Source organism: Arvicanthis niloticus, chromosome 9 (genome assembly GCF_011762505.2).
Source record: "Arvicanthis niloticus isolate mArvNil1 chromosome 9, mArvNil1.pat.X, whole genome shotgun sequence".
In the NCBI taxonomy this organism is placed as follows: domain Eukaryota; kingdom Metazoa; phylum Chordata; class Mammalia; order Rodentia; family Muridae; genus Arvicanthis; species Arvicanthis niloticus.
Genome location: NC_047666.1, coordinates 41375968 through 41952683, shown reverse-complemented (window position 1 = coordinate 41952683; position 576716 = coordinate 41375968). Strand labels below are relative to the sequence as shown.

The 576716-nt window shown below is 37.0% G+C and overlaps 1 protein-coding gene across 1 annotated transcript; it reads left to right on the top strand.

Annotated features, from left to right (window-relative positions):
• The first annotated feature begins 105326 nt into the window (after window positions 1–105326).
• Cntn3 (contactin 3) lies at window positions 105327–460029 on the top strand. The gene is made up of 23 exons (XM_034512693.2): window positions 105327–105366; window positions 194485–194619; window positions 219241–219367; window positions 235336–235511; window positions 289633–289728; window positions 348456–348659; window positions 349609–349711; window positions 357696–357880; window positions 361452–361588; window positions 363465–363594; window positions 367175–367325; window positions 389735–389862; window positions 392617–392792; window positions 421627–421744; window positions 422538–422696; window positions 422802–422951; window positions 424388–424458; window positions 425930–426164; window positions 430509–430624; window positions 442458–442644; window positions 453966–454078; window positions 455476–455644; window positions 457911–460029. The coding sequence occupies exons 2-23, from the start codon at window positions 194565–194567 to the stop codon at window positions 458009–458011; spliced, it is 3087 nt and encodes a 1028-aa protein (XP_034368584.1). The 5' UTR covers window positions 105327–105366; window positions 194485–194564; the 3' UTR covers window positions 458012–460029.
• Window positions 460030–576716: the final 116687 nt, after the last annotated feature.

The following is a 576716-nucleotide window of genomic DNA, read 5'->3' as shown; positions in this document are numbered from 1 at the left end:
TGTGACATGAAACTTAGCACACTCTGCCTCATCTAGCTACTTCCATTTCTTCCATGCACTTTCCCCAAACCTTCTACCTACATTCTCCACAAAAGTTATTGAAGAGCACATTTGTGACTGTCAAAAAGATTCAAATGATTATAATGACAGAAAAATTAAGAGACAATGTTAGGTTGATTTTCCTATATTTTTAGAGCTGTTGAGAATTTTTGAGATTCTGCCTAGCATGATAGAATGTCTTTCTTATGAGTCATACTGAAATTCTCAGCAGTCTGTTCTGGTCTGCTGGAGGACTCAGGCTGGGACCCTTCACTCGTGTGTGTGTGTGTGTGTGTGTGTGTGTGTGTGTGTGTGAGAGAGAGAGAGAGAGAGAGAGAGAGAGAGAGAGAGAGAGAGAGAGAGAGAGACAGATGTTCTATACCTGACAAGTTCCTTGTGTCAAATGGAGTTATATGTTGGACACACACACAGATAAAGACACACATCCCCCCCCCCCACACACACACACAGAGTGGGGCAGAGGAATGGCAAAGCCAATTGGTAGAACCAATGCTGCATGAGTTTCCAATTTCAGTCTGGAAGCTGTCTTTTACACTCTCTTGCAGGTTTTCTAGGAGGTCTGAGCCTTTGTGTAATCTGCTTATTGGTTTCCTCCCCACTTCTGTCACTCCATCATGATACCACCTAATAGCAAAAAGACATAGTAGTCTGTCAAATATTGACATTCTGTTAGGCGCTATACAACATCTGATCAAACACAAGAGGGGTTTATAAATTTTAATGTGTGTTATTTCTCTGTATTTGGGGGAAAGGTGACAGGCAAAGACAATGGAAAAGATGCTGTTAAAGACGTTAAAACATTTCATTCATATTTTAACTTTTAACACCTCTACTATTTTTGTATTGCCTTTCTTTAAGTCTGAGTATACATTTGAATAGTATACACACACAAATCATTAAACACACATAACTAAAAACTTAAAATACTTGAAAACTGACATTCTTAATGATTATTACCATCTCTATTTTACCAGAGATACTTGGTCATCTGAGGGGCAATGGACCATGCCACCAGACAGAAAACCTGTTAAGGTTGAGCGAACTCAGGAGTTCCAGCAATTCTCATAATTGAGAACTCTAGGTGTTTAAATCTACTGCAGACCAGATTTCTTTCCTGGAACACATGACCAGCACAAAGTGTACCCCATTGAGAGGACTATAGCAATCAGTCAAGTAGGGACACCTGAAGTCCTTCTACATGCAGATAAGGCATCCCTAATATCTCAGATGAAGCCAATAGAAAGCATCTGCCTCTAGATCCCAATCCACTCCCAAATGTTCGTAAAGTCCTATCTACAAAGAATAAAGTGCACAAGTTATTTCATCAAAGATTGTCGGAGGGTGACAATTCTTTCTGAACTGTAATACTGGAGAGAAGAGCTTTCTTTCTTGAAGATTTTCTTGCTGGACTTCGACTCAGCCCAGAGAGCTGATGCACTGGAGCTACTTCTTGGCCCCAACTTTGGCCCCTAAGCTGCTTGCTGTGTCTCACCACCTACCACCTACTCTGGGGCAACAGCAGCTGAGGAAGAAGCCCAGCAGATTGCCTTACTCCAGCTTCCCCTTCGAAAAGCTGCAACTCTTTTGCTGCTTCACCAGGGCCAGATAGAGCCTTGCAGATCCCCATAAACAGCACCCTGTACACAAACTGGTAGTCATCATGATCACTGCTGCTCTTTTCACAATAGCTAGGAAATGGGTACAACACTGATGTTCATCAATTGATGAATGAAGCGTTAAAATGCAGCAGAGTTACATGATGGAATATTATTTAGCTATCAAAAAAAATCACCACAAAACAAAAATTATAAAATTCTCAGGTAAGTAAGGGATCATGATGGGGAACTTTCAAGGAAGAAGATATAGAATTCAATGCTATAAATGATTAGTGAGAAATAATAAAGGAAAATTACAGTTATGAAGTAGCAAAAAATAGTTTTATGATGGGGGGGGTCATCCAAACATAAAGAACTTTATTAAAGGATTGCAGCATCAGCAAGGTTGAGAACCACTCACTTAGAGGAACAGCATCAGTGATGTGGTTACTAAGCAAGCTTTGTTAGAATAGCAACAAATAGCGAAATCACATGTGAGAGGCTGAGATCTCAGTAGTTGCTCTCTTTGAGGTTGTGACTCTCAGCAACAGAAGCACTTGCGCAGTAATTCTCTATCACTTGGGTAACCCAACAACTGGGTAACTATTTATGTCACATGACTATATGCCTCCACAATCTGAATCTGGTGCCAAAAACCTGCAGGTTTTTTGGAGAAGTGTTCATTCTTAGTCCACAATGGAAGACTGATAGCTTTGGTTCTGATCTCAGTGAAGGAATCACCAGCAACAGTAGGGCAAGTAAAGTCACAGGCAAGAGGGAAGACCAAGAGAGCAGCCAGTAATCTTTCTCTGCCAGGCCATTTTTGTTCTGACTTCTACCAAAAGATGCCACCCACAATCAGGGTATGCCTTCCTACAATAATAAAAGCAATCAGGACACATCTTTAGAGAAGTTGTGGCAACTAATATGTGGCAAGTTGACGTTACAATCAACCACCATAAATAGGAAAGTTGGACTATATGGTAACTATATTTCTAGCTTGTTGAGGAGTCTCCACACTGATTTCTGTGGGTGAAAGTTCAGATGCCTATAGTCCATTGCATCTCTGCACAAAACCATAAATATCATTTAGTGTAACATGTGACAGGTATGGTATTTCAAAATGTAGAAAGTATATTCAAGGACAGTTGAGGCAGATAAATGCCTTAGCTCACTAAAGAAACAAATTCTGTACGTCTAGGTCCTAAGAGGAAAAATGCTTTTTAAATTTTTATTACTGAAGGTATTTTTTAGTGTTTCAAATTATGTAATATATTCAATTTTTATAGTGCTACTCTGAGTACAACTGCAGTGGTTTGTACAAAAGAATCTTACATACATAATTTAAAACCATTTTTGTTCCTTATAGGTAAGTGTGTAAAAAAAGTATTATATGTATATTATGTTTGTGAGAAGTATGTTTTAAATGAAAACACTCGCTAAAGGAATAATTTAGCAATTGAGAAATAAATATTTTCAACATGTTTTCTTCCATCAGAAACAAGTGATTATATGATAGTACAGAATTGAAATGTACATTGCTTTGTAGTGATAAATATAATCTGTCACTAAAAGAATGCTGCTTTAGGGCAATAGTGGCTGCTTTCTCTTTTTGTTTTCTTGTGTCAAAATGCTTTTCAGAATGATGTTAAATGTATAAGCTAAAATACAGAAGACTATAAAAGAGACAAATTCTCAGAAATACAATTACACAGCTATGTAAAGAATGTATTTGAACTACAGTATACTGTATACATTTTTAATAAAGTGGTTTTTTTTTTTTTTAAGATGCAATGGCGGCTTTCACAAACAGCATAATTTAAAATAAAGCTAAGAACTACTTTATGATATTTGCAATGTATATAATATGAAAAATGTCTAAGATAACTAAAATAGTCATGGGAATGGGACTATTACTTTAACTTTTTACAGTTGTTTATTTGGAAGGGGCATACATGCCACATTTTATGTGTGGAGGTCAGAGGACAACTTGAAAGACTTGGCTTTCTCCTTCTATTATTTAGATACTGTATTTAGAACTCAACATAGACGTTGTATTAATCAGGGTTTCAAACTGAGTGGCAAGTGCCTTGACTTACTAAGCAGCCTCAAACACGCACCCCTTAAAATATTTTTTAATTTTTACTTAGACTGTTGTATGAAAGTACAGTCTATTTACATCACTTTCTCTCTCTCTCTCTCTCTCTCTCTCTCTCTCTCTCTCTCTCTCTCTCTCTCTCTCTCTTCCTCCCTCCCTCCCTCCCTCAACTCCTCCTGTATACTCCTGGAACTCCTGTCCTCCTAACTTGCTTTTTAAATGCACTATGAAAGTATATTTTATTCACCCGTTGTTGTAATTGCTATCTCAATGGCTTATTGCTGAATAAGTTCCCACATTCTGTCTTTCTGAACTCTGGCTGGCTACTTTAACTTAACAATTCTGGTTTAAACTTCCCTCCAAGCTGACTGATTCAATCTGGCCTCTCTCAGTTTCTCTCTAAATTGCTTTGATGGACTCAAATTAAATCTGGCAATTTGTTCTAATCTTCTTGTTTCTTCTTGTTCCTTGTTCTCTGACTTCAGCTGCCTCTTCTGACCTTCACTTAACTGCATGAACATATGAACTCAGCTCCAGTGCATGAACTAACTACATTGACTGACTCTCAACTGATGACTCAACTTCAATGCACTGAAGTCAACTGACTGAACAGAACTGACTTTCTCCCCGCACTGCTCTTAAAGTCATTCTCTTTTCTGTCTGTTCTTGTGGGAGTTGGGTGTATTCTATCTCTGACTCATTCTGTCAAATCTTTCTTATTCACCACTTTGCCCTTCGCTTGCAGACATGGCTGCGTTTTTTTTTTTTTTTTTTTTTCAACCTAACCTTACCTATATAGTTTGGGATTAAAGATGTATACAAAGGGTGTGTCTGTATTCCAGCCAAAGGGTTTAACTTACCTCTACAATGTACATAAACACACACACACACACACACACACACACACACACACGATCTGATCTGTTTCTTTCTTTCTCTCTCTCTCTCTCTCTCTCTCTCTCTCTCTCTCTCTCTCTCTCTCCCTATACAGAGTCTATCTAGTACGTATACTCAGGGTTGAATATTTGGAAATAGGTAACCCATTAAGGAGCTCATGCCTGGAGAAAACTGATTCTCTTTCCCTCATCATTCAATCATCAATAAGTATAGATATTGACCCTATATGGCTCTTCATCTAGGAATGTGGTCTTGTGGATATTCCTCCATCACTGTGGCACACTGGCAGAATGGTCACCAAAAACAACTTGAGAAGGAAAAAGTTAATTTTATCTTAGAACTCTCTGGTACAGTACATTACAGATGGACTCAAGGCAAAGAAAGATTTCTAGACAAGACTATTTCCACAGAAACAGAATCAGAGGTCATGGAGAAGCCCTGTTTAAAGGTTTTTCTTTCATGTTTTTTTCTCTACCTGCCTTAATTTTGTTTAGGGGTAGCCCTGCTCACACTAGATTGGAATCTTCCATATCACTCACTAAAGTATCTCCCACACTCTTGTCTATAGGACGCTCATATAGAGTCATTTTCTCACTTGACTTTACCTCTTCCCAGATAACTAATGTGTATCAACTTGACACAAACTCACCAGTACAATATACTCCCATAAATATTAATTCTTGGAATTTAACATCAGTTTTATTTGTATGAGAAAATTTAGAATTGAACCTGAAATTAACACATAAGCAATCAACCTATTATTTATGCATTTGTAACTTTTCACAACATATATTATTTATGTAAGAAAATAACACATATTTTAAATTTGTTAGAAATTCTCACATTGTCTCATCCTCTCTATAAAAAGAGGATAGTTTATTTCTAAGTTAAAAGAGATAAATTCACAATGTGGTAGTTAATATTAATTATCAACATCCTTGGATTTACAATCACCTTGGAAACAAATCTCATGTGGAGATGAGGGTGTTTACAAAAGAATTTAACATAAAGGGGGAAGATCACCTGTTGTGAGTAGCTTTACTACCCTGCCTAAGCTCCAGAGACAGGTCAGGCTACCACCCCCCACCCAACCTGCCTTGAATCAACAGATCACACACACACACACACACACACACACACACACACACACACACACACAGAGTTGTTCCTTTTCAAATTGCTTTTGGACATAATTGCTGGGTGCTACTATCTCCTGCCTGGAAAAGCATGCCCTTAAAAATATTCTTATCTCTGTTCCTCCCTCCTACCCTAAACTTTAGTGCCCATGATCCATCTAGTCCCTGACCACCCTCCTTTAGGAGTGGCCCACAGATCACTGCTACTCCCAAGGCCTCACATAGTTGCTTGGCTTTTCTCTCTCCAAAGTAGGGCAAACTTTTCCTGGAATTCCCATCTATTGCCCAGCAACTGGCCCATGGCTTTCTTTACTGTCAGAACAAGAATCAATTTGGGAACAGGACTTTAGCAACAGAACCGCCCCTATTACCCACCCTGACTGAGTCAGCATGACTCCAAATGTTTTGGCAGAGGGAGAGGGAGAGGGAAGAGGGAAGAGGGAAGAGGGAAGAGGGAAGAGGGAAGAGGGAAGAGGGAAGAGGGAAGAGGGAAGAGGGAAGAGGGAAGAGGGAAGAGGGAAGAGGGAAGAGGGAAGAGGGAAGAAGAGGGAAGAGGGAAGAGGGAAGAGGGAAGAGGGAAGAGGGAAGAAGAGGGAAGAGGGAAGAGGGAAGAGGGAAGAGGGAAGAGGGAAGAGGGAAGAGGGAAGAGGGAAGAGGGAAGAGGGAAGAGGGAAGAGGGAAGAGGGAAGAGGGAAGAGGGAAGAGGGAAGAGGGAAGAGGGAAGAGGGAAGAGGGAAGAGGGAAGAGGGAAGAGGGAAGAGGGAAGAGGGAAGAGGGAAGAGGGAAGAGGGAAGAGGGAAGAGGGAGAGGGGAGACACTAGCTAGCATTCATTTCTTGTTGCTTCCCGATTGTGGTCAGGATGTTCCCAGTTCCTCATACTCCTGTTCCCATGCTGTCTAAACCAAGATGGACTGTATCCCACAAATTGTGAGCCAGAACAAAGCAAACCTTAAGTTACTTCCTGTCAGACATCTGAACACAGAAAATCAGAAAAAGAAACTAACATAAAATAATAGAAAACTACAACTAATATTTTATAACAATCTAGTGAAAATAGTACTCAATAACATAGTTGGATCTGAGAAGACACTGAGAAAGCACAACAGGCATATCAAATCTCTGTTTGGAATGCCTTCCAGGACAAGAAACATGAGTGTCATTTAGGAAGCAGCTTTCAGGTTAGTCTCAAGAACACCTATTTTAAATCAGATGTTCTGCTCTGTTGGCAACAGAATACATGATTCCCACCCCTCTCCCAGGGAACTGAAACTGAACCAGGGAAGTGTGAGAAATAAAAGAAAACTATCCAATTCAAGGTAATTTTTCAAATTAAAAAAGTCTACTTTATATTTTAAGCTTCTTTCTAAATGAAATATTTAGAAAATATTTAAATGTATATTTATCTAAAATATCTAACTGTATATTTTAAAATGCAGAATTTGTGTTATCAAATAATACTAAAGTTTACAGCATCTATTGTCCTACAGTTAAATGCTGTTTGCATTTATGTCTTCCCAGATGAGAGAGTCATTATTTTCTTCATTATTATATTTTTAAACTAATTTATATTTCTTCCTATGGTGATTTTAAAAGGTTCTTATAACTAGAAAAATTACTTTGGGAAAGAAAAAAAAAACTTTCTTCAACAGACTTTAAAACATCAGAACTGTGATGATAAAAGAGACTTAGAATTTATAAAATTCTCTTTTAGTCTGCCATATTGTTATGTCTAAAATGGTTAAAGTAGTCTTTGAATAAATACACTGGCATTTTTAGATAGTGTCACAACATACCAGTTAAATTGTAGCCTCTTCATGCCTTTGCCAATAGTTTCAATCAAGAGCCAAAATTTCTTCGGCTCTAATTGAACAGCAGTCTATTACTGACACATCTGTTACATGGAAAGTAGGGACTATCAAAATGTGGGCTACCATGGTGAGTGCAATTATGTAATACAAAATGAGCAGCATAGTGATCCAATACTAAAATAGATAGGCCTGTCTGCTAAACAAACAGAAACATTTACTTGGGAGAAAGAAGGCAGTGGCTACGAGATTGGTAAATAGTTGTATTTAACAAACTAATGAAATTAAATAATTGGAGGTACAAGCCATAGGAAAAGTTGAGCTTTTGTTAAGTATAATGTATAAATTTTATTCTCAGTTGTGCATAACAAAGAAGTGAAGAGTGAGTGGACAATAACTTATGGAAACTGCAAAAAAAATGTCTCTCTACTGATACTTGAAATCTTTATTCACCTAACAAATAATTAAATAATGTAAATTTGAGAGCAAATACTTGACATTGTAAACACTGAGCACCCTTTGCCTTTAGGAGTTTTTATAACCCAGTGAGAACATAAATAGGTAAATGAATCATTATAAAATGCACACCTGTAGCCCAGGTTTGAGGAGGCACTCCATGTAGAGGTGGAGGCAAAGACATGTTGAGACTTGGTATGGCAAGTCAACGGAGTGTCCTAGGCTCAGAGGCAGAGTACATACCTGAGCAGGTTCCAGCAACAAGAAAGCACAAAGATGTGAAACTCAGTGTTTCCAGCAAATAAAGGCCATAACAATCTAATCTGAATGTTCCATGCCACCTACCCAAACAACCCTCATATAGAAGGGACTAGAATAGAAAGGATAGAACTCTTTCATGTCACCCTATTCAGGAGAAAATCCAGGTCAACATCTTCATATTACAAGTTTCCTCTATTGAAGATAGGGTTATATAGGAAATCATGTGGTCAGACTGTCTGTAAACAGTCTGGTTATGAAGGGTTTTATTCATCATTTTTTATGGCTTAAGGTGTTAAATTTCACCATTTTCTTTAAAGTATGAGAAGTTTCTCACCATAATTGGTTGTTTTTTCATATTATTGACAGTCTTATATGTTAATTGTTATGACATGGTGCTTTAACTTTTATCTCAAAAAGATTAGAGATTTCTGCCTGCCCTTCATCTGTCTATATGCCCATAATGATCTGTCTTTATCAGTCCAATACTAATCATCAATTCCAATGTATTATCTTATTTTTTTATTTCCTTTATTTAATTTAAACACACAGTGGCTAATCTATTATGCCACCCATCATCAGAACCCTTGAAGTCCCCAAAATTATTGATAGTTAGGGAATAATTACTTTATAGAGTATTCCTTAGATTTCAGAGTGTGTTGGCCTTTAGATAGGATAGGACTGTTACTGCTGGCAGAAACTGACTCACAGGGAAGGGTGTGTAGGGAATTTTAATCCAGCAACATGGCTACTCTAGCAAGGGATCATATCCAAAGAACATCTCTAGGTCTGTGTGATCTGCCTGAAATGACATACCTTTAATTGCTTTGGGTGGAATATAGATAAGCCCTTAGTATACATATTTAATACCAAATCATGAAGGTAAAATTAGTTGGTAATAGAAAGCAGCCATGTTTAAAAGTGACATCTAATTGAAGGGCAGGCAAAGGAACAAATCAGAGAAAAATGTCAGAGATAGGATATGTCTAACTCTCAGGAGAACAGCACAGGAAGGAGAAGTGGCTTAAGATAGCACTGCAGGGGAGGGAAAGGAGTAGAGGAGAGGCACTTTTACCAGGGTAATTTTAAGAAAGAAATTGCAAATGAAGACTGACTGAGACAGAGAATGAATCAGAAAAGCTGAGTTGAACCCGCCAGCCAGAGTTCAGAAAGAGCTAGAAAGGGTGAGTTCATTCATCAGTAAGCCTCCAAGATGACAATTATATTTGGCAAATAAAAGTTATTTTTACAAGGATGGGAGGGGGCACTAGGATAGAGTAGCCTAGGTTTCTAACTTAGTTACTCTGCTCTTGCTATGGAGACACTATGACCAAGGCAATTTGTAAATGAAAGCATTTAATTGGGAATTTGCTTAAAGCCAGAGGATAAGTACATGGCTGTCATGATGGGAAGGATGGTAGGAGGCAGGCAGCATAGCACTGGAACAGTAGGTGAGAACTTAGATCTCATTTACAAGCAGAAGGCAAGAACAAGAGATTGGGTTTGGATTAGGTTTTTGAAATCTCAAATCTCATCTCCAGGAACTGTAGAGAGCCGATTGCACAGGAGCGGGGGCGCTAGGAGCCAGACGCAGCAGCCAAGGCCCCTCGCTGCCTCCTAGCCCAGGAAGCTACTTTGTTATGAGGGCTCATAGAGACCACACAAGAATAGTCAATTACCTGAGTACCTTGTACTCAGCTCCATCTCTTAAAAATTCATCCAACTTCCCACTATTAACATATTGGGGAATAATGCAGTTATTCATAATTTTCCTTTGAAGTTCTCAGATACATATCAAATATTGGAAGGTAACAACATTTTTTCTCAATGTGTTGTTACCCTAGTTGTTTTTGTTTTTAATTACATGCTTGTAGAACATACCTCCAAAGTCATTTTCTAAGGTAACTATTGTGTTAATAATTCAGTATGTGAACATTGGGGAAATATAATTCATTATATTATACAGTTCACATAATTTTAGTATACAATCCTATAATATTAATCATCACCATCCTCAGAACTCTATTCACTTTTAATTCTTTTTTTATTCAGTTATTTATTTACTTCCTCAATCACAGCTATTCCTCCCTCCTCTCCTCCCAGTTCCTCCCTCTTACCTTCCCATCTACCCCTTCTCCCCTTCTCCACAGAAAGAGGAGCCATCCTATGGATATCAACCAGCCTTGGCATATCAAATTACAGCAAGATTAGGGGCATTTTTTCTATTGAGGCTAGACAAGGCAACTCAGTTAGGGGAAACAGATCCAAAGGTCACTACTGTCTTTCTGCTGGTGACACTCTTACTGATATTTTGCTATCTCCTAGGCTATAACTTCAGCTTTAACTTCATCTCACTCCTCAGCCACAACCATTGACTCCATGACAGATTATTTGAGTGACAGACACAGCTCCTGAAATGGAGAATTTAGTCACCATGATTTGGAGGGAATGGGGCAAGGCCCTTGTCTGAAAAGAAGTTTGGAATTTTGAGGGAGAAATTAGTTTTAAAGAAATGGACATATACTTACAGATAGATACATCTTACCCTACATCAAGAAATGTCTTCTTGCAACAGACAGAAACCATTTCAGCAAATCAGAATCAATAAAAACTCAGAGGACAAATGACCACGTGATGTCCATTCCCAACTGATACATCTACAACACAACTTCTGTGCCTAATGTTCAGGGATCATAGCAGAAAAATGCCTGGAAAGACTGTAAGAACCATAGGTACAGGAAATTCACTATGAGATTTCATCTCCTAGAAATATCAGACAAGCTATACCTATGAGGTCTCATCTACGTGGCTGCCTAAAGAAGACCTAAACAAGGGAAATACCAATAGCCATGATAACATGGAGTTGGTGAACTCTCATGGAGACTCAAGCCCACATAAGAAACTATAGACAAATAAGGAATGCTGAGAACAGTAGAAGTAGTCTCCTGCAGAATAAAAGAAAAGGTTTTCCAATTGGTTAGCCAATATCAAGTGCTCGGTCATGAAAACATTTACATTGTTACTTATATGTAACAATATACAGACTGAGAAGGTTTTATCAGTCAAAGAAGAAGTGATGTTGACTCAAGAGAGAAACCAAGATGAGTACGTTAGGAAGATTGGAGAGAGGAAAAAGAAAAAAATTGTTATATTATATTTTACTTTCAAGAAATAAAAAGCCATTTTAAAAAGTAGTAGAATTTTGTTGTGCTGTCTAAATTTGAAAATAGAATTTATAAAAAAATAAAATAAATAAATAAAACACAATGATTTGTGAAGGTACAGACTGCAAGTAGACAAGTAGACATCTAGAGAAAAAATAACAAAATGGCAGTTCAGAGACTGTCAAAGTCCAGTTTTAAATTAATACAAAGCAAAGGTCTACCAGATGTCATGGATGGGATTGCAAAACCAAACTTCAGTGGACCCACTGTGCTCATGCCCTGGAATGGCCAGCTTGTCCATGAGGGTTGAATGTGGTTGGAGTAGATTAAATTGGACATGGGAACACATTTTCTTATTTGCTACCTACCATTGCCCACATGAATCCTCAGCCACTCAGAGAGAGGGTGACAGGACTGTTTTCTTGGTGTGAACAAGTTGGAAACATTCAGCAAGTGCAGCGAGTGAGTCACTGATGTACCTGTAGATCTTATTTCTCATGTCTACTTACATCTCTGGTGGTGCTCCCAAGGGACAGAAACTTTGTCATGAGTAGAGAGGTGTGAAAAAAACACATTGTGACTCTTAGAAAACTGACCAATTCTTTAGAATATGGGAAAACACATCTGAAAACAACTTATGTCGTTCTTAATGAGGCATGTAGAATGCTCGACATGGGTTTTGAAGCCCAAATAATAAAAATTGTGGATCAAATAAAGACTTGATAGGCAAACTGTCACACAGAGTATGCCTTGGCCAAAAGAGGTGAAATCACTTAATAAAAATTCCCTGAAAGACTATATTTATGGAGACATTGCCATACTAGAATTAAGAGCGCAAACCATAACACTCTTCAGATTGTGAATGTGTTATGACATACATAGAAAAGGATTTAAAAAAGGTGTTTGTGTAATGGAAGAGATCATTGTTTTGCTGAAATTAAAGTATGTGTTGAGCTCACCAAAAAGTGAGACTAGATGGATGGTCAGCCATGGACATCCATGGTGACAAGAATCAATAAGAAAGTGGGTTAGATTTGGGAGCAGAACTCAGAATGGGGTTGAAAGTGCTGAGAATTACAAGAGGAACTTAGGACTCAATTTTGTGTCTTCTGGGGGCACAGACCACTTTTAGGACTAGTAATCCAGTAAGAACTTACAGGATTGTTATGATAGCACTCAAAAATATGTAAGGAGTGTTGTGGCATGCACAGTGGCATAAACTACCAGTCATGTGCATACCCTACTATCATAGCTACTGTACCTATAATTGCTTTCCAATGCCAACAGGATATTTGCAATTAGATTTCAGAAGAAGATATAAATTTTGTCAATATATGTCATCAGATAAGGCAGTTATTTAAGAGACATGGGAAATGAAGAAGAGCTAAATTGCAGCATGGATTATCATGTTATGGTCTACGTTTTTCCTATTTAAGTTGGAGATTTTTCTACATTTTTGAAATAATTTTTGGTACTCTTATATTTTACAGGCAATTTTCCTCCAAAACATGACTGTACAGTGATTGGAAATACTATAAATGCAATGTACAATGTGTCTTTCAAAAAAGAAGACATTTGAAGATAGATAAAACTATTATATGGTACCATACATCATCTATCATCCATTAATGGCCATGTGAGTTGGATGAACTTTTGGCTCTTTTGAGTATATTTAGGGAGTCTTCATACAGCTTCTCCAAATGTGCTCTATTAGTATATTTTAAAGTAAATTTCTTAAGGGTGTACAATTATTTACTCACAGTTTTAAATACATAAAACTACACAATCAAGGAACTATCAATAGCAAAGTTCTTGTTTTATCATCATGACAGAAAATGTGGAAGTTCAAAGGAGACAAACGGAAGTCAAGCCAATCCTTCAGTAAGACCTTAATTCTTCCTGTGCCCAATTTTCTGACTTCCCAACATTGCCAGTGGCCACTGACTTTTAGCATGGTCATTGGCAGTGACAAACATTGAAGCCATTATTATATCTGTTGCCTACAATGTTGACAGGATAAACGTTTTGTAGTTTGTCTAATTCTGGACCAGAATCCACTACATCACATTTCAATATACAAGCTGGACAGTCACAACAACACAAAAGAAACTGCCTTGTGGGAATTTGGAAGAGTCACACAATTGCATTTCTATTTTTACTAATACCACAAGGCTCCTTATGTTGGATGTTCTTCTCTGCTCAACACTCTGTTTGAAATTAAGCAAACAATCTTGGGAAAGGTAATACAAGACTTTTAATATAGTGTTAGTGAGTGGTATCTTAATATGAGTTCTGTTATGGGTTCTCTTTTATACACAATTAGTTGAAAAGTGGAACATTGAACAACTTATGAATAAATAACAACTGGATATGCAAAACATAATGTCCCTATCCCCTCTACTTAATGTCTGCCATTATGTTCAAAAGGCATTCATTAACTGTCTATTCTATTTCAGATAATTATATTTGACAATAAAACACCTTTATGAAAAACACATTTCTGTGAGCTGAACTACCTCAATTCCAATCACCATCCCAAGGAACTCAGAGCAATTTTCAGATTCTATTTAGGCCTTATTTAAATTAGACATAAACACATCTTCAGTCTGAGATTTTCATAGACATTAGCTGATCATTATGAAATGAAGACTGTTTACAGCACAGGAGAACTGACCAGCTCTTCAAATACAGTCTCATTGTTGCAAATAGTTGATCCAATTACCTTAGACCCAAGGAATTTAAATTAAGCCTTTCCTAATTTGAGGAAGATTTCAATTGCTAATAGCATAATTGCATCTGATTTCAAAGTACAGCCTGTACAGCTTCCCTTAAAGAATTCATTTTTGGAAATAGAGCAATTCCCTTAGTGGAAGGTTGAGTAAAAAAAAAACTCAGGAAAGTTTCTTCCATCCTCTGATTTGCCAGCTTCTTTGCAGAATTCATAACAACTCCTGCTGTGTACTTGCATGTGTTCACAAATTGCCTGACTATATTATGATGATATTAGCAATTAGTAAAGGAGGAGTTAGCAGAGAGTGATGTAACCACCAGCCTCTTAACTTACATGTAGAATTCCCTCTCCACTGCGCCATTCTCTGCTCTTCTGTGTTGAGCCATCAGAGGCTTCCAAGTGATCTTACATTGTCAAATTAATTCTGAAAGAAGGACGCTTTGTCTTACCCAGTTTTTCAAATGAGACCCACGAACAGATGTTCCTTTATGTTGTACACATACCTCTGTTATCCACTTTGGGACAGTTAATGACTTATCTGCTTTGCACAATACAGGGGAAGGGTGGATTTGGAAAAAAATATGTAGATAGTATCATGGATTTCCTTATATTTATTTTTTCAACATATTGATTTATCGACTCTTTAGGAATTTCACATCACCCAGTCCTCACTCATTCCCCATTCTATGCTCACCCCATTCCCTTATAATCTCCTCCCAAAAGAAAATAAAAAATAAAAATCAGCAATAAACAAATAAATATAGCATCATGTCAAGCCCCCTGCCAATGAGCTGCTTCCTTATCAACTGCAGCCTTCTCACATGTCATAACTCTCAATTCTCCAGTTCTACTCCTCTCTCCATCTTTCTCACTTCTTAATCACATATTCAACTGCCACAGTATCAACAGAAGCTGCAGTATGCCATATAGTATACCCTTTTACCCAAAAAGCTTTATTTGCAAAAGTTCATTGCGATGGGTTATTGGTTCAAAACCTCTGGCTTTTGGTGAACCACCAATATAGGACCCTCAGAGATTCCTCTAGAAAATCTGTTATCCAGAGACATGAGATCCTATAGCCATGGTTCTATAGGACTGGTCCCTTCGCTTGCTCCTGCAGTTCATAGAGGGGGTAGATGTTTATGTGTACAAACTCAAAGCCCTGTATCTGGACCTGGGTGGTAGCTGAGTTGGTCAGCTCTGCACAGCCCCTGTACACTGTTACAGATGAGTGGGGGCCAGCTCTCCTAGCCATGGGGTAGGGTTAGCTCTCTCATACCCATACCACCAAGGCCAGCTCACCATGTCCAGGACCCTGAGGAGCAGACCTACCAGAGCAGGGCCAGTTCTGCAGAGCTCTTGGACATCAGCATGGCTTCTGATATTACCTCAGACTACAGATATCTGCTTGACCTTGGGTGGTACTCTGGGACACAGAGAGCAACACAGCCTCTGGCCATACCTGGACTACCAACCCACTCATGGCCCTCAGGAGATGCACTGACCCGGGGCCTCATTATGACCTCAAGTGATTACCCATCAGCATTGTCCCAGGGGTCAGCAAAGCCTGAGGCTATCACCATGCCATCAGTCAGTGGCACAGACTGCTCATATCCACATGGATTTCAGGCTTCATCATGGCTTGGGGCAACAACATGGACCACAGACACCAACATGGCCTCTGGTGGCATCACATAACACATTAGTCCTTCCAGGAGGTCCAATACAGAAAGTAAATTTTTCTTCATCTCAGGCCCCCATCATTGTCTAGATCCAGGGTAATCCTACCCCTAGAGCAGCAGGTTTTGAGGCTGAGTCTACATCTGTATCAGCTCCAGGCTGCTGCATCTTCTCTACAGACAGGCAACATTTTTCTACCTTCACCTCTCCATCACATATTTGATCATTGTAGTAGCATCTGCCATCACAAACTGCATGGCAGAGGCAGGCCAGGGTGGGTATCTCTTGATACTATCTTTCTGTACTCATTTTCTTAACCTCTGGAAACTTAATAAGGTAACATTTTCTTTTATTTTATGTTTAATTAAGTTCCATCAATTTTCAAAGAAAAAATTTTAATCTTTCATAGTCTGAATTTACAGTTTCATTGAACATTCAATGTCAGTCAGAATTAAAATTACTCAGCATTCTTTGCTTAGTCAGAAGGTTTATTTGCCTGGAAATTTTGAGTTTACTGAATGAATATTTTTTAATTGTATATTATAGTGAAATAACTATGTCTCAGAGTATGTACTTCTAGTTTCTTTGTTTTCAAGGTGAAAATTTATATATATATGTATATATATAAATATGAGTGTGTTCATGCATATATATATATATATATATATATATATATATATATATACATTTTTAAACACTTTATGGTCATTCTTAATAACATCAATGAAGTGAACAAAATATCTAATATAAAACATAAAATTATTTTCCATTCTGTTTGCAACAGTTTTTCTAGAGTCTGAGAAATCACAAAATCACAAAATATAATCCAATTTGGATATGCGTAACTATAAGACATTCGTGGCATATCTTCTTCGGTTCTGAAATTTTTTCATGAATAAAAAATTTACTGGTAGTAAAAGATGAACATACATTTTACTTTAGTAGATACAATTTGTAATATAGTATTTTCCTAATGGGGGAAAAACAAGTGTTATGTGTCTTATAGTTCTGTGTCTCATGATGCCAAAGTGAGTCACCCACATCCTGATTGGTAAAGCCTTAATCTGGGTCCCCCAGTAAATGGTGTGCCGCCTTTGCCTAAATTGATACTTTGAAACCTTTTAAGAATAGTTAATATTTTGTTGCCTTTTAATGAATACAAGCCCCAGAGATCAAACAGGTTGCTCATTCAAGAGGTTCACAAAAAACAAAAACCATATTGGATTGATATTTCTTTTTTGTCACAGCTTGAAGACTAATTTAATGATCAAATGTTTATGACTGCAGTGTTGAACTAATGAATCTGACATTGCAAAACATCATGAGACTTGCATGTAATTAAGACTTTGAAGAATCAGAACCCTACTGTGTTTGACACTGTCCTTGTTACTAAACTCTACCAGCAAATTCTAAAGACACAGAGTCCTGTTCTGATAGAGGTCACACTTTAGTACAGGAGTTCTAGAAATAGGTGGAAAATACGAATTATCCAGCATATGAGATGATAAGTACAGAGAGAGAAAGAAAAGTCAACCCGGGTGAGAAGACCAAGAGTACGTGTTTGAAATGAGAGCACGCCTCAGTTCTAAATCAGCATCAGTGCAGGTGGTGGGGAACAGGCGAGAAGAAGGTAAGAGTTTTAGCTCTGTTGATTCTCTAGAAAAGCATTCTGAGCAGATGGAACAGTTGACATGAATCCCAAAGGAGGTTAAAGAAGGACAAAGAAGTCACTAAGTTAAAGAGAAAAGGCAAGAGGCCAAACATCAGGTCCTCAGGGAGAAGGCAGTGCTGAAGATGGACCGTGACTATTGTTCATGGATCATAAATCTCCTCACTGTATTATGCTCGGACATATATGGCCTTCCAAACCTCAGTTCCAGCAACAACAATAATAGTGCTCATCCATTTGTTATAAATAAATGTTATGTCCGGATCTTTGGTTACCCTGAATTATTTCCAACTTATTTAACTGAATGAAATTGAATAGAGTCTAATAATTAAAAAAAAAAAAAAAACAATGAAATACATAGTCTTTGTTCCTGTTTGTTGGGGGGAGGAAGAGAAGCAGCAGCCACGATCTGCAATTATTCTATTTCTACTTTATACCTTATTGTGATAGCTCAATGCCCTGGCTCAGAAGACTCAGAGTAAATAAACATCTTAAGTTTTAACATTGCAGAAATAGCTACCAATGATTAGAGATCTGAAAGCCAGCTCCAAGGGCTACCATGACAGGCTATCATAGAATGAAAGCACACAACAATCGCTTTACCTCAGATTGAAATTGCAAAGAAAGGAAGACAGGAGAGAGGCTCAGATGGGAAGAAGGTACAATAGTGGAAGCAGAAAGGCTACCCGAGGAATGAGCATGCCAGATGCAGAGCAAAATGTGGCCCGATACTGTGACAAGGCAGTGTAGCGCTTAGATGTAGAAATTGCCTCTGTTTGGAAAATGAAAGGAAATAAGCAACATTTGCTTTTCCTAAATGGCCACAGTTTAGTTGAAACTATGCGGACATTAAGATGAAATGCCTCTGGCAGTTTTCAAGCACCGTAGAGCATTTTAATTGGTGATGCATTTAAAAAACACAGCACATTGTACCTACATGGTTCAAACTAAAGCCTTTCCTTTTCCAATGTGGAAATGACTGCCAACGATTGTCTCCTAACGGAAATGGCAGTGCACCCTCTGAGCAGCTAAGCTTCCTCGCCTCTGTGTCACTTGCCAGTTTACTGACTGCTGTTTCTCTTTTATCTGGTGTAAGAAGTCTACTGTCTATGGCCAAATTGTTCGGGGTATTTGTTGTTTACAAGGCACAACAGAGTTGTATGTGATTGAAACCTTGAAGAATCTGAAATTAGAAGTCACAGAGTTGAAACCTTAATGCTAATCAAATTTCTTCATTACTAATTTAGAAATGTGCATCAAATTAAATAAACTTTAAATAAAATATAAAATAAGCAGAGCCAATAAAATTATCTATTGCAGCTCGCTCTTATGCGAGCAACTGCATTACATTTTATTTCATTTCATTTTAAGCATATGTACGTGAACCTGTGTGTGTTAATGTTATTTGCATGTTTATGTATATAGAGATGTTGACATCAATTGCTCTCCTCATTTGCTCTCCATCTGGTTTTTTTGAGCACTGTCTCTCACTGAACAAAGAACTTGCCAGTTCAATTGGACTGACTGGAGAGTCAGTTCCAGTGATTGATCAGTTTCCACTCCCGAATGTTGAGGTTAAAAGTATTCACTGCTATGTCAGGTTTACATGTAGGTTAAAGAGATGGGTCCTCAAGTTTGCATAAGAAGTATGTTACTGACTGCGTCATCTCCCATTCCTCTGGTTTAGCATATCTATGTAGTTTAATTTTAATGTTTCAAAGGGAAAAATGTTTGTGTTTCAACTAAGCTTGAACTTTGCTTTGAACCCTCCATGAAGTTTAGTTCTCATACAGTTAACTTCAAACTATGACAAGTTCAAAGCCATCTACCACGCTGGGCACATAGTATTGCATGGCTTTTTTTTTTTTAACTTGCAGTAAATACTACCCTTCAAGGACACTGGTAATTATGGGGTTCAACAAGCTCATTTCTAAGGAGATAATTCTCATTTCTAATTACAGCACTGAGAACTGTGGCCATAAATTAATAGAGTTGTTCAGCAGACTAGTCTCTGCTTGATGACTGGAATGATTCTCCGCCATTTAGAAGAATTTAGCTTCTACATGGAAAACAGTGACCTTATTTTATAGTAAAGCCCATGGCACACAACTTGCATCAAAATAAAGGGTCAAATCTGGAAAAGGCACAAGCAACATGTGGTCTCTGAGAACCGTCAATTGTCAACAGTGAGAATTTGGGTCTTTTCACTGGACTTCCTCTCAACCAATTCAAATCAGTGTGTTTGTGCCTCAGAAATCCAAGCTAAGTCTTTAGTAGATGCTTGCTGGGATGATGGACACCTTTTATCCCAAATGTTGGGAAACTAAGGCGGGGCAGAGAGTCTAAAAGAATCCTGGGGTACACAGTAAAACCCTCCCTCAAAACATCAAACAATGACATCAAAACTTAAGCGGTATCTCTTAATAAGGAAGAGCATGTCACATAACTGAAGACTGATGGCTTTCCAGAATGTAAATGAAGAAAATATTTCTTTTTCAAATTAGAAAATGCACCTTAATTTTTGTAATGGTTAATATTGATTGTCAACTTGACAGGATCTAGAAGCCTCAGAGACAAGCCTCTGAGTACACTTGTGACTAGTTTCCTAGATTACATTAGTCTGTGGGCCTGCTTTTGAGGCATGCTCTTGATTGTGTGAACAGAAGTGGGAAGACCAACGGATGTAGGTAGCATCTTCAGCCAATATCCTAGCTATTCAGAGACTCTAGGGGAATGTTTTTGTCTTTTGTCTACTCCCTTGCTGTCTTGCTAGAAAGTTCATCTGCTTTGTACAGGTTACTCTATCCTGCTGCTGTTTCTGCTGCTGCTGCTGCTTCAATACCAGAACCTAGTTTTTTAGTCTCCCAGTGTGGTCTGAGAACTATTGTTTCTCTAGAAGTCTGGCTTTTAGCACAAGGTTGAAATTTGTAAGACATCCAGCCTATGAACTGAGCAGCTCCTGTTCTGTGATCTCTATAATGTGAAAGCAGTTAAGTGTTGGGCTACTCAGACTGTGTTGTGTAGGCCAACCTAATAAATCATTTTTTTGATGTACATTCTATCAATGTGGTTGATCTATAGAACCCTGGCAAATACAACTTGTTTATAACAGAAACATGGCATTTAGATTCCACTCCATTCTGTGATACCAATTTACCTCTGCACATTTCAACATAAATCAAATGTGTCAAATAGAAACATTGGAGACACAAGAGTGGAACATTAGGCTTGATATACCCATATTGAAAACAAGGCTTTGCTAGAAGTTCATCTTACTCTTAACATTGCCTTTTATACAATGAATAATTGTGTATAGAAAAATATATCTCTAAATTTGTGCTAAGACATAATATGTTTTGTGGAATACGGATGTAAGAGTTCATGAGTATCAAAAGAGCATTAGAGGAAATTAACAATATCATGGGGATTAGTGTTAAACCTGCACAACAATGAAGAAGCGCCAACTTTTGGGAGCAAAGTTGTAATATCTTGTATATTACAAAACTAGATAGTTAATAAATAGTTAATAAACATTAACATATGCAACCATTTTCTTCTCTTCAATAATATCCTGTACTCAGTTTATGGACTATATTTTACTCTGGCACACTCAGCTCCCTTTATTATGCTTGAGAGTTCTTCCATTCATTGGTTCCCATTCAAATTTTTCTTAGGTACCACTTTCTGATGAATACCTTTTATTCCAAATGTTGGGAAACTGAGGTAGGGTGGAGAGTCTAAAAGAATGGTGTATTTTGAACATTTAACAAGCCTAGGTAGTGTAATCTTTTCTTGTTTCCCTCTTGATATCTTCTATTTGAAAAAGTATGGACTAATACAACACTTTGCCTAAACCATAGCCCACAACTATTACTACTGTAGACTTTTGACAGTGATACATCAGCATATAAACTTTTCAACTGTTATGCTTCTATGACAAGTGATGTGCAAATCCTTAAATCAACCACATTTGATAGACTAATTATTTGTAAGTTTCATCTATGGCACTTATACATGTAATAGTACTTTGTAGAGCCCGTGGATTTCCTCATTAAATCCCCAAGTTATCCACAAACTTTATGATAAGAATCTGCATGTCAGAAATCTCTAGCCATTCTGCTTCTATCATCTCCCATCAGTCACCATACAAAGCAGAACTGGGCAGCCCTATAAGCATTACTTCTTACTTACTTACTTATCTACAAGCAGATGGATTTTTCACTCCAGCCTCTCTAACAAAGTGTGAGATACAATTGAGTAATTCAGTGAATGTTTTCTCAGTGATTTCTGTACACAAAAACACATACCAGCACTTTTAGAAGAAGCTGAATAAAACTCAAGAGATATTTGTTTTTCCCTGACTGGGCTCCAAACACAACTGAGGACGAGAAACCCCTTAAGTTCATTCAGGTGAGTGGAATCTTTATAGACTGGGATATTATCAGAGATTCTTATTTCACTAGGACAATGGTAGACACACTAAGGTAGAATGGGGGAGGCACACAGGCCTCAAGCAACTAAGGAAAGCTGAGAGTGAAGGATAATCTTCCCTTCAAAGCATAGCAATTGGTTATCTAATACAAAATGGTCAGTCCTGACAATACACATAAAAATAACATTATATAGACTGAGCAGATTGTATTTAGGAAATGTATATATACATACTATACATATTGATGAAAAAGAGAAGATGGAGAATACCAAGAAAACGAGGCTTTTTAAAATCAATCAGAGCAACACAAATTGATTCAAAGAGATTGAGCAGCAAGCAAATGGCCTGCACCAGATGGAGTCCTAGAGCTGAAAGGAGAAGTGGACACATTCCCTGATCCCTAACCCAAAGTAATCTCTAATTGACAACCACTTCCAAATGAAAATCTAGTTTTCTCCAAGGAAGTCTCACTGGAGAAACACACTACTCTAAGAGGCAGGCTGCATGCCCAGGAATAAATGTTCCATAGACAAGTAACTCAACAGCATTGTTGAGGTTTCATGTCATAATATCTAGCCAGGGTTTTTCTTTCTTTTTAATTAAATTTTATCTTATTTTTAAATTTTATTTTATGTTATTCTATATATTTTTTTCTCTCTTCTTATCTGTCATTTGTAGTCATATTATGGCTTCCAGGTTAGTGTTTTTCATAGGACTCCTGAGTGTGTGGATAAGTGAGTCTGTATCTCTTTCTTCTGGTTTTTGTTGGACTCTTTTCCTTTTGTTTGTTTTGTATTATTATGCTATGCTAGTTCTTGCTTTACATTATTATTTTACATTTTATTTTAGTATTATCCTTTGGAAGCCTTTTCATTTTCTAATGAGAAGCAGAAAGAAGAAGATGGCTCTGGATAGGAGGGGTGGTGGAGAGGAACTGGGAGGAGTAAAGGGAGAGGATATATATATATATATATATATATATATATATATATATCAGGATATATTTATTCTGTCATAAAAAACTATTTTTATAAAAATGGGAAAATCAAAAATATTACTGTCTCAAAATTAAAATAAATAAGACTTTTAATGTGACTATAATCTTTAAAACATTATTTTCCTAAGAATAGAGTGCTAGGTTTAGAATTAAAAGAAAGAACCATGTAGACATATTATTTATGATATCTAAGCTTTTCCTTAATTATCAGTGGAGTATATTAGTTTGCTAAAAATGATTCATATGTGTATATAGCATAAACATTATATTTAGTTTGGAGTCAGTCTGCAAGTGTAACAAAACACAAACTTAGGATAAAATCAATGATTTTCAACAGGTAAATAATTAATGCAATGAGACATTCTTTTGTTCCTAAGTTAAATACTGCCCACTGAACAATGACTTTAACCAAACAATCCTGAATGCCCTCAGCAGCCTGATGTGGTAGAAGGAACTGTCGATGTAAGGTACAAGATGAAGGTAGTTTCATGACCAACTCCAGGTGTCTGCTGGTTTGACTTTGGACAACTGAGGCTATTTATCATTTGAAAGCATATTATAATTTTAATCTGCCTTATATACCATAGAGTGGTATTTTAAAGTTCAAAATAAATGAAAGGCTGCATCTCCTGCCCCAGATATGAAGAGAGAAAGAAAGGGAAAGAGAGAGAGAGAAAGAGAGAGAGAGAGAGAGAGAGAGAGAGAGAGAGAGAGAAACAGAACAGACTGAAAGTGATGTGACAATGGATAAAGTAAACCAGAAGAATTTCCAAATGCTTCCTTTAATGTTGGCAGAAAGTACCATAAAGGAAAATGAAAAATGAAGGGCAAAGGACATTAAGGAAGTCACTGAGGAGTCATTGTGACAAAAGTCACAAAGCCATCATTTGAAAATTAGTTTAGCTTCATGTTTGCATCTTCCTATCTGGTTGGTAACAGGAAAAACTATTACTATTCTTAAAAGAACTAGTTATGAAACCTAGTTCAGCTTCATTACAACATGTAATATTTTTATTATTTATGTGAGAAAGGATTTCAGCTGATTATATATGAAATTAATTCATATTCATCTCAGATTCTTCTCTGCTATGACATTTGAAGCTCACATTAATATTTTCAGGCAATGGCCATAAAAGCAATACTGAGTTATTAGGGTTAGGGTTCTGTTCTGAGTTTTTTTATAGGCTCTGTTATATACCTACAATGACTTAACTCAATATTACATTATTATAAATTTAAGTATGGAAAATGGGGCTTGCTCTTCATATCAGAACCTAGATTTAAGGCTTTGTTATGACTCACATGTTTCTGACCACAGGGTCCACATTCATTTTGAAGTATCATTTAGAAGGGCACAGTGAGTCTTTATTATCATATGAATTAACAGATTTAACAAATCAACAGATTACGTATGGTGTAATCTTTGCCCTTGAAAAATATGAATCAGACTAGAAAGGTAGGTGAACATGTAAAGCAGAACTCAGAAACACTGAACAAGCATAGAACAAGTTTCTGCTAGGCAATTTTTATGTGATGTCAATTTGATGCTAGACACCTAACACCTGAAGAACACCATAAGATAACTATGACTCTGGCATCCATTTTACAAGTAGGAAGAAAAGGTTTGGAATGCAGAAGTGATTAATCCAGAAAATTAGATGCCGAGGGCATTTGTATGGCCACCTTAATAGAAGCACAGAAGCCTTTTGGCCAGATTTTGAGATTATAAGCCCCGTGTTAGCAGGCAGTAAGGTAACAGGGTAGACAAACTAGCTTAGCTAGTAAAAGACTTGTCAAATAAAATGGGAGATCTGAGTTTAAATTTGAGAACCTGTGTAAAAAGCTGCATTAGACAGATGTCTGAGTACTTATCATCCAACCCTGGTGTCCAAGCTATGGTTACTACTACAATGATGAAGCACCACGACCAAAAGCAAGTTGGGGAGGAAAGGGTTTATTTTGTTTATACTTTTATCATTGTAGCCCATCTTTGAAAGAAATTAGGAGAGAAACTCAAACAGGGTAGGAACCTGGAGGGAGAAACTCATACAGAGTGCATGGAGGGGTGCTGCTACTTGCTTGCTCTCCATACCTCACACAGCTTGCTTTCTTTGACATCCCACAATGGGTTTGTCCCTCCTCCATCAATTAATAATTAAGAAAATATGATACAGGCTTGCCTACAGCCCAATCTTATGGTGGTATTTTCTTAATTGAGGCCCCCTATTCTCAAATGACTTTAACTTGTGCCCAGTTGACATAATACTAACCAGCACAACTATAGCATCAGAAAGAAGCTGATCCATGGTGCTCTCTGGCTTCCCAGTGAGATGAGCATAGTCTGAGACATGCTTCTCCAGATTAAGGGGAGATACCATGTCAAAAATGAAGATGGACAGTATGGGAGGAACAACACCCGAGACTGACCACTGATTTCATGAGGTCTACGCACACACATGTATGCCTTATTCCCCCAACACACACATAACGACATTTCACAGCAAATAACTGTTACATCATACATAGAAAACTCCATAATAAAACAACTAACTCACATCTGTGTAAATAACTTAAGACTTTTAACATTTTTGTATAAAGATCATATTCACAGACTTTCTGTCTAGGAAATAGTTGACTTTTGCCTGCCAGAATCAGGGTCCAGAGGGATGCTGTAGCTACTTGAAAGTGAGTGATCACAACACACAACAAACCAGAGTTCAAACCTTCAGGCACTGCTGGTCTAAGAAAACAAGCTGGTTTACCTTTCTTCAAGTTGCCCTCTGACTGTAGTCATGGATCATCAGCAAATTTTTAGAATTAGTGGCAAATGGCAAACAGCACAGGAGGAGTGAGCTAGATCCAATCTGTCAGAATTCAGGATGCAAATGGGTTCATTCACAGTAGATGTATTGGAACACACCTAATGAAGCAGTTTTGAAAATGATCAGCTTCAAAGGAAAGTCTGAGAACAAGGATGGTGGATGTGGATAAGTGTGTTTGCTGAATCTGCACACAACAGATTACTGTCTTTTAGTTAATAATTTTTAGCAGCAGTAGAAATAAATTCTTGTACAAGGAGGTCCTAGAATACACATACTCAACGTTTGAAAATGGAACCTTAATAAGTTAACACAAAGAGGCAGTAACTCTTTGCTTCCTACTTACCCTTCACTCATCGCCACCCTATCCTCACCACATCCTTCTCTATTCCTTACCATTTCCAAACTTACCCCATCGCTTCATACCTACTCCACATCATATCCTCCCCTCCACTTCAGCGCTCCCTACTTTAACCCCAAGCTAATCCTTATCCTTCAGTACCCAAAGCATGAATTTCTTGAAACAAAACAAGCTAAAGCATGCCTCAAGAGTCCTGACCTAGGTCATTATAAGCGATTCAGCACCAACTCTCTAACCCAATCCCCAAACAAACTATAACTCCACTAAGTATTTTCTTATTTTCCATGACTATAAATTTCTATATTAATATATAGCTACCATATATAATTAAATACATTTACCTTAGAGTATTCTATCTGGATATAAGGTCAAATACCTCCATTAGTTACATAATTTCTATTTAGCTGAGTGTATCTAAGCAACAGTATGGAGGATGGATGAAAATAACTTACAGTACCTTCAGAGCCTAGTTTTCTGAGATGCTAACAGGGAGTATATTTATACAGCAGCATGCACGTAACAGAGAGGTTATTTGACTCTGTTTAGTTGTTCATAGTGTAACTAATAGAAATGGAATTTTACTGAGACAAATTGCATGTTTAGGGCATTTTTATTTTTACAGACTCCATTTGCATATAGTTTCCTATGATTCTTACTCTATGAAGGTAATAGTACAGATATTACAATAGTCTTTGCATATATGGAAGCTCTTTGTAATTCATTGAGCTGTTTAACGGTAGAAATATGAAGAACTCTTGTATTTTCTAAATCCAAGGATCATGTTTTCATGGATTTTCATACTATTCTTAACTATACTGGTATCATCAACATTACTGCTTAATCATCTCTGCGACACATTAATCAATGACAGAGAAAGAAGCTGCTGAAGTAGAAGACCCGTGTGATAGAAAGCTAGATAGATCAGAATAAGAATATAAATATGGGATTGATTCAGTCACTTTGTCCATAAGGTTGAGTGAAATGGTTACACACTGGTCTTCCTGCAATGGACAATTGTGAACAGTCAAACCCATCACAGACTGAGAAAGGGCCAAGGATATTGGGAAGTGTGAGGTTCCATCCTGTCTTCAAAATTTCTGGACTCAGTGTCCCACAAAATGTTGCTCCTCCTTCACCTTTAATCACCCTAGAAATTGAACAAGGATAAGTAATAACCACTATAATTTTTATATTGGAAATCCTATATTTTATTTTCATCACAGCATGCTAAGCCTAAACTACATGAACAGGAAAATCTACTGGTCATATCTCTTGTACATCTTTCATAGTAGTCAATGAAAAATTATGTCTAGAAAAGTGTTTTTACAAAGGACAGAGAAGTATGTTGTCTGCTTTCAGGCTCAGGAGGTTGGTTGATTGCTTATGCTCTTACCATTTGAATGATCTTTTCCAAGGCATTGCTCAACCAGGCATTGCAGATCTTGGTACACCAAACAAAAGGCAGGCCACAGGGCTGGATAGAGGGTGTACTTAGTAAAGTGCTTGCTATACAAGCCTGAAGACCTGAGTCTGGATTCTCAAAATCCTTGTTAAGAAGCTGAGCATGCAGCAGACATGTTTAATCTCAACATTGGGGACACTGAGACAGAAGGATACTGGGGTCTGCTGGCCATCTAGCCTAACCAAAACAATGAAACAGTGAGGTTGGGGTTCAGGGAAAGACCTTGTCTCAAAAATTAAGGTAGTGTGACAGAAAAAGATTGCAACATTGACCCTTAGCATCTACAAGCACACATACACAGTGATAAGTATATAAACATGTAATATATACATGTGTGCATACACACACACCTGTACATGCATACATGCTCAAGCTAATTATCCCTTAATAAGTCATCTATGTTAACAAACTCATCTTTAATAATCCCTGGGGTTAACCTTGAATTATGGATTTGAGCACTAGTAATACTCAGGCACTGCTACAGAATTCCATCGTTGTGAGGTAAGAAGATGTAAAGAACCAATTTTATTAAATTTAAGGAATTAAACTATTTTCCTCTCATACATTTTACCTTGCTTTTGAGAAACAACTTAAGCTTTGAGTTCATTTTTTTTTGTTTGTGTGTTTGTTTTAAAGCTATATTTTATTTTTGATGTAGGTGTTTGTATCTGTGCCTGTGTATGAGAGTTAACACAAGCACTTGGTTGTCCGTAGAGGCAAGAAGAATGCATCAGATCTCCCAGAGGTGAGTAACATGTGACTGTGTGCTGCCAGATATGATTGCTGAGAACCAAACTCAGATGCTCTGTAAGAGCTGCAAAGGTTTTGGCGACTGAGCCATCTATTGCCTTAATCTCTGTTTTGATTTATGCTTGAAATTACAGCTAGATGTTAATCAAAGAAACTTTAAAAATAGTTTCAATAGGTACATAAAGATTTTCAGTAACCGTTAATAAAAACCACTTAAATTTAGAAACAGGGTTGATTAATGAGATTCATGAGAAAAAGTACATAATGTTTCAAATAACATTTTGTTGCCCTGGGTTATGACTTAGCTGGTAGAATATAAACTTGTTTCATAAGTGTTGAAGCTCTGGTTAAAGCTACAGACGGTAGTTCCCCCAAAAGGAGAAGACAGAAGGTACAGGAATCCAAGCACATTTTCACCCATGTAGCTGGTTTAACGCTAGCCTTGGATACATGAAGCAGAATTGCAGAAAACCCAAAAAGCTAACACAAAAAATAAAATTAAAGCTTAATCAAAAAAAGAAGAGGGATCTGAGAGATGACTCATTGCTTGAGAAGACTTGATGAACTATGTGTTTGGGTTTATGTAGGTGTGAGAGGAGTGCAAGGAGACAGCTGGGAAGACTGTTGAAGACAAGGCACACTCTTTGGATTAAGAAAGAACCACATTTCTTGTATACAGGATAGGGTTGGGTTGAACATTTTGTGGGTGGGTTAGTGTCTCTATTGCTCTACTGGGGTTCCTTCTTGGCTATAGGAGGTGGCCTCTTGAGCTTCCATATTTCCAATAGTCACAGCTAAGGTCACCTCTATTGATTCTTCAGTGCCTCCCTTACCTCAGGTCTCTGTCTCATTCTGGAGATGCCCTCCACCTCCCAACCCCATCTCAGTTACAGATTTCCATTCATTCTCATGGCCATTTGACTATCTCTTCTGTCCCTCCCCAGGCCTGATTCTGAAGTCCCCCATTCACCACTCCATTCCCTCTCCCCCGTTCCATCCCTCCTTCTGCCTCGTATTACTACTTTATTTCCACTTCTAAGTGAGATTCTAGCATCTTTGCTTATGTATTCCTTCTTGTTTAGCTTCTTTGGGTCTGTGGAGTATAGCATGGGTGTCTTATATTTTATGGCTAATATCCACTATAAGTCAGTAAATGACATGCATGACATTTTGGGATTGGATTGCCTCACTCGGAATTATATACTCAAGTTCCATCCATTTACTTGCAAAATTCATGATGTCTTTGTTTTTAATAGCTGAATAGTATTCCATTGTGTAGATGTACCAGGAAATACAGGCATGGGAGATGGAGCAGAGACTGGGGGAATGACCAACCATTTATTGACTCAATTTGAGACCCATCCAATGGGTAACTGCCAATCCCTAATACCATTAATGATACTTTGTTATGCTTTCAGAAAGGAACTCTACCCAGCAGCTGACTCAGACAGATGCAGACACACACAGTCAAACATTGACTTGAGGGGACTCTTATGGAAGAATAGGAGGAAGGTTTGTGGTTCCGAATGGGACAGGAAGTCTACAGGAAGACCAACAGAGTCAACTAACCTTGACCTTTGGGGATCTCAGAATCTGAACCATCAACCAAAGAACTTAGATGGGCTGAACTTAGGCCTCCTCACACATATATAGCAGATGTGAAGCTTGATATTCATGTGGGTTCCAATCAACTGGAACAGGAGATTTTCCAAAACCTGTTGCCTGTCCATGGGATATGTTCTTCTAGCTGGGCTTCCTTGTCTGGCCTCAGTGGGAGAGGAAGCACCTAGCTTCGAAGAAACTTGATGTGCCAGTGTGAGGGGATATCCAGGGGGCCTCCACCCTCTCACAGGAGACAGGGAGGGGGAATGAGTGAAGGATTGTGGGAGGAGGTGACTAGGAGGGAGCAGTGAGCAGGATGTAAAGCAAATAAGTAAAACATTAAATTAAAAGAAAGAATCAAAGAACCAGAAAGCTTGCAATGGACCTGGGTTCACTTCTTCATACTCACATGGTGGTTCAGTAACTACAGTTCAGAGGATCTCATGTCCCTCTTCTAAGCTTCCATGTACATGGTATATCAACTCAAATGCAAGCAAAACATTAGCACACAAAAATGAAAAAAAATCTTTAAAAAGCAAAACAATGAACCTATTTTCATGATCATAGCTCTGTAAGTTATCACTACTACACAGGAGTTAAAAAAAAAAACATTATATTCTTTTATGACACAGAAAGAACTCTCTTTTTATCAATGCCCTGATATCACTTATCTTTGTGATATCACACTCTTGAGAATGTCTGCAAGAAAATAAAAGTGTATTTACCTTTCTTGGTGGCATTAGTGGTATTTAAATTTAATTACAACACATATAACAAAATGGTCCTGTCCATAAATTAGGTATTATTACCAGATTTTGATGTTACCTAGAAATTAACTTGAGAGGTCAGTCTTTTTGTTTTCTTTCCTTTTCTTTTCCTTGTCCCCACATCTTTCTCTTCTTCCCTTCTATACAAGCTGCTTCCCTCTTCCTTATCTCATAAGTCATATGTCACCATCTCCAATGGTTGGGCATGTGATGGTTTCCACAAGGTTGGCAATGCAAGACTGGCAGATTAGATCTGAGAGTCATAAAGGAAGAAGGCATAGACTAAGGCTACTTGTGATAGGTCACAATATCTTCCCCAGATCCCTTTACTTGACCCTATACCCAAAATTAGAATATTGCAATGCAGTGTCTGAACCATCTGGGAAACAAGAGATGTGGCCTGCAGCTCATTGACTGCTTGTTTAATTGTTCCCCAACTGTTACACCTGCTTGCCTATATGTTATCTGCCAATCTTTTCTCATTAACTTCAAGCCAATCATTTATAAACGTTGGGCTTCATAATAGTCATTTCTGTTAAAAACAATGGAGAGTCTGGGGCTGTACTTCTAATGAAAGACTTGGGAAAACACAGAAAACAAACAAACTCTACAGGAAAGTCAAGCAGGAACTGCACTGGGATTTTGCTAATGAGAAGGGGTAATTTACAAATTTCTAACTGCTTCTCTTTGGCATGTAGCTAGAAATGGTCATGCATAATTGAAGGACATTGGCTTCTTGACTCAGTGTAAAGACTTGTAAGGTTGGTCTATGATATTGTTATTATTCCTCAAATTTTCATTTTCCTTTCATGTGTTTCTTTAAAATGGCACATGCTTAAATTCACTGGTTTCCCAATCTGTGTGGAGGATCTTTAGATTTTTAGTGGAATGTTAGATAATAACCATTAAAAAAAAAAAAAAAAAACCAAGATTTCTGGAATAATGTTGTGATTGTTGCATTAAAATTTCCCAGGATCTCAGGCTGGAAAAATGGTTTGAAGGTTAAGAACATTTGCTGTATTGGCAGAGGATACAGCATCATGACTCACAACTATTTGTAAATCTAGTTAGATGATATCATGGTTTGAATATGCTTGGCCCAGGGAGTGGCACTATTTGGAGTTGTGCCCTTGTTGTAGTTTGTGTGTCACTATGGGCATGGGCTTTAAGACCCTATTCCTAGCTGCCTGAAAGTCAGTATTTTCCTAGCAGCCTTCAGATGAAGATATAGAACTCTCAGCTCATACTGCACCATGCCTGTCTGAATGTTGCCTTGTTCCCAACTTGATGGTAATGGACTGAACCTCTGAACCTAGCCCCAATTAAAGAGTTATGGAAAGGACTGAAGAGCTGAAGGGTTTTGCAATCTATAGGAAAAACAATATCAACCAACCAGACAGCTCAGAGCTCCCAGGGACTAAACCACCAACCAAAGAGTACACATGGCTCAAGCTGCATAGGTAGCAGTGGATGGCCATTCTGGCATCAGTGGGAGGCTTGATGTACCATTGTAGGGGGATGCTAGGGAGAAGATTCAGGAGTGGGTAGGTGGCGAGGAAAGCACCATCATAGGGGAGGGGGGAAGGGAGAGGAGATTTGGGGGGGTAAGCTGGTAAAAGGGAATATTATTTGAAATATAAGTAAATTAAATATCCAATTAAAAAAAAAAAAAGAGTTACCTTGGTCATAGTGTCTGTTCATGGCAGTAAAACCCTAACTAAAAAAGATGGGCTCCCCCCAGACCTATGAGGAAACCAGACATGCATGCAGATTGTCCACATACATACATGCAGTCAAAATGTAAAATAAAATAAGTAAATATGGAAAAATGTTAATCTACCAGGATAACATAACATCCTGTTACCTCTACAAACTCTAATTTTTTTTTCACTGTACTGAAAATCAACAAATGATTCGAGACAATTACTGGTCACAAGGATGAGACTAAATGTACATGAAATTGTTATCACCCAGAGTTCCAGAGTTTCTAGTTTATAATATAAGCACATTGCCCTTGGAAATATATTATTAATAGGCGATATTTTTAATTTTTTAATTACATCTTAACCTTGTGTGTCTGCACTATGTGTGTTTATATGTGTGTGTGAAACACACCAGAATATCTGTGTAAAGGTGAGAGAGGACCATTTGTGAGAATCAGTTCTTTCCTCCTTTCACCATGTGGGTTATAAAAATTGAACTCAGGTCTACAAATGTGTTAGTGTTTGAAGCCCCTGAGTCATCTCTGTGGTTTGGATAGCAAGTATTTTGAAAGAGACTAATGGGAAAGAACTTATATATGTGCAAATTTTGTAAGACAAAGAAATAGACGAAGTTGTTTCACTAAGCTTCATGGGTTTTCTTTTAAAAAGTCTCTTGACTATATGACTTTAAGTATTTGTAAAACAAGGAGCAAAGATCCAAAGAAAAAGAAAAATAGGTTATTGCCAGAGGAATAGAGGTTTTTGTATATGTATATAAGGAAAAGTTAATGAGTGGGGTATTACAATAGAAATGACTTTTGTGAAATTATGATAATAGACTCTATTTTCTAAGAGTAGTTATTAACTATCCACCAGAAGGAGTGATTAATTATACATATAGGATTATGTTTAAACCCCTTGTCTAATATATTAAATCTTTAGTTCAGAAATGGAAATATTCCATTTTCTTTAGCAATGTCTAATTTACTAAGTATCAGCCTAGGCTTTTATTACTCAATATGTGCAGTAATATTTGTGAACTGTTTAACTAAATCCTCAATATCTCTGGTTGTTATAAACAAAGGAAGCATTTGAAGAGGATTAGAAATATGTGAGTGAATTTCCATTTAAATAAAGTTGATTCAGCCCAGAAGAGACAATAGAAAAGTGTTCAGTCTCTCTAAATCCACTTTAATGTCAGTAAACAAATGGCCCAAAGTAGTTTCCACTGGTTCTGGCTGTGATGGTTGAAATGCAAGAAACAAGTTGGAAAATCGTACTTTCTCTCTTGTGTCTAAGGAGAGGAAATCTCAGATCCCCTGACTTCAGTTCTCTAGTTTAAATGTCATCATGTTAAGTGCTATCTCAAAACTCAGTTTGTCCGTCTATGTCATTCTTACATGTAGCCCTACTTTGTCTCTACTGGTAAAAGTCTATAGGTAATATGATACACTAAGTCCTTATAAATGATATAATTCAAAGATTCGAAACATACTATTCTTTGTGGCAATTTAAATTCTATTAGGTGGTGTTGCTGCTCTTAACTGACTTGTTTATCACCAGAACTATGTAACATTATTTCTTCACATGTTCCCAGGTATCTACCTCTATAAAAAGGACACATGGAAATGCATTTGCTTTAAATAGAGAGGGCATAAAGTTGATGATTATATATATATATATATATATATATATATATATATATATATGTGTGTGTGTGTGTGTGTGTGTGTGTGTGTGTGTGTGTGTGTGTGTGTGTGTTAAGATTTAGTTAGTAATAGTAATTCAATAACAGTTTGTAGAATGTGCCGGTAAAATTAACTGGAACATTATTATAAGAATATAAAATCCTAAAGTATAGTTCACGGCTCTGTACTTCTAGGGAAGTAAAAACCTTTTATTTTACTCTATGAAGTGTTCATTATTTGAATCTCTGGAACAAATTTACAGCATACTGATTAACAAAAGAAAAATATATAGATTTGCTATATCTGTGTGCACAGGAGCCACCTCAAATATAAGATGGAAAGAAGAGAGATCATAAAAGTTTATATAATGTTCTTAACTGTAGAAAGCAATAGGGGCAGAAAGTTTCTGGGATGAAATAGAAACAGATTATGAGAAAGTGAAGAGAAAAAAGAAAGCTTGAATAAAAGCTGTCTCCTTATGAAGACAGAGTATTAGGTAACAATCTTGAAAGAATAAACAAGAAGATGTGCCTCTGGGCTGGGCAAGCTGGGCAAGAATCTGTAGTCTTCTTTCCAAGGATCAGTTTGATCTCTGTTTGATGAGATCCCAGGAGGGGAGTTCATGACACTTGTACACAATCTGGAACTACCTCAAACCATGCAATGTAAGCTCAGAACTTTTTCTCTGGGTAAGAGCAACAAGTCATGTTCTGTGATTCTTTCTTAATACAGAGAGTATGCCTTGTCTCCAACAGTCTTTATAACTGTCCCCTAAAGTGAGAAAACACTCTCAGCCTTCTCCTTTCACACTTAAATAAAGCCAAACACATAATTCAAAAAGTAGTCAAAATATTCTAAATAAATTGAGGATTTTGGCTCCAATATATAGTATTTAGAAAACATACATAATGTAGGCCAGTGTTTCCTTCTGATATCTCACACTAAGTGAAATCTGTCTTTGTTAATTAAATGATTTTATAAGACTTAAAAGAACAATTTTATGATGTATTATTTCTCATTTGAGGCATCTAGATTAAAAGTAAATTATATTTAGGGTTAAGCTATCATGTTGCTCTTCAGCTTCAGGACTCCTTAACAGTGAGATACCAAAGCCCCTGTATTGAGAACATTTTTCTTTCTAACTCTATACTTATGGAATATTTCAATTTGGGAATACTTGCAGAGTTTTGGAAAAGCTCCAAAGATAACAAAAAGATCTCTCATTAAATGTTGATGCACTTCTTCTAAAGTCATCTTCAGAAGTGTAGCACATTTATGAAAATAAAGATTTTAACACTGGTATCACAATGATAACGCTTGTTTTGTTTTAAGGTCAAGGCTTCTTCCCTTGATGTTTTCTTGGTATCTCTGTGGACAAACATAGGATGCAAGAGACAGATCTGCCTTCAGTCTTCTGGCCTGTGACAGCTTGTCAATCTTCCTTGTTTTCAGTTGCATTGACAGTATAAAATACTACTGATCAATTAGTTTAGAGAATGCCCTTAGTTCTGTTTGACGTTTTCTAGGAATGAAACTAGGGTTGTTGATTTGGAGATGGGCATGAGGAACGTGAAATGCCTTAGCTATGTTATCAGAGCAGGGGATGTATGATGTTTTTGTGGATTTTCAGTGATTGCTGCATATTTTAATGTCAATCAATGCTTAGGGTAATGGTTCGAGATTTCTCCAAGTCAAATTACTGATTTTCCTTACCTTACACTACTCATCAGAAGTGATGTTCTAATCCTAGTCTATCCTCAAATAGAAGGGAACTGATTTACATTCCCTAGAAGAAAAAGTATACTCATATTTAATTCAGAAATTTTCTGCAAAGAAGAGAAGGAACAGAGAAGAAAACTATTACTATTCACCAACTAAATGGCTCTACTCAGTTAGCTGATCAGTTTCAAAATTCAGTCTTGCTATTGAAGTAGACTTTTAATATAGACAACCATTGATCATGATTCTCACTCAGCTCAATGTTCTTTATCATTGAGGATCTTGAAAAAAAAAAAACTATGATTTAACTTTAGACACATATTTGTTGTATCCTCTATCCTAAAGGGAAAACCTTAACTTCTTGCCTCTCTGATAAAGATAAGTTGTCTACAAAAGTACAGGCATCAGTAATAGGGTAAGGAAAAAAAAGAACATGAATTTGGTGCAGATGAGGTCTTGATGGTGTTTACATGATACATGGCTGACTTAGGACATAGCCCTTTTCCACCTAGGCCAAGTCTTTTGAGGAAACTCTTAGCTACCCTCATCAAAGTAGCCAGTGAGTATACTCAGTGGGCTAGAAAAGGGAGATTCTGTGAAACTGAAAGCATCTCTAATGCCATAGGCTTCGTCAAACAATGCAAATTAACAGTTATTCAGGGAGACTAAATCATGATTCACATAGGTAGCATAGGTAACCTTATCACATCATAATTCATATCAATACTTAATTTTGTATAATGTATATATGGTCCAAAATTTGTACTGAGATATTTATGATATAGCAAGTATGAAAGTCACTATCCTATGTATGAATATCTGTTTTATGTATGCATGTGTAATTTTTTAGCATAGATTTTTTTTGGATTCATTGGTTGTTATTTACACAAAGTAGGCTGAAATCTATTTTTAATGGACCTGAATCAAAATAATACGAGTAAGCCTGAATGTTTTAGGAGAACCTCCTCTGAGACACTGGGGTACGTTTTTATAATCTATACAGCCTTAAGAACAAAAGAAAACACTTTTTATGAAAAGCAAATGCCACCTACTTCCTTTGTAAACTGCATGAAATTGCCCTGAGAGATAAGGTATCTGCTAGCAAAGGGGAGTGAGTTGTCTTAAACCAAGCATGCAAGAAAAATGGCGCAGCATTAGAAAACATCATAGACCTTGGTTTCCAAGCACTAAGTTTATGGGCATCCATCAGTGCACATCTTGTGACTGAGGAAATATGTAAAGATGTGCTGTGCAGCAATATTTCAATAAACGAGAACAATGGAGGTGCCAGACATGGTCAGTTGGTCACATACAGAATGTAAATTCTATCACCAGGGTGACTGGTGTAAATGAAGAAAACCCTGGAGCACCGTGATGAGACAGGGACTCAGAAGTCACTCAGGCTAACAAACCCAGAGGTACAAAGCCCACACACAAGAAAGTGAGAGTGCTTTTTGGAATATAGAGGATAGAAAAGCGCTTTCAGGAATACAAAGGTGTTAACAATAACTAGTCTATATAATTATGTCTTAAAGGATTAGAAAATAGGAAAAAATCCTCAGAGTTTTAAATAAGTTATGCCACAGTTAATAATGTAGAGAGCATGTTTGATTAGAGTATTGTCTTTGTGACACAGCCAAAGGAATGGGATTATAGACTATGCTCTAGTATCTCCTGAACAAATCAGTGCAGGTCTAAATGAGTGAAAATCTGCCAGGAAGCTATAGGGCCATCATCTTTTCTTAAGTTCCATTAAGTGTAACCTGCCATGGTGCTTGGCAGGCCTGCGTCCCTGTGGTGCACCTGTTAACAGCTGCCTCGATGACCTTAATCAGCAGGCTTCACCTCACAGAGCGCTCTTGTTTCATTCGTAAGACAGGTTATTCAAAAAAAAAGATTAAAGGTCTTTGGCAAATTTGAGTTTCTAAAATTTGCTCCTTAACTACCGCTACTTTCTTCATGCCAAGAAGTTGAGAACAGAGCAGATCCGGGACTGAGGAATCATAAGCACACGAACTTGAAAATCTGGAGATGCAAGGATTTACTTAGACCCTTTAGCTACCGGATATTAAGTTGACTATTTAATGGTTTTTATGTAAAATTAAAAGATATTTGAAGTGAAATAACCACGTGATATTTATAACATAAACCCTAGCTCTTAATGAGTTTGTTCAACTACGGTTATTAAGCCTCCCCCTAGACAACCTTCTATATGGCCATTCTTTATGCTGTCTGAAAACCAGGCCCAGTATCATTTTTTTTTCAAATTAATATTGCCCTAGTGAATCAATGTTATAAGAGCAGACATGCAGAATTTTGATGTTTTTTTTTCAAGCACAAATATACAAAACCAAACCCTTCTGTGCTTTTATCATCTACTTTATGGGGCATGGAGTCAAGCAGCTTCTTTGATGGCACAATTATTTCATGTAAAATATGAAGAGATTTAAATTAACCCTGATTTCCCCCTATCCGATTTAGGTGATATACTGTGAACTACAATCTCTAGGCATAGCATAGCTACTGTGTCGTGAACTCATAGCAGCAGGAATTGTATGCTCTGGACATGCACAAATCTGCACTTATTAACTGTCATGAATGCAGAGGTGTTCATGCTGCCCTACCCCTGCCTTAAGAAACTCTTGACTATGGGTAGATATTGGAGGCAGAGGAGTTACTTTCTTCAGTAGTGTAATGAGTCCACTAGGCTCCATTAGATAATTCTGTACCCCCTCATCATGCTAAAGGCCCCAGTTAAACCCAGTGGATCATAAAATAAAACAAAACATAGACAATGTGGAAAAGGTACTTGTACTGGCAAGGGGCATGAGGGTGGGAAGGAGGTGAGAGACAATGCAAGATGAGAGTCATCAGAACATTTACTACACAGATGTATGAAATTGCCAAAGAATAAATTTGGTAATATTACTTGTATGAACACTCACAAAATAAATACATTTTTAAAGGAAAGGAAGATTTTTTTCCTAAATATTATTTTCATAAAGTAAAGTCAAAATAGACATTCTTAAGCAAACAAACAAACACACAAAAAACCACAAAAGCATTCCATGATTGTTAGTTTTATTCTTGATCTAATGCATGCTGGTGCTTGCTACTAGCTCATTAATAATTCTTTGTTTCTTTTTGTTGCTGTTGATGGTGTTTGGTTTTTTAGAGAGAGGTTTTAGGTCTCAGATAGCCTGGACTGACCTCAAATTTGGTATGTATTCAAGGCTGGATTTGAATTCCTAGTTTCCCCCACTTAGCTTTTCAAGTGCCAGGAATACAAACATGTCCTATTATGCCAGAGTTAAGTTCCTGCTTTTACCCACATAGTAGGTAAGTTTCTATGGTTTCAGACAATAGTGTGTTTTTATATATATATATATATATATATATATATATATATATATATATATATATATTTTTTTTTTTTTTCTTTGTGTTTCACTTTATGCTATAGAGCCCTCAAGAGTTTATTCTCAGAAAACATGTAGAGGGTAAGAGTACTTACAAAGATGATTACTCCAAGAGTGGGTAGCTCATCTATCCTGAGCTAATTAGATTCCTAAAAAATTTAAAGGCAGAGAAATGCAGGTTATCAGTGGCCAGTTTATTATGGTGAAATTATTAAATTTATTTTCATTCCTGTCCTTCCGAGTTAGTCAGTGACTTCTTTCTATCTTTCAAATGTATTCTTCTTTTCCACAGCAGAATAATAATTAATATCATAGAAAATGTGCTTATAAGTATGCAGTGAGTGAAAATACTTGGAAACGTGCTTGGAAAATGTATCTGCCAAACTTCTTAGAAGTTGAGAAAGGAAGAGTAGAATCTTCTCAGAGGTATTACATTTTATTGCCCTCTCTGAGAAATGTATTCGACAAATATATATTTAGTACCTATTATATTCTGAGCTCTGTGTTTGATTCTGGGAATTCTGAGGACAACAAAACAGATTCAGTGTTAGTCTCCATGGCACATAGTAGAATACAAATAGGTCTAGGCACTCCACAAAGTCAACTGTGTTTAATTTTCAACTCAGAACCAACAGCCAAATGATGGTTAGTAGCTACATTCTCATAACTCAGATGGCTGAGATTCAAACTCCGTCTGCCTTGCCTAACATGCCAAACTATGCCCAACAAAAAGAACAGCCACACAGGGCTAAAAATGGAATTGAGAATTTGAGTATAAAAGTGAAAAATAGCCTTTAAGATTTCATATTTACTAGCTGTCTACAGGAAGGTAGAATTAACAAATGCTATCTAGTAGGAAGTAAAAATAGTATCACTTATCTATTTATTAAAACATCTGACCCTGGGAGAGACCCCCAGAAGCATAATACCATTAGTTGCCTGTCTTTATCCAGGGAGTTTGGTCAGGGTTAGTGTGTATTTGTGATTTGATTCATACAATTCTCTTGCCTGGGTATTTTCTTCTGCCACTAAAAGTCAGTTTTTGTTGTTGTTTTTGTTTTATTTTTTCTTTTCTTTTTAACAGTTAAAAACCCATGTAGGATCTTGTAACAGAATATGGGGGTTCCATAACTCTCACTTAACAACACTTCAACTTTTCTGACTGTCCACCAACCAAAACTCAATTCAAAGGCAAAATGAATCCATTCTATTTAGAGCACTGTGCACCATGTTTCAAAGAGGGAGGGACTTCATGGCAGGCTGAGTTCTGATTCTACATGGTACATTCCATCATGCCTTACCATCTTAACAAATAATACCTGAAACACCCCATCACAGACTGGAGATTCTTCTGTCATGGACTTCAGTATTTTTACATAATACATATGTTTCTGCTCTTTAAGAAATATGTTGACTTTTCTTTTAGAAAAATGAGGACTGAGTCAAGAAAACAAAAACCTCTAACATTTCCCTACTATCGTTCTTCTAAAAGTAAGCCTTGCATATATGTGTTTAGATTGAATTGTGTTTGAGTGTTTGATTTAAAAAGTAGCTTTTTGGCTTCTTGACTTGAGTTTCATTATAAACAACCCTTAAATCTATTTTAGTTTGAAATCCAGAAAAAATTTTCAGCAATGTCTGAAATGTTCCTACAGACACTTCTAACACTTTGTAACTTGTATTTATGAAAAGCAATGCTCTTAGAATTGATAATTTTAAAATCAAACCATTAATAACCCTGAAAATTGCTGAAAACATGCTTTTTCCTACAGTGTCAAAATCTTAGCCAAGACTTAAGTCTTTATGTAAACAAAATCCAGCAAATTCATCTTATATACAAATTTCTGTTTTATCTTTAATAAATGGCAAAACATATGTATACCAAACATTTGCTTTAAAATTATTGTAATGATTTATTAACAGTAAATGTGCACCTATCACACATTGCCATGTTCCTGGATCATGTAAAGATTTCTTTGAAAAAAGGGAAGTTGTGTATGGAAAAAGTTAAAGAGGCCCATTATAATTCAAGAAACTGATCAAAGGCTAGCAGCCCAGATGGAGGATGGGCCCAAACTTTATATCTGACTTCAAAGCCTTTTATTGAAATCACCAGAAAGGAAGGGAATGAAGACAGAAAAAAAAAGCACAATAATCAAAGAGTTTGGACCCCCCACAGAGACCTTGAACTTACACTCTGTGGGAAGTTTTAAATTTTGTGTTATGAAAATTTTCCATTCTCCAATGCTGAGTTTGTGATGTACTTCAATATATTGGTGAGTTTAAAAGAGTAAACATAAAACTCTTAATATAATCATCTTTTCTCTTTCTTGATATTTGCACTAGATCTTGGGATTGATCTAGAATCAATATTTGAAAGTCAAGTTTCTTTATAGGCTATGCTCACAGTGAGAATTTAGAAGAGTGGTAAATAAGCATAATTTCTAAAGTGAATGCTTTCAAAATTTATTATTACAGTGTGTATGTGTGACTATGTGTGAATATGAGACTGTGAGTGTGTATACATTTGAGTGTGTGTATGTGTGTGTATGTGTGTGTAACTTATATATGTTTCAGTGTGTACACTCCCATGTATGTGTCCACACAAATGTGTGTGCTGAGTGTCAATGGAACACCTGTGGAGGTCAGGAGAAATTTTGCGGTATCAAATCTTTCCTTCAAATTTTATGAACATTCTGTGGATCAAACCCAGGTTCCAAGACTGACATAGCAAGCACTTTTGCCTGATAGCCTTGTGCTAGTCCATGTACACACTCAGTTTTAAAATGATTTAGTAGGAACCAGTTCAACAGTTCTTATGATATGGATGTGAAGTGTTCCCCTCAATTGCTCATGTTTTGAAGGTTTGCTTTGTTCCCAACACTAGGTTCAGAGTTGGGACTTTTGGGAAGTGATTGAGTCATGAGGGCACTGATCTAAACAATAAGTTAACCAATTGGTGAATGGACATTTGGATGGACTGTGTGGAAATGGCAGAATCTGTGGAAGGTGGAGTCTGATTCAAAGAATCAGGTGATTTATCTTTCAAAGTGGTATTTTATCTCTGCTTCTGCCTCTCAGTACTTGCCTGCTTCTTTCTTATAAAATGAGCACACTCTGTCCTATCCTCGAGATGTTTTAATCTCATGACAGATCTTTGGCAAGGAAGCTAACTGACAAAGAACTGAAACCTCTTTTACTGTCCCTTGCCCTCCTTTATGTATTATTAGTAAATTTAAATTGCATGTTGTTAAATATGAGAGGAACCTTTGTGAAGAAATTTTTTTCAGTGGTTTGAAGAGATCTGTAGTTAATAACACATAATATTGCATTGCATATATGTACATGCCCCCACACACAAATTAAAAAATAAAATGCAATGCAATACTAATAAATATTTCTTTAGAATGTAATAAGCTGATATTGTAATATTGGGAGACTCTAAAATTGAAAAATTAATTTGTGTACATCAATATATATATATTATATTGCATGTATAGATGCAATATATAAATATATAAATTGCAATGAGTCTTCAAGCTACCAATTTTATCTATTGCCATTTTTTCAGAGGTATAATAATTGACACATTAGCTTAATGAATATTGAACTCTCAATAAGTGAATAAAAGATATCAGTATCTTTCTCTAAATACATCTATAATCCAGTTTAGTTTTAACAGTATATCAAGAAACACTGTTATAATTTGTGATAGTTTGTATATGCTTGGCCCAGGGAGTGGCAATATTTGGAGGTGTGGCCTTGTTGGAGGTGTGTCACTGTGAGCATGGGCTTTAAGACCTTCATCTTATCTGCTTGGAAGTTAGTTTTCCACTAGCAGCCCTCAGGTGAAGACATAGAACCCTCCGCTCCTCCTGTACCAAGCCTGCCTGGAATCCTGTCATGTTGTTGTCTTGATGATAATGGACTGCACCTCTGAACTTATATGCCAGTCCCCAATTAAATGTTGTCCTTATAAGAGTTGCCTTGGCCATGGTGTCTGTTTACAGCCATAAAACCTTAACTAAGACAGAAGTTGGTACCACGGACTGAGGTATTGCTGTGATAGGCCTGACCATGTTTTTGTTTGGAGGAATGTGGATTTGGGGACTTTAGATTTGGAACGTCATGGAATGTTTTAAGTGGGGCTTAATGAGCTATCCTAGTAGGAATATGGGAGATTTTACTGCTGTGAGTGATTTGAACTGTGCAGACCTGGCCCAAGAGGTTTCAGTAGAGAAGAACTTCAGTATGTGGCCTAGACACTGTTCTATGGTATTTTGATGGAGAATGTGCCTACTTTTTGCCTTTGTTTAAAGAGTCTGCCTGAAGCTAAGATGAAGAGACTCAGATTAATTGCATTGACAAAGGAAGTCTTAGAAATACCCATCATAGACTTCCTTCTCTGGCTAAGTCTCATGAAGAACATTTTAAATAAGCATAGCAAGCTGAGAACAGGAAAATATAAAATACATGGTTCGAGGATTAAAGGGGCACCAAGAAGTGAAATGGAGCTGAATCCTGTTTTCAAGGAGATAACAAATGAAGGGAGTGGGACTTTGGGGCAAAATCCTACCCAGCTAAATTTTGATCAAGACATGGTGTTACACACCTTTAATCCCAAGTGATAACATCAAGCAGATCTCTGAGTTCAAGGCTAGTCTAAAACAAATTAAGTTCTAGGTGAAGAAAAGCATAAATCTAGGCATGGTAGTACATACCTTTAATCCCAGGAAACAGGCATGCAGATCACTGAGTTCAAGGTCGGTCTACAGAGCAAGATCCAGTACAACCATCTTAAGCAGCGAAGGAGTTGGAACAGAGGAAGCTAATGATAATGTAATAAAACGAGGTAGCCATGTTCCAGTTCCTGCAAGCAGCAGAACATGGCAGCTTCAGCCATGTGGCTTTGGCTTTAGAGTCCAGAATAAAAGGGACTACTGGGACAATTGATTCTGGTTAGCTGAAGCTATGAAAGTAGCAATGAATAAGAAGAAAGCAGAATCACTGAGGTAAATCTCCTGGGAAGTGTTTTCTGAAAGCACAAAGAAGCTGTGTTCCAGAGATAACCAAGGCTATACTTCCTGCTGCAGCTGTACTTGGTAATGTGCAAGAGTCACCCAGGTAGTACTGGTTTTGAAGACATTAAGGGATAATAAAGAGAAGCTGAGGCTTGGCACTGTGTGAGGCCAGGGAGGACCATTGTTGATGGCCCAGGACCGAAGAGGTCATGCAAAGAATTTGAGACTTTGCACCATGAAGAGAACCTATGAGAAGATATTGGTGAAGCTTAGTTACAGCAGAAAACCCCAGTGTATTGGAGATGCCAGTGCCATGGGATGATCACCATGAACTGCAGCAGCAGTTGATTGGATCAACCTGAGCTTAGAGTGCTACAGAGTGCAGAGCTGGAAAAGTGATGCCAGCCCTCTGGGGAAGCCCTGAAGACTATGTGTGTTTTCCAGATATTGAAACAATAAGCTGTAATACTGAAGTTGCCTTGGAGATCCCAACATTTTCAAGATGCCAGAGACATAGGATATCTCCTGAGGAATGTTGCTAACAAGGAATGGAACAAGCCCAGGAAGAGAAGTTGTTGCAGTCAACAAAGATGGAAAGGAATTGGAGATCTGAAAACTGCTTTGATGTCAGACATGGAGATGCAGAGTGTGGAGTTTGCCTAGATGGTTTCCTGTCTTGATTGTGGGATTACAGTTAAGTGATTGGATTGATCTCAGAAGAGACTTTGAGTTTTCAACTTTTAACATTGTTGATACTGTTGTAGACAATGTGAACTTTGGAAGTTAGACTAAATGTACTTTTTTATTAAGTTATAACTAGATATGGCCTCCATAGACTCCTATGTTTTAACAAGAATATGGAGGCTAGAGAGTGAAATGTCATGGTTTGAATATGCTTGTCCCAGCCTTGTTGGAGTTGTGTCACTGTGAGCATGGGCTTTAAGTCACTCATCTTGTCTACCTGGAAGTTAATCTTCCACTAGCAGCCTTCAGGTGAAGACATAGAACTCTCAGCTCCTCCTGCACCTTGCCTGCCTGGATGCTGTCCTGTTCCCACCTTGATGATAATGGACTGAACTTCTGAATTTGTAAGCTAGCCCCAATTAAATGTTATTATTATAAGAGTTGCTTTGGTCATAGTATTTGTTCACAGCAGTAAAATTATAACTAAGACTGAACTCAATATCAATAGTCTGAAAAGATGAAAGAAATTAGTTTAAGATTATAAAAGTTATTGTTATGATTTTGAGTCTTATAACCATGTGGTATGTCTCAGTTTTGACCCATGCTCTATGCTCCAGATATAACCATTCTTTCAAATCCAATGTCTAACTTAACAGTAAATTTTTTTGTTTCCAGTTAATTAAATGCTTCACCCTGCTATTTTCAAATTTCAATGATGAGATTCTATTTGCTTTAATAAAACTCAGCTTGACCTTAAACTCATTGCTTAGTCTCATTTAAATACACTGTGTCTTACTACAAAAGTGTCACTGTGACAATATAACAACCCTATGGAAGTATCAAAAACCCCTCAGTGGCCTGGAGCCCATTTACAATGTGATCAGCCTCATTATGTAGCACTAGAGATAATGATCATTCTTTCTATAGGACACATTGGATAAAACAAGCTTCACTGTACATCACATATTCCATATTGCATAGTGATACAGTTCAAGAAGATGAAGGGTTTTTGAGTAAGCATGTCCCAGAATGCTAAAGAATGCTTTCTGCTCTAAGCCACTCCAGCCTTTGACATTCCATTGAATCCAATCCAAAGTATTCAAAATAGACCCAGCCCTGAAAGTAAAGAAAGAGTGTATGAAAGTGTATTTAAAGAAAATAAAACTCCATCTAGTATATTACATTGACAAGTACAGTGTGTTATGAGGAAGGAAGGCTATATACTTTTCTTTGTGGTCATTCTTGAAATCCTATTATAAAACATTGCTTACCTGTGAAAGTAAAAATGATTGCTCCGGACATACCCACCCCATGTGCTTGGTTTACCAGCTTCACAGTGAGGGGCTGGCCTTTGCTATAGAAGGCAGATGAAACGTGACAAACCACTCATGCCAGAGAAAGGGGGCTTTTCACTCTGTTTATGGTGTTGGTCTGCACAGCTTAACTCCCACTGTGCTTTGGTCTTTTTCTTTATTTTTGTTGGTATCTACTTTTTCTTTTCCTGAATTTTACAATCTAATTTTTAAAAAGCACAAACAATCTGAGCACAGGGAGTGAAGAAATACAGACTATTGCAGAGGGAAAACAATCCATCATTCCAAAAATGTCACCAGTTTTTGGTTCAAATATAATGAACTTCTCTTTCTGATGTTTCACCAATGAGTGGAGGGAGAAGAGAGTTGAACATGGAGGGACTTGGGAATGAAGATGTGGAAGAAAGGGGTTCTAACCTGCAAAACAAGTACATTTCCAGCCTATTTATTGAAATGTTTTCTTTCCTTTATTTTTCAGCTCCACCATATTTTCCTGAAGACTTGAAAATTTTATTTTCTAATTTTAAGAATCACAGACAGACACCGTCCCTAAATGTACCTAAGCCCTTGGTGACAGGGCAGAAAACATATTTCATGATCTGGGAGGTGGGAGGATATTTCTTTTATTATATCGTTTACAACTATTTCCTTCCACTGAAATTGATTTGTCATGTACCTGCTAAAATTCTAGATGAATTTTCATTGATTCCAACATATTTTTCACAAAAATTCATTTTTATTATGGGGTATATTGTTTAATCCTGGTGGGCTGGGAAATACTTCTCAGTTTTTTGTGTTTGTCCATCACTCCTTTGGGGAATCTATCAATACATTGCCTATTTTGTAACAACTCTTCTATGATAATATTAGGGTGGACCACCCAGGCTTCTCTTCTTATACTAACAGCAAATGGTAGCAGTCTAACCTAGGCTCCAGAATCAGACAGCTTGATTATATTCCAGGTTCTACCATTATTTAACTATTAGACTTTAGGTAAATTAATTTATCTGTATCTTAGTCTTCCCATGAAGATGATACTACCAAGACTTGGGTTGGGGTTTGAAAAGTCAACATAGAATATTAATACATAGTAGATATTTAATAAATTCATCCCAATACTTTTAACTTGATAATTGTTCATCTATATTTTACTTCCTTTTTTCTGGTTATGAATGGCTCCAATAAATGAACATCTTTGGGTCTAGAGTGCTGAGTTCTACAGTGTTTTTCTTTTAACAAGACCAATTGCAGTCTCAGTTGTCAATTACCATCTTCTTAGCAAATAGAGAGTCAAACTCAGTATTTAACACATGGAGTCAAAATAGTTTTAGAAATAGAATATTGTGACCATAGTGTTTAAAGCCAACAAGTTAGACTTTGATGATATGAACTATTAAATTTTTCTCCATTTCTCTTAGTTACCTTCTGAGCATGTGTGTTGCAGCCTGAGTTGCTGCACGTTTGGGGGCCAAAATGTCTCAGACCATTCTATCAATGTTGGAACCCGAACTGCCAAAAGTTTTGGGGGCTAAGTTGTTAGAGCCCGCACTGCCCCAAGCTGCTCCAATCTGCGGGTTGGGGTTGAGCAAGAGAAAGAGTGAGGACAGACTGGAAGAATGGAGACCAGACAGAGTGTGATTCAATCCAGTTTATTCTTCAGTCTCTCTTCCTAGTCCAAGTCCCAAGTCTTGAGTTCCTAGTCCCTAGTTCCTAGTGCCTCCAAGTTCCAAGTTACTTCTTCCAAGTGCTAATAAGTGCCTAGTGCCTAATACCTAATAATAATCCTAATAATAATTCTTCTTCCAAGTTCTCTAGTCCAAGTGTCTTCTACCTCATGGCTAATTCCTACAAGTTGTACCCAACTCTTCTGTCTGCCTCTTGCCTTTTATATGTCTCACTTCTAAGCCACGCCCTTAAGTCACGCCCTTAAGTCACACCCTTAGGTCTTATGTCTAAATCTGATCTCTAAGTCACGCCCTTAAGTCTCAGCTCTAAATCACAGCTTTAAGTCTCACACACCCAAGGGAAGATCCTGGGTATCTAAAACAAGATGTTATCAGAGTGTGCTCAGCTGTTGCAGGCTATTGTAATCAAATCTCTTGTCAGGGTATATGGCTCAAGATGGCTGCAAGGATGATAGCCACCTTCTGTCGGCTCCCCACACATGTGTGTCAGAAGGGGATGAGGAATCACATGCATGAGTGTATGCATTAAAAGGGACATAGAAAATAACATCAAATGATCCTCAGGCTTTATTTCTTTGTAACAGACTCTCTCACTACCCCAGAATTCAATAAGAAAGATACAGTTGTTGGCCAGAGTGCCCTAGAGACCTACTTTTCTTTGCCTCCCCAGTACTCAGCTTACAAGCTCATCCCTGAGCACCTGATTTATATATTGTGATCTGGAATCTGAACTCAAATAACTTCTCTCCCTCTCCCGCTACTTTCTCTGCCTTTATTTTTATCTTTTAAGGCAATTTACAATAATTTAAAAAGTCTTAATAATCATGCAAATACAAGTACTCATATTGAATAAGTTTTTTTGAAGTATGTGTTTGTATTCTAACCACTTTCTTTTAATTCATGACAAATAGAATTCTCTACAAAAAGTTACAGACAGTAGAAAATATTTCAAACTTTCCTTTAAAACTACACAGGAGAGAAAAACCTTCACTCTTGATTCTAAATGTGATTGGCTTGAAATTATTATTCTTCAGTTGGGTATAGAAGGCACTGAGATGTATCATGTCTATTGCTTACAGTTAGTGTAGCCTGCCTTGCCTTTTCCTGCTTAACTGGTAAGTTACAGTTACTGCACTCACCTGGTGCTCTGTCATGGAAAGTCCCACAATGACATCAGTTAGTCCTAGATGTTTGTTCATTCATCAGTTCTTGTTTTCCCCACACGTGCTTGTTTTGTCTTCTCTTATTGTTGTTGGTTATTTATTTGCTTCATGCATGCCTTGGTTCCTACATGCTTGCAAAGATTTTTTATGGTGTAACTGAACTTAAGGTATATAATCTAACTAGGACATCACAGTATTTTGTAATCATTCATAATTACAGCCTTCATTAATAATGAACTTAGAAGTTATGAAATGGAGCCTGCCCCTTTTGTGACTTCTAGTAATAAATATTTTTATTTTTCTTTTCTTGTAATTCATTATTTTACTTATATACAACCCAAATGTTGCTTTCCCTCCCAGAGTTCTTCTTCCCACCACTCTTCCCCTTTGCCTCTGAGAGAGGATCACTCCCTCAGCAATTTTCCTTCTTCGAGGCATCAGGGTTTGGTGCCTGCCTATGTGATGGATCCCAATTTGTGACTGTCTCTGCTCCAGTTTTGTCCCTGTCTTTCTGTTTGACAGGAAAAAATGGGGGTCAGAAATTTTGAAAGTGTGTTGCTGTCTCCATGCCTCCACAGGGGGTGCTATCTAACTATTGGAGGTGGTCTTCAGGTGCCACTGTTGGGCATTTCAGCTAAGATCACCCACATTGAGCCCTGGGGCCATTCATCATCCAGAATCTCTGGGACATTCTAGAGGTTCCCCCCAAACCCTGCCCCCCACAGCTGCATATTTCCATTCATCCTCCCAGTCCTCTGGGTTTCACTCCCGTCTCCCCCTCATAGCTGATCCTGCCCCCTTTGCCCTTCCTCCTCCCTCTCTCTCCCAACTCCCTCCCTCCATTTACCTCACTTGATTATTTTGTTTCACCTTCTAAGTGGGATTGAAGCATCCTCACTTGAGTTTTCCTTCTAGTTAAACTACATAAGGTCTATGGGTTGTATTGTGGGTAATCTGAACTTTATGGTTAATATCCACTTATCAGTGAGTACATACCATGCATGTCTTTAGAGTATGGGTTGCCCCATTCAGCATGGTATTTTCTATTTTCATCCATTTGCCTGCAAAATTCATGATGTCTTCATTTGTAATGGCTGACTAGTAGTACTTCACTGTGTAAATAAACCACATTTTCTGTATCCATTCTTCATTTGAGGGACATCTGGGTTGCTTCCAGTTTCCAGCTACTAGGAATAAAGCTGCTACAAACGTAGTGGAGCACATGTCTTTGTGGTGTTGTAGAACATCATTTGGGTATATACCCAGGTGCAATATAGTTGGGTTTTCAGGTAGAACTAGTTCCAATTTTCTGAGGAACTGCCAGATCGATTTCAAAAGTGGTTGTACAAGTTTCCTCCAGAAATGGAGGAGTGTTTCCCTTTCTCCACATCTTTGATAACAGGTGCTGTCACTGGAGTTTTTTATCTTAACCATACTGTGTAGTATAAGGTGAAATCTCAAGGTCTTTTAGATTTACATTTCCCTGATGACTAAGGATGTTGGATATTTTTTAAGTGCTTCTTGGCTATTTTAGATTATTCTATTGTGAATTCGAATTCTCTGTGTCTCATTAGTTTGGGTATGTTGTGCCTTCATTTTCATTGAATTCGATAAAGTATTTTTCTGTATTTTTTCCCTAACCAAGTTATCACCAAGTACAGAGTTGTTCAGTTTCCATGAGTATGTGGATTTTCTGTTGACTTTGTTATTAAAGTCCAGCCTTAGTCCTTGGTGATTTGATAGAATGCAAGGGACTATTTCAATCTTCTTGCATCTGTTAAGGCTTATTTTGTGTCTTATTATATGGTAAATTTTGGAGAAGGTTCCTTGAGATGCTGGGGAAAAGGTTTACTCTTTTGTTTTGGGGTGAAATGTTTTTTAGATATCTGTTAAATCCATTTGGTTCATAACTTTTTTGTTTCTGTTTAAATGACCCATTCATTGGTAACAGTGGGATGTTGAATTCTCCTACTATTACTTTGTGAAGGTCAATGTGTGTTTTGAGCTTTAGTAAAATCTCTTTTACAAATGTGGTTTCCTTTGCATTTGGGGCATAATGTTCTGAATTGAGATTTATCATGGTGGATTTTTCCTTTGAGTATAAAATGTCCTTCCCCACATCTCTTAATTTCTTTTGGTTGAAAGCCTTTTTATTTATTGAATATTTTCTTCATTTACATTTCAAATGTTAGCCCCTTTTCTGGTTCCTCCCCTCCCCTCCCCAGAAAGCCCTTATCCCATCCCCCCTCCCCGCTTCTATGAGGGTGTTCCCTAACCCACCCACCCACCCCTGCCTCCCTGTCCTGGCACTCTCCTACACTGGAGTATCGAGCAGGACCTCTCTTCCCATTGGTGCATGACAAGGCCATCCTCTGCTACATATGCAGCTGAAGCTATGCGTCCCTTCATGTACACTCCTTAGTGGTGGTTTAGTCCCTGAGAGCTCTTTGGGATCTAGTTGGTTGATATTATTGTTCTGCCTATGAGGTTGAAAACACCTTCAACTCCTTCAGTTCTTTCTCTACTCCTTCACTGGGAACCCATTTGGGGACCTTGTGCTCAGTCCAATAGTTGGCTGTGAGCATCCACCTCTGTATTTGTCAGGCTCTGCCAGAGCCTTTCAGAAGACAGCTATATCAGGCTCCTGTCAACATGCACTTTTTGGCATCCACAAGTATGAATGACTGTACATGGGATGGATCCCCAGGTGGGGCAGTCTTTGGATGGCCTTTCCTTCAATCTCTGCTCCACACTTTGTCTCTGTATTTGCTCCCATGAGTATTGTGTTCCCCTTTCTAAGAAGGACCAAAGCACCCACACTTTGGTCTTCATTCTTCATGAGCTTCATGTGGTCTGTGAATTGTATCTTGGGCATTCTGAGTATCTGGGCCAATATTCACTTATCAGTGAGTGTGTACCATGTGTGTTCTTTTGTGATTGGGTTACCTCACTCAGGATGATATTTTCTATTTTCATCTATTTGCCTAAGAATTTAGAGATTCATTGTTTTTAATAGCTGAGTAGTACTCCATTGTGTAAATGTCCCACATTTTTTCTATCTATTCCTCTATTGAAGGACTGAGTTCTTTCCAGCTTCTGGTTATTATATATAAGTCTGCTATGAACATGGTCGAGCATGTGTCCCTGTTATATGTTGGGGCAGCTTTTGGGTATATGCCCAGGAGTGTATCATTGGGTCCTCAGATAGTACTGTGTCTAATTTTCTGAGGAACCACCAGACTGATTTCCAGAGTGGTTGTACCGGCTTGCAATCCCACCAACAATGAAGGAGTGTTCCTCTTTCTTTACATACTTGCCTGTATCTGCTGTTACCTGAATTTCTGATTTTAACTATTCTGACTGGTATGAGGTGGCATCTCTGGATTGTTTTGATTTGCATTTTCTTGATGACTTAAGGATGTTGAACATTTCTTTAGGTGCTTCTTGGCCATTTGGTATTCCTCAGTTGTAAATTTTTTGTTTAGCTCTCCACCCCATTTCAATAGATTTTATTTGATTCTCTGGAGTCTATTGGGTATTAGAATGACTACTCCAGCTTGTTTCTTGAGACCATTTGCTTCTAAAACTTTTTGTCTGGACCTTACTGTGAGATACTGTCTGTTTTTGTTGCTGAGGTGTGTTTCTTGTATGTACCAGAATGATGGATTCTGTTTTCCTATGCAGTCTTTTAGCTTATATATTTTTATTGGTGAATTGACTCCATTGATGTTGAGAGATATTAATTACCAATGACTGTTACTTCCTGTTATTTTGTTGTTGGAAGTGGTACTATGTATGTTTGACTCTTTACTTTTGCCTTTACTGTGATTCTTATGTTTTCTTAGTTTTATTTACCCTCCTTCTATTGGAAATTTTTTCTAGTATTCTCTGTAGGGCTGAATTTGTAGAAAAAAATATTATTTAAATTTTGTTTTATCATAGACTCTCTTGGTTTCTCCATCTATGGCGATTAAGAGTTTTGCTGGTTATGGTAGTCTGAGCTGCCAGCTGTGACCTCTTATGGTCTGCAAGACATCTGTCTAGATTTTTCTGGCTTTTAGAGTCTCTGTTGAGAAGTCAGGTGTAATTCTGATAGGTCTATATATTTATATATATAGGTTGCTTGGCCTTCTATCCCTTACAGCTTTTAATATTCTTTCTTTGATATCTATACTTAGTGTTTTGATTATTTTGTGGTGGGAAGATTTTCATTTTGGGTCCCATCAATTTACTTTTTTATAGGCCTCTGTTACATTTATGGCCATGCTTTCTTTAGGTTAGAGAAGTTTTCTTCTATGATTTTGTTGAAGATGCTTTCTGGCCCTTTGGACTGGGAATCTTTGCCCTCTTCTATTCTTATTATTCTTAGGTTTGATCTTCTCATTGTGTCCCAAAGTTCCTGTATGCTTTGGGGTAGAAACCTTTTACACTTTGTATTTTCTTTGACCAATACATCAATGTCTTCCTTCTATGGTATCTTCTACTCCTGAGCTTCTCTCTCCAATCTCTTGTATTCTGTTGGTGATGCTTGCATCTGTAGTTCCTGTTCTCTTTCCTAGATTTTCTATCTCCAGGGATTCTTCCATTTGTGATTTTGTTATTGTTTCTATTTCCAGTTTTAGGTCTTGGACAACTTTGTTCAATTTCTTCACCTATTTGGTTGTATTCTACTGTATTTCTTTAATGGATTTGTTTTCTCATTAAGGGCTTCTACCTGTTTGCCTGTGTTTTCCTAAATATCTTTAATGAAATTATTTACATCCTCCTTAAGGGCCTCTATCATCTTCATGCAATGAAATTTTAGGTGAGAATCTTGGTTTTCAGGTGTGTTAGAGTAGCCATAGCTCACTGTGGTAGGTTGATCATGTTCTTCCACTTGCCTTTTGCCATCTGGTTATTTTCAGTGTTAACTAGCCTCAGGTTCTCAGATTGAAGCAGGCCTCCTAGGAGGCATGTTTAGCTGTTTATCCTCAGACCAACCTTTCTGATAGATAGACAGTACTGTCTCTCATTAGGGCATGCCTATTGTGTCTCTGGTTAGAGCAGGTCTCCTGTGTCCTAGGTTAGAGCAGTCTCACTGTGTCCCTGGATAAAGCAGTTCTTCTGTATCTCTGGTTAGGGCATACATTCTGGGATACAGGCATTGGTTGTAGGTTCAAGGAGCAGGCATGCTGATCTTCACCATGGGTGAAGGTGGAGGTCCAGACCTGAAGGGCAGTAAGGCTCCAGTAAAGCAGGACAGATCCAATGTCTGCTGGGCTCTTTGAGGGTCTCAGCTGGTGTGCATATTTGGGTGGGAGTACCACCTGTGTCCCTTGTTATGGCAGGGCTGTAGAGTCAGGGAACAGGTATGCCCTAGTGATGAACATTATGTATCTTGAAGGAAACTTCAAAAAATAAAATCACTGCATAGTTGATACTATTTACTGAGTCCCATATCACATCAATAACATCTCAATATTTACAGCACCTAGAATTGCTCCTATATGATTTAGAACAAATGGAGCCACGTACCTGATTTTCAAATGCCCTCTCATATAATTATGATGACTTGCATTGTGAACTAAGGGATGGAAATTTCAATTTATAAGATCCAGGGAGTAAAAAAAAAATCTAAATATGTAAAATTAGTCTTAGACATAACTAGAATTAGAAAGAGTTCCTTCTCTATGATACAATACTGCCTTCATCTCTGTGGAGGTCACCCATAGCCAACTCTTCAACATGTATATTCCCTCTATGAAAGGAGAAAGGATGGGAAGGCAAGAAGAACAAGGGAGAAAGATAAAAGAGAAAGTGGTAGGAAAAGGAAGAGGAAAATAGGAAGGAAGAGAGGAGAGAGAAAGGAGAAATAGACAGCCAAGGGGGGGGGGGGTGTCACTTCCACTGCTGGCTTTCCTGACAATAGATTCTGAGTTCTATTTTTCTAAAGATAATTTGAATTGAATTTTCATCACTAAAGAAAGTGACATAAACATTTCATTATCATCCCTAACACTGATTAGGAGACATCCAGTATGTAAATCTGAGAAACCCCATGTGTATGGGCTTTGCATAGAAAGAGTTTGGCATGACACTTAGTCCAAAGATGCAACAGACTGATTGGTACTCATCCACATCCTGCAGGTAGGACATCCAAGTATCAGGGTTCACATGGTGAGCCGATATGAAAGCAATGTGCCAGATCGGTCTGTGTTTCCTGAGCACAGAGTGAATCACTTTTCTCAGTGTTTGAGCTCTCCTTTTAGATGTAAGCATCTCAGTATCAGATACAGTCATCACAGTCCACAGGTAACCAGAGGCCTGCAAGAATGCTTGAACATAGAACAAAGCCAGAGAAATGAGGCAATGTAAGTAGGCAGTTTGCTTGGAAAACCGGGATTAGTTTTCCACGTTAGAATAATCCAGCTTTCCCAGCATTGTATCTTTGGCACAGAAAGATGGTAGAATTTGTTCTTTTAAGTAAATGTTAGTTTTACCTTCTGGGAGAAAACTTTCAATGTCTAAGCACATCCCCAAGGGGCACATTTATGCTTGAACAGGGACTCCCTTGGGTTCTCGAAGGAAGTTTTGAGATAGAAAAAATTCTACTCAAGAAAAATATATTTGACATGAGCAAAAGGAGTGAGAAGCAGCAGAGAAAAAATGAGACTGCTGAATAAGAAAGAAGTGAACTGAGGGCTGAGATCCACATCTCCAATCTCTGACCTTAACTACATTGAGGGCAATGGGAAATATATGAAATGGTAGCTGAGTGGCTCTTAAAAATGAAGCTGGCTCATATGCAATTCCCATTGCTAGAGTGAATTAATTATTTATAAATGTCATTCACTGTGAAGAATTGATGTGTGAACTCTCCTCTCCTCAGCATCCTTATCAAGCATGGTGTGAGTGGTACTAAGTGAGTGGTCTAAGGTACATCAGCCTTGCAGAACTAAGAGGAAAACTCTGCAGGTACATAGAGAGTGAAGGAAACAGTTCAAATGCGCCAATAACAGACAAGGTGAGCTGAGCATGGAGGTGCATGTTCTTAGAAACTTGGACATCTTAGAGTGAATAACATACTTCCTCAAGAAGGAGACAGAGGTTGGAATTAATTTGATTTGAATCTCAAAGGATAGAGGACATTATACCTACAATATGATTGGAATTCAGTAATTTCTTCCCTATAATCTACTTCTAAGCACATATGCAAGGTTGCAAACATACTTGCTTTTTAAAGTAAAGATTTGCCCTGAGTGCTATGTATCTGTCAAGTATTTCCAAGAGCACCAGTTGGTTTCATGTTCGAGGCATGAGGATATCATGATGAACCCATGCTATTGCCATCCTTTAAATGGTGAAAATGTATTATTACTTATTCATCGACTATTGTCTGAGGGGAAAGAATATAGTCTATATACAAGGTGGTCATGGTAAAATTTTTCTGAATAGTAGTTATGAAAGATGTAACAAAAGGTTTGAAATTATAAACTTTATCAAAACAAAAATAAAAGCAAGAACCAATCCCATTAAGTGTTTAGTCTAAGAAAAGTCCAAGACACTTGGTATAAAAATATCTATCATAGTGAATTGCTTGACAAAGTGTTATCACACTCATACAAAAAATAATGTAAAGAGATACTTAATCAGCTTTCATAAGAGTGTTGAATGGGTGAGAACTTGTTATATAGAGTGTGAATCATAATCTATAATGTATATTAATATTTTCATTTTATAATATGTATGTATTAACTTCTATACTGTTTGCTGTAATGATTATATGAATTCCAACATCCAGTGCCTGAAGGAGAGCTTCTGTGTATCCTGTGGGTGGAGGTTGGGTTGACATTAGTATCTGTGATCTTGGAGCTCCCAAATATAGATGGGTATGGCCCTGAGGCTTGCAAGGCAAGTTCTAGTTGGCACAAAGATTGTGTCATTGGCAGCCTTGTTTGGAGAGCTGCAGGGCATAGATGAGAATTCTACTCCCTAGAAATAAGCTAGAGTGATTCTTCAGAATTTTTTTTATAAATATTTATAAGTCTGCCTGCCCTGAGCTGGGAAGATGTCCTTTATTAGTTCTAGTATATCTAGTCCAGGTGGCTTTGAGGATTGGAGGCAGTGATGCCCATGTTTCTTGTGCCCCTAGCCACAGGCAGGGCCTTTTCCAGGTCCCAAACAGAGAGCCCAATGTAAAGTTAGAGCTTTGCTGCAGAAGTTATATTTCCAAAGAGGTAGGCTTGGAAGGAGACCTTCCCCAGTTCTCATAGGACACCTGAGAGTAGAATATAGGTTTATATCTATAGTGGCCACTGATACAGAATCTGCAGTGGGCTGCTTTTGAACCCCTAAGGCATAGTCCAGTGCTTAGCTTCTCATAATATCAATAGGCTTTCTAGGCAGGAGACACCTAGCAGAGGGGTTGCTGTACCATCTTAGAGTCTAGGAGCTGGAGAGGCTCACTCAGTGTCAAGTATTTCTATGGCCCAACCAGATCCCAAACTGGATTGAAAGCTGGTGAGAACTACAGAACAGCCCTGTATGTGTTCTGTCTATAGCTGGCATTTTTGTTTTATTTTTTCCTAATAGTACAGGGGTATCCCTGCAGGGGAGCTGGATGGAAGCTGTGCCTTCTTTTTTTTTCTTTCTTCCTGGATGTCTTTTTTATTCATCATACAGTTCTAGGTACCTGTCACTTCTTGCCGATTTCCAAAGCTCTCCCTCAATCACACCCCTAGAAAGAGATTTTTCTTTTGTTGCCTTAGCTGTTCTCTGTGACAAGTCACTTCATAGGGCACCTCTATTCTGCTCTTGGCTTTCATCCACCTGAGGTAATTGCTATTAAAATGCATAGATTTATACATATTTATAGACAAATTTAAATATATGAATATAGTGAATTTAAAGTATAAATTGGAAATGCTGTTTCTCTGTGACTTTTTGTCTCAATATTATTTTTCCCTGTCTGTTCATAGGAGTATGTCTTCTGAAAGGCATGCAAATTGTTTTATTTTGTTGATGAGATAGAATTTGCTCAGTCATCTACCACTGTATATTAGTTGGTTTGGGTGAGATTTTTTCTATACTGTCATTAATATGTGTCCTTTGAACAAATGACAGTACTTAATTTACTTGGCCCTGTGCATGATTTAGGAACACTTCTATGGAAGAATTTTCCATTTATCCTTCACTTGCTCAGGTAGGCAGGATGGATGCTTCTTGAGTCAATTAAGAGTATTTATTTATTTTGATGAGGCCTTTCCATCTCATAATTAAGAGAACTTCATGTTCACTTAAAAATTCATGGAACAAAACAGAACAGAACTCACTGTTACACTCTCTTGACAAACATCAGTACTCCTTTACAAATTTATGAGGTGGATTCCAACTTCTAAATGAGTTCAGTATTTTCTCTATTTTAAAAGCACCCGATTTTCCTCCCTTGGTGGATATTATCAAGGTTTGCCTTCTAAAAGCCCTTTAAAATATGATTATTTTATGAGTGTAAGATCATGCCTCTAGTGTACTGAGATGATACCTCAGCTGTTTACAAGAATGAGGACCCGCATCCTAATACCGAGAACCCACATAAGAAGCAGGGAACAAAGGTATGTATCTGCAGTCTCAAACACTGGACAGATAAACACAAGTCAACCACTAGATCTCAGCGTCAATCTAGCCTTTATTGATGAGGTCCAGATTGCACAAAGAACTCTGTCTCAATAATAATAGTCATGATGATGATGATGATGGTGATGATGATGATGGCGATGATGATGATAAAATTGGAGAGCAATAGAGTAAGACAACTGATAAAAATCTTAGACCTCTTCAGGCACAAGTGTACAGGCCCCAAAATTATGACCATAGTGCACACACATACATGAATGTGAACACAGACACACACACACACACACACACACACACGCATGCACACATTCTCCCTGAAATATTGGTTTAATATTGATGTAAAAACCTAACTGCATCAATTGGTTGCCCTTAATTATGGTCATTCATGAAAAATAAAATGTGGTTGGTTAAAAACTCCTTGATTATATTTCACTTTTCCTGCATAAAAATCTTAAAGATACATTATTTGTATATCAAATTTTTGTACAATTTTTCTACAAACTATTTGAAAAGTCATATATTTGACAAGATATTAGCCTCATATTTTCTTAAATTTTTATTACTATTTTAAATTTATGAATATGGGTATTTTATTTGAAGGTATGTCTTTACATCATGTGCCCTCCTGGTATTTTCAGAAGTCAGAAGAGGATGTTGAATATCTTGCCATAATGGTCATTGTTGTGGATCATGGGTGTCACAGATAGGTAGAAGTATTGATTGCTTCCATCCTTTGACAGTTTGCATAGTCCCTTCTGATATTATGGCAACTAGGCCATACTGGTAGGAGGTTTAGATACAGGTCAAACCTTCTGAGTCCCATGTCCTTAAGTGTTTTGTGTCTTAAGCAATAGGAACTTCCTTCAACCTCTGAGAGGCAAACCAAGGGCAACAGAAATACTCTATATTGTTTTGGGAGTTACTTGAATTCTCCTGACCTACAACACCACAAGAAATTTTCATGCCTACTACTGGGTTTTCTGTTACAGTCTACCTACCAGATTACTGTGGGGATTACTGTAAATACAAATAGCATAGCTCCAGCCATTCATACACATACTATTCTGTGTATTGTACGTAATTTGTATAAATACATAATAAAATGTTCTATTGAGGCTTTTATCAACCAACCATAGTAACATTTGTCTGTCTTCTATTCTCCTTTTGCACTGTCCTCCCTTATCCCCAATTAGAGTGCCCCCTTATTTTTCCCATTTCTCCTAAATATATCTCAGTTTCCTATCCTTATTTCCATACCTCCTTTCTATGGACCATTTATTTGTTATTTTTTAATGATCTCTGTGTAATGTATGCTGAACTCTACTTCACCAGCCTCCTGCCATAGCCTTCTAAGTAGGATGCTTATGCATGACCATACTTAGTTTTAGTTTTTATTGTTCATTTATTATTCATATATTTATGGGTTTATACTAGTGATTTTTTTTTTACCGGCTTGTATCCTTCAGTAATTTGTTTTCAGACAATGTCATAAAATTTTCTCTGTTTTCCCACGCATTTGACCTTATGCCATCCAAGGGAATAATCTGGAACTAAGATATTTTTCTTCTGATGTCTTCCTTATATTAGATGTTTTTAGAAACCACCCTCACAGCATTCATCATATGTATTTTTACTTCTGTGGACATAAAATTTTCTGTCTTCACTGCTCCCCTTTCCCCTTAACGATTTCTAAATTTGGAATTCTGAATTATAACTAAAATCATGGGTATGGGGTGCATTTCTGCATTACACTTCAGCTACAAGCCTATGGAGCCAGGGAGTGCAATTTAGAGGTTTGAAAGAAAATGGCCCCAAAGGCCGATAGGGTGTGGCACTGTTAGCAGGTGGAGCCTTGTTGGAGTGGGTGTCTTGAGTTGTTAGAGGAGATTGTCTTGGCTCACTTTCTTCTGCCTGCTGAACTGGATGAAAAGGTCACAGCCTCCATTCCAGTACCACTTCTCCCTGCACTCCGCCATGCTTCCTTACATGATAACAATGGACTAAACCTTTGGAAGTGAAAGCTAAGCCAGAATACTGTTTTCCTTTATAATAGTTTCTATGGTCATGGTGTCTCTTCATAGCAATGGAAATCCTAATTAAGACAGTGAGAGAGTGGATTCTTTTGTTTCATTTGCAGCTAGAAGTCTGTTCAGAAACTGTTCCCATTTAAGCTTGTCCTCTCATTTATAAATTTATTTTTTTAGTTATTTGAAAGTTTTATACAGTTCATATTCATTCTTTCTTCCCAACTCTTCTAAGATCTACCTGCTTTTTCTTGACCCATTCATTTTTATGTCCATTAAAAAAATTCTTCAAGACTAATTTGCGACGTTCAGATATTATTGGATGTATGGTCTTCAGCTGGAGAGGGATAGACTTACCAGGAACTATATTCTTAAAATAAACTGTCCTTGTCTGATCAACTAATAATTGCAACTACCTTCATAGTTTAGGGTGAGATTGTGTGCCCTTATTCTCATTACTTCCCAGGATTTGATTTGGCCTGGGTTTGTACAGTTTTTGTAGATGCTGTCACAAGTACTATGAGTTCATATGTACAGCTGCCATGTTATATGTCCTTCTACTGCCCCAGGTTCTACACTCTTTCACTCTTTTCATTTCTAACTTCCATAATGGTCTCTGAGTATTGGGGTATGAAATTATATATATATATATATATATATATATATATATATATATATATATATATAATGTGTGTATGAAAGCTTATAATTTCATTCTTATTTTAACTGTAGCCAGTTGTGGTCACTATGTCAATCACCATCTATCACAAAGAGAAGCTTCATGGTTAAAGGATGAGAGATGCATTGCATTGATATATGGACATAAGAATTAGAAACAATATTAATAATAATGCTTTTAAAGGCTTTTTTCCATTCCTTTGAGTCCTTTCTGTGTCTATCTCAATTTTTTAAAACAAGACTTGGTTTTAAAGAATAATGTTTAAATCTTAAATAGATTGCTTTTCCAGTTTGTTTTTCACAGAGAGCACTTAATTTAAAAGACCTTCTGATTCTTCTCTTTGATTCTTGTCTTCAGAAGATGAATAGCAGTATAAATTAAATTTGATGAGGGAGAGTGACTTCATCTTTATCAGACTTCATTTCTCAAACATGAATTATGAGGGTAACATTGCATTATAGATGCATCTTAAAAGCACATATGTAGGAAAGTAAGGATTAATTCAATATTTTACACTAATTCTGTACTTAAGTAGAGGAATTTTGGTTGAAGCTAAATATTCACAATTTCTCTGATGAAGCCATAATCTCCTGGACCTGTGTCCAAAATTTTTCCATATTATTAAAATTTCTTTGTTGCATACTGTCATTGCAGTTTAAGGAACTGATTATAGGTAAGAGAGCATGATCTTGCCCATTTGGGGAAGGTCACCAAAGAGTTCAAGACTGGGAAGTGCAGCTTTGTCTTGCTGCAGGTAGACTAACCATTCCCAGGCCCATGGATACAGATTCTTCAGGATATACTCTGTCTATGGTTTTACTTTTGAATTGAGTTTCTCTAAAATACTTAACTTGTATCTTAAAATTATACCAATGGTCCAGTTGTACAGCCATCACCAAGTATTTATAGAATGAGATACAACTGAAATCAATATGTAACTTTGTGCCACAGATCCTTAGCTTTGCTACAAAGTTGTTTAGAAACTTAAAACTGTGCACAGGAACTCTATATACTGCAAACTTGGGTTCTATATGAATATTACAAATAAAGCAATGGGATTTATTTTTGAGTTCTAATAATAATGAATAATATTTTAATTCTGTATTTTTTATATTGGGGCAACCATATCTTCAACTGACAAACTGATGAGTAAATTTGCTGAATGAATGACTTTATTGATTTCAAAGCATGAAAATAATACCCAATCCAAAATGTTCTCTAAAATTAAATGCATGCCTTATTTATTCTAGAACTATGATACATGAACATTGCTATAGGCTGAATTGTATCCCCCAGACATTTTATAGTGTATGACAAACCCTCCATGTTCAGGACTTTAGATTATAAACAAATGTAAAAACAAAGTCTTTAAAACCACAATTAATATGGATTATTTTTGTTGTTTAAATTGATTACTTATTTGTGGGAGATAGACTATATTCTGTGCTCATTTAGACCATTCTATATTGCATAGAGCATCCTTAAACTTGTGACAATTCTCCTGCCTCAGTATTTTGGATGCTATAGAGAGAAATGTAAGCCACTATGCCCTGTTAATATGGGATATTTAATGTTGCTTTTAATTCTGTCCAGCTGGTGGCCATATAAAAAAGAATAAAAAGCATATTTTTCTGCATGCAGAAAGCAGACAAGTCAGAATAGGAATCAGACTGCTAAATGTCAATGAAAGAAATGTCAGAGAAATCAGATCTGCTGATATGTGGATCACCCAGCTGCCAGAACAGTGAGGAAATAGACATATAGGTCAGAGAACAACTTTCCAGAGTTGTTTCTCTCCTTTCTTCATGTGGACTATGAGAATTGAACTCAGGACATCATGCTTAGTAGCTCACACCTCCACCTACTGAACCATCTTGCAACCACCACATAAAATACAGAGCTAAAGTATTCCAAAAGCATATTAAAAATATACAAAATTTAAAATAAAAACTAAAATATCTAATTAAAATTGGGGAAATATAGTTAAATGAATGTACAAGCACAGAATATTCACAGTAAGAAAAAATTGAAGATTCCAAAATAATGCCACTGTTTTACTAAGAATTTAGTATGTATTAGTTTAAATTACTCAAATTGGAGTAAATTGTACAGTAACAGCACAAAAGGAGTGTTCTATGACTTACGGCATTGTTTCTTTACCTTCTTTAAACTGTACTCTAAGCCTGTGTCTACCATCTCTATTTTACCATCCTCAGCAGATGTATCAGAAAATTGATTTTTTGAATGTTAATCTCTTATTCAAGATTTTCATTTTTAAGTAAAAAGAGGAGGCTCTCTTATTTTTCTAAATTTATATATCCAAGAAGTCAGCAATTGTAGTCCTAGTCACCAAAGAAGGTGGCCCACAAGCTGAAAACTGTAAGCACTGCACTTTGTAGCAGTCAACAGCTAAGAGAGAAGACTAAACTTTGAACTAAACCAAATAGATAAATTAGGAGAAGGGTCAATTTTTTCTTCAAATTGATAATTACCCAATTGAAGTTTCAAAGGCAGCGACTTAGTAGATATCTGTATATTGTGACTTAGTTATTGACACTTTGGATTATCAAAAGGGTGGAGAGGCAATGATGGGTTCATTAATACATTAATAGGCCAAAATTATAATAAATGTATTTTAAATGATTCCTTCAGTAAATTCTGGAAGTCTTTTTTCACAACTTTTCAAACTACTGTCTACATCTAGTGAAAAATGTTTTAAAAAATAAAAGAAATACAGGCTTGCTTCTAAAGAAAAACTAACATTTCAAAATGAACTGAATGATTAGGGGAGAGTTATTTTATGCTGATGAACTCGTGGCCCTAAAGGCCGTAATCTTTCTGACCATGCTCAGATTAACTCTGCAAAGAGAAGGAAGAAAGATTTAAAATAGAGCGTTTATATTCCCACGGAAGAAAAAGGAGGTGGGAAGTATAAGACAGAGCAAGAAATGCAGGCAGATGGGAAGTCAATTAATGTTCAGATTCATTGTAGCATGATAAAAGGAGTTAGGATGGAAAGTTTTATTCAGTGTCTGATTCCAGATTGTGAGGAAATCTTCTAGCTGTAACTGCTCTTCAGGTGATTTGTTGCCAGTAATGAGATGATTATATTTAGGCTAGAAGTTCAAGGTAGAATAAATCATCGCTCCACAGTTAATCAGCGAGATAATCATTCATGGAAGATTTCACAAGGGGAGGTTGAAAACATATCTCACAGAATATTAAGGAACTATATAGATCAAGAAGTTTGATTTACTTTTAAAATAAGTCTGCTGACAATATGGCTCTCACATCTGTAACAGTAAAAGGATACATTTAAGAAAAATTATGTAGCTCCTTCAGCCAACCTTCAAAAACATACTTCCCTGAAGTGAATATTTTGGGAAGAAATAAGTCTTTTATAATGGGTCTATACAAATAGACATACCTTTTCATTCTGAAGTCTGTATTGCAGGAGAAAGTTCCCCAAACATGATGTGACAGGTCAATGTGGGCAAAATTGAATGGTCACAGTTTCTTCCTGTTTTGAACCATTTAAAGTACTTACTTTTTCCATGTTTACCAAATTTTCAAAAAGCATTCCAGTGATTTTTGTTCTTTTCTCCTATGTTCCAAGGAGTTTTGCATTCTGACTGCTTACCTTTGGATCTCCCAAAGGCTAAGTACCTCAGGTTTGGCTCCAGCTTGATGCTTTAGTGGGTAGGATTGGAAGCTTCAAGAAGTAAAGGGTCTGTGAGCATGGGTTCATAATTTCCACCAAGAAACATCACCAGTACTCACAGAGGTAAAGAGTTTCACTCTGTCACACTTTGTTGTCTTGATCTGCACTGAAAGATTCAAAGATATTGGACAACCAGTCATAGGCTGAAACTTTTAACGTGTGGAGCCAAAATACACTTCTTCTGTTTATAAGTTGAGTATCAGAGGTTTTAATTATAATACAATCTATCAGGTATATTACTAATATACCTGAAATATATACAATCTCAGGTACTAGTTAAATTGACAAGAAGCTGATGAACAAAAACCCAAATGAGGATCTTGTTTCCTCAGAGTTTGCATTTTGAACAAAAAAAATGGATTTAAACACGTTATTAAAATAACAGTTTTCCATTTTATTTTTGCAGTACATATTGTGTGTGTGTGTGTGTGTGTGTGTGTGTGTGTGTGTGTGTGTGTGCTAGGTGCATGAAGGTACCCACAGAGAAGAGAACAGGATGTCAGACCTCCTGCCTGAGCTGGAGAAACAGGAAGTTCTGAACTGTTCACCCTTAATGCTAGGAACCCAAGTAAGATTCTCTAAAAGAGTAGCAAGCAAGCTCTCTCTTAACTGCTGAGCCACCTTTTCAACTCCCAAAGTGACATTTTAAAAGAAATATGATATTATAACCTAGAGTGTCTTATCTTAGTGAAGTGGAATCTTTCAATATTTTTATGTATTTCAATATCTCATTACAAGGAAAATTAAACACAAGCTGTGCAAACGAGAATGTCGGAGAAAAGTGCATTCATGGTATAGATCCTTAGGCAAGGAGGAGTCTTCAGGTATGTATCAGAATTTAAAGGTTGGATGCCAGGGAAGGTGGCATATGCCTTTAATTCCAGCCCTTGCAAGGCAGGAGCAGGTAGATTTCTGTGAATTTGAGGTCAACCTGGTCTATGTAGAAAGTCTTTGTGTGAAAAAAGAAGGTTGTATATAAATTCAAGATAAAAATCTAATCTACTTGTAGAATAGATTTTTCTAAAAATAACATATTATCCCTATGGAAGTAATCACACTATACATTTATGCCTACTTACAGGTAAAAGGCAAATACAAACAATATTCTCTTATGTTCTCCCTCATTCAAAAACAAAAGCAAAAACAAAAAAACAGAATTAACACAACTACATTCTTAACACAACTATATTCTTAACACAACTACATTCTTAGCACAACTACATTCAGTCTCAAAGACCAGATTAAACTCTGAAAATTCATGGCTAGTCTTAAAACATGGGTTTTGTTTCTCCCGCTTTGTTGTGTTGGCTTTGATTTTCAACTGTAACCTCTGGAAATAAAATTCTACTGCTGAACTCAAACAGGTTATATCCCTATGTCTACCTACCAGCTCAGGTAGATCTGATTTCTATACTGGATTATATGGTGGTACTACCCATGATATTCATAGATACTTGATATGGCCCAAATCTCATGTGCGAGGAATAAATGATGTTATTATTTGTAGGATAAGATTTTTTTTAAATCTACTTTTAAAACTGGTTCTCAAATGTTTCCATCCCCCTCTTCTAGCCCACCATCCAAAGGTAGGGGGAAAAGGATGGTAAATAGGACAAGCGGATGCAGAGCTGTTTAGGAGTAAGTTCCTTGGGGGCAATTTCAATCTCTGTTGTAAGGATACCAGCAGTTCAGTACAGTAGTGTCAGGATAGCAAACCCAATCAGCAGCAATGGTACCACCAGAAGCCACTAATCCTCTGCTTCCAAATCCACATAAATAAGTGACAGTGACCAGGACCAGTGGAAACACTAGTAGAAATTCTCTGCCATGCCTTTCTCAATGAAGTGAAGATCAGTAAAGATGAGACCAATGAAGCATTGCAAAGCTAGCTATGCAAGCACACCACCAATGTCCATTGAGCCTAATTTATACATTCTCTAAACATAATATGTCTTCTCATGGGTCTTTCCTCAGCAAAACATCACATGAGTCTGAATCACCTGACATATCCAGAAAGTTGGACTTTTATTACTTACAATGCAGCAAGTAAGACTAGCATAGGTACATTGTGTGTGTGTGTGTGTGTGTGTGTGTGTGTGTGTGTGTGTGTGTGTGTGTGTGTGTTTGTATTATTTCTGTTCTCAATGGCATGTATGCTACAAATATAGAGGCATTAATTGGAACTGAGAATATGGAGCTAGGGGAATCTGTATCTTTTATGGCAATCAATACCAATGTTTTAGACCTGCTGTAATATTTTGCCATTTGTTTATGACAGTCCTGAGTATTGAGCCAGCAGAACTGTAAATCAAGTCAGAGTACAGTATCTGATTGAGTACTGAATTCATACAGTGACTTTCTTATTGTCCTAGGATGGCTGAAAAAGAGATGACCTATTCCAGGTCTCTTTTATAAGGATAACAATTTCTTTCATAAAAAATCCACCATCATTATCTAGTCAATTCCACCATCATCTGGTGATTAGTAACTCAAGATAAGAACTTATTTATGGCTTATGAGGAAGCAAGACTTCTGTTGTCTTGGCAAAAGATAACATTGTCTCTTAGGGGTGCCAGCTGGGTTTTTGTAAAATCAACAGTAGCTCTGATAAATAATTGAAATAAGATCTTCAAATCATTTGGATGAAGCCATCTTGATCTTGTTATCTTTTTTTGTTATCTTTTTTTTTTCTTTGAATTCAGTTTATAAGTATTTTATTGTAAACTTTTCAATCATATGTTAACAGGTAATATTGACATATAATTTTCTTTTGCAGGGTTTTTGTGTAATTTTGGTACTAGGATAAGAATTTATAAAAAATTAGGCAATGTTTCTTTAGTTTCTATTTTATAGAATAATTTGAGGAATGTTGTTATTGGTTCTTCTGTGAAGGTCTGGGAGAATTCTGCATTAAATCCATCTGACCCTGGGCCTTTGTGGGTTGGGAAGTATTTTTGCTACTCCTTCTATGTCACTCTCGGCTATGTGCTTGTTTTAGTTAATTATTTCATCTTGATTTAAATTTGGTAATTTGTTATATAAAAATATTCATACATTCATTTTGAGTTTTCATGTTTGGTAGAGTATTGACTTTTACAGCATGTTCTCATGATTCTCTGGATTCCCTCCGTGTCTGTTATAATGTCTCTCCTGCCATCTTTTTTTTTCTTCCTTTTTCATTTATTAGATATTTTATTTACACTTCAGATGCCATCCCATTTCCCCATTCCCCCCTTAGAAAACCCCTATCCCATGCCCCCTTTTCCTTTTTGCATTTATACATTATTTTTTAAAAATGGTAATAATAGGCTTTGTAAGTTTGGTATTGTTCAATCAGAGGTATAACCCACTACCCAATCTAGATATAACAACTATCTTTGACTGGTGGAGATACATGAACATCTGCCTCCCTATCTCCCCCCTCTTTCTCTCTTTCATCACCTAGCTTCTCCTCCCCCTCTTCTTCTCCTCTTCTTACTCCTTTTCTTCCTCTCAGTACTCCTCCCACCTTAGCTCCTCCTACACATCACCCTTCCTGTTAAAATGAAACTTTTCTCTCAAAATACAATTAGAGCATAATTATGCCAATTTGTACCAGTGAGGTACAAGATAGTCCTACTACCCAGTCCATCCTTTTGTTGACTAACCAGCACCTCTGTCATCTATCCTGACTAAAACATTTAGTTCTGACCCTGGCTTTAGGATGAATGTCAGCTGCCAACCATCCACTCAAATCTTTTCTCTCAAGGTAAATAGCTATAAGTTTTCAACACCGTCAGAAATCCAGAATGACTTAGTTAACTATAATTATGGGAAGCACAAAGCCTAGCCTCTAAAACTTAGCCAATTTATAGAGACCTCTGAACACCTGGACACTCGCTCTACTTCAAAATGTTGGAGCATCTGTTCTTCTGCCTTCTGGTCCAGGATCATCTGACAGACCTTAGTGCTGCAGAATTATTAAGGGCTGATTATTAGGCAGATATAATCAGTCGACAATTCTGCAAGTGTGTCCTTTTCTGGACAGTAATTTGTCTGTAGAAGGAAAGAGGCAATTCTTGCCTAGTGGCTGTCTCACCACAACTGGAGTAACTCCAAGGGTGCTCAATATCTTCTTAGAATTCAATATAGGAAGCTGTCCGGAGCAGACAGGTCTCTAATGAAAATGAACATTAATACAGAAATGTTTGTCATGTCAATTCTAAGGATTTCTGATGTTTTGAAAACCAAATATCCATGTACGGTAATCTGGACTGTTGCCTGTTAACTCCACTCAGCTATTTCTAAATAAAACATAGAGTACACCCTTATAATAAACTCTAAGCCATGAATTTGCTATAGTCCCTTAACTCACAGGCTGACCTCAAATCAGTTAAAAAAAAAAGTTAAAGAAGGACTGGGTCTAAGCTTTGTATTCCTAAATGTGTTATACTGGTAGAATGCCTATGAGAGTAACAATATTCATCTCACTCTTATATCACTAAGAAGCTCATGCCAACGAAAACCTTAAAATTTGTAATCAAAGTAAATTGGTGCCATTTAAGAATTTATATCTTCATCTTGATACTAATTATACAGATTTCTACTAATAGGTATGGATATGCAATTAACCCCTAGCTAATCCTCTCTATTCCCACAAAACCACTACTTTTCCCTAGAAAGACAGTCCAACATTTACCACCTTAGTCCCCAAGCCCAGGGAATAGGGGTGCTGACTCTTCATTAGCTTCTTCAAGCTGACTATGGGCATTGAGATATTAGAAGAGGAGTGGGGGGAAGAGCAAATTGACAAGCCTCTGATGCTGTGTCTTCACTGCCTCCAGATGGAATTCCAGGACCTCAGAGGTTTGAGCAGGTCTGCCCAGCTTGCTTGTTGAGTAGATACACCAAGGCTGATCATTCTGCAATATACAATTCTCAAAACAAATTTTAGTATCCAGATAGTTTTTTTTAAGAGGGCTGACATTTTATTAAGAATGTTGGTTCTAACTGCTTTTCTTTTTTTTACCTCTTTTATTGGATATAATATTTACATTTCAAATTTTATCCCCTTACCGCATTCCCCCTACCACCCAGGAACCCCTTATCCCATCTCCCCTCCTCCTGCTTCTATAAGGGTGTTTACCTACTTACCCCCAGCCCCCCTCCCCACCCTCAGATTCCCCCCCTCAGTGCTCAGCCTTCAAGGTACCAATGACCTTGTCTCCCACCTATGCCCAACAAGGCCATCCTCCCCTACATATACAGCTGGAGTCATGTGTCTCTCCATATGTGCTCCTAGGCTGGTGGTTTAGACCCTGGGGGGCTCTGGTTGGTTGGTATTGTTGCTCTCCTCATGGGGCCACCAACCCTTTTGGCTCCTTCAGTCTTCTCTTTAACTTCTCCATTGGGAACCCTTGATCTGATTAATGGTTAGCTGTGAGTATCTGCCTCTGGGTATGTCAGACTCTGGGGGACCTCTAAGGAGACAGCTTTATCAGGCTGCTGTCAGCATGCACATTCTGCCATCCATATCAGAGTCTATTTTTGGTGACTGCACCTGGGATGAATACCCAGGTGGAATGGTCTCCATACAACCTCTCCTTCGGTTTCTGTCCCACACTTTGTCTCCATATTTGCTCCTTTGGGTATTTTATTACTCCTTCTAAGTAATATCTAGGCATCCACACTTGTTCTTTCTTCTTCATGAGCTTCATGTGGTCTGTTAGTTGAATCTTTGTTGTTTCAAACTTTTGGCTAATCTCCGCTTATCAGTGAGTAAATACCATGTGTGTTCTTTTGTGATTGGGTTACCTCACGCAGGATGATATTTTCTAGTTCCATGCATTTACCTAAGAATTTCTCGAATTCATTATTTTTAATAGCTGAGTAATATTCCATTGTGTAAATGTACCACATTTTTTGTATCTATTCCTCTGTTGAAGGGCATCTGGGTTCTTTCCAGCTTCTGGCTATTATAAATAAGGCTGCTATGAACATAGTGGAGCATATGTCTTTGTTATTTGTTGGGGCATTTTCTGGGTATATGCCCAGGAGTTGTATAGCTGGGTCCTCAGGTAGTGCTATGTCCAATTTTCTGAGGAACCGCCAGACTGACTTCCAAAGTGGTTGTACCAGCTTGCAACCCCACCAACAATGCAGGAGTGTTCCTCTTTCTTCACATCCTTGCCAGCATCTACTATCACCTGAATTTTTGATCTTAGCCATTCTGACTGGTGTGAGGTGGTATCTCAGTGTTGTTTTGATTTGCATTTCCCTGATGACTAAGGATGTTGAGCATTTCTTAAGGTGCTTCTCGGCCATTCGAGTTTCCTCAGTTGAGAATTCTTTGTTTAGCTCTGTACCTTATTTTTTAATGGGGTTATTTTGTTGTTTGGCATCTAATTTCTTGAGTTCTTTGTATATATTTGATATTAGCCCTCTATCAGATGTAGGATTGGTAATGATCTTTTCCCAATCTGTTGGTTGCTGTTTTGTCTTGTTGACAGTGTCCTTTGCCTTACAGAAGCTTTGCAATTTGATGAGGTCCCATTTGTTGATTCTTGATCTTAGAGCATAAGCCATTGGTGTTCTGTTCAGGAACTTTTCCCTTGTGTCTAGGCATTCGAGGGTCTTCCCCAACTTCTCTTCTATTAGTTTCAGTGTATCTGGCTTTATGTGAAGGTCCTTTATCCACTTGGAGTTGAGCTTTGTACAAGGGGATAAGAATGGATTAATTTTACATGTTGACCTCCAGTTGAGCCAGCACCACTTGTTGAAAATGCTGTCCTTTATCCACTGGATGGATTTAGCTCCCTTGTCAAAGATCAAGTGGTCGTAGGTGTGTGGGTTCATTTCTGGGTCTTCAATTCTATTCCATTGATCATCCTGTCTTTCTCTGTACCAATACCATACAGTTTTTATCACTACTGCTCTGTAGTACAGTTTGAGGTCCGGAATGGTGATTCCCCCAGAAGTTCTTTTATTGTTGAGAATAGTTCTCACTATCCTAGGTTTTTTGTTATTCCAAATAAATTTCTAAATTGCTCTTTCTATCTCTATGAAGAATTGATTTGGAATTTTGATGGGTATTGCATTGAATCTGTAGATTGCTTTTGGCAGGATAGCCATTGTTACTAAGTTAATCCTGCCACTCCAGGAGCATGGGAGATCTTTCCATCTTCAGAGATCTTCTTCAATTTCTTTCTTCAGAGACTTGAAGTTCTTGTCATACAGATCTTTCACTTGCTTGGTTAGATTCACTCCAGGATATTTTATTTTATTTGTGGCTATTGTGAAGGGTGTCATTTCCCTAATTTCTTTCTCAGCCTGTTTATCCTTTGAATAGAGGAAGGCTACTGATTTGTTTGAGTTGATTTTATATCCAGCCACATTGCTAAAGTTGTTTATCAGGTTTAGGAGTTCTCTGGTGGAAGTTTTAGGGTCACTTAAGTATACTATCATATCATCTACAAATAGTGAAAATTTGACTTCTTCCTTTTCTATCTCTGTCCCTTTGACTTCCTTTTGTTGTCTAATTGCTCTAGCTAAGACTTCCAGTACTATATTGAATAGGTAAGGTGAGAGTGGGCAGCCTTGCCTAGTCCCTGATCTTAGTGGGATTGTTTCAAGTTTCTCTCCATTTAGTTTGATGTTGGCTACTGGCTTGCTGTATATTGCTTTTACTATGTTTAGGTATGGGCCTTGAATTCCTGATCTTTCCAAGACTTTTAACATGAAGGGATGTTGAATTTTGTCAAATGCTTTCTCAGCATCTAGTGAGATGACCATGTGTTTTTTTTTGTTTTTGTTTTTGTTTTTTTTTTTTTTTGAGCTTATTTATGTAGTGGATTCATGTAGTGGATTTCATTGATGGATTTCCAAATATTGAACCATCCCTGCATTCCTGTGATAAAGTCTACTTGGTCTTGATGGATAATTGTTTTGATGTGTTGTTGGATTCGGTTTGCGAGAATTTTATTGAGTATTTTTGCATCAATATTCATAAGAGAGATTGGTCTGTAGTTCTCTTTCTTTGTTGGGTCTTTCTGTGGTTTAGGTATGAGCATAATGGTAGCTTCATAGAATGAATTGGGTAGTGTTCTTTCTGTTTCTATTTGATGGAATAGCTTGAAAAGGATTGGTATTAGGTCTTCCTTGAAGGTCTGAAAGAATTCTGCACTGAACCCATCCGGCCCCGGACATTTTTTGGTGGGAAGATTTTTAATGACTGTGTCTATTTCTTTAGGAGTTATGCGACTGTTTAGATGGTTATCTGCTCCTCGTTTAACTTTGGTACCTGGTATCTGTCTAGAAAATTGTCCATTTCATCCAGATTTTCCAATTTTGTTGAGTATAGGCCTTTGTAGTAGGATCTGATGATTTTTTTTAATTTCCTCTGTTTCTGTTGTTATGTCTCCCTTTTCATTTCTGATTTTATTAATTTGAATGCTGTCTCTGCGCCCTTTGGTTAGTCTGGCTAAGGGTTTGTCTATCTTGTTGATTTTCTCAAAGAACCAGCTCCTGGTTTTGTTGATATTTTGTATAGTTCTTTTTGTTTCGACTTGGTTGATTTCAGCCCTGAGTTTGATTATTTCCTGCCGTCTACTCCTCTTGGGTATACTAGCTTCTTTTTGTTCTAATGCTTTCAGGTTTGCTGTCAAGTTGTTAATGTATGCTCTTTCCAATTTCTTTTTGCAGGCACTTAGAGCTATGATTTCTCCTCGTAGTACTGCTTTCAGTGAGTCCCACAAGTTTTGATATGATGTGTCCTCATTTTCATTTAAATCTAAAAAGTCTTTAATTTATTTCTTTATTTCTTCCTTGACCAAGTTATCATTGAGTAGAGCATTGTTCAGTTTCCAAGTGTATGTGGGCTTTCTGTTGTTTTTGTCCATGTCAAAGACAAGTCTTAGTCCATGGTGGTCTGATAAGGTACTAGGGATTATTTCAATCTTTTTGTATCTGTTGAGGCCTGTTTTGTGACCAATTATATGGTCTACTTTGGAGAAGGTACCATGAGGTGCTGAGAAGAAGGTATATTCTTTTGTTTTAGGATGAAATGTTCTATAGATGTCAGTTAAGTCCAATTGGTTCCTAACTTCTGTTAGTTTCATTGTGTCTTGGTTTAGTTTCTGTTTTCATGATCTGTCCATAGCTGAGAGTGGGGTGTTGAAATCTCCCACTATTAATGTGTAGGGTACAATGTATGCTTTAAGCTTTAGTAAAGTGTCTTTTATGTATGTGGGTGCCCTTGCATTTGGGGCATAGATGTTCAGAATTGCAAGTTCCTCTTGGTACATTTTTCCTTTGATGAATATGAAGTGTCCTTCTTTATCTTTTTTGATTACTTCTGGTTGAAAACTGATTTTATTTGATATTAGAATCGCTACTCCCGCTTGTTTCTTGGGACAATTTGCTTGGAAGATTGTTTTCCAACCTTTTACTCTGAGGTAGTGTCTGTCTCTTCCACAGAGGTGCATTTCCTGAATGCAGCAAAATGTTGGGTCCTGATTACGTATTCAGTCTGATAGTCTATGTCTTTTTATTGGAGAATTGAGTCCATTGATATTAAGAGATATTAAGGAGAAATAAATGTTGTTTCCTGTTATTTTTGTTATTGGCAGTGGAGATATGTTTGTGTAGCTACCTTCTTTTACGGTTTTTGGAAGATTACTTTCCTGCTTTTTCTAGGTTGTAGTTTCCCTCCTTGTGATGGAGTTTTCCACCAATTATCCTTTGAAGTGTTGGATTTGTGTTGAGATACTGTGTAAATTTGGATTTGTCATGGAATATTTTGGTTTCTCCATCAATAATGATTGACAGTTTTGCTGGGTATAGTAGTCTGGGCTGGCATTTGTGTTCTCTTAGGGTCTGTATGATATCGGTCCAGGATCTTCTGGCTTTTATGGTCTCTGGTGAGAAGTCTGGTGTAATTCTTATAGGTCTGCCTTTATATGTTACTTTGCCTTTTTCCCTTACTGCTTTTAGTATTTTTTCTTTGTTTTGTACATTTGATGTTTTGACTATTATGTGGCGGGAAGTATTTCTTTTCTGGTCTAAACTATTTGGAGTTCTGTAGGCTTCTTGTATATTTATGGACATCTCTTTCTTTAGGTTAGGGAAGTTTTCGTCTATAATTTTGTTGAGGATATTTACTGGTCCTTTAAGTTGGGAGTCTTCCCCCTCATCTATTCCTATTATCCTTAGGTTTGGCCTTCTCATTGTGTCTTGGATTTCTTGTATATTTTGGGTTAGTAGCTTTTTGTATTTTGCATTTTCTTTGACAGTTGTGTCAATGTTTTCCATGGTATCTTCTGCACATGAGATTCTCTCTTCCATCTCTTGTATTCTGTTGGTGATACTTGTGTCTATGACTACTGATTGTTTTTTTTAAGTTTTCTATCTCCAGGGTATTCTCCCTTTGTTATTTCTTTATTGTTTCTACTTCCATTTTTAGATCCTGCATGGTTTTGTTCAATTCCTTCTCCCATTTGGTTGCATTTTCTTGCGATTCCTTAAGGGATTTTTGTGTTTCCTCTTTAAGGGTTTCTATCTGTTCTTTGAAAGTGTTATTTATGTCTTTCTTAAAGTCCTCTATCATCATCATGAGAAGTGCTTTTAATTCTGAATCCTGCTTTTCTGGTGTGATGGGGTGTTCAGGTCTTGTTATGATGGGGGAACTGGGTTCTGATAATGCCATGTAACTTTGGTTTCTGTTCCTTACGTTCATGCGCCTGCCTTTTGCCATCTGGTTAATTCTAGTGCTACCTCTACTTCTGTCTCTGATTGAAGCCTGCCTTTCCAGTTATCTAGCTTGTGTCTGGACTTCTAGGGGTCCAGATGTCTCTGTTATTTTTCTAGCTGCACTGATTACAGTGGTATCTCTAGGATGCCTCAGGATATGGTGCCTCCAAGGTGGCAGTCCAGCTAGGTGTCTACTGTTCTGGGTGCAGTGTCTCCTCTTGGATATCTCAGGATATGTTGTCTGACGCTCTGAGTTCAGTTGTTCCTCTGTGGCTCTGGGTTGAGTGGACCTTCCAGTATGTCTCAGGCAGAATCCAGGGTCCACACCACAGCAGACCTGGCAGAGGTCTGGTCCAGGCCTCAGATCCGGGAGATGGGCCGAAGGGTGTGGTAGATAATGCTGGCTGTGGGATCCCGTGGAGCTTCCAGAATGTCTCTGGTGGGATCCGGGATGCACACACCAGCAGGCCGGCCAGGAGGGGTCTGGTCCAGGCCTCAGATCCAGAAGAGGGGCGAGGGGAGGAAGGGGAGTGCTAGCCGGCAGGTGCTGGGAGGCGGGGTATCTGCTGGAATCTGAGCACTCACAGCACCCAGCTATGGGCTCAGGGCAGTATGTGGGATTTCCTACCTAATGCTGGCTGTGGGATCCTTGGAGCTTCCAGAATGTCTCCAGCAGGATCCGGGGTGCACACACCAGCAGTCTGGCCGGGGAGAGGTCTGTCTCCTGCCATCTTAATTTTATTAATTCAGATGGTCTCAATGTAGCATTAGGTTAATTTAGCAAAACATTTGTCAATAGTCTTGATTTTCTCAAAAAAAACAAATCTTCATTTCATTGACTGTTTTTGTTATTTTTTTTCTATTTCATTCATGACTTTCATTGTTTCTTCCCATACATTCTTTTTGGGTATTATTTATTTTTATTGTTTTACACTGTTTGTAGGTATATTTACCACACTCTAGGGCAGGCTACATACCTAGAAATAATCGTGGTTTTCATGTTTGTGTGCATATGTGTGCATTTTGTTTGTTTTCTTTTGTTTTTTGTCTTACTGATTTTACTTTTCATTTGCTTGCCTGTTTTGATTTTATTTTCTTTTTATGGGTTTTTTATTTTTTCTCTTTTGAGAGAGAGAGAGAGGTAGAGAGAGGGAGAGAGAGTACATAAAGTTGGGTAGGTAGAAAAGTACAGAGCATCTGGAAGGAGTTTGGAGTACAGCATATATGGACAACTACATTTCATATAACAAGTCTTAATGGAAACTATTTTAAAAGCAGCTTCAATTCTCACAATGAAAAAGACACAAAAGAGAGAAAGAGGCTGAATGTGGGCTATCTTTACTACCTGTCTCTTCAAACAAAACACAACAATAAAGAACAACAATAAGAGAGAGGGAAGTCTTGGTAAACAACAAATGAAAACAATTGAAGCCCTGCTCTTGTCACTCTAGCCTTGTTGGTCTGATTTCAGTTTTTTCTCATGTTTTTAACTCAATGTCTTTCTTATTTCTACTCACTACTGAGTTATATGTCTTCCTGAAGTATCTAGTCAGTCTTTAACTTCCATGGAAGCCTTTGGGTCTCAGTCCATATGAAATCTGCTTATAAAGCACTTTATTAACTTTCTGCACAACATTGCTACTCTATAGTCTCCCAGGCTCCCATTGTCAACCTTAGTCATCACTTAATTTTTCCTAAGAAAACTTCCCATAATATAGGATACATGTATTTATAGTTGGTATTTGCCTGACCTTTTACTGGCCTCTTAGCTACAGGCTGAAAGGAATGTCTTGTTTGCTTTTGTGTCTCTAGCACTTGTGTTGAACAATACAACCTCAGTCCTTAGTGACGAAGGAGAATAAACATGGCGTAGTAATCCTTCTGTGAGTCTAGAAACGGATGAACAAACTTAAAAATTAATCATAGTAAAAAAAAAAAAAAAAAAAAAACCACCCTTTTTGGGTGGAACTGAGAGATAATGAGAAGTTGGAAGCACTCCCTAAAATAAATCTTTTGGAATGTGGCCTAGGCATTTCAATGACAACACTGTTTCAGCATTAAGTTTGACTTGGTGTACTGCATTTAGTTCAGTGTGATCCATTCAAAGCATTACTAATTTTAAAATAGGAGAAATTCCAAAATAAATTGGAACTGAAGTGGGCTCTTGATGAGGCCTGAATTTTCTTCTTTCCTAACTAACATAATAGACATGAGCTTACTGCTGCTGGTGCCACTGCCTCTCCTTCTCTGCCCCTTCCTCTCTTTCTTCTTCCTCCCTTCATTTTTTTTTTGGGGGGGGGGGGCGACACTCTGATAAATATACCAGGCTGACCTGAAATTAATTTGCTAAGTACCTCAGCCAGGTCTTGAACTCAAGAGTAATTCTTGTACCTCAATCAATAGAGTCCCAAGATCACAAACATACACCAGGGTGCATGACTCAAAGGTCCGACTGACTTATTTTAGCTTTCATGGTTTCTGTCTGTAAAATAAAGAAGAAATTACTAGGGCCTTACTAGACTTTTGATATTTTTCTGCATATATACCAGTTTACTTCTGGTGTATTGTTCAGCACTTAATTCACCAAGGGCATTAAACAATCAAAGGAGAGATATGTAATTCACATAATTTTCTATACATTTAGTTATTTTATTCATCAATAGAATTAGATATAGTTACATACAAGCACTTAAATACATTTTGTTCTCATCATTTCTTATGTATGATCTACCTATCTTATTCCAGATCCTGTGATAGATGCTGGGGAGAAATAATGAACAGAACTGACATAATTTCAGATGTCTTTGGAGCTGGTGTGATATGCCTCCAACACCTGTGCTGTAGTGAAAAGTTATCCAGTGTTTATTTGTAGTTACATTTGAATTCACGGTCCCTATGAAGGTCAGTCTTTCTTTTTTTCCAGGAATAATATGCCTGAGATATTCAACTTATAAGGGGGAAAAGGTAATTGGTAAGCATATTTTATTCAAGGTTATTTGGACTCAACTATGTGTGAAAGCAAAATATACCAGGAAGGAACATACTATAGAGGAGATCAGTTTATCTCATGTCTGGATGAGGCAAAAAGACAAAAGGGCCTAAGTCCCAATATTTTTATTTCATGCTTCCTTGTTTGAATAAAATTAGCATCACAAACTTGGATGACACAAATACCCAAAACATTACTTGTTTGAGTTGGTCACCATAAGTAATTTGAGATTGTTAGACACAAAGTGGTACAACTTTGGACAGCTTTATTTGTCTGAAAGTCCCATTCCTTACCTTTACTTTTGCTTGTCATACTCTTGTTTTATATGGCTCAGAGTCTACACATAAAAACGCAAACTTTCCTTAAGACTACTACCAAGTATTAAAGCAGTCAAAATGATGGCAGACACAGACAAGATCACACCCAAAAGGAAGTGTCTTGTTGTGAAAATAACCATTAATTCACTAAAGCCAAGTGGGTGGAACAGTCAAATAGCAACTTGTAGAAAGTTAAATACAATGATTTGGTTGTAAAATGGTCCTATAGAGTTATATGTTTAAATACTTAGGCCTAGATGGGGGTAGTATTTTGAGAGACCTTTGAAAGAGCAGACTTAGCTAGATAGAAGTGGATGACTGTAGGGTGGTTCACTGAGGTTTACAATCTGGCTCCAGGTTCATCCCCATCTCTAAGCTCCCTAACTGTTGCTGTTCTGATATAAACAGCTTTCTCATTGCCCTGTTGCTACTGAGCAAATTCTGCCACCACGAGTCACTCCTGACACCAAAGTGAGTTTCTCCTTTTCTTAAGGAAATGCTTCTCAATGGGTATTTTTCAAAATGATCAACCTATAAGTAACTAATTCAGAGCAATGGGACCAGAAAGTAGGGCCATTGTTATGACTACCTGATCATCTTCTTCCTAGAGAAGTTGCAAGCTGTTATAAAAAAGAGAGAGATTAGAAGACCATGCTGGGAAGCATGTGTGTTGTGTTTAATAAAATGAAGGCAGTGGTACAGCAACAGGAAGTGCCTCAGTGGGCCCTGCCAAGGTGTCTTTCTGAACAATAAAGCCATGCCACAGGCCTAGTATAAAAGGAAGTTTATTTGGGACCTGGAGGAGGGGCTAGAGTCTTAGAATGGGGGACAGAGAATGACAGAAAGAGAGAAGAAATAGGAAGAGAAGAAGAGATGAAGAGGTTGGTTGGAAATGCATGGAGAGGGGAGAGCATATGGGGAGAGAGAAAGAGAGAAGGAGAGAGAGAGAGAGAGAGAGAGAGAGAGAGAGAGAGAGAGAGAGAGAGAGAGAGAGAAGCATCAGGCTACTACCTGGCTGTTGGATGGAGCCTAGAGAAAATGCTAACATTGTGGAAGACCAGAACACTAACTGAAATGCATATAGCGAAGTTCTGGGTTACAAATTTTGTGAAAAGAATGTGGACTGTATTGGGCATAGTACTAGAGGCCATCCTATATTCTCAACAAAAATCTAACTGCATTCTGCCTATGTCCTGAGTACAAGTAAATTTGAAAGTAAAGGACTAACTTGTTTGGTGGAGGAAATTTTGAGGTACTCAGTTTATGGTGTGGAACTTGTTCACTATCCTTAGCTATGCAACATCAAGGGAAAGTCACATGAAGAGCAGGGAGAAAGAGAAAGAAAATGGTACAAGTTGTTGAGATATAAGTAGATGGAAAAGCTTAAAGTTGTGAAAAAGGAGGCTTCAGACAAAGCCATCTATAGTTGTTAAAGAAATTAGCACAATTACAGAGAAACCTATGCACTTTGCACTGGCATAAATCACACAGATATCTTCAGGACAAGACCTCACTCAATGATAGCTCCTGCACACAAAAATAAAAATTTATTTGAAGAGGGAACTGAACTTTGAATGAACCTAAGGGAGTTCCCTGCTTGAATACAACTACAGAGAAAGTTCTTTCCAAGATTTAGCTGCCAAGAAACACAGAAGTCATTTATAAGTGTTGTAGAAACGGTTCAGATTGTATTTTGAGCTGGCAGCAGACTCTGGAGCATCCTCTTCCTACTGCTGAATTTGCAATGCAAATTCAAAGAGGAGGCTGGTCAGGGAGACTCTCAGGATAGTTCCAGAGAGGAAGTGTGGTAGAGTTTGATTTCCTGCAATGAAATTCTGAGATCTCAAGGCAGAAACTGCAAAGGTGTGAAGGACCTGAGTTGTGTAAGTCTGAGTTGGAATAAAGAATCCCAGGACATTGAACGTGTCAGGAATGAGACATCAGCCAAAGAAACTTATATAGGTAAGCATGGAATGGAGCTAACCTAAAGAACCAGACAGGCCCCAGGCAGCAGAATCAGAAGGGCTGGGCTAACCAAGCCCATTAGAGCCCAAAAGATGCCTCCGTAAGCCTATCTATGTCTGGTACTTGCATGTAGCTTCAGAGATTAATGTTTATTTTGCCGTGTTTTTGCTTTGGCCTGATCTTTTCTTGCAATGTTTACTCTGTTCGGTTATACACTGGAAGCATGTGATTTGTGCTTTGTTTACATCTCACACTTAAGAAATCGCTTTGAGTCTAAGAAGAGACTGGACTATTGAATCATGTTAGAGCTACAAGAACATGGGGATGTTTAAAGTAAGCGTGAAGCATCTGACATTAAGAAATACTCAGGAGCCTGTGGTTTCAGGGAAAAGAAGATGAAGTTTGGGTATGAAGTGTCACCCTGAGGTTAATGTGTACAAACACTTGGTCTGAAGTCAGTGGTGTAGTTTTGGAAGTTGTAGGAACTTTGAAAACTGAAGTCTACTTGGAGAAGGTAAGAAACTGAGGGTAGAGGTTTATAAATCATCCCAGTTTCACCTGTTTTTCTGCTTCCTAATTGAGGAGTGACATAACCAGCTTGCTCCCTTTTCTTCTGCCACAGGCATGAGCTTGCGTTGATGTTATACCTTTCGTGCCATAATGCAGCTGTGAGCCACAATGAGCTTGTCCTTTGTTAAAATGTTTTTTTTAATCAGGTATGTATTCACAGTGATTAGAAAGGATACAAACACATACAGTAACTCTGAATAGCATCCTATAATTAGTTTTAATATAATCTCTTTGTGAGGATACCCCAATGACATGAAATTTTCCCAGGAACCCATCTCCTATAAGGTTCACCACCTCCAGAGTTACTCCCTTGAGTACTCCCTTGAGTAACTAATCCTTTCCTAAACCGGTCTTCAAGAATATTCAGATTCACACTTTAGCGTTATCATTTTAGCCTTATCTTTTCTAGATAATATACAATTTTTAGGAGATATAGATCAAGGTTGACATTTAATTTATCACCAGATAAATCAAAATTATAAAATATCTATTTCTTATGACTTAATAATTCTAAGAAACCTAATCAACAACAAACCTTATCACTTAAAGAAGTTGAAAATGACGTTGGCAGTTTCGTCTGATTCAAGAATTAAATTATTTCTTTAAGTAAAATACTGTTGTATTCATTTGTGCTTCTTGTTGAACTTATAAAACCTAGAGAAATATCAGTATCCTCCACTTCAGGTTGTTTAAAAGACTTGTGAAATATCTCTCCATATTATATGATGATTAAACAAGCATTCTTCTGCTGGGATGGTATAAGGGCTCTGTACAAAGAGAATTAGGGAACATTTGAGATTGAGGATGTCAATCACTTAGGAATTGGATATGAGATGGATTAGATGACACAGGTTTATGGTGTGAACCATAATTATTAAGAGCAAAGTACACTTACCTGTATCTATATATTCACTTAACTTTCTAATTGAGATTAATAATGGTTTTAATTTACTTAAAGATGAAATCAGTGGCTTGCAGAAATAATCTCAGGATAGACAAGATAACATTTATTATCACTCAGGGGCATCTTCTTAGTAAGTTCACATGTAATAAAGACTTTATTTTCAAACCCAAACTATGAAAAAATATGTTTACGAGAACTACAGTATGCACTTTTCAACTTTCTGTCAGTTTTCCTTTCTCGAGGTCATGGCAAAAGTTTAACAGCAAAAAGACTGCAAAAAATGATATCATAGTAAATGTCTATTTTAATCCATGGGTGTCCCAAAGTACACACTTGACCCTCACCCAGTGGATTCATATGGCACTACCTGAATCTACACACATGTGACCCAAAAATACAGGAAGTACATATGGTTCCGACAAGTAATTCTCATTTCTCAGGCAATTACTTCTGTCTACCAGGTGAGTATGTGAATCAAAGTGGGGCCCCTCCTCTCAGAGGACAGTAACAGGTGGGTTCATGTTCAGGTAGTTCTGACTTTGTAAATGGAAAGAGCATGGTTCTGATAGTCACAGACCAAACCATGGAGATGCAGAGAAGGGATGCAGAGACAGACAGCATCCCAGAGGATTCAGTATCTTAAGCATAAGTCACTTCTATTCATTCTGAAAGCTGTTTTATATCAAGTAATTCTGATACCAGGAGTCATCATCTGAGCTGGATTCCTACTTTTAAAAATTTTTTTATTGGATGTTTTATTTACATTTCAGATGTTATCCCCTTACCCTGTTTCCCACCCTAGTCCTTCCCAGGAACCCCCTATCCCGTCCCCCCTCCTCCTGCTTCTATGAGGATGTGCCACCCACCGACCCACTCCCACCTCCTCACCTTCGAATTACCCTACACTCTGCATTTAGCCTTCATGGGACCAAGGATCTCCTCTTCCACCTATGGCCGACAAGGCCATCCTCCCCTACATATACAGCTAGATCCATGAGTCACTACCTATGTACTCCCAGGCTGGTGGTTTAGATTCTGGGAGCTCTGGTTTGTTGGTATTGTGGCTCTCTTCATGGGGCAGCAAACCCTTTCAGTTCATTCAGCTCCTCCTCTCTAACTCCTCCATTGGGAACCCCTTGATCAGTTCAATGGTTAGCTGTGAGCATCCTCCTCTGAATAAGTCAGACTCTGCCAGACCTTTAAGGAGACAGCTATATCAGGTTCCTGTCAACATGCACTTCCTGACATCCACATCAGCACATGGTGACTGCTCATGGGATGGATACCCAGGTGGAATGGTCTCCAGACAGCCTCTCCTTCAGTTTCTGTCCCACACTTTGTCTCCATATTTGATCCCTTGAGTATTTTTTTTTTTTTTTTTTTTTTTTTTTTTTACTACTTCTAAGAAGGACTGAAGCATCCACACTTGGTCTTCCTTCTTCATGAGCTTCATGTGGTCTGTAAGTTGAATCTTGGGTATTGTGAGCTTCTGGGCTATTATCCAATTATAAGTGAGTGAATACCATGTGTGTTCTTTTGTGATTGTTTTACCTCACTCAGCAAGTTCAAGTGGATAAAGGACCTTCACGTAAAACCAGATACACTGAAACTAATAGAAAAGAAGGTGGGGAAGAACCTTGAATACTTGGGCACAGGGGAAAAGTTCATGAACAGAACACCAATGGCTTATGCTCTAAGATCAAGAATTGACAAATGGGACCTCATAAAATTGCAAAGTTTCTGTAAGGCAAAGGACACTGTCAATAGGAAAAAATGGCAACCAACAGATTGAGGAAAAGATCTTTACCAATACCACATCTGATAGAGGGCTAATATCCAATATATAAAAAAAACTCAAGAAATTAGACTCCAAACAACCAATTAACCCTATTAAAACATGGGGTATAAAGTTAAATGAAGAATTCTCAACTGAGGAAACTCGAATGGATGAAAATCACCTAAAGAAATGTTCAGCATCCTTAGTCATCAGGGAAATGCAAATCAAAATAACCCTGAGACTCTACCTCATACAAAAAAATGTTTTTTACACAATAGAGTATTACTCAGCTATTAAAAACAGTGAATTAGAGAAATTCTTAGATACATGGATGGAACTAGAAAATATCATCCTGAGTGGATTCCCATTTTTATATTGTATTTTAACTGAAAGAATCTTAACCAAAGAAGGATGAAAATTCATGAAAAATATAATGGCAAGATTAAAGATGAGAAAAAAAATAATTTAAGAACTTTATGGAACAAGTAAATAAATAGATATACTCCACACAGATACCATTGGAAAAAAGGGCTTATTACTTCTCCCTAAAGACAAAATATATTAGAGGGATCAAGAAGTGTAATGTTAAATTCACAAAAAAACCTTATGTTAAAAGAACAATTATGTAATATAATTGACTGACTAATTAAAATGAATAGTTGGTTAGGTTTGTCCTAACCACACAGAAAAATATCTTCTACTAATATTTTATAAACATTTTGTGCTAAGTGGATATGAAAAAATAGACAAGTAAAGGCTTTCAGCCTGATTTTCTCACACTTGGACCAGGATGGTGTTCTAGAGAGATTTTAAAGACATTGGATTGGTTTAGAGCTAGAGCAGTGGCTGAGCAGTTAAGAGCTCTTAAGACTGCCCTTTTACAGTTTTGAGGTCTGAGTCTTAGCATCTACAAGGTGGCTCAAGACTGTCTGTAAACTACAGTTCCAGCAGATCTGATGCCCTCTTCTGGTTTTCTCAGGCATCAGTTATGCAGATGGTATGCTTACATAGATGTTCGGAAAACAGCCATACGTAAAATAAAATAAAATAAATAGGTCTATTGAAACAGTATAAATTGTGAAAGATAGAAGAGAAATCTGAGAAAGACAGGACAGATAATATGAAGTCATTGCACTGCATTAAGTTATTGAAAGGCATCCAATAGGCCTCTTGAACTTTGTTTCCTCTTTCACCTTGTTTCAAAGGTCTGCATTTGCTATGGCCAAATAATTTTATTTACTTTCTCTCCTACACTATTTAAATGAATAAAAAAACCAAGGTGTTAAAAAGTAATTCTGTTTATACTCATACTTCATACTATTGTTACATTATTTTTATTATGTGGGGAGAATGAAGAAAAAAGAAATGATAAGAATTGATCTTTTATCTTATAGGTCTTTTCCATGGAGGAGAATTCTTATGGATTTGATTCACCATTTAAAGATTTGTACTATACATATCAAAGGGTGTCAAACTAGCTTTTTAGGCATGAGTGGAATGGATGCAATTCTCAGAGCAACAAACGTGGTCAGGGGAAGCCGGAATCTGAACAACTTACAAATTGAAAGGAAAACTGAAGGTGTAAGGATAATGATCAATAGAGGTGCCACTGTTTTCAGTGAGAAAACAAGGATCTGTCAGACATTTGGAAGTAGAACTTCTGGACTGAAAACATTGTCCTGGATTAGAAAATAACAGGCTTGTATTGTGCTAAGGGCTCCTCGGACAGCTGTATCGTCAGAAATATTCTTCCCAGGGTAGTTTCTAAAGAGCAGTGTGGGAAATGGATAATTTGATCACTGTCAACAATGTACACACTGTCAACAAATTTGGCGCTGTCAATGCTGTTCTGTATTCTACCTACAATAGTCACACATGTTTATGTGCAAAGATTTGGAAGTAATCTCTGTTAGGACCTGACAAACTTCTGTGTACTATTTTATTCTAAGTGATAATTTTATTTAGGGCACAATTGTTTGCTTATTATTAAGTGGGAAAGAAAAAATTAGAGACTGCTGTATCTTTCTATTAAATGGAAAGTATCATGGAACTTAGATTTATGGTATGTTTTGAAGCTACGTGAAGCAATTTCAGACTGGCTTTGGCATCATGTGGAAACCTTTAAGTGAAAGTGTATACCAGTATGTACTGCTGTTACCATTCTTTATTATGCATTGTGAGGGGATATAGAATTTAAGTTTATATTTTTACTTGTTCAATCTCTCTCTCTCTCTCTCTCTCTCTCTCTCTCTCTCTCTCTGTGTGTGTGTGTGTGTTATGCACACATATTTTTTACCTTTTCACTGCATGTGTGTGGAGTTCAGAGGACACCTTGCAGGAATCAGCGTCCCTGTAATGTGTACTTTGCAAATTGAAGTCAGGTAGTCAGGATTGGCTACAGGTAACTTTTCCCACAAGTGCCGACAACTTAAGTTTATTTATGTATTCATTATTTAATTTTTCATATAATTTACTTTGATCATATTGTTTCACCTTCTTCTCCAGCTCCACCTAGATTCCCTCCACCTCCTTAACTTCCCAACCCCATGCTGTTGCTCTCTCTTTTTCCCTTGCTGAAGAAAAAGTCATAAGCAAAAATGAAAGCATAAACAGATTGGTACTGCAGAACATAAAAACATCTTTTTGGAAGACAAAACAAAACGTTACAAGTTTCTGGCTTTCTTGATTCAGATACTTATTTCTTGTTTTCTTGATGGCTTGAGTTCTCAGCAATAGGTTTTGCATTAAATATATTCTAAAATTCACTCGTGAAACAGTTTTGAATCCAATTTTTCATAACTCTTTGATTCATAAATGATGAATTTCTGTACTTTTAATGCTTCTCCATTTAAATGTCTTAATATATTGTTTATTAAGGAGAGTTACAGAAACATACTGTGCAAATAACTGCAAACTAAATGACTTTTATGAGCCCAGCATTCTTCCAGTCTAGAGCTTTTTCTCTGTTTCCCAAATCACTTCCTTCTCCACAGTTGATGGAATTTTCTTTGTATTTCCCCCAGCAGAGGGTGCAAAACATTAAACCTTGGAAGCACCACAGAAATGGGTAAACTTGAAAACCCTGAGAAATAGAGGCAAAGACATCCTCAAGCATTAGATTTGATCATGAAGAGGGGAAATGACATGGCACTGTAGCTCTGAGAGATGGGCGTGGTTGTCAAAAATCATGAGAAGCTTGCATAGGAAAATGTGCAAAATCTGGGCAAAGTACTCATGAAATCACTATTACTTAAAGATAATTAATTAATAATAATAAATCAAATAGAATTATTTATTAACTAGAAATAAGTAAATAATAAATAATTAATGTAAGCAAATACCTTGCACGAAGTGTTCACAGTAACATTTCAGTATGCACAAATAAAAAATTGTATTTAAATGCAAGAAAGAGACAACTCAACTGGCATTAATTCAGTAAATCTTCAAATATGATTCAGTATAAAATCCTCTATAGCTATTTTGGTTACAACACACAGGCATCCTAGATATATAATAGTTACAATTCATTCCTGCCTATAGCTATGCTTTCTGCCTGGAGACGTTTCTGTTTTCTTCACAGAACCAATGTATATTCTTACCAATACCCTTGAGTTTGGTCTTCAGCACTTTGCTTTTCTCCTTCTGTCTTTTGTTTTTTCCTCCCTACCCACAGCTAGATGCTAATATCATGACAGAAGCACAAGCTTCAGATGTGTTTATGTAGGAAGATTTACTCCTTGGGACCTCTGCCATCACAGTGAGAAAAAACTATCCTGAGTAATTGCTGTATCATCAGCCAGATTCTCAGAGTCAACACAAGTAGTGTAGACCGAGCCAAATTCAACAAGGAGCAATGCCCAGTCAGAACCACACTTGAAGCTTTGCTCTCTAACTAAATACAGCTAGATCAACTTATATGTGAGTATGAATAAATGACTTTTTTAAAGCCACAGATTCAAGGAATATTTTTATAAATTAATATTACATTTATAGTTTAAAAATACAATGGAACACCCCATCCCTCTGTACTATTCATTCATTCATCAGATCAATCTGCAATTGAATATAATTAGTTAATAATAATAATAATAATAATAATCATCATCTTTCATTGATTTAACACAAAAATAAATATTGACCCTCGAATCTATGATCAAAGCAGTTAGGATACAAAGTGAATACACAATAGTTCTTGCATTTGGAAGGACATCTGAAATAAGATATATAAACTAGTAAATGCTACTGCTGTGGACAGCTCCATCTGACTGAGAGTTTTTGAGTGTTGGTTAGAACTATTTCTCAGACATTCACTTCTGTGCAAGTTCATTGGAGTCAAAGTGAAATGTGAATTTCATCACCCACCTTAGTTTAAGATATCAAGTTACACAATTCGGATGGCTGAATTCTTTTTAAATTTAATTTAAATTAAAAATTTGGCACAGTTTTCAACACAACCTAAGAAAAAAATTCATGTCAGTTCAACAAAAATGAATTATCTACCTCCTCATGACTCAGATGCCTGACCTGAGTTTTTACTAAATGCAATGATCAGTGACTCCTGGTATGCCTTCTCAGTGACTCTTACAGTATCAGAGGGTTTAAACAAGTACAAGTACATTCTACCCACGTGATTGCACAAACCATACATGAATTCTAGGATTTATCAAGGATGACAGAGCATGAACAGCATCTTGGATTGAAAGCCAAATGGAGTAAGTTCTTCTTAGAAGGACTTATTTACCCGTTAGAGACATAGAAGGAGGCATTCTGACAGGTTTAAAAATGAAAAAGATGGGCTGGAGAGGCAGCTTAACAGTTAATAGTACCTGCTATTCTTTCCCAGGGTAGAGTTTTGTTCCAAGCACTGGCCTATGGTCCCTCACGATCACCTGAAACCCCAGCTTCTCAGAAGCTCAAACCCACTATGGCCTTTGCAGATGCTCAGCTACAGATGTGGCCATGGACACCTATAAGCACACAGATAAGTAAATATAAAACTAGCCTTGCAAAAAGAGAGAAGGGTGAAGTTAAAGGTGTTTAGAGGAAGAACAAGCTAAGAGTAGAGGGTGTTTAGAAGTTCAACTTTAGCTATGGCACATTGTTAGCATTATTTGTTACCAAATTAATGGCAATGACATAATTTAGAAAAGCAGTGGCTCTTTGAAAAAGTTTAAAATTAGGCAATTGTATGAAAATACTAATTTATAATGTTTCACGGATGCTTGACATAGTCCTCTAATTCTTCCTGCCTCGGGTGTCCTTCTGGATGATAGTTGAGAATATGACAGGAAAAACAAAAACAACAAAGAAGAGGGGATGGTGTGGGACTGGGCCTCATTTTCATCGGAAATGAAACAGGAAATAATTTTTAGAAACCTTAAACCTAAAGTCCCCCTCAACAACAGCAGTGCTGAATGCAGTGCTGACAACTTCTGTTCATGAAGATAATAGCACTAAAGAAAACCCCAGCTTCGGTAGAATCAACTATTGTTCATCTGGTACTCTGTCGGTTGTATATGGCAGGCTGCAACATCAATCCTTATCCCCAACTATAGGAACAGAGAAGAGGACCAAGGTCTCCTGGATTCATGGGAGGTAGCAGGAAAATGTATTGAAGCACTACAGAAAGATATTTCCTGCTGTTTGTCCTAAACAAAGTAACAAAAATGGATTCCCAAAGTGTCTGTGATATGTTCATTTCCCAAGGTTCTTGTACATCTTTGTGTGTACTTACCATTTGACAGCAGCAGGTTCCTACCCCCTACTTAAAACATACAGTCAAGGGCAATGACTATAGCATCCTGTGCTTGGCATTATGATTTCCATTTGACAACTCAGGTCTTTCGGAAGCATCATTGCTCATGTATGTGGGATACTTCTGTGTAAATGTATATTTAAATCATCCTAAGCAGTAGGGTTTCATAAAACTCCTTAATCTACCCTTACTTTTTGGTAACCCATCCCCTAACACCTTTTTGTTCTCACTCTGTCTTCATCCCCCTTCTCATTGTTGTGGTCTATTATGAGCTAATGCCATTGATACATGACATGAGGTGATAAAGACTCTCCCAGGGTGGGTTTTTCTGACATTCTGTACTTTCCTGGTGATGCTTATCCTATCTATCCTCAGGCCAACATTTGAGAAGCACAGATTTTAAAGAAATGGAGGAATGACAAATCTTATTTATCCCGTTCTCCTCTATAGCATACTCATAGGAAAGAGACATGGGATTGAATCCAAGGATTCTTCTGAGGTGAGTATTTGTTATTGTGTTCTTATTTTTTTAGAAGATTTACAAATTAACAGAACTCTCTGCCTTTAAAAAATGGTCTTTGTATAACTCTGTGATGGAGGGCAAACATACATCACACAGAGACTCTTATTTGACCATTGTACCCTTGTGAAGGTCTGAAGAGCTTAATTAAAACAGGAGGCCACAGGGGTTAGAAGCACTAGGCTATGTACTTTGGGATGTTCAATATGTCATTCAATTTATATTGAATATATGATGAAGCATTTCAGAGAGCCTAAAACCAATGAAACACTGGGGCAAATTTAAGCCTTACTATAAGAGAAGTCATGTCTCTACTGAGTCCTGCCATCTCAGCAAGGGACTGTCTTAGTTAGGATAAGTATTGCTGTGTTGAAGTACCATGACCAAAAGCGACTTTCACTCACAGTTCTATATAATACTTCATCATCAAAAGCACTGAGGACAGGGGCTCATGCAAGGCAGGAACATGGAGGCACAAGACATTACAGAGGTCATGGAGGGATGCTTCTTACTGGCTTGATGCCCATAGCTTGCTCAGCCTCCTTTCTTATGGAACCCAGCACCACCAGACCAGGGATGAAACAGCCTACACTGGGCTGCCCTTTCTCTTGTAGATCACTACTTAAGAGAATGCCTTAATGCTGAATATCATAAAGGCATTTTCTCAATTGAAGATCCCTCCTCGCTGATAACTATAGTTTGTGAGAAGTTGACATGATAGTAGCCAGCACAGGGACTAAGCATTCTCATATCAGAATCAAAAGTCATGGTTTCCACTCATGCCCAGAATCTTCCCCACCACACCCTGTGCTACCTCCAATCAAGCATGATTTGTAAACAAATTTTCTTGGTTTTTTTGTTTTTCTGTCTATTAATTTTCTCCTTTGGTATATAGAGAAAGAAAAGAAAAAGAAAAAAGTGTATGCTGTAGTTTCTGATGGAAGCAGATTCAGGGGTCTTAGGGCTTTTCCTGTGGATATCACAATCCACATAATTTTCATGTGCGGTTGACTCCATGACTTATTTAAGTCAGGGATACTGACACAAGACTATTGTTAGTCACAGCATCATCTCTCTTTACCAGCAGAGAATGGTTCAAGTAAAGGAATAATCTAAGATAGACTGATGGTAGTCTTTGGGCATCTTTTATTTAAATCTCTATTGGAACTGTTGAGGGGCAGTCTTTGTCAGAAAGAATAAAGGCTTAGAGAATGTAAGTCTGGAAGAGCTAGGAGTTACCAGTAGAAAGCAGGTAACAGATACCAAATTAGGATAAAGGAAGAAGAGGGGTTTCATGTATCGCTGTGAGAATTTGAGGCTCTGAATCTGGAGCATTGAAATTAATGTCAACTCTGGGTTTTACATTTCTATGACAAATAGGTTTTTCTTTGTGTTTGGGTATCTATTATTTGATATCAAAGGCTCGGTAACCTTGAGTACTAATGAGAGGAACCAGAGTGTAGAGTTGAATTTGTACTTAATTTAGAATGTAGCTGCAAGTTTTTTGAACTGAAGATGTGGAGTGGAGTATAAGAGAGGTGACAGGCTGTGAAATGAATTTGCTGTAAGTCAATTGCAGTTTACTTTAAAAAAAAGAAAAGAAAAGAGGAAGACAGGGTGGCATATGAGTGGATAATAAGAAAGTTAAATGGGCAAATAAAAGAATTTTCTCTGGACATAAATTGGATATTGATTAAAATGCATAGATGTCTTCTGATTCATTTTTTATAGCTTGGTTATGCCGATAGGTGAAGAATGTGCAGGAGGAAAACATGCCACTTAATAGAGGTGTACAGTTTGTAGTACATATCTATGAAATCATTTCTAATCGTGTAGAGGACCAATCCCATTTAACTCTGATTTGGAAAGACAGCAGTGCTTTCCAAATATCTAATCTACCAAACATTGCAACAGATGCAGGGGGTTGGAGGCTTGCACGATTCTGTTTAGAAAGCAGTGAAGAGAGAAATAAGGAAAATGAGACAGTTTTCCTCCGCTCCTGGTTTTAATGTCTAGAATACTTCTGACTTATTGAAGTTCATATGTCTCCACACTCTTAATGATTCAAGTTCAAATATTTTATTCTCAAATCGAAGGTAGTCTGACCAAGTGGTTTTCAAGTTTCTCACAAGCTACTAACCATTTGCAAATATCAGTCAGTCCTTCCGCAAAGGTCTCATCAGTAAACAGATATGCTTTCAAGAAATGTTTGTGTCTTCCAGCTGACATTTCAGTACACAGTTTTCCAGTATAAAGAAAAAAAAAAGTCATAATCTAGGAAAATCAGGTCTTTGAAAGATATTTACATTTAAATCTACATTTAATTGGGGGCAAGGGATAAATGATGCATGCAATATAATAGAAACATCTCTAGGTCGAAAAACACACTCTCTTTCTACCCCTTAGCCTTTGCTTTATAGACCATTAATTTGCTTTCAGAAGTGGGTTTTGTTTTTTGCCTTGATGGGTCTCAGTCACTGATGAGAGTTCCTATGACTATTCATTACTTGCTACAGCTAAACCTCTGGTGAGGTGTGAATATTTATGAAGACTGTTCCTGGCTTTGATTGGCTCTGATCCTGGTAGCTTTATTAAGAATGAGTTTTAGTGGAGATTTGCGCACTTGGGAAGAAGGGCAGCATACCAAATATGGGATGGACTTGAAGTGTTTTCAACAAAAGCAGCACCTGGGAGTATTAAAAATTGGAAAAGCTTGTATAACCCCTAGGCTGCATTCTTGTAACGTATGCCAGTTTTGAGATTCTGCCATTCCTTGCTCAAAGTTAATGATCTAAATTTTAATGCAAGAACCCCAGTTTTTAAAATTAAGAGTCTAGAGGAAAGTAGATCAACATTGAGAAAGCGATAGATTTATATTCTCAAAGGGTCCATTCCAAGTATCAAAGTAAGTCTAAGACTCTGATCACTTATAAAATGTGTGGTATTAAAAAATATTCTTCAAGAAATATACAACAAATAAATAATGATACTAATTAAAAGATAAGTAATTCAGATACATGTTGAATATCTGTGTAGTTATACTTTTATCAATTATATAACAATTGTCTGCACTGCTGTCTTTCCAAATCAGAGTTAAATGAGATTGGTCCTCTATACGATTAAAAATTATTTTATAGATATGTACTACAAACTGTACACCTCTAGTTAAGTACATATGGATGAATTTTTTGACAGTGTCTGGTACATATTCTATGTTAACTACCAACAGAAAATTTACAGGACTAGTCAAAGAAAGAACTCAGGGAAATGAAAATGCAACTATACACTTAGCTGGCATATATGTGCCTACCTCTTATAAGAAAAAGATTGATCTTTATTAAATACAAATTTAGATAGAATACCTAACAGGTAAATCAAAACAATTTTAAAACAAATTCAAAGCCCCTATTAGCTTGAATGTCTTCAGCCTTTAGTCACTCCACCATTTTCATTCATTATCATTAGAACCGACTTTAAATATAACTTCTGAATGTAAGGGGAAAGACAGCATTATATTTGAAACTGTGATTATATGACGGCATTGTCCAAGGGCTTCACGGCAGTAGAGCCTGGCCAGTTTCACAGAGATGTGAGTTCATAAAAGCCCGAGGCTTGTTTGAAAGCTATGCTGCCAATGTCATAAGATGATTTTTACGTGTGTCTTTGAACTTATGTCTTATCAATGAAATCCAACTGGTCCATGAGTGTGTGCTTCGATGGTGATTACATGCACACACAATCATTGTGTCTGGCGTTCCTTGCAAGTAATTTTCTCAAAGGCCTCTGGTCAGAGATTTTGGTGCATTGGTGCTATATATGAGATTGTGCCAAATGCTGACTGGGTAAACCTGACAAATATCCCAGAGAGGAAAGAGAAGAATGGTATTCCAAGAAATGCTAAATGACTGGGAAGCATTATTTTTTATCCCTTTTTATCCTTTCTTTCTTTACTGTTTTGAAAATTATGACATAGAAGAACTTCATCATATCCAGGAGCACATAGCTATTCTCCATTGTTTCCTCTTCAGTAAGACAAAGAGAAGAGGGAGGAGGGAGGAGGGAGGCAGGGAGGGAGGGAGAGAGAGAGAGAGAGAGAGAGAGAGAGAGAGAGAGAGAGAGAGAGAGAGACAGAGACAGAGAGACAGAGACAGAGAGACAGAGAGACAGAGACAGACAGAGACAGAGACAGACAGACAGACAGAGAGACAGACAGGAATGTGTGTATAAAGATTACATATCTGAGTTAGCTCAGTCTACCCTTTCCATTCCTTATCAACAAAACAAAATTTACATACACATAGAAAGTTTTAAAAACATTGCTCAATTTACACTGACTTTGTATGTAAAAAAGATGCACAAGAAAATCTATGGAAGTAATAATTATTTTTAACTGTTCTTAGAAAAACCAAAGTGAAATAAAAAAAAATAGCACAATTCAAGTGACCATTAAAAAGATTATTGAAGAAAGGGAAAAGGCCTGTATATTCATGCTCTTGTCTAGCAGACTAAACTGTTTTGATTGACAGTTTCATGTATTTATATAATGAACTTTAGTCATGTTTATCAACCCCATTTCCATCCTCCACCCCCTCCCTCTTTTATAACCTTGTTTTCTCAACAAGTTTCCCACCCATATTTATGTGTTCTGTCTTTTTGTGTGTCCCACACTGAGTTTAGTAAGAGTCACTTGTTTTAGCGTGGGTGGGAGGTTAATGAACCAGAGCAACTTCTCTGTGGCTACACCACTCAAGAAAATGGCACAACCTTTTCTGTACCAGCATGAAATGCCACTGGTCTCTATGGAAGGAATGAGGAGTCATGGACTCCTTTTCATGTTGCAATGCTACTACTCACATTCTTGTGCAGGCCTTTTGCAGACAACCACAGCTGCAGTAAGCTTATGAGTGCACCACTAGGTTATGACCTGGGATAGGGTCTCACAAAGAAATGCCTTTTCTGATTTAGCATTCCTCATTTTCACTTTTCACCAGACACCTTAAACTCTGTAGTCAGTTGTTAGCTATGTCTGCAGTACATTGGCTTTTGATGGGAAGGCTAACTTTCATATCACTTATTTAATGAGTATTATTCCCCTCCTTACTTTTCTTGTGTGTATTTTCCTGCTTCAGGATCCTGAGAATTTTAAGGCTAGAAACAGACCCCAAATAAATTTGTCTAGAGGTCATAGTAGGAAGATTCTAATAGTGACTAGTGTTTATTTTGGGGAGGTAGCAGTCTGTCAGAAAGCTTACATGTTTACATACATATAGATCTGCTTTTAAGTTTTGCTCAAATCCATCACATACTTCACTCACTGGAGTCATTTCCATGGTTCCTCCTGTAAGCATCAGTTCTGTTGACCGGAAGCAGCGCTATTATATCAGCACTTTACTACTAGGTTGTTTGTTCATAAGCAAGCCACACTTCCACATAGTACCCTGGTGATGGAGATGGTTTGTATAATAGTTTGAGGGTTCCTGAGTGAATAGAGTCTCTTATTCTCATATTAAAAAATGGCTTGCAGTTTAGGGCTATTTAAAAGTTACTAAAAAAGTTAAAGAAGGAGACTTTTTATGTCAAACTATATCCAGGACCCATCATTTTGGACGAAGAATTAAATACAAAAAAGCAACTTCTGGACTAGAGAGGTGTCACAGTGACTAACAACACTGCTTTTCAAGGATGAGTGCCTGAGTTAAAATTCTCAGTTCTCATAAATAAAACACATGCCTATTACTTTCATGGTGGTGGTGGTGTATGTATATGTGTATCTGTCTGTCTGTCTGTCTGTTGGTCATATTCCTTTGTGTGTGTCTGTAGTGTATGTGAGTGTATGTGTGTGTCCAGAAGAGAAAGATAGCTGGGGCTTGCTGTCTGCTTGTGTAACTTCAGGTTCAGTGAGACCCTATTTCAAAGAAATAAGTTGGCAAGTGATAACAAAGGATATCTGATTACCTCCTCTGGTTTGTTCATGACAGCATACCCACACACATGTGTGTACATACATTTCACAGTGGGATGACCAGGGAGGGAGGGAGGGAGGGATGGAGGGAAAGAGGGAGACAGTCCAATTTTTAGTTCTATGCTTTAAAAAATTATTCAATTGTATGTATTGTATCCTGAAATACTTGAGTGAAGTGACCCACACTCTGTTTTGTAGGCATGATTGGAACTGTAAATAAACAAAGGCTTGATGCAGCACACAATGAAATCTAACTCCTGAAACAATGATTGGGGAAAATGTGGCATCAAAGTAGGTATTATTAATTTCACATCTTAATGAGAGTGTTGAGGCATGAAAACAGGGTAACGGGGCTAAATAATTTATTTTGGCATAGTCAGTGAAAATAGCTATTAATTTAGAACCACTCACCAGTTCAACTAGATGGAGAAATGAGTATGAAGCAGGGGTTGGGGGAGCAGAGTTTTACTTACTACAGTTGAGTCTCATTGTTTGATTAACTAGGAAGTGCGGAGTTTATGATACTTACCATAAACTCAGCTGCTTGAAACAACAATGATTTATCCTGTCAGTTAAGAAGCTCAAGGTTCCAGAATCAAGGTATCAGCAAGGTTAACTGCTCAGGGTGAGAAGCCATCCAGTGCTTCTCTCCTAAATTCTGGTAGACTCCAGGAACCCTTTCAGGATCTTAGCCTGTAGGTGCCCAGTGCCAAAAGCCTTCATCCAACCTCCATGGTCACACATCTTCGGTGTCTCGGTGTCTCTGCACATTCTTTCTCTCTTTAAATCTCTGTTCAATGATTCTCATTTTATGAGACTGCCAGTAATTAGACTTGGGTCTACTATAATCTAATATGATCAATTACAGCTTAACTTAGTAAGGTATGGGTGGAAAGATCTTGTTTCCAATTAAAGTCACATTCAAAGGCATGTGGGGCTAAGATTTTAACACATATTTTGTAGTAGAAATAATTTAGCCATACCACAAAAGCCCCCTGCCCCCTTTTTTGTGCAAGTACACGCATGGGCTCTCTATCTGGAATCAAAAAGGGTTTTCATGCCTCAGGATGGCCATGAGATACTAAAGTTAGCAATGTGAGTTGAAGCCAGTAGATATATGGAAGGGTTTCCTTGTACCCCTAGTGATTTGAATGTGTAGTAAAGTCTAAATGCAGGTAAAGATTCTAGTTAACTGTTTCTCAAAAAGATAATTTAGCATACAAAATGTCTGTTCCATTGAAAACAATTTCTCTTCTTTCATTATTTTGACCAAAATGAAAAGAAAAAATTTCAAAAGCCAGTGATCTAAATGTATTGCATATATTCAAAAAAATTTTGAAATCCAGCTAAGCCTTGTAAATGCTTTAAATAAGGCTGTGAGAACCATTATTGTCACAGCACTGACCTACTTCAGGAGGAAGCAAATGCTCATTTTACCTCAGTAAATACAAGTTAGGTACATATAGTATCTGCACTCAAAAGTTATTTGCAAATAATGGACATGGATCTTATTTGTTTCTAACAGGTGTCCAAAATGAGAACTGTGTACCGCTGTGTGGAGCAGAGCAAACCTTGAGTTATTTATTGTCAACATGAGCACCAATGCCTCGGATCCAGGAGAGTGGCAAACCCTTACCCGGGTGAGAGTCAGAGGAATAACAGAACCTCCCTCTGGTCTTAATGGCAATACTGACAGTACATGAAGAAACTATCAGTCACAGCTTTCTCCCCTAGGGGACTTTAACCTGAGATTTCTTCCATTCAGAGATCTCCTACCCAGAATTGCTAAACCTGTCTCTGGTTCAGGTGTATATCATGAACTCTTTGCAACAATTCAGATGGATAAAATAAACACTGAGATTTTCAAATGCCATTGGTGCCCTCCATCAGACTAAGAACTAACCATCAGATCCCAGCTTTTCTGTTTGTTTCTTGTGTATTCTTTTTTCATTCTCTTGTAGCCCCAGTTAGGTAAATCCATGAAGCCTTGCAGAAGGCTTCACACAGCAATGACAGAAATGATTCCTTCAAATGCTCTATAATCCTGGCTACTCATCTTAAGACTATCTTAAGTTATTACAGAAAAGTCATTTCAATCGTAGGAAACTGGCAAATTAGAAGGCATCTTATTGTCTCCTTTTAAGAATTAAAAAAAAAAAAAAAAACTCATTTGCTACAAATCCCTACTAATGTTAAAGACATTCTACTTCAGGATACTGGGAACATGAAGTGATAAATTAACTCTGCAGAACTCAGTCTCTTTATTCTTTGGTTTTCTTTGTTTTCCTGCTGCAGGGTATTTTACTTTGAGTTTGATTGAGTCACTACTGAGGACTGAATGTCTATGTCCTAAACATATATGTTGAATGCCTGCCGATTGATATGATGATGTTAGGTACTGTGACTTGCTAGGGGGCTTCCTATAATACCCACCAAATAAACTGAAAGCGTAGTCACCAACCAAATGTCATTGAGAAGTACTGGCGCTTTTAAGATCTGATGCCTACTGGAAGTTTTAGATCATTATGGACATGACCTTGAAAGAGATTATGGAACCCTGCACTTTCTTTAACTTTCTTCTGTGTCTTACCCACAAATTGAGTTACTTGCTTCACCAAAATGTGTTGAGATTAGTTGAAATGCTTCAACTAAATGTGCTGAGACATGCTTCACCAGGCTGGAAAGCAGTGGAACCACACAGTCATTCCTAGACCCAAACCCCACACACTGTGAAACAAGATTAAACCTTTTCTGTATAAGTTGACTATCACAACAGTCCTGGGATGCTGACTCATGCAGGAAGTATCCTCACTAATTAGTGTCTTTTGAATAAGGAACCACAGAGGTTGCTCTTTTAGTTTCTGTTTCCTGATCCACAAGGATACAACCAGAAACCAATGATTATAGAGTCAAAGTGAAGCATTGACAAGGCTCTATCTTCCTTCCTCCTCCCATGTGCTCTATTCATCATCCAGCTACACCCTCAGCCACATGATTTGGATTCTATATATTTTTCAAAGATAGTTTAAAGATTAAAGCTAATATTAGCTGTCCTTTTATAAAGATCTAGTGTCTTATTTTTTTTTCTTTCTCAAAATACCCAGAGAACTTTCTTTTACCTTTAATTTTAGATAAAAAGTCCTTTGTCTCAACATGTTAAATAAGATATATTTAGCTGCATAAAAATTTTAAAGTTATACATAGAAGAGAAGCCTAATCTAAAAAAGCCAGACATTTGGTATCATCAAAGAATTATCATCACAATAACAATGTGAGCAAATTAAGATAAAACATATGGAAGGAATGTTTTCTTCGAAATACTAAAATTAGAAAAGAAACTTTATATTTAATGGGAGAATGTCAGTTTTGGTATGAACAGCCTAGGTAGATGGATAAATGAGTACTTATTGAATACCACAACCACATCCTTTTAATTATATTTTATTCTTTGACAAGTTCATACCCTCTACAGTGTATTGTGATTGTATATATCCCTCTCATAGTCTCTCTTATCCCACTCACTCTGAACCTCCTTTTCTTTCCAAGTTTATTTCCTATTTTTTCTCACCTGCGAGTAGAAATTCCCATGGCTTTAATTAGGGTTCCTTACATAAGCATGGGTGAGGGTTATCTAGTGGAGTAAATATTGGAGAAAATAACTACACTATTGGAGAAAATAACTTTCTCTCCTTAGGCAGTTATTAACCACCAATACTTTCTGAGGAATGGATGGGTCTTCCTGAGTGCCTCTCTTGAGCCCCTCTCCTATCCACGATAGAGAGTTGAAGGGCTCATTCTCATGCAAGCAGGCAAACATAGCTGGTGTGAGTAGTGGCCATGCTGTGTCTAGCATACACAGTTTACAGTGCTCTTCCCCAGCCTCTGGCCCTTGCAGGGTTTCTTACCCCTCGCATGTGATACGTCCTGAGCTTTTCAGGTAGAAGTAGACATAGCAGTACAGCTGAGACTATTGAGTGTTTCCAGGCTGAAGCAGGGCTAATCAGTGGATAGCAACATAAATATTTAAAAGGCAGTTTGAAAACATATGGATGACAAAATCCCCTTAATCTTGGGGTGATAGCCACACTAATGAGAGACCCTAGCATCAAGGCAAGGATGACAGCTTGTATGTACCATCTCGGAAGTGTGAGTTCCTAGATAAATGAGCTCACTTTTTGTATCTTAGCATATTCATCTTCAGAAGGCTTACCAGAGTAGTTACAGCCTGAAATGGCAATGAGGATGCTCGGCTGCCCTCATAAGCAGTTTGTACAGCACCAGGCACATTGGAAGCTTGCTCATCACTGAACATTTACTGAAAACCCATTATGTGTACGCACAGTGTGCTTGGAACTCTGCATTGAGCAGTAAACAGAGCCTTTGGGAAGCTTACATTCCAGCAAAGGAAATGTATGAATAACACTGAAACAGTGATCTGCAGGATAGCATCAGGAGAACCACAAAGAGGCAAAACTTCAACAGATACCTTCAGAATAAAGTAAAGGAGTCAATGTCTGAGTTTTCATTATCACATTAGTGTCCAAAATAAGTTCCAAAGTAGGGCCTGGTAGATTATGTTATCTACACACACACACACACACACACACACACACACACACACACACACATCAGAATCCCCTCTCCCTCTCTTTTTACCAGAAGTACAGAGGGCTTGCTCCAATAAAGATAACCAGTGGCCATTAAGGCATTCAATGCAAAACTTGATGGTGAAGTTGTGATTACTGTTCTTGTAACAACTGGACTTCCTTACTCCAACTTGGATGCACTGTAGTTCATCGTCTGGCTTGAACAGACAGACAAACAAACAAAAACAAACTCCCTCAGAGACACTCAAGCCAGCACTGTAGACAGTATGAACAATCCTCAGTGAAGCATCCAGAAGAATCTAGAACATTGGGAGCAAGATAGGGAGGCTCCTGGGTCTTGTCTTTGCAACCCAGGAAAAACTCCATGCCACTTTCAAAGGAGCAGATGTGTTAGTCAGTAGCTGGCTGTGTTCCAGTTTGTCCTCTTGCCTAAGAATTCCAGTGTCTGGCTTCTGTAGATATTTTTCTTCATTTGCTTTTGTTAAACAGCAAACATGGAAACAAACAAGTGGTGTGTGCTATCCGTGTCATGAAGTAGTTTCTATCTTTCCACACAGATGGCACATCTTAACAATGGAAAGATGATCTCAGAGCTAAAGAGCTTTGATATAAAAGGTACCGTAGGAAAAAAAGGAAGTTATTATTCTTAGTTATAATGCCCTAAAAAAAAAAAAAAAAGAGGATTTGCCATCTAAATGGCTGCTGAAACTTAACTGCAGAATTGCTTATAATGCTACAATCAGTCGAGGCCAAATTCAATAAAAACTCCATCCGGCATTCACACTGAGACGATCCACATGTGCCTTTAATTTTTTTTTTTTTTTTTTTAATTTCCTGGGCTTCCGTCCCAGAAATTGAATGGAAATTTTATTTAAACCTGCTCTTGTGTATCAACTTTTGGTAAATATCAGGTTTTCAGTTGACTCATATTATGCTTTATATTCTGAGCAAAGAGGAAATTTGAAACGAGGAGCATGTCTCTATATGCACAGATTTATATACCTTTTACCCATGCTGATGGGGAACTGGGGTTCATGCTTAATGTTTGCCATGGGTCATGCAAAATTTAGGATGTCCCTGCCCCCCTTCTGCTGCAACCATAACATTCAAAAGTCCATCAACCCCCCCGCCCCCTTGCCAGTATACATTGGCTTTCAGCCGCACAGGCAACATGAATTGAGATGGGAAGAAACTAATGATGTGTCGAGGGTTAGGCAGGGTTAGTGTGTAGATTTCTCTTGGTCTAATTTAAATGATCTTCTCTGCTGTCTGTCTCGCTGCTGTTTTAGTGCCTTGGGCCAGCCCCCTCCCCACTGCCACGTGTCCTTTTAGTCCCATTAGACAGGACATATAGGTGTGTTAGAAGCAGAATGCATTGTAGAGCTGCATTAAGAGAGGAGGCACGTCTGTGATGGATGTGAGCATGACAGTAATTGTACCTGCTACTTGCAAGGCATGAGCATAATTTGCATGTAAAGTTTTTCTCTGATCCTCCCAGAACACACCAGTTCTGCCCAATAAAACACTTTGTCACACTCAGGGGGTTTGCCAACATGTTCTCAGATTGCAAGCAAAGAGATTATTTACAGTAACCTGTAACAACTGCTCCGACCGTAAACCTTCCTTCCTCACTTGATTTAATATTTTTCGTTTGCTAAGTAGAGAGACCCTAAGGAGACCAAATTCACTGCAATTTAATTCTGATGGGAGAAAGCACATTAGTTTTATTTATAGCATCGTCTCTATCTATCTTTGCTTCCCCTACTCCTTTCAAACATAAATAACTCCACATTATTATTATTATTATTATTATTATTATTATTACTATTATTTTAAATTTAGCCATTACTTTTAGGGAGATGAGCAGTTTCCTAAAAGTAGCCACCACTTGGGGGAGTTTGGGAGTGTATGCCTGAGGCTGCTGTCTGTTGCTAGGGTGAAGAACTACTGAAGGACTTCAGGGACAGGGCTGACACATCTGCACCTACAGTGAAGCCCTTTGTTTTTGCTTAGGTAAAGGTGGGGACCAGTAAGCCAGTGGGAAGCACTGTGTTGCACCACTAGTGACAAAATGGGTTAGAGCCTCTTTTAAAGCCCCTCAAACCTTCCTAGAAGTTCAAATTTATTTTTGAATTTCCGGCAACTGATGACGGTCTCTTGGGAGAAAGTGGAGAAGACTGAAAATCTACTTGTGGAATCATGGAATTCCCCTTTCACATTTGGCTTGCCAAGAGAGCTGTCCTGAATGTACCTTGTTTTCTTCTGTCTGCAGTAGCAGCCACAGAAGAGAGAGAAAGGAAAAGCTGGAGATATGAGTCAGAGCTGTAAACGCTCCAGTCTAATTTAACTACAATGACTATATCCTTTTTAATATAAAGGGAAGACAACCTGATAATAAAATAAAAAAAATGAACAAGGTTTATAAAATAGTCTCATTCATAGAGATAATCACTAAGAAGTATACTAGGTCCTGGACATCTCAGCATTTTGATTATATGCAATGAGTGTGTGTGTAGCCAAAAAGTATCTGCCTAGTACAATTTAGTGTTGAACTCACTAATCCTGATCTTCAAGCCCCTATCTCACGCTCCCTTCCCCTCCCCCCCCCCCCCCCCCCCCCCGTGTAGAACACAATTTTATCTCTTGGAACTTACTGGTGCCAGTGATACTAAATGACTCTGCCCTGTAGCTGCTATAACACACACACACACACACACACATATATGTATATATATAATTTATAAATGATATACATATATATATAATTATAATTATACACATTATATACAATTATAAATATATATAATTATATTTATATATAAATATATATAATATGTAATATATAATTATATTTATTTATATATATGATATGTAATATATAATTATATTTATATATAATTATATATATAAAATATATATATAATTTCCACTCTTTTCATTGGTCATTCCTCGAATGAATGACAGCCATATGATCCAATTGTTTTTTACTGACAAAAAAGCAAAGTTGTACTTTTTGAGCAGGTTTTTGATTGAGCTAGGAGTTAACCGCAAAGGCGTGGTATTTTAGCAAGTTTATGTTCACATCCAGATCATCTAATCCAATTCTATCTCTGTGTGCTTATAGAAATAAAAGTGTCCAGACCGATTTAATGGGTTCCTTGTAAAAACTAAATTGGGATTAGTTTCATAACATACTCATTGAAATCTTAGCAAATTAATTTCTTTCTATCACGAAACAAGAATAAAGTTAGGGTTAATCTGAGGACTACATGTGTTGAGTTCTTGTAAACACCACAGTCCACTACCTGGAGTGTTGTCTGTCTGTGACTTCCTTCCTTCCTTCCTTCCTTCCTTCCTTCCTTCCTTCCTTCCTTCCTTCCTTCCTTCCTTCCTTCCTTCCTTCCTTCCATCCATCAATTTAGCCATCCGTTATCTATCTATAGCTTACCCTTAATAATTACGTTTTAACGATAAAAGTGACGACTTTGTTCACTTGTGTGAGCTCAGCTGCAAGAGACCTGAAATCCCTGTCCTTAAGGTGCTACCTAGACGCCAGCTGCGAGGCAGGAGGCCACCCAGTGGTGACTTGCTGACCGTCAACCATCCAGCTCCGCCTGGTCCCTTCTGTGGCTGGACAGACGCAAGCCGGCACCGGCAGCTCCGGCTCAGGCAGGGACCGGTGGCAGCGGGGTGCGGAGGCGCAGGGGTGGGTGGTGGTGAGAGCAGCGTGAGGCGCAGGACCCTGTTGGCTGCGCCGCCGCGCTCCCCGCCCCTTTCTCCCACCCTCTGTCCCCCTCCTTCCCTCCCTCCCTTCAGTGCTCGCGCGGGAGCAGGAGCTCCAGCCTGAGCGGCAGAGGAGCAGGCAGCGCACCTTCGGCGCCTGCAGCAGCCACAGCAGCCTGGCGCGCGGTGGCGCCGGCGGCGGGCGGGCGGGCGCCGCGGGTCCGGCGGGGAACTGCGTGGAATCTTGCAGAACAGCGCGGACGGGGGCGCTGCGGCGAAGGCGGCGGCTCGCACGAGCGCGCACGGCAGCCCCCCGGGCTAGCCAGCGGCGGCGGCGGGCCGGGCCGGCGGGGCGGGCGCCTTGCAAGCTGGTGCAGCTAGGTAGGTCGAGGTTGTCCTCTTGCTCACGACTACAGTCTTGGCTCTGGGACGAATCACCTGCCTGGGAAACTTTACCCACTGGCTTTAAGGCTCCTCGGCCCCGAAAGTTTGTTTGCTTGGGAGATAGATGCACCTGATGGGTTTAGAGTAAAAGATGCTTCTGGGGCAGGTTTGCCAGGGGACATGATTTCCCCACTCTGGGGTTAGGATCGATTTGGGGATGAGACACCTTCTCTGGCCGAGAAGCTGGGGGGAAAAAAATGAAACCAATTCTCATTTTAAAAGAAGCCAGTTTGGCTAGTGAAAGTTGAAAGGTGAAAAAAAAAAAAGTTGGGAGCCCTGGGGAGGCTGAGAGAGAATCCCAGGGCATGGTTTCAGGTTCAGAACAAGATGTTTTCAGTCTGATGTTGTGGTCCTGACTTACAGATCTGAGCGAGCCAGGGTGTAGAATATGCCCATTAGCACCTAAGTTTTCTCAGCTGCGTTTTCTTTCCGCTCAGAAATGGGAAGCCTTAAGTGGAATCTCTTGTAGGTTTGTTCTGATAGACTGTAGTTCTTCTGCCTTGACTTAAGAGCTGGCAGGGATCTGGCTAACCTTATGTTCTCAGGAGCCCTGTAATGCTCACACAGAATATCTGAAAGCAGAAAACCGGGAAGTGCCAACCCAGGCACCCGGGTTAGAGTATCGGCACTTTCTAGATGGATTGTGCCTTACTTCCGATTGCATGAAATGCAAGGCTTCTGGGCTCTGCTTGTGCAGAGCTCCGCTGCTCCACAAGGGCTCACCAATCCTAAGGTCCTACCCAGGACTGCGCTCCCTTATTGATTTACAAGAAGGTGCGCTCAAAGGAATGACTTTAAAAACCAACTGTGCCTGCTCTGGTGAGGACAGCAAACCTCCGTTCAGAAGGGGATGGAAGCAGATAGCCCTCGGAAAGGAAAGGGGTAGACAGTTTCCTAAACCCAACCGAATATGTCCAGCAGCAGAGCAACAGAAAGAATTGGCGTGCGATGTGTGTGGTGTGCGAAGGTGGCCAGAAACCCCAGCTCATATGGGGAGTAGGTCAACCCCCAAATAATTTTAGAATGATTAAGCAAGAATAACTAAACACACATGCACAGCACAGGAGGATGTGTGTCGTGATTTCTGACTACCCCCACAAAGATGAATATCACACTAGGTGAGAAAAAAACATTCTGATCTGTAAATAGATTAAAACTGGGAATTAATAAGAACACCGAGTCAGAGTCCCTCAAAGATTGAAAGGGGGAATAATTGCCTTTCAAAGAGCTATTATAGTCTCAATAGCAAGTCAGACTTGTTACTTAGTTTTTGCACCAGTGGCTGCTGTTTGCAGTTTGCTAGCTCTAACCCGACTTTGCCTGCATCCTGGTAGGTGGTGTTAACCCTTTGTGTGGTGATTCCTGTCACGAGGGAAGAAGCCTGCAGGTTAAAGTCCACATGACTGAGTGTAACATTTGTGGAGTGCCTAATATTTGCATGTCTCCGTGAATGTTCTTGTGTATGTTCATAAAAGATATTTGATGAGACTGAGCCCATGGGAAATGTAGAGATGTTTGTATGCACATGCTCGGTAGAGTTAGGATCTCTGAATGCTTGCTTGACCGAGGTCAAGACTCAATAACACGTGTTTTTTTTTTTTTTTTTTTTTTTTTTTTTTTTTTTTTTTTTTTTTTTTTGAGGGTCACTACTCGCTAGCAAATTGCTGAACACTTTTACCAGCTAATGGTGAAGTTGCATGCAAGCCAGTGTTTCAGTGTAAAGGTGGATAGCAGGGAAATAGAAGAGATAATTGATTTGCAGGCTAATAGATTCAGGCAGTGGCGGTCTCTGACAATAGCACTCCAGTTTCTCCTGACTGTCTGGGGGTCACAACTGTCTATGTGAAGATGTGAAGGCATTCGGTCCAGTTCTCCAGAAGGATTCTAACTTTTAAATATCCTTCAGAACACAAGTGGTCAGCCCAAGTGTTTCTTAAAATAGCAACAAAATATTTAATAGGAGCCAAGTGCCAAGCAATTTGAAGCAGAGCAAAGATTAGCTGTAGACAATAAGCTGTAGCCTTTGAGTTGCTGGTTTATCTTCAGTTTTTTTTTCTGTCACATTTCATGTATGCCTAGTTATTACAAACTAATAGCCTCTTCACTCTGCTAGCCAAATATGTATCTTTCCCATGTGCAAGTGTCCAGTCCCCTCTCACTCATTCAGTACACACCTGCTAGTTCTGTGTTTGCTACATAATTTAAGTGTCCAACTTGAAGTTCTCATTAACTTCTAATACATTTGCCACTGAAACAGTATATAGTTATAATTGGCCCACTCAGACAGCCAGATCTGTATATCACTGTATTGTGGCAGAACCAGAGAACAGAGATGCTTTGACTGGCTCCAAATTTTCTAGTTTCTCAGTCACCATTCAGGGTTCACAGCAGCAAAAGTAGGTTATGTGTATGCAGTAGGAGACAGGGAGAGGACATAAGGACTCTCTGTTGCTATGCCTATTTCTTTAAGGTTTCTGTTTTGGTCAACCTCAGAAGTTTATAGGTAAGCTATTTGATCTTTGCCATTTTTTTTTTTTTATTGAAAGTGAACATACCTAAGGAACTTTAATATACACTATGTGTATAAACATGATGTGTGTGTGTATGTGTGTGTGTGTGTGTGTGTGTGTGTAATTGAGTGGTTAGCCTTGATGGATGATTTCTCCACTTATGCTTGGTAATCGTGCCTTAGATAGCATCAATTTTGGAAAGGTGTAGGAATACGGACTACCAGAGAGTTTAAGAATTTCTTTGAAAATGTGTTGGTGAGTTCTAGTTTGAAATCTAAAAGGAGCACTGGTCCTAAGGGGCTTCTGTTTACAATGTCTCTCCACCCCAGCTCCTGTGTTTCTATACTCATTGGGAACATATCTTGGAAAATTTGTTTCTGAAGAAATGCACTCCCAGGCTGAAGCTTAGTATGCCAAGTTTCAATCCATAGTACATTTTTATTTTTCTCCTTTTATGTACATGGTATAAACAAGAAATAAGGGTTGGTAATAGAAGTACTGGCAGAACTTTATAGCATTTCAAACAGCTCTGCTACTCGGAATGTAAATGTTTGTAGAATCTTTACTGTGCAAGAAGCTCTCTTGCAAAGAGTGAGGGGGGAAAGCTCAACTGATTTATTAAATAGGATAAGATAATTCAGAAGGTATGCATATTCCTCATTGCAGACATATTGGCATTTGGAAAAATAGATTATATCTGTTACAGCAATTCCACTGCATTCTCTCAGGTGCTGTTAAGGCAGGTTGTAAATTTTGTAAAACAGGAGAACAAGTTTCTCTCATTTATTTTCTAAGTCACTTCACTTTGATTATCTTTCATCTGTTAAGACATGAGATCCTTGCAACCAACCTACTTTACATTACTGATAAATGAGCCTGGCGATGTATTATTTTAATAGGGTAGAGATTTCCAAGGACTGTTACTTTACATCAGATATTTCTGCTTGGAGAAACTGGAGCATCAGTGTGCTTCAAGTCTTTTGATTTAGACTCTGAACTATTCCTCTCATTTGCCTCCCTTCATCTGTCTCCACCTAAACCGTCCTGCTCCAGATCACCAAATTCTTCCCTGGGGCCACTACTTCATGTTCTCTGTCTCTTTTCAACTTGGTCTTCCATATCATTCTACTCAACTGGGACATCATACATACATACCTACATACATACATACATATGTTAAATTAGTATTCTTCTATATATATAATGTTTAAATGCTTTCTGATTGTACTCCAAATAAAATAAAATTTATTAAGGATCATCTATGGAGCTAAGTAGGATTTAAGTACTTACATCATGCTTTAGGAGCAAGAGCATCCTGAGTGACTTGGAGATGCTCACTTCTCTTCACCGCTTTGGAATGGTCATGGAGTGCTCATTCATAACAAGTGCATACTTTAACGTAGACCAGCCCTTAGCTCACAGTTTTGACTCTACAGACTCACCGAGGGCTCTTATGTTATGTGTCTAATGCATTCTAGGAATCCTCTCTAGACACTGTATGTTCATTTTCCCCATAGCCTTTCTCATCAAATGGAACTGTCCATTTCACTGCCTGATTCCCAGTGAGCATTTTGTAAGTCGGCCTCATTTCTGTTCTATGTACTTCCTTTTACAGTATGTGATTCACATTGGTGCTAGTCAAACCCATGAACACTGAGATTTTTGGGAGGGTGAGTTTACATCGTATGCTTGTAGCATCCCTGTGACCAAAGATCTTTACCAGGTGGTTCACATTCAGTAGAAGTCTTCTGTTGATCTTTGTAGTGTTCTTCCCGTCTCACTGGTACCATATCTTAGGTCTCTGAGATATCTGCTCTTTCAAACGCATCATGTGTAAGTAGAGTTTATTTTCAGTTTGGCTTTGATGAGTCCTTCTCTTCTTGTATCTTGTCAGAATCATCTACCCAGGTATCCTCAATATTCTGTCGAATTGTCTGCTTCCTTTGTTCTTGTAGCTGTCAATACAATGGAAACACTCTGTATACGTGTGTTACTTTGTGTTAGGCCAAGATCTAAACACTTCTTCTACCTTTGTACCTGACACCAAAAATAAACCTGGTTAAGAAGTAATCTCCACATTTTGTCTTGCTTCTGGTCTGTGTGATCCTAGAAGCTGTATTAAGCCACGAATTCAAGTATTTGGGTCACTGGATACCTCCCTGCTGAGATAAAAAGAAAAATGCTATTGACACAGCCTATCATCGTATGACTTCTGTATGCTAATTTTACCCTGCACATAGCCTTCTGGCTGCGAGGGGACTTCTTAAACTTTTCTTAGAACTGAAGTCCTTTCCTGTTCCTTTTGTGTGTCTAAACACATAGGACTCTGAAACCATGTAGGATTTCCAGTCTGCTGCACTTATCTTCCATTTGAATTCAGGTTAGCCTGACCTTTGCAGGGAAGCCTTTACTTCTAGCCCTACCATTTGGCAGGTGATGCTGACCCATTTGGTCCCTAGTTGACTCGCTTGCCTATAAAACCACTGAGACTTCTGTATTCAGCCATTCTTAAAAAGCACTTAGTTTTAAGGAGGATGGACTATAAGTTAGTATTGTAAAATTGTTTAATATCTGCCTTTTCTAATATTCTGGAGCAATACATCCATATTAAGAATTAGTTAAATATCAGTGTAATTAAAAATCTACCCTCTATTATTGAGTTCGGCTATAGTTATATGGGGGCTCCTTAAAGTCATTTAGGTGTAAACTTGAAGACTTTTTTACTTAATGAGGTTTGTGAGTGAGAGGAGGTCACAAGTTGATAGCAAATGATATGATTAGAATTTAGAAAGAAAGAAGAAAGAAAGAAAGAAAAGAAAAGAAAAGAAAAGAAAAGAAAATCCTATGATAAATAGAATTTTCTATAAAGTAAGAATAAGCTAAAGGGTCTATGTCCTGGATGTTGGTCTTCTTACAATAATGATCTGATTTTAGTGGATTAAACCAATTCAGCAGTCTCAAAATTCATTTTATTTTCATAAAATATGAACATCTGCAATGAACAAGTAAATGACTGAATCACAACAAATCATAAGTACGTCTTGCTAAACAGTAAACAGATATTTAGGAATGAGGGGAGGCTTTGTGGTTACACTGCCTCAGCAGTCATATGTTCATCGGGAACCCCACATCCTGTAGAAATGTTACCATTCTCTTGTTGCCTACTCCTGCATGTTTTTGTGTGCTGGAACATGTGTGTATGTGTACGTGAGAGGTCAGAAATCAGTGTCAGATGTCTTTCTCAATTGCTTCCCTTACAGGCAACTTCAACATCAAAGACATTTTTGACAGGTGTTGTCTCACTGAACCTGGATCTCACAGATTAGAATAGTCCTGCTGGTCAGCAGGCTCCCAGGATTCTCCTGTCTTTGCCTAAGGCAGTGCTGGGTTTATGCATACATGCCTTTCTGGCTGGCTTTCATGTCACTGCTGAGTATCTTAACACTTTGCCCACTGCGCTGTTTCTACAGCTCTTGTTGTCTCCCTGCAGAAGCATATTCTTGCCCTGCTGAGCTGACAGAGATTTTTCAGTCCCTAGAAGACCTTCTGAAGCATCTCAGAGATGAAGCTTCTTAATCTGTGTTTTGGCCAAAAAAATTAAATAATTATAAGAGAAAAGTAGCATATATCACAACATGAGTTGTATCTGTTTCTTATTCAGCTTCCTCAGCTAGTTGCTGTTAACCAGAATATAGGCAAAAAAACCAAACAAACAAACAAAAAAAAAAAAAAACAAAAAAAAAAAACCAAACAAAAAACTATTTAGTTTTCACCATTTTAGAAACCTGGACTCATGAGAGTATGAGGAGCGTTCTGTGGCCTGTATGGATTCTCATACCTAAGATTTTGATTTAAAGAACAAATATCTCAAGAGATAGCATTTTCATGTTAGCAGTCACTGTTATATATTTTTGCAAATGTCTTCTCAGTTTGGAGTAATCCATTTCCATATATCTTTTCTGTAGAAATATTTCTGGTTCTTAAATTTCATGAATTCTCTCACCTTGAAGCTGCTGGATGTAAGAGTAACCGTGGAAATGAAAACTGTAAGAATTTTATCAAACTAGACATGACATTTGGGCGGTTCTCTGGGGTCATCAGAGAGAGAATCAGGGTTGATTTCCCAAAATGCATTTGCAAAATTCTGCAGGTAATAAACATTTGTTTATACGATCGGATCTGGGTAAGTTTTTCATGCGGCCAAAGCTAAAGTCAAACCGAATCTTCCTCTGCATGTTCTTACAGGAACGGTCCAATTTTCTTTCTTACATGGAAATAGGCACGCTCTAAAATAACTTAGCACATTGCAGAAGATGGTAATGACATTTTTCTGGCAATTAAAATCAACCCGAACAATATAGCTAGTGATCTGATCTGATGTATGTTACTCACTTGGCCTGGCCCCATCCCTGCATGTAAAGCAGCAGAGAGTGGCTGATTATGAGGCATCAGCCCTAATTCTGGTGAATATTCGAGAGCTGTAGAATACAGATAAGGCATATTTGTTTCAGAATGGGGTGTGCCTGGCAACACTTCCTCCCCTTTTCCCTACTTATTCCCTCCGTCTATAGAAACACTTACATTTGTATGTATTAGACAGTTTAAGTCATTTTTTCTCTGCTCCTCTCCATGAATACTTGCTAGGGTTCCTTTTTTCTTGTAAGTGCAGCTAAGTGAAAGCTTTGTGTATAGCTGCAGGTTTTTTGAAATTTGAACACCAAAGATTCTCTTTCTCATTCCATGAAATAAAAACATTCTCTTGTGCCATGTAAAGGTAATCATATTTGTATTTAGTGTCAACTTATTAGACTATTGCACTGATGTTTAGCAGTACTTTCTTCTCAGTCATTTTGAGAGTGTTTAGTGGCATTATTGGTTTTGAAAATAACAGAACCCTCAATGTATGAGGTTTCTTTTGGGGGGGGGCATGAAACCCATCACATATGGTGTGAAGATACTCACAAGTAGAGAGCATATTTCCATCTGATGAAAGTTTTTGGAATACAAGACTTGGCTTCTTTTAATTGAACAGCATCAAGATTGTTGCTCTGAGATCCTTGAATAATATCTTTTGTTATTTTTGTAGAAATTACACTTGAGGTCTGTCTCCTGAGTCTTGACTTTTTATTCTTCAAATGTTATAACACGATAGTTTTCTTGTTATTCTTCTTTCTACCCGGTGTTGCTCTTCAGATGCCTGCCACGCCACTTCACACACATATTTATGCATATACATGGGTATGCAAAAAAATGCACAAGCTAGAGATAAGAATGAACCGGTGTTAACTACAAATCATAACATTTCTAAGGCAAGATATACCGATGTGTTAAACTGTCCAGACAGAAGAGATTCAAGTCGAATGATGAGGTGACATATTGGATCATTTCAGGATTCAAACAACCCCATGATGTTTAAAGAGAGCCAATTTCTACATCTAGTTATTTTTCCTCCCCTCCAGCTAACTCTGCCCATCCTTTCCATTTTTAGCTTTTCTTTCTTTAGGGTCAAATTTTAAATCATGCCTTTTGTACTGACCCCTAAAGGATTAGTTCTTTGAATTGTCTCCTATTGAACATATTGCCTATGTTTGTTTGTACAGCAATTTATGGTGCAGAAGAATGGAAGGACAATTTTTAATTTCCATCTTCAGGGAAGCATGTGTTCAGTAAACAATGAAACACAGCAGCTTGGTGGCAGACTGCCTATAAGGATAGGACAGGCATAACATCCTCTGCTCTTTGCATGATACTGTGCTCCTTCCTCCTTAGGTCCTAAGAGACTAGGTTGTTGGTGTTGACAGTAGTGGCCTACGCTGAGTCACCTTGTAAGTAGCCTTGATAGTCCTTTTGTAGTCTGCCAACTGATAGTGAATAGTCAGAACCTGGTAGAGTGTGGCCTCCTACCCGAGCTGCGCTGTCAGGAGACTGTGCAGCCTCAGTTAGAGCACAGCCAGCAATCAGAGTGCTTCACTGAGCACAGTTTGCATCGAGAATCATCAGAAAATTTGAGTTTATTTAAACTGCTAAGTTTTGAGGCGTATTTTAGGCAATGGTAACATATATAACACACATAATTTAACATAAATGCACCTTTCTTTAAAGGTTTTTTTTTTTTTTTTTTTTTTTTTTTTGGTTTTTCGAGACAGGGTTTCTCTGTGTAGCCCTGGCTGTCCTGGAACTCACTCTGTAGACCAGGCTGGCCTCGAACTCAGAAATCAGCCTGCCTCTGCCTCCCAAGTGCTGGGATTAAAGGCGTGCGCCACCACTGCCCGGCTCCTTAAAAGTTTTATTTTATAACTTTGAATGTTTTTTAAAAAATGTATATTTATCAGCAGCATGTTGAGCTGAAATTGCACACATAGTAATTAATAAATTAAAGTAATTAACATACATAGTAGGTTACACATTTTTGTGGTAAGAATACTTAAAATCTGGTAATTTTTAAGTACATTTTTTTAAATGTTGGTGTATTGTACAATAGATTTCTTAAAATCATTCATCCTGTCTAGTTAAAGTTCTGTCTTTGGACCAATGTCTTCCACACCTCTACACTTTGTCTGGTAACTGCTCTATACTTCTGTGAGTTTAACAGTTTTTACTACAAGTGAGATGATGTCATAGTTTACTTCCTGTGCCAGGCTATTCTCACTTAACATGTATATTCTTCAATTTCACAAGTACTCTTGCAATGACACAGTTTTCATTTTAATGCTGAGCACTATTTGTGTGTGTTTGTGTGTATGTGTGTTTGTGTGTATGTGTGTTTGTGTGTATGTGTGTGTGTGTGTGTGTGTGTGCGTGTGTGCATGTATATATGTGACATTCATCAAGGAATGGACATCAAAGTTGATCCCTTGTGCCTTGTGACTTGCAGCCTTGACTATTGTGAATAACACTACAGAGTATCTAAAGGTACAGTTATCTCTTCTATATATTGATTTCCTTTCACATACTGGCATGTTTCAATATATGTATACGTATATTTCCATATACGTACAACATATCGACAGCAGTGGTGATAACTGTATATTTGAGGAACATCCATACTGATTTCCACACTGATGGAATTAATTTATGTCCCAATCAGTGGTGAGCAAGGCATCCCCTCTGTTTTTGTCCTCATTCACTCTACTTTTGTTTAAATATCTCACACAGCTTCTATGGAAAATAACAGGATATGCTTAACTTGCAGGTCTCTGTCTAGTTTATGCTGAGCATGGTTGTCTTGCTCATTGTCTTGTGGTTTTCAATAAAAAGTTTTTTCAGATCACTTGTTAATTTTAGGTCATAAAATTGGTTGCCTAGTCATTTAGTTCTTAATTTGCCCATGTTTTATGCATTAACCCTTAAAAGTCTTAGCATTTGCAGATCTTATTTCCATTTTGTGCATTGTCACTTAACTCTCTTGAAGTTTTATTGGCTATACAGATTTTCTTAAACTTACATGTGCTTTACTCTTTTTTGGAGTTATATAACCCACTGTGACTGAGATTTTCTCTCAGGAGTTCTGCCATAGTTTTGGGTTTTTGGACCTTATGGTTGAATCCTTGATTCATTTCGAGTTGATCGTTGGCTGAGGACATTGGGCCCTCACTTTATTATTATCTGTGTAGATATCAATGTACTCAAATCATAATGGGTGAGACTGAGATTATCATTTTGTGCCTATGTATTTTTAGATTTTTATGTCGGAAATTGAATTTTCATAAGTCTTGAATCAGGTCTGTGCATTCTTATCTATGAAGTGTTTCTCTGTGTAGGTTTGTATATTAGCACCATGCTGGTTTCAGTGCTGTAGCATTGTAGTGTGTCTTTAAAGTCAAGTAATTCGATACTTTCAGCTCTGTTCTTTGTGGTTACAATTGATTTGGCTATCGTGGGGGGGGGGGGTCCCTTGTGGTTTTCCATAAATTTTATTATCTAAATACATAGTTTACTTTTTAGTATTGTTGTTCTTAATATTTAGTAATATTTCTCCAATCTATGTAATTCAATATCTTTCTATTTCTTTCTCCCATTTCAAATGTATTATTATATAAATGATGCTTTTGGTGGATTAAATAAATATTATCTTTCTTGATGCTGGATATCTTCTTGTTATAAATAGTCAGCTTTGGTTTGGATAGCATGCATCTCGGAGTCTCAGTGCATTTTAACTGCAACCATGACCCACAGTCTTGTGTGGGATCTATGGGTCTTTTGAGGATGGACACAACTTTCTTCCATGAGGTGGATGAATTGTACACCTGTTCTATATGGCTTCACATTCAGGAATCCAGGATGAAGTTACGTTTCAGGTTTCAGTAGTGGGTGCTATCACCCTCAATCTAGAATTACTAATGTTAGACCAATGGTACTATGCCTTGCTTGGAATACATTCTGCTGGTTGCTCATAACCTTGACTTTCTCTGAAAATTTCCCTTTGTCTTAGGGAAAGAAACTTTCTTAATAGGCATATGAGGTGGTGGGGTGGGGAACAATGTGGGGTGAAAAGAGGGGTTATATGTTGATGGTGACCTTTGACCAATGGATGCTTGGACACAATTACCAGTATTGCTTCAATTTGGGCACTCTGAATGGTTCTTTCAGCCCTTGGGTGCTCTGATAAAATTGCTTTAAGTTTTAGCAGCTGCCTGTTCCTTTTCATACTTTCAGCTCCACATGCTTCTTGTGGTTGTTTCTGAAAACTACATGCATCCCAATCTCAACTTTTCCTCTCCTCATCTTTCTTCATCTCAGTGTCGCTCTCTGTGGAATCCATGTTAGAACAGACTCTCATCTAGGTTGTACTAGTCTCATTGCAAACTGTATAACCCTAAGAGGCTTAGATAAATCATGCAAACGTTTTAGAAGCATGGATTAGAAATAGTTGCATAACAGGCATATAGGCAATCAGAGCAGGGAAGGGCAAGTAGCTATTTCTTGACATTAATAAATTCTCATAAAGTCTACCTCTGAGTATAATACACATGAAGTATACTCTTAGTCGCATGTACAAACAATTTACTTGCCTACTCTACCCCAGTCTGTTTCATTTTGCTACAAGGCAGATTATGTGATTCTGAGTGATTAGTAACACAAAGGATTTCCTAGGCTCAAGGTTGCAGAAGATCAGTAGTTAAAGTATCTACAATTTATAAAAGGTTCATATGGCTTCAAAATATTGCAAGAAGTATTATGATTTTATGATAGATTCTTCATCTAATGGCAGGTTTTTTTTTCTAGAAAAAGCTAATGTGCTAATTACTGGCATTTGAGTTTCACAATTTAATTAAAAAGAGTGGAGTGGGGCATGAGAGTGGAAAAAGGGAGAGTAGCTGGGAGGGGCTGGAAAGAGGAAAAGAAAGGGGAGAACGTGGTGCAATTCTCTTTCAATGAAAGCATACCTCAAAAAAAAAAAAAAATCAAACCTCACTGTGTTGCTTGGGCTAACCTTAGATTCAGGAAACTCTAGCCTATACCCCCCGCCCCCCCATATAGCTGGCAATATAGATGTGTGCCGTTTTACCTGGATCTTCTAGGAATTAAAGCCTTTGCTACATTCTTGACTATGTCTTACACTCTGCAAAACTGCAAGGATCACAGAATGGATAGATCACAATCTACCTATATGAACTCATTATTGCTACTATAATTCTACACAGAAAACAAATCCACAAAATGTTAGTAGCTTGACATGAGGAATGTATGCAGCTCTCTGTTGACCTAGGCTCTGCTACACTCAGGCTTAATCATGAGTCAACTGAGGTTTGGACTGGACCAATTTACTTTGCTGGAGATGGGTCTGGCTAGGTTGTTTTCACCTGTTTCTGGCCTATGGATAAAATTCTCTGATGAAAATTGTTTTTATACCATTTACAAAGACAAAAGTGCACATGGTATAGATCCTGTTATCTTGTTTGCCAGTGGAATTTCATCACCTCTGACTCATTCTGTTGACCATGAAAATAAATATGATCAAACTCTAATGCAGGAATGAAGAGTGATCCTTTTTTAGTTGGAAGAACTATAAAGACATGTGGCTAAAGTTGTAAATATAGGAAGGGATGAAGAATTTAGGCCAATTATGCAATCCGCCATGCCGCTAAACCTCATGTCCATTTAACATTATAAATGACCCCTGGATATTAGTTGCCTTTCAAATTAGAGACAGGAAATGTAAGATGTCACTTTGTTGTCCATGAATGAATTGTTACTTTTTAATTGCTTCCTAAATAAAAGAGACATATGCAAGAAGGGAAATACATGTTGAACACTCTCAGAGAGTACTTGAGCCTTTAAGAACTGACATTTTCTTTTTGGTATTATTGTTTATTACTTAATGTAGGCAAACTGTGTCTACTACTTAATATTCTATATACTTAATACTCTAGCTCTTTGTGAAGGTGTTAGAAATCTCAACTTAGGTTCACATACTTACAGACCAAGTACTTTACCCACTAAGCCAAATTCTCAACCCCTCTGTTGCTTTTCTTTTTTCCCACCTATATTTATATTTAGAGTCTTTTAAAATAGTTTTCTTTATGGCACTCAAATTTCAACTCTCAGTTTTCTCTCTTGTATCTCTTTAGCCATTACTTTACTTTATCCGGTAGTCTAGAACTGCATATTCACTTGGCATGACTACCGTTCTGGAAGGTTGGGAGAATCTGGCTCTCAGCTGTCCTATTCATGGAGAAGATTGGCTTGATTTGCTTTGGCTAATGTATTGTGAGTCTCTTCCTGTGGTGGGTGCTTGGTTCTTTTTCTCATATAATGCATAGCTGATGAAGACAAGCATTACAAAGAGTGCCTGTGAGCCTGGGTCCTGAGTGGCTGCCAGGAGCAGAATACTCCATCAACTTCCTGTGTGCATAAAAACAAGCAAGACATGAATGCCATTTTCTCTAGTCAAAGAGAACTTTTAGGTCACTAGTTCCCTCAACACCAAGCTGTGCACTGACATACATAGCCACCCTGTGACCCCAGGTCACATACACCTCAAAGTAGCAATGCATGCAGTACAGCAATTGTAGATGACATCATCACTTTTTGTTTATTTAGTGTCTCTTCACAGAAAAAGACCTTTTCTTAAATTTAATTTTATTTTTACTTATTTACTTTACACTGCTCCCTTCTTGGCCACCCTCTCCCACAGTCCTTTCCCCATCCCCCTCCATGTTTTCACCGAGTGGGTGGAGGCCCCCCTGGATATGTCCCCCAACATGATACATCAAGTTTCTGTGAGACTTGGTGCTTCCTCTCCTACTGAGGACAGATAAGGCAGCCCAGCTAGAAGAACGTATCCCATGTACAGGCAACAGCTTTTGGCATAGCCCCTGTTCCGGTTGTTTGGAACCCAAGTGAAGACCAAGTTGCACATTTGCTACATATAAGTGAGGAGGCCTAGGTCCAGCCCATGTATGTGCGTATTTTTTTGGTTGGTGGGTTTTCAGACTCTGAGAACCCCAAGGATCCAGGTTAGTTGACTCTGTTGGTGTCCTTTAGAGTTCTTATCCCCTTCGAGGCCTGCAGTCCTTCCTCCTATTCTACCATAATGGTCCCCAAGCTCCATCCACTGATTGGCTGTGGGTGTCTGTATCTGTCTGAGTCAGCTGCTGGGTGGAGCCTCTCAGAGGACAACATGCTCCTGTCTGTAAGCATAATAGAATATTTTAATAGTGGTAGGGATTGGTGCTTGCCCATGGGATGAGTCTCAAGTTAGTCAGGTTATTGGCTAGGCATTTCCTAAGTCTCAGCTCCACCCCCAATGCCTGCATTTCTCGTAGGCAGGATACATTTTGAGTTGAAAGTTTTGTGGGTGCGTTTGTGTCTCTATCACTCTACTGAGGTTCCTGCCTGGCTACAGGAGGTGGCCTCGTCCAGTTCCATGTCCCCAATGTATCACATAAAATTTTGAAGGAGTAGGGAGGGACTCCTGCTAAATTATGTACAATATACATGTATGTGTGTATAAACGTATGAGGCCCATCAACAGCATTACCAAAATTACCTTATCTTTTAAATTCTTATATCCCCCTACTCTACCTAAAAGACAGCACTGGCATGAAACCAAATCATCGCAGGAATTGTGATAAAAACAAACAAACAATCAAACAAAGAAACAAACCCCTTTATTTGGAAGTGATGTGGAATTAACATGCAGCCCTTTTCCCCTACAGAAGAAATAACCCCTGAAACAGCCCGGTTTCCTCCAGCTTTCGTTCAAACATCTTCATCACAGGTCTCAGCTATCACAGAAGCTTCCGTTCTGGTTTCTCCTGCTCTGTTCTACATTCTGTTTTGTTTGTTTGTTTGTTTGTTTGTTATTTCCCAGCAGTCCTAGGGATTGAACTATGTGTACCATGTAGTGGAAGCAAGTGCACCAGCGTTGAGCCAGAGCTCAAGCCCTCGTTCTATATTACCTTGACTGTATTTCTATAACACAGAGGGTGTGGGGCTTTTAAATATTAAATCATTATAAAACATCCTTGGGTAAAGTCTAGATTAGTTGATGTGGATGGTAAGGCTTCTATGATTTAAGTCCCACCGTCTCCTTTGGCCTTATTCTAGGGACCTGTTACGTTGTCAGAAATTCACTAGCTTTTCCTGCCCAGGTTTCTGTGTTCACACTTACCAGCAGCCACTGCCAGGCTCTTCCCAATGATCTTCCCAATTCAGATTAGATGGTGCATCATTAAGAAAAGAGTCTTTCTGTCTTTGTCCCACATCGCTCTTAATACATGTCTGCTTCTCATGTTGAGCAGTATGGGAAAAAGATACTTGGCTTTCCCTAGAGGAGGAGCTCGGGGAAGGCTCGGAGAAATACTGAGCCAAGTCTAGCAATATGGTTCAGCAGTTAAAGGTACTCGTCACACACACATAATGGTACTTGAGTTTGATCCCTGATTCCATGGTGAAAGAAGAAAATTAAATAACTGAGAGTTGTCCTTTGATTTCCACATGTCTGCACTCAGAAGTACATGTGTTTCTTCTCACACATATAATGATAATGATAAAGAAAACAAACAATAAATAAGCATAATGAACAAAGGAAGAAAACTAATGAACAATCCACCCACTATTCACAGTGTGTTCTGGCTTGGGGTCCTTGAGATCAGCGAGTAATTAGCACCATTTATGTACTAAATCCTGAGCTAGCCACTCCAAATGAGTGACATGCGCAGCTTTCTTGTGATGCCGTGATTGATTACTTCAATATATTTACTTCTAGGTTTTTAGAAATAGTTTCCTGATTTTAAAAAATTGGTTATTAAGGCAGTTATATTATCTTTGCCATTTACTTGCCCGGGTGACAATTCTACATCATAAAATTTCCCTGAGTATTGGTTACCTGTGCTTGGCACACTATGGTCTTAGTAGGCACTTCATACCTCATTCATGCATAAATAATCATGTATTGAGTGGTTGATATCATTATATCACTTTATCATTATTTTATCTTATTGGTCAATGCATGATACTTCCATTAAGAAGTGCTTTTTCTTTTATAGATGAATATGCATTGCTGTAATGTATCTTATATTGGTAAATTGTCACATGCTTCTCATTGTACATTGACCCTTAGAGGAAGATAAGCCCCTTATATCTTAGATTCAAGTATGTCTATCTCCCATAATCATTTCTCAAGCATGCTGGCTGCCCCCACCACTTGCCTCTGTGATAGGAAGAAAAAAGAGAACACAGTTAATCATATTAAAAGCATGTGTCCTTGGGAAAGACTAAAATAGCTAGGAGGTAAGCAATTTCTCACTGGTTACTATAATTTAGCCCCACTGTGTATAGAAATGCTTGTGGTGGGAGAAAGAAGCTGGAAGCTTGTCTCTCTTTCAGGAGCATTGGCATAACTCAGCAGGGCTTCCCCAGTCAGTATCTGCTGAATGTTCTAAGTGTGCAATTTGATGATGTTACTTGTGCTATTTATCTGTTTCTCGCTATTTGTTCTTACATTTTTTTTCTTGCTACATTCTTAATAAAGCCATGCATTCAAAGTCAGAAGCATGGCTCTCATGGATCATTCTCCAGGTGGGGCAGTTGCTGACTACATTAAGGGATGCAACATATTGTGCAGATCACACAACACTGAGTTCATGTATACATGTATCCAGTATCTATTGCACATAGAGATACACAGAATCTCTGTAGCAAACTGTGCCCAGATTCTATGGTTTGCAGCACTTATTTATAATTAGGTTTTGTGTGTGGATTGGGGATTTGAGCAGGCTCTTCAGTATCTGTTCTTGTGCAATGCCTAGAATGGACAGGCAGTGAGAAAACAGGCATTACAAGGAGAGCCGCAATGCACAGAGCCAGACTCTAAAGAAGGGATAACTTACTTGTCAGTTTGGGGAAGATTATGGCTGAGACCTTTCCACATTGCTCCTTCTCACTTCCATTAAGCAATTCCCTTTTGCTCTTCTTTCTCTTGAATTCCCAATAGTGAAGGCTCTAAGGCCTTGTAAGACAGAAGCCTAGGTTTTCCATTGTTTCTCCTTTAACATGTTTTGCTAGCTTACACCTGTCACCAGGGCAGTCCAGAATCTAGAGAAGGAGTCATAGATTATGCATCCTGCTGGAGGCTAGCAAGGCTAAAGTAATCATAGAAATAGTTTGGCTTTTAATACTACAGTCTTTCTACTCTCGGGAAACTGCTAGAACTTCCATATGTTTCTGGAGGTCTCCAAGAAACCTGTAATGACTCCTGCTAATGCCTCTGCCTTGTGATTTACTGCAAGTGAACATGGCTTGTAAACCTGAAGTGGTTTCTAATTTTCTAAATGCTTACCCATCCAATTTTCCTCAGCACCAGTGCATTTATTTTTAGTATTGCAGAAGTTATTTAATTTTTATGATCAAGAACAATAAACAGAAATTAATCTTGATGAGGGAATTAGAATAAAAAGTGTCACCTGCAAAGATGGCTTTTAATACTGCAAGCTCATTTCCCAAGTGTCCTGATGATGTTTGATTGGCTTAGAAATTACCATATGCTAAGTCTGAATCCCTGGGAAAGAAGCTCCCTGGACTGCAGTGGCAAGCCAGCCGGAAGTCTTCTTCTGTGTGAGCCTGTTCTAGCTTCATCTGTTTTTAAAAATAAATGCCCTGATCGATGTCATGAATAATTAAGTGAAAAGAGTTGTGGGATTTGGGGCTGTTTTCTCTTTAGTAATTGTAAATTCCATTTCACAAAGCCACAGCTCAGTAGCCAGGGGAGCAAATTCTCCGTTACTCCTTATTTTATATATATATATATATATATATATATATATATATATATATATATATATATATATATATATGCCTGATAAATGAAACTCCAGAATGATTACTGCTTAGGGAAGATTTTTGCTTAGAGTGTGTTTTTTTTTTTTTTTTTCATCTGTATTAAATCATGTGAAGAGGTCTACATGTCTAATCCGCTCATTATTGTAAGGATAGTGATAAATATCTTGAAATAGTCCTAAATTATGGTTTTCTGGTTCAGGGCCTAAGCTAGTATTAATTCTGATTAGAATAAATTTATATACATATGATCAATACAAATTTTGATGACCAAGTTTTTCATATTGGACTTGTGAATAAAGCTATTATATAACCTTGGTTGGTCTCAGATGAAGTAAGCAATCAAAGATATCCTTGCACTTCAGATTCTCTTAACCCAACCTCTCAAGAGCTGGGATATCAGGTGTGTATCATATGCTCAGCATATATGAAGTGTGGAGGATGGAACCCAGCTCTTTGTGTATGCTCAACAAATGTTCTCACTGAGCTACTGAGCTGCATTCCCAGTTGCCACCACTTCCTGCCTTCACTAAGCTGTACATTTAGAATCCTTTATCAATGAAACAGATAGGCTGCTTCTTCTTTGTGCCAGGGTAATTAGGAGTATGGGCAAAATGTGATCACATTTCAGAGTACTGCTGTTTTTACTTCCTCAGTGAACTGGGATTCCTGCAGATCTTTGTCTGTACATAGATGGTGAAGGAGCTGACATCTGCCACTCAGAAGGTGACACCAACAGCAGAAGTATACTGGCTCCAGTCGGAGGGAAAGTCAGTGTGCAGGTTCATTGCACTCTCGGATTTTACATTCATTACCATACTTGAGGGCTTGGTTATTAGTTTTATTAATTGAATTTTGTCATTTATTGTGGACATTTTTTGGTTTGCATTGGTTAATCCTATTTTCTGAAATACAAAGTATAGTTTTGAAAATAAAACAGAGTGCTATATATTTAATAGTGCAAGAGATGGGTAGAATTGTAGCAAATAATCCTATCATCTGGCCATCCCATATGGCCTCCACTGGGACACGGATAGCAGATCTCTGAGTGTGTGCCTGTGCATTTCTTTTCTCCCTGGGCATGAGCTAGGGGACCAAAATGCTCTCTGTGCAGTGTTGTCTCTCCTCTTCTATGGGTTCTGTTTTTCACATTGTCAACATATTTCATTCCATATATCTCTCTCTTGCCACCTCCAAATCAAATTTAATTCACTATGTTCTCAGTTACTCCATATTGTGTGACTGGTGTGTGTGTGTTTTATTATAATATTGAAATTAGTGAGATATTCTCTCATTGTTGAGGTGGGCTTATTCTAAGCAACATCTATAGTAGTTGAAGCCATAAGCTGGTATAACTCTGGAAAGGATTAACAAAAAAGAAGTCTGGGGTGAGTTGGTTTTTGTTTTGTTTTTCTCCTAGTTTTACACCCTTTACTCTAGATTTTTAGAAAGTTAAGCTTACTGAGATCTGTTTACTCATTTGTAGAATTAATGTGCAGAATCAAAATGTCACGTCATCAATTTCTTATGAAATTAAAGCTCAACACCGTTTCTGGCACAGGAATGGTTGCTCATTGGCAATTATAATTAGTCTATGCAACTAAAAATGGTACATGTTCCAGATTAATAAAAACAGAGTCCATTTCTGGGCAAACTTTGATTTTCTATTGTTATTTAGAATTGAAGAATAGTTTGATTTTGGAAAGGTAAAGTTATATGTGATAGGTCTCATCACTGTTTTCTCTGTTTCCAAACAAGTCATCGTTGTACCAGACCCATTTCTGGAGAGAACACAAAGTTTCTTTTCTTTCAGCCACTGACATGACTTGAAATTCTGGAGAGATGATTCAGCAGAATCTGAGATGGAGCCATCACAAGCTCATGTATTATGTATGTCACACCACACAAAAAGTCATTAATTAGCCATGGTGCAATATAGACTCCTGTTCATAAATTGTTCTAAAGTCAAAACAAATTTGCTAAGCTACAAAACTCTCAGTTAATTTTCTAGTCAGAGTTTGTGTAACATCTTCCAGAAACAAAACAAAAACTTGACATCCAATAATGCATACATTAGAATATTGACTCGATTTGCATATTCATCTACACATTACCAAGTTACTTTATGGATATATTTATGTTTGGAGCATACTAGGAATTCGTTAACTACTGGTTTCAGGAAGTAATGCAAGGTAGCAGTTGTTGACTTAGTAAATTCCATACATCTGTAATGTGTAAACTTACCCCAAATGAACTTACTAGGGAGAATTTACTATCAAGGAGACACATAAACTCTATATTTGTTTAACATTTGAGAGAAATAAACCACCTCTGTCACCTGAAAGACTAGAAAGAATGCTTGTGTTGTTTCATTTGTTTTTTTAAGAGAATGATTGACTACATGGTGCATTTGATTTCCTTCTTGCAACATAATATTTAAAAGACATATATTTTTCCAGAGACTCATTTGAACTCCTTGTCTCAACGAATTAGTATTTCTTATCACACTCTGAGATGAGGAACCAGTGATCTCTGATCTCTTACTGGCCTCACTCCAGGTGGCCTGTCTCTGCCCTCCTACTCCATTCTTGATGCATCTGTGTTCCCTGCCTTCTCTTCTGCCTGATAGATAAGTGTTATTCCTGAAGGGCATGCTCGCTCAGCTCTTTGATGTCAAGCTCTGTGTCTGTTCTTCTCCCTGTCTCTTTTCTGAGCTCCACTGCCACTTTTGCTGCTGCTCTCTGTCTCTAGCTTCTCCTCTATGACTTTCTTCCTGTTAGACTCTGGATTTCTTTTCTGTGTCTGTGACTGTGCTTCCTTCTGGTTGTCTTTTATCTTTCTCCTTTTGTTCATTTTATTAAGGGCTTTTTTCAGCCTCAGTCTGGGCTGCTTCTTTTCTCCCTCTTTTCCCTTGGGGAGCACATCCTCTGTAGTTCTGGTACTCCTGCCTCCCGTCACCTACTGCCATCATCCTTGGGTGGAGGCCCACATTGATTGCCAACTACTCTCTACCATTGGAGAGGTATGTGTTTCCGTGGAGCTACACTTGACTCTGTCTGTATCTGAACTCACTTTTCTTTCCAAACATGGTTTATCTCACATTCTTTCATTTCTTTCTCAAGGCCCTATGTCTTCTCTGTCAGAGAGACCAGAATCCTTAGACTCCTCTAGACATCCACAGGTTTTATTCATTATCCTCCAATTCCAGTTGCTTATCAAAATGAAATCTTTAGATTGATCCTGAGATGTGACCTGTCACTCCCTGCTCGCCCCTACACACACACATACATTACAATGACCATAGCAGGTGCCTTTCCTCGTCTTTTTTCATAGCACCCTAGGTGGGCCCTTATGAATTGTCATAGAACACAGCTGCTTCACACTATTTTCTCATTGCAGAACTGTAATAGCTTCATGCTGTTTACAGAGAAATGCGAGGAATGGGGAAAGAGCTGTCTACCTGGCATTCAAGGCTTTCCACATCTCAACTAAGGTATTATACTTTCCCTTACTTTTAGCTTGGACTCTTCAAACTCCACATACTCATTTCATTTTGGAACACACGCATACCTGTGTGCACGCATACACACACATACACATAAGCACATATGGACAGATGGCTACTTGAAGTACATAAGAGGATTAATATTTCATGGTTTCAAAATAGTCAAAACAAAGTATTAGACATTGTATAGGTAGAAATATAAGGAAATTATTTTGCAGTATAGTCTATTGTTTTGATCTTTGAGTGTTTGGCTACAGCTTTCACAGAAGCAGTTTATTTACTTTATTGGATTACTAGGGCTTTGGATATCATTGTAATTAAGCTTGGATTTGACAGTGTAAGACAACAGTCAACAGAAATGTGCCTTTCCCCTCACGTTTGACACTTAAAGCAATAACTAAATATGTATATCTGCACATATGTGTAGTACTACTGCGTATGTGATAGCTGAAGATACCACCTAACAATATGGTAACAGTCAAGCTGTCAGATTCTTATGTAGGTAAATTTGCCGAGAGTTACATGGTTTTCCAAAATACTGGACAACTCTTGAAGACATGAACATTCCCAATTCAATCTTCCTTTGATTGACATGAGAATTAAATACTCATACATTAGTTCCGTGTAAATATCTGTGAGCTCTAGAAATGATAGATTTATTCACTTGAAAGTCACAGAAAACTGTGTTACAAGACATGCAGCCTTCACAACCTGCATTCTGTAAAGACAGTGATATATGCTAATGAATTATTCAGGAAAAAATGCCTCTGTAGTGTATGGCAATATCACTCTGAATAGATTTGCCCTTATCTGGAATGTTCTTGCATGTTTCAAAAGGCAGGGAGCTCCAAGAAGGCATGCCTCTGACCACCACACTGGTATCTCTTCCATGTCCTGTACATTTGCCTTTTCCTCTTCTCAGATATCCCCTGGGTTGGTTCCTCAATCACCTGTCTTCTTCTCAATTGCTAGTTTCTACATAAAGCTTGCTCTCTGAGCTCTTATCTGCTTAAGTGCCCAGCAGTGCTTTAGCATCTGTATTGTAGTTGTGTATGTTGATACTTCCATACATGTACCATCCATCCCTGTTTTAGAATGTATGTTTCTAATAGCAAACGTCACCTATCTGATCGAGCTCTGCTCCATGTGCCCTCTTGAAGAATCCAGGGTGAATGTCACTGGAAACAGTGAGACTGTGGAGCTTCACAGTGGTCATTGGATAGCTTTGTGTCTTCATCATTTCTGCTTACTTTGCTCAACTGTCAGTCAGGCAAGGCTAATTCTTCAATATTGCTCTGACTCAATACGATTAAAGCTGACATGCTACATACCCAATATGGCAGGTGAAAATTGCCCACCCTAATTACTCAAAGACTCATGTTGATAGGCACGTCTCCATCCTTGGGATGGTGTGAAAAGGGAACACAACAAAGGACATAGTTGGCTTTGGACTTCTCCCCCCACCCCCCAGGAGACACACGTCATCTCTGTTCCCAATTTATTAACAAAATACATTGAAATGAACGTGATTATGATCAAAGTCTCAATAAGAAAGAAAACCAGGAAGCCATCTACAAAACAGATCAGCTCTGATAGGATACAAAGTTAATTTTCGTTGTGTCATCCTTATCCTCATGGAGACCTGTCCTTGGATCTTTAGGAAAATGACTGGAAAAGGGAAATTCTCTATTTAAGTCCCATAGCTTGAAAGGGATCATGCTAGCAGGGGTCAGCTCATCTACATAGTAATAAGGCAGGCAGAACAATAGACCAGTAAATACCAACCACAGGCACTTCCTAATTAGATTTAAAATTACTTAAGAAAAGAAATATATGTCTCCCACCTCGTTTTTTAGTTTGCCTAGGATAATATTCAGTGCTGTGCTTTGCATTATACATTCATTGATAGGATTATGTTTGGAGAGATATATGTAATATATACTGAAATGTGTAATGGGCACTTTTTCAAATAAATTCACTGAATCCCAGGACCACCCTAGGAGATGAGAGAGTCCCTACTCACATGGACAGGATGGCAAGCCAGGCTTAGAGAGATGAAGAATGAACTAGTCTCAAAACTAGATAGTCCTGTAGCAGAGATGTAGCCTAGTGAGTCTAATAACTTGCGGTCGTCTTTATTACCTTGTTACTCGATACATATTCTTAAGTTTTGCTTCATACTGTGCAGTAAGTTGCCCATGTCTAATGCAAGTTTAAACACAGAAGGCAAACCTAAGAAGCCATTTTTGGGCAGTCTATTCAGCTAAAACATTAGCTGATATGCATATGTGTCCATACATTTAGGGGAATATTAATTCTGTATATGTATTATGTATATAAGTTAACATTCCTCACTTACTCTCATTTTATTAGTCCGTTTTGTTTTTGCTTGTTCTTCACAAAATTATCCTTCCATGTTTAGTTGGAAACTTGCCTTGTCCCTCCAGAAGGAAAAAAAAAAAAAGTTTGATAAATGCTTGTCTCAGATCTGGCTTCTGTAGAGAAAAAAACATTGCCCAAGGCTACACAAACCCCACTTTACTTGTCTCCTTCTGGTCTGGCAAGATAAGGATATTTTGTTTCTTCTTCTAGTTAGAAGACATCTAGCAGCTTGTCATAACTTGGGAAATCTTTGAGGAAATGAAGTTCTGAATGCCAAGACAGTCATCTCCACCTTATCCCACTGGCTTGTAGTCTGCTTGATACATCGTAATTTTAACAAGGAAGTTACAAGAAAAGAATTTCATACTGCGCCTCTGTGGAAAGGTGAAATAAAATAGAATACAGTTCTCATTTGTTCTGCCATAGCTCATTTTGACAGCTAAGAAAGCTATCTTAGATAGGCAGGGGGGAAAAAAACCTCATTTATCTGTATTTACCTGACATTTAAATATATATTTACATTATTAGAAATGGCAAAATTTTAAGTCAAATCAGACACTGGTTGGCTATTCCAGCAAGTTCTGTGCCAACATTGCCCTACCATATTTTGCAGGCAAAACATATTCTGGGTCAAAGGTTTTATATCTAGGTTGGTGTCCACCTTTCTTTTTCAATACCATGCAGAGTACCTTCCCTCACTAAAAATATTAAAACATAGGGGTAAAGGCTATGTAAGTACCAGCTCAACTTCTCTGTGGTCAAGGAATTGTGTGGGTGTTGTCCTCAGTAATAGGGCCCCAAAGTCAGTTTAGAGAAAGCAAACTTTTTTTTTTTTTTTTTTTTTTTGAGTCAGCATCAGCTTGGGTTGTTTGGAGATTTCTATAGAACCCTTGAGCCAACAACTCAATTGAATGCAACCCAGAGAGTCTTGCCTGGCTAAAGGATCACCTTCATTAATTCCAAGAAATTTCCATTGTACTGTTTCCAGACCGTCCTCCAAATGCCCCTGAATTCCAATTATATCTTTCCATACTCTCTCCTTCCAGGCCATCTCTCCTTAAATCTGATCATCCAGGCCCATGTTCCTGTTTGTACTTACCCCTAGTTTGCCTGAAAATCTCTCCAAATAGATCCATGTGTTCCCCCTAGAACTATCTTCTTCTCTTTACCTAACCTCTTTGCTTCTACAGCTTGAAACTTTGCCAGCTATGCACAGAGATGAGCAAGTGTCCTTGGGGCAGAGTGTAGCGTCCTTTGGTTATAAACCCAAAAGTGGTATCACTGGATCTTGAGGTAAATATATTTCCTGTTTTTTGATGATCTGCCATATTGATATCCATATTGGCGATACAAGTTTGCACTACCACCAGCAGTTCCGCCAGAGTTCCCATTGCTCCACATTCTTGCTATCATGAACTGTCACTTGTGTTATTGATCTTAGCCATTCTGACAGGCATTAGATGAAATCTCAAGGCAGTTTTGATTTGCATTTTGCTGATGGCTAAGGATGTTGGACATTTCTTTGTTTCTTAATTACATAGGTTTCCTCCATTGAGAATTCTCTTTTTAAGATATGTTCCCAATTTCAAATTGTATTATTATTATTATTTGATATCTATTTTATGAGTTCTTTATATATTTTGGATATTGGGGATAGAGTTGGTAATACTCTTTTCCCATTCTGTAAGCTGCCACTTTGTCCAATTGATGGAGTTGTTTGTCTTACAAAAGTGTTTAAGTTTCATCCATTCCCATTTATAATTTTTGATCTAAATGCTTGTGCTACTGGTATTCTGTTCAGAATGACTCCTCACATGCCAATACATTCATGGTTACTACCTACTTTCTCTTTTATTGGGGTCAGTGTATGTAGTTTAATGTTGAGGTCTTTGGCGTACTTGGACTTGAGGTCTGGGTAGCGTGATGAGTATGTATCTATTTGTATTTTTATACATGTAAACATCCAATTTAACTAGTTCCATTTATTGAAGATATTGGTATTTTTCAGGGTATATTTCTGAATTCTTTATCAAAACTAGGTATCCATTTGTGTGTAGTTTTATGTCTCTGTCATCAATTCTGTTTCATTGTTCAGCATGTTTGTTTCTTTGCCATTATCATACTGTTTTTGTTAATATAGCTACATAGTACAACTTGAAATCAGGACTGGTCAGACCTCCAGAAGACTTTATTATTGAGGATTGTTTTAGTATCCCATGATCCACCCACCACCTCCGTGCAGTTGAGAATTGCCCTTTCAAGGTCTGTTCGAATTTCCATAGGGATTTTATTGAATTTGTATATTGTTTCCTTAGGTGGCCACTGTTACTTTTAATCCTACTGATCCATGAGCAAGGTACTATTTTCTATATCCTCCTGTTTTCTTTCATTACTTTCTTCAAAGAATTGGTTTTTTTTGTTTGTTTGTTTGTTTGTTTGTTTTAATCATACAAGTCTTTCTCTTGCTTGGTTAGAGGTACTCCACGATATTTGTAGTTATTGTGAAGGGTGTTATTCCTGTATTTATTTAGTCACTTGTATAGAGGAGGGCTCCTGACTGTTTTTTGAGTTAATCTTGTATCCAGATACTTTGCTGAAAGCGTTTATCATCTGTAGGAGTTCACTGGTGGAATTATTAGGGTCACTTATGTATATTGTAATATCATCTTCAAATAAAAATATTTTGACTTACACCTTTCCAATATGTATCCTGCTTATATTATTCAACTGTCTTGTTGTTCTAGCAATAATTTAAGTAATATATTGAAGAAATATAGAGAGAATGAGCAACCTGGTCCTTTTTCTGATTTTAATGAAATTGTTTTGAGTTTCTTTCCATTTAATTAGATGTTAGCTATAGGCTTGCTGTAAATTGCCTTTGTTATGTTTGGGTATGTTTCTTGTATCTTGAACCTCTTCAGGACCTTTATCATTCATGAGAGGGTGTTGAATTTTGTCAAATGTTTTTTCTGAATCTAATGAGGTCATCATGTGGTTTTTCTTTCAGTTTGCTTATTTGGTGGATTATATTGACTACTATTTAGATGTTAAACCATCTCTACATCTCTGGGATGAAGCATATTTGATCATGGTACATGATCTTTTTATATATTCTTGGATTGGCTTTGCAAGTATTTTTTTTTCTCAGTATTTTTGCATCTATGTTTATAAGGAAAATTGGTCTGTAATTCATTTTTTGTTGTTAAATTTTTATGTGGTTTGGGTACATAGGTAACTTTGGCCTCATAAAATGAATAGGGCAGTTTTCCTTCTGTTTCTATTTCATCGAATAATTTGTGGAGTATTGTTGTTAAATCTAATTTGAAAGTCTGGTAGAATTTTTGCCCTGGGCTTTTTTTTTTTTTTTTTTTTTTTTTTCTTTCTTTCTTTCTTTCGGAGAGTAGGGGGGAGATTTTTAATGACTACTTTTATTTCACTAGGGATTATAGGTCTATTTCAATTGTTTGTCTGGCCTAGATTTAATTTTGGTAAGTGGTACTTATGGAGAAAATTATCCATTTATTTTAGACGTTCAAATTTTTGTAGAGGACAGATTTTTTTAAAGTATGTTGTTATGATTTCTTCAGTGTCTGTCATTATGTTTCCCTTTTTCTTTTTCATTTTGTTAACTTGGGTACTCTTTCTCCAACTTTAAGTTAGTGTTGATAATGTTTTACCAATCTTGTTGATTTTTTCAAAGAACCAACTCTTTGTCTTGTGGATTCCTTGTATTGTTTTTGTTTTACTATATTTAATCCCCAATTTGATTATTTTTACTGTCTTCTTCTCTCAGGTGTGTTTACTTCTTTTTGTTCTAGAGTTTTCTTTTTATATATACATTTATTTACGTTTCAGATGCCATCTCCTTTCCCCATTTCCCCTCCCTAGAATACCCCTATCCTATGCCCCCTTTTCCTTTTTGCTTTTATACAGTTTTTTAAAAATATTAATCAAAGGCTTTATAAGTTTGGTAATGCTCAATCAGAAGTGTAACCCAACACCCAACCTAGATATATAAACTATCTTTGACTGGTGGAGACACGTGAACATCTGTCTCCATGCCTCCCCCCCACCCTTTTCTCTCTCTTTCTCTCTCTCTCATCACCTAGCTTCTCCTCTCCTTACTCCATCTCTTCCTCTCGGTACTCCTTTCCCTTTAGCTCCTCTTACATATCACCCTTCCTGTTAAAATAAAACTTTTCTCTCAAAATACAATTAGAGCATAATTACTCCTAATTGTACCAGTGAGGTACAAGATAGTCCTAATACCCAGTCCATCATGTTGTTGATTAACCAGAACCTCTGTCATCTCTCCTAACTAAAACACTTAGCTTTGAGCCTGGCTTTTTTCTTGGCTTTAGAATGAAGGTCAGCTGAAGACCATCCACTCAGATCTTTTCTCTCAAAGTAAATAGCCAGGACTGGCTATGAGACTATAGGTCTTCAACCCCATCAGAAATCCAGAATGACTGAGTTAACTGAAATTATGGGAAGCACTAAGCATAACTTCTAAAACTTAGACAATTTATAGAGACCGCTGAACAACTGAAAAGCCCCTATACTACTGAACTTTGGAGCATCAAATCTTCAGCCTTCTGGCCCAGAATCATCTGACAGACTTTGGTGATGCTTAGTGATAAGGGCTGATTACTCTGTCTAGGCAGATATAATCAGTAGACTATTTTACAAGTGTGTCCTTTTCTGGACAGTAATTTCTCTGTAGATGGAAAGAGGCAATTCTTGCCTAGTGGCTGTCACCGCACAACTGGAATAACTCCAAGGATGCTCAATTTCTTCTTAGAATCCACGACAGGAAGCTGTCAGGAGCAGACACGTCTCTAATCAAAATGAACATTAATATAGAAATATTTGTAATGTCAATTCTATGGACTTCTGACGTTTTGAAAACCAACTATCCATGTAAGTTAACCTGGACTGTTGTCTGTTAACTCCTCTCAGCTATTTCTAAATAAAGTATGGAAAACACCCTAACAATAAACTCCAACCGATGAATTTGCTGTAGTCCCTTAACTCATAGGCTAACCGTCCCAAATCAGTTAAAAAAGTTAAAGAAGTTCCATCTAGATGCAGTGAAGACACAGCTTCAGAGGCTTATCAATTTACTCTTCCCCCCACCTTTCTTCTAATATCTCAATGGCCTGTAATCAGCTTGAAGTAGTTATAAAAGAGTCAGCGCCCCTATTCCCTGGGCTTGGGGACTAAGGTGGTTAATATTGGTCTGTCTTTCTAGGTAAAAGTAGTGGTTTTGTTTGAACAGGGAGGATTAGTTAGGACTTATTGCATAGCCATAACCTATTGGTAGAAATCTGTATAATTAATATCAAGATGAAGTTATAATTTCTTAAATGGTACAAAATTTACTTTGATTTCAAATTTAAGGTTTTCATTGGTACGAGCTTCTTATTGATATAAAAGTGAGATGAATGTTGATATTCTCATGGGCATTGTGCCTGTATAACAAATTTAAAAATACAAGGCTTAGACCCAGTTCTAGAGCTTTCAAGTGTGCCGTTAAGTTAGTAAGTTGGTAGTATAAGACCTCTACATTTATCTATCTATTTATTTATTTTTATTTTTTTAAATGTAGGCAGTTAGTGCTATGAACTTTCCTCTTAGCACCACTTTCATTGTGTCCTATAAGTTTGTTCATGATGTATATTCCTTTTTTTTGAATTCTACAAGTCTTTTTGTTTGTTTGTTTTTCTTTATTTCTGTCTAGACTCATTTATAAGTCCATTGGAGAATTGTTCAGTTGCTATGAGTTTGAAAGTTTTCTGTTGTTGTTGATATCTAAGGTAGTCTGATAGGTAGCATAGGATTGTTTCAGTTATTTCAGTTTTCTGTATCTGTTGGTATATGCTTTGTGACTGTGTATATGTTCAGTTTTGGAGAAAATTCCATGAGGTGCTATTAAGTAGAAATATTCTTTTATGTTTGAGTAAAATGCCCTATAAATATTTGTTAGATCCATTTTGCTTATTATGTCTGTTAGCTCCAGTAGTTCTCTGTTTATATTTTGTGTGGATGATCTGTCCATTCGTGACAGTGGAGTATTGAAGTCCCCCATTATCAGTGTGTGGGTGTCAATATGTGGTTTAAGCTGTAGTAGTGTTTTTTTTTTTTTTTTTTTTTTTTTTTTTCAAATATGGGTGCTCTTCTGTTTGAGGCATAACTGTTAAGAATTGAAATATCATTTTGGTGGATTTTCCCTTTGATGTGTATGCAGTGTCTTTCCCTATCTCTTTTGATTAGTTTTGGTTTGAAGTCAATTTTGTTAGATATTAAAATGGCTTATCACATCTTGTTTCTTAGGTTTTTTACTTGGAGTATCTTTTTCCCAACACTTTACCCTGAGGTAATGTCTATCTTTGATGTTGAGCTGTTTCTTGGATGGAGTAGAAGGATGTATCCTCTTGCTGCATCCATGTTTTTCACTTGTGTCTTTGTATTGAGGAACTGAAAATATTATTCCACAAGAAGGAACCATGATATTGTTTTGTATCTAAGAACCAGACACCAGATAACCCAGAGGCTTAAAGTAAAACCAAGCACTACTAGTCATATGTAGGTAAGAAACACTACTACAGCTTAAATCATTTATTGTAGAGAGATTTTTTTAAAAATAAAAAGATTGTAAGAGTCAGAGGGAAAGGAGGACATGAGGGGAACAGTGCCCTCTGAATCCACTAAGCAAGGCACATATGAACTCACAGAGATTTTAAACAGCAATCCCAGTGCCTACATGCATCTATACCAGGTGTTCTATGTATAAATTATAACTACCTAGTATTTTTATGAAATTTCTGGCTTTGAGAAGAATGGGTCTCTGCCTCTTTTGTTGCTCTTTTGCTCCTGTTACACTGACATGTCCCGATTTGATATGAAATTTTTTGTTTATTATATCTCATCATATTTTATTTTATCATGTTTGTCTACTATGTCTTTTTTTTTAATGGGAGAAAGAAAAGGAATTGGTTCAATTGGAAGAAGAGGTGGAGAGGATCTGAGAGTAGTAAAGGATAAGGCAAAGTGTAATTAGGATATATTGTATTAGAAAAGAATCTATTTTCAATAAAAGGAAAAAATAAAAGAAAAATCTTAAATTTTTAAAAAATACAGACATTGTTATTTTAAAATAATAAAGGATTTTTTGTGTGTAACTCACATTTTAATTCTATGGTATACCTTAAAAGATAACATATTTTTATTACTTAATGATCAACTTAGCATGTAATACTTTGTAATATGTAATATTACATGTAATATTTTGTCTGACTCTCCCATGCTCCATTTTCTGAAAAATGTTACATAATATTTTGAATCAAATTGGAAATATAATATTTGACCCACTCCATTGTATTCCAAAGGATGATCAGTTATATTAGGTAGCATTTCTTGTCTAAAGCTTGATTTCAAACTGAGAACTTAGTTGTCAAGAATGATTACTTCTTTAGTTTTTCAAACACCTTAGTCCCATAGCCCTGACATAAAACTCTATTGTTTGAACTTAGCCTTGATTATCCTTCACTACTTAAAGTAATATAAATTAATTACCTTAAGTTTGGTCCAGTTGTCCAAAAAACTGACTTGTAACTTATAACTTAATTTTTGATTCTCTCATGAACTCTAACTTGGCTTCATTTGTACGTGCTCAATGTAATATTTGGGGAGTGTCCCTTCAGAATACTTAAATATAATTATAGTCCATATATATATATATGGATCTTAGCTACAATGTTGTAATAAAGCCAGATGAACTTCTCACTTCTTTTAACAACAAAATCAAACAAACAGCAACACCAGAAGTAGAAGAAACAGAAGAAAAAGAGGAGGAGGAAGAGGAGGAGGAGGAGGAGGAGGAGGAGGAGGAGGAGGAGGAGGAGGAGGAGGAAGAGGGACACTCATTACAAGAGTTATCTGCTTGGTTAGATTAAAAAGGATTACTCTGGTCTTTGGCCACTCTGAAGATGAGATGCTGGATCTAGTACAAACATTTTGAAATTCATTGGGTTTTTAACAACTCATCAAACAATATGCAAAGGAGACAAGTCTTATATTGAATATTGCAATCCTGGCTTTACCAGTTGTTTACCTTGGTGTCTTGGAGCTTGGCACTTCTTTTGCAGGTATCAGTTCTGTTCCTCCTAAATGGGAGTCATAACATCCATAGGAAAGGCAGACTGTAGGAATGACATATTATCTTAGCTATGTTTTTACTGCTGTGCACAGATACCATGAGCAAAGCAAGTCTTATTGGGGCTGGCTTACAGGTTCAGAGGTTAAATCCATTATTATCAATGCGGGTGCATCACAGCATCCAGGTGGGCATGATGCAAGAGGAGCTAAGAGTTTTACATCTTTATTTGTAGGTCACTAGGAGAAGACTGGCTTCCAGACAGCTATGATGAGGGTCTCAATGTCTCTGCTTATAGTGACACACCTACTTCAACAAGGACACACCTATTCCAACAATGCCACACCTCCAAATAGTTCTAATCCCTGGGCTAGGCATACTCAAACCATATAACCAGCCTGTGGTTCAGTCAGCGGGGTCTACAAGAGAGAGACTAGGGATGGAGGGGAATGAGCTGTGAAGAATGGAGCCAAGACAGAGTGTCTAATCAAGTCTCTTGTTAGGGTGGATGGCCTGAGATGGCTGCAAAGATGATAGCTGCTTTCTGCTAGGAGTTGGTGTCCAACAAGTTCCCCTTTTATTTTATTTTTTTTCAAAAAGGAAGGCTGGGAAAACTTATGGAAGCCATGCCTGTCTTAGGTTGGAACAGAAGACCCTATCCTCATTTTTCCATCTTTGAATGCTCAACAGCCATTTGGTTGAGCTCCTGTCTTAGGCTGGTGAGGCCACCCCAGTTAGGAGCAGGGGTCTTGAGGTGTTTTCTTAACCATCATTGACTATCTGGCTTAGCTTGTAAGTTAGGGGTTAATCCTCATCAGTCTCAATGACAGAGGTTTTAGAGTCCCTTACTTCCAGCCTGTAATAATGGACCTGTATGGCTTTCATTTGAATAGCCTCTATCTGTTGTCATACAAAAGCCATCAGTTTGTTTAACAGTATGGACCCAAGAGACAAGAGAATTAACAATATCTGAATGGTCGGTATAAAAGCAGCACTCTTCTTTAAGGGCAGCACACAACCCCCTCTGTTGGAAGAGTAAAAAGTATAAGCCTCTTTTCTTCTGTAGCACTACTTCAGCTAAGGAGGATAATGAAATTTACAAATTTGACATAGTGGATTTCATTCTTTCTAAATTTAAATCTATAGAAGTATAGAGTTGATCATAGTTTTGATCTTACAAAACAAGCAAGGAAATCACCATCTCTGTCCCAGTCAATCCCAAACCCAAAAGGACAGCTACAGTAATTGTGGTAATGAGTTCTTTCCTGGATCTAAACTATGTTCTCCACTAAACCATAAATTGGGGGATTAAGAGTCCAATGGAGCTACCCTGGAGATTCTGGGGATGATATCTCCTTCAGCATCGAGGACTTTCTAAGTCAGGTTGTATGGCATTTCTAAGCAACCCCTTGAGTGTCTATGGTCTCTGATATAGGGAAAGCCTCAGTCTCTCCCTCCTCTGGGTGATCTGTGGCTGAACTAAAGCCAGAGGGCAGGGAATGTCTTTGGACTCTGCATTGGGGGATTTTTGTGGGTTGCCTTGCCCTCGTGAGACATCTTCCCTATCTTTAAGTTTTGTAGCTGATTAATTAAGTCTTGATACTCTTCTTCAATCTTTATTTGTTGTTTAAGAAAAAAATTGTCATGTAACTCCTTTCTGGGATCTACAACTGCCACCCCCATAGCAGAAGCATCTGGAGGCAGAGGTGCATAGGGAGGGGGCCTTTGGGAAGAGGGCCATTCAGGGTTGTAATATTTGGTTGCCTCTTACCCTAGGTCATCCCAGTCTGACTCTGACAAATCATCAGTTTCCTTTGGTCGTATTTTGGATTTTAAATTTGGATATCTACATTTTATCATTCTCTTTTGAACATGAAACACAGAACAACAATCATTTAAACAATGAAACAAAAACAGACATTTGACACACGTGGACAGATTGCCACCCCAAAGAAAGAACTCTTTAATAAAATAAAAAAATGACAACAATTGCTGAATTTTTACCTTTATTCCTCACATCTTTAAAGGCTTTCTCATCTGTTCCACGTATAATTTATACTGACCTATTTCTTGTCCCATTTTCATCACTATGACTTACCTAGTCTCAGTATGGAAAGTTCCCACAGTGATCACCTTTGTTTTCCTTTTGAAGTTTCAGTTGACTTTTCTTCCAGTAATGTCCCTCACTGGATCTCTTGTTCTCGCTGCCCCACATTTGGCACCAGGTGACTTGGCCTGAAGGTCAGTCAATGGGGTCTGCAAGAGAGAGAGTGGGGATGGAGGGGCAAGAGACTTAAAGAATGGAGCCAAGGCAAAGTGTCTGATCAAGTCTCTTGTCAGGGTGGATGGCCCAAGATGGCTGCAAAGATGATAGACACTTTCTGCTAGGAGCTGGCTCTCAAAATACTCACCACACATATTATGATGGATATGTAAACATTCAAGTGCTGGGCAACAGTCCACAGCTTTTGTGAGGCAAGATGAAACTCCTATGTTATATAGAATATGTATTAAGCACTAATTCCACAGATTGTAGCATCCAGTGATATCATAGCTATGGTGCTATTCAGAGTGATGAAATTTCCTATAATGTATACTTATTGGTAAGCAAAAAACAACTTTATTAAAGGCCATGACATTTTCTTACATGCTATCTAATTTGGGTAACAGCATCTGTGCCAGGTGTCAAAGATAAAGCTATGTAAAGTGTGACTTCATTAAAAAAATGAAATGTAAATTCATTGTGTTGTGAAAGCATAGCCAATTTACTTAATATGTAATTGTTCTGTGTAATATAGATTTTTACAACATTCTTACTAATAGTGGCTTTGTTAATGAATTTTACATATGGCTCCCCAGTACAGTGCATATCTTGGGGAGTTTTAGGGTCTGGTATCATAATATTTTTCATGTGAGAAAACTAAGACTTTGAAAGGATCCAATTCTGGATAAAATACCATGAAGATTTTAGGACTAGAAACACAATGGCTACAACCACTATTATAAGCACAGAGTTTGTGCTTGAATAGACTTCAGATAAGAGATTTCACTCACTGTGTGCTACTATAAGCATTAAAATGAAAGAAGTTATAAAATTAGTCAAAACTGTTTTGTAGTTTAAGTTATTTTTTTTCTGTTTCACCTTTTAGTTATCAGTTGTAATTAGAATACAACATAATGACATATATGCTTTGATACATTTTGATAACTGATTATACCCAAATAGTAGCAGACAGATACTGACAAGTGCTGCAGAAGAGTTCTAGCCACTCAGAAATTTCCCTCCCCATCCATCCTAGTTGACTCTGTCTTCTATCCCAGCCACAAATTCGTCTTGTTACAGGATTTTATATATTTTCAGCCTTCAGATGGATAGAAACACAGTGATATATCATTTAGAGATGGACTGGTTTTGCTTAATATGCTTAATGCATAAGAGTAATAACCTTCCTCCAAGCATCATGAGCATTGCTAAGATGTGACTACGCACATGGAGAGAACTGATATGCATAATGGAAACATTCGATATGTTAAAGATGCCAGTTTAGATTTATCAAGGTGTTACAAAATGCCACAGTTGGATTTTTTTCCCCTCTCTTTTTTCTTCTGAGGTTTCTGGAGGGTAAGTTCTCTTCTACTTTCAGGAAAGCATAAAGCTGATTGATTTTTACCTTCTCTTCTGATACCCATTTGATTTGTTTCATTCTTGGGTTTCATTGCTCTATACTTTCTTGGATACTGCAGATGTCTTCTGGGCAACCATTAAAGAGTAGGCTTTAGCTGTGTATAGTAACCTGCAATCTAAACACAGTACTCGTAACCACTGCCTTTATTCAACTCTCAAATACAAAGCCAGGCGTTCAGTGCAGTAGCTCCTAAAAGGGCAACACCACTCAATGAGTGACAGACAGCTTCTGAGCCCTAGAGCCCAAGCTCCCAAGAGCTGGTCCAGACATGTAGAGGAATCCAGGCTTCAGCTGCTTCCCAGTGTCTGCCTTGCCTTTTCCCAGGGAAACTCCCACAAAGACAATGTTCTCTGCCTTCTAACCAGCTCTGACACTTCCTGTATTGCCTTGAGTGTCATCTGGAGTTAGTTCTCTTTTGAGACCTAGCAAAACTCTTAGTACACTACCTTCAGTCTTTAGTTACCTTTCTAATATTAGAAAACAAACGAGAACTGAACATTCTGTAAATATCTATGCAGCAAATATTTGGTTGACTTATTTGTCTTTCTCTTGGCCAAATACCAAGAGATTTGGCCATTCTGGATCTCTTCTTGCCCTCTCTGACTTCTTCATGTACACACATGCATACATGCCCACATCTACACAAACCATTGGTTGCATAGTTTTCTGTTCCTGTTAACATCAGCAATGTTTGAGGATTCAGACTGTATTTTTCAGCAACATTTTCATTCTTTTCTATTTTAGCCATTACACATGAGAAAGTGCATTTTTCTTTTTTAATTTGCATGACTAATGGTGTTAAGCATCTTTTCCTGTGCTAATCTATCGTTTATCTACCTTCTTTGGGGAAGAGTTTGTTCAAGTCTGTTGCCCATTTTTCTTGTTATCTTTTTATCATTTAATTTTATATCCAGCATTAAAAAGACAGTGAGAATATTTTTCCAGTACTCTGACTTGTCTGTCAGTTTTTCCACTATATTGCCACGAACAGAGCATTTTTTAATTTGGAGAAATTTTAATTTATAATCAGTTTATGTTTCGAAGTAACAGTTTGCTTTGTGTTTTATGATCTTGAAAATATTTTTAGTGCAATCTTTAGAAGGTTTTATGGCTTAATATTTTATATTTAAGTTTGTGATCTATGGCAGAGAAATGTTTGTGTATGGAGTACCACAGGGGTTGAGGATAATTGTTTTAGTATATTCTTATTTCTCAGCAGCAGTTATGAAGAAGATTTTTCATCTTTCACACTACTCTGTGCCTTTATTAAAAAATAAAAAACCCATATAAATGGGGTAGAGTAGATTCCTGAACTCTTTATTTCATTTTCTTTCACTGATACCTTTTATTATCTCTATACATTTCCATACTATCTTAGATGTTGCAGTTTAAAATCGGTTTTTAAAGATTTCTAAATTTCTGCTATAAAGTTGGGTTTGTCGGTTTTAAATTCTTTATAATTGTTTGTAAAGTGGAGAAGCAACTCATGAAGCAACTCATGTTTTCTCCAAAGGGCCTGCTGGAATTTTAGGAAGAAGAAAACTGTAAGGAAGTTGATATGAAGGAATATCTTTACAAAATTACATCTTTCATTCTTCCAATTGGTGCTTCTGCCACATTTTAGGTTGTGCTCTTAGCAATGCCATTGATGTCTGGGGCAGGAGACTGCTGCTGAGTATGTTATAACCGAGAGACACGCGGGAAGGAGGAACCTTAAATTAGGAATTGCCTAGATTAGATTGGTCTGCCTTGCATGTATTTTTTCTTACCTCTGCATATTTGATGTTTTTACATTCTATTATGTGGTTTAAAACTCTTATTTTCTAGTTTTCATTAATATATCTAAAATTTCAAGTGACTTTTTAATGTTAGTGTTCCCTTTATATCTTTCCGCATTGCTATTATAATATTCACTAATCATTTAAATAGCAGGGTTTTTTTTTTTTTTTTTTTTTTTTTTTTGAGGATTTTATGGAATTTTCAAATCCCCAAACTTTTTGTTTGTGAAAAATTGGTTTTCTTGTTTTTTTAAAATTTTAATTTTTTTCTTCACTTTACTGTATTTTACCATCTAAGCTTCAGTTACAGCAGTACAGAGGAGATAATGGTCTTGCCTTCAAGATGGTGGTCCAAATCGTTTGATTTTCAACTTTAAAGGTGATATTACTGTGCTGGGTGGTTTAATTTTCTAGATACTTGCATGCATATTAAAAAAGTGATTAGTTTATTCTGAGAATTTTTCTTGGTATTATTCCTTTACAAAATCTTGGGAGTTGAGGCCTCAGTGTTTAAGAGCACTTGCTGCTCTTACAGAGGACCTGAATTTGTTTCACAGCACCTACACCAGGCAGGTAACAAGTTCCTGGAACTCTGTTTCTAGAAGACCTAATTACTTATTTTTAACGTGCAGATATTATACCCTTTCCAAATGACACATACATCATTATGCTCCCGCTACAAACATATAGACATGTAATTAAAAATTAAAATACAGAATTCATGAATATGTCTTTTAAAAATGGACTTTTTCACATTTGATTTCAATTCATTAAATTTTGCTTCTTTTTTAAATTATTTTTTATTGGATATTTTATTTACATTTCTGATGTTTTCTCCTTTTTCTATTTCCCCCCACCTAGAAACCCTCTATCCCATCACCGTCCTACTGTTTCTATGAGAATGTGCTCCCACCCATCCACTCACTCCTACCTGCATGCCCTCGAATTCCCCACACTGGAGCACCCAGCCTTCATGGGACCAAGGGCTTCCTCTCCCACCTATACCCAACAAGGCCATCCTCCCCTACATATGCAGCTAGAGCCATGGGTCCTTCCCCGTGTGCTCCTAGGCTGGTGGTTTAGACCCTGGGAGCTCTGGTTGGCCAGTATTGTTGCTCTCCCCACAGGGACTCAAACCCCTTCAGCTCCTCACACTTCTCTCTAGCTTCTTCATTGGGAACCCCATGATCAGTTCAATGGTTAGCTGTGAGCATCTGCCTCTGTATATGTCGGGCTCTGGCAGATCTCTAAGGAGACAGCTATATCAGGCTCCTGGTTTTAAACATTTCTTTGTAATACAGGGTTAAAACTAAGAACTTTAAAAATTGCTTTATGGAGCACGGAGACAGAGCTCAGTAGTAAGAGCACTTGGCATTCTTACAAAGGATCCAGACTCAGTGGATGATGTTCACTCCCTATCATCCACAACTCCAACTCTAGGGACCCTATGCATTCTTCTGGTCTCCATGGGTATGTAGTACATAGGCATACATTCTGGCAAGACACTCATACACATAAAATTTAAAAATGCATTTAAATCAAATCTAAAAATGTTTTTTTTTTGTCCAACGTGCAACTTACATGTCAAACTTTTATGTTCACATTTCAGTGGTGCAATTAATATTGAACAACCTGTGCATAGGCGTCTGTCAGTAACACACATCATTAGATTCAGGATAGGATGTTTGGCTAAAATTAAAGTCAGCCACATTATGGCTGTTTCCCATATTATGACGATTAGTTTTTAAGGCACTTAATATTCTTTTCTTTGAAAGAGAATAGAGAAGCCATAAGTGCTCCCAATCAAGAATGGAAATGGCCTCTCCCTTTTCTTTTGGGTGAGGGAGAACATGTGAGAATTGCTGGGAAGGAGTGACCATGAATAATTTAGAATAACTTGAAATCTTGTGTGGTAAGAAAGATGAAATATACATTGGTTAAATGAGAGAGAGCTATGCTATTTGGGTTTAAGGTCATTTCAGTAACGGACATGCACTATAATTCTTTTCTCCCCTTACTATTCTTGCAAGTGTATAATAGAATAAGTAATGCTGTGTAGCCAACTGAGGAGTGAAGCCAGACACATTTTAATGTAATCACTTGAGAAGTTTGAGCAGTCAGAATTCACAAGGCACTGCTGATTTCATTTGGGCTAACGACCTGTTTTAGGGTACTATCTTTTCATTTTTTGTAGTGCATGGAAGCATTTGATACAGTGTGATAATAGTTATTCATTCATCTAAAGTAGCAGTTATCAACCTGTGGGTCATGGATTATCTAAGATCACCAGAAGGCACAGATATTTACATTACAATTCATAACAGTAGCAGAGTTATAGTTATGAAGTAGCAATAGAAATAATTTTATGGTTGGAGGTCACCACAACATGAGAAACTGTATTAAAAGGTTACAACATTAGAGAGGTTGAGAACCACTGCTTTAAATCATATTTGCAATCATTCTCTGGATTTCATGTCTCCTAAATTCTTTATGACTTTACTCTGTGATCTAAGTGTCATAGTTACATTGCCCCCCTAAGAAGGGAGTAATGCCCCTTTTTCTTCCTGAAGGAAGCCCAGGCAGGGTAAACTCTGGAAATGTTTTCTTGACATAGCGTTTAGTTTTCTCTTAAAGTGTATCCTCCATAAGTTGACATGTTCCAATGGAAGGCCACATATCTGGGAATATTTATTTGGGCAGCACAATGTTGGGGAGAGAAATAAAAGGACACAAAGTTGGGTGGGTGGGAAGAGAAGTGGGGATAAATCTGGGGATATTTGGGTGAAGAAGGGTTAATATGATCAAAATGCATATGAAACTCCCAAGAAGTAATTCAAATAAAAAGGAAGACTGCTTTGGGAATTCCTGACACTCCCTATTTGGAAGGCTAGTGTTGATCTCTCAACTGCTATAGGCATTGGTGCCTAATTGCAGAAGTGAGATTTTAAGTGAGACTTTAAACCAAACCCAGAAAATAAACAGTTTGTCTGCAGTAGAGAAGTAGAGCTTCTGTCTGAGATTTTTTTCTGTATATGCAGGTACAATTATGGAAAAAAAGTATATAGGAATACTTTAAACATATCCTGTATAGTAAAAGAGCCCACAGTTATACCCCAGAGAAATTTCCTAGTCTCTTTTTAATTTAGTATAAGCTCATAATTAAAATTTGAGAAACACAGAAACCTTTCTGAAGAATAGATATATTTAAGGGAATTCTTCAGAGAATAGTGTTTACTCTTTCTGATGTTTATCTGAGCTATAAGAAAGGGATTCTTCTGTTTCAGTTTGCATGTAAATGATTAATGTAATTTCACTTCTTAGTGATTTATGAAATTGTTTCTTCCTTGCTTGTAGCCCTAGTAAGAGTCCTTTTTTTAACTTCTCAAGGAAATGTGTATACTAGAGTTTGGGTGGGGAACATATTTTTGTTGCTCAGTTTTAACTGAATATTCTGGTTATAGTTCCAAAAAAGATGCATAGGAAGGGCTGTTGAGATTAGAAAAAGAGAAAAGTGGTGTGGGAGAAGCCCATAGAACAGGACAGAGTGTGAGGACATAGCTGGGTGGAGACGCTATGTGGTAGATGTAGGTAAGCTGCATACTGGGGATCTGGGTGACCAACCTCTCAAGATTCTAGCAGCTTAAGCCTACAGCTGGAAAAAGAAAAGGTACTGACTTCCAAGAAGCATTTACACTGTGATTTTGTTTAATCTTATAATAGTGGTGGGCAGAAAGGTCACCTAGAAAGTATTGATATAAGTAAGACAGGGAAAAATGGAGGAGGTTAAAGTGGTGACTGGGAGAGTGTTGGGGAATGAGTTTCCTAAATGAAAAGGTGACACTATGTAATTTGAATGTGTGTGTGTGTGTGTGTGTGTGTGTGTGTGTGTGTGTGTGTGTGCGTGAACATATATGTTAGGGATAGATTAGGGAATAATGAATCACAATTAGATATATCAAAAATAGTAATTGCTTTATCTTGAGTCAACAGAGAATTCTTTGGAGGAAAGCATGTATTTTTAGTCTTTTACAACAAACTATTTCTTCTCTACAGTAGGCTCAAGTTCACTTTCTTACAAGAATGTCTAGATGACCAAGGCCATTGGAGGTAACGCAGATAATCAGAACAGGTTTCTTAGAAACTCTATGCCGAGATATTTTCCAAATTAGAGCTTGAGGGCTTGAGGTTAACCCAACTTGGTTATATCTGGTTTGGATGATGTTTTTTTTGCCAATCATTATATGACTTTCTACATGTGCATATGCATCTGCATGTGTGCACTTGTGTGAGTGTGTGTGTGTGTGTGTGTGTGTGTGTGTGTTAACATATATTAGGGGGAAAAGCATAAACTCAACCTCTGAATGTTTGAGGAGGTATTTAGGTACTTTCGACTTACTCACAGTACTATGTGAAACAGGAGATTTAAAAGTTACATTTCAGTAGTTTAAAATGTGATAAGTAGGTTTTCTTTTGAGCTACAATTCATTTACCATACTGTTCACCATGTTAATGGTGTACCACAGTGGAATGTATACATTCTCACGGTTGTGTAACCCTGTTCACTCTTTAATGCCAGAACATTTTTATCATGCTAAAAGTACTGTATTTGCAGTCACTTCCCATTCTCCTCTCAGGCTTACTAATGCCCAATGTACATTTTATGTACATTGTAAGTGAACTTCATACAAACAGATACATTTAATATAAGTGCTAAAATGTATGCCGTTCTTAACTTATTGCACTCAAGGTTTAGCCTAGTCATAGCATGTGTCAACATTTACCAGTTTTTGTGACTGAGTATATTCCACTGAAGTGATATAGTACCTTTTGTTTAATATGTATGATGCAAACTGGTCCCTGCTTCCTTGTCTTTTATAAGCACCATTGTATCAACTTCCAACATTTTGTATGGCTGTCAACCGTTACGTTTCTGTTTTCTTGAGTGGGAATAAGAATTTCTGGGTCACATGTATTATCTAATTTAAATTTTGGAGTATCAGATTCCCCCTACGCAAAGTCAGTTCTCTTCTTAGCTCTATCAAAAATATAGGAGGCTTACAATTTGTTTGTGGTTCTTTACTAATATCATAAGAATGAAATGATCTCTCACGTGGATCCTGTCTGAATTTCCCTAATGCTCAGTGTTCTGGTTTGGATTTTGAATGTACTTGGGAGGTTTTCTATCTTAAAGCTAAACTCCAGTGAGTGATTATTGGGATATAGAAGATTCTTTAGGAGGTAGAGACTAGAGAAAGCTCCTTGAGTGGCTATAAGTACATCATTAAATGTTTTTGACAGCAAAATAAGGAGGTAATTTATGATGAACTATAACACTTAATATTCAAAGACTATAGCAACCTTTTAAAAATATGATGATATTCTCAGGTATTTTATTATAGTTATGGAAAGCTCAATAAAAGAATTCATGGTATTGAGCATCTCATGAGCTTTGTGGCTAATTTTGTATATTCTTTGAAGAATTATATGTTTATTTGTTCAATTTTAAGTTGAATATCTCGAAAAACCAAAAAAAAAGTTGAATATTTGTCTTTAATGCATCAAATAATTTACATAGCTTATATATTAAAACCTTAACACATACATGATTTGTAAATATTTTAGCCAGTTTTATGGTTGTTTTTCTTCTTTTTATTGGTTAATATGCCCAAAAGCTATTAATATTGATTAAGTGCAATATTTTATTTTCTTTGTTGCCCCTACCCTAAGGAGGTGTATCTGAGATATAGTCTAATGAAGGCTATAGTTATTTATGTAAATGCTTCCTACCAATGAGTTTATAGGTTTAGCTCTTACTTTCGGCTTTTGTTCCATTTTAATTAATTTTTGTAAATTACTTGAGGTAGAGACTTAAGGGTGTTCATTTGAATGTGGGTAGTTAACACTCTTTGTTGAATAGGGGAGTTACCTTGGCACCTGGTATAGTATCATGACTAAACTAGTTAATATTGATTGAGAGCTTGAATGAATCTGGAATTATAAAACCCATGGGCATGTCTGTATGTTTCTAGACCACATTCATTAAAGTGAGCAGACCCAGATTAAGTATAGATTGAATCACTCCATGGACTTGGTTCCCAGATTGGAGACAAATAGGAGAAAGCACACTGGGCCTACACTGGGCACACTGAAACCTACAGAAGCAATCAATAGAACAGTGGCCATGTTCTAGATGACAGAACTCTGGTCCTAAAAGCAACAACCCCAGTGCTGCATAAGGAGCAAGTGGTAGAATCAGAATTCAACTCCCAATTCTTTATCAATAATATTTCCTCTTTCTTAAAACTCTATATCTAGACCACACCTCTGGCCAATCATGTGAGAATCTTCTATCTGAGGAAGGCATCATCCGGGGTGATTTAAGTCCCTGGCTGATTCAATGTCCAGCCTCAGCACTTTGTGTATGTAGTAGCATTAGCAGGTTTACTTGCTATGCAAAGTGCTTGGGGCAAAAGATTGAGGACTCAATTTCAGGTCCCCAGGACATGTGTAATAATAGGGTGAAGAATGACACACACCAGGTAACCTATCACTGTTGTACAGAGATAGGAATATCTCTGGGCCTGACCAATATAGCTGAGTTCTCTGGAACTAAGTTCAGCCAGAGAATCTGTCTTACAAACAAAAGAAGCAAAACAAACAAACAAAAAAAAAATAAAGTAAATATCAAAGTGGGGAGTGATCAAGGAAGATACCAAGTTTCATCTGTGTCTGTCACAAGTACCTGCAGACACTTGTGTATTCATCCGCACAAACCTGGCGTGTGCACACACACACACACACACACACACACACACACACACACACACACACACAGAGTTAAGCACATTATGAGTATTGAACGACTTTCCAGCTATTCTTTGTGCCACCTGAAGCAAGAACTTGACATTATGTTGTCATTGCCAGATACGTGTGCATAGATCACTGTAATTTAGAAATCATGGTGCATATGACAGGATTTTGATTACAGTGTTTTGTATTTTCATTATCTCAAAAATGCTTCTAATTCAAATGAGTTTTCTTTTCCTTATTATTGTGTTCATAAGGAAAAGGTAAACTATACAGGCGCAATCACCATTAAGTTATACAAGAAATGTATTCAAATTCAAAGGCAATATTTTCTGTGCTCATATGTATTGTCTTCAGTTACAAATTTGAAGTGTCTAAGTAAAACAAGGAAAGTAAAGTGATGTTGCCCAATGTATTCTAAGCAATGCTTTATAGAATTCACGACTCTTCAGCAGTCCAAGAGAACAAGACCTCGGAAATTGAGGCTAAGATTTGATGTCCTTTGCGCTCACGGGCCAGAGGCAATACACTACATAGGTTACTACAGAGGATCAGCCCCAAGACAGCATGAGCCGAGTGGAAAAATTTAGCCAGAATTTTGTCTCTAGAGCTGTCACCTGGCACTCGTATTTTATTAGAGTCTAGCATTTAATACCAGAGTTCTCTAAACCTGAGAGGGGCTGATAGGGGGTCTGCTGATTTCAGTTTTCACAGCAGAATTTTCTGTGAATGAAACTTTCTGACACTGAGAGACTAACTTTATTTACTACCTAAGGCTGATATTAAAAACAAACCCCTGCATATTGAACTTCCCAGATCAGGAATGAACATCTAGGTGATATTGGTACTGTGCAGGATGCTCAGCTGTTCTTGAGATTTTTGGTATACATATCAGCACGGTAGGCACTCCATTCTGTGATGCTGTCACTTAATATAGCAAAAGGAAGACTTTCAGTGGGTCTTAGCTGGACTCAGTTTGCCCTGTAAAAGAGCATTCAGAGGGACAAGCTAGGAAAAATGGACTTTTTTTTTTTTTTTTTGACCCAGAAATAAAAGCAGATATCCATTGTGTAACCTGCCACTAGGGCTTCCAAAAGAAGGTTTGTGTGCATCACTCTGAAGCTATGAGTGGTCTTGTACTGACAGCTAATAAGCTAAGGCTGAGCCCTTTCCTTCTACTGTGGGATGTGATATGTGAGATGTGAATGTTTCTGTCCACCCATGTCAACGTATTTGACGACTGCTGAACCTCAGGTAAGCCACCTCTGATACCTTGATGCTATCCTTGTTAGACCTGAGCAAAGGTCAGCTAAAACCTGCATAGAACCCTGACCCATGGCAATGTCAACTGGTCAGTGTGTGTTGTTTTTAAACCACCAAGCCTATGGTCATATGCTATGCAGCAATCAAAATGTACACAGAAGTGAAATCTAAAAAAAAAAAAAAAAAAAAAAAATCTGAATTCTTAGGTCTCATTGAAGATAGCTTGCCTTCCTTTTTCATTAATGAAATCTTTGTTTTCACATTCTCCATGGCAATAGTCCTCCTTTCATTGAACAGTTCTACTTCATGCCTCAGGGATGTTATACACAACTCTTTTATACATGACTCCCTTACGATGGGCTGAACAAGGACAACATACAGACATAACGAGAGTGGATGGGGCAAAGACCAGGAGGTTTCAACCTTACACAAAGAACTACAGGCAACTAAGGAATTCTAAGAGTGGGAGAGATAGTCTTCCTCAGGGAAGAATGTCAAGTGGTCATCCCTGAAAACATACGTAAAAGGAATATTACACAGACTGAGTAGATTACATATATTTTTGTGAAGAGGCCATAAATCTAACAGTGCAAGGAAGGGTATATGGGAAGGTTTGGGAGAAGGAAGGGGGAGGGTCTTTGAGTGGATCCCCAATAAACAAACATATGGTGCCTATTCATCCTCTAACAATGAGAAAAGCAAAGAGGGAGCTATGGGAGCCCTCGCCCTTCTGCCTGGTAGAAGAGATTCTTTATACTATTGGGCTTACAATGGGTGAATGAAGGCCTTAGTTTGAGCTCATTCTCATTCTACTAAAATATCACATAAAGTTTTGAAGAAGTTAGAGATGGAATAAGAGTTTCTATGTTGGACCACACCAGTGTACTCTTTTTGAAAATCGAGAATTGGAGGTAGGAGGTAGCTCATTCTGCCCAATACATACCCAGCGTTCATGAAATCCTGGATCTGATTCTCAGAATCACTCAAAACTTGGTGTGGTGATATGTGGCCAGAAGCTGAGCACAAGGCAGAAATACTGAGTTTATGGCAATCCTCAGAAACATAGTACATTTGCGGCTGGCATAAAGGATATGTGACTGTTTGTAATTGATGATGACTTGTAAAATTCTTAGATATTTAGATATTCCTTCATGCTTTGGGTTAGAAAGTCTGGAAACTATACTTAAATTTTGGGAGCATAGTTAGTAAATCCCAATCTGCAGAGAATTACTGAGGGATGTCAGAATGATTAGATACGGACCAAATCTTGCTAACATAGAGTTCTCTGTAATTAGTGTCTGTAGATCACTACATTTTCTTTACAGACAGGGAATGCTGTAAATTATGACCATCAGAATATTAAGCTCAGCTATTGTTCCCTCTTTTGTAGTCTAAAGCTCTTTCAGCCACTTAAAATTCCAATGGTGCTGTTTTTGCTAAACTGTCTATACTTCTCTGAACATACTGAAAATCTGTACCCAGAAAATATCATTAGGCCATCATCGGAAAAGTGACCATATAAAAAAGACTCTCCACTTTTTCATCTCAAGATGTGAAATAGACCCCTTTTCATGTAGATGCTCTTTGCAGCCTAAGAGCTAAGCCATTGTAGGTATCCTCTTTAAGATTTAGTCATTACTGTTAAGGTGCTATGGATCACACAGTAGGTCCACAAAATTGCTGAATTGATTGCAACTATTTGCCAAACATCCATCAGAGACTGAGAAGTAGCCTTAAGTGTCTCATTCACAAGGATCCCATATCTTTGTGTGGTAAGGTTTCCAGGCATTTGTGACTGATTTCATGTCCTTGTCCCAGCCCAGTTCATATTCTTCACCACAGCTGTAAAGTAGCCCAGGAAGATAGTTTTCTCACAATTGGAGGATGTCACCTCACACTATGGGAGACATTCTTCTCTGTAAAAAATAAAAAAAATTTAAAAAAATGAGGATGCTTGCTGTCTAAATAGAATGGCAAAAGTCCACCCTATCTGAAATAGCGTTAGGGAAAGCTGCAAATTGGATTCCATTATTACTCCATAATAACATGGTGAAAATTGGCACTTGTGGATGTCACCTTTCCAGTAAGTATGGGTCTGTTTTAGCTCTCAGAAGCTGAAGACTGAATATGAAATTCTTCTTTTTTCCCCTCCCCATTGGGTTTCAAATGAAAAGGCAGTCTGAAGAGGAGAAATGAGAAAGCAGAAACATCTGTGGTTTGGCAAGCAAAAGAAGCACTGAGAGTATTTGGGGTGACTTGCGGATTGTACAGAAACACATAGAGTGAGCACAGCAGCTGCAGTGGGTATGCTGTTTAAAGCCATTCCCCTAGAACAGGAACAGTGGGACAATCCTTTACTGACTTGCATGATACATTGGAATGTTGAGCTAATCAGGCAATCTAATTGACTGAACATCTGCAGCTGCTTTATCATTATTCTCAAATGGGCATTATCTCTTTGCATGCCAGGGATGGCTAAGTATCTCTTAGCCTTTCTAATACAAGCTGACTCTGGGGTTTATATTTCAATTGCCCTGAAACTCAGGTGACCCAATTTAAGGTCAAATACAGTATGGTTTTTCTTTTTTTTTCAGAACTCTTTTGAAGGAAAGGATTGGAAAAGTTGATGTCTAGGTGGAAGGGTGAAGTATGGGGTGATTCCAGTGACTTGGGGAAGCTTACATGCTGAGCCATGGTAACAGATAGATTGTAGAAGAAGACTTGGAAGCCCAGTTTCCAAGAGTATAAAGAGCCCCACATAAGTACAGGGAACTGCAGCAGAATCACTTGCTTTCCTCATTAACCCCCCTTCTCTTGCTGGCGTGTTTTACCTGGATATAATCTGTGCCTATACCTAAACCCTTTAATTATTTTCACCCATCATTTTCTGGATGCTGTTGCCATAGCATCCAGTTCTTCAGCAGATAGAGAAGAAACAACAGTAATGTTTGTGCGGTTTTAACTCTAATTAAAACTCAGTGGGCCATACACAAAGAATAGATGTAAAAACAGGCAGGGGATCTCTTTGATAAGAAGGGATCCTAGGAGGGACAGAGGGGCATGCAAAAAGGAGACAGAGGTGAAAAATGACCAAAGTTCATTATATAAATCCATGCAATGGTCACTAAAGAATTTAAAAGGGAATGCAGGAACTCTAGGAGAAAAATGTGAGAATAAAGTGGTTTTGAATAATAATGCAAACAACATCACTGCCACAAACACAGAATCCTAGTCGAGTGCATCAGATTTTACACACATTTATTTTTGCAGCTAATGCTGGAATTTATTCTTGCAAATATGATCATGTTTTGTCTGTTTTCAATTCCTTTTATGAGGGATATGAAGGAAAAATGATGGAGCTGCTAGAACTATAGGGTGAGTACCAAGCAGGAGCAAGGAACTTGCTCCCAGGGGCTTAGATGAATTACTACAGTCTTGATTGTGCCAGGTTGGGAGAAAAGTACATACTCCCTCTCATAGCCTCTGTAAAAGATTTTATTTTCTGAAGATTGTGTGGGTCTGGATTGTGAGTGGTCACTCCGGATCATGCTTTTCACTCTGTATCCGTGATCATCAAAAACACACCTAAATTCTTACCAAAATGTAACTGTAGGTTGTTTTTTACAGTGTTAGAAGATATTTTATCATGAAAGAGAGCTGCAGCAGTCTATTCATTTGCCCAAGCCTGCTCAACTCTTTACATTCTATAGAAAGTAATGAGGGTGAAATAGTTGTACCCTCTTTCTTGAGGTTTCCATTTGATGTGGAAGGAGAAAAACATCTAAATCCAAAGTAAGTTATTGTTGAACTCTAAGGGTGATAATTAGCCAGAGAGCAATATAGCAAAATTTTATCAACAAGATGATAAGGAGGACACTTGTAGAAGGGAAGGATTTATGAGGCAGTGACCAGGGGTTTGAGTGGAAAATTTATCTACTTGAGAGTGTGGCAGGAGGAGGTTTGGGGAACAGCTTTAGCAAGTTCAGATGTGCTGAGGAGGGGATGAAATTGACTCATTATAGCGCATATAGGAGGAAGCTGTGGATAGAACAGACTAAAGACACCTGGAGGAGCAGGATGGCCCTAGGGACAGGCAGACTAGCTCTTGTAACACATAGTTAGTTATGAGTCTTTTAGTTTCTGAACAATAGGAGGCCACTGGAGAAATTTTAAAAGGGGGAAGAACGTCTGATCCAGGCTTTAAACACTGGTACTAGATCAAGAGAGGTGGGAGCAAATAGCTGGATTACATGGCGATTTCTGCCACCCACTTAAGAGATGAGCATGGCATAGACTGGGATGGTAGCTTGGAGATGGAAGGCTGTCAATAGTAAAGTATTTCTAAATGTTTTATAAACTTGTGAGTGCTAATTATAAGTTTTACTTAAAATTAAAAATTGGAAAGTATGTAGAAATAATTAAGCATCTAAGACACATAAATACTTTCTGCTCTCTGTGAGGTTACCATCCATTCTAATAACTACCATGTAGAGTGACCTAATGGGCTGTCAACTTGTGCCTGACCCAGTTTTAAGAGTAATGCAGGTATCAGCTCTGTTGAGCCTTCAGAGATGAGGCTGTTTTTCAGAGTAAAGCATTTATGTATGCATGTATATGAAGTTATATAACAAGAGAGAACATGCTATCTCTTCTTTCTTATAACCATACACAGAGAAGAGCACAGTATATAGCTAGACAGCCCATTGCTGGATTTGTCACCCAGGGCTCTCTAGTCTCATTACTAGAGCAACACTGCCATTTTACATTGCCCTCACTAGTGGGCAGTCGTTCCATTTGGACAGCTGGGTCCCTTATGTAGAGTCTTGAATTGCTACCTTGAGTATGCAATAGAAGATCTCAGCTTCTTTGGATAAGAACAATCTAAAATAAAAGAAGTATTTTGAGTTTAAAGATGCTACCTGTGTCCTGTTTTTCACGTTAATGATTTTGGTGGTTGCATCTTATTAGATTATCTATGGGTTACTAATATGTGCTTTGACAAACCAAAAATCTGTACTTTACTATGTTAAGTAGTTGCATAGTATAATAAGGAAGCCATATGAAGGTATAGCAGGAAAACAATAAAATAAAATAAAATAAAATAAAATAAAACAAAACAAAACTCAGAAGCTTCTCAGAGGCTGCCTTGTACCCTTCCTTTCTCTTGGAGCAATCCGCAACCTGTGAACTCAGCTGTACAATTTGGGTGGATGGGCTGTGGGGAGTGGTTTGGTTTTATGTGTGTTCTCTTTCTTTCTATTTTTTTTTTTAACTCTTCAGTTCTGTCAAGACTGACTTTCAGGCCCAAAGCTCCCTGCTGGTTGAGGTAGGCTGAGCATGCACAAGGTTATACAATGACTGCCACATGCCAAAACCCCATTGAAAGGATGAATCTTTTGAGCTGCCTGCAAGCAGGCCTCTAATGAGGCCCCAAAGGAGCTGGGGTGGCCATTGCTTCCCCTTCACGGCAGAGGAATTATCAACCTCTCAGGGGTTGTTAGTACCCCCCAAAATGCTTCAACACAGATCATTCAAGTCCCTGCATCTAAAGAGTCACAGCTTTTTGGAGCAGAAAGATAAAAACTTTCCTTGGGTTTTGTTCATTTTGCTGTAAGGGAAAATCAGAAAACTTTGCAAATCTGAACCAGTCTTAGACATAGGGCTTACACCCTGTTGTGTCTGCCTCTTCATAATGATAATATTAACCATGATAATAATTATAGGTAACTTTATTAAAATTGATACTGATGTTTAATGTTTCCTGTGCACTATTTTATTTAATTCTGAAATGGCTTTCAAGTATACACACCATTGTTCATGCTTTATAGTTGAAAATTAGGATCTAGGATGTTAATTTACCTAAAATAAAAGAGGTGTGCTTACTGCAAATCTCGTGCTGAAAGAGGAATTCTTATGCCAATACTATGTGAGTTAAATCTATGTTGTTCTTTTACCCATTTCATTCTTAAAACAATACTGTATGTGGTTAAAAATTATTAAAAGGAAGTGCTTTGTATAACTCAGACAATTTTAAATGTATTTATATAAGTTAGGGAGATATGTATCTGTCACGTAACATTGTGAAGAATGTTGCCAATATTTACTCCTAGAAACTTAACCTTCTCTAACATGCATTCATTTTTCACAGTATCCTGTAAGAGGAGATGAGAAATGGAATTCGGAAACTATACCAGTAGATACAATTATTATGTCAATGATTTAGGTCCTTCTGTGAGATACAGAGACCAATCTCAGTTCTCTAACTTTGGGACAGTGAAATGGGCCTTTATCTGCCATGACAATTTTAGAAGTTGTATGCAGTTTATATCTAAAGATGAAGGAATAATGAGTGATTTTTTTTGGCTGAAGACATTTCCTGGAGAGAAACTCAACTGAGAGCCATCAGCCACCTGTATTTGTAGCAGTTACAACAATGAATATTTCATTCCGAAATAGATTTGTTGTAGGCCATCTTCTGTGTAACACACATCCACTTGGATAACACAGTAGGCCTTGCAAGCTCCTCCCCTGGTAATCCTGTTATTCTCGCATACTGGAGAAATTTATGGAAAAAATAGAAAAAATGAGACAGTGTATTCTATTGTAAACCACTAGACGGGTCTGGATGGAAATGCATAATTATTGTCTCTCCCTTGGTATCAGTTATGGTAGTTTGTCAACTTGACACATCTAGAATTACCTGGGAAGGGAGTCTCAATGAGAAATTATTTGCATTAGGTTGGCCTGTGGATATGCCTGTAGGGGATTTTCTTAATTAGGTTAACTGAAATAGGAAGAGCCAACATAATATGGATGGCACCATTTCTTGAGCTGGGCCCTAGACTGAGACAAGGAGAAAGTGAGAGGAGCACTAGCATTTATGCATAAATTTATGGCTATCTGCTCTTGGTTGTGGGTATGATAGGACCAGTTAGGTCAACTTCCTGAGGCCTTTACTTTCCTGGAACGGTGGACTGTAACCTGAATTGTGAGGCAAATCAATCTCTTCTCTCTTGAGTTGATTCTTTCAGGGTGATTTTTGCATCTATGGCAATGTGACTAGGAACTGAATTAGTATCCATTCTTGAGTCTCTCTTTTTATTTGTGTGTTGGACTTCTGGTGGAAAAAGCTTACAACATCAGCATGGAAACTATAGTATAAAACTCAATGTGGCAATGAGGATATATATATATATATATATATATATATATATATATATATATATATATATAACATTTAGCTTTTTTAAACTTTTTTTTGAGAATTTCATACATGAGCAGTTTATTTCTGTCATCTCTACTCTTTCTTCCTCCTCCTTTTCTTGTATTTCTATCTACCCTCAAATTCATTAACTTCAATTTTTATTCTTATGTGTATGTATATATATGTGTGTGTATATATACATATATAGTTATTTGAAAATATCTAAACATAATATACTTAATCCATTTAGTGTTGCTCACATTTATATATGTTTGGAGCTGACTCCTAAGATTGAATAACCAATCATGAAGCTCTTCCTGAAGAAAACTAATTCCCTGTTTCTCAGCAGTCATTTACTGCTTCTAGCTCTTCCCCTAGGAATGTGCCTTTTGAAATTTTCCCCATCCCTGTTGTCATGTATAAAAAGACCTGTTTAGACAATGTAATTGTTGAGATTCCATGGATAAAACTTCCTTATTATGTCTAGAAGACACTGTTTGGCAGAGAACATCCTGGTTCTCTGGCTTTTTACCATTTTCCCACTATCTCTTCTATGATTCCCCCTAATCCTTATGTGTAGGGGTTGTGTTTTAGATGTATCAAGTGGAGGTGATTATGCCAGTTTTTCTCTGTGCACTTCAGCCACTTTTGAATCTCTTTAGTTGTTTCTAGCTCTTGAAAAAAAAGGAAGGCGTCTTTGAAGAGACTTGAGAGCTACACATATCTGTGCATGTAAGGTTATGTATTTAGTATGATTAAAATTTACATTAGATTAGAAAAATGGCACAAGTAGAGTCTCTTCTAGGGTCTGTACCATCATGTGCCATGGATGATTGGCTAGGTTTATAGTACGGAGCATGAATTCTCTCCTGTTGAACAGGATGAATTCTAATTAGACAGCTGTTAACTCCACGGCAAACTTGCTATGACTGTGTCATTGGAGAGCAAAGTCTTACCAAGCCAGATACAGCTGGGTAGGGCTGCTGATTGTTCTCCTTTGGCAACTTATATAGCACTGTCCATTACTACAAGAGTTACTAGTCTTCAGTGAGGAGGCTTAAAGGTCGTATCTCTCTCTGTTTCTCTGAGTCCTGTGTCTGAAATATGCAGTGTCTTTAACAACAGGGTTTGCTTTCTGGGAGGCAACCAAGAATGCTGATAGCCTATAGTATTTTGAGAGTCTCCAAATCAATAGGAGATTCACATTATTGGCACTGAGATTTTTGTTACACTGGGTCTAGAGGGAGGATTGTCACCCCCTGTTCCATAATTCCATTTTCAGTGCACCCTCCCCCACACACTGTGTAAGTAAACATGAACTAATGTTTCTCTATGAATTTTTCAAACATTCTTCGTGATGTCTTTTTTGTGATTACTTCTTTTTCTCCCTCTCTTCTGCATCACCCCCCCTTTCCACTCCTTAGTTAACATTTATCATTTTCTCATTTCTTTTCTATAGTCTCCTCATATGCCCTTCTCTAGAATACCTCCTCCACAGCTTTCACATTGTCTCCTTACTTAATAAGTGTGTCGGTCAGTTTTTTGTTGTTGTTGTTGTTGTTGTTGGCCAAAGTTATCAGTTGAAAAAATTTTTCCATCACATTGACCTGTTGACAAGCCTGTATGGCATTTTCTTGATTACTGACTAATGTGAGAGGACCTATCGCACTGTAGGCAGTGCAACCCTTAGGTAGGTGGCCCTGAGTGATATAAGAAGCAAACTGAGCAAGCCATAGGCCACAGACCAGAAAGCAATATTCTACCATGGCTTCAGCTTCAGACTCTTGTCTCCAGGTTCCTGTCCTGACTTCCCTTCTGGTTGGACTACAAACTTGTATGGTTAAATAATCCCTTCCCCAACAAGTTTCCTTTGGTCTAGAAACAAACCCAACTCATACTCCTGGTTTCTGTGGATATTTCAGGTTATATACTCAAATATTAGATTCAGAGATAACATTTATAAATAAGAGAATTTGTAGCATTTGTCTTTCTGAGTCTGGTTTACATAACTCAGTATAATATTTTCTCATCTCATCCACTTACCTGCAAAGTTCATGGTTTTATTTTTCTTTATAGCTGAATAGAATTCTGTTGTGACTGCAGTGGTTTACAATTCTCCCAACAGTGAATGAGGGTTCGTTTTTCTCTCAACCTGCAACAGCAACTTTTAGCTGTTTTTCCGATATTAACATTCAAAGTGGAGTATTTTGTCATTTCAAAATAGGTGTAAGTTGCATTCTTCTATTGCCAAGGATATTAAAAGATTTTTATGGTATTTCTTAGCCATTTGTAACTTATTTGTTTTTGAGAACTCTTCTCTGATTAGATATATAGCCCATTTGTGGTGTGTGTGTGTGTGTGTGTGTGTGTGTGTGTGTGTGAGAGAGAGAGAGAGAGAGAGAGAGAGAGAGAGAGAGAGAGAGAGAGAGAGAGAGTTATTGTGTGTATTACTTTCTTGATTGTTTGTGACTTCTTGAATTCTTTGTTTATTCTAGATGTTCATTTTTCTATTGTGTGAGTATCTGTCAAAGATTCTTTCCGAGATTTTATACTTCCTGCTCTCCACTTATTTGATGCTTTTGTTGCTGTAAAAGAGCAATTTAGTTTTATGAGGTCCCACTTGTCAGTTGTTGGCCCTAATTCCTGAGTGCAGAGAATCCTATTCAGAGAGTCCTTTTCTCTGGCTTATATGATACTGCCTGTACTTCTATCAATTTAAGCAATCTTTGTTCATATTGAAACTTCTGATCAATTTGGAGTTTAGATTTTTGTATAGGGTGGTAGATATCAGTCACTTTCATTTTTCTACATGTAGACATTTAACTTTCCTTGAACCATTTGTTTAATATGGTGTCTTTTTTCCAGTTTATATTTTTGGCATCTTTGTCAAATCAGATAACTGTAGTTTTTGTGTATGCATACTGGGTCTTCTGCTTTATTTCATTAGTTTGCATTTCTGACTTTTGCTGGTTCCATTTTGTTTTTTAATCACTATAGCTCTATAATATATCTATATAGAAATTTCTATATAGAAATATAGTATGTTAATAACTCTAGAATCGTAACTCTGATATATGCTTGTTGTTTGTTTGTTTTCAGTAAAGGTCTTTTACCTCTTCAGTAAAGTTTATTACTAGATTTTTTTGTGATTATTGTGAACACGATTGTTTCCGTGATTTCTTAATTATGGTGCTTATGAATAGTATTAGAATACTTTACCATCAGAATTAATAATTAAGTTCCAAAAGTTTTATAATAATATTTACCGGCAAAATATCTGATAAAGTTCACTTGTCATTCTTTGTTTAGTATGTTAATAAAGAAACAATAGAAAGCATTTAGAGTGCTAGAGAGATGACTGAGTGGTTAAAAGCACTTTCTGCCTTTGCAGAGGATCTAAGTTCAGTTCCCAGCACCCACATGGCAGCTCAAAACCATTGGTGACCCCACTTTCAAGGCATCTAATGTTCTCTTCTGGCCTTGTCAGTTTCAGACATGCATGCAATATACATGCATGTATACAGGCAAAACAGTCGTGTACATAACATCAGAGTAGGCTCAGATATTTTGCTCATCCTCATAAGCCCTTAGAAATAGTGATCACAGGAGTGATCACAGGACTCTGTTTATTGTCCTGCATGTTCTTTGACTATTTGGGTTTATCGTCTTGCTTGTTCTTTGACTATTAGAATCTATTGTATTGCTAGTTCCTTAATCTAGAACTGACCTTAATACTTGCATGTAATTTAAACGGTATCAAAGCAAAGGAGGATGAAGAGGGATGAGATAGGGGATTAATGGGGGGTGGAAATGGGGAAAGGGGATAACATCTGAAATGTAAATAAATAAAATATCAAATAAAAAAGAAAATGCAAAGAAAGAATCAATAATTTCTTTAAAAAAGTAAATAGTATTTAGATAACCAAAATCTATATGAAAAATTAGCAGCCTCACATGACTTTTTATGAATGGTTAGCCTTTAAGGTTATAATGAAGAAAGAGTAATGTCAAGGGACATTTGAGTCTCATTATTTCCCAAAGTGTCTTAGGAACATTTATGTTTGACCAAAGAATAGACAATTATAGTGATAGACTGTGTTGTCAAGTTCAGAGGTAAACCTTGAGGTATGTAAATAATTTCAATGATGATATTTCAGTTCAGTGGCAGATATGTTCATTAAACAATTGTTATTGGTAGAAATTATATAAATAGTTATCCATTTGGAATACATACACAAACAAGAACTCTGTGCTATTAGAATTTAAATGAGCAAAACAAAACCTTAGGAGAGCAACTGGCAGATATTTAATTAAGTACTAAATAAAGCATTGCTTTTCAAAGAAATTTATTCACTTTTCTGTGTATGTGGGTTACTCTTGGTGGGTATGCCACTTGCATGCAGGTACCAGTACAGTGCAGAAAAGGCAAGCAGATCCCTTGTGGCTATTGTTATAGGAGATTTTAAATTAGTCATGGTGGGTGCTGGGAATTGAACTTGGGTCCTCTAGAAGATCAATAAATGTTCTTACCTACTGAACCATATTCCCACTTCTGAAACAGCACACTTACAATAGCCATTGAGAAAATATAAAAATATTTTCTAAATAAATCTTATGCCTTGTAATAGAGAAACTTTCACCATATATATTATCAATGAAAATATATTAAATAAAATTTGCAGAGTAGATGTGAAAGAGTCAGTGTCTATACTGAATAAATGAAAGTCAGGTGTATATAAGATACAAAATAATATCAACTCAGCAGATCAAAGAAAAATGTACAAGTAATAAAACAAAAATAATTAGCATTGTTTACAAAGTGTTCATAATTGGTGTTAGCAAAACAAAGGCAACACTAATCTGTAAACTTGTTCAATGTTGCTTTTATTCATGACAGCTATATTACAAGTAATTTTGTCATGCAATTTTCTTTCTGGATTGAAATGTGAAGTCTTACTATTTTCAAGCAAGTTGGGGTTATATAAAATTGGATATTACATATAATTTCAGTTAGAAGCCAATCCCATATCAATGAAGACAATGTGTGCTATATATGCATGTGCTCACATGTGTATATTTCAGTGACATCTGTCAAGTTGTTAGAGTACTACTAGTACATTCTGATACACCTGTCTATGATGCCTTCCATTGCACTGAAAAACAAAAGTAGACCCATCCCCCTGAATAGGAAAGCCTTTCCATGCTAAGAATAGCTGATAGAAGAAATTTGCATATTTTATAAATCATTTGCAAGCCTTTTGTTCGTATACATAGTAATATGCTCAGGTACATGCCTATTCTCAAGTAAATTACTGAGATAAGAAAATTTATGGGAGTCTACTAGTTCAACTTGCTTTGTTTTGTTCATAGGTAAAAATGTCAGGGTGATTTGTAGCAATGGAGAGTTCAGTTGAGTTGAGAATAAAGGCAAATAAACAAGCAAAAACCATTTGAAGAACTAACAAAATAAGCAATTTCAGCAAATACAATTAAGCATTGTTGATTTTGAAATTATGCTGGATGTTGTAAATTTGTACTGATTGTTTAAGTGTCCAAAAGAAAAACTGGATGTAACTATTTGAAAGGTTAGTAAGACATGATTAAAATTGAGTGAATGAAGAAGAAATTGGACCTATACTTTTAAAAGATGGAGCAGGAAGTGAAATTTTCTGAATGTTTGTTGCCTTTCCCAATTGGCTTTTAATTTTATCAGTATGTGTAGGTATGTGCTTATGTGTTTGTAGTAAATCATACAACAATAATAACAATAATGACAGCAAAAGGCAATTTCCCTTTTATCACTGAGTATCTTGTTATCTTTAAGAAGCTATGTTTTACATTTAAAGATGAAGACTTCTGTAAATTTTTCAGAATAGAGATCAGAATTTGCTCTTGAAGTGCAATGTAAAAAAGTGACCTTGCCCTTGACATTGGTGAGTTTACAGTTAAAGTCAATCAGTCTACTTGAGCCGTGAATGTGGTCGATGACTAGTGCCTGCGAGTATATAGGTAAGATTTTACAAATTCCACACATGGTAATGGAATTTGAATCTTGTGAAAATCGCACTGACTGAACTTAGAGTTATTAAAATATTAATCAGAATGGGAACATTGCAAAAGAATAGATTTTAGAGTCTTACTAGTCTGATAGGTGAGCAAGATGGTTTAGTGAGTTAAGAAAATGTACCTGCCATTACATTCCTGACACCTGAGCAGATCAGTGCCTAGAACCCAGAGTGGAGAGAGAGAACTGACTCTGAAAAATTGCCTTAGATTGTCATTGACACATGCAGACACATGCAGTATGTTTTCTTTTCTGTCTCTTCTTCCCTCCTTCTTTCCATCCCCACCATCTCTTTCACACTGACTAACACACACACATATGCACACTCACATACATGTGCGCACACACACACACACACACACACACACAAACCCATATACACACACAAAGGCATGCATACACATGTACACACACATGCATACACACACACGCACACACATATATATATACACACATACACTCACACAAACAGACACACAAGCACAACATGAAAAATAGAATGAGTTTTTAAATAACCATGCAGAATAAAATTGCAGAAAATTGTTTTGATAATGCTCCAGAATCTCAATTGTCTCATCGGAATTCAGACATATTAAGATAGTTTATTCGTTGTATTCTTGTATAGACATTTATTTTTAAATATAATGATTGTATTTCTCGAGAGTATTATATACACTTTCAATATATTTTGATAATGTTTCTTTAACAACTCTTCACATATTTGTCCTTGGCTCTCCTGCCTCCTCCCAACTTCACATTCTATATTTTATTTTGTCACCCACCAAATCCAGTTTGTGTTGCCCATATTCTTGTGGGTGTGTGGCAATCCACTGCTGCACAGTTGATCCACCAAGGGTCACATTAAAAAAAAAAAAAAAAAAGGAAAAAGAAAAAGGAAAAAAAACTCCTCCCAAACAAACAAACCTGACCTTTGACCTTTGGCTGTGGGTCTCCAGATTGTTTTCATCTACTGCTGGATGAGCCTCTCAGGAGATAGTTATGATAGGCTCCTAACTGCAAGCATAGCAGAGTGTCATTAATAGTGTCAGAGGTTGGCTCTCTCCAATGGGATGGGTCTCAAGTTAGGCCTGTCATTGGTTGGCTGTTTCCTTAGTCCATCTTTACCTCTGTGAATCTTATAGGTAGAACAAATTTTGGGTCTAAGGTTTTGTGGGTGGGTTGATGTTCCCTTCCCTCCAATGGAAGTCTCATCTGGCTACAGGAGGTGGCCACTTCAGTCTCCATATCTTCAACTCCTAGGAGTCTCAACTAGGGTTACTGGCATAGACTCCTAGGCATCTCACCTGTATCAGGTCTCCAGCTAGTCCCTAAGGTGGACCCTACCGATTTCCATTCTTCCTCCCAGCCCTTCCCTGTACCACTTGATTGCAATCCCCATCCCACCTCACCCTCTCTCCCACAAAGTTTCCTCCCTCCATCCACCTCTGATGTCTATTCTATTTCCCCTTCTGAGAGTCACACATCCTTTGGGTCCTGTTTCTTTGGGTTTGTGGATTATAACATGGTTAACCTGTACTTTTTTAGCTAATACCAAATTAAAAGTGAGTATTACATACTGTGCACGTCTTTCTGGGTCTGGGTTACTTCACTCAGCAAAATTTCTAATTCTATCCATTTGCTTGCAATTGTTTTTTAATAGCTGAATAGTATCCTTTTGTGTAGATTCATCAACTGACGGAAACAGATGCAGAGACCCACAGCCAAACATCAGGATGAGCTCAGGGAGCCTTGTGGAAGAGCAGAGGATAGGATTGAGCAAGCTGGAGAGGTCAAGGACACTACAGGAAGACCTAGAGAGCAACTAACCTGGGCCCATAGGAACTGGCAGAAACTAAACCACCAACTAAAGAGCATGCAAGGTCTGGACTTAGATCCACTATACATTTGGAGCAGTGGTGCAGCTTGGTCTTCAAGTGGGTCCCTAACAATTGGAGCAAGGAGAGTCTCTGACTCTGTTTGAGTCTCTGGCAGATTTTAGTCTTCTTGTGACTTGATGTTCCAAGGCAGGGTGGTAACTCAGGGGATTTCCACTCTCTGAGGAAAAAAGGAGGAAGGATTAATGAGGGTGGTATTGGGAGGAGAGAAGGTACTGGGGTTGCAGTCCAGGATGGAAAGTGAATAAATAAATAAATAAATAAATAAATAAATAAATAAATTAGTGAGAAAACAAAACAATAACAACAACAAAAACAAGGCTGACTCTCTCTCCCCAGTAGCTATCACTTGTCAACAGTGTTCTTAAGTGGTGTGTTCTCATCAGCCTCTCCTTCCTCCAAGTTGGAATATTGGCTGCTTTGACATTTTTCCATGTGGGTTTGGTTTTATCTAGGAATATATAGCAATGGTGATTGGTGATCTTGTCATGTCCAAAAGATGCTGCTTTATTCTAGTCTTCCTGGACCTCTGGTTTTATAATCATTCAGCCTTTTCCTTACTTCGTGACAGTCTCTGAGCCTTAGCCAGGGAGGGGATGATAACATTTTCCTATTTATGTTTGACATTATCTATACTTTGTCCAGTTGTGAGTTTCCCTATTAACTGTTATCCACAAAAACTTATTGAGAGCTTCAAAAATATATGGGTATAGAATTTAGAAAGTAGTAGTTTCCTACTGTGACTTCTTAGCAAAGCAATAATTGTAAATTCATTCCTTGAGTACAATGATTTCTACAGCCACTGGCTCTTGGGCTCATTTATCATACCAGGAATTATTTTCATCCTATGGAGCCAGACTTAAATAAAACCAAAAACTGTTGGTTACTCCGATAATATTCATGTCACTGCCCCTACTGTATAGCTGGACAAATTTTACCATTCTGGTCATTATTGTAGCTCACAGGGTTTACCACTGGATTCTATTCTAGAAGACTACATAGCATACTCGGGTGGCATGAAAGATAACCATCAGAGAGGAAGCTTCCTAGTTAATACCAACAAGATTTCTACATGTTATATGATGGACCTATTTGTATCTTCAGCTATAGGGTCTTATCAGCTTCTGGTGCACAATAATGAACAATGGCAATAGCTCGTATTAGATGTGTTCTCTGGGATACCCCTGATGAACAGCTGAAGGGAAGCTCTTCCATACCTACCCTGAGCTTTTTATTAAGCATCCTATGACTTCTGGGAGGAAGATTCTCCTCTGGAAAAATAGCTCTAATTCATGTTTTCTTAAGCATACATTTAAGAAGCGTATACAATAGAAGATTTACATATATCCCTTTCAGACATTCTTAAAGTAAGATATTCTTTCCCTCCCCATCTTTGTCCTATCCTCCAATCTCTCTCCTCACTTAAACTTCTATAATTGATGTTACTTCCTTTTCCTTCATATCTGTTCTATTCTATTTAAAACGTTTAAAGAAATAATAGATACTCTAATTTTAGTTTAGAATTATAGTCACTTAATTACTATTAGTTAACTACAGAGGCTATGAAGTATTATTCCCACCTGGAGAAAATCCCAGTAGCCATCAACTGGAACATTTTGAGATACAGATAGATAGATAGATAGATAGATAGATAGATAGATAGATAGATAGATAGCAGGGAAGAGGGAGGGGAGGGAAGGAGAGAAAGAATCTGTCTCTGTCTCTGTCTCTCTCTCTCTCTCTCTCTCTCTCTCTCCTCTCTCTCTCTGTCTCTCTCTCTCTCTCTGTCTGTCTGTCTCTCTCTCTCTCTCTCTCTCTCTCTCTGTGTGTGTGTGTGTGTGTATGTGTGTGTGTGTATGTGTGTGTGTGTGTGCTGTATATATGTACCCATGTGTGTATGTTTCATTCAAGCGTGTGCATGAGGAGGCTAGAGATTGACATCAAGGCAATTTCTTCATCTGTTTCTCTGCCTTCTTATTTTGAGACAGAGTTGCTTTTGAACATGAAATTCAGTATTTTATCTAGCAAGTTACTGCGATTTATTTGTCTTTACTGTTTCATACTCAGTGCTAAGGTTATAGGCTTGTATTATGAAACAGCATTTTTGTGAGTGCTAAGAATGCAAACACCACTTGTTATCCCCATCCTGATCTGCCTCCCAGACAGTCCTCATTCTATTCCTCCCTGCCTGTCTCCAAGATGATGTCCCCACCCCCATCCTCAGCAATAGGAAGCAAACCAAGACATATTGAATTGGAGAGAAATAGTGGGATGTGTTTATTTCATTCCACCTGGAATTTGAACCCTCAATAAATGTTTGAAGACAAAACAACAACAACAAAAAACAAAACAAAACAAAAAAAAAAGGACTAAAAACGTAAGTGTTCCCCGCCCCAAGGTTGAGGAGCTAGCAACACAATAGATTCAAATAGTGAAGGAACAAGCAAGACAATAAATACAAATAGTCAAAGAACAAGCAGAGCCATAAACAAAGTTCTGTGAACATTCCTGTGATCACTATTTCTAGGGGATTATCAGGATGACCAAAATATCTGAGCCTACTTCCCTGTCCTAGCCCAAAGTCATTTTCATGTCTGAAGCCTACTTCCTTATTCTAGCCTAAAATTTAGATTCTTACCTGAAATTACTTCTGTTTTCTAGGCTACTGTCAGAATCCTGCCTGAAGCCCACTTCCTTATCCTTGGCCAATGTCATATTCCTGCCAAGCAGCCTATTTCCTTGTTCTTGGTCCATGTCAGATTCTTGCCAAACAGCCCCCCAAACTCTTCATCTCTCCCTGTTTTTTATTTCATAAACAAGACTGAGCCTGTCTTAGGTCATTCTGCCAAAAATGCCTTTTTTACCCATCATAAAATATGCTTTATCAAAAGCAATGCACTTCTGTCTTAGGTTGATAAAGCTCAAACTTACATAGTAAGCCCTCAAATTTGTGGTTTTTAAAATATTCTTGCTCTATGTCTCATAATTGTTTGTGAATATGTGTCTGGTAGTTCCCAGCTTTACTGCTCCAGGACTTACCTGAAATATCTACAAAACTCATAGATGTCTGATAGAATAGAGTATCCTTCAAGGGGAGAGTATGGCTATCTCTGTAGTTGCTTTTTGAAGTAAACACTCCACAGAACTCTTCTGATGGTTTGAACTATATCTTCTTAGATATAACCATTCTGTTTAGGAATTAGATTAGAGATTATATTCAATATTTTTGGACCTAGAAACTTGGTTAAATACTTGCAAATAAAAGTTATTGATTAAAATGACCCAATTATGTATAGATGTATATGTCTCATTAAAGTTTCTAGCATTCATGAGACTATAATCTAAATCTAAACTTTAGAACAAACCATGTTGTGGTCAGATAAAGAATTAACAAAATGACCTGAAAAAATACAGCTTTATTGTAACTTCCATTCTCAAACCCAAGCAACTTCCATCTTAATTGTTTGACTATACAATATTACATCATTTGGTTGCAAGTTTCATATCATAATTTATTGAGAGACATTCTAATAATATCCTTTCCTTTTCAATGCCAGCCTGACCTCCTGTGTCAGTTCCCCCAATTTATTGTCTACCTTGTGGTCTCTGATCAATATTGAAAATCAGTTTGTGTTTTTTCCTGAGTCTCATGTGCTAGTTTCTGATTAATATAGTTCCAATAACTCCATTGTCTTCCCTGTGACAAATTGAAAGTTTAGCTCAAACCTGTCTTTAAATATGATTAACAACCATTTGAGGAAAAAAGCAATTTCTTTATACTCTTTGATGTCTTTGAACCTTTTTTTTTTTGCTCATAGAGCGGGGTAAACTCTCAAAGGGTTTGTTAAATGATCATCTTTTGCTTCCTTAAGAAGGTTGCTTCTGCACTGTGTTCAGATTTTCATAGGACTTTGACATTTCTATGGTCTGATAACAATGAAAAAAATGTTGAGTTACTTGTTTTTTTTTCACTACTTTTATTATTTTACAATCCAGTCATTGCTCCTTTCTGGGTCTGCCCTCCTACAGTTCTTTAACCCATTCCTCATTTCCCCTGTCTCCAAGAGGGTGACTCCTCCCCCCTGACAAACTTTCCCACTACCTGGGGCCTCTTGAGAGTTAGCCTTGTCTTCAACCATCAAGACCAGACTAAATAGTTCTCTGCTATACATGTGTCTGGGGCTTCAGAACAGCACTTATATACTGCTTGGCTGGTATCTCAGTGTCTGAGAGATCTCAAGGGTCTGGAATAGTTGAGACTTCTGGCCTTTCTACAGGGTCACCCTCCTGCCAGCTTTTCCCTAATTTAACCACAGGGGTCCCTGACTTCAGTCCAATGTTTGGATGTATCTGCTTCTGTTTCAGTCAGCTGCTTGTTGGGCCTCTCAGAGAGCAGCCATACTAGGCTCTGTTTGTATGCACATCATAGCATCAATAATAGTATCAGGCCAAAGAGCCTCCCCCTTGAGATGGATTCCAAGTTGGGCCAGTCACTGAATCTCACTTCCCAATTCTTTAGTACTTTCTAGAGGGCCCCCTCACTCTTACTCCCTGAGGTTGCATATTTCCATTCATTCTGCTGGTCCTCAGGGCTTCTCTTCTGTCCCCCCACCTCCCACCAATCATTTTTTCTCTTTCGTTTCCCCATCCCATCTCTCACTTAGGTCCCTCCCTCCCAAGATTGTTTTCTTCTCTCTTCCAAGTGGGATTGAACCATCCTTACTTGGGTCCTTCTGCTTGTTAACATTTGTGAGTTCTGTTGATTTTATCCTAGGTATTCTGTACATTTTGGGTAATATCAACTTATTAGTGAGTACATACTATAAATGACTTTTTGGGTCCCAGTTACCTCACTCAGGTTATTTCCTAGTTCTGTTCATTTACCTACAAAACTTACGATGTCCTTCATCTTAATAGCTGAATAGTATTGCACTGTGTAAATGAACTACATTTTCTGAATCCATTCATCCATTGTTAGACGTCCAGGTTGTTTCCAGCTTCTGGCTATCACAAATAAGGCCACTTGAACATAGTGATGCATGTGATTCTGTGGTATGGTGGGGCATCTTTTGAATATATGCTGAAGAGTGGTATAGCTGGCTCTTTAGGTAGATCTATTTCCAATTTTCTGAGAAAACTCCAGATTGATTTCCAGAGTGGTTGCACAACTTTGCAATACCATCAACAATGGAGGAGTGTTCCTATTTCTCCACATTCTTGCCAGCATCTGCTGTCATCTGAGTTTTTGATCTTAGCCATTCTGGTTGGTATAAGGTGGAATCTTACAGTCATTTAGATTTGCATCTCTGATGACTAGGTGTGTAGAACATTTCTTTAGGTGCTTTTTGGACATTCAAGATTTCTCAGCTGAGAATTCTTTGTTTAGCTCGGTAACCCCCCTATTTAATTGGGTTATTGGGTTTTCTGGAGTCTAATTTCAAGAGTTCTTTGAATATTTGGGATATTGGCCCTCTATTGGATGTTGGGTTAATAAAGATCCTTTCCCGATCTGTAGGTTGCTTTTTTTATACTATTGACAGTTTCCTTTGCCTTACAGAAGCTTTTCAGTTTCATGATGTCCCATTTATGAAAGGGTTAAGTAAATCCTAGTCTAGTTGCATGTTTGACTATGCATTTGTTTTTATTTTTATAGTTTTGAGATGGAAGCTCTTAGATGACCTTATGAGGAACATTGCTGAAGAAGTACAAGTCATTTTCTACTCATAAAATATGAATATGTGTAGGTAAATATTACAAAACAATATGGAATATCTTTTGTATAACAATGTGGGGTTTTACCCATGTAATTTAAACTGTTTTTTACCTGGAATGTATTTTTGCTTATTTATATCAATTCATTTTCCCTGAGTGTGTATTTTCCTCTTCCTCTAGTTTAGATCTTACTGTGGTATCTAATACCATTTTAATATATCCTTTGTAAGAAAACAGAGGCAGAGTTTAAAATCAGAACTTTGTCTGGAGTATTAAAATCCAAGTCTCTATTGAAATAATCTCCGAGTACCTATATCTACCATTGGGTTATACATTTCCAGCATAAACTATTTGCTTGGGTTTAACTATTTCCCTATCAAATTGTCCTTTTAAAGGCATATAAGTTCTCATGTGCACCAACAGATACCCATTCTGTGTATGTTTTGTGCTTGAATCACTTGACTCTTATGCTGTTTTTTTGTTTGTTTGTTTTTTTGTTTTTCCTGTTAGGTAAATTTGAGTAGCAGGCATTCTAATTCTTTAAGTTAGAAAGTCTGAAAATCCACTTCATTAATCGATACCCCTTATGTTAGACAGAAAATGTAAACTAAAAAGTGACTTTTAAAATTGTAATTGTGGAATGGAATAAATACGGGGGAAAGTTGGGACATATTTTGAGTGCTATGTAGATAATAGGTATCATTAACTAATTTCTGTTGACAGCTATAGTGTGCCTAATGTGAGATTAAAAGCTTCATTGTTCTTTATTCCCCAGGTTATATAATATTCCCCTATCTGTCTTAGCTGAGTAGTTAATGGCAGCTTACATCATTATTCTTAAATTGCTATGCATGTCAGAATTGCATTAAGAAGGTTTTTTGTTTAATGTAGATCCATTTTAAAACTTCAAGTATTACAAAAATCATCCTGAGCAGTGTTATAGGTAGGAGGAAAATATACCTTCTGTATTCCCACCTATTGGTCTTATCAATATCCAACCCAATGAGCAGTCATGGTAACCTTGGCATATGGTGTGCTTACAGACAGGAAGCTAGCATGGTGGTCCTCTGAGAGGCTCAACACACAGCTGACTGAAACAGAAGCAGATACTTATACCCAACCATTAGACTGAAGTTGTGGATCCCTGTGGTTGAATTAGGGAAAGGCTGAGGAAGCTGAGGAGGAGAGTGACCCCATAGGAAGACCAGCAGTCTCAACTAACCAGGAACCCTGAGATCTCTCAGACACTGAGTCACTAACAAGGCAGCATACATAAACTGGTCTGAGGACCCTGACAACTATATAGCAGAGGACTGCCTGGTCTGCCCTCAGTGGGAGAAGATGCACCTAACCCTTGAGAGACTTGAGTCCCTAGAGAGTGGGGAGGCCTGGTGGTAGGCATCATCTTGGAGACAGGCTGGAGGAAGAACAGTGGGAGAGGGGGACCTGGAGGGAGGTAATGGATAAACTGTAAAAAAGTAAAAGTAATAATAATAAAAAGTGTAATCCATCATTTCAATCTTCTGATTTATCTTTGTATAAGTTGCAGATTGCTACTTTGCAATTTTTCTAAATTATTTGTTTAAATACTTAAAAAATACTTGTCAACCACTTGTCACTCTTCATCTCTATAGTAGGATATTAGCAGGGATTTTTTTGTTTCATAAAGTTCTTCATCTTCAACAGACTATATAAAAGGACATTCAATAGTCATTTATTATTGACTATGAAGATGAAACTAATTCATATCCTGTATGGACATGAACTCTGCTCTAGTTTATAACTTTATGGAGTTTATTAAAAAATAAAATGTTCATCTAAAAACAATACATGCATGCAGAAGCATGTATATGTAATATATATATATATATATATTTAAAATACTTTTCAAAATGGAATACTGTTGATGATGTTTTTTTGTTGTTGATGATGACGTTGAACCAGTCGTATATTTTTGTTGCTCATGTCCCTTTGGCTCAGGTGTTACAAGTGTTTCAATATTACTCAAACTTTTCATTTTACTTCAATTTTTTTATACATTCATGTAATTCTGCACACTTAAGTTTCATGTTTAAAAATTTCTGAAAATCATACTATACTTTTATTTTCTAAAATGTGCTTTTCAATGTAACATATCTTACATATTAGTTTGTATGGACTTTGTTCACTTTCTGCTCAATGGTCTTCTGTCAACCAAGATGCCCCTTGGATCACTTATCACTCTTTTGTTAAAGAACATGACTTGTCCTGTGGCTTTCTTCTTTCTAGAAATGCTGTGGAGGTATTTTCTGTGCACAAAAAGAGTATCTCTAGTGTGTGTATCCAGGAGACATGCTACTGCTATTTTTTGAGGTCTGAAAATAATGGGCATATTGTTGTGTAAGATAGACCTTACACATAGGGTATAAAACTCTCCTCTTTAATTGAATTATCATTAATTACTATTCATAAATATTTTACTTTCTGCCAATAACTTTCCTTACATTGTTAAATTATTAATATTGCTCAGAAACTTGATATTCTCCACTTTTTTCCACATTTTACATGATATATTTCTGATTTAATTTTATATGTAGAATTAGAAATAAAACTTTAAGGTACTTTGGTAGAAAAAACAGACTGTGTTATTAATACATGCATTAATAGAAGACAGAATGAGTAGTTCTTTCAGTTGCAATGCTAGATTAAATAGGATCATGATATTCTCTCATATTCCCTGAATAGTTAAATGTAGGGATGGTTTCTGGACTCTGGATTCTGTGATGTAGGGAAGTAGAGAAGTAGACATCTGTGAATTTTCAGTTTGTGTGTTATGTAATGAACCCCTATTTAATTCCTTTAATTTCCCAAATTATAATTTCTCTGACCATTTGTATATGAGCTCTGCCTACTAGTGTGAAAACTAGTTAATATAATCCATACATGGCTGCATAGGATAAATGCCTAGCAAATGTTAATGACTAATGACTTTCTTTATAGTTTTATTCTTTTGGAGAAGAATATTTTTTATTAATTATTTTATTTATTTCCATTTCATGTTTTTCCACTTTCAGGTTCCCCCTCTGCAAGTCCCCCAGCCATTCCCCCTCCACTTTGCCTCTAAGCGAGTCTTCCCTACCCACTAACCCACTCCTACCTCACACATCTCTGGTTTCTGGGACTTCCTATTGGTTGCCCCTTGTCCCCCACCCCACACTGCTTCATATTTCATATTCATTCTCCTGATCCTCTAGACTGCAATTTTGTCTTCCCCTATACCTGATCCTGCCTCCCTTTTCCCTTCCCATTCCCTCTCTCGCCCTTGACCCTACCTCCATCTGCCACCCGTGATTATTTTATTCCCTCGTCTAAGTGGGGTTGAAGCATCTACACTTATGTCTTCCTTCCTGTTAAGCTTCTTGTGGTCTGTGAGTTGTATCATGAGTATTTTGAACATTTGGCTAATATCAACTTGTCAGTGAGTACATACCATGTATGTCCTTTTGGCTATGGGTTACCTCACTCAGGATGATATTTTCTAGTTACATCAATTTGCTTGCAAAACTCAAGATGTTCTCTTTCTTAATAGATGAATAATATCCCATTATGAAAACAAACCACATTTTCTGTATCCATTCTTTGATTCTGGGACATCTAGTTTGTTTCCAGCTTCTGATTATCATAAATGAAACTGCTATGAACATTGTGATATGGTAGAACATTTGGGGGTATATTCCCAGAAGTAGTATAGCTTGATCTTCAGGTAGAACTATTTTCAACTTTCTGAGGAAACTCCAGATTGAATTCCAGAGTGGTTATACCAGTTTACAATTGTACTAGCAAAGGAGGAGTGTTCCTCTTTCTCTATATCCTTCCAGCATCTGTTGTCACCTGAGTTTTTGAACTTAGCCATTCTGATTGGTATAAGGTGGAATTTCAGGGTTGTTTTGATTTTTATTTCCCTGATGTCTAAGAATGTTGAACATTTCTCTAGGTTCTTCTCGGTGCTTCGAGATTCCTCAGTTGAGAATTTTCTGTTTGCCTCTGTAGCCCATTTCAAAATTTGGGTTATTTGGTTTTCTTTGGAGTCTAACTTCTTGAGTTCTTTGTATACATTAGATAGCCCACTATCAGATGTAGGGTTAATAAATATCTCTTTCTAGTCTATATATTTCCATTTTGCCCTATTGACAGTGTCTTTTGTGTTACAGAAGCTTTCCAGTTTCATGAGTTCCCATTTGTCAATTGTTGACCTTAGAGCCTTAGCCATTGGTGTTCTGTTCAGGAAATTTTCAACTGTGCCAATGTGTTCAAGGCTATTTTCCACTTGCTCTTCCATTATATTCACTGTATCTGGTTTTACATAGAGGTACTTGATCCACTTTGACTTGAGCTTTGTGATTTTTATAGCTTCTTGGAAAACTACAACATATACAATAAAAGTAGAAATGCATGTGTTAAGTTCCATAGTTAAACAAATACACAATTTATATTCAGGTCAGTATTCATATTAAATGCTAAAGACTACATATATTAACTTGTACATGTGGTGCAAAAAATATTCTTCAAATTGAAAATCTGAAACTGTTCATTATCCTCTTTAACACTTTTATTGAAAGATAGGTGAAAGATAATTTTAGAAAAATGTGCACATACAGATAGAAATGAATATGGGAACTGTGGGCTCACAGAATTCTTTGTCTCTGTCAGGTACATACTTCCTCACACAAGGACAGCTGCCAGCCCTGAAAGGACTGTTTTTGCTAAGTATGCACTTTCCTAGTTTTTACAGGCATTGTTCCCTGGAGTGGTAACCTCACAGAAGCCAAGCTTCTATAATAGAATGTGCTGCATGACAGGTCATGCAGGTCCGGATTTTATGTATGTGGTTCTGGAAGGCTCTCTGCCAGATCAGTCTGTTAGCTCCTCCTAGGAAATGGAGCTCACTTTCTGAGCAAATACCATGTGGAAATGAGATGCAATTCCTTTGTGTTCAGTCTGTGTCAAGGGGTCTTTCACAGCACCTACACATTTCTTTTAGCCTATTCACCTCCAATCCCGAACCAACTTTGCTGTATATCCTTTCTAGAATGTTAAAGGGACAAATAACTTGTCAATTATCTCCAATGTAAAGATGTGAGGAAATTAGGTTTTGCTCAAAATAGAGCTATGCTAGATATCCTGGGAACAACTCTGAGAGCAAGTCCCTGGACACTGAGATACATGGGTCCAACAAAGTAGATTGATTTTTAATTAAATGTTACGTGTGCATACTTGAATAGTGGTTTGCACATGCATACAGAGACAAGAAAGGGGTGTCAGATTGTATAGGTCTACCTGATTTTGTTAGTGGCAATGGAATCTTTTGCAAGAGCAGTATGTTTTCTTACTCTCTGGAACAACACTCAGCCCCTGAGAACTCACTGTTCTAAACTGATAAAGAAGCACATGTGTACTCCGAGAAGTGTACATAAGCAGTTGAACTCTTAGTTTGGAAAGCCCAAGAGACCTCTCGTGGTTACCTGCGTGATAGTCAACAGATAAGACCATTGCCTTAAACTTTCATTTCCTTCTTCATAAATGAGATTTTTATAGCTGAGTCATAATACCACCTTCATGTGTCTGTTGGAAAGATTAAGTCAGCTTAGCGCAGGGCATGTAGCCGTCAATACAGGACAAAGGTGACTGTGATATCCTGACTTTGAATGCTTTAAAAGAGACCTTTCTTAGCAACAATATTCAATTCTGAACACTTGAAATAAATCAAATCTTGACATTTTAAGCTAATACTTTTCCCCCAAGTAGCATAAGACATATTTTGTTGTCATTGTCAATATCCAAAAGGGCCTCTATATGCCATGAATTATGTTCAAGACCATAGATGGTGAGAGAAAAGAAAAGTCTTTGTACATATGGAAATGAATATGGAACTTTAAAAGGAATATTAGCAATAGCATCTTTATGTGAAGAAAATAAACGAAGGAGAGGGAATGGCAGAGCATAGGCTGTGGGCAGTTGGCCCACTATGTTCTGTATACACCTGGACTACAGACTAGCCTAGAATGTCATAAGGATCAACTAGAAGTTTACTGAAAACCCCCAGCAATTTTCTGGATTTTAGTTTTCATTCTCAATAGGAACACCAGTTTGTTTTTCATTTCTTTCCTCTACTCCAGAGCAAAGGAAGAAAAATAATACAAGGGACCCAAATGTCAAAGCATCCATTCTATCCTTTAGGTAATAAAATGTATCTGCTTCTTAAATGCGCCTCTAATCATATATGTTATTAATTCAAATATGCACACTCCAGTAAAGTAAAGCCTGTCTAAAATGCATATTAAAAAAAAGGTAGGGTAAGTAAGAAGCTATCTTTTTTATTGTTCCTTGAAAATAAGTCTCAAAGCCATCCATTGCTAAATAAAATAATAGTTCTCCAATCCTGCAAATAATTGGACTCAGGAGAAATACACCAGGAGAGAATATTAGCACAAGTTCAGCACTCCTGGCTTTCTTAGCTTATGATAAAACCTTAATCACTCTCCTTTCAAATTACAAAATGAGAAAATGGTCCCCTTATGTAACCAAAGGAAGAAGATTTCTTACTGGGCTGGTCTGTCTAAGTGTCTCCCAAAAGTTATTAAATAATCTACACAAAGGCACTTCAACTAACCCAGTTTATATGAGAAGCTCTGCCGTAGTTGGGCATTAGGGGTTCTCAATTATGACATGTTTCCTTCAGGATCACAAGATATCATGTTTTCTAAATCTCTACTCACTCAGCTTAGTGATTTCCATTTTGTAACAAACTTGGATTCTGTTGGGCAGGCTGTCCTGCTTATTTCAGAGAATTCTTGCAGAGTTTGTGAACTGTGGATGGAGTGAAGTTAGATAATGAATGAGTCACAGGTCATTCATCTGTCCAGGTTACCTCTATTTTCCTGTCCTTGTCTTTAAATTGTCCTTTAGGGATCTTAGAATTTCTTCAGCATCTTTCTCATTTTGGAGGTCCTGATATTTTTTTCCCACTTTTTACTCCCCCCCCCCCCCCCCCCCCGTGAACCTTTATCCCTAAGGAAAACCTTTCCTTTTACATTTCTAAAGAGATTTGTTTCTCTTTAGGCTTTGTTGGCTTTTCTCAGCTGGTGCATGCAGAAATCATGCATACATTTTGAATCAACTCATTTGGGTAGCAACTTGAACTTGATTTTCTCCAGCTTCAGCTGTCCTCAGAGCAAAAATTCACAAAACAAAAGGGAAAAGAAACTCAGGTTAAACATGAGATGTCACCCTTGAGTCTTGTCACTGACAGCTAGGACTAGAGTTTCCAGACTCATTATGTCATAGCCCACAGTCCTTGGGTGTGTGGATGATTCTGCAGTGTAATTACTTGAGGATTTTTTTTTTAATAATACAAATTCTGGGCTTGGTGCCTAGAAGTTATGATTCAGTGGACTGAGGGGGTCTGTGTTTCTGCACAGCTCCCCAGATGGTCTAATGTGGAGCCAAGTATGGTAACTCCTGGCTGAAACCTAATGTTGATTAATTCAACACATACTGTTTTGAGTGTCTGCTGTGGGCTGGGGTCATCAGAGGCTTTGAGCATACAGGGTATGCAAGAGAAAGCGATCAGGCAATGTGTGGAAAGAGCAGAGTTTATCTTTGAAAATAATTTATATTTTGTATCTTCAGTTTGTTTATGTATCCTACTCTGTGTTTGGTGAGGGGTATACACACACACACACACACACACACACACACACACACGGCTGGGATGCACATACATGTATAAGGGTGGTCAGGAGATACATTTCTAGATTTAGGTCGTTTCTTCCACCTTTATGTGGGCTCCAAGGAAAAGACTTTGAATATTTTCAGGCTTTTATATCAAGTGCTTTTTATCAACTGAGCTGGCTTGCTGGGCCCAGAAAGAGATTCTTACTAGGTCAAGTTTCAGCATTCCATTTCTTTTCCCTTGAGAGAAGGTCATACAGAAGCCTCAAAATCCCAGCCTTTTGGGTAAGACCTTGTCTTTCAGCTGGTTTTCTTAAGCTAATCCTTTGGTTTGTAAAAATTTAAACAGTTTCAAATTTAGAGAAAAGATGTGGCAAGTTAACAGTTGTCTAAAAACAGGAAGTAGCCTGTTTCTCTCTCTCTCTCTCTCTCTCTCTCTCTCTCTCTCTCTCTCTCTCTCTGTCTCTGTCTTTCTTTCTTTCTTTCTTTCTTTCTTTCTTTCTTTCTTTCTTTCTTTCTTTCTTTCTTTCTTTCTTTCTTTCTTTCTTTCTTTCTTTCTTTCTTTCCAGGTAGGCAGCCTGTCTGCCCCATCACTAGCTCACCTCAGATATTGGGAAGATTGGAACATGCATTTATGAAAAGTTGCATTTCCTTCTGTATTATGAAATGTGAAGGCTCATTGAAAGGAATGTGTTTGTTTCCGTCAAACTAAAACATGGTTAAGAGTGTGGTAAGAATGGCATGGTATAGGAGACTCCAGAGAAGCGGAAAGTATCAGCGACCCTGGTTCTGAACAAACTGAAAGCCACTAAGTGCACTCCCATAAGGAAAGCTGCCATCAATGTATGTTGAAGCAAATAGCACAGTATTCTGTCTCTCCATCCCCCCTCAACGTGCTGCTGTGTGTGCCTCCTTTATATGTTCATCTCTATCTGGTAAGTCAGGCTTAGGCCGTGCGGTAATGGGCCAACATGAAACACATATGTTAACTATTAGTTCTTACTTTCAATTTCCCTGCCAATAGTTACAAGTCTCCTGAGTGATTTGCAAGCAGTAAATTTTTGTCAAGATGACATCCCGAGAAAAGGTTCCTCGTGGTCTGAGGCATCTACTAGCACAGAGCTGGGGAAGTCACTGAGAGGGTTACAGTCTCTGTTCTTTTGCTTTTGGTTTGCTTCTTAAATGTGCACGATTCTGGGTGACTTAGAACTATCTCTTTCAATAGACCTTGAGTGCCTTTTGTTGCATTTGGTGTACCAGACATACTGTCATTTGAAAAGTGGGGAAGCTTTATTCTCCCCTCTGCATCTCTCAATGGACATTTTAAGAAATGTTGCATTATTACCGTGCTGTGCGATACTGCATTTTTCTGCAGCAGCAATCCTGATCACTTACAACCTTATTGTCTTAGATGGAATGCGCTTTATGGCTAGAGGTTTCAAGATGGCCTTTCTGGAAGTGGTAGATATCCCTTGGTTGACTGAAAAGTTTTAAGTTGGAGTTTTAAATAGTTACTAACTAGCAGTTAAACACTGATAACTCTCCTAGAACACTCATGTAGGGTCTTCTAACTGGACTAGACTGTCCAATAGGCCTGAGCTTGTGTGTGTGTGTGTGTGTGTGTGTGTGTGTGTGTGTGTGTGTGTGTGCATGTGTGTGTGTGTGCCATCCTCAGATTTCATGCTCATTCTGGCCAGGTGTACTCAACTGAATAATTTCGTATTTATGTGAAAGCAGGTGGAAGCTGTGACTCTGCCTCTCTCCCTCTTCTGCTGGAATTGAGGCTGTGATATCAATTCAAGCTGAGATCACAGTTTGCCCCAATTTAGATTTACACTTTTATGTTGATAGAGTGAATGTTTTACACACCTAGATACAGCCCCTAATAGGTGTGAATGCTAAGCAGAGAACTATTCATAGTCATGATTAGCATTTCCCAAAGGTGTCAAAATCACTCCAAAAAAAAAAAAAAAAAAAAGAAAGAAAGAAAAAGGGAAGAAGACCCAACCAGCTGCAGAAGTGTTGTAGTGTTGTTGTTCTTGTTGTTGATGTTGTTTTCTAACTCCTTTTTATGATGCCAGTAGTACAGAGCCCTTAGTTATTTCCTTTAATGTGAGTTAGAGACCCCTGCTTGAGTAATTCATCATTTAAGGCTTTATTTCGATCCAAGGTACTAATTGCATTGAGGTTCATTTTTCTCTTTTCTTCTTTCTTTCTTTCTTTCTTTCTTTCTCTCTCTCTCTCTGGAAATTGGAGCAGTAAGAATTTGTATTAAATATCAGCGAGTTAGCATCACATATAATCACAATCTTAATTTTTACATTATACTAGTTTCATAATACTTACCATTAGTATTTTACAGATGTTATATTTCAGGATGGGACATTAAATCTCTGTAAACCCGATTTGTGCTTCCCACAATTATAGTTAACTCAGTCATTCTGGATTTCTGATGGGGTTGAAAACAAATAGCTATTGACCTTAAGAGAAAAGATTTGAGTGGATGGTCGTCAGCTGACATTCACCCTAAAGCCAGGTTCAGAACTAAATGTTCTAGTTAGATTAGATGACAGAGGTGCTGGTTAGTCAACAAAAGGACGGACTGGGTATTAGGACTATCCTGTTCCTCACTGGTACAAATTGGCATAATTATGCTCTAATTGTATTTTGAGAGAAAAGTTTCATTTTAACAGGAAGGGTGATGTGTAGGAGGAGATAAGGTAGGAGGAGTACTGAGAGGAAGAAAAGGAGTAAGAAGAGGAGAAGAAGAAGGAGAGGAGAAGCTAGGTGATGAAAGAGAGAAAGAGGGGGAAGACAGGGAGGCAGATATTCATGTATCTCCACCAGTCAAAGATAGTTGTTATACCTAAGTCGGTCAGTGGGTTACACCTCTGATTGAACAATTCCAAACTTATAAAGCCTATGATTAACATTCTTTTTAAAAAAAATGTATAAATGCAAAAAGGAAAAGGGGGCATGGGATATGGGTTTCCTAAGGGGGGTGGGGAGGATGGGGATAGGCGATGCCATCTGAAGTGTAAATAAAATATCTAATAAAAAATAAATAAAATAAAAACAAAAAAAACAAAAAACAAAAAAAAAGTCTCTGTAAACCTTGTATATACATATATCATGGTATATATGTATGTGTATATGTATATGCACAACAAAATTAACCATATGTCATTTTGTCTCTTTAGACATTTGGAAAATTATGTGTGATGAATACTTATAGTAAGTAATACTAAATATTTTAGGACTCAATACTTACACATGTAGACAAGCATCACTAACCGTGGTTAAATTCACTATCTCTTTATCTCTCTGATATCCTACTTTAATTTTTCATCCAAAAATTAACCCAAAGGATAATCCAAAGCTACTGAAATTTTTAGTTTAAAAAACACTAACTTGCAACCTCCTTGTAAGAGAAGTCATTCTCTGCAGCAAATATGAGATCAGAGCAGAAGTTACCTATTAAAATGATCCCCTGAGAAAGGGGGTTCCCTCATAATAATTCATTTAGCCACACATTTGTTTATATTCTTATTTTATTTTACAAAAAAGGAAAAAGTCTTCAATTTATAAAACAATTATTGATTTTATTATAAAATTCATTATCTACTAACCAATGAGCAGCTAAGATTAGTCCATTTTTATGGATATAAATTAATACCTAAAATGAAAACATATTGCATAAAGGCTGACTGTACTGTATTCAAGGTATGCTGTGTTAATGTTTACAGAGCATCTAGAGTCCCTGCCATTAACTGATTTAATACTTTGCATTTATTACTGTCATCTATTCTGAACCAACTGTCTCTGCTCTGTCCTTTGGATAACTGAGGGTTGAGAGCTTCTCTTAAGTGCTGTATCCCAGCCCTATTGAATTACTAGTGTTACTAATGTGTGTGAGTGCTTAGAGAGCATTTAGTCTGAGCTGGCCACCTGAGCAGCAGAGGCTGTAGAGGGAGATAATGGCAAGTGGAGCCACTGGTGTTTAGAACTGTTCCAAGTGGAGTGACTCCATGAAATAACACCACAGCTTCTAAATTTAACCATGAGCATAAAATACAGCCACAGGATACAGTGCATACTGACTGCGTATCCTGACCAGGTAGTTACATTTCTGTGACCCCCCCCCACACACACATACCTTTTGGAGATACATAAGTAGCCAGAGACTAGCCTGGCAGTCTTCTAGAGAGACAGAAACCAGGACATGTGGAAATGTCTCTATTTCACAGTCTGTTTCTTCTCTTAACCACTGAACAGTAGTAAATTGTTTTTCTTTACATTTTCGGACCAGAGTGTGTATGTATAAGTGTGTGTGTGTGTGTGTGTGTGTGTGTGTGTGTGTTTTGTTCTAGGATGGAACACATGGCATTCTGCATGCTAGGCAAGTACTCTACCCATGAGGAAACTTCCTGTCCATTAACCAGCTCTCCCTGGTTCCAACTTGAGCCTGGTGATTCTAATTCTTTAGATGGTCTTCATCACTTTTGTACAGACCTCTGTCACCTTTGTTCCAGTGACATAATCTTCAAGTGGTAAGCACTGGGCCACTCACAGTGTTCCTCATATGTCTTATTCATCTGCCCATGTCTTATACTCTAGACTTCACCATGCTTCATAGTCACCGTCTGTGTTCTGGCCCTTCCACCAGCTGCTTTGTTTTGAATTTTTGTTGTTGGGTTTTTTTTTTTTTCTTCCATGAATTGCCTTCTGTATCAGTTTTGCCACCATCTTAAGTCTGTGTTATTTTCTTTCTTGTCTCTTACACCCCTCCTTTAAGAATGATCTCGGAAGCCACTGATCCCAGTAAATCTGTGCTCTTTCTCTATTTCCAAAACATTTTGTAGTATATTCCATCATGTCTTCCCACCTGTGGATCAGTTCCCTATAATAAGAATTCAAAGACTTCCTCAATATCAATAAATGCTTTGGCCAATAGCTATGGGTCTGTTTGTCAACTATCTCATATCTTAATTACCCATTTATTTTATTCTAAGTCATGCAACTTGGCTGCTTACTTGATCCTCAGTTTCATATGACCCATCTTCTTCTGTGTCTGGAGCGATTTCTTTTTGCCCATGAGTCTATTCCCAGAACTCTGCTCTCTGTACTGAAATTGCCACTTCCCTATTTTCTGCCTAAGCCAATAGACCAACAGCATTTTATTGACAGATGATACTTCCTTCAGAAGAGGAGATTCTCTCTACAACATTTCTTCTCTGTAATGGTACACTAGAGAAATACAAGCCAAGAAACATAAACTGAGGGATGTTTGGTTTGCTATACCCTATTCAGTTCTTTCTATGATATCTCCTTTGTGATTTCTCTCTTGGTCCCAAATGAATCAATTGCAACCCCAATCAATATACTTCTGATAATGTATATCATATAGACATACTTTCAATAAAAATATCAACATGATCATTTTCCTAAGTACACTGTTTTACCTATGAAAATTTCCTTCACTATGTTTTATATATCCTTCCAGGAGTATCTTGTGTATATTTAAATGTATACATTGTATTTTCATACATAATGATAATATATTTAACACCTACAGGAGTATCTTGTGTATATTTAAATGTATATATTGTATTTTCATATATAATGATAATATATTTAACACCTACAGTATTCCCACACATGTTTGTGACTTGGCAATTCATTGAGAAGTCTTGATTGAATCTAAAATATGGTTTTAAGATCATGGCTAGCATAGAGTTGATAGATTATTGTTCAATGCTTAAAATTAAGTTGCCAAGTTATTTACATAAAGAGTCTAACTCTATGGAACAGAACTGAAAACTAATGAAATGATACTAATAAGACTAACTCCAATGACCCAGATGTACCAATTCACATAGTAAACAAGTATTCAAAAGAATCAGATTATACTTCAGTATCGTGTAATAATCTTGCTGTTAGAGTTCTCCACTTGACACCTATTAACAGAAAAAAATGTTATAATTTCAGAGCATCTTTGATTTCTGTCTCTCATAGACAAGTTTATTAACTCAACCATTTCCCTGTTTCTTGTTCTGAAAAATGAAGATAACAAGTGAATAAGCCCTACAGGCTGTCATGAGGATGCAGTGGATTAGTCCAATGAAAGCAATTAGAACCATGCCTGGCTATAGAAAAACCTCCTCAGAAGCTAATGGTTATTACATTACTTCCCAATTTCTTCCTGGCACTGTGAAAACTGCCTTTGTAGAAAACCATTTCTATATTACTTTATCAAGATATTTTTTATATTCTAAGTAAGGACTAGGCATCAGAAAGTACTGTGCAAATGTAGTAAAGGTATATTATTCTTCATCACCATCGAATGAAGTCTGGAGTACATCCTCATTGAATAAGGGAGAAGTAAGCAAAAAGTCATGACTTGAACTGCGCTGAGATTAACTTGACTTGGGAAACTGGGAATCAGACACAAGCACAGAATAACGGTGATGGGGTGAACTGTGCAGTCTACTGGAGATTTATATACAGGTGAAGGAGGAAGCACATTAGCTTATCTAGGTAGGGGGTCTCTGTAGAGGATATAGGATATAGTTATCTGGGAAGAGAAAGCTATGGTTGGTACTTTCTGCACACACTGTCAGCATCTGTACTTGACTAGGGGAAGGCCTTGCCATTCCTATGGGTCTGAACCTTTGGAATCTTTGATGTGGCCATGTTCACATCAACAAAACACATTCACTCAGGACTTCATCAAGTCTTCACAGGCAACATTTATAATTATGGAAATTTGCAGGTACATCACACTGCTCTTTGTTTGGAAAATGAATGTAAGGACCATATTGTGAAATTTATCATTTTATTTTTTTCCATCATTTATTTTTTAAATTTAATAGTCCTCAAATGTCTATTTGTACCAGTGCTCTTTGCAAGAAAAATGGGTTCTTTTCTAAAATTTATCAAGAGTCTCTAAAGTTTGGCTCTCTTGGAGACAGATGAATGTTCTTGGTTTTGGAGGATGAAGGTTCACTTTGGAACTTTTAACTATGTATTGAAATTTAAATTTGCTGAAAAACAAAACCTTTTTCTGAAAAACGTAGTTAGGGTCACAGTAACATTTCAAATATAAGTTGTGCCTATGGTTCGGTCAGCATGCCCTGGAAATGGCCAAGTGAGTTGAAGCAAAGCAGGTCTTTCCTGGTCATAGTTTGAAACAGATCTTGGGCATGATTCAATAGCTGTGTCTTCTCCTTCAACCAGCACTTGAATGAAACTAGTGGAACCCATTGAAAAAAATAGTCTGTAATTTTCTTCCTGACGTTGTATCATTGACATTGATTTTGTCAGGGCAGAAGATGCTAAATTGAAAACAAGTTGAAAAGGCTCTGAAATAAATGCAAGACAATTCAGAGTTTCCAGACAATATATTTTATGTTTATAATTTATAAAATCACCAGAGTGTATATACAGATTGACATATAATTTATATATATTATATATATAAAATATATATATATATATATATATATATATATATATATATATATAATTTGATGAAAAGGAAAATTATCGGGATATAGTCACTGACATGTCTCACCAGTTGTTTAAACCAGTTAATAACTTTCATTGGGGCTAAGCTTCTCAAGAATATTCCTATGTTTTAAATAAAAATTTCTTTGAATAAATGGCTTAGTTCAAATTTACTACAATTTTGTAAAATTTACATTAATGTTTACTTGATTTTTCCTTCTTAGTTCATATTAATTTTAAAATGAAAAAGGAAATAAAATTTTGAATATGCAGAAATGTACCATGAATACATAAATACATACATACATGTCTATATAATGAACTATTTCAGTTTAGAGGATTTTGGAGCCTTAAGTCTGTGGAGGGTTAGAGCAGGGAGGCCTGGCAGGGTGGGGACGTGGGGACATCCTCTTGGACATGGGAGAGAGGATAAAAAATTGTCAGAAGGCAGATTGGGAGGGTAATAATGACTAGACTGTAAAACACTTTTAAAGATAATTATTAAAAAATGAATTCAAAAAGGAAAAATTAAATACTGATACTAGTAACAAAAAACAAAAATTCGAAACAGCCAAAGTTCATTTTGTCTAGTACAATAGTTCTCAACCTGTGGGTTGCAACCCTTTTGTGCAGGTCAAGTGACCCTTTCACAGGGCTCACATGTCAGATATCCTGCATATCAGATATTTACTTTATGATTCGTAATAGTAACAAATTTTTAGTTATGAAGTGTCAAGGGAAGTAATTTTATGGTCGGGGGTCATGGCAACATGAGGGTATGTATATTTGGCTGATGCTGAAATGGAAATACTTTCAAAATAACCACCATCCATGTTAAGACTGACACGGCGTCAATAAAGGGAAGCTGACTTGCCATGGATGTCCTCCAGAGCACGAGGTGACTTCCGTTGGCATTTGCCTTAGTTATCATCTGTGTTTCTGTAGATACAGAACAGCTGGTGTCAAATGTCACATCAAAATGGGCACATTCTGGGTTTCAAATTGCAGGATCATAGGGGAAGCTGTGAGGGAGCTTGGACTTGTAGTTCATGGCTTTTGTACGCGTCACCTCACCAACCAGCTTGGTTTCAGGAGGGAGTCAGAGTTAGTATATAGAGGGGCTAAACTGTATTTCTGAATGATGAGTATATTATAAATGAAGGAATGAAAGGGTGATGATGATGAAGAAGAAGAAAAGCAAAGTAGAATCAGGATGCTTTGTTTCTAATCCGGCTGGACTTTTATTGTTGCTATTATTACTTATTTCATCAAAACCATGAAGCCGTTATTACTTGATCCCATGACTCTGTGGTAAAGTTACAGGAGAGGGATCTGATATACACTCCAAGGCATTGACAGAGCAACTAATCCTCATAGGAATCAGTCATTTAAAAATCAATGGCTATATATTTCACTGTACTAAATGTCTTGAACTTTCTTAAAGGAGTGTGTGTGTGTTTGTGTATATGTGTGTGTGTGTGTGCAACTGTGTGTACATGTGGATATTGTACAGTGTGTGTTCTGTGTATGCTAGAAAATGAGAGGGGTCAGAGGGAAGGAGAGAGAGATGTTTAGAGATGCATATTGATAGTGTTTGAGTCTGGAAAGTTGAAGGTGGCTATCTGTGAGTGTGAGGGAGTAATAGGTGACATTTGTTGGTGATACTGTGTAATTCCTCCACACAGACTTGCTGTTGATTATTCCTACTTGAAGATGTGAAGTATTTGTTGTTCTCCCAGAAACGACATCTAGCTGTTCTTGTCCCCAAAGAGGCTGAACTCTGAGCATTTCCCAAGACATCATTAAAAATTGTCTGTATACATTTGAAATAATATGTATCAATATTTCATGATTCACAGTCTTAGTAGCAATTTTGTAAAGTGGATGACAAAAGCCACAAATGTTTCTTTCTCCTTTTAGCTCAACCAGGAAAAACTATTTAGAGCATTTTTGTTTTGAGTCCAAGGTCTAGCTTTTTTTTTTTTTTTTTTTTTTTTTTTAGTTCAGCTGACATTAACAATTACGTTTGTCAATATGTATTAAATCTGGAGGCTATTTAAAGACTGCTATGGAGCATGAATTGTAAATATATTAAGCTTTATCCCCCCAGTGCAAATATCTGTTACAAAAATTCTAAAGGATATCTGGTTTTGGTTTGTTTTGTCTTTTTGTTTAAAAAGATTCCTGTGAAAGGTAGACTATTCTTATTGTAGTGGATGACATTTTTTTTTTTTTTTTGTACTTGTCTTGCCTCAGTAACTTTTTTGTATTTATTTTAGCTTTGTGATTTCAAATCTGGAATGAGCTATAAAGTGTCTCTTTTTTCCATGACAATACGTGGCAATTCACACAGTCAAATTGTGATGATTCTTATTAATTGCCTTGGTTATTTATAAAGTCAGTGGCAAACTTTAACAGTGATGATTAGAGATAAGCAACTAAATTAAAAAAGAGTCTTCCAGAATTAGATGAAGATAGAATATAGTTATCAACCCATCTTTTCTCATAAGTCTTATAGTTTGAAAAACGTATAGTTGTAATTTCTATAAATTTTTGAATAACACTAAAATTGTCATATTGAAGAAAATGTGTTTTAACCTTCAAAGGTAAATACAATTCATAATATTTATGATTTGAATGTTTGTTGAACATTTAATTATACCACACTTTGCTTGGATTTCACTGGCTTTTCAAAGGACTTCATCCTTTCATTAGTAATTGTTTTGAGAACATCATACATGAGCACTGCATGTGCATCATTATTGCTTTTCTTCTTTGTTTAATTAATTGATTATTTAATTTATTTACATTTCAAATGTCATTCTCCTTTCTGGTCTCCCTTCTGCAAACCCCCATTCCATTCCCTGTCTCCTTTGCTTCTAAGAGGGTATCCTCCACCCAGTCACTCACTCCTGCCTCAACCCTATAACATCCCCCTATACAGGGGCCTCCCATCCCAGTGATGTCATATAAGGCCATCCTTTGCTACATATGTAGTAGGAGCCAGGGTCCTCCCATGTGTACACTTTGGTTGGTAGTTTAGTCTCTGTAAACTCTGGGAGAGTCTGGTTGGTCAATATGTTTTTTTTTTTTTTAATGGGGTTGCAATCCCCTTCAGCTCCTTTAGTTCTTCCCCTAACTCTTTTCCTGAAGTCCCCATGATCAGCCCAATGGTTGGCTGTCAGTATCTGCATTTGTCTTAGTCAGTTGCTGGTGGAGCCTCTCAGACAATAGCCATACCAGGTTCCCATCTGCAAGCACTTCTTGACATCAGCAATAGGTTCAGGGTTTGGTGTCTGCTGGATGGAATGAATCCCAAGTTGAGGAGATCTCTGGATGGCCTTCAGTCTCTACTCCATTTTTGTCCTTTAGACAGAAACAATTCTAGGTTAAAAATTTTAAGATGTGTGGGTTGTCTCTTTCCTCAACTGGGCGGGGCATGCCTATCTACTGGAGGTTTTCTCTTCAGGTTCTATCCCTGCTTTTTTGGGTATCTCAGCTAATGTTATCTGGTGTCTGGGTTGCTAGTGGTTCCCCTGATACCCATCCCTCACTGCTACAAATTTCTACTCATTCTCCTGGACCTCTGGACTTCCCTCTGTCTCTTTCCATATCTGATCTTGCCCATTTTCCCCTTCCCCTCCCCTCTCCCTTCCAGGTCTCTCCCACCCTCTACCTCCACAGATTATTTTGTTTTCCCTTCTAGGTAGGATTAAAGCACTCATACTTTGGTTTTTCTCATTATTAAGCTTCATATGGTCTTCATATGGGTATTCAGATGTCTTGGGGTCTCTCCAACTCCTTCTATTAACCTGCCAAGTTTCGAATCTCTTTTCTCATCATCATTACTGCATATATGTATCTATAAACCACACATGTATATATAAAGTACTAAAGCCATTTGCTTTGCTTATATGCACACATGTCCAGGGATAAGCTCTTTGGATTGAACTACTTGTGTGTGATTTTGTTCTAGGAGGAGACCAATTATCCCTTTCTCAGTAACCATTGATCATTTGTACTTTCTCATCTAAGGATGTGACCATGGAATATCTAATATCTACAGATGATGCTATATATATGAAATTTAAAAGTGACAGACTTTTCTAACCTGGCTACCTCCCCAATAATTGAGATGGAGACCTATTGATTTAATCAACAATGTTTAAGCACAATAACTGAGCAGATATTCTTAACCTTCTATGCTGTTTTAGCTATCCCCACCCCCCCCCGAGATATTTACATTTCGTCTCTCCTTGGCTTGCTCTGCTGAAGCTGTCTGTTCTCAGAGAACTCCTTTGGCAACTTCTCATGCCTAATCTCATGGCAACCATGTTTTTCTCCATCTCATGGCCCCTTTTCTACTGGACCTCACCTTACTCATGGAGAATCCCCCTCTCCCGGATAGAACCAGAAGTCCATCTACACTTTCATCCCTCTCTGCCTACTCATTGGCTAGTCAGTCATTTTATTAACCAATCAGAGATATTTAGGGAACATTTATTATACCTCACTGATAAAAGAAATTCTTTAATATTCATGACAATGCCTGTGTCTGAACTGTAACCAGATTTTGGGACACAGTAATCACTGTCTGAATATACAGTACACAAGACAAACCTCTCATAGTTGTCATTCTGATCATATCCAGGCAATCTTATTTTAGAGATTTCACGGGTGTGGCTTCCTTTTCATATATAGAAGACACTAGCTAGGAGTACATGCTCTGATTTTCTAAGTCTTCTAATCTTGTTGTACCCCATAATTCCTTTACTCTAAGCCTGTGGTATGGGGATTGCACTGAAGGTCTATTAGTAGGTGTTAGGGACCCCACATTAACTTCTCTGAATTCTCAACAGTTTTTGGATCTCTGTAATAATCTTTATCTTTTGCAAAGCAGCTTCTTTGTTGAGGAATAAGAGCTACACTTATCTGTGGGTATAACGACAAGTTAGAAATTATATTTGTTTAGGAAAATGGCTTTGGAAGATTCTTTTTTTTTTCTTTTTTCTTTTCTTTTCTTTTTTTTTGTTAAGATTTATTGTATGTGAGTACACTGTTGCTATCTTCAGACACACCAGAAGAGGGCATGGGATCCCATTACAGATGGTTGTGAGTCACCATGTGGTTGCTGAGAATTGAACTCATGACCTCCAGAAGAGCAGTCAGTGCTCTTAGCCACTGAGCCATCTCTTCAGCCCCTTTGGAAGGTTCTTATGCTGGGTCTGTAACCTCTCTGGCTATGGGTTGTTGACTAGATTTGCAGTGCCAGGAGTGCATTCTCTCCTACTGAATGAAGTTAAAGAACAAACAGACAGCAGTTGTTACATCCAGGATATAAGTGTTACTATTGCACCATTATTGCTATCTTACCAGGCCAGTCATTGTTGTGATCCACAGGTTTACTACTGCCTAGGTGTCTTAGCCACTTTTCTATTGCTGTGATCATACACCAGGGCCAAGGCAACTTCTGGAAGAAAATATTTAATTTGGCTATAGTTTCAGAGGGTTAGAGTCTATGATTGCAGACAACTGGGAAACAGATGGGAGCATCAGCTGAGAGCTCACATCCAAAAATCAGGAGGCAGAAAGAGCACAAAGTCTGTACCACATGTAATGCTTTTTACCAACAAAAACTTCCTAATCCTTCCCAAGCTTGTACGCCAACTGAGGACAAAGTGGTCAAATATATAAGTCTACAGGGTACATTTTTATAAAAATGAACACAGAAGGACTACAAGTTGCTAGTCTCCCTTGGCAAGTTGGATACATTCTTTTTTATATGTGAGGCAGTCCTTGGGGACAGTATGTCCCAGTAGTTCCAAGTCGTTTTCCTGAAGTCCTGTTTCCTAAGCATGTGGTGTCTGCAGCAATGAGATCCAACAATGTGTGTAGATATATACACTTTTATCTATTATGTGTTTTTAAATAAACATACACTATTTCCCTATAGCTGTTTTGTATTTTTTTTGTCATTCTTTAGACCTCTTCCTTCCTTCTTCCTTAACGTTTCCTTTTCTTCCCTCTTGGAAGATAAAGTCTCACTGTAGTTTCTCCCATTTTTCACCTAGTAGCACTTATGTCTTACTATTTCTTTCTCTACAGCTCCACTCTCTACACCAAAGTCCCCACTGACTTTCCTAGTTTCTGTGGTGTATTGAGGTTATATACTTACACCAATACACTTGAACCTAGAACCCCCAAATAGGAAAGTGTATGTAGTATTTGTGTTTCTTGGTCTGGGATAGCTCATTCAGTATAATATATTCTAGTTCCATCTATTTACCCATACATTTCTTAATGTTATTTTTCATTACAGTTGAATAGAATTCCACTGTGTAGCTCTACTACATTTTCATTGCCCATTATTGGTTGAAGGATATTTAGATTATTTCCATTTCCTAGTATTGTGAACAGAGAGGCAACAAACATAGCTGAGAAAACTATCGGTGGAATAGGGCATTTAGTGCTTATAGTTTATGACAATGCTATAGCTGTGTCATATGGTAGGTTTTGTTTTAGACTTCTGAGCATTCTCTACAGAGATATGAATAGACTGAACCTTTAAGAGGTCAACAGTGTCAAATTTCTAACAGTCTTAGGAGCTATTGTCATGTGACCACAGTCAGAGTACATATACAAGAACCTTCATTCCTTTGTTCTTTAGTAAGTGAAATTTTTAGATGTTTTTCAGGCATATATGTTCATCTATACTAACCTCGTGATTTCCTCAGAGGCAGAAACTTCAGTTGCTCATCATGCAGTAGGAAGCAGCCTTCTATGCCCTTTCCTCCTGATTCTTTTCATTATCTCTGAATGGATTCATCTTTTATATACAAGATTAGTGTCCATAATTCTTGGAATCTGTGTATAATTACATCTCTTACTTTTCACCCCAAAACACTTATATAGAAGGACATATCAGTGGACGTATAGAAAGGACTGGTTTAATGCACGAAGTACACACTGCAAATCTAGACACCTGTAGTTTGGAACATAATCTCTAATTAGGTGTATCATACCTGAGGAACCAATTGTTGAGAGCCACTATACAAAAGAACATTTTACAAAGGAACATATATACATATACATAATGGGTACCTTTCTAATTTGTTTCAGACAACAAGAACATGCTTTAAAATAGATGTTGACAATACTTTGTATTTATTTATATGCATGGCCATGGATTCAGATATTTGGGTAATTTTTGCTTCAAGATATCCACTTTTTAAAACTCCTTTAGTTTTACTAAAATGTTACCAGTAGATAAAATGAGAGAAATTTGAATTCAGGTTAATATTTTAGTTGTTACAATTATCTAGCAAAAGTTTTAAAATTTAATGTGTTAATAGTTAATATTTTAGCACTGCTGAATATTTTAAATTATATAAGCTGCTTGCATCTTCCCATCAGTTGCATACAGTGTTTAAGTGCCTGCATTTCAAATATTTTCTGTTTTCAGTAACAAAAAAGATTTGTTTTTATCTGTGGATGTGAATTTCTGTGAATGATACAAAGTTTAAAGGAAAGAAGAAAATCTCTCTTGAAAAGAAATAGTTTTTGAAAATCTAAGTTCTTTTTACATATATTTTGCAGATTAAAGGATTTATCTGAAGACAAAACATTCTATTCATCAGAGACTAGACAAGAGTTACTCTTGCTTTTGCCAATTAAAGATGATGTTGTCATGGAAACAGTTGATCCTGCTTTCATTCATTGGCTGCCTGGCAGGTAACAATAAGCTATATTTTGTATGTACTTTTCTTGAGTCATGTGCTTAAATACTTTGCTTTTGTTTTTAAGACAGGGTTTTTATGTAGCCATCTAGGACAGCAATCTCACTATTCTGATTCTGATCATCCTGCCTTCCTCTCCCAAATACTTGGATTACAGGCAGGCAAGTCTATGCCTGATTATTTTCAAATCCTTTTTAAAGGTTAAGATAAAATTACAACAGGGTCAAAGACAAACAGTTCGTTTTTACAAGAAAGAATATTCCCACTCTTAATTCTCATAATTGGATCCTTGTGCTTCTTCTATCTAATTTTTATAAGTCAATATATTCCCATAGAAACTGTAAGAACACCTGATAATAAAATTATATTACCAAATTTAATAAGTCTTCCTAGTATGACAACTTAATTTAAGAAATTCACATTTTATTTTTATTTTATGTTGTATTTATATATTTATTCAAATATATTAATATGTTTATTAGTCCAAGAGAAGGGTTACAAGGGAGTGAGGGAAAGGGATAAATTTGCATAATTATATATATTTTATGATGAAATTTAATTATAATTACATATATAATAAAATTATAATTATAATTGAAATATAATTATATCATTCCTCTTATTCTTTCTACGTCCTCAAAGTTACCTAGCACATTTCCTCTCGAATCTATAACCTCTATTTCTTCAAATAATTTATATATATATTCATGTATATATATTATATAATACATAACCAAAAATACTACCTTCTAAGTTTATTTAGTGCTGTGTATATATATGATTTGAGGGCTGACAACTTAATATTGGATAGCCAATTAGGGGCTTATTCCTGGGGAGAGCTACCTTGCCTTCTCTCAGCATACCATGGTTACCTCTAGTTAGATGTCTAGAGATGGAGTCATCTGAGAAGAAATACACTGTTTAAAATATGATGATATTTTCTTTGAAAGTTTTCTTAGAATGTGCACTGGGCACATTTTGCTATATTTTTGGCTTTTTTAATAAAAAAATATATTTACACCCTAAAAATATTCTAATTCTTTAGATACACCGTTACATTAATTTTACTGGCACATTTTTCGAGAGTGGGTAAGAAAATAATATTTAAATGAAATATAGTATATAATACACCATGTAGAAGTATGGTTTTCTACTTTTCTTTTTGATTAGAAGGATAATCCATATATTAATATGGTGAATAGGAGCATATCATCCATAGATTTGACTATTGTACCATTTGGCCATGTTTGCATTGTCTATGTGCCTGTGTGTAGTATTTTTTTCCCTTTACTCCTTTGATCATTTACATTCTCTGACCCATTTGAAAGTAGACTATTATAAAAATAACTTCTCATCACAAAAAGAAATCAGCACTCATATTCTAGGGCTTAGAAGATCCTTTTCTTTATGGAACCTAGGATCCATAGAAGTACAGCATATTTGCATTTCTAATGAATGAGGCATATTAGAATGTTCAGTCAAATACACAGGATTTACATAGTCTATATAAGAGGTGTGTGGGCTCTTGTGTTAAAATACATTTTTCATATATTTAAATAATAAAACATAAAAATTCATGATCAATATTAGATTAGAGGTTTAAACTTTATAAATGAATATACCCCCATTGCAGTTTTTATTAGTTTTTAATTAAGCTACTTAAATATATTCCTAAAATAGATTCTAATACTGAAGTACAAGGTGGTAATTATATTCAAATTTCAGATTTGTTAAATGGGCTTTGGAGAAAGATCAATACAGTCATACAAAGTAAAAATTTTTTTTGTCTTTACTCACTTTACATAGTTTTTTATTTTGATGTTTTTGTAGACAGATTCAAATGACAGCCTATGTCAGCAGGCATATCTTTCAGGGTGGTAACTTTTGTAGAACCCAACTTGAATCTCCAAAGTGGTTAAAAAAAAAAAAAGATATCCTGAGAAAATAACAGTGGTGTATAGTTAAGGAAAATGAGACTGTTTTTCGAAAGTTTAAAATATTCTAGTGCAGAGTAAAACTGCATTCTGCATGTGTCTGCACTTTTGTTTCTCCATTTTTTACACATTTATAGCAGTTTACAGAAAAAGCAATGTACATCATACTAAAATGTGAAAGTATCTGTAAGAAAGTTAAATCTCAACTTGAATTTATAGAAATGCTATTTAACAGCCGTAAAATTTTCAATAAGAACTGAATTATATTTTGTCTAACATATTCTGTGTAGTATATTAGTTAGAGAATTTGTAGTTTTCATAATTATACCACAGAGAGTGATTTGTCAGATTCTTAGGTATTCCAAAAAATATTGAATGTGGGTTATTGTTTATGCATTGTCTATCAGTGTTCTTTTTGTATTATTAAAATTAGAAGGTTGGTTTTTGAGTATGATAATCTATTGATAAATATTTGGCTGCTTTGCATCCTTTGAAATGGATTTATGATTGAGGGACAGTGATGGTTTGAATAGAAATGGGCCCCATAGACTCAACTATTTGCATGCTAGGCCCATGGCGAGTGGCACTATTAGAAGGTGTGACTTTCTTGGAGTACGTGCGGCATTGTAGAATGAAGTGTGTCCCTGTGGAGGCAGGCTTTTCTCAAGCTAGTTTTAGTGTGGAAGCGTTTGTGCTGCCTCCTGATCTGGATGTTGACCTTCAGTTCCTTCTTCTGCACCTTATCTGCCAGCTCCAATTAAATGTTTTTGTTTATAAAGTTGTTATGATCATGGTGTCTCTTCATAGCAATATAAACCCAAATTAAGACAAGGAGTATGCCATACATTTTTATATTAATAAAAGCAACTTATATTTATTAAAAGATACAGTCAGTATGTACAACCGGTATTGTATAGTTTGTGTTTTTTTTTTTTTATCTTTTTCCAGTAAGCTTTTTCTTATGTTTTCTTTTTTTGTGTCTTTCCTTGTTTCATTTTGTTTTGTTTGTTTAAGACAGGTTGACATTTAGTACTAGACACTGTAAAAGTTGAAGACAGATTTAGGAAGACTAGAGGAAGAAAACAGAATAATTTTATTCTGGGAATTCTGTAAAACCAGAAAAGGAAGTCAAAGAAAACCAATGCCACAAAAATTAATACAACTAATATTAAGGAGTGGAAGCATGTTAACTGAGCCCAGGATATGATGGAAATGGTACTAATTTTTTACTAGCTGAAGGAACTGAGATAGTTTCCAGGCTTTAGTTTAAATGACTTTTCTGGTCACTGTGGTTAACATATAGATGTTTATTTGTTTCTGAAATCAAAGGATGGCTTTACTTCCTGAATCATTTCTTTGTGGAATAAAGGTCATTGACTAAGAATCAATAAGATCTCAGATAAACCACTGTTCTACTTCTTAAATACCTAAACATTACTCTTTTAACTTTAATGGCTAGAAAGGTAGCCCAGTTGTTAAGAGCATTTGTTACTATAACAGAGAAACTGTGCTAAGATCCCATCACCAATGTGGTGACTCATAACCATCCTTAACTAAAGCTCCAGGGGATCTAATTCCCTCTTATGGCCTCTGCAGTCACTAGGTATAGACATGGTGCACATACATATATGCAGACAAACACTCTCACACATAAAATAAGATGTAGAAAATATATGTGTGAGACTCTGATATTTGCTATCTGGTCTGGGAGCTAGTAGTCACTGTAAATAAGAACACATGAGATGTGAATAGCCTGAGATCTTTTGTTCTAGCAAATAAAACTCACCTAGGATTTCAGAAAGTTCATCATTTTAAAGCTCAGTTTTCTTACTTATGAGAGATTGAAATAATATTTGTCTATTGAAGTTAAAATATTGTTAACATTAATTGTACCTCTTTATTTTTTAATTTTCTTTTTTATTGAATATTTTCTTACTTACATTTCAAATGTTTTCCCCTTTCTAGTGAAAACCTCTATCCAATACCCCCAACCTTGGTTCTGTGAGGGTGCTATTTTACCCACCCACCCACTCCCATCTTCCCACCCTGGCATTCCCCTAAACTGGGTCGTTGAACATCTCAGCCCCAAGAACTTCTCCTCCCACTGATGTCCAACAAGGCCATCCTCTGCCACATATGCGGCCAGAGCCATAGGTCCCTCCATGAGTACTCTTTAGTTGTTGGTCCAGTCCCAGGGAGCTCGGGGGGGGGGGTGGGGATCTGGCCAGTTGACACTGTTGCTCCCTCCATGGGGCTACAAACCCCCTCAGCTCCTTCAGTCCCTTCTCCTACTCCTCCATCTGGAACCCGTGCTCAGTCCATTGATTGACTGCTAGCATCCCCCTCTGTATTTTTCAGGTTCTGGCAGGGCCACTGGAGAGACAGCCATATCAGACTGCTGTCAGCAAGCACTTCCTTGAATCCACAATAGCTTCCGGGTTTGGTGACTATATATGGGATGGATCCCCTTTATTTTAATGCTCATATCTTCAAACATACTATACTTGAACTCAGGCTTCCTTCAATATTGTGTATTTAGCCACAGGGACCATGTACAGAATAAATTCACAACTGCAGTTTGCATTGTAAATGCACAATCTCTGTTTTTCTTATGCTGGTGATTGTGTTTCTTCAAATACTATTCACACCTACTGTTACACAACTTTAAGTACCTTCAGTATAACATCGCTTCTGTTCAATGTTATTATAATGCAATTAAGTTGCTTTCTTAGTTTTCTGTGATCACTGTTAAGTTCATAATGATCTAAGGGTAAAATAAACTTTTCAATTTCTTCCTCAGATACCTTTTTCAACTGGTTTTACTGACACCATGCTTGTCATCACCTAGAAAATGATTCAAGATATTTATTGGGCTATAGATAACCTCAACACTATTTACAACTATCTGTTTTTTTATTTTTTTTTCATCTTTTTTTATGTTGATGAATTATTATCCACCGGTGAAATGAGCCAATTCAAGCCTAATTAAAGTATATAAAGGCAAGTTTATTGAGAAGTCACGACTCCTGCGTGGGTTCACTGGTCCCAAGAAAGAGGCCAGGGAAGCCACTGTATGGAGGGAGACAAAAAAGAGGAGAAAGAGGGAAAAAAAGCATGTACATGTACAAGTGTGGAGAGAAAAAATTCACAGAGGGGGAGAAAGAGACCAAAATATTTGGATTATATAGGAAAGGGCTTCTGGGGTGGGGAAACTCCCACCCTTGAGCTGGAAAATCAAGGGTTGAGAGCTGAGGTATGCCAGGTAGAGACTGAAGGATGCTGGGAGAATCTGAAAGTCAAGTCTCCTTTTGTCTGTTAAATGTGCACTTCAGTCCTTTGTCCCCTATCAGAAACCCAACAGGTGTTAGTTTCTGTACTTCAAGGAACTTGTTTCTTAAAAAAGTGATGGTTTTCTTCTCTTCTGTTCTGTCCTGTGAATAAGATAATAAAGCTTGATAGTACTGAAACTGGTAAAATGGAGATGTCACTGACGCCTGCTTATGTATCCTGACATACTACATATTTTTTCAGATAAACTTATTTCAAATCAATCTCAGGATTGTAGTAGCTGACCTCTAGAATTCCTTTTTTCATTTAATTCATTAAAATCTTGTCAGGCCAACCAAGTATGCATGTGAACACCAGTAAAAAATGCAGAAGCATTGCTGACACTATTTCTTCCTTAAACATTGGCCATTAACTGCACATGTTGTAGTTGTCTGTGTTTGATGCTGAGTAAGAAAAGACTAAGTCAACTTTCAAAATGCTTTGGAAGTGTAATTAGAGTTCAACAAACATAACTTAAATAAGATCCACATTTTTTTTGTTTAGCTCTTAAAAGAGCTAGTTTCTCAAAAGTATCCTATAATTAGTCCACTAACTCTTGGAAATAAAGGGCTCATTTAACTGATTTAATTTCTATTACCTAAGTGTTAAGCTGTCTTAAAGCACTCATCTCATGAAAGTGTTCTAAAATGTCCCCACGCTTATTATGCTTTTCCATGAATTGGATCATATTAGAAGAGCTAAATGGATGGGGGCTCCCATTAAGAGTGCAGTAATTAAGTGTTAGTGCCTGAATAATGGAGTCCAGGTGTACACATGCACACACACAGTCACATAGTAACCCATGTGTGCTTGCATTCATATGAGCCACTGTTGATCTTTGGCAATCACTTGTATATTGCAAGTGTGTCCACAGATAAAGAGAAGGTAGAATTGATGCTAGTTACTGTGTGTTCTTGTTTTTCTGGTCTTTTATCACTTGCCTCTGTCCTTTCTGTAGTGAGCTTAGATCTTGTCTTCTCTCATTTTGTACTGTTGCCCTGGTCTTGCTCCTGCTTTTCTGTTCCTTTCTTCCATCTATGCATCCCACATGCTGCAACCCAACCATTTCTGAAGAGCCATTAGGTGAGTTGAATACTAAGCACCAGGTTTGTGGAGGGTATTATGAAAACTGACATGGAGAAGTCCAAAGGAATCAGGGTGCAGTGAGCATAGAAAAAGACTCATGTAAACAATGGTAGGAATGCTGTCATGATATAAGATTCCAACTTAATAAAAATACATAGGGAGTGGTAGAAGTTGTCTGAGTACTTAGAGAAATGAAGATTTAGAAAAAAAAAATAATAGAGAAGGCACCATTTGAGTTGGGGCCCTAAACAATTATCATTTATTAAGCCCTTACTTTTTCTGAAATATTATGTTAAGGAGCTTCTCTGAATCATATCATTAATAGTTTAATTGATTTTCTGGCCCTTTCATTGTTATTGACACTATTTTACAGATGAGTTGTATCATTAAATTTTTGGTTGATTCTCTGGCCCGTTCTTTGTTTTGAACCATATTTTACAAATGAGTAACTGGGGGATCTTGAAAAATTAAAAACTTCATAAAACTCACATACTTAAAAAAAGTCATGCTTAAATTTAGAGCCTAATAATTAGGCTTAAGATTATGCTAAGGACATGGCTTAGCTTGTATGAATGAGATTCTGTATTTGAATTTTAGTATAAAAACACAAAAACATTTCCAGGTAAAACAACTCATATCATAAGGCCATAATCATTATACTGAAGCTGGACACCATTTAAGATAATATTCAGATGAGGTAATTTTAGAGAAAGTATAACATAAGCTTGCCTTTTTCTAACTTACACAATGCTAGCATAGAATAGCATTTACAGTAAAGACAATAGCTCTTCTATATTATGCGGCAACCCTGGCTCAAGCAATTGATTTTGATTGCCTCATTACTTACTTTTAATATAGAAATAATTTCTCTAATAACAAACAAAATTGCACATATTCATGGTATGTGATGATTTTTGTGTGTGCATGGTGTTAACACTTGAAACCAGGGTCCCACATATGAAAAAGTCAAATCTCCTACTATTAAGCTACATGCTCCACCTTACTGTGATGTTGATCAAACATGCACACATAATATGTGTGAAAAGCATTATATACATACATATATATATATGTATATATATGAATTCATAGCTTATGAATGTCTCTATAACTATATTTGTCAAGATCTACTCTTGTCAAATTTTAGTATAGTTTACATTCAGTATGTTGGGCAAAGAGCTGCAGAAGTATCTTCCTGACTATTTGAAGCTCTGCCACGCAGCTATATCTACCTCTGCCTGCATTGCATTGTTCCTAGTAAATGCTGTTCTAGTCTGTGCTTCTACATACTGGGCTGCTTGTGCAATAGACAGGTTAGATCATGTGCTATTTTGTTCTTGCATCTGGCTTATTGCAATTAACATTGATGTCCTACAGGTCTATCCATGAATACATTAATGTAAATTTAATAAAAACAACCCTACCAAATTGATACTTTTCTTATACTTTCATGCTCAGCACCTGAGGTACAGATACATTATTGTGGGGTAGTGGGCTGTGAGAGGCAGCTGGTTACTTGGTAGAGTAGGCCTTGAACCCCAGAGACCCTCCAGGGATGGTAGGAGTTTGGCCTTGCTCCTGGGCCCCTGGATTCTTTCACATAGCTACAGCCCCTTTCACAGAGAAGTTTTTGGCCATTGGTCATGTAGCACAGATAAAGGGAGTGACACAGGCCACAGAACCTCAAGACATCTCCATATTCATGAGATACCTAAAAGTCAGAGGGCATAGCCAGTTAAGCATTCCTTCCCAGACCGTCCTCCTTGCAAAAAGTATTTAACCTCAGGCCCATCTCTGAGAATACGGGGTATAACTTCATCCATTTTCTGCCATGACAATAAATATATTAAGACCATATCTTATGACCATGGACTATGTCTAATCTTTGGGGCCCACCTTGGGAAACTGTGGGCCTCTCTAAGTTCCAGCCATGTAGACTCAGCAAAGCAAGTTGCTGTGACCAAGAGTCTCATCTCCATGGGACGCTAGAGCTTCTCCCCATGCCCCTTTGTCTGCAGGTTGATCCAGCCAGTACAATCCCATTTCAGTCCTTCAATGGCCTCTCAGTGGCACCTGAGAGCTCAAGGGCTTGAGACCAGTCAGTTCCCAGCCACCTTGGTCCAGGGACCCCAACTCAAGAGCTCAGCCCCCGCCCCCCAGGGTCTCAGACTGTCTTACCTCCATCCATAGAATGGACTTGCTGTGTGGCTTTCCACAGCTGGACGTCCACCTGGCGCTGGCCTGGTGTGAACACAAATTCCTGTGCACTTGCCTCCCTGAGCCATGGTCCCAGCTTCTTGGGAGGGCACACATGAGACTCATAATTCAACCCAACAGGACCCATACCCATGCTCACACCACAGCCCAACACATTACTGCTTGTTTAAGGTTATTACATTATTACTTTGTTTAAGGTTATTACCATTATTCAAGTAGAGTTTAGGTTTCAAATCCAGGCAGTATCTTTGAAGGTCTTCTGTACTACTGTTGTAGTTACTGGCAACACGTGGCTACTGAGACCCTGGAATATAATCATATCAAATTGAGATTTGCCATAAATGTAAAATACATTCTGAGTGTCAAAGATAAATTATTTTTAAAAGTACAAAACATATATGATATGTTTGAGTATATGCAGTGATGGAAAGATCACCCTGGTGAGTTGTACTCAGGAGAGCTGGCAAGCTGACCAACTTATCTACCACCCAGGCACACATTTAGGGCTTTGAATTGACATATCATACCATCTACTTCATCTCTGATCTGCTGGAGTGAATGAAGGAGCTTTGTCCTGCAGATCCAAAAATGCAGGGACTCCATGACACAGAGTAACAACAGGTTATTTGAGTGGTGTTCCACTGAGGGTTCAGTATTCATAATGTAGCACAAATCAGAGGGCTTGAAACAGACTAATGACTCATTGCAATGAACATTTGCAAGTAAACATGTGTGAACAAAGGAGTAGACTGTGTGATACACTGTGACACCCTACAAAGAGATTCCAGAAAGAGATGTTTTTATATTGTTTTTGTTTTTGAGTTGGAGGATGTTAGAGTATTGTTTTGTTTTGTTTTCTAGTTGAGGGATGTTGCAAGGGCAAAGGATAGATAGGGAGAGACAAGGAGATGGGTGAGATTGAGGTGCATGGTATAAAACTCACAAAGAATCAATGAAAAATTTTTACACAGATCAGATGTTGAAATGATAATGTTACAAATTTGAAGTTACATAAATATACAACTAAATTAACTTCTTTGATCTTTTTCTTTCTTTTAGTTAGAAAAATTAACATTGTCTTATATCATGAATAAAACTATATTTGGTGGTATAGTTTGAAACAGTTGTCAGGCCTAAAGATTGGTGTGTGCTACCATTCTAGCTTTGCTCTAAAATGTTTGCTCCAATAGAATCTTCATGGGCTAGACTGGAAGGATAAATGATGAGAGGTGCTTGGAGGGTAGTGTAATTCATGCATTGGTTGCATTATTTTACCTGTGGGGATATAAGGACATCCGAATGATGCACCCTAGTGCAGTGATGACATATTAAAAAAAAAATATCAATTCCACCCAAGTTTATCTTGCTGAACTTCTTATATTTAAGGGTTACTTTCTACAGCATGGATGACTTGAAAGCAGCTGGATCACTAGACGCCTACCCCAGTATGGGCAATAACTGATGAAATGGGCATTCATACTTACACCTTCTCCCTTTAGTAAGCGTTTTCTGCACATTTAACTTTGGGGTGGAGCCACCTGAGTCATGTGAGTTTCTAAGCTCAAGAGCCTTGCACATTTTGATATTTTTTCTGAGGCTCAGGAGCTTCCCTCCTTTTCCAGAAAGGATTGTATCAATTCTCAGGAAAAAAATCTGTACAACAATGCCTAACCCATGGCAGTTGATGTACAAAGGTAACACTAACTAGGAGAAAGATGATAAAGTCAAAACTGATGAGCAATTCCATGGTTACTCTAAGTCAGGGATATAGTTGTTGAAGGTTTGAAACAGAAGGAGACAGAGATTTGGAATTGTTTACAATATTCATAGTGTTGAAGTGGTTGAAGAATGTCAGAATGGCAGGAGCTGGAATCTGTCTACAGGAGATTAGATCTCTGTACCTCTATCAGTATCTACTAGTGTCAGAGCAAGGGATCTAGGTGGAGGAGACTTTATACAGTGAGTACACTCTGTGAAAGTATTTAAAATAAGATTTGGAATAACTAATCAAAGGAGAAAGACCAGATCCCATGCTCTGATATAGAAATGAAGAAAGATTGAACAAACACGTGGAAGGCTCTTCACGCTCCTCAGGCTTGAGGATGACAGAAGTTGAGATATTTTAGAATTGGAAGTAGAGAGATAGAGTGAGAGAATGTGCTGGAGCTTGTGATTTGGAAGCCCTATATTATTGGAATTTATAACTTTAACGAATATATTTTTGCATGTATATGCATGTTGTATGTATGTAGGTATGTTCATGTGTATGGTGCACACACAATGTTAATATCAGGTGTCTTTCTTCATTGCTCCTTTACTTTATTTACTGAGGCAAGGCCTCTCAGTTAAACCCTAAGCTCAGAGATTTGTTTAGTCTTACCTAGCTAGCTTGTCTTGGAGATCTCCTGACTCTGCCTTTTTAATGCCTATGTTATGGCTGGCTACTATAACTATAGTTTGGCTACCCAACTTTGACACAATTCTTGGCCAAACTTACTCCTTAAGCACAAAGGAGATATGATATGTGTTAATGTGCAAATTGTTTTAATAACATTGAATTACATTTATCTGGATATGTATGCATATGTGTATACACATTCGTGTGTGTTTCTGGAGCTGCCTCCAGAAACATGTTTACCTGTTTAGGTGGTTGATCTCAGTCATACAGCTACTTATTCGAACAGACAAGCCTTTCTCTAGAAAGTTTTAAATTTCAGAAAGGTTTTAATGGGCTTGATACGGAATAGAGAAATAAGAAACACATACATTGTTTTGTGTTTCAAGTACATGTATGTGGCATGGGATAGCAGTGCAAATAAAAATTGCATACTCACAGACAATATTACAAGGTTTTTAAAATAATGATATTGCTTGGCTCTTGAGTGTGAACTTGGAGAGTAAAAATATCACGTTATCATTTCAAAAGTTTGAACAGAGCTGAAGGATAGATACAGCTTGATACTCTAATGAAGTTCATCTTGAAAATCTCTCCTAATGTCTACTGTGTTTGCTGCCTTGCCTTGCCTTCTTGATGAATAGACTTCTTGGAAAGAAGAGTAGGCATATTGTATATTGCTAAAGTAATTCTTGATCATACATTCTACCCATCTCTCAAAGTTTGGAAATCTAAGTACTTGAAAAAATGATTTACGCTAACCCGGATGATTTGGAATACTTTGTTTTCACTTTTATTCAACATTACAAACTTTCTTATTTTTTTTTCTCCTTGATTGGTTAGTGACTCATTCATCATTCAATACTCTGTTATTTAATCTCTATGAGGCTTTGTATTTTCTGGGGTGTCTTTTGCTATGGAATCCAGGTACTATACCAATGTTAAAGAGAATACAGGTTTATTTCTGTTTTTCTAAGTTAGTTGAGATTTACTTTGTGTTTTAGTATGTGGGCTATTTTTGAGAAACTCCCATGGGCTTCTGAGAAGTATGTGTGTTCTGTAGTGTTTAGGAGGAATATTCAGTAGAAATATTTTAGGTCCATTTGTTCAGCTTCACTCACTCTCTCTCTACTTCATTTATGTTAGATAAACTTGGTTAATACATTGATAAATCTATGTTTAATATTCGGTAAGCACTGAAAAAAACATGAATGCAAGCACTGTTATATTACCAAAAATTGTTTAAAAAAATTGTCTCCTTATAGCTGGCCATTAAACTTACTATATTTTTCAAACTTTTGCCTGACCACTGAGGAATTAAACTCTTATCTCATCTCTGCATTTGTATTTATTTTCTCTTCACACCTCTGGGATTAATTTTATTATTTAACAGTATTCTGTCGACAAAACTAACATTGCCAGCTGTCAGTTAAAAACAAAACAATTTGTATATTTTAACTATAGTAACAATGTTAGAATTTTTAATTATTTTTATAAAAGTGACATCAATTCCTATTTATTTAGGCTGATTTGTGTTCCAAGTAGTCCCGATTGTACTTTTATGTGTTTTATTGGTGGGGCATTGATTTGGCTTTTATACTTGAACTTTCTGCATGAACATGGAAGCCCCAAAATTTGGTTATGGGAAAAGGTCAATAGAAAGAAGCAAAGGGTTGCTTCTGGGTGAAGTTTTCACACTGTGCTGATTCAGAATGTACATTCTCTGAATCTGAATCCAGACAACTTCACTGTGTGTTGATCTAGGGCTTGGATGTTTAATCTGCCATTATAAATAGTTGCTGATATCTGCACATCATGTTTTGAAGTGATATAAACTCTATTTGCTTCCCCAGTTTCACATACAAGGAGGAATTATGAAGGTTGCTAATGTTTAAGAATTAGGCTTTCAGGAAGTTTTTGGATCACCTGCTGCCATTGTAACATTGATTAGTGTCACCCATGGGCATAAAAGCACTAATAAAATATCAACCACTAATAAATTATCACTCAAATAGCACCTATATTCTAAGTGTGTCACTTGCTTATTTTATACTGGCAACACCAAGGGCTCAGTCTGTTCTGTGAATACTCTCAACATGCACAGTCATTTCACATGTCACCTGGGGAGGTTCAAAGTCTTGCAGCAGCATTTATATGTGATTTATGTTAGTTCTAAGTTTTCAAAGTAAAGCTCCCAGTTTTTTAATCTCCAAATAAACTTGTACAGTTGATTGTCCCTTTACAGGTTCATACAGTACTGCACTTACTTCCAGATATATGGGAAGGAAGAATCTTCCATTCTAATAACAAATGAACTTATGCAAGTAATACCCAAGTTCAAATGTCTGTAAAAATATAGAGAAATGACAATAGATAGGATATAATTGTGTGAGTAGTGTGAATCATTGTCTATGGAATATTGTACTGCATGAGTTCCTGAGTAAAAATCAAATTTTAAGTGAACGATATCATTTACTGTGGCATACATGTGGCCATACCTGACTTTATAAATATTTTTTGTTGTTTTTGTGCCATGTAGAGAGTTCAGGATATTCAATATTGTGGCCATATTTCCTATTTTAGGACAATAGAGACAATTAAGATCAGCTCACAACAATATATATGAAACTACTTATTTTCCCAATTCTTGAGGTCTCTGACAGTTCTTTACTGTTTATTTTGTTGAGCTTCCATAGTACTGTGGGTACAAGGTAAAGACTAAACCCTTGTTGAATTTTCTAATTCAAAACTGATTCATGGAGCAATATTAATATTCCCACCCATGCTTTTGTGATTAAGTGTCTACCCTCCACAAATTCATAGTCACCTTTGGTTTTAGGTATAATACTGAAACATATTCACTAAACTAGGTAACTGAACCCAGGTACCAGTGTTCCTAACCACATAAAGGAAAGCACTATTCCATCAGATTTTTCTTGCCATGGAGATACAGAGCTGTGATGAATAAAGTCATTTATTACACTACCTTCTTGTAAATTACTTTCCTCAGATATAATTCAAAATTTGATGCAACACTAAGCAAAAAATATGCACTAATGTCAAATTCCATTTATTTCATTGCTAAAGAACTGCTAGTCTTTGCATCAAACATTTCATCTTAGTTGCATCATTTCTATACCATAGAACTGAGTGTCGAGATGCTGGTTAACAAACCTGCAAGTAAGGAAATACTGAAGGAAGTTCGTATCTATTTTATCTAAATACAGCTTGATACTCTAATGAAGTCCATCTTGAAAAGCTTTCCCAATGGCTACTGTGCATACTGCCTTGCCTTGCCTTCTTGATGAATGGACTAATAGACACATACCATCATATCATCTAAGAAGAATGATTAATAGACATTTCCCAAACATTTTAGATAATAAGTATTTTCACACTTTTTAGGCTATCTGGCCCTCAACATAACTATTCAAACCCAGAAGTTTCACATGAAACAATTAACACATGAGTGTTACTGAACTCAAGTGATTCTTGTTTTATAGACATGAAAATTAGAAGGCCATGTAATAGTCAGATATCATGAAATATTATACTTTTAATTCACCTGTTGTCCAAATCCAGATGGCATGCTCATGTGACATACTTTCAACACTCATCATAAAGCATGATTTCTTTATCTTTTAAATGAGTGTTAATCATGTTTTCAATGTTAAGGTAGGTTTTTATTATTCTGAGGTAGGGCACAAAAGGCATAGATTAAGGAATAAAAGGCATAGCCTACACCCAAATTATAAACTATGATGCTTTGGGAAAATGTGCAATCCAATTTACTGAACTGAATTTCTGATAAAATTGTATTATTTGGAATTTACCTCTCAAAATAGATTTTGCGCTTAAAAAAAAAAAAATCAAAGCATTTAAGGCAGAAAACAGAATGACTCAGTCCTAGGTAACTTAGTTGATTATCAGAGTCACTTTATTACTCTTTGATATTCCTGCAATCTTCATCCTCTGTGGCCGAGGTCTGTGGAAGTAGGGAACGCCTGCCACACTGCTGGATTTAGGATTGCTTATTTCTTCTTCAAAAGCATAAATTTGTATTTATCTTCAACATCTCCAAATGTTTAAATGGACATTCTGTAATCTAAATCTGAATCTTAGGATAAATGTGATCCAGTGCCTGAATGTTGCAGCTGTGAAAGTCACAGTTTCTAAACACTAGTGATAGGTTATCTTCTTTTCATATAATTGTAAAATTTCAGATTAGAAGCACCTTGGAAGGACAGTCTTGCTCAACTGAGTATGATAGAAAAATCAAATATGGGGGCGGGAAACATGCCTCAGAGCATTAAAGTACTAGATACTTTTCCAGAAAATCTGGATTCAATTCTAAGCACCCACGTGACAGCTTACAACCATCTATAACTCTAGTCTCAGAGGATCTGATGCTCTTGTCTGGATTTGCCTGGTGTCCATGGCACTACCTGCAAGTAGTAGAGATATAGTCAAGTGGGAAAAACACCCATGCATATAAAAATAAAAATGTATAAGGAAACAATGGGGAAATCAGGTCAGTCATTTGATTGGCTTGAATGCTCCTGTTGTAACCTAATGTTAGAACATTTATCCTAATTGTAAGAATGGCATGACACTTATGAACACCATATAGGGAATAGGTTGTTCACAATCCACTTATGTCCCCACACTCATGCACATCAAAGGGGTAATACATAATGAAAAAGACATGATGTTGAGAATGGGACCTGTTGGGAGAAATGCAGTTTGAGGGGAACAATAAGTAGTGGGCAATCCTATATTTCATCGAGTGTAGCCATGAAGTAACCAGCGTAGTGAATAGGTTAATAAAGGAGAACTTGGTGTTTGTTTCTTCTGAATAAATCCGTAGTTCATGTAACTGATTTTTTGAGGGTTTCAGTGTATTTTTCAAGACACTTGCATTCACTTTACTTCTGGAAAGTAAATTGCCACAGCAAGCATCCTGTAAGGCCTGGTGACTGAAGCATCCTCGCAGAGAAGCTCAACCTTTGCCCATTCTGGTTTGTTTTAATGGCAAAGGCAGCTGCTACTTTCAAACAAGTCATTAAAACCCAGAAATGGGCTCTGCTTCAGCACTCAGTTCTGCAGTAGATTACTAGTGGAGTGCTGTTGCCATTGAGAGTGCTATTATGTGTGAGTTCCAGCAAAGCTACTCCTGTGTAGTACCACATTTACAGTACTCAGAAGGGAGTGGATTGGGTGTACGTGACCAGAGCCCAAAATCTGCCAAACAGAAGCAAGCAACTAATAACAGTAGATGCCTCTCTGAGGATATTGCATTTTCTTTCCCTGTATTTTTTTAAATACCATAATTATGGAATTGAACTATCTTTTCTATGTAAAAAGATAATTTTTATCATGATTATTTTATAGTATAAGACATATATTAATTAGAGGAGTAATACTTTGGTAAGAGTTGTCATCTGGAAATTGCTAGTTAGCCTTTGGTTAGCTGAAAAAATTTCTAATGCTACTGCAGACAGGCACAGAGGCTGACTTGCAGTCTGATGCTGATTAACCAATAATTCTAATATACACAACTTGTACATGTGTAGGTATATCTGGTAATATAGTTACTACTTTCTGAAGGCATAAGGCTCAGGGATGGGCCAGGGGATTAAAAAATGTAATAGCAGTATACCCTGATAAATATGTTGTGATGTTTAAGATGTACAGACAGTTTTGTAAGAATCTGCAGTGCAAACAGATGACTGCCGAATGTTAACTCCAATGAAGGATATTTGTAAGCATACCAGGGTCCTTTCACAATCCTCTTGTTGCTTGTATATTACTGCCCAATGGTTTTCCAGAAGTAGAAAGCATGGGAAGTTCCTAGTTGAACTTTATTTGTAGTTCCAAAGATAAATTATTTATAATCTCTGCCAATATTAAAGAAATCAATAAATGGTTTTTTTTTTTTTTTTTTTTTTTTTTTTTTTTTTTTTTTTTTTTTTTTTTTTTTTGGTATGGCCAGTTTTATTCTGGTGGCTTTGTGTTGACTTGAAGTTAGTTATGTTGATAAATGCAGTATATCTCACGTGGAACTTAGTAGTCAGTGGGCAATATTGACACTTGGGAACATGTACTTTATCAACATGTATTTTATTAACATTGAATAGAGGCAGTTACATACTATGCAGCACTGAGTATCCTGTGTGTCTCTTTATGTGACAGATTTGTGAGAACCCACAGTTTTTCTTTTCTACCCCAGAATCCCCAGGAGACTTCAGATCAGTGGGTTTAGTAAAGACTCATATTTTGGGACCTTTGAGAAAGTTTTAAAGTGCTGGTTGTTTAATATTTTTATTCATTGCTATGATTTGTTTTATTTATGTATAAATCAGTGTAGAAAATACCTTGCAATGGCACCCACTCTTTTTAAAGCATTAATAATTGGCAATACTGTAGGAAAAAGATGTATGTGTCTGAACTAGAGGTTGTCAAATGGTGAATGAGAATGCATCAGTGATGGTTGAGGGAGATGGCTCAGTGGGTACAACTGCCTGCTTGAGCTCTTGAATTCAGATCTCAGCTCCAAGTGTATCCCAAATGCATCATAACCCCAAAATTCTGTGCTTTCTAAAGTGTCACTCTGAGTTCATTGGAAGATCCTGCCTTAAAAGGATAAGGCGGAGAGTGAAAGAGAAGGGTGACCAATGTCCTTTGTCATCTCCATATGCCACCAATGCAGACACTTATATGTGTGCAAACATCCCCCTTACATACATACTCTGTATGGGCATACATAATAAAGACTATACTAATGAGTGATGATATTAATTTATATCTAGGATTAAGAAATAGAGAATGATAAAGCTGGTTGGGTGGAAGAAAATATACTGCGATTGAATAAAAAGAAAAAGCAAAACAACAAGCACTGCTTACAGCAATTTAAGGATTTGTATTATTTCACGAAAACTATTTTATTAGTTGTATATTATGCTGCATATAAATGAATATTGTATATACAGCAATTTGTACTTAAGTCAACTTTTAATCCTGGGCCACTTATAAAACCTCAAAGCAGTGGAGTCTGTGTAGTTTGAGAATCTCCCTTCCTACTAGTTTCCGACCCAGTATGGGAAAGTCTCCCTTTCCTGTCATTGTTCCCATAATTTCATTCTATCCCAAAATAGAGAGCACAGTTTAATCACTGTCAGCGTTAAAAACAAACAATATGAAAGCAGGTATTTGTTTGTGAAAGACATGAGATGAGGGAAAGTGCCTGTACTTTGGGTCTAAGAAAGAGGCTCAGCAGATAAGAGTACTCCTTGTGTATGTATGAGGATTTGAGGTCAGATCTCAGCGTGCTCATACAAAACTAAGTTACAAGCCAGATGGAGTTGTAGCCTCACTGATGCGGGTGGGGCACAGGCACAAGAGCAGTGAGGTTCACTGAGAGACACTGTCTCAGAGGAGAAAGGCAGAGAGTGACAGTGCAGGACAGCAGACATACTCCTCTGTTCTCCGTGTGCACATGTATGCACACTTCCAACACACACAGGTAGAGTTAGCATTTTAAACAGATAGGCCATTACAAACAGAAAACTGGCTTCTGTTGACTTGAGGTGAGGTTCTTTTCTAGAATAGCTTATAGCTACAGAAATACAGCAAAATATAACCATTAGGTAAATCATTTCTCTGTAAGCAGCAATTTATAATAGGAATTACTTTCTGTAGAATTATATTGTCATAGGAACAATGAACTTGAACAAGAGTTTGATAGAACACATCACCAAAATATATGAAGGGAAAATAATATGTAAACCCCCAAAGCTTTGACCCAAAACTGGTGAAAAAAATTAAAAACCATAAATATAATAATGACTATACCATAAAAATAAAAACCATAAATGTAGAATCTTTGACAGTAAGAGACTAAAGACATGTCTCAAGAGAAACTGATTAATAAAATTTTCCCACATATTGCGAGAAACTTGTGAACATTTCAAAGATCCACAATGAAAGCTGCTGTAATAGTGAGAATGTATGTGGTTTTTTCTTTCCAATAAATAAGGCCATGTTGTATTTTCCTTGTATACCATGCACATTGTGTACCTCACAATAGCATACTCCTTATTCTTGTTCTTCTACTTGTACCAATATGCCACTTTCTCTTCCCCCCTTCTTCTTTCTCCTCCTCTTCTTCTTCCTCTTCTTCTAAGTTGAATTTGCTCTTAAACCATACAATAAAAAGGGATAATTTGGGGATCAGAATTACTATATCATATTTATAGACAATGGTACACATTTAAATAAACCAGAGAGAACTATGAAAACACTGAAGTTTTCAAAACCTCAACCTATATCTTTTTGATCTGTAATTTCTTCAAATGCTTTATGTATATCTTACAATATGGCATTTGCATTGATTGGCATCCTTTTCTCTCAATCGAAAAGAATGTCCCCACAAGTAGAAATATCAATTAAATGAAAATAATTCTATGACAGCCTGTTTGCGGAAATCATCCACATTCTTTAACTCTACATCACTGTTGTTCAGATTGAATATCAGTCTACAAGAATAAATGAGACATTTTGTCATTTTACTAGGGCCGACTTCTGGCATGGAAGTATCCTCAGTGTAAACTATTATGGATATAAGGTTTTAGTATGTTGGCATTGCTTTGTTTACTTCAGCAAACTGAGGTTAAAAGATGAAAGTAATTATTGGTTAATGAAAATAGATCATGTGTCAAGAAAGCTTACTTTACTTGAACATTTATTTCTAGTATCAGTGAAGCCTAACCATCCCTTTTAATTCTAAATCTTTGACTGTTGAGTATTATTTCACATGTGTTTTTTGTTCTCCTGTTGATGGACAGAGCAGGACATAAAGACTGAAGTACTAGACACTTAATTTAGCAGTTTAAAGACTTGCTACTTTATATTGGCGCCAGGTTTTCAAACTGTCCTACAGAGTGTATGCCAGACTGCAGCACTTTTCCATTAATCTAATTGCTTCCTAACATTTCCTCATGCGGGAAGTAGAAAAATAAGTTAAATCTGAAAATCATTTCCTTTTCCTTTCTCATTTCTTATCTTAAACATGCTGCATTGCCATCTTCTGTTATTCTGGTATATTCATTATAGTATATATCTTAAATATGTGTTCATATAGGCACACACACATATATGTATATATATGTATGTATGTATATGTAAGTATATATGCACCTAAATAAACACATATGTGTGTACACTTCCTTCCTAGTGTATAAATGATGGTGGTAGCGCTCATCATTTCCTTCTGGGTCTTTATAAAAATAATGAATGGTCAGGGAGAATTTTGTCAACTTATGAACAACAGCAACAAGACAACAGCAACAAGACACCTTTTTTTTTATTTCACCTTCCCTTGTTTTGTTTTTGTGTTTGTTTTTGTGTTTGTTCGTTTGATTTTGTCATGCCCTGGATCTTGCTGTCCCGCTTCCACAATATATCAAAAAAAGTTCACCATAAATACCTACTCTAATGGGAGCTTCTTGACAAAAGACCTTATTCTACTTATCAATAATTTTCGCCAAGTTGTGAGGTTGTAGGCCAATCATTATAAATGATGTCCTTGCAAAAGAGGGGAGTCTGAGCCTAGAGAGAGAGACACACACACACAGAGAAGATCAAAAGCGACTTGAAGAAAAGATGAGCATGCATAATGCCAAGTAGAAATACAGAATAGATCCTCCCCTTAAGGCCTCCAGAAGAAGTCAGTCCTGAAAATGTCTTGCTTTTTGGCTTACAGCATCAGAATTTGGATACAGCAGATGCTGTAGGCCAATTTACCTTGTCTATTATGTGTAGTTTTTCACATGCTATATGCATCTTACATTCAAAAATGTATCACAGACATGTATTATACTAAGATTAGCTCGCTTATACTTTTATAACTTCAAAATTATATAATAAAAATTACTTTGGTCATTCTTTCTTAACAAAATAGATGTATACTACTAGTATGCAAACAGTGTCTTATAGCTGAAAACTGTCTTCATATTTATTTGTTTTATTCTGTAGAATAATGTGGCCCAGAATAGCTCTCATCTAATTGGCAACATACTCTTTTACACTCCTTAACCAAAGCTAGTGTTCTTTCTGTGGAGGACAGTGATCTAGAAAGGAAATGGAAGAATCCAATTCTGATGCATGTCTCTTGAATTCTGCCTTTAATGGTATTACATTCATGACTACTTTGGGGAGCATTTGTCTTCATTGAAACGGACTCCACTATCTTTTTCTTCATGTATATATGGCAAAACCCAGCAGGGCAGAAGTTGGCTATTCTCTGCTTTCCCTGGGAATTTAAAAGGTAACTTTGACTCTTCGAGAATTTCATTTCTTTTGGGGAAGGAAATGCAAACAGCGTGAAATCCCTTCTCTGTTTTTCTTTGTCAGTCTACATAAAAATTGTATGACATGTGACCATTAGAATTGATCGAGTACACTTTGATCTTTTATGTGACATTACCTTAGGAGCCCATGGAGCTTGTATCTACATTCAGAGGCACTTATTTCTAGTTGCCTGTGGCTGTTAGGGGCAAGAGGCGAGGAGGGTGAACACCTTAGGATAAAACTTTTGGACTTCTTAGTCTTATTCAGCAGTGTTACACATTCTTCATTTTAAGCTGTAAAGCTAAAAATGGGGCTTTGCAAACAGGGTAGCATATCAAAAAAATGTTCCTGTCACAAAATGTAAAGTTCAACATCAATCTAAATGTTACATCAAATACATTTAATCAGGCAAGAGGCTACCTTCTGTTATATATCAGTTTCCTGTAGACTGTTATGAACATCCACATGGGTAAAGGACATATCCTTTTGAGGATCAAAACTAATTGAAGAAAATGCTACAGATTCCCTTATGGGTAGCCACGGCCATAGTCTGATTCTTCTAAGGTTATTTTGCTGACAAGAGTTTAGAGCAGCTTATCTCAGCATCCCCTTAACACCAATTTCATTCAAATGCAAGACAATCAAGCTTTTGTCTGTTGTCTAGGCATACAGCGTGGATTAACCTGTCCCATTTTATTAGTAATTTCTATTTAGTTTTAAAGATTTTATTATTAAAATGTGATCTTTCCCAATAAAGAGATATTGTGGGAAATACTTCATATATATTTCAAATAACCTCAACTGTTTATACAATCCAGATTAATGTTGAGGCTGTGGCATGTTCCAGAAGCCATAGTACAGGAATGGCTTAGATGCCGATTATTAGCGATCACACAGGTATTCATTGACCCATGCTGAGTAGAATCACTCAGTGCAAGTTGAAAGGTGCCAACACACCATTCTACTGACCATCTACCTTGTTCAATCTTGAGATCGCACTTCAGCCTCAAAGCTGAGACTCAATGCTGAAGCTCAGCTTCATTAAAGATCCGAATCTAGAAGTCCAATTGTGATCTCTACTGAATACACGCTGCTTCTGTACCACAGTAAACTTGAAAATCTGGCAGAACCACTGAAAGTAGGCACTGTCTACAGTATAACGGTAGTATGTACATATCTTATGGTTAGAAAGGGTTTTTTGTTGTTGTTGTTGTTAACATACCTGTTTATTGGACTTTGTCTTTGCCAGCAGTGAAACATATTACCCTCTCAAAAGAACAATAAATGTTTAGCATTAGAACTTTCTAGACACTACCTTGTATCTCTTTAGTGGACTCTGGAATCTATCATTTTCTTGAACTAAATCATAATTGTAAGTAAAACACCTTTAATGATTGTGGTGTTATAGATCAGAAAAACATAGAGGTACTGTTACAAGTGGCTTCAAGGCCTTGTTATACTGGTCTGACTAATGGTTATATAAGTGGCTCGATTCACTCTCCAGTTCTGTTTGATGACATGAGACTCAAATCTTTCACACATTTTCACACGTTTGGTCATTCTGGTATGACTGTTCTCCATCAAAGATATTGTCTAGCCTGACAAAGACAGTATAGCTATCTACTCCTTGTAGAGGTTTGGGTAAGAATGTTCTGATATTTGAACACTTTGTTCCCAATAGATAGCACTGTTGGGGTGGTTTAAAAGGCATGGCCTTGCAACAGAAGTACATTACTGGTGGTGGGATTTGCTATAACCAGTCCACTCTCTCTGATTTGTGTTTATGGTTGAGAGTGTGACCTCTCTCAACATCCTGCCCTAGCAACCACACATGCTGCTTGCTGCCATGCTTCTCCACCATGATGTATTTTTATCGCTCAAGAATCATGAGCCAAAGGAGACATTTTCTTTTTCAGTTGTTCTGGTCATAGTATCTTATCACAAAACCAGAAAAATGACTAATATACCACATTAAACAAAAACACACTGATAAGCTATGCTATGCATTATCTTACAGAAGTCTAGGGCAGTTCCTAGAATCAGGGCACCAAATGCTTTACAGAAAAGGCAAAGCTATGTCTTTCCATGAGCCCTGCAGTAACTTTTTCTAAACTGTATACAATGGCATTCTGAAATGTTGGGTGAAAGAATTTGTGTAACCTAACCATTCTTTGCTTAGATTTCTTCTTCTGTGTCCAGGACAGAATGCGGTACTCAGGCTAAGAGCAGTTTGATAATTAAATATTGCATCAGGGAGGTGAGGACTCATCCCAATACATAGTTACTTGTATACCTTTCATTGTAATGATTATTGTGGTTTTCATGTTGTAAGTTTGTGATCCACATTGTTCTGGCAGATGTTTCTTTTGTGTTAATTGCTGTTTGAAGCATATAAAATGTAAGTTCTTCCTCTCAGAGGCTTTTGAAACTATTCAATCTCGTCTTGTTTTTGGCTTATATTTGATGGACTCTCTTAGTCTTTGTCTTTATTTTGCCATCTCAACGTCAGGAGAAACGCCAGAGCATTCCAGGAGAGGAGAGAAGAGGAGAGGAGAGAGGTCTTAAAAAATTTTTGTGAATTTGTTTTTAAAACTGTTCTAGAAATGGTTACACAATTTCAGTTGCATAACTGTTTTGTGATAACATTCTCTTTCTCCTTTCCCAACACCTAGGACAATTAGAGTTTTGTTTTCATATGTGTGAATGTGACAGTTACCTTTAAAAAATATTTCAGTTCTCCTAAAGTAGGAACACTTTTTGAAAGGCACTTAGTCATGTCTGCATCCTTTTATGTCATTTGCTATGAAGAATATGAATATCCCAGCGAATCCTGGGTATTTCTTCATTGAACAAGGCAAAATAAACATGGGCAAACAGCCATGAGTTATACATATTCCTCAAATGTTATGAGAAACGTGATGGGTTTTCATTTCAGCTTAATTTTGCAAAGGGATTTTATATAATAGAAAAGATTTCTGGTAATGAAATGATTCTTCAAAGAAAATGTGCATGTAGTATATGGGCATTGTTGTGGCAAGTAAATGCTATAGCTTTGTTTGTGGACTGAAATGAATTAATAAATATGGTGGCATTTCTTGTGGACTGCTGCTTCTCACGGACTTCACTCACTGTTGAGGATGGATTGACAGATGCTATTTAACCAAGCAGTGTTCACAACGCATGGTACTTGCTGGGAAGTAGGGACAGTTAAGAGTAAACGATAGTTGCTATTCGTTATTTTACATTCTGAACTGCACCCTATATAAGACCTTTCATTTATTCTTGTTATTTTATTCCTTTAACTATACAGGTGAGCTTCTCTTACAAGGCCCCGTGTTTATCAAAGAGCCCAGCAACAGTATTTTCCCTGTTGGTTCAGAGGATAAAAAAATAACATTAAATTGTGAAGCAAGAGGCAACCCTTCACCTCATTACAGGTACTGTGGGAAATTTGAACATGTAAATAAAATGTGGCAATTGTAATTAGTTTGCTTCAGAATATTTTGCCATGTAAGAAGTAGTTGATACATGATGCTATAGCTCTACAGTATATTCAACTGAACCAATTCCACGAACATTTGAATCTTTTAAGGCATCATGTCTGAATTAAAGGAAAAATATCAGAAAGTTTATTAAGTATGTTTCATTGTTTCACTGGTTTATGGTGTAATTTAATTTTTAAAGTTTACAGGTTAAAAGTTAAGTTACAAAGATATCATGAACACATTCATTAGTGGTGTGAAAAAGTGGTATTTGATCCATGTTATTTGTTGTTGTTCTGTTTTCTTTGTTGTTGTTGCTGTTGTTTTGGTTTCTTTTTAAGATACATTGGGTTTTTTCTTTACTTATACTGGATATGTGTTTGGAGGTTTATTAAATGTGGGAGACTGAAATGCATTTTTAAAGTATTTTAAAGAGAGAATAATTTTTAAAATCAGACGGTTAAAAATCACCTTAAAATCCTTACTTCTAAAATTATGCAAAATCCTGTTCACTGAAACTCCCAGCTGTCATACACACACACATACACACACACTTCAAAAAGGTATAAAAGTGAAGACGAAAAATTGAAGTTTCATCTTAAGATTAAAATGTCAACATTTGGAAAGTGATCAGGATTATGTGAGGGGATGAGTAGTTTGATTAAATGTCAAAATAGTAACAATTTTTGCTCATGAATACTTAGGGCAGCCAATTTAATGAAGAGATGAATTATTTATAATTAGCATACATTGCTTCCATCGAAGTGGCTGGATGAGGTCCTTCAGAGCAACGTGTACCTCAAAGTGCTTGTTAATATTTGCATCAATACTATTTACTCAATTCCTGTACTTTGCAGAAGAAGCATCTTCCTCCTACATTAATAGAAGCCTACAACTCCAAAGTCACCATTTAGACCTTATTGAACCTCTGTTGCTCTCTGAAGCCATATAAATAATAGACTCCAAAAATTCTTGTTAATGTGGGTCAGGCTTGCCTTAGAAAAAGACTTTTAGATTTATGCACCTGGAAGTAATTAAGGTTAGTCACTTGAATGTGTTGAATGTGTACTTAAGGAGCATCTACTGTGTACTTTCAAGAAAAATATGCATTAAACATACATGTTCACTGGTTTGAATAAACAGAGTCAAGGATACAATGAAGTCTTCACTTGGCTTCTACTTCTTACTATAGAAATATGAAAAGCATAAAGAAAACAAGAAGTTGACTTTATGAGCTAGCTAGAAAAATTGTTTTTAGTGTATGCAATGTCTGCAAATATTTCTTCTTTGTGGAGAAAAATAAAGAGATCATTTGCTGAAGATTCCATCCTGGAAGTATTGTTTCTCACACATTTCTAAAGATGTCTGACAGCTTATAACGACTAGTTCTGCCCATAGAAGAAGAAAACTTTTATATAGAGAGCTCTAAATGGGGAGGGGGGAGGGAGGAATCCATGTGAGTGATAAGCATGTAGGTTATTTTTCTGTTGTGATGGAGTTGTATTGTCATATTTATCTTATGAATTATTTCATGAGAAATGTATTTAGTGAAGAAATTCTCAATACACAAACTGTTGTCACAGAGGAATGTATTTCTAAATGAGAAGATTAATTATGTTTGTAGAATGTTATCAGATAGCCAGATGGCTTGAGCTTAGAGAAACCTATAAATCTTTTGTAGAAATTATGCCTTGTATCCTAGGTGTTCAGTGTGATGTTGTGAAATCTGAGTGTAAATATATTAATTGCATATACCAAATTTTTATAGAACTTTTGTCAGTTGATAGTGACCTTCTATTTTACTGTATACCCTAGAATGCCAATTTAGAATTTGGTATGTTTCACTTCAAGGAAAATCTATACCTGAGAAGAGGAAATACACGGCTTTCATTGATTTGTTGATATAGTGTTGGATAAATGAAGAAATTTAACATGCTCCATATTGTGTCAAAATCCTTAGTTGATAGCCAAATAGAACAGACACTTTTATCACAGCTTTAAAGATTTTCTGAACTGAAGATTTATAAACAATATGAAATCTCACCTTTGCTAAAGGTTCATAATTTCTGAGAATTGAAAGCTAGAAACACAAGGGAGTTTCTTATTCTGAGCTGCATTAGACATTCCTATAGTAACTCCCCACAAAACCCCAAAGTTTCTGTTTCTGTTTGCTGTCTACAGAAGAAATAGGTTCCATTGAGTCAAAGGAATATAGAATAGTGCAGGCCATACTGATGACTTTATCTATTCCCTGGCTAATTTTGCCTTTAATGTTACTGTAAGTAATATACCTTATTATCATAGAATGATTCAGATGAAAGCAAACTTGTTTTTAATATTTTTTAGAAATTACAGTTTAGATTTAATATAATAACAAAATTAATATTTTAATAAGGCAATAAAATAGTATTGTCTATCATATAATTATAGACTGATAAGTAGACAAATAGGATGCTAGATACTGAGATAAGGAGGGAATGAACGACTCCTAGGAACTCGCTGGTTGGAGGTGACCCAGTCATATTTCTGAAGATTCAGAACAAAGTATTAGAATCTTAGGAGAGTTTGCCCTTTAAAAGCACAAAGACTCCTGGAGACTGGCACAAACTCACCCCTTGAGAGATCCTGTTCTTGTTATTTCCCCTTTGGGTAAAGATAACTCTTAATTGGTCATATTAGGAATCCAAAAGTTCAGAGAATCTCATGAGAAATTACTCCTATAAAGGTCTAATTGAGAATTTTACTCTTTTTCTTACATTTCCCTGTCTACACCCTAAAGCCCCTGTTTAAAGGTTAATTAGTATTCAGTCTGACTGTAATTGCTGATGGTGCTGAAGAAGGTTACCTTAAGGAAGTAGGAATACTTAGTTTTGTAATGTAAAGAATTTTCCTCTTATTTCTTCTTTGAGCATCAAATGCCTATCATTGGATGAAGATGTCCACATGGAAGATTCACTGTCATACTCATTGATACCATTCTGTACTTAAAGAATCATAGATATAGGATATACTGGAGTATGCACACACATACAAACACACACACACATACACATCATATGCACACATATATCAGGTAAGTAGCAATGTCAAATGAAGTGGGACTGCTTAAAGAATTTGTAGACTTATTAGGTAGCTACTGGGAATTCATAATTAAACTAGAAACCTACCAGATAGATTGGGAAATCACTATTGTTTACAATCTATCCAGTGTAAACATCAACTCACCTTTTATTTTTATACATACTATAGATGGAGGAAAAAACTGAAGACTGAATGTGGTCTTAGGAATCCTATGTGCTTTTATTTTTAGATCCATGGAAACACTCAATTTTAAATTAAAAAATTATATTGAAACATTCACTCTCATAAAATCTCATAAAACTAATTTCAAGTGTTTTGTGGGCATACATGGCTAGTTGTTACAATTCTGGAAAGCATGGATGTCATATCTCTATTTCAAAAATATCCTATTTTATACCATAGTTAGTCCATAGCTACCATGGGCTTTATACTTTATTCTTACAGATGTTTTCCATTTTGGTCCCTAGAGAGCAAATGGAATATCCTTATTATTGAGCTCTTTCAAAAAGGTGAGATATTTTAATGTAGTGAGGTATGAGAAATTGTTATAGTATAAACTCTTAACATAAATTTTGCTTCCACGTGGAAAATCTTTTGGTTTCTTTAAACAGTATTTCAAAGGATGAATGTACATTCTATGTGTGTTTAAATTACTGACAGTCAACTAATTGTACTTTTATAAGAAGAAACAGAAACTAACATAATACACTAATTTTTGTTCATCATTTACTCAATGAACAGTGTAATGAAAGGAGGTTTAAGTTTATTTATGCTCTGTGTATACACACACACACACACACACACACACACACACACACGTAATCCTAAACATTATCCTTTGTGTGGTACTATATTGGTGTGTAGCATTATCTGCGTGATACATGATTGATATATAAGTTATATTTCATTAAAGAGTATAAGTACCCATGTGGTATATATGATATATCACATACATAGTTTACATGCTATCATTTATTACCTACCCAATCAAATGATGAATGACATATTTTAAGTATAATTTTAGTCTATGTATTATGCCCTTGTGTTGTAGTTTGTATTAGTATCTAGTAGCTGGTGTCATTATTACCTATTTTTATACCAAGGCCAAAAAAAAAAAAAGAAAGAAAGAAAGAAAGAAGGAAAGAAAGAAAGAAAAAAAGAAAGAAAGAAAAATAGAATCTAGCGTTCTGTTATCATTGCTGCTGATTTTCTAAACCTAGATCCTGAAACTCAGCTCTGTTTGATATCCTTAATTTTCTAGCTACAAAGCTCTTGTTCCTATGCTCACAATTAGTCACTAGTAGTATTAAAAATATTCACAGAAGTGGTTGCAAAATATTAAAAATATAGTTATCTCCATAGTTTCTGAGTCTATTAGTAGATAACTCATGTAAGGTGTATTTGAAAAAAATGAAAGGTTGTATCACCATCCTTGCCACAAAGCCTTTTTGATAAGCTTATCTCTTGACTCCTCCTTACAGAACTGCAGGTGGCTTTGGTCCAATGACATTCCTGTATTATACAGAGAATTGTGAGTGTGACTGGCTATGGCATTTTGACATTCCTGTTCTACACGGAGAATTGTAATTATCCTGATAGGATGTCACTCTCTCAGGGCAATGATGTTTACTGTAGCTGTCAAACCACCAGTAAGGGCTCACTTAGTGGCTGGAGAAAGATCTATCATGAAACTGACAAGAAAAAAAAAAGAATAGGAGATCATATTTCAGAGTCAAAAATGCCATAGGAAAACTTTAGCTTTAATGTGATAGGCAGTTGATTCTTTTCTAGACACTATGGTTTGGATTAATTCTTATTTATTGACTCCATTTTAAGATAGTTTGCCTGGAGGTAACCAAGATAGTGTCTATGAACCCAAGCCCCCTGACACCTTTCTCACAATATCACCTCTCAAAAAAGAGTTTATCTTTCCTGTAGTGTCATCAGTTGCTCCAGGTCATATCAGAAATTTTTGAAATAAAAACACAGCCAGTATTGTGAGCAGTTAGTATTCAAAACGAAAAGAAAGATTAGCTTTTATACATTAAAGGTATCATGTAACACAGTAAGTCACCTGTTTTTATTTTATGTTTTTTTAAGTAGGTCAAGGAAAAAAGATATGAATTACATTGATTAAAATTAAATCAAATGGGATGCTTTTGCATGCTTAATCACTCACTTCAGATCTGGGCATGTGGTGTCTTTATTTCTTGTTTCAGAATCATATTACAAGTAGCATGTTTAGAGGAGAATAAGGAAACTTGCCTGAAAATTTAAACTTTATGCAGAGAAGGAAAATCTATAGGAACATTGCTTAACTCCTTAGAATAGTGTGGACACTGATGGATTTGAACTGGGTTATATAGTTTATAACCACTTACATGGAACATCTGTTTTTCATTTGTTATACTACCAATGTAGTATTGTGTATATGTGTGCATGTTTGTATGTGTTAATATTTAATATGTATTAAAGAAATAAGAGTCTGCATAATAAAACATGTGTTTATACACAATGTGGTTTTTTTTTTGACCAAAATTCATAGCATCTCAACTTAACTCATTTCAATTATTGCTGAAGCCTAAATAGTTATTTCTGGATAAAGTATTGAATATGTAAATTCATACATTCATTCTTTCATGGGCTGCAATTATTCTCATCACTTCAGTAAACATAGTACCAAGCATTCCAATGAACACAAATGCATTTGCTTATTAACTCAAAAGCTTCTTCTAAAACCACAAATTGCTTCTTTGATTACACTACTAAATTTTCTGTCAAAGCCCAAATAAAGGATCGCCTGTTGATTTAAAAAGTGTTTTGCATGGGCTTATTTCCCAAACATAACTCCAAATTTCCAAAGATTCTGATGTTGATTCTTTTTGTTTTGTTTTATCCTGTGGGCCAAACTGTAGAGTTTATTTTTCTCCAACTTGTTATTTATATTTGTGTTTTGCTGACCAGATTTGGTGTGATAAAGTAGACAACTCAGAGGACAATTATTTCATGCTATCCATTGTGAGGTTAATTATATCTTGCAATTATTTTTATTGGATATTTTACTTATTTACATTTCAGATGCCTTCCCCTTTTCTATTTCCCCTCCCTAGGAACCCACTATATCATCCCTCCTCATCCTTTTTCTATTATACCATTTTAATAACATGTAAATATTAAGGTCAGTTCTAGCTTGAGGAAGTAGCAATACAATAGATACAAATAGTCAAGGAACAAGCACACAAATAATCAAAGAACAAGCAAGGCAATAAACAAAATTCCATGAACATTCCTGTGATCACTGTTTCTAGGGACTTATCAGCATGACCAAAATATCTGAGCCAACTTCCCTGTCCTAACCCAAAGTCATTTTCTAGTCTGAAACGTAATTATTTGTTCTAGCCTAATATTTAGATTACTGCCTGAAATTACTTCTTTGTTCTAGCTTAAGATTTAGATTCCTGCCTGAAATTACCTTTTTGTTCTAGCCTAAAGTCAGATTCCCTCCTGAAGCCCATTTCCTTATCCTTGGCCCATGTCAGATTCTTGCCAAGCAGCACCTAAAGCTCTCCGATTCTCTCCCTTTTTTAAAATTTCATAAACAAGATTTAGCCTGTCTTAGGTCATTCTGCCAAGAATTCCTTCCTTACCCATCATGGAATATGCATTATCAAAAACAATGCATTTCTGTCTTAGGTTGGTAAGGTTCTGTGCAGAATCTTACCTGTCCTTGGCTTGCCAGCCTGTTAATTAAATAACTCTGTCTGTCTGGGATTTGATTTTAAGGTTCAAGCCATGTGCTTTGGCTGCCAACATATTGATGTTGTTAAAGACAAGCTACAACACGATGGGCAAGAATAAAATTGTTCCTGGGGCAAAAATGGCTAGCATGATCAAGTGAAAATATCCCAATACCATTTACTTTATTATTAAGTCTGTTAGTTTAAGTTTCAAGAGATGAGACTCCCTAACTTTGTAACCAAGTTGAATTGGCAGACTTCATTGTCTTAAATCACAGTGACAATAAAATATGTTTGTATTCACTGATGTTAGATCATACCAGTGTGGTTCTATGTAAGAGGTAGTCATATCTTATCATAACATGGATGAAAATGAATCATAAGTAGACAGTATATGAGACCAGTAGGTCATTTTGTTTTGTCTTTTCTGGTTGGCATTGACCATACACAGTAAAGAATACATGGAACCTGAATATTCATAAGATGATGAGTTGAGTTTGATTGCTCTATTTAGGAAATGTCCATAAATAATTTATCAATTTATGAATTTATCAATTGATGTGATACAAGATGTTAGAATTTTTCTAACAGATATGATCAAAGTAAATTAAGCTTTTATTGCTTAAATTGTACCATGAGGTATCAAAAAGGTAGGTTTTTGTGCTTAACGTACTATTGTATAAACTTCACACACACATACAGGTTATTCTATCTTTTCTCTCTTCCCACCAGCTTGTTTATTACTTGTGGAAGGCAATTGTGCACAAAATTTTGCCTCTTGTAGTTTTAGGTTCTTGAATGTAACATTGGAAGTGTTTGTCTTTTAGCAATCGGGACTATGCATTTTGAAATGCTTACTTATGATACATAACAAAATTACAGAGACCACTGGTCCCCACATGCTCATCTGCCCTAAAGAATTGTTTTCATAAGGCAATCTTCATTCAACTGCACCCCTCTATTGCATCAAGGTCAACCCTGGTTTCTCACTTCCTGTATTTCCTTTGAAGATTTCTTGTTGTATAGAGGAGGTAAAGGATTTACAAAAAGTATGTGAGTCAAATGTACACATCCTCTAGAAATCTAGAACCCCTAAATTTATGCCCCTAAATAAACATTTCTAATATTTGCTCAGGTACAAGTTTCCACAGGTGTCTGCTTCAGGAGTGTTCTTCCACTGTGAAGACTTCCAATTGGCTCCTGATGTGAGGGGTGGTAAACTATGTCATACTTATGAATCATACAAAGTAAATCCCAATCCATGCTCAGAATGAGCATTTGAACACTGAGGACTGACAATAAATGTGTAAGATCATTCTAAAGTGCTATGACATGATTATACAGAGTTGCTTAATCCTATGACATTTACAGTAAGCTAAAGAAACAAGGATAGTCAGCTTCTGAAGCACAAGGTAAATGTTATATGATTGAAATTCTGCTGTGTGCAGTACCAAGAGTTGTGGCTCTGGCTGCCTTTGCTCCAGATCCTTAGACTGAAGCTTCCAAAATGGAGTCTGTGTATGCAAATGCACTCTTGGGATGCCCACATGGTAGAAATATTGCATTCTTATACTTGAATGGGCTTTTTTTTGGGGGGGGGATGGATTTTAAAATTTCATGATCAAAGAGGAAATTGGAAAGGTTTTACAAAGAACTATACATTTTCAATACTGAACAACTATATCACATTTTACAAACTTCTGAAATTTGTGACCTTAATGTGTGATGTAATTGCCATAGTTAACTCTCAGATGTAGCCATCCATTAGACATTTAAATTCATTGAGATTTGAAGTTCACATTTAAGAACCACACAAGTGAATTTAAAATCTTGCAAAAAATTAATATTTAAAATCAAAATATTTTGCAAGCCTTCTTTGTAGAAGTAGCACATGGCAAGATTGGACATGCAGACCAGTTTTCCGTATTGCTCTGAAGTCTCAAAATTAAGATTGGATTTTTCAGTAAATAAAATTCATCTGGCCATATACTTTATTGAAAAGTAATTTGTATATCTTCAGTTTTCTAGTTTATTTGTCTTCAGTGATGTCTATGTGTGTACATAATGTGAATTTATGTGAACTGTCTGTATTCAGAGCTGACAGAAACCAGACTAGAGTTTCAACTCCCCTTGAACTGGAGTTACAGTCAATTGAGAACTGCCTGACATAGGTACTGGGAACAAAACCTGAGTTCTCTGCCCGAACAGCCAGTACTAGTATCCACTGAGCCATCTTTCCAGCCTCAATTTTTCTTATCAAGATAAATATGAGACATATGTAGAAATCAGTTCCTAATATAAATATTTTGCCTTAAGATCCTGGGACACATTTTTGTTTCTCAGAATAAAGTAGTTTTTGGAATTCTAGTCCCAGACCTAACTTACATATTTCAGAGTTGAAATAAAAAATAACTCTTTTGAATACATTTAACTTTCAGCAAGTGAAAAGAAACATCAATATTTAATAAGATACTGTGATACTTTTCTATCACCAGGGGATGAGTTCCATTGAGTGATGGATTTAGTGTTTAGAAGGAGAAAAATAATTATGTTTTGTGAAGATTAACATTCTTCAATATAACTCAAGAATACCTTACCTCTGAAGAGTTTTGTTTGGAAGTACCCAGGCACGTCTGCTGTAGCAGAGGCATATTTAAAAGCAATGCATTCTTACTTTTGTGCATAGTAAAGGAATCTAGCGATTGTGTCTATATGATAAAAACCAAGTTAAAGGAAGTATGAAACGTTAATACATAATAGAACAATCTTTCCTTTTTTGCTTCTTTACTTGAAACTTAGCAATGGTAGCTTTTAGACCATAGACACTTACGGAAATAAAGTTTTGCGGCAAACCTTTTATGATCTTTTAAATCTTTTAACCTATTAAGTAGACAAGAGGAAATGATTCTCTATATTTTTATTTATTCTTTACAATTTTCCACACAGCCATTGAACCTTTATTATTCATTAGCTAAACATAAAAACATAGTTTTTAAATGAAGCCATTAGGTATACTTAGGTTCCAAACATTCTAAGTCCTCAGCTATAATGTTGCCTTCTTTTCCCCTTTACAAACTGTATTTCATAGCTAATAAAAGCATATATAGTGCTGGGAAAGATAGCTCAGACAGTAAAGTGCTTGCCTTTCAGGGAAGAGACTCAGAGTTAGGCTCCCCAAACCCATCTAAAAACCACAGCCTGGTAGAGTTCTTTTAGTCCTTGTGTGGGGGAGGCAGAGCCAATTGGTTCCCTGTGGCTCCCTGGTGGGGTATTTTATCTTACTTGGCAAGAACAAATGAGTTAGAGATGAGAGACTGTTTTCTGTTTCTTATTTTTCATTTTTAGTTGGCAACCAGGGTTCTCCTCTAGTCTCTATATACATTGCATATATGAGTCTCTATCTGCATATATCTTACATTCCATACTCCTGTGTGCCTCTGTGTGCATACACATACACAGAAGGGAGAGAGAACAAACACCATTTGACATTGTCTTTGATTCAGAAGTATATAAAATCAAGTATATCTCTCTAGTTTCAGTTTAGAAACATTTGCTCTGTTCAGTCACATTGAGCTGATTCATAGCTGACAAACCGTGTTTACCACAAGAATTAAACCCACTTATTTGGTTTCCTATTGGATCTTCTACTCACAAGCCAAGTCTAGCATGTGTTTCATCCTTCTTTTGATAACTTCTCAGGGATGGCACAAATGTTGGTACCGTATGTGCAAGTCAATCTGTTCCACATGAGAGAAGATGACCAGAAGGATGGAATGGAGCAGGCAATGCAGAACCAGCAGGTGCTTGCTGGAAGTAGAGCAGAAAGAGAATACAGGGGCAGAGGGTCATGAGGCCTTGACAGGAGCCATTTCCTGTGTTGGCAGTGGTATCTGCCTTCAGAAGGAATGCCTTTGCCTGCCACCATTGCATACTATTGCTTAAGGAAATCCAGTTGGGAACTTGAAATTGTATTTTTCTTTATTACAAGTGGAAGATTTACATTTAGAAAAGTTGGATATTTTTTTCATGTTCACTAAACTGGAGGATTATCAGTCTTGTTAGGAATGTATCTTGGATTGCAGAAAGTAACCACATCATGATTGAAAGTATTTGGACAACAACTTTTGCTCCTGTAGAATGATGCATAGCTTTTCAAAAGCAAGCAAGAAAGCAAGCAAGCACATGCAACTGGATGGCCATTGGGTTTTTAACCTTAATTCTAGGCATCCTGCGCTCAATCCTGAGGGGTCAGAGCTCTGCTTCATATATGTGCTGCAGTTGGCTAAGTCAAAAACACATTGTTAAAAGGAAAACATCCATTTATAAATATATTTTTATTTCAGAAAATCACTGACTTGGAAGAGATTTTTTTTTTTTTCAAATGATGTCTTTATATATTTTTTTAAAGATGGCATTTTCTTTGTCTTATTTCACTCTTTGACAGGAAATACATTTTCTTACATTTCCCCCAGTTTCCCCCTCTTTTATTATACATATTTTATCTTATAGACATTCTGTCTTTCTTCAAATTTAGTTAACAGTGCCTGACATTCCAGTATCTGAGCTACTCACATGAACGTTCTAGTATAGGGTAGGGGCTTTTCTTGTGATAGCAGTTTGCACTAACTCTCCTATTCATGGGATCACATGGCATTCTATTGTAGTCAGGAATTCAAACTATAACAAGGGAGATGAGGACTGAGGTTATCACCCATTTCTATTTTCAAACCAGATTCCTAAGTTTTCAGCTATGTTTCCAGCTAAGTCACTTGATAAAGGAATTAGTCCCTGAAGAGAATTTATGATAGTGGCACCAGGAGCCATGCTATTAGAAATCCAGTTTCAACACTGACTGTCTGTCACCACAGAGATTCCTCCATTAACTGCTTGCATTATGTCTAGGCTAGTGAAGTTTTTTTTTTTTTTTCATGCAAATCTGCAAGTGGTATCTAATTGATTTGCTATACACTTGGTAACATCCCTGATGTAATCTACAAACCTTTGCTGGTTGTAATATAGGTTTTATACATACATACATACATACATACATACATGCACAAACACAGAGAGAAACTTGTATATTTATAATGTGTGTGTGTGTGTGTGTGTGTGTGTGTGTGTATAATTTACACAATGTGCATCTTCAGTTACAGTAGACTATTAGGGTAGGTAACACTGACTCAAATCCTACATGATTCCTACTTTTAATTCATTAGAGATTTCTCATGATCCTCCTGTTGAATCTATACAAATATGTGGATCTTCCTGGATACATGAGCTCCCTTTTTTCAGGAGATAACTGAGGAGATAGTTGGGGAAATGGAGGAGTGAAAAAGATAGCCAATTGGACCAAAGTGCATATCCCACTCTAACTGGCTGATAAAATCTTAGTAAATGTCCACCACAGTATTACCACAATGTCCTGGCAGTGCTAAGATTATTCAGTGTTGCAACTCCTCTAAGCCACAGAGACCCTTCCTTGTATTGCAGACCTATTGTCCAAGAATAACCATTGGTTCCTGCTTCTTTAAAATCAAGAGATGTAATTGTTTCTTCCCAAAGGATGTAGAATAGTTGGGGGTTGCCTCAGTTCCATTTTGCCTGGGAATAGAAAAGGTAAAGACTTATAGGAAGGATGTTCCTAGGCTGTCCTGTCCTGGAAGAGAAAGATCCAGCATTCATTCAATCATAGCATTCTGATATACACCAGAACAGCAAGGAAACACTTGAGATGCTGACCTCCCTACCACACAAACCTATCAGTAACTCTTGATTAAGGCAATGGCAGAATACTTGACCTACTCCAGCCATGCAGTTGAGTATTTTATCAGCAAGTCTGTTTCTCTGGGCTCCAAAGTTATGCCTTCTTTGGTGCCTAGGAAAGCATATCATTATAATTCATTCATGTAGTTGTAAGTTTCAAATTTCTGATCATTTAATTATTTGTATCATTTGTTGTCTTTTATTATTAATTTGCCTGCATTCTGACCAGAGTGTTCCAAAGGCAGGAGCTTTTTTAGGCATGCCAGGAATACACACATAAATTCCCCACCTTTACATTTAAATTTGCAAGGACCTGGTTTAAGGCAAACAAATCATATTTGTACTATATCAGTTATTTGTCAGTTGTTCAAATTCAATAATTTTTTATTGAATCCCATCAATCATAGAGTACCCATGATGTCTTTCTCCTTGATTTTCTAGGGAGACTCTGTCTGTAAATAGTTGGGTCTCAGAGGAAACAGAGTTTCTCCCAGGTGGAAGACTTTGGTTTGCTATAGAAGGCACAGAAGGAATGCCTCTATTTAGGAACTCAACAAGGTTTTAAAAGTCATCAGTGGCTAGAAGTAAATATCTTTCTCTGAGAGAATTAGCTTCATATTTTAGGAGTCTACTATCTGTTAACCAGCTTCTAGCCTTCTGCTGGAGGAGTGTTGTTACTTGCTGAGGAATACTTACATTTAGACAGGCACCAAAGGTTAACTATTGGATCTTCTAAGTGAAGAACATAGTGGAAGTTCCTGATCCAATGTATTTCAGCCTTCCCCTTGAAATGGGATCTAATAGTTTAAACAAATATGCTATTATCTGCCTTCCCCCCTATGTTCCCAACTGAGTGTCTTCAGAATTGGTGTCTTTGTTCACACTTGAAAAAAATGAATGGACATGTCTAAAGAGAACAAGACCAACAGTTATTAAGTCTTGGTTTAAGATTTTAACAGCTTGAATTTCTTTTACCTCCCACAGAAGATCTGGCTCCTCATCTGGGAATTTCTCATTATGGCCTTTAGTTTGGATAGCATAAGAGTCAAACCAAAGTTTATAAGGCCCCATTGAACTCAAGAATTTTCTAACTTCCCTTGGTTTTGGGGAGTGTAGTATTAATTGCTCTACTCCTAAAGGGCATAATTTTCAACTCCTTTCATTAACCAGCTGACCTATGTAATTTATTTCTTTTCCTGCAAAGTGTGAGTTCTTTTTAGTAACTCAGAGTCCCTATCCCCAAAGTAAATGTAATAAGGTTATTGTCGATTTAATAATTTTATTCTTTTGATTCTAGGACTAATAAATCATCCATGTGTTGAAGAAGTCTAATATCTGAGGGATCAGGGAAATTTTCTAATTTTTTCTGAAATTTGGCTAAACAAATTAGGGGATTCAGTGAACCTCTGAAGAAGAACAGTTCGTCTGTACTCTTCTGGTTTTTTTTTTTCTTTCATTTTTTTCTTTTCTTCCTTTCTTCCCTTCTTCCCTCCCTCCCTTCCTTCCTTCCTTCCTTCCTTCCTTCCTTCCTTCCTTCCTTCCTTTCTTTCTTTCTTTCTTTCTTTCTTTCTTTCTTTCTTTCTTTCTTTCTTTCTTTCTTTGCTTTTTGTCTCTGGATCTTCCACCTTGTGAGGCAAATACCTTTCTGCTGTCTTCTGCCAAAGGAAAATTTTAGAGGGTATCACTTAGATTAGTCATACTGAATCACTTGTGGTCATAAGAGATTTTTAGAAATGAAATAAAGTCTTAAAACCTCTGGATGCCTGATAAAGACAATCTAATATACTGTCCACTTGGACTACCCTAAGTCTCATTTTTTTTTCTTAAAATGAGCATTGTATAGAGGGACTTTCAAGGTCTAAAGTGTACCTTCTCAAGAAGACCACTTAGAATTGGCATAAACCCTGTTCTCCCTGACTTAGGAATGGGGTACTGTTTCCTCTTAACTGCATCCCCAAGGCTTTAAGACTGATCAGAGTCATAGTCTGGAGTACACTCACTGTTCCTTGTCCTACCCAAATTGAGGATTTCTCTGATCTGCTCTGAAGTTAGGAGCTGTAAAGATATTGATATTTATTCAGACTTGTTACAGAGTTGATACCTAAGGAATTGATCCAACTATTTAATCACTGATATGGATTTTCTATCAGAGGCTTCAATTCCTCTTTTAAGCTTCAGACCTCTAAATTGTTAAGGTTTGTACTGGAAGGTTCCTGGTCACCTGTATGCTTGCTTAGGGCTCTAACCACTGCATTTACAATCTACTTTCAATTTGGGGACTACAGTTCTTAGTAAAGGAGATTAAATATTTTATAAATTAGAATATTTTTTTGTGTGTGTGTTCCATAGTATATACAATGGTTGCTATCCTTTAAAAGGCAGGCATCATTTAGCTATTTTCTCAAAATCTCTATGCTAAACAATTGATCCCAGTATTGCAATATGCTAAAATGTGTGGGTAATGTAGTTTCATTGTTCAATTTTAGTTATCTAGGAGGTGAGTGATTTAATTAACAACATTCATATATCCTTGTTATCATGGCACATGGGTGGGTTTTTGTCAGTGTACCAACATACTTGTTGTTTAAACACTTTGACTTTTCAGTTAATAGTTATTTAAAGATAAAATTTTTTAGTTTTTTTTTTTTTTTAATTTCCATGCATTAATGAGTATGTCCCTGGGGTTTATGCTGCTACTTTTTTGGTCCCCAGGTGGCGTTTGGGTCTTTTATTGCAGTGCATTGTTGTATAAAAAGCTCTATGTAGGCTTCAGAAAAAATGGGGGAATGACTGCCTCAGGATAGGTCTTTACTCAGACAAATTGAAATAGAGAGTTGAACAGTAACCAATTAATTTATTAAATGTGCTCAGTCAGGCCAGATAAATCAAAGAAATGTGTTACCCACTGCTAGGTTGTCAACATTCGATTGGCCTGGAGTTTCTGAGATAATTATCTCTAGTTTCTGCTCCATCTTTACTTATATAGACCCAGCCTAAATTTTTCCCATGTGAGCTAGTGAACAAGCTAAATTATCCTCAGCTCTTCCGAAAACCCTCAAGCATCTTGAGATGCTGCTTTGCCATAATTTCTACTAAATTTTTCTCTTTGCTTCTCAAATCCAAATCTGTTTTTTTTTTTTTTTTTTTTTTTCAATGCTTTTTGAGATAGGATCTTACTAAGTCACTGAGACTGGCCTAAAGCTATGGAAGTCCTCCTGCCTCAACCTCTTGAGTGTTGAGATTCCAGGCTTGGAGGGCTTACAGTGGAGTGAGTAACATTGAGCCATCTATTTAAGCCTAAATTTGCTAAGGAGAGAAATAATCTTGATATTTACATTTCAGGTGGCAGCTGAATGGCAGTGATATTGATACAAGACTAGACCATCGTTACAAACTGAACGGAGGAAATCTCATCGTTATTAACCCTAACAGAAATTGGGATACAGGAAGTTACCAGTGTTTTGCAACGAATTCTCTTGGAACAATAGTGAGCAGAGAAGCCAAACTCCAATTTGCCTGTAAGTTTACATTTGTAAATATATATAAACCAATATTTTAAAATGCATATATGAATCCGTGTGATCATTTTGAAACAAGGTGTGATTTTTTTAACTCAAAAATTGATTGAATAATTCTGCGTCAGTCTTTTGAGTTTTGAACCCTCCTTAGGTTTCTCTAGAAGGACATAATTGATAGAATAAATTATATATGTGTATTTATTAAAATGGCTTATAGGCTATTATTTGACTAGTGCTACAACAGCTGTCTACCCACTCAAAGGCCAAGAATCTGGTAGTTGTTTAGTGCACACTGCTTGTATCAGCTAGTTTTTGAATGCTGAAGTAGATTTTAATCCCATTGAAAGGGAGGTTAACTTGCTAGTGAGAATGAGGGCTAGCAGGTAAAAACCCAAAAGATTCCAGGGTGGGAAGATACCGCTGCGGAGCCTCACCTGCTCAGAAGAGAAGGGGAGGGCGCAGTGAGTGGGATATAAAGTGAATAAGTAAACAATTAATAATGCTAAATAAATTTACAGAAAATAGATTCCTACTTTTGTGTCTTGTTACATTGCTTGAAACTAGATGGTTGACCCAGATTTAAGGTTGGTCTTCTGATGTCAATAAGCCCAAACTAAGACAAACACTAACCTTAGCTTTCTATATAGCTGTCTGAAAGTATGTACCTGAGATATGGATATGGGCCTGGGAAAGGGCCCTTGACCCTCCCATTCTTGGGACTCATAAAAATTATTAAAATGTGAAAAATTCAAATCACAAAACAAATTGCTGTCCAGTTCACAATACCTCACCTCTTTATTTTTCAACCTTCACATCTCTTCTTCCCTTATTGTCTTGTCTTACTGTTTGTTGGATGTGTCTTTGCTTTTCTGAGTGGGCATGTACCACATCAGGGTAAAGCCTTTCATTTTCAGAACTGAAACTCAAACTCAGAAAGACCCTGGATCTTCCTTTTAGCAATCTAATCAGTCTCAAAGTTTTAATTTGCCCATTCTTGGTATCTGGCTGCATATCTGTCTATGTATACAGTAAGATTATTTTACCTTGTGGTATTCTGTATTCTTTTTTGTGTTTCCCTGGGTGATTCATTTTGAAAAATTAGAATGCGATCTTGCACGTAAGCCTCATAATACATTACATTAATAAAGTACAAAGTGTGTTTCTTTTAATTAATGAGATAGAGATACAGATTCTGATAAAGAGGTTAATGAAGGAGATTATTATTAATCATTAATTGTACAGACGTGGGAGATATTTAATAATTATTAGATTAATTTGGATATGTGGGCAGAATATAATACTAATATGTGAATTAAAGTAGGTGTAAAGGTGGGATGTTTGTGTGGAAATGATGCTGGTAATTGTGGTTCAGAGAAGTCCTGGCTGTCTTTCTTGAAGGTAAGGGCATGACAAGCATTGTCACTGAAGAGTACTCTCCATCCCACTGAGGCTGCGTTGTATATTGAGTTATTTCACTGCTCTTTGTTTCCCTCGATGAGGTGGAGTTCTGCTGTGCTCAGCACAGATGAGTGAATGGGGGAAATGGAGCTGTTGCCACACTTTAGTATGGGTGAAATACGGAAACTTCATGTTTGATTTTTAAGGTGCTTTTAAATTAGTGTTGGTAATAAAATTAGGACATACTTATTCAATTTATAGTCCACAAAACCAGTTTTCTTTGGCAATTGTCAGACCCCTTCAGTAAATTGTGGAATACTCAGACAAATTATTGACAGAAGAAATATGTGAAAGAATGCATGAAATTTACATACACACATACTCACACATGCATATGTATTAGTCATTTGTGTCTGTTTCAAATGTTTGTAGTTTTTTGTCTGTTTCTTCTCTCTACTCTGAGGGTTTGAGGAATTATGTTCAAACTCTTTCATATGGTTACTCTAATCAATTAGTTTTGTCTTACTGTAAACTATTCTTGATCATGTTATTTTCTTTTAACTATGTTTGAGATGGAATGTGTTTATAAAGCTATGATTTATACTGGATGTGTTAATGGCATGAAGAAAACATAAGGAATATCTGTTACCAGCCAATTCTTGTTTTGAATTTGAAAGATTTCAGATGCCATTTATTCCCCTGAGCAACAACTCTACTGACAATCGTATCTTCCTCCCTGCTTATATAGATGGTTACTGTTTTAAATATATTTTATGTCTGGGCATTTTCCCATACTTTGACTACATGTGCATGGACTTCTAAAAGTGTGTTACCATTTTAAATTTCTTAGTGGCAGTTAACACAGAGCATACATGGACTACTTTTTATTCTTGCAGGCCAATGCTTACCTGTGGAATCTTTTGATGATTTCATACACACACACACACACACACACACACACACACACACACACACACACACACACACACAATCTTGATCATATCCACTTCCTTCTCCCCAATCTAACATCTCCTGCATCCAGTTAACACAACCCCTCCTACTTTTGTGTTTTCTTTTGTCTTTTTCTTTTTAATAACCATTGAGTCAATTAATGCTGTCTCCATGTACATGATGTGGTGATAATTCACCTGAGCACGGGCAATTTTGCAGCCCTACAACTCCAAGGAAACATGACTGTACCCCACCAGCAGCTATTAGGTACCCAGTTCCTAGCTGCTCACCCAGCTGTGGGTGTCTCAGTATTACTTTTTTCATCACTTACATATATTATTCGCTTGCCAACAGTTAATTCTTTTGTTAACACAGTCAAATGTGCAGCTGTTCTTAGCTTTGTGTTTTAAACGATGTCTTTTACCCTGTAGTTATCTTCCCTGACTTCTCTCAATTGTTTTTCATCTTTGTCTTTATTGTGAAATGAAAAGTTATTCTCTTGAAGCACTAATAAAAGCTTTAACATTCGGCTTCCCAGATTTAAACCTTCAATCCTTTGGATTTGATTTTGTGTGTCTTGTGAGAGGGTGACATTTATTTGTTTATTCCGAAATTTCCAGTTAACTGGATTTTAGTGACACAACAAAGTAGTTGTTATTTACTCTTTAGTCTTTCCTGCTTTGCAAAAGGCATTTTCTGGAAGAATTTTGGATGGGTTTCTAGTTATTCCTTGCTCCTACCACATGCTCTTCATATATTTTGCTGAATTCACTATGGTATACATAAAATGTTGAATGGATATTTCCAGGTGAGGATTGAAGAGTTGCTCTTGATTTAGGAACATGTAAATAGCATTACAGTTTCACTATGAGATATGCTGTTTACCCTAGATTTAAAAATATTTTCTTTAATATTTATTTTTAAAATCATGTGTGTGTGTGTGTGTGTGTGTGTGTGTGTGTCTGAGTCTTCATGCATGTGGGGCATATGTGAATGAAGTGTCTGTCCACAGAGGCCAGAAGAATGTGTAGGATCCCCTAAAGCTGGAGGTATAGTGAACGTGGGTACCAAAACCAAAACTTGGATGCTCTGCAATAGCTGAGCCATTGTTTCAAACCACATCCTAAGTATTATAGATGCTCTTGAAGAAGTTTTATCTTATATCCCATTTACTTCATGGATTTCAAGCAATGTGTCTTTTGATTGGAAAATTTTAAGCTTCCCCCACCCTTGGTTTTCTATTTATGAATACTGTGATATATGTCTTGAGCAACTGAGATGGGTGTTCCTTCCAACTATTTCAAATCTTCCAAATCTATTTTTCTTTGGCATTTACATCTACTTCTTGGTATATTGCCAACTCCTTATTTGAACACTTCCATTGAGTTTTAATATCTGTTATGACATTTTCTCCCCAGTTCATATATTTATGTCTCATTTGTCAGTCAAAGAACCAAAGACCTTCAGTTTTAAAATTCCACGATTTTATTTTAGGATACATTTTGTTGAATGTAAGTTAATTGCTTTATGCCTTTCCAGTTACATTGAGAACAGAAATCTTTGCATATGTTGTTAATTGGTTAATTTTGTTCTCTGACAACTTTATACTTATCTAGAAGTTTTCTTTTTTTCTTTTTACTTTCACCTATTACTTTCTTATATTTTCCTCTTTTCTCTTATATCCTTCAATCTTCACTATGGGTCATTTTTCTACAATTATGGCATTTTGTTTGTTATATGCCACACTGATTTTAACTAGGATTGTCTATGTGGCCATGTATATGCAACTATTTATCGGAACCTGGTGGAATCACTATTTGGTACCTAACTGATGGTTACCCCTTCCATAGAATCTATTAGTTGTCAAAAGTTCATTATTATTATAATTAAGGATAGTATTTGTAATTTCTATTTCTGGGATCATATCTGTATCTTATGAAGAAAGTCCCAATGAGGTGTAATATAGATCAGGGTAGCCTGAGAGCATGCCTGTTTAGAGAGTCTTGATTAAGATAATTGATGAAGGAGTATCCAGTACACTTTGGGTAGCAATATCCATTTACTTTGAATACTGTCCTGGCTAGGAATGTAGAAGTGTAAGCTAAGTTCAAGCATGTATGCATCTCTCCTCTCGCTTCTCTTCATTGTGGATATGATATGATAAGCTGATTTATGTTTCCATTATTTTGACATTCTCACAATGCTAAATTGTAACCTTAAATTATGAGCTAAAATAACTACTTTCTCCCTTAAGTTGTTTTTGTGAGGTTGTTCTATCACAGCAGTATAAAATAACTAGAAGAGATATCTACTTTTGGAAATGATTTCTGTGAGTTTATTTTATATAGAGTTAATACTGCCTCTTTGATTATTGCTTTTTTTTCTATTGATCTAAGCACATATTTCTGCAACACTCATTCTTTAAAAGATTATTTTGTGTGAAGTTTAGGATTCAAGTCCCATACAGTAAAGCCAATCTATTTAGGCTTTAGCCCACTCTCTCAATTACCAACCAAGTTTTTGGGAAGAATGTTTTCCCTTGTGCTTTAGGCTCCTGCTATATAAAGCCAAAATAGCAGAATCTTTCTCAACAAGTGTCAATAATAGATGAATTATGCTTATGAAGCACTTAGAGGGTGCCTAGAGATCCTGTAGTACAAAGATAACACACTTTCATTTCTCTATGATTTAGAGGGTTTCTTCTAGGAAGCATGTCACATGAAGCTTTCAGCATATGTTTTCTATTTTTCTTTTCTCTAGATTCAATCTTTGCTTCTTTGGGCTCCCCATTAAACACATTTAAGCTAGCCTCATGGTATCTTCTATCTTTTTATTCTCTTCTTTCTTATTTTCTTCTTCATACCTCAATGGCCTGCAGTTACTTCCCTAGCTATAACTTATACTTCTTTCTTTCATTATTTCCCCTCTAAGTTCTGCTTAATTTGTTATCAGACCAAATGTCAAATGCTAGTCAGTTTATATAACTAACTAGGGAGTCCATGCATGTTAGTATATTGGCACTGTGTAGCCAATCATTTATTCAGTTTTCATGCAACTTGTAGTGTATAGTTGCTAACGAGGCAAACAGGAAGCCGTTGATCCAAGGAGCCTCTTATAAGCTTCATGTCATGTTTCTCACGTCTAGCCATCTGCCTTGTCATTTTCATATGTTCATGTTTTCTATTCAACCTAGCAGATTTTTTCTGATGATATGACTTTTTCCTTTGTTTTTTTAAAGTATAAAGAATTCAGATACCCTTCCTTTATCCTTATAGTAATGCTTTCCTAATTCAGCATACTGCACTATTCTGTGACTTGTTGATCGTCTCTTATTGGTGTTGAATATTTTTGCCTTTTTTTTTGTTGCAAATTTGTTTTTCAGCAGAGTTTCTAGCTGCCTTTGCAAATGTGTGATTCTTGTTAGTTTTGGTTGAAAGAATATCCATATCCAGCAGCTTTTATCGCCACAGCCAGGAACCTCAGGGATATTACTAACTAGGGAGCCACTGCAAACTTATTATATTGGCACCATGTAGCCAACCTTTTAGTCTGTGTTCATGCAACTTGTAGTGTACAGTTACAGAAGTTACAAATACAGAACCATTGATCCCCTGAGCACCCTGGAATCCTGATGTCATTATCAAATACCACATAACTTTACATTTAGAGATACTTGAGCACTTTTGATTCATTAACATTGAATGCATGAGCAATGACATTGAAGTCCATGCATGAGCAAAGCTTATGTTTCACTTGCATTTTCTCCCTGGAAAAACTACCTCTCCGTAGCCATGTTTTCACACACAGGAACACTAGAGAGTACTTCCAAGCTACACCAGGAGGCTGTAGTAAATAGTGAATTTAGCAGTAGAGGAGCACAAATATATGAACAATGTGACAGCCCATGTATTGAGATAGATCAATTATTCCCATCGTGAAGGCAGAAACAAGACTAAGAATACTGCTGTCTTTCTATTTATTTAGGAATACATGAAAAGTGGACTTAAGATCTCACCCCTCTTTATATTAAAAAACGTCTGAAAATCTACATTTTAGGCCAGGCATCTTATAAAGTAAGTCACATTTTATGTCTGAAGTTGATGGCTAAGGAACATTGATTACAGGTTAGGGACTCTTGGAAATCTAAGCCCTTTTAGGTTTGGGTTGAGCAGAGCAACACTCCAGGTAGAATGCAAAAACCTCCTTTATTCAATGCCACGTTACATTCTTTTTTAGAGATTTATGGTCAATCATAGTAAAACAACATATAATGGATCATTCTAGAAAACAAGAAAGTCTTTAGTTTTAAATTGCATATCATTTCCTATAGCATGATGAATTCTCATGCTATTGTATTTGGCCTGATCTGGGCATGAATTATCATTTTGTCCAGAATATTTATATTGTATGTACTAGACAGCCATTGTTAACTGTCTTGATAGTCATATTAACATGTGTTGTATCAAGCTCCTTATGTGCAAGAAACTCTTGTGTATACTAATAGCCCCAGAGAGAAAGGATGCTGGTGGTAGAAACTCTGATTGGCCATGGAAAAGCTGTAAGTATTTTTATAAATAAGAAGATGAAAGTTTATCATAGCTTTATATATAAGAACAATGTAGTATGTACAGAGTTTATTATTATTTAAAAATTCATGGATACAACATGACATATATTTCCATCACAATCTCATTTCAAGGATATGGACAAATATTCTAATCATCTTGTTAGGTGTTATAAACCAAGGAGTACAACCCTTCAAGTATTCAGGATGTATATAGAAATTCTTGAGAACCAAGATTGCACATACTGTTTCCACATGAAAGCCACCATATTGTCAAGATGTCCTTGTCATCCTCTTTACCCTCACAACACTGCCTAGCAACCACTGTAAGAACCCTAACATTTGTTTATGATTCAACTATGCAACTTCAGTTTTTTTATTAATTTCATTTATTAATTTTCATCTAATTGGCACTCATGCAAATACCATGCAACTACAATTCTGTCATTTCTTGAGAATCTTTATATTTTGTTCAGTAAACGACATTAATGACCAAGAGACTGACCTTGTTTGAAAACTAATAAGGTCTAGGGTATGATAGAGAAAAAGTACACTTTATTAAAAGTTTACCCTGCTTTCTAGTTTTGTCATCATTTAGCCTACATAGCTCTCCCTCTTTCTATTCCCAAATAAGCCTTCATCAGCTGGGCATCAGTCTGTATCAATGGTTCTGTCTAGCTTATCTATTCTCAACTGCCTGGTTGAATCTGAATGGGTTTAAAGTCATTAAATTTGGTAAACAATTTGGGGCTGTTTAGTTCTGAACTTCAGTCATTACTAAACAGTCAGTTTCTAATAATGGATGTTTTTCACCATTAAACGTTCCTACTTTGTCTTCAATCTGCAGCCAGACCCCTTTTTCACTATATTTTATGACTTATCCATGGTCTCACACAGGTCTCTCACTTGCCCTACTTTAGTTTCTCTCTAATGTGTTCTAGTCATCTCTCCTCAGAGCCTCTATTCTTCTCTATTCTCCTCTGGCTTCTATCCAAGAAGTAGACTGACTTTCAATTCCACCCTTTCCTGAAAAAAAAGCAAGCAAACAAAATAAAACTCTTCTAGTTGTTTGATAAGAGAATCAGAATTTTATTAATATCCTTGATGTTGAAGGTTCTATCTTGCTCTTCATTTGGACCTTCTAACTCATTCTTGCTTTACTGTGCAGCCAGCTCAGTAGCTGGCTGTTCTTCCAAGAACTGGGATGTTCTCAGAGCCTTTGCTACACACCCCTTTCCGTGTGGTTCACTCTGTTCATTTTAGCCACTATCAGTGTCAATTCCTAGAAGCCACTTACTGCCCTTGGTGTTTTCATTCAAGGCCTTGACCGTTGCTGCAAATTTTACATATTTGTATTTATTTCTCTCTAATTTACATGATTGAAAGATTATGCTGATCACTGCTATAGTCCTAGAACCCGGCAGATGGCCTGAAATTTAACAAGTGTTCGTTCAATATCCATTCAATGTATGAAATAATGAATGAGAAATTGAGGACCCATGAAATTAGAGCTTATCATTTGCCTTGCTCACAATGCCTTGGCTTTGCAGACTATGTGATTTAAAAGCCAACTCTGTCTGCATTAAACCAAACAAGAATCAAACAAAACATAGCCTCCTAGGGCTTATCACTCATGGACTTGTGACCTAGATATTGAGAAGAGACACCTATGAAATTTAAAAGGGTTATATTAAATTATGACTTTGCTCTCTTAACAAGGTACATAAGACAGTATACGCTGAACAAAGAGATGATTTTTCTTGTTTTCCTGCTCCATGCATTTGTAATTTTTTTTTATGTAAAGTAGAAATTGACCATGTTGCCCTGGCAGTTTTCTCGTTCCCTTTCAGGAGAGGGGTAGCACATTTTTCAATTTTATTATACTACAATATTTAAAAGCTTGGTGAGACTTAAAAAGTGAAAGTTGGACAGAAGCATAAACAAATGCAAAAAGTTTAAAAGTTGACCCCCACTGTGGCTGGCTGTTATCTGAAAAGAAGAGATATGGAAGACTAATTAATGAACCTTGAGTTATAATTAGTCGGAGCCCTGTTCTCTGAGAGTTGTAGGCAGCCCCATTTCTCAGAGATAAACAATGCAGCTAAAAACACCCATTTCGGCTTCGAACATAAGTGACTTTGATGAAATTTGATGCTGTTGTGCCCTGCTGGTCTAAAAACAACTTAAATTAAAACAAAGGACTACAACTGACTATGCAAATTATATATCACTACATTTAAAACTTTAAATGTTTTCTATAAACAGATATTTTTAATCTTATTACATAGAAAACATGTGATTTTTGTTTTCTTTGTTTGCTTGTTTATGGTTTGTTGAGACAGAATTTCACACTGTAGCTTAGGATGTCCTGGAACTTACTCTGTAGCTTATGCTGACCTAAAAAGCTCAGAAGTCCACTTGCTTTCTCCTTTCAAGTGTTGGGGCTACAGATGTGAGCCACCACCTTCTCAAATCTTGTGCTTTTTAAGAATGATTTCTATAGAACACAACATATTTTAATATATATATTTATATATTTATATAATATATATATTAAAATTATATATTATATAAATTATATATTTAATTATATAAAATGAATATATATTCATTTTATAGTTTCCCATACATGGAACACTTTTGTGCTTTTGATAATTTTAATCATTTAAATATTTGTAAATATTTAATCTATGCAAATAGAGTATTCATGAAATAAACATAATATATCAGCATAGCATATATTGAGACTTTTTTTTTCTTGTCTATATCTGAGTTCTATCCATGTGCTCCTCTGTTTGTTATGTAACATCTTTTTTATCCATCATTCATCAGCCAGTGGTGTTTACAAATGGTCCTACTTTTTTAGTATGGTACACAATGCTATTTTTTTTTTTAGAAAAAAATAAATTGTTGTGTGCATATACTTTAATTTTTGTTGTATATATACTTCTCTATGCTCAACTTTTAAAAATATCAGATTTTTTTCAAGAATCAATACCATAAAACACATTTCTGTAAAACATGCTTGAGAGTTCCACTTTCCTCAGACTTGATGAGCATTTATGGAGACCTGTTCTCCTAACCAACCAATTGTCTCTTTCTGCTCTGGAGAAAGATAATAATAGAGCATTGCATTTTTTTTCCTTTGCATTAGTGAGCTGTGCTCTTTCCTCTCATTTTCTTTATACTCACTTTAAATATGCAAATTCTATAGGTAGAAGTCATTAATTAATCAACTTGTGACTGTGGGTTTCAAATTGAGAGTGTTATGTATAAAATGAAAGACTGGAATAATCATACCCATGGTTAACAATGGACAAAATTTCTTCTAACCTTACTTTGCTCTTGAATAGGAGTGGCTTGACTTCTTTGGCTTCAGTTTCTTCATTTTTAGGGAAGGACCAAATGTATTCTTTTAAACATTCTATGATTCTCCCATTCCATTCTGTTTTAGGAGTTATGCCAACATTTGGGAATAAAGCCCATTTAAATGGCGTCTAGATCTGAAATAGCTGAGAGCTTTCAATAACATGTTATTTTGTCTGTGTGTTGTGAGAATTTTCCCAATATCACACTGTAACAATGGCCTTTAGAATCCTCTAGCCTTTTCTTCTTTATTTTTTTCCCCTTTTTCCCCCTTACAGGCAGTGCTTGTTGAGACTAACAACTAAATGACAGGCTTGGAAACTCTATTTTTGTAAGGCGATGTAATTTAAGGATTGGAAAGTAATGTTTAAACTCCTTCAAAATCTGTTATCTGAAGGGGACTCGTCTGTCACGTGTCTATAGATGTTGATCTTCAGAAGTGGCACTTGTTTGCTGTAACCACAGAGCTGTTACTTTAGAATCTAAAACCCTCCCTAATCCTGTGTTGCACTCCACTGGCATTCAGTAACACTAACACTCATTGTTTAATCATTTTGTTTTGTCTTGTTTTTATTTTCTCTGTTCCTAGTTATAGCTTTGCCAAGTAACTAAATGATTTTACCCCAGCCATTTCAACCAACAAGAATCTAAGCAGTTCATTCTGAGGAGTGAGATAAGGCATGTAGCTAAGAACACTGGCTTTGAAATGGGGCCCTGTCCATCTAGATGAGCAATCAGGTTGCTGTATAAAATGTGAAATTTTTTACAGTCAGTCTCCTTGAGACCTAAGAAGGTATATTCCAATTGCCTGAGCAGATAATTGGTTTCATACCACATAGTAAGATGCACATTTTAAATTTTTATTCTGTGTCATTAACATAATATAGATGTATGAGGTATATAGCCCAGGCTGCTTCTTTTTAGTTGACTTCATTTTCTGACAGTTGCCAGTTATAAGAAACCTCTAGATTGAGATTTTTTATTTGTGATATCAACTTAAGTTTACTTTACCTTCTGATGACTTTTATAGATGTGTTTTGGATGGACCGTGGCAGAATGGAAGAAAAAAAATGCTGCCTCCCTTTCAGTCTTTATAAAACTGTGCCCTTTCCTTCCAAGTTGAGTATGATTATAAAAAAAAAAAATGAGTTTCTGAAATTCCATCTTCTTGCAGAATCTAGTGCCTTAGACACTTGAAATTTTCCTGAGGCCATCACCATGAACCCATCTAGCCCTTTCATTAGCTGATATTTTTCTATGTGCCTTTTTTTTCTTGTGCCAATACAATGCCATTTCGGTGGAAGTAGATTGAATGTTCCTCATTTTCCTGAACCTCAGATAGTATCTTCTTTTTATGGCACCCACTTATTTTTTTCTCTCTCCTCTCTTTACTCACTTTAGGAATGTTTCTGTATAGTTATTCTATTGGGACTTCAAAGAATCAGTCCATCTAACTCTAAAAGCAATTTCTGGACTATATTTAGACAGTTGCGGCATGTGTGTAGAAGACAGGTCTGGTTGGTGAAGGAGTAGCTAGCTGCTTGGATGGCATAGAGACAGCTAAAACCAAATGGCTCGTGAAAAGCCTAGAATTGGACTCTACCTTTTAATGTGAGCAAAAGTACTGTTGAATGTGTTTGGTGTTTGATAGCATACCTGAAATACCTGAAACATCATTTCTAGGCTGTTGTGTTCTCGTGATATAGAGAACTGAGAATATTCTGTAATTCTTCTGTGTGAGCATTTATTTAATCGAGTCCTGGTGTGATATTCATCCACTCCACCCCTGGGATTCTATTTTGCAAATGTTGGAAACATCCTTAAAATCGTCTCTGAAATCTGTAACTACTCAGAGGAATGATTTCTTTGGAAAGTTTTATGCTCAATCTCTTCTCTCTTTCATCTCCATTTACTAGTACTAGAATTATAGTTGTAAACTGCAAAGTGGCTTTGTTTGATAAAGGTGCTATTTGCCCTAAATCCTTATCCTGCATCTGGTAAGGAATTTCTTGCATGGTAATTCATTTCAGAATAACTTTTTCTTGCAAAAGACATTTGATATTATTTGTGATGTTTTGGTTTTATGTATTGTTTGCTCTAATTCATTCTGTCAAATAAAAATAGAACATACTACTTAAAGGTACATTTTTTTTTTTTGTAAAAATGTGTTTTCTACAAATTACCCTTGGAACTTTTAATTTCAAAATCCCCCAAACTATAAAATGGACTATTTCAACACTTTAGTTAATTAATTATTGAAATTATTAATAAAGAGAAAACTCCTGGAATGAGCACTAATCAGTTTCTCCCAGTTATGTGTGGAGACTGTGACTAACAATATTATCTGTCACTTTCTCACTGAATATTCTCTCCCACAAAGAATACTTATATATGGCGATTTAACATCAACAGATATATTTAGCTCCTTTGGCTGTCTTTTATTCTAAATATCTTGTTAATGAATTCCAATCAACAAGTTCACTAGAAATTTTGTTTTAATGAGTACACTGAGAAGTGCCCTAAAATTACACATTTAGCTACAGGTTGACATGCAGACAGCTTGCTAACAAAGAGCATCCTTCAGCTGAGAATCATTGGACAAAATTTCCTCAATGACAATTCACCTAAGATTTGCACTCCCATTCAAATACATGTTAATATTAAGATGTGCAATTATACATGGTCCATTTTCCCACTGTCAAAACAGTTACATATCCAAATCCATCCTAATAGCTTCAGCATAAAATCTCAGGAATCGATTACATTTTTTATCATATTTTATTTGTCTTTCTTGAATATGACCATTATTGTCATTTGGACTTTATTCATGGATTTCTAACACTCTGCTTTTATGATATCAGAGATACAAGCTTTGTGTTTTGAGAAGATGCCCAGACCTTTTGCAGATCATCTGTTGCACATTAGATTAACACACCATTCAGCAAGCGTATCTTTTCTGTCTACAACCCCCTCTTCATTTTCACTTTCACTGAAGAACACTTTCTCATCAAACTCCTTTCTCCACATTTCTCTTCTTCTGATACATTGCTGTGACTCTGCTCCAGCTCTGTTTGTTTAGCTTGAATTCTTTTACTGGTGGATCCAATCAGAACTAGCTTAAAGCCTTACATAATTCTAATTCTTAATTCTGAAAAGTCCTAGGTAAGTGAGCTGCAGCTTTCACTGGGTGCAATAGTTCAACTGATGCCCTTGGTTCTTAGTGTCTATCTATCCCTGATTTCCTCTTTGAGATCTTTTCAAGTACCAGTTGTAGTATATGGTAGCTAGCACTCAAAGTTTAGCCCTCTTTGGAGACTAGAACTTTGTTTTGCTTGAAAATTGAAATATAAATTCCAAACATTACCCTGCCTTACAGGAATCAGTGTCTTCTCTAGCTCTGAACCAATGGGAAGAATATAATGATTGGTTGATTCCTGTCAGGTTCTTATGCATTAATGAGGCTTGGGCAAGGGTGTTCTAAAAGTAAATATGCTATTGTTAGGAAGGGAAGCTATTACACAGGCAAGGTAAATACTATAACTTTTTAAAAAAAAAACAGAGAAATGCATTGCCACATGGATATGAGTCTTGGAAGTATGAAAGAAGAGATGCAATACATTGAGTTAATCAAAAGTACATCTCCTAGTACTTCCTACATTCTTCCTTCTATCATAAAATCAGGGAAAATCCTCCTTTTTTGCAGTCTGGTTAGTTGATATTGGAATCCAATATTTTACTTTTCATTTTTATCATTTCCTGTCTTTATATTTTGTTTTTGTTTTTTTTTTTTTTTTCCTTCCAGTTATATAGTCATCCCACACACTAACCAGTAACTGGGACAGCAATGGGACAGGCCTTGGTTTATCTTATTTCCTGCCTGCATTCACAATAAGTAGTGCTCCATGTGCAAGTATATAATGTTTCTACTACCTACCCAGTGCAGCTCCATGACTAAGAGAAAGTAATTTTGGGAACCAGTTACAAATTCCCAAAGAACAACCAGGCACTGGCTGCTTTCTTCAGTATGGTGGAAAACACTTAAGATCCCGTGTGTTTTATTAGGCAACTGCCACGTTTTAAGGATAGTTTGGAAAAGGTCTATTTTTAACGTCCCTTCTAGTGTGTTTTCTGTTGCTGTGGGAAGCACCATGACTAAACCAGATTATGAGAATCAGTTTATTTGATGTACAAATTATGGTTTATCACTGAGGAATGCCAACATAGGAACTCAAGGCAGGTACTTGAAGGCACCAGGAACTGAAACAGAGGTTGCATATTGGTGTGTTTCCTGGCCCATGTTTAGCTACCAGTGTAATTCTTCCCAGGTTCAACCACCCAGAGATATCACAGTTCACAGTGAGCTGAGTCTTCCTACATCAATTGACAATTAAGAAAATGCCTTATTGTCATTTTACAGCCCAAACAGATGAAAGTAATTTCTCCATTGAGGTTTCCACTTAGGTGGTCACTCTAGGTTTGTGTCAGTCAGGTTGACAGCTGAAGCTAACTGTGGCAGAGTCCAACATACTCAGAAGTAGCGATGCAACAACCACATGCATAAATACCCAGCTGGCATCCTGGAGACTTGCTTTTGAGGTTCAATAGTTGTAACATATAGATTCTTGACAGAATTTTTTTTCCTAAGCAGTCACTTTTCATAAACTTTCCTTGGCATCCAGTATCCACTGAAGAAGTGTTTTTGATTGCGCTTTGGCTGAGTTGAAAGGCATGTGGTCTTCAGCATCTGGATTTAAATTCCAGAGTTGTCCTTCCTGTCATTCAGTCACATCAATCCTCTGCCTCATCTCCTGGTTCAGCCTATGTTAGTCACATTCATCTTCTCCGGTGTGGCCTCTATAATTTGAGCAGTACAGACATCAGAATGTGCTCTCTTAGGTTCCACAGCCTTTTTTATTTAGTTACAAGTAGACAATACAGTACATTTAAAATGTTAACTGAGTTCTACAATCACAAAGTAAGGTTTTTGTGTGTGACTTTTGAAATTAGGTACATAATACCACTGAGAAATTATTATGGAGTAGAACAGGTGCCTGCATTTTTAAATAGTTTACTCATATAACCCACCACCCCAGTATCTTAATGAGTCAGACAAAATAAAAGGTGGGCATCAGACTGACTTCCTGTATTTTTTTTCATATCTCTACATGTTAATTATTTCCTTTATTTAAAATCTGTTGATAAAAAATATTGGAAACATTTAAGGCCCAGTGAAATTTAGTAACCATGTGCTATTGTCCAAAAGCTCTTAGGAAATGTCTATTTTCAGATTTCACCCACATCAACTTTATAATAGAAATGGTAAACATATTCTTTGCTAGAAACCACATTCTTTTTCCCCATGGGTTTTTTGTTTTAAAATGCAACAGCCCTGTAACGCGGATTGGTGGACAAGTCAGAGCTTTAGACAACAGCATCAGTTCATTAAAGAGACTCTGAAGGGTTTGAGTGAGACATGCTGGCTCTCCAGGAGACATTGGCCTGGGAACAAGACAACAACAACAAAATCCTTGTTTTTCAAGTTCTCTCAGCTGACTGACCAGCACAACAGCCACAAAGGTGTTAAACAAACAAACAAAAAAAGTAACACATCTAAAATAGTTGTTCCTGCTGTGAGACAGGTCTGCATGAGGTGCAAACTCATTTGCCCTGTTGTGTCCTGAATCAGGGATCCAGCAAGTCCATTAGTCCATCATAGTGGCTATAGGAGAAGGTGAACGATAATGAGAGAAAGATGCATAGACTTTAACAGATGGATGTCAGGGTTCTCACTCCATCACCTAGCCTCACAAATTCTTTTATTACCTGCATACAGAGATTTTAATCTTCCACCTTCATTTACTAACAGGAACTCATTGTTGTCTCATATTGAGGTTCTCTATTGATTATTTTCAGACATTCAAAGACATTAAGTTCTACTGGAGAGACAAAAGGAATATATCGCAGACTCAAGAGGCTTGCACAAGTTTCAGAAAATAGACTCACAGACTAGAAATGATAAAAGTCTATGAATTGTAAAAATCAAATGTATCAGAGTTATTACTACTTTCCATTGATCCTCTAATTATTGATCTCCTTTGATGCTTCATTATTTTAATTAATAATCTATTACTGTGGAAAAAGTAGATGGTAGTCACCATGATGAATGTAAGAGGCACAGAGAAATGCTCAGTGTCCTTAACTGACCCATAGTTTAATGGGAAAAACATGAAACAGTTCAAATTATTGATAAAAGCATAAAGTAGACAGAGATTGACAAACCTGGGAAGGATATGAAAGACTTTGAATCAGAAAGATAGGTCCTGAATTCCCACTTCTCTGTCCATGGCAGATTTTAATAACTGCAGTAATACTTCTCAAATTTCTGCCTCCAGCACAGGCTTTAAGATTTTTTTGCAGCTTCAGTCAGCACTGCTTCCTTGTCTTAATCACCCGTCCCTCATCTTCCTTTGCTGTGCTGGTCTCAGTGGCCTTTAGTTTTGTCCAAGTTGCCTTTGTTTCAGATCTCTTCTGATTTACTTGCAAAACTTACTAGATTTCAAACCATGCAGATCTCCCTTAAGTAAGGAAAGTAAGTAAGGATTGGCTTTATCCTAAGGATAATAAGATCAGAGATGAATTAAATGCTTTAACCTTTGGAAGTGTGCAGAGTCGAATGAGGAATGCACTATGCTGTAACTATTGAAAAAGGAAGTACAGAGTCATTACTTTAATGACTATACAGAAATATGGGGTTCAGTACCTGGCATCTGATAAAATTATTATAAAGAGAGTGACCTAGGAATTACTTTGCTAATGCACAATGAGTCTCCTGAGAATTGTTCCTAAAATAGTTTCCCAAAGTAGAATTTTCTGCTCTCAATGATCCACTGGCAATGGGGAAATTGCATATTGATGCTGCTGTTGATTTGGTACATGATCATAATAAAAGTAATAGTTTTTGTAAAACAAAGCCAGAAACCTCAAAATGTCAGCAAACTTTTTGAGTAAATTGTACATAATGGAAAGTGGTACGGAGTAACTTTGTGTGGCATGAGGTGGCATGTGCCATCAGAAGGGACGTGTGGCACATGTGCCATCAGAAGTCAGATGTGTCATATATTTTAGCCAATGAGTAGCTGTTAAATGAAAAGATGACCAAATGTGATGGGGACTGTCACCTGCCAAGATCACATAATGACTTGGAGTTGAAGAAATGAGGCGATGGATATTACTAGAAGGTGTGTAAAGAGGCGGCAGAGAAACCATTGATTTATATATGTTAGAAACATGTGCAGGATGGACTCTACCAAACTTATGTAAAAAAATAAAAAGCAAAAGATGCAGGTGATGATGAGGACCCTCCAGTAGCATTATGGTTTCTAAAATTACTGAAGACAAATGAATGAAATAGTTTTGTTCCCTTAAGCAAGGTTTGCTATTGTATATATATTAGCAGCCAATACATTTAGTGCCATATCAAATTAGCAGAGTAAGACAAACAATTACTCATGTAATATGCGGCTGTTTGTCCCTCTCAGCAGATTCTCATTTAGACAGAGAAATCACAGTAGAGAGTATGAGAGACTAGTTACTGAAATCTGAAAAGCGTAATTGGTTGTAACAAGAAAATAGTAACGAATTGATCAACTGTAAAATGTCCCTCCTAACCCCGATTATGATTTTTCCTTCTGGTTTAACTGTTTTAGTGACAATCTGACATCATATCCATCTAACAATATTATGTAAATTATATGACATAAGACTAACAGTTGCAATTGTGGGCTGTACAGATGGCTCACTGGATACACGCACTTACTGCTTTTGAAGAGGACTTAGGTTCAGTTGCTAGAATCCACATGGTGCCTCACAACTACTTATAGCTCTGCTTCCAAGAGATCTGATGCCCTCTGCTGTTGATGGGCTCTTGCATGTATTTAATGTACACAAACTGATACAGTTGTGTGTATATAATAAATTTTAAAAATAAAATTGTTGACTTTGACAAAGATTCCTTATTTCAAGATTCCAAATAATAGATCTAAATCTGCTGGGTAATATTGAAACCACTTAAAATGTGGTAGACAAACTTGGATGAATAATTATTTGTTATCACAGCATGTACCACCCATGAATGATTTTTAACTTGAATAATAATTTGCACCTCATCAAGCCTCCAGGTCTGAGCTCCATTTTATATGGGAGAACTTCAAGTTAAAAAGTACCACAAGAAGAAAAAAAAAGTACCGCAAGATCCAATTAACTTAAACTGTAGTACATTATTCAAGGATATCAATGTCATGAAGGAAGGAAGGAAGGAAGGAAGGAAGGAAGGAAGGAAGGAAGGAGGGAGGGAGGGAGGGAGGGAGGGAGGGAGGGAGGAAGTAAAAAAGGAAGGAAGACAGAACAGTTACTGATTTTTATATTTGAGACTTATTTTAGTTTGGATATAATGTGTTCATCTTTTTCAAAGTATAACTGGCTGCCTGGGGATAATGTAAGGAACAATGGCAACAAAAAATTGGATGGCATGTGGATCTCTGTCCATGAAAGCAGCAGAAGGGCTCTTCTGACTGCTCCAAACTGAAGATGACCTACACCATGCAATGTTACACACCCAACTGTGTCATTCACATCTTGGATTCAATGACAAATCCCATTACAGTAGAAGAACTAAATAAGTAAAACAAAGAGAGAATTATAGGGAACTTCACCCAAAATACTCAGCCAAGGCTGCAAATTTACCTTCTCCACACATCCTGAGGCTTTCTCTCTTTCAAAGAGATCAGAAGGCTTTTGTATGGATCTAGAAGTATAAACTAGTCATAGCATCTAGATTGACCCAGGAATTCCCTGTGACTAGGTGACATGATTTTTATTTTCTTTAGAACTTACTGGAATTCTAACAGGAATAAGAACTAATAATAACCTCACACAGCAGGTGCTTTAATGATGCCATGTCCTGACTATGTGAGAGCATCAGCATAGATAGCACCCACTTTGGAAAGCTGTAAATTTGATAGGTCCTTCCCCACTAGTGAGGCAACCTCCTGATGCCTGTATATAAAATCCTTGCTGTTCCCTCAACAGAACCATTGGGAAGAGTAACAGACACAGTGCTACCACATAAACCCATCACCTCAGGAAAAGGTTTGACCTCTGAAAATAAAACTGAACTTGTCTGTAACATAGTTGGATGCAAAGAATATTCAGTGATAAATTCCTAGAAATCACCCCAAAGATTTGTGATTCTGAGTGAGTGACAAAATGAGGAACCCCCAACTGCACCCACCCCAATCTATGCACTTATTGAGCTTCTGTCTTATAAAGAAAAATAGCCCAAAAGCCAGAAGAAAGAAATCACACATAAATATATAAGTATACAAGGTTGAAAAATCAATGAGGTTGAAAATAGAAAAGCAATGGGGGAAATGCCTGTGAAAGAATAGTTTATTTTTGAAAAGGAAATCAAGAAAATTGATGAACCAGTAGGCTAGCAGATTAACAATAAAAATAAAGAAGACAGAAATCAGAAGTCCCTTGAGTAATGTAAGTGTTATTACTGGAGATCCTGCCACTGTTAAAAGCCAGTAGGGGAATATATTCGTATCATAAATTAAACAACTGGATATTTTAGGTTCTTAAATTCAATACTGGCAGAAATGGACCCATTCCTTGAAATTTTCTTTTTTTTTTTTTAACCTAACAAGCAGCACTCTGTCACCAAAAAAATTAAACTCACAATTAGAGAGCTGTCTCACAAAAGAGTCTCGAAAATATTTATTAAGATACTTTACCAAGAATTTAAGAAAGAATATACAAAGCTGTTACTTCTTTTTTTGGGCAAAAGAAGAATAATATCATCACAGCTTATATCTCAAAGTCAGTCTAGTTTTAAAGCCGGCCACAGTGATTAGAAAAACAACAAAACAGTACAAAATTGTTGACTGTTGTCTCTAGAACATACAGGTCCAAATACTAAATAAGATATTGACAGAGAATCTTGTGAAGTCCAATCAGATTTATGTAGTATACAAAACTTAGTCCAAGCCAAATACATTCTTGGAATGTGAGTTTCATCAAACTTTTGAAAAATTCATCAATTACAAAACATAATTTAAATAAAAAGGAAAATCGTATCATTATGTCACTTAACATACAAGAAGTATTTTAGGGCTCAAAAGAGGGCTGTGTGGTTAAGGACACTTAAATGCTCTACTAAAGGATCAAGTTTTGATTTCCAGTATCTACTTGGCAGCTTAGAACCGTCCCAAACTCCCACCCCAGGATATGGGATATCATCTTCTGGTTTTTGAGTATATCAGGCGCACACATGTTAAATATATCTACATGAAAGCAAAACACACACACACACACACACACTTTTAAAAGCCATTTCAGAGAAACCTAGTGCCTATAGATTGTAAAATATCTTAAGAATGTAAGATAATTATCTCAAGTTGAGAGCAGCATTACTTCCAATATAACGAAGATTAGTATTATGTTTAATAGCAAATAAATAAATAAATACTTCCACATGAGGGTAAGTAAGAGATTCATGGAACAATTTCCATTTGAGGTAAGAAAACTGTAGGCATGCCTATTCCCATTTTACTTTTTATGCATCGATGGAAATTCTAAACACTGCCATAGAAATGAAAGGTTAACAGAAAACCAACTTGAAGTAGTCGCTTTTTGTAGCTGATAACTTTATAAAATCACAGAAGCTACAAAATTGTTCTAAGTCTCAAATCACCCATTTCTTAAGGAACAAGTTGCACACAGACAAAGCATGTTTCATGTCACATCAGTGAACAGCTGGAAACCAACAGTACAAATATTTACCAGTTACTTTGAGACTTAGTTGGACACGAAACCAAATATTGATGGTGATTTTACACACACACACACACATATATACACATACATATATACATATATATATACATAAGTATGCATATGTATTTATACATACATGTATATGTGTATATGTGTATATATGTACATATGCATATATATATTTATTTCATTCATGTAATATGCATGCACAATATCTATACATGATGTTTGTACATAATTACATAATATATGCTATATATTTCCAATATATATTTTATATAATATATACTATATATTTTTATAAAATATATACAAAATATAAGAACATATGTATAGACTATATATATATATTTCCTATTTATAAATTATAGATATTTCAATATATATTATATATTATATATATATATGTATATATATATATATATATATGTGTGTGTGTGTGTGTGTGTGTGTGTGTGTGTGTGTGGTGTGTGTGTGTGTGTATGCCAGAGAAAAGAAATCTTAGAAAATGCACACGCACACACACACAGATATATATATATATTTATATATATATATACATACATATGTATATGTCTATATACATACACACATTATGTTTGCTTTGTTTTTTTTCTTTGACATTGCAAAGTACATAATATTTGTATATGATAATATATATGTATATGTATGTGGTGCGAGGGGTTGTGAGAAGCAGCTGGGCGCTTGGTCCAGCATAAGTCTGGAACCACGACCCTTATTGCTAGGCAGGAGTTCGGCTCTGCTCCTGGGCTCTGGTTCTTTTCATTTAGCTTCAGCTGCCCACAACCTTTCCCACAGAGAGGTATGGCCAACAGTCAGGAGGAACAGGCCTCAGGCCCTAGAGAGATTTACATACTAATGAGGTACCTGAAGGCCAGAGGGTGGAGCCAATTAAGCATTCTTCCGCAGCCCCTTCCCCATCTCCCTCCCTATTTAACTCAGGTCTGCCTTGAGTTTGGGGGAGGTGCACATCTAGATTCATCTACAACTGCCATGACATTAAAGCCTGTAAAAACCCATGGACAAGGAGGCCTTTAATGAGCCACAGACATGGTGACTAACTTCCCTGTGGAGAAACCCTGCATTTCCAGCCAACTACCTACACACACACACACACACACACACACACAAATTTATCACTCTGACTCAAAATAATAATAGATATTGCCAAATTGAAATATAGGATTAATAAAATACCTAATAAAATGCTGGTCAGTTTGGTTTGTTTTCACCTGGGAGATTTTACTTGTGGCAGGATTACTGGGTTACTGGAAGGTGGGATTGTGGATCTCAGGGGGGTTATTGCTGACTCCAGAGACAAGTGAACCAGAGCTGGGAATACTGTTACTGGTCACATCTGGAGTTAGAGACAGAGGCAACAGGACCACACCAGGGCTGAAAGTTGCTGGCAGTAGCTTGGGAAGCCTGAGGAAGTTTATTTTAACACTTCTCTCAACATTTACTTTTAAGTTTCTACAGGAAGTCAGAAGCCCCAGGCTGCTGAGCTGACTCAGTGCATAAAGCAGTTACATTACAAGCTTGATAATCTGAGTTCTATCACTGGAATCCACAAACAAGCTGAATGTGGTCACTAGTGTTTAATTCTAGCATCAAGCAAGTTGATACCACAGACAGGAAATCACACATTTAGCCAGACTGTAGAACATAGAAGGCAGCAACAAGGAGAGACCCTCTCTCAAAAGACAGACAGAAAGAAAATATTCCAGTGTGCTGTTATTGAACCTCCATATGTGTGCAATGCCATGTGTGCACCATCACTCCCCACTTTCTCTTTCTCTCTCTCACACACACACATGGACACATGCATGATCACATAAGCATCCACATGCATGCACACACATGCTTATGTGTAACTATGAACAAAGTATAAGAAATAAAATAAAAGTAAACAGGAAGAAATGAAAGACTTTGAAACAATAGAGCAATCTTGGAAAAAGTGAGCAAAGTATGATTTATCACTTTATTATTATTGTCTAGCTCTGGGAATCAACAAAAGCATCAATGGAGAAGTTGTTAATAGAGGAAAAGATAGAATGAATCCAGACATGGAGCCATATGAAAAAGTTAAACAAATACAACTCACTGAAGATAGATTTGTCAACAAATAATTCTGGAGCCATTGAACATCCATTAATAAACACTGATCCTCGATCCTATATATTCTGTTTTGTGTAAATTGTAGCTCAATAGACATTGAGTATAGAAATTAAAAGAAGATAAAAACTAAAACTAAGATATATCAGATTGTGCCACTATTAGCGGTATTCATATCAGTATTTGAAGTGCTTTGACCAGTATTTCTAGAGATTTCCTACATCATGCAGGTTAGATGGTACATTGATAGAGGTGTTAACTGTCAAACTTGATACATGAGTCTCACAAGGTGAAAAGAGCCAGATCTCAAGTGTTGTTACTGTTTGTCATTGCCTGCCTCCCCCCGCCCCATAAATGTAAAAAAAAAAAAAAATTTCAAGTTCTTTACAATAGTTCTACTACTTAAATGGTTAAGAAAGAAAAACAAAGGGTAACCACTGTCTAAAACTAGAGTTGCCATAGCTTTCTTTTTGAAAAAAAAAAGAGAGAGAGAGATTTACTTGTTTTATTTTATGCAGATAAAGTGTCTTGCTTATGTATATGTCTGTGTCCTCCATGCATTCAATGGCCCTGGGGCCAACAAAAGGCATGGAATCCCCTAGGGTATAGACTTACAGGTGTTTGTGAGTCACCATGTGGTACTGGCATTCAAAACCTGTCCCCTTGAAAAAGCAACAAATGCTCATATACAGTGATTCATAGCCCCAGGTCCAAGTTACTATAATTTTCTAAAATAGATATTTGTTTTCAACAGAGTGAGTGAATAGTCAGAGTTTGATTTTTTTTTATTTAAAAAAAAATCCTTCAAAAGTCATATTATTTACAATTGTAATACTCAGTTTCCAGTTCTTCTTATCCCTTATTTAATGCTTTGCCATGAGTTTGTCACTTGACACTAAAATTCCCATGATATTCATAAAATCTGCATAAAACTGTCTATGTAAAGTTGGACAGGAAATAAAAAGCTCTGAAATTTGGGACTATGCAGAATTCTTATATTTGATACAAACCCACAATATATTAAAGGAATACACACACAAAAAAAAAATTCCCACAAAGTTTTAAGCGGTCTATATATTGAAAAGCATTTGCATAAGAGAAAAGTATATCTAAGTGTTACGAGAAAGTACTTCAAAAGCACTATGATAAAGATAAAGCTGGTCTGTTAACTGGGAAAAATACAGCTGTTGGGGGGAAATTGTTTATGGTAAAATAATGAGGAGTTTGAATTTTCTTTAAAGCACTCCATTAAACATCTAAAAGCCAGAATTTATGAAACCTAATTAGAGGTGTGTTTGTAGGCACTAAAAGGAGGTTATGACCCAGATTGTGGTGGTTAGGCAATCTAGCTTAATGACTAAAAGCAGTTACCACTGAAAACAGAAGGATGAATAGAAACAGAAAATGAGAGCAAAAATCAAGAATTTAAGCAGAAAAACAGCGTGTATTAAGGCTCATGGGTAGGGATGACAACCAGCATGGGGCATCTGAAGAGTTTGTAGAAATGAGTAAAGAGTGAGATGATAAGCCTGGCTGGATATAGCTCTGGTGAGTGGTAGGAAGCAGTTGCTCAGAAGCACTGAGGGTATTTAAAGCAGGCAGCTGGGGGTTAGGATCACACCTGGGAGAACGCTAGGGATACTACATAGCATATAGATATTGATGAAAGTGGCCTGTATGAAGAAGTCTGGAGCTAATGGAGGTGGAATTGGAGAACTAGAGAGATGGCCAGTAGATCAAAAGCAACAGTGCTCTTACAGAGGACCAGAGTGTGATTCAGCATGCAATCAGGAGGATCACTAACACATATAACTTCAACACCAATGTGTATGCCTTCCTCGTCTGGTCTCCCTGGGCACCTGTACATATATACCCATAAAGTGTGTGTATGTGTGTATGCATGTGCATGCATGTGCATGCATGCATGTGTATTCACACATAACACAAATAAGTAAAAAAGCATTGCTATTTTATAATTATATGTATGTGGGTATGTGAGATGGGATATGTGCACACAAATGTAGGTTCCCATGGAAACCAGAGGCATTGGATTCTCATGGAGTGGATGTTAGAGGTGGTTATGGACTTACCACAAGAGTTCTGGGAACTGACCTTGGATCTAATATGAGGATTGTGCATAATTTTAACATCTTAGCCATTTCTCCAGTCACTGAAAATTATTTTTTAATGATACACTAAAGAAAAAGGAATAAATAGCTTGGTGCAAGATTTACTTATACTATGAAGAAGGGGAATGAACAATGACAATGAAGATCCTGGCTTGTGGGATGAAGACAGCAGATCCCATGGAGCAAACTGCCTGGATACCTTGAAACAAGGAACCTTGCAGAAGTCCCAGTCTTGCAGTCTACCCAGTGTATTAGGATTACAGACAATTGAAAAGTAGGAAAAGACTTGGCCCGACCTTCCCACGAAGCAGATTGAAACTAGTGAGCTACATACAGCTCTTGTTTAAGGGCACTTAAATTGAGAGTCTGGATTTGCCCTCTGTCTGAGGCTCCTCACTGAAAGAAGACTGAACTGGAAAGAATGCTGTTAAAAAGTATTGGCTAATGAGTTTGGGCACAAAACAGAGCATATTTTGTAGGTTTTCCTCTTAATGATAGGTGGGGAAATTCATACTAAATTGTCATACAGACCTAAATACAGGCAATTGCATCCCTGTTGTGAGCAAAGTTCTGAACATTTCCATCACTCCAAAAGAATTATCTTCTATCTTCCAATGCAGTCTATCTCACCGTCCCTTGCTGGTGGCAGGCCTTGACCTTTGTCATTGTGTGTTTTTCAGTGGTCATAAAATAGGTAGTCTATGGTACAAAACTTTAATTTTTAAAAAGAATGTTTCATTTTAATCTTTATAAAAGTACATTATCAAATGCATCATCTCCTTGTTTCCTGGTCTAGCCCTGTCTTTCCCCACCACTACTCCTTCTCAACATTAGCATAGGAATAGCCACAGGCAGTGTGAAGCTAAGTGGATGTTGTTCTGTTCACATAAACTTTATGAATCCTGAAAGTTTTAAGGTTTCACCTGTCACGAAATATTCTCCTCTGACTTCTCAGCACCTTAAAATATGTAAAATTGCATTTTAGCTTCTCAAACGGGGCAAAGTCATTTGGCAGGCTAAGAAAAGCATCTCAGCTTGTGCTCTGCTGAACACAACAGTTAGTTCCAGGCACACTGGAAATCCTGAAAACAAAAACAAAAACAAACAAGCAAGCAAACAAAACAAAAGAGAGAGAGAGAGAGAGAGAGAGAGAGAGAGAGAGAGAGAGAAAGGAAAAGGAAGCTAATTTGCAATGGATGGTTTTGAAAGTTGTAGGATCTCAGTTGCTCATTATCTGACGAGCATTCTCCTCAGCAGACAATATGTTACATAGACCACATTGTATCATCAGCTCTTTCGTTCCTACCTCTATGTGCAATTGATGAGTTCATCACTGGTCACTACTTGGCCTTGTTGGCCTGGGGCATTTTTACTTCATACTCTGTGTCCTGTGTATGACTGTATTCATAGTCTAATTTCTTATTAGATGATAAATTTTAATGTAAAATCATGGTGAGCTTATCAACCACTGAAGAACATGCCACACCTCGTGTGTACTGAGGATGTGTTTCCATGATTAGAAAGTAACTCTTATGCAGACATCTAGCGTTCTATGGTTTTTTTGTTTTTTTTTTTTGTTTTGTTTTGTTTTTTTCATTTTTGTATCATGACTGATTGCGTTTCCTTAAATAACTTAAACAAAACCAGAGTATCTCTGGGCCTATTTTCTGTGAGCATCCTGTAGCAACATTCTGGTTTTTTTTTTTTTTTTTTTTTTTTTTTTTTCCTGAACACCATTCAGGAAACTGTCTAGCTGTGTTAAAATACTTTCATAGATTTCAGCTCTGCTTCAGAAAACATTTCTGGGCAGTGCATATTATGTAACTAATCAAATATACCTTTTTCTGGATAATTTCAAAAATACTCAGAAACTGAGGAATTTGAGAGGTAAATGTAAATTCTGGAGGCTACAGAACATCCACTTTAGACTCCTGTGTTGATACTTTGAAGTTATCTGATTGTACTAATTTGTCTGTTGTCATAGATTAACTTAGCAGTTTTTGAAGCTTACACAAAAAAACTTTCTTAAACGAAGCAAGGTTTAAAAAAATTCCTGAGCTTTGTAGACCATATAAATTTTTTTATGCTGGATAACTGAAAAGGATTCATTGCTTTTATTGTGCTTGTGCATATAGCTCTCACTTCATCAGCCAGGAGTCATTTTCCCAGTGACTTATTTTAAAATAGTAATGAGGGTGATTCTGTAACATTTCTGTATTTGTTTCCTATGCTATAAGTACATGTAATTTAATTTCTTCTGTTAACAGTTCATTCACTAGGCTCATTGTGGCATCTTCAAACATACATGTCATCATGCTTTGGTTATGTTTACTCTGTGATACACTCGTCTCCCCTTTCCTCTCACTCCATCTTGCTCATATCTCACATCACTCAAACAGCCATGTTCTGTGTCCATGATGCATATGTTCAGTGGTCCTCTCGTCTTCCCTTTCCTCCACTCCTCCTTTGTCCTTGTCCCCTTTCTTGGTTTCACCCCAGAGGAGCATTTCAAGATGGGTCTCATCAACTGTTCTGTCTGTATGTATATGTACGGTTATTCTTAGTTTACTCTTGAGAAGACTGAGTTCCTGAGAGATAATATGAACTTTGCCTTTTGCTTAAAGCTGTTGATAAATTGTAAATGCAAACACTGGCCACTTACCCAAAAATCAAAGCCCATTAATCATTTGCCCAATACAACTAACCTCTATATTTTTTTCTTCCATTTATAATAATTTTCTCAAACCTGTATTCTTTACAGGAATACATTAGAAAATATCCAAAACACTTTTTTATTCTTCCTCTTATACTAAGTAGTTCTTTCATTGTTTTATCTCACTAGACTCAGCCATACTATTAATAGTATTAAAATACTATTAATACTATTAATAATAATAATAGTATTTAATAATAATAGTATTAATAATATTAATAGTATTTAAATACTATTTATTTAAAAAACTACCAAGTATCAGGCATTATTATTCAAATAAAACAGGCCATTATTGAAAATGCTAACTCGATCATAGAACTTAAAAAAATATTACAGTTGTGTAATATTGAAAGGATGATATTGAAAAATATTACAGTTGGGTGATATTGCCATTAAAAGATTATAACAAGTTTGTAGAAGATATTTTATAGGTTTTGTGTTTCCTGGCTTTGAGGATTACTTGCTTTATTTTTATAGTGTGTAGATCACACATGGAACACTTCTTGGTAAATATATTTTACATTACCTTTGAGTGTACTCTTAGTCGATTGCTATTTCAACATACGAGAAACATTTCCAGCTCACAGCTAGATGAAACGAACACCACATTTTCATCTGCCAAAAAAAAAAAGTTTTAAGGTAAGTCATAACAAAAAAATTCACAGAGTTAGGTTTTTTTTTTTTAAATTGCAAATGTGAATTAGCTGCAGCAAGCTTCTTCCCAGGCAGCAGCTTCCTATTTAAAGAACTGTTCACCAACCCCACTGTTTTAGACAATTTGCTTTCCACCCCTGGAGCCACCGTGAATATCAGGTGCTTTCTCCAGCCCTTGCCACCTAATGTGAAACCGGCAAGTTATCTTTTGTATGTTTTCATCTGTTCCTACACCGTGACATTATGTTACTATTTTAGCATTGCACTTTGAGAAATACCTTATTTCTCATATCCCTCCCCCTCATTCTGAGTCCCTGAGAAAGAGTGTAGTCATGGGACTGACTTTTGGGTCTCTGACTTTCGAAGTTCATGCTGGTGCAGCTACTTTGATGTCAGGTTCTCTGCACTAGGAAAATGATGGAAGTTTAGGGAATGACTTGGAAAGCCATCTCAGTGAATGTTCTTAGCTTTTCTTCCCATTTTTTCAGAAGTTAGGCCATTATTCAAATAATATATGCCTGTTTAAAATATTGAGGAAACACAGTAAAGATAATTTCTCTTCCACTTCTGGTTCCCTGAAGCCACCAGGCAACAGTTCCTACATAGATATTGTCTTCCAAAATGGAAGCTGAGATACCTATCCAGCTCTTCATAAAATGCTTCCCAGAACCCCCAATACATCTCCTTCCCAACTTTAAGTTGTCCTCTCCCCACTTCCAAGCTTGAATTTTTAGTAGGTTTGATCTTGTACACTTTCTGCTCAGGTAAACCACAGCTATTGGGAGTTTTGAAGTCCATGGCCTTCAGAAGACAACATATGGCAGTACTCCCCCTACTTATCTCCCAGGTCTTGCATTCTTTCTGCCTCTTCTGTCATGTTCCCTGGGCAATGGGGATGATGGGATAGTGGTCTAGACATCTCATGTGTGGCCCATCTCTCATGTTCATTTCTTCTCAGCACTGTGCCCATTATAAGTCTCTACACTGACTACTGCCCACAGCAAACAGCAAACTAAGGTTGAGGGCAGCAATAATTTATACATAGGTAGAAAAAACTTTTACAAGGCAGTTTGACAATATTTTACAGTCCTTTCACGTATCAGCAATATGCAGAGTCTAGATATAAAAAGCATGTGCTGCGCACATGGAAGTGTGAGCAATTATATGTGCACTCTTGTTCGTGATACATAAAATAAGAATGGAGGGTAGAAGGAATGGAAAGAGAGAGACTGGATCAGGCCAGGGTAATGGGGCAGATTATGGGCTGAGTGCAGTAATACACCATATACAAGCACTGTAGTGATACTGGTGATTTTTGTATGCCGACTTTTAAAAAGGAGTTCAGATCAGGCAGAATAGAAACTTTCTTGAAAGAAAGAGACTGTGTAGTTTAAAGAGAAACTAATACTTGTTATAGTGAAAACAGTATCTCTATGCAGACAAACTGTCATCCAATGTGGTTTTGGCCTGGTGTAGTTTTCTAGATGCTAGGAAAGTTTTGTTCACAGTTTGGAGTTCTTTGGAGGAAGACATGGCTGAAATCCAGGTTTTTACATCATGTCAGCCTGAAAGTTTAAGTATATAAATTTACATAACTGTTTGATATTAACTTTTTCCACATTACTTAAATCAGTGGTTCTCAATCTTTCTAATGCTGAGACCCTTTAATACAGTTCCTCATGTTGAGATGACCCCCCCAACCATAAAATTATTTCATTGCTACTTAATAATTGTAATTTTGCCACTGTTGTTAATCATTATGTAAACATCTAATGTGTGGGATATCTGATATGTGACCCCAGAGGGGTGTGATCCACAGAACAGCTGACTTACAAAATCATAATTGTGACTTCATGAAGTAATAGTTGAAAGTAGTCTGTACAACTAGACCAGGGTTTACTCCATGTCAACACATTTTTTCTGTTCCACCTGTGTGGGGTAGTTCATGTCTCAGATCAGTAAGGTTCAAAGCAGAACTGACATACCAGACTCACTTGGGAACTTTTTCTAGATTTTCACAACAGTGAAACTATGACATCAGCCCACATCAGCCCACTTGCTTCTGACTCTCTAGGGTGGGATGAGACACTAAGTTTCAACAAGACCCTGGGTGACTTAATATGCCCTCCAGCATGACAAACAGGGTTTCAGACTTCACACTTAGTATTGGATTCTACCAAGAAAGACTTGGGTGGACCCGAGTTGATCTGAGCCTTTTTTTTTGGGGGGGGGGGGTAAATAATTTTATAATAATATTTTTGGTGTTCTCTTTCTTTCCACCCCTCTTTCCCTTCATCCTCTTCCTTTCTTCTGTGCATGTAAATGCGTTTATATTTTAAAATGATTTTAAAAATGTATACAAAAATATATTTCCACTACTAATGCGTGAAACTCTACTTAGTATGACTGATGTCATTTCCCATGAGAATTGCTTGCATGTTTTGGTAATTGTTATTTTCAAAGCCCCTTTTTAAATTTATTTATTTTATGTGCATTAGTGTTTTTCCTACATGCATGTCTGTGTGAGAGTGTCAGATGTCCCTGGAACTGGAGTTGCAGACAGTTGTGAGCTGCCATGTGGGTGCTGGGAATTGAACCCAGGTCCTCTGGGAGTGTGGCCAGTGCTTTGAACTGCTGAGCCTGCTCGCCAACCCCTTTCAAAGCCCTTTTGCTAAAAGCTAAAATCAGCTTTTATGTTTTGATTTTTGGTAAAACTTTCTTTACAAGAGGGAAAGAACATGACACAAAAAGCCTACAGAGTCTCATAAATTTCAGCGCAGTAATCTTCCACAGCCTGAAGCATAATTCACTCTGTTTATGTTGAGATGTCAGGACAGAAATCTCAGTCTGATCCATTATTGCAGTGATGATTTACACACTATCGTAGCAAATTATTACAACAATAAGAAATGTACTTAAACATGCTCTTTTCTGAAAAATATAATTAAATTGTATTATATGTCTACTCCAGGAATTTTTGTTTAATGATAATGTTTCAAGAATATTACTCTGAATGCTAACGTGGAGGATATATATTTCTGACTTAACATATAATGAACTATTCACCTATTCATTTTGAATTGTTCATAGGAAGCCAATTAAAGCAAATGGATTTTGGTAAAGAACTGCGGTGGCTTCAGTGAACCTAGGCTTATATTTTAATGAGCTCTACCTTTAGTCATGTGCATTTAATGAATATTCTGTAGGCTGCATATATCTGAAAATTTAAAACATGTAACCTTCAAAACACTGACCTGACTTCTGTCTTATTCCAATCATATATGCCATTTCTAAAGTATTTATTTATTTATTTATTTATTTATTTATTTGAGTGTGTGTGTGTGTGTGTGTGTGTGTGTGTGTGTGTGTGTACATATATGTGGGGTGAAGTCAGAGAACAACTTGTGAGAAATGAATTTTTCCCTCTACTATGTGAGTTCGTTGCACTGATGGTGGGAGACTTGGAAGCAAGCTTTTTAACCCGGTATCATATTGCTTGTCCCATACTTAAAAAAAAAAAAAAAATAAGACCCAAAGTTTTCTCCCCATTGTCAGATGCAACTCTTTTTAAAGAGTAGAGCCATGGAATCTACACTTAAAATATTTTTCCTACACTTTTGCTAATTCAAAAAATTACAGTACCTCTCATTTTTATTGAAATTGATTACAAGAGTTTAGATGATAAACTGTGTACTACAAATGAGTGATTACCTGAATTCAGATCTCCATAACCTGCATGACACACAGACAGGCATGATAGCCACATATAACCCAGCACTCAGGAGCAAAACACAGGAGATTTCCTAGGCAAGATATCTAGGTAGACTACCAGAAGAGTTAACATGTGGTACAGTGGAAGACCTTGCCTATTCAAGAATGCTGGAGGGCTGTAAGGAATATACATTCAGAAACTTTTGGTTCCCACTCACAAGCATGCACTTTTGCATATGAAACCTCCATCCGGGCACAGGCAATGTCCCTGCACACATGCAAACAGATCTATGCACACTTCACAGACATATACTCAAAAATGGTTGTGGTTTTTAACTCATCTGAGATGAAGAAAGTACTTAGTGTCTGTGATGGTTAATTTTGACAATTTAACAGGTCTTAGAAGCTTGCTTCCTGTGTGAGAGATTATGTGTATTAGGTTAGTCTCAAAGAATAATCTATATTATCTTAACTCAGAGGGAAATATCTGCTCTGTAAGTAGCAGAACCATTTGATGTGTGGTGTCCTGCACTGCTGAAGAACAGATTGGGAGCTCAGCATCCCTATTCACCACTCTCTAGCCTTCTCCTTCCTGCCTGCCTGCCTGGGGACTCAGGCTGGCTTAAGGTCATGCTGCCATAAATTTGTCCTATTATGGATTGCCTCCTTGGACTATAAACTGAAACTAACTCTTATTAAAAATGCTTTGGTCAGCTACTTTGTTGCAACAATGAAGCAAGGAATGACTAAAGTAGCCAATAAGTTACCTTAGCTGGTGTAGAAATGATTCCTTTAAATTATTTGTTACAGAGGTGTGACTTACTTAAAATCCCAAACATTAGGGAAAGGTTTTAATTTTCAATCTATTCTGTTATTTCATCTTTCTTATGAGAGGATGCAAGTTGACAAAGATGACCCCAGTACAGGCACAAAACATAGCCACAAAAAACATGCATTAATTTGTGTTATATCAACATTTTTTCCTAATTTATACTGAATGGTTTCTGAAAAACCTCCAGTTGACTTAGAAAAGAAGATTTATATAAAATGAGACAAGATAAAATTAGGAGACTGTTTAAAAAGATTAGAGGCACCTGGGAGATGTTATTTCTAACAACTGGGAGATGTCATGATAGCTAAAACCAAAATGGTTTATACAGTTTTCCTCTTCAATGTAAAAGCTCACACAGTTATCAGCAGAGGCAAACGCTTCCTGAGAATCAACCAGTCAAGAGATACGTGTGTTTTATAGTGATAGGTTGTGTGTAACTAGAAAACTAGGTCCTTTTGCCAAAAGATTGAGAAAAATTGCTGTGAAATTGACCATTCCCATAAACTCTTATGGCTTTTTTACGAACTCTAGCCATGAAAAACATTTCTATTTGGATCTCTACCTTAAAATTGTAGCACACATTGGTTGGGCTTTACCACATAATATGATGTTTCATCTTCTATAAACAACTCAGTAAACATGCAAGATCATTCTTCTGATATGCATTTGAAAAATATTAGCTGTGTGCATAGAGGATGCATAATCTGTAACTGCCACAGACTAGAACGTAGCAATTTGACTTTAGATGATACTGTGGTCTCTATATTTCAGGCTTGTCAGTTCTTCTGAGTGTTTTGCTTTCTGATGATATGAACTAAACAGAAAATTGCAGGTCCTAAAGCACAGGGTGTTAGAATATCTGGCATTGCCATTTCTCTGATTTTGCAGGCACAACTGATGGCTTAATTACTTTTTTACTATGAACAGAGATCCCTAGTAGTGGCTCATTCTGTTTATAGGGTACAAACATATTCATGTCTTGTTTCTACCCCACAAAACATGTGTTCAGCATGGAATTAAACAACCAAAGGAAAACATGAGGTTGTTTTCCTATTTTTTTTCTCTACATAAGGATCTCATGCCCTTCAAAGTACTTATAATTCATAGAATTACGTGGAGAGAGAATGAGTGGATTCTATATGTACATATGATGAATGAAACTCATTGAGTAAATGTATGAGTAATTGGTAATCGGTTAAAAACATGAGAGTTATCCATGACGCATAGAAGACAAAGCTGTAACACCAACAATAAAACAAACAAACAGAAACTATATATGAAAACAGATGTTCCCAGCCAAGTGCCTCATCCATAAAATGACATTGGGTGGTGATGTACATAGATTGTCTGGTTTAAGTTGGGCTAAATTCTGCTGGGTTTGCCAGGAGGACTGATTTGCCCCAGTAGCTTAAAATACTGACCTGTTCTGATTGTTTTCATGTCTATTAATAGCTGGCTCCTGTTTTTAAATAGAGCTGTTTAATGCTGGGCCTGAAATATTCCCACTTCTATTTTAGTATCAACACTTATAAACACTTCAAGGGAATATAGAGTCTGCATTTTAGAACATTCATTATATCAGAGGGTCAATGGCACATTGAATTAGAAAATGGGACAGTTATTAAGACAGTTACTGAGACATTGATGAAAACAGAAAGTCAGCCTCAAAATCTTTAAATTAAATTTGATGTGTTTTGTTGAATATTTTACTGAGTCTTATTTTTCCATAAAACCATTGGTTCTATCTAAACTCATAGTTAACAATAGTCTTCTTTCATAAAGATCAGAAATATGTGTTGTGCAACATGTCTTCCATCTGTTCCTTCCAGAGTCACCTTCCATCCTGCCTTATGGCCCAGCAGTCCCATCTGGATACATCGTAGTGTCCCCTTGCATTCTGACTTTGGGTTGCTAGGGATAATGGAGATATTAGCAGGGAACCTGAGAGTGGGAAGAGGAAAGTTCAGGGTGTTTATTGGCCTGGCTTCCCTCTTAGTGGGTTGTCATATGTTGTCTGGAAGACTTCTGTACACAGTTTCCCACTGAGGGAATTCTTACCTTGGAAGCCTATGTATAGGAGGGCATTCAGCACATCATTTGAGGTGGCTGCTTTAGTCCTCGCTTTTTGTCAGAATCTTTTCTGTTCCCCCTTTGAGTATGCCATGCTAAGAGCCTTATGGGCACCATTTAACAAAACCATTTTAATAAAAGTAGACAAAGAAAAATGATTCAAGAATTTTCATAGTTTTGCTCTGGTTACAGGTTGTAAATCACATATGGACAATTCTCAAATAGGTTACTAGATAGAAATTTACCCTAGGCTATAAGACTCACAACAATTCAAGGTCATACTCCATCTGATCTTAATATCTGAGGACGTGTGTGTTTGTGTGTATGTATGCGTGTGTGTGCAAAGCTTCATATAAATATAAATGCTGTATCAACTCAGGATTACTTCACATTTAATCTGAGTTGCATTATTGTTAAGATATGTTGTTCTTTTGCCCTCTGAACTCTTTAAAATCTATTGTGTATTTCATGGCCATACATTACATCACATTATAGACTGTTCATATGTCAAGCATTCAGTTGCTGCATGTAGCTAACAGCTACTGCAACTGATATGTTAGCTCAGAGTTTATAGAAAATACATGCACACACACACATATACACATGATCATATTTTGTAGAATTACATTATAAAATATGTCTCCAACAACTAACTACCCTTAAGTGTGTGTTTGGGTCAGACTTTTCATCATTATAACAAATATTTAACCAATCAACTTAAAAAAGGTAGGAGAGACTACTCAGAAGGTAAAGACACTTGCTGCCATGTCTGGCAATCTGAGTTTAATTAGAGGAACCCAGATGGTAGAAGGAGAGAACCAAACTTTTCAGTTTTCCACTCAACTCTGTATAAGTGCATGTTCATGCATACACTAAATAAACATAAGTATTAAAATGGAGAGAGATGTGTTTTGGCTCACAATTTCAAAGGTTTTGGTCAATGGTCTTATGTTGATCAGGCCATTCTGGAAAGATCTCCCAGAGGTAGAGCAACATTGATCACCCAAAGGGGACAAAAAGCTCAGTAATTTGAAATGAGGTATGTTTTTTCAGGGTACGACCCTAGTGGCATACTTATCCAAATTAGGTCCTGATGTCTACAACCACTCATTAGTGTCAGCTTGTCAGCAAGCTGGGCAGATCAGAGCCTCAGAATTCTTGTGATCTAATAACTATGCAATGATATCTCTCTTTTTCTTTCCTTCTTTTTTCTTCCTTCCTTCCTTTCTTTCCTTTTTTCTAATTCTTTCTTTCTCTCCCTTTCCTTCTCTCTCCCTTTCCTTCTCTCTCCCTTTCCTTCTCTCTCCCTTTCCTTCTCTCTCCCTTTCTCTCTCTCTCTCTCTCTCTCTCTCTCTCTCTCTCTCTCTCTCTCTCTCTCCCTCTCTTCCTCTCTCTTTCTTTCTCTTTCTCTCTCTCTCTCTCTCTCTCTTTCGCTCTCTCTTTCTCTCTCTCTCTGTCTTTCTTTCTTGGTGTTTTGATACAGGGTTTCTCCGTGTAGCCCTGGCTATCCAGGAACTCACTCTGTAGGCCACACTGGCCTCAAACTCAGAGATATTCCTGCCTCTGCATCCTGAGCGCTTGGATTAAAGGCATATGTCCCCACCTCCACCCCCCACTGCCCAACTATACAGAAGCCTTATGAGTACTTCATGCCCAAACCACAACTCTACTTGTAAATCAAAATCAAAATAGTATTTGTTTTTTCTGCCAAGATTAGTGCAGAGCACTGTCCGCAGTACTTGGGTGAAGTAGTTTCTTGTGGCTGTTACTTTTGTTGTCAGTTGTTCTGTAATGCCCTGGGGGTAGTGCCTGGCAGCCATTAACTCCCGTCTTACAGGCAAGGGAATGTGAGCAATAGAAAAATGAATACCAGCCCAGAGTTTTACTGCTAGTCAGCAACAGACATAACCTAATCCTAGTTCTGGTTTAAAAGCAAATGAATGTACTACAAATCAGGCATATGACTCTTAAAGATTTGAGTCCTGGTGGGCAGGTTTGCTTTGTAGGAGACTGACAATGGTAGTGACCTTCAGATCTGATACTTGCTTGTCTGTGCCATGGCCAACAACATGGTGAGTTAATGGGGTATGATGTAAAAATCAGACCTGTCAAGAGAGCTTCCATGTATTGTTTTGATAACTGGAGTCTATATTTGTCCTTAGAAGGCCATTTAAATCAACTGAATCACATTCAGGGAAAACGTTCCCCCTTGAGTTGTACAGTACATGACCTATGCAACCACATTTGGCAGCTATGACTCCCTGTTAATTTGTTCATAACCTTGCTTTTAAACATGACCATATTGTTTCTCTATCACCTCAGATACAATTAAAGAATATTTGCTGCTACCATTAGTTCTGTATTATCCTGTGATTTTCTTTGTATTTAAATTTTATTCGTTATTGATTTTGTTGTTTCATTTTTTATTCATTAAATTGTTCTTTGACAATTTAAACAAGTATCTAGTATGTTGTTATATCAGCTACTTTCATCCCTTACCCTGTCTTATTTATCATTAATCTATCAATTCCCTCTTCTTTACAAATATTTTTTCTGTTTCATTTATTACTGCCATCATCATCATCATTATTGTGTCTAAAGTGTGTGTGAATGTGGTAGGTTTGAGCAACAAGCACTTTTACCTGCTAAACCATCTCACCAGCCTATTGTCCTGTGATTTTTTGTTGTTGTTTTAATTATTTTATTCCTCAGAATTTCAGACAGTTGGACAATGAAGTATTATATATATATATATATATATATATATATATATATATATATATATATGTGTGTGTGTGTATGATATATATGTATTATATATGCATTTAAGGTATATGTATATGCATATGCATATTTATATGTATATATCCCCATTTCCCTCTGCTGACTTTTCTCATATTCACCCTAAATTTATCTCCCTCCAGACTGAATATCTTTTTCTTTTTTAAATTCTTTATCTTAGCAAAAATTTGATAAGTATCACACATAAACACACACACACCCCTCCTATGACTTCATCCAGTTTACAGTTAGTGGTAAGTGTAGGCCATCACTGAAACACAGAAATATTATTGGCTCCATCCCAAAAACTAATAATCCTTTCTTCTCCAGAAACTGTTAACTGTCAACTGCCAACAGTTCCTCAATAAGAAAGAGTCCTAAACCATGTATCCAATAAGTGCTAGCAACCACAGCTGCTGTGAGATTATGACTGTCAGAGACATGCCCTGGTTAGAAGACAATATTTTACAGCATTCTTCTCCTTTCTTGGACTCAATATTTTTCCACTTCCTTTGCCATGGTGTTTCCAGAACTTTGTTTTGGAGTAGGACATTGGAGTGTTAAGCCTGTCTGACATTTTAAAGGATGAAGTATATTATATGTAAAATAAAAGTAGTGAAGTAAAATTCTAGGGACAAAAAGAATTAAGCATTGAGGACTGTGGGGGTTCTGAGAGAAACCAGGATATGAAGAAGAAGTCAAAGGAAAGATGTATGAAAAAAATAGGAAGGAAGGCTACTATGTCCCAGCCCAATTAGAATCAATAATTGTTGAAATAGTAGATTATATGTGAAATGAAATATAGGGGAGACTTATGGAAATGAAATGATTACAGGAGGATGGGGAGAGGTGGCAAATGAGAGGAGGGTCTTGTAGTTAAGTAAAACAAATTTATGGATTATTTTAAAAAGCCTTATGGAAGCCCACTAGTTAGTAAACTAACTTCAGTATATTGTTTAAAAAAATAAGAAGATTTTGAACAAAATTGCCCATATGGGTAGACGCTATCTCAAGAGTTATGAAATTAAACCACACTGCAATGCATGGGATCCCTTCTTAACAATTAATTACCAGGGAAGCCCTAGAGATCTCTAATACCACAGGCTTCTGGCATTGTCAATTGCCATCCTCAGTATATGCTAAGACTTTTTTTTGTTAAAGAAGCCATGTGATTCCATTTAGGGCACAGATAAATCAACTTCAAACTAATCGGGAAACCTCTTCTCTGAGAACTAGACTTCCTAGTTCCAGAAGATTTTATGCAGGCTACTATGGAACAAAAATCACCAACAGTCTTACAAAATTCTGGACTCTTCATGCTTTGATAATAAGCCGCCAGAGGAGATGTGTCTACTGTCCCTATAGTGTCATGACTGTGACAGGGATATCTAACTGCTCCCTAATTGGATTTGAAGACTACTCTACAGGACAGAATTTCACATTTGATATTGCAATCTTGGTCAAAATGCAATGATTGGAGAAGTCATAGTTCCTAGGGTAGAACTTGATATTTTTCTTTTGTTAAAATGGTCATTCATGTAAGTAAATTGTCTTTTAAATATTTACATTTATATCCATAGACCTGGGCTACTTTCAGCCCTTTTCAGAGAAGCTGCTTTTTGCATTGGGTAGCAGTGAATGGAGATGCATAATTCATATTCATCAAAGTCTTTCCCTCTCCCTATTTCCCTCTTCCTCTCTCCCTCTCCTTTCTCTCTCTCTCTTTCTCTCTCTCTCTCTCTCTCTCTCTCTCTCTCTCTTTGTTCCTCTCTCTGTTCCTCTCCCTCTCTCTCCCCCTCTCCCCCACCTCCTCCATCTCTCCTCTATTTCTTGTGTGTTTGGCTGTGCACTCATGAATGCACATGTCACACATGTCACAGTGCCCTACTGGAGCCCAGAAGACAACTGACAGGCTTTGGCCTTCTTTCTTCACTTTCTGGGCCCTGGAGATTGAACTCAGATAATCAGACTTAGCCACAAGTGCCTTTCCCCACTGAGTGATTTTGCAGGCCTCATGCTCTGATTTTTAATGACAGAACACACTTTTCCATAACATTCTTTATTTTTGTTTCTCTTGCTTTAGCAGTACACAGAAAGAAGCACCATAACATGTATTGCCTCTGAGCTCCTTGCCTTAGTAGCATTCTTTTGACTTGCTGTCAGGGCTAAGTATCAACATTACTCCCATACATTCAGACTTAATTCCACTAATCGTGGTAGAGAGCAGTCATAAAACAAGAATCAATCAAATGCCTCTGTGTGTTATTGCTTGAACACTTTGTCACATGACAAACTGCTACATAGCAATATAATGTCTTAACTAAAATACATCATGAGTGCATTAAATATTATGGATGCCTTTAGTAACATCAAGCTTCCAGAATGTCACTATTCATCGTGGAGCTGTAATACAGAAGCTATCTAGACACTATATACTTTATTGCACCCATTCTGTTTGCCAACCTCAAGAGAGATAGCTGTACTTAACTTTCCAGTTCAAATTTTTATAAAATCATCTTTCCAGATTAGGTGTCCTGGCATCATGGGTAACTACACTTTGGTACCAATATAAAAACGTTCATCTTCATTTATATTTAGTACTTGCTAATGTTATTCATTTGTGGATTTTAATTAAGAATTTTAAGATGGTTGATGATGTCCTTTAATTGAGATATAAAAGAATTGAACATATTCAGCAAATACCCAACAGGTTTATAATTGAGAATATTGAAGTTCTTGCTGAAAGTGCCTCATTTAAAGTAGTTTTCTGAGAGTATATCAAAAATTAAATTGATAAATGGAAATGAAGCTATGCCAAATGATATACTGAAATATTCTAGTTACGGTAAGGGCAAGAAGCACTGAGGGAAGTAGTATTTGCTAAAAGCTAGAATATTGATATTTTTGGATAAAATAAAGATCCAAAGAAGTCCTGATCATAAAGCTTGTGATAACTCTCATGGTCTGTTTTCAGACAGGTAAGAGTAATGGAAGGGTTTCAAAAGTTTGTGTGGTATGGTGTGCTGTTGGTGGTGGTGATGGTGGTAGTAGTGAGTGGTGTGTATGTGTGTGCATGTGTTCTATATGTGTGCACATACTTGTTCATGCATTTTTAACATCACTCTATTATATGAGGGGTAGATATTCATATCTATCAGGATAGATTTTAGATGTCAGCAGGACATCTACTACTCAGGCTTCTGAAATCTGCTGTGAGAAATATTTAAGTCTGTCATCTACTCCCTTTTCTTCCCAAGACATAACATTTTCACTTGTATATATTTTTGTACTTTAAAAATTTAAACTAAGAACCCTTCTCAAGAGTGCAGTAAGTGCCAAAGTAGGAGATTCTGTATGACTAATGGGTCCCTGTGTCTGTTAGTATCCTGTGTAGTGCGCTGCTGATGTACAAAGATGAACACTTGTCTTCGTTATTCCTGGATCTTAGCTAAACCCGTAAAGACAGCAAGAAATATAAGTTGTGCTTATTTGCTAACTAACCCAGAGAAACATAAACAACAGCATATTCACAGCTATACTAACTGAATTGTTTCCATGGCAACAAGCAGGGCATCAAAATATTTATGCCCATCTATTATGTTTTAAGGAATTGTGTAAAAATGACAAAATATGTGGCTTTGTTTTTTAAAATAAATTCATATTAGTTTGTCATTCTTATTCCTCATGTTCAATGATTTTGAAGGTTTACTTTATGCAATGCAACAAGATGTCATATAAAATGTCATTTTAATTACTCCTTATAAATTGTGGCTTGCATAGCTTTCACTGTTTGCTATGCTTTTAAACTGAGATACATGACATAGTGACTCTGACCCAGCATTAGAAATCCTCTCAGAGATGAGTATTCTCATCAACCAAAAAATCCAAGATACCAATCTAAGCTATTGATAATCTCTCACAGTACACATCAATTATTTTTCCTATAAAATACTGCAATTTATACTTTTGGAGGGATAAATTGTTCGCTCAGCAGGTATGAAAATCAAGGTTTGATTCTCACAGGACAATAAAACTTTCTGGTTATGAAGAAATGGCTTTTTATTCTCAGCACTGGGAGGGTACAGAAAAATTTGAGGTTCCCTGGAAAGCCATCCTCACCCAATTGGCAAGGTTCAGGTCTCAGTCACAGAAATCTAAGTAGGGACTTGAGAGACAGCTCAGCTGGTACAATGCTTACTGTGCACTCCTGAGATCTCAGTTTGAATCCCAGAACCTTTGTAAAAGCCAAGGGCAGTATTGTGCATCCTTATAGTCCCAGCATTCTACAGTAAAAAGAACAGCCATGGAACCTAATCACCCACTGGCCTGTTTTGTAAGCCTGCTGTTTAGAGAGAGAGAGAGAGAGAGAGAGAGAGAGAGAGAGAGAGAGAGAGAGAGAGAGAGAGAGAGAGAGAGCTTGTCTCAAAGTAGAAGGTGAGATCTGACACATAAAATAATTAGAAATTCTTTTAAAAAAAACTTCTACAGTACTTTTATATTGGCAGTAACCAACAGCTATCTAACTAGACTTACGGTCTGCTCAGTGGGAAGAAATTTATACTTAGTATTGTAAAACTACATAATTGCTTATGTCTGGAAAGGCACAGATGCTGGAGGAGGAACATGTATTGTCCTTGTCTTTGACATGTATAATTTTTAACCATAGTCTAAATATTTTCCCTTTATTTTGAGATAAGTGTAGCTCTCATACCTCATCAAATAAGTTCCTCTTTGCAGCATATAGAGACTGTTATAGAGATCCACCACTATTCAAAATGCAGAGAATAAAATGTTCTTGGGGTACTTAACCTCAAGTGATACATCTGCAACTCAACTTCTCTAGCCAAGGCTCAAGGAACATCACGGGAGTGAGGGTAGGAAGACTGTAAGCCAGAAGACCAGGATACCTGCTGCTACAGTGTGTCCACTACAAATTGTAGGTGAAATGGACCTACAAGACAATATGTTTACCCGAATAGGACCATATAATAACAACATCAGTTAATAGGCCAATGTGTATGGAAGAAGTCCCCCAGATAAAAGGCTACAATTGATAAATGGCAGGTGGGAGAGAAAGAATCAGTTTTTTCCTGGGAGGCCTGCACAGATAGTTTGTCTAATGAGCTCCTGCAAAGACTGTCTAATCCCAGTCAGTCCTGAATGCTATACATATAAGCAATGCTAAACACACTCAGTAGGTTGTATATTCATTTACACATAGACACATGTACACACAAGTACACAAATGCACACATATATATGATATACACAACATGGAAGAAGTATCGTCATGAATTTGGGAGGAGGAACCAGTAGAAGTTGCATTTTGGAAGATGGGTTGGGAATGGTGTAGATGCAGAGCTCATGTAAAAAGTTTATATAAATTAAACAATAACAATTTAAAATACACCATTTCTCTTGAATTGGAGGGGTATTTCTTTTCAGATTGTTCATACAAAAAAAAAAAACTTTAATGTCCCTCTTCTATTACAATGGAGATTGTCGGTATAAATAGATCATTTAATTAAAGAGAAAGTAAATTCCCATTAATTTTGTATGCTAACTAATGAACCGTTAGGGCAGAAAAAAGTAAACTCAATTAGGTCCTCACCAGGGTGCTTGTCCAGTGCCAGCCCATAGGAGCTCTTGCCACATGCCAGCTATGTTCTTATTCCAGGGTGTTGCCGAATGAACATTAAAGACGAACTGCCTCTTAGTAAGGTCAGGGTGAGGTTTCTTTGTCTTATCTTTCTGCCTGGGTTGTAGGGTGTAAACCTGGGAGCATTGCTGCAATATGCTAATTAATTTTGGCTTCTATTATTTCTGAATGGACAGAAGTGAGTTTTTACTATAACATTTCATATCTACTATTACAATTGTATTAACAAACAGCATCTATGAAAAGCTTTAAGGTTCAATGGATTAAGTGTTGAATTCAACAAATACCATCTACCAAGTATTCAACTAAGTACAAGGCAGAAGAGAAGAAACTATTTTTGTTGTTTTAGAGAAAGGGGCATGTAATAAAAAAATAGAGGCAATTAGTTGGATCCTTTAAAAGACATAAAACTTAGCTTGGTGTGAATCACAAATAAATCTGGCTAGACTGTGGTTAGGGGTGAGACACAGGCCTCTCTTTGCCAGGAGAGGGGAAGCTGCTTGCTAACATTTATCGATCCCCTAAAGTGTTCCAAGAATTTTGTGTTTATTTTCTCACACAGTGATGTCAGCAGGCCTCTAACATAGGCGAAAGTATCTGCGTATTTCAGACAAGCTTGATATCAGGGTCTGAGAAGTCTATGTGAAGGGCTAAGGCTAACTTTCATGGCGGATGGTCCTAGTGAGGCAGGACATTTGCTATTTTGCAAAGAAGCCATTGAGCCATTTTAACCTTGTCTATTCAGAAGCCTTTTCAAATGTTTGAGAATATAATTAAGAAAAATGTGTTAGTGTTCCCATTTTCAGCATAATATTGTTTTATAGGATCTCTTTATTTTCAGATTACTGAGTAGCTGCTACTCAGTGTAAGGGACAGGTACACCTTTCTTTAAATGACTGTGGGAACTTGTCTGGGCAGTAGATTTCAAATGGGGCACTCTAAAGTAGTCTTTAAAATACAACGTCCCATGCTTAGTCCTTATATTCTCTTTAAGCAGCAACATCTGGGTTAAAATTTTTGAGATGAGTGGGTGGCCCCATCCCTCAACCAGAGTCTGTGCCTATCCACAGGATATGGTCTCTACAATTTCTCTCTCCCTTTTGTTGGATAGTTTGGCTAATGTTATTCCTGTTGGGTCCTGGGAACTTCTTGCTTCCCTGGCATCTGGGATTTTGTAGTGGCTACCCTCAGTTCCCCATCCCCCACTGCAACACACCTTCATTCAATTTCCTGACCCTCTGAATTTCTCTTCCCCCTTAACTTCCCAGATCCCTCCCTCCCTCTATTTTCACAATTATTTTATCTTATCTGGCATCAGTGGGAGGGGAGGCTCTTGGTTCTTTGGAGGCTTGATGTCCCAGCATAGGGGGATGCTAGGACAGTGAGTTTGGAGTTGGTCGGTGGGTGGGTGCAGGGAGCATCTTCATAGAGGCAGGTGGAAGGGGCAATGGGATAGGGAACTTGCAGAAGGGAAACTGGGAAGGGGATGTGAACATAATGTAAACAAAAATAATTTTAAAAATCTTAAAAAAATAAAATACAACTTCCAGTGTTAATGTGGTCTATAAAAGTAACACTCTTTTTATTTATTAATCTATAAACATCAAATTGATAGAACACTATTTCCCTTTTGAGACAGTGTCTTGCTATGTAGCCCAGGCTGTCCTCATACTCCTGCTTCTTTCTGCCCAAGCCTCCAGAGTACTGATACTGCAAGCCTAGAACATCACACTCAGCAGACTTTTACAATGTTGTCACCATGTTCTTTTCGAACTATTTTCAACCTTATCTATACCGTGAGATGTTTGCTGTTTAATTCAAAGTAAAGGAAAATAATTCTTTAAACAAAACATAATTATATTTTTGTTAAGAAAGGTAGAATTTTATATGTATAATATTATATATATGCAAAATAAAAGAAGCTCTTAAAACACAAAAATTCACTTTTTCATTAGCTACATTTAAAAATTTAGTGTTATAAATGTAGTTGATATATTAACCAAGTTGTGTGTGTACTTGTACAGTTGTGTTTCTTTGATTTGAGGCATAAGAGACCCACCAAAACAAGATTATGAAGTATTTATAATTTACTGTCCTCTACCAACAAAAAGGGGTTCATTATTTGAAAGTGTCAGAACTGTCAGATTGTTATTAGAACATATTCCTTTTTTAAAAAAAAAGGCATTTTTAAAAATTTTTCTGGGCTTGTTTGGTATTTTCTAGTAACTGAGTGAGTGTTACCCACTCAATGAACATCATTAAGTAACTGCTTGAACTGAAGGCAGCAGGAGAGAGAGAGAGAGAGAGAGAGAGAGAGAGAGAGAGAGAGAGAGAGAGAGAGAGAGAGAAAGGGGCTAATTGATGGGAGCATTGGGATTGCTGAGGATTACAATGCTATTCAGAATGACCAAGGGCCTGTGTTAATGCATGCCATCTTTCCTGAACAAGCACAATACTAGCTATGTGAGAACTGTAGAAAGAAAGGGAGGAGATTCCCGCCCAGACCTTTAGTCTTTTTGAGCAGAGCAACCTAGCATACTAACATACAATTACAGTAAACATCTCTAGTGCTCTGCAAATATCTCCTTCATATAGTGTGTTGGTTTTATTGTTGTTGTTGTTTTTAATGATCCTTGAAAACAAGTATGCTTAATGTAAGCTTAGAGGAAGAGGTTAGGGCATAAGCAAAATTTTACACTTTGAATTATTCAGAGTTGGAGAACATATTCTCTTGTGTTAGTACCAAGAACACAGACATATGTTTATGCATGGGTATGCCAAGACATCTGTTGAAGCAATGAATAAGGACAGAGAATGTGATTGTTAACATCAAGGCATTAAGGATTCAATTTTAATATTTTAGGACTTATTTAAAATAGAGGCCTCTTTGTATGAAGAACCATAAAAGCAATGCTATGGGTAGAGGATGGATTGATTAAGAAGTGAGAGGTCACAGGGAGGGAGACAAGATAAAGCCTAGATGTAATCATTGTGCATGTGATATAAAGATAAAAACAGGACTTCTTATCAGTGGAAGAGCATAGAAGCCTTGGTTCCATCACTTTTTGGTACATTGGTACATTTGTAACAGGACTTTTATGGAATTCAAAGGAGATGAATTTCAGAAAATGTCTGTCATAATGCTCCACAAATCCACCCATGTAGCAATTCTATCATATGCCCATTTTTATCAGTGTTGAAGAACTATATACTTGTGATGCTGGTGACACTAAAGGTAACAAAGAATGCTGCATGCACACACACACACAGAAACACACACAGACACACACCCAAGAAACACTCATAGGTGTATAATGCTTGCAACATGAACTTATACAAAAAAAAAAAAAAAGATTTAACAAATAACTTATATGGTTAGTAAACGCTTGGAGTGAAAGGGAACGGCTGAGCTGTATAGGACAGTGAACATGAACTATGGTGATATTGTGAGAAAACAGGCAAAAGAAAAAAAATGGGCCTAGGTGAGCATCTGAACAGCAGAAGACGAAGGCACTGTGGAAGAGGAAGATACCGTGTCAAGTAAAATAGGGCAAGTAGTTTTCTCCAAAATATCTGCAGGACATACAGAAAATTTAAGTTGATTTAAAATTTTAATGGACACATCACCAGTGCAGACATAGAAGAAGAAACTTGATGATTGGCAAAGTTTCAGGCCGAATGTGAAGAAAAGAATAGTGGCATTCAGTCACTGAACATTTACGTACCAGGAACTATTTTAAATAATTTGCATAAGAGATAGTTTTCTTTATGGAAGATACTTGCTGATATTATATTCATTTTATAGATGAGTTTCTATGTATCTAAAAGTTACAAGTGAGAAAGCTCGTGGACATTAGAAAAATAGTTGTATTTAGGTTTGTGTAACATCAGAGTATACACAGTTGTATTCAAACTCAGTTACATAGTAAAAGAAGACAAAAATGGCCATTTATCTGAGGTTGGAGAGTGTTTAAGAATTTAGGCTTGAGAGTCACTAGAGAGGTTATTCTACTCAGTTTTATGTTATTTATATTTATTTTTATTTATTCTTTACTTTTTCTTTATAGTCCAGACTTTATTCCCCTCCTGGTCCACCCTCTGATTGTTCCACATCCCATGCCTACTTCCCCTCCCTGTCTCCAAGAGTATGTCCCCATCCCCTCCCCACTGGATCTCCTCACTTTCTGGGGTCTCACATCTCTTGAGGGTTAAGTTCATCTTATCTGACTGTATGCAGACCTGGAAGTCCTCTGATGTATATGTGTTAGACGCCTCATATCAGCTGGTGTATGCTGCCTGGTTAGTGGCTCAGTGTCTGAGAGATCTTGGGGGTCCAAGTTAGTTGATACTGCTAGTCTTCCTATAAGATCGCCCTTCTCCTCAGCTACTTCGAGCTTTTCCCTAATTCAACCACAGGGGTCAGCAGCTTCTGTCCATTGGTTGGGTGCAAATATCTTCATCTGACTCTTTCAGCTGTTTGTTGGGTCTTTCAGAGGGCAAGCATGATAATAGGTACCATTTTGTGAGTGCTCCATAGCCTCAGTAATAGTGCCAGGCCTTGGGGCCTCCCTTCTAAATAGATCCCAAATGGAGCCTGTCACTAGACTTCCTTTTCCTTAGGCTCTTCTCCTGTTTTGTCCCTGCAGTTCTTTCAGACCACAACAGTTCTGAGTCAAGAGTATTTGACTCTGAGATGACAATTCCATCCCTCCACTTGATGACCTGTCTTCTACTGGAGGTGGGCCCTAAAAGTTCCCTCTCCCCACTGTAGGGCATTTCATCTAAGGTCTCTTCCTTTGAATCCCGAGAGTCTCTCACCTCCCAGGTCTCTGGAACATTCTAGAGGGTCCCACCTCCTTCCTCCCCAGTTGTCTATTTCCATTCTTTCTGATAGCCCTCAAGGTTTCAGTCCTGTGCCCCCTACCCAATATCTGATCATGGTCCCCTCTTCTCCTTCCTGCCCCCTTTCCCACTTAGGTTCCTTCCTCCATCCCCCCTCCTGTGATTGCTTTCTTCTCTCTCTCAAGTGGGATTGAGGATTCAATCTTCATGAATTCCGTGGACTGTATCCTGGGTATTCTGTACTTTTTTGGCTAATATCCATAAATTAGTATATGCATACCATGCATGTTCTTTTGGGTATGAGTTACATTTTTAGTTTTTTTTTAAATTTAACATTTTCTTATTAAAATATGTTATCTTTTGACAATATATTTATGTAATAACTTTGGTCATATTCATTCCATGTCTTACTCTGTTCTTCTCCTACCATCAACCTCAAAGTCCTACCAAGTCCCCATTCCACGTTCATGTCTTTCTAATGCCACAACCCTGCCTACACAGACAGCTCTGGTTTAAACCATTAGATCCCAAAGCAGAAACAAAGTTTGCTTCATTTTTAAAATGTGAAACTTTTACATGAATAAAAACTGTGAAAGAGGAGTAGGCATGGGGCATATGTGTTGAATTTCAGCTACTTAGGATTGTGAGACTCAAGGTTCTCCTGAGTCCTATGTGTTCAAGACAAGACTGATCAACAAAGCTCAACCCTTATTACAAGGAACAAACGAATTACCACGCAAACATGTGGTAGAAAGAAGAAATGAAAGAGGCGTAATTTTGAAACTAGGAACTCAAAGGAAATTCTGGAGCCTCTTACGAGAGGCCCATGTTCAATCACACAGTTGCATAACAGTGCATGTCTTGCATAAAGTTTCCATATCTGAGATACCAAGTATCCTCTCTCAAAACTTATGAAAAGTTCAGAGATTAAGGGTTTTCCCACTGCAGGATGCAAAACATATGTGGTAAGTTGATGTGGGTCTAGTCAGAAAGATCTGAACATAATGCTATATTGCCCTCAGACCTTCTTCAGTTTGGGCTGCCAGAAGGTACTGCTCACCCATGGACATACCCAAAATTTCATTTATTAATTGGTCCCACACACTCAAGGCTACAACCAAGATCAACTATTACAGGGGTTTATTTTTCTCCCATGTCTCCTAGTATCTCAACAAATCGAAGAAAAACTTTCTTCTCCTTGTCTCATGTTATGTCTCAAGGTTAGGATCAATGGATAACTGAGATGCCTATTAACATAGCAAAACTGTCCATGAATTAGGTGCAGTGGACAGAAGCTGCTGAACCCTGTAGTTGAATTAGGGAGAAGCTGGAAGGAGCTGAGGAGGAAGGTGACCCTATAAGAAGACCAACAGTCTTAACTAAGCTGGACCCCCAAGATCTCTCAGACACTGAGCCACGAACCAGGCAGAATACACGAGCTGATATGAGGCCCCCAACACATACACAGCAGAGGACTGCTGGGTCTAGACTCATTCAAAAAAGATGCACTTAACCTGCAAGAGACTGGAGACCTCAGGAAGTGGGGAGGTCTGGTGCAGTGGGGGTTGGGTGGGGGCGTCCTCATGGAGACAGAGGAAGGAGGTATGGGATTTGGAACAGTCAGCAGGTGTACTGGGAGGGGAATAAAATCTGGACTGAAAAGAATCATTAAATAAAATTTAAAAAATGAAAAAAAAATCATATCAAAGCTGACACTGGTAGCAAGTTCTACCAGTATCCCTCAAACCCTACCTGTTACAGGGTCTTCCTGACTTCAATACCTCACTGCCTATAGTGAATTTTCCAGCCCAGGGATGGGCTAGGCTGCCTTTCACTGAATACTATTCCTTTTATAACCTGAGCCATTTTGGCTACTTCCCCTTTTGGCCTTTTGGCCTCCTGGCCTCTTGGCTGCCACTCCAGGTTTCTCTCTCTTCCTTTCCCTTCTCCAACCCACCCCCCCTCCTTCTCCTCACATGGCCCAGCTCAGTTGGCCAGTCATTTTCAATCTGGAGACTTCCTGGTGCTGTTGCGGATGTTCTCAATCCTATCTACAATAAATCTCCTCTAACATACCTAAGATCAGTCATGTCTGATTTTTTTCCTTCCTTCCTTCTTTCCTTCCTTCCTTCCTTCCTTCCTTCCTTCCTTCCTTCCTTTCTTCCTTCCTTCCTTCTTCCTTTCTTTCTTCCTTTCTCTCTTTCTTCTCCCTCTTTCTTTTTTTCTTTCTTTTATTCTCTTTTCTTTTATTTTTATTAATTCATGACACTCATGTTTCCATGCATTCACCCTTTTGGTCAATCTTAAGAAATATGTACAAACCATGTCTTTAAGAAAGAAAACATGTCTAGAATAAAAAATACCTCTCAGAATGGAATAGGAAAAAACCATATACAATCAGAAAATAGATATCAACTGATACTTCAGTAGAGATAATCTATGGGTGAAATATAAGCACATGAAGATAATATAATCATTAGCCTTTAAGGTGATGCAAATTAAAACCAGTATATTACTACATACCTGTCAGCATTAACCCCCTGCACTCACCCAGCCGTGTTCTGCTCTCTGATGCATCTGACACACATTGATTTAACTGTCCATTCATAAATGGACAGTTAAATAAATATCTGTGGTGCACAGTGAATTCTTGACACATTTAAATAATAGTTATTTTATTGTTTATGAGTGTGGGTGCTCTCTCTGTGTATATATATCTGTATTTATGAGCATCATGTAAATGCATTGTTGGCAGAGGTGAGAATAGGGTTCTAGAACTAGAGTTAAAGAGGAATATAATTTGCTGTCTGGGTGCTGGGTTCTGAACCTAATATCCTTTTAACCTCTGAACTATCTATCTCCCATGCCCTCTTGTCACATGCTTTATTTTATAGGCACTTTCATAAAGTCTTTAGTAAGACTCTAGAAGAATCTTGAGATATTTAACTTGGATTGAATATTATACATGTTCATAGGAAACCATAAAATTATATTTAATATATTTAAGGTTCAGATAGTGAAATTATTAGGTATCTTAATTTTGTGTTTAAGTGATTGTTAAATACCTACGTATTGAAATACAAATCCCTAGTAGTAATGATAGTGGGAAATTTAAGACATGCTAAAGAGATTCTGACTTATGGGAAACATCTACTACAGTCACAAAAGTTTTCTGTCACTGTTGCTCTGGTACATTCGAGTTGATGGATTTACTTTTCTATGCTAGGACTGATTCTAATGCCCCATGAATTAGCCATATCAACAATCAAGGCAATGCTCCCTTAATCCTCAGTATAGTAGAGTCTATTGATATATTCTAGGACAATCTAGACCAAACAGTATTTGAATGTAAGCAAAAGATATTTTTACCTGTGAAGATAAAGTGCTTTATTTCTTTCCTTCATGTTTTCTTGTTTATTCATACTTCTAGGCTTGCTTGATGACTAAAATCAGTGACTAAACAGCTCCTCAGCTGAGCTGGTTTGAAGGTTCAATTGATAAAGTCACTTGCCTTGCAAGCCTGAGCATCTGCATTGGGTCTCTTAGGTGAAAGGATATTTAGTCTGAGTTCAATCCGAAGGTGGATAGAGAAAACCAAACAGAAAAGTAGTTCCCTGACATCCACATGTCTACCTAGACATGATTACAGCTCCATATTCATACTACTAATAAATAAATTGAAATGTTAAAAATGTTCAAGGTATAAAATTATGTAGAAAATTATAAAGAAAACAAGGACTGTGTAGTAAAGGAACAATAGTAACTACTTATCTCTTTAAAGAAACATCTTTAAAAATTACTTCTTTATAAGTAGATTTTATTTTTATTTAACATATAATATTTGAATGGTTCAGCATTCCAGTTACTGCTCAATTACACTACAGGAGTTTTAATGTTTTGAGAATAATTTGTATTTGCTGCAACTTTAAGTACTACACCATGGTGTAGTACTATATATTACATACTGCATTTGTAGTAGACATAAATGTAATATCATATATTTCTGTAAAGTAGCTTGTAGCTAAAATGAGTCCTCACAGTCCCTTCTTTTCTGGTTGCACCTGTTCACTTTGGCAAAATCTTCCACTCTAAGATAAATACTACTTCTCAATAACAAATAAAGTCTTGAATATAAGAATCCAATTACCTGCTGTACTGATTTATGGTGCTTTGAATATTTCTAAATGTCTTTAGATCAAGGTGTTTATCGATTTGAAAATAAGTTCTTTTCTCTTTATGTGTTTCAAAGGAAAGTTTCTAATTTTTATTTTGAAGATATGCTCTATTCCAAGTTATATTGTAACACAAACATTCTGTAACAATGTTCAAGTACTAAAAAGTGTGTGTGCCTGTGAGTGTGTGTGCCCGTGAGTGTGTGTTTATGTGTGTGTGTGTGTGTGTGTGTGTGAGAGAGAGAGAGAGAGAGAGGGAGAGAGAGAGAGAGAGAGAGAGAGAGAGAGAGAGAGAGAGTTTGAGACTGTGTGTGTATGAGTATGTGTAGTATAATATTTTATATGTTGATGGTAAACTTAATTTCAAAACATTTTTTGTTTCAATTTAAAGTACCAAATCTTTATTCTATTTCATACATAGACTTAATATTTGTATTTTAAGTGGACCAATGAGTGTATTGGAATATTTGCTTGGATCATGGGTAAAGAGTTACAATATATATAGACTTCACACTTTCCCTCTGTAGTCAGTCAAGCTAGGAAGTCCAAATCTATATGTGTTATCTTGAGTGTTATTGAAAGAAATTATGCTTTTCCTAAAAATCACTAAAAATAAAAATAGCATTTGCCCTTAATTGAGTTTTTAAAATTATCAAATGTTTGTAAATCATCCTTTCAGTGATTATATAACTAGTATTTTCTGTGGCTATACGTAAAATTAAATATATTCATTTAATTTATTGTTGTCCTGTGAATTTTACTAACTATATTTCCAGTGACGAGTACCTTCCATAAACATGAATCAGAGTGGTACCTACAAATTCTGTATTTTCAAATAGTTCTTTAAAAAATAATTATAGGTAGAGAATAACGTTTGCACTGGCTGCTTATAATCAGGTAGTTTAGAATAGGAGTTTGGGAGTGGATGGTCAAGCAGTGGGATTCACTTTCTTTAGGATGTGGTGAATTACTTGGGCTGAGGTGAACATCATATTTATTTGTGTTTTTCAATTTTTTCACTGAATCCTATGACGTGGTTATTTTATTCTTACATATGCTTTGCCACTTTAGATGTCCCATACAATTGCAATCCTGTTACAGCAACATAGGATGCATGTGTATATATTTATTTGTATTAATATAGCTGATTTCCTAGAAGGCCTAATAAAGAAATCAAATCCTGCTTTCTTCCTGAATGCAAACATTCCCTGGAAGTTCCTTGGAAGAGATTTGTACATTGGCCTCCAAATAAAGAGAAAATATCGCTTTCCTTCTGAAATGTCCTTCTTCCTTTCTTTTTTAATTAGATCTTGAAAATTTTAAGACCAGAATGAGAAGCACAGTGTCAGTCCGTGAAGGCCAGGGAGTGGTACTTCTCTGTGGACCCCCACCACACTCCGGTGGTGAGTACTACAGACTATTCTGCTTATCATATGTGTGCGGTTCCAATGCAAGACCTGCACTTCACACTCCGTGTTTATTTCTGAATTTCGTACTGAGAAGCTGGACGACCAGCTTTAGGTTCTCTTGGCTGAACTGGAACACAAGAGACAACAACTGTGGGCTAAGGGCTGAGATTCTACCTCAGATCGTCTTGATTTACTTCAGCCATGGGAGGTGTCATACAGTCCTGTCTGGTAATAACGCACATGGATGAAATAATTGTGAAAGTCTGGTGAGATTGTAGGTGAAGAAGAAAAGAAATCCCTTCAAATAAGACACATTACCTCTTAAGATCCGTGGAGTATTAGTAAGTGAGTAAAACAAACAGAATCGTGCCTTTCTCAGGGCTTTATCATACATGGAGATGGCCAGAGCCAGTCAGATTTACATGGAAAGGATGTGCTTCTCGGTGATCTAGATCTCCTTAGTGCTGAGACATAATTCATATTCACTATCCTGACGCATGGGTTTGGTTTATATTTTACTGGAGTATAGGCTTAAGACAGAATTTATGTTGTATAGTAGGGTAGAACCAGCTGCTTTAGGGAGCTTATATTAGGGAACAAAGTATCTACTGAACACATGAACATATTCCAGAATTGAAACACTTAAAATGCTTTAAAAAAAATCCACTGCTTTATTTCCCAAGGTATAGTACTTAACAAATGTCCTAAGCACCAATCAGGCAGGTAGAGGTACTTAGAGATTTTCTTGAAGGAGCTCTATACATCAACTGGACTCAAACCTGTTTCATCTGCATTGAGGTGACTGAGGGACATTGGTTATGTATAGGGTGTGGGCCAGATTTCAGAGAAGCTGAAGGTCTTAGTAGTGCAAGCAATGGAAGAATTTCAGAGTGCTCATGGTCCTCGCTGGAACCAGTGAAGTTTTCATCTCTGAAATCCCCACAATCCTCTCAGGACATAGAATTGTTCTCTTCTTGACTCCTTTTCAATATATTTTCTCACTTCAGATTACTTCATTTCTTCTTGGTTCTTTCTCTGTGGTTAAAAAAAAATACTTACAAGCATTAGTTTTGGTGAATGAAGATCCTATCATATTTGATTCAACTCTTCTATTTCCTTTAATAGGACCTAATGAAGTAAGCATGAAAAACAAGTAATTATCATGAAAATATTAGTTCTAATGCCCATTATTGAGTTTCCCTTAGATATTAAGGAGTATTCTAGTGAAATGGTTTACAGGCATTATCTGCAAATGGGTTTCCTTAGTTATATAGAAGATAAGGATGAGTCTAAGTCTAAGATGAAGTCTAGCACATTTGCAGTGATGGTGGCAATGAAATCTTAGCCAGAAATGATTCATGTGGCTTCATGATGTTATCAGAAAACCTTCCCACCAGCTTATATTTGAATTCATTGTAGGAATTTTCAAAGACTAAATAAGAGTTGGACCATGGAGACTTTCAGGCTATAAAGAAGTAAAACTGAAGCCCCTTTTAGCCATTTTTTTCAAAGAAAAGACACAGAGTGGTCTGTAAAACCATCCCAATCCAAGGGCTTCTGATATTTCAAATCTAGGGCAATACACTAATCTATGGTTGTAGCAAATAAATTAGAAGTTATTTTATCACTATGTTTATTTACCAGAATAATAGGTTTTCCCATGGGGAAATGACCAATTTAAGTTTTATGTTCTTGGTGTCATTAACAATGTAAAATATAGGTTCAATCTTACAGAATAGGCTCTAACTCCAATTTAAAAATGTAGTTAGTTACTCCCTTAATATTGGCCTCACTATTGTATTAGTGGGCATAGCTTGCAGACAGGTAGTTATAGTTCACAAAGTTCAGAGATGGGTGAATTTCTTTATTGTTTTTCTCCTCTAGTGCATGCTAGAACCTTCTAGCACTATCAGTGCTGGCCAGTACAGGTGACACTTCCAGATGAGTACCATCTATATTTCTGGGGCTGTGGAGATGGCTTAGAGGTTAAGAGCATTGACTACTCTTCCAGAGTTTTAAGTTCAATTCACAGCAAGGACATGGTAGATCACATCTTTCCATCATCTGATCTGATGCCCTCTTCTGGTGTCTCTGAAGACAGCGACAGTGTACTCACATACATAAAATAAATAAGTGTTAAAAACAAAAGCAGCTATATATCCTTTTATTCAGTGTCATAGTATGCGATCTCTTCAACAATATGGTCTTATTGGCAGGTTGTAGAGGGTAACCATTAGCATTGATGGTAGCCTGTCATTTGTCAGAATTATATAGATCCTCGTATGGCAATGACTCAAAAAGGTACAACTGACTACTGGTACTGGGGTTTTAATTTGGTAGCACTGATGTCTAGTTGAGCTGTTTTCTTTCCTATTATATGTCAACTCTATTTAAATCACACACACACACACACACACACACACACACACACACACACACACACACTGATGCTTCTACAGCAGTAAGTTTCACTTGAATTACAAAACTTCCTTAGTGTTGGTTACCATTTCCCAAGCCCTCCTCTCTACTTTTGATTCCCACATCAACCCCTTTCATTCTCCTCTTCTGATCTTCAACCTTTAAGCTTTAACCTTTCAAAATAGGAGATAAAAGAGTTAATGGTTTTGTTTTAATTTGTATGCCCATCCTTTGCAGAGTCACAGAGACCAGCACTAAGTAATGTTGCAAAGGCTGTGTTCAGATGTGCTCTAGCACATAGCATCTGAGATTGACGCTTTAATTGCAAATTAATTAAGCTGAATCTTGAAATAATGCAGATTCTGATCCAGTGAGTCTGAATGTTGTGTTTGAAGAAGTTTTTCTGATAAGATGACACTACCATTGACCATCCAGCAGCAGGATCTTAACTGTTGCATTTAGCAAAATTCTTGTGCTTTATCTGTTTATCTCATTCTGCCCTTCAGGCTGCTTCCTTGCCTGGCTCCTTGGCTTTGCCTTCACTACAATGCATTTAGCTCATCCAGGCAAAATATTATGTGTCCATTGAGAGATCACCCTACCATCCACCTCACATTTGAGCCTGAAGCAATGTCTTCGAGGTACTATTCATCCTGATTTATTTCATTGTTTTGTGGCCTTCCAGGTCTCTAACCTATTTGTATATTTTTATTGTCCCATAAAACTTGTGTCTAAGTCCTAAGGCTGAACTGATATAGCTGGTCTTTTAATAATGATCGCAAAGTCCAAGAAATAAAAGGGACTGTGATTTTAATACATGACACCTAATCCCCGAGGTGTGATCTGAAAGCAAACATGGTGTCTAACATAGGTTTGCTTTATGTCTAATAATCAATAAAAATGAATGAAGAGTTAAATTTTTAGATACCAATGGGCATGGATGCAAATCATTAGCTTAGTGGTTTACTCTACAAAATTTATGAATGTCTCCAGTTTCCATGAACATATTCTCTTTTGTTTATCACAATGAGGTAGAAATTAATAGGATAAAGAAACACTGGATTGTATGCATCATGCATCCTTTCCTTACAGATAGATATCATGTACCCAAAAGAACACTCACGGAGCTGTCTCCAATCTTTTACAGAGAATCTTTGAGGAGGCAGAAAGTTTATTATTTTATAGTCATTGCTCATTTTGTAATTTTGGGGTTATACCATCAGACCTAATGCTAAAGGGCTTTGTTTGTCTGTTTGTTTACTATTGCTTTTGGCTTACATATTTCTAACATCAGCATTATGATCAATAAGAGAGCTGCTATTTAGTGATAGTTAACAATTACTCTTCATGTTTGTTTGTTTGTTTTTATCATAGTTCTTTCCTTGGTTCTATTTCTCTTTATATTATTGGCTACATAGAAATTCTATTGAAACCTGTTGTTTGGGTTAGAGATGCAGGGGTAGACTGCTTTCTAGAATGAATTCTAAGAGCAGCAGATCAATACAGATGAAGATACAGCTAACTATCAGACTGAGTCCAGGGAACCTAATGGAAGAGCTGAAGGAGCTGAAGGGGATTCCAACCCCATAACAAGAACAATGCCAACTAACTGAACTACCCACAGCTCCCAGGGACTAAACCACCAACCAAAGAGTATACATGGAGGGATCCATGATTCCAGATACATAGTTAGCAGAGGATGGCATTATTTGACATCAGTGGGAGGGGAGGGAGGCTTGATGCCCTGTGGAGGGGTAACCAGGAAGGGGGATATCATTTGAAATGTAAAAGAATAAAATAATTTAAAACTAATAGCCTAACAGTACCAGAACATTTTTCTCATTTACATGAAATAAATTCCTACCTTTTTTGCTTATTTGAGTATACCAAAAGTGTTATATCAAAATAGAGTTGAGGAGATGAACTAACATAGTTGAAGCAATTAGTGACTTTTCCATACTTCACCCTAAGTGGCTTTGATTGAGAACAGCCACCCCTTTAACTAATGGTATTAAAGTAATTTTAATGGTTGGAGAGAAATTTCAAATTCATCATGGATTTCCATATATCTGTTGACCACAGAAATTGTTATCGTATGAGAAATTTCTTATTCTTTCCTTTATTCTGTCATGCCTTCTGTCATTTTTAGTCCATTGACATTTTGCAGAATAATTCAGGATCTTTCTGAAGAAGGGGAAGTAATATCCTAAGTTACAAGAACAGCAAGATGATAAACCAGAAATAAGATATTCAACATAGATTTCTTGTGGAATACTCATTAATCTAGTTTTCAATAATGTGAAATACTGAGATGAGTGCAATTTCAATGCAGATGCTGGCTATCGTAAAATCATTAGGAACACAAATTCATAAGAAATATCACCCTGCTATAAATAAGGCCACAGGACTAGTGTCTGGGCTTCTGATGACAAAATATTAACTAAGCATAGATGCACAGGCTAATCAAATTATTGCATGCACATATTTTAATAAAGAGTTGGTTTTGTTTAGCTGTGAGCATCCACCTTTGTATATGTCAGATTCTGGCAAAGCTTCTCAGGAAACAGGAATATCAGGCTCTTGTCAGCATGCACTTCCTGGCATCCACAATAGTGTTGTGTTTGAACTGATCCTGGGGTCCCCAATGGAGGAGATAGAGAGAAGACTGAAGGAGTTAAGGGGCTTGCGGCCCCATGGGAAGAGCGACAATACCAACCAACCAGAGCTCCTAGTGTCTGGGGACAAGCATGGAGGGACCCATGGCTCCACCTGTATATGCAGTGGATGGCCTCTCAAACATTGGTGGGAGGTCCTTGGTTCCATGAAGGTGGGATGCCCCAGTGTGGGTAGGAATTCAAGGGTGAAGAAGGGAGTGGGTGGGCGGATGAGTGGGGGCACACCCTCATAGAAGCAGTGGAGGAGGGACAGGATAGGGAGTTCCTGGTGGGGGTGTGTGAAGGAAATGGGGAAAGGAGATAACATCTGAAATGCAAATAAGTAGTATATCCAATTAAAAAAAAAAGAGTTGGTTTTGCCCAATGATTGCTGCCAAAACTTACTGTGCATGGATAAGACTCAGAGTCTGCCCTAGTGTTTTCTTAGCAAACTAGTCTCTTTTGCACCTTGCCATGTCTGTGCTACATGCAGGCATTTGAACATTCAGTTCTGTACAGTGTCATCCACTTCCAACAACATAGCCTTTGGGATGTGACAGGGAGGTGTGAGTGTCAAGCAGCAGGTAATAGAGGTTGAAGCAACTTCATGCTAAAAATTGCTGTGTAAAGTGTTGGTGTGACCAAGGTGAGAACTGAAGCTGCACAGCCAGATGGTGTGGGATTCACACCCCGTGGAGCTACATCTTTTTCCTTTTTTTTTTTTTTTTTTTTTTTTTTTTGTTCTCCCAAGATGAATGGGCCAAAATGTAAAAGTCATCTCAGGTAGTTTAGATGGCACCAAAGAGAAATTTTCATTTCCTTATCAACTTGTCAAGTCAGTGGAGATGTTAGCAAGACAGAAAGACCCAGTGGCTAGTGTGGAGTGATGCATGATTCTAAACCATTTCCCAAAATATTTTTATTTCAAATCATAGGAACTCAGTTCCTTGTTTCAGGAACTCAGTTTTCCTAAACTTCAATTCAATGTTTATAACCCCACCATACCTGAAATTACAGCCCTTTTCAATTTTTAGATTAAAAAGAAACTTTTTGAAAATCAACATAGTTTCCTTCCCCCCTAAGCAGGATTCAGGGGCTGTATTTACTTCAAATCTTGTATCTTCTATTTGCATCACAGCAGAAACGAAGGAAGAATACCCAATAACTGCATCATAGTGTAACTGGCCTCATCAAAACTGAAATGATGGGTTATTAAGAATCTGTCATTTAAGCTATAGGATATTATCTCTAAGCTGTTGCTTCTTGCCAAGTGGTAGATAAACGTATCAAGGCAAAGATGTAGAGACTCGACTTATAAAATGAATGGATAACATATCAGATTAATATACACATTTTTCTTAATTTATGTCAATACTGAATGACTGTTAACTGAATGTCAAAAATTCTAACTGGTCCATAATGGCATCTATACACGTACGGTACATTGACATATAAACCTAATGTAGAATCATATGAATGACTGCAAAGCTTTTTTATCTCTAAAGAGAAATGGTTGGTAGGCCCATTATTGCACATTATTGTATAGTTGGATATCAAATCTTGTGTGTTTATAACTTGCTTAACTGTAAAGCTATGAATTAAAAGTATCCATTGAGTAAGCCAGCCTTCCTCTTGTCTTTCTTTCTATCCTTTCATCTATTTATCTATTGCTCTGTCCATTCTTCCATTTTACTTTCATCGATTTACAGATATATCCCACAAATAACTGGGTATGTGAACCTTGTTATATATCAAAAACATTTTACTTTTGAACCTGAAAATGCTTGATAATACACAGAGAGAAACCTAAAAGCATCCTGACCAAAAAACTTGTGATATGTTCAACTTACTTGATATTGAGATCAAAATATTCAGAACCAATCCCCAGTTGTAAACTAGTGGGTTCATTTTGCAGGAAATTGAAAGACCACCAGGGCTTCCCATATGCTCAGGATGCTGGGTCCATTTGGAGTGACAATGTGCTTCAGTTTGTAACTAAGTAGCCCGGAAATGACAGTAAGAGTGCTAATATTCAATGTGATATTAAGTTGATATTTTAAAAAATTAGTAGTGCTATCTTTTAACATTAGCAAGCTGAGGCTCAAGGTGGTTATGGAATTTACACAAAGCCATGCAGCATGATTTCAGCTTCAGTTGTAAAATAATACTTTTTCAAATATAAATATAGAAATTTTTCTTATGCATATATAAATTACAAGGTTTGAATTTGTTTTTGATATTGTTTATTCCAAATTTCACTTTTTTGACATTCTACAAATAGTTTTGATGGATTTGTGAGCCTAACTAAAATATGCTTAAGTACCATCTTACACACACACACACACACACACACACACACACGATATATTGAAGCCATAATCTAGGCTAGAGCTAGACTAATAAATTGGGCTAAGTCTCAAGTTTGTATTAGGTTCTAACTCTGGAATTTGGAGCAGTTGCCTAACTTCTATATTTTTTGTTTCCTTATAAACAGGTCATAATCTATCCTTAGTAAATCATTGTGAGGATTTAAGATGGAGCCAAATACAAAAAAATTTATCTCTGCCTCATTTTCAAATATGCAAACATAACACAATCCCAATATATTTATCATATGGCAAAAGCATGAAATTAAAAGTGTTTCATGTGACTCCATGAACAGGATTGATTATATTGTCTTCTACTCCTCCTCCATGAAGTTTTCTTGCTTGAAAATTTTGTGCCCTATTTTTAATGACATTATTCTATACAGCCATATTTCCTCTCCTCTTTGAGTTCTTGCTTTTTGTTTGTTTGTTTGTTCATTTATTTTAAGACAGAATCTTACTATGTATCCATTCCCCAGTGCATCCTTTTTATTTCTTAGCCTACCAAACCCTAGGATTGCATACAAGCATCATCACATTCCATGAAGACTTGCTTTTTAGAATAAGAACTATGTTAGAGATATGGAATGAGAATTCTTTGAAATGTGCTCCCTGTGCCAACATCAGTGCTGAGCCATGCTTTCCCTATGGGCTCTCTTTTCTCCTTGAGCAGAGCCCACAACAGGCACTTTCTACCCAGCTTTAAGTAAAGCAGTAAGCTGAGTTGTTCTTACTCTCCTTTTTCCCACAGAAAAGAGTCAGACTAAGTCTAAAGTGTATAAAAAAAATTACACAGGGAAACTTGGGAGTTTGAACGCATTGCTAGAGAAATAGCATATTAACAAGAATTTATTTTAATGCTTGGATTTCTGACTGCTGGTTACTCCTTTTTTTTAAAACAAAACAAAAAATAGGTTGTAAAGTTAGTATGTCTCAAGTATGATGAAGCTTTGAATCTTAACACCGTATCCTAGAATTGAGGAGAAACAGTATGCTGTCACTATGCCAGAGCTAACAATTAGATTTTTATACTAGCAAAGAGAAACGATAAAATAATGGTTACTTTGTAATTATATACATTTGTATTTTGTTTATCTTAATTAGTTTGTATTTCTTTCTCTCTCTTTCTCTCTCTCTCTCTCTCTCTCTCTCTCTGTGTGTGTGTGTGTGTGTGTGTGTGTGTGTGTAAAAGACAGAGAGAGAAAACGAGAAAGAGAGAAAGAGAGAGATTCATGCCATAGCACATGTGTAGAGATGAGACAACTTTGGGGATTCTTTCTGTGTGTTTTAGAGATTGGACTCCTCTTAATAATTTAGTTCAGATTGTCAATCAAATTCTACATGGCAGACTTGGAGTCTGGCACGTTTACCCACTGAGTCTTTTTGCTAGTTTGATCATCCTGTTCTAATCAAGTCTAGAGAGCCAGGGTGAATTAGGAAACCTGAAAATGCATTAGCTTAAATTGAATTGTACATCTGGCTCAGAGCCATTCAAATCCAGTGTCTCTGACCTTGGCTTCCCTTCTTTCGTTTACATCCTTTTCACCTGGGACAGATTGCTTCAAGAAGGGGAAACAGGGGAAAAGGAGAAGTAAGAGTTTTAAAGATGCCTTGTTTGAACTTCACCTATGTGCGAAGATTATCGATATAGTTCCCTAACGAGGACCTAAGGAGTTGAGGATATTGAGTCTGTTTGCTGATGTCCTCTCCCTCAGAGGAAATAGAGCTGAAATGCAAGTACGAAGATCCAGCTACTGCTGCTTTTAAGTAGACAGGACTTACATAGATAAGTGCTCTGGGGGTTTGTGAATACACATCCTGTCCTGTGTGTTGAGCATAATATTCTGTGAATTTCAGTCGTTGCCTCCTACAGCTGTATGAATATAAGCTCAAAGCAGGTCTTCTCTTCAGGCCTAGACCCCAGGTCAGACCCCAGAGTGCAGTATATTTTCCTAGAAATCTACCTTATTGACTTGTGACTGGGGAATTTTGATCCAGGTACACTTTAAGGCAATCTAGCCACACTTTGTCTTTAAGTCACATGATTTTAATGTTTTGGGGGAATGTACAGGAGTAAAAGTATCACAATGAGTGAAATTTAGTAGAGATTTTGTACTTAGATGGCAAAGTGGATTACTTTGCATAAAGTACTGATATTCCTTTCTTTATAAGCCAAGCAGTTCTCAGCTCAGCAGAGTATTTTCTTCATTAACCTCAGCTTCACTGGAGTGCCAAGTTGCTTGTATGCCCAGCAATATAGCTTCAATTTCCCCACCATAGCTCCATGGGCTCAGGAGAAGAGTAGAAGATAGGTATCCAGTCGTGAACTACATCTGTGTGTACTCACAGAAACTTAGCTCATTTCTTGGCAGTTAAATAACCTCTCATTGTCATAGGCACCAAATTGGCACTTACTTGGGAATAACTTGGAAATGAGTCTCGTTGTATCTGTGTTGCTTGCGTCTAAAGAGATAAAGTCTACCTAAAATAAAAACCAGAGGAATCTTTTGGGGAATGGACTTTCAAAACTGATCGTCATCTGTTTATATTTAAAAAGGCCTTCGTGTCATTAAAATTTGAAATGATGATGAGTTTTAAAACTAAGAAATCAGGAGCTGGAGAGGTGGCTCAGTGGTTAAGAGCATTGACTGCTCTTCCAGAGGTCCTGAGTTCAATTCCCAGGAACCACATGGTGGGTAACAACCATCTGTAATAGGATCTGATGCCCTCTTCTGGTGTGTCTGAAGACAGTGACAGTGTATTCATATACATAAAATACATACATGTTGGGAGCCAACTCCTAAGCAGAAAGAAGCTATCAACTTTGCAGCCATCTTGAGCCATATACCCTGACAAGAGACTTGTTTTCAATAGCCTACAACTACAACAGCTGAGCACACTCTGATAAATATCTTATTTATCCCACATATCTTGTTTTGTTGTTTAGTGCCCCCAGCTGCAAGGCACACGTGGTATCCAAGCCTGCAAGGTACACGGTGCACGTGCTATCCATGCTATATACACCTGTAAGGCGCACGCAGTATCCACACCTAAAAGGCACATGGCAAAGCGTATAAATACCCCAGACTTCCCTTCAATAAATGAGATTTGAGACTTGATCAGAACCCCTGTCTTGTCTCCATTCTTTGCATCTCTTCTCCTTCATCCCCACTCTCTCTCTTGCTAGACCCTGACCTGCGGACCCGAGCAGCAACTTGGGCCAGGACACATACATACACACATAAATAAATAGATAGATAAATAAATAAATAATAAGCAAGCACAAAAAGAAAAGAAAAATTATAAAGTGAATTATGGACTCAATTTTAATCAACATTTCTTTACCCTGTTTTTATGCTTATTCATAAGAAATAGATAATAATCACCATCTTTATTTTGGGGTCCAGAAGGTTCACGTAAGTAAATAAAATGAAAGACATACTTTACTTACATTTTAAATTAATTTTTTATTTCTCTTTTTAAAAAAAGATAAAGTTTTAGGTATCTTAAGTTGACCTTAAACTTGATCTGTGTCTGAGAATAATTTAAAAGAATATTTTTTCCTACAACACATTCTGATTATCAATGACTTTCAACTTCTCAGTCCCCAACTACCAGTCTCTGAGTCCTAGTATTTTAATTGTACACCACCACATTAGGCTTATGCCATAGGGAGTATTAAACCTTGGAGGTTTTGAATGTTAGGCAAGCATCTACCAAGTGAACCACATTGCCAATCTTCCTTGCATTTATTAAACATAGAAAATATAGTTATTTTGTGTCCATTAGTGCCCCTTTAATGAATTTAAAAGAGCTACTCTTCAAGTATGCATCTCCAGCTGAATATTGTCTTGAAGAAAGTATAATCTGAGCTAGAAATATGCCTCAGAGATGAAAAATACTTGCTTTTCTGCAGAAGATTCAAGTTCAGCCCCTATGTAACAACTCACAACCCACTGAAAATCCAGTACCATCTTATGACTTTCGGGAGAATCTCCCATACAGTCATACAAGTAAGATAAATAAATAAAGTAAACTATATTCTTAAAGATTGCAAGAAACTGTATATTGGTCAGCTGGTAAAAACTGTTTTTAAAAAATTGGATTAAACAAAGCATGGTTTGAAGGTGCCTTTAGCCTGTGCACTGCACTTAGAAGTCTCTCTTTCAAGGGTATTTAATTAATTCCAACTTTTCAAAAAGGTATAAGCCTCATTCACTAAATGTTATTAAGGAACACAGTCTCAGAGACATCTAAGTTTATGGTTTGTGGTCTTGAAAATATTATTTTATTAAGTTTGGAACTACATAAAATAATTCCCAACAAGGCTAATTAAAGTAGCTTATTCTAGGATCCTGGAGGCCTGAACTATCAGACATGAGTATTTCAACCCTTCTGGAGTTTTCCATATTTGCTTTACATACTTCTCAGAACTAATTAAGCATCTCCCCTTCTAGCATAATTTACATCATTACTTTTCTTTAGCAAATGTTTTATGTCCCCATAGTGAGGCTAAGTCAGTCAGCTAAATACAACGAAGTTGTAAGATCTTAAAGACTGGGGGTTTATTAGGCATAAACACTAGTACTGTGATGCTTGCTGTGGATTTTATCCAGAGAAAGGTGAGCTGAAAAGTTAAATGACATATTAAAGGCAAGTAATAAATAAATACATGATATATATTATATATATTATTTAGATATTTATGCAATTTTGTGTAATTATATGTGATATATATCATTTTACAATATATATTGTATTATATATATGTATGTGTGTGTGTGTGTATAGTGCAAACAATAGTCAAGCAGTTCATCTATTATAGCTGTGAGCAACTGGGTTGTTTTGTCTTGTGGGAAATTTTCTGTAAGTCTAGAAAATTGTGAGTTTTTTTTTTTCCATTTACACTTGTAACTAGCTTCTTAGAAGGCTGATTCAAGAAGACTGTGAGTTGAAATATAGCCCAGCATATACAGAGGAGGTCAAGATCAGCCTGGTCATCTTCGTTACCCACTTAATTAAACTGAAAAATTAAAAAGAAGTCTGAGAATATAGATCTGTTAGAGTGATCACATACCATGCTAGGAGCTCTAGGTTCAGTCCCCAGTACTGAAACATTTTCCCACACAGGAGAGAAAGACAGAGAGACAGAGAGACAGAGACATAGAAATAGAGACACACAGATGTGGAGAAAGACACAGAGAATCAGACAGAGAGACTGCCAGGCATAGGGGCACAAAATATGCTCTTTTGTTTTTTATTTCTAACATACTCAGTGTCTCTAGTATCATTATAATGCTTGCAGATACTGTCTGTTTTGAGCCCCACTTGATGACTTTTATAAAACTCATTTAAAATGTCTTTTTTCCAAGCTTTTCATGTGTCCTTTGCAGCACTAATCCCCTGTCATTTTACACACAGTTATCACTTTGTTCTGCACGTCCCTTGCAACAGGATTCTGGCCAGCAGGTTCATGCATTAAGTATAGGTGGTAAAGGTGCAAAGACTGCACTGCAGCTCTTTCTGTTTTCTTCTGTGCTGTTATTATTTCATCATCCTGTGCTATCCAAAGAGACCACTTGGTCCCAGTTAACAGCAATTTTCACAGTATGTTCTTGTTAATAAGAGGTTTAATAGAAAAAGTATGAACTTTCTTTTCTAAAATCTCTTTTAAAAATGCTGGGCAAAACATACCTTTAATTTCTCTGAGCTTTTACTTAGACAAGGACATACCCCCAAGAAAGAAATATAGAAATATAGATGCATCTCTTCTCCAAAGAGAAGACAGCCTTTGTTCACAAACTCTTGCAGGCCAGACATACTTGGAATTTTGTAGGAAATGGTGACCTACCTAGAAAATAAACTGCAGAATTCATTTTTAAAATATAGTGTAAAGTGTCCTGTGCCTTTAAAAGTAATTAGTGGTACAACTTTGTGTAGATTATTCTAATTTTTATAAATTTCCCTTGAAATATTCTAAATATTTTACTTCCATATAAGTCTTATTTAAAGCTATAATTCTTTCTGAGACATGACAAATGAAAATTAAGGCATAGCCTTCAAGCCAAATTTTGTCCTGCCTACAAGAAGTATAGGGACAAATATGGAGCAGAGACTGAGGGAATGGCCAACCGATGACAGAACAACTTGTGATTCATCCATGAACAAGAGCCAGTTTCTGAAACTAATAGTTTGATATTCTGTTATGCTTGCAGAAAAAAAAAAAAAAAAACCTAGCATAACTGTCCTCTGAGAGGCTCTATCCAGCAGCTGACAGAAACAGATGAAGAGACATTCAACTAAACATTAAAGAGAGCTTGGTAATCTTGTGGAAGAGTTGAGGAAAGAATTGAGGGATCAGGAAGGGGTAGTAACTCCACAGGAAGAACAACAGAACCAACTAACCTGGACCTTTGGAGGATCCCAGAAACTGAACCACCAACAAAAGAGTACATGGACTGGATATAGGCCACCACACATATATGTAGCAGACTTAGGGCATGCAGATCCTACAACAACTCAAGCAGGGGCTGTCCCTGACTTTGTTCCCTCCCTTTGGATCCTAACTTGTCTGTTTTCTTTTTCTTCAATGGGAGAGGATATGCTCATAACCTACAGTGACTTGATGCACCAGTGAGGGTTGGTACTGGGGAGGGGGGTCTTCTCCTGAGAGGAGAAAGGGAGGGGAGGATAAAGGAGAAGATATGTGATGGGTGAGAGAAAGAATGCAATTAGGATGTAAAGTGAATAAATAAATTCATGGAAAAAAAGAAAATTAATGTTTAAAGGAATAATATGAAGGATGGAGGGAAGGAAGGAGGGAGGGAAAGAGAAAGCAAGGAGGCCCCTTCTTATTTCATCTGAGCATGAGCAGAAGTTGATTTATTTGCCAGAATTTGTTCAGAATGAGCTTGGCTATAAATGTCTTAATATGTTTGTGGGTAGCTTCTTCATTACATCATTATGAAATCTGGGGGAGAAAATTAAAAGGCTGTTTTGACTAGTTAATATACTTCTGGCATTTTGTAAATTCAATTAATTATGTGTGGATCACATTTACATCTGTTCTAGTAATAACAACAGGCTGGTGTTTGCTGCTAGGGAAAGCAGCCCATCAATCATCCATAATCATTGATCTTCAGAAGAAGGGACCCACCCTGGCAGGCATTCTGTAACCATGGTGTGTTTTCAACTCTAGTGCCAAGCATATTGCATCCCACAAAGCTATTAAGAAAGCTCGTTCTGTTTCCACTTGATGTGAATTGACATGTGAAGTGGTGATGGATGCAGACTTAAAGCAACTTTTTCCATCATTACAATCTTGAAGCACTGCTGACATCCCTCTGGATGCTTTGACCTTTTCTCTCAGTTTTCTACTTTTTGACAGCTCAGTGAAAAGCAGTGTACCTGACATCTGGCATAAACATGAAATGTTAATTCTTAGCACAATTTTAAATCTGCCATCTTCTTACAGATGCTCATGTGATACCTATTTCCCAAGGCTGTAACAGAGGCTGTGAGTTAACCCTCTCCTAGTAGACATAAAAGTTATCTTTGGTTTCCAAAGCTGTTTGGAATCTCGGGCTCATATCCTTAAGTCAGGAAGAGATGGAGAGTGAAGAACCCTGACCCACCCAGAGAGAAGATTTTGTTCTCTGCGATAATTAATAAGAATTTATGGACTGTTTTTACATGACATAGATACTTGAGGATCCTGATATCCAGAGAAGGTTGCAAATAATGTATTTGGAATCTTTTGTTAGTGGAACATAGAAACAAACTTCTTTATTTTTTCAGAGGCATTGCCTCACACTATGTCCTAATGGACACTACAGATCCATAGCTTGTTTGTAATATCTGGTACATGTGTGGAGAGGTACATAGTACAAGCTGTGAAAGATCTACAAGAATGTTTAACTAAAATGGAAGGAAGACTAGTGTCCAGCACCAGCGTGCCATGGCATCACAATGGCATGGAGCAAATTGCTGGGTTTTAGATCAATGGTGTCAAGCTAGTTTACCATGAGCAAGGCCCTGACTTGGCTTAAGTCCTGGATGCAAAAAATGATAACAAATAAATAAATGAACAGTTTTCCTGAAAGTAAAGCACCCCTGATAAAATTCAAAACTAATCAAATGACCAATCATAAAAGTCTAATTATGAGAAGTTGAAAATAAGGTAGGGATTCACTGTTCAGCTAAAGCAAGTGATCCTGAAACAATCATGGGATGAAGGAGTTGCGGAGGGGTAACCAGGAAGTGAGATATCATGGAATTGGGGGGGGGCGGTAGAGGGAGTAACCAGGAAGTAGGATGTCATTTGAGATGTAAACAAATGTAATATAAAAATGAAAGAAAGAAAGAAAGAAAGAAAGAAAGAAAGAAGGGAGGGAGGGAGGGAGGGAGGGAGGGAGGGAGGGAGGGAGGGAGGGAGGGAAAAAGAATTCAGAAGCAAGTGAAAAAAAGTGGAAAAAAGTTAGAATGAATCTAAGTATTCTGCTCAATAAATAGGACCTAGTTAGCATTCTTGTGAGCTTCCAGCTTTTGTGCACTTAAAAACAGATTTCTAGGAATGTTTATAATAGAAGTTTTAACAACCTGTAGGAGGAATATAGGAACAGTTTAAAGATAACATTTAGACAAAGTGTGCCTGAGAAAGCTTATTTGAGCAAGGAAGAATTCTCGAATACGTGGCATTCAAACCTGGAAGAAGTACCGAGCACTCTCTACTCCATGCATTGTTAAAAAAAAAAAATCAGCATTTCCAGGTTAACCATGAACTTGAATTTGAAATGTCACCTGACTGGTTACTGTGATATGTTGCTCTTATTTTGTTATAATTAGATGAAGAATCTCTTTCATGTGACTATGATCATGGTTACTGTGATATGTTGCTCTTATTTTGTTATAATTAGATGAAGAATTTCTTTCATGTGACTATGACCATGAGAAATCTTCAGTTACATGATCAATCAGCTGATTTGCTGTTTGTGATTGGCTAAAGCTTAATATTTTATTTACTTTATTTTTTAGTCAGTTATGGGAAATGTTTCCAAGTTAAGTTCTAGCTTGTATACGTAGGACCCTGGTAACAGAGCAGCCTCAGGCTAAAGGTTTCCCTTTTACCTATGTTCCCCAGACTGAGATGAATTCCCCTAATGATGGTCACAACACACATCCCTTGTCTATAAGCAAACTTCTTGTACAGATTTTCCTCATGGAAGACTTGACAAGGCTTCTTTTGAGCTTGATACAATGTGTTGACAAAAGATGTAGAGAAGTTTTAGGAGTATGATAGAAGTATACCTATGTACATGTGTATTTGGTGGTCAGGGGTCTTCCTCAAGTGCCCTCTGCCTTATGTTTTCAAGACAAAATTATCTCATTGCTAATTGATGCTCACCCATTATGCTCACCTGGCTTGCCAATGATCTCCAGGGAAACAGCTGCCTCTAACTCCAGAGCAATGAGATTAAATTTGCATGCTACCACACCAAACTTCATTGCATGGATCCTGGGGAATCTCCAGGGCCTGAGGTCAAGTCCTCATGTTTGTATGGCAAGCATTTTACTGATAGCTATCTTGACAGCCCAAACTACAGAACCTTTAAAATTAAAATTTAATAAGTCTAATAGAATTGAGAATTGCATGGGCAATTATACTCTCCTAGAAGAAGGTTAATATGATTAGGGGAAACAAATTTCAAATTGGTGAGGTTGGATTCATATATAGAATGAAGGATGAGCTATAGGGACATATTTTAGAATCAGAACTTTCAGGGACTTCAGGGGAATAGTTGTAATGAATTAAAAAAGTGTCCCTTGCAGAGATAATATACATACTAATCTACAAACTCTAAGGCATGTGCTAAAGGATGCTAAATCTAATTTCGAAAGATCAATACAGAGTCTCCTGTGCATCCTGAGAATGAGTACCAAAACCTTGCCTGTTCTAGAAATGAATCTTTTGTAGAAAGCCCCCTGTACCCACAAAAAGAACCCTACCACCCAATCCCAATGCACATGTGCCCATATATACACACACAGAAGAACAAAAAACATTTTCAGGTCTCAATCATAGATTCTCCAAGCACAGGGACACCTTTTAAATGTCCATGCATTTGGAGGAATTTGAAGTAAACTACCTCCTGAGCATTCTCATTATTTCATTCTTTATTATTTCACTGAATCAACCAACCACTGCTGCTTTACCTGGGAAATAATGCAGGGTTAAGACTTACTACATACCTTTTATCAAAGGCCTATGAACTCATATTCTAGAGAATTCTCTTTCCTTTTTCTTAAACACAGTTACAGCAGATTGCCAAAAAGCACATCAGAAACATTGCTGGTGAAATCTAGAGATTAATGTAAACCAAACTTGCAAGAGTAGTGGTGTACTAATTCCTTCAAAGCACATTAACTTGACATTTGCTCTGTCTACTCTCAATCAGATTTATTAAAGTCTTGTTGATGATCTTCCACTTAAGGTTTTACCTACGTGAGTTATAAGCTGATTGCAGGAGGCCAGTTATTGTTCAGAGAATCCTTTCTAAGCTGGAAAATAACAGAGTAAGGAGAATCTAGTCAAAGATCCACCATACTGCAAATAATCAACAACACTCACAGCAGAGGCCACTGTTATATATTCTCAGTGATGCCCTTCTTGTTAGGGAAGAAACAGTTCTGTTAAATGGCAATAGGTTATTATTATTCATTAAATGAAACTTCTCAGAGAGAGTTCAATACAGTTTTGTAGTTTATTTTTAAGAATCTGTCTATATTCTCCAAATGTATTGGTTGAAGTTATTATTCAGGAACAAAAGTTCTGGGTTTTGTGCTAAGAATGTTTGGTATACTTTGAATTTCCATAGACCTTCATTGACCCTCACTTATAATTCTTCTGTTGCCTAGAGACAAAATGCTCATGCTACTTATTGTTTCCCTGAAGTTCTTTATTATTTCTTCATCAGCATTAAATAGATAAATAAGAAAATACTTGTTTTCATACCGGAATTAAAGACCAGGCATTCAAATCAGAGGAGGAACGAAGTGTTCCAATTCATCATTATTCAGAATCGCACATTTGGAAAGTAACTGAATGTATGCTTTTGTATCATCGACAACAGGCATTGTAACAAAGTACAGTTGCTATTTCAGTTCCTAAAAGAATCAATCGGCACGTGTTCTTTGCTATGATTCTCCTCTGGTCTTTTTCATTATTGCTTCTTACTCTAGCAGAAACAAGATAATTGTATGCAATGAGAGATAATGCTGTTGTTCTGTATATGCTAGCTGTTGTCACTGCGTAAGTGTACACACATACACTTATGTGCAGCTTTCTTTCACTTTTGGGAAAATTATAGATTTTTAAAGGAAGATACCATTTGAAGTCAAGGGGGATTGTATACAGGATTAAAAGAATTTCCCAAAGTATACAGCTAAAGTGAGGAAGATAAAGAAGGTAAGACTTCAAAGTGAACCTTCACCTTTCCCTTGGGGATATTGAAAAATAAAAGGTCAGCATGCACAGGTCTGCTTTAGCCTAGTAATGTATGGGATTCCTCAGTGTGCAAAATAAGTAGGCATCTGATTCTGGTACCTTCTCTTGGGCTGTTTTCCCTCCTGTTTGCTGTTTAGTTCAACTCTAATGTGAGAGTGTTTGTTTTATCTTATGATATTATATTTTATTTTATTACTATTCCTTAAAATAAAATAAAAAACAAGTTATGGCCATTTCTTTAGCTGATTAAATTGTTTGTAGTTATTATAACACACATAAAAGTAAACCCCTTAAACAACAATGACAAAGTCATTTATATTACCACATGCCAAAATAAACATCATTTGACCTATGTGTTTTCTCTTTAAAATTGCTTTCCTTTTTGTTAGCTTTCCATTAGCATTTGCAATAAAGGCTTCACTTGAGTGTTTTCATACCTATGTGATGTTATACTTTGTTTTCTTCCCATAATTGAGCACTACATAATTCAACTAAATTTATGCCTTTTAATGTCTTCTAAAGGGAATTTACACTATAATTCACAATAATTAAAGTCCATTTCAGTTATTCCTTGTCTTTTGTAATAAATGTTTTACTTCTCATATCCATGTGTTTTTCTATTTTTTTCCAGCTTTAAATAGTGCATATACTCTACGTTACTCATTTACCCATTTTGCTTCTGGAGTTTTAAATTTTTCATAATTGTGTCTCTGAAATTGATACATTCTATCTCTGGTTTGGTAGTTGCCTTATTTCTACATGAAAAAACCATATTAATCAATATGTTAATATCAGTATATAAATGAAGTTTTTCCTTTTATTATTATTATTTTATTTTGTTTATGATTTCACTTTCCATTCCAATATCAGCCATCCCTCTCCTCCCAGTAACCCCAAATACAGGTCCTTTCCCATTTCTTCCTCACCTTCTCCTCTGAGAAGAGGGATCCTCTCCCCTGGGTATCACTTCCCTCTTGAGCATAAATGCACTTTTTCTTTGAAATTTGGTTTTTTTTCTTTTGATGTATTGGCAAAATTAAAAATACCAATATATAGTAGATTTTGATATATTTAAATCTTAATCCTTAAATTCTGATATTTAAATTTTAATCCTGATATATTTAAATCTTAATAACACTTTAAGCATTTTTGAAGATTATTCTAGGACATGTATTTCATTTGTGATAATAATGTTACCAATTGGATGCATTCATTCTCTCAAATGGAATGGAAATCATCTTGAACTGATTCTCAAACAAACAAAACCTACAAATTCATTACTGGAAGGAAGGACAGATGACTCCAGAGAGAATATAGTCAAGGAAAACATGTGGCCTTCTTGCTAAGGCTTTGCTTATTTCTCTGTTTTTTTAGAAAGAGAATGGACTTTAAGTATACATGTATCACTTTCAAAATGTGCCCAACGTTGTGTCCCACATAGACATATTACAGAGAAGAGGTAATGGGGCTCAGAGAAGTCCTTGGAGATTCATGGCCATCTCAGCAGTCACTGATCTTGACCAGTGTGCCCACAGCTTACCTTCTCCACTTGCTTGCATATGGCTCCATCAGCCTAGACCAAAGTGGTTCTCTATTCCACTACCTGTCGGGAGCAACCTTGTTTATACACTGAAGGCCTAAGTCAGCCAAAGACCTAAGTTAGTCATACATGCCTACTAACACAAAGTCTTGGTCTCTGTGGGAAAACACTAACCCTAGAACAGCTAGCTATAGACCTTGTAGACAAGTAGCTTTGGTGGAAAACTACCAGCCTGGATAAGAACAAGTAGTCATAAGACCATGTGGATAGGTAGCCTTGGTGGAAAGTGCCAGCTTGGATAAGAACAAGTGAATCATAGACAGAGTCATAGTGACCTGTTCGCTCTTCTTCACCCAGCCTATACCCTGTTTTGGAAGATATCTGTACTTTCCCTGAGAATACCTATACTCCTGTGTTATCCCCTTCTCCACATCCTGCTTTATGTGTATATAACCCTTGTGTAAAAAGATTAAAATCAAGGTTTGATCAGACTATAGACAAGCTGCTGTTTTTTGTGTCATCTGTCCTCCAGTTCTCTCTTCCCGGTCTTCTGATCCCAGTTCAATGCCCCATGGGACTGGGACAACTACCTTTGTATCCATAACAAATATTCTTCATGTTTGGGGCAATAGCCTTCAATTATTTTTTTCTCATTTTTGATACTATTGGTTATTTGCAATATTTGGGGTTTTGTAATTGTTATACTGCAAAGTGGGTGTTACATCCTGATACTTAATCTTTTTTTAAATTAATTGTTCCATTTATTTACATCTCAAATGATATCCTACTTCCTGGTTACCCCCTCCACCAATCCTGCATCCTCTGATATAGCACTTCCTGGTTACCCCCTCCACCAATCCTGCATCCTCTGATATAGCACTTCCTGGTTATCCCTCCATCAACCCCCATCCCACATCTGCCCTGCCGCCTCCACTTTGCCTGTATGAGTGTGCTCCCTCACATACCCACACTCTCCTACCCCACTGCTCCAGCATTCCCCTATGCTGGGACATCAAACCTCCCCAGGATCTAAGGGCCTCCCCTCCCATTGCTGTCAGGCAAGGCCATCCTCTGTTATATATGTATCTGGAGACATGGATACCTTCAGGTATACTCTTTGGTTGTCTATACTCTGGGAACTGGGTGGTCAGACCAGCCTATGTTGTTCTTCCAGTGGGGTGGTAATTGACCTCCATTCCTCCAGTCCTTTCGCCAGCTCCCTGACCAGGTTCCCTGAGCTCAGTCTGATGGTTGGCTCAAGCATCGACATCTGCATTGGTCAGTTGCTGATAAGACGTTCTAAAGAACCACCACACCAGGTTCCTGTCAGCAACCACCTCTTGACCACAGCAAAAGTGTTGCATTTGGTGTCTGCAGACAGGATAGATCCCCAGATGGGGCAGTCCCCAGTTGGCCCTTCATTCAATCTCTGTTCCATTTATTGTCCCTGTTCTTCTTTGAACATTTCTGGGTTAAAAACTTTGAGATGGGTGGGTGGCGACATCCTTGATACTTAATCTTTCAAGAGGAGTTGATCTGTTACTCGAAAATTAATTATAGGAGTTGATACCACTTATACAAAGCATCATTTTACCAGTCTGTTTCCTCTCTCTCTGTCTCTCTTTCTTAATTCTCTCTCTCTCTCTCTCTCTCTCTCTCTCTCTCTCTCTCGTATTACCTTGGTGTCATATTCCTTGAGTTCTTCATCAAAGGAATTTAAAAAGGACAAAAAACTAAAATATAAAACATAAGAAAAGTTTGTTACAAAAAAAAAAAAAACTGGAGGGATGAGATTAAATAGTCACCTAAAAGACCATTGTGAAGCAGTACTGCCTCAGGGAATAAGAGCAGACAGTGGCCAGAGAGATTGCTCTGGAGAAAAACACTGTAAAGGGTTTAGAGACAAGAGTCAGAAAGGCCATTTCATTACCCCATGGACTGAGGCTTAATACTAGTCCTAGATTTCTGGTGCAGATAGACTCCTCCAGGGTTTTCCTACTCTGGTAAATGAAAGACTTACTTTGATTAACTCTTGACTTTTTATTTTATATTTAATATATTTTAGTATACTATAGTAGATACTAAAATACATATTTAATATAATTTCATCATTTCTCTCTTCCCTCCCTCCAAAACCTCTTATATACCACCATCGCTATCTTTCAAATTTATAATCCCTTTTCACTAGTTGTTATTACATATCTATATATATGAATATATATTTATATATCTATATTCCTAATTATAACATTCTCAGTCTGTATAATCTTGCTTTAAGGGAGGGTATAATTATGGGAATCTTAAGATCTTCTAGAAGGCTTAGAATGTAATGTTTCCCATCAAGCCCAGAAGAGATTAATTTTTTTCACTAATAAGCAAATCATATGTTTTTAGTTGTTTGACTTTACAAGAAATTGAATAGAGGTCCATTCAGTATGACTTCAAAATCTGGTAATAATAACCAAGTAGCAATCTATGATGATAAATTTGATTTGGTAAGCCATGGATAGAAATAAATATGCTAACATTAAAGCCTCCTGTTAAGTTGGTAGAAGCCTCACTTACACTACCGCTCACATTTATACCTTTGACATAGTGGGTCTGCATTTTCAATAAGAAGGAAGGGAAAACCACTGACCCTGTAGAGTGTGGGATAGACCCAATGTGAAACCACTAATGTGCAGAATTGCTTTGAAGTTCCCTCCCATTCTTTGAAGATAGAAGCAGTTTTTCCTTTTTTTTTTTTAACAATTTTTTTCATTATTTTTTTAATAAAATAATATATCCATGTAGGAGATTAGATGCTCTAAAACAGATGGTTTCTGAGGCTCACACATGAGACTTTACACATACCAGGCCCTAGGAGCATATCCTAGACTAAGAATGAAATGATATGAACTCATTTCTGGAGTATATTCTAAGGAGGGAGTGTGCTTTCTGCTTCTGGGATTCCCAACCAAAGCCACTTATTTAAATCTTGAGCAAAATGTACTCTCAGATAGAAAAGTTTGACTGCTAAAGAAATATGGAAACTTATAGAAGCATGACAGTTCTGGGGAAAAAATGGGTCCCTGGATAGCAGAGACATGAGAGGAGGACTGAATCGTGAGGATGGGAGCACTCACCTGCATGCTCCATTGGCACTGGATACTCTTCATCTCTGTTAATCTCAGCTACGTGCATACATCAGAATGCTTAACATCAATACTGCAAGAGTCAGCTTATGTTCCTCAAATTGAATTTACTAAGAGAAACAATGGTATCGTATATTTTAGAATGGGTCTTCTTAAGCACTCAATTAAACATTATTTTAGTGCTTTATCGATAACTTGCTAAATTGGCTCATTTGAGGCTATTCTAGGAAAATATAGGGAGAAGAGGGAGGATGAATGAGCATCAGAGCAGAGATCATACAAGCCCTGCTAGAAGAAGATGCTTTCTCAGTCCCCCTTTGTGTCTTGCATCATATTTTGATAAAATGAATGTTTATTGTAGTAAGAGCAGCTGGAAAAAGAAAACGAAAAGCTCACCTTGTGAGTGATTCAGATTGAAGAAGAAATAACAAGGAGTAATGAAGTGTTGCATTAGAATGCTTTTTGAATATTCTCTGTATGTGTCTCTCTGTTTCTGTGAGGGGTGAATTATAAGGGTCAAGGATGAAATATGTGCCTGTGCTTGTAAGTAAACGTCTGAGACTACACATGGGAGGTACACATGGATATATATTATTATGTGTTTGGGGGGCAGAGGTCAATATTAGTTGTTTCTCTGAAATCTTCCTTGGGATTTGAGCCAGGATCTCTCATTGGCCTGGAGCATCTTGATTAGGCAGTTTGGCTAATCCTCAAGACCCCTGGACCACACATCTGTTTTCATTTTCCCAGGGCTGGGCTCACATGGTTTTCCCACTATACCCACTTCCTTTTCTACCTAGATTTTAAGGCCAAAAGAGAGGTGTTCATGCTTGCATGACAAATATGTTACCAGCTGATCTATCATCCGATGCTCTTTGGACACTTATTAATTACTGAATTTGTGTCACAGTGAACAATCAACCATACCTAGTCAGTTAGGGAACATTTCTACCACAGGGTCACACAGTTATCATTCTTACTCAAGTGTTAGCACCTTCAGCACCGTAATGAATATGAAGAGATATGATTTAGCTGAATGAAGTCCAAGATTAAGAATTTCTTCCTTTCATCTCAGTCCATCTTTTGCTACTTTTATCATTGCTGTAAAAAATGACCAGAGACACCTTAGAAAGGAAGGATTTGTTTGAAACTCATTTTTGAAGTGCAGTCGCTCAGGGCATGGTGACATGGCCCCAGGAACTTGAGGCAACTGACTACAGGGCATCAATAGTCAGAAATCAGACTATTTCTACTACCTGGAAGCAGGTTCTCAGCTTGCTTTCTTCTGTCTTCCTCTTTCTTACAACGGATATCTCACACCTGGGATAACTGCTGAGCAATTAAGAATAGGCTTTCCTTTTCTTGCTTAATCCCTGTAAAGATCTTCATAAGTTTGTTTCCTAAGGGATTCTACATCATGTCAAAATGGCAGATTAACCACTGAATAGTAAACACTGCTCCACAATCTAAGCAACCATAGATACTATCCTAAAATAGTCCTTTAGTATATGAGTCAGTGCTCAAAGTGTCTTGTTTACTGCAGTATTGCTGAAATTCTCACATATACTTATGTATCCCAAAGTCATTGCCAGCACTGATTTATAAAACTTCCATTTCATCCTTGTAAAGGTCACCTGGTATAAAAAGTATAGCAGTCTTAATCCATAAATAGTCCTCTAATTCCTTAAAAGTAAACAGCTAAAAATATCCTGTTGCCATAGTTACAGTGAATTGTTGATCACAATTACTCTTTTAAGCCTAAAATGGTGCAATGATTTTCATAATGACATGCAATTACAAGTCCACATAAAACTTTCTGAAATAAGTCTTGCTCAAATGGAAATTTCCTACTCTGGAGTCTACAAAGGATGCTTATTTTGCAGGCTCAAGCAAATGTGTTAATGACTAGGAAGCAGAATATAATTGAAAGAGTAATGGGAGATGCCAGACTTCTCTGTGACCCCGACTGGGAGAGTGTTCTTCCTTGAGAAAGCAATTTAACAGCAGGTCTAAACTTCAGTGTTCCCATCTGTTAAATGGATATGGTGAGGGAGGACTCCTGTGTTTGAAGATAAACAAAGAAAAGTTAAAAGCAAAAGTAATGGGATCTTTGAAGAAGAAGAAAGAGCCTTGTGTTGATCTGGAAAATCTTCTCTGTACAAAGTTTACTGACAATTTTTAATTAGACACATCATTCAGAAATTTATTTGTGATGATTTCAAGAAGCAGTTAAAATTCTCCATGCAACACTGTCTAGCCATTTCATTTGTATAATACAGCCAGGCATATGCAGATTTATCCTGATTTTTTTTTCATTTCAATTCCTTTGATGTAACAAGTTCATTTTATTCACCATTTTTAGACACTGTGTGCTAGGCATAGAGGCTACAATAGTTCATGAGCTATGGTGATAGATTTCATGCTGCTTGTCCTCTGGTGGGAAAAAGAAGCAAGCGTAGGTGGGACTCTTTTAAGCTCCTTGCTAACTGACCAGTCAAAGTTATACAAGTTATAATGAGAGTGAAAAACTGGCAAGGGAAGGAAGGTTAAGAAAGATGTCCACCATTTGCCCTGACTGGTAAATGCTTCCAATACATTTTAGACAATGAAACTTTACATCTTCGCAACTTACTAAATGATGCTAAAAATGAACTATTGAACAAAGCTTGAGTCATAAGTTTCAGCAACCTCGTTAAAACAGTTTTAAAAGTTTGACAAGAAAGTAGGAGGAAAAAGTAATTTCAAAAAGGAATTATTGCATTGATTTGGTTAGGGCAGTGGTGTGTATGCATGAGTGTGTGTGTGTGTGTGTGTGTGTGTGTGTACATATGGGAGTCAGAAGACAATTTTGGAGAATTAGCTATCTCCTTCTTAGTGTCTTAAAGATGGGGCTCAGGACATAAAGCTTGGTAGAAACTGTCTTTCACTAGTGAGCCATCTCTCCAGCACCATTTTGATAAAAATCTATATGCTAAGTACATCTCTGATCATTTTCAAGGTTATTTCTGGAAACATCTTTGTGAAGTATAGGACTTGATGGCATTTTTTTTTTTTAACAGAAGGAGGTTCCAAGGATTAAAACCCAACTGAGTTGACTGTTTAAAAGCTACTTCACATTAAATACAATATTTTTCAAGACTCTAATAAAATCCTTAGTAAGTGTTAGGACCATAAGTACAGATTCATTGGAAATGCCAGGTTCTAGAATGTGTTACTGTTTTGCTATAGTCTTGGGATGTTTTTGATCTGAGAGAGGGTGTTCTGGTCCATAAATGTATAACGGGCAGTGTGAATGCTTTGATGTATTTATGGTTATTCATTACCTGAATCAAGTCAATTTTGATTATATTCACCAGTAAGCATGTATTACCTCTAACTGCTAAATTGGATTTGGTGACTATATTGCATGAGTTCTTCCATTCCTGAGCTTTTAAGTCTCCTCACACTCCAGAGACAGAATGATGATGTTGATGGTCATGTACTATAATCCTAGAATTATCTCAGAGACAGAAAAAGTCATAAAAACTTTCTAAGAACAAAAGAAATACTGTAGGCATGTAAGAAACCAAGACTTGTCAGGGCATTAAATTAATTAAAATATTTAAAACACATATCAGTTTGTACAATTTATATTTTATCTTATCACAATATTCATTTATATTATATTTTTCTTTTCTGTTAACATTTTTCATACATTTCTGTGATATAATGAGTATCCTATATTTATACAGACGTCCATGACTTCAAAGTATTTCTACGCACATCCCATTATTTATCAGCGCAGTATAGTGCCAAGGACTGATGAAAATCTTATCTTCTTTCATAATTAAAAAATAAAAACACAAAGAGTTGAAAGAAACCAGTGGTCTTCTTGTTTGTGGTGATTGTTTCAACATTTATCACAAAGACTCAGAAAGAAGTTTTTCCCCAGCTTGGTACATTCTTTACCATCTTAAATAAAATGAATTTACAAACCATGATCCAGTTTCTTTTAAAGTGTCATTTTTTATTATATTTGTAGTTAGATATGAGGATAGTTAGCCTGTAGGCTTTGCACCAAAAATTTGGATGCCTCATTATAATTTTCAACAGCATCTTTTTCATCTTCATCATCATGCCTATTTTTTTGTTTAACCAAAGAAATGAGATTTTTTTTTCTTTGAGATTGTAATATGTACTAATAAAGTATAAACTCTTCATATCACTTGAGGGACATCTTTGCCAGCTGTTTCTACAATGGATAAAAATATTAAACTGTCTATATCTGTATTTTAGTAGTAGCTTTATGATATAATACTTCATAATTAGATGTATTTTTCATGTTTTATGCTTAAGTAACATGTGGCAAACACAGTTTATGAGACTTACTATGTAGTATATCTACTGATCAGAGCCAGTCTTTTTATAGTATTTTGACTTACTACTCTCTGAATATTTTATGTACTAATTTAGAAATTTTTCATAAATTTAAAAATATCAAAATCCCATTATGTTGTAGAGACTCACTGTTATATTCTTTTGAGAAGGACATCTCTCCAGACTGTCTAATTAGGTAAGTTTATAAACACTATTCCTTTTTGATGTCCCTCTAAGGAATAAGCCATTTTGCAATTACTCTTATCTGTCTATGTCTGCTGCATGTTATCTTCATATTCTATTATCAAATATTTTGCAATTTTGCTTTTGAGATCTTTTAATATATTTTAATTAAGTTATTCAAATACAACAATTGAATTACAATTAATACAATTTCTACTGCTATTAACCTCTCAGAAGTATACAAGGTACCCTTATGGCTATCATTCTCTTTCCTTTAACTGATAGTAAGTGATCAGGTTAAACATTAATAAATTATGCAAATGAGAAAAAGGAACCTTGTGTCATCTGCCTGATCTGTGCTCTCAGAAATCTTTCTGGACCTTATCTACTCTCTGAGCCTCATGTTCAGCCCCTGTTTCTGGCCGAATTCTGCCACACTAGCTCTCTTGCCTCTTCTTCCCACCTGGCAACCTTTGTCCTAAATGTTCATTGGAACTCAGTGATCTTTCTGCTCCATGATCAACAGGGGTCATTTCTCTACTTCATGTCGCATCCTTCAGAACTCTGCCCTTTAAATTACCAGCAAAGGCAGAATACTGAGTTTTTCACAAACATGCCTGGGAAGGAACACTGAGTATAAGAAAAGGGAGGAAATCCAATAGCTATAGAGTTATGCAAACTTATTTTTCCAATTATGGCATGATATACCACAGAATTTAAACCACAACAATAAGATATATTTCAGTGTTTGATGTGTGTCATGGGGTGCATTATAATTTGGACTCTTGGCTTGGTTAGTCAAAGTATGAAATTTATAGTCAGAGAGTATCTTTTTGCTGCTAGTCCTTATTAAGACAAAAGTTTTATCAAATAATTCAGTATAGATTCATATTTTAAAGTTTTCCATTTTGGTATTAATTGGATAGTTTTTTTTTTTATGTTGGAAGTAATGTATATTCTATTCCTAGGACTCAGGGTAAATAAAAAGTGGTGGGTATACATTATATACTAAAGAAATAAGAAAATACAAAAGGCAGGTATAATATAGCTATATCTTAATGTAGAACATCTTAAACACATAAAGATATAATAAGAGATGTGTACTGCAAAAGCCCTTATATAAAAACAAAACCATGGGAATGCCTAGCTGGTTCATTGCAATGGGTACTGATGGTATAAATGTATATCTGGTAAAATGGTACAATCTGTTTTAAACATGATCCATTCTATTGCTGAGACTTTTCTTCTCCCTACCCAAGTCAGAATAGCTAAGAAAAAAAATCAGAAAATTCTGCTTTGGGTGTGGATAGCAGGTCACTTCTTCACTGATGGTAGGAGTGCAAATTAGAATACCTAGTATGGACATCAACATCAAGTTTACTCATAAAGTCAAAATTTATCCCACAAGATCCAGTATTATTACTCCTGGGCATTCACCCAAAGAACTGTGTCCTACTACAGTGATATCTTCCTGCTCTTTGTTATTCAATTTCCAATAACCAGGAAAAGTAAATACCATAGATGACTATTAACGAAAACTGATGAATGGATCATTAAAGCATGACACATTTACACAGTGGAGGATTACCAAGCTGTTAACAAAAATGAAATTACTAAACTCTTAGGTAAATACATAGAGCTTGGAGCAATCATTCTACGTGAGATAACACAGACCCAGAAGACAGAGGTCAGACGTTTTCTCTTATTTATGGGTGTTGGCTTTGAATTTTCACAGATACGTGTTTTGTTTTGAATACCAATAAAGTCATGAAATTGATAGGGACCATTTGGAACAGGATATTTCAGGGGAGGAAAAATATAACTCAATAGTGTAAAGATGTTTAAGGTCAATGAATAAAGAAGAGTTAAGTTGGGGTAGAGGATAGAAAGGAAAGGTACTGGGAGAAATAGAAACTAAAGATCTCCACGTGCAACCAATAAGCTATTTGCAGTTGACAGCAGTTTCTAAAATGGAGTGTCACTATATATATTGACCACACTCCAGAATAGGCCCAGGAGTAATTGTCTAAAACAAAGTAGACTCTGTGGTATGTGTATCAGCTATGTTTTGCATGCTGGAGTTCCTTCTGTGATTCCAGGTTCTCTATTTCCTCCCTCTCAGTGTATTCAGGTGCCTCTGCACAACAGGCTAGAAGGATGAGGTAGAGTACAGAATGTGTAGGTTCTACAAGATCCCAGTCCTAGGAATGAGTATGGGGTTGCAGAGTGGGAATGAGAGAGAGGTCTTCACCAAGGATATTAGTGAAACAATTCTCCTAGATGATTTTAGCTTGTGTGCATACCCTTATTTGGGTGGGCTTGTATGTAGCTTGAAGTAAAATGGGCTGTATATGAACTTTGAAGACTGGGAAGAAGTTTTTAGGGTGAATGAAACCATTGGCTGGAGTTTAGAGTATTGTGAATGCCTCGTTTGTGTAGAGTAAGTTCACATGAACTTTTGCCTTGTTTGGCCAGTAAGTTCACATGAACTTTCAAAATTCACAGGCATTTGACAATGTCCTTTGTTTCCCTCCAGATCCTTATGGTAAGATGCAATTGTTGAATACATCACATACATGAATAGTAGAACATGGATAAATTAAGCTGATAGTCACATGGAAGCATCATCCCTATTGGACAGCTTCTATATCCCCTGAAAGGTGCTATACAAAGTACTTAAGTAGAAAAGTAATTACTAATCTTACCACCTATGAAGTCTGACAGCCACAGCAATGACTAGACTGATGAGACATTCCCACTGCTCAGTAGTGACATGGATGTAACAGGAGTAACCAGCCACTTTCTGATTGGGTTAAGGTTTCTTTCCTCAAAAGAGGAAATACATTCCTGGCACCATTATCAGGGCAAAGAACATTTCAACTTTACAGGTTATGGGCATTACTGCTATTATTTGCTAAAAGGCATCCTATTGGATCCACTTATTATTGCTTATCATTATACTACTAGAGTAGTGAATCACTCAGTTCTCTTCAGTGAACATTCTTTCTTCTGTAAAGATGTTAATTAGCACAAGAGTCCCCAACTAGTCAAGATGCAGAGAACAGCAGACTATGGAGTGTTCATCCCTAGAAGAGACATATCCTCTCCTCTCAAAACCAAAGATAATTGTAGAAAATGAGGTTTAAAAAAAAAAAGGATTATCAGAGCCAGAGGCGATGGATAGTCCTGGAGACAGTGTGTTCCACACAGAGTAGGATAGTATGAATTCACTGAGATTGTGACATTATGCACACAACCTGCCTAAATTCAAGGTAGAAAAAAAACCCTAACATGGAGAGTGAAGTTGAGCACAAAACCCACACATAGCTAAGGAGATATTGGCAGTTGATATCTAGTGGGAGAGAGACAGACAGTGGTTACTGGTAGATCTGTCAAATGCCACTGGAAGGCTATGCATCCAAGAGTGCATGGACATTACAAATTATACCTGATAGGTTTTGTAAAAGTAGTAGTTACACATTTGGGTTGTGCAGGGAAGGATGCTGGAGCTTTGACGAATAGGAAGAGATCGTGAGTCTCATCAAAATACATTCAACTAAGTCATTAAACAAGTTGTGAAAATGGTGCCTTCCTTCTTTTGATTGACAAGGCTCTATTGGAAATGGTTACAAACTGAATCCTGTTCCTAGCTATCCAAAACAAATCAATTCCAGCCTCATCAACCTTCCACAATTGTCTTCAAAACTTTACTTATAATTTGATATATTAATACATACTTATTTATTTGCCCACGAATGACCTATCTCCAGCCTCTAGAATGCAGTATGCTGAGGTAGAGGAATTGCTTTATCTTTTCTTCTATTTGCTTGTGCACAGCTAGCTCTAGTGTTGTCTGTCTAGATCTGTAGCACAGTATTTTCTTTACCTCATACCTAATTAGTTCCTTTTTTGTAATTGAGCTTTTTTAAAAAAAAACATGCATGTCATCTTTAGGATATTATGGAAGACTTAATGACTATTAAAATTTCTTTTGTTGAACGAAATGAAATTGAGGGGTAAGGAAAACTCAGAAAATGGAGGGATCTGACCAGTCTCTATGTGTCCTGGCTTTGTCACTTCCAACTTCTCTCACTGGTGATCCACCTTTGCCTCAGCATGTCCACCTCCATTAAGGGAGTGCTCCCTAGTCCTCTCAAATAAATGCTTGATGTTTAAGGTCCACTTTGGCACTTTCACGATTGTCTGTCTTTTCTCCCCACTCCCCATCCCTCCACTTCCCATTCTGTCTGATCCTGTTTTCTTTCCTTTTACCCTTCCTTAATTAATTTAACTTCCTTAATTGCAGGGTCTTTCCTTACATTCATGAGTTAAAGCATACATGCACCACAGTATCTGATTTACGTTAGGTATGTGAGTATGGGTCCTAATCATAAAACTTGTAACCATTTTTGAGAGGTTAATATGTGCCACAAGTCTACATCCATGGCATCCTGAACACACCAAATTTTATTTTCTGTGATACACGTATTTACTACCTATTTACTGCATGAATATTTCTTCATCATGCCATGAACAGTATGATGGTTACTCTTAATCATCAGCTTGACAGGATCTAGACTCACTTGGGAGATGGTCCTCTGGGATTGCTTGTGGGGGGTGATATTAATTTCACTTATTGAAGTGGGAAGACTCCCCTACCATAGGTAGCACCATTCTGTGACTGGGATGCTGAACTATCTCTATGAAGCAGAAAGATAACTGAGCAACAGGGAGTGTTCACAGTTTTCTGCTAGCTGACTCAGTTGTTTACTGCCTTGACGTTCTAACAATGATAGACTATATATTTCAAAGTGTGAACTGAAATAAAACCTTCTTCCCTTCTGTTTCTTGGTCAGAGTATTTTTAGGACACCTTTAGGAAAGGAAAATTATTTTTATCATTTTGCAGTTGAGCCACAAGCTTAGAATTAGTAACTTTCTCTAAGTTAAATACTAAGCAAGCCAATAAGATTCCATGTACCCCAGTGCTGATCTTATAATTACAAACAGTGATATAGTGTCCACATTATTACTATATTGTGTCTTCATGTAACATACCCTCAGGAAGTGTGGGACTAGACAAATGATAAGATATTTGGGGGAACTTTTTCTGTCAGTCAAGTCTCCGGACTTCAGTATAAATCTCTGATTGACAATGAATATTTACTGAGCTGCCAAACCCCAAAGTTATTAAAACCAGTTCATTTGTATTATAAATTGTTCTATGTTTAATTCTTCTGGTAATATAAATCTCCCATATTCGTAGCCAGGAATGGAATCTTATTATAATTTCATAAATAGAAGAATGTCACAGAAACTAATAAATAGAATAGAAAATAGTTTCAGGGTATGTGATGGCTTTTAATTCACTCTTTTCACCCAAATTAACCTTGTGTCATAATTCTGATTGCCCAGTTATATTAGCTCATCTGTCTGAATACTGCTGAATGCTGTACTGTTTATTGTTATTTAATAGCTTTGCTTATTATTATTATTATTATTATTATTATTATTATTATTACATTAATCAATTTACGACAAGCATTAGAAAAATGTTTGTTGAGTGTTACATAGATCTGTGATGAACATAAGGGAATGTGGTTACCTCCAGCTAGGAGAGGTGTTAGGGTTGACCTGATTTGCCTGCCGGCCTGTGCCTGTTTTCTAAGATGAAGTCAATGCACATTCCTCTGGGAAATGAACAAGTTTTTGTATGTGATTCCAGCTTGCTATATTCAGTGCCCATCTTTCAAACTGTGTTGTGTAGCTTCCAAATGGGTTATGTCTATTTCTTATTTTTTTCCCTTTTCTTCTCCAATCTAGTTAAAGGTTTCTGAGGCCTAGACATGGTTGAAATGATACAGAGCACTGTGGAATCATAGCTAAGTATTCTGTCATGAAATGTGTTTTTTTCTTGAAAAAACAAGACTTTCAGCAATGTATAGAACAGCATGCTGCTAGAAATTGTTTAACATTTCACCTCTGTATGTATAGGCGAACCTTATAACAAAAGCCTGTATTCTCTGCCTTAGTTCCACCCAAGTCCAAAACTCTGAGTTTTGAATATTTTGGATCTATTAAAAGTGAGAGTCAGCTGATAGAGTCAGTCTCCTTAAGAATATCACTTGGCTAATGAATAATGGGTTTCTTTCTTACTTCTCCTGAGAGCACATTTTGAAGCTCATTTAATATAATCTTTATACCATTTAACAACGCGAGATGGGAGAGGGCCATGTGAATAGGGATGTGTTTAAAGGAAAGGTATCTAAAGGAAGCTAAAGGTTTAATCTTTACTCCTACAAATTATCAGTGTGCTTCTCCTCAGGAATCTGAATTGTGTCTTTCAGGAGCTCATTACTGATTTCAGAGAGAATAAGGAATTTTTGATCTCGGGTCCTGTCATTTCTCTTTGCCTTGCAGATGAGGGGGAAGGGGATAGTACAGGTGTGAGTAAATGAGCACCGACCTTACTCAGATTTTAAGAGCTGCAACTTAGATTTAAAGCTAGGCTCAAAGTGTGCTGTCTCCATGTACATTTATACAGTCTTGCTTGGCCTGTATGGAGCTCATTGGTAGAATGTATACAATAGACTTTGTGCTTCCTGCATCATACGATGGTGAATGGACAAACAGACATGAGTGGTATTAATACCACATCTACAAAAAGTTGATTATCTTCATATACTGGTTATGGCAATAAACTATTACTAATTACTATTACTCGCCACAGTTTCTACTACTATCATTAAGTAATCCCACTATGTGTGACTGTTTTCAAGTGATACCATATATAGAACATTAGGTACAGGGGGATAGAGGATACCCATCGTTTCAGGAGCAAGAGGAGATATATGTTTTTGTCCCACAGTACCAGAAAACCCATTTTATCGGTGTACCAAAATAGCTTCGACAATTAATCTGACTTGTTAATTTGGTGACAGTATCATTATGGTTTCATCTCAAAATGCTTTCTACAAATCTAAAAGCTGATGTTATTCCATAAAGTTTGCCCATAAATGCCTAGTAACACATGTAGTATCTGAGCGATAAAGGTCAGTGATTTCTAATAATTAAATTTCATTTTAAGTATTCACTTCAATTTCTCCTCTCAGTAATTTGGACTCAAAGTCAGTGGAAGCTATTGCCAGTGTGAATCCACACTGAAAAATTAATCAGTCGTGTAGGACACATGCCAAGAGCAGATATATTGATCTCTAATACAGAGAACAGCAGGAATGAGCGTCAATAATTAACTCAAAATGTGAGGACTAACAGAAAAGATGGGAAAAAGAAAACCTAGTGAACTAGCTGTCTCAAATATGCATCGAACCCTGGTTCTCTGATTTGATCCAGGCTTTCCTGCTGTGTGGACTACTGGTGATTTCTTTGTTGAAGGTTTAAAAGGCTAGTTGATTTTTCTTTTGCCTGTATGCCTGTAGGCTGTTGCGTGTGGTTTCCTATGAATCTATGAAGCAAAAAAAAAGGGTTGGATATATTGTGGATTCAAATATTATTTTGTCTAACCCTTAGAATAATTTGAGTTAATTTGTCAAGAATGATTGTCAAAGAAATTAATGTGTTTTGTCGAATTCCTATTGTTAAATCTTTTGTAAATATAAATTTGGATCTTAACTGCTATTTTTATATCTATCTTTTCCTTTTTTAATAATTATAAAAACTTTATATATTTATATAATATGAACTCCCTTACATTTAGTTTTAGACTGATTTAAAAATACAACACTAACAGTGATTTGACAGCTATGCACTTAGTTTGTTCCATCAAAAAATTAATTGATTGATATGTCTTAAATGTTTTAAATGCACAACAAAGTTTAACATTAGGGTCTCAGTGAGTACTTGTAATATATACTTTGATATAAATGTAATGATGACTTTTAAAGTCATCAAACTGAATCATTTTTGAACCAACTAATATGTGCCAACCTTTTGAGAAATAAGAAAAATTTTCCCAATAATTATTTTTTATTCACTTTACATCCTGATCACAGTCATTCTCCCTCCTCTCCTCCTAGTTCCACCCTTACAAATCCCTCACCTTATTGCTCCCTCTCCTTCTCCTCAGACTAGGGGAGATCCCCCTTGGGTACCATCTCACAGTGGACATGTATTTCCAGCAAGACTAGGCACAGTCTCTCTCACTGAGGCCCAACCAAGAAGTCCCTATAGGAGCAAGGGGATCAAATGACAGGGAACAGAGAATGAGACCAAGCTGTGTGTTTGTTACAAATGTGTAGGGGCCTAGGTCCAGCTCATCCATGCTCCCTGGTTTGCAGCCCAGACTCTGTGATCCTGCATGGTCCCAGGACAGTTGGCGCAGTTGTCTTTTATGTTGTCCTTGACCCTTCCAACTTGTTCACTTCTATACCCTACTCTTCCATAAGACTCCCTGAGCTCTGCCTGATGTTTGGCCATGGGTCTCTATATTTTCTTGCAACCTCTTTTGGATTAAGCCTCTCAAGAGAGAGTTAAACTAGGTTTCTGTCTTCAAACATAGCAGAGTATCATTAATAGTATCATTAATAGGGTTGGCTCTCTCATACTGGATGGGTCTCATTGGTTGGCTATTCTCTTAGTCTCTGCTCCCTCTATAGAGAGGGCTGGGAGTGAGAATGGAAATTAGTGAGGGGGCATCTCTGGGTCTCCTGGAGTTCTAGGACAAGAGGAAGGGGTAGGATAAGCAAGTCTATGTGGGTAACCCTAGATATGATTCCTTACAGAGGGGAATTAGAAACTCAAATGGCCACCTCCTATAGCAAGGCAGGCCTTCCAGAAGAAGAAGAGGGGCATCAACTCACCCACAAAAACTTCAACTCCAAAGAAGACAATTTTAATGAGTGAAAACTATGTGTGCACACATAAACATGTGAGCACACAGGAGTGGGTGTACATGCATGAACTCATGATGTATGTGCATGTATTCATGAAGGTATGTGCAACTGTGTCTGATCATTCAGAAGCCAAAGCTAGACATTCAGTGGATTCCCTTATTACCCTCCACATTAGTTTTGGAAACACATTCTCGCTGAAACTGAAGTCCACTTTTTTGCCTGTACTAGCTCTCCAGCAAGACCTACCTCCCTCCACTCACTGGGCTTACATGTACGAACCAGACTCACATAGCTTTCATGTGACTGCTGGGGACTTTAACTCATGTCATCTTGCTTTCATAGCAGGTGTTCTTTCCCACAGAATCGTATCCCCAGCCCCAATGGATCTGCTTTAATCAGTAGTCCACTAGCACTGATATGAGCTGTTTGGCTGTGAAAAAAATCTCTCTCTTCAACCAGAAGGGTTATTGGCAAATAACAGATAATACATCTTTAAACTTTCTTTAGTTTAAAACATTTTTTTGAGAATTCCACACATATATACTATATTTATGGGGTTTTTTTCACCCCACACTCTATCCCTGACCCCTTCTTCCAGTATTTCCCTACTGTCTTTTTCAACTTCATGACCTGACCTACTTTTCTCTAATAATTATTGCTGTGTGTGTGTGTGTGTGTGTGTGTGTGTGTGTGTGTGTGTTTAGTCCTTACCACTAGAAACTGAATAATCTATTAAGACCTTGTCCTGGGGAAGACTGATTCTCTCTTTTTTGGTAGACATTAATTGCCTATAGCTTATTCAACTCCAGGATGAGAATTCATCAATCTGAAGGAAAGGGAAGGCCATTTTAAATTACCTAGGTCTCATTTTCTATGTGTGACATTAGAATGTCAAACACAAATTAAATTTCATTTTCCTGCCCTGCTTCATATGTCATTATCACAGTTCTAAAGTTAAGTGGAGTTGGGGCCTTTTTACTCATTTTCACTTGTTATCTGAATCCCACTCAAAGACAATAGTGTGGAGGCGAACATTTCAAGAACAGCTGTTCTGGTTTGAAAGGCAAAACAGTCTTCCCCTGTCTTCAGAGAGGTGTGATGTGTTTCTCTGAAGATTAGAGACAGCCATCTGACATTCAGACACAGTTATTCCCATTTGGAAATATTTCCAAAAGCAAGATAGAAATAGATCTCTGGATCATCACTAGCTTTCACTGCAGCACTGAGAGCCACAGGCCATCTCCCCAGCTCCCCACTACCACCTGCACTGTGAACCTCTGCCTTGCTGGTGCTTGTCACGCCATCCTGTTAATTTAACAGCCACAGGCAGAGTTCAGCTTTGTTCACTTTCTATTCTGAGAAGACCAAGTAATTTTTTTTCTAGTAAATTTTGATTGGCTTACATGATTTCACAAATAAGGTTTTATTTTGTTTTTCTACATATACTTTTATTTTATTTCAACCATAAATATATATTCATTTGTTTGTTTTGATGCTGATTTACCCTTCCTGTGATTTCTTACAAGTCTTACATGCCTATAAAGAACTATACACATGATAGTGTTTAGCACATTGTCTCTTCCAGAACCTTCTTGGGAAATAGCTCCTATTATTCAACTAGGTTGACCACAGGGCTCAGGCACCATGTACTATCTCTTGCTGGTTTCTTACTGTCAACAAAGCAGAGACTCCTTGTTGACTAGCATCATCAGAAGCTTGTTGGCTTTGCTCCTTGGCTTGCCTGCCCTTTAGTCTTTGGCTCAGAGAAAGATGGGATGCTGTGGTTTGGGTTATTTAGCTCCAGCACTCAGCTTTTTACATAAAAATCTATTGTGAATGTTTGAGTTCTGTGTAATATCTCTACCAAGGACAGTTAAACAAGATGGTAACAAACGGAAGACAATAATCCTAACTACATTTATTGAATGTACATTCTATCATGCTGACTTGTATGTACTTTCCCTGGACCATCATCTCTCTGCATCCAAGGGCTCATATCCATTGACTGAACCCACCATGTATCAAAAAGATTCTATAAGAAATGTGTCTATATTGACCATTTACAGGCAGATTATTTTTCTTATACTCCCTCATCAGACTTGGCATACTCCTTTCCATGGGAGTTTCCAACTACCATGGTTTGTTTGAAAGCTACACTTATTCAGTGAAATCTAGACCTCAAATTTTGATTTTTGCCCTTGACTAATGTGCTGAAACATTAGGCAGCCATCACTTTCTCAATGCTGGGCAGTGGGAGCCAACCATAAATCTTATCCAGCCACTCAATTATGAGAGAAACAGTAAAGACTGTAGTGTACTATGTTACTAATTAGTGGTATTTGGATGGCTAGCTGCAATAAATGCATTTTCAGTAAATGACATCTCTAGTTTGTAATGAATTCATCAGAACACAGTCTCATCTCAAGCCAATGACTACCTGTACAATACAGTAACTATTTACAGAGTATTTGCATGGTATTATGTACTTTAAGTAACTTAAAGATTGTTTAAATGGAGTAGGAGGGTCTGGGTAGATTGCAACTCTACCGTATTGTCTGTAGATTTTGGTATCCATGGGGATCCTAGAAGCAATTAGCCACAGACACAGAGGAAAAACTGTAGTTTCTAATATAGTCAGAGAAAGAGCTTGTGCTACTGTGTATTATAATTGTCTTCATTTTCCAAACAAGAAAAGAGGCACAGACTGGAGACTACTTTTCTTGGCTTACAGAGTGTGTTAGCAGCATCTGGAGTTAAATCCTACACATAGAATTTTACTTTTTTTCTTCCTTTTATGTTTGTTTGGGTTTTATGTGTCTAATATCTATGTTTTTTACACCCCACTAGATTTTTTTTTTTAAATAAAACGTGAAACTTCTTTGAAAGTTTGCTAAGATATGAGGTCTTAAATGCTAGTTGTTCCTGATCCTATTGAATGCATGAATTGATTTTAGATGTCACTGTTTTATAGTACAACCAATTTAAGCTTATCCCAGACTAGTTTACAAATAAATGAGACTAAGACTATGGTTATTTTATTTGGCCTTGATAATTACTGAGGCATCACCGCTAATCTACTCATCTAACTTCTGGCCTGGCTACCTCCCCATTGGTGTACCTCAGATACTTGCAGTTTTTTTCTGGCCATGTGCACATGGTTCCTCTCCTCTCATGGCAGCTTCCTCCTCTTTCCAATCCTTTCTTTCCTCTTTTTTTCTCTCTCCACCAACCAGGTCACTCAAAGCTACCTACCTCTAATTCCTCCAGTAAGTGGCCAGTTTTATATGACCAATAGTTTTAAATAAAGGAACAAGGTTTGCACAACAAAAGCCTGTAATCATGAGAATTCACTTTTATGCTCAGACAGAATTAGCATTACATATATAACAACAGACTAAACCTTGACAATACATTTTGGTTTTACTCACAAGGTTGAGTAGCTGCATAGAGCAGCAACCCTAAGAACAGTGTACACTATCACTCATCCGTCCAAGCTTCAAGTCTTTCTTAATCTTTGAAATTTTAAATTTATTTATTCTTTATTAGCAGTATGCATGTATGTAAAAGAGAGAAGGAAATAGAGGGGAAAGAAGAGGAGAATTTGAGGATACATACATGGTACAGTGTATGGAGAGTTCAGAGGACATTCTTAGCGAGTGGATTTCTTTTTGCATATACATATGTTCTGAGGATTGAATTCAGGTGGTCAAGCTTGAGTGACATAAGTGTCACTGTCTACTGAGCCACTTCTCTGGTTCTAAAACACAAATCATTTTAGGTAGAATGGTGGGCTACTTCATGAATGGCCTTAGCTGCTGCATCTACAAAATATGTAATAAGTAAGTTAATGTTTATAAATCTCTAAGGTCACTGTGTAGCCCACACTGAGGAAGAATACTTACTTATTCTCTTTTATGTTGATGTTTCTGCTAGTTGCTCTACCCCTGAGCTTCACCTTTAGCCCTACTTTTTTGTTGTTTTGGTTTTGGGAGAAAACTAATTACATGATTTCCCCAGGGTATGACTGTTTTCTTTTTAAAGGGATGCATGTGCTAGCTATTTTTGTTATAGTTAACACCCTGAAAACACCAATACCTTATATGTTCTACATGATCCAATTTAAACCATCCACCAACTACAAGAGGCATCAAGTTAGTCCACTCCCCATAGTATATTCATTCAACCATGTCCTATGGGTGAGTAATTAAACCTGTAGTCTTTGTATTTTTGAAGTAGGAATAAACGCTAGGGTCAGAGGAAGTAAATGAATTCACCAAAGTTTATATCTAGAACACAAACTCACTCCTAAACATTAAATTCTCTGATTCTAAAGCAAGACTGTCTGCTTCATTCAAAGCTGCCATAGAAAACATGTTTCAATTTGTCCTTACAATAAAAAGAAGAAGGGTAGGAAAGCAAGCATTGATCTATATTTAACAGTATTTTGAACTTTCTGAACTTGTGTTATCCTATATTGTCATCTTTTCTTATGTGATATGGAAACACTGCTTCATATCCTTATGTATAAGGGATCAAAATGAATCTAGACTGAAATTCCAACTACAGAACATCATTGAAGGATATCTAGACAGGTGGGATTTAATTACCAGCTTGCAATTGCAAAGGCTCTTTCCACTGTCTTGTCTTCCATCTCCTCAGAACAACTGGTGCAAGCAAAGATTCCTGAATTCAAATTTTTAATTGCTCTAAAGAGAAGCTGTGAAATCTATTCCTGTCTGAGTTCAATGATGATAAGTGTCTATGCACAGCAAATACAGTAGAGCTATGAGGTCATTTGATATAAAACCTGGTGCTTCAAATATTCCATGACTTAATGCAAGTGGAAACCAGGAAGGCTTTTCATCACATGGTGACCATAGGTCAGCTAGTTGAATTATCAATAAAGAGAAAGAAATATATAAACATACTCAGAAATTGCCCATGAGTTACACTGTTGAAATAAAACACAGACCAAATCAAGTATGAGCACTTTAGTCATTGTCATAGTCTGACACAACATATTGCTTGAAGAAAGAAGCTCACAAGGGAACTGACACAGGTGCAGTTTTTACCTAGAACATGTTCATGCCGCCATGATGTCACAGGGTAGAAAAAAGCTTATGTTAGCTGAGATGATATTAATGAAAACAGAGTACTATGTGATTTATCATCAGCACAAATAAGGAAATCAACAACCTGCTTCCTAGATGATTATTTGGGATATAAAAATACAATAGAGATAGGGAGAATAAATTAATGATGTTGTGGTAAATTAGCCGTTGGTAGTATAAAGTACAGACTCCTTGCAGTTGAAGGAGAATCAATGAACACTTATGTCAAACAGATTAGAATTCCTAGGTAAGTTTATACATGGCTTTGATCAAGGAGGAATGTAATGCTTCTCCACTGCAAATCTACATATTTGTTACTGGAAGGGAAAATGTTTCATCTTGCTGGTCAAAGAATACTCACAGGACTGCTGTTTTCTTCTTCCAACAGTCAGGCCTGTTTCTTTTATTAGAGTCTCCTTATACAGAAAGTCTGAAGGAGGAAGCAGGTGGTTCCATGGAGTTTTTAAATTTTCTTTCAGGTAAATATATTTGGAACCAGAGCAGGGGTAAGAAAAAGAGAGAAGCTATGTATTTAGAACTTCTATTTCAAGTGGTGTCTTTTAGGAAAGATGAAAAGAATTTTAATTGAATTAGTAAACTTAAACCTTACTACGTGTTAAGAGTAACTCAAAAAAAATTTCATCATTCTTAGATTATAATAAATAATTGGATGAATTTAAATGCCAGTCCCCTTTGACCATTTGAGTGCTGTGAAGAGAGATTTGCAACAGTTCTACCTGAAATGAAAGATGTTCAACTGATGATTTTAAGTTTAATTAGACTTTTCAGTTAGCATAATTCAACTTTTAGTTGAAAAAAGACATTTCCCCCATGTTTTTGGCTCCACCTACCTCATTGGTTCTGATTCTAAAAATTTGAAAATCCCAATGAAGCCATAATGCACTGAATCTTGTATATTAGAGCACTGGTCAGATTAGAAAAGTTGTCCTCTTACAAATGAAAAGAAACACTTACATGTACTTCAGTGTAACAATGCATGCCTTGCCTTCTAGGCACACAGAAGCAGGAATGGCCATTGATTCCAACCTGGCACACAGCCCCATTGTGGCAAGGGCTGGAAGCCTACTCTTTGTGATCTGTCTCACAGAAACTTCCAGCCCATCCAGTAGGGCAGATACAGACAGGGTGCTCAGGGTCTTTATGACAGGTGCCTTCATATTGGGAGGTGTTCCCTGCATAGGATTTAGTGCAGGTTCACAGTCAGCCTCTATTCACAGACTGCAACCTACTATAACTGTCCTCTGAGAGGCTCCACCCAGCAGCTGATAGAAATAAATGCAGAGACCCAAAGCCAAACATTAAATCAAGTTCAGGAAGTCTTGTAAAGGAGTTGGGGGAAGGATAGAGGAACATGAAGTGGATAGAGACTCCATAAGAAGACCATCAGAGTCAACTAGCCTGGACCCTTAGTGGCTCCCAGAGAACCACTAACCAAAGAGCATACAAGGGCTGAACCCTAGTCCCCCCACACATATGTAGCAGATGTGAAACTTGGCCTTCATGTGGGTCCCCTGACAATTGAAGCAGAGACTTACCCTGATTCTGCTCCGACCTATGAATCCTGTTCCTCTAACTGGTCTGCCTTGTCTGGCCTCAGTGGGAGAGGATGTGCATAGTCTTGCCAATGACTTGAGGCAGCAGAATAGGTTGGTACCCAGGGAGGATCTCTCTCTACTCAGAAGTGAAGGGGAGGGGTAGAGGAGGGTTCATGAGAGAGGTGGACTGAGAAAACAGGATGGCTGCAATTGGGATGTAAAGTTAATAAATAAATAAATTAATGGAAATTTTATTTACAAAAAAAGAAGTTAAAAATGAAAAAAAGGATAAAAGACAGTAACTCAAAAAGGATTTACAATAACTGAGATCAGCATAACACTGAAGCACTAGATTTATAGACTATATTAATTAAAGAGACACCTTGACATAGTTTACATTAACATGCCATTGGTCCTTATAATCTACCTTTATTGGCCAATATAGTATACATTTGTTACTTAAATCATGAGTTAGTAAATACTTAGACTGAATGATAAAACATGAACATATTAATAATCATAATTGGTAGAGCTATACCAAAAATTAGGGCTTAGTATTTAAGACCCTTTGCTTTGTAATCATGAGAACCAGGGTTCAGATCTCAGCATTCATTTAGCAAGCTGGATATCTACAAATGTCTGTAATAGCAACTCCAAGTGATCTGATGTTTCCTTAAGGCTTCTTCACTTACAGAAACACATGTTCCCCATATATACATACACATACACATATACATCATATACATATGCATATACATCATACACACACATATATACACATATATGTATATATGTATATATATACATAAATTTTTTTCTTGCTCTACCTGTCTATCTATCTCTGTGTATGTCAATATAAGAGGGAGCGAAGGAGAGATGAAGATAGATAGATAGGTAGATAGATAGATAGATAGATAGATAGATAGATAGATGTTTTAATTATACCATCAATGAATAGTTTTAATAAAATAAAGAAATTTTATGGGACTAACTGCTCCCGCCTTCAGACATTTCTGTATACAACTATTCTAATAAAAGAAACAGGACAGACTCTGAAAAATCAATAAAACTACTTTGAGGCAATAAAATAGAGTAGAGTAATATAAACAGACACCATTTTGGAAGAGTCTTTAGGACAGAATATGGACATTAAAAGATTGTTTTATTATAATTATTTTTGTTAAGCTTTACCCGAAGTATCCCTTGTTTGTTACGTTATGCAATTACATTCAGATTCTATAAAAATGAAAGCATGGTAACACAGAAGACAGTTACCAGATTCACATCAGTAAAATGAGGAGATACTGATCAATTACTGTGAAAGTTTCATGTAGAAACAGGAATGGAATTTTAATGACTGCATAGTTAATAATTATTTTTGTAATTTAAAATTGACAGTTAGTGAGTAGAGTTTTAAAGGTTGATCACACAACAATAAGTGTGTGAGCTAATGGATATTGGCTTGATCCAATAAATATGACAATTATCTGCAAATATTAAAACTTAAACTTTATATGATTTAAAATCTATAATTGTTATTTGACAATTAAATTTCAAAAAGTAGTCTCCATAAGAGTTTAATTGTGAGAAAATAAAATTTTTAAGTGAAATTCCATTATGAGTAGTTTCGCTGTAGCTCTTCATGCACTTCTAACCTCAGTGAAGCTTGCTTTCTTTTAGCTGAATTATTAAAATCATAGAAAAAGCTATTGCATTTTTTCTGGCCTTAAAAGCCTTCTCTTCAGGGTAATGGAGTGATAGATGTTTCATTTAGATTTCACATATCTGCTTTTCTAGAAAAATAGAAGTTTGGGAAGATAGTGAAGCTGAATGTATTTATTACATAGCATGACAAGAGAGAACTTGAGATATTCTGTTTTCCCAACTTTTTTTTCCCTATCACTTTTCTTAAAGCTTGCAAACTCATGTGTAAATACGAGTTTGAGCAGGCAGCCCTTTTGAATTCCAAAGTGTCCTTTGGGACCATAGAAACTGGAATCCAGTGAGAACACCACCTGACTAGAATGGTGGGTGGAAATTAGTGTTAATTATGAATATCTGGAGAAATTATTTTTGTTTCTACATTTATTTGCTAATCAAGCATAATATTTAATCAAATATTATAATCAGGTAGGGTTTTTTGCCATATTCATTACACAATTTATAACGGAGCTGTCTCTTTTTAGTTTATCTTGTCATTAAAAAAAGTCAGGTCAATGGTATAAGGTGTAATTGAAAGATTTGATGTGCTACTGAGGCAAAGAACATCAGCTGGTGTGAGTTTGTGTGTCTGTGTCTATGTCTCTGTCTGTATGTCTGTGTGTCTGTGTCTGTGGGTCTTAGGTTTCTATTACTGTGAAAAAACACCATGACCCAAGGCAACTCTTATAAGGGACATTTTATTGGGGCTGGCTTACAGGTTTAGAGGTTCAGTCCATTATCATCATACCAGGAAGCATGGCAGCATCAGGCCAGACATAGTACTAGAGAAGGAGCTGAGAATTCTACATATTGTTTTGAAGGCAAGCAGAAGAAGACTACCATCTTTCAGTCAGCTAGAGGGAAGGTCTCAAAGCCCATTCCCACAGTGACATACTTCTGACAACAAGGCCACACCTACTCCAACAAGGCCATGGCTCCCAATAGTACCACTCCCTGGGTCAAGCATATTCAAACTACACGTGTGTGTGTGTGTGTGTGTGTGTGTGTGTGTGTGTAAGAGAGAGGGGAAGAGAGAGACAGAGAAACGGGCACACAGAGAAGGAGGGATTACATTTCATGAATTTGTCCAGCTGCCTAGAGAGTTACATATTATTACCAAGGACATGGCTCAGTTAAAAAAGACTCCATGGAAACACAGGGTCCAATTTCAGATTCACAGCATCCCTGCAAGTACCAGAAGTATATGGCAGGCTTGTCTTTCTAGTGCTCTGAAGGCAGAGACAATGGATCCCCAGAGCAAGATGGCTAGATATACTACTGCACTATGGGTTTGAAAGTCCCAGTCTTGATGAACAAAATGGAAACCTATTCAGGCATGTACAAACACACACACACACACACATGCACACGCACACACACACACACTAAAGATAGAAAAAACAAGAAACTTATGATACAGTAGAGTAGCTTCATCTCTTTCTGATGATCTCATTTCTACTTACCATTGAAAATGGACACTTTAATTTGGTTTAAAAGCCCAGGCACATAAAGAGAGCAATTATGCTCACATGACATTCTTTAAAAAGGGAGTTTAAACTTTCATAAATGAAAAATCAGACCTAATGAGAAATGGGCTGCATTTTTGTGATGCTTTTCCTTGGCCTTTAATTATTTCAGCTATTTGATTGCACCTTTTCATGAGTCTAGGGTTCTTTTGTATCCTTTGCAGCCCTGCAAAGCCCCTCTCTGGAATTAGCCTCTTAGAGCTGATGTGGGAATTATAACCCAAAAGCACCACCTTCGGATTCATTAAAGGCAAGGCTTCCCGTAGTTAGTTTGTTCTGAAGAAAATTTCCATTTTGCAAGGGCAGTGTAAATTTTGCATATCATTTTAATAGCAAGGTAGGTCAATCAAAATATAATTGGCTCCAATTAGCACTCCCGTGAGCTGTAAGGTTCTTTATATCTCTTAGACTATACTTAAAAGGAAAATGCTATTTACCAACACTGAACCCTTAAGAATAGTCCACTAGTTACTGTGAGTGATGAGGAAAGTCAGACTCCAGAGACACAGCACTTTGGCAGATATATAAGGTCTGCATACCAACAAGCATGTGGTATCAAATTTTAGCTGTATGGGAAGGCTTTGCTTATGAAATGTCTAATCTCCTGCATTAGTTTGGAACTAATCTTAAAATTGCTTTCTGACATGTCTTCAGGGTCTTTGAACTCCTACATAATAAAAGTGTGGAGAGAGAAAAGAAGGCGTTTTCTGTCCTATATACTGTCATGGTTACGTATCAACATGATTGGTTTCTGCAACATCTCTCTAGAAATGATTGGAGGCAGAAGACCTACCATGAAAATGGGTAGCTCAGTTGAACTGGTATCCAAAAGCCAGATGAAGTCAATCATTCCTCTGTCCCCACTTTCTGGCTGTACTTCAGGATGTAACCTCCTGCTTCACACTCCTGTTCTCATGGCTTCTTTGCCATGACAGTACTTAATATGGTGAGCCAAAAGAAATTTTCCTCCCTTGAGTTGATTTAACCAAGTATTTCTTACACAGTGATGAGAAAAGACTACAGATCTTCTAGCTGCTATTCTTAAGTTCTTTATTCTAGTCTCAATTATTATAACTGGATGTCCCCTTCCATGCAAACTGGGGTTACTGTACTTGAAAATTGTATCTGTAGCCTTAACAACTTGTTATATATGCATGAATTTCACAATTCTCCATTTTTAGCTGCATTTATCCCCTGTGGAAATGTAAATGTATATCTTGAGCAATGCCATGCTTTTAGCATGCTTGTGGGAGGATGGATTGCAATGGGTTTGTTACATCTCCTTGGACACTAAAAGACACAGATGGACAGTCTGATAGCCACTAAATATGGTTCCAACTTTTACCCCTGTGTCTTAGATCTCAACCCAGTGTAAACACCCTGAAAGGGTAGTTGGACAGGGAAGTCTGTTAAAAATAACATGAGAAAAGGAATGTGTATTTCAAAAAGCAACACACATTGACCTCGGCAGGTTTCCAAGAAAGTCTATACAGAGAACATACAGAACAAAGAGAGACAGGAACACCATGACCATATCAATGGTAATAACAACTGTCCCAGAGAAAAGATGTGGCAGCTGACATAAAGAAAGGAGGAGGAGGAAGAAGAAGAGGAGGAAGAAGAGGAACACAAACAACAACAATAAGAACAACAGCAGTATTAGCAACAACAACACTCTGTCATGTTTGGTCTCATACATGTTGAAAATTAATAAGTAATAATGGACTGTGTAAAGTGAGAGAATAGTGGGAGATATTGATAACCTCAGAAGTCACTACAGTGCCTCAAAGAGAATAGAGGAGGCTGTGATGGAAGTATTCTCAGAACATGAACAACATTCTCTATCAGCACTGGCTACTCAAGGAAAAAGACACATATATGCTACTAAGCTATCAAGTAAAGCAATTCAGAGACAAAATCTGTGCAAGATGGAGTGTTTAGGGGAAAAATAAGTTTTGTGAAAACTCACTAGGGGGTTAGGACAACATGATTACCCTACAAAGACAAAAATGTGAACACATAAAACAGGGCAGTCAAGCACTTTCAAACTCATAGAACTTGATCTTGATCTTTAGGAAACACTCAAAGAGACAGGTAAGTATATTTTACTCTCTGTCACAGCTACTTACCTCTTCTCTGGTGGCCTAAATAGAGATTCTGACAAAAGTGTATGTGTGTGAATGTGTGTGTTGTGTGTGTGTGTGTGTGTGTGTGTGTGAGAGAGAGAGAGAGAGAGAGAGAGAGAGAGAGAGAGAGAGAGTGAGAGAGACAGAGAGACAGAGAGACAGAGAAGAGACAGACACAGAGAGGAGAGAGATTTCTCCAAAATGTTCCATTTCCAAGCAAGCATGAATAGTATGCATAGTATCCCAACAGTCAACCTGGGGCTAGCCTGAGCTGAGCACATCATAATTTCAGGTTTTAACACAATTCTTAGAAACCTCACAAGTTAGTGGTCAAAGTCAGAAAGGATTCAGTAGATATTTGTGATCTATCAAGTGAAACTGCTGTATAATATCATCTTCAACAATTTACAAAACTGCTTTTGAATGAAAGCCCCCTGAAATGTTGGGAGTGCCTTAGATACCTCATACCAGTGCCTAACATTGACCTTTTTTTGTTTTTCTTTTAAACCTTGTTTTAGATGGTGGGGTGTACAATGTATCCCAGACAGTCAGCCAAGTAGTTTCACCTGTAAGCCTCACAGGAGAATTCTCTTTTCAATTGTGTGAATTACTGATAAAATCTTGAATGACATCAAGGGAGCCTTCCTGAACTTTTAAATATGTCTCATCTTAAAAATAGGTCAGATTTTCCCAGTTGCCACTGCAGAAAATGGCTCAAGTTCTTTTGACAATTTTTGCCTAACTGCAGTTTTGTTTAACAGAGTTTTCTCTACAAAATGCCTGGGCTTAGAATTAAATCTCCTTCATAATAGAATTTCGTAGTAGAACTAGAAACAAACCGTCAAATGCCAGTAGTATGCACATTAATATTTCTCCAGGTAAACACCAGAGTAGTGTATTTCATGTTAAATTGACTGGTTGTACACTTCAGTGACCAGGGAAGGAATGTGGATGCCAAAGTGACATCATCCATCATGGACTGCTCTTCAAAAAGCAGAATTTCAAGCCTTCATTTTCTTTATTTATTGCTGTGATTGTTAGACACTCTTAGCTCTCCAATTAAAAAAAATATTTACTATTATTAATAATACTATTATAGCATTGCTAATATAAAGCCGAGTGACAAAGTTACTTAACTATAGGGCATTTATGATTTCCATAAAATGTTCTAAATATTTTGTAAAGTCTAGCTTGTTGGAGCCTGAAATTAGAATTTATATCATAGCTTTTATTTATTGTTGTACATAAAAGGATGCATAAATGATATGTGTTTGGCATTTCTATATCCAATTAACATTTATTGCCAATGGAGATTTTTATAAGTAAACTCTCATAGTACTGTAGTAGATGTCATTTTACTTTATCCAGGATGTAATAAATCATATAATTCTCAAATATTTTAAGTAAGTCCTGTGACTTATAAATTTTAAGATAGACGTGCAGATGCTAACAAACCTCGATCCAGATATTTCCTCTAAGAAAAAGGGTCTATATACACTGTGAATGGTGCAGATTTCTACTTACTTCTTATGACACTGCAAGCCCTATCACATGTAGATGTGCATGCATCCTTTCTCTAAATCATTAAAAGTCTAGGTGGTTGTAAAAGACTTCGAGAATTGTAGTTGCTTTTCTAGTTTGGAATGTTCCATTTATTTCCTCATATATGGATCTTTGAAATTGTATTATTTGAAACATGAGCTGCTCTTTTGGCTCTCTAAATCCAATTTTATATAATCTCATTTCAATTTTATTATTTGGGATATTTTATTGGAAATAACTAGCATTATGTGATGTTAGCTTTTAATTGGTAGCTTTTCATAATCTAGAGACACCCAGGAAGAGAGTCTCATTAAGATGTTTTATAGGTGGTTTGGGCCCTGAGCATTTTGGTGGGAATTCTTTTGGTTACTTTAACCAAGGTGGGGCTTCTGCCCATTGTGGCAGCACTGTTCCATTGGTTTGGGGTTCTGGACTTTTTACATGTAGAGAGGCAACCACACTGGTGAGTGTGCACACATTCTCTCTGCCCTTGACTGTGACTATGACCAGCTGCTTCTTGAAGATCCTGCCTTGACTTCTACAATGATGGACTATACACTGTTCCAGTGTATATACTAAAAGAAACCCTTTCTTCCCTAAATTGCTTTTTATTTTTGTCAGGATATTTTATGTTTACTACAGTAGTAAATCCAGGAAACACTGTAAATATTTATTTGTTGTTGACTGTTACCATTTATGTCGGTTTTCTATTGTAGCAGTTATTGGATTTAGCAGTTTTAGTTGATCCAAAGCATGTTGCTTAAAACCAACATGCATTTATTGCACATTAAAGTTAAACAGAAAATTTCTGAGATTGACATCAAGGTATTGGAAGTTCCCTGTGCTGAATTCTTTCCCAGAATCTTGGCCATCCCTTCATTGCCCTTGCTTTTGGCAGCTGCCAGTAGATGCCTATATTCCTTGGCTCTTGGCTTCCAGTAAGGTATCATTTCCCTCGGACTTCTGCTCATTAGTCAACCCAATTTCTCTGTCCTTCCTGTGTGTCTGTCCTTCGAAAGTTCCTGGTAATTGATTGCATTGGCCATGCTAGGTTCCCTGCAATGCCCTTAACAGCATGTCTTTATCACAGTCCCGAGGCCAGGTGTATAGCTGCCCACATGCTGCAGTGACAAGATTCTGAAATCTTAATGTAGACATCTAAAAGTCCAAAATCAAGTTATCAGTTTGATGGGCTAACTACCAAGATAAAGGCAGAAATGTATTTTTGCTATTCCTTTGAAGATGGAGAGGGGCCCCTATCACTTCCCTGCATTTCTTTTACCCACTCAGATAATCCAGGAAGATCTTCCCATCTCAATGCATCATGTTACTTACATCTGCAGAGTCCCTCTGCTATGTCTAATGACCTATCCCTAGGTTTGAAGGTCTAGGTGTGGAGAACTAGGGTCATTTATTCTGTGTAATACACTAGATGCCAGAGTCCAGTCCAGCATGAAAAAGCCCTGAGAAAATTTAGCAATAGGGTATAGAGTCAGTGGTAAGGCTAAAGTTTATTTATCTTTGACAGTTCTTCTGGCTATAACTCTTTGCTAGTCTAAAGCCAAAAGCTGTTGGCTTTCTGTTAGCATCAGGGGATTAGGAACAAAAGAAAGCTTACTTGTTAGGGTTCCCATCTCTCTGGCCCAAAGACCCCTCTCTCTGGCCATGTAAGAGGCTTGGACTTGTTAACTCTTCATGTACTAGGAAAAAATGAGTAGAAACAAAAAACACATACATCCTACAAACACACATACACACACACACACACACACACACACACACACACACACACACACATACATTCTGATCAGGGCCAACCATCTGTCTCATTAACTCCACAAGTGCTCTTGCATACTTACATATATACACATATGCCTACACACGAATGTTTATGCAAACAGACACATACATAAATACATTTGGTGGAAAGGGCAGAGCTACCCTAAGCCACACATATACATTCATGGGTGGATAGGGCTGAGCCCCAGATGCCACATCTTATTCCGTCTCTCTGGCTTTTGTATACCTTCTTAGACAAAAGTTCTTTAGAGAAGTACCTCATAGATAAAATGTTACATTAAAGCGGAGTTACAGAGAATGTTGATATTAAGTTCAAAGCAGCATTTCATTATGAGTTCAAAGCAACAATTTCATATGCCCTCACTTTATCATAGTGCACACTTGTGGCTTCATCCTTGGACCCGACCTAGAATGAATGCTTTTCCTTGATCAAAGATTTGTCCCAAACCTATTTCTCTTTTTAATGTAGTTGTGAAATCTCATAATTTTCCTTACAATGCATCATTTACTTACTATTTTATGAGTAGTCGGCATATTCTATTCTTGTTTCTAATTTTATTATATTTTTCTGATGAAAAAACTAAAATCATTTCTTAAAACTTTCTAAAATTATTTGAATGAAATAAGGAATTCTATAAAAAACAATTAATTAACCTAAACAGCATAAATTCACGAAAGCTTATTTTTGTGTTGATCTACAGGAAATTTGCCCAATGGGGTTGGCTAATGCCCAGGAATCACGAGACTATGCAATAGTGATAGAAAAGGGTATAACAGCTGCAAGAAGCAATCCTGAGATGAAGTCTTTTGGGAGTTCTCAGAGCTCACAAATCATAAGCCATGCAAAAATGGTGGGCTAGCTCCAGGAAAGCCTTAGCTTCTCATAGATGACTTCTGACAATAAGTCACCCAAACACTTGAGCTTTGATTTAGATCATTGAAAACCTCACTGGGCTTGTATATCTTTATCTTCTACTTGATTTTAAAGAGTTATTCGAGTATTTCCTCTTACAGGTTTTCTCCAAACTTTTCTTTGTGCTGCTTGTTATCCTTTGTAGTGATCCAGAATTATTATTCTCTGGATTCTTTAGGATGTACTAAAGATCTCTATTTATCATTCAATTCCATTTACAATACTGACTAACCTAACATTATATAAGATGCACTGAAGGGACATTTAGAGAAAGGAAGTATTTATGAAACTTTATAATCACCTTTTACAATGTAAAATACATATGATGCATTGCATAATGAAGATTGCATATATATAAATCCATACTGGCTAACTCTTTAAGGTTGTAGTACATCTCTGTAATTTAGAACCCATCAGCACAGGGGTCTGTGATTGACTTCTGTGTCTGCCTGATGACCCCAAGTCCTAAGCTGCGAGCATGCATCCTAAGTTCTGCTGACAGTAGCTTCTGACATCTGCTCTCCAGGTTGTGAGTGGGTTTCCTCCTCGGCTCACTAACTTACTTCACAGAGAAAAACACTGCATTAAAAGTAAACCAGTTGCCTCTTTGGAGTAAGTGTCAGAGGCAGAGAGCTTTACACTGTTTCACACTGGGCTACTGAAGAGCTTTTCTTGTCTATAGGACAGCTGCCAGCATATTTGGGAAAAAAAAAGAAAAAAAAAACCAGGAGGTTAGGGAGGAGATTATCTTGATAGAAATGTAAGAGGAGAGCAATTATCCCTGGGAAAGGAAGTTTATGATCCTGAATAGATGCTCCCTCTGGATCAAAGGGAAAGGACAATTTTAAATACAAAGAAGACTGTTGTTCAATGTCAGCAACCAAGTTGGTTCAGGTTCCCAGGAAGTCAACACTGAAATAAGATTAAAGGATCAGATTTGAAAAAGATTGCTGGGAAGGACCTGTGAAAGCATAAGGGAGCAGGATTAGAGACAGGAAGAAGAACAAAGAGACTGAGAATCAGGTCACATATATGTGGACAGAAACAAGAGTCAAACTTCAAGAAAGGTATGAAAGCATTTTGGACATTTCTCTGTGAAGTGTTAGGACAGACTTCCCCATTAGAAAAACCCTACGAGGTTCAGGAATGAGCCGCATTTACACTCTGATTGAGTTTAGTCAAACAGGTCTAGTCTGGGTGATTATGGCTAGAGTGTCTACCTCTGGTAACCATACTTACCTTCTCCACAGTAAATTCTCAATGGTGGCATGAGAGTGGAGCCTCTTATGTCTACCAGTGTACCCCAGAGGTACACACAGCCATGGTTGACCTCATTTCTTTAGCTTTCCTAACAAAGTCATTACTATGATACAGACAGAAATCATCACATCTAAAACATTAAAATACCACATTGTGTTTTAAGTGCTAGTGATTTTTATGTTGAAAAAAAATTAGTAAATGGAGTCATGTAATATATATATATATATATATATATATATACAGTAAATGTTTTAAATCAAATTACACTTGTGATTTTTATTCTAAGATATCACACGTACCTATTGTTGATATAGGCTTATGTTAAGTTAAACTATTTCTTTGTATAAATTTATCATATGTTAAGTTTTCTGACTCTTACACTGAGTTATTTCTTATAATTCTTCTTATTTGGGGGATAACCTGGTTTTAAAAATGGAGTTTATGTCACCTCTACATGCATACTAGAAGCGGACATTATAGCTATGCCACCTGAACTACTCATAACTCATTGAACTTATGCCCAGTTCCTATACTAAGAACAAAGTTTTAATCTGTCTGAATAGTAAAGAGAAGCCCACTGTGTCAATTCTGTGTCTTGAGCATTTTGATGAGCAGAGAAAGAATGGTAAATAAAAATGAGGTGGAAGAGATGTCTGAAAGGTGGGTTGACTAAGAGCTACAAAATAACCCTAAAGAGCCATTGCTGCTGCAACAAGCCAGCTTTACCCACCGCAGGAGAAGCCTAGCCTGCCTTTTCAGCATTATTCTTCTCTAAGTTTATGTGGAAACACTGTTGGAGTGAGAAGCAGCATGGGAGTAGGCCTAAGGGGAGTGAACCTTTGAATTTTGTTTTTTCATAAATTTTAACCTGCAACTTTGGAATTTCCTAACTCATCAGTGGCTTAACTAGACTTTCATAAACTATTCTTCACTCTCTGAGAAAAGAAAACAATGTTTGCGAATAAACAATTTGCAATATGTTTCATCAAGATAGAAGATTGCCACTGGCATTGTCATGGCTCATGATCACCAAATTCTTCAGGCTCTCTCACCTCTACTAGCCTTTTATGTGCATTATACTGTCACTGGAGGGTTTTCAGCTGTGTGAGCGTGAGTGTTCTCTTGAGCTCTATGTGTATTCTTCAGTAATGAGAAACTGTCTCGTATCCCCTTTCCTCACAACACATAGCATCTCATAGCCCAACTTCGAACATCGTCTCATATTAATTTTTATCAAGTGGCTGTCCATTTTACCTCAAAAGGAAATATATTGTATGATTATAATTGTGCTTCAAATCTATGTTGAGTTTCAAATATATATTAGATTTCAAATGCATGTGGCTAGCATATGTTTTTCAAAACGTCCTTTGAGACTTTTATATCATTTAACCAGGGCAATGTGGTTAATGTAGCTGCAAACGAAAATAGAGCATATGAAGAAAGAAGCCAGTAAACAAATCACAGTAACTCTGCCCTAGTAACACTTAGCTCTCTCAAAAACTTGAGGACGTAGAACCACAAAGGATAGTATTATTTAGATCTCATTCGTGTAGAGAAGAATATAGTTCTTTAGGAAACTACTGGTTACATTGGCCCACAGTTGGTGAAGACCCTAAATTTTTACTCATAGCTTATAGCATAACAGGCCCTTACCGGACTCAGCAAATGTTTATTTAGGACTTGATAAATGCAGTTAATGTTTTAGTTATCAAGTACAAATATACTGCATGTAGCTTTATGCTACGGGCTTTTCTCCTGGCTCGGCCACACTACCAGCTCCAGCCTGGCTTCCCTTTTGCTCTACCTAGCTTCAGCTCCAGAGGTAATCACTCCACCAGCCCCCTTCCATCTTCCCTTGAATCTGTGGATAAAAGACACAATCACAGAGTTTGTTCCTTTACAACTTGCTTTCTTGGCTCAGTTGCTGGGTGCTGATATTGCCCACCTGGAAAAGCTTGCCCTTGTCAATTTATTATCTCCATCTTTCTACCTGCTGTAAACTTCAGTGGCTACTCCCACCTAGACCCTGTCAAACACCCCTGGCCACCAGTCTGTAGTAGTGGTCATAGTCTGCAGCTTCCCTGAGACCTCACATGTTTGTTGCATTCTTCTTCCTCCAAAGCATGGCAGAATAACTCCTCTCTCTTTTCTTATGTCTGCCTTTTCCTTCTGGGACCCAGAATTCCCCTTTGTGCCTTCTGCCCAGCAATTGGCCCCTGACTTACTTTACTGTCAAATCTAGAACCAATTGGGGAACAGGACCTTAGATTCAGGACTGTCCCTTCCCAAATAGGAGCAGTTGAATTAAAACTGACACCAAGGTTGAGGATGTGACTCACAGTCGAGCACTAGGGAAGATGTGCCAGGGCCTGGCTTTGATTCTCAGAACCAGAGATAAAAGAAAAAAGTGGCATGGTTTTTGTTATTATCACAAGGACAACTGAGGTAACAGTCATTACATGTTTGATAAATGCTTACATTAGAGTAAACTTCAGAGTTTTTGAAGGATTTTAAATGATGGCTCAGCAATTAAGAGCATGCATTGCCTTTACAAAGGACTGGAATCCTGTTCTCATCACACACTTTAAACAGTTCACAACTGTCGTTAACTCCATCCTAGCATCTGATGGCCTCTGATAGCCTCTGAAGGTTCCTACACATACACACACACACACACACACACACACACACACACACACACACAAACATACTGAATTAACCTCTTGAATACAAATTACCTCTTGGGTTTCACTCTGGATATGGGCTGCAACCCATATAAGGAAGTAGAAGGAATACTTCTCCTGGAGGTAACTCCCCATGTTACATTATGAGCCACTTAACATTATTTCAGGTTGATGGGGTTTAATGTTCAAAGAAGTAGAAACCAGAAAAAGAACCATGTATTTTCCTGCAAATGACACAGTTTCATTCTTCCTTAAAGCTGAAGAAATCCTATTTTGTATGCATTTTCATTATTCATTCATCTCTAGATGGACATTACAACTTAGTTATCATAAAGAATACTTCAGGAAACATTGATTTATAAAATTGGTTTTGTAAAGTTTACTAAGTGTCTTCCTGGTAAATACCCAAGAGCACTTTATATAGAACTTTATATATTGTAATTATTTTAACTTTTGACAGTTTTTTATACTGGTTTCCATGGTGACTGGACTATGTTACATTCCCATGAGCTATGTGTAGGGTTTGCTCACATTTATGGATCCTAGATTTTTCATAGATACATCAGACCATTGTGTGTATATGACATGAAAGTAAAAATGAAACTCATTAGGAAAAAAAAACGAATGGGAGCTGGTACAGGAGCAAAAGGGTAGGGTTTTCCTATGTGAGAAAAGTACAGTATTTATTTATAAAAATTTCATTATGCAACCCAATAGTATGTATGATGAATATATGGCAATTTACCATTGAAAGAATAAAGAAAGAACAAAGGAAAGAAAGAGAGAGAAAGAGAGAGAGAGAGAGAGAGAGAGAGAGAGAGAGAGAGAGAGAGAGAAACAAAGAAAGAAAGGGAGAAAGATATGAGGATAGACAGGAAGGAAAGAAGAATGAGTAAAGGAAGGGAAGAGGAAAGAAAGAAAAGATGGAAGGAATGAAAGAAAGAGAAAATAAAATGAAGGAAGGAAAAAAAGAAGAAAGGAAGAAAGGAAAGAAGGGAGGAAGGGCAAGCAAAAAAAAAAAAAAAAAAAAAGTCTTTGTAGGCCCAGGAACAGCACATTCAAAGACCAAGGAGCAAGAGAAACCAAGAGTTTGTCAGAATTTGTCAGGGGTATTTATGTTGAGATTGAGCCACTGTTTTATTATTCATAAGGGGCCATGATAACAGTTTGATGCTAGAAATCGCTGTGACATAATTGGTGATTTAGAGCTATGGAACTATAGAGACAGAAATGAAAAGAAAGCAAGGGCAAATCCATTGAGGCTTATAAAAGCATCACCTAGAGTAAAGACAAGGAAGAGAGCAGAGGTGCTGTGTGCACTAGAATGCCAATCAACAGTATTCTCCATCATAGTATAAAATAAATGCAGAATCAGTTTACTAAGTGCTCTTCTGAATGACTTGCAAGGAAAACTTGATGTAAAGGTAATTTTGTACATTTCTGAGTCTGGAACACTTTACTAAATAATGAAATGCATGTCTTCTTAACTTTTGTTAGAACTATCATATGCTTGGGTCTTCAATGAGTATCCATCATTTGTTGAAGAAGATAGTCGAAGATTTGTCTCTCAAGAGACAGGACACCTCTACATAGCTAAAGTGGAGCCATCTGATGTGGGAAATTACACATGTGTGGTGACCAGCACTGTGACAAATGCCAGAGTATTGGGCTCCCCAACCCCTTTGGTGCTACGCTCTGATGGTATGAGACCTTCTCAGTGGAATGCTCATAAAGGCATTTGTTTTTCATTCTTGTCAGCTTGAAATTGTTTAGTTAGTATGTATTTTATTAAAAGCAAAAAAGTCTTACTAAAGTAAAATTGTAAAGAAAAACTCTGTGGCATTACCTCCTAGATCAATGTTTAAGATATAGAAGAAGTCCAATTTAGAAGCTGAAGTTATAGTGTACTTGTTAGAATACTTCCCAAACATGTAGAGAGCTCAGGGGTTTGATTCTCAAAACTGCACAAAGTAGATATGGTGTTCCATGTCTGTAATTCCAGAGTTTAAGACAGGACAATCACAAGTTCAAGGTCATTATGGGCTACACTGTGGGTTTGAGACCAACACGGACTGCATAGAACTATTGAGTGGGAAAATGAGAGAGTGCCAATTTATAAGCCTTGGTAGTTGACCTATTAAAAATAAATCATATCTCATACAGCATATCTTGAACACAAATATGGAAGTGATTTCTAGTCAAGTATAATGGAATTGGAATGCTCCAGCATGTTTCATCACTATGTTTTGACATCAGGGAGCCATTTAATATGTTTAAGATTGGCACTTATATGACTGGGCTACCATTTTGCAAAACCCCACTATAATCTTTGTACTTTAAGGGATTATTAATACATTGTATATGGCAACTTAAATAGAAATGTTCACATCGCGTATAAAATTTAAATGGTATTCATTAAGATGTTTTGCATATTGTAGCATTTTTTGACTATATAAAGCCAGAGTTCTAAATGTTATTCAGGGTGCATTGTTGGTCAAGGGTAGCACAAGTGAGTCATTGCAATCATTGAAGTAGGTTCAAAAGGGAGCCAAAAAAAGTTTTATTTAAAATTATGCCACAGGAAATACATAGTACAAAACGATGCCATAGAGAACACTGACACTTCCCGTTTTGTATTACGAATTCACAGGTGTCATGGGTGAATATGAACCCAAAATAGAAGTCCAGTTTCCAGAAACTCTTCCATCAGCTAAAGGTTCAACTGTGAAGTTGGAATGCTTCGCCCTAGGGAAGTAAGTTCTTTAACAGTCCCACACAGTGTTAGGTTACTAAGGGGAGGAGGGTAGGTTCTATTATTTTGTAACATAATACATTTTTATGTATATGTTAATAAAGTGTTTGATATTTTAAATTAGCATACAAGGTATCAGATATCACTATGACATTTTCCAAAGGGGGAAAAATATGTATTTTTTTTCTTTTTTTTATGTATTTTTTTATTAGATACTTTATTTACACTTCAGATGCCATCCCCTTTCCCCATTCCCCCCCACCCCCCTTAGAAAACCCCTATCACATGCCCCCTTTTCCTTTTTGCATTTATACATTTTTTTTAAAATAATGTTAATCATAAGTGTTATAAGTTTGGAATTGTTCAATCAGAGGTGTAACCCACTGACCGACCTAGATATAACAACTATCTTTGACTGGTGGATATACATGAATATCTACCTCCCTGTCTCCCCCTCTTTCTCTCTTTCATCACCTAGCTTCTCCTATCCTTCTTCTCCTCCTCTTCTTACTCCTTTTCTTGCTCTCAGTACTCCTCCTACCTTAGCTCCTCCTACACATCACCCTTCCTGTTAAAATGAAACTTTTCTCTCAAAATACAATTAGAGCATAATTATGCCAATTTGTACCAGTGAGGTACAAGATAGTCCTACTACCCAGTCCATCATTTTGTTGACTAACCAGCACCTCTGTCATCTATCCTAACTGAAACATTTAGTTCTGAACCTGGCTTTAGGATGAATGTCAGCTGACGACCATCCACTCAAATCTTTTCTCTTATGGTAAATAGCTATAAGTTTTCAACCCCGTCAGAAATCCAGAATGACTGAGTTAACTATAATTGTGGGAAGCACAAAGCATAGCTTCTAAAACTTAGCCAATTTATAGAGACCTCTGAACACCTGAAAAGCCCCTATACTACCGAACATTGGAGCATCAAATCTTCAGCCTTCTGGCCCAGAATCATCTGACAGACCTTGGTGATGCAGGATTATTAAGGACTGATTACTCTGTCTAGGCAGATATAATCAGTCGACTATTCTGCATGTGTGTCCTTTTCTGGACAGTAATTTGTCTGTAGATGGAGAGAGGCAATTCTTGCCTAGTGGCTGTTACCACACAACTGGAGTAACTCCAAGGATGCTCAATTTCTTCTTAGAATCCATGACAGGAAGCTGTCAGGAGCAGACAGGTCTCTAATCAATATGAACATTAATATATAAATATTTGTAGCATCAGTTCTATGGACTTCTGATGTTTTGAAAACCAACTATCCATGTAGGGTAACCTGGACTGTTTTCTGTTAACTCCTCTCGGCTATTTCTAAATAAAATACGGAAAACACCGTAACAATAAACTCAAAACCACGAATTTGCTATAGTCCCTTAACTCATAGGTTAACCATCCCAAATCAGTTAAAAAAGTTAAAAAAGGGCTGGGTCTAGGCATTGTATTCCTTAATGTGTTATACAGGCACAATGCCCATGAGTGTATCAATATTCATCTCATTTTTATATTAATAAGAGGCTCGTACCAATGAAAACCTTAAATTTGAGATCAAAGTAAATTTTGTACCATTTAAGAATTTATAACTTCATCTTGATAATAAGTATATAGATTTCTACCAGTAGGTTATGGCTATGCAGTAAGTCCTAGCTAATCCCCCCTGTTCCAACAAAACCACTACTTATCCCTAGAAAGACAGACCATTATTAACCACATTAGTCCCCAAGCTCAGGGAATAGGGGCACTGACTCTTCTTTAACTTCTTCAAGCTGATTAAGGGCGTTGAGATTTTAGAAGAGGGGTGGGGGGGGAGAGTAAGTTGATAAGCCTCTGGTGCTGTGTCTTCACTGAATCCAGATGGAATTCCAGGACATCAGAGGTTTGGGCAGGTCTGCTCAGTTTGCTTGATGAGTAGATACACCAAGGCTGTGTATTCTGCAATATACAATTCTCAGAACAAGTTTTAGTATCAAGAAAAAAGAAAAAAAAAAATTTCCACCCCCAGGGGGCTGACATTTTTTTTTAAAGATGTTGGTTCTGAAGACTTTTTTTTTTCCCGCTTCTTAAAATTGGTTGTAGTATTTACGTTTCAGATTTTATCCCCTTAGCCTACTTCCTCCCACCACCCAGAAACCTATCCCATCCCCCTCCTCATGCTTCTATGAGGCAGTGACCACACCTACCCCCCTCACTATCCCCTCCCTGCCCTCACATCCTCCCCCACTGTGTGTTCATTCATTCATTTTTCATTCTTTTTTTTTTTTTTTTTTTTTTTTTTTTTTTATGGGACCAAGAAACTCCTCTCCCACCTATGTCTGACAGGGCCATCCTCCCCTACATATACCTCTGGAGTCTTGGGTCCCTCCCTATGTGTTCCCAGGCTGGTGGTTTAGACCCTGGGGGGCTCTGGTTGTTTGGTATTATTGCTTTCCACCTGGGGTCAATAACCCTTTCTGCTCCTTCAGTCCTCTCACTAAGTTCTCCATTGGGAAACCCCTGATCATATCAGTGGTTAATTGTGAACATTGTCCTCTGAGTGTTTTAGTCTTTGGCTGACCTCTAAGGAGACAGCTATATCATGTTCCTCACATTATGCACTTCCAGCCATCCACAACAGTGTTTAGATTAGGTGGCTGTACATGGGGTGAATACCCAGGTGGAAAGGTCTCCTGATGGCCCCTCCTTCAGTTTCTGTTCCATGTTTTGTTTCCCTATTTGCTCCCTTGAGCATTTTTATTTCTCGTTCTAAGTAGAACTGAGGCATCCCCTCTTGGTCTTCCTTCTTCATGAGCTTCATGTGGTCTGTGGGTTGAGTCTTCGCTAATCCAAGCTTTTGGGCTAACATCCGTGGAGATATGTTTGTATAACTCTCTTCTTTTGGGGTTTTTGGAAGATTATTCTTGCTTTTTCTAGGTTGTAGTTTCCCTCCTTGTGTTGGAGTTTTCCACCAATTATTCTTTGAAGTGCTGGATTTGTGTTGAGATACTGTGTAAATTTGGATTTGTCATGGAATATTTTGGTTTCTCCATCAATAATGATTGAGAGTTTTGCTGGGTATAGTAGTCTGGGCTGGCATTTGTGTTCTCTTAGGGTCTGTATGATATCGGTCCAGGATCTGGCTTTTATGGTCTCTGGTGAGAAGTCTGGTGTAATTCTTATAGGTCTGCCTTTATATGTTACTTTGCCTTTTTCCCTTACTGCTTTTAGTATTTTTTCTTTGTTCTGTACATTTGATGTTTTGACTATTATATGGCGGGAAGTATTTCTTTTCTGGTCTAAACTATTTGGAGTTCTGTAAGCTTCTTGTATATTTATGGACATCTCTTTCTTTAGGTTAGGGAAGTTTTCCTCTATAATTTTGTTGAGGATATTTACTGGTCCTTTTAGTTGGGAGTCTTCCCCCTCATCTATACCTATTATCCTTAGGTTTGGCCTTCTCATTGTGTCTTGGATTTCTTGTATATTTTGGGTTAGTAACTTTTTGTATTTTGCATTTTCTTTGACAGTTGTGTCAATGTTTTCCATGGTATCTTCTGCACATGAGATTCTCTCTTCCATCTCTTGTATTCTGTTGGTGATACTTGTGTCTATGACTCCTGATCGTTTTTTTAGGTTTTCTATCTCCAGGGTATTGTCCCTTTGTGATTTCTTTATTGTTTCTACTTCCATTTTTAGATCCTGCATGGTTCTGTTTAATTCCTTTTCCCGTTTGGTTGCATTTTCTTGCAATTCCTTAAGGGATTTTTTGTGTTTCCTCTTTAAGGGTTTCTATATGTCTACCAGTGCTCTCCTTAAGTTCTTTGAGAGTGTTATTTATGTCTTTCTTAAAGCCCTCTATCATCATCATGAGAAGTGATTTTAATTCTGATTCCTGCTTTTCTGGTGTGATGGGGTGTTCAGGGCTTGCTCTGATGGGGGAGCTGGGTTCTGATGATGCCATGTAACTTTGGTTTCTGTTGCTTACATTCTTGCTCTTGCCTTTTGCCATCGGGTTAACTCTAGTGCTGCCTGTACTTGCTGTCTCTGACTGAAGCCTGTCTTTCTAGTTATCTAGCTTGTGTCTGATCTCCTAGGGGTCCAGATGTCTCTGTGATCTTTTCCAGCTGCACTGGATTAAGTGGTACCTCTAGGATGCCTCAGGATATGGTGCCTCCAAGGTAGTAGTCCAGCTAGGTGTCTGCTATTCTGGGTGCAGTGTCTCCTCTAGAATATCTCAGGATACGTTGTCTGAAGCTCTGAGTTCATTTGTTCCTCTGTGGATCTGGATTGAGTGGAACTTCCAGTATGTCTCAGGTGGAATCCAGGGTCCACACAACAGCAGACCTGGCAGAGGTCTGATCTAGGCCTCAGATCTGAGAACTAGTTTCTAAGACACTGTCCAAGTTAGAGCGCCTGGGATCCCTGCTTCCTCTGGGTTCTTGGATGTTGGGGGCAGAGCTGCCACCCAAGATCAGCTCAGTGTTCTGGCCCAGACCGGAAGGAACCAGTGTTCCAGGCTGGGAGTGACTTCCTGGGTCCTTTTGGTTTCCAGTTACTCCCTGTTTAGGGCGGGCCCTGCTGTCTGCTTACCTAAGATACTGCCTGAGTTCGAGCGCCTGGGATCCCTGCTTCCTCTGGGTTCTTGGATATTGGAGGCAGAGCTGCCACCCAAGATCTGCTCAGTGCTCTGGCCCAGACCGGAAGGAACCAGTGTTCCAAGCCGGGAGTGACTTCCTGGGTCCTTTTGGTTCCCAGTTACTCCCTGTTTAGAGCAGGCCCTGCTGTCTGCTTACCTAAGATACTGCCTGAGTTCGAGCACCTGGGATCCCTGCTTCCTCTGGGTTCTTGGAGGTTGGGGGCAGAGCTGCCACCCAAGATCTGCTCAGTGCTCTGGCCCAGACCGGAAGGCGAAAAATATGTATTTTTACCAGATTTTCTTTCCCCCATTTTCTCCTACACTCTGCAACCCTTGATCCTGAATTGAACTCAATCCTCAATTGTTTGCTCTTCCATGTCATAAGTGTATAATTGCCCACCTCGACTCTTTGTATCACTTATGTTTACCCTCTGTAGATCTCATTTTTTAATTTTTTGATAATCACTAAATTTGTGTGTGTGTGTGTGTGTGTGTGTGTGTGTGTGTGTGTGTGTGTTAAGTCTTGGATGCACATAAAAAGGATAATAAATCTTTTTTGTTTTGCTGAGTTTGGATGAGCTCACATAATATACTGATATAATCCATTGAATATCCATTTTTCTGAAAATGTCATTTTTCTTTACAATGGAAAGAATTAAATCTAAGTATGCACCACATTTTATCTGGCTAGTTGCATTTTTTTTAATTTATCAACTAGTGTATCAGTAAATATGGGTGAGCTTGTGGAGTCCCCTGAGTACATGCCCCTGATTATTCTTTTTTAATTTTATTCATTCTTTCTTTCTTCCTTTCATTTTGTTTTTCTGTTTTTCTTATTTCAAAACCTCCATACTTATTTCCATATTGCCTGCACTTCTACCAGCCAGGTATAAGGGCTTCTCCTTCTTCACATTTTCTCCAGTATCTGTTGTCCTGTTTGTTTATGACAGTCATCCTGGCTAGGATAATGTGGCAACTCAGAGTAGTTTATTTGCACTCCATGACAATCATGTAGGATTTTGACCATTTAAAAAAATATTATCAGCGTTTATGTTTTTTCTTTTGATAGCTTCCTGAAAAAAATTTGTATCTTTACCCATTTTTTTTTTCATGGACGGTTTCATTTCGCTGATGTTTAATCTTTCTAATTCTTTGTAAATTTGTAATATTAGCCCTTGTCATAATTTTAGATTGTAAGGATAGTCTTCCATTCCATAGGATGCTTACTCTGCTTATAGTTTCTTTTGCTGTGCAGAAAACTTTTAATGTCATGCAATTTCATTTATTGATCTATGGAGCTGGTTCCCATGCCTTGGAGTTCTGCTTGGAAAGTTCTTGTCAATACCTGTATCTTGAAGGAAATTTCCAATGCTTTCCTCTACAAGTTAGACTTTACATTTTAGACTTTAAATTAATGTCTTCAGTGTGCTTTGAGTTGTTTTTAGTACAGAATAACAGCTTTGAATCGAATTTTTACTGCAGGTGGATATCCTGGTTTGCCTGCAATAAGTTGTCTTCTTACACATTTTTTGACACCTTTGTCAAAATTTAGGTGGCCATAGCTTTGATGGTTATATCCAGGTCCTCTATTCTCTGACATTGGTCTTCTTGATTGCAACAATGTCATTGTAACTTGGTAGTATAATTTGGAGACCAACATTGTGATGCCAACAATTTGTTATTTCCTCGTTAGTATTGCTTTGACTAAATCTGGTCTTTTAAATATACATAGGAATTGGTGGGTTGCTTTTTCTAATTTTGTGATGAATTACAGTGGAAATTTTATGAGTTACATTGAATATATAGATTAAGTTTGGATCATAGCCATTTCCATGGTGCTAATTGTTTTAGTTTAGTACCATGAGGGGTGTGTTCATCATTTTGTCTCTTTCCTTCACCTTCCTGGCTAGGCTTACTCTGAGGTACTTTATTTTTTGAAATTATTATGAATGAAATTCTGTCCTAATTTTGTTCTCTGCAAGTTCCCTTTTGGTATATGTGAAAACTACTGATATTTACCTTTTAACTTTATATCTTGCAATTTTACTAAAAGTGATTCTATAAGGTCCTTTAAATACACAACTGTATCATCTGGAAATAGGGATAATTTGAATACTTTTCCCAATTTTTTCTCTGCAATGCCTTTATCATGTTTTATTGCTCTAGCTAAGACTTATCTGAGCAATATACTAAGTAAGAAGTAAAAGTGAGCATCCTTGGCTCGTGCCATATTTGAGAGAAAGTGGTCTCTGATTTTTCTAGTTTTGCGTAATGTTGACCTTACAGTTTTTATACATACCTTTTATTATTTTGAGGTATGAAACATGTTTCCCTAATGTCCCCCTGACTTTCATCATGACAGTATGCTAAACTTTGTGAAATGCTTTTAAAAATCTATCAAGAGGATTATGTTATTTCTGTGCTTACATTTATTTATATGATCTACTGTATTTATTGATCTATGTATGTTGAACCAACTTTTCATCTCAGAAAGGAAACTCACTTAACCATGGCGAGTCAGTTTCTCTTGTGTTCCTGAATTTGGTTTGCAAGTAATTTGTTAAGAATATTTGCATCCATTTAAGTGTGCAGAATTCATCTATAGTTTTCTTTTTTGCTGTATTTTGATTCACTTTGGGTATCAGGATAATATAGGCTTCATAGAACCTGATAGTGTTCATTCCCTTTGTTCCTTGTCAAACTGCTTGGCCCATGCTAGAATGAGAACTTCTTTAACAAGTTTGAGAATTTAGCAGCACATCCATGTGGTCCTGGGCTTTTCTTTACTCAGAAACTCCTGTTATAGTGTCTATCTTATTGTCTGTAATTATCTATGTAAATCATTTAAAATATTTTCTGGCTTTAATTTTAGTAGATCATGCACATTTTCAAATTCATCCATTTCTTTTAGGTTTCCTAACTTTTTTGAAGTAAAATTTGTCAAAATGCCCACTACTGAACGTCTGGATTTCATGGCTTTCTCTTGTGACAACACACAAATTGTCTCTAATTTTGGCAGCCTGTAATCAGATCACTTGGCAATCATGGCAGAAGGATCAGGAGTCAGGAGCAAGTCTGGGCTACATAATGGGACCCTTCGTGCCTTTTGCTCTTTTTAGGGGGTGTGGGGGTGTTCGAGACAGGGTTTCTTTGTGTAGCCCTGGCTTTCCTGGAACTCACTCTGTAGACCAGGCTGGCCTCGAACTCAGAAATCTGCCTGCCTCTGCCTCCCAAGTGCTGGGATTAAAGGCGTGCGCCACCACCGCCCGACTGCCCAGCCTGCCTTTTGCTCTCTTAAAGCCTTTAGATCTTAAGTCTATGAGATTTCCAGAGAACAGCCAACAACTTGACGATTTTCTTACCAGCCCTGTTCCTCAGATTAATTGGAGAAGAAGCGATGGGATGCCATTTCCCAACAAAATTAAGTTGAGGAAATTCAATGGTGTGCTCGAAATTCCAGACTTCCAACAGGAAGATACAGGCTCCTATGAGTGCATTGCTGAAAATTCACGAGGAAAAAATGTGGCGAGAGGGCGGCTCACTTACTATGGTAAGCAATAGCCTTGGGGAAACTTGTCTCATGGCTTTTATTCTCTCATTGCTGTTCTTAGGGACAGAGGTCCTTATATCAGAAAATCAGGGTTTAATTTGTCACTTCCAATGTTTTATTCTCATTTTGTTAAGCAAGAACAAACATCCGAGAACAAAGAAATTATAAAGAAAGGCAACTTTGCAATCAACTTGACATTCCTTTACATTTTCAAAGTGATTCATATGATAATGAAATCTTTCACCCTTTTTGAAGCATGACCTTTCACATACTTAATCATATAAGAGACAGCTCTCTCTAGTTGCTTTCACTTCTAGAAGAAGTGATTTTTATGTATTTATTTGAAAAGCAGAATAAAACTGCTTATTGAGACAAGTTACAGTTATTATATTAGTAAACCAAATAAACTGAGGATGTTGCCTTGCCAAGAAATATTCAGCCCCATCCAACCATGTAAATAAAGTATCTGTAGACTATTTGCTACCTTTCATTCAGAATCATGTTTGTTTAATATGCTGCTCAATTGGAGAAGGAAAGAATAAATTTTTAGAGGACATTTTTAGGAAATTAAATATTCTGTTTTTTCTTCTAAATTTCTTTTGTTTAGAACATGCATTAGGTTTTGATGAAAATGTAATTTTAAAAGTGCTGAAGTGTTGCTGTACAAAATACATTTGTAAGATGCACAGAAATGGGAGCTTGCTGAATATATTTGCAGTTTAATTATTAGAAACATTGTAAACCTAGTATGAATTCACCAATTTAATAAAGGGCAAATTGCATTATAGCCTATTTATTTTAGTAACTGGTTATTGAAACAATTTTCTGGGCAGTGTGTACAACATACTCAAATCCTACAGGGAAGGAAACCGTTCACTAAGACAGCTGTTAAGACTGTAGAACCTTTTATGGGTCCATCTCTCAATAATTTGAATTTGGCAAGTATATTACCTCTGACAAGTTTAATATTTCTTATGTTACTGGATCTTGGGAACTATTAGGGGCACAGTGAAAGTATGTTTTTACAGCATGAAACATTATATTTTGTAATTTTCCCACATTCTCCCATAAATAATTTTATGTGTGTGTATTATGTATATGCACACATATATACATATGCATCATACATATATTTCCTGTATAATGTCAATGTCTGTAAGTTGGTGGCGTGGTACGGAAATTGTGGTGGTAATAGTGTAGTGGTAAGCTTACCCATGTGAGCTCTGAGTCCCACACACAAAGAGAATTTCTCATACCCTAGCTTAGCTTCTTCTTTCTCCTCATCTACTTCTTGATCACAGCACACTCAGAATCAACCACTGTGAGAAAATACAGAACATTCTGATTTGTTAACTCAGTGCTTCTAAAGATTCCAAATGCTATGTACTCTGTTTAATACATTTCCTCAGGTTGGGATGATCTCTCCACACATGAAATTATTTTCATTGATGCTTCATAATTGTAATTTTGCTACTGTTATGTATTATAATATAAATATCTGCTATGCAGATGGTTTTAGCTGACCCCTGTAAAAGGGTCATTTAGTCTCCACAGTGTAGTGATCCACAGGTTGAGAAGCATTATCAAATATTTGAATGCCTTTAACTCTATGCACCATGATCTTTGCCCAAATGGTAACCATATGCCCCTGAGGAAAAGATCCAAAGCTAAACTGGCATTTAAGTATTTAACGGGCCATGAATCATTTTCTCTCTTTTTTCCTCCCCTTGCTTGGATTTTTTTTTCTGTTTCTACGTATTAATTGCCACTATAGCAAGAAGATGGTTGATGTCAATGAGAAGCATACCAGTGGCTCACATCCTTTTGTTCTACCAAGCATTTATTTATAAATCTCCTGGTCAGATGTGCATCCCTAATGCCCATCGTAGCAATGGAATATATGATTAGACAACGTTAAGATCCTCCCTTTAGAACAGGGTATGAAATCAGTCCTCCCTAAAGTTTATGGGCAATGTAAGCTGACAGAGGACAAGATAGCAGTATAAAAGATTGGTGATATTCTAATAATAAATAGGAAAGTGAGAATAGAGATTAATGCACAAGGGGAAACCAATAGCATCTGCTATACTTAGTCCATTCTATAGATAATATTTTATGTATCTAAGAATAAATTATAAGTAATCACTATAGAGAGCTTAATGGTAAACCCAAAACTTTACCTTAAGATTATATTACAGCATTAATGAGTGCCTTGTAGTATTCTGATTATTTGCTCTAATAATTTATGTAAATGATGTAATAGAGGATTTGAAGGTCAGGCTATGGTTAAGGAAGCAAAGACATAATCGATGTAGCAGTTCTAATCTCAGTTTTGGTCACCAATTTATTCTTCTTTTATGAGAAGAAGAATATTAGGATGGTCAGGCAGCCCTACAGATTCCCACTGGAGATCTCGGCCTTGGTCAGCAGTTTCTATCAAATATAGCTACAGTTTCCTTCCAGGTGGGTCTGATGCCCGAAGCAGGAAAAGAAATTTCAATATAAAGTAGGATGGATTTCATACTGAAAAAACAATTTTATACAACAACAAGAAAAATGCTAAATACCCATAGTTTCCTTTTAATTTTATTTCAAAAAAAAAAAAAAAGAAAGAAAGAAAGAAAGAAAAACAAAGGCAATTTTAGGAGACAGAAAAGAAACACACGAAGACAAATCTTCCTGTGGTTGCAATTAAACAGAAATAAACTGCTGTTCCATGTGGAGGACACAAATGCAGACCCCGTGGCACACATCACATGCATAATGCAATGTGAAACCATTAAGCAATCTCACCTCCCAGGTTTGGCTCTGAAATGCAATCTGGGACTTGGCTAAATACACTGTGTATGTTGCATGGGTGCCACTGGAAGTGGTATATCACTTTCATCTGCAAAAAAAGGGCAGTTTCCAGGTGCCTTGCAAAACATAAGTGAAAACTATTGATTTTTTCCATCCAACTGATTTGCATCCATAATTTGACATTGCTTTAATTACATCCCTTTCTGATATAAGAACAAAATTCGCATTCAGGTTGCCTCTCCATCTTTTTGGTGCTCTCATGTTAACAGGCGAAGAGTTGTGTAACCTGTTCAGTACTTTGTGTTTAAGTCAGAGATATTTCTAACTTGAAGTAAATATTTTTCCTTAACCACAGTTGTTTCTTTCCTATGAGTATTAATATTTATTTCACCACTAAGAAAAATAGCTGCTGTCATTCACTTTGAAGTTGTCATGAAATACAATCTTATGATTCAAAAATATACTTGGGGAAAGTAATTTTCTGTACTTGCATTAGCATCTATTAATAGACACCTGAAGCGTTTAATACAGCATTCAGGACGTTGAAAGCAGACAAAACACAATAAAGTTGGCTTGAGCTATAACACATTGTAACATCATTGTTAAATCTAGAAATGTTTTATATAGCCATTCAGTGAACTAAATATAATTCTAGTCCAGCCTGTGTTAATCTATGGATTGTAGTCTGGTACTTATTTGTAAGACATTTTTTTTTTTATATACTCGATGATTTAAATTTTGTCTTCCTATTATTTGCTGTTCTCTATTATAGCAAAACCTTACTGGGTTCAACTCTTAAGAGACATGGAAATTGCTGTGGAGGACAGTCTTTATTGGGAATGCCGGGCAAGTGGGAAGCCTAAACCCTCCTACCGATGGCTGAAAAATGGAGATGCCTTAGTACTGGAGGTGAGGTGATACACTTGCTTCATCCAACTCTTCCCGCACTTTTAAAAGTATTTTTCCGTTAGCCTCTAGACACCAAGCACCTCAGTAGGTAAAGTGCTTGCCTTCCCACGGGGACCTGGGTCCCATCCTTAGCACCCAAGTTAAAAATAATGCTGAATGTACAAGTAAATGCTTGTGATTCTGTGGCTGGATACATAGAAACACATGGATAGCTGCCAGTGTAAGACATTGTCTAACAGAGAGAGGAAAAGTGGTAGACATAGTTTGCAAATGAGGAGAGACAACCAAGGTTGTCTTTGGCCTTTTTGAACAAATATGCAAGAACATCCACACAAAAAATATGCCACATACACAAACACACACACACACACACACAAACACACACACACACACACTGCAGTTTAGCTCCTAGTAGAAAAATGTAGGGTTTCTACAGAAGCAATTAAAGGAAGGCATGACATACTTTAATATATAGTTTCAGGCCATGATGATGAGGGAGGTATAATGGGAGGTTATGTTAGCAGGATTCAGGAAGCATAGAGCTAGGACTAGATCCTAAGCAGATATCACTTTCGAGCACTACCCACCCATCCCACCTGCCCTAGCAAAGCCAAAGGTTCCAGAGTTTTATATCATCTTTATGTTCAAACACAAAGCCTGCATGGGGCATTTTCCATGTACATCACAATACAGCAAGAATCATAAAAACCAATCACCCAGTCATTTAATGATGTATCTTCACATTGTAATTCAAGGTATGTTGATGATTTTGCATTGATAAGATAATATTAAATATTAATATTAATAAAATAATGATTCTATGTATTTGTGTTAAAGAATGTTTTACTTTAGTCAAACATGGAATATCATTTTCTTTTCCTGTTTTATACCTTGGTCTGGTGTCTGGAGAATAAATAAATCTATGAATTGGCTTCTTTGAGCATTCATTACTTATTTTCTCATTCACTTCACCTCTCCAGCTATGCAACTTCTGCTTTTTCTTGTATGTGTGTACTAAATCAATTACATGCCTTTATATTGCTATATATAAAAACCATCATAGTTGGGGAAGAAAACCCTGGTATGTGTATTTTCTATACTGTCTGAACATTGCTTAATGCATTGATTGTATAATGCCTTAAGCTTACACAATTTTCAAATATATTGTGATGAAAATCTCTCTACTTCCCAGAATGAAAATCAGCCTCCTAGTCCAATTTTTGAGTCTAAATCATTAACCATATTTGAAAATGAAATGGCTCCCACACTTAACCCCTGCGCTCAATAATTATTTTGTGATTTTTACTTGTATATACGAAGCATCAATTTCTATTTCAAAGAAGAAAAAGATTACTTTTCATATCAGACTACCTAGTAGTCTGAGAAAAATAGCAACATCTATTCTCTGATTGAAGTGATAGTACTGTTTATTTATTTTTATTGTTTATTTTATTTATTTGCATTTCAAATGTTATCTCTATTCCTGGTTTCCCCTCAAAAAAATAAATAAATGAAACCTATACCACTTCCCCATGCTTCCATAAGGGTGTTCCCCTACCTACCTACTTACCCACTCCCGCTTCCCCACCCTAGCATTCTCCTACACTGAGACACTGAGCCTTCACAGGAACAAGGGCCTGTTGGAGAGCTCTGGAGAATCTGGTTGGTTAATATTATTGCTCTTCCTATGGGGTTACGAGTCCCCTCAGCTCCTTTAGTCCTTTCCCTAACTCCTCCATTGGAGTCCCCGTGCTCAGTCAGATGGTTGGCTGCAAGCATCCACATCTGTCTTGGTAAGGCTCTGGCAGAGCCTCTTGGAAATTAATTTAAATTGTAAAACTTTATTTATTTGCCAGAAAATTTATTTTCTATCCAGGAAAGAATACAGATAGAAAATGGTGCCCTTACAATATCCAACCTCAATGTGACTGACTCTGGAATGTTCCAGTGTATAGCAGAAAACAAGCATGGCCTCATCTACTCCAGTGCTGAGCTCAAGGTAGTAGGTAAGAATACATTTTTTTGTTTTGTTTTTTTAATTGGGTTTAACCTACTTTTCCCCCTTAAATCCTCCATTGTTGCCAGAATCTAATATGCTGACTTTTTATTTTCCACTCTACCACCAATAGTATTCACAATATTTTTTTATTATTATTCAGGATTTCTAATTAGAGAATACTCTAGTCACCTAGCACCTAGGAAACAAAGGCTGGAGCATTGTTACAAAGCTGAGGCCAGGCAGAGTTACATAGGAATGCAGGCAGTCTGACCAGCCAACCTGAGCTAGAGAGTAAGAGCCTGGCCCAAAAAAGAAAATGAAACAAAAAAACCCAACCCAAACAAAAACATATGTATTTTAAATTATATCAAAAAAAAAAAAAAAAAAAAAAAAAAAAAAAAAAAAAAAAAAAAGCAGCCATGGTGACCAGAATTAAGTTCCAAGGTTAAGTTAAACAAAAAGAAAGAAGGCCCTTCATAGCTAATGGACCATTTACCCAAGCACACTATTGTAGATTAAGAAATGCTTAGCAGTGTTCTTGTGTTAGCTCTTACTGGTTCCTGAAACCAAATGACAAAGTTGGAATCAGTGATATTTGATTCAGAAACTGTGTTTGACTTCATGACCCAGTTTGGAGGTTTAGGCATAGAGTACACTTAAGGTATGATTAACCAAAGATCCACTACTTGAGTTTTCTTGTTTATTTTCTTCTTTCTGCTTGACATGTGTAAGAAAATGAGGAAAATATTCTGTAGTGTTTAGGGCATTTATGCAAAGGACATTGACCTGTCAAATGTCTGAAAAAAACAAACAGTAATTTGACAGCATAGCAGAAATACAGAAGGAAAAGTAGAAAATGGAGAAGGAAGAAGTGATTTATTGTCTCAAAATATTAAGATAGAACGTTTTGATTTGAGCATAACTTAAGCCAGGACATAACTATCACTATTATTTCCAGTTTCTATGGAATACTTCCCAATTCACTGAGTTTATTATCACAGTTCCATGGGAGAAGCAGACCTTCCTAGTTGCTTAAATGCAAATGTCAATACTACATCCTTGGCCACGTAAACTCTTATTTGTCATTGTCTATCACTGAACTGGTACAAATGTCTTGAATAGTGTGAGGCTTTGACTTATCTAAGTCATTGTCTCTCCATTTAAGAATAGTTTTACTCTGGGGCATACTTTGTAAAATTTGGTGGTAATTTAGTGACTAGAGAAAGAACGGGACTCCTGTGTGCTCTTGCCACCATAGTAGAGGCTTCCAAATATTCAACTTTGCATTTCTCCCAACAAATGCTTATGTGATACAAACTTCCAGGAAATGTTGAGGAACACAAGATTAATCTCCATTATTAGTCTTCCCCATGTGTGTGAGCACACTGAAGTTATCTTTACACCTACCGAAAAAAGGCATCAGATCCCATTACAGATAGTTGTGAACTACCATGTTGTTGCTGGGAATTGAACTCTGGACCACTGGAAAATCAGTCAGTGCTCTTAACTGCTGGGGCATCTTCCCTTGGAGAAGACAAGAAGTCTCTTGTCTCTAGAACCTAAAGATTGGAAATAGTTCATGTGTCTCAGGATGAGTGCAAGGATTGTCAGAGAAAATCTGCCTCCTACTATCTGTGACAGAGAAGTAGCATACCACAACAAAGACAAGAGAGGACTGCATACAAATATAAGTTGAAGCACATGTCTCTGTAGAAGCACATGTCACTGCAGGGCCATAGTCCAATTATTTTTTTAAAAGGATAGACTTCTACCTATTTTGCAGTAGAGTTGATATATGGGAAAATAAAATATACATAAGTTAAAATGTGTATTCACATATAAATAGGTTGTTGTTTTACTAAATTTTTTCACAGGATTTTAATTTATGAGACCCACTCATAATAAAATCTTTTTATTTGATTAACTGATAATTACATCATTTTTCCTCCCTATTCTTTTTATCTACCCCTTCTGTGTACATCGCCTGCCCCCATTCCTTTCAAAGTTCACAGCCACCTCTGTTTTCATTATTGTTGTTACATATACATATCAACAAATAAACATATGAATACAATCTGCTGAGTCAACTCAATGTTTCCTACATGTATGTGTTGCTAGGGCTGACCACTCGATATTAGAGAGCCAGCCATGGGGTTTATCCTTGATGAAGACTACTTCTTGCTCTTGGCCAGTTGTTAGTTGCTCTTCATGCAAGACTGGGACCCCATGAATTGTCCCATCCATAATTGGAAATTAACCCTTGGTAGAAATTTTTTTAGGTTTTATTTAAGTAGCCAGGTTGCTGAGATTTCATGAACCCAGCTTCCCTATAATATCCTGAAGGCTCAGTCTCACAGGAGATTTCCTAGTTTACTGGATTTTATAGTATTTCTGTATGTATTTCTCTTCCCAGATGTTCCTTGAGCCTTAGGTGCAGCAGTTGAACATGAACATACTCAGTCACATGCTATGATTGTTATAAAATGCTGATGTGCCAAATAGTAAGTTATTTTCACTGGGATTTACCATAGTATAGAACATTAGAAGCCAGGTGGGTAGGAGCAGAAGAAATGACTCATCAATTAAGAGAAGTTTCTGCTTTTGCATAGGACATTGGTTCCATACCCAACACCTACATGACAGATGACAATTGCCTATACTCCAGTTTCAGGGTATCCAAATCTCTCTTTTGACCTCTGCAGGCACTGCACATGTGTGGTAAATAACATACTTGCAGGCAAAACATTCATACCCATAGAATAAAAATAATTAAATCTTATTTTTAAAGCATCTAAGTGTTATGATTTACACCTAACATCCTATAATTGGGATTCTTGGGAGTAAATCAGGTTCCTAACCATTTACACATATATAGTAAAAGGAATAATGACTTTCTGATTAGCCTATCATTTAATTTAAATGATTCTTACTATGTAGCCTAAAGTTTGACATCAGAGATTTAGCAAGCATGTTTTCTATACATTATGATATTTAATGTGATAAAACACCATTGAACATTACATCTGGATTATGTCCTCTTTCCTCACTTTGTAAGTTACATTTAATTATATAAGAATTTTATGACACAATCTGATTAGCAATTAGTCCAGAACTCTACCATCATTCTAGATCCTATGGCCAGCATCCTCTGAGTGACAGATCCTCACTAGATGCTGTGCCCTAAGGATCATAGAGACCACAGCATCATAATGAGGCAAACATTCCTAAACAGGTTATGAAAAATGGTTTTCTTTAATGAAGTCATGACAGTTATTTTAAATCACAGTAAATATTAAAAGAATCTCCTTGTAAAGCAATAATCTTAAGATTTAGAGTGGGGCCTCATACAGTAGCACAAATTAATTTTTCAGCATTGCATTGTTGAACATAATACACCTTAAATCAGCATCTCCTGTGGCAAGCAGAATTTAGAAACATAGATACAGTGGACCTTTCAAATTACAGTAATTGTTTTAAGTATCTAGTTCTTATTAAATAAACAATTATCTCTCACAGTCTCCTCTCTCTCTCTCTCTCTCTCTCTCTCTCTCTCTCTCTCTCTCTCTCTCTCTCTCTGTTCCCTTCAGCTTCTGCTCCAGATTTTTCAAGAAACCCTATGAAAAAAATGGTTCAGGTGCAGGTGGGCAGCCTGGTAATCTTGGATTGTAAACCCAGAGCCTCTCCAAGGGCACTTTCTTTCTGGAAGAAGGGAGACATGATGGTGCGGGAACAGGCAAGGTATTCTATTCCACACAACACTGGTTTGCTTCCTTCTTCCCTCCTGTGGTGATCAGTAGTATGGTTTTAGTATAAAATGCAATGCTGCATCAGACAGAAGAATGTTTGGTATTTACAAATTAGAACATTAATGGTTTTGTCTTTAGTATTCTCATTACAGGCTATTGATTGTTTTCAAATCTGATAAACCTTTCTTTACATAAAATGCTTTGCTGTGATAAAGATAGTCTTCTGTGGGCCTCTGGGGACAATCAACCAGAATGATCAAGGAATGTGAGGCCCTGATGTTAGACTGCATCCCAAGACAAAAAAGAAGATGGTAAAATGACCAAGTGTGAAATGGAAGTACACATATTGTTGTCTTCTAGGTTGGGATAATTTAGCTGTTCCTGAATGTAGTTTAAACTAATGCTTCCTTTGTTTCCTCATTATAACATTGGAATGAAAGTAAAGAAGAAATCTTAATTAAATGCTTGGATTCTGGACCTGCTCTGCCTGGGTTCGTGTCTTCATTAGGCATTTTACTGGCTCCATGAAATGTCACTGCATTTCTGTGTCTTATTATTCTTTATTTGTTAAGGGGATGATGGCAACAGTTATTGCCTCATGTTGAGAAGCTTGTTATGGAGATGAAATGCATAAATATTCATGACCCATGCTGATCAATACCCACCAGAGAATATGTGTGTATAGTGACTACTATTACTATTGACTAAATGCTTATTTCTTGCTACATACTCTGCTTAGAGATTGTGATAGCTGAGTAATAGCCTCATAAGGCTCACATCTTTGCCCTAGAAACCTGTGGCTTTGATGTGTTAAGCAATGTATCAGTTGCATTTCCTGTGACTATGATAAAATATCTGACAACAGCAACATAAGAAGAGAGGGGTTTGTTTTGGCTCACAGTTTGAGGTTTGAGGGTGCAGTCTATCATGGAGAGCACAGCATGGTAACCAAGCATTTATTCACATCCTGTTCACGGTCAGGAAGAAGAAAGAATTCTTACCTTGTTTTCTTCTTCTTAGAAACTTCAACATCCCAGCCCATGGAATAGTATTGCTCACTTTTAGAATGCTTTTCCTACCTCAACTCAATCTAGAAAGTCCCTTAAAGACATGCCCAGAAATTAGTCCTCAGATGATCTTACACTTTCACAAGCAAAAGTTACCATTACAAATGAACAAAAAAAAAATTAAATTATTAAATTTGAAATTAAGGTTGGCAGTTTGTTCAATTTTATGCTTAATTATGTATTCATTTCTTTGTACATGACTATTTGCATCTTTCTGAAAGAGACAGAGACAGAAATAAAGAGAAAGAAAGAGGGAGAGGGAAAGAGAGAGGGAGAAAATATGTGCCCTCTGTTTATGTGGAAATCCAAGAGCAACATGTGTCAATCAGTTCTTCCCTTTCACTGTGCAAACTCTGGTGATTAAACTCATACTATCAAGCTTGGTGGCAGTAATTTTTATGATATGAGCCATATTTGGAGCCCTGATGTGTCAATTTTTAAATAGATTGTACTACAGAATTAACAAATATCCTGAGCTTTTGGAAATAAAAGAGAAAAGAAAGGTAAAGGGATAGCTAGAGAGAGAAAATCATCTGGGCATCTGGTAAGACCCAAAGCAGAGATGGACCTTGAAGTAAAGTGGTGCTTTAAAGACTGAAAGTGTTGGCAGACAGGGATTTTGTTTCCACCACATGGCGGGTGGGGGGATCAGTTTTCCACCTCTGACATCTGATTGAGCCCAAATGATTCTGGAGTTTTTAGAAGGAATGAAACCTTGTCTCCTTCTTACTGTGATTTTAGCCAATGAGTCCTATGGTGGTATTTTAGGTTGTGTGTTTATGTGTGTGGTGATTGATTACAGCAGAAAAAGGAAGCCCCAACCAAAGCTGTATGCAAGTTATCTGCTTTTGAACATGCTTGCAGCTAATGAGGAATCAACCCCTTGAGTTCAACCACTAAGATTTTTCAATACCAGCTTTTGTACAGGAATCTAGCATCTTTGAGGCAATCTCAGGCTTTTCCAATCACAGAATTGCAAGGATTATTGGGGGAAAAGAGAGGACATTGAACAAAACGTAAAATATTCTTCCATGGTCCATGGATTTCCTTTTCTTAAATTACAATGAATTCTTACTGCAAGTGAACAGCTTTTAAATTACAGGCTTGAAGGCAATCTCATAAGAGTTGGTAAAGCCACACAAGCTGCAATTATCCATTTATATAAGAGGAAACATCTTTATTCAAACACAACTTCAAATGAACAACACAAACTCCAAAGCAGGCGTCTCCAACACAACCCAGCCACATAAGTCAAACAGAAAGAGGTGACTGACATACTTGGTGTTGATATTTATAAACAAGCTTAAAGGTTGTGGTCAAACCCCTTTGTTAGTTTGAACTACACTGAAAGACCTCCAGTGTAAGTCAAGGCCTCCTATGCAACTACCTAATTCATTTTTACTGTGTACATTAATCATACAGTGATTATTTTCCAAGGGCTTCAGTTCTTTGTTCAATGTTAAATCCACTTCTCCTCAGAGCAGTATGCATCTCAGACAGAGGTCCATATTCTTAATCTTAAGTGGGGATAAAAAAAGATTAAGAGATTTAGCCCTAGGCACCCAAGGAGCAATTTACCCTGCACATTATACTATGATGGATTAAGAAAGAATGTAAGTTTAGAAGGTGAAAGAATTTGCAGCTTTCTTGCTTTCTAGTTTGATGTCACATGTATGAGACACTTGCCAACCTTTTTTTCCCCTCACCTATTAAAAGAGATAGTACCAGTATGCCTTATCTACTTGTAATGATAAAATCATTTAACACACAAATTATATTTGGAGATATGTTAAATAGTAAGGTTGAGTTTATATTACATGTAAAGTATTAAAAGACAGCATAATGGAACAGGGCCTTAGGTTTCTGTGTCTTGGTTGAGTGTTCACTGCTTGTCTGGACGTTCTAAAGAAAGGCATTCCAGGCTAGTTTAACTAAATCAATAACTGGCCATTGTGGAGATAACATTTGAAATGTAAATAAATAAAATAGCCAAGAAAAAAAAAGAACAGGCCATTGACTTGGTACCCCACCAATGCACCAGTCAATCTAGACTACTTGAACATCAGCTGCATACTGTCAGCTCAATGAAGAGCAGCAAGAAGGTATACATCTGGGCATAATCCTTTGTTTTAAGAAAGAGATGAGTGGTTACTTCTCTATCGTAGTCTAGATGGGAAAAAAATGCAGTTTTCTATAAGTGTAGCATTCTGGGTCCTTCATCTTGTATTTTCTATGTCTCATGTTTCTCCTGTGGATAATAAAGAAATGTTCAGATAGAAAGATAAAGCTGAAGATAAACAGAAATAAGGAGAAAGGGTGTATTGTGCCGTTGGATGTCTGAAATAATGGTTTGGATTTGGGTTTTATGTCTTTGGACAGCACAAATGCCAGTGAGCTTGTATGCTGAGGGAGCAGGCTGCTCAAAGCAATTAGGACAGAGTTGTGGGCTTGAATCTTGTCCAGGTTCATTGGAAATCAGTGCGGGCTGCTGTTCTTCTCCTGGCAATGTGCGGCCCATATCTTCCCTTTGTGACTGGGTCTGCAGATTTCAGCCAGAACTTGGAAGCCCTTTAAGTGGAAGATATGTTGGGGTTGTTCAACCATGGGCAGTTCCAGTACAGAAGCTGCAGATTCAGATCTCATGTGGGTACATCTAAACTGAATGATGTATATGAGACTAGAAAAGATACCATTTTTAATATGACATTTTCAGTACAGTATTTATGATGAGATTTGACACTAATTTGTTTACCTCCAATATACCATAGAGCTGCTGGCAGCAAATGTACTTACTTAGTCTTTGCTTGTTTAATTACTTGCTTTTAGGTTCTGGGAAGCAAATGTGGGTATTGAATTATGCATAATAATAAAGGTCTATATCACTAAGGAACATCCCAGCCAACAAATACATTTCTAATAAGCAAATAATCTTTAATTAAAGTGTCATTCAAAATCTAAATTAGATTTTAAAAGATAAGGCTATGACTTTTATTAATTATATAGAGTGATAAATTTGACTGTATAAATCATACATTATATTTCCATAATTCTATCCACCCAGTTTGTCAGATTTTGTATATCAGCACATGGCTTTAGAATTATTAATCAAATTTGAAAACTGAGTCAAAGTTTTTGAGACCACTAAACGAATGAGTCATTTACAATTGAGATTTGTTGCATTTGAATCTGAGGAACATGTCAAGCTAAAGATAAACATAGGTTTCTAGACAGGAAGAAAAACTGCTTCAAATAGACAATGGTGCTTATAGTATGAATAGCAATTCCCGGGCTCTTAAGATCAAGTTTTGCATATACTTCTGTAAACAGCTTAAGGTGTCTTGTATACATGTTACACATGAGACATTTGCTTTGTTTGAGACAACTACTTGCTATACTTTATTGCTTTTCATTGGTCAGAAAGGTGATAAAAGAGTTATATCTAAATTCCATTGGCAAAGTATGGACTATTCAAAGATTCCCTAAGAAGGCCCGAGATCCACATGTGGATGAAGCTTACAGAACATCTATAGAAAGCATCAAAAGATACAATGTGTTTACTAGAAAATTATGTTCTAACCCAAGGCAGCAACATGCAAAATGTCCAGTGACCAGCAGAGATGGGTATTGTTTGAGTATGTTCTACCTGCTGTAACACATCCTTAGTCTTATCAATTTCTAAATAATAACAATTTCGCTGTGTTCTGAGAATTACATAGTATTCAGTTTAAGGTGGCAAAAAGCCCATACAGAGTTATACTCTGCTCCTTAAATAATGCCTTCAGGCAGCTCCCTTCAACCTTTTGCCTAAGGGTATTAATTCCATTTGTGTCACTAACTTTATTCTTTCCCAGAGGTCCTCTATCTTAGTACTACTATAATGGGGTTTATATTTTACTGGAGCTATTGGAGTAACTGACTGTGCAATGCAACTCTTGTGTAAAATGAAAGAATAGGGGATGAACTGTGAAGGTAAGTCAGGGTCTCAGATTCATTCACATTACATACCAGTTTGAGGAGCTTGGGATTTATTCATAACCACTGGGAAGCAGCATAATAAAGCAAAATAGCAGGATTAAAAGAAGACCAACGGTAGCACCGTGTGGACTCAAGAAAAAGAGGATTGGAGCCAAGAGTCAGTTATTAATCCACCAACCTAAGAAAAAGAGTGATATATCATAGCTACACAAGTAGCATTGGGGGTACAGAGAAGACTGGAGGAGTTGGTAAAAGCTGAATTTGTCAGCACTTGATTGGATTTATGATTGTATGAGAATGCAGATATTGGGGATGAGTCCTAGATTGCTGGTTTAGGTATCATGGATCAGAGTGGACCCAGTCAACGAGACAGGGAACCTTATAGAAAATGCAGAGCTGGAAAGAATATGCAGAGTTTAATTTGAGATTTGTTAAATTTAAAGTGCTTGCAACAAGGCCAGATGGATAGTTGGATGGATGGATGGATGGATGGATGGATGGATGGATGGATGGATAGTAGCAATACGAAGTTGGGAATTATGAAGGACCTGGAGAAATTTTGACATCTTTATTAACTTAGATTGAATAGCTTATCTGGGGCAATGAACACAATCACCTCTGAAGGTAGATATTTAGTAAAAGAGAACGTGTATCATATGCTGACACTCATGGACATGTTAGTTATAAGTAGAGAAGCCTATTTACATAATATTATCTCATATGTGATTTATAATGTAAAGGTCAGCTTTATTTGCTCTGGAACAACAAACAATTTAAAACTCAAAATTACAAACATTAAGGATTGAGTAAAGACATTTGTCTTTCACCATTGACAGTACAACCCCACAAGAAGCAGTTCTCTGAATAATACAAATGTCCCCAGCCTTTTAGAAACCTACAATGGTTTACCAGATGTCAATGTTCCACTGTTCTCACATTTATTTATTCAATTAAAATCATGTGTTTTCAAGAGAGACAAGTTAAATTGGCTTTTTTTGTCTTCTTTAAACAAAGTAAAATCAAAAGCAAAAGTTGAGAATATGAACAGGCACGGTTTATAAGGAAAATAACTGGTTAGCATGTTTCAGATAATATGTGGCCTTTTTTTCTTTAATTCTTAGTGGGAAATTAAAATGCATTGGACAATTATTTTTGAAAATTAAGCATTTTATGTGAATGTCATTGCTTATAATATTAAATGTTTTATTGAAACAGCCTCAGTTGAAAAGAAAGTTCAGGAATAGCCCATTACTCCTAATTAAACACATTAAAATCGTTCCAGATATTCTATGCAGCATTTAATACTATAGAAATGGAATTTTTAGAGAAAGAAGTAGTGAAGAAATAACCCTAAATATGAATAACCACAATCTAGATAGTTTTGTAAAACCATTTTACTCAATTCATAATGAATCTTTTACCCATAGAAACTGGCCTTAAAATTCAGCGAGTCTTATATACTTCGTGACTCCATAAATATGATATCTCTAGAGATGTTTCTTTTGGGAAGACTGAAAGAATCTACTATTGTCATCAATTGGGAAGTTTGAATTGAGGTCTAAGGGCTATTTAGTAGAAAGCTGGAGCTAGTTCAGAGGTCCCCAGGCCTCAGCAGAGGATTTCTCAGACTCTTGGACATCTAGGCACTGTTGGGAGTCACAGAAGAGCAGAGAATGGAGATGAGGGCCTGCGGGCTGGGGACAGTGTCTAGCTCAGGGCTGGGATGTGGGATCTTTGGCTTGTTCCCACCCCCCAGGGGGATGATTGACCTTAGCTTGGTGGACAGCAGGCTTGGTGATGGTTGTCACTGGGAAGGCCTTCTTCTTGGCTCCCCATGGTGTATCTTGGTGAAAAGAGACACTCCTTGATTTCAAACAGTATATTGTAATTGCAGAAAACAGATGCCTAAAACCATACCCTATTTCTCAGGGTGGGCCTGAGACTAAATGCCTTTTGCAGGAAGTAATGTCTGGGAAGGGAAGCTTGTTGGCTAAACCTTCAAGCTCTCTAAGTACTTCACGGGCAACTCTATTTTGGATCTTAGTCACTGTGATTATGTCTCTTTTATGTGAGAAGCATGGCATCTGTTCCAAGTCAGTAGGCTGGGAGGGAGCTGAGTGTCACCTAAGCTTGGGTTTGTGCCCACTGAGTCTCCAGGTCTTGACCTGCTCTACCTTACCAAACTTCCTGGCATGGTTTATGTCCCATAATCAACTATAGTGAGAAAGAGTGATTAATGTGATAATATAATGTATTCTACAAACAGACATTTTCAAGGGGAGGGGTCATTGCTATCTGTTAAATCATAGACAGTAAACACAAATGTGGACAATCTGAAGACACTGTATGCTGGTCCTCTGTCCACAAAGCAGGTGATTTTAACCCTACAACCCTGTGAATAGGTGAGGAGAATGTTTCCTCACTTGGGATAAGGAGATAGCTTCAGAAAGCAGGTGGTTCACTGGTGGAACCTGAAATGAAGCAAAGAAAATAATAGGAAAAATACCATCTAAACAGGAGGGTCACATCAGTAAAAAGGCTAGACTAATTGTGTGTTTATTCCATGGCAAAGTTCAGATTCAATCTCCAAAACATGTCAGCTTTACCTGAGTTATTCACAGATACTGAGTCATCCATCTACTTCCAAGGAGAACAACACTAAGCAACATTGATTTTCTTAAAGAGAAAATTGACCTTCATGGGTTAAGAGTCATGGCAATCTGAGAAGTCTCTCCTTCTGTATTTTGCCCTCTCAGAACAGACTTTCCAGGTCCCCTTGATTTCTGCTGGAAAGAGAAGAAGGAAGGTTTACATTTATCATATTCCAGCTAATTATGAGAAGATTTATGAGTGAACGTAGCCAACATGATTTTATCCAAGATCTTGATTTGCAATGGCATTCACAGAAAGCCATAAAACCATAGCCTTTCTACCATATATTGGCACATCTTGTACATCTCCCCGAGTCACAAAAGAACTTGAGTTCGCTGTATATATGTTTATAGCAAGTTATTTGTGGCTGATTGCCAGGCAGTATGCTGCTGGCTGTTCATATTATTAACTATGTCAGAAGAAGTTAAATGCAAAGTTTCTCTCCTTCTTTATTCAGTTTTGGCATAAGGAAGCAACAAAGTAAGGAAAACAAGTATCAGATCTCAGTCTGCCACTTACCCACTATGTGATACCAGAACATTTTTATGGCTCTAAATCTTGACTTCATGTTATATAAACCAGAAATAAGACTCCTCCTACACTAGTAGCCTTCATAAATCTGTTGGGTCATATTTATTTGGCTCTCTTGGCATGAGTCGAAAAAAATTTATTCGAACACATTATTTATAACCCTGTCTTCATCAAATTTCTTTTGTTCTGGAACTCATTTATATTATATGACACCAGTCACAATTAAAAAAAGAAATGTATGTAAGGCATTATAGTGGCTCATGCATGTGCTTTAGAAAATCTAGCTAATGGAATGGCTACAACTTTAATATGGCGCCTTATTCTCAGTATTATTTGGATATACTAAGGGTAAAAAATAATAAGTCAAAGAAGAAATAAAAAATAACCTTTTCTTTTTGGAGTGATGAACTGACATTTTTGTAATGTAAACCTTAAGGAAACAAGTTCCATAAAAGTATTATTTTAAAGAAATTGCTGACAAGTGGTCTATCAAATTGCATCAGTTAAATTTTGTGATGACTGTGGGATTGTTAAATCCATACTTCAAATTAGATTTTATAGATTCTGAAAGCTAGAGGCACTTTAAGATATCTTTTGTCAGCTTTATGATTTTAGCAAGGGAAAGCTGATCCATGAATCTCAAAGTTCAGAATATCAGAATCCTCTTCAAGGCAACCTTTTGCCAGAGCTGGATCAATTAAGCTTCGTGCCCAATTAAATGACTTACAGATTCATAGTTTCAATTTACATATAATTGTTTTGATCTGTGGAATTTCTAACTAAATCCCCAAACTCCCAAATGTGCTTATAAACATCTCAAACTATGCTCTGTATCCCTACTCACACACATGTTTCAAGGAAAGAACAATCTCTATACAGATAAACAAAGGGGCACTTTGGTTTTTCTTCTACTAACATGTTTAAGGTTAGAAAAGAAAATGATTTATCTTAAACTCTTGATTGTCTAACATAGTCATGATGGAGTACATGTGGAAATATGATTGCCTTGTGAATAGTTTTTATGGTTTTTTTTTTTTTCAGGAGAAGTAAGTAAATGAACGTGTATGCTCCTACTAAATGCATATGGAGGTTAGAGGACAGCTTATAGGAATCAATATTCTCCTTCCACTATAGCAGCACATGTGGAGAAGAAACAGTTAGCTTGCATCAGGAAAATATATAAGGCAGAGTTCACAATCTCCTGAAATGATGCCCTTACTAGAAAGACACTCCCCTGCACAAGACTCACATTTTAAATGTTCTACCACATTTCGACATCACTGCTGGGGAAAACACATATAACACTTGGGTTTTTAGTTGACCTAATGATCCAGTCTGTAGGAGCTCTAGGGTACAAGTGTCAACTTTTCTATAATTTATTGGTTACTAAAATTCAAAGGGAGGGAAGTTAGATTTTCTCTCTTTGTGTTCTTCGTGTGGTGTGTTTGTTTGTCTTTAGTTTTGTTTCATCTTTTTTTGTCTTGTTAATGTATAGGTGACAAATTTATATATATAATATATATACATATATATGTGTGTGTATATGATATACAAGGCAAAGTTTTGATGTCTGTATACATTTATAAATGCTGCAGTCTAACTAATCAGTATGTCTATTGCATCACCTAAGAACAATGATTTATGCACATTGTAAACATTCTTAATATCAACTTTCTTAGTATGTTTTAGGTTTATAAATATAAACCACAATCCCTATGTCATACACTAAAGTTTTCAGCTTATTTAATATGTACAACTGGACCACTATGGACAACATGTTTTTGCCCTGTTCTGTAACCCCGAACAATAACATTCCTACCCCTGATTGTGTCTTATTGAAAAAAAATCATATATGTGATATTATCAATATTTAGCTTTCACCTTCTCTGTCATTTAACTTAGTATAATATCTTTAATTTTTTCTATATGACTGTAAGTGACAGGGTTTTATCATGTTTGTGAGGCTGAATGCTATTTTACTTAATGTATTGGCCACGCTCTCTTTTTAACCTATATATAAACGGATTTTGTATGTGAGTGTGTGCCTGTATGCCTGTATGCCTTCTCCCGTGTGTGTGTGTGTGTGTGTGTGTGTGTGTGTGCATGTGTCTGACAGTTTAGTGAGTCCCATCTACCATATTTGTGCAGATAAGAAATCAGATCCTTTGGAACTAGAGATATGGGAAGTTTAGGGGAGGTTTTGAGATACCATGTCAATGCTGGATACAGAACCATCATCCTTTGCAAAACAGTAAGCACTTTTATACACTTTACTTTTGTATACTTTGTATACTTTACTTTTAAGTAAAGTATACACTTTACTACTGAGCCATCTTTCCAGCCCTGTGTTTCCATTTTCTGTGTCCATTTACTCACTGAAAAATCTCTGAATTGGGGAAGAAGTTGATTCCAGAGAAGCCTGAGGGATGGGAAAGTGCACTGTGCCCAACATTGCATTGTGAAACGCTTTGTGTAATACTTATCATGTGCCATGTTGTGTGCTGGGTTTGAAGATCTAGCACAAAGAAGAAAGACATGTCTCTTCACAGAACTTTCACAAGGGAGACATGAAATATGAGTAAGTTAAAAAGTAAGTTCTGGAGTTAAAAAATGTCTTTCAGGAGAAATGTTCAATAGAACAGAGGCCTTGAAATGGAAATAAGGTTGGATTGTGAAGAATCAAGGGTAAAGCACATGTAACAAAGGGTCGTGTATTCAAAGAGTCATAAAAAAGGATACCTGGTGCATGTAGTCCAGAAATGGTAAATCATGAAAAGATATTGTACTTTTAAAATGTGAGACATTTGAGTAGGAGAGCAACGGTGATGTGGCTCTATATTTTAGAGAATATTGAATAGAGTAAGACAGGAAGCAGTGAGTCTGATTAGGAGACAGACTTTGGTCATCAGAGCAAGAGTTACAGGAAGCTTGGTGTGGGGCAAAGTACCAGAAGTGGAGGATAGAAGAACACTGTGTGTTGTGCAAGTACAGTTTGATGGATGTACAACCCTGCTGTAAGTAGTCATACACACTGACTATATTTTAGGGTTGGTTATGCATGAGTTACATGGATCTGGATACAGATATTAGATTGCAAATTTTTTAAGCACAGGCTCTAATCCTTACTCACATTTGTATTTCTCAAGCCATGCAGTGAATTGTAAGAATTCAACAAATATTTGTTGAAGTTAATTTTATTATTTTTTGGATGACTTCCCATATCTTAAAAGCACCTATAATTCTTCATTTAATTGATGGCAACTATATCTTGGGAATGTACAAAATTGATTTTATGGGTTTCTATTTTACGTAGGTCTCCTGTTTAAAATATGAACAGTGTTGGATTTAGTATATTTTACTCTCTCTCTCTCTCTGCACCTTTACACGGAGAGAGAGTAACTGAATGGACAGGGAAATGTGTGGTCACGCGAATGAATGGTTATATGGATATTCTTGTTACCACACATTTATAAATGGAAACAAACATGCAGGTAGTAATAATTTCCATCTCCCATATTCAGATACATAAAATCATTCATAATTTATGATGTTGTTTCGGTGCTCCTGATTTAGTCCACGGAGGCACATTTCTCACTGTGTAACAAGCTCAATTAAGGCAAACAAACAAAAATATACAAACAAACAAAACCCTTACTGCTTTATGACCTATTTCCTGTTGTATTAGCTGACTTGCATATTTTGCAGTTCTAGTCAGAAATTCATTGCTGATGCTGTTTCTGTAGTAAGTAGGTTTAAAAGTATTTTTTACAATACCTTTTTTTGTCTAGAATCCTGGGGGGGGGGATGGGGAGGAGAGGAATGAATGATTGAAATAGAATGTGTAAAAAATTATTACATTTTGAAAATAGATTTTTTCTAACTCACTTTTAAATTTATTGTGTGTGAGAGGGCACACACATGCACTTGCAAATGTCGTGGCTATTGATGTCAGAGGACACCTTGCAGTGGTCAGTTCTGTTTTATGGGCAGTAGGAATCAAACTCAAGCCTTCTCATCAATTTTTTTCTAGCTTGTTAAAGTTAAACATTTTAAATGAAGAAATAACTTCAATGTAACATAATGTAAGCTTTAGGTACTTTATTTACCAAAGTAATTTATTTAATTGGTAAAATCAGAGTAATTTAAAATTTAATAGCTTTTTTCCTAGCTTACATAGTTACAGAACCTTATACCCTATTGTATTTATTATTTCTTCATTACCTTAGCTGGTTTGAATAACTTTGTATTTTCTAGTTTACTTAATTAACTTATGTCTCTCAAAACATTTTGCAACATGGAAAAGTATATACAGAGGAGGTGGGAAGATAGTTTATTGGATAAAACACTTCTCATGCAAGTCTAACCTGAGTTAAGAGCCCATGTAAAAGTCAAAAGAAATTGGAAGTCTCCAACGGGTTCCATTTTTGCAGCTCTGAGAATGTTACAGAAGATAAAAGTGGGAGAGGGACAATTGTAGGAGACAGACGGGTTGAGGATAACATGAGCATGGCTTACAGAATTAATTACATAGGACTCCTAGAGACTCACAGAATAAACAAACAATCACAGAGCCTGGATAGGTCTTTTCTAGGTCCTCTGCGTATGTTCTAGAGTTGTGTAACTTGGTGTTCTTCTGGGATTCCAGTGAGACAGGGGATGTTTCTGACTTAAGGTTTACTCTAAAGACTTTTTTTCCTCCTACTGGGTTGTGAGGGTTTATGCCTAGTCTTAGTGTATCTTGTTCATATCCTTGATAGGCCTGCTGTTTTCTGAAGGGTAAAGGATGAAGCATGAATCTGGGGGAGGGAAAGGCTCTTGGGGTCATGGTGGGGGGGTGCTGGAGGAGGGATTGGAAGAAGTACAGGGAAGAGATATGGTGATCAGGATATATTGTATGAAATACTAAACAAACTCAAAACAAGACATCAGATTCAATAGACAAGGATTTTTGTAATCTCTGCATCTATATAGGGAGATAGAACATCGAAACAAAGGATTCTCTACAAGTTCACAGGCTGGCCAGACTCATGTGCACAGATGTAAACAGGAAGAGATGAGGTCTTAAACAAGGTAGGAAAAGCTGCATATCCACTTTGCCTTCTGATCACTATGTATGATACATCATGGCACACAGTTACCCACACTCATACACACACTAGACACTACACACAGAGTGAACACAAAGGTGTTTGAATTTGAAGACATAAAATTATGACATATTTTCACTTGCCTCGAATATGTTTTATTTGGACCTTCCAAATCCTTACCAGAGAATCAATAATGCTTATTGCAGAGCATGGTCTACTGTAGAAGTCTTTTTTGGTTTGATTTTAGTTTGGGTTTTAAATACCTAGAGAATGAATGTCTATAGTTTGCTTATAGATCCTAGGCCCATGCTTTTATTCCTTGGTGTAGGTACAGAATTTTGATACTGAACTTTGTGCCAACAAATGGACAAGGAAAGATAGACAGATAGACAGACAGACAGACAGACAGACAGACAGAAGACAGACAGACAGATGTAGATAGATATAGATGATAGAGATAGGTAGAGGTAGGGGTAGGGGTAGGGGTAGGGGTAGGGGTAGGGGTAGGGGTAGGGGTAGGGGTAGGGGTAGGGGTAGAGGTAGAGGTAGAGATAAATGGCAATTAACAGCTACAATACCTGTAGGGTTGTGGGTCTGCATCCATTCCAACACTGTGCATGGCTGCTTAGAGAGGCAGATGTGAGGAGTTTGACTGCGCTTATCCCATGTGGTGCTGTAGAGGGTGTTGGTCTGTAGAGAAGCACCAAGACATTGCTCCAGGGTAGGAAATTGCATTCTGACATGTGAGAAGCCAAAGCTGGCTCTGGGGTCCCAGGGTCTGAGATGAGGCCAGGGCCTTGGGGTTCTCAGGCTCTTAGACATCCATGTGCCACTGGGAATTGTGGAAGAGCTGAGAACAGAGTTGGGGGACCATGGGCTGGAGACAGCATCTAGCCCGGGGGACCAGAATAAAAGAGGAGCTCCAGCTTGTCCCATGGGAATTGTCCTTGGCTTGGTGGGGCAGGCTTGGTGGGGCAGGCTTGGTGGGGCAGGCTTGGTGGGGCAGGCTTGGTGGGGCAGGCTTGGTGGGGCAGGCCTGGTGGGGCAGGCTTGGTGGGGCAGGCCTGGTGGGGCAGGCTTGGTGGGGCAGGCTTGGTGGAGGTTGTGGCTGGGAACACAGAGAGGCTTTCTACTGGAGACTAGACTATGGCTCTGTAGACAAAGGCCTTCTCCATAGCTCCCCAATGTTAATCTCGATGAAAAGAGGCAGTTCATGATTCCTAACACTTTATTATTGTCATGGCAAAAAATAGATACTTAAAACCATACCCCACTTCTCAGGATGGGCCTGAGATTAAATTCCATTTGCAAGCAAGAATGTCTGGGAAGGAAAGCTTATTGGCACACCCTCATTACCTCTAGGTACCTCATTTAGCATGGAGAACTCTCTTTTGAGCCTACCTGACTGTGGTCACATCCTTGTCCCTTTTTCTATTGTCTTGGTGTGAGATCTAAGGGATGCCTCATCTACAAGTAGAAGGGCTTGGAGCATTGCCCTCAGGTGACTGATGGCCACAAATCTCTCTGGGGGGATGCTTTTTATACGATTCCAAATAGTTGTACCCATATGAGATGTAGCAACATTTTAAGGTGATATACAACTCTTGCTTAACCAAGAAATACATATGCATATATCCAAAGCCAAGAGATGCTTGTGGAGACAACACTGTATACTATTGTGGCAGCACTTTACATGCTTAAAATAAAATCCACTTGCAGAGGGAACCAAAAATACCTTAAGTGCTAAAAAGACCTTCCTGCTTTAAGAATATTAGAGATGCAGGATAAAATTGTAAATGCACCATTTAAATATTGATAGATATCTATAAGAGATGATGACCTTGAAGCTGGCACATTGGGGCAAAATGCTTCTCTCAGACGAGAATTTAATAGAAGGGTATATAATCATTAGAGCACACTTGATGTTTGATTAAGCTGTGCCTACTTTATATTAAAATTATGTTTGAACTCTTGGTATTTGTTGAGAAAACATATGTTTCTTGAAACTTGACATAATAAATACTGATGTTTTATAAGTTGTATGTTTGCATATATAGAAACTTTAGCTAAGAATTTTTGTACGGATATTACAGAGTTACTAACTTTCTGTCTATGTTCTATACAGTTATGTCTTATAACACTGGGTGGTGCCCAATATTTTGGCTGTAGGCACTATCCTTTATTGTTTCAACTCTGATAGGGTGAATTAATTACTTTTTATTTGAATTTTTTATTCCATGAGTCCCAATGCTATGAGGGAGACTCTAATATGCAGAGTTTTACAAATTTTTTTTCTCATAATATTGTCCACACTTCAACAAGATGGAACATGAAAAGTTCTTTGGAAGGCAAAGTCTTGTGATCCATTTCTAACCTAATCTGATTGTGTATTTTAAGATAACACCAAAGCAACTGATACACAATATAATTTGGAAAATATAACTTCTTTATCTAGCCTTCAGCTACATCAGAGAAGATTACTGTAATTGATAGTCCTGTAAAGACTACATAAAATGAGAAAGAGAATTCCCCAAAAACCAGATCACTGCTGGGTCCAAAAAGTAAGTCCCCATTTGGACCAAGACAAATAATTTGACAGCCTGGAAGCTATTGACTTGATGGAATTCCCCTTGTGTTTACAATATGAGCCATTTACACTTCAGTGTTATTATTAAGTGTGACTAATATTTCTGTGTAGAGAGACACTTATATGAGGAAAGTTCTCCAAGGCCTTCCTAGAGATTGTGCCTCTCTTCACAATGTTGATGAAAGACCCTGACTGGAGAGTTTAATTATTTCAATTACTTCCTATTTATCTTTAATATACCAGTGTATGGAGTCCCTATATCTTCCCCATCTTATTGTGCTACAGAGATACCCTGTGGCTCTTCACATGTGCTAACATGTAAATTTACTTAATTCCAGATGCAGTATTAATAGCATATTTTTGCTCTCCTACACAATTTTACATCATCTTTATGTACATAGAATTGTGAGGCTCACGGATTGATTTTTACTTTCATTGATCAGACTCGTCTCTGAAGTACTGAAGAATAGCATCTAATATGGAGAGTCTTTGAGTCTTAATAATCTTCTTTGAAATTTTCTATTAATACATAAGCCATCAGACAATTTCATATATTGTTTGTTCAAATCTCTGTTCTTTTTTCAATATACCTGGATCTTATGTATAATCTTTAAAGATATCCCATTGTAAAAGAACACAAAATATTTTTTTGCCTGAGCAAGTACAGTGGTATTAGTTAGAATAAAGTACCTTTTGAACCACTTGTTTCAATGGGCTTAGGTTCATTTTAGAAGTAAACAGTTAACTCAACAAAACTGACTCAGTTCTAAATGTATATCTCAAAAGGATCTGTATTTGGAAAGTTTAAATAAAAGTAGAGGAAATGTTCCCAGATTGTTGACCATGTCCTTATAAATACAAGGTCATGATAATACACTAGTGTGTTTGTTTTTTCTTTCTTTCTTTTCTAATGGATATTTTCTTTCTTTACATTTCAAATTTTATTCCTTCTGCTGGTCCTCCCCCTGAAACCCCCCGTCACATCCCCTTGCCCTGCTTCTATGAGGATGTTCCCCCCACCCTCACACCCACTCCTGCCTCCCTGCCCTTGAATTTACCTTCATTGGAGCACCAAGCCTTCACAGAACCAAGGGCCTCTCCTCCTGTTGATGCCCAACAAGGCCATCCTCTGCTACATATATGCAGCTGAAGCCATGGGTTCCTCCGTGTGTACTCCTTTGTTGGTTCTTTAGTCTCTGGAAGCTCTGGGGGATCTGGTTGGTTGATATTACTGTTCTTCCTATATGGTTGCAATAGGAAGAACCTATTCAGTCCTTTCTCTAACTCTTTCATCGGGGACTCCATTGGGGACCCTGTTCTCAGTCCAATGGTTGGCTGTGATTATCTGCCTCTGTACTTGTCAGGCTCTGGCAGAGCCTCTCAGGAGACAGCTATATCACCAATGTGTTTCCATAAGCAACTGATTTGAGCCAAGCAAGCTCTGTTGTCATCAGCATCTCAGAGACCTGCTACCTGGAATGTACATCATGAAAAATAACACAGCACTTTTTTTTTCGGGCCCATGCTCACTCAACAATAGGATTAATAACTCTTGAGTCTTCCCCATTCTGTACTTCATTTCCTGAAAGATTTTTTTTCTGTCTAATGAATCACTAAACTAATACTGTTTGATTCTAAAGATGAAAGGCCCAAATGGAAAAAAAAACTGTAATACTACTTTTCTAAATACTGTCAGTGGGAGATCTTTGAGCCAAAGAGGGAGCAGTTATTTTATTGAGTATATTGGGGCAAACGTACTATCTGCTTTTTTTTCCCCTCTCTGGCACATATTTTCTCATATGCTTCCATCAATATATATTTGCTTTTCTTAACAGTCATTATTTATCCTGTAATATATGCATTGTGAAAACTTTTTTCCTACAGCTAATTATAAGCATCCATCTTGTGGAATGTGCTCTCAGAAGATGCTATTTGCTGTGTAGCAGTTTAATCATTGTGATCTCATGTGAGCTTATCTCCACTGAGATGCGCTTCCTGACAAAATGTTCACTTTAGTGTGTTTGTTAAAACTCAAGTTGAATAAATTACTGTAATAATCCAATCATAGGCCAGAGAAAACAGTATTTTCAGAAATTCTGCTTGGTGTGCAGAAAGGTCCATACATTTTCTATTTGAAAGCATACTATGCTATTATACGTTTTCAAATTCCATCATAAAGTACAGGTCAATGTTACCTAGACAACAGTATACATTTTGAGAAAACAGGGTGTTTGTTTGTTTGTTTGCTGTTAGTCATACTTACAATCCCATCCCTGAATTACATCATAGATCATTAGAGCAATTTAGAGTAATCACATCTTCTTATCTGAAACTAAACATAAACTGTTCAAAGTTAAATCAAATAACTGACCTCTTACTACAAAAGGAAAGGGCAATAAAAAAACACACACACATAAAGGTGTGCTATAAAACTAATCTAGAACTTAAAATGCCATCATGGATTTAGTTGCACATTTTCCAAAGCAGGATGAAGTATCAGTGTTCAGAATGTTAAACACATCCATCATCATTTAACTTTGTGTGCCAAGTACAGAGTCATTTGTTGTTATCTACATTTTCTGTCTTATCCATTTTCAGAAAAACCTCTTCCCAGAAAGCTTAGAAGGCAATTTCATTTATAGTGAAGCGGTATAAAATTTTCACTTTGAGTCTCTGTAGGGAAGCGTGGGTTATTGAAGGTTTTCTGTTGAGAAACAATTACTCCTTCCATTTACTGAATATTGTTTATTTTTATGTTGTGCAAAATGCCCTGTGGGCCTTTTAGAACTTACTAGAAGAACCAATTTAGGAAGAAAATATCCAATTAGCTTAAATTTTTATGTTACACACAGAGTTTGCATTCTGTGAGAGTCAATGTGTTTGTTTTGGAGATCCTGGGGTGGTTCCTAAGACCTTAGGCTTTGCCTCTAAAATCCTCCCTCATTTCACCAAGGCCATGCAGATTGCTTTGTTCAATTGATGTTACTACACAAAACACATTGAAGGGTTTCTTTATTTGTTTTGCTTTGTTCCTATTTTTTTTTCATGGCTTTGGGACCCAAATAAGAGCTGCAGCACATACAAGACAAACACAAAGAAATTTTTTTTTTTTTTTGATATCTGGGTGTTCTGTACATTGGAATTATAAATGTGCAAATCTATAGGATGAAACAATAACCCAAATTAATTATCACACAATCTCTAAACTTTTGCTCAATGGTTACTGAATTGATAAGAGAAATTTTTGCTCTCTTTTAAGATTGACAAATTTTCAAAGTGGTGGTTTCCTGTTATCTTGTTATCTTGTGCCTCTCTTTTATTTCCATCTTAGGACTCCTAGCACCTGCATTTGAGCCTATTTAAATGAGCTTTGGATGCTGTTGAACAACATTTTTTCTTTACTTGTTAGAAATAGCCAGCAAACCAATTTTAGTAACAACAATAATTAAAATTAGTTGGAGCAATGCCATAGCACATTTTTTTTTTTTTTTTTTTTTTTTTTACTAAAATGACCAGTAATCGGAATAATTGGAGATGGGGTCCTTGATTGAATTCTCTTTCCTCTTCTAAGTTTTTTGTCTGTGGGAATTCTCACTCTCTTTTTTCCAGCCCTCAGTTTATCCTTCCTGTCATCTTCAAACTCTCCATCTCTGTTGATCTCTTTCCTAATAGCATAGTTTCCTTTTCTTAACCCCAGCTAAGTCAATTCTAAATTCTCTTTATCCTACCTTCTATTGCACCCTTTTTGATACTTATATAACAAAATACAAAGCAATATCATACATGTATGTGTGTGTGCATGGATACATGTGTGAATATAAATGTGTATTTATATGTGTGTAATAGACTCTATTGGTACTCCATGTAAACAAGCTTTGCATCCATACCATTTCCAAACCAACATATTAAAAAAGAAAATGATATTGCTGGAGAGATGGAGCACCAGTTAAGAGAACTGGCTGCTTTTTCAGAGTATCCAAGTTTGATTCATATAACCTATATGTAACCTTACAACCATCTATAAGTCCAGTTTAAGAGCTTCTGCTGCCTTCTTCCAAGGCATCCAGGCATTATATTGTGCACAGACATACATTCAGGAAAAACAACCATGCACATAATGTAAAATAATAATCATTTTTTAAAAAAGAAACTTTGAAAACGCTGCTTTCTTAAATTTACTCTGTGTAAATTCCATGCACATGTATGTAATGTAACTTCATCAAGTGCATACCTCATTCCCCTTCTCCAACTCCCTCTGGGGCCCCATCACATCTTCCTCTAAATTTTGTGTGCTCCTTTTTTGATTCTTTTTAATCTTTAATGTATCTTATATATTTATGCATATGAGTGTACATCTGAATGTGTGTATATACACCACGTGCATGCCTGGTGCTCTCCGAAGAGGGTATCTGAAGAGAACTAAGATTGTAAATGGTTGTGGGCCAACACTGTATGAGTACTCATAACCAAACCTATGTAGTTGAAAGAGCAACAAGTGTTCTTAAATACTAAATATACTTTGTAGTACCTGGTCCATTTATTTGCATTCAATTAGTGTTTCCTATATGCATATGACCAAGATATGGTCTTGGAGTCTATCATGCTCTATGATCCATATGGCCTGGAGAACTTGTTACTATCCACACCTCTGAAAAAAAGTGACTTTCCCTCCTCTAGCAATGATCAACTGCCAGGAATTCCTTAGCCATGGTTTGTGTACCTAGGAGGTCTTCCCTCCTCTGACTAGAAGTTTTAACTCAGCTGCTATGAGCTTGTGTGTGCAACACTATATCATGCTTAGAGGACATTTCATAGCACTCTTCTAATTGCTATAGCTCTAATATTCTTTATTTCTCTTCTTCTTTCATGTGTCCTGCACTTACAGTATGGCAGAGGTGATATGGGTGTAATACCAAGTGTTCTATTTGAGTATTCACAGGTGCTTAGTCTCAGCATTTTAGACAGTAAAGAGTCTATTTGTTTTAATCCACCACAATAAGAAGCTTCTCTGACCAAGACTGTACTGGACATGTACAAACCTCTTTTGTTCTTTGTTCCCTAAGCAATAAACATATTTATTATTACTCTAGTTATATTATATTAAGTATAAGTGGCATAAGAATAAATTAAGTATAATGGTTATATAGGTTGTACACCTTATATGAAACCACTTATACCCTTAGGAGTCTCCTTGTATCAATCCCCAATAAATACCAATGAGTGAAATTATTTACATATCTGTATTTAATAGCATTAAGCATGCAGTATAATATGTGCATATAGTATCTCTAGTAATGCATAGAGAGTGAGTTGAGATTTTTCTCTATAATCTAATATCCTCACCATCACTCCTACATGTTTTATTAAATACACCCAAAGGTGTAGACATTTATTAACTATTTTGCATATAGTGCCATTTTGACACTAAACTACAAACCTTTGAAAAAATTTATTTTTCATTTGCACAGTTTCAACACACAGTCTTAAAGTTATGAACAATGAAAAATGAAACATTCACATGTGAAATGCAAGGTCTAGTAATGATTTTAGGCACTCAGAAAAGGGAATTGTAATTGTGTAAAGACATGTGAAACAAATACACATGGATCAAACAAATGAAGTGTCCCATTTTTCTTTCTCAGTGCTAATAAACTCCTCTCTTAGAAATGCTACCTAACCCAATTTCCCCCATTTATATCACTCTCTCTTCTCCTTCAAAGTACTTCCCCAAAACTCTGTCCTCACATTTACTTAGTCTTTTATTGTTTGTGTCTCCCAACATTAATATTTTTATGTGAATCACCAGGATAACATCTTATTCACAAAGTAATCCCACCACATTACGTGTAAGACACTCTTCAGTTTCTTTAAGAATACTAGTTGGAGTCCAGGCCTCTAAGCCACACCCATGGAGTAACTGAAATTCTTTTCAGTACCTCACAGATAACCACATATATATTTTTAACTTTTAATTTGGTTAAATGTGACTATCCTAGTACATAATAAAACAAAAGCATGTTCTTGTTTTGTTATATACTGTTTTAAAGTGAGGTAAATTGCATAATATATATGTGCATATATATATATATTATATATATAAAATATATAATTATAATATATGTTATATTATAAAATATATTATATATTTATATATATAAATTATATAATTATAATATATATTATAATTATTTCCTAAAAACATTCCCATAATTAGATGTGCGGTAGCAATGCATTAAACCAAAAATAAATAAAAATCATCAAGAAAAATTCTAACTGGTAGAGTATCTTTTCTTATTTAACTTTGTGTGTTTGTGTGTTTGCATTTGTGTGTTTATGTAAATCTATTTTACTTTTTCAATTGACACAAACTAGTGACCAGTAGACTACACCCTAAATTACTACTTTAAGCAGTGCATTTTGAAAAAAAAAAAAAAACAGTGAACCAATTATTTGCAAGGAGTGATGACTGCACATTCGTTGTTCTGATTTCTGTTTGCTTTAGGGTTTCTTTTTTAAATGATGGAGGACTGAAAATCATGAATGTAACTAAGTCTGACGCTGGAATCTACACCTGCACAGCAGAAAACCAGTTTGGGAAAGCAAACGGCACCACCCACTTGGTTGTGACAGGTGCGTGCTTTTCTTAGTTTTTGCTTTACTCCAAGGTAAAGTACATTTCATTAGAGAAAAGTGTAAACACCTATGCATGCATGGGTAGCACTAGGTAGACTATGTGGATTTAAACAGTGTGCAGGAAAGTAAGGGAGCAAATAGTTGGAAAGGTATAGGAGGAGACTGACAAGAAGGAGTGTGTATGAATTTGATCAACACGTGTTATATTAATGTTGACATTCCCAAACAATATTTATTTTAAAATGAAGACATTGAACACACGTTTCTCCCACTGCATAGTGCACTGTAAAGTCAGGACACATGTTGGTTTGAGTGCAAGAGAGTGATACCTACATGTTTGTCACAGCACAAGACACATGGACAAATACAATAGCTACTCTGCAGGCATCCAGGGCCATAAGAAATTCAAATGTAATATACTGTGATTATCTTTACTTAGTGCTCAGGTTTCATTGTAATTGCTCTTTTCTATAGAAGTTCAAGTTCATTAAATAACATTTGATATTAATGAGAATTGCTTAAAGTTTGAGATATATTTTGTTCTTTTAGCCTTTCAAGGAAACAAATGAGCATTTTATGAGACAAGTGTTTGGGTTATGTCAATGAGACATCAGCAAAGATACTACCTTGTATTCCACCATAGGAAGGAGCACAGAGGGGAAAAAAGATCCTAGAAATTATTTAAAAGGAAAAATTGCAAATGATTGAAAAGTAGAAATGAGTGAGGGAATAGGAAAAGTTGGAAGCATACCAGGGTACCCCCATTGGCCTGGATGGGACACAGGTCACAGATTTCAGGGGAATCAAAGTGTTAGCAGGTTGCTTATGGACAGTTGAGTAGATATAGTGTAGACTTATTAAGACTTCAACTTTCAGCCTGTTTTGAAGAGAAGCCAATGTACTGTTTTTGGCAGAGAAATGGCAGCACAGATGTGCATTTTTCAAACAACTGCTCTGTTGAGAAGATACTGAAAGAATCAAGACAAAAGGCTAGAAGAGATCATAAGAATTTACCATGTAGGTGGCAGGAGGTGACAGGGACCAGTAGTAGCCAAAGGTGTGCTTCTGCAAGAGTCAACAGGCTGGTATCATTTGCTTCATATACTGGGCATAGACTCAGCAGGAGGTGCTGTCAAATTGGATGAGAGATTCATGAAGGGAAAAAAATCTAGAATGGCTTCAAGTTGAAGCGTGAAGGAAAAGCTCAGAAGGTACTACTTAGCATATATGAGGCTCTAAGATTTGACCCCTGCACTGAAAAAAGAGAAAGAAATGGAGTGGAAGGAAGAAATGGGAAGGGAGAGAAAGAAGGAAAGAAGGAATTGTACAGTGTTTGATTAAACAGCAGAATGAATGGCGTCTGGGCATTGTAAACTTGGGTGCTTACTAGGCTTACTCTAGTGAGATAGCTCCACTTTCTTCCTTCAGAAATAAAAGCTTCCAGTGTCTCTACCACCATGGACAGGGAAAGAAGGCTAGCACATTGTCTGCTAGTTTTTCAAATTTCAGTCTATGAGCCCTACATATACCTCTTACTTACGTATGTTATACTGGCCAAACTATAACTGACTATTACTGAATCCCCTATTCAGAATTGAATTCTACTATGTGCTCTAAAAGAAGTCATGGTAGAACAACAAAAGTTAAGAAGCTGAATAGGTCATGGAATATGAGAATGGAATAAGTTTGATGGATAGAGGTTGATGTAATAACTTAGCAGTTGTTTATATCAAGATTGGTACTTGAAGCCACAAGAGAAGTATCTTTGATTTATACAATTAATATGTTAATGAGGTATGATTTTTTAAAAAGAAAACGACACAGCTCAACCCATTTTACATTAAGGAAAATATAGAAACCAAATAGGCCTTGTAAATGTAGATGGGGTGAAGTCTGAGTGCTTGGCACAGTAGGAAGAGACTAAGAGGATATGAGATGAAAGAGACCATGTAAATCAGAGGGAAGGCAAATGAAATGTCAGGAAATTAAAGACCAAAATCTTTCTACCAGATATTACAGCACAACATTTTTGTGAAACCCTGATGGGTCTGGTTCGGATGAGGGACCAAATCCTGGCTACACTGGTTTAAAGAAGTAATATCCTAAGATATTTTACTCTCTAGATATGAACATTTTTGTCATCCCAGGGTAAAAAGATATAGGAAACAGTGGGAAGATGAGGTCTAGAGAAGTTGAATTCATTATCAATGGAAGAAATGTGAAAGTGATAGGGGACCATGTGTAGGTGGACATTAGCATTGAAGAAAATCAACTATAAGCCAGTGTCCTAGAATAGTGCTCCTCCTGTGGCATGTTTCCCAAATCTGTAAACAAGGAAGGTTTGAGCTTACTTGGATTTCGGTGTGAATACATTTGCTATTCCTTGGAGGTTCATGATAACATGGAATTTTATTATATCTCATAAAACTGTGAAACTAATGTGAATTGATTTCGTCATTGATATAACATGTTTGCAAGTGGGTTTCAGTTGTGGATATATGTCTTCTACAAACACATATTCCTTAATTCTCCTAAGAAAAAAATTAGGAGGCCAGTAAAATTTAATATAATTTTATATCAATATGCCACTTAAATCTTGAAGACTTTTAATCGCATAGGTGTATTGTACACGTGCCTATGCAACCATCCACATTCTAACTCAGATGAATAATCTACCTATGAAAAATTGCTTTCATCAAAATTAAAATTTTGTTTACTAATAATTTGTTACTTAAAATTTCTCCCCAATAGAACCAACAAGAATAATTTTGGCACCTTCTAACTTGGATGTTGCTGTTGGTGAGAGCGTCATTTTACCTTGCCAGGTTCAACATGACCCCCTATTAGATATAATGTTTGCCTGGTATTTCAATGGAGCCCTTACAGACTTTAAGAAAGATGAATCTCACTTTGAGAAAGTTGGTGGGGTAAGTTATGTTACTTTTCTCATATCCTTTATAGTATAAGTATCTGTGCCTCTCAAAAATATCTGGCACACAGACATACATCAAAATGCTTGTCAAGTTGGTAGGTATATTTTCTGGATTCTAGTCTGGTCTAATTTTATTTTTGATAACCACTAATTATTAAGAACATTTTCTTTAACCTATAAGTCCAATTAAAATTGGTTCATGTTTCTCTTATATTAACTGTTATTCTGCATAACATTGTTGTAGTTGTATGCTATGTGTTATATAGTGGAACAGGCAATTTGTGATACAATGGAAGGTTGCTTTGGGTTACCAAGCAATTCATCTAGATGCCATCATAAGTAATCACAGGCAATTTTTGCTGTTTCACTGGATATTAGCTGTAAGATTCTTCAGTTCCCAGGCATACTAACTCTGGATTTGGAAAGTGTAACAAGCTTCTCTGTAATAAGTCACTGGGAGATTTGGTGGTGGAGCTTCAAGGCCTGAGCCTGTGTCTCTATAGTACAAATACTCTCAGATGTCCTCTTCCTTTTTGTCTCATTTTTGATAGATCCATGGTAGAAAGACTATAGATTTCAAGGCAAAGTTAATAGCTGAAGAATGCCTAAGAAATGGGTTCATATTACACTTGTCCTTTTGAGTCTGGATTATCTCACTTAGAATGATATTTTCTAGTTTTATTCATTTCCCTGTGAAATTCTTCATGTACTTTTAACTGAACCACATTTTCTGTATCCATTCTTCAGCTGAGAGACAATCTAAGGTATTCTCAGTTTCTGGCTATTACAAATAAAGCTGCTATGAACATAGTTGTGCAAGTGTCCTTGTGGGATGATGGAGAATCTTTTGAGTATATGCCCAGGAGTTTTATAGTTGTGTTTTGAGGTTCAGCTATTCCCTGTCTTAGGAGAAATCCATAAATAGATTTCCAGAGTAGTTGTACAAGTTTGAATTCCCACCAGCACTGAAGTGTTCTGCTTTCTCCACAACTTCACCAGTACTGCGAGGATAGGGAGGGTTGATATGCAGTTGTAAAGTGAATAGATAAATAAATTTAATAAAAAAAGAAAGAAAAGAAATGGGTTCATAATGAACTACCAAGGGTAACCAAAGGCTTAATAACTTAGTGGATGTCTGTGAGCCCCAAAAAGCAAGGCTAGCCTGGTTGTTGATATGTCCATTGATCTTAGAGTTAGTCATTCTGTTTCAGAAGATTTCAAACCTGAATCTTGGGTTTATAGAATTACAGTGTTAGGCATAAATAAAGCAGACCACCACATAATGTCCACTCAGTATATTTATTTGACAAAGGTTTTTTTACTAAATATATGCATATGTGCATATAGCTATATCATGTTTCAGTGTTATATGCTACTTCAAGTGATGTTATTTGTGGCTAAGCTCTGTCCTCCTAAAGGATATGTTCAAATGCTAGAGTTCAGAACTTTAGAATGTAACTTTATTTGGAAACAGGACCTTTGTGGAAATGATGATTAAATTAAGATGTAATCACTCTGAAGTAAATGGGGTTTCATTTTATGTAAATGATGATCTTATGAAAATAATGCAGTTTAGACAGAGACACACAAAGAAGAGAAAATCATGAAAAGACAGACAAGGAGTAAATGTCACATGATAGTACAGACAGCTGTGTCCCCAGAAAGCCATGGGTGCCTGGAACCCTTAGGAGCTGGGAGAGGTCAGAAGATACCAACTCTAAAGATTCAGAAGGGAACATGGCCCTACCTGCGTCTTCCTTGCAGACATGCAGCTCACAGAAACTGGGAGAGAACATATGCCTGTTTTATTAAGCCACTGTTGATTTTTGTGTTGTTGATGTTGTTATGACAACCCTAAGATACTAAAACATATAAAAGAAAAATAATTAATGTGGTATTAGATAACAAGCCACAAGTAAGAATAGATTGACTACCATTCCTGTTTTCTGTCATATGCCTTTATTTCATTTAAGAACTATTTTTGTAATTGTTCTTCCTGTTGCACGCTTTGAGAATGTTTTCAGTTGCTTCAAGCACTCAGCATTCCTTTTACCATTGCTTCGAATGCCCACTTGAAAATTATCTCTTCTACATTCTATAACAACAGGAAAACCATGTGCAAACATTCTTAAATTAGCTCCCTCCTCCATTCTGAATCCCTAGTCATACTGCCTAAGGTTGTGAGGAGGCTTGAGAGAATAATATACCTCCAGTTCCTTTCATAATGAGACCCCTTATCCAGTTTGGAAAAGAATTCTCTACACAAGTTCTCTTGGTTTAAATTCTTAAATGAAGAATTCAATTTCAAGCATTGGTAACCTCTGGCATGTCATAAAATTATGGCTGTGATTTATCATCTGGATCATAATATGTTGTAATATTTTATTTAATACAAGACCCTCTTTGTTAATTAATGCTAAGTAAATATGCATTGAGACACTCCAGATCCAAAGAGGTTTGATGGAAATGTGCAGAAATGCTCAAAGGCTCAACTGGATAGCTTTTACTTGTATAAGACGAACTCAGAGTTAAGAACATTTGAGTTGATAATGTAATTTAACTCTCCTGATTGACACAGCACAGATGGATTGAACAGAAGACATGAAGTCATCTCTGGGAAGAGTCCAGTGTTTGAAACATGAAAGTTCATACATTAATGTCACCCATTGTCAAGTCTGTTCCTTCCATAACATGAAAGTTCATGGCCTATGAATATTTTATTGACTTGTACCATTAGTAACTTAATATTCTCACATCAGTATAAAACAGTAAGCCATATGAAATGGCATTGCCCTTAAGCACAAGCAATTAAGTAAATTGGTTTTCTGTTTAATGAGAAGGGAATTACATAACAACCCCTGGCCTCTGAAATCAGCGTACACAATTCCTAAACTGTCTGTGCCTCTCTCTCTCTCTCTCTCTCTCTCTCTCTCTCTCTCTCTCTCTCTCTCTCTCTCTCCATATATATATACATATATATGTATATACATGTATAGATAGATAGATAATAGATAGATAGATAGATAGATAGATAGATAAAACAGTAAGACCTTTCCCTTAAGTCGAGAGTGCCACAATGTAAGATATGAATAGATAAGATTGAGTTCCATTACACAAGAAACCCAGGGTGTTTCCATTTACTCTGTGACATTCATGGGTAAGTGAATCATTTAGTTTTCTGTTCCTTTGTTGTGATCTTTTCACATCAAATTTTAGTATTTGTTGTATCCCGTCCCCTGCCATGAGATCTAGAAAGCATTGGTTTCTCCTTGAGTGTTGTGTTCTCCTTTACAAGACATAGCAAAAAAGCTTCCTATGCTGTTGGATACACGCAGATAAAAATGTATGTGCCCAAACAAAATCAATTTTGATTCATGTACAGAGAGTTAGAAGAGACACAATCTATCAAAATGTATGTAGAGTAATGATGTATCAATTTTATATTTAGCTCATAAGATTTCATCCCATGCATGCACTCAGAAAATGTGATTCGACTTTTTATTCCAGTCGTATCCCATGTATTTCTTGCCTTACTTTTAAGTACATGTCATCTTCCACCCATCAGCAGCCCAAAGGCCAAGATAAGCAAAAGAATATTGCTGGAAGTTATCTGATGAGTCCCTGGGACCTAGCTACTTAAGGCTCATTGTAGGAATATTCTATTATATTTTTGGTTGGCTTAAAAAAAGTGATATTTTGGACTTAAGACATATGATGAGGGCACTCTACAAATAGAATCTTTCAAAACTGCACAAAAGATGCTCACTATACATTCATGGTAAGATGTTTACATGTTTTTTTCAATAAACCTTTATGTGATCCAGGTTCTTTAGAAATGAAGGATGTCTAGAAACCCAACAGCACAGTTTTACAAACGTTCTTGTGGAATTGGGTCTGTGATAAATTTGAATGTGTGTGGATAAAAGTCGCAGGAAAAAGGAGAACAGTGACAACCAATCTGCCATTCATTTCACTCACTCACTCCAGTGTTATTTATTCCCTGCTACTGTGCTGCAGTAGCTATGTGGAAGATTAAGCCTTGATCTATGCTCCTACTTTCAGTACTAGATAAGCTTGTATTCCAGCATGATCTTTTCTGTGTGATAATATATCATAGTCCTTGTGCTTAATTAACTTCATTGAATTATTTGGGTATAAAAACACAGTCTTGGAAACTGATTGTTTCCATTGTAAAACGGGACATGTAAAAGACATGTGGATCTTTAATACCAATCTAAGTTAAAACCTTGATTCCATACATTATTCAATATAACATTCCAGGATTTAGAACATATATCATCCTTAAAGTGTCTTAAATTTTATGTGTCATCTAAATTCAAAGTATTAGCTTACTTAGAAGCATCATTAAGAGAACAAGACCACAAGGTAGAAATCTACCAGAGAAATGGTTCTAATTGTCAGATGAGTACTCCCTGACAAAGTTCTGCACCTAATACTCTTCTGGGTTAGAAAGTTAGGAATTCCCAAAATGATAAGTGGAATAAGTAAGTCATGTGCATGAAACTTTTGCTGTTAATGTATTTCTGCAACCCAGCCATTATCCATCAGCTAGTGCAGAGTTTCACCTAGTCCTTGTAATGCAACTGGTATCAATGCTATCTTTTAAGTAAATCATTTACCAAGATGCACAGCCAAAATCCATCCTCTAGTACAAGCTCTTGTGAGATATATTTAAATTCACAGGAAGAGAAGAAGAGAAAGCCAAGGAATGTAGTGCATTGTGCTGTATTAAAACCCTTAAACCAACTGTCTCTCAATAAAATAATCATCTAATGTTACGAAAGTCTTTACTACACCCATCCCTATTCTCGGGATTCATTGAAGAAGAGGAGACAGAAAGATTATAAGTCTAGGATCAGTGAATAACTACAAGGAAAAAGTATCTTCTAGACACAGAAGACAAACAACATGTGAATTCAAGAGTTGTGATGGTATACATAAGACCAGTGCTGCCTTAAGTCAGACAAAATCCCAGTAAGGAGAGGGAAGCTGAGCGTGAAGTCCCAACCCTCACCAAGAAGCTGTTGGCAAATCAGTTTTCTATATGAATGGATCCTCTGGTAAGGTGACCATGCTCTCCACTGTGAGACTATCTGTCCAAAAAATATAGGCATCATAAGTTAGACTTTATGGGTGACAGACAGAGAAGGGGAAAGAGGGAGAGGGAGGGAGAGAGACTTGGATACCTACAAATGGGGTGTGGCCTGGGAAAGAGGTAGGGAGAGGGACTGAAAATTATTAAAACATGGCATATGAAATTATCAAGGAAATAGTAAAAGTATTATGAAGAAAAATGTGGAAGTATTTAGTAAAAAATTACAAAAGGAGAATAATAAAAGGAAAAATTCAAGTATAACTCAGAGCAAATTTTGTCACCATACATTAAAATTATAACAATAGTCATTTGCTTCTAAGACTCTGAGTACCAAGTGGATCCCTGAAACTTGAGGCTGTATGTCTTAGCAGCTGATGTATTCCTAAAAAGGCTTTTTTCATGCCAGAGTGGCCAACAACCCAAGATTTGTTCATTTGATGAAGCTTAATCACAGCTTAAGGTTGAAATTCTGGAAGGCTCCCTGAGAGCATTTGATGGTTAGTCAGTGCTGAAGCCTAGAAACACGGGTTCTGATGTCTGTAGGGTAATCAGCACCAGCAAGAATAAGGGAAATAATTTTGGAAACAAGTGGAAAAATACCTAGACAAAAGGTATTAAGGGGAGAAAAGATTTATTTTGGCTCAGAACTCAGGGTTATAGTTCATCTCTACAAAGAGGGAGGTCACAGCAACAAGACCCTGATACAACAGCTCACCTCACAACTGTAATTAGGACATATAGCAATGTGGGTGCATGCTCATGCTTACCTGAACACTCCCTCACTCCTTACACCCATCCAAAGAATAATGCTACCCAAAGTTCATGGAAATTTCCATATCAATGTAGTAAAGATATTCCCTACAGGCAAGGTCACAAGCTAAACTAATTTAGTCAGTCTCCACTGAGACTTTGTAAGTGATGTTAGAGTGTATCAAGCTAAAAATTAAAGGTTACCACCATATATATAACATTTTCATATCCTACAAGATATAAAACTCTTTTTACTACCCTAAGAAAAGAACTACATTTTCCTTCTTTCCTTTCTAACTTTGACAACCATACATCGCATTTCCTTTTTCCAAGGTTTTGTCTTGTCAAGAATGTCATGTATTTGTCCTAAAGTTGTGTCTATTCCTTTTAAAAATTAGAATTAATCACTTACTAGTATCCATTTAAGGTAACTTTAGGTCTTACCATGGTTTCACGGTTTGTTTCTTTGTAACATCAATATAATGTGCCTGTATGTAACTAGCTACTTATCCACTTCTGTACCAAAGCTTATCTTAATTACTTCATTGCTTTTGCATTTATGAATAAAGTTGCTATAACCATCTATCAGCAAATATTTGTGTAGACATAAGTTTTAAATTTATCTGGGTAAATACCAAGATGTACCTTGGCCACATCTTATCATGAGACTGTTTACATTTCAGAGACTTTCTAAATTCCCAAGTATCTACACCAAGATCATCTACTTCCTCTCCACTTGTACTAATACATAGTGGTCCTAGAATTCTGAATAGGCATGTGCTGGCTTTTTGTTTGTTTAAATTCAAAATCCCCTAATAACATACAGTGTTGAACCTATTTGATGTGTTCATGACTTGTGACTTGTATGTTTTCTTGGAGGAAATGTTTATTCTTTGTTTGCTTTATGATCTTGTGGTTTCTTTTCTCTTTGTGGAATTTTAAGAGCTGTTTTGTATGTTCTACATCGAAGTACATCATTAACTCTAGCAGATATTCTCCAAGTCTGTGGTGTGACTTTTTATCCTCTTGGTATGTTTCAGATAACAATTATTCACATTTATCAAATTCATCTTGTCAGCCTATTATTTCACAGTGCTTCTGCAGCTGCTCCGTTAAAGCCTTTGCTATATCCTGGGTCATCTAGAAATTATCTTATGTGATCTTCTGTGAGTTAGATATTTCTCCTTTGAGGACTATGATCCATTTTTAGTTAATTTTCCTGCAGAGCATAAGGCCTGCATCTGAATTCATTTTCTATCCAGTGAATATCCAGTTGTACCCATATGATAAAAGGCTACCTTTGGTCCATTTTACTTCATTTGCTCTTGTGTCAGATGCTGGGTGACTGTATTCTGTGGCTATTTATGGGCTCTCTATTCTGCTCTGTTGATCTTTTTGTCTGTTCTTTCACCACTTACCACCTTCTCTTGATTTCTACAGCTTTAGAATAAATCTAGGGGTTATATGATGTCAGTGATTCAGATTTTGTTCTAAAAACTGAGTTGGCTCTTGAGGGTGCTTTGCTTTCATGTGTAAACTTTAAGAACTTGTTGGTGTTGCCCACAAAAATAACATCCTAGGCTTTTGATTGACAATTGAGATGGAAGAAGTTAAAATCGTTGAGTTTCATTGTACTTGAATATAAGTTATGTCTCCATCTGTTATGTTCTCTGACCTTTTCAACCAGATTTTGCAGTTATTCTTCATAGCACTGTGAGTATGTTGTTAGAAGTAAGCCTAAGTAATGCAGTATTTTGGGTGCAGACAGAAATATTAAATTTTGTTATTTCAAATATCATTTGAACATTGCTGGAACATAAGAAGTAAATAACCTCTCATTCATCATTTAAAATATCTGGAAGATTGTTATTGATTCTTTCAGTTATATATAATAAATAGATGACATATGTATACAATATGTCTCATCTGTGACATAAGATTCTATTTCCTCCTTGCCATTTGATGTATTATTTACTGTTTTTTGTCTTAATTTAGCTTGATTTCTAGTAGAATATTGAAACACAGTCATTGCTTGACACAGATGTATTGTAATCAGTTCCTAATATCTGTTTAAGATTTTTAAGATATTAAAATATTTAAGATTTTGCTATCTATATTTGTAAAATATGGCTGCACTGTTTACTTCTAGTGTCTTTGTCTTGCTTGTGTAACCCTAACATCATAATTTGAAAGTATTTCTTTTACTTTTATCTTGTGGGAAAATTATGGAGAAATGATGTCATTTCTTACTATTAAAGGTTATTCTTTTGTTTTGGGGTGAAATGTTTTGTAGACATCTGTTAAATCCATTTTGTTCATAGCCTCTATTAGTTTCACTGTGTCACTGTTTAGTTTCTGTTTCAATGACCTGTCTATTGGTGGGAGTGGGGTGTTGAAGTTCCCCACTATTATTGTATGGGGTCCAATGTATGTTTTGAGCTTTAGTAAAGTTTCTTTTATGAATGTGTGTACCCTTGCATTTGGGGCATAAATGTTTAGAATTGAGACTTTCTTTTGGTGGATTTTCCTTTTGATGAATATGAAGTGTTCTTCTTCATCACGCTTGATAACTTTTTGTTGAAAGTCTATTTTATTAGATATTAGAATGGCAACTCCAGCTTTTTTCCTGGAACCCTTTGCTTAGAAGACCTTTTTCCAACCTTTTACAGTGTCTGTCTTTGTTATTGAGGTGTGTTTCTTGTATGTAGCAAAATTCTGAATCTTGTTTGCATATCCAGTCTGTTAGCTTATGTTTTTTTAAATGAGTGAGTTGAGTCCATTAATATCAAGATATTAAATACAGATGACTGTTGGTTCCTGATATGTTTGTTTTGATAGGTGGCTTTATGTGCTTGTGGTTCACTCCTTTTGTCTCTGTTGTGAGATGCTTAATAACTTGTCTTTTCTTTGATGTAGGTACCTTCCTGGTGTTGAAGTTTTCCTTCTAGGATCCTCTGTAGGTCAAGATATCCTGGAATATTTTATTTTCTCCATCTATATTGATTGGGAGTTTTGCTGATTTTTGAGAGAGATTCCCAAGACTCTAATGGAGGGACCATAGATTAAATGCTAGACAGTAGGGAGAGTGAAGTTATAGAGCCCACCTCCAACTGGAAGACAGGGCATCAAGTGAGGAAGGGGTTACCATCCGACAGTCAAAACTCTGATTTATAATTGTTCTTGTCTGAAAGAACTGCAGGGATGAAAATGGAGAGGAGTCTGAGGAAAAGAACATTCAGTGACAGACCCAAAGTGGGATCCAGCTCAAGGGAAGGTTCCAAGGCCTGGTACTATTACTGAGGCTATGGAGCACTCACAAAATGGTACCTATCATGACTGCCCTCCAAAAGACCCCACAAGCATCTGAAAGAGTCAGATGCAGATATTTGCACCCAACCAATGAACAGAAGCTACTGAACCCTGTGGTTGAATTAAGGAAAACCTGAAAGAAGCTGAGGAGGAGGCCCACCTTGTAGGAGGAGCAGCAGTCTCAATTAACCTGGACCCCTAAGAGCTCTCAAACACTGGACCACTAACCAGGCAGCATACACCAGCTGATATGAAGCCTCCAACACACAGCAGAGGACTGCCAGGTCTGGGTTTGGTCAGAAAAGATGCACCTAACCCTCAAGAAACTGGAGGCCCCAGGGAGTTTAGAAGTCTGGTGGTATGGGGAGTGGGGGCTGGGGACATATTCGTAAAGACAGGGGTTGGAGAAGAGGTATGGGATATGGAATAGTCAAAAGGTGGACTGGGAGGGGAATAAAATTTAAAGTTTAAAATTAATTAATTAATTAATTAAATTTTAAAGAAAAAAAGTTATACAGAATTTGCCTTCATTCTGTTCTGTTTGTTGGTAGGGATTCATATTTACCAATTCAATAATTTTATTTGATAGAAGCTAATTTTGATTGTTTCTTTCCTCTTGTATACATTTTGACAAGTTTTGTTTTTCAAAGTATTGGTCCTTTTCCCCTAGGCTTTTGGATTTATGGGCACAGAATTAAAGTTTGCCTTCATTATCCTTTAGCTGTTCCTAGATGTTTTAGTGATGCCCTCTTTTCTATCTGTAGTACCAGTGCATGTCTGTTTTCCTTTGTCATGTCAGCCTGGATGGAAGCTATCGATTATATGAGCCTTTACAAAGGACTGGCTTTTAGTTTTGTTGACTTTTTTCTATTGATCTCCCATTTTCAATTTTACTGGATTTTGTTATGATATTTACTTCTTGTTTTCTGCTTGCTTTAGATTTAATTTGTTCTTCTGTCTTTCATTTTCTAAAGTGGAATCATAAATGATTGATTTTTAGACCCTTGATTTCAAATAAACATGCTCATTGCTATGAATTTCCCCTAAGCACAGCTCTTCCCACAGCCTACAAATTTTGATATGTTGTATTTTCATTAACAGTCACTTAAAATTTTTTCATAATTTTGGTTAGATTTCTTACTTGTATTATATAGATATATATCATTTAATCACTAGCAGTTTGAGGAAAATTTTCCATCTTTCTCATTTTGATTTTTATGTGCATTCTACTATGTTCTCAGAGCAGAGATTGTGAGATTCCTATACATTTATTTTTCTTAATTTTAGTTACTGTTTTTGAGTATATGTATGTGTATATATACTTATACTACATGTATACATGTACTACAGCACACATGCATAGACCAGAGGATACATTGGTGGGGTCATCTCTCTCCTTTCAACATTATGTTGGTTCAAGAAATCAAGATTAAGCCACTAGAAGAATGCATGATCTGTTATTGTAAGATTAAGTGCTGTGTAGATGCCATTAAATTCATTGAAGTGGTGGAGCTGTTTACTTCAACTTTGTCCTTTGTTAATTTCTACTTGCTAACTATGCATTTATGATCAAGAAATATTAGAGCCTACTCTGAGTATAACTGAGGTGCCTAATTTTCTCTGACAGGTCTGTCAGATTTTCTTATATAATAAAAATTCTTTTGTTAAACACATAAACATTAAGGATGATTGTTTCTGCTTGGGAAGTTGACACTTCCTCACTGCTTAGTAGGCTATTTAATCCTTGCAGCCTTCCCAGTAACTTTCTGAACATTTATCTACAATGGACCCCACATGGTATTTCTGCTTCCTCTTTTAATAACAGTTGGGTATATCCCACAGTATCCTTGGAGTTTAAATTGTATGTAACTTTGTAAGTACAAAAATTTTCTTATAGGCAATATATATCTAAGTCTTGTCCTTTGCAACCATTCTGTGATTTTTTTAAATGTATTTTAGCTAATACTCTTAGGCTGTTAATAATCAAAGAGATCACTGGTAAAGTTAAGTTAACATGTATATTACTTCTACTAGCTTCTACTTGATTACCTACCTTTTGTAGTTTCAGTGAAACATTTCCTTGATTTCATTTACATCAGGTCTAAGACTATTGTTACCCACTGAAAATTTGTAAACTTTCTGAAACATCTTTAATAAACTATTTTCCCATGTATTGGTACTAGGAAAGTAGCCTTGGAGAACTATTATGTTTCAGAGGCAGAGTCGTTCTGAGAGACTATTCATGCCATTCACATTGTCAGGTACCATCTCTGAGTTAGATGCCTGAGCTTTTAACTTTCAGCCTCTTGAGAAATGAACTTCTTTTTCTTTTTTCAATTTAAATTCTCAACTTACTTGATTTTCTTAGGAGAAATGCAGGTAGTCCATAGCATACATGTGTGGGTCACAGGACAACTTGCTTTCATTATGTCTATGTCAGTTCCAGGGATCACACACAGATCTTTAAACTACCTAGCAAGTACCAACTCTCTAGCTGTCCCCAAATTTCTATTGTTTATAAACTTTAAAGATCATAATATCCTGTTGTCACAGCCCAAAGGCCACAACCTGGCATTTATACAGGACTTTTTCCCCCATTTCTAAGTAGTTCTCCTACAGTTGTACTATATATTTGTTTCTAATCCATGCAAATTTCAGACTATGTCAATTCTGCTTTCAGGTCTACTCCATAGTAGGGTTTATAATAAAATAGTCCTTTAGAGTAATTTATAACATAACCCTCATAGTAGAATGAAGGACCTTATCATGAAGATCTCTGTATTTCACCCTTTAGTCTCGTGTTTTATTGCCACGTAAATCACTTGGTCATAAACATGCAAGCATACACTATTACATATACTGCCACACACACAATCTTACTGATGACTTAATGCATTGTTTCCATTAACTTGAATAAATAATAATTTGTTAAATCCATTATGAATAACAAATTTTCTTTCATTTTTTTCATTTCCTGTGTATATAAGTTATTTTGTTTTGCATGTTTATGAACACAGATGCACAAGGTATACGTACCTACTGGGAGATAGTCTTCTAAGACTGATGGTAAGAACCTTCTTCAATTGCTTCCACCTTATTGAGGTAGGGTTTCTCAGTAAAACCTAGGGCTCCAGTATGGTTAATTTTGCTAGGTAGCAGTGCTCAGAAGTTCCTGTCTCCACTTCCCAAGGCTGTCACTACAGGCAACCACCATTCCTGATCTATATTTTCAATATTTATTTATGTGTGTGTGTGTGTGTGTGTGTGTGTGTGTGTGTGAATTTAATACTTTTAGAGACTATCAGGTCCTCTAAAACTGGAGTTACAGATGGTTTTGAGTCATCCTGGGGATGTTGGGGATTAAAGTCAGGTCCTCTGGAAATGCATCCCATGCTCTTAAGCTCTAATCTACCTCTCCACCCCCCTCAATCTACATTTTATGTGATATCACACACACACACACACACACACACACACACACACACACACACACATATATATATATATGAAACCATGTTGCTCGTAAGGTAAACTCTGTAACTCCTGGACCATATCCCCAGTCCTAAGAAAGCCAACTTCTTCATTTGACCTTTACCCTCACACCATTGGTGCTCTTTCTTTTCTCTGTATATTCAGGCTTATACAGACTTCTTTTTTCCCCTAAAAGATTTTGGTTTTAACTACATTTAGTCTGTACTTTATTTACTCTTCCCTATCCAAGAAGCTTTCTCCAGGGATAGATTTTAAGAAAGGTAGATACTGCTGCTGCTATTTAGTTTTGTGGCAGTGGTGATTTTACCTCCATCCTTGAAATACTCTATTCTGGTTTCTAAGAAGCAGATCTAATTTTTACCTATTTCTCTATGGGGAAGGAGCATAGCTCTATCCTCCCTAGCTTCTTGCAGGATTATTTTTGTCAGTTTTCTGAAGACTGATTCATTATGCATAAATGTGCTTTCCATCAAGGTTTATTTTATCTTTTGCATTTACCCTGCAAGGTTTCCTCTTGAGTCCTGCACCTTGTTGTCTAACATGCATGAGAGGAAATTTGGAGTCACTACTCTTTCAAGACGTTTCTTTCTCATGAATCTTCTTTCTGCCATTTCTGTTTCATATCTATGATACTTCTTGTTCTTATATCATAGTTCTTGAAAAATCACTCTTGCTTTCTTCCAGTCCATTTAAACTTTGTATATGTGTTTGTGTGTATGTATGTGTGTATGTGTGTGTTGTGTGCCTATGTATGCATGCTCCTATATTGAAGCATGTGAAAACTAGAGGAAATAAATTGTGTTTGTTCTGCTATTCTCAGCCTTTTTTCTCTTAAAACAAGAACTCTCACCTAACCAATACCCTGCAATTTTTTGTCTAGGCTGGCCAGCCAAGAAAACCCATGGATCACGCCTCCTCTACCTTCCTACATATACTGGTAATGGATTCTAGGCCTATTCAGCCAAGCAAGTTTTTTCCCCCTTTGGTACTGGAAATTCTAATGTGGTTCCCATGTATGTATAGCAAGCAATATTAATAACAAATATCTCTCCAGACTGTATTTTAATTCCATTTTTTAAATTCTTATAACCTTAAGCTTATATATTCCCTCTTGAGTTTCATCATTTTCTAATGAGCCCATAAGAAAGTCATTCTTCAGGTCTTTTACAGCATTTGAGCTCTGTAACATTTCTGCTTAATTAATTCATGTGATTGTGGGTTTTTTTATCATTCAAAGGTTCATCATGTTGATCATGGTTTTGATATTTACTAGTCTGCTAATTCTAACTCTCCTTCTATATGCAACTTTTCAGCCTCTTCATACTGTAATTCTACTTTGGAATATGCCACATAAGTTATTGTTGAAAGATGGAAGTGTTAAACTGACAATAGAGATACTTAAAAGCCTTTAATAATATAGTTATAAGATGTAGGGGTTCTATAGTGTTCCACAATTCTATCTCTGGTGTATAGGCTTCACTTATTTTTTCACTTATTTTTCTTATTTTCCTGTTACTTGGGTCTGGATGTCTGGGGAGGAGTAGAGTTGGCATTCTGCTTCCTCAGGTTAACTGGAATCTGATAAACCCCAGAACATCAGTCTCATAGAACAGCTGCTCCTGAAATCAGCCACTCTTGGGGACAAACCAGAACTCTGATATTATCCCTTGTTCTAACCCTTTCCAAAAATTTAACAAGATATTTTTCTTTTGATAGTAACTGGGAGGGTTCCTGAAAGGAAAATGAATTTTGTTGAAGGCTATCTCTAACTGCTTTCCTAAAATGCCCCACATTCACCTTAAGTTTGCAGCTCTGAACACCTAGCAATATGTCAGTTCCAGTTCAGAATTTTCCACAAGACTTTGGTTTCCTTGGTGATTTTGGCTTGTGGGTTTCTGCTCTGGCAGGGATGAATCTCTAGATCAGTGTGTTGCCCTCTCAGCTTGCCCTGTGACCTCATTTACCTGCTGCATCTAAGAAAGTTGTTATTTTTGGAAGTTTCATCAGCATTTTCACTTGTTAAAGTAAAGGAGCAGCTTCTATGCTACTTAAGTAGAAAAAGCAGAAATCAGAGGTTTGAGTAAAGGGCTTGCCTTTCATACACATGTCACTTTCTCATCTGAGTTGTACTGATCACATTGTGTTAGATCTTTTTCCTTCTTTTTCATTTTTATAAATATTTTATTGGTACTTTGTGAATTTCACATCATGCACCCCAGTCCCACTCATGTCCCCATCTCTTTGATTCTGTTCTCTGACCTTTAAATCTCCAGAAAACAAAAGAAAAAAGAAAAAAGAAAATAGAAATAATAGTAATTTTAGAAATCTCATCATTGGAAGCTGCAGTGTGTCACACAGTATACTCTTGCCCATGAATCTTTACTTGAAAATGTTCATTGCAATGATTCACTTATTGGTTTTGAAGCCTCTGGCTGGTGCTACACCATCAACACTGGATCCTGACCCAGGCTTCTTTCAGATATCATGTTGTTGCCCTGTGTCATGGAGATCCTGCTGCTTTGGATCTGTCGGACCAACCCTTTCACAGGCTCCAGCAGTTCATAGATGGGGTAGATATTGTGGTAGGCTAACTCAAAGCCGTAGATCTGGGCCTGGATGGGAGCTAAGTGGGTCAGCCTGAGAGCTCTCCTGCACCCACACCACCAGGGTGAGCTTTCCAGCACTGCTCTGGCTACTTCAGTCGATGTTGCACCTAGGAAGGGGTGGCTCTCCTGCTCTCATGAACTCTGGGCTGGTTCACCCATGCCCACGCCACCAGGGCCAGCTCTTCTATGCCCAGCTGAGGTGCAGCCATGAAGGATAGGGCCAGCTCAGCCAATGAGGGGGTGAACAGCACTTGGATATCAGTATGGTACTAGGCACCAGCCCAGACTGGGGAGCTGTATGACTTCTTGTGGTAAAAATAGCTCTTGCATTTAAACACAGAGCCCCTACTACTGCATGGACATGGACCCAGAAATGGCCCTCAGCAGCAGCATGGGCCAGAATATCTCCATGAACTCAGATGGCAGGGCAGGCTCACATAGGGTCCTCCTTTCCACCCTCAAATCTTCAGATCCATCTGCCTCTATTCATAGAGTTCAAACTGCTTTGCTTCTCTTTTTCTCCCATCTCTCCATTACATAGTTATCGAGTGATTTCTGCTGCAAGTGGCTATGAGACAGGTGGGCCTCTGTGTCGCTTTTTATTTTCACGGTTTTCATTGTTGTTGCTTTTGGGGGGGGGTTAGCTGGTTGTTTTGTTTTTATTTTTCTGGTTTGTTTGTTTCTATGTTTGTTTAGACAGCATTTCCCTGTGTAGCATTGGCTGTCCTGGGACTTGCTTTATAGACCAGACTAATCTCAAAATCAGAGACCCATCTGCCCCTGCCTCCCAATTTCTGGGATAAAAGCTCTGTCTTTTAGATCTTGCACTCCAATTTTAGAAAGAGAAACACTTTATGGTGCAAGATATAATATTTAACGATACCATTTAACTGATCTGAATATAACTAAGAAAAGGAAGAATGAAGAAGAAATGGGTTGTGAAAGTAAACATTATCAAGCCATCAAGCTGATAGGATATAGAATCACTTAGGACACAAACCTCTGTACTCATCTGCATAGGAGTATCTTCATTAGTATAATCCAGGTGAGAAGACTCACTTTCATTGTATGCAGTACCATTCCTTGAACTAGAGTGTTGGGATGAAGAAATAGGAGAAAGTAGGCTGGGCACCTTCATGCATCACTCTCTACTTCCTGGCTATGGTTACAATGTGATGGCTCTTGAAAACTCCAGATGCCAGGTCTTTCCCCATTAATATAGCATATGCCATCAAACCACATACTAAAATAAGCTCTTTTTCTCTTAAGTGGCTTTAGTTGGGGCATTTTATCACAGTAACAGATAAAGGAACTGATGATAGGTCATTTGGGATGACCTGAGCATTTGGACTAGATGTGGAAATACCAAGGGGTTAAATTTATATAAGTTATAATTGTGGAAAGCACTCTGGTCTTAGAATTTTTTTCTTTTAGATCATTTTTAAGTAAGTAAGAGTCTATTGATAGTCACAATAATGTCAAGCCTACTCTTCTTTTCCTTCTAAATATAACTTTGATATCACAAATCTGTGCTTCTGAAGCAGCAGGATGACTGTGGAAACACAATAATCTGAGACTGTACTGAAAATTATCTGATGTCCCTAGACCCATCTCTCTTAGAAGTGGGTATGATCTTTTTCTTCTGTTTGAGTCCTTATAAGTCCTTTCTCTAGACTGAACTCAGAATACAGAAATAAAAGGTAGGGTGTCTAGTCGAGGATTTGGCTATTTTTTAAAACTTATTTTAGTTACTTGGCATAGTCAACTCAGAACAGCCTGGAAGGATAAATATTCCTGAATAAATATCATCTAACCATAATTATTCTACTTTCGCAGTTCTTCTTGAAAAAAAAATCAGAGATATGGCAATGAATATGAGAGTCCTTTCTAAGGTACTTGCAGGTCTGCTCACCCAAATACAAGTAATGTGCCCTGTGTAGAAGGCAGCTTAAGTGATGGGGAAAGTGTGTTTTCCAAAAATGGCAGCAACAATGTCCCATATCCAATATGGATTTTTAAAGGATGCTATTGATATTCATCTCAACCCAGTGGTAAATTTCACCAACAAGGTCCCCTTAAAATATTGTTGATTGTGGTGACCACTATGAACTAGAACCAGTAGTGTGATACTGTAAGGAGTCTGAGTTTAGTTAATAAATATGTTCCATCTGCACAGTGGCTCTAATAATTCAGCAACTGCAATATTATGAAGCCAAAGCAGATTGTGCAGAGGTTCACCCAAGGTTCCCTACTCCCTGGTCCTGATAAACTCAGTAAGAGCCACCCCAACCTACCAACCATGTAAATGAGCTTCTCAGCCCATAATCAATCCAGAAGTTCTAATGAGATGTTCCACTGTGGTGACTTCACTGTCTTGATTGTTGTCCCCTGCGCAGAATAAATGATACTTCTTTAAGCCAACAACCAATTTCTGGATTGATTTGTTACTTTGCAGTAGTTTCTGGGAGTAGAGGGAAACAACAGGCAGTTAGCACATTTGGTCACCTCTTGGCTAAGCTTTCTAGTCCGGTGTACCAGAAATTTTGCTCTACAAAGGACAGCTCTGTGCATGGTATACTTTAAACATATCAGGAGAATGACAAAAATAATTTATTTGATCCATGTGTCATGTGGTTCCTCAAGGTAAGCTATTTTGCCTCAGAATAATTCCATCCCATAAAATAAATGTCTAATCAATTAGGGTCATCCTTAGAATGATATATGTTGGTGTACAGTATACACTTCTGTGTTCATTCATAAGAACTTACCTCCTAATTGATTTATTTCAATAAATTTCATTGAAGAATATCAGTAACATCAATATATGATGGTAGTTTAATGTTAAGAAGGCACTTTTGTGCTTGGCTTTTATTGCCTAACCCACAAATACTATTTACCTTGTCTGTTTCCCAAGATGAAAAATATGAGTAGAAATGCTTTTAACAGTTTAAGATTTCACTAGGGTACAAACCAGCTTAACAGTTATTTCACACTTTCAATAATTTAGAATTGTTTAAGTTTGCAGTATAGAATTAAGTTTAAAATCAGTTTAGAATTAAGTTTAAAGTTTAGACTTTTAGAGTTGAGAGGGACTTGAACAGTTATCTCAAGTTTTGTGCCTCCACAAAGGATTTTGGGATACATAAATTCCCAGGAGGTTTAATGATTTTGACCTTCGCTGTTTTGGGGGGCTATGTGAGATATTCCTTCTTTTCAGTTCATTCTAATGTAATTACCTGGGATTCAGCCTGAACAATACTGGCAGTTTTCAAAAGATTCTTCAAGTGAATTTATAGAATAAGCAATATTGAACATTAATTAATTTAAGTCGATAAAAATGCAGTAATAACAACATAGTAATAATTTCATAATAGCAATTATATTATAAATATAACATAATATATACATAACATAGATATAACATATATAATAATAACATAACTAAACAGAATATCAGCAATTTTCTAAAACATAGACCATAAACTGAATAATAGCATCAAATAATAAATGACAGACAGCACATAGAATCAAGAAGCTGTCTCAATTTCCATTTTATTTCAACTATTCAGTTTAATTCTAGAAGAGTGGTTGAGTATGCTCTAAGGTTTCTGATTATCAACGTCTAATGTTTGATAATCTTCTTTTTTAATTAACAGAGCAAAGGTCTCTGTCTCAGAAAATTTGACAGTATCCAGCTAATTTCCTTTTCCATGTTCTCAGACAGTGATCAATGATATAATTTTCTATTCATTACCTTTATTCCATCACTGACCTTTTATTTGGGTGATCAGCTTCACATTTAAGCCTTAAGTCACATTCACAATGAAAATTTCCATATTAAACTAAGTTTAGCAAAGGTAGACAGTTTAAGAAAAGATTAAACAACAGAAAAGCAAGATGTCATAAAAGTTACAAAGGTGTTATTATAATGAATCAAGGGTAGAAAACACTGGGTTGACATCCCTGAGACAGTACAGAGTAGTTCTTCTGAGAAGCTCTGTGACAACGAGGTATTATGTGAACATGTCACACTGTTCTGAAAGGAAAAGTATTCCCTAGTTTCTGGCATGAGCTTGATGTTTAAAAGCTGATACCTGTGAGATAACTCGAGCATTTTTTCACAACGTAAAATATGCACAAATTGTTCAACCAAGTTAGTGTGCTCTTAAATTTGTCACTTGTTTAGAGCTCTTCGGAAAGGGCATGCTAAGACTACCACATGACATGGAAGATTATTCTGGTTTCTAGGCACAAAAAGAGGTTGAACAATTTTTATATTAACATATTGCACCCTACCTGCCTTGCATATTACCTGTTCGGAAAAGCAGGTGACAGCAGAAATCGTTAATCAATCAGAAGAATTAAGACTGTTTACCACACTCAGATGTGTTTGAATGGCTGAATGCCTGCAGATTCTTTCTTTCCTTGAGTAGGCAGGGTGCATTTATAAAGGTGACCTTGATGTAGACACTGGGGTTTGGGTGACAAGGTGTAATTTGCTTGGCCATGAATGTCTGTCGGAGTTTGGTTTGTCTCTATCAATTCTTTCAGGAACCTTTACAGAAAAGAAAAACAGCCAGGATCCAGAAGGACTATATTGCCTCCACTGTTTTCAAAGGTGCATGGATAAAACTTATGTGTGGTGTTAGCATTCGAAAATCACTCTAGTGAGGGAATGGATGGTTAATATGGGACACTTGGTAATAACAGGCTGTGTATAGTGATAAAAAGAGAAGGCCATTACTCAATCTAGCCTTCCAAAAATAGCTGGCAAAATGTTTCTTCCTCTTTAAACTGGAAAATTTGTTCTTAGGGAGGCTTGGAGCTGCATTACCATCTAGAGTGCTTCCTAAGGAAATAGGGTATGCTGATAATATGTTATATTCAGAGTTTGTGCCTCATTGGCCATATAAGAAGTACCCCCCAGTTCCAAAGTTTATGTTATACCTCAATTCTTAGCGTATGGCAGACCAATAATGTAATTTTAGCTAACCTGTCATTAGTAGTAATGGTGTGTGTTTTCCCTGATATGGATTATCACTTCATGTACTATTTTTCTTTGTGATGAGTGTGTGGGTTTTTTTTTGAAGTTACATCAAAAATTTTATTATCTTCATTATCTAAAACAGAGGGAAGCCAATTATTCTCTTCTGTTTTCTATTTTCTTAATAATAATTTTCTTAAAACTTTAAAAAATGATTTATTTATTCTATGTATATTAGTTCGCCATTGCTCAATTGCTCATTTTGCTTCTAAACCCATTTATGAGTATACCAGTAATATATTCTGGAAATAACAGTGTTCATTTGGAGGAAAATATATAATTATTCAAACAATTCAAAGTGGTCCTAGAGGTTAGGGTTGTATCTCCCTGGCAGAATGCATGCTAAGTCTTAAAAAATCCTGATTTCAACTTCACCACCATGAAAATTGGAAAGAAAAGGAAGTGGGGGGGTATTGGAACAAAACTTAGAAATAAATATAACCATCCCAAAGAGAAAAATAATATTATTATACATGTAAAGATAAACTTGACATCAGCTATAATACACATCTATTGCTGGATTGTGCTACCTATTCTAGGGAAAGTGTCTACTAACTTCCTAGAAGGAATAACTATGCACAAATCTCTCAGATGATTCCTGTGCCTATCAAGTCAATGCTTTGATGTCAAGCCTGGATGCTGCTAACTTGCACAGCGTTATGCCCTGGGATGCTTTTGCTGCAGATTTATTCAGATACCTTTGTCTTTGTGGTTCATTCCAATACGTTGTTCCCTTAAATGCCTCGGATTCTGCACATATCTATGTGCCCTGAGGTAGAGCTTTTCCTAGAAAACATTTGCCTTTATTACAAAGTTTAGCTCTGTTGTCAGCTGAGAGACAACCCTCAGAAAAGTATAGATTCTTTCTGCATGATGTAACCTTTCTCACACTATAGTTTTACACCATTTCGTGTAGTCATTTGATTACTCCCTGGCTTCTAGCTGTCAGCTCCATACATGTAAGGACTGTTTGTCCCATTCAGGATTGTATCCCAAATAACTCAATTGTGATAGTAGTTGCTTAAGAGTTTTTAAAGTTCCCTTATTTTTATAATGCAGTACCTATAAGAAGAAACTCAAAACTGTATGAATTACAGAAGGTTCTCTGCTGCCTTAAGCTTCTCTGTCAATCATTGGAATAGACCTTGCCTCTCTTGGTTTTCTTCTTCCAGTAAGCCTATAGCTAGCAATTTTGAGAAATCACTATTTCTAGAAAACTGAGAAATCCACTGCTGAGCTTGGACAGAGAAATTTTAAGGAGAATGAGAATGGGGGTGAGACAAATGAAGGTTTGACATGACTGACTCCTGCTATTTGATAAAGAAGGGGAAACTAAAAGTTTCGAAAAACAGCAAAACAAGAAGACAGAACCATACAAACTACTCAAATAATGTTAGTGCTCCTGTGAGTTTATTGCAGGTTATTAATCCCATGTTGCTTTATTTAGTTATTCAATACACCATTTCATGGGTATGTAACCTTTAGGTCTCTATAGCCATATTGGAAATATAAGAATTATATGGTCTATACATTGAGTATGCATGCACTAGTGAAAGCTGATGAACCAAAACACAGACAAAAACAACAAAAATCTGTAGAAAATTTTTTTATCCACCATCACGGGTGAGCAAAATGTCTTCACAAAATAATCTTATTTTATGAAAAGCTGCATATACAAAACTTCTTAAGTTCATGGAGCAAATCTACGATTACAGTCTCTCATAAAACATATGTTTAAGGAATAAAATATCAATTTTTCAAATATCTTATTAAAATAGTAAAAGAATAAGGTAATGCAAAAGTAGTAAGATGCTTGGCACCATAAGTGAAAGTAAATGCATCAATGTCTGGTTCAATGCTAGTATTTCGAGTTCTCAGTGAGTTCTCATGTTTCTCATTGGTATTTTGATTCTGATTTTGCTCTCAGTTCTTAAACACCGTTCATCTTAGAATGAACAGAAAGCAATGACAGCATGAATAAAGCATGACCACAAAATGAGGACTGTATCTTCAGTGAAGACAAATCCTGTACAAGTAAAGAGTAAAGAGACATAAGCAAATATTTCTTAAAGCTGAATGTCAGATTGAAGCTTTATTCAAACGAGGACATAACAGACTTATGTAAACTCTAATGTGGAGCTCAAGTATATTAAAGTATCCCTCAAAAGTTCTTGAAATCTGTTTTGAAACTATTTCTGTCATAATAAAAAATAAAGCTGCATATCTTCGACTGTGCACAGGCCAGTATTTACCCTTTCAAAATGCATAAAATAGTTTCCTTTAATTTGAGTTTACTCTAAATTTCAGTTTCATTAGGAACACTTATAATCTGAAATGTTATATGATAAGTTGGCTTTCAACTTAAAATGCTTGTTTAATTAATTTAAATAATTAGCTAATGTGCAACGGTAATTTTCAAATAGAGTCCCACTCACAAACTACAGGCAGCTAAAAATCGCTGGTAGGAGAGGAGTAGTAGCATCTTGAGTAGGAGGGAAGCTCTCTTGTTGGTTGTCAAATGAAGAGTGGTTAGCCCTGAAGGCATATATGCACAAATAAAAACTCAGCCAAATTTCTGGAGAGAGAGAGAGAGAGAGAGAGAGAGAGAGAGAGAGAGAGAGAGAGAGAGAGAGAGAGAGAGAGAACCAAATATCATATAATTATAAAGTAAAAGCTACAAATTTGAAAGGGGCAGAAGAAGGCACGTGAAGGGTTTGAGGGAAGGCACCTAGGAAATGCTTGAGAAAGGATGGAGAAGGCGAAAGAAGGTATAATTATATTTCAATTCAGAAGATGTCATCAATAATTTAATACTGTGATGTAGCAAATCTTAAAATCTTTTTAACAATATTTCTCAACTTATTCATTTGTTTCTAATATTTTAAGGATTTCCTGGAATTGGTGATCAATCTCTTGGCTCTTATTAAATTCACAGACTTGGTGGTGATTCGCATGACTTTGTTTCTGATGCTTTTGTGGCTAACTTTTCTTGATATATCCCACAATTATTTAATTATTCTTTATTAAATATGTTTTAGGGGCAGTAATTACATTTTACCTTCTCTTTTTACTTACTATGATAAAAAGTAACAGTAGACAACGAAAATTACTTGATTATATTTTTAGTTCTTTGTGTAATTCTCCTGGTTTAGTTGTATCATTTAAAGCCAATTTCTAAGAATACTATATTTTCATCTCATTTCCTATTAAAAATGACAAGTTGACCCATATTTGTAATATCACTGCTAATATCCTTTGGCCAAACATAGAATTTAAATTAGCCACAGTATTCTTCAAATTTCTTTCTGTGGGTTTTAAAATTTCTTTAACACACCTGGCAAGAAAAATATAATGTAGATTTCTATGTTTTTAAAATCTCTGTTGTATTTGTTCCTTCTGTGCTGCTTCATAAACTCACTGTTTGGAAATGGTTTTAATTTTCTACTGTGAAATATGTTATCACACAGCTAACTTTTATAATAGAATATGAACTCTCAATTAAACAAAATATGTTTTGAGAAGAGTCATATTTTTAGCTCATTCTTTTTTGTCATTATGATACATACAGTCCTTCTTATGCACCAAATTTGGCAGCATGACTTTACATACAATGACATCTCAAATTAGTTCTTGAGAGCTTCCAGGAATTCCCTACAAAATTAAACACAGTATTTTCCCGAACAAAACTATAGTCATCATTCTCCTTTTCATTGAACACTCTTCCTTCATTTGTAATTGTTTATTTGGGGAGTGGGGTTCTGACTACGTTTGAAATACAGTAGAAGCCATACTATCCTTAAAGAATGCTAGATAATGGACACAGTTGAACAGTTGTCTATGTACAAGGATACAGAGTCCTTACACATATGCCCAAGAGTGATGTAGACGAATCTTGAGGTAGGTCTCTTCACAGCTTCCTGAGTAACAACCACACTGATTGGCATATTGACTCTCCAACTCTGTACTTGCAATGGATGTGTGTTTCCTACATCCACACTAGCATGGGTTGTCACATTTTTATTAATCTTGGCCTTCTGACCAGGGTAAGGTGAAATATCAAAGTAGATTTTTTTTTTCTGTGCTTCCTTGATGAATAAAGTTGTTGATCATTTCAAGTGTTTCTCAGTTATTTGTGTTCTCACCTTTGAGAACTCTGTTTAGATCTGTTTCCTGTTTTGTAATTGTGCATTTTTTTCTGATGTTCATTTTTTTCAGTTCCTTAAATATTTTAGGTGTTAGTCTTCTATCACATGGGTATTTTGTAAAATTCTTTTTTTATTATATAGCCAACTGTTTTGTCTGAATGGTGGTGTCCTCTGTCACACAACTTTTCAGTTTCATGATGTCTCATTTGTTTATTGTTATTCTTAGAGTCTGTTCCATTCGTGTTCTTTTCAGAATGTCTTTTTCTGTATCAAGACTATACTCTACTTTCTCTCATATGAGATTCAATGTATCTAGCCTTATATTAAGTTCTTGATTAATTTGGACTAAACTTCAACTTTAAAAATGCACAATAAAGTAAAAAGAATGCTATACAAGAGACTGTATTTCTATTCTGCAGACTATTTTAAAAGTAAATAGACAGCAAGGCTGGGTTTTTCCTCATGCTCATTGTTAATGCAGCACGAGGTCGTGTTGCTGCATATAAAGGCCAATCAGTGATGTGTGAGGCATGACCCACGTGTGAAGTTCCTTTGATAATCAATTAAGAAAATTGCCCTGATTGATAAACAATACTAGAAATCTAAAGTTTTCACTAAAGTATTAAAATATCATTAATAATCATTGTTTCACCTACCGAGTCACCATCAGGAACAAGCAAATTCTAAAGTTATCAGATGGTCTGCATTTGGAGATACACATCTCCAAATGTACAAATGTAGCTAATCACTAACCTAAACTTGAAGAGATACACACATACCAATAGGAAAAGCATGTATATATTGATTTCATTTGACATTAGAACATGGCACTGTCATCAGTGTAGAGTGCACTCTTAAGAAATGCATGACCAAGTTACGAGACAATTAGCAGGAACAATTTCATGAGTTCTTAAGTTTATGGGTTCGTGTTGTCCTGTATTCACTGCTATCCAGTGCTGCAAGCAGCCTGCACACTATTTCTTTAAAAAATAATCAACATGCTTCTATATATTCTCTAGTATGATGCAATGTTTGATAAGCATCTTGAGAAATAGTCTAAGAAGTTCAGTTTTGCTGAATTTTCACTAATTTTGCTTAGGCTTTCCCGAACATTCTTATATCATTCCTTTCATCTAGTAACCCGACAACTGTACTCTCTATAAGAGTCAAACTTTGGTATATGTTAAATTACCTCAGAAAATTCCTTTTGTTGTTGCTGGTTTTTGTATTTTTGACATCTCTGCATGTAATTAGATCTTGTTTAGAAGTCTTGGGATATGGAACTAGCATCTTGATTTAAATTTTTGATTATTAAATATTACATATTATGAGGAAATTAGAGTTAGAAACTAAAGTGCTGCTATGTGAATACATTGGCCTATGGTTTCATTGAAAGACAAGCACGTAGAAGCATAATCATACATAATCCTATCTTTTGACAGTCATCATTTCTCTATCAAAGTGTGAAACCCAATTTCCTTTCACAAGATCAACTCTCTCATATAACCAGAACTGAACTCAACAACAGAACATGGCTTTCATCCAGATTATTCCCATGGTCCTTCATTCTAGCTTTCTACTGAGACTAATAGGACAGGCCTATACTCTGAGCTTTTTCATAGGCTGAGGCAGTAGAATTGCAAATTCCATGCCAGTCTGTGGTATGTATTAAGATTTTCTCAATTGATTAATTAATTAATAAACTATGAATGTGATTGAGTGGTATAGTTTGTACTGAGATATGGGATGCCAAATTCTAACCCTTAGTGCTATAAATTTAACAACAAAAGCAAAAGACAAGTGTCCCCTTAAGGCAATAATAATCTACTCTTCCCATGTAATAAGAGCTTTATCTAGTGTCTAAGATTTATGTTTTTTAGATTCAACCATATCAATATATATATATATACATATATATATATATATCTTTTATTTATGGTCAGATAGTATTTCATTAAGTCATCTATAACCTTTATTAGCTAAGGTTTACATATGAACATTGGGTTTCTTTGTTTTTTTTTCTATAAATTTCTTTTGCTGGATACTCACATGCACTTCTTGGGGCATAAAATAAGGAGTGGAATTAACGAGAAATAGATTATACATATAACTCTGTGTTAGTTAATATTTGAAGTGGAGTGCACTCAAATATTAACTAACTCAGAAAGCAGAGACTATGTTAGACAGTACTCTGTCCTTCAATGACTCTGAAGTAGGAAGCAATGTGTATTGTTTTGTTAAAAAAATGATTTTACTTATTTCCTATAATGTGTTAAACAACCCCTAGGTAGAGAAAAATATCAGAAAAGGAATAGTACAAATAGATTTTACTGAAATGAATAAGAGTAAGATGAAGATCCCTCTTAATTTTTGCAAAATTTTCTCTTTCAATTAAAGATTCTTCCACTTAATATATGATAGCTGTGAGAAAAATAATAAATGACTCCCACTGTCTACACATCTTAGCTGCATCTTTTGTTCTGTTTGTAAACCAAGATGATCAATAGTTTTAGGGGCTTAAAGCGATGCTTCAGGAGTTTTAAACAAAAACATGCTGTTACTGCAAAGGACCCCAATTCAGTTTTCAGCATCCACCCAGCAGCTCAGTTATTTATAATTCCAGTTCCAGCTCCAAAATGCTGTGGCCTCCACAGACCACATATACAGTACACATAAGTATATGTATGCCAAGCACTCATACACATAAAATAAAAAGAAAGAAAATTTTGACACGATTTATTTTTCAATTATGATACATCCTCTGCAGATGAACCTGACTGTATTTCTTTGGCAAAATGTTTTATCATTATTTGGTTTTGTTTTATGCTCAAACTTGGCTACTTCTCATTTTTTATTCAATAGTTCCAAAAGTCAACAGAAGTTCAAATTCCCAACTCAAGTTTCTCCCTTACTCATTCTAGAGCCAACAACAGCCAGGGTGTCTAAAAGCTAGATCTAGATGACTAAGTAGAAAAGTCCAGCTAAATTCTCTCTAACCTGACTATTTCAAAATAAGAAAGTAAAGACTGAAGATTAGAGTCCTCACCCAGTGCCTTGGTGGCATTTATCACTCACTGGGCTTTGTTGAAAAGAAAAACTTTCTATGGAAATGATAACCACCCTCCTGTGAGTATGCAGAGCTCATAAAACCAGAGGAGTTTGTAAAGGTCAGCATGCAAGGATGGTTTTCTCCTGGGGAAACAATTCCAAAGGAGAAGAAAGGGAGGGAGGAAAACAAAACTGTTCAACTGGATGAGAGTAAAATGTGCAAACTGAACAGTTTCTGGATTATCATTTAATTATAGCCATTAATCACCTGGCAGCTGCTTCTCCCAATACCCCAGAAATCCCATCTAAAGCCATATGATCCAACCAGTGGAGAATACACAGCCCATTAACAGATGTAAGGATGGGGAGCAATATGAAAAAATATTAGCCGGAAGAGGGTTTCACGGAACTACCTAAAATCGGAACAGTCTCTCTTGCCACAGATTCTAGGGATGCAAGAGTAAAGCTCCCTTTAATTAATAAGATAAGCGCTGGCCCTTCCCTTCTCCTGGGTTGGCAGTGAGGATCATTTTCAAAGGACTCATCTTTCAGATGCTCATATGTCAGCCTTTATTTCCACTAATGTGGGAAACTGACCCACTCTTAGTCATTTTATGAATGTGAATTTATAGTCTCTTTAAATGAAATGAGGACCTTTTAAAGTTGAACATTTCGATTCACATTTGTTCCATTAATTGGTACCAGGGGATGCCAACAAATGTCTTCTGGAAAATTGTTATTTATAAGGTTTAAAGTGTTTTAATTTCTTCTCTCTCTTTTTTTTTTTTTTTTTTTTTTTGGAGGGGATTCATATTTCCTTGTTCTAACTTCTGTAGCTTTTAAAGGAATTAGACGATGTTAGTCTTTTAAGCTCCAATATGTGGAGAAAGAAAAGTGTTTCAACCGTGGTAATCCCCCCTGCCATGCTGTATTTATCTCCCACTAGGTACCCAAATGCTTCCTCCTCTTCTCAGGCAGATAATTGCAGTAGGGTTGCAACCAGAGAGGAAACTGAGCTGGTGCTAAGCAGTAGATATAAAAAGAAGTGTCGACTGGTGGAAGCAAATAGAATCTGAAACTATAATCTCTGCCTTCATTTATATTTGAAGCCATAAATACCCAGAGAAATGCTTTATATCCATATAGAAATATACCTGCTGTCATGCATGGTTTTGAACTTGTCTTAGTTTCTATGCAATCTACGATTTCAGTCTCCTGACAGCTTACCATCTTGTTTTCTCTGAACGTGGATTGCCTCACCTTCGATATCCTTTGTCTTTTTAAATGTAATGTTGTTTCATTACCTGTTTCCCCAACAGAGTTCATCTGGTGATTTAATGATCAGAAACATTCAACTGAAACACAGTGGGAAGTATGTATGTATGGTACAGACAGGGGTGGACAGTGTTTCGTCTGCAGCTGAGCTAATAGTGAGAGGTAAGTAAGAACTCCTCCTATGTTGTCTAACAATAGTGCCCATGAGCATTCGTCACTGGAGGAAAATCATAGCAAGATACTATCAAGAATATCTCTGACACCCATCAGCCAGAGGGTATGACAATAAGAATGTGCTCATTCAAAGAAGTGAAAACATCAACTCTTCCCTTCAAATAGGATCTGATATAATTGGCATTCCATAGCTGCTGCCAAGCCAATGTGTGTTTTTGAGCACATCCTTCATTCAGCAAATGTATCTAATAGGGAAGAGAATGTGGTACATGTGTGTCTGTCTCCACAAGAAGAGGCATTATCCAGAGTGATGGGAAAATTCACCAACTTGCTTGTCATCTAGGTTACTGATTCACTGTTAGGCTGAAAAATCAAATGTCCAAAGTGTATCACAGAATAAAACACATTGAGGTAGCAAGCCAAGATGTGTTTCACAGTAAGGCATCCCAGCTGAAGCAGAGGACAGTGACATGAGAAAGGTGCAGGGGATGCTGAGTTTTGAAAGGTACAGGGGTGGTGCTGAATAGAGCCTTACTTACTGAGTAGATGCGCTGCCACCTGTCAGCCTATAGTGTTGTGAATCACGGCTTCCTATCCAGGTCTCACATATAACAATGGGACTGTGCAAAGAGTGGTAGCTTTATTGCCAGTTAAATGGCCTCTTCCCTTTAAGTGCTTTTGAAAGTGGGATCAGTTGGAGGTATTAAAGTAATAATGTGAGCCTTTTTGGTAGAAGATGATGGCGTTTATAGGATGCTCTCTGTGTTCTTGCCTCTGTTAGGTTCACCTGGACCACCGGAAAATGTGAAGGTAGATGAAATTACAGACACAACAGCCCAGCTCTCTTGGACAGAAGGCACTGACAGTCACAGCCCAGTTATATCATATGCAGTCCAGGCTAGGACTCCTTTCTCTGTGGGTTGGCAAACTGTCAGAACAGGTAAAGCAGGTGGGAGATGAAGGGCAGCTGCTTAGAAAAATATGTGTCAACTGAGAGCTGGAGTCAGCAGGCTCTTACCTTCTGAACCATCTAACATTCTTGTAGTTCCTGAGGTCATTGATGGCAAGACACATACAGCTACTGTCGTGGAGTTAAACCCATGGGTGGAATATGAATTTCGCATTGTAGCCAGTAACAAAATCGGAGGCGGAGAACCCAGTTTACCCTCAGAAAAAGTAAGGACTGAAGAGGCAGGTTAGTGCTTTTGTTTTCTGAGTAATGGGTTAATAGATTTACAAGGGTGTGTATTTCTATTAGCTCTGGTCTCCCAGCCACTCCTCTATCTCAATAATCCATTGTCGCATTAATATGACCTTTCTAATGGCAGTCTATGTCATATGGCATTTATCAAAAAAAAACACCTAAGAGATTCTGATGCAGTGTGACATTTCCAAGAGTTCAGCCAGTCGTAGACAATCAGTGTGTGTTGAGTGAATATGTTTTTGTCACTTAAGGTTATAATTACTATCTGACATAGTTACACGTTAGCAGAACAAACACTGTTTTCATTTACGAGAAGCACTGAAAAATTGGTCCGATAATACCACTGGGAACTATGATGCTGCAAAACCTCATTCTGCTACCATACCCAGCAACTGTACATAAGCAATAGATAAGTAGTCTATTATGGCCCCATAAGTGTTAGATTATAAAAGCATCATACGAGAATTTAAATGAGCCAACAATGAACGTGTGTCATAAGGCTACTTTCATAATTCTAGAAATATGCTATCATCAAAACTCAAAATTAGCAGGTAAACCTGCTGCTCGTTTAGGGAAACTCCTGGTTTGGGGGGTTGCATTAAGATTTCCCTTTCCAGAATCAGTGCTATTGATTAAAATGAGGCATGCGATACACATCACTTAAGGTATTGAGTCAAAGGAGGCATGGAATATATTTGCACAGTTTTAATAACACCTTTATTCCTCAAGATAGTACACACCTAAATGATTTTGGTATTGTGGGGAGCAGGTGTTGTGTGTACTGGCTCTCATCTTTATTTGTTCATTCAATGTGTATGTAGGGTCCATCTGTCATGCATCCAGCAAATACAGCGGTGTGCATTACAAAGGCCCACCATAGAATTTAGAGTCTAGTTTCATCTTAGGATTTACTAACCAAAAAGTTACGAGCATGAGCGGGAAAGCTGACATCTGTGGGAGTTTTATCAAAAACACTACCTAGCAGGACCTGAGGGTTCCAGTCTATGTGGATCTTTCCAGAGCCTGTACCATGCTAACACTTCCTTCTCAATCAGGAAGATTCCCTGCTATCCTGATTCCCTGTGTATCCTGAGCAGTCACCTTTCTCATATTTCTGTGACCCCAGTGATGAAGTAGCTTTTGTTTGGATTATGGTTTTTCTTACTATTACAGAGATTTCTGAATTATTTAGAATTTTATGTAAATAGTATAATTTGATGACTTTGCCAAAATGTTTTATAAATGCATATGATTATAGTTTTATCTTACTAATGAGATCAAAAATATTCATATACACATGCATCTGTACAATGTGTTTATAATGTGTCAATGACAAAACAATGATTTTGCAAATAACTAAATGAGTCTTCTTTCATATATTGCCAAATAAGCATAGGGTTTTGTCTCTGTGTCTCTGACCTACCCAGCTCCAGAAGTCGCACCTTCTGAGGTCAGCGGAGGAGGTGGAAGCCGATCTGAACTAGTGATAACCTGGGATGTAAGTGTCTGGACAACATCTTTCCCATCAGGGTATTTCTCTTGATTCAATCATCACAGCCTGAACCAATGTGATAACAATGACAATGATGGTGATGGTGGTGCTGCTGCTTTTGTTAATGGTAGTAACTGTCGTGCTGGTATAGATACTGGTAGCACGGATGCCTGTATTGGTGCAGGTTATTATGACATACTGGTGTCATTAGTGCTGGCAGTGGTATTGCTAAGTGATGCTGCTGATGATAAGACAAGCACTATTGCTAATTTTAGCGTTCTAGTACTGGTGGTGTGCCCAGGTAGAAGTGTGGAGCCATTGACCATGTTACTGAAGGGGCTACTACTATTGTTGCTCTTGATGTCACTAATGTTGCTTGTGTTTGGGGACTCGCTGAGTCTAGTGTTAATAACAGGACAAGGACCTGAGCTGAACGGATGCTGGTGATGGTGCTGATGGTTGTGAGAGTACTAATGGTTCATACTGTCTGTGCTGGTGCTAGTGTCGACACAGATGCTTCTGCTGATTTTAGAGATTCTTCTGGTGCTAGTACTGAGGTTGATAGTGATAATACTGGTGGTGTCACAGATAATGTCCAATGGCCGTGCTGGTAACATCAGTGGTGATAATGCTGATGGTGAGGGGGATGGTACTGATGGTGGCAGTGATACTAGTGCTGATAGTCTTGGTGGCAGTGCAGATAATTGTGCTAGGTATTAGTGAGGATGCTTCTAGTGGCTCTGGCAGTTGTAGTACTGACCACCAGTACCACTACCAATGCTGTTATAACACCAGTGCCACTAGCTTCCTCACAAATACCAGAGCTACCAATGAATGCTGCCAGTACTACAGCTAACAGAAACAATGTGACCAGCACTACTGCCAGAGCCACTGGTTCATGTCACAATTAGAAAATACTATAACAATGAATTTAACACTTAAAAGACACTATAGCTAAACTATCTATAATTTGCAGATGTTGACAAGTAAAATGCCATTTTCCCATCGTGGAGTATAACTAGAATTTTTTACTTAATCACATGCAGCTTTGAATTTAGTATTAACTTCCTTTTTTCTCTGTAATTTTTCTACTGTCATAATATCCAAGTATGACCATTTCTATACAACTAGCATTTATGAATTTGATTGTTTTTATTTGTCTTAAAATAATAGGTTTACTTAAATGATAGTGTATGTTATTAGAAACTCAGATTTAAGCCATATTATATTCTAATATCTAAATAATCAAAGATGATGCAAGTTCATTACCTGGAAGCCTGTGAATGAGTAATATATGCCTGTTTAAGAGAAGCTCCGCTGACTGTCCCATGGTCCTTTTCTCATTTTAAAAATACATCTGATCAATTCCTTGTAGATAACTATTTAATGACTTTAAAGTCCACAAATGATGTACCTATCATTTTTTGCCCTGCCCTGACCTTATGAGTGAGGGTAATTTAATGTCTTGTCTTTGTAGCCAGTCCCTGAAGAACTACAGAATGGAGGAGGTTTTGGGTATGTGGTTGCTTTCCGCCCACTTGGGGTTACCACTTGGATCCAGACAGTGGTAACATCCCCAGATAACCCAAGATACGTCTTTAGGAATGAAAGCATCGTGCCCTTTTCGCCATATGAAGTTAAAGTGGGTGTTTACAATAACAAAGGTGAAGGACCCTTTAGCCCAGTGACAACCGTCTTCTCTGCAGAGGAAGGTATGGAAAAATACAAAGGCTTCAGTTCCAACCTCATAGATGTATTGTTTTTGTCTTTGTTTTTGCTTTTTAATTTATTTACATTCCAGTCATTGCCCCCTCTCAGTCCCCCTCCCAAAATTCCTCATCCCTTTCCTCCTCCCCCTTGCCTCTGAGAGGGTACTCCTCTCCCATTAGACCTTCCCCACTTCACTGGGGCCTCAAGTCTCTCTAGAATTAAGCACACCTTCTCCCATTGAGACCAAACCAGTGCTATATATGTGCCAGGGGCATTGGACCAGACCATGTACACTCCTGGGTGTTTAGTCTCTGGGAGCTCCCTGGGCTCTGGGTTAGTTAAGAATGCTAGTCTTCTTATGGGGTCACTCTCCCTTTCAGCTTCTTGAATCCTTCCCCTAAATCAACCATAAGGGCCCCCAAATTCAGTCCAATGATTGCATATCTGTGTCTTTCTCAGTCAGCTGCTGGCCTCTCAGAGGACAACTATGCTAGGCTCCTATCTGTAAGCACACCATGCCATTAGTAATAGTGTCAGTCCTTGGTGACTCTTCATGAGATGGATCTCAGGTTGGGCCAGTCACTGGACCTCCTTTCCCTCAGTCTCTTTTCCATTTTTGTCTCAGCAGTTCTTTTAGACAAGAACAATTCTGGGTCCGAAATTTTGACTATAGGTTAGTAACCCTGTCCCTCCATTTGAGGCCCCGTCTATCTACTGGAGGTGGACTCTTAGTTTCCTCTCCCCAATGTTGGACATTTTGGCTAGGGTTACTCCCATTAAGTCCTAAGAGTCTCTTACCTCCTGGGTCTCTGGTACTTTCTAGAGGGTCCCCCCAACCTCCGACACCCAAGCTGCTTATATCCATTCATTCTCTTGGCTTTCTGTGCTTCTCTTCTGTCCTCCCCCCCCCATACCTGATCCTATTCCCCTTTTCTCCTCCCTCTCCTCTCTCTCACCCAGATCCCTTACTTCCTCTACCTCTTGTGATTATTTCCTTGCCCTTTCTAAGTGGGACTAAAGCATCTTCATTTGGGCCTTTCTGCTTGTTACATTTCTTATTGTCTGTGAGTTGTATCTCAGGTATTCTGCACTTTTTGGCTAATATCCACTTATCAGCGAGTATATAGCATGCATGACCTTTTGTGTCTGAGTTACCTCACTTAGGATGATCTTTCCTAGTTCCATCCATTTGCCTGCAAATCTCATGATGTCCTTGTTTTTAATAGCTGAATAGTATTTCATTGTGTAAATGAACCACATTTTCTGTATCCTTTCTTTGGTTAAGGGACATTTTTTCTGGCTATTACATATAAGACTGATATTGACATGGTGGAGTATGTGTCCTTGTGGTATGGTGGGGTGTCTTTTGGGTATATGCCTAAGAGTGGTACAGCTGGCTCTTCAGATAGAACTATTTCCTATTTTCTAAGAATCTTCCAGGTTGATTTCCAAAGCAGCTGTATCAGTTTGCAACCCCATCAGCAATGGAGGAGGGTTCCCCTTCCTCCACATCCTTGACAGAATGTGTTGTCACCTTGAGTTTTTGATCTTAGCCATTCTGATTGGTGTGAGGTAGAATCTCAGGGTCATTTTGATTTGCATTTCTTTGATAACTAAGAATTCTGAGCATTTCTTTAAATGCTTCTCAGACAGTCTAGATTCTTCTGTTGTGAATTCTATGTTAAGCTCTGTACTCCATTTTTTTAATTGGGTTATTTGGATTTTTGGAGGTAAACTTCTTGAGTTCTTTATATATTTTGGATATTAGCCCTCTGTCAGATGTGTGGTTAGTGAAGACATTTTGCCCAATCTTTAGCATTGCATTATTTAATATACTTAATATATATTAATATACATAATATTATATTTTAAATTAAAATTAAATATATATATTAATATATTTTTTGAAAAAAAAATTAAAGTCTTGAAAGTTCTTTGTGGCCTTACAGATATAAATTGTTTTCAAAGGAACAGTCATCAGAGCTGTTGTTAGATTACCAGTGTGGGTCATAACTATCAACCACACCTTACTAGAAATGTTAAGACTCACTGGATAGTTAAAGATCATAATATTCAGTTAAAACTCTTCATGAGATATTCTCACCCTGAATTTCATCTTGCCATGGGATAGTGTCACTTTACAAAGCTTGCTTTTCTTCTTGGTATAAAAAATTAAGCAACTCATAAAACTACCCTGGCCAAGAGTTGTAAGCTGTGTTTCCTATGGCCTCAGCAAAGGACAGGAGCATGATGGATAATGAGAATCAGGAGTTTGACATTTAAGAGATGTAGACTGTGTATTGTTGAAGGGTGACTTGAACTGTTTTAGACACTTCTATAATTCCTTGGGAATTTGCTCAGTCGTTCTTGTGTACCCACCCCCTCAAGAAATAGAAAAATACTATCTTCCTTCAAGCACTCTTAAGAAAATAATAATGGAGTTAGGAGAATCAAGAACACTTGCCTTTGAGATATTGTCAACTGAATGGTAACCTTATTATCAAGTTCTACCTCATAAAAAGAGCAGAAGTTACCATGGTCAATGGAATGCCCACCACCTGCCAGGCACTGCCAACTTGAATTTTCAAATAAAGATTGGTGCATAGGATCAATTATTATTAGTCTTCATTTACAAATAAAAAATGGAATCTTGATGAAATATGTGAATGATTTTGCTAAAATATATAGTAAATGGAAAAAAAAACAATTTCACCCAGGGGACTTTTGCCTTACCCATTCTGAACTTCTAGCATGTTGTCTCCCCTACCTTTCAGACCTGAGAGTAAATTATAATACCTGGTTCAAAATTAAACATTCTAATATAGGCAGTTTTAGTAAGACTTCTCATATCTAGTCTTATGTTTTTATTTTCTACTAATAAGGAGGAATCAAGGCAGTTACAAAAATATTTTCAAACGAAAGATCCTAATGTCTATAGCCAGCCACATTTTCCAGAAACTAAGAGACTTATAAAGTCAGAGCAGGGTTTAGGACATGATGAAACAGGAAGTCTTTAGACACTGCCTACTTGTGCACCTACCTGAGCACCTAAGACCTAAGTGTTTGTGGTAGAAGGAAGAGACGACCACAGATTTCTGCTTATTTCTGCCTTGCTCACATACCCTTGGCTGTTACTGTTATTATCTGATTTGCAACACAGTAAAACTGCTTTCTGTTCAAACAACAAGCACACATTTCTGGTTTGCTTTTTAAAAGATAAGCTATATGCAAGAAATATGCTATAGCACCTCACTGAGGCAAAGCAAAATCCAATCAGTACACCTCCACAGTAAACAACCACAATCAAGTGGGCTCAGAAAATGATCTGAAGCTCTAGATTTCCAGTGTTGGATTGGTAGTAAGTGTCTCTGTCCCAACCCTGAAAGTCTCTGAGACCATCCTTAAACCTGACTCTTTCTGCCTCATGTAACCATGACCGATAATCAGGATCATTAATATTGAGATTGATGTTGAAGAGGAGACATTTCTGCTAAAAAAAAAAAAAAAAGAAGCATATACTAGGAAAGGAAAATCTCTGTGAACCCTATAAAATCCAAGAATATGTGTTACAAAGAAGATTTCCAATATAAAAACATGTACAAGTCTACACATTCTGTTGACAGCATTTGCAGTCTATCTCATTTTAATCTCTGCTTCCATTGGACCTAGACTAGAAAAGGCACTAACTCCATACTTATTAGTTAATGGCCTTGACTTGACCTTGGCCTGTGTTTGGCATGATAATATGTCAGTAGCATTTATATATATAGAAGTTCCTAAGGAGCTGATATGGGATGAAGGGGAAGTAAACAAAGACGGGAAGAAGAGAATAAAATAATAGGTTGAGAAAAAGACATTAACAAATAAGTCCAGGGGATGGATACATATGTTGCTTGGCAATTAGGTAATGAAAACTTAATAACTATGATATCACCTTTTCCTAAGCTGAAAAGTATCATCTATGTTTTTAGGACATGGTAGTTTCAAAATTTTTAAAGAAAAATAAAGCTCTTCTCCTGATCGATGTTTTTATTATTACTATTATTATTATTATTACATCATTATTTAAAGAGTTTCGGCCTTTAAATATGAAGGTTATGTGGTACATTCTTGTAATCATAGCTCTCTAGAACCAAGGCAGCATGATTTTTATTAGTGCTAGGTCTGCCTATATCACCTAAATACCAGGCGAATACCAGGCCAGCTAGGACTACATAGAAATAACCTGTCTCAAAAAATTGAATTGAAATTTGAAAAAAATATACATTTTTAGATGATTTGCCAGCTATAGCCAGCATTGTCATTGTAACCCTTTTGTTGTTGTTGTTGTTGTTGTTTCTGAACAGAGCCTACAGTCGCCCCATCTCACATCTCTGCCCATAGTCTGTCTTCCTCAGAAATTGAAGTTTCATGGAACACAATTCCCTGGAAGTCGAGCAATGGGCATTTACTTGGCTATGAGGTAATTGCTTTACAATTAATGTCTCTTTACATGATGCTACTACTTTCTTTCATTTCAAATTCTTATCCTCGACATCTTACATAAATACTGTCTTTAGCTGAAATTTTCTTATGGGCAGATTCATTGGCCCATCTTCTTATTTAACTATGCCAAGTAGATAGAAATAGGCAGTTGTGTGGGGAAGACTCATAAGGTAAATATGATGGAAGGTCACATAGCCCAGATCTTTTACATGGGTTACTAAAATAATAACAGTGCAACTGAACTGCAGTATCAAGTTCATATAATTATCTTCTCATCAGGAAAGCATATTCCCCCAACTGTACTTTCTGATCTATTTTCTTGGAGTTCTTGTTATGTCCTGAGATTTTCTTTTAGCCTCTAGAGTATTTAGCTGTCTGGAACATAACTCTCACTTGCAGTGACCTCTGTATTTGGTGAAACATGAAGAACTATTTAAAGGGAAAATAGCTCAAGACCAAATAAAATGAAAGTCAAAATAAGTCAGCAAGACAAGAAATGTTTGAGTGGATAAGGGAATACCATTTGGTAGAGTCCAAAGTGGTAAGAAAAGTTAACCAGGAAATTAAAGGGAAAAGTAAATAAACACAGAGGAATATAAGCAGGTGAGAAACTGGGTGATTCAGACAGCCTTACATGGACATGTTAGCTCCATATAGCTGCTTTCTCTTCTACTTTTCTGTTCAAGCACGGGTGAGTGTCCCACAGTAGTCAAGTGATCTTAGTTAACTGATATAAGAAACGTACCACAGTCAGCTGGGTATTTATCTGACCTATATAAGTAAGTTGTGTAGACATTCTATCCATTGAGGTGCTGTGTCTGCTCACAATGTACTTCATATTTGCAAGGTAACAGTACAGGCAAGCTGGGCAAAGCAGGGAAGATGAGATGGGGTAGATAGACTCCTGCATCACTGTAAAGGATAAAGCAAGCAAGAGCTTGTAGAACTTTTAAAAGAACAAAACATCTGAATCATTTAATAGCTACCTGGATCTCAAGTAACTTTGAGATTCTTTTTCACTTTGCCCTTCTTCTCAGTAAAGTCTCTTTTTATTTGAACACCTCCAAATGTTTTCATTCCTCATAGCAAAACAAGGCTTGACTTAAATAAATATGAACAAGTGAATAAGAGAAAGGACAGGCACCAGAGCAATGATGCTCAAGATATAGGTCAGAGGCCACTTCCATAGAATTGCCCCAGTGTTATCAGTAACCATGAGCTCTGTAAACTCTTCTTAAAACCACTGCATGAAAATATGTAGGCAATGCACAGTTTTAGTATGTATCAGAAAAGTGACACTTTTTTTGAGTTCCAATTCTTTTTTCTTTTTTGATATTTTATTTATTTACATTTCAAATATCCCCTTTCCCAGTTTTCCCTCTACAAAACCTATTCCATCCCCCCTCTCTCTGCTTCTATGAGGGTGCTCTTCCACCCACCCACCCACCCACCCACTCCCACCTCTGACATTCCTCTACACTGGGGCATCGAGCCTTCACAGGACCAAGGGCCTCTCCTCCCATTGATGCCAGATAAGGCCATCCTCTGCTCCTTATATGGTTAAGCGTAAGAACAGGTTTTGATATAGAGAGATCAAACCAGAAATAAGAGACAGTCATTTAAGGAAGGGGAAATAGGGGATAAAAGGGGACCCAGACAAAGATCATAGGAGTCCAGGCATCTGGTTCTGTGCAGTGGATTTTAGCAGGAAGCCATGATAAGGCAGCAGCAGCAGCTCCCACAGGTCGGAAAAGTGTGACAACAGAGAAGCTGTGTGGGTTGCAAGCAGGAGCTCAGCTGGAAAGCAATGAAGGTAAAGCCAGGCCCAGCTGTGTGAGCGGTTTCATAAGCTTTGCGCTTTCAAGAAGCTGAACAAGGTGGCATACAGAGGTCACTTTTCATAAGATCTTGTTCATGATAATAAGAAACACCTGGGAACTAGGTCTAAGGGGACTAATTAAGACCTTATCTTGTCAGTTTTGTTACAATAGTCTCAAGCAGACACTTGATTCCTGAGCGTTCTTGCTTGAAAGGAGCTTGAGGAAACTCAGGAAGACTTTAGTCACCTGGCCTGATACCTACTCGCCTTTCTAGCATTCTTTCCATAATGTAAGAAATGTCAGTAAATTGTTCTGTGTGTCTTGGAGGGTGGTGAGAAAGAAAATATGGAAAAATATGAGTCTTGATAAAAAATGTTGTTTTAAACTCTCCTAGCAGTGCCCAGGTTCATTCCAAGACCACAGAAGGGCACACCTGTGGTCACTCAGCAGTGTTTATCCATTCACCATGAACATCTCTGCACTGGTACAACTAAAGTGGTAAAATCAAATGTCACAAACGTTACCTGTTCCAGCTTTGGAAAGGGACCTCCAGATGGGCTATAATCAAAATGTCCATTAGATGAGCAGGAAAAAGGATTCTGTTTTTAATCACAACTAGTCGAACTTGTATACTTTACACTCTTTAGTTAGAAAACAGAAGTGCATGCCAAGCTTAAATGCTTTTGCCCTTACAAACAAAATGCAGGTTTGGAAATCCCAAGTACCTTGTGAAATACTTAAATAACTAAGGGAATGCACCAGAGTGGACATGTGGCCATACAAAACCTCTTGAGAGTATTGGTTGTTGGGGAATTGTTACCAGGGTGATATTAACACATTGCTTACGTATGTGTGTGTTGATACACACGTTTTTGTACAGGCCTAAAGTTGACGTTAAGTGCCTTCCACTATTTCTTTCCAACTTACATTTTGAGACAGGGCTTATCACTGAACCTAGATAGACTTCATCATTTCAGAAAGACTAGTTGGCTAGTAAGCCCCAAATATCCACTTCTTTCTGCCTTGATGACATGGGGTTTTAAACATACAAGTGAATAATGACAGATACCAGCTGCACCAGCATTTTGCATTGGATTCCAGGGATTGTGCTAAGTAGGGAACATGAGTCCTTTACAGTCTGTGCCATGTCTCTAGCACTGATTTTAAAAAAATACATAAATTTAGCTGTTGAAGAGTCAACCCAAAATTATCTTTTATTAAAAGTGGATTTCATGCCAAAAGAAACTTGTTATTGATTAAAAAGGGGGGCAAGGAGAGGGGGAGAAAAAAGGGGAGGGAGAGGAAGAGGGGGAGGGGGAGGGGGAGGGGGAGGGGGAGGGGGAGGGGGAGGGGAGGGGGAGGGGGAGGGGGAGGGGGAGGGGGAGGGGGAGGGGGAGGGGGAGGGGGAGAGGGAGAGGGAGAGGGAGAGGGAGAGGGAGAGGGAGAGGGAGAGGGAGAGGGAGAGGGAGAGGGAGAGGGAGAGGGAGAGGGAGAGGGAGAGGGAGAGGGAGAGGGAGAGGGAGAGGGGAGAGGGAAAAGGAGAAAGGGAGAAAGAGAGAAAGAGAGAAAGAGAGAAAGAGAGAAGAAAAATCAAAGAACCACCACAGTATCTAGTAGAGTGACACAATTTTTATGCATTCAGATCTTCCTGAGTGAGAAGATAGGCCCCATATGGGACAGAGAAATTCACTGATTTGCTTGCTTTTGTTCACCAAGTTCTCAGGCCAGTATGCAAAAAGTTGATTAAATTAATACAGTTTGAACTTTGCTGTTTTGGAAATGAACTTCAGTACATTCATAAATCTTTCCAAGGTTCACCTAAAATAGAGAAAATAGTAGCTAGTAACTCACACCCTTATTTGAGGATTAAATGAAAGAAAGCAGTAATTGTCAACATTTTCCATTAGAGTAAGAGTTCACTGAAAGAAGGAGAGAGGGGGAGGAAAGGGGAAGGGAAAAGAAGGGAAGGGAAGGAGGGAGGGAAGGAAGGAAAGAAGGAAGAAGGAAATAAAGTGCAGTGTGCATCAAATGTGTGTGACAAAGTGTGTTGTTCATGTTACTGGTAGGGTAAGAGGCAAAAGGTTATAAACACAGCGATATTGAGACATTCTATATAAATTTGTGGTTAAAGTATACTTGCACTTTGCCTGTTTTTGCAGAAAGTAACAAGCAGAATGTTCAAATGCAGCACGCAGTGTATGTGAAAGAAGTCAGGATGTGAAATGTCTTCCACAAGTATGTGGTAGGCAAAGATAAAGAAAGCGAGCTAAGAGATTCATGAACAAGTTAGGGGAAGTTAAGCATTAATGTATGTAATTCTAGCCTGATCAAAATATCCTTTTTTTCCATTTCAGCAATTATTTCAAAATTAACCTAGAAAGATACATGACTTACGAAAGTAATTAATTATCTGTCATGTGGCTGAGTTTGTGGGTTGCAGATTCCTAGGTTTGGCTTTGAAATTGTTAATAGCTTCTGCCTCTCTCTACTCTCAGTGAGGGTTGATCACAGCCGTGTGGCAAGCTGTGCACACATCATCATTAGCATCTAGACTAATTTCCTTTCTGATTTGACCAAGCATTAGTTGAGACACTCATTTCCTTGGGCTCCGGTTTATTTCATCTGCTAAGTGGTTCCTCTTGGGCTCATATCTTCCCAATGCCCTTTGAAATAAGAACAACAGAGGCAGGCAAGACAAAGAAGGACAGAAGCCTATAGGTATGTGGGAATTGGGTACTTGAGGAAAAGAACACAATGTCCTTACATGATGCATACTAACCTTTGTTTCTTTTCCTTCTCCTCCTTCTGCTTCCCCTCGTTCTTCTTCTTTGAAACAGTTTAATTGCAAATGTATATATATGTATATATATATATATATATATATATGCTTTGAAAATATCATGCATGTATACAATACATGTTAATCACCCTCTTGTATCTCCCTTCCATTCTTATCAACTCTTATCTTACATCCTAAAATTTCTTTTCCACATCATGTCTGCTTACTTTTGTGGCCTACTGCACTTAACCAGGGCCATCCGTGTGACCATGGGAATGAACTATCCATTGCAGTCTTGTGGGCTAACAATGAGAACTATCCCTTTAGGAAAAAGTTCAGGAAGGGATAAAAGTCAGTTTACACCTCATCATTCATGACTGACTGTTGATGACAAGCCTAGTTTTGTACAAGCATGTAGCTGTATTCACTGTCAACCCACAGTTACAATGATTATCTTCAGGCTTGACCACCCTACACTCACATATTCTTAGCTGCTTGAACAGCTAGGAACCTCTACATTCACCAAGATCCATCACAAAGAGCAATTTCTCTGATAAAATCTGAGAGTGATATTTTTATGTATCTGTATAGCTATTACACAATCTGCATGGGGGGGGGGGGGGTGAGGAGAGCTTCATTCAAGGACCACACTCTGAAAATTAACTCTGAATCTCTCTGCAGCTCTCAGTTATCAATAGATCCTCAACCCTATCCATGCTGCATTGAACTTCTACAGGTCATCTGGGAACAGCTGCTATGAGTTCATATCATTTATAATAACTTACTGTATTGATTTATGTGTACATGGAAAACTAGAAGAAAGAATCTCACAACACAGAAGAAATGATAAGGAAATGCTGACTACTCTTGTTTGAGCAATACATGATGTATTCAGAAACTAAAATACCTCACTATATGACATGAATATTGCCTTTTCCTGATGATACAATAAAATACCTCAACAAAAACAACTCTGGGAGAAAGGGTTCAACCTTATAGCCCAACCTGACAAGAAAACCCTAGCAGCTAGTCATAGTATGTCCACAGTTAGAATATAGTATGTCCAGAGATCAATCAATAATGTGTACTTCTTCTCAGTATCCCTTCACCACTTATCCAATCTAGGATCCTAGTCAAGAAATGATGCTACCCAGAGTTGGGTTCCTCTTCCACCTCCATTAATATAGTCAGGATAATTCCCCCTGCCGCACAGGGATACTCAGACACCCATCCCCATGCATTTCTACATTCTGTCTAGTGTACAATCACAAGTATGGACAATTACTGTACGTTAATAATTATTTTTAATTTTTTAAAGTGTTAAAAGAGAAAATAATCCCATGCAGAATAAATTTCTCAGTGTGTGAATTAAACCTATACATGTAAACTAGCACAACACGAAGTATCTGGGGAGAATCTGATAGACTTTTATTTTAATTGTGGCACAAGAAAGAATACAATACAGCAGAGTGCTTTACTAGGAGTCCTTGATGCCTTCATCCAGCCTCCTGTTCCAATCAGATGTACAGAATACATTTGGTCTATAACATTTTCATTAGACTGAAAACGTATGTCAAATATTTGAGCACCTTCTCTGAGAGTATGGGGGCAGAAGTGCATGTGTGTATGCTCATTTCTTGCTGTTAAGCAATGAATTTGCATAGGAAATGAACACAATAAGACACAGACAATTGAGAAATATTTGTATAATGTAATTCAGACAGAATTTATTTAAGTGAATAAAATGCAGATTGTAAGCGAGGGTGGAAGACTGAGCTCTACAGGTGAGGGTGGTTGCAATGAGCAATCATGGGGTAGAGAGTAAGTGGGATGATGGAGTGTGCTGAGGGCTTGGCTTTCAGCCATATATCTGTAAGGGCAAGCCTTGGGCCCCAGGTGGTCAGTGTTTTGCTAGACAGCCTTTCCAAATGATGTCAGATGAGAAGACAGCAGGAAATGAGCCAGATTGATGTGAGCAGTTGATCCAGATGACTCTCCCAAGGCCAAAAACAGATTGACCATGAGTGAAAGATAAATGTACAGTTTCCTAAAATATCTCAATACAGTTTTACATGTCTGCTGTTTATTTCAATGTGTTCAGTGTAACAGCTATGTTAAAATATTCATTCTTTTAAAAATATCCAAGCACACAGATAACCACTTTCATCTATTTGAAAACTATTCTTGATTTAATATCTGGGTTTTTTTGTGGCTAAATAAAGGCACCATTTTTCAATGCAACATCTTTATGTGTTGCATTTCACTTTATTGTTAAATTAAGAGAAATCTCTGTTGCAGTGATCATAAAGAGTCTTCGCAGCAGGAGGATTACTTTTGGGTAACCAAATTACATTCAGAGATAGAGATAGCATTCTTACTCCTGACATGCTTCCAGTTTGCTTCTGTCTACTTAACCAGATAAAATTGTATTGACTAGCAAAATGGTTTTATAATTCAGAAGAAAACTGAAACAAACTTCTATTATCTCATCAGCAAATTAAAGCACCACTATTTTATAGAAGCTCAGAGACCTGTATCTAATACATAGTTTGATGAAGGAAGGAGAGATATATTAGTAAATGATGTTGGTCCAAGTCATCCTATTCAACAATGGTTTGAGTTCCAAGTTCCCAGGTTAATTCTGAAACCATGGATAATAAAGTTTTTTTTTTAAATAAATTATATATATATGCCATATAATATATAATGTATTATAATACATATAATTTATAAAACAAACTATATAAAAAGATTTCTAATAACTAATAATAAGATAGTTATTTAATAAATAAAACAGAAAATAAAATAGACCATATACAGAATCACATAGTTCAATAACAATTACACAAACATCATCTCTCATTCTTAAAATATCTTACTCTGTGGCACTTGCAAGAAACTTGTGTCCCACTGACAGTAAGTGAAACTGTAGAAAATGGGCTCCGTTTAAGGAGAGCACTTGCTCAGCAATAGAACTCTGAGAAAAGATAAGTCATTGCCTGTGTGGTGAGACTGCCCTTAGCAATGAAATAAATGCAACACACACACACATAGGCACACACACACACACACACACAGAGAGAGAGAGAGAGAGAGAGAGAGAGAGAGAGTCTCTTCAGCAAACCAAAGTGCAAGTGCTCACTACCATTATAGAAGTAAACAGGACTTGCCATGTTTCCAGCTATGGTTCACTTTTAATCACTTTGCCCTCTCCTTCCATGAGGTTTTTCATGCTATTTTCGCACAGCAAACTCTGCATGAGTTTACGAGATTAAAGTGCCTATGTCTATCAACTTATACAAAATTTTATCTGTGCACCCTTTGAATGTTGTTTTGTTCCTGGTTCTTGTTCAGGCCTCTGATTAGAACTGTACATCACATCCTCCTCCGTGTCTCTTAGCTTCACTTTTCTGATTTTATTATTTCTCCAGACCATGTCTGGACTAACTTATAAATGTTTCCACCATTCACCTTTAGCTACATTCTTATCTATGATTTCCTTTTTTAATAATTTTCCTTTTCAGGTCTAGGAGTTCTGCTCACTACTTTCCAAATTTAACTGACCTTTATATGTATTCTCCCATAATTAATTTATCCTTTTTACAATACACTTGGGTGTCATAAAGATGATAACTTTTTAGTCTTCTTTAGAAGACTGTTATCTAATATCCACCTGTGCCTCCCAGTATAGTTCCCCATTTATAACACAGGGATGATACTTTTTTAAAATAGAAATTGCCTTCATGTTCTTCCAACTTCATAGCAACTCTTTTCTGTGTACATTTCAGTGTTTTCTTCCTCTGTCGACACCTTGCTCTTCACACACCATTGTTGTGACTGCACCTATAAACTATATATTAGTAACTGTATTCTCTCAGTGGGAGTGCTGCTACTATTTGAACATAACCTATAGAGAATGGAATAATGTAGAATTATTTAGCCCCTAGGTCTGCTAATATGGTTAATTTGGAAGATGACAGAGGAGGATTACTAGTTCAAAGCCAGCCTGGGTTGCATAGTGAGTTTGAACTCACGCAACTTAATGAGACTTTCAAAATTAAAAATCAAAAGAGGTCCAGAAGTAAGTATAGCTCAGAGGTAGATTCCTTATATGTTTAAGGTCCTAGATTCCAATTCCTAGCTCCACAAACAAGAAACAAACAAGAAACCAACCAAAAAATAAATAAATACGTTTTTATACAAAATGTTGCACAACATATTAGAATACTTCAGAGAATTTGCTTATAGAAAATTTCTAATTGTTTGCTTAAGTTCAGGCTATTTGTATGTTAATTTGAGTTTTTATGAGCCCGCTTCACTGACTAGTATTATATACAAATCATCACACATTTTCTAACACTGTATTTCTAACACTTCTCATCAACTAAGATTTAAAGATGAATCACTCCTCCAATGCACGGAGGTGGGTCATAGTACTTTAACATCTACTGTTTACAAGAACTTTCAAGTACTCTCTATAAATGGATTTATAAAACTAGACTTCACATGCCAGTTATGAATTATTTTTATTTCCTCTTTTCATCAGTCCCCTAAGAAAACATTTTTTAGGCAGCTTACAATGAAGGAATTGTGATGTCTCACAAAAAGAAAGGCTCATGAATTAGAAACTAACAAGAGACTAAAAGTTAAACAGGATCTTGATTGACTTAGCAAACTCCTCCATCCCTCTCCTGTGTCATCTATTAAGAAAGGATTATTATAACCCAGATTTATATAATATTTTCTCAAACTGTGCTATATCCCCATGCCACAAGCTTTCCAGCTTTCTATAACATGTTATTATCATTATTGATTAGATGTCATTCTTGGAAAATAGCTAGACAGGATCCTCAAGGGCAGGTCATTGAAACCTCATGGTATATACAGTGTTCAGTATTGGTGATATAATATTTATAAAAGATTTTGGTGTCTGTTAACATTTTGCTTATCAGTGCCTTTATAAAAAAAATCACATTTACTTCAGACCAAAGGATTTGGGTTCAAATACCCCGACTAAGAGCCTCATGAAAACTAATAACTCTTTTCCAAAAGAAATGCATGGAAATAACTCAAAACCACACATATATGAGGAAGAGGGGTTTGAAATACACAGGGCACAGAGAAGGTACAGAATTCTGAAGTATTTAGTTTGATACTTTGGTAAAAATCTGAGATTTGCATTGTGATTATTATATTAATGATATAATATACATTTATATGTGCTTTTTGAAAAAAATGGTAACTTCTAATATCTGCCTGCTCTGAGGGCTAAAACCAACGTCCTAGCTAACTAGTCACCTGGTGCTGTTTGAACTGCATAGTATTGTACAGTGAATTTTAATGCTAAGAAATTTCACTCAATAATTATAGCTCTGATTATTATACATTTCACTTTTCATCATGTACCATCTCCAGCCCAAGCTAATCTTTGACTTGCTATGTTGCCAAGGATATCTTTGAGTAATGATTATCCTCCCTCTAGCTCCATAGTGCTGGTATTGAAAGTGTGAGCCAACACACCCAGTTTTCTGGGATGCTGGTCATTGAACATAAATAAGGTTCTGTGCATGTTTGATAATCATTCAAACAACTAAATGACACCAGCTTTGCTTTTCAAAAGATACATGGCATAATTCCTACAAACACCAAAGCTTCTGTTCAGACAGAGCTAAATCCATGATTACAAAGATTGTCCCATCTTTAAAATGGTCATCGTCATTAGAATTGTGAATTTAGAGATCTGTTGCCAGTTGTATTATGTTCAAACTACAGATAGTTATGCAGCTATAACAATTATTTTATAGTCATATTTTATTATCAAGGTTTTAAAAATGAATGCCAGAACAAAAGGTTGTCTACTGAAAAAAAAAGAGGGGCAAGCATATTTGTTTACAGAAGTACAAAATATGTTTTTATTAAGTGCTTCTTTATATCTCTATGTTAACTTTTCTGTTTAGATTAAATGAGTAAATATTGGCAACTATTCTTATTTCTGCCGTAAGCATGGTTGTATTTTGCATAAGCTTTTTATTTCCATGTTTTGTCTTTGTTAATTTATTTTTACTTCCTGCAGAATCTAAACTTATGAACAAAGAAAGCAACAGTTTATAGCACATATGCAAAGTACTTAGGAAACATATGTACATATATTTGGTGTTTTCGTGTGTGTGTGTGTGTGTGTGTGTGTGTGTAGCATGCCTGTAAAGAACAAAGGTCGATGTCTGTTATCTTCCTTGGTCTCTTTTCCACCTTACTTTCTCAGACAGTGTCCCTTACCCTGCAGTTCACTGATTACCCTAGACCTACTTGCCAGCAACCCGCAGTGGTTCTCCTGGTGTGTGTACCCTAGAACTCGGATTCCAGGTGCCTGTCACCACACTTACCATGGATGCAGAATCTGAACTGTAGGCAGCACGCTTGGGCAGCCAGCTCTTTACCACCTGACCAATCCCCACAGTGCTCTGGAAACAACTTTTACATTAGCACCCATTACTCCTCTTTCTACAAAATTTTATCACTGGTTTATTTTTTGTATCTTCATACCATGTGTGCATATGCCTATTTAATAAATCCAAAACTATTTTTAGCACATCACAGAATAATAAAGTCCACATGACAAAAGTTAGTATGCTTCTGCTTTAAAGCTGCTGTCACTACTTCCTGCTGCTTGCTGCAGGCCTTGCATGCACAGGTAACCTGGTTAACATTTGACTATTGCTGTAGGACACTCCTCCGCTCACCAGTCGGTTTTCTCAAATCTTCCCCCTAACATATCACTTCCTTTCCAAAAGGAATCTCCACTTCACTTCCCTGTGGAGTTTATTCAGCCTTTATGAATGCATTCCAGCATTGTAAATCTGACCTTAGGCTAGGCTGCCAAAGGATGGAAACGGGAAAAGCTTGATGTTAGGTGTGTGTGTTTCTCCTCTGTCTTCCTACTTGCAGTCCTAGCTTGGAATAACATACTAAATATCTCTGCTTCACTTGTTTATAGAATTATTCTCCAACTCTTCCTTTATTCCCCTCTTCTGTATACCAACAGCTGTGACAAGGTTGAGTGCAGCACCTGGCACATAGTGGGTCTCCTGGGAATGTCTGTGGCATAAACAAGAAAATGCATCATAGCACCCCCATTAATGAAAATGACTGAATTTTGGAAAGGGCTGTATTTGGTCCAGCTGTTTGCATGTTTTATGTCTGCTGTTCACCAGGTGCGGTACTGGAACAATGGAGGAGAAGAAGAATCAACCAGCAAAGTGAAAGTGGCAGGAAATCAGACATCAGCTGTGCTCCGAGGCCTGAAGAGCAACCTGGTATATTACACAGCCGTCCGGGCTTACAACAGCGCAGGTGCTGGTCCCTTCAGCGCCACAGTTAACGCGACCACCAAGAAAACCCGTAAGTTCAATCTCAGTCTTCCATTTCTTTAAATGTGAAAAAAAAAAAAAGACTCTTCATTATTAGTGACTCTTCTTTAACGCCTGAATGGGTAACTCAAGATATGAATCCCACTGAGCAATAAAATACTGCTTCCTAACTCTGGCAAGCCCAAAGAGCATTTACGTTGCTACCTTCACAATATCCTTCCATGTGAACATAAATGCACAACATGGCAAAATGTACTTGCGGGTGTGTGGTCCCTCTAACCTTCCTCTTATCTGTGTTTGGCTTCATTGGGTCCACCATGGTGGATTTTTATTTCTGTGAAGCTTGGTCTAAGCACGATAACTGGAAGCTTACATCAATGCCTGCGAGCCTGCTTTCTAAGCCCTTTTTTCCCCTCACATTACTTAAGAGATTCCAAATGAATTAAAATGCTGTAACAATCAGACTGTATGACCCATGTAAACAAATGCACACTAAAATTTCTAGCCAGCAGTGCCTACGTTGTCTTCAAGCCCAATCTTTGTTACCTTTGTATTCCCAGTAAAGCTCATGAGCTTTGATGATGTTACTATTAAATTAGTCGTCAGGAAAGACAGTTATTTGCATTTGGTTACTTTCTCACAGCATATTCATGCTAGTTTGAATAAACTGTTGGGTTACTATCATTGTGGTCATAGCTAAAAGTGGCTGAGAAAATTCCATGTCCCAAATTCTTAGTGATCATTCCCCTCTGATCTTAATTTTGAGGCTGAGGCAAACAAGGCAAAAAAAAACGGGGGTGGGGGGGTGGGGGGGGGTTAAGGACTGTGAGCACACTGATGGTTTTGTTTATGGATAATGCTTTTCTTAATTTATTTTCTAAATTTAGTTCTGTACCTCTCTGTACCTCACAAAGTTTATATAGAAAAGAAACCGCTGTTGTTCTTGGTGGGCATTTGAATGGATAGATTCCATTTGTAGACTGCTAGGTCTATATTTATTTGAAAGCATATATTCATTGCCTAAAACTGCTAAGAATGCCAGTAATATATAGGCAAATATTATAGGCAAGCAATTTTATAGTACTGATAACTTAAAATATACATGAAGGATATTCTTACTGCTTTAGATGTTAATTAACCACTGTCATTTGATGGAGGAAATTTGTGTTTATCTTTGCATTATTTATAAAAAAATAAGTGTGACTAGCATATTATTAGCATAATAAGCGCCACAGAGCAACAGTGTAGCAACAGAGGCATTTGTTCCCTTCTGTAGCATTCATTTGTAAGCAATCCATTAATTTGAGGATTTAACATTATCCTTCCCTAATTACTAGGGAAAGTGCTACCTAGTCTCTTATGAATAACACATAGATAGGCCAAGAATGTGCTATTTGAAAAGACACAAACAGAAAATGGTTTGTATTTACAACTTTTCAGTAAAGATATTTGGTTCTCTTGGTAATAACTGAGTATTACTAAAGCTTAAATATCCTCATTATTCACGTGTTAAAAGCCAGCATCAAGAAAAAAATGCTGATTGCAAAAGTACACTCTAACAAGTTGACTCTTGTGACTTATTAATTAATGAGATTATTCACCAGGAAAAATTTAAAAACAACAACATAATGGGCTGACAAGATTGCTCAGTTGGTAAAGGTACTTGCCTCTGAGCTTGAAGACCTGAGTTTCATGGAATCTATAAGATAACAAGCAAGAATAAATGTCCTCTCAAGATAAATGTCCTCTGACTTTCACAATGTGATATGGCCATTCATATCTGCAAACACACACACATACACACACAGACACACTAAATAATAACTGAAAATTTAATATAAAAGACAAAGATATCAGAGGCATCAGTGATGAACTCTGTGAACTGAGGAAGCAGAAGGAAGAGAGCAGCCCTGTGTTAATAAGAATATCTTGATAATACACTGAGAGTGAGATAAACTCTTAAAAAAAAATAAACCACACCCCTTGAAAATGGAGAGCCAGCTTAGAAAGACAAATTTCCACATAACGATGATGATAATTATGGTTTTAACAGCTAACACTTAGTGAGCAATTTCTGCTCACACTTTATAACACTGTTCGTGTACTGATTCCTAATTCTCATGGTAACATTGCCTTGGAAGCTATCTGTGTCTTCACTTTAGAAATGAAAAGGCTGAGCTCCAGGAAGTTTAGATTCCCTCAAAGAGATGGTGGGGCAGGTGACAGGGCAATCATCCGGAAAGTCTAAAGCCCTGTCTTCTCCTCTCTTCCAACCACATACTTAAAATATCCATGTACCTTTCAACACCAGCGTTTACTGTAATTTTGCTCTCTGCTTAGGGATTGGGTAAGATGCCCAGAGGTAGTCAGGAATCTAGAGCTGGTACAACTGAAGTATGATGGGAATTTCACCAAGTCAGTCAAACCTCTCTCTAAAACAGTATCCTACTAGTGATGCAATTCACCTGCATCTGCACATTATTCTATAACTGTTGCTAACAATGGGTTTCTATATTGTATGGGAAATTTCATAAGCCCTCCAGTCATCTGAAAATTGGATATAAAGAACATGTGTTCTTTTTTTAAATTATGCTAGTGATTTTTAAAGCATGTACCGAAATAGAATAAGACGGGCATCTTTCATAGCTATTTCTGATGTTGTTACTGGCAGCTTTGAATAATCATCCTAAGCATTGATGAGGTTTAGCTTCAAGTTCTAGTTAGGAATTTTGACAAGGCCCCCATGATAATCATTTAAAGAAATCATCTGCATGCGGCAGGTACAACAGTGCTTTAGCTGAGATACCAGTTTTGAATCCTGGTTTAGTCCCTGTTTTTCCCTCCAGTTCATGAACTTTACAGAGAGTCCTCTGTGCCTCGGGCACCCGTTCCCCATGGCCGGTGCACTCCAAGCACATGTCAGCCTCTCATTAAATGCTAACTGGATAGCTGGGTAGAGAAATGAAAGCTAAAGAAGGAAGCCAGCTTGAACTACTGTTATTAATCAAATGTACTCTCTCTTGACTGCACGTTGTGAATTCAAAATATATGCTGCAGTCTTTTACAGTCTAGTTTAAAATTTGCAAGCTTGTGTGTCCTTGTAATCATGGATTTCAGCATGCAAGCATTTCCATCAGTGCTGATGGAGGTGCTGTTTCTGATTGTCAAATAACAGAAGGATTCTCAAGCAGAGTACTGTAGCTTCCATTAAACACTTAATTTTTTTTATATCCAAATACTTGTGCTTTCTAAAGCATTTTGACTTAACAGTAATTAGCCTCTTCAGTAATTGAAGATGGGTTTCTGTCACTCAAAAGCCAAAGAGAAGTAACTCTTATCATCATCCTTCTAATGAGGCTAATGAGAAAATTTTTGTAGGTGGCTTGAAAACGATTGAAAGTGTTGGTTTCTAAAGGGAAGCATATTGACAGTCTCATGTCCAAAGTGTGTAAGAATAAATCTATAGGACAAATACTCAGAAGCCTGTGGGATAAACCTCCAGTAGCAGTTCTGTTTGCAGTATGGATGGATTCAGGCTGAAACCGTTCAAATGTCATCTAATAAGATCTCAGACCAAGTCTTCTTTAAGCTGAGTTCTACTTCCTGTCCTTCATCTTGTCACATCCATTTTAACACTCCCATTTCAGCATAAGCTCGGTGTTTTATTTCTTAGGTACCAAATCACAGGCATTCTTGACTCTTTTGTATTGATTTGTGTGTGTGTGTGTGTGTGTGTGTGTGTGTGTGTGTGTGCACTTCTGTGTATGTATTAATTTATTGTGTGGGAGCTTATGCAAGCCTACACAGGCCACAGCTCAAGTATGAACAACAGAAGCACCTTGAAAAAGATGCTTCTCTTTCACACATCTTGTGTTCTGGGTATTATACTCAGGTTACCTGACAAGCACTTTACCACATACTCTATTTCTCCCCCTTAATTTTGGTTTCTAAAACTGACTTGGAATTGACTTCTGTATTTATCAAGAATCTACCATTTCTCATTGGTTTGGGAGTGGCTAAGGAAGGAAAATCTTCAAAGAGTTAGCATGAGACCCTGACACCAAGATCCTTGAATGCGCATGAGACCAGATGTACTAACTCCAGTGCTTTACAGAAAGCTGGAATGTAGAGATTAGGTCATCCTCAGAATCCCTCCACCCACCTAGCCCTGCTTATGCAGGGCAAACCAGAGACTGTTTCAAACAAGTTAGAAGGTGAGACCCTAAACCAAGTGTTATCTTCTAGCCTTGATAGGTGCCTGATAGCATGCAAACCTCCACTTGTCTGCTCGTGCTCTCTCTCTCTCTCTCTCTCTGCCTCTCTCTCTCTCTCTCTCTCTCTCTCTCTCTCTCTCTCTCTCTCTCTCTCCCTAAACACGCACGCACATGCACACACACACACACACACACACACACACACACACACACACTGCATTCACAGATGCTATTCTGGAGCAAGGAACAAACTACTTCTGTCCCTGAGATTAGAAATGGTCCCTATCTGTTCAGTAGTGTTTGCTTTTCATAAGCAAGGGTGATCTTGTAGCCATCACTCTCCTACTCAGAACTTTCCATTCTTACCCATTGATGATAAATGTTAAATTTCTCAAATACCCCATCTAGGTTCAGATACCCACCCACCATCTCTTGCTCCAATTCATTCATTTCTTACTGTTTCCTCACCTTGTGCATTGCGCATTCGATTTAGGACTGCAACATTTGTTGTCTCCTATGCCTAGACAAATCTTCCTCTAAATATTCATGAGACACATTCCTTGTCTCTCTCAGATCTTCACACCTCAGCATGCTACCTGACTGTCATACTTAAACTTGTTATACCCTGACATCTCCCAACAGTCCTCTCCTCCCCTGCTTTATTCATGTGCATACCCATGATCAATCAGCACACATGCTCCAGATTGTATATGTTTCTTTGTTTTAGTTTTAAATTTATATTTCATTCATTCCATATTGCTGTGTGAGTTGATTGTGTGGGTGTTAGTACCACACTAAACGTGTTGCTATCAGAGGATAGCTTGCCAAATTTGCATCTCACCTTCCACCATCAGCATTGGCAGCCAGCACCTTTATCCACTGAGCCATTTGCCAGCCCATAGATATTATTTTACTATTGCCTCCCTTGGCTAGAAAGCCAAGTCCTTCAGCCTTCTTTCCATTAACGTTTTCTTAGTTCTTGAGCTCTGTCTTCACTTCAATAGTTATAGTCAGACCTAGTAAATGCTGGTTGACTCTAACCTCTGCCATTATTCATGGTGGCACCATTTTAGTCCAGGCTACTCCTCTAGGGAACAATATAGAAATTAGTCACCATACTGTCTATTTTTGAATGGCCAAATTCTCAGGGAAGTAGAATCATCATTATTTTAGTGATTCCACTCAGCATTGTATTGTGGATTGCTGATTGTATTTTCTGCTCCCTCAAGGAAGGGGGGGGGGGCTGACCCAGGGACCAGGAGTTGATCATGTACTCAGGTGATGTCAGATAAAATCTTAATTGGACAAATAAAGGCTAGAGCCCTTAATTGGGTAGTGGAAGAAAAGGACAGAGCTGAAAGTTTTAGAGAAGTGAAAGAAGGGGAAGAAGAGGATGGAGGGAGAAAAGGTTGGAGATGGAGCAGACCCATGTGGCCTAGAGGAGTCAAAAGTAGCTAGGGACTTCATAGCTGGACAATAGATTAGTGTAGGGTATATTTGCCTAATTTAGGCATGCGGCTTGTATTCATATTAACTGAGTTGTGTGTTCTTTGCCTGGGCATATTAGGGTTGGAGATTTACTGATATAAACCTAGCTGGTGTAAATCTAAGTCTCTAGTATTTTCCTTTTATGGAGCTAAAGGGAGCTGAGTGAGATCCCAGTGCTGCTGGCATTTCAAAGGCCATCCCCATGGGGTTGGCCTGAGGAACACAATGGGCTACCTCTTATTTTTACTTTTTTCAGAACAAAAATGGTTTGGTCAGCTTAGCAGCCAGCTGCAAGAATCAGGGCCAGATGGCTATTAGGGCTAGCCATGGGGGAGTGGGCAAAACCACTGAGGCTGGACCCTAGATGAATTTAGCATGATTTATTAAAACTACACAGTACAGAACTATATGGACTTCTTACTGGCTTCCTAGGTTAATTACAATGAGCTAACCAACTGTTAAAAAATAGCAAATTTTCCCACCTAGAAAACCATGGGCATACCTGCTTACAACAAAGGAATTACTTTGGTAATTGTGACAAAAAGTCCAGGGAAACCTCAGGGAGTATTTGTTTTGTCCTAGTTTCATGGCTATCAAGTTGACTATGCCAGGAGAATAGGCACATTTTATACACAATATAGAAGAAGAGATCGATGAATGCTGGAGTAGATCTGGCTTTTTCTTCCTTTCATTTTTAAGTGAGTCCAGAACCACAGCCCAAAGAATGGTGGTGCTCATATTCAGGCTGGTTTTCCTTGTCAACTAAATCTTCCTGGAAATACTCCCACAAGCACAAACATATGCATAACTAAAATTAATAAAAGTAAATCATTAATAAAACAGTTTGTTATGGTATGATGCATTTGGTTCATTTCTAATAGTGATTGGGGCAATAGGTATCTCAGTAGTGGAAGAAAGTGGCTTCTTTTTTTCAGAATCTCACTTGTTTAGCCAGCATAATTTAAAATGGTGGTGATCTTCTCAAACAATGTCTTCTTGCAAAATATACTTTGCAAATACTGGCGCTTTTTATCATTAGGTGGCCAGAAAAAAAAAAAAAAAAAAGATTTGAAAAACATACTGATTTTTGTATAATTGATTACACCAAGCATGAACGCTTAAAATTCCATATTTCTAAAGGGGATTCTAATGTCTCTATCATCACTATAGAAATATCACCCTTGTAAACTGCATATAATGATGCCCACTACATCAACAGATTCTATAACATAGCATACCATTGGAATAAAGTCATTATAGAACTTTGCAGAAAGAAATCATGGAGTAGACAATAAGAGCCAGTTACAATCCCATAACCCAAAAACATCATCATAACCAGCTCTTGGGATGTACTTTCCAGATTTCTATTTTATAGATGCTTTCTCTTTGTCTGTTTAATTACCTGTATATCATATATTCACATGTGATGTTTGGCCCAATTCTCAAGTGACACAATTTAAAATGACCTTGGGAAAGAGTGTTGTTGATGGAATGTCTAGATCAGGTTAGTTTGTATGGGCTAGGGTTAGGGTTAGGGTAAGGGTAAGGAGGCAATAAGGTGTCCTGACTATGTTAATTGATACACCCTGAAATGAATGGTATCATTTCCTAGTATTGGGGCTGGAATTGTCCAAGAGCAGAGAAAGCTAGCCAAGTGAATAGGAAGCATGTGTATGTTCATCTCTCTCTGCTATTGGCTGTGGATGTGATAGAACTAGTTGCTACAAGGTTCTACCATACCTTCTCACAATGACCATCTGTAACCTGAGACTGTAAAATAAGCTAAATCTTCTCCCCTTGATATTTTGTCAAGGTGTTTGATCACAGCACCAAGAATAAAACCAGAACACCATATATGTCAATAGGCAACCATTTTTTAAAGTGTTTTCCCATTGATAAAAGTGCCTCATGCTATGGCTTTACCTAGGTATAGTCATGTCACTGTCATTGGCTCTTTGCAGACAGACATCTATAGAAAAACTGAAATCTCTAATAAAGCAAATTTTGAAAAGTTAGAAAGCCAAACACAGAAAGCATCATGTCGGCTGCTTAAAGATAGACATTAATTTAAAATCCTGTTTGGGATAGTGTTGCATTATTGTATAATATTTAAACTCTCCCAGGAATTTTTAGGGTCTGATGATTTATATTATGTTTTAAATCAAATTAAATATCTCCTTTAAATAAAACATTTAGATTTCTCCATTCTTTGTTCTTATATCATTCTGTCAAAATAGAAGTTTGACAAATAGAAGGAAGCCTGTAGACTTCAAACCTGACAGGTCATTTTGAAATATAGACCATCTGTTAAGTCCATTAGATCTGGCCCATGTCCAGCTGTAGTAGATCATATTTTTCAGATGGGACAAAGCATTAAGAATGGAGTTAGAAATTCTAGAAGATACACTGTTGGTCATCTCAGGGCCTTACCCAATTGCTACTTGGTTCCATGCCTTTAGATGTCTACAATGTGGCTTTGAAGGTATATACATTGCTGCTTACCTGATCCACATTAAGCTTGAGTGGTCAGTTAAATACCATTAACTGTATGGACACTGCTATGTGAACAATCAGAATTCTTTCTGTCCAAGTTTCACTCCTCTACAGGTCACAGACAGCAGGCACCTTACTATGTTTATGGAATTGGGACAGGTTTATTTCACTTAGCCTAGTGATCTCAGCCTTCATCCATGTTCTAGCATATACTAGAAACACATGTATACTCAAGGAAACTGGATAATCTGGATAAAATGAACAATTTTCTAGACAGATACCAAGTATCAAAGTTAAATCAGGATTAAATAAACCATCTAAATAGTCCCATAACCCCTAAAGAAAGAGCAGCAATCATTAAGTCTCCCCCTCCCCCCCCAAAAAAAAATAATCCCAGGACCAGATGGTTTTAGTGCAGAATTCTATCAGACCTTCAAGGAAGACCTAATACCAATTCTCTTCAAACTGTTCCACAAAATAGAAACAGAATAAACACTACCCAATTTGTTCTGTGAATCCAAAATTACTCTCATACCTAAACCACACAAAGACAAAAGAAAGAAAGAGAACTTCAGACCAATTTCCCTTATGAATACCGATGCAAAAATACTCAATAAAATTCTGGCAAACCAAATCCAAGAACACATCAAAACAATCATCCACCATGATCAAGTAGGCATTATCCCAGGAATGCAGAGGAGGTTCAATATATGGAAATCCATCAATGTAATCCAATATATAAACAAACTCAAAGAAAAAAAAAAAAAACACATAGTCATCTCACTAGATGCTGAGAAAGCATTTCACAAAAATGCTTTCTCGTTTAATGCCCCTTCCTGGAAAAATCAGGAATTCAATGCCCATACCTAAACTTAGTAAAAGCAATATACAGCAAGCCAGTAGCCAACATCAAACAAAATCGAGAGAAACTTGAAGCAATCCCACTAACATCAGGGACTAGACCATGCTGCACACTCTCTTCCTACCTATTCCTACACTCTCTTTCTATACCTTGTATAACTATCATTTCTTGGAATGAGGCTAAAAATATTATTTATGTTTTTTATTTCAGAATTAAAATAATAAAAAAAAAAGCAAAAATAGGGCCTGGAGAGATGACTCAGCAGTTAAGAGTGCTTGTTGCTCTTCCACAGAATGTATGTTTTCAGACCCTACAAGGGCTTCAGCAGCTTACCATAACCTATAAATTCAGTTCTAGAGAACCCAGTTATTTCTTCTGTCTTCTGTGGGTACCTGTACACATGTAATATATGGACATAGAGTCAAAAATAAAGACATATAGACATATAGATATGCATAAGTAAAAATGTGCATTTTTAAAACTAAGGGAAATAAGTAAAAAGTGAAGTAAAATGAATTAGGGACAGTAGTCAGACACAGGAGGGACTAAAACAAAAAAAAAAACAACCTTCCATTTTTATTCCTTACATTAATTTGCATAGCTTACATATTAATTTACATAATCTTTTGTAGTTTTTCTTTCTTTTTTCCTTCCTTTCTTCCTTTGTTTTCATCATTTAAAAAAAAATTCCTATCAGGCTGAATTCATGAATTTTGGCATTCATATCAAATGAATTACCCTTTATACAGTCATTTCTTCTCTGAAGCTGGCATCTGGAAAGGTAGTGTAGCCCAAACGACTGGAACTTTCCATAATCTGTCAGCACTCATTCGTTGATAGCGCAATCCATGCTGTTTTCTGAATCTCCTCAAATCAAATCAAACCTGCCTGTTTATACTCCTATCAACCACATGGATAACAGACATTGGGATGATGTTATAAATGCATTCATGACATTTGGATAGAGTGAGTAGAACACACTGATTAATATTTCAACTTAAGTAGCTACCATTGATCTGGTTATCACAGCCCTGCAGCTCAGTCTCAGCTGACTTAAACTCATTGTTAATATCCAGTCAGAAACCATTTAAAACTACATGGAATCATGTTAGTAGGACACAAAACCTAAAGAATGTGTAAACAATACCATCATGTTTGGGGTTCTTCATCCCATTATATATCTGAGATCTCTTCCATCTGTAAGTCTAGCTGTATTTCCCTTATGGCATGAGTTAATGATGATCAGAAAATTTTCTGGAAAGACAATCTCCTTTTCCCATTACAAATACAATTATTCAAATCACATCTTATGCTTCAATGTACAAGGATAAACTTTCAGTGCTATTGTAGGCAATTGTGATGCTGTTGACAAATGAGTAATATCTTTGTCGTTTTGTAACTGAAAAGAAACTGAACCTTAGTGCCCCTCATGTTCATCAGTGAACAAATGGATTCTGCCACTTTTCAGTCCATCCCATGCCCCCCATACATAAACACCACACAAAGATACCCTTACACCTTACCAGTATAATTTTCCTAACTCATGTTCTTGTAAAGGAACTAACTGTAAATTCAAGTCTATAAAACCCAGAGAGTTTCATTAATTCTCTGATGCAGTTCTCATTAACTTTTTTAGCCTTTTGCATTAGTTTTCTCAAAAACTGATTTAAACTTGGAAAATGAAGACTTTAAAATATAGACTCTGTGCTGTAATTTTTCATGAGTATAGCTATTACTTCACGAGAATGAATCTGTGTAATCCTGATTTTTTATTGCCTCTCGTTTTGCCCATCTCATCATCCAAGGAGACTGGCTTAAAAATCATCCACACTTCATTTCCTGTGACTTTAATCTGCTTGTTTGGCAATTTCTCTCAGCTTCTAGTAGATGTCAAAACAAGTCCCATGGCAGTCCTGCTTCACTCATCAACATGCACCCTCTAGTGGTAGCAAAAGGAATTGCCGTTCTTATGCTTTCAACATTTTCTAAGTATGGGTATGGGTATGGGTAGGGTAGGGTTGGGTAGGGTAAGGTATAGCATCATAAGGTATCCTACCATATGGTATCCTGTGGTATAGTAAAGCCAATTTTCTCCAAATTTAAACACGGTAACCTTTCCTTAAAATGTTTAAGGAAAGATTTACAGCCCCTCCTTGGTTTTGACTCATTCTCTGCACCACGGGTTATCAAAGAGAGTCTTCTTCCATGAGCCTTCTAGAATATTTACTTGTCTGATTAGTTTGAAATATGACTCTGTGCTTAAATCAGTTTTAATCTCTCCTTTTGCATTTCAAGCTCCCAGTCAGCCACCAGGAAATGTTGTTTGGAATGCTACAGACACTAAAGTGCTGCTTAATTGGGAACAAGTGAAAGCCATGGAGAATGAATCGGAAGTAACAGGCTACAAGGTCAGTTGTGGCTTAGACTTCATGTTTCCTACATTTGCAAACATGCTTTAAGGCAAGCTAAGTAGAAAGCTTATTTTTAAAATATTGATGATATGGTTTCTTAATCTAGTTTTCACATAACTATCAAGCTTTTCCCAAAAAGATCATTTTCTGAAAATATCTGACTTGTTAAATACAGTTATGCGAGATAATTTTGCTTCATAAGGAACTCAAGCCTGATAGTTATAACTTTTATTATGTATTTTCAGTGCTTACCAAATACTATTTTTAAAAGAGCTGTAAGGGTTGCCCATGATTCTTTTTCCTCTATAACCAAAGATACATTCCACATGGCTCTGTCAGTTACCTATCCTTGCTGCAAACATTGTGGGTGACCTGGCGTAGGAAGGATGACTCCCTACTTTTATCCTTAGCAACCTGAGGAAATCCCTAGACTTTTGGGGATTTGGGCATAAGTGAAGCCATATTTATGGTTTCAAAGAACTTCAGTTCTATCCAATATATGAAGCAGTGTTAGATTTAATAATAATGTATTGAATTGTCTTAGGCTTTCAAGGTAAAGAAAGACAAGGACCCAGAGTGAAGATTAAACAGACTCTAGAGCATAAATATGGACTTCATTAAGAAGACTCACAGAAAATAAGACACACCCTAAGTGTGGCTACAATTTCCTCAAAGGATGATCAAACTCATTGTTTTTGTAATAATAATATAAGGTATTACTGGGCTTTGAAATTACTGGAGTCACAAGATTGCTAAGAAGCTTAAATGAGATTGGAGTTTCCTGAGAGGCAACTAACAGGATTACAGTTGGTAAAATAAGTTTACCTCTCAAAAATTCTGGAAAATAGGATCTATTTGATTTATACAAAGATAACAGTTTTGTTTATAATTCTCAAGAAATGACTGCTGAAAGGAATGAGGCCCTTCCCAAGTTTTTACACATTTCTCACTAATCCTGGTTCCTTTTTACTTCATACAAAATATTTATTAGAAACAGAATGTTAGCTTTATGTGGACATCCTTTACAACAAATATGAAGGGCTCAAAATTTTTGCTTCAAGGATGGGGATAGGCTTCAGTCAGACTCTGAAACAATGGTCTCCTTCTCCTTTCACATACTCCATAATCTCTCTGCGTTTCTAATCTACCCAATTCATCCATCTATTCTAACCTCACTGAGATTTTCCATGGAAAAAGTTCAGTAACCATCCAACCTCCTCAGTTTTGAGAACCTGATAGTCCCAGAAAGTTTACCCATGTTCAAGTCTTAACATGGAGTCCACTTTATATGATAGGGGTTGTAGAGACCTAAAGTCATTCATTTTGGAGTAACAAAGTTTGTAAAAGACATAGAAGCTAGTTGTATAAAAAGTGAGTTTATTTATGTCTTCTAGGTTTTCTATAGGACTAGCAGTCAGAATAATGTGCAAGTACTGAACACAAATAAAACTTCAGCTGAACTGTTGCTGCCTATCAAAGAAGACTACATTATTGAAGTTAAAGCTACCACAGATGGAGGGGACGGCACCAGTAGTGAGCAGATCAGGATTCCAAGAATAACCAGTAAGTCAGTTGAGCTCATTCTCCCCTTAACTTTCATCACTGTTATTGAGCCCTATAATAAATTCAATGATTGTTGTGCTACCTATCCATTTCCCCAGCATGCATTTTGGTATACATGGGGCATTCACTATAAAGACAGAGAAAACACTGTTAGAATGGTACAAAACACTGGAGATGAAAAGTCAAGACACAGCATTAAACACTATTTACCAGAATTTATTATTTAAACTCTTTGTGTTGAATTCTGCCTACATTTGCCTTGGGATTATCTGCTCAAGCCAAATTTCTCGAGGGTAACGTTGAGCCACACACAGGTTTTCATACTTTTAATATTTCCAAGTGTCGTGGTTCAAGACAATAATCTCCATACTCAAGAGTTACAACCAGGAAAATCCTGAGTTCCAGATCAACCTAGGCTACAAAATTAGTTCAAGGACTGCCTGGGTTACATAGTGAAATTCTGTCTGTTTCCAATTATTCATCCCCTTCTAATTGCATTATATCATATATCGTATCATATCAATGTATAAATATCATTCCCTTCAATAGAAACCGGACCACCTGACCCTGCCTTGTTGTTGATCTGGTTAGTCAGATGACAACACAGGGTTGTTTTTAAAATGGAGTTTCTGTTGATTCTTTTACAACGATGATAATTCCTATTATGCTTAAAATGTATCTGTATAGAGATAAGCAATTTTTCTAAACTCTTATCTCATGACTTTTTCTTTAATTAAACCATCAAATTATCTCACCAGTTGTTTGTAATCAAGTCTAATCATTTTCACAATGATGAAGTTGTTTATCCAATTTCAACTAAAGTTAAAGTATATGAAATGAACATACTGGAGTCATTTACTAACACTTGGATATATCAGTAATTACTGTGTACTCAGCAGTCAGTGATTCTAGGTTAGGCCTGTGTGGTGATTTAACTTTGATAGAGCAGGCTTTAGTTTCATTCTTCTGTGTCTTAGTTCATTCAAACTACTTTTTTTTTTGTTTTGTGTTGGTTGTTTTGTTTTTGATTTTTTTGTTTGTTTGCTTTTTGGTTTTTTGAAGAGGTTGGATTTTGAGACAGGGTTTCTCTGTGTAGCCCAGGCTGTCCTGAGACTTGCTTTGTAGATCAGCCTGGCTTGCCTCTGCCTCTCAGATGCTAGGATTAAAGGCATATGCCACCATCATCACCCAGAGCAGACTACTTTTTATAAAAGTATTAACTGCAGAAATTTGTTCCTCATGATTTCAGAAATCATTAAATCCTTGGTTAAGGTGCCTACAGAATCATAAATGTTTTCAAAACATTTCTGTTCCAGAGTTTACCAAAGAAACTAGGTTACCTTTGTGGGTTCTTGGTGTCATTAACAAAAAAAATTTAGAAATGGAGTCAGTAGTTTGCTTGAGCCCAGTTTTATTCACATTTAGGAGAAAAACAATGGGGCAGGCAAACTGTAAATCTGGCAGCTGCCTGGAGGAAGTTGGGGACTACAAAGAAGAAAAGTTCATGCTCTTTGAAATGGAGGCTAACAAGCAGCTTCAATATGATAAGATAAAGTAAAATAATAAAAGTAGATGGGGAGCCTTATAGAAGGAGTGAGACAGATAGTACAGATGGTATGGGAGTTGCTTAGGCTTTTGGCCAATATCAAAAAAAAAAAAAAAAAAAAAAAAAAGACAAAGTAAAACAAAAAATTAATTCGGACTCAAAGCAAGCAGGTCACATGGCTACTCTCCATAGTGCTGCCTGTTGGAAGGCAAGTGCCTTCGCTAAGTGGCTTCTGGGAAGGAAAAGTACATCATCTCATTCAGGAGATAATTATTCCTCCCATTTTAGCATGGTGATTAAGATTTCCTAGGAGAGTGGACTCCTTGCTAGGTAATTAAAAGGCCCAGGGATCAGGATAGAATTTATAATCTATTCTTTTGACCAAGAGAAAGTACTTGCCCTATTGCCTTGGCCTTATCACATGGCAATTTAAGTGTGAGGAGTGGTAAAGCTGATGCTGAAAATTCTTGAGTTACCTGGAAAGCAGAGTCTGGGGTTCAAAGCCTTAAAGACCTGCAAGGCGGCGGTGGCTGCTGCTGCTGCTGCTGCTGCTGCTGCTGCTGCTGCTGCTACAACTGCTACTAGTACTACTACTATTAGCATGAATATCATTACAACTGAAGACAAGATTTCAGCATAATCTTAGAGGCAACAGAAATGTTCAGTCTCCAGTGTTCTGATTACAGCCCTTGCTAACGAGCCCTTTATCATCCTTGACAGGTATGGATGCAAGAGGATCCACATCAGCCATTTCTAACATCCACTCTGTATCAGGTTATATATCTGTCCTACTGTTCTTTATTGTAAATGCTCTGTGGTGATAGGGCTTTTTAAAAATTATTTACTGGAAAGTTAATTGGTTACCTCCTCCCCCCCCCCAACAAAAAAAGTGCTTTCTGATACAGTGATTATGCATGTTTTTTTTCAGCTATGTGTTTTTAAATTTCTACTTCATTATAGGTAACATATGAATATAATAAAAACAGTAAATCCTTTTAGGGGAATCTGAGATGCCTTAATATTTGCTTGGTAAACCAAAGGAACTTGCAAATTACATACTGCAAACTTTTGATAGAAATATTCTTATGTTGTGAGTTTAATCAGTTGATCACTTGCCTATGTGTGAGGCACATACAAAGACAGGATAAATAAAAACACAGTGCACACATGATGTATGAAAACACTTAATACATATACAGTACAAACAAGACACACAATGCACAAGCATACACACAACACAACACAGTTTTTCTATATTAAAAACTCCTCATTTATTCCAAATGTTCTTTTCCCATTTTTACAACATTGTCTATCATTTTTAAATTACTAATTTGAATCCCTCAGAGGGAAAATGCACATAAACCATTATTCTGGGAGGGAGTGGCCTGCAAGGGAGTATTGTTAGAAAATGCTACTCAGAGCTTGGGGAAGTGACATTTGCTTCAATGTGCTACTGTATGGCTGCGAGATTTCCTTTCTCACTTTATCCTCAAATCTTTCACTTATTTATTCCATAAAATGAGGTGAAAATATTTCTCCTATCAGCCTTTACTGCAAGAATTCTTTGTTAAAATCAAAGAAAGTGATATGAAAGAATGGTTTCCTCCCACATGCAATGTCCCTGTGCAGAATCTTATGTGAACCTCCTAAGGTGACACAAACCAGGCACTTCTTTGAAGCTTGCTGGCATTGCATGCTCTCTTTAGGATTATCTGTCTTGTTCAAAGATGAAAATTGAACCTGAGTGAAGATTGTAACATTGTTTCCTTTTGTTGGTATTTACAAAGAAAAACATGAACATAGAAATGAATACATTTTATCCTTTTTCAAAAATTAAAGTGAAATTATATGGGAAAGAGAATTAGGACTCATACTCTTCCTGTGTAAAAATAAGCTATCAGGTTTTGTCAAGTCCCAGTAGAGACAAGTAAAAAAAATTGTATCTTAACCCAAATATGAAACAAAATGCATATAATTCCTCATTTATAATTTCTGATTCTATTAAGGGTCCCTTTCTCAGTTTGGATGGTAGAGATGGGTTTTTTTTTAATGAAATTCCACTCTCTATCTCACTGAGTCAGGCAGCCTTTTCCATTCCCAAGTTAAATTTGTAAAGGAACATGGTGATGTTGCTGGCTTTGATATGGATGATGCAAGTCTTTCAATATGTGGTTTTTCAAAGGACTGTGGAAGACATGACTTTGCAGTAATATGTAAAAGGTATATGTAAATTAGCAGATTGAGTGCTAGACATTCAAAATCAATTTTTTTTACCACTTACCTACCAATTTCACATTTTGCTGGAATTTTTCCATATTACCAAAGGTAGCAAAATTGGAAACCGATGGTATAGCTCTCAAGAAACATTAAACATTAGTCAAATTCTGATACCATTTTAGTGTACCACCCTTCCTTCAGATATTCCACTTACAACAAGGTTGCTATATAAAAAGAAGAATGATTTTTTAAGTTTTTCTGTAGGGTCTGTATATATTGTACATATCAAGAAGAAATCTGAATGACTAGTTGATTTCATATGACCATTGTTATTTCCAGTCCAGATGTGGGGACACACATTCTCCAACCCCTGTGCTTTATGGTACACATAACCGAACTATACCTTGTTTTTATTTTCTGATGACTCCTAGAATTGGTTCCTATAATTTTCTTTTGCAAGATGGCTATTCTCTTGTTTCTTGTTATTTCTATCAGTATATCTCCATGAGATGTAGACACTGTTTCATATTGAAAAGTCTAAATTTTACTCTTTAAATTCCTGTGTGTGTATCCTATGGTTATCTGTATTATGATTTTCTATTATTCTAATAAAATTTATAATAATTGAATTGTTCTAAATTGTTCATTGAGGTTTGGTTGAGGGACACATCCACATGGGAAGAGGGGGGCGTGCCATTGGAGCAACACTATTCTTATCAGTCCTTACATTTTTCAGCCTACATTTGACTTTTACATCTTTTAGAGTAATATTTTAATATTTTTGCTTATGCTCTAATAAGTCAGTAACACATGTAACTTGATATAATATCTTCTTCATTCAGCATATTCCCTATGTGCATCAAAGGGATTGATAGATACAAACAACAACAACAAAATGCCTAATAGACTTACTGTGCCTTTCTTCTTGCTTGAGTTTGTCATGAGTAAAAACTCATATATTTTTGACAAAAAGGTTAAAATTTTTTGAAACACTGTCAATGAACCACATTCTACATAGATTTTCTCTTTTGTATCAGAGGATACACTTGAAATGATCACTATGATATAGTACATTCTAAACATCTGTAAACTTACTAATGTTTCATTTTTGAATTTGTAAAAAAATTCAAAAGTTATTATTAGCGTTAAGAGAAATGAGAACAAAAATATTCTAGTCATCTTCTCATATTAGGCATAAAGTTTATAGAAGAATTAAAGGGGAAACTATGTAGGTCTCTCTCTCTCTCTCTCTCTCTCTCTCTCTCTCTCTCTCTCTCTCACTCTCCCTCGCTCTGTGTGTGTGTGTGTGTGTGTGTGTGTGTGTGTGTGTGTGTGTGTGTTTGCTTTGTGTGTGGTGTATAGTTGTGGTTTTCTGTATAGTATGTGGGTGTGGTGTGTATGTGGAAGAGGGAGTGTGTTGAAATTTAAGCCCAGTTGAGATGGTTGTATTAGTATCTTCTAATAAAAGGCAAATACCCTGAAAGTGTGCAGATAGAAATCACACATAAAGCAGTCCTAATTCCTGGTGCTGGTGGAATGGAAGAATGAGAGACCCAGCTTTGAATGACGTCTGCCAATGTCAGGGTACCCTCACTAACTGTAGGTCATGGTCTATTGCTCTGGTTCCTACGCTTCAGATTCCCTTTCTAAAGAATGCAAATATGATAGAATTCTCCTCATTCAGGTCTTTCTTTTTCTTTGACAGCTGCTGAGTCTTTTGATGCAGAATATCCTGTTCCATGAGCTGACAGCTGACGTTGTTGACACTACTCACTTATGAGGCAGGATGTTAGTGAGGTAGATGGTGTGTGTAAGTCTTATAGAGTCATACTGCTATTATCCCCACAGGTAGGAAAGAAATCCAGGAGAACAAAGACCTCCTTCAGAAGGTAGTTTTATGTCTCTCTTAATTTCTCTTAATTTCTTTAGAGGAGAAATGATTCTGGAATTCAGTTTTTCTAAGCTAATTTGTTAACACTACTAACATTGAACATTACTCATTTACTCTGTGACTTACTGAGTTAACTAACCCTTACATCATTCCTTAGTCAGGTCTCATGGAACCCATTTCACAGATGGTTAACAGTCAGCAGCGTGTACAAGGTCATCCTGTAGCAAACACAATAGAATTTGACTTAAGGTAGTTCAGCTTTAACCCTTGAGCATTAAGTGGGTTGAAGATCTTTGTCTCTCTTAACATTAGATACATCCGGCTGGAAGGTTCAGAGCAGCTTGGGTCTGACTTCAGAGTGTGCTTTGTGCCTCCTTTATTGAGCCCATAATCAGGAAGCCTAAAAGTTTTTGATTAATTTTCATTGTACTATTTCTTTAAAACTTTTGAAGATGGCCCGAGTTGATTTTCAATCATCTTTGTCATGTTCAGTGAAAACCAACCAGCTTAACTCAGTAGGATGAAGAAAATGTGAAGGCAGGAGAATGTTACAGATTCCTCGGTTCCAATTAAAATCCCTCCTGCTGACTCACGTCCACACAATGCCAGCTTTTTTTATTATTATTTAAAATTAATCTTAATTGGGTTCATTTTTTTTTCTAAAGCAGTTTACCCTTTTTATAAATGAGAAAAAAATGCATGGGTATTCAGTGTAATTTGGATATACTTCAGTAAATATTGGAAGTAAAAACAAGCCACAACAGTAATTATGAAATCAGCAATTAGTAAACTCTGCCATTCTCTTGAAAGAAACTATGTAAACAGATTGGACTGCAGTGCATTTCAATCATTAGGTATTTTTGGTTTTATTTAGGCATATACCTAAATAATTTCACATGCCTTGCTTTACATGCAGGCAATAATTAGCTCCCGGACTTCACAGAGAATCCATACACTGATAAGAAAATTAAGCTTGCAAAGAATGAACTCTTTTCATACTTACCAGCCTTTATTCTCATTGTGTTGATTCGTACTTTGCCCTTTGAAATTATCTTAGCTCCTTGTGATTCTGCCTTGATCATCAATACTGCAGGGAAGAGAGAGCATCGGGCCCTATGTAATTGGATATTACCTGAGGAAACACAGAAAAGGCAGCAACAAATGCTAAGACTGGCAAATGAGGAGTTACTCCAGCCTCAGACAGTAGAAACTGACACACAAAACGCTCTGTAAAATGTACCTCCATACCTGGCTAATGAGGAAGGGAGATGTCCCTGTCAGGGGGATTCTTGCATCAGCATTTGCAAGTTTCCAGCATTCCTGCAGGGGAAGGCTTTTGCCAGGTCGAGGTTTAAAAATGATAAAGAATCACCATTGGGATGTTAATGTCTGTAGCACACTGTTCCCATGAGGGCTCCTCTTTCCACATTCTTTACCAGTTTGATGAAATAACCAGCCAGTTCTCACCACTTCTACTTGTTCTCTTCTATTTACCTCTTTAACTCCCCACCCCCCACACACACATTGATTGCCCCAGATGATAATAAGTTATGACTGTTAAGAAAATAGGAGTGTTGTACAATGTGTATGAAACTGTTCAAAGAGGCAGACATGTATTAAAAAATTAACAAATCTGGGAAGAAAGTTTACCCCAAGACTGAGAGCATTCTATACAGCATCTGACTAGAATCCTAACCATGTCCCTAAAAAAACTACCTGGCCCTTGGTATATAAGTTAATTTTTCCAAATATCTAAAGTATCTGCCTTCCTCCCTTCCTCCCTTCCCCCTTCCCTCCTCTTCTCTCTGGTCTCTGTCTCTCTGTCTCTCTCTCTCTCTGTCTCTCTGTCTCTCTCTCTCTGTCTCTCTCTCTCTCTCTCTCTCTCTCTCTCTCTCTCTCTCTCTGTCTCTCTCTCTCTCTCTCTCTGTCTCTCTGTCTCTCTCTCTGTCTCTCTCTCTCTCTCACACACACACACACACACACACACACAAATGTACCTACTAGATGTGATTACAGGAGCTTTTGATCAGACTATGACTCATGGTTACTTGTGGGTCCCTGTTCCGGAGGGCGTCCCACAAAGATCTCTGGCCCAACTGGGTGTGGGGGTCCAGGTCAAGGGGATAGAGTGCTAGCGGGGTGGGGGGAGGAGTCGCCTCTGCTGCTGCTGCCTCTGCTCAAGACTCCACTGTTGCCTCCCAGTCACTCCCAGGTGCTACACCTGTCTCTATGCACTGAGCCAGTCTGGGCTGTGCAGGTGAGATGCCAGCTAGCTAACAAGGAGGGGAGAGTCCTGAAGGTGCTTTGGGAGAGCAGATCTCTTCCCAAGTGTTACAGTTCTTGTGACAGAAACTCTGGGACAACCAGGATGATTCTTGCACACCTTTACTTCTCCCAAATAGGGCTCTTTTATATAGTTGTGGGGTGGGTCAGGGTCTGGCAGCAGATAATGCCTATAGGCTTGGTCTGAGAGCTTGGAGATACCTCATCTACATGTGGGAGAGCCTGAGGCACTGTTCCTAGGGGCTGATGGCCATAGACCTCTCTGTGGGAGGGGCGGTGGTGAGATGAAGCTAACTGAAAGGAACCAGGGCCCAGGAGCAGAGCTGAACACCTGCTGTCCGATTAGGGTCTGGGGTTCCAGGCCTGTGCTCAACCAGGCACACAGCTGCCTCTCACAGCCCACCGCCCCACAGTTACTCAAGAACTCTGTCTAGCAAATTAATAGTCTTCACTGTTTTATTTATTAGGCTTCAGAATCTGGATCATTCTTTGAAGGCCAGCCAGTAGATTCACACTAGAACAAAATGGAGCACAGATGGTGGGGCATTGACTATTCAGTCTCAGGTGATTCTCTACCCTTTGGGTAAGAGATAGAAAAAGATATCTCCCCCCCTCCCCCCAGGAGATATTCTTCTCACAATGAAGAAGAAAGAAAAAGGGAAACTATGAGAGAGCAAAGGATCCCTAGAGTATATGCTGGAGAGGCTATAAGTGCTGAGATCTTGCTAAAGGGGATCCTGGAACCTTGCTGGGCATGCAGAAAAACTCAGTCACTCACAGCATCACCCAAATGCACGTGAAGCTGTCACAGATGAAGGCTAGAGCAATTCTTCCGGAGACATCATTGAGAAAGGTATGAAATCAGAGGCTGAAAGCTTGACTTGTGTTTTAAGAGAGTTTAGTGCCTTCTCTGTAAATAAAGCTTGTGTGTAGCTCAATGTGTTCCTCGGGAACTGTAATAATGGAGTTGGAACAGGAACCACTTGTCCTGGCAGAGCTGGCCTATGCTTCTGAAGACTTCTAGTTAGGAACTTGAAAAGTCTGAGGCACATTCATAATATGGACTCTGGATAAACATGTTGAGCCAATTAGGTCTAGCCTCCAAAAGTCAGGTGGGAAGTATATCTCCAGACCTCTCTTGAGGAGGTTATACTGTTTGTATTCTCCCCTAAGACAAATTCCTTCACACTTCCAAGTCAACCAATGAATGATAAAGTGCATCTTGCTGGGACATAAGTTTCAGAGGGGGCTCCACTGGCTTTTTCTACAGAATAAAATAAAATCATCTTCCCTCTGAATTTAAACACATTTATTTGTCAGCCACTTTGGCCTAGGCTTTATCAGTAGCAAAAGCAGTCAGTCTTGTCTTGAAAATCAAGGCATGATAAAAAACATGAAAAAAGCCTGGGGACAAAAAATAGTCACCTATTTGTCCATATTGGGAAATATTAGTTTGGCATATACCTTAAAAAGGAAAAGAGTAATTTCTATGGTTCTAGATTTGTACCTTATGAAAAAAGGAAGGCGGCTATTAGGGAAGAAAATGGGGACTAGCAGAAAAGAAGAGTGGAAAAGACAAGATAATAGTGAAAGGTATAGAAAAGTTATAAAAAGTATAGAAAGTTTTTATGACCCCTACACCTGAGCAAAAAAAAAAAAAAAAAAAAATGCAGGCTAACCGGTTCACTAGTTCCACCAAGAAAGCAGAACTAAATGTAAAATTTTAGGCCTTCACTGCCCTGGGACACATTCTACATTCCGGGAGGGGTACATTATCCCTGAGTCAGAGAACACTTGCTGCATTAGCATTCAGGAGAGGAAGGGAGAGGCTGACATTCCTCAGACCTCAGGGAAGAGAACCCACCTTCGGGTGGGGAAGGCGCAAAGCACAGAGACACATTCCACAAGGTGAATGGTACAAAGAAAGATGCAAGTCATCTGGGTGGTTCCAGGAACTAGCTGACCACAAGATGAATGGTTGAACAAGATTGCATTCTTGATGTTCCCTTGGTTACCCACTCACCCCCCCTCCCCCCCCCCCCGTTTGTGGTTTTACCCTTTAAAGGCCTCCCTCCCCCAGGCCACTGGGTCAATTCCTCTGCTCCTGTGTGAGTTATGGATTGACCATCAGCCAGTTGATCCAGAAATATACCTCTTGCTGATTGCATCTAGATTGGTGTCTTGTGAATTGGTGGTCGAGACATCCTGAGACTTGAGTAAGGGACTCCCCTCTCGGGGATCTTTCAATAGAGATGAATATGATTAAAGTGTGTGTGTGTGTGCAAATATATAAATAATAAATGTACAGAAGTATAAATATTTATCAATATGTACAAATGCACACACACATATATACATGAATCCTTTTCTATAATCAATACAGAAGAGTAATTGTGAAATAATGAAGGCAAAGAAAGCATAGGTAGTGTCCAGGTTATTCTTACATCAACTTGACACACAAATTAGAGTTATCTGAAAGAAAGGAGCCTGGTTAAAATGCCTGTATACAACCCAGTTGTAAGGCAATTTTTAATTAGTGATTGATGGGGGAGGGCCCAGCCCATCATTAGTGGTGCCATCCCTGAGGTGGTGATCCTGAGTTCTATAAGAAAGCAGACTGACGAAGACATGGGAAGCAAGCTGGAAAGCAGCACCCCTCCATGGCCTCTGCATCAGCTCACACCTTGGATGAGTTCCTATCCTGACTTCCTTTGGCGACAATAATGTGGAAGCATAGGTTGAATAAACCCTTTCTCCCCAACTTGCTTTTGTCATAGTGTTTCCCTGCAGCAATAGAAACCCTAACTGAGACAGTGGTTATGTATATTTTCCAGTGAAATAATTGTTGAAAAAAGTTCACTTATTTCAGCACACATCTATCTTTCACAGAAGTCAGCTAATAACAATCTTCTTTAAGACTGAGTGTCTCACCCCTCAAGTGAGGTCAGTAAAGTTGTCAAAGGGAATCCTCTTCACTGCTTGAGAGGTGCCAAGAAAGCTACAGGTTAAACAAACATGGCTGAGTCCCAGATGGCCAGCCAGGAGGCCAGGAGCTCCAGTGCTCTCCAGAAATCCAGAAATGACTGGCTGCAGACCCTGGGATGTGCCTGAAGGAAGCATTGCCAGACCTAAGCAATGGGGTGGCGGGAAGAAAAGTTAGGCAGAGCTGCAAGCTCAGCAATCCACTCTTGGTAGTTACACACAAATGGCATTGTCTAAACCATGATGGAGGACATTTTGAAATCATTAAGATTATGAGCTTTAGAGTGAGCCAGCCAGAAAGCTGCCATTCAAGGCGTAGTGATAACAAAGTAACTAATCTAACTTCTCTAAATTTCCCGTTTCAACGCCTTTATTTTTTTTTCTTGTTTGTTTGGTTTTGCACTGTAAATTTCTTTGATTGTTTTTAACTTCAACCCACTAGTTAAATAATTTAAGAACCTGGGAGATGCAGGTGATTTCTACCAATAAATGCAGTTTTCAAAGCCCATTTTTGCTATTTTTAAATTTTATCTTAAATACAAGAGAAAGCCTCTGTATATTCAGGACTCACTAGGATATGTTGCAATACATTGTATATTGTATACTGTTGGTTGAACATTACATATAAGTATGGTCTCAAGCCTTTGTGATAGCCTTATGGCAGGAATGTTTTAGAAATCCCCTTTCCAGCTTTCTGGAATGTAAGAGGCACTGCCATATCTACAAGCACCACCCACTCACTAGTCATTGGTGCACTGCAGCAGCTTTCTCCACCTAACGTGAGTTAGTGTGCTACAAACAATCTTTCTCTGCTTCCCTTTCTTCCTTATCTCTCTTAGTCTCTCCTAACTTTTCCAGTCTCAATCACTGAGGTATTTTAACTTTCACAAACGTCTTGACTAAGGTTGTACTTCAATCTCTCAGCCTGGCTTAGTTTACTTGTAATAATTTCCAGAGAAATCTATATTGTGAAAATAAAATAAAATAAGCTTTCATTCTTTTCATGGCTGAGTATTATTCTACTGGGTTTTTTGTTTTGTTTTGGTTTGGTTTGTTTCTTGTTAATTCTTGATAATAGCTGTTCTTACTACAGTGAGTTAACATTATAGTTTGGATATGGAATCAAGTCTCGATCGTCAATATGAATTGATACTTTTCTATACATGATAGTAATTTATCTTTTGAGAAACATATAGCAACTTGTGTGTCTCTTAGCCACTTTCTATTGCTGTGAAAACACATCATGACTGAGACATCTTATGAAAAAAAAGTGTTTATTGGGGCCCTTGGTTCATGGCAGGAGACAGGTAGGCAGGCATGTTGCTGGAGCAGTAACTGAGATTTTACATGCTGAGATAGTAACAAGGTAGAGAGAGAAGGCTAATTGGGAATGGCAGGGCATTTAAGACCTCAGAGCCCATACCAATGATGCCTCCTAATACTTCCTGAACATTCACACTAACTATGGAACAAGCATTCAAATATATGAGCCTCTGGGGGGCCCTTCTCATCCAGTATATAATCTATTTCATATCAGGTTATTATTGTTTGCAACAAAGTCTTTTGAGTTCCTCACACATAATGGATGTCAACCCTTGTCAGATGTGCACTTGACAATTACAGTTATTCTCTTCATTTTGTTGTTTTTCTTGCTGGAGTCAAGATTCCTGATTTGATATATTTCAGTTTTCCTTCCTTTCTTTTCTTTTCTTTTCTTTTCTTTCTTTCTTTCTTTCTTTCTTTCTTTCTTTTTTTTTCTTTCTTTTTTTTTGTGCTTATGGTGGCAGGGGGTATTCTTTAAAAAAAGAATCTATCATTCTAGTATCCTAAAGTGTCTCTACTTATATTTTCTTCTAGAAGTTTCATGGTTTTCTATCTTACATTTAAGGCAATAAGCCATTTTAAGTTGATGCTTGTAATTAGCGGAAAGGGCCTGTCTGGTTTCATTCTTCAGCAGATGCAGATGCAATTTCTACAGCACTGCTTATGGAGAAGTCTGTCCTCTCTCCAACCCATGTTCTTCACACTTTGGTGGATAATCAGTGTGTATAGATCCCTAGGTTTACTTCTGTGCTCTGTGTAATGGTTAATCTTGTGAACTTGATTGGAGTGGGAGATGCCTAAGACATTAGTTAAGTACACGTCCAGGTATGTAGACAAGGTATGAATGGGCCAGTACTGGGGAAGAAAGTACCACCTTAAACATTAGTACTGTACTCTCATGGCCCCAGATGGAATAACAAGGAGAAAGGGGACAGCCTGCTAACACAGACCTTCATTCTGCTTCCTGACTGTTGTAATGCAAAGAATTCTGAGCTGCCATGACCTTTTACAACAGTGGACTGAAACTTACAAAAACCTTGAGCTGAAATATACCTTTCCTCCCAATATCTGTATGTCATATATTTTATCACTGAGGGAAAATCTGATACACTGACCACTCTATTCCATTAGACTTTTAAAATGTCAAACATCAAGCTTTTTTGATTTCTGCAGCTTTGTAGTATGTTTATTGGAGCTGATACTAAAATGCCTAACTTTTTTCTTTTGATTCACAGTGGCTTTGAGTATTCGTGCTTGGCAGAGGATTCTAGGTAAATTCCATGAGTTGACTTTATTTCCCCATGTATAAAATAGAGATTAGAAGTCCCTGCCTCTATTTTGTGGGAATTAGAAATTATACAGTGACTTGCACCCTAGAAGCTGAAACAGAAAGATTACAAGGTCAAGCCCAGCCTAGGCTACACTGACATACCCTGTCCCACCTCAATGACACACTTACCTACCATATGCAATGGCCTGTAATCAGCCCCCAGACTTGCATAATAAATAATCATTATTACCATTGTTACACATGGAAAGTGTTTATCCAGCAATCAAGGCACAAGGCTCAGTGCCCTGTTTTTGTGTCTGACTTCTTCTTTCCCATTCAGGATCTTGTACAACAAGAAACCTGGTGTGCACTTCTGAATACTTAAAATGCTCTCTGCATTTTAACCCATGTGTTCTATTACTTCCATTGATGCCATTTCCCGGCTTGCTGCTCAAAGTAAAAACTGACTGAACAAACTCCCTGCTGGAGGGAAATGTCCTCAGCCCTTTTTGGGGTTCAAAGTGACATTGGAAGGGAGAAAATGCCTTCTGGACTATTCATGAGCCTTTCACCGAAATAATCATATGTCAATAATTTCACAGCCAAGAATCCCAAAGCATTCAGCACTCATTACTCTTCCTTGAGATTAAATATTTCGATAGTGTTCTCAGACCTCAGTGGTTTTGTTATCTTAAGCCCTTTGTATGTGTGAAGAGTAACCATGATTTTCATGACATCTTAGCACAGCATTTGGCTTCTTTAGGGGGACTTTTGAGAATTTCAGCCAAATTCTTACAAGAGAACAGTTTCATCTTGACATTTTGACTTGAAGAAAAGCTCCTTAATTAAACACACAGATTAACTTAAGATCCTTGGTCACTTTCCCCTTAACCCCCAAGCAGAAAAATCCCAGAAAACTTTTGAGATATTAAAATAAATGAGAATAAGATGTCTTTGAACTTTTTCCTGGCAGCATCTAGTAGAAAGCTTTGTCTTTAATTGACAGACAGAATGTATATGCTTATGGGCTACAATGTAACTTATGATACAAGTATACATTTTGTACTAATTCAAGCAAACTGATAACTATCACCTCTCAGCCTGTTATGTTATTTTGCCATATAAATATTGGAAATCTCTGTTTTGGAATATTGCATACAGCACCACATTAACTATAGGAACTGTGAGATAAAATAATAGGCATGGAGAAATAACGTGTCCTGGGACCTCAGGCTCTTTGATTTTTTTTTTATCTCTTGCTCTGAGGGTTTCTTGAGTCCTGTGATTCTCAGCCTACTGGGCCCTGTGCCTGAGCTCCATAGCATACAAAAGATCTTTACTGTCATGGGGCCTTAGAAATGCCAGTATTTCATACAACTTCCTGTCTTAGAGAATCAGATGTGATGAGCTGAGGAACAATTCCTTCTGCACCTGGAGACGGCTTGGACTGAGAATTGTGTATAAGAAAGATTTCAAAGAACAACAAAGATCATTTAAAGCTGTCTATACAGGCATGGGTCTCTCCACAGCCACTTTGAATCAGAATCACAAGGAAGACAAGAACCTGAAGGTTTTCAGCTACCAAATCAGATGAGGTGTCCAGAGGAAATACAGGTGACGGAATGAAAGCATTTCTAAACATGACAAATGATATCTAAAGAAACATCAGATACTTTGATTAACAACAATAAATCCAATTTAAGGACTGCCATTTAGTTTTAAAAGTTTATTAATGGTTATATGTAGAGTCAAATAATTGGGTGGAAGGATAGTCAGTCTTTGTAGTCTATGAAATAAATAATTACAATGTCTACCAGAAATAGAAGACAGAAATTAGACATAGTAAGTTTATACCATGAATTAGTCTATAAAACTTTAAAACAATCCATTAGTGAAAATATGAAAGGTAAATTTAGAGGTAAGTTTAACAAGAGAATCATATTCATTTTAATTTACATGAAAATATTAAATGGTATTTCAATAGGTAATACTTATTGGAAAAACACAGATAAGTTTGTACTGCAAATGTTAAATCAATAAGAATGAAGGCTTCTGTGGTGAGATATTAGAATGAGAAATAGGAGTTAAACTCTAGTATATTTAGAATGATTTATACTTTTTCTTATTAAAAATCACCTTGATTAAAATATGTGTTATATACTTTATTCTTTTGGTTGGTTATGTCTATAGAGAACAACAGTGTTATAATAGTATTATAAAATCACAGTGAATACCAAGATTCATAATAAATCATGAGAAAGCATCTTAATTTGGTGGCTAGAATTGTAGCTGGTATCGGAGTTCTTGCCTGTTCTCTCTTTCTCTCTCTCTCTCTCTCTCTCTCTCTCTCTCTCTCTCTTGCTCCTACCCTCCCTTTCTCTCTCTCCCTTCTCTCTCTTTTTCTCATACACACACATGAATGCACACTTAAACAACCTACACATACATCTACACACAGACATATATATATATATATATATATATATATATATATATGCACACACATATAGCATATCCCATCTTATATATAATTTTATTCCATCATCACTTTAAATATACTTTATAATATCATTTTTATATCCCTAAGTATAATTTTTGAAATTTTTTATGGTGCCTCTAGTTATTTTCAGTTTTAAAAATGTCCTCATTTAAAATTAACCTTTCTGGCATGAATTCTGACAAAGCAAGAACTGAACTACCTTTCTCAGCTCAGTTCTCTTGCAGTCATGGGAGAGGTGGACACAGGAAGCCCCTCTGTCTGGCTCTGGAATTAGGTTCACTGCTAACCTAGTAGTCATCTCTCATCAGAGAGAGGATATAGCACATGCTAGTCATTAGCTTCCCCATTTTGTGTCTGTAGCCAATTAAAAATGGCTGCCATTGTTTATATTACTCAATGCAAATATGAAGGCTCTTTTCTCTCCCCCCATATGATTTAGCCTTAGCTTCTTTGACTAATGTAATATGACAGAAAATATTTCAGAATAAATATGAGAGTATGCTTCTAAAGAACTGGCCCATCTGTGCTGTCTCTTGGACTCTTCCATTGTCATATACAAAGTGGCTTCCATCCATTTAGTTGCTGATATCAGAATTCTGTTCTTTATAGACAAATGATGTCTAATATATTTATATTTATTATTTATTAAATGTACATGCATTGTTAATATTTTCTCAATTCTATTGCTGTGCATCTTGACTGATTCTATATGCTAGCTACTATGAACAGGGTCATGATAAATATGTCTTTTATATCTTTTGGTAGGTTGACTTCATTTCCATTTATGCATACATACATAGAAGTAGGGAACTGGTATTATATAGTAGATCTCTTTTTATGCATTTGTGGAATCTCCATACTATTCTCTTTGGTACTGATTTACACTTCCACCAGAATTGTGTAAGAATTTCTTTTCTCTACATAATAATCATTTTTTTTTTTTTGGTTTTTATTTGCAATAGTTGTTATAATTGGTGTAACACCTTTACAGTAAAGTTTTGATTTGTGTTTCCCTTATAATTGCTTGAATAATGTCAACGTTTTAACTACATCAATTCAATGGGCTCTTTTACTTTATGGATGTGCAGGTCTGTCTGTCTTTGATCTCTGTCATCATTTATAATTTTTGTTGAATCCTTGATTAAATTCGTTCCTTAGTACTTTTCATTTTATCAGATTGTGAGTGAGATTGTGCTCATGGTTTTCTTTTTAGTAAACATACCGTTTGTGTTACCAATTCTCATATGTTGATTTGGTATCTTGGAATTTTCAGGAATTCACTAATCCTTCTCTCCTCAGCTCTTAGCAGTGTTTTTACAGTTTTCCTTAAAGAGGTATAGAAGAATAAGTGGCCTTTTCTCTTCTTATTTATGTCTTTTATTTCCTTCTTTCTGACAATCTTAAAAGATTTCTGTCCTCCTGAAGCATTCACACCATCAAGATGGGCTCAGATAAGATTTCAAATATGAGGGGTTCTTTAACTATAATTTATATGTGGAAATATTTGAGGACATATTTACAAAGCTTTGCTTTCTGAACTTTTAGGTCATTCTCTGATCCAACTGAAAAAAACAACAGTATTTTATTCAAATGGTATCATACAAGATGAGCCATGTTTTCTACGTTAGGAAAAGTAAGCAAAAGGACCCTTTGTTCTGGAGACACTTGATGATTAGTGTTTAGAGATCAAGGAGTGCTGAGATGCTTCTTGGAGTTATGTCCTAACGGAAAGCAAATTAGGGAGAGCTAAAGGGAAAAAATGTGTTATGTGAATCTGAGTGTCACATGTGGATTCCATTCATGTATTTATTTACCCTTTCTTTGCACTGAAGAATTCTTAACTTTTAATCTATGAATCTAACATAGTTATAAAACAGATACTGATAAAATATAAAATAACATTTTTCAAATATGAATATAGAGTTTGTATTGAAATTTAACTAAGTCACTTAGAAAAGACTAGAATAGGTCTTGGGGAGAAGATCATGGTGATGACTCAGGTAGAAATGTGCTTGCTTCAGAAGGAGGAAGATGAGCTCAGAACCATCTAAAAGAGCCACATTTGCTGCCAGAAGCTCACAGCCCTGTGGATGCTGGGATGTGAAGCAGAGACAGATTCCCAGAGCTAGCTACTCTTGCCTACATGGAGAAGGTGGAGTCCTTTTCACAACAAAAAGTGGAATGCACCTGATGAACAACACATGATATTATTCTCTGATCCCAACATGTACATGTGCACTTCTGCATGTATGAACTGCTATACATATGAACATACACATAAACACACAAACTGTGGACATATATAGTAATTGTAGCCCAGTGACTATGAAAGAAGAAAAGTGTATTGAACTAAAGAGAAGGAAAGGAACAGAATAGTCTATAAACATCTTCAGTAAAAATTCTAAAAATTTTAAGGAAATATATTTATATGTCATAGTGTCAATTTTTATTTTTAACAATGTTAATTTAAAATGACATATAAGTTTGACATATAAGCTTAAACTACTACCTTAGTTATAAAACAATTAATTGACTTATGGTTGTAAAATCAGATATGCTGGGCAATTCTTAGCTGTCCAGCTAAAAAATTCCAACTGTTTAACTAGATACATTTATTTGTAAGATTGATTAGAAATCAAATTTAGATAGTTGCCTGAAAGAGGGAAATTTTGTCTCTCTATTGTGAAAATTTTAGAAGTTGAAACCATCTTTCAGTCAGTGACACTTAGAAACTAACTTTCAACGATCAGGAATAAAGTTGTACATGGCAGGAAGCATTAATCTGGGAGATTTATGTCTCTCAGGTGACATGATTAAGAAAAACAGATAAATTTGTAAATAGCAAACTCTTTAGAAAATAGATTTACCACAAATATATATATATATTATATATGTTATATATATAATATATATATATGTATGTATTTATAAACACACACACTCAGAGACATAACTGGAAAGTTTCTCTGTGTGCATATATGTATATATCAAGTTTTCAGATAAGATTGTGTGTATTGTATTTAATACAGTATACTTTTGACCTTTTTTTTGATACTGACTTGACAGCATCTGATTCTAGTGTACTTTGACCCACCCTTTAACTTGGAATTTAAGTTTATATTGAACTATTGAATGATTTTCTTTTAAAAATACCTTATTAAAGTTATGATTATTTTTTATTAATGATTTATTTGCTTCCTCAAATGTGGCAATATCTCTAAGGCAGGGTCTTCAGTGTGCTCATTTTTTATTTCTAATGTAGCATACTTTTTAGTAACTAAGTGGCACCCTGATGTATGGTATAGTAATATGTTATTAGGAGTCATTTTATTGCTATGCTTCTATAGCAGAATAGTAGTAGGGAGTTTTCCCCTAAGTCTAGTATCTATCTAATCTCAGGTTCTTGGTCACTGTAGCAGTGTCAGGTATGAGATCTATCCCATAAAGTGAAGCATGAATTCAATTTTGAAAAGTGTTTGGTTACTTCTGTAGCATCTGTGCTACTATTGTACCAGTCAGTCTTATCCAGTATATCATACAGGCAGGTCTTGTTTGTAGGTTGCAGGGTTTATAACTAGGTGAAATTGATGGTAACTTTTTTCTTCCAGAGGCATCCAAAGTACCGTCTAGCACTAGTCAGTAGGGGTGAAGCTTCTAGTTGGATACAAGCTTGATTTCTTTTAACCAAATACTAGGGTTTTTTTTTCTTCCAACAAGAAGCAAAAGCTAAAACCCACACATGATTTTTCACAACAGTGGTAACATTTACAATCTGTTTTCATAAGCCCCAAACAAACAAAAAACCAAACAATCATTTCCTGGAGTATTTTGCTTCTTTAGCCCATGGGAAAAATGATTTGGGGTTCTTTAATGTGCAAAAACTGATGATATTAGTCATGGCAATTCAGTAAGACTGAGAATTAGCAGAGAAGGCATAGATCTTGGTACATACAGAAATTCAACATATGGTTGTGACTGAGACGGAATAATTGATGAAGGCCAGGTTTCTATGCAGTTTGGTGACAAAACAAATCATTTGCCTAAGCAAAATCATGGTATTCAAAGATCTTCCTGCTTTTGCTTTTTCTCTTTATAAACAAAAGGATTATTTTTCATATTAGTTTCATTTTTGCAAAATTTCCTTACCAGTCTATCTAAAGTCTTCCATTAAACTATTTTCCAGAAATATTTGGACATGGGAACTTAATGTAAGCCAACTAATATCAGTGTATGTATTACTCCTGTAATGCAGACTATTCTTTCCTGTGGACCTGTATATTGGCATTTTTTGTTTGTTTGTTTGTTTGTTTATCTATTTTATTGGGTTCTTATACCTCTACCTCAATTCCAACCTATACTCCACCCTAATCCCTTTCAACCCCCAAAATGAGGTAGGATAGAAAGGTTAGAGAGAAAAGGGGACATAGACATCTTTAGGCTACTTCCTGCTGAATTGGAGCCATGAGTTTCTTGGGGCCACTCCAATCTTCATCATCAGGGTATGTTTACCTTATTCTTCTAGTCAAACTGCAACAACAGCAACCAGGAGCATCAGAGAGAGCAGCAGCCTCTATGGGTCCTCTGGACTCTCCCATTTATACTCTCTCCAGTTTCCCAAGAATTAAACTTCAGCTGGCAAATCCACACCTCTGTTAGTGCACAAAGCATATCATAATCACCTGCTGTGAAGCAGTAGCATATCCCACACCTGGGATTAAAAAGAAAATATTCATGTAAAATAACATAACTTATTTTTAAGAAACCAAAAGTCTTACTATACCTGTGGAACAATAAGTAGTATGGTGTGGTTTAATTAGCTCAAGAAACATAAAGGGCTAGCAATATGGCTTAACCAAACTTCACTAACACATAAAGACCTGAATTCAGGGACTCGGCACCCATATATCAGGTACAATAGACTACATTTATAAAATAAAAACTAGGGTTTTGGAACAGTTGGATCCCTGGAACTGGCTGGAAAATAACCTAACTGAATTGGTTGATTTTGTGTTCACTGAGAGACAACTTTTCAAAACCTAGAGTGAAAAGCAAGAATACATCTGTGGCCGCCACAAGAATCTTTTTATGCGCACATTCACTTACATGTGTATACACACAGATGAGGCTCAGTCGATACAAAATTTGGGTATCATCGCAAAATTCTGAGTTTGATGCCTAGTTCTGCATATTGTCTGGTATGTTGATGCACTATTTTAATCTATGCACTCAGGAGCAAGGGGCAAGAGAGTCAAAAGTCCAATGTCATCTCTAGTTATGGCACGCTTGAGGCCAAACTGGTACACATGAGACCCATACTGAAAGACAAAATTCCCCATGGAATAAAGGACAAGGAGTCTTCTTTAATTTATACTTCATAATTTTGTTTACATCACAGATACTGAAATGGTTGCTGTCTTCTCTTCTGGTAAAGTCACCATTAACAAACACTTAGAAATCTTTCTGGTTCCTTTGGCAAATCAATGTTTACTTTAAATTTTAATGTTTATTTTAAATTTCATTTTTATCTTCATTAATAACACTAATACAAAGATTTTCTTTTCAAATTGATTTTACTTCAAATGGTAGGTTTGAATTATTTTCTAAGTAAAGAAGTTTAGGAAAATCAGAGGTGTCCTGGACTGGGCAGTGGTTCTTTGAAGCATGATTTGTTAACACAACAATGCTTTGTGGGGGATAGATAGAGGTAGGCAATCCTGTGAAACTTTGGAAACTTAAAAAATTCAAATTGATCTACCGACCTTTTGTTCCATAACATAAATAAGCTCAGTTAAGTTTATGACAGTTTTTCTCATAAATAATAGGGTACTAGTAAACATATGAGATTTTTGGAGTTTCAACACAAGCCAATGGGGACTCTTTCACATGACTTACACTCTCTATTGCTGACTGAGTCATCCAGTTTTTGGCCAACACTACCATATATCAATTTATTCTGGCAAAGTATTGAGCTACCTTTAATAAAACTGAATGAGTCCTCAACATTTTAAATCATATTTTGTTTTTTAAAAAAGAATAGCTTGATGACATTGGTATTTTATGAGTTTGATTTCATGATGTCTGAAAATAGGGCTACATTGTATTGAACCAGTATTTGGTTTTAATTTGTCTAAATACCAGAAAAATTGTGCAAGCTAGCATAGCAAGTTGAAACTGTGGCTTGGTGCCCTTTTACTCCTGTATAACACAATATCAAAAACATTTTATCTGCCAATATGTGATGTCTCTGGTGCCCTTTGACATTTTTGAGCATACATTCTCATGCATCATTAGAGGCTCCATGTTGAGTCAATAACACATTTCTCTGTTGTTTTCAGATGCCTCCTAAAGCAAAAGGTTAATGATCAATAAAGTGCACTGAAACGGTGCTTGCTGTCACCGTAGCTCATCTATTTCTCTTTTTACTTGCTCTCCACTTGCTCTTAATATTTCCTGAGCAGCTTTTGTTTTTTCATTTAATGAAGAGTAACTAATGTGATATTTTCTCTTTATAAAGTAGCAATCTTTCTAATAGACTCTATCCATGGAGACCAATGATGCTCAAGATGCCTTTCATCTGCCCTGTGACAGTGCTTAACTCACCATTTGACAATTGTATATGCCTTTAAAAATTAAAGGTCGTGCATAAAATTTCTCATTTGCATAAGTTTGCATAGGTTATAAAATTAATGTAAATGCTGTCTGGCTTAGGGAGCTATGACATTAGTAGTATTGAATGAAAAGAAATGAGCTAAAATTCTCTCAGAAAACTATCCTTATTTACAGTGGACATCATTCTCTACATGGAAGACCCTGTGGAATCTACTAGACAACTCTTAAATCTAATTAATATACACAGTAAAGTCATAGGATACAAAATCAATGTAAAATAGTAGCCTTGATATGTATCATCACTGTCCTCTTGGAAAAATAAATTAAGGAATATTTCTCATTTGTAATACCTCAAAAAAGTAAGTCCTTAGAAATAAACCTAACCAAAGAAGTGAAAGACCTCTATAACAAAAACTTTAATAACACATTGGAAAAGGAAATCAAAAAAGACAGTAGATGATATAAAGGGCTTCCATGCTCCTGCATTTGCAGAACTAATATTATAATAATAGTTATCCTGCAAAACTTAATATACATATTTAATATATTGACCATCAAAATTCGAATGCTGCATTTCACAGATCTAAAATCCCAATACAAGTATCCATAGAAGAGCAGGAACTGTTAAAGGAGATCTGAGAATGAATAACCATTCTTGACTGCCTCAAATTAAGCTACAGGGCTCTAGAGACAAAAATATATGGTAGAGGCAGAAAACAAACAGACTGATAGAGCAGTGTAGAGGACCTGTATACAAACAAAAAAATATATAATTCCATGGCCACCTAATTTTTATCAAAGATGTTTAAAAATTAGGCAGTGAGGGGAAACCTGCTAACTAATTTATCAACACTCCTGGCCAGTCTAAATACCTACCCACATGCAAAAGAATGAAATTAGATTAATATCTTCCATCTTTTACCAAAAAAAAAATCAATCTGAAATGGATCAGGGACCTTAATTTAAAACCTGAACTGATGAAGCCACTAACAGAAAACTTAGAGAATAACTTTAAAAGACACTGGAGTGGCTCAGAGTTTTCCTATTAGAACTTCACTAGCACAGAAATCTAGCTACAAGTATCAAGAGATGGGACCACAAAACATCTAAAGTTTCTGCACCACTAAATAAGTTGTCGGAAGAATAAACATCGCGTAGAGTGTGAAATCTTTAAAATCTATACTTTACATTGAGTTTACTGAGAACTACAGAAATTACACAGCAAAATAATAAAATTGCTAGTTGCTATGTGGTCTAATAAAATGAACGAACAGTTTTTAAAAGAAGAAACACAAATAGCTAATAGTCATTTTATAAGTGTTCAACAGAGGACTCGAAAGATGCTTAGAATTTTGGAGTACTCATTGCTCTTTCAAAAACTCCAAGTTTGATTCCCAGCACCCACATGTTAACTCACAAGCACCTGTGACTCCAATATCTGGGAATCCAATAACTCTTCTGATCTCTATGTTAACAGGCATGCAAGTGGTGTGCATACATATGTGTAAGTCACACATTCAGACACATAATATTTTTTTAAGTAAAGTGTTTGACATCCCTATTGATCAGACCAATGCAATAATCTGAGAGCCCACCTCACCTCAATCTGATGCCTATCAACAAGAAATTCAATAACAAAAATTTCACTACTGGTAGGAGTGAAAATTAGTACAACCATTATGGAAATGTTTGGAAGTTCCTTTAACAATTAAATATTGAACTCTCATATGGCCCAGCTACTTTACAACTGAGTATATAACGGATGCCATACCCTACCATGCACATATTTGAGTGTCCATGTTTATTGTTATTCTATTTACTATATGGTAGACGAAATGGAACCAAAATAAATATCCATAAATAAATGAATAGACAAATAAAAATGTTGTACACAATTAAATTGAGACTGTTTTAACTCTAAGAAAAAATATAATCATAAAATGTTTATGTATGGACAGTATAATGGATAAACTTAGACTGCCTGATATTAAGGGAGGCCACCCACACTATGAAAGAAAAAATTAATAGAAAACACATATTCTTCCTCATGGACAGATACATGCTTTATGAGCTTATAGTGTATGCCTGTATACATGTAAACATATGTAGTTATATACACTATAACATTTAGAAAGGAGAACAGAAAGTATCATTAGATGATGAAGGATTGAATGCACGCAAAGGAACACATGGTTCATGAAAACAGACATAAAGCTACTTCTTTTTCTACTTTCAAGTCTATTGTGGAATAGACTCGGTTTGTGTGTGTGTGTGTGTGTGTGTAATCAATAGTGGGACTACAAAGCTGAAGCTCAATAACTTGAGAGTGATCATTCTAATTGTGTAGAAGTTCACTACAATACACAGAGTCAATTAGAATAAGATGATTCAAAATAATGATAAAATTTAAATCCAAAAATACCCACACCTTCATGGTATTAAAAGATGTTTTCAGCCTACTATATTATAATCAATAGATATGTCTTCTAAATAAAAGGTAAATGAAAGACATTTTTCAGATATAAAGGAATGAAACTATGGCTCTTTCACAAAATATGGTCTACAATTTGTTTTGTAAATAAAGTTTTGTTGTGACATTTCCAAGTCCATTTTTGTACATATCCTCTATGGCTACACTCATTCTCCAGTGATAGAACTAAGTACCTACCATATGTCCAATATGTATTTTCTTGTTTTGCATAGAAAACAAGTAATTAGTTTAAATAAAACTGATTTTATTTCTCCTTTGAGAAAAAATATATAAGGTAAAATATAAATATTGTCAAAATTAAGATGTTTTATAATTGTGAAGCCACAAAAGCTTCACCTTACAGAGCTAAACATAAACTATTATATCTTTTTAACTTTTACTACTAAAGTCAAGTTACTGGTTGAACATGCCTCCATCCCATATCTAATGCAATCATGTTTGTACTTGGAAAAGAAAGGACTTTTGTGTAATGCTGAAATGTCCTACTGTAGGCTTGTATTATAGTCATATGCCTTTTCTTTCAAACATACTGGTTGTTGACAAAGACTATGTTCTTCTTTAACCTGCTACAACCTATTACAGAAACAATAATATTTCAGGTAATTATCTTTGTAGTTCTACTAAAATACATTTATTAAATAGTGATGTCTTGTTTACAGTGAAACACAAGGACACAGAGTCAGTAATTTTTTTTTGAGCTCCATTCTAATGCAATATAACGGACCTTGTAATTTATCCTGGACAGTAATGCTGCTTCCATATCAGTCTTATGCACACACATTGAAAAATGTACTCATGGCTAGTCACCGTGTCTCTGATGTTAAAACAATTGCTTAAAACATTTAAATGAGGTTGCTTCTACGATTCCTGCTTAAAAGAAGAAAAATAAATAAATAAAAATAGGAAAGTAAATGCTTAACTTTCAGGGCTCACGTACGTTTTCTTGTTTGTCTGTGTAGAAGGCACTGGATCATTTCTGTGCACGTGAAGAATCAGGGAAATTGATATTTCTATGCATTCCCTATATATATGACCCACCTTAGGCACAAAGCGCATGTTTTGTTTTGATTTTTTTAACGTTATCTTAGCAAAAGGCTGACAAGCAATAAGGAATTTTTTTTCTAGATTCACTGAAAAGATTTACAATTATCCCTTCCTCATAATCCAAAAGTATCGCCTAAGAAGATCATTTGCCTCAAAGTGACAGAAACAACATTTTTAGGATGATTTTTATGTGTTGCTAGTGGTTGCTTTCTAGTTGGTCTAGCCATTTTTACCAAACTGAAACATTACTTCTGGGAAAGAGGCTCATGAGATCCAATAAGTTCACAAAGTTACATGGTCTTAGAGCTCAAAATGTTATCAGATCTACCAGGTTCCTCCCCAACATTATGCAATCAGTAAAGGATTGGTTCGGGACCTGGGAGTCCCCTTTATAAAGCTCCCATCAAGCTGGCATCGAGCTCTGAGATGCACCTTTCATGAGTTATCAACCATGCTGGAGCAAGCCTTTTATATGCAGCTGTCTTTGGGTCATCCAGTCTCCTTTAAGTGTCCCAGATAAAGTAGATGGTTCACCAACTATACTTTTATAGCATTATCTCTTTGATCTGTTGTCGGTGTCCCATCTGGCGTGGATACAGCTTAGCTCAAGTGTGCCGGAGACAACATCACAAACCATTTAGAAAAGTGAAATTACTAGTTCACAAGTTAGTATTAAAAGATAGTGCTGATTGACACTCAAAGTTGATTCTAACCAAATATAACCAAAATGGTGTTTAACAGGAGAGTCACTTCCCCCAATGTGGTTCTTATTGAGGCACAGTGTCATTATAAACACGGTTCTTTTTAATTAATATTTGGCAGCACAACACACACACAAAGCCTGCATCTTACGTCTGTCAAGTTTTTAACACATATGTCTTTTTCTAAGAACTAAAATTAGCTAAAATGTAAATACAGCTAAGTCATTTGGTGAGTTTCTGCAAGAAGCAGAGCTTTATTAGATATGGAAGCCCCTCTGAGCTTCCTTTTCCAGAATTATGACTGCCCTAACTTCTGGCTTCTTGCTTTCCACCTCTACTTTGAATATCTGATTCTTCATGTTTTAGTTAGTTAGTTAGTTAGTTAGCTAGTTAGTTAGCTAGCTAGTTAGCTTAGTGTGTGTGTGTGTGTGTGTGTGTGTGTGTGTGTTACCTTCTCTTTCAGGGATCCATTATTGAATTTGACTATCCATATTGTATACATTTCAATTTACCTTAGCATGTGACTTTAGATATTAGATATGCCCAACTGAATATTATTTACTGCAGCTCTGTATTTTGGCTTTATAGGGTTTTTTAAATTAGTTTTTATTTACTTCACTTGTAAGGAAACACAGAGTTGAAGCCTGTTCTCTCCATTGTCTCCCACTCTAGTGATGAAAGCTTTGATGCTGTCTGCCGTACTGTGATCACAGCTCACACGCTGTTTGAGAGAGGACAGTAAAATCAGTGAGGTGATTCACTCTGTATGTAGAAATATTTAATAGAACAAACTAGACTGTCATTAAGTATTGATCTCAAATCTGAACACATTCCAGATGGGATAAATGTAGAATTGTCTGAACAAGGTCCCTCCCATTTTTAGCTGCACACTGAGCTAAGTTTAAAAAAGAGAGTGCTTCGTTTTTAAAAAGAGCTTCCAATATTTCTAAATTTAGTCATGATGACAGTATCTGGAACCCAACATTACAAAACAAATATAGTGGGAGACACATTTCAGATGACAGTTTCGTGAGTTTGAGTCTACAGCCTCAACCTCAGGATCACTACATGTATAATAGATGACTAAGCTCTGATCAACAGAAAAGAATTGGTCTCCAGATCTTTAATTTTTAATTGTTTCTTTTAAACTAAAAATGTTGACTCAAACGTTATTTTTTTTAACTTAACAGTATTTGAGTAAGGAAGAAACCTACATTAAAGTAATATAGATATAGTAAGAGGACTTTTTCCCTTACTCTTTTTTATTGATTATTTTATTTATTACATTTTAAATATTATCCCCATTCCCCATCTCGCCTCAGCAAACCAGCCATTTTATCCCCCCTTTGCTCTAAGAGAATACGCCTCCACTTACTCAGTCACTCCCACCGTCCCCTCTAGCTTCCACCCTTGCTGGTGCAACAAGCCTCCACAGGACCACTGATTCCAGATAAGACAATCTTCTGCTGCATATGTAGTGGGAGCCATTGATGCACCCATGTAAACTCTTGGGTTGGTGGCTTAGTCCCTGGAAGTTCTGAAGGGTCTGGTTAGTTGATATTGATCTTCCTGTAGGGTTGCATTCCCCTTCAGCTCCTTTAGTCCTTCTCTAACTCTTCCATTGGGGTTCCTGGGCTCAATCCAATGGTTGTCTGTAACTACCTGCATTTGTCTTAGTCAGGTGCTTGCAGAGCTGCTCAAAGGACATCCATACTAGGCCCTTGTCTGCAAGCACTTCTTGACATCAGCAACAGTGTCAGGGTTTGGTGTCTGTGAATGGAATGTATCCCAAGTCTCTGGATGACCTTTCCTTCAGTCTCTGGTTTGTTTGTTTGTTTGTTTGTTTTTGTCCCTGTATTTTCTTTGGATAGGAACAACTCTGGGTTCAAAATTTTGAGATGGATGAGTGACCCCTTCCCTCAACTGGGGGCCATGCCTCTCTACTGGAGATCGTCTATTCAGGTTCTATCTCCCCTCTGTTTGGTATTTCAGATAATATCATTCCCATAGGAGCCTCTAGTGTTTCTGGCCACTGGGACTGTCTAGTGATTCCTCCAGTTCCCCAGACCCACTGATATATATGTCTATTCATTCTCCTGGCCCTCTGTACTTTTTTCCTGTCTCTTGCCTTACCTGAACCTGTGCCCTTTCCCCTCTCCCTTTCCTTTCCCACCCAGAACCTTCAGTGATTATTTTGTTCCCCATTCTACGCGAGATTAAAGCATCCACATTTTGGTCTTCCTTCTTGTTAAGCTTCATATAGTCTGAGAGTTGTATTGTGGGTATTCTGAGCTTTTGGGCTAATATCTACTTATCAGTGAGTACTATCCATTTGTCTGTAAAATTTGTGAAGTCCTCATTTTTAATAGCTGAGTAGTACATTTTCTGTATCCATTCTTTCATTGAGGGACATCTGGTTTGTTTCCAGTTTCTGGCTATTATAAATAAGGATGCTATGGTCATACTGGATCATGTGTCCTTGTTTTATGCTGGAGCATCTTTTGGGTATATGCCCAGTAGTAGCATAGCTGGGTCTTCAGGTAGAACTATTTCCAGTCCTTTGAGGACAATTTCCAATTTTTTGATTTCCAAAGTAATTGTACCAGCTTGCAATCCCACCAGCAATGGAGGAGTGTTCCTCTTTCTCCACATCCTCATCAGCATCTGTTGTGACCTGAGTTTTTGATCTTAGCCATTCTGATAGGTGTCAGGTGAAATCGCAGGCTTGTTTTTGGTTTGTATTTCCCTGATGACTAAGGATGTTGAACATTTCTTTAGGTGTTTCTCGGCCATTTGAGATTACTCAGTTGAGAATTGTCTGTTTATCTCTGTACCCCATTTTTAATTGGGTTATTTGGTTTTTTTGAAGGTTAGTTTCTTGAGTTCTTTATATGTTTTGGATACCAACCCTCTATCAAATGTGGGATTCATGAAGATACTTTCCCAATCTGTAAGGTGTTAATTTGTCCTATTGACTGTCTCATTTGCCTTATAGAAGCTTTTCAGCTTCATGAGATCCCATTTTTCAATTGTTGATCTTAGAGCCTGAGCCATTGAAATTCTGTTTAGAAAATTTCTCCCTATGCCATTGAATTTGAGGCTCTTTCCCAATTTCTCTTCTATTCAATTGAGTGTATCTGGTTTTATGTTGAGGTCCTTGATCCACTTGGATTTGAGCTTTGTGCAAGGTGATAAATATGGACTTATTTTCATTTTTCTCTATACAGACTGCCAGTTAGACTAGCACCATTTATTGAAGATGTTTTCTTTTTCCATTCTATATTTTTTGTTTCTGTTTGTCGAGGTTCAAGTATCCATATGTGTGTGGGTTTATTTATGGGTCTTCAATTCTATTGTATATCAATACTCCTCAGAATATCCCATACAATAGAAACAGATGGAACACTACCTAATTCATTCTATGAAGCCACAGTCACTCTAATGCCTAAACCACACAAACACCCAACAAAAGAAAGAGAACTTCAGACCAATTTCACAAATGAATATTGATGTAAAAATACTCAATAAAATTCTGGCAAGCTGAACTCAAGAACATATCAAAACCACCATTCACCATGATTAAGTAAGCTTCATCCCATAGATGCAGGGATATTTTAATAAACAAAAATCCATTAATGTAACCCACTATATAAACAAACTCAAAGGAAAAAAAATCACATGATCATCTCATTAGATGCTGAAAAAAGCCTTTGACAAAATAGAACATCTCTTCATGCTAAAAGTACTGTAGAGGTCAGGAATTCGAGGCCCTTACCTAAACATAATAAGAGCAATATACAGCAAACCATCAGCCAATATCAAATTAAATGGAGAGATACTTGAAGCAATCCCACTAAAATCAGGGACAAGACAAGGCTGCCCACTCTCTCCATATCTACTCAATATAGTACTTGAAGTTCTAGCTAGACCAATAAGACAATAAAAGGAGATCAAGGGGATACAGATTGGGAAACAAAAACCAAAGTTAAGGTATTACTATTTGTAGATGATGCAATAGTATACATAAGAGACGCCCAAAATTCTATCAGAGAACTTCTACAACTGATAAACAACTTCAGTGAAGTGGCTGGATAGAAAATTAACTCACCAAAGTGTGGGTGCTTTGGTCCTTCTTAGAAAGGGGAACAACATTCTCCATGTGAGCAAATATGGAGACAAAGTCTGGAGCAGAGACTGAAGGGAAGGCCATCCAAAGACTGCCCCACCTGGGGACCCATCCCATATACAGTCATCAAACCCCAGACACTATCAGGGATGCCAAGAAGTGCATGCTGACAGGAGCCTGATATAGCTGTCTCCTAAGATAAGACAGAGCCTGACAAATACAGAGGCAGATGCTCTCAGGCAACCATTGAACTGAGCACAGGGTCCCCAATGGTGTCCCCAATGGAGGAGTTAGAGAAAGGACTGAAGGGTCTGAAGGGGTTTGCAACCTCATAGGAAGAACAATAATATCAACCAACCAAACCACCCCTCCTCCAGAGCTCCCGGGAACTAAACCATCAACCAAGGAGTTCACATGGAGGAATCCATGGCTCCACCTATATGTAGCAGAGGATGGCCTTGTCAGGCATCAATGGGAGGAGAGGCCCTTGGTACTATGAATGTTAGAATAGGTTGGTGGGGGAACACCCTCATAGAAGCAGGGAAGAGGAGATGGGATGGGGAGAGGAGTTGCAGGGGGACCAGGAAAGGGAATAACATTTGGAATGTAAATCAAGAAAATATCCAATAAAAAATATAATTAACTCAAACAGATCTGTAGCCTTTCCTTATACAAATGATAAACAGGCTGAGATAGAAATTTGGGAAACAACACCCTTCACAATAGCCACAAACAGTATAAAATATTTTGGTGTAACTTTTACCAAACCAGTGAAAGATCTGTACAATAAGAACTTCAAATCCCTGAAAAAAAAGAAATTAAAGAATACCTCAGAAGATGGAAAGATCTCCGATGCTATGGATTAGTAGAATTAACATAGCAAAAATGACCATCTTACGCATCCACAGATTCAACACAATCCCCATCAAGATTTCAACACTGTACTTCATAGACATGAAAAGAGCAATTCTCAATTTCATATGGAAAACCAAAAACCCAGTATAGCAAAAACAATTCTCAATAAAAGAACTTTCTGGGGATTTACCATCCTTGACCTCAAGCTGTACTACAGTGAAATAGTGATATAAAAAAAAAAAAATGCATGGCATTGGTACAGAAGCAGACAGGTCAATCAACGGTTTTCAAGTTTTCACACCTCAAAGGACTTTAGGAAACACAGCTCTTGTATGGGGCAGGGCAACTTATGCCCCTGCCTGGCAGAGACAGAGATGCCCTATAACATTATAAAGAGCAGCACTGAAGCCTTAAAAAACACCTTTATTTTGATATCCTGGGACTTTGTTCTCCCAAGGATCTTTTTAAATATTTTTCTAATTAGTAAAAGACTATTACATTTACAGAAATATCTTGATCCCAAATAATAAAGCAGGTTTTGTTCAAGACACTGAGTGATGCTTACTCTTTGTTGATTCCAGATGCTTTAAGAATCTATAGACACACTGTTCTTTCCTCTGAAGAAAAAAATAAGTTGGAGTCAATTATTTTTGTACATTTCTAAGAGTGTGTGGACCTGTTCCAGTCTATTCAGAGCAGAACATGAGCCCTGACCAGGCTGTTGGGAGGAACTGACAGGATCTATAGAAACTGTTGTGCTGTCAGGTGCTTATGTAATACTTTAAAACGAGAAATCCATACCAGTGCTTCCTTGTTCAGTGCTTGCTTTATTCCATACATATTTATCTGGGCATTGATACTCTTAGATGCTAGTCAACACCTTATTCTCAAAATACATTTTGTAGGATTATTTAATACATAAATTTCTATCAAAGAAGGGCCCATTTGACTAAAGTTCATTTTTGAAAACTCAGAGTTTAACCATATCCCAGGCATCCAGTTTAAATCGGGATTTCACTGAACTACAAGAAAATTACTTCTTCCCTTTTGGGGGGTGGAGATCAGGACTGTAAAAAAGAATACTTGATTAGATGGTTATTACAAATCTGCATTCCAGGCAAGACAAACAGGAATTAAAATAATCTTTGAGGATACTCATGTTCCACTGCAGGGTGTCTTTGTCAACTCAAAGGGTACACACAACCTTGAAAGGAGAAGCTGCTCCACTCACTGAACAAAAAAGGAGAAGTCATCGAGTCTGGTTTATGCCTGTCAAGTATCTGGGATAATCTGGAATGCCATATTGAATAGCAAATGATTTAACTAACCAACTTTAGTTTTCCATGTGGCAATGGCAAGTTTTAATGTAATAAGCATCACCAACTTTATAGTTCGACTTACAAAACAAAATAACACTGGAGGAACAACCAGGAATGCCTGCTACAGAGCCAGGACTGATTTTTAAATCAGTGTATTCAGCAGTCTGGTGGTGACAAATGATATTTTAGTCCTCTTTATTTTGACTTAATCTTTACTTCCACGTATCACTCCTGTCTATTAGTAAGGAGTTGTAAGAAATGTAAAACTTTCCCTTGGGGCATTATTAACTTTTTGTAGTTGAGGTCCAGAGAGATGATGTGGCTTGCCAACTGTGTTGCAATTTTAATATTCAAGAGGAACACTGGATACAATTCTCCACATGGCCAGTTTCACAAAAACACAAGTATACCAGTTTGACATCACAAAGCAGGCATGTCAGGTGAGAAAAATGTTTCCATAAGATCATGCTGTAGGCAATACTATGCAGCTCGTACATAAGTATTGATGGATGTAGGAGTGTCCAGGGTGGGGCCACCTCTGAGCTGGTATCCTAGGTTGGATAAAAAAAGCTGGCTAGCAAGCCATGAGGAGCAAATCAGCTTGTAGTATCTGATCACTGCTTAGGTTTCTGGCTCCAAGGTACCACCCTGTTTGAGTTCTTGATCTGACTTTCTTCAATGATAGACTGTGATATGGAAGAAGTAAACAAAATAAACCCCTTCTTTTTCAAGCTGCTTTTAGTCATGGGGTATTATTATATCAATAGAAACCCTAACAGACCTCTAAAGATTCACTGTGATAACAGTATAGAGGAACCATAGGAACGGTCATAGAGAGACTCAATAATACCCTGATTGTACTAAGTTCCCTGTGACAACTTTCCAGATGAATTTCCTTCCTGGGTGCTCACACACAACACTAGGTAGCCCTACAGCTGCCTATTGAACCCTGGCAGTACATGCTTGGCTGCCTTTTGTCCTCTTCCCCAAATTAGTCACAAAGTCACCCTCATTATCTTTCCCTAGCCACCACAGTGTCCTTTATCACCTTGGCCTCCACACGCCCACATGGACATCTACACTTTCTCTTGATGCTTCAGCCAGAATTGCTTGTGATGAGAAAAGGAAAAGCCATACTCTGCTAATTTAATCACACACACACACACACACACACACACACACACACACACCACCACCACCACCACCACCAACAACAACAACAACAACAACAACAACAACAACAATATTAGGCCAGCTAGTGAAGAAAAGTACTATGACATTTATATCACCAATTCTCAAATAAACCATTTCTCCTCTTCTTGGTCTTCCAGGTCCTGTCCAAAACATAAGTCACCTTTGTTCTGAAGATGCAACTATGGCAGAGAAGTTAGGAAGAAATGGGTCTAATAGATGAATACACAAGTCGATTTACACAAACCAATATATCACTCTTGAAAATAATTCTACATTTTTTTGCAAAGCAGTTTTCACTCCAGTGATGTTAATCAGATGATTTGTTATGAGATGAGACTGTGGGATAGGGCAGCAGGGTTCATTGACAAGAACTGACATTGAGATGTGCAGGCTGATTTATCTCAGTGATTATTCCTTAACAATTTCTACTTGTTAAATTTTCAGAAATATAAACATTTATAAATAAGTCTTAGAAACAAGTCCATAAGTGCCTCCAGATCCTTTTGAGGCTCTTTAAAACTTGGCTAAAGTATATTTTCTTGGTGATATAAATGGACAATTAAGGGATTTCAGCATGCTGGCCTTGGTTTGAAGGATCATGGCCAAAACAAATGCTAAGAGAGTAAAGTTGTTAGTCCCTGTGGGTTTGACAAAATGAACAATGGCAGTGCTGGTTTTTGTTTGTTTGTTTGGTTGGTTGGTTAGTTGGTTGTGTTTGTTAGGTTTATTGGTTGGTTTCTTGGTTAGTTGTTTAAGAAAAGTATTCAATCATCTTTAGCATGTCCACATGTTGAGGTGCCAGTCTGACTTAAATATGGTCTTTGACCTCTCCAAGCTTCTTCTGTGAATAGCACTTGAAACTTGGCTGTATATTTCTGGAAGTTTCATTTATAGCTAAGGCTGTTCAGCTCTGATATAGGACTCCTTAACATCCAGGTTTCCCCTGAATTATAGATTTCATCTTCTGGGTAGAAGAGAAACTTTGGCAAGTCCACTTCATTACATTACACTGCCATGCAGAATTTCTAGTATAATTCTCTTTTTATTACTCTGACTCAATGTGGAAGAGATGCACATTAAAACAGTGCACACACAATGAGTGAAGTGCAGGCTTCAAGTTTTTAGCTTTGTACTCTTCTCTGCCACTAACTTAACATTCCCATTAACATCAAATGTGTTAGAGTTGCTAATCAATTTCACTCACATATAAAGAGACTCTATTTGAATATTTCTTGATTATTTTTGGAAACATAACTCTGGTGCTTTAATATACAAATTCTCAGCAGTGTTGCTGTATTTTATTTTGGCTCCAAAGGGGGGGGGGTGAAGACAGAGATTTTCACATTCTCATATAAATATGATGAGAAATAGTGCCTAGAATGTATTAGAATAGCAGAAGTGATGCCATTTTCTAAATAATTTACAGTTGCAAAATGAACTGAATGTCCAGGGGACTGATGATTTTCAAAGACAAGTATTTCACTCCAACAGAAGCTACTGTTCACTGGGTTGCTGTATTTCTCAGCTGTTGCATTCTGTCAGAAAAAAAAAAATATTTCTTCAGGCTTCAGAAAGCAAGCTTTGTACATCCCAGGAATGCAAGTTCATGCACTAACGCTTTCTGAAGGCGACCTTTTCCATTCTGTTTCTTAACTTAGATGCTTAGTTTCACGAATGTAAATAATCCCACGAAGTTCGTGATATCTTACAATGGAATGATTCTTGAAGAACTTGTTCTTATAAGTGAAGAGTTGAAGTGAGGATACGTACCTTTTAGTGTTAGTGCCTTTTAGTTTTAGTGTCTCTCAAGTGCTACTTAGCAGCTGGGTGGCCATGTATTGTATGTGTATGTTACAAATTTATTTTCAATGCAAAGAATGTATACATTTACAATATAAAGGTAGGTGGATGTGTGTGTAACTCCCACCCTCTTAAAGTGGTTGAGAGTAAGGTACAGTATACTGCAAAGAATGTATTGTTGTGGGCAAAATCAGGTGGTAAATTCCCAGTTTAAAAAATGTACATTCTTTTGAGTGATAGGGCAACATGAATTCCTCCAGTCAGGATAAACAAAATTATCTTCCACATTTGAGAAATATGCATTGTTTTATGGTAGCCTCTTTAGTAATGAATGCACCTTACAACATTCTTTCCCAAATGAATTTTTGCTACAATAACTCTATTATCCTTTAGATGGTGTAGATAATCACTCCCAAGTTAGGATATACAAGGAAAACACGGGGTGTGTACAAATATGAAAAAACTGCAGTGATTTTCTTAGCATGAAATGGATTCTTCTTGGTGCCTGCTTTCAGTGTAAGAATTTTAGGTTCAGCTTCAAACTGGCATGAAATGTCACTTCATTGACAGAATTCACGATTCAGCTGATAACATCATTGTCCAAGCAAGCTTATCAGGACATGGCACTATCACCATGCTGACTGCTGCAAAAATCACAATTAATTTTATAGGGCTGGACTATGTAAACAATTCACAAGGATGCCACATAATAAGAGCAAAACCAAAAATCTGTAAAGAAGTCTCCAAAGCAAGACTGAGCTAGTGTTTGTTTTGACTATAGATCCATTCTTGCTTCTGCCAATCATCTGGTTAGAGTTAAATGGAAATCCATTCTGCCTATTCCTTCTGCTCTCTACACAAAGACCAGGATAATCATAAGACTAAGGCCATTATAGGGTTATTCATGGATGAGAACCAGAAAAGCCTTTCAGAGGAGACAACTGCAAGCTTAGCAACAAAGCTCAGCCTTTCTTTTCTGATTCATCATGTCCTTAGTTCCATCCCTAGGCTTTTGATATAAATCCCACTGTGACTACTGTGTGGTATTTCCTCTGTAGACAGAATTGCCCTATGTGATTATAAATTAAGCCATTTTTTAAAACTTGAACAGAGACCTGCATACTTCTAATGTCTGCCTTGGTATGAGACATAAGCATCCCATAAAAATATTTTTTAAAACTGTGTTTTTTTGTTTGTTTGTTTGTTTGTTTGTTTTTGCCATGAAAATACATGAGACCATCATTCACACTTCTGATCCTTTCATCTCCTTCAGTCTCCTGTAGCCACTTTGCCACTTCACACCACAGTCTCTTAAGTAATACTAAATCTGCTTCCAATATTTCTTCCAATATTCATTCTTATGGCAATACAGTCTACCAGGTCTCTGGCCTGTATTCTTACACTGTTTTGCTTTCTTCTGACTTATTTCTCTGAATTTCATCCTCCACTGCATGGCCAAAGAAAGTATTCTTTAAAATCCCATTTCCCCATTCCACTTCTAGATTGACACTCTTCAGATGGCTTTTAGTGTCCTTAAGATGAAGCCCAATGATTTAACGTAGTGAATGTTGTATCATCTAATTTCTTATTCTCTGACCCCTATACATTCCAGCACATAGCCCAGTTTAGTCATCTTTAAGGACACTAATTAGTGTCTCAATTGCTAACCTTCCTTTAGGTATTGTTGTTGCTTTATGCCTGAGTAATTTAGATGCCCATTTGAGACCCAATCTAATACTCTCTTTTACACACCTATATTTTCCCCTCAAATTGCCGATGCCATAGGACAACAGTGGCCTTATGCTGGGCTGTAGCCCTGATCACTACTCAGTCCCTGTAATAAGTGTGCAATTGGATAAATAAATGGAAGAGAAAGTAAGGACCAGGTGGTGGCAATTTTTAGATCATTAGTTTCAAATGTAGGGAGGTTTGATGATATCTGTGAGTTGTTTCTCTAAGGACCAAAGGAGAAACCATGATTTAGTCTAAACTCTAGTAATTAACATGTGAAGAAGCCAGACAACAGGGACACCAGTAAAATCTGTCAAAAATTTTCGAAAGATGTTTCCCTGGATATCTGTATTAGTACTGCCTTATGATTTCTTAGAATATAATAATGATATAAAAACACATGGAGATACTAGTGATGTCAAATGCTTATATATTAATTATTACATCACGTAGGTATTTGAGAACACCTTATAAAATGCCATTAACATTCTCACCTAGCTGGGTGCTTAGAATGGCTGTTTCTCAAATCATTGGATCCTTAAGTTGAGTCAGTCTAGAACAAGGGCATTCTTTCTGACCAGAGGTGCATTTTCATGGTGGATTCTTTGGCCTCAGTGAAGGAGGCTTGCTGACTAGAATGTTAAAGAACTCAGAGCATGTGAAAATGTGTCCATGATACATGCTGCATAGAAACAATCTCCCCCAATCTTCCCTTTAATTAAAACAAATCCTCAGTATAGTGTGGTGGGACATGCCTGTAATCCCAGCACTCAGGAGGCTCAAGGACGATGAATTTGAAGTCATAATGGGCTATATAATGAATTTGAGAGCAGCCTGGGATAGATAGCTGATCTTGTCTCAAAAATAAACACAAAAACAATAAACAAAAACAAAAAAATCAAACAAGTGAACAAACAAAAAACCCAACTCAAAACAAAATTTCAACTCAAAAAGTGATCACTTGAGGGTGACACAAGTGGTTAAGATGTGCTTACTGTATTTGCAGAGAACCCAGGTTTGGTTCTAGCACCCATATCAAATGACTTGCACCTCCAATAATGCCACAGCCGGGAATCAGACACCCCTTCTGCTTTCCAAGAGCACTTGTGCAATTCTGATGCTCATATAACTCATGCAGGCATATACACATACATATCCAAGAGAGAGAGAAAGAGAGAGAGAGAGAGAGAGAGAGAGAGAGAGAGAGAGAGAGAGAGAGAGAGAGAGAGAGAGAGGCAGAGTGTGTGTTTTGGTAATGTTGTAAGTTGACTTGGGATCTGAGCTAAAGCATGTCGGTGTCTATGATTGCAGAACTGCTGAGGCATCAGTGTGTTCGGTCACTTAGGCAGGTGACTTGCTTCTGAGTTTTCCACTCCCAGAAGCTCCCAGGAGGTAATTTAAATTCAGATCTCAAGGAAAATTCCAAGTGAGTGTGTGTCATGGGCGTTTATAGTCACTGCTAATTGTCAGAATCATAAACTACAAGCTCGTGGATGTTAGCAGTCTGCTGTATTCATCATAAGCTGTTCAGTTGGAGATGGTAAAATGGGATTTAAAGGTTCAATAATTAACAGGATTTGTGATGGGATTCATACTGAATTTCTATGAAGTAAGTCAAACTATGCAGCTCTGTTTAGACATGCTTCAGAAGTCAGACAATTTTTCTGTTTAGGGAAAGGCAGATCAGTAAGAAAAACAAACACGTTCTTTGTTTTTGAAAAGCTTACTTGAAAACAATACAGAAAGAATGAGATAACATGCAATGCTTTTTGAAGAAAAGATATAGTTTTGCATGTTACTTTTTAAAAATTATTTTTTTTGATATTTTCATGTGTGAATTCAACTCCTATTACTCTCTTCATACTCTCTCATTTTCCCATCAGGCCTCCTTTGGATCTTTTCTCAGATTCATGATTTGTGTCTTTGTGATTCATTTAGTTTAATTAAATTAAAGTACAGAATTTCCAGAAAATAAGATAAAGTCATTCACTTAAAATGACCTGGAAGAGAGAGAGAGAGAGAGAGAGAGAGAGAGAGAGAGAGAGAGGGAGGGAGAGAGAGAGAGAGAGAGAGAGAGAGAGAGAGAGAGAGAGAGAGAGAGCTTGGCAATGCTACTTGTAGAAGCCATCCATAATTTATTAAACCCTGAGGGCACACGATGGCACATCTCACTATGATCTGTTAATCAGCATAGACCCAAAAACTCCAGTATCCTTCCATTCCTCTTGGTTGCACACTAGAACTGGATGGCAAGACTGTATTGCCAAAAATGCCATATATGCTTCATGCATGGTGTAGATAGGCTTCCCCCTCATCAGGTAGCTTTCATGGTACTGGAGTATGTTGAGCTGGCTCCCAGAGGATAAAAGACAACAACTGTGTTAGTATCACTTGAATTCCCAAAAGTATGAGATGATTCTGCCTGGCAAGTTGTGCCAACTTGAGAACGAGGGGCATTGTGGTTATTGGTTAAGAAAACTCTCTCTGATTGGATTTGAGGCCCTGCTGCACCTGAGAAAATCTATGCTTGGTACCATAAACTTGATCAAAATTTCAGTTATAGTTTTAAAAGATAAAATCTACTTATATTTTACCTGCTAACTGATTTGTACAAAGAAATTCTAGTTCAACAGGAGATTTAAAAAGAAATCATAATGAGTGATTCCAGCCTTTAATGGCTCATGGGGGAAAAAAATCATTGATAAATCACCAGATAAATAGTCTCAATCCCAGATGGTAGTCCCAATTCCCATTGCCCAATGGATATTTTGTTTTAAAGGACCTTGTTTTTTTAATTCAGTTTCCTTTTTAGTTACACATATGTTCACTTCCATTGTGTCATAGTTAGGCTGCTTTCTACCTTTATGATTTTATCTGTACTTTTCCATCTTAGAGGGAACAAATTTTCTTCAGTCTCTGCTAGAGAATGGCATCCATTGCTGCTCATTGTCCTAAGGTCCTTAATCCTAATCCAGCCTTCAGCCATTGTCCTATTCATCCTTTGGAGTTCCTGATTAGTAGTGAAAGGCATTGTCTTAGTACTTACTATTCCAGGTCAAGTTGTCTCTTCTTTAGCTTTGGATTTTGCTAATACCATCACCCTAGTACATGGCCTACTACTGTTCCTGTGAAGACTGAGCAAGGGGTAAGAATGAAACAGGGGTGCATTCTCCCTTCCAAGCATTTGCACTACAGGTAGACTATGGTAGTTCTAGAAAGAATGGGACCCCTGTAATGATCTCTCCTGTGGAAGGTCCTCTGTGTCACTTTCATAGAAGAGTTGAAAATACTTGGCCTCAAGGCTAGCTTGTGTTTCTGCCTTTTATACAAAGAGAGCTCACATATACAATAGGCTAAATAAGAGTGCCTTGATTCCAGATGTCGGTGAGAAATGTGGATTTAGTATGCTCTATGTATGTACTGGTAATTCTGCTGGCTGTTTTAAATCCCTTTTCTCCTTATCATCATACCATACACCTCATAAGTGAAGTAATACACATATAAGGAATTTAATATTTTAGTAATTAAGCTACAGTATATAGCTCCTAACCTTTCTAGGTCTGATTAAGAGTTTGAGGATTGAAGAAAGATTTTCCCTGTACAAACTTAATAAAATTTTGAGAGTAAATGATGGGAGATTTTGTGCTAATTAAGATTAACACACTAGTGCAAGTAAGGGAGACCTCAGGTAGCAGGTGAGCATGGCAAGAAACAGACTTCTCAGGTGACAGGTTTCAGTGATCAGTTCATTTAATTGGGAGAACAAAGGCTCTTTAAACTTTTGAGGGTTAGGAAGGGCTTTGGAGTGAGTACACATCATCTGCCCAGGGCCAGGGTTCTGATGCCTCATTTGCATAAGGAGGAATTTCAGGTGCTGCTGAACATGACCTTTTAAAGGGAAAGGAAGTTTAACCTGCCTACAGGGCTGTATGACCTCCTCACATGGGACAGAGGTGGAGGAAAAAATTCTTATGTGCATGGGGACATGCATGTTCCACAGCTATACCATACTACAGGCAGTTACAAAGGAAAAGGGATAGGACTGCAAAAGTATTTGATTCTGACTGGGGAAAAGTATCTCTAAGGTTTTCTTCCATGTAGAAAGGAAGACCTGGTGGAGGCTCCTGGAGAAAATCTTCAGCAAGGAAAACAAGACTTGGTGCTCTTTTGTGGAAGGCACCCCGCTGCTCATGGGGGAACATGACCAGCCAAAGGTCTTAACTCACTGTGTTCTCCTCATTGACTCTACAACATATTGTTGTTTCTACATCTGAGTTTGTAAGGATGGCTCTCCAACATAAATCTGGTTGTATAAAGTCTGTACTGTCACCTAGGGTCAGCTAGACTCCTCAATAACCCTGGCTGACTTCCTGCTCTCCTCAAACCTTTAGCATTCTGCCATGTGACCTCAAACTGTACTTTAATAAGCAATCTCTTAATGAGTTATCTCCATTTTTTTTTTAAAAAAAAATTCATTCTTCTTGCCCACTAGAAGGTAATGCCACTTGGGTAAGTGAGAGTGACCATTGTGTCAGACTCGTCCATCTATCACCTCTTTGTTTATTTTGTTAGCATCTACTGCGATTATTTCCAGTCCACCACTGATAATTGACAGAAATAAACTGTTGATGAAACTACCATTTTTATAGCCTGTAAATAGAATTCATATCACCTTCCTTTTCTGAGAAAGGTCTTTTAGAGTCTCCTTCATGAAAAGTAGGTGCCCTTTTCTATCATAGGGCTGAGTAGTTGTCTGTATTCCAAGACAGTTGTTGATTTAAATAAAGATCATTTGTGCTTTAAAAATACCTGAAATATGTTAGGAGCAGCGGTGAGCGTGACAACATTCGCCATTACAAGATGGCGCGGGCATCCTGTCCTCCCACAAGTAAACAACTAACTGCGCAGGTGCAAAAGGCAAATGCGCGCCAAAGTCACTGCCCATCCTGGGGCGTAATATGGGTAATGAGTGAACAGCCAATCAGAAGTGAACACGCCACTCTAGGGTACATATAGCAGTGCCTTTCCTGGGCTTTGGGTCTTTCCGCTTCTGCTGATACAAGAATAAAGCCTTGCTGTAGTAACCACCCGAACACTGCCTCACGTGTCTCTTTTGTGGGCGAAGGGGACTTGAAGGGGCCCGGAATAGAAATATCACAAGATTATGAATCTAGGTTATATAACACATGGTGCTATGCATTGCTACATGCTTCAGAGTTACAAATTCAGGAACAGGAAATTCAAGAAAGTAGTAAGTAATCTTCACAAGACCCAAGTAAATGAAATATGGCTCATTGCCACAAGGAGGGGATGGCTCATTTTCCTTTGTAACTATTGAATTTGGGGAGAAAGACATTATAGAAGTAAAGCCAACACATGTGAGTAATTGGATGTAGAGACCTCTCAAAAACATTGTGCATCTTCCACAGTGACAGAGCACAAGGGAGCTCTAGCTATGACCCAAAATGTGTGGTCCTTCTCAAACTGAACATTGATTGGGCCTTTATCTTGGAGTTCTTTGCCTCAAGAACTGTGAGAACTATAGTCACATCAATTCTAATCCATATAGTCTGGGGCATCTTGAAAGGCCTTTTGAAAGATTTCTAGGTTTGTCTTTGCCCAGAGGATGCTGTTCCAAGTAGAGCAACATAATTTGGATTTCTTCAGTCATCTTGTGGGGAATCATTCTAAGCATGGATTGAAAAAAAGAAAGAAAGCAACAAATAAGAGTGTTTGAAGAGAGGAGAAATAGACTGTGAGACTAACTCAAGCATACAGAATCATAGATGAAAGTCTGGTGTCAGGGAAGTACCAGAAAGCAGTTAACTGTGTGCCTGAAAATTAAGAGAGCACAGGTCTATGGGTATTGATTTGCATGATTATCCAATTAATGATTACAATTACTGCGGTGAACACATACACACTGTAAAACAACTGTAATCTCACTTGCATAAACAAAATCACTGAGTGGAAAATATTTTTTTAAAACATAGCTTAGTCTTACCTCTACACTGAAAAGCAAAATCATGCATCATTGGCTAATAAAAGAGGAATGCCGGAGAAATGTTATTCACGGGAGCTTTATAACATTTAGTCTATACAGCAATGTACTTGGATTAGGGCCAGGAGTATTCTGTTGGTTGCGGTTGGAGGTCACATCAAATTTTGACTTTATAGTATACCCCAAAGGTGACTCAAGTTCTAGAGCAACTAGAAATCAGTGTCTTAATGGAAAGTAATTGCAATCAGATAGAGTGGTTGTATAGGAAAGAAAATGCATTTAGGGGATGAATAAAGAGAGAACAATGTACATTGAAATATGCTTGTGATTTACTATATTTTTATTATTTTTTTTATATTTTACAATCCAGCCATTACTCTCCTCCTGTGGCAAGTCTGCCCTCTCACAGTTCTTCACTCCATTCCTCCCCCTGTCTCCAAGAGGATGTCTCCACCCCCCTTACCTCACCCCACCCTCTGCCATGCCTCCTCACTCCCTGGTGCCTCAAGTCTCAAGAGTTAAGTGCATCTTATCTAACTGAGGCCAGACCAGGCAGTTCTGTGATGTAAATATGTCAGTGCCAAGGGGGCTCATACTAGCTTGTGTATGCTACCTGGTTGGTGGCTCAGTGTCTGAGTGATCTCAGGGGTCCAGGTTAGTTGAAATTGCTGATTCACTATTTTAAGAGAGCAGAAATATTTATTTATTTAAATATGTATTTAAATGTATTTAATCAAAATAAATATAGTATTTGTTTCTTTGTGAAGAATTGTTTTATTTATTCTCTTGCTTTAGAATACACATGCTGCTGTATATCTCTTTAAATAAAATGGGAAGTTCATAGCATATAAGGTGTTGCAGTTGGTGTGCCATGTTGAAGTGGTGACTGAAGCACCAAGTATCTATGTGGGTCTATGTGTTCCTAGAGAGCTATCACCCCTCTGCTCCTAGATCCAACCATGATTAGGAATTCGCTTCATCAAGTTACTGTCACTTGTGGGATTAGACTAGTTTATTACATAAATCATCTGTGATCCTGTTTCTCTCTCAAATTCAAAGTTGTTTCCATTGGCTCTGAACACTACAAGCTATTTCTTTTTTTCCTCCTCTGGAATTTTGGTTGATCTTGAGTTGTATTCCAGTGTGATCCTTTTGTATTTGAAGTACAATGTATTATGGTTCTCACTGCCTTGAGTTCAAAACCCTTGTTCCTCTTTTCTTCCTTGGCAAGTTGTGATTTAGGGATTTTTGTCAAAAAGGTCAGTAAAATTCAGATCTTAAGAGATTCCCTCTGTGTCTCTGTTTGTAACATACCTATGCCCATCTTCCACAGAAAGACTGCTATCATATCGGGATCATGACACCTTTTTTAGACAAGGCAGTGTTATGAGGCTATAGCTGGAAACCCTTGATATTTCACTCCTTCATTAGATGGTCTTTATTTCCTCAGTGCTCCTTCAGGAGATCCAGCCAATTATCTCAACATCTGTTCCCAGGAATAACTCCTGTCAGTATCAACCCTAATGTACTTGCAACTTAACATGTTAAGTCCCAAGACTAGTTACATTTTTAGGCTTACCCTAAAAATAGAGTGAAAAGTTTTGTGCTTCATATGAGAATGTCATGCCTATGAATACCACAGCTTTTACATTGTGATAATGTCATCTACTTCTCTTTGAGGTGTAAGAAAACACCAACGTATGTGCCTGTAGAACAGTGTAGCTCTCTTTCTTCCATCTTGTGAGAAAAAAAGGAGCAGGTCTGCAGCCCTTTTATGACTATGCTAAACACATTTTCTGCTGATAAATGAGTAATATTTTCTTCTTTTGAGAGTTAAACATAGACATTGGCAAACACTGAAAGGTTGTTAGCTACAACAGACAACATCCTATTCCAGAATTGTTCAAATATGAAGAGGAGAAAATTCAAGTACATTAGGAGAGATGGATTTATTTTTAGAATAAGTAATAATAGATGATTTGTGAAGAAGTTAGATCTTGACTTGTAAAATACATCTAAACTAGTTCTAAATACAGTTTATTAAGTCATAAAATGCACCATGCATTGGGTATGATAAAACACTGAATTGTAAAAGAATAAACAGAAAACAATACATCACAATGGTGAAGTTTTCTAGATGGCAAATATATATTTGAATAAAGGTTAACACTTTCTGTATGACATAATTAGATAAAATGAGACAACTTTATGTGTATTATGCAATAGAATTCATACCTAGACCGTATAAAGAATACAATGAGTATAATAATAAAAGATGAATGACCCTCACAGAAAAAAATGAACCAAAAATATGAATAGAAGACAATGACAGAACTAATAAATATTGAAAGTGTCAATTCCAACTTCACTAGTATTCAGAGAAATATATATTAAAAGAACACACTGCAATTTTTAACCTACCAAATTGATAAATTCTTTCATTGGTACTTAAGTAGAGAGAAAAAAATCTATTATAAAATAGTCAGGAAACTTAGCACATTAGAATTCCATAAAAGTGACAGGTACTTTCTTCAGGTGCCTTCTTCTTGATGGAATTTATAGGGGTAATTTATTTTACTTTTAATAAATATTTCCAAATATATAGAATAAAAAATACTACAATAAGTCCCTTAATACTCATCAACTAGCCTGAATACTTACCAAGATTCTCTGTCAGTTTCCTTATGTATTTGTGCATATGTGTATTTAATTGTTAGTATTTAGGTTGCATGTGTGTGCATATGTCTGTTGATGCAAGCCTTGGGTGTGGTTGCACAGGATTTATCCACCTTCATTTAGAGACAGAGTCTCTGACTGGGACCTGAAACTCAATGATTAGGTGAGGATAATGTGGCAGTTTCAATGAGAATGGACCCATAGGCTCATGCACTTGAGTACTTGGTCACCAGTGGATGAAACTGTTTGGGAAAGATAAAAGTGACTTTTTGAAAGAGGTGCATTACTGGGGGTACACATTTAGGTTTCTAAAGAAACGTCGTGTGTGTGTGTGTGTGTGTGTGTGTGTGTGTGTGTGTGTCTATTTCTGCCTTCTATTTTTCTATCAAGAGGTAAGCTCTCAGCACCCCACCTGCCTACCTGCTCTTATGTTCCCAACAATGATAGTTTCTGACTTTCTGAAACCATAAGCCCCAAATTAAGTGATTTCTCTTATAAGTTGCCTTAGTTTTGGTGTTTTATCACAATGGAAAAAAAAGTAGGCAGCTAGTTAGCTAGCATGCTCCAAGAGTCTCTTTGCTCTGTCTCTCTAGCATTGGTATTACAAGCAAGCATGCCACCACTTATATCACCATGCTTTTTTACTTGTTTTAAGGGTTGAAATTAGGTGCTAACTAGTGTGGCAAGTACTTTAACAACTGAAGTCTCTCTCTAGATCCTTTAAGAAAGCTTTGAACATTTTTTTTAAACATGACCTAAGATCTGATATATGCATATAGATAATATATATCAAATATATACAAAGGTTAATTCTGTACTTTCAACTTTAAAATATTCTAAAGCAATAATATTAAAAGATAAATAATTATTTATGTTGAAAGTGATAGGTGATAGTAGGAAATAGTTTATGTTTTCTTCTCCTGAAAGGACCCTATGCTACTTATGAATGAAGGAGAGAAAAAAAGGTCCTCTACTTTAGAAAGGGTTGGGATTCAGTCCATGTCAATAGACTTCCAAAGCCCAGTTCCATTTATTACTTTTTCTCAAACCAACAGCTCTGCTGGTAATAGATAATTTGTGCATAGTGATTTGTGGTTCAAAACTTATTACAACCCCTAATACTTAATTAAGTCCTTAAACAGTACTGAGGTTGATATATTAGTTATCTTTATCACTTAGATGAAGATGAGTAAATGGTCTCCATTTTTATGCCAAGGTCATAATAGGCTCTGGGAATCCGAGTTGTATAGACATTCCAGTTTGATGTGCAGTGTTGATGTGCTAAAATAGAAATATAAGACCACTTAAAAATAATTAAAGAATCTCTCCAAAAGGATGAGAGAATATGTTCACCGTTCCTTTTGCTTCATGTTGTTTTAGTACAAGGACATGTACCTGCATGCTGTGTGCTTGAAAATGCATGCCACATCATGATGATAGAGGTCAAAAGACACATTTTTTAAGTTAATTATCTCTTTCTACCTTTATTTGTGCTAGAGGGATCAAACTGAGATCACTAGGCTTGCCTAGTTGTTCAGGTAAATATGATAAATTTGAGAGCAAGATAATTTACAAAACCTAAGATAGCTAACCTCTTGGGTTGGATTGAGCTCTCTACAATATTTTTGCGGTTAATTTTTTTTACTGTAAAATTGTTACAAAGCCCTAAACATATGAAATAGAAACTATTTCTAACCGTTTTTGTAATCATTTGTCTAAGAAGTAGAGTTGTCCCGCTGCCCTGTTGTCCTTCTCTATTGTAACCACTTTCTCTTCCTATAAGTCTTCATTATCCTATTTTTATAGTATTTTTAATTCTTTTTTTTAGCATGCAGATGCATTCTTAGGTACATTAGCTTTATGTTGTCTATTTTAATATGTCATATTTTTAACTCTTTTAACATATTGGTTCTCTGTCCTTTTCCTCCATAATTTATCAGCATAATATTATTGTTGAATTATCCTTTGTAGGCGATGACAGGCTCTGTATATAAATGCAGCTACTGAATGTAAAGAGTTATTCCATATTCATAGATGCTATATTAACATATGTGATGTTTTGTATTGTATATGCTTGGCTCAGGAAGTGGCACTATTAGGAGATGTGGCCTTGGAGAAGGTGTGTCACTCTGGGCGTGGGTTTTAAGACCCTCATCTTAGCTGCCTGGAAGTCAGTATTCTACTAGCAGCCTTCAGATGAAGATGTAGAACTCTCAGCTCCTCCTGCACAATGCCTGCCTAGATGCTGCCATGTTCCTGACTTAATGATAACAGACAGAACCTCTGAACCTGCAAACCAGCCAGCCGCAATTAAATGTTGTCCTTATAAGAGTTACCTTGGTCATGGTGTCTGTTCACCACAGTAAAACCCTAAATAAGACAACCTGCAACATTCAACACATAACTCTTCATTACAGGCCCCTTGATATGTATATTCCTTCATATTTATTTATAGGAATGCTATGTCTTAGAGAGAAAAATTTCAGAAATAAATTTAAAAGTTTATTCGATTTTTAAGAAACAAAAGTGGCTGTATAAACAAAGCATGGCTTTCTAGAGTCTTCTAATTGAAGGGAATACCCTCTCAGTGAGATTGCCTGGAGACAGATAGCATGTTTGTCATGATTCCTGAGTGTTACCTGGTATCCAAATCTCCACATGAGGGTTCATCAATAAGAATGTACAAATTGCTATGTTATACATTAATGTTCATAAATATTATACAATGGTTTTATAAACATTTAAGTCCTAGTTATCAGATCTAAGGTGAAGTCATAGGCTATGGCCTTCTGATTACTTCTAAGAGGACAGTGCTGTCAATTCATGGATTACCCTTGAATCGTCAACTGAGATTAGCTGTCTGTGGTCTGTCTCTTGGTATCTATGTTCTCACTATATTGATAAAAGAAAGAACGTGTATATGTGAATGTGTGACAATTATATAGAGTATCAATCACATGAGACAACAAGCTTGTGTGTGGAATGGCAGGATAGAAACACTAAGTGAATTTTGGACCAAGCCTGGAGACCTAACCCCTGAAACTCAGCATTCTTTCCCTGCTGCCCCTACCTAACACATTTCCAGTGTCACTGCACAAACTCTCCCAGATCTACACCACTTTTCTAAAAAATGGAGGTCATAATAAAGTCTGGACTCTGCCCCGAGAGAATGAGTACATTTATTCTGTTGTTTCCCTTGTAAATAAAGCTGTCACTTCATGCATTCTGAAGACAGAGTAGAAAGTTAAAAGCAAGTGCTGTGGAGGTCTGCTTTGGGTTTATTATTTAATCCTTACTCTGTCTTCTAATTATGGGTGCATTGTTCAATGAAGTAATATCCATGCTTAAAAATTACCAAGCAGGTGTTTAAAAGACATCAGTAAGCACTTCTGTTGTAGTCTAATTATCACTGTGATGCATTTTACAGTGCACAGTCATCATTATTTCTTCTTCATTAGCTGTTTTTTATAATGCATCTTATAATAATGTTCTTACCATGTTACACAAATACAACTGCATACAAAGTAGAAAGGTTGTGAATACATCTTCATGGAAACACACATTTCATATCCATGGATAGAACAACTTGCAGTATAGACATGATGTCTATTTGCATATGCTAATGTAAATTTGTAAATATTATGTCTGCTCAATTCTACTTAGTCTGCATTGTGAAAAGGTACTGTATATAGTTAGAACAATGAGTTTAATCATTGCCATTGTTGATAGGACATTATCTTACAAGTGAAGAAAGATCCCATTTGCTGGATTACATCAGGATGCTTCCCGGTAGACATCTTTATAAAGATGGAAATCAGACATCAGGGTGGGCAGTCTTGAAAACGTACTTCAAAGATATGAAACCGGCAAGTCAGAGCACACCGCAGAACTAGCCAGTAATTAGCACTAGTTGTCAGGGTTACTTAGGAGCTACTGTGGCCAGTCTGACCCCAGAAACTTCATGAGAAAAATATCAAGTCACATTTCTATAATGTGTACCCTTCACTTGCTTAATTGTGTCATGTGGGCCAAATTGGGGAATAGTTCTCCCCAAAATAACCAGTTGTGGTGGTTAGAGTTTTTTTTTTTTTAAATTGGCAATAATTTTTCTTATTACTTTAATTAAAATACATACATTATGCTTATCTTGTAATTGTCAAGTTGATATGATCTAGAATCATCTGTCAGTTTAGACTGACTGGTGAACATGACTATGGGAAATTACCTTGATTCATGGGAAGAAACACCCACTGGGGGCGGGACCATTCCCTGAGTAAGGGATCTTGAGTGGTGAAAATCTGCTAAACGCCAGCTGAGCACCAGCACAGTGTGTAAATTTCTTGTTCCTTGTGCTTGTCTGTGGATAATGGGACTAGCTGCTTTGAGTTCCTGCTGCTTTGATTCCCCATATTTATGTCATTACAAGCTAAATTGCTCTGCCTTTGGTGTGCGTGTGTGCCCGTGTGTGTGTAACTATACATGCATGCTTGTATACTTGTACACTGATGTTGATACCCTCCTATTTTATTTTATGTTTTGTTTTAATTTTTACATTGCTCCTACATACATGAATGCATTATATTTTGATCAAATTCATCACTCATTCTCCAACTCTGGAAGTACCCACTGAGTACTTCTGCTCCCTCTTTCTGAAGTGTATGTATGTATGTATGTATGTATGTATGCATGTATATATGTATGTATGTGTATGTACATATGTATGTATATATGTATAATTACTTGTATGTATAGACTATTGAGTCCATTTAATGTTGCCCTAATTAGTGCACACAGGAATAGTTCTGACCACTGTAACACTGAAGCTCTACTTGAGGCTCTACCTCTGAAGAAACATGACTTTTTCTCCCCTGGCAACCATTAACTGCCTGTAGCATCTTAACTAGACCCCCGCCACCCCCCCAAAAAAAAAAAAAAAAAAACACAAACTCACACACTGTGTCAGGATAAACACTTCAAGTCAGTTATTTTCTGAATTTTGATCATTTCTGTTTCTCTGTAATAACCCCTATTCACCATAAGTGAAGTTTATTCTTAGTGCAAGTTGGACTAAACTGTGAATATAAAAGTTTCTAGATTATATCAAGTTGACAATTACAAAGTAAACATAAAATCGTTTTTTAAGTAAAATAATAATACAAATTATTTATTAACCATTTAAAAATAAACCAAACACTCTTAACCACCATAACTGCTTATTTAGGGGAGAGCTACTCCCAAGTTGACCTAGTTATCCCACACAATGGCAGACACACACACAAACACAGTTTTCAGGTCTGGAAAATTGACTAGCTCTATCTTGTGAAAGTCTGCTGTAGACAAACACGATTATTGAGAACTCATTAATACAACCATGTATCATATTCAGAAGATGCTGTTTGGGCACTGTCTACTATGCCAATCGATGTGCCCTCTTCTATAATGTTCCCTTAGTCTTGTGGGGAGGGAGTGGTGTATAGAAACCCAGTATGGGATGAACACTCCACAGTCAGGTTCTCTGCACTTTGATCATCTGTGGTTCTTTGTAATAACTTCCGTCCACTGCAAATGAAATTTCTCTGATGAGTAGTGTAAGGTGTGCTAAACTGAGTTTAGATAAATTATTTAGAAGCCTATATAATCTACCAATTTAGCAAAATGATAATAGTAACTTCTCTCCTGGAGTTTATGACCTCTATAGCCATGAGTTCTTGGTCAGTTTTATAGTAACAGGCATGAAGTCTCTCCTGCTGAGCAGGTTCTAAATCCAATCAGACAGCTGTGGGTTACCTCCCAAAAAGTTCATGTCCCTATTGCAATGTTGTGGGGATCAGAGTTGATGTTTGGCTGCCCAAAAACCAGGTCCTTCCCAGAGGTAAACTACAAATTCAGTGTCCAAGGACAAAAGAAGTAAAGACTCTGAAAGGGTTGAGGCAGCAGTTTCTTGAGACAAAGAGCAAAGAACAGAAAGCACTCTATGTGGGGGACTGGAGGAGGGAAAGTCTCTGTCTTAATTAGGGTTCCTATTACTGCAAAGAGACACCACAACTCTGGAAACACTTATAAAGGAAAACATTTAAGTGGGTCTGGCTTAGAGTTCAGAGGTTTAGTCCATTGTCATCATGGCAAGAAGAACAGCAACACAAAGGCTGACATGATTCTGGAGAAGGATCCTAGGCAGAAATCATGTAAATCTGATAAATAGGTTGATGGATTAACATTTGTGCTACTTAGCTTTTTGTCAGCTTTTTCTCATCTGGGAGGAAGAAAACACACAACTGAGAAAATATCTTCCCCAGATTGGCTAATAGACTCAATGGGGGCAGTTTATTAATTAATGATTGATACAGGAAGGCCCAGCCCACTGAGAAGTTGGAACAAGCTAGTTAGCAACATTTTCTCACGGCTTTTGCTTCCAGCTTCCTGTGCAGAGTTCCTATACTGACTCCTGATTCACCATCTGATTGACTGTGATGTGCAAGTATAAACAGAATCATCTTTCTCCTCTTCATGTTGCCTTCGGTCATGGTGTTTATGATAGCAATAGAAAGCAAACTAGAACAGCTTTAGTATACAGATAACCTTGCAAGGGTTTGTTACAGTATCTCAGTATTTATAGATGTTGGAGTCTATGTTTTGTTTCGTATGAGTTAGATTGTCAGCAAGAGTTGATGCTTTATATAGAGAGAGTTGAAGGAGATAGGAGCAGGGTTGAATGAGGCGAACAGTATTTTTGTTTGTTTGTTTACTTGTTTTTATTTTTGTTTTAAGTCAATTGCTTTACAATGGGGTTGCTTCACATTACTGCTTTTTAATTCAGGACTACCAAGATTCAAATATGGGCTTATTTTTTCTGCTTTCTATCTTAACCAAATTGCAAAATATATTTATCCAAGAATGATCATGTGGACAGAGACTTTATATTAAATATATGAATGGTTCTCTATTAAAAAGAAAAAAATTAAGATTTGGGGAAAAGGAATAATTGATATAACTGAGGATGTCTATATTAACTGTTACTAGATGAACTATAAAGAGGAAAAATAAAAAATAGAAATTAAGTTTATGTGGGTGAAATAATTTTTCCACTTTGAGATGTGTCACTGAAGTTGAAGACCAGGCCCATCTAATTCAGATTTAGAATTTCATCTTTTATAAGACTCTACAATAATGTTACAAAAGCAAATCATAATGGATCTGTTAAATATGCTCATTTTTGTTTTTAGTTTTCCATTAGATTCATTGTATTTGTGTCATTGCATCTCTGCTCATTAATTCACCACTTTTCTAGTTTTGTTTTTTTTAAATTCATGAACTTCTGCATTAAAAATGTTTAAATTATTTGACAGATTCCTACACAAATATGATGAACTTTAGTAACTGTCATGACCTGTGTGTGCCCTCTTTACTTCTCTTATTCCGATCCTTTCTTTTGAAACTTTCTTCTCAGTAAGTCCTTCTAATAAATTTTCATGTCTTCCTTTTGGGTATAACCCACCAAATTTAATAAGATTCTTGAAGCAAGTGGCTAAACTACTAAAGAAAGCGCCACCCTCTTTCCAATAATGGTTGACTGCCAATATCTGTTATAGAGGACTGGAGACTCATGGGCTCATCCCCACCCATTAGGAACTATTGCTTGATCCAATCTTATGAAGGTTTTGTTTGGAAAGTTAGCCTAATTATTTAAGATTACCACACAACATAGTCTTGTTACAGTCTACCAGCAATCCTAAGACCTGGAGATACTGGTAAAGTGAAAGTTCAACAGAAATATTGATTATAAAGTCAGAATCTTGAAAACAGGGTCCAGTCTTCATAGCAGTGTTGCTGAAGATAATAACACGGTTGAATAGTTAGGATATGACAAGTTGTTTCATGGAATTGTATATAATGGATCTCTGCGTTTGACAAGTTGCTAAAATGGGCTCAGGAATAAGAGAGCTAATATTTGGTCTTGAGACTTTTCATTCCAGGAAGCTAAGGTTGATAAAGGAAAGCATGACACTACATAGAAATGTCACTCAGTGAGAACTAAATCTGAAATAGCCATTTGTTTTGACATATATCAGAAAGTGAAGAGCAACAATTGTTTGTTCGTTGTGCAATACATTATTGAGTGATGTCAAACAGTATAATACCAGGGTGGGATGCCAGAAAACCTCCTGACAGACTTTTGATTATCAGGAAAGGAACTCAGGTACATTTAGAGTGTGGAAAATATATTGTTTAAAGAGGAAAAAAGAAGAAAAGAGAGGCAAAATGACCTAAAATTAAGATAATAATACTACACAGTGAGCATTAGAAAAAAAACAGTATAATGTAGTTATTATAAAATGTTCAACATTTGTTCTTAGAGTAAGAAAATGTTCCAAAATGATTTAGCTTACAGGGCATATGAACTGCACTCATTCACCTCTCCCCCCTCTCTCTGCCTCTGCCTAAACAATAAAAAAAAATTGACAATTTCTCAGTGGGGGAATTGTAGTATATAACCAGAAGAAAACAAAACAGTAAGGAAGTTCCATGTAGTTGATACTATTTTATTTGATAGGACTTATTTCTTAATTGACATATTGGTCATTCCATATACAATTAGCTATGTGTGAGGTTTCAATTTGTGCTTATCAGGGATGCTGTTGTCGCCATGCAGTAAGCTGATTGACCTATTTATCAACTAAGTGTAGGAGGCTATTTTGTTTTATGACCTCTGCAGTTATGTCCATCCATGTTAATGAGCCATGAAGGAGGGTTTAAAAACCTATTGAAATGTGGTGTCTTGCTACCTGAATGACAGGGTAGAGACTGTAATAAATGACCAGCTCCTCAAATATTGAAAATCCCTTTGTAATACAGATAACAAAATAGCTTAGGAGTGCAGATTTCACTGTCATAAACTACCTGGTTAATATTTGAAGCTCATTATTTTAGGAATTACTCTTACCAACTATTTCAGAATATGTGCTTCAGAAGCTGTGCAGTCCCTGGTTCAAGCCCATTCAGTTTACATATTTAAAACCAATGAGAGTAAGTAACTTCTTTGTGGAGACATATGCTCTCCCACTATTCTCCTAGGGTGAATGTGGTGCTATTTCCACTTTTTAAACAACCTTCTCCTGGGGGAAGGGGCAAAGTGAGGTCTCTAAATTATGTTTCTTTGTGTCATTGCAACCCAGAATCATTAGCGAACAAATTGTGTGGGAGCAGAGATTGTAGTACTAAGGATGGTTTGCTCAGGAGTTCCTAGACAGAGCACTTTCTGTCTCATGTGAGACCTTGAGCAAGTTATTAGTAACACCCTTCTACTCTAATGTCTTTCACAGACACACCTAGGATGTCCACTGCCTCCTAAAACCTAGGAAATCATTTTTTCATAATTTTGCCATTAGTATAAAAGTGCTGCATGTTCACATTGAATAATTCAGAAACATAAAACACAAAACAAGGAAAACACTGTGTTAATTTCCCAGAATTTGACCTCCCTCCCCAAACTCTAGAGTTGGCACTGACACAGAGATTGACTAGTCGGTGACATTGCTCCCTTGGCTAACATGTATTAAGGCGGGAGAAGTACGAAAACATGACTCAAGTAAACTAACAAGATGCTCTTAGTATCATTGAAATTAGAAATAAGAGTAAGACTTTTCTTGGACAGCCTGAAATAGGATGTTGAGTCTGCATGTTGTAGGGTGTTTTCCATCATCAGTATGCACTTAGAAACAGTTTGTTGAGGAAATAAAAAAGAAAAAGCAGGAAAAGAGTAAAAGAGACACACAAAGCTGACTAGGACATTATGAGAAAAAGGAAAGATGGTATGTATGTGACTGCCTTATTTTCTAGTAGCTCTCTGTCGCTCAGTTACCATCACCTATGGACCCCAGTTGGGTCTGAAGTAACAGAGAGCAGACTTCATTTAGAATGAATCAACTTCTAAGAAGCTCCTGGAGATTTATGATAACTTCAAACTCTTATTGGTTAAGCTTCTCTAATAGGTATCTATTCCTTATACCATATTAGAAGACAGAACCTCTCTATTCTCACAATAGCCAACATAGGCACCAGTTGAATGGGAACTTTCCTTCATATGCTAACCAGACATTTGAATTCAGTGTGGCTTATACAAACCTACACAGAGAAAGTTAAGTGTCATATTCCAAAGCTGCGGACTCAATCTTCAGGAATGCCTTACTTATTTAGATGACAGCCACAAGTGCAGATTGCTCTATTTGTACCCTTTTAAAGAATGTTTTATTGCTTCCAATCTACTTCTCCACCTGGGCCAGCAGCTTGGCAAGACTTGTCCAAATGCTGTAGCTTGTTTGCTTCCCAGGAGGTCCTCAGTGACCAAGAACACAGGTAAGAATTTTGTCCACCCATGCCATCTGGGACATTCACACAGCCCAGAAGACTAGAGACCTATCCATCCCTTACCCTTCCCTAGTCTCCATATCCCTTCAGTCCCACTTCCCCACTGAGACCAGACCAATGGCCCAATACTTACCCAAATGCCACAGCTTGTGAGCCTCCTAGGAAGTACACAGTAACCAGGGTCACAGGAAGTCCACAGTAACCAGGGACACAGAAAAATCCAATAAGAGAAAGTCTCAAACTAGAACATCTATGCCTCAAATGCAAGGGCACCCACATTCATAAAATAAACTTTACCAAAGTTCAAAACACACAATAATAGTGGAACATCCCACTCTCATCAATGGACAGGTCATTGAATCAGAAACTAAACAAAGACACAGTGAAACTAAAGTTATGAACCAAATGGATTTAACAGATATCTACAGAACATTTCACCCCAAAACAAGAGAATATACCTTCTCAGGAATTCATAGAAACTTCTCCAAAATTGACCATATAATCAGACATAAAATGAGCTCCTACATTCTATCAGATCACCATGGACTAAGGCTAGACTTCAATAACAACAAAAACAACAGAAGGCCCACACACTCATGGAAACTTACCAACTCTACTACTCAGTGATAACTTGGTCAGAGAAGAAATGAAAGAAATCAAACACTATGGAATTCAATGAAAATGAAGACATATCATACCCAAACTTATGGGGAACAATTAAAGAAGCATTAAGAGGAAAATTCATAGCACTAATTGCCTTTATAAAGAAATTGGAGAGTTCCCATACAAGCACCTTAACAGCACACCTGAAATCTCTAGAACAGAAAGAAGAAAACACACCCCAGAGGAATAGATGGCAGAAATAATCAAACTGAGGGCTGAAATCAACCAGTTAGAAACAAAGAGAACATAAAGAATCAACAAAGCCAAGAAATGGTTACTTGAGAAAATTAACAAGATTAGTTAAACCCTTAGCCAAACTAAGTAAATGGCCTAAAGACACTATACAAATCAACAAAGTCAGAAATGAAAAGGGAGACATAACAACAGAACCTTAGGAAATTAAAAACAACAGCAACAATGAAAAAAGACATCAAAACCTACTACAAATGCCTATATGGTACAAAACTGGAAAATCTAGATGAAAAAAAAATGATTTTCTAGACAGATACCATGTAAGTTAAATCAAAATCAGATAAACTATCTAAACCGATCCATAATTATTAAGTAAATAGAAACTGTCTTCAAAAACCTCCCAACTAAAAAGAGCCCAGGGCAGATGGTTTTAGTACAGTATTCTATCAGACTCTTGAAGAAGAGCTAATACCAATACCCCTCAAAATATCCCTCCTTCACAGTTACTCTGAAACCTAAACTGCACAAACATCCAACAAAAAGAGAGAACTTCAGACCAATCTTGCTTATGAATATTGATGCAAACATAATAAAATTCTCACAAACCAAATCCAAGAACATATCAAGACCATCACTATCAAGCAGGCTTTATCTCAGGGATGCAGGGAAGATTCAATATATCAAAATCCATAAACATAATATGCTATATAAACAAACTCAAGGGAAAAAAACACAAGAACATCTTATTAGTTGTTGAAAAAGCCTTCTACAAAATACAACACACTTTCATATTAAAAGTTCTGGAGAAATCAGAAATTCATGGCACATACCTACACATGATAAAAGCAATATATATGTCAAACTAACAGCCAACATAAAATTTAATGGAAAGAAACTAGAAGCAATCTCACTAAAATCAGGAACAAGACAAGGTTGGACACTCTTTATCTAATCAACATAGTATTTGAAGTTCTAGCTAGAGCAAGTAGACAACAAATGTATATCAAGGGAATACGAATTGGAAATGAAAAGTCAAGTATCACTCTTTGCAGATGATATAATAGTGTACATAAGCAACCCCAAAAATTCTACCAGAAAACTACTATAACATCAACAAATAGAAACAACTTCAGCAAAGTGGCTGGGTATAAAATTAACCCAAATAAATTAGTAACCTTCTTTTACAGAAATGATAAACGGACTGAGAACGAAATTAGTGAAACAACACCCTTCATAATAACCACAAATAGTATGGAATACTTTGGTGTAACTTTTACCAAGCAAGTGAAAGATCTGTATAAGAACTTTATCTTTGCAAAAAGAAATCAGAGAAGACCTCAGAAGATGGAGAGATCTTCCATGATCATAAATTTGAAGGATTGACATAGTGAAAATAGCCATCTTACCAAAAGCAATCTACAGATTCAATGCAATACCCATCAAAATTCCAAAACACTTCTTCTCAGACATGGAATGAGTAATTCTCAACTTCATATGGAAAAAACAAAAAACCCAGGATAACTAAAACAATTAAATTAATATTGGGGAATCACCATCACTGAACTCGATCTGTATAACAAAGGGATAGTGATAAAAACCACATGGTAAGGAGATAGACAGGTTTATCAATGGAATAAAATCAAAGACCCAAAAGCAAACCCATATACTTATGGACACTTGATCCTTGACAAAGAAGCCAGAAACATGTAGTAGAAAGAAAAGCATCTTCAATAAATGATGCTGGTCTAACTGGCAGTGTGTATTTAGTGAATGAAAATAGATCCATATTTATCAAAGCTCAAGTCCAAACGGATCAAGGAACTCAACGTAAAACCAGATACACTGAATCTAATAGAAGAGAAAATGGAAAAAAGCCTTGAACATTTTGGTAAAGAAAGAATTTTCCTGAACAGAACACAATAGCTCAGGCTCTAAGACCAACAATTGATAAAGGGACCTTCATGAAGCTGAAAAGATTCTGTAAGGCAAAGGATAAAGTCAATAGGAAAAATCAGCAGCCTACAGATTGGAAAAAACTTCACTTACCTACATCTGACAGAGGACTAATTTCCAAAGTATATAGAGAACTCTAGAAGTTAGCTTCCAAACACACAAATAACCTAATTACAAAAATGGAGTACAAAGCTAAACAGAATTCACAGCAAAAAAATGTATAATGACTGAGAAGCACGTAAAAGAAATGCTCAAAGTCCTTGGTCATCAGATAAGTAAAAATCAAAAGGATCCTGAGATTCCACCTCACACCAATCAGAATGGCTAAGATCAAAAACTCAAGTGACAGAACATGTTGGCAAGGATGTGGAGAAAGAGGAACACTCCTTCATTGTCTGTGAGACTGCAAACTGGTACAACCACTCAGGAAATCAATCTGGTGGTTCCTCAGAAAAATGGAAATAATTTTACCTGAAGACACAGCTATACCACTCATGGGAATATACCCTAAAGATGTTCCACCATACCTCAAGGACATGTACTCCACCATGTTCATAGCAGCCTTATTTGTAATAGCCAGAAACTGGAAACAAACTAGATGTCTCTCAATAAAAGAATGGATACAAAAATGTGGTTTGTTTACACAATGGAATACTACTCAGCTATTGAAAATGAGGACATCATGAATTTTGTAGGCAAATGGATGGAACTAGAAAATTGTCCTGAGTCAGGTAACTCAGACCCAAAATAACATGTATGCTGTGTACTCATTGATAAGTTGATATTAGCCAAAAAATAAAGTACAGAATAGCTAGAATACAACCTACAGACAGTAAGAAGTGTAATAAGCAAATGCCTAAGTGAAGATGCTCCAATCCCACATAGAAGGGGAAGGAACTAATTACAGGAGGCAGAGGGAGGAAGAGACCTCAGTGGGAGAGGGAAGAAGGAGAGGAAAGGGAGAACAGGATTTGATATATGGGAGAAGAGACAGGAGAGGAGCCCAGAGAACCAAGAGAATGAATGGAAATAAGCAGCCTCAGGGATTGGAATGTGGAGGTATCCTCTAGAAAGTACCAGAGATCCAGAGGTGAGGCACTCTCAGGACTCATTGGCCTGACCTTAGCCAAAATGCCCAACATTAACGAGAGGGAACTTGACAAGTCCACCTCCAGTAGATAGAAAGGGCATCAAATGGAGGGACAGGGTTACTACCCCACAATCAAAATTCCTGAATTGTACCTGCCTAAAAGAATTGCAGGGACAAAAATGGAGAAGAGACTAAAAGAAAGGTGGTCCAGTGATCGGCCCAACTTGGGATCCATCTCATGGCGGGACACCAAGGCCTAACACTACTATGCTACAATGTGCTTACAGATGGGAGCCTGGCATGGCTGACCTCTTAGAGGCCCTACTAGCAGCTAAGACAGAAGCAGATAGTTACAACTCCACCATTGGACTGAAGTCAGGGACCTCTATGCACCCTAATCCCACTCATCTCTGTCCTTCTCCCTTCATATCTACCCACCACCCTTGCAATCACCCCACCATAAAAACAATTCATTGTATAAGCTGCAGTGTGTCACAGTGCATCATACAGTGATGCTTTTGTCCACACATCTTTACTTGTAAACACTCATTCCAATGAGTCATTGTTCTGATTCAAGTCCTCTGGCTTATGCTACACCATCAATACTGGATCCACACACCCAGAGACTAATTTAAGATATTCTGTTGTTGCCCCACGCCATGGAGTTTCTGCAGCTTTGTAAATACAGGACCAGATTATCCATACACTTCACCAATTCAAAGACATTGGTGGCCAATTCAAAGCCCTGGATTAGGACTTGGATGATAGCTGAGTTGGTCAGTCCACCTCCTTTCCTTGTAACCCACACCACTAAGGTAAGCTCTCCAGTACTGCTCTGTCAAGCTCACTTGATGTTATAGGGGGAAAGAGGTGAAGCCAGTTTGAGAGACCTCCAGACTGGTTTACTCATGCCCACACCATCAGGGCCATCTCTATTTTACTGCCCAGGTGAGGAGCTGGCCAACTTTTCCACTCTCGTGACCCTGGCGCCATCTGTTCTGCTAGCTGTAGGTAGCAAGGGATGGGGAACACAACTCGACTGTGCCCACATCATCTCATGTCTTTCAGTCGCAGGGCCAGCTTTTCAACTCATGACCTCAGCGCTATCTCACTCACAACCTCGTCCTACCTCTAGCCAACCTAAAATCAGCATTCACTCTACAGTGCTTCCCTGGTGAGGTGCAGGGCTGCTGTCTCCCAAGTGCTGAATCCAGTGATGGACAAGGACAGCTCTCCTGCTCTCCTGCTCCTAGGAACTGCTCTCCCTAGTGCCGCAGCAGTGAAATAATCACAACAGTTTTCACAGAGAAATTTCTAGATTCCCTTCATCCTGTGATAACTAAAAGTTTCTTTGTGTATGCGTATTAAAATAGCCATATGGTATGTTACTATTTGCCATATCCTACTTTTTATTAAACATACATGATAGAGTTTTCTCTTAGTGTAAACTCTCCTGTGAAAACATTTTTAATGATTTCTAGCTCCTCTGTTGTATAGTTTAGCAACAATTTATTTATTATCTTTTTAAAGCATTTTTATTGCTTTTAATATTTTATCATGCTAAATGATACAGAAATGAACAATTTTAGCATCATTTTCTTGTTCTCAAAATTTCATATTTCGGAATTGATCTTGCTGTTTCAAATAGTTCAACAGCTTTGCTCTGCAGCATGTTTCCACATTTCTACCATAAAGTTATACTGGCACAGAAGCTCACCAACCCTGTCTTATCTTATACAGGAGTAAGCCTAGTGTGAATGTCTAGTAACTCACTGAGATTTTGATATATAACTATATGCTTCAAATCTGAAAAATCAAACCAATAGACTATCAGCATAATAATAATATGAATGTAAACCAAAATATGCCTGATGATTTAATTAGACAGTCTCAGTGTTGAATATCATATTTATCCATAGCTCTACTCTTGACTTTGTCCTTAAAGTAGTGTTAACTATGTGTACTTGCAAAAGACATGGTAGAGATCAAATGAGAACTTAAATTATCCTAGCTAATACAAATAGTCTAGCCAATCATATAGAACAATTTTAAATGATGATGGTACATGTATTATTGATAGATTTTTTTAAGTAGGAATATAAATCTTCCTCTGAAACTCCTGTGCTTTAAAAATGGATTACGTACATTGTAACTTTTATCATATTTTTCCTACATTTCATTAAACATAATGGTTTTGCTAATAATCAATATTTCCACTAGTTACTAAGATCTATTTCTCTCAAAATATCCAAGATTTTGTTGGAGTGGAAGCATTTGGTTAGAGGATTACAGATTGGTCTTAAGTGAAGACCTTTTATGCATCTCATCTCCCAGGAGTGCCAAGCATCATTTCCTGAGCATTCAGTCTATTAAAATTTCATTAGCTATGAGGCTTACATGCAAGTGTCAGGCTTGGCTTCGCTACATTAGTCACTTCATTACATAACAATTCTGTTATTTTGCTCTAATCTTTGCTATCTTCCAGTGACTCTTTACAAGTGGAAAAAAATATATTGCAAAGCCCCTCACCACAGAACATCTACCTTTTGTTTGTGGAATGACAAGGCTGTAAACATGTCTTAGAAACCTCAGGAAGATATATTTTATTGAGTTAGATGAGTATCCTTGAACAACTACCAATGCTAGGAGTATGAGGTATGGGCATCGATTTAGTCCAAAGTCCTACATCCCACTCTTGAGCTGAAGGAAGAAGTTGCTACCCAAGAGCAAAGGGAAGTTCATGTGTCAGAAAACAATGGTTGTGTTTCAAGCAAGACAATGCAGTAGATATCACTGCATCTTAGTTCTCACTACACCATTGCTAGTTCATGGTAAATGTCCAAGAAAATTGCCACATAACTTGTTTTCTCTCTCTCCTCTTAGAATATTTAAAATTCTATTCATATTCTCTTCTTAATAGTCCTGTTAGTTTATCTCTAAAATCTATGAATCAGGATGTTTTTCTCTGATCACTGCAAAACCATATCTTATCAGTTTTCTGTACTCCTGATACAATCATGCTTGTGCAAAGGATCTCTGAGTGATCATTTCCCTTTTTTTGATTAAAATAATTTCATTGTTCTATTGGTTCTATAGCTTTAGTTTTTTTAAATTATCATTAAAATATAATAATTCTCATGACATTCATCTTACCACAAAGTGGTGAGTGGTAAACTCAAGGTTTATAACATCTTGGATATGACATACAAAACAGCAAATATTAAGCTATCAAGAGATTAATTTTTTCAAACCCTATAGCACCCACACAACAGTGTACGCACGTGAATATACATGCTTCTTCTACACACAGAAACAGTCATTTCTCTTCTCCAAAGCAAAGCTTTAGTTTTTAAATGACACAATTTTTATCTTCCATTGTAGAAATGTTTGCATATGCTGATTCCATTTTATTCATTCTGGTTGTTATTTTCCTCTCATACACCTCTTCATATTCATTAAGAAGGTCACCCAGATCATATCTTGTGCCATCTTATACATAGGAGAAACTGATGCTACCCGAAACCTGTGTTCAAAGTAGAAAAGTTAAGCAGACTAAGAAATTTAATGAGCATAGTAAAGCCAAGATTTGAACTCAGAAATAAACTCTTAATAATCTTAGCTAGTATACTACTCTAATACTAGATAACAAAACAACTATACAACATTGATAAAATAATAATAACAACAGGCAAAACATTATCAACTTCAGGTCTGCAAGCTTATAACAAGTTAAACATATATAAAATGGCCAACAAACAAAAAATAGGGAAGTGTGTTCACAGATCATCTTCTACACATTGGGAGATGGAGGGGTTACAATAAAGGACAGAATAAAAGAAGGCAAAGTGTAGACTAATGAAACGGAAATAGATAGTCCATTGCTGTGAATAGATGGGTTCTTCTAGGACTTCAAATATTGGCTCTTGTTTCTTCTTTATTGGTATTTCTGGTTATGGTGCCTAATACAGGGAAGATGGAGTTTGGGGAAAATAGGTCAAGTTCATTCTGTACTACAGCTCTAAGTGAACTTTCTCAAACATTCAATAGGAATACATAAGACTTGTATAACAGAATTCAATCTGAGTGATTAAGGCAACAAAGGAAACAAAGACAACATTGGACTAAGAAGCCAAATAACTTTATTTTATTCTTTTCAATGTCATTTATCAGAATGCAGAAATTTTGAGTAAAGCAAGTGTTTTAGCAAAAGAAGCCTTAAATTTCTGCCAAGTAACCTAGGTAACATTATCTCACTTTGGAGGACTTCTGTACAGCTAGGAATAAAGCAGTAATATTATGTCAAATGTATGACTTCTATGGCAGTTTTAGGCCAACTGTCAGCCCGTGAAACCATAGAACTTTTGCAGATTTTTCTTTGGTAATACCAAACAAGAGAGTTATTAGGATCATGATTCTTCAACAATATATTTTTAACTGAGTAGATTCTGGGGCTTACTAAGAATATTATATGGGCTGAAGTTTTTTCTTCATAAAAATAAGGCTAATATCTACTTCCTTGGGTCATTCTGAATACATGTAGATATTCAATGATTTGTTAAATAATAAATTTCAGCTGAATATTCTGTTTGAATATACAATATTAACTCCATGCAGTGGAATGTGAAATGTTGTCTATGACAGCTCCAGGATTCAGAATTAATTCATAGCCAGTTGCCTCTGGCAAAGATGATCCCACCTTCGTCTCATTCTCTCCTTTGAGAAATTCAGTCCTACAGATGAAAGCAACTGGACATCTTAATGAACAACTTCATGAACATTATATCACATGAGATAGATGTTAACATTGCACTCTTATTTGTGATAGCCATTCAACAGTTCTTTTGTCTAGTGTATTTTAATGTATAATTTTGATTACAATTAATGCTTATTGATTTTCCTACTTTGTATTGACCAATATTCAGGGTTGTTGACTGTGGTTAAATATAAGTTTTTTTTTCCATGTAGATCTTGGGAAATTCATGCGAAAGAAACATAATGATGAAAATAATAGTCATTGAAAGCTACTGTGTTGTAGCACTTATTGTGTGCCAAGTATTGTGCTAAGCATTTCATATTGATTATTTAATTATTATATTCACTGCAGCACTGATATTGTTATTATCTCATTTTGAAGAAAAGGTTAATAAGTCATTGATTATTTTGTTGAGTGTTGCTAATAAGTTGAGAATGGACAGAACTAAAATCTTAATATTATTATACAACAATTTCCCACCTTTCAACATTTTGCCTATTTAAATGTTATGCTTACCATTAACATGTGGTTTCTATTAAGTTCATAATATAGGAAAGCAGTACACTGACCTTCCAATAACAAGGGAGTCTGAATAAAAACCTACCATCATTGCTGTCCTGCTGTATTTACGGATACTGGATTTTGTCACTTTTCATTTCTGATAGTGATAGCCAGGGTTTTCTCTAGAAAACTCTAGCACTTTTTACCATAATATCCTGTGGTGATCTAATAAAACAAATACTTGCCTATATCCTGGAAAGAAGTGGATTTTGGCTCAACTAAAAAAATTCTCTCTCTCTCTCTCTCTCTCTCTCTCTCTCTCTCTCTCTCTCTCTCCCTCTCTCTCTCCTCTCAATCTCTCTGGCTTTGAATCATTAAATCAGCAATACAGAGCAAAATAAATGGTCCAAAAATTTTATTCCAATGGCAACCTTCAAATAACACTATTTTTTGCTGATAATGAGAAGCCTCATGTTGCCTTCTTCCATGTCTCTTCAGAATAGAAATCATTATTTGGTTCTGTGAGTTATATTATTTTCCCACCACTGAAGACAGAAAGAGAGAGAGAGAGAGAAAGAGAGAGACAGAGAGAGAGAGAGAGAGAGAGAGAGAGAGAGAGAGAGAGAGAGAGAGGAGAGATTCTTTCTGTGGCTGAGAGCCAAGAAAATCAGATTGGCCTTTTCTCCAGTAACTTTCTACTTTTCCTTTATGTCAACTCCCTTATTTGCATATAAGTTGCAAGGTTAAGCCAGAAAGGAAGGGCAATGAAGAAATAAAACAAAGTACAATAGAGCCAATCAAAATCATTCAGATACAATATACACACCATTATTTTTAGATTTATTATTTTAAAATTCTAGGACTATGTCATTTATCCCTAAAGATCATATGTGCGAGTTTGTTTTTCCTTAAAATTGTTGTTAATGTTCAAAATAATGAGTTTTAATATGACTTGCACATCATTGTACTTTGTTATTTCTGACTGTAGAAGTTTTAGTTTTGCGGAATTGAAATGTCTTTCTCAGTATACAACTCAGACTCTGAGAACAACTGAGACTTATTTAAAACTGGATATGAAGCTGTTCGTTTCAGTCCATTTTCATAGCATAACAATGTTTCTGAGAAACCCAACATTCTCATCAGCAAGAAGAAACATACTATCTTATGAATTCCACTTCAAATGAAAACTTAAAAGTGTGCTCATCAGAAAAATCAACAAAATACCACCTGGTGTGAAAAATACCAATGGTTTGGGGCTAGTTTTGCTCTATGGAATTTTAGATTGTAGAGCCGTCTCAGTGTGTGGCCATTTCTCCTGTGAATCAATTATTAGATAATTTTGTGCTTATTTTTCAATAATTATTAAACAAGCTCTTTCCCAAAATATACCACAATTTTCATATTTAGCTCATAATTTAACTGAAATCCCTTTGTCCCTTGAAGTGAGTTGTTTGACTTTAAAAACCAGAAGCATCAATATAATCCTTAGAATCTAATAAGGATTCCATCAGTGTGAAATCGTTATCCTTAGGCAGAAAAGAGAACCAATTCAATTATGATGTTGGTTGAAAAATTGAAAGGCTTTTTAACTTGAGGGTAGAAAAGTTGTAGTACATATTAAAATGGTTAGAACAAAACCCGTGCATCTCAGCTAACAAATGCTAATACGTTCTTTTGTTACCCTCTAATTTATATGATTCATGTAAGCCTGCAGCCAGCGAAACTTGTACTAAATTTCATGTGCATTAAAAAATAGCAAAGCAATGAATTGTGAAGTTATTAACATCCGTGCCTGCTTGCATTATTAAGCCATACACATCAAATCTGGTAGTACAAGGAGAGAAATGTCACAATGAAGTACGACAGCGTTTAATCAGGAGTTTTTTCTAAAGGTCACCAGGGCATTATATGATGCCCATCCATACGGAACGGAAATCTGAAGCAGCCATCCAATGTGTAACACTAATATTAAGTTGAAGAGTCTTCCATGTACTCTATCTGCTAATGATCATATTTATTACTCTGCTGCAGGACATAAAGCTGATTCTGGTCCCAACTCATATACATACGCTGCTCCCTAAATTAATTACAGATTAACATGGAGATAAGTGTGTCAGCGCAAAGGACATTTGTGTGCTTATTTACGTTCTACTAGTGAGGAGATGACTGATGTTCCCAATACAAGCTTATAAAGAACTCTCTGGTTCTTTATCTAGGGAAGCCACAGGCTGCACAATTTAAGTAACCCATAATTTATTAATATTTTCTTACTGTGGATGATGTTTTATGTGCTCCGGGACAAGTATTCTCATTTTAATACTTAAAAGCTATGAGCATTTGACCCCTCTAAATATTTTACATTATGATTCTAGGAACTACTATGCTTTCTCATGTGGTTGGGTGACATCAGTGGGGAAGAAAAACAAAATAAATTTGCCCATAATTGCCTCATGGTAGATAAAATTGTATGTCTAATTCATACTTTCTCAGATATTGGAACTGCTTTAATGGCGATTAGAGCTTGTGCAATTGAAAAATTCAATTCTGGAGCTGAAGGCAATGTAAGATGGTTAACGTTGATTTGTGCCTGGTACCTCTGTTTACTGCAACTGTCACTTTATATTGCTGTCCTTTACAGTTAAATTTGACCCCATAGACACAACCAAAAAAACCTCCTTCACTCCATAGTGAAGTGAAAGCATCAGGCATCTTTTGTTATCTCCCAAGAAACTGTGGCAACACAAACCTTTCTGTAAACAATCTCTGGGTCTCCGTAACCACACTCATTACATTTTTCTGAATCCTGCTCCTTCCTTGTGTCCAGAATTCTGCATCCACACTGGTCTGATGCAAAAGCCATTGGCATGCAGGCTCTCCCTCTAATTTTTTTCCTATAAAAAATTTTTATAATTATTTTATATATATATAATTATAATAATTTTATAATAAAAAAATTTATAATTTTTCTATAACAAGAGAGTGAAACTCTTGAATGATTTTTCTTTAGGGTTCTAAACAAATCTAGTTAAATAATATCAGAGTTAGAGAGCTAAATATATGAAGTTGCACACATAAAGCAACGTTTTTGATTCAATAGGATAATACTTAAGACTATTTGCCCTGTTCAGCATATGCTTGGTGAGCAGCTACTCTATCCTCACTGAAAACATATAATTTCCTAATAATAAGATGTTTATTAAAGCATTATGTATATGTGTAAGAACTGACATTACAACTTAAGAACACTGTGTGCATCTAAACATAAACATTCATTCAGCCAATACTCTTAGCTTTGGAAATTGGAATGTTAGCAGTTGGCATTAAACCTCCACAGAGTACCTTCCTGTTCAACTGCCAAAAGGTAGCTACTGTGCTGACTTTTCACAACACAAAGTTCCCTATTGTTCTGTTATATATACAGGGTTTCATCTAGTGTTTGCTCTTCTGTGCCTTGTTTATGTATATAAACATTGGAAGATTCGTCTATGTTGAGTACAGTTGACTATTCATTCTGCTTGCTAGATAGTGCTTCACTGTATGAGTGTGCATTTACATGTACATTCCAGTGGTAAGGCACGTTGTTATCTCCCAACAGGGAGGGATAATATAAGTGAGACCGCTAAGGATCATTAGCTACATGACCTTTGTTATATGTATGAACACATGGGTATAATCTTAGCAAATTCGCTGTGTCATGTGCTATGTATAGATACAAATGCAGGAATCACTTTAAGATAAACAGCTACACTAAATCTCTTCAAGGATAATGTGGTATTGAAACTTAGATAAAATGTCTAACTGGGAAAATATCATATTAAGCCTTAGTTACTACTTTAGCTGAAGAATTAGGATTTGGACAAAAATAGTTGTTCAATCAGAGTTACCATGGTCCAAACTTGGCTCTCTCAGTTTATGGAACTTCCTTCTCTGTGCTTTATTTATTTATTTATTTATTTATTTATTTATTTATTTATTTATTTTTGTTTGCAGGCTGAAAGTGGTGGTGCTCTCCTATAAAGCAACTGGTGAGGATTCAATGAGATAGTGGAAACCTTAGTATGCTCAGGTTGAAGTGAGGTGAGTGTGTCTTCCTTTCTTTTCCTTCTTTATTCCTTATCTGTTTATTATTGTGATATCAGATATTTACCCCCGGGTTTCACGCATGCTAAGCAAAGACTTTAAGTCCCATGTCTCATCCCATATACCCTTCTCTGATCCACACAATCACTTTTCTGTTTTTATTCTACTGTAATTTCTAGTTCACTCTGCTACTGTCATTTATACTCATTTGCTTCCTTTGAGTATTCTGGCTGATGATTTTATGAATTCTACGTAGAATATATAAAATTGTATAAAGGTTTGAGTTTTGTAAACTATTAAAATTTATTGTCTTACAACAAAATAATCTATTTATTATGTTCCAGGGAGAATACTTGGTGCTGAAAGTTTAAGTGGAATAATTGTCATTAGGGAAATAATACTATGTTTCTCAGAAACTTTTAAACATTTTAAAAATTTATATCTAGGCTGGTTGTTTACCTTTAATCTCAGTACAGGAATATGGATCTTTGTAAGCATGAAATCAGCCTGGTGGTCTATATAGCAAGTAGCAGGGCATTCAGAGGAACATAATAGAAAGGCCCTGATTCAAACAAACCACAAACAAACAACAAATATGTGTACATATACATGCAGGAATACCATGATGTTGGTGGGAGTCGGAGAACAGCTTTGAGGAATTATTTCTCCACTTCCATCAGGTGAGCTCCTGGGATGGAGCTCAGGTCAGCAGGCTTGGTAATAAGCACCATCCCACTAGGCCCCATACTCATTAATATAAATAACATAATTGGTGATACTTTTCATACTTTAATTAATGCTAGGCATTTCAGGCATATTGAGAGTTAAAGCTGTGTAAACTACAGAAATCACTTATCAGAGTTAAGTGAGAAATGTGTCTACCACAGAAGTAACCCTCTGAGAGTAGAGTAGATGCAATGTGGGTACTTATTCATAAGCAAGCTATGACTTACTGTATGAACTAGTAAAACATTCGTAAACTGAGGCCATATTTGGAAAATAAACTTACACCATTCAGTCTACTGTGATTGTAGCATGGTCAGACATGCCTGCAAAGTGTGGCATGTTATTGTTCCATACCTTTAAATTTTGCTGGCCTTAGACTTGGTTGATGAAGGTGCATCTCTCCTAACTGAGCCTTTTGAAGAACATACACAAGCCCCTGAACAGTGGTTGACAGTGCTGAAGACAACTGAACTAGCAAATTCAGCGTGCTTGTGGTTTATTTGCTCTGTGGCACTGAGTACTGATTAATGACATAATAAATCTCTCTGAGCCTTACCGTCCATTGCCAACATAGCATCCTGAAATGAGAGCTGCAAGCATGGGTAGAGATGAAGAGATGCATGTCAAATAAGATAAGTTGGTTTGAGCTCCTGACTGATGAATAAATGTGTTGGGGGAGTTACCTGCTAGCTTTTCCTCATCCTTAAACTAAAATTGTTTTTCAAAGCCTTCTTCAGAAACTTTCATTAGTCTGGATTGCAGTTGTTTGGATTTAAAACTTTCCACCATGCCAATATAACGCGAGAAAGAAATTCAGAAGGTTGAGACTGTAATAGATGGTTCTATTTATTCCAGGGCCATTAATTCTAACTTCATGTTATCTGTGGATATTTATACAGGATGGTATTAAAAAGCACAGATAGAAATTTAGGAAGCCACATTTAGATCTTGCTCCTGTCTGTTGCTCGTTGTGACTGCACTCAGTTTCTTCATCTATAGAACAACATTCTGACATCACACCTTAATTGAACATTGTTGTAAGACATCTGGTACAATGTTTTCTACACAGTAAAGACTCAGTACATTGGAACAAACACAATATAAACTGTTTTGGTCAAGAGTTCAGTTTCTTTCTCCCAATTTAATTGATTTTTACCATTCATGAAATACTGCTCATTTTCCAAGCAATAGGCAATATTATAACTTAATAAATCAAATTATAAAATATAGTGTTTTTACATATGCATAAAGGTAGATAACTAGTCTTTAAGAACAAAGTGATTTATAACATCACCAAGCTCTCAAAGAACATAAATGCTAGAGCAGTGAATTTTAAACAAAGCATCTCATTTGTTAAGAATATTCACAGTTTCTGTTACACTGGAATCCAGCTTACCTCCCTTGCTTATAGTGGTTCAAGATCTTTTACAACTTAAAAAAATTAAGTCTCAAACTCCAAAAGTTATTCACTCTGTGCGATTCCTGCCTATATTGAGAATCATTGAATATTATTATTCATTTGTTATTATTCTTTTAAGAGGCCATCTTTAATATAATATGTTATTGGTTCTTTGAGAATTTCCTAAAATGTGTGTCATGTTTGGATCACATGCACCAACTCTTCCCAGACCCAGCTCCCTTTCCCCATTCACCCAACTTTCTGTGCTTTTATACTTCAATACCAATTGTTGCAGCCTAAATATTATTGGAATCTGTGGTCTTCAGCTAGAGTATAGTAAACTTTCCAGGGTCTACACTCTTAGAGAAAATTGAGTGTCTCAGATTGTTAGCCTCCCAGAAGCTAACAATCATCAACAGAGTGTGATTTTGTGTCAAATTTCATTCTCAATATTGGGAATTTATCTGGCCTTACCTTACACAGGTATTGTGCAAACTGCTACAATCTCTGTAAGTTTATATGTGCAGTTGAGCAGTTTTGTCCAGAAGATACTGTTTCCTCGTCGCCATCTGCCACCTTTGACTTTTATACTTTTTTCTATGTGATTCTTGAAGCTCAGAAGGTAGAGTGCAATGTTTCACTTAGGGCTGTGCATTTTGCAGTTTCTTTACATGCTAAGAATTGAACTTAGGATCTCACATCTACTAGACGCTTTAGTGTTGAGCTGTATTTCTCATCCAAAAGTTGTAACTTCTAACAAACTTTTAAGGGACTATTACAATAGAAACAGAGGCTGAATGTTCGAGAAGCATAAAAGAGATATAATTCTGTGCTAAATAAAACTGACTAGGAGCTCTCTTGGTGCATAACCAGAGTCAAGGTTCTTGATTCTGACTACTTCTTTTAAATATCCTATCTCCATTCCTTTGTGTGAGTCTATGGAAACCCACACAACAGCACTCTACCAGGTACCCGACACCCTATACTTGACTGGGATCCTTTTAAATTGAAAATAGATTCTTTTCTTATACAATACTTTCCAACCACAGTTTTCCCTTCCTCTGCTTCTCTCAGCCATCTCAATCCCACTTTTCCTTTCCCCTAGATCCACTCCCGCTCCATTTCCCTTCAGAAGAGAGCAGGCCTCCAAGAGACAACAACCAAAGACAACAGTCAGAGACACACCCATTCCCACTGTTAGGAATCCCACAAAAACACCAAGTTAACAGTAACATATACCACAGGACATGGTGTAGATGCATAGAGAACCCAGTGTTTGCTGTTTCAGTCTTTTTGAGCCCATATGAGCCCCGCTTAGCTGATTCAGTGGTTCATGTTCTGGTGTACTCCATTCTCTATATTTATAAAGTCTTTCTCCTTACTATTCCGTGAAGGCACACAGCCAGACATTATACAGTGAGAGAGTCTAATTTGGGCTTCTTTTCAATGCATTGCCCAGCCCTCTTCAGAGAAGTCAGTAATTCACAGATCCCCAGCTGGATAATGTGTAGAGAGTAAGAGACTTTGGAGCCCTCATGGCTAAATGCGATGTCTTTAGCAAAACCTCTCAACTAAGGTTGAAAGTTTTGTATGGAAGAGAAGATAAACTATTATAACAGCCAGAGGTGGCAGATGTTTCCAAGGAAACAGCATCTTCCAGACACAACAGGACTGATGAATTCACCGCAACTATGACAGCATGCACAAAACCTGTGCAAGTTCAAACCAGAAAAAGAAAATCAGGAAGAGGAGGAAGTGAACACAAATTTCCAGCCCTAAGAAGATACTTGTAACTGAAACTCAAGGAAATGAAAATCAGTTTCCTTTAATACACAGTCACTAGATACATCAACCACACTCTAGTGCTAGCTCCATCCCCAGAAGTAGGTCCATTTTGTTGTGAATTGGTGTGTGTGTGTGTGTGTGTGTGTGTGTGTGTGTGCACTTTTTATTTATTTTTGGTATTTTTTTAATCTTCTTGAGTTTGTTTTGATTTTCTTTGGTTGTTTTTGTTTTTGAGAGAGAGAGAGAGAGAACATGAAGTTGAGTGTATAGAGATGGTGAGTATCAGGGAAAAGGAAAAAATATGATCAGAATATATTGTATAAAAATTAATTTTAAAATGCATCATAGAATATATAATACTGAATATAATTGATAGTCTACATGAGATGAGTGGTCATATGACATATATTCTATGAATATAATATAACACAAACTAAAAACCAAGTAATATAAGGAGGTTCTATAGGCAGATATTAATTTAATGATAAGAAAATTTAAAACTCAAATAAATAGACCATTTCATTGATAATGAATAAAGCATTGACTAAATTAAAACCATATTTAGTGATTATTATTTTGGAGGTAAATAATAGCATTTGATATAAGTAAAACATGTCTAAGCACAGTAAGATATTTATGCAATTCAAATTTCAAAATCATCATTGAACTAGCCATCTTACCTTTTCACTAGATTTTATTGTAAAATTCCACTTATAAGAAGCATCTGAAATGGATCTATAGGGAAAGGAAGTAAATTGGTGGTTGCCTGGAGCTAGGAAGTGAAGAAAAATGATAAATTAGTGTGTAGGCTTTCTTTGAGAGGTCATGAAGCAATGGCTTGAAATTAAATAGTATGGCACCAGTGATCTGGCTCAGTGGGTGAAGGTATTTGTTCCTAATCCTGGTAACCTGTATTCAATTGCTTGGACTCACAGGATAGATGCAGCGAACGAACATATTTTCCTCTGAACTCAGCATGTGCACAGTGGCATAGGCCTATGCACATAGAAATACACAAATAAAAATGTTTGGTTTTATTAGTTTAAAGAATATAGTCAGTACTCATTTCTTTGAACATATAGAATGAGCAATGGACTGTATTTTTAACTGAGATTTTTGATGTAAGTATTATAACCAACCAAAATATTATTTAGCAAATGAGGAAAAAAGAAAGGGACTGGAAAGATAGCTCAATAGTTAAAGGCTTATGGTATTCTTGCCAAAGATCAGAGTTTAGTTTCTAGAGCCCAGAATAAGTGGCTTATAATAACCAGTCACTCCAGCTCCAAAAAATTTAATACCCTCTTCTGATGTCTGAGTACACCAGCATTCACACATGCGCGTGCTCTCTCTCTCTCTCTCTCTCTCTCTCTCTCTCTCTCTCTCTCACACACACACACACACACACACACATTCACATAGAGAAAGAGACAGAGAGTCAAGAGTCAGGGACAAAGACCTAAAGAGACCCAGAGAGTTGCATAAATATAAATAAAAAATTAAAGAAATAAAATCAGGCCCCATTATTTAAACACCCTACATATTCAAATGGCACACTACATTTCTTAATATAAACATGCACAATGCACAATTAAAGGAAGATCTATAACTCATTAGTGTATTATGACCTGTCATCTCATAAAATGACTGACACCATCTGAATGTCATAGATCAGATCATGGCAGTTAAATTAATAGTGTTAAAGGAAAAGTAAAAATAAATTGTAAAAGTCTCAGTATTAGGGAAACACATCATTGTTGTGATAAGCAAATATAATCAGTAAGGTAATACTATTGCAAAATTAAATGTATTCCATTTTACTTCTGAAAATGTATGACATGCACCATATACTTGTTGCAACAATGTACCTCAAGGTAGGTTTTGGCAGAGTCCTGCCTCTTCTGAAATCACTAAAAAATGACCTTGTTTTGTCTCTAGTGTCTCCCCCTAGCCCCTGCTCTTCTTAGCTTTACAGCTGCACCAATCCAATCTCTACCTCTGTGTTCATATATCCTTTCCTGTGTATCTCTAATTTTCCTCTCTTACAAAAAATAAAAATACCAGTTATTCCTTGACTATTTGCATCTATTATATTGCTAGTTCCTCAACCTAGAACTGACTTTAATACTTGCATGTAATTAAAATGGTATAAAAGCAAAAGGGAGGAGGGGGGATGGGTAGGCGATTTCTAGGGAGGGGAAATGGGAAAAGAAGACGACATCTGAACTGTAAATAAATAAAATATCCAATTAAAAAAGAGTAAAAAATACCAGTTATTGAACTTTGGGCCTGTTCTAACATAGTTTAACCTCATCTTAAGAAATTACATCTCCAATTATGTTATTACCAAATTTGGGAACATTATGAGATTTCTGTAAGACACTGGGGAAGGACATATTCACACCTGATATCATGTATGGAATGAGAATGTTACATGTGGGTTGTACATCCAAAATTGAATGCTTTTACAAAATTGTGATTTTCAGCATGACATCTTTAGACACTAGAATCAGAGACAGTATTTTAAGAGACTAAACTACCTTCTGGAAGACCTGAATCTATTAATATTAAAATTCATGTCTCTCATATGATTAGCAAAAAAAAAAAAAAAAAAGCCAACATTGATTGTTTGGCCTCTTTCTCTCCTCTCTCATAATTAATTCCATTTAGCTAAAACAACATTTGATGCATTTTTCAAGAAAAAATATGATGAATCATTGTAATTATTTTATCTTTTCTGTGATTTTTACCTGTGCATCTAAATTTTCCCATTAAGAGGAGTATTATTGGTTTAGCTAAATCAGAATGTTTTAACCTTTGTTTTGTAAATGTTGAGTTTTTTATCCTGCTGATTCTCATTATGAGATTCCTTCTGCAAATTTAGGGTTATCAGCATAAAACACTTACATTTAGCAGATACTCTATCAGAGACTTATAAAAATCTCCCAAGATATCCATGTAAATGATAGTTGTATACATTAACATTATGAACCTTGTAAATGTGAGGTTAGATTAGATAAGTTGCATAGGAAAGCCATTGGCTAGACAATGAAAGGAGTTAACACAAAAGCTGAAAGGCAAGTTATACTTCTGAGATGCACTACAGTGCTCTCCAAAAATCACTTTTGCCCACAAGAATATTCACAGAAAAACAAAAAGAAAAAAATTAACTTTTTAAGACCTCAGAAAAGTGATCAAAGTCAAGAGAAAGAGATGATCCTGAATGATAAGGAACAGTGTCTGTTCCATTTGTTAGGGATCGCAAATGAAAAGCAAACTGCACATCTATTACATATGTGTAGGGGTCGTGGGTCTGTCCATTGTTCAGTGCATGTTGGCTTTTCAGCCTCTGTGAGCTTCTATGGGTCCAGGTTAGTTGATGCTGTATTTTTTCTTGTTGTGTCCTTAACCTCTCTGGTAGCTTCAATCCTTCCTCCCACTCTTCCACAAGATTCCCTAAACTCCAAGCCCCAGCTAATGTTTGGCTATAGGTCTTTGCATCTGTTTTCATCAGCTGTTCGGTAAAGCCTCTCAGAGGACAGTTATGCTAAGCTCCTGTCTGCAAGTATAGCAAAATATCATTAATAGTGTCAAGGGTGTGCACTCTCTCATGGCACAGTCTCAAGGTCTTTCGATTATTTGTTGGTCATTCCCTCAATTTCTACTCCATTTTTATCCTTGCACATCTTGTAGGCAGGACAAATTGTGGGTCAAATGTTCTGTGGGTGGTTTTGTGTCTGCATCCCTTCCTTGGAAGTTTTGCCTGGTTACAGGAAGTAGCTGTTTCAGGTTCTATATCCCCTATTACTAGGAGTCTTACCTAGGTTCACCTTCATAGATTCCTGGGAGTTTCCATTTTCCTGGGTTTCTACTTCATCCCAGAGATGCCCCACTAACACCACCAATCTCAGTTTTCTGTCCCTCTGTCCTCCCCACACTTGATCCCTCATGTTCCCCTCCAGAGCCCCTCTTCCAGTTTCCTCCCCCTACACACCCCTATATCTATTTTATTTCCACTGTTCAGTGAGATTCAAGCATCCTTCTTTAGGTTCTCCTTGTTACTTAGCGTCTTTGAGTCTGTGGGTTATAGCATGGTTATCTTTTACTATAAGTGTCTAATATCCACTTATAAGTGAATACATACCATGTGTGTCTTTCTGTGTCTGGGTTACCTCACTCAGGATATTTTCTAGTTCTACCTATTTGCCTGCAAATTTCATGATGTCTTTGTTTTTAATAGCTGAATAGTATTTCATTGTATAAATGTACATTTTCTTTATCCAGTCTTCTGAGGAACATCTAAGTTTTTTCAGTTTCAGGTTGTTTCTATTTTAGTAGAATAAAGCTACTACAAACATAGCTAAGGAAATGTCCTTGTCATATGGTGAAGCATCATTTGGGTATATGCCCAGGAATGGTATAGCTGGATCTTGAAGTACAGAACTACTTCCAGTTTTCAGAGAAACTATCAAAATGATTTCCAAAGTTGTTCAAGTTTGCATTCCCACAAGCTATGCAAGAGAGTTCCTCTTGCTCCACATCCTCCTCAGAATGACCTGATGCTTGAGATGTTGTTCTTAGCCATTCTGTCATGTGTGAGACAGAATCTCAGAGTCATTTTGATTTATATTTCCCTAATGGCTAAGAATGGTGAAGATTTCTTTAAGTGCTCCTCAGCCATTAGAGATTTCTTTGTCGAGAATTCTTTGTGTACCTCTATACCCCATTTTTAAAACTTTGGTTATTAGGTTTGTTGGTATCTAACTTCTTGAGTATTAAAATATATTTTGGATATCATCCCTCTATTGGATGTAGAATTGGTAAAGATTTTCCCCATTCTGTAGGCTATTGTGTCCAATTGATAGTATTCTTTGCCTTACAGAAGCTTTTCAGTTTCCTTAATTCTCATTTAATAATTGTTGATCTCAATGCCTGAGCTGTTGGTGCTCTGTTCAGGAAGTTTTCTCCTGTGGTAATATGTTCAAGATAGTTCCCCCACTTTCTCTTCTGTCAGATTTAGTGTATCCTGTTTTATGTTGAGGTCTTTGACCTACTTGGCTTTGAGTTTTCTGCATGGCAATGAATAGAGATCTATTTTCATTCTTCTACATGCAGACATCTAGCTAGACCAGCAACATTTCCTGAAGATGCTTTCTCTTTTCCATAGTACATTTTTTACTTCTTTGTCAAAAATCAAGTGTCTATAGGTGCATGGATTTATTTCTTGATCTTTAATTGGATTTCCTTGATCAAATTGTTTGTTTTTATCCAATACTGTGAGGTATTAATACTGTTCTACAGCTTGAAGTCAAGGATGGTGATAGCAACAGAAGTTCTTTTCTTGTACAAAATTGCTTTAGCTATCTTGCTTTGATGTTGTTGTTGTTTGTCTATGTGAAGTTGAGTGTTTACTCTTTTAAGGTCTGTAAAAAGTTGTGTTGGAATTTTGACGTATATTGCATTGAATCTATAGCTTGCTTTTGGTAAGATGGCTATTTTTACTATGTTAATCCTACCAATCCATGAGCATGGAAGATTATCCATTCTGACTCTTCATCAACTTCTTTCTTCAAAGACTTGAAGTTCTTGACAAGCCTTTCACTGACTTGGTTAGAGTTACACCAAGATTTTTTTTTTTTTATTATTTGTGGCTATTCTGAAGGGTGTTGTTTCTCTAATTTCTTTCTCAGCACACTTATCGTTTCTATAAAGTAGGGCTATTGACTATTTTGAGTTAGTTTTGAATCTAGCAACTTTATTGGAGGTGTTTATCAGCTGCAGAAGTTCTCTGGTAGAAATTTTGAGATCACTCATGTACACTGTCATATCTTCTGAAAATAGCAGCATTTTAATTTCCTTTTCAATTTCTAACCTCTTGATCTGCTTCAGATGTCTTATTGCTCCAGCTAAAAGTTCAAGTATTATATAGTATACATATGAAGTGTGTAAGCAGCCTTGTCTTGTCCATGAATTTTAGAATTGTTTTAAATTTTTCTCCATTTAATTTGATCTTGGCTATCTGCTTGCTGTATATTGCTTTTATTGTATTTAAATGTAAGCTTTGTATTCCTGATCTTTTCAAGACTTTTCTCATAAAGGAGTCTTGGATTTTTGTCAAATTTATTTTCAGCTTCTAATGAGGTGATCATGTGAGTTTTTTCTTTCAGCTTGTTTATATGGTAGATTACATTGATGGATTTTTATATGTTGAACCATCCCTATATCCATGGGATGAAGTCTACTTGATCTTGGTTATGTTGGATGATGTTTTTGATGCGTTCTGGGGATTCAGTTGAGTACTTTGGGCATCTATAATCACAAAGGAAATTTGCATGAAATTCTTTTTCTTTGTTAAGTCCTTGTGTGGTTTTCAACAAACTATTCAACTAATGATTAGCTGACTCTGAAACTACATAGCTGAAACTTCAATGCTATATGAAAAATGTATTAAAAAGAAGGCAAGCTTTATGTAAGTAGTTCTGACAAATCATTAAGAAATTGTTACATGGTTAGAGAGATGGCTATGCAGTTAAAAGTGCTTGTTGCTGTTACAGAAGGCTTGAGTTTGGTTCCTAGAATATAAATACCTATAACTCCTGCTTCAAGGTATTTGTCAGCCTTGTCTGCCCTCCACAGGCCCCTGTATCCTAGTTCATATATTATTATACCTCACCAACACACATACACACACACACACACACACACACACACACACACACACACTTGTTTAAAAAAGAAAAAAAACTACAAACAAAAATCAAAACAACAACAACAAAAAAAAAAACTTGAAGAGGGACCAAGGTGTACACTATAAATTGCTTTAAGCATCCGCTGCAAATATTTTGTAAACCACAAAAGGAAACAGAAAATAATATACCAGAAAAAGTATATCAAAAAAGGAACTACAAGAAGCCAGGCTAGGTCTCAATTCCTTCAACTGCCCATTTATTTCAGTCTATCATTATTATAAATGACAAAAGCAAGAGTTTCAGTGACAAAGGAATGTTTTCTGATCTCAAGAAGGAAGAAACAATGCAAGCCATTAACTAAGTAGATGCTCTAGGGAGCTAAAATTCTTCATGGATTGGTTTGACCCTCAGGAGAGAACAATAGCCGTTTATTTGTACATATGCAATCAGCCATATTCTTACTCTTGAGGTCATTGGCTTTCCAATGTGAAGCCTTTGTCATCAGTCCAGACCTGGGTACCATAATGTCATAACAGTTAGGTTTGTGTGCATCTTCTATGGGTTCTTCTTGTGTTTCAGTTTGTAATAAGATTTGTTTTTGTGACCTTTCTCTTTTACAATTGCTATTTTGTGATGTTTTCTTATTGTTATGGCTATTTGAGAGTTAAATGAACACATGAGTCTCCATGGTTCTGTTGTCTTTTTATTTCAAATAGTTCTTCTTGTTACTTTGAGTATTATCATTGACCTCAATTCCTAACAGCATTTAGTAACTTTTCAGCAACTACACAGCACCCAACATTTATATGATTAGTGAATACATAGCTATCTTTATAAAGAAGGATTTTTTTTTAATTTTAGAAAACATTGTTCCCTATTCCTTACTCTATAACATCTTGTTATCATTTCTTTTCATGTACAGATTCCATTCCTACTAATCAGCCAATATTCACTCCAAAAAATTTGGAAATACATACATCATTTTATCATTTGTAAAGCAGGATAAATATATCTTATCGTTTATAGCTATTAAAAAGATTAAATAATTTAGTATATGGAAGTACCTGACAAATCAGCCCATTCATTCTTATACATGAAGGAAGGCCTGTCCTAGATACATATTAGTTAATGGAGAAGATGAAGACCCCCATCTTCATGAAGCTTACCCCCTACTACTAATAATCAGAACTCATGGCACTAGCTATGTAAGTCAACTTTACAGTAAGTCAAATAAAATCAAAAACAGTATTTTGTAAAGTTTGACTCATAAACACTTAGGGAAAGTTAGGGCTGTCACTTAAAGTATTTGTAGTAGATTCAGCTAAGAATTTCACATAGACCTCAACTTACTGTTTTTAACACCAGAAAACTCTAAAAATGACAATATAATGACTTCCTCTTGAGTCTAGATTATCCAGCTGTGCAGTATTATTACAGGAACAGCACAGTGGCTTTTGTACACTCTGTGTGGGAAGCCTGAAAGAATTTAACTGACCACAAGATCAATATGAGGAAATTGCATGACATGCATGCATTAAAAGCAGGAGCATTTGCTCTGTGGGTTTAAGGCTGTGGTGGAAATGTATATTCCAAAGTGTGTGTGGTGATACTCTGGGTCCATTTTGGTACTGATAGAGCATGTCTGGCACCACACTGGCTAAACAATACTGTTTGTGAACTAGCATGTTTCTAGAGAAGAACAATCAGAGAATAGACTAGTGAAATACTATGATTAAATTGTAAAAGAGAAATTATTTTTTAAGAAAACACTTGAAATTAAGAAAAAATTAATTGTGTTTTTATTTTTGAGATTATAATAAAATTACAACATCTCCTTTCTCTTTCCTCCAAACTCACTTATGACTTCTCTCTGCTTTCTTTCAAATTCATGGCCTAAAAGAGGAATTCTAAAATATAAATGAATTAATTAAATAAATAAATACATACATACATACATACATACATAAGCCCTTCAGAGTCTGGAGGTAAACACAAGCTAAAAATAGAGTAGGGACAAGCTACCTTTACACAACTTTACTCAGAATAATGAACAAAAGAGTGAACATAAAGGGATGTTCACATGGGATGTAAAAGAGTTTGACTTGTATGTTTGAATTTACTGCCTCTGGATTGGATGAACCCAAATCTATGTCACTTCCCATAAACTTTTCTTTGGAAGCCTGACTCTTTTAATTTGGTCACATATTCAAAACTTCATGGCAAATTGTTTTGAGCAAGTTCACATACATTTGAGATAGGTAAATGCAGACAAATCAAAATAAACATAGGCCATCTTTAGAAGTGTAGTTTTACTATTGCTATTGCTGGTGGGAACTGTCACTTTCTCTTGGGGAAACTATCAAGATCACCATCCTAAGTCAATTAACAAAGTTTGAAATTCACTGTTTACTTTCTGTGGAATTACGATCAATTTTCTTCCAAGGCACCTAATGTGTACACCTGAGGATGGAGGTTGAAATGCCCAGAACTCCAGTTTACTTCAAGACACATATAGTCTGACTTGCAGAACTATGAAAAAAAAGAATAATTAAAAATAAGGTAGAACCAGGCAAAATGACCCCTTCCTTGAATGCCATGTTGGCACCAAAAATGGAACATAGGTCTGTTCTCTTAGATCAACTGTACCCGGTTGAGGCAATTGCTTGGACATCTGAATTTATACGGACTCTGAGGCAGTCTTTCTCATCACTGGGAAAAACCAACATGAAATGCATTATTTACTTTTGTCAGAAGACCCCAGACATTCCTGCTTGAGTCAAAAGCATCACACATCTTAAGTGTCTATTGAAATCATGTAGGTTTCAACTTTGTCTTTGATATCACTTCACATTATGCTTCCGCTGAGAGGCTAGCCTACCTTGTCTAAAGCCAGTAAGGTCCAAAACCAATTGAGGAAGCCACAGACTTGAATTGATTTTTCTACCTGCCCCACATTTGTACCAACTTCTGTCCCATGATGGACTATGGTAATTCCAGTTGTATCAAATCCTAGTTTATACATGTAAGTAAATTTTTGAATAAAATGGAAACTGTTAAGATTTATAATGTATTTTCTGTGAATTCCTAATATATACAGGTAACAGTAATTCTCAATGCTCTCTCTTTCTCTTTTACCTTCTTTATATCACTTTTTACGTCCTTCTCTTCCTCTCCCTTTTTCTCTTCCACAGAAAAAGATAGGAAAAAGACCTTAATATAGCAAATGAAGGAAACTATCCATTTGCTAAGATGGAAAGTTTTATTAATGCAGTTTTCTTCCTTTGTCCAATAATGTGGAGTTTACAAAATAGAAGTTCTCAATTCCACCTGAAGCCACTGTCAAAAATTTCTTAAGAAACTGCAGTATTTCTGCTTACCTGTCTGCAGCTCAATTTCTACAGCTAGTTTGAAAAAGATGCCAAAACCCATATCCGAGAAGAGATAAATAATAGTTTTCCTATTCCTGAAATGGCTGCATAACTCAAACTCAATTTTGACTGAGGCGCAGAGATGGAATTCTCAGCTCACAGTGAGTTTATTTCACGAAGGCAGCAACTTTTCCACATTTTCAACCATATGCTTAATTTCTTCCTTTAAAAATAACCTAAACTGAATAAGAATCAACCCCTGCTGGCTAGTGACAAGCTGACTATAAAGAATGCCCATAAGAATCCCTATTTTTTTCTTTTGGCACACTATTAATTAAAAACTGCTTTGTTCCTTCAAGTAGCTTGAATTTCTATCTAACTTCGTGAATTATAATCCTCTGTAAGGGCTTGAGTGTGTTTGCTGAAAAGAATAAAACACATCTGTGTAAAAGGAAACATGAAGTTGTCTCAAGTACAAAGGCATTTAATGGTAGCACGTTTCATGTTCTTTTGCTATTCTTTATCTAGAATTTAGTTTTTGCCTTGATCTCTCTATTTCTGGTGATTTGTAGAGCTTCAGGATGCGTCAGAATTACCTGTAAACTTGGTCAACAAATAGACAAATGTTTGAGTGTTCTAACAAGTAAACTAAATCTAAATCCTAGGTCTCCAACTTGCAGGAAGAGTTTCAGGAGTGAAGGTGCATGGTACACGTTGAACACAGTGAATGGCAGCTCAAACCCTAAACAATAACTTGAAAGTAAAAAACCAAACATGATACTAGTAAGCAGTTAGCAAAGTACCATCACATAGCCTGACAGATCAGTGTTAGGAACCCATCAGGAAAGAGGGTTCTTCAAAAATCTCAGGGTACTAGAGCTGGAATAAGATGCCTGGGCCTCGGGTCTCTCTTTAGTGATTTTACCCAGTGCATTTGGCCCGGGCCCGGGAATATCTACTATTGACACATGGAATTCTTCTATAGGTGTTTTATGTTGTATACACAGGGCAGGGGTGAGTTGGCAGTTTTTACTGGGGAATGCTTTGGTTACCCAAACACCCAATCTGACAGCTCTGTCTGGTGTCTGATTTGATAATCTCCTTAAGGTTATCCTTGGAAAATGGCTCTTTTCCTGAAATGTTATACAGTAAAATTTTACATAATTTTATAATTGAGACTAAATAAATCTATAGAAGGCTGCAAACAATATTCCTTACGAAGTGAGCATACTTCATAGAAACTCTCTAGAAAGAAAAACTTAAGTTGCTCTGTAAGGGTTCTCTCTCTCTCTCTCTCTCTCTCTCTCTCTCTCTCTCTCTCTCTCTCTCCCCTTACTTCTCTTCTTCTCTTTCCTTCTCCCAACCCCCTTCTCTTAATAATAATTTTTAAAATCCCACTCATATCATGAGTTGATGAATTCTAGTGTTGGTTGATATCATGAGTTGATGAATTCTAGTGTTGGCTCAACTTTCAGAGGTCAGGTTGCTTCATACAGATTGTTCTTATTTCTAACCTCCAATTTCCACATGTTTAGTTTCTCCTCTGACAGAAATGCCTGACTTCAGCAACAAAGATGATGAGTTCAGGAGAGATTTTTTTTTCAGTGTTTAAGTTCAACTACAGAACAAATGTCATCAGTTAGTTCCTGGGGAACCCTAGGAATCACTCTGATTGCACAACCTTAGGTCAGATTGACCGTGTAACATGGTAGAATGGTTGGCTTAGCCTTGGCACCTACTGAGGAGAACTCCCCTGGGGACTACAAATACTAAGCAAGGGAAAAGATATGAGTGTGATTTGTTGAACTCGTTGGTTGCTGTGAATCTTATTACATAATTATTAATAATTATATTATATATTATTATATTATTATAATTAATAATATAATAATATATAATAATAAAAATAATATAATTAATAATAAAATATAATTTTATTATTATTATTATTATTATTATTATTATTATTATTATTATTATTATTATTATAGGGTGTTTGGATCTGTGGGGAGAGCTCCAACCTAATTGATACGCACCATGATGGTGTGTGTGCAGAGGAGCAACATGAAGTCACGTACAGGCTTTCTGCTCGCAGGGGAACCAGGGGCCATTATTTAAAGAAGCCATTATGCTATTTTGGATAGTATTTCTAGAAAACACTGCAGAACAAACACTGGAGATACCAGTATTTGGAACTTTTGTTTATGTTGGGTTAGCAATGATCATCATGAAACATCTGGCTTATACTGAACTCTCAGCCACTCCCATGGCATATTCCTATTTCGCTGTCTTTTTTTATGTGTGATAGTTAGCTTTCTGTTACTCTAACATTAGAAGCACAGTTTTAAGGAGGAAAAGTTTATTTTGCTAATGCTTTCAGAGGTCTCAGTCTGTAGTTTCTTGGCAAGATTGCCTTTGGCCTTGTGGTTAGGCAATAGATGAAGGCAGAGATGATGGTACAATGTGCTATTTGCTTCATAATGGCAAGGAAGCAAAGAGAAAGGCAAAAGAGGGCCAGAGTCCTGAGTTTAAAACACTATGGAGTCACACAATTTTTCTCTACAGTTCTTCCAAGTCTGAAAGATTGCACAGTAGATAGGAGACCCAGCTGCCAACCCTTAGGCATTTTGAGGAACAATGATCCAAATCTTCACAGTATTTATATGTATACTTAACCCTTCCTTAGAGACTTTTAACTTTCTCTTGTGTCATAGACCCCTTTGAATAACGAAGAGGCCTATTCAACCCCTGTAAGAGCAATATTTTTAAAATCATAACTTAAAACCCACAGGATTAAAAAGTCAATATTTTAAAAGTTATCATCCTAGTTTGGGCCTGTTGCTGGACCTCCTTTCCCTCAGGCTCTTGTCCATGTTTGTCCCTGTAGTTCTTTCAGCCAGGAACAATTCTGGGTAGGAATTTTTGACTGTGGGGTGGCAACCCCATCCCTCCACTTGATGTCCTCTCTTTCTACTGGAGGTGGACTCTACTAGTTCCCTCTCCCAAATGTAAGACATTTCATCCAAGGTCCTTCCCTCTGAGTCCTGAGAGTCTCTCACCTTCCAGGTCTCTGATACATTCTAGAGGGTGCCCTTACCTCCTACCTCCTGAGGCTGCCTCTTTCCATTTGTTCTGCTGGCCCTCAGGGCTTCAGTCCTGTTCACTTCCCACCCCCAATACCTGATCATGTTTCCCTTTCTCTCCTCATCCCATTTCCCATCCAGTTCTCTTCCTCTCTCCCTCCCCATCCTGTGATTGCTTTCTTTTCCCTCCCAAGTGGGACTGAGGCATCCTCCTCACTTGGACCCTTCAGCTTCTTAACCTTGAATTTTGTGGATTGTATTCTGGGTATTCTGTACTTTTTTGCCTAATATCCACTTATTAGTGAGTACATACCATGCATGTCCTTTTAGGTCTCAGTTACCTCATTCAGAATGATATTTTCTAGCTCCATCCATTTGCCTGCAAAACTCAGGCAGTCCTCATTTTTAATAGCTGAGGAGTATTCCATTTGTGTAAATTAACCACATTTTGTGTATCCATTCTTCTGTCGTGGGACATCTGAGTTGTTTCCAGCTTGTGGCTATCACAAATAAGGCTGCTAAGAACCTAGTGGAACATGTGCCCCTATGGCATGGTGGGGCATCTTTTGAGTATATGCCCAAGGGTGGTATAGTTGGGTCTCCACATGTTTGCCAACATGTGCTGTCACCTGAGTTTTGGTCTTAGCTATTCTGATTGGTATAAGGTTGTATCTCACGGTTGTTTTGATTTGCATTCCCCCTATAACTAAAAACTTTGAACATTTCTTTAAGTGCTTCTCAGTCATTTGAGATTCCTCTGTTGTGAATTCTCTGTTTAGTTCTATACCTCTTTTTTTGACTGGGTTGTTTGATTTCTTGGTGGTTATTGTTGAGTTCTTTATATATTTTGGATATTAGCTCTCTGTCAAATGTGGGGTTAGTGAATTTTTTTCAGCTCAATGGGAGGATCCAAGGCCTAACACTATTACTGATGCTATGGTGTGCTTACAAACAAGAGCCAAGCATGACTTACCTCTGAGAGGCCCAACAAGTAGCTGAAAGAGTCAGATGCATGGACAGAAGCTGGGGATCTATGTGGTTGAATTAGGGAAAAGCTGGAAGAAGCTGAGGAGGAGGAGGGCAACCCCATACGAAAACCATCATTCTCAACTAACCTGGACCCCCAAGATCTCTCAGACACTGAGCCACCAGCCAGGCAGCATACACCAGCTGATATAAGGCCCCTGACACATATACAGCAGAGGACTGCCTCATCTGGCCTCAGTGAGAGAATATGTACCTAACCCTTGAGAGAGTTGAGGCCCCAGGGAATGGTGAGGTTTGGTGGGGTGGGAATGGGGGGGATGGGGACATCCCCTTGGAGAAAGGGTGGGAGGAGAAGGTATGAGATAAGGAACAGTCAGAGAGCAGACTAGGAGGTGAAGACTGAACTGTAAAAAAAAAAAAAAATTAAAGAATAAATTAAATAAATAAAACAAAAATAAAAGCATGAAATTAAAAAAGTTATCATCAATACATCATGAATAAATTTTTCATGCAGAAAGATACACTCACAGCATTAGGTTTAATTGTTCAGTAAGAGTAAATGTTTCCCTTTCCTTTGTGCTAGTGTACTTCACAGACTTGAGAGATTACAGAGAATGCCAAGAGACTTCAGGTCCATATTCTTGTCACGTAGATCCTGGTAACATTTTAGTAAAGATGCCCATGTAATTTTCCACCTTAGACATCACCAGTTACTCTCAATTTCCCTTGGGATAAAGTCAGAAATTATTAGCCTGTTACACAGGCCTTGCGACAATGTGCCTGGACATAGTTTCTTGAGCTCCCACGTTTTCACCTTAAGATCAGACCATACTGAACAACGCATAACTTCACGAATTAACAGTATTTTCTAACCATAAGCCATTTATATAGAATAAGTACCTATTTTTTAAGCTCTGCTCTCTTTTTGCTATTTTACATGGGAAACTCACTCTCATAGTTTATGATTCAAACCTAACTTGCATACATTCTTAATCCTAAGCAGTACTTGCATTATGAAAAATTTGTTACCACAAAGAAAATATAGAAAAACTCAAAAGAATTTCTTGAACATAAATATCCTCAGATAATCCTAGCCAAAGAGGGTGGTTAGAGAAGTCTCCCTGTAATAGTTAGGTTTAAATATCAACTTGCTACCACCACCAAAAATCACCTGAGAAGAATGAATCTCATTTAAGGAATTGTCTTGTCTAAATCAGGTTGCCCTGTGGGTATATCTATGCAGGATTGATTTAATCATTAATTGACCCTGCCCATTGTGAGTGCCACCATTCTTTAGGCTTGACCTTATATTATATAAAAATTTAAAAAGGTAATTGAGCATTAGCAACTGAAAGCGAGAAGTACAGGTGCATTGATTTCTTTTTGTTCTTGAGTATGGATGTGGTTTGACAAGATATTTTAAGCTTCTGCCTCTGTGACCACCCAGAAAGTGATGGACTATAAACTGGAATAATAAACCACCCTTACATCTCCAATGTTTTTATTCATTCATTCATTCATTCATTCATTCATTTATTGGTCAGAGTATATTTTTACATCTGAAATAAAGTAGGAAATTCTTCATTATGAAGTAAGTCTATATCACTTGAGCTGTTTGAATGCCTATTTTAATTCTGCATCAAGTATGAACATAAGAATCCATATTTAAACAGATTAATTATTAAGTCAACAAAATTGAAACTCAAGTGTATTTATACATATTTTAACAGATATTATACTGTTATCACTAGTAGTTCTTTTTTGCCATTTTCCATTTAGCCTTTCCAAGGCATAGTGTTTTTTATGTTTTTTTAATTGTAGCCTGTTTAATATAGCAATGCTGTAAGATAGCTCATATAATTGTCTCTGTGTTATAACACCAGAGTTGAGAACAGATGAAACTTTTGCTCACAGTCATAGAGCTGTTAAAGTATTACAGTCCAAACATGGAGTCAGAGCTATCATTCTTAACTGCCAAGAATAAGTTTGGTCCTTATCAGTAAATTTCCATTTCTCAAATGTGAGTGATGTCAGCATGCATGTTCCTAGAGACACACCTATTTAATATATATAATTTTCATGAATTGTTTTTATCTTTTGATTTATACATTTGACTGTTTTGTAGGCCTGATATTAGTAATTTCTCATCTTTAGGACATAAAAACTTTTGAACCGGTTTGGGAAGAAAATGTTGTGTCTCAGGCATTGGCCATTTTCCTGCCCATTGAGATCTCAGCTTATCAGTTTCTATGAAGGTATCTTCTTCATCCGGTGCTAGGATGGGAGTTCATGTGAGATTTAGATATAATAAACTTGCATTAACTGTGACTTACACCTTAAGACATAATGGTGTCACATCTTAAGCTCCTCATTGGAAAAAAAAAAAGCTTTGCCAAAATGAAAAGCATAGAGAAATCACAAAATTTAAGGTATCATTTTAATGTTTCCATTTTTACTTTGACAATTTATTCTATGCTTGTGTTAGTATGCATATGTGGGGTTTTATGCTTTCCTTGTGTGTTAAGTGTATGTGTCTGTGTGTGCGTGTGTACCTGTATATGGTTGCTTGTGCTTGAGACTGGTGTTTTGCATCATCCTCAGTCACTCTCCTACCTTCCATACTGAGGCACAGTCTCTAATTCAAACTTGGAGCTTGTGGATAAGGTTAGCTTGTTAGCCAGCTCGCTCTAGAGTGTTCCTATTTCTACTTTCTAGGCCTAGAATCATGTGTAGACTGTTCTACCTACCTGCCATTTCCCTAGGTTTCTGGAGATCTTAACTAAACACTTTAACCCACTGAGCCATCTTTTCATTCCCTTTATTTTATTCTTAAATTTTAAAACTTAAAATTGTACTCTGTGAAACGTACGTTTCCTCAGTTTTAAACATGCTTGGTTGCTTTCAGATTTCGGCAAAACTGTCTCTTGTCACTTTTATGAATCAAAGAGGCCTGTGCATCATTCAGCTCTTCATCATTAATAGAATACCAAAACAATGAAGATATATGGCTTGTTTACAATTGCAATCTGTAGCTGGTCCACAGTTTTTGCTGTTCCCATACATGATGGCCCCATTACATTGGGCCTGTGATGAAGCCACACATCATGGCAGAAGCACAAGGAACAGAACCCCTTACCAAGCATGTCAGCCACGAAAGAGAAGAGAAAGGATGAAAGTCCAAGAGTCTACAGCCAAATATTACACAGAGCTTGGGGAACCCAGCAGAAAAGGGATGGGGGAAGGATTATAGGAACCAAGGGGGTTGAAGATGCCAGAATGCAGCCCATGAATCAACAAAGCAAACCATAGGAAAAATCTGAAAAATTCCTGAAACATACCCTTTCTCAGATAGTCCTAGCAAGAGAAGGTAGTCATTCAAGCCTCCCTGTGATGGTTAGGTTTAAATATCAACTATAAGCAGGACCCATAGGGGGTCATAGAGACTGATGCAGAAACTATGGAGCTTACATGGGTCCTCCCTAGACCATTTACATACATGCTATGATTGTCTAGCTTGAGGTTTTTGTTAGATTACTAAAGATGATAATGGTGTTAATTCTGACTCTTTTGCCTGCTTTTGGGACTGTTTCCCCCATAGTTGGGTTGCCTCATGCAGCACTGATATGAGGGTTTGTACCTTTTCTTATTGCATCTTATTATGCTGTGTTTGGTTCATAACCCTGGGAATCCCACCCTTTTTTTGAAGGGAAACAGAAGAGGAGTGGATCTTTGGAAGGGTGGAGTGAGAAAGTCAAGGAAAGAAGAAATACTATGATCAAGATGTATTGTATGAGAGAGAAAAAAAAGACCCGCCTCCAAAACAAAGTCCTAGAATTCTCACTGGTGGCATGACAACATTGACTTTACAACCTCTCACAACCCCCTATCTCTCAAAGGTTCAACTACTTCCCAGTCCTTGCATCATGAGAACCAACTCATTAGCAAATGGGAGGGCAAGGGAGGGGTGGCCAGTATATCTCACTCAATAGCGAATTACTTCATTTTCTTTTTTTTTTCCGATTAAATAATTCTTCTTCTTCTTCTTCTTCTTCTTCTTCTTCTTCTTCTTCTTCTTCTTCTTCTTCTTCTTCTTCTTCTTCTTCTTCCTCTTCCTCTTCCTCTTCCTTCTCCTCCTTTTCCTCCTCTTTCTCCATTCCCCCTCTTCCTCCCCTTTTCCTCCTCCTCCTCCTCTCTTTCTCCTCATCCTCCTCATTCTCCTCATCCTTCTCCTCTTCTTTGTTAAACATTACATTCCAACTGCAGCTTCCCCTTCTTCCACTCCTCCTAGTCCCTAACCCTACCTACCTTCTCCCCCAGATCCAATCCTCCACAATTTCCTTCAAATTGCTTCATTTTCTCAGTGTTGTCATGCCCATTTTACCTTTACAAATTTCATCACATCTCTGCAGGAGTTGGTCAGAATATTACTCTTTACTACTGACTCGTCTCAATTTTTCTGTTATGTATTAAATTAAAAAGTAATTGTGTAATATCTGTAAACTCCCTGGGTCGATATATCTTTGTTCACATTAAGAGAAATGAAATGTAGAAAGCATTGACTAGAGATGGCCACATCTTGCACAGCGCTGTAAGTGCACATACATCCTTCAGGAAATACTGCTCAAGGCTCCCCAGAAATAGCTATCTGTCACCTCTGTTCTATCTCAAGTACATGGCATAAAAAGGGGTGCTCTCCAATCTTGTGCTTATGGATTATACATGCAGCCTTCACCCATGGCATTTTGTGTGCACATGTGTCAACCCTGTTTATTGTCAGGTCCTGAGGGGAGGCAAGCCCTTGGCAAAATTGCACAATAAAAGTTATCATCATCACATCACTCTGCCTCTTCCTTCTCTATTTTTCTTACCTCTGAAGAAAATGAAGCCACCCACGCTTTGCTTGCTCACCCTGGACTGAATGCCCAATTACAGCTTGTCTTGTATAAGTAGAAATCTTTCTTGGGAGAGACCATTTTCTTCCTGCTATATTCCTTCATTACCTCCATTCTGCCTCAAAACTTTATAAGATAGTTTTCCTGGTTAATATTCTTTCAGATACGTGGTTGGAGGAACTCTTATTTAATAAACTGATTCTTGATGAATTTTCTAATTGGAGAAAATATGACCAAATATTGTAGTCTTAGCAAAATAGGGCTTTGAATATTAATGTCAAGAGTGGCCTCAAGCCATGCTCTGGTTCTCTAATAATGTGTGCCTGCAGTAGTCTAAAGACTTTTGCTCTATAGCTAATTATTTGGTAGAAACCCCTTCAATATCCCACATCTCTCTACAGAGTTTAGAAATTCTACATCACTTGATAGCAAACTCTCGTTAATTTCCATATGGAAGAATTTGGGATCCTCAAAAACAAAATAAATAAAAACATACAAAAAATTCCTTTAAAGGTTTAAAAATATTCCCAGCTTCCTTTTGGCTAATATCCACTTATCAGTGAGTGCATAGCTTGGAATTCCCATGGTACAACTCACAGACCATAAACCCCAAGAAGAAAGAAAACCACACCACAGTGTGGGTGCTAACAGTCCTGCTCAGAAGGGGAAAGAAAATCATCTCAGGAAGTAGAGGGAAAGCGGGATCTGGGAAGAGATGGGGGAGAAGTACAGAGGGTCAAGATTTTGAAAAAAGGTGTGTAGCAGTGGGGAAGGGTGAATCTGAGGGTAGCCACTACAAAGTCTCAGATACCAGGGACCCAATAGGTTCCCAGGACCCAACAGGGAGGACATTAACTGAAATACCTAACAAAGGGGAGATAGAACTGTAGAGACCATATCCAGTGGATAGACACGGCCCTCAGTTGAGAAATGAGGCTACTCACCACTTCAAAAATATTAATCAAGAATTTCTCCTGTTAAAAGGAAATGCAGGGACAAAGAGTGGAGCAGAGACTGAAGGAAAGGCCATCCAGAGACTGCCCCATTTAGGGATCCATCCCATCTGCAGACACCAAACCCAGACACTACTGTTGATGCCAAGAAGTGTTTACTGACAGGACCCTAGTATAGCTGTCCCCTGAGAGGTTCTGCCAGCATCTGACCAATACAGATACAGATGTATGCTGCCAAACATTGGACTGAGAACGGAGACCAGAATGGAACGTTAGGGCAAAGACTGAAGAAACTGAAAGGGGTTTGCAACCCCATAAGAAGAAGAACAACAACAGACTCCCAGGGACTAAACCACCAACCAAAGAGTACACACGGGGAGACCCATGGCTCCAGCTGGATATGTAGCAGAGGACTGCCTTATTAGGTGTCACTGAGAGAGGAGTTCCTCAGTCCTGTGGAGGCTCGATGACCCAGTGTAGGGGAATGCTAGGGTGATGAGGCAGGAGTGGGTGGGCGAGTAGAGGAACACCCTCATAAAGGCAAGGGGAGAGGGAGAGGATAGGAGGTTTGTGGAGAGAAAACTGGGAGTGGGGATAGCATTTGAAATGTAAATAAATAAAATAACCAAAAAATGAAAAAAGGTTTAAAAATATTAGTTTTCAGGTTTGAATATTTATGCATATATAGGGAAGTTAACTGTTCTACATCAGTTCTCTCTCTCTTTTTTAAAAAAAAAAATGAGAATTTATGTTTTTTCCAGATCATTTGTTCTTCTTTAGCAAATGTAGCACTTGTCCCATCGAGAGGCAACCATGGACATAGATGTGCACAGGGAAACTTAATTATGAAGCAAAGAACACAGAACTAAAGTGCAGGACAGTTTGCCATCAATTGTTCAAGCTCACTCTGGCTTAAATCTAGCTCACGTCCCATCACTCCTCTTCTGTTATTGAAGGACACTAGACTGGACATGACTGAAGTGGACATGCCTCCAATCTGCTATTGGAGATCAGACTGGGAGCCCATTTGATTTGGTGGTAGAGAATCAATAGTACATCTTTGTACATAGTTAAATTATAAAGTAGTGATTGCCATTCCAGTTGACTGACAATTTTCTTTTTTTTTCCTTAAACTAAGAACAGTTTATTTTTTTCAACATAATATAACCTGATTACAGTTTTCCCTTCCTCTATTCATCCCAATTCCTCCCAACCTTCCATCCTATCCAGATCCACTCCTTTCTGTCTCTCATTGGAAAATAATAATATATCAAAATGTGATAAAACTAAAGCAGCACGTTAGAATAGAACAACAACAACAACAAAAACAGAAGAAAAATAGTCAAGGATAAGGCACTAGAAGCATATATATAGAAAATCACATTTACATATTTAGTAATCCCACAAAACACTACGCCAGAAGCAATGATATATGCATACAGAACCTCTAGTATAAAAAGAGAGAAAATGTGTATCATAAAATAAAAATAAAAAGTAAGATTAGGATTTTTAAAAACTCCCTGACATTATGAGACAAGAAACCTTCAGAGATGCTGCTGAGTCTGTTTTTTTGTAGGTCATTTACTGCTGGGCATGTAGTCTAACATTAAGAACAGTGAGACTCCCTTGGCCAAAACTAGATTTTATTTGCAAATGGTAAGCAACTGGAGACAGCTTCTGGGTTAGGGATTAGGGCATGTGCCCAATTCTCCTTTCAACTCTAGAACAATATCAGGTGCAAATCATGAAGGTTCTGTGTGTGTTGCCTTAGTCTCTGTGAGTTCATATGTGCATTGATTATGTTGAAAAGTCTTTCTTTCTTTTGCATTTGCCATTCATTCTGACTCTTACATACTTTCTGCATGCAGAGTTCCCTGAGCCCTGAGAGGAAGGATGAAGACATACTACTTAGAACTAAGTGTTCCAGGGTCTCTCACTCTCTGCATATTGACTGGCTCTGGCTCTCTGAACTTGTTCCATCTGCTGAGGGAGGCAGCTTCTATGGTGATGGCTGAGCAAGGCACTGATCTATGAGTATGGTAAAATATTAGTAGTAGTCATTTTAATGCATCACTCTTAAAGCAGAACAATAGTTTTTAGGTTTTGCCAGGGTCCTGGGCTATTTAGTCTCAGGATCTTGGTCACCCAAGTAGTGTGGGATATGAACTCCAGCTTGTAGAGTGGGCCTTAACTTAATCAGATATCGATTATACTCACAACGTTGTGCCACCATTGAACTAGCATATCTTGTAGATGAGACACCATTATAAACAGAAGAATTTGTGGCTAGATTGATGTTTACATTTTATTCTTGATAATGTGCAGAGTACTTTTATATACTAGAATATAGGAATGAAGGCTGTCTGTGGGCACTAGTTTAGCATCTCCGAATTCAGTGAGTTGTGTTGGTGTTTACTTCAGCGATGGTGTCTTGCTGTTACTATTTCGAAGAGCGACTTATAGGCTTGACGACAGCCTGGGTTGTCGATGGAGTCCCATGTAACTGTTTTGTCCAACAGTTCAATAAGATATATCCCATTTCCAGTACTGGCAGCTTTATTTAGTGACAAGAGATATACAATAGGTGTTCTTTCTTTCCCATTATTTGGTAATTTCATTTAGATTACTTTCATATACATATGTATTTTAAGAATCCTCTACTTAGTAGGTTTTCATACTACTCAAATGACCACTAATTTTTAGCCACCTCTCACCATTTCCCTCACTCATCCTCATCTTTTCTTCCTCTCTCTACTTGTTCCAGCTCCTCCAATCCATATAAGTATCTATTCATTCTAGTTCCTTTTCCTACAAAGATATATCTGCCCCAACTAGTCCCTTACTCTATACCTTGTCTCTGTGGTCCTATAGGTTGTTGCTTATCATTGACTTAACAGCTAATATCCACATATAAATGAATATTTATTTGCATTTGTCTTTCTGAGTCTGACTTACCTCACTCAGGATGATTATTTTCAGTTCCATCTATTTATCTCTGAGTTTCATAATTTCATTTTTAATGGCTGAGTATTATTTCATTACAAATATATACCATATTTTCTTCACCCATCTGTTAGTGGGGGGACATCTAGGTTGTTTTCAATTTTTCACTATTATTATTAGAGCAGCAATGAAAATAATTAAGCAAGTGTCTCTGTAACGGGATGAAGTTTTCAATGGATATGTATCCAAGAGTGTGATATAGCTGGATCTTGAGGGACATTGATTCTCATTTTTCTAAGGAACCACCACCCTGATTACCATAGTAGCTGCTCAAGTTTGTACTCTAACCAGCAATGAATGATTGATCAATGGTATCTAATTGAATACCCAGACATAAATCATAGATGGAACTAGAAAAAAATCATCCTGAGTGAGGTAACCTATGTATACCTCAGTTTTGAAAAAGAAACCAGAAAGATATATTAGAAAAAAGAAAATATCTTCAAGAAATGGTTCTGGTAAAAATAAATGGCTGCATAGGGAAGAATCCAAATAAATCTATGCCTATTGAGTTTAATTGGCAGTAAGTCTCAGAGGCTGAAAACATTAAGGCCTAGATTAGATTGTATGAAGGCAAGAAGCTTCCAGGACTAGGTCTAGGTTAGAAAAATTCAACTCCAAATACATCAGAGACTCCATCATAAACCAGATACATTGTACTTTATTGAAAATAAAATAGGGACTAGCCTTGAAGTCATTGACACAGGAAAAGATTTTCTAAACAGAAGACTGCACAGGCACTTAGATCATCAATTAATAAACGAGACATCAAGAAACTGAAAAGTTTCTTCACATTGAAGAGCACTGCTATTTGAACAAAGCAGCAGCCTACAGGATTTGAAACATGCTAGCCCTATTGCTTGGATTTTGCCATCTAGGACAGGATTGCAGTGTCAGATATCTGTAACATATTTGGGAAGTATTATAAATTTTCTTTGGTCATATAAGGTTTCTGTAAACGTATTTTTTATTCTAAGGATGTAATTGTCATCTCCCAGGCTTACTGCCTCAGTCTTTTATCCTAGGCCTAGTCCTGGATTCTCTTGCCTCCATGCCACACCTGCCTTGCCATCCACGCTGACTACGGCATCAGTGTGACAAAAAATGCACACGCAGAGGCTACTGGGGAGTTCTGGTGTTACAAAAGCACTGAACTTACACCCTTCTTCCTTATTCTTTCTGATTTCTGCCTGGTTGGTTCAACTCAGCTGTTCTGGATCAAAGTCATCTTCAAGCTGACTGATTCAATCTGTTTTCTCAGTTTCTCACTGAATTGCTCTGTTTGGCTTCATACTAACTTTGGCAATATGTTCTAATCCTCTAACTCCTTTTCATTCTCTGGATCTTTCTATCTTCATCTGTATATAGCTTGTTCTCTCTTGCAACCTGTCTCTCTATAACTGTTCCAATAAAACTGTCTCCTATCTCCTTCTACAATGCTCCTTAACTGGCTTCCATTTCCTCTCTTTTTCCTGAGACTTGGGCATATCCTATTCTGTCAAATCTTTCTCTGATTCATCACTTTGCCACTCAATTAGACATCTGTTTCAAACATGTTTGCTTCCTTCTACAAAGGAATATTGCCTTCATTGTTTTAGATTAAATGTTTGTACTAAGAGATGAGCCACACCATAACTATAAACTATTTTTTTCATTAAATAAAACAATCTTAGATTTCACAGTGTGATAAAATATCTTGCAACAGTATTGTGGGTTTTTTTTTTTTTTTTTTAGCTTTATAAGATTTATAAATGGGTAGTGACTTTTCATGCAGAATTAATATTTCCCCTTAGATCTGGTTTTATTTACACTGGCAATCTTCTATGATATTTAATAGCAGATATTTAATTTGGACAAACGTTAAGCTGTACACTTTGAACTCCAAGCACAAGCTATTCAGCTATTGCCTCTACCATATTTGAAATCAGGGAGAAAATACAAGTCTGTTGCCCTCAGAAATCCAGTTCTATAACTGTATTTATTTTTTATTTTATTTCTCTCTATCAATAGCTTAAGGATTCTGCTAGCCATAGTTGATGGAAATTTCCTGTGTTATTTACAACTTTCACCCAGGGCCATTTCAGTAAGACTGTATCCTGCAGTGACACTAACTCGTTTTCTATTTCCTCACAAGAACTTTTGTCTCATTGCATTTATCCTTAGAAAACTTTTTAAAAACTTGTCTCCTTGATACTCACACTCTCTCTCTCTCTCTCTCTCTCTCTCTCTCTCTCTCTCTCTCTCTCTCTCTCTCTCTCTCTCATGCTTTGGAACAAACTCTCAAACCCTTGTGGTTTATGTTGGTGAAGCAGTTCTCAGCAGACTGTGCCTCTTTGTAAGCAGAAAAATCCTTTGTTTGGGCATTTAAAAACTTCATACTCATAACTAGTCTATATCAACTTCATATTTCTGCCTGTCCATGCTTTTGTTCATAGATGCTTTATCAGGGTATATGACATTGTGTAGTTTAATATTTGTATTTTTTATTTTAAAATAATTCCACTTTTCAGTTTCAATATTTATAACTCCATGGGCATTGTTTTAGCAATTTAATGAACTGATGAATTTCACCAAACTTTCAGGAAGTCCCAAAGCTGCATATAAACTATACATTTTACCAGTTCCTCTTCAACATTCATTCACATTGGCAAAATACAATGCTATTAATGTATGGATTATTTGGAGTGATTTGATCAATGGTGTCTGTTCTTTTATCTCTGTCCACACTTCACCTCTGGTTTACTCTTACCAGTGTTCAAAAACAATGATCAAAGTGACTATCATGTAACTATTTTGAATGTGTGCCTCTCAAATAAATCTCAATAAATCTATTTTCAATGAAAAAAAATTAATTTATCTCAATCAAGTTTCACCTGAACTTTCAGTTCAAACTTCACTGATAAAAGTGATTTTAAAATTACATTTGTCTATCTCATTGTGTTTTCATGACATCTTGGACATGGTTTAATTAAACTTTATTTAGTGTTTGAACATTTTATTGCATTTTCAGTCATTGTTCTGATCAAGTCTAACTGTAAACCATTTACCGGAACTATAAATGTCAGCAGGACAGGGTCAAGTGCTCAATAACTCTAGAACTAAATTGGAAAAAAATTAAACTCAGATAAAATCTATTCTTCATTTCAATTTTTTTTCTCGTAAACTGCATAGTGTTAAGAGTACTGCCAATTATTAAGACTATGGGTAGCAGTTAGAATTTGAATTTCTGTGAACAAATTTGCCAAATTTTCTGTCTAAACTACAGGGACCTAGCATGGATCTGAATTGCATCCTATAAGTAAAAGGTGATAGAAGGTTAAAGTAAGTGGAAACATCTGTTCGTTTTCATCATTTGGAGCTTACAAGTACATACAATCATACACATATGCATTTTCCAAAGCATGTATCAGAATAGAATGTTTTATATCATTTTAAGTAAAAATGAAGGCTGGGAGTATTGTATTCATATAGTGCTTGCCATGTGTGCACTTAGTTAAAGTCTTTGTAAAAATAAATAAATAAGCAAATATTTCATATCACTGCATGCAAATACCTTTTCTTGCCTTTTATAACTACTTCACTGATTATGTTTTGGGGAATTTTATGTAATTGCTTACTTTAATTCTCACATGATCTTGTTTTATACAAGCAAATAACAAAGGTCAAAAATTACATGACTTTGGGTCAACTACCAAATGAGATCTGTAAAGAAAGAAGCTTGAATTCACATGCCTCTCATTCCAGAGCCTGGATACTGGTCATGAGTATCTGCTATTCGTAGAGCATTATAAAATTGGATAATAGTGTTCATTCTGATTTCTGCATCTCCTCTCTATATAGGTGAATATGATTGGCTCTGTAGGGTAAGTGACAGAATCTTAGTTACTGTACACTACAAGCATGCCATGTATTACAAGCATTCTAAGAGGTTGATTTAAAGACTTTTGGCATGGACATCTGGTACTTCCAGGCCTCCAGTCATCCTGTTCTGGGATTCATTGCAGAAGATTTGGGAAGGTTTGTAAACTATCCTGTCTACAGAAAATAAATAATGATAGGGATGTGAACTTTTTTTTTTTTTTTTTGGTAAACCTTACATGACTTTTAAGTTAATTTTAAATTACTGAGATGATAAAGGTAATGAAAGCAATTTAAAAGAAGAGGGGTTTATTTTGGTTTATGATTCAGGGATCTAAACCTTCAAGGTGGGAAAAGTAAGAAAACTGAAGCAGCTTAGTCAGTAGTAGAATTTCCACACATTTCATTAACATTTCAGTAGATCAGGAAGCATGTAACTTGGACTACAAGTGTCTATCACCCCCAAGGCCCATCCCTGCAACCCAAGTCAGTCTGAAAGGTTTCACAGCTGTCTAAGACAGCATCACCACCTAGAGACCAGAGACCAAGTGTCAAAACACATGGACCTTGTGGGGATCATTTCACATTTCAACCATGGCACATGATATTGATGAAAAGTTTTAGAGGTTAGAATTCTGGAATGAAATGAAACTTTTGCCTGTAAATTAACCTGGATAATCTATGTGATCTCTCATGACGTCGAACCAGCAGTCACACTGTTCCTCAATAAGGGAAGCCAATGTTTTCTCTGCTGCTCTTTACAAAATTCAAGAGATGGAGGTCCCAGCAGAGTTTTACAAAGTGTGTAGCATATGTAGATGTTAAGTAGTCTGCCTTTTCCTCCACAGCAGGACACCTACTAAAGCAAACAAACGTTTCTATATAGAATGACACTTGCCAACAGAATATTTCAAATCAGCAAATATTTTCAAATGAATTTTGGTTTTCTCATAGTTCTCCCAACCTCAGGAGGACAGGTCTATTTTTAAAAATTACAAAACATGTAACAGGCCTGTAAGATGGCTCTATAGGTAAATTCCTTTATGAGCTAGATCTATGGAATCTACCTGGAAGTAGAAAGAGAGAAGGAACTCCATATGTATATTGTGGCATGTACATGTGCACACATAGTAATAATTAAAAAAAATCAAAGCCTATAAAAAATGACCTTACTACCTATAGTCCTTAAGAATATACAAATTAAAGAATTTTGGGGTCATTATGTGATTATTTATGGTCATCCTGTACTATAAAAATTGAGAAAAATAACTGTTGTATAACGCATTATACACAACATTTAGTAAAATTTTGGTTAAAATTATTTCAGAATAAAATGCTCATAATTATTTCATATAGACATATAATTGAAATATTTTCACTACAGCCCTTGACAGAGTATTAGCTTATAATTACCTCTCCTCTACTCACACACATGAGTGATAGGTTGTATTTATCACAGTGCAAAGCACTGTAAATCTGAGAGTTGTTGAGGTAATATTTTAAACGGCAGCAGCCCTCAATCTGGCTTGTCTTAAATCTGCAGCCATCTTCCCGACTAGACAAGGCCTGTGTCCACAAGCAGCGCAGCTGCTCAGACTGCCAGCCCAGGCAGCCAGAAACACCAGCCATGCCACCACAAGATGCCAGCATGAGAGATGGCTCTGCCAATCTTCCACATTATCTCCACAAGGATAGGCTGAGTCTAGACCATCCCGCCATTCACATGGGCCCAGTAGAAATGAGACTCTAATGCTTAGATTATCCAAAGGCTTTATATATTTGGTAATGCTCAATAACAAAATGTCCATGCAATTAGATGTGTAACCCAATACACAACCTAGATATAACAACTACCTTTGGCTGCTAGAGACATCCACTGCCATGTTCCTCTCTCTCTGGTCCTCTCTCCCCTCGCTTCTCCTCTTCCTCTCCTTACTCCTCTATTTCCTCTCTTTACTCCTCCTCTTCCTCTCCTCACTCCTCCCACATTAGCTCCTTCCAACTTGCGGGAAAATATGCCTCTACAGAGAGTCTTTGTAAGTTTTCCAAACTCCCTTAGGCTCATCTTTCCTAATCGAAATGAGCAGACTTTGAAGAATCTGTTTGCTTTGAAAAATTAGTTATTTGCTTATAAAGCACTTACAATATCAATGATAAATAGTAAGTCCATATTATTATAAACCACGATGTTGTCACAGTGTCGCCAGGAAATATCTTTATGCTTTGCTTGGCATTAATTTTAATATTGTGACAAAATTGGAAGAACAGTCTCTCTAGCATTTTATTCTAATGTAACTAATCTTTCTTTTTGGATATGTGTATGTGTACAGGTGTTTGCCAGCCTGTGTGTTTGTGCATTGTGTACTGCAAACATGAAAGGTAGAAGAGGACAATAATCCCCTGGATCGGGTGTTGAAGGTAGTCGTGAGCATTCATGCTGGTTCTGGAAATCAAACTTGGGTCCTTTGGAAGAATAGTCAGTGCTCTTAACCACCAAGTCATCTCTCCAGTCCCTACAATGAACTCTTCATGTTCCCATATCATTAAATAAATAAATAAATAAATAAATAAATAAATAAATAAAGCAAGCAAGCCACAGAGCTGTTGAGTTTCAAAATATTCTATAAAAACTATTGCAATGTGACAAACATAAGGAAAGCTCTATGTCTAAGCTAAATGGATATTGTCAGATTACCCAAGAAACAGAATTCCTCCCAAAGAGAAAATTATCTGCTTATAAGGAACTGTTGAAAATCATCATCACATCTGCTCTCAGCCAGCAAACTCCAAATGACCTGGCTTGAATCATGAGAAGATTACAAAATAAATTTTCTAGGCCAATGTCAAGAAATCCAAGCTCATAACACAAGAGGGAAAATGTTATGATAATATCTGTCAGCACAAATATGTCAGTATTTTATCACTATTTAAATAATAGCTGTGATGACTAGGTAAGAAAGGACACCAAAATTTTCCTTTGAGCTAACTCAGAGCTTGCAGGGGCATTGAAATACATGGGAGCATCAAACACCTGCTCTCAGTTAAACTAGGTATCTATTTTTGTTATGTCTTTTGTGCAGATGGTACTCACATGATAACTCTTCATTCACCTTCATTTCTTAGTCTTTGCTGCAGTCATATGGGCCACACTCTTAATTATACTCGGTGGATATTGCTCAGAAATGTAAGGATTTAGGACTCTAACAATTAAGAAATAATGATTATTTGCTTCCCTTTTGACTATACATACATATACATATACATATACATGCAGGTGGAGGCCAGCATTTGATGTTATGTGCTTTCCTAACTTGCTCTACTGTGCACACACGTGTGTGTGTGTGTGTGTGTGTGTGTGCACATGCTGGGTACAAAGGTACAAAGCTACAGTGATCTCTGCCTGCCCAGCTAGCACTGTGACCTGTTTTTACTTTTTGTCATTTCTATTATTAATATCCAGTTTTAAAGCATTGTAATTCCATCCAATAGGGAGCAGGATTTACTTCAAGTTTTCCTATATTTGTTAAGACTTGCTTTGTGTTCTAGTATAAAATCAATTTTGGAGAAAAGTTCCATATACTGCTGAAAAGATAGTATATTCTTTAGAATTTGGGTGGAATGTTCTATAGATGTCTGCTATGTACAATTACTTTGTTATATTATTTTACCCCAGGGTCTGTCTATTTGGATTTTGTCTGGATGGCCTGTATGTTGGTGAGAGTGTGGTACTAAAGTCATTTAGCATCATCATGTACAGGTTTATATGTGCCATTGCTACTTCGACCTCCAGTTGCAAGTCCTGTGTCCCTGCCTACTATGGTAAATCCACAGTTCTTAACCTGCCTGAGCAATTCCTACCACCAGGTTTGGCCAAGGGTCTGCACTGTATATGCTGATTCAGTCTTATGAGACCCTCAGATCCTTGCTTTCCTGTGTTGTATTTGACCCTCAGACCTAACAAGGTTCATACTTTGCTAAACCAAAGCTATGTGATGAGTCTCTGGGATCTTGCCCTTCTGTGCCATCCTCAGCCCTCAAAGCTAGCCTCTGTCATACAGCTTGTTGAGTGGCCTACCATAATAAGTTCTCAAGATGCTGAAACATGCACACCATCCTCACAACCCCCAGGCATTACCAGGTAGCAGAGCTTGCACTTGGACCATATATATCAATTCTTTTGTTTCTTCTACATGATTTTTTCACTTTACCCATTCCAAAATCAACTCTAATTATCTAAATGAAGAACTGGCCTACCAACTCTTCATACTTCATCTAAAATAAACCAGGCCTAAGTGACAACAAAAATAAATACCCAGTCAACAGAATCAACCTAGAATCTCACATCAGACACACAGCCAAGCAAAGAAGTCCAAAACCCAAAACTTATTACAAGAACACAAATATTATGGAGTGATAAGAGAGTACACCCTCCCCACAAATCTACTACTTCAAAAGAAATTTTCTCCACTGAAAATTGCCTAGATAAAGCCAATGGTAAAAGACAGTCATGGGGCTGGGAATATGTCTCAGCAGTTAAGAGCAATGGCTGGCCGCTCTTCTATAGGACACAGGTTCAATTCCCAAAACACAGATAAAGGCCTACAATCATCAGTAGTTTTAATCCCAGATTATATGATAAGCTCTTCTGACCTCTATTAACACCATGCATGCATGCATACAGGGAAAACCAGAATGAAAACCATGAACTTCATCTGAGAATGTAAGGAGTTTTAAAAGGACAGGCACAAACAGCTCAACAAACTTGTAAAAAAAAAAAAAGAGTGATGTACAAGGAAACACAAGCATATAGCTGAATAAAATGAAATGTCAAAGATAATTGGGACTTGAAAAGAGAGAAATACAGAAGACAGCTCAAAGTGAAGTGAAGATGGAATTAAATGAAGTATTAACTGAAGTAGAAACCATAGGTAAAAGCCTTATATGCAGAATGGATTGAGTTGAAGATAAAATATCAAGACGTGAAAGTAAAGAAGAGGAATTGAAACACTCTAGCAAGAAATATGAAAAAATAATGCATATACATGTGCTTGTGTGCACAAACATAAACCCTGAACATTTGGGAATTTGAGACACCATCAAAATCTTTGGATTGCAGTCATAGAAGAAATTCAGGTCAAGTTCATAGAGAAAAATCTTCAACAGGATCATTGAAGAAAATTCCACAAATGCCTGCAATCCCAGCACGCGTGAAGTAGACACAAAAAGAACCAGAATTTAAAGCTAGTGGAGTATTTGAGGCCAGTCTGTGCTACATGAGACCCTGTCTTCAAAGGAAAACCAACCAGTAACAACTCAAACAAAACAACCCAACGGAACTAAATTTTAAAAGAACTCACCCAGTGGAATTTTTGCTTGAGATTAGAACAGAGTTTCCCATTGGAATCTTCTGTGATGGCCCTAGGAATATTTAAGCTGTCAACTTTTTAAATATATATATTTATTTGTTTGCTTGTTTGCTTGTTTTTTGTGTATGCTGAATTTGTGTTTTGCTATATGGCCCCGTAGCTTAAGTGTGTGGAAGTCAAAGCAGAGCTTGTGGTAGTCAATTCTTTTCTTCCACCATATGGCTCCTGTGGAGTGAATATTGCCTTTGTCCTGAGTGCTGAACCATCTCATTGGGCCCAACTTTTGGCACTTTTTATTATATATTTACATGAAACCATATTCTTAACACTGATATTTAGACAATCAAAATATCGTTGTACTCAGAAAAACAGTGAAGATGCCCTATTTCTTATAGTATCAACTAGTCAGCCAAGACTTAATTCTTAATTAAAAAAAAAAAAAAACCAAACACATGAGAAATCAAGGGAGATTATATGGGAGTGTTTGGAGGGAGGATAGGAAGGGGGAAATAATGTAATAAACAAATACATTTATCTCTATAGTATGCTAATTTGCTTTAGTTTTTATGGAGTTGTTCAATTCTATGTATATAACAAAGGATTGTTTTCAAAGAAATTTCTCTATAGTTCAGTATCAGAATAATATTTTTATATATACTTTATATTTCTATACACCTTAGGTGCATAAAAAGTTTCTTGGGAAAAAAATAGTTTGTGATTAGACAATGCTGGAGGAACACGGATAAATCATGAACAAAGCAATAATGGCATTTAGAGTGTTCTGGGTTCTTTAAGAGCATCACAGAGCTTGGACGGAGCTTGGAAGTTTTCCCTGATCCTACCTTTCAAAGGCAGCATTACTTCACAGGCTTGTATGCATTCAATAGAAAGTTACCAAGCATCTTCTACTTAACAAATACAGCGGCAGATTTTTGTGAATAGATTTGAAATTAGGCATAGCTCCCACTTTTTAGAAGTTTTATTCAACAGGGATGAAACAACAGATTAAAATGAAGCTGCTTTTATTTTATGTTCATTATGCCGTTTCCTCTTTGTTGAGGTGGGAGACATATCTTCATGCTACATAGAACTGCAGTATAATACTTTTAAAAGTCACACTGCCAAACTTTAGTACCTTGTTTGTTTTCTTTAGACATTAAATCATAGCCATCTGACTATGACTATTTTGCAATTTACTTATTATTATTTGTATGTGTGCACATGCACATGTGTGGAAGACAGAAATCTACAGAGACTATAGAGAATGTATTCTTTAATGGCTTTTCACTTTTTTTGAGATAAACTCGTTCACTGAACCTCAAGTTCACTAATTCAGCTAAAATACTTGGCCAGAAAGCCTAAAAAAATCTGTCTCTACCTCTCCAGTGCTGGGCTTATTAGGTGTGCATCTTCAGTGCTGGGCTTATAGATGTGCACCTCCAAATCTTCAATGCTGGAATCACAAGTATACACTTCCACCTCACCAGTGCTGGGATTACAGATATGCACCTCTACATCCGCAGTTCTGGGATTAGCTATGTGTACCTCCACCTCTCCAGTGCTGGGCTTACAGATGTGTGCCTCCATTTTAAGGTGAGTACTGGAGATTGAAATCAGGTCCTCAGGCTTACATTAAAAACACTTTAATAACTGAGCCATGTCTTCATGTCTCCTCACCTGATATTTAAACTCATAGCTATACACGAGGAAGGGATTTGCTATACATTTTCCACTTATGAAAGAACATTTAAGAATAGTGACTATATTTACAACTAAGTTTGCTGATGTGCCCCCAAAGGACTCCACTCCCCTGGAAAAAAAGTACATATGCCATATGTGCCCTGTTTCTGGTAGCTCAGCCACTGTGAATTCTGGTAGCACATTCAAACAAAGAACTAGTCAGTAACAGAAAACAAAACATCCTAGGAATTGTAATTGTAATTTTAAAGCAACTTCAACACTTCTTAAAATAATTGGGTCAGATATAATATTTAAAATATAACTGTGCATTTCTAAAGGGATCAAATCATCAAGTCAAGCACAGCATTAGTACCACATTGGAATTTTTTTTAACTTGCAATGGCATATTGAAATTTTAAATTGCTTGCTTCTGTGACTTTGTTCATAGTTGTCCCTATCCTGCCTTGTTGCAAATTAGTCTCCTGTTATTATTTTAGGATGTGCTTAAAACATATGAACCAGATGAAGTTGTCTTACATTTGATACAAATGTGGCCAAATTTCCTTGCCTTTTTGTGTCAGCCAGCGAATATTTTCTCCTCAATCATCCACTTCTGCAGAGAGGTTGAAAAGAATAAAGAAAAAGCCAGATAGAACAGAAAGAAGTAGGACTGTGATCTAATTTCTTTTGATTACTTTGGGTCTTACTGGAGCATACATTGTATATTTTATGGTCACTCATTCATCTCCTGTGTTTTGCTGGCTTTGTAATCTCATCATTAACAATATATGAGAAAAGCCGTTCCTACGTTTCAGGCATAACTGAGATTTGTTCATGGCTGCTGGCCCACTGGAGTGGGTTGGCTTTTGTTATGAATCATTTGTGCACATGATTTAATATATGTTTGGGCCATAAGTCTGCCTTTGATTTTTTAAACATTTGACAGGTTGAGTCAATCTTGCATGAATGTGAGAAAAATGCAATGTGCAGTCAATATTATCTCCCTAAGCATGGTGTTTTCAGGCATGTAATCATCCGGGCTCATGGCTGCTATGAATTCAGACTCATTTTGAATTAGAGTTTAACCAGCAGCCTGTGCCAAAACTCTTGAACAAAAGTAATCAAGAGAAATTGAAACAATAGCAAATTAAAAGTGTAGGGAAGTATACTATGTAAACACAATAGGAATTTGCCATGTTAAAGAGTTCAGAGGTCTGGATACCTCATATTATATAGTTTTACAATGGTAAGCAATGTATAAACATTTATTTCTGTTTGTAAAATAGGACCAAATCCAGACTTTGTTTCCTGGAATTATTTTAGTATTAACTAATACTATCTTTAACATGTGATTATCTCAGTTGCTCACTAAATAATACCTAAAGTAGAAATCTATTTTTCAGAGTTTATCATACTTATAGTAAATCCCATGACACCCACGTGCATAGGCTAATAACTAAACATATCACTTGGTAGAGACTGCACTAGATCAAAAGGAAGTACATTTCTGTCTGTCTTTTGCAGAAGTTAATTCTCACTCCATGACCAGAGGTGGTTATTAACTTGCCTTTATTAGCTGTGAGTTTTGCTTGGCTTTTAATTCATCTATAGACACTTCCAAATTCCTATCATCTCCAGGAATAACAACATATTCTTCCTTTTCCAACACTCCATTTTCTCTTTCATTTATTAATATGCATAGAGATGTTAACAAAAACAACTCTTCTTGTTTACAATCGAGTGTTTAGTGATTCATTATTTTGTGTGATTTTGCTACATTCTATCCAAAATTTTATTTGCAACCATAGACATTCTTTTTGTGTGTGTGAATAATGCTGCAAATGACAGTTTCCCCTCAGTTTGAATTCACAAAACAAATATCCTCTAATTGTGGTATCTTTCCTATGTATTCCTAGACTTGACATTGCATTTTTACTACTGGTTTACTACTTCATTTTAATTTTAATTTTTTTTAAATTTTTATTCCTTGACAGAGTCATACACATGTCTAACGGATTTTAGTTCTTTCCACCCACAATGAACCCGACTCATCCCTGCTACCCCTCTCTCCAAATCTCTTCTTCTAAATAAGTCTCCTTCCCACTCTAATGTATTTTGTATTGGTGAGATCTGCTGAGCTGTAATAACGCTGCCTGTGTGAGCATGGGTGGGAGGTTATTTACAGGAACAAGGGCAACACAGCTGTGGCTATGAAGAAGTGTCTACAGGTATCCAGGAAGGGAAGAGATGAAAATAAAAATTCATTTCAGGTTAACTTAGTCAATCTGAATCCAGACTTGGAGAGTCTAATGCTAGGAGAATCATTGTTGGAATATTTAAAGCACCACACAATTTGGAAAAAAAATTAGTTTTCCTGGTATAATCAATCTCCAGTTTACAAGGGAATGTAACTACAATGGAAACTCAACTAAGGGTACATGTCATTTCTTCCAAAAACATGGGTTATAAAGATTGGTTACTTGTACTGGATTGACTCTAAGGAAGATTCTGGCCTGGTCTTGGTCATACAGATAGCATAGAGATCATATGGGACTATTAGCCACCTCTAGTTCTGGTTGGGGGAGCTTGAGGAGCTTCTGGCTATATAGAAACTCCAAGAATCATTTAGATTATTAAGTGTCTCTGGTCCTGGTTGTGGCAGTCTGGGCCATTAATCACCTCTAATCCCTGGTTTTCTGGATGGAAGAACAGGTATACATACACACACAGACACACACACACAGACACACACACACACACACACACACACACACACATATATATATATATATGCTAGAAAGACAATACTGCATGCTTAGCTTTTCTGATTTTTCTAGAGATCAGTGGGCACAAGTACCTTTATGCTATGCTCCCAACAGAAGCTACATGACTACAAGAAGAACATGACCCTCCTTTCAGCCATCATTCATTGACAATAGTTTCTCAAAAACTATGAGGCATCATGAACTCTTCCTTCTTCCATGGTAAAATGTGATAGCAACCATCTTCTACATGTAACCACTGCTGTAATGAGCTCATAAGTACACCAGCCACTTTATCACCTTAAGACCAAAAAACATGGTTTCCTAACATTTGCCCCCACATTGAGATTGTTAAAAATCATTCTGCTCCCTCTTATGTCAGAATTGTCTTGGGGATAGGTAGAGGGATGTGTGTGTGTGTGTGTGTGTGTGTGTGTGTGTGTGTGTGTGTGTGTGTGTGAGAGAGAGAGACAGAGAGAGAGAGAGAGAGAGAGAGAGAGAGATTATAGATGTCCTATTTAGAACCAAGTGTTATAAGACCAAACACTAATTTGCTTCTTATTTGCATGTTGACAAGGTGAATTTCTGTAGTAACCACCGTCTGTCGTACAACAGAAGCTTCTCTAAGTAAGACTTGTAGTTGTACTAATTTATGGGAATAAAGATAAACAAAATATGCTAGGAAAAGGCAGTTATAATACCATATTTATATTTAGCAAAACAATAGTAGTAGGCCTAAATTGAGGGCTTGTGACCTCCCCGGCCATAAGTTTGTAGGCAGGTTTTCCAAACACGAGTTCCCTCTTATGGAACAGTTCAAAGAAATCTAATTAAATGTAGTTACCAACATAACATTTATGCCTATATCTCACACCATGTCATTTATTGCTGTAGCTCGCAGAATTCAGAGCTGGGTCTGATTGTTGGTGCTTTTTCTCCCCATCAGCATGTATAGCAACTTTTGGCATCATGAAAGCTTCCAGCAAACTAAAAGTTTCCAGGTCAGTCTTCGTGTGATTTGTCGGTCCTGTCACCAATGAGTTGTAGGTTTTCAGCAGTAGGGTTTTACTATCAAGTTCTGATAGTTAACTAAGAACAATGACAACATACTGAATTATTTCGAGGCCTGCTGGGACCTCTCTTACCAACATGCCATAGGAAAGCATCCCAGAGCTGCCACTGGGACTTTTGTTTAAAACTTATGACATTTGGGAAGAGCATCATTCCCCTCAGATAGGTTACCTCCTCCTTTCGAACTCAGTTTTAAAATTATAGTTCTGGTAAACTCAAAAAAGGCAGGTTCCTTTTTATACATCCTTAATGTTAGGACTTTGTTGCAATCTCCATTGTAATGTCCTCTTTAGATTTTCTGTTCATGTTTTGTTGGACCTACAAAATGAGGCAAGGAATATTTCTCCTCTCTCCATTCCTCTGTTTGATTCCTTCTCCTCTTCTTTTATACTTAACATTTTTTTCCTAAGTCTCTGGAAGAATACACTGTAGAAAACATCAGATGTAGGGGATTTGAATCAGGATTAGTGAATAATCAGGTCAATGAATAATTTCCAAGAAGTATGGACTTTTTGTCATTTGTTATTATTAATACTATAATGTTTCAATTTCCTACTTGGAATTAACTCACCTTTTTTTTCTCTGTTTTGCCCAGTAGATTTACTTTTGATTCTCAGCTTCTGCAATTTTCTACATTTTAAGTGTCTAATATTCCTTTAGACATTGTATCAGGTACATTAGGTATGATCATGTGTTTGACTACTATTTTCAAAAGATATTTGTTCTTTAAATGAGTTATTACCTAAGTACATTTTAATTATTTAATTTTCAAAAACCTGGTGTCATTTTAGTTATTTATTATTAGATAAATTTACAGATTAATTATATTACATCCCAAATATTATTTTGACCTAGAACATATTAGAGTTTATTTATTCCAGTGCACATTTTATCCTTTGTTTTGTAAATTGGGTACATTCATTAAAATGTGAATTGTCATTTTTCACAGAAATATTTATGACTATTGATGATGTAACGATGATCAAAATTATTCATCTGCTCTTTTGTGACATTATGGGCTTTAGTTGTTCTTGGAAGTAACTCATTTGTAATCAATGATTCCACTCATTTCTGAGTTGAAATTACCACCTGTACCTTCTCACTGGTTATACTATTTAATTTGGGCTAGAATAAACTCTTCATAAGCAAACTGATGTTTGGATATTGAATCTTAATATCAAATAATATTCCCTAGAATTCATGTTTAGAATGCTTTGTTGATAAGCCACCTGAATTTTCTTTCCTCAATTTAACATTTTTAGATAGTATTTCTGTCCATATCATGAGCTATTTTATTTTTGTGTACTTTAAAGATTAGTGAACTTACATGCAAATTTTTATTTCCTGGATTAATGAGTTGCTGTGTGATAATGAGGATGCCTAATTATGCTGCAATTGGCAAAGTAAGGCAGACTAGTTTGTGTCATAATAGAGCTTCATTAATTATAAAAAAAACTAGGCATCTTCTTTTCCCAAATGGACCCCTCAGAGGTTCCTGTAATGGTAAATGAGTGAGTGAGCTGTCAGCTCAGGGTTTCCAAGTGGCAATGGTTTTCCATATTAGTAAGATAAATACTTCAAGTCAAACTTGATCTAGGAGCCACTGTGGTGTTTGATATGTGAAAACCCTAAAAAGAAGATATAACTCATCTTCAAACATGCATGATGGGATCAAAATGGTGGTTTTGGTTTATGAATGAGCCAAATAGGACTCATTTGCAGCATCAAAATGTTAAACATCAGGCCAAGAAAATTTGGGCTAAGTATCCATGAGCATGTGAGAAGATTTCATTGTGTTTCTGATGCTCAGAGTTGATTTGAAACCTTATATGTAAGTTTAGTGTGTGTCTTCTGTACAGTGCTGTTTGGGAATTTTAAATCGGTTTTTTTGTATTTTCTATGACCAGTCATCTACTGGAAGAAAATTAGGCATGTCAGAATGTTACAATAGTCATTTCTCAGCCTTTCCGTCTTGGAATCTACTGGTCTTTGAAAGTCAAGAGCTGGAAGCACAAAACTTATATATTTTTCTGGTCAAACCATTCTGAGTAATTACTCAGGAATAGCAATCATCCCAGAGCTTATGCCCAAATAATAATACTAAAAAAATAAGTAAGTCTTGCTACTTCTAAGGCAGACATGATTAGAAAACTAAACTAAATTGTGTGTATATATACATATGCATACATATGTACACACACACACACAAACACACACATATTTTTCAAGACAGTGTTTCTCCATATAGCTCTAACTGTCCTGTAATTCACTTTGTAGGCCAGGCTGGTCTCAAACTCACAGACATCTGTCTGTCTCTGCTTGTCAACTGCTAGAATTAAAGAAGTGTACCACCACTGCCAGGCAAGTATATATATTTTATGATCGCAAAATGGTAAATTGAAAGTTTCATTTTTGTTTTAAATTCGGCTTTTGTAAAAGATTCTCTTTAAGCACTCCAAGCTTTTGAGTGATATGGGTTCTCTCTCTCTCTCTCTCTCTCTCTCTCTCTCTCTCTCTCTCTCTCTCTCTCTCTCTCTCTCTCTCTATCTCTCTCTCTCTCTCTCTCCTCCCTCTCTCTTTCTCTTTCTGTGTGTGTATGCGTGTCTGTGCATGTGTAAAACGTTGCTGAGATATGCTACCAGCTCAACACATTTTTTATTTCGGTTTCTGTGCATATTTACCTAAAGCAAGGTACTCTTGATATTCAGAGAGAAACTGTAAGGTTTCTGTGAAAGAAAGAAAATTTCACCTTCAAAGGCTTCATACACATTGACCACATTCCTGAACTTAGAAGAGTTATTTTAATTTCACACCATAGAATTGACCACTCTCTGTGTTTCAGGTTCCCATTTTCTGGAAATAATAGCTGACTCTCCCTGTCTATATATGGGTAAAATAAGCTAAGTAGATGTTACTTTGAAGAAATCCTCATAGGTCTTCCAGTGGTGTAAATAGTTCTGTAGCCTATGTTTTATAATCTGGCAGATGCTTATGCGTTGGGCAGTATACTGCCGTCTTTACTTTTTATCTTAAGTAAACTGTAAATCATCAGGAGGAAACAGACTTGTTTTTAAAGTCTCCTAAGTAATCTAAATTTTTAATTAGGAGAAAAACTTCAATATGAGTTATTTGATTTTTTCTTAGCTTTTTGAAATTTAATAATTTAAAAAATTTTTATATGTATAGATGTTTATATACATGCATGTCTGTTTACCTGTTTGTGTGTCTGGTGCCCACGGAGGCCAAATGAAAGTATCAGATCCTCTGAAAGTGGAGTTACATATAGCTGTGAGCTGCCATATAGGTGCTGGGAATAGGACTTGGGTCTTCTGAAAGAGCAATCAGTAGTCATAACCACTGAGCAATCTCCTATTAACTTGATTTTATTTTAAAAAGTAATTTCATTTGATGTCAAACTCCAAGGTTAGGATTTATGTGTGCACATCTTGTTTGAAGAATGGCATTATTTTTGGATTGAAGACTTCATCTACTCGTATGTAGTCTGCCTATGTTTGATTCAGGTGCAGACTGTACTTTTTCTCCTGTGGTTTATAGTTCTCATTTTATATAAAAACATGTAGGAATAGATGTTATAATGCAAATGTGAGGTTTAATTGATGCTCTCTCTCAAAACACTTTTTAAAGTTCCTGGTAACAATTTCCAAAATTATTCTGATAGCATTCTGACTCATTATCTAGGTTGTTTTGTGTGGAGTGATGCAATGTACATTATTTGTTTAATTTCTTAAAAAATATTTGAAACTTATTTAAAATTAATCACTCCCATGGATGTAATAACATGGAACCTATTTAAAAGGAGTGATAAAATATACAATATAGCATTTACTTTAAATATTTTTAATGCACAGTTCAGTGGCATTGGTAGAACCATCATTTTGTCCATGTAAGAATTTTTTCATAAAACAAAAATAAATTTTGTATTCTTTTTTATTATTAATTTTCATCATTACAGTAACCAAAAACCCACTGAAACAACTGAAGAGGGAAAAGGCTTATTTTATTCATGGTTCCATGGGATTCAGGCCACTATGGTGGGGAAAGCATGACAGAGCAGTTCATATTATGGTAGATGAGGAGTCAGTGGGAAAAGAAAGACTAGTGTTCTCCTAGGATGCTCCTTTTATGTCTTGTTCCATCATAGTTCCCAGCCCATGCAGTGGTGTTAGATACATTCAGAGATAGTCTCTCTTCTCACTTATTACACTCTTGGAATCTCTGTACTCCCCAAATTCATATGGTGGAATCACCTACAATTTATACCATGATAAAAGAGATTTTTTGAATAGGTAAAGTCAGTGTGATGAACTAGTGTAAATGGAGAAATGCACTTAGAAGAATCCTCTCTTCTATGTCTCTTATCTCCTTTTGTGTCTGTCTCTGATTTTCTCTCCTCTGCCACATGACAAAGTAGAAAAAAAGCCTCGCCAGATAGAGAATCTGCAGGAACTTAGACCTTACACTTTCCAACTGCTAAAACTATAAGAAAAAATATTTGAAGTGTAAGCTTTTCCCAATCTTTTTTAAGCTTCCCAGTCTTAATGCATCTGCTAAGGCACTGCAAACTGACTAAGACACTCATGTAAGGAGCAACACACACTCGTCCTTTTGTGACAATATTTCATGTTTATGATACTAGCGGGATTTATCTGTGAGATGTTACCCTTCAGAAATCTTTTTTTTTTTTTATCTCTATTTAAATTGGTAATTGTGAATTTTATTTAAAAGTATATATAAATAACTACTGTGACACATATTTGCACAAACCTATCAGATAGTGGTCTAAAGTTGGAAAAATCAATAAAAGACATGAGTACTCCCTCAAGTTTTCATACTGAAATTTAACAGTACAGGATACTCACATGACCTTGGTCATATTTCTTAAACACAAGGAACTATAAACACATAATATACTGTTGAATTTAGACCTCCAGTATATAGGTATTCTGAGCACTTATTGGGGGCTAAGGACATGAATGGCATCTAAAAGGTTGTAAAAGTATAATGGTTGATGTAGGAAGACCAGTTTCAGACCCTTCCTTTACTATGATGGTAGGTATATATAATTCCAGTGCCTTCACAATTTAAATAAACCATATTTGTTATACTTTATTTATACAGACCTATATGGAACTTGAAAAAGAAACCATACAACATACATTCTAACTTCTTGCTAAACTCACATTGAAACCTCCCAAATGAAGGCTTAACCATATAAATAGCGTAAGTTGAACAAAGACTTAATCTCTGATCCAGGTAAATGGATAAAGAAAGATCAGTACTGACTACCTTGCATCTTCAGTAAGGTCACCTTCTCACTGGTGTTGAAAGAGAACAACTGCCAGGCGGTGGTGGCACACACCTTTAACTCCAGCACTTGGGAGGCAGAGGCAGGAGGATTTCTGAGTTCGAGGCCAGCCTGGTCTACAGAGTGAGTTCCAGGACAGCCAGGGCTACACAGAGAAACCCTGTCTCGAAAAACCAGAGAGAGAGAGAGAGAGAGAGAGAGAGAGAGAGAGAGAGAGAGAGAGAGAGAGAGAACTGTGTTAAGGAATACCATTGGTAGATCCTATATGTAAGGTGGCTAAGTTCCAGAAAGGTAACTTGCCTGTTTTGGTGACTATGGTGATAACAATTAGATGGTATATAAGGGTCTCATTCTTTCATACTATGGAATGTCTGGCTCTGTTCCTATACCTCCAAAGAACCAAACAGTGAATTACTGATGTCAAGAGAGGTATATTGATATAGGTAGCTATGATTTCCACACTTCCACTGATCCATGTTGGTGGGTCAGTCTACTAGTTGCATTTATGATTGTAAGTTTTGTGCTTTAATTGTAGACATATTTGTTATGCTACTAGTTGAAGCAATTCCTGTGTATAAGCAAGGAATATAGGCTTTCAGTGTCCCATAATTGTTGCAGAACTATTTTAGAGCCTCACAATTTGTATCAGCACATACTGGGACCAGTCTAGACTTATGTCATTGGAGAAATTCCAGCTTGTGGATCAGGATGCATAACTAATGGTACTAGGGATTAGAGATGGTATTTCTGCTCTAGGTGGCATCATTACACGGTTGGCATCATTATGATTTCACTGCAAAGTGCCTAGGTATATTTTCTCTGAAGGAACAATCCAGGTATATGTGGTGAGATTTCTGACATTAGTGGAGAGAAATTTATCATTGACATAGGTATATTTCTGGTTCCTCTAGAACTACCTACCAGCCGTCCTGTTGAGCCAGTGGTGGGATATCATCTTTTTAGGCTATGGTTGAAATCAGCTAGAGATTCTAGTCATCATATTCATCAGAATCATGTTGCTGCTGCTCTTCCTCCTCTATAATAGTCTTTATTGTCATCTCCTCACCCCTGCTTCTATTTTGACTTCAGCTTGTGTTCTCTGTAGAATTAATTGGCATCTTTGATCATTGTTGTTCTCTTGAGCTTCTCACATACCTCTCTACTGCTGCTAATAATGGTATAATGTTTATTGTCTCTCTGTGAACCTATGTGTGACTAATAAATAAAGTTCATTCCTTTCTAAAGGTTAAAAATACTATATTGCATGCATTTATATACACAGTGCATACATGACTATAAGTGTGTGTTCTATAATTTTGTCTGTTTATACATTGATTGGTATATAGATTTTATTTGCTTGCAGGCTGGTATGAATAATGCTCCTATGAATATTGATGTATTAGTACACACACATACTTGCACATACACACACATACATACACACATGCACACGTACACACATACATATACATATGCACAAATACACACATATGTGTGCACACAGGAGAGAGAGAGAGAGAGAGAGAGACAGAGAGAGAGAGAGAGAGAGAGAGAGAGAGAGAGAGAGAGAGAGAGAGAGAGAAATGTGACTTGTAGAGGAATTTAATCCAACAACATGGCTTCTCTGGCAAGGAATCATATTCAAACTTTTTCTAAATCTGTGCAATACAGCTGAAATGACACATCTTTAATCCCTCTGACTTGAGTACACACCTTTAGTCCCAAACAACGAAGAGAAGGTTAGGTTGTAAAAGGTTGCAGCCATGTGTGAAAGTCACACTTAATTGGGTGACAAAGTGATGAAACAGAAAGATTTGACAGAATGAGTCAGAGATAGGATATGCCTAACTCTCAGGAGTACAGACAGGAAAGAGAGGCTATTTAAGAGCAGTTCAGAGTGAGTCAGGTGTAGAGGTTAGTTCAGTGAGTGGAGTTCACTTGGGTTCAGGCAATGCAGTGATGTTCAGTTGAGTTGAGTTCAGTGCAATTCTGTTGAATGCAGTTGAGTTCAGTTGCGTTTAAGTAGTTTTGCTCAGTTTATGCAATGCATTTCGGTTCATGAAATTCAGAAGTTTTTCAAAGTAGAGCAATTCAGTGAGAAGGCAAGAAAAGCCAATTTGAATCAGCCAGCTTGAAGAAGAGTTTTGAGTCAGAGCAGCTGAGTTGAACCAGCCAGCCAGAGCTTAGAAAAACCTAGAAAGCATGAGCTTATTCAGCAATAGGTCTCCAAGAAGACAGTCACAGTTGATGAATACAGTTGCATTTATAATGATTCTATTTACTTGTTTGAAGATCCATCCAGTGAACTTCTATAGGAGAAGCACTGTTTTATATTCTCAGTGGAAGCAAACACCAGTGCAAGTATCCAGTTTCTACTTTCTCAGCAATATTTCTTATTTTTATCGTTTTAAAAAAGGTGTCTTCAATACTCAAGATGTGGCTGAGTAGTGGATTCCACTCCCAGTTCTCACATCAGCCCACAACAGCCTGTAGCTCCAGTTCTGTTGGGGGCCGACTTTTAGCAGAAAGCGGCTATCAGCTTTGCAGCCATCTTGAGCCATATACCCTGACATGAGACTTGGATTATAATAGCCTACAACAGCTGATCACACTCTGATAATCTTGGTTTAGATACCTTGGGTGTGTGAGATTAAAGGCGTGTAAGATTAAAGGTGTGTAACTTAAGAGTGTTACTTAGAAGTGTAGAGATCAGATTTAGAGACAAGGAGACAAGACCTAAGGGCATGATTAAAGGTGTGACCAAAAGGCATGGCTTAGAAGTGAGACATATAAAAGGCAGAGGCAGACGGGAGAGAAAGACACACTTAGAGGAAGAGAGACTGAAGAATAAACGGGATTGAAACACACTCTGTCTGGTCTCCATTCTTCGAGTCCATCCTCACCCTCTCTCTTGCTGAACCCCGACCTGAGGACCGGAGAGGCAGCTTGGACCAGGATACAGTGGCCGCCAAACGCGGGGCAGCCCGGGCCTCAACATTTTGCTTGGGCCATGACATTTTTTGGCCGCCCGAACGTGGGGCTAGTGCGGCTCTCAACATTTTTAGGCAGCCCAAAGTGGGGCAGCCTAGGACCCAACATTTTTGGCGCCCGAACAGGGACTAGTGCGGTTCTCAACATTTTTTGGCACCCGAACATGGGGCTAGTGCGGTTCCCAACACAGTTCCAGGAGATCTGTTGCCCTCTCATCACTTCATAAGCACATGCATGCTTATAGTACACATATATCATGCATACACATGCATATGCACACAAATAAAAAAATAATCACTTAGTAAAACCTTCTGCTCACTGTGAACTACATTTGTAAGTCTTGAGTACTATAGTTATTTCAGTTATTTCCTTTGTTGCAACAAAACACCTAGCCAAAGATTCATAAGGATGGCACAGTTTGATTTCACTTAAAATGTCAGTGGAAGTCAGTTATGGAGGTGCAGGCATTCTGCCAAGAGGAGAAGGCAACTGGCAATATTGTGCCTGCACTCTGGAACTGTAAGAGAGATAAGTGCTGGTCCATACCTCGCTTTATCTTTTTACGTAGCCCAGGCTCCCACCCTATTGGATGCTGCTGCCCACATTTATGGTCAGTCTCCTCATTTCAATTGACCTAATTTAGAAAATCCCTCACAGATAAGGCCCAGATATTCATGTTCATGGTGATTCTAGAGCCTGTTGACATCAATATAAACTTCTCTGAATCTACTCCTTCTCAGCTTGACTCATACACATATTCCTCATAAGCCATTATTAGTTACTTGTTCTATTAGGCTCAAGGCCATCTCAAAAATGAATACATTTAGTCCAACTTTAAAAGTCCCCATAACTGTTAACACGGTTCAAGAGTATAAACATGGACATTCTCCTGAGGCTCAGGTATCTATGAACTCTGATGTCCCACAGGGGACATTTTCAATATATAATGGCAAGGAATATACATTTTCTTCTGAGAA

What these genes read in the sequence shown, in the direction of transcription:
- Cntn3 (XM_034512693.2), top strand. Translation starts at nt 194,565, where the DNA reads ATGATGTTGTCATGGAAACAGTTGATCCTGCTTTCATTCATTGGCTGC. An exon ending in AACCCTTCACCTCATTACAG is followed by an intron (nt 219,368 to 235,335) that starts GTACTGTGGGAA and finishes TTTACATTTCAG; the next exon opens with GTGGCAGCTGAATGGCAGTG. An exon ending in AACTAGTGATAACCTGGGAT is followed by an intron (nt 424,459 to 425,929) that starts GTAAGTGTCTGG and finishes TTGTCTTTGTAG; the next exon opens with CCAGTCCCTGAAGAACTACA.